General features: G+C 58.4%; 13 protein-coding genes and 1 long non-coding RNA gene across 53 annotated transcripts; 10 read left to right on the top strand and 4 right to left on the bottom strand.

The window, feature by feature from the left end:
* Positions 1 to 11,666: 11,666 nt before the first annotated feature.
* On the top strand, positions 11,667 to 40,591 carry GPC1 (glypican 1). Of its 2 annotated transcripts, none has more exons than XM_060151660.1 (9): positions 11,667 to 12,045; positions 33,490 to 33,648; positions 35,719 to 36,110; positions 36,697 to 36,862; positions 37,746 to 37,876; positions 37,963 to 38,082; positions 38,182 to 38,315; positions 38,673 to 38,848; positions 39,208 to 40,591. In XM_060151660.1, the coding sequence occupies exons 1-9, from the start codon at positions 11,880 to 11,882 to the stop codon at positions 39,441 to 39,443; spliced, it is 1,680 nt and encodes a 559-aa protein (XP_060007643.1). In that variant the 5' UTR covers positions 11,667 to 11,879; the 3' UTR covers positions 39,444 to 40,591. The 2 variants fall into 2 exon arrangements, with proteins under 2 accessions (XP_060007643.1, XP_060007644.1); XM_060151661.1 differs by lacking the exon at positions 11,667 to 12,045 and adding an exon at positions 25,604 to 25,743.
* A 23,643-nt stretch (positions 40,592 to 64,234) lies between these two features.
* On the bottom strand, positions 64,235 to 71,051 carry LOC132521965 (uncharacterized). 2 transcript variants are annotated; one of them, XR_009540999.1, is made up of 4 exons: positions 70,823 to 71,051; positions 68,930 to 69,372; positions 67,664 to 67,870; positions 64,235 to 65,107 (listed from the first exon to the last, which is right to left on the bottom strand). It is a non-coding gene; the product is annotated as an uncharacterized LOC132521965 (long non-coding RNA). The 2 variants fall into 2 exon arrangements; XR_009540998.1 differs by having other exon boundaries at positions 70,834 to 71,044.
* On the top strand, positions 70,473 to 72,286 carry DUSP28 (dual specificity phosphatase 28). The gene is made up of 2 exons (XM_060151662.1): positions 70,473 to 70,972; positions 71,186 to 72,286. The coding sequence occupies exons 1-2, from the start codon at positions 70,580 to 70,582 to the stop codon at positions 71,312 to 71,314; spliced, it is 522 nt and encodes a 173-aa protein (XP_060007645.1). The 5' UTR covers positions 70,473 to 70,579; the 3' UTR covers positions 71,315 to 72,286.
* Positions 72,287 to 76,242: 3,956 nt separating this feature from the next.
* On the top strand, positions 76,243 to 86,221 carry RNPEPL1 (arginyl aminopeptidase like 1). Its single transcript, XM_060151659.1, is given in 12 exon segments — positions 76,243 to 76,739; positions 76,741 to 76,783; positions 80,168 to 80,308; positions 80,835 to 80,986; positions 81,511 to 81,627; positions 81,807 to 82,042; positions 82,269 to 82,382; positions 82,763 to 82,875; positions 83,263 to 83,371; positions 84,307 to 84,537; positions 84,611 to 84,753; positions 85,248 to 86,221. Coding segments are annotated over 12 exon segments (2,169 nt in total). The 5' UTR covers positions 76,243 to 76,257; the 3' UTR covers positions 85,536 to 86,221.
* Positions 86,222 to 93,436: 7,215 nt separating this feature from the next.
* Positions 93,437 to 104,804, top strand: CAPN10 (calpain 10). Of its 8 annotated transcripts, XM_060151654.1 has the most exons (12): positions 93,437 to 93,683; positions 96,253 to 96,384; positions 96,759 to 96,955; positions 97,742 to 97,959; positions 99,526 to 99,667; positions 100,164 to 100,330; positions 100,589 to 100,809; positions 101,585 to 101,787; positions 101,873 to 102,128; positions 103,680 to 103,879; positions 104,122 to 104,167; positions 104,448 to 104,804. In XM_060151654.1, the coding sequence occupies exons 1-12, from the start codon at positions 93,558 to 93,560 to the stop codon at positions 104,475 to 104,477; spliced, it is 1,938 nt and encodes a 645-aa protein (XP_060007637.1). In that variant the 5' UTR covers positions 93,437 to 93,557; the 3' UTR covers positions 104,478 to 104,804. The 8 variants fall into 8 exon arrangements, 2 of the variants coding, with proteins under 2 accessions (XP_060007637.1, XP_060007636.1); XR_009540997.1 differs by lacking the exons at positions 104,122 to 104,167; positions 104,448 to 104,804 and adding an exon at positions 102,823 to 102,913 and having other exon boundaries at positions 101,873 to 102,549; positions 103,120 to 103,823; XR_009540995.1 differs by lacking the exons at positions 104,122 to 104,167; positions 104,448 to 104,804 and adding an exon at positions 102,823 to 102,913 and having other exon boundaries at positions 101,873 to 102,589; positions 103,120 to 103,823.
* On the top strand, positions 97,827 to 134,775 carry GPR35 (G protein-coupled receptor 35). Of its 3 annotated transcripts, none has more exons than XM_060151658.1 (2): positions 97,827 to 97,959; positions 133,496 to 134,775. In XM_060151658.1, the coding sequence occupies exon 2, from the start codon at positions 133,506 to 133,508 to the stop codon at positions 134,421 to 134,423; it is 918 nt and encodes a 305-aa protein (XP_060007641.1). In that variant the 5' UTR covers positions 97,827 to 97,959; positions 133,496 to 133,505; the 3' UTR covers positions 134,424 to 134,775. The 3 variants fall into 3 exon arrangements, with proteins under 3 accessions (XP_060007641.1, XP_060007640.1, XP_060007639.1); XM_060151657.1 differs by lacking the exon at positions 97,827 to 97,959 and adding an exon at positions 108,461 to 108,531; XM_060151656.1 differs by lacking the exon at positions 97,827 to 97,959 and adding an exon at positions 131,368 to 132,059.
* An 11,374-nt stretch (positions 134,776 to 146,149) lies between these two features.
* Positions 146,150 to 235,389, bottom strand: KIF1A (kinesin family member 1A). 4 transcript variants are annotated; one of them, XM_060151649.1, is made up of 49 exons: positions 235,256 to 235,389; positions 215,114 to 215,281; positions 207,567 to 207,643; positions 206,334 to 206,513; positions 205,591 to 205,656; positions 205,051 to 205,229; positions 203,866 to 203,977; positions 202,529 to 202,606; positions 202,223 to 202,288; positions 201,760 to 201,777; positions 198,661 to 198,736; positions 197,600 to 197,678; positions 196,811 to 196,953; positions 195,052 to 195,185; positions 194,087 to 194,166; positions 193,767 to 193,842; positions 191,522 to 191,601; positions 191,136 to 191,242; positions 190,159 to 190,242; positions 188,272 to 188,452; positions 188,117 to 188,189; positions 187,843 to 187,936; positions 186,958 to 187,106; positions 186,427 to 186,605; positions 184,889 to 185,026; positions 183,954 to 184,193; positions 177,516 to 177,634; positions 175,224 to 175,309; positions 174,387 to 174,525; positions 174,029 to 174,197; positions 173,806 to 173,896; positions 172,349 to 172,467; positions 171,333 to 171,388; positions 169,773 to 169,881; positions 169,456 to 169,522; positions 169,276 to 169,360; positions 166,577 to 166,682; positions 164,123 to 164,149; positions 157,318 to 157,432; positions 156,248 to 156,381; positions 155,182 to 155,243; positions 154,717 to 154,862; positions 153,657 to 153,851; positions 153,084 to 153,161; positions 152,105 to 152,229; positions 151,102 to 151,254; positions 150,617 to 150,809; positions 149,600 to 149,718; positions 146,150 to 149,242 (listed from the first exon to the last, which is right to left on the bottom strand). In XM_060151649.1, the coding sequence occupies exons 2-49, from the start codon at positions 215,217 to 215,219 to the stop codon at positions 149,200 to 149,202; spliced, it is 5,331 nt and encodes a 1,776-aa protein (XP_060007632.1). In that variant the 5' UTR covers positions 215,220 to 215,281; positions 235,256 to 235,389; the 3' UTR covers positions 146,150 to 149,199. The 4 variants fall into 4 exon arrangements, with proteins under 4 accessions (XP_060007632.1, XP_060007633.1, XP_060007634.1 ...); XM_060151650.1 differs by lacking the exon at positions 183,954 to 184,193; XM_060151651.1 differs by lacking the exons at positions 164,123 to 164,149; positions 183,954 to 184,193 and adding an exon at positions 158,771 to 158,794.
* Positions 235,390 to 265,375: 29,986 nt separating this feature from the next.
* On the top strand, positions 265,376 to 274,112 carry AGXT (alanine--glyoxylate aminotransferase). Its single transcript, XM_060151202.1, has 11 exons — positions 265,376 to 265,555; positions 265,651 to 265,843; positions 267,158 to 267,222; positions 267,395 to 267,495; positions 268,796 to 268,866; positions 270,345 to 270,429; positions 270,697 to 270,792; positions 271,528 to 271,597; positions 272,957 to 273,052; positions 273,615 to 273,743; positions 274,005 to 274,112. The coding sequence occupies exons 1-11, from the start codon at positions 265,391 to 265,393 to the stop codon at positions 274,110 to 274,112; spliced, it is 1,179 nt and encodes a 392-aa protein (XP_060007185.1). The 5' UTR covers positions 265,376 to 265,390.
* A 14,089-nt stretch (positions 274,113 to 288,201) lies between these two features.
* On the top strand, positions 288,202 to 360,193 carry CROCC2 (ciliary rootlet coiled-coil, rootletin family member 2). Its single transcript, XM_060151567.1, is given in 42 exon segments — positions 288,202 to 288,279; positions 299,770 to 299,920; positions 300,829 to 300,956; positions 303,039 to 303,145; positions 304,848 to 305,013; positions 308,946 to 309,049; positions 309,606 to 309,803; positions 310,957 to 311,053; positions 311,374 to 311,562; positions 311,761 to 311,957; positions 313,492 to 313,667; positions 313,756 to 313,909; positions 314,114 to 314,300; positions 314,388 to 314,449; positions 314,451 to 314,490; positions 314,696 to 314,713; positions 320,624 to 320,817; positions 324,350 to 324,477; positions 324,972 to 325,141; positions 325,748 to 325,924; positions 328,636 to 328,749; positions 331,885 to 332,028; positions 335,088 to 335,305; positions 335,890 to 335,994; positions 335,996 to 336,047; positions 336,922 to 337,071; positions 337,576 to 337,933; positions 338,219 to 338,326; positions 338,329 to 338,420; positions 339,138 to 339,590; positions 340,000 to 340,068; positions 348,995 to 349,160; positions 349,163 to 349,220; positions 349,490 to 349,688; positions 350,738 to 350,827; positions 353,493 to 353,660; positions 354,340 to 354,483; positions 355,418 to 355,500; positions 355,904 to 355,976; positions 355,978 to 356,061; positions 357,506 to 357,625; positions 360,056 to 360,193. Coding segments are annotated over 42 exon segments (5,907 nt in total).
* Positions 360,048 to 457,793, top strand: SNED1 (sushi, nidogen and EGF like domains 1). Of its 18 annotated transcripts, XR_009540990.1 has the most exons (33): positions 360,048 to 360,545; positions 393,421 to 393,708; positions 396,969 to 397,109; positions 397,754 to 397,916; positions 399,903 to 400,028; positions 400,278 to 400,391; positions 402,302 to 402,415; positions 402,507 to 402,620; positions 408,011 to 408,136; positions 408,302 to 408,406; positions 408,650 to 408,763; positions 409,255 to 409,371; positions 410,641 to 410,757; positions 410,967 to 411,083; positions 411,269 to 411,382; positions 411,637 to 411,810; positions 417,818 to 417,931; positions 418,521 to 418,634; positions 419,015 to 419,128; positions 420,089 to 420,202; positions 420,573 to 420,869; positions 422,347 to 422,530; positions 424,367 to 424,479; positions 425,339 to 425,620; positions 426,768 to 426,912; positions 426,988 to 427,070; positions 427,295 to 427,396; positions 435,644 to 435,760; positions 436,441 to 436,531; positions 443,797 to 443,877; positions 444,774 to 444,811; positions 454,576 to 455,083; positions 455,357 to 457,793. XR_009540990.1 is itself a non-coding variant. In XM_060151631.1 (32 exons), the coding sequence occupies exons 1-31, from the start codon at positions 360,333 to 360,335 to the stop codon at positions 444,808 to 444,810; spliced, it is 4,245 nt and encodes a 1,414-aa protein (XP_060007614.1). In that variant the 5' UTR covers positions 360,048 to 360,332; the 3' UTR covers position 444,811; positions 454,576 to 457,793. The 18 variants fall into 18 exon arrangements, 17 of the variants coding, with proteins under 17 accessions (XP_060007614.1, XP_060007615.1, XP_060007613.1 ...); XM_060151631.1 differs by having other exon boundaries at positions 454,576 to 457,793; XM_060151632.1 differs by lacking the exons at positions 454,576 to 455,083; positions 455,357 to 457,793 and adding an exon at positions 446,917 to 448,680 and having other exon boundaries at positions 436,444 to 436,531.
* Positions 406,514 to 456,027, bottom strand: MTERF4 (mitochondrial transcription termination factor 4). 2 transcript variants are annotated; one of them, XR_009540991.1, is made up of 7 exons: positions 455,963 to 456,027; positions 454,321 to 454,804; positions 452,216 to 452,400; positions 451,180 to 451,547; positions 413,548 to 413,742; positions 412,981 to 413,205; positions 406,514 to 407,043 (listed from the first exon to the last, which is right to left on the bottom strand). XR_009540991.1 is itself a non-coding variant. In XM_060151646.1 (4 exons), exons 1-4 carry the CDS (start codon positions 455,981 to 455,983, stop codon positions 451,221 to 451,223), a joined length of 1,017 nt encoding a protein of 338 aa, XP_060007629.1. In that variant the 5' UTR covers positions 455,984 to 456,027; the 3' UTR covers positions 451,078 to 451,220. The 2 variants fall into 2 exon arrangements, 1 of the variants encoding a protein (XP_060007629.1); XM_060151646.1 differs by lacking the exons at positions 406,514 to 407,043; positions 412,981 to 413,205; positions 413,548 to 413,742 and having other exon boundaries at positions 451,078 to 451,547.
* Positions 457,794 to 458,495: 702 nt separating the features above from the next.
* On the bottom strand, positions 458,496 to 498,311 carry PASK (PAS domain containing serine/threonine kinase). Of its 4 annotated transcripts, none has more exons than XM_060151618.1 (18): positions 498,230 to 498,311; positions 487,499 to 487,755; positions 485,515 to 485,747; positions 484,678 to 484,848; positions 483,821 to 483,961; positions 483,170 to 483,304; positions 481,075 to 481,335; positions 479,703 to 479,853; positions 477,367 to 477,490; positions 473,639 to 474,984; positions 472,460 to 472,632; positions 471,883 to 472,050; positions 467,853 to 467,978; positions 467,633 to 467,767; positions 464,221 to 464,420; positions 461,421 to 461,584; positions 459,686 to 459,832; positions 458,496 to 459,093 (listed from the first exon to the last, which is right to left on the bottom strand). In XM_060151618.1, exons 2-18 carry the CDS (start codon positions 487,719 to 487,721, stop codon positions 458,984 to 458,986), a joined length of 4,008 nt encoding a protein of 1,335 aa, XP_060007601.1. In that variant the 5' UTR covers positions 487,722 to 487,755; positions 498,230 to 498,311; the 3' UTR covers positions 458,496 to 458,983. The 4 variants fall into 4 exon arrangements, with proteins under 4 accessions (XP_060007601.1, XP_060007603.1, XP_060007604.1 ...); XM_060151620.1 differs by having other exon boundaries at positions 461,421 to 461,554; XM_060151621.1 differs by having other exon boundaries at positions 467,633 to 467,731.
* An 8-nt stretch (positions 498,312 to 498,319) lies between these two features.
* PPP1R7 (protein phosphatase 1 regulatory subunit 7) lies at positions 498,320 to 519,238 on the top strand. 5 transcript variants are annotated; one of them, XM_060151624.1, is made up of 11 exons: positions 498,437 to 498,478; positions 500,828 to 500,889; positions 501,316 to 501,456; positions 504,662 to 504,717; positions 505,641 to 505,706; positions 506,298 to 506,428; positions 506,857 to 507,019; positions 508,471 to 508,587; positions 509,437 to 509,541; positions 512,836 to 512,922; positions 518,937 to 519,238. In XM_060151624.1, the coding sequence occupies exons 2-11, from the start codon at positions 500,880 to 500,882 to the stop codon at positions 519,111 to 519,113; spliced, it is 1,053 nt and encodes a 350-aa protein (XP_060007607.1). In that variant the 5' UTR covers positions 498,437 to 498,478; positions 500,828 to 500,879; the 3' UTR covers positions 519,114 to 519,238. The 5 variants fall into 5 exon arrangements, with proteins under 5 accessions (XP_060007606.1, XP_060007605.1, XP_060007608.1 ...); XM_060151623.1 differs by lacking the exon at positions 500,828 to 500,889 and having other exon boundaries at positions 498,320 to 498,478; positions 501,316 to 501,444; XM_060151622.1 differs by lacking the exon at positions 500,828 to 500,889 and having other exon boundaries at positions 498,320 to 498,478.
* Positions 519,239 to 528,194: 8,956 nt separating this feature from the next.
* Positions 528,195 to 528,564, top strand: LOC132521954 (NADH dehydrogenase [ubiquinone] 1 alpha subcomplex subunit 5-like). Its single transcript, XM_060151616.1, has one exon. It carries the CDS (start codon positions 528,195 to 528,197, stop codon positions 528,534 to 528,536), a length of 342 nt encoding a protein of 113 aa, XP_060007599.1. The 3' UTR covers positions 528,537 to 528,564.
* The last annotated feature ends 26,391 nt before the right edge of the window (positions 528,565 to 554,955 follow it).

The raw sequence follows: 554,955 nt of genomic DNA, 5'->3' as shown, positions 1-554,955 counted from the left end.
GGCTTCTCCTCTTGCAGAGCATGGGCTCTAGGCACACGGGCTTCAGCAGTTGTGGCTCGCGGGCTCCGGAGCGCAGGCTCAGTAGTTGTGGTGCATGTGCTTAGTTGCTCTGCGGCATGTGGGATCTTCCCGGCCCAGGGATCGAACTCGTGTCCCCTGCATTGGCAGGCAGATTCTTAACCATTGCACCACCAGGGAAGTCCCACCAATATTTTTACAACATTTCATCTTTTACCAGTATTACACTAGAGATCATAGGCAAGGCAGTAATATATATACTTTAAAAAAAGAACTGAAAGCCATAAATATTTGAAAATAAAAATATCAAGCCATGATTAACTGTAGGTGCTATCGAGAAGTCAGAAGGGGGCCAACTGAAAAGCTGAATTCCCTGGGGGTCCAGGGGTTAAGACTTGGCACTTTCACTGCCGAGGGTCCAGGTTCGATCCCTGGTCAGGGAACTAAGATCCCACAAGCAGCGCAGTGCAGCCAAAAAATATACATATAAATATATAAAAGAATATTAAAACTAGTTAGATAATTCAGTCAAGTTGTGAGGTCACAAAGCAACATTCAATAGTCACTAACTTTCCTGTACAAGTAATGACTGAGGAAAATACATTGCCAAAAATGTCACAAGAGCCAAAACAATCTAAAAATAAATCCAATAAAATGTAAAAGGCCTAGATCAGGGGTCCCCACCCCCCGGGCCACTACCAGTCCATCGCCTGTTAGGAACCGGGCCGCACAGCAGGAGGTGAACAGGGGGCGAGCGAGCGAAGCTTCATCCGTATTTACAGCTGCTCCTCATGGCTCGCGTTACCGCCTGAGCTCCGCCTCCTGTCAGCATTATGGGGAGCTGTATAATTATTTCATTATGTATTACAATGTAATAATAATAGAAATAAAGTGCACAACAAATGTGATGCCCTTGAGTCGTCCCGAAACCATCCCTCCACCCCCAGCCCATGGAAAAATTGTTTTCCACATAACTGGTCCCTGGTGCCAAAAAGGTTGAGGACCACTGGCCTACATGATAAAAATTATAAAACTTCATTGAAAAGAAATTTTAAAAAAAACTGAATAAAGGGAGAAATTTGAAATACGTAAGATTCTCAATTTTGAGAAAAGAAATCAATTCTCCCAAAACTAGCCTACACATTCAGGGCAATTCATGAGACTTAAGGTCGAGCCCAAAGTTCTTACAGAGGAGAACATTTGAAAGAATAGCCAAGAAATTTTGAAAATTAAGAAATATGTGTCCTATTAAACTATGGTATTTGAAACCGTGAGCTTTTGGTCCAGACGGAAACCTGTGCAGAGATGGGAGGATGGGAGTCCGGAAGCCACCTGCGTGGGTTAGAATTCATGTGGACTGACTCACACGGCTGCGGGCGAGGTGGAATCTGCAACGGAGACTCCAGGTGAGACACCTGTCTTTGATCCATAGAGAACTCCTCAGATATCATTACAGAAAGACCAACAACAAAGGTGGGAGATGGCAAAGGGCTCGGATAGATGGGCCCCAGGAAACACGCAAGGTGCCACGAACTTATGAGAACATCTCAACCTCCCAGTCCTAGGGAAGCACAGATGGAAACACTCGTGAGATTCACCTGTCGTCCAGGTGGGCACATGACAAGGGGCTTCACCTGGCCCGGTGTTTCGGAAGGACAATTTGGCCATGTTTATTTAAAATATTGAAGTGCACACCCCATAACTCAGCAGACGTGTTTCTGATCATCTGTTCTATAGAAGAACTCATGTGTGATCACATAGACTCACTGGTGGGGTTTAATGTCGATTTGTCTGAAATAACAGGACTCTCGAGCAGAGGCGTGGTTAATAGGAGGAGAATGCAGCCGCTCTTCAGAATAAAGAGGAAACAAACAGAAAGGACGGGGCGACCTGGACACACGAATGTGAAATGACCACCAGGACTCAGGGTTCAGTTCAAAACGCTCCACAACAATATGCCTGATAGACCTGAACTATTAGGGTGTCTCAGATGCCCAGCTAAGACCCAGAGAAAGTTCTAGAAGGGCATGCCTGCAGTGTTAACCTCCACACTCTGGATGGAGGGTGTGATCTGGGGCGTGAACAGGAACTTTATTTTTCATCACACACTTCTGAATTTGGAGTTATAACAGCCACGTGTACATGCGCTACTAGAGAATCTTTTAAAGTTTTTGGGAAGCTTTCGATTCTGGCTGCTGGTCACGCTCACTGCAGCTCGGCTGACAGCAGCGGGCTTCGGCCTGCTCGGCCACCTCTCACCCCAGCACCTCCGCCCACTCCAGCAGGGGCTGCAGCAAACAGTCCCCCTACCCGAGGCCCTGCGGGAGACCCTCCTTGGTTCGGACAGGTGGACCCACCTGTCCAAACCAAGCATGTCACCTGTAAGTCCCAAGATCCCGGGCCCTCCTTCTACCCCGTACATAGCTGCACTCCCGGCGCCGGGGGCACCCAACCCAGCTCCTGCCTGGTGTCCCCGGGTGTTTCTGACCACTGCGGGGGGTGGGCAGGGGGCTGGCAAGGTCTCTGGTTTTGAAGTGCATTTTCCACAATTGCAGTTAAGTCAGAATACCCAATCTGGACAGCCTGAAGGTGCAGACGTAGAAATGGTCATTTGGTGAGACTAGCTCCTTCCAGAGAATCTGCAGGGTTGGAAGGAACCTGAGGCTGGGGGTCTCTCTGAGGCAACAGGAGGGTCAGCAAGCAGGCTGGCTGGCGACCACCGCTCTGAGCCTCATTCTGAATGCGGTCCTGAGGGGCGTGTCCCATCCCCACAGGACAGGCCCCTGAGGATGAAGAAGCAGGACATCGGGGGTCTTCGTGGCCTGGACCAGGGCATGAGGGACATGTGCAGGGTGTGAACACTCAGGTGAGGGCCAGCCTGTGCTGGTCAGAGCAAAGGCGGCTATCCCCCCGGGAGTCCCTGAGCCAGGGAGCCCGAGGTGGAGGGTCAGGGGAGGGGGTGTCGGGGAGCAGCCTCACTCAGCTGTGGATGAAGGATGGACGCGCCAGTTCCCGTTGTGAGCTCCGTGTGGCTCCTGACCTGGCGGTGACGCGTCAGTGGCACACGGAGAAGCCTCTATGGGCACCTGACATTGCGACGACACTGCTCTTGTCTGCTGTAAAAGGGCAGATCCATTCCCAGTGGGTGGGAAACTAAAGACTCAGAGCTCGAGAAGCGCTGCTCTTGCCACGCGCTTCCCCTCGCCACCCCTTCCCTCCCTCCCGGGGGACCTGCCTTCGAGCTGACAAATGCAGGTCCCCACCAGGGCTGGAGTCAGAGGAGGACACACTGCCCGCTTGCCTCCTTCCCTGTAACTCTGGTGTCCCTCGCTGTCCCCGCTCTGGAAGGAACTGTCACAACAGCTTATCACAAGAACGTCCCAGGAGGATGGCTCACGCCAGGTGTGCTCCTAGGCTCCACTCAAATTAATCAGACTTACAAAGAATGACAGCCCTGGTTCTTTCTGGTGGGGAGCGGGTTACGTAAAATTCACGTGGCATAAAATTAACCATTTTAAAGCATACAGTTCGGTGACGTTTGGTACCTTCACAACGTTGTGCAACCGCCACCTCTCTCTGGTTCTAACACGTTCTCATCACCCCAGAAGGAAGCCTCGCCTATTGGCAGTCACTCCACATCCACCGCCTGCCCCAGCCCCTGGCTACTACCAACCTGCTTTCTGCCCCTATGGATTTCTCTCCTCCAGACTTTTCGTATAAGAGGAATCAGACAATGCATGGCTTCTGCGACCGGCTCCGTTCACTGAGCGTAGTGATTTTGAGGTTCATCCAGGCTGTGGGCTGTGTCAGCACTTCATTCCTTTTCATGGGTGAATACTACTCCATCGTGTGGACAGACCACACTTGCTTTATCCACTCATTAGCTGGTGGACATTGGGGTTGTTTCTGCATTTTATCTGCTGTGAATAATGCTGCTATGAACATTCGTGTACAAGTTCTTGTTTGACTGCCTGTTGTCAGTTCTTTGGGGTATATATACCTAGGAGTAAAATAGCTAGGTCAAAGGGTAATTCTCTTTTTCTTTTTAAGGACCCACCAAACTGTTCTGCCCAGTGGCTGCACCATTTTACATTCCCATCAGCAATGTACGGCAGTTCCAAATTCTCCACATCCTGGCCAACATTTGTTATTTTCCATCTTTTTTATTATATCCATCCTAGTGGGTATGAAATGGTACTTCCTTGTGTGTTTTTTTTTTTTTTTTGCGGTACGCGGGCCTCTCGCTGTTGTGACCTCACTGTTGTGAAGAAGTCCAATGTATCAACTTTTTTCTTTTGTTGCCTGTGCTTTTGGTGTCCCAGCTAAAAGCTCATCGCCAAATCCAAGGTCATGAAGATCGACCCCTGTTTTCTTCTAAGAGTTTTATAGTTTTAGCTCTTCCCATTTAGGTCTTTGAGCCATTTTGAGTTAATTTTTGTGTATGGTGTGAGCTAGGGGTCTAACTTCATTATCCCAGCACCATTTGTTGAAGGGACTATTCTCTCTCTCAGGGAATGGTCTCCACACCCTTGTTGAAAACCAATTGACCATAGACATGCACGGGCTTATTTCTATTCCATTGGTCTATGTCTTCACGCCAGTATCACGCTATCTGATTACTGTAGCTTTGTAGTGGGTTTTGAAATTGAGAAAGGTAACTCCTTCAACTTTGTTGTCCCTTTTTAAGGTTATTTGGCTATTCAGGGAACAACCTTGTATCGCGCCCATTTTTCCTATGCGATAAGGGAGAAAGCAAAAGATACAGTGCCCTCCTGGGGTGGCTCAGCTGTGTTGGAGGGGATGAGGGGAGAGGTCTCGGGGCGAGGCAAGGGCACTGGGGCTGCGGGCCGGGGGCTGAGGGCACAGTGGGCAGGCACCTCAGGCCACCCTCCCCGGCTCCAGCCCCAGCCTCAGGCCTGGGGAGCCCTTTGATCTGGGGCCCTCGGGAAGGGCTAGGCCGGCCCGTCTGTCCCCTTCTCGGGGACACCTTTGCCAGATTCTCACTGAAGGGCAGGCACCAAGGTGACAGGCAAACTGATCAACGTCACCATCCGGTCTAAGCCACCAACTGCCTACGCGGAGGTGACACTTGACCTCCAGTGCCCCCTGCCTCCCAGCAAAGGTGGGCCATGGCCACGTCCTGCTCACCCAGAACTGGCCCAGGTCTGGGACACTTGGGCTGAGCCTGGCTGTAGGAACGACCCAACAGGCCAGGTCATGACTGCAGCTGTGGTCACCAGCCTCCCCTTTCTCACCCAACTCCTCAGCCGTGTTGCTCCGGCCGGTGCCTCCTTTATCCATGGGGATGTCCCTGCTGTGCTGGGGGACGGGGGCCTGTAGCCTCCCGTGCGCAGGGCCAGGGCCAGAACCCTCCCTCACCTTGGGTTGCACCCGGGACAGCAGGGCAGGACGAGGCCGAACCGCTCCCCACGCCGTCCTTCCCAGCAGCGCACCCCTGACTCTGGAAGCAGCCTGCCCCTTGACTACCCCTTCCTCCCACCTTCCGCCCGTTTCCAGGGTTAGGGGTCCCTGGCTCAGCGTCAGGTGTCCCCTCCCACCCAGGAGGCTTTTACTCTTGCACAGAGAGTCAGAGCCCGGCAGTGTCACTGGCAGACCACGGCGGCTCGAGTCTTCTCCCAGCCCCACCTGCCAGTGCCTCCCCTCGGGGTCCGGAAGACACGAGTTCCCACCCTGGGACTCGGTGTACCTGCCAAGGTTGCAAGACCTGCTCCTTGGACCCTGCAGGGCCCCCCAGGAGAAAGTGCTTCCCTGTGGGCCCACACTCCGTCCCCTCCCTGGCTCTGCCCCGGCCCCAGCTTCACACAGTGCATGGTGGGCTGAGCGTTGGGTGGCTGGGCCGGGTCCTGACCACACAGGCTGGGGGCCTCCTCAGCCCGGCGTACAGGCCCCGCCCCCAGCCCGTGGGCTGCCCACCAAGGCCGCTGAGGCCAGATCCACCTGCCCACTGTTCTCTGCTCCTCCCGGGCTGGCCGACAGGGGCCCCCAGCCTGGCCACCTCTCCCGTCCTCCCTGCCGACTCAGCCCCTTCTCTCAGGCGGACTCCCTGGGGAAGACCCTCGGACCGACGGCCCTGCAGCCCGGGGCACCTTCGTCAGGAGCAGCAAAGATTGGGACAGCCAGTCAGAGAGAGGTCCGTTCCTGGAGCACCACTCAGCGGCCGCGTGGTGCAGAGGAATCATCGTGTCCTGGGCATGCTGGGATCTTGGCCCACGAGGCGAGCACGGGGCCCACGCCTACAGGAGCTCAGGAAGCATCTAGGTGAGCGAGCAAGGTGATGCCTTGTAGATGCCGACCTGCCTCTTCCTGAAAATGACAACTGGAATCTAGGTCCTCCTTCGGCCACGTGGCGGACCCTGGTGCTTCTGGGCCAGCTCCTCCCAGGGGCGAGTCCTCCACGGGGTTCTCAGAGGATGTCTCGAGCCTGACCGAGCCCTGGAAACTGCTCTTTGCTTTGGGGACCCAGCCCGAGGGCTCTCCGGGTGATGAAGGAATGCTGGAAGGCCTCAAGTGCGGAAGACCGACTTCCCTTGAGGTTCCGCGAGGTCTCGGGTGCTGCATCTGCGTGGACACATATGTCCTTGGCCCCAAACCTCTGGGGCTGGAAGCAACCTCAGACCTGCCCCAAGACGAGTGGAAGATTCCGGGAGTGAAGAGCCAGGCTTGTCTGGGGCGGAGGGAGCAGCCTGGCTTGGTTTAACGTGACGGTCAGCGGTCAGCCGCAAAGTGCGTGGCTGGGGGCTCTCTGGCATCACCCTGCAGGCAGAGTCTTTGTGGGCTTTGGGTAGAAGCTGGCTCTAGAACCAGCAGCCCGGCCATATGGACTGGAGAGAGAAAAGATGAGAAGCCAGCGATGGTCCAGGAGGGAAGAGGTGCGGAGGGGCCCACGGAACCAGGCAGGGAGGGAGCCAGCCAGCCCAGCCGGAATGCAGCAAGCTTCCGGTGGCCTGGGCCGGGAGAGCTTCGCCCCAACACGCCAGACGGTGCCTGGACACCCCGGGTCCCGGCTTACCCCTTCCCCGGGGACGGGCCAAGGCGCCGGGGCGAGGAAGGCGGCACAGGGAAGCGTGCGCCAGGCGGGCCCAGGGCTGAGGGTGGGGCCTTCTCCTCCAGTGGGTGCGCAGACCCCAGACTCGGCCGCCCCGCCCGCGCAGCTCCTCCCCAGCGAGCCCCGCGTGCACGAGAGGCCTGCCCAGGCTGCTGGCGGATCAAAGGGCCCCGCAGAGCTGAGCAGGCTGCCAACAAGTCTGCCTTAAAGTCTGAGCCGGGCGGGGGGACAGGTAGGACCACCTTGCGGAACAAGAGAACCCGTGTTTCGTCTGACCTGCTGACCCCACGGTGCTCAGCAAGGGCCTCCTCCCGAGGCAGCCCCTGCCCCGGCTTGGGGAGCAGCTCGGTCTCAGAGCAGAGTCAGTCTTCTGGGGGTTGGGACGAGGCCCGCGTCTGGGGGGCCTCCAGAGTCCCACTGAGTGTCTGGGCAGAGTGGGGGCCAACTTTGGGTCTCCACACTGGGGCGATCCCGGGGTGGCCTTGGGCCGAGACCCTTTATAAGGACGAGAGACACATTCCCGAGCTGACGAGTGAGGGACTCTGAGTGTTCTCCCACCTCCCCCCAGAGGCAAGGAGCTGCAGGAAGCCGGTGGCATCCACGAGGCCCACAGGGTGGCTCCCCCTCCCACCCCCAGGCTCTGGGGAACCCTGTCAGGGACCCTGATTCCGTCTGCAGACGCCCCGCCTGGCGGAGCCCCTGCTCAGCCAGTGTCACATTCCCCTCTATCAGCCACACCCCATGGCATCTACTTCCTCTCTCAGGCTGCGGCCTGGGGCCCCCGTGCCCTACAGAGGCGGGGGGACCCTGTGTCCTCCACTGACTCCCAGGGCATCACAACACCTCCGGGGCCCCAGTGGGTCAGGGTGTGGCAGCCTAGCTGTCCTGCCCAGTGCCCTCTGACCCCGTGCCTTACTGCCAACAAGATGGGGCCCTCGTCAGGGACACGGCTGGCAGTGGCGGTCGTCAGTAGACACGTGGATGGAATTGCTCAGTCTATCTGAACACTTGCTTTGGGGGCTCCCCTGTTGCTCCGCAATAGCTGGGGAAGGGGAGCACGGGCCCGTGGGGATCCAGAGGTGGAGGCCAGCGGGCCGGCAGCCCTAGTGTGTGGATCCGGCGACCCGCTCACTCCCCGTCTTCTGAGCAGCGGGGCCCACCATGCCCTGACCCCGCCCTGGCCGGAGAAAGGAAGTGGGGGGCAGGGTGCTGCCCTTCAGGACTCGGGGTCACTCCTCGAGAAGACGGAAACGTGGGAGAGCACAGGCCCCCTTCCGAGATGACTCTAAATGGTCCCTTTCTTGTCAGCCCTCCCTTGGTGTAAGCAGAGGGCAAGTCCACCACACACCCACTCGTTCAGGGACGATGCCACTTCCTTTTCACGAGCAAACCACTCACCTTCCTCCCTTCCTTCCATTGCACGTCTGGCGGACCAGGGCCCCAAAGCAGGAGGTGGTGGTCTTGGCTGGAGCCACAGCAGCCACGTGTGGGCTCACGAGGCGCTCCCCAGTGTGACCCGGCCCTGGCTCCCGAAGCCCGGGCGGTGTGGGGATGCCTCACCCTGGGCGGCCCCAGACGGGCACTAGATCTGAACGGCAGGGCCGGGGCAGTAAGTGCGGGCCTGGCAGAGGCAGCTGTGCCTCAGGAACAGCGGAGTCCCGGCACTGGCACTGGGCAGCTCCTCTGGGCTTCATGACCTGGGATGGGCCCCTTCCCTCGCCCAGTAACAGTGTCCACGTCTGTACAACATAAGCACTCCCCTGGGCGGGGCAGCAAGGAAGGGGCCTCTGCGGGCCGGGCAACTGGATGGAAGAGGCGAAGGAACACTGCAGGTGCACAGGCATCTCCTCTCCGGGTCCCCGAAGCCCCGTGACCTGGCAGAGCCGCCTCGAGCCGTGACCACCTAGCAGTCAGCTGCCTCCGCACCCGGCCTTCCAGCTCCTCGTCAGCAAGGCCCTCTGGCAGGCGCCGGGCCCTCCAGAGCCGGAAGGATGGTCCCGCCTGGCACCCCGCTGGGCCACAGGCCAACACCGTGGCAGGGCCTTCATTACTGCCTCCTCCCAGGCCCTGAGAAGAGGCCCCCAGGAGCTGGGTCCACGCTGGGCCACAGCAGCAGCATCCCCCCCACACAGGCACAGACCTCCCTCCTAGATCCTCACAGAGGAAATAAGGAAACTGAGCCGAGTGCCACGTCCAGAATCACGCTGCGGACAAGTGGGAGGGCCGGGATTTGAACTCGGGTCTGTTCCGTTCGCTCCGGGACAGGACCAGGGAGCCAGCCAGGGCCGGATACCAAGACGATGCATCTCCTTTCCTCACGGAGGCTTTCTGTCACTTTCAGTCATCAAGGGTCCTGATGATGGAAAACTGGCAAGAAACTGCACCTGGTGGGGAGGCACGCCTGTGCCCTGGGAAGAACCTCCGCCCCAGCCTGGCCCCTGGCCTCCCCTCGGCCCCCTCAAGTGCATAGAGGCTGAGCACCCACGAAGCCACCCAACGTGGAGACCAAGAGGAACACAGCCAGAGCCCCGCACCCCCGGGGAGGGGAGGGTGCCCGGCTGCCACTCCCAGTTCTCCTTACAGCCACTCTCCAAAGGGACACTGCGCCCCTCACTTACCCGCCTCCCCTCGACGTCAGGGAAATGAGAGCTCGGATCCAGCTGGGGGCGTGTCTCCCCACTAGGGGACACTAGGGGAAGGGCCCTGGCTGCGAGGGTCGTGACCTCTGGAGGGGAATGACACAGGGACCTTGCAGGCAGCGGTGAGGATTTCTCTAGGGGATGGAGTCATCGTACACCTGGGAGGGGCGTGTGTAAGGGCCGTGCCCGTGACCACCATGTCCTGAAAACCGGCCACGCGAGCAGGCACGTGGACATTCTGGCCACACCCCTGTCTGGAGGCCCAGAAACGCACTGGACGCCGACGCCACCCTGAGAAATCTCCCCGTCTGGCCAGATTAAGAGGAGGCGACAGGTCCCCGTAACAACGGCAGTAAGCGTGTGTGACTCCATCGAGCCTCCGGCCGTCTGGCTCCTGCCTGACCCGGAAGCACGTGGCTGGAGGCGAGCTCCTAAAGAGAAGGCGGGGGCAGGGGCCCGGCGGGCGCGAGGGAGGCATCCAGGCAGCTGCACCGGGCACGGGCAAGCAGGGACGGGCTGGCCTGAGCGCTGCACGGGATCTGGGAGTCACCAGCGGGACCGGGCGGCAGGTGCGTGAGCAGGGCTGGGGCCAGCACGCTGGGGTAGGGGCCTCCCAGCCCCTCTCACACGATGACTCAGTGTCTCTGGGCGAGGGGGTAGAAGGCTGCAAGGCCCCTCTGGGGCTGCTGAGCCAGCACTCAGGGAACCCCAGGGGAGGCGTGGGGCCCTCCTTCCTGCCCTGCCGTGAGGTGAAACCATTAGCCCCCAGGTTCAAGGTCTGGGCGCCCTTATTGGCACAGGGTGGTTACCCTGGGGTCCTCTTCCAAGGGTGCCTATTTACTGCATTTCCCCCCATTTCAACCAATCAGGCACCCGGGGTCATGGCCTGGTGGTCTCTGGGGCCTTTGCACACGTATCAGGAGAGCAGGAACGGGGTGGGGGAGTGCAGCAGCCGGCAAGGAAGAAACGGAGGCGCCCTCAGCTCCCGTCCGCCCGCACCGGTCGCTCACCTCACTTCCCGCGGCCCGCATCCCCATCCTCTGCGGCTACCAGCACTGTCCACCCGCCCTGCACGGTCCCCCGCCGCCTCACTCACTGTCACGCTCTCCTCAGCCCCCAGCAATCTGACCTGTTGTCGGCCCGACGCCATCCCTTCCCCAAGAGGTCACCTGCCACCGCCCAGCGGCCCAAGCCAACGGACAAGCTTCTGCCCCCCTCGCTCGCTTCTCGAGCATTCAAAGCATCACGTGGAGGGGACACAAAACCCGCTGACGATCTCCAACAACTAACTCGTTGGTTTTGCCTCTACGCAGGAACGGGCGCGCGCGAGGTCTAGACTCTTGGCTAGTTTCCCACGTACAGCCCCCCACTCTCCTCCACATTAAAAATCAAGTGTGAGCTGGAGCCGCGGGAGAGGCGGCTGAAATGGGCGCGGGGCGAGGGGCCGTAAAGGCATGCAGGCCAGGTGCGGGCGGGGGACAAAGGGGACCAAGGCTGTGGAAGCGGACGCGCGAGGCACGCGGCCAGGGTGCAGGAAGGCACGGCCTGATCCGAGGAGAGAGAAAACGGGAGGGATGCCGACTTCGGCTGGGGGCGGGGAAGCCCCTGATAGGCGCGCGGAAGGCGTGATGTCACGTCCGGCGGGGGAAGCCCTGCCTCAGCACCCCCGCCCCCGCCCCCACAGGTGGTGCCGCCGCCCCGGGCGCTGGGAGTGGAGGGCCCGCCCTCGGGGACCCCGGACACGGCCCGCGCGCTCCGGGCCACCCCGCTTCCCTCCAGCAGTCAACAGATCCGCGCGAGCCGGGCGGCCCCGGGAGCAGGACGGGCGCCCCGTGCGCCTCGGATCGCGCCCCCGCGCCGCGCCCCGCCCCGCCCCTGCGCGCCCCGCCCCGCGCGCCCCTCCCCGCCCCTCTCCCGGGCCGCCGAGGGGCCGGGCCGGGACTGCGCGCTCGCCTGCCGCGCTCTGGGCCGCCGGAGAGAGCGGCCGGACCTCGCGCCCCGCGCGCCCCGCGCCCAACCGCCGCCGGCTTTTGTTGTCTCCGCCTCCCCTGCCGCCGGCGCCTCCGGACCGCGAGCCGAGTGCGCCGGGACCTTGGCTCTGCCCTTCGCGGGCGGGGGGCTGCACGGGCCCGGCCGGGGGCGCCGCCGGCCCCGCCATGGAGCTCCGGGCCCGAGGCTGGTGGCTGCTGTGCGTGGCCGTCGCACTGGCCGCCTGCGCCCACGGGGACCCTGCCAGCAAGAGTCGGAGCTGCGGCGAAGTCCGCCACATCTACGGGACCAAGGGCTTCAGCCTGAGCGACGTGCCCCAGGCGGAGATCTCGGGTGAGTGACCCGGCGCTCCCGGGTCTCCCCTGCGCTCCCTTCTCTCTTCCGTTCTGCCCTCGTCCGCCCTGCGCCTCCGCGCCCCGAGCCGCCCTCCCTCCGCCCGGGTCTCCTCTGCTCCGCTCGGCCGCCCCCCGGCCCCCAACACGCACACCGGCCCCTTCCCGGCGGAGCTCTCCTCGCCGGGCGGCGGACCGGGCGGTCCCCGGCTCGGTGCGTCCTCCGGGACAGGCAGGGCTGAGCTGCGGGGCCGGCTGTCGGGGCGCAGCCGACGGCGGCCATGGGCTGGGGACTCCCACCGGCTGTGCGGCCCTCTCCGGGAGGCGCCTCGGGTCGGCCCGGGGATTCCCGGGGGTCCCCGGCAGAGGCAGCCTAGGGGCCCCGGGGAGGTCGGGAGCGAACTGTGCGCTCGGGGAGGGGCGGGGGCGAGGGTGGAGAGGCTCGACCTCTGCCACCGGGAAGGGAACATCCCCTCGCAGGGATTCCTGCCCGGGGAACTTGTGCTCGCCCGGCACTCAGGGCCGCCTCGGGCGGGGAGTCCAGCTGCAGGTGGTCGGCGCCTTGGATCCCGCCCAGGGGCCGTGCCATTTCTTTGTAAGAGCATCGCCGTCTCAGGCGGCCTCAGCCTGCAGCTGCCCGCAGCCCTGCCCACACCCTCCCTGCAGGCCTCTAAGGAGCTCTGGGGACTGGAGTGAGGGTGGAGGTCTAAGGATTTCACAGACACCCCCCAGGCTTTTTCCTCCAGCTGCGAATGTGTCCAGAACCACCGTGGGTCTGCGCGTCTGTTCAGGGTGCCTGGGACACGGTGGCTGAAAGCGGAGCAGACCAGCTTCCTGCCCTGGGGAACTCCTCCCAAACTGGGGCGGGGGTGGGGAGGGGGCATTCGAGTAGTGACACGGGGGGCATGGAATGACCACAGCCACAGGAGTTCTGAGCGAGAGAGGAGTGTGAGGGGCAAGTCCATGGCCGTGTCTTGCTGGGGAATGGGAGGGGGCAGCCAAGCCCTGGACCCCGGCCCCCAGCAGGGCAGGACCCACGGAAGTCTCTGCCTTGATACCTTGACAGCCCCCTGCCCCGGGTTCAAGTCCCCCAAGGTAGGCCTTACTGTGCCTCTGTCTGCTGGCAAAGCCCTGTCATTGTCAGGGCTGCCACCCTCCCTAGGGGACAGGTTTTGGGGGGCACATCTGGGTGCCTGGGGCCAGCACAAGTTGGTTCATAAGCCCTGCCACCCGCCGCGCAAACAGAGGAGCTAATGCCCGGGAATCCCTGGCCTTTCGGTTGAATCCCCTCCCCTGGACACCAGGGTCTCAGGGCAGCTGAGCAGCTGCCCTCACCCAGCCCCGATCTTAGACGGCACTCCAAGGTCCCCTCGCCCCACAGCTCTCCTTCACACGTCCACTCCCACTCGGCCGCTGTGTCCTCGGGACCATCCTAAAGTTGATCGCATCCACAGGCCTCTGTCCCAGTTAGGCTGAGAGACAGAGTGGCAGAGTCTGGGCAGCCGTCAAGGGCTAGGAGAGAGCAGGGCAGGCTGGAGAAGGTGAGGCGGGGCCGGCGGGGCCTGGGTCTTGGCCTCCTTGGGCTGGGGCTGCAGTGGGTTGGGGACCCGGCACCAGCAGAGTGCCTTGCTGCGCACATGACGGAGGGGGGGTGTACGGCCGCCCAGCAGCTGTCCAAGCACCGTGCCAGCCAGGGCTTCAGGTGCTGCCCCCCCGGGGCCTGGACAGCGCCCCCTCCTGACCAGTGCCCGTGGCTTCTCCGTCCCAGATCCAGGGGCTTCTGGGAAGCTGCTCTCCCCGACCCCCTATGGCTTCAGCCTCCCCCGTAAGCACCTGAACTGGAGAGTGCCCTGCAGGGCCCAGGCCCCGAGGAGAGTGCCGGTGCCACGTGGGGTGAAGGAAACAGGGTGACCTCCCAAGGCAGCGGCCAGGCCTGTCCTCTCCTGCTCTGAGCAACTTGGCCGGGCTCCGTGGAACGGGCGCCCCCTGGTGGCCCCGTGGTGACACGCTGCTCTCGGGGATCCGGGCCTTTGGTCTCCTGTCCTGCCAGCCGGCAGGCAGACTTCTCCAGCCTGGGGAGCCCCTGGGGTGGACGCCTGGGCTGGCTGGTGGGGTAGAGACTCAATGCTTGCTAGTCGTTGGAAGGGAGGGAGGGCGGCCCTGGGTCTTTGGGTGGGCTTTCCGGCCTGTGCCTGCCCGGGAGAGCAGAAATGGTGTGAGCTCACGAAGGGGGGACCATCAGTGCGCACGGGGCTCCCGCTCGTGACTGTGTGTAGCGTTTTGGATGGACAGCCAGGCGTGGCCGTGATGAGGACGATGGTCACATCCCCTTCTACGGGCTGCACAGCGCAGGTAGCCCTCCCTCCGGCCAGAGCACTGTGTGGAAGGTGAGGGGGAACTACCTCTCTAGCTGGCTCCCTCTGCAACACGGGAAAAGCCAGCCCCGGGCTGCATCTCACGCACGCACCTGCACACACGCGCGAGCACACGCACACACGCGCACACAAACGCGCACGCACGTGCACGCACACACACGCACACACACGCACACGGGCCGGCCATCTTCTGTCTCTGCCTGTGGGGTGGCTTCTGGTCCCCAGATGTCTCCTGAGCATCTGCTCGGCCTCCTGACACTTGACACGGTTTGCCGTGTATCTCTCCGACCCTTCGCTGAGGCCCTGGGGGCAGAGGCCACCCCTGTCTGCTCTCTAGCAGCCACGGAGCCTGGCACAGTTCCTGGCACGAAGTAGGTTCTCAGTCACAACTTGCTGGAGACCCGCACACGGCCTGCTGTATGCCAGCCCTGGTGGGTGGGCAGTGGGAGACGGAGGGCCTGGGCACAGGAGAAGGGGCCTGGACTTTGGGGATGGAGGTCAGAGGGGAGCGTGGGCCTGTCAGTGCAACACGGACTGGTGGGCAGCCCCTCTGCTCCTGGACCCCGGCTGCCTGCGGATTCCCCACCGAGGACCACCCCTTAGCCTCCCAGCAGAAACCGCTGCTTCTCTGTGCCGTCCTGCCCGAGGCTGAGAGCCCTCCGAGTCTGTCCCTCGGCCGTGAGGCTCTCGCAGGCCGTCTCCATACAGCCCGGCCCCACACCAGACGGTTGTGCGCACGCTGCCTGTTCAGAGGGCAGAGGCCCCCGTGTGCCTGGCTTGGGGCCCCAGGGTGGTCCGTGGCCTGCAGCTGCTGCTGTCCCTTCACCACTAGAGCAGCTGAGGTTTCATCATCTCCAGCGTGAGGGTGGGATACGCCCCCCCCCCCGCTGTGGGGAGAACCACAGGTAGGGGGCCACCTGCACGATGCGGCGGCCTGGCCCTTGCCGGAGCCGCAGTGCCGGACACGCCGCGTGCTCCTCGAGGGGCGGGACGTCCTCCGTGGGCCTGGGCTCAGAGGCCAGCCCTGCCGCGTCAGCCTCCCCGCCACCACCACCCCCGACCTGGCTTCTCTGTGCCTCTGTTTCTTCACGTGTGACAACGGGAATAGTCACGACCACCGGAAGGCTGCAGGAGGGGTGCATGCGGACGCCATGCACTCTGCGGCTGCCTCAGGCATGTCCTCCCTTCTGCCCCCCCCCAGAGGCCCCTGGAGGGCCTGCAGGCAGTGGTGTCTGGAACTTGGGAGCCCTCAGCGTGGGTCCCTCCGCGTGACTGTCTAGCTGGTACAGCGGATGAGGAGGGGTCTTTGCAGACCTGCTTCACAGAAAAGTAACTGAGGCCGAGAACCCCCACAGCTTTCTTCAGGGGCCTCGGCCCACGTGGAGCTCTGAGGTCTAGAGCCCAGTCTGTTGACTCCAAAGCCGGTGGCATTAACTGCTGAACAGTCCTGGGCTCTGTGTCCTCTGGAAGCCTCGTGCCACCCCAGCCTGGAGGCCTGAAATGGGGCCTCGAGGGCAGGCCCTTATGGGCCACCAGCTGCCTTCTGGTCATAGACTCCACTGCTTAGGCCGGGTTAGAGCTCCTCTTAACTGGATCGCCTCCTGCGCCTTCTCCGGGGCCGCCCTGCCTCCACCCCGACTGCTGCCGGTGACTCGGCCTTCCATGTGGCCGGGCCTCACCCTGAGCTGGTCCCGGGAGCCTGTCCGGTGAAGGCCTGCCGCCCCTGCCCTGCTAGAGAGGGCTGTTCCAGGGGCGTGAATCAGGCGGCCCTGCCCGGGGTGTGCGCAGAGGATGGGCCAGCTGTGTCCTGCTGGCCGACCCTAAGAGCAGCCCCTGGCGTGTCCCCAGCACCGTGCTGGGCCACTCCCCCAGGAGTCATGGACAGATGCCCCATCCAGGGGTAGGTGAGCCCAGAAGACAAGGCAGGCCGGTCTTGGTAGACTGGTTCCATGCCGGTCCTAATAAGGGACAGCGTGAGCCCGTGGTGGACAGGGCTGCAGGGCCACTGAGGCCTCCCAGGAGAGGGACTGAGGACACTCCCGCCAGGCGGCAGGTGGGCTTCGGAGCCGCGAGGAGAGCAGAGGGTGTGTGGGTGCTCCGGGCCTGTGCTAGGCCACCCACGTGCACGGGCGCAGGTGTCAGCCTGGCTGGTCCTGGACAGGGAGACAGGCCAGGAGAGGGGCTCACCCAAGGCCACGCCGGTATCAAATCGGACCCAGGCCTGGACACGCCCAGGTGGTGAGAGGTTGGGCAGCTCTCCTATAAGCCAGACCCTCCTCCCTGAGTCCTGGCTTGGTTCAGGAAGATTTCAGACCGAGACTCAGGGCCCAGGCCTTGCCTGTCTGATGTCTCTGCCTGGTCCCTGGCACCAGCTGTGACCACATCTAGCCGTCAGCCCAGCCCTGTGGGGTCAGGTCATCACCCACATTTGGGAGAGGACACAGGCTCAGGAGGGTGAGGGCTCCAGCCCGGGGCACCTACCCTCTGCCAGCTGGCGGCATTCTTGCCACGTGTGTCTAGGAACAGGCCTGGGCAGGTGCTCTGAGCTGCCTGAAGGCTCTGGGCGGAGACGGTTCAGGCGGAGGTGCTGCAGTCCTCCCCAGCCCCAGGCCCTACGCCCTGTCCCCAGCTGTGGGGTGGGGGCTGTCCTGTCCTCCCAACCGTGACCCCTGCAGTGGGGGCAGGGCCGGGGCTTCCAGCTTTCTCGACTGTTCTTGGTCTCGCCGTGGGTGCAAGGGAAGCTCTGGGTGTGAGGGGTGCATACTGGCTTTCCTGGCAGGAATCTTGGAATCCTGGGTAGATTTAGGAGCCCCTGGGGGGCCAGGCCATACCCACCCCACCCCTCGTCTGCCTGTGGCCTCAGCGTCGGCTCCCACCAGCTCCTGGCTGGCTCACCTTCCTGGCACACGCGCCCCCTCCTGCCAGGTCGGCCCTCCCCACACCCACCCTCGGCACACGCCCATCACCATCCTCCCTCCGGGGCTTGGCCCTGCTGCTCAGCTTCCCAGGCATCCCCAACACACCCACTGCTCTCCAGGGCTCTCCCTGTTTTCCCGGGGTGCTCCCCAAGTCTGGGCAACCTCAGCAGAAAGTATGCTGAGCGCCACCCATGTGGTGCCGGGCTGGGCTGGGTGCTGGGGGTCAGGCGTGTGTCCGCTTCCCCCGGCTACCGGCACAGGGGCAGCAGGCTAGGCGGCCTCACAGCGGGAGTTTATTGTCCAGCAGTTCAGAGGCTAGAAGTCCAAGATCAAGGTGTCACGGGGCTAGGACCTCCTGAGGCCGTGAGAGAGAAGCTGCTGCAGGGCCTCTCCTGGCTCCTGGGGGTTGCAGGCGATCCTTGGGGGCCCTTGGTCTGTAGTCTCTGGGTTTGTCATTATGAGTAGGTGTCCCTGTGCTGGTCTGCTTCTGAATTTCACTTTATGGAAATGAGGACACCAATCCTATCAAGTTAGGGGCCCAACCAGTTACATTTGCAAAGACCCCACACTCAAATGAGCTCACGTCCTGAAGTCCTGGGGGGCATATGTCAGAGTCCTGGGGGTTCATATGTCAGAGTCCTGGGGACTCTGACGTACGAACGAGGGCCAGGGTTCGGCCCACTGCAGGCGTGGCTCCTCACTCTCGGGTGCGTGCTGCCCAGGGCGGGGATCCTGGGCTCTGGGTATTTCGGTGGGTGTCTCCTCAGGACAGGCCCATGCCACAGGCTCAGGGTCTCGGCCCCGACGTGCACCGGGGCCTTGGTGCTGGAGTGAGGGTGTCAGACCATTCTCACCCCCACCAGCCTGCAAGCTTCTCAGGAAAATGGCCAGAGCTCTGCACCCTGTAGGCCTTAACTTCTCCAACTCCAACTGAGTCAGAGAGGAGGGCCGGGGGCCACTCATTCTGACATTCAGAGTCTGGTAACTGCCGACCCGCTGATGCATCTCACTTGTGGCACGTCCCAGAGCCTGGCTGGGCAATGAGGGGCCCAGCTGATGACCTTCATGGGGGTCAGGGGCACCCGTTGGGAGAGTTGTGGCTCGCTGGCAGCAGCTTGCCGTGGACAGGCTGGGGGTCCCCCCACAACAAGTGCGAGGGCCCCTGAGCAGGGCACACAGCGTGCGGGGCAGGGTGTGGGGAGGGGAGGTGGGCGGGCCGCTGGCTCCTGGCTCCGTGGTCCAGCCGAGGACGCTGGCTGCCGATTTGTACGAAGTGCTCCCTGGGTTCTAGAGGCTTGGCTGGATGACAGGCCAGGCCCGGCGGGCTCCGTCCACCCTGCTCCCTCACCATCTGCCCTGACCTCGGCCCCCTGGAGGCCCAGCGCCCTGCCTGCCGCCCCTGCTGCATCTTGGAGGAGGAGAGCTGTGCGGGCTCGGACTCCGGCGGGGGGAGGCCAGGCAGTTTGCGACCTGGCCGAGTCCGGGGCTGCGGGGAGGCAGGAGATGGAAGATGGGGTCCAGCATCAGGTGAGGACCAGCCAGCAGCACCGTGAGGCAGGCCTCCCATCAGCTCGCGCGTCTGCAGTGTGGCGGAGCCCAGGGCCCTACAGGTGGACAGGATGGACAGGGTGGCCACAGCCGGGCCTGGGCCAAGGAGAGCACCTGGGCTGGAGCAGGCCAGCAAGCGGAGGCCCTGCAGGCCCCGCCTTCCTCACCACTCCTTCCCACCCACTGAAGTGTCCAGGAGCCAGCCCCGGCCTCGGTCCAAGGCCCTGCGTCCTTAAGCCGTGCCCTGGCCTCCACTGGCCCGTTGCCTGGCAGCCCCTCCCAGCCTCCCAGAGGGGGCAGGACGGGGTGCCTGCAGGGCAGGCCGAGTACCACCTGGTGTGCAGGTGGGGAAGCTGGGTCCCAGAAAGGGGTCCCCAGTGCTCAGAGCCCTGTCCCTGGAGTAGCTTCTCCTCCGTGGCCTTGCTGCCCTGGCCCAGGTTTGTCCCAGGTATCTGGTGCGGGCCCCGGGCAATGGTGCCACCCATTGAGGAGGTGCCCCAGAGAGGAGGAGGTCAGGGCGAGCCCACGCAAGCCTGCCTCGTTGGGGCGCTGGGGGGCATCCGTGTGGCCCTGTCCTTAGGTGCTGGGCGTGCGTTCCAGGCTGCAGGGGTGAGGTCGGCCAGAGGACAGAGCTGGCGGGGAGGCCACAGAGCTCCCACAGGTACAAGGAAAGACGGGCCCTGGCAGGCCCCAGAGAACTGAGGGGCTCCAAGGCTAGGACAGGTGGGCGAGCCCCAGGAGGGGCTGGGTGGGGTGTCCGGGAGAGGAGCCGGCCTAAGAGAGGTGCACGTGAGGACTCGGGCTGCAGGAGGGCCCGGCCAGGCGGCCGGCAGGAGAAGACAAGGTCAGGCTCCGCTCAACTCTAGCCCAAACTCTGCCAGCCCACCACCTCAAGGAGGGCCTGCTAAGCTCAGAGCTGGTCCTGCCGACGGGCACCAAACGCCCGCGCCCCGCTGCCCCGCCTGCTTGGAAGGGACGAGGAGAGGCTGGCCAGGCAGGAGGCAAGGCCCTTCACCCTCCTACCCGTCCATCCATTCATCCGCTCTGTGCTCACCCTCAAGCTATGGGCCCCACCCCCGGAAGGTCAGGGTCTAGTGAGAAACCCCGCAGTCCGGAGCCAGGCAGCCACTGGCCGTATCCTGAGCCGCGTCTGCGCCCCGGCTGTTGGCCCTGGGGGTGGATTAGGCTGCAGTGCTCCCAGCAGCCTGAGGGATAGGCCAGCACATCTCCCTCTCAGGCGGCCAGCCAGGCCCTGGACAGGTGCACCTGGCAGTGACTGTGGCCCGTGTCTCCCTGGCGGGGACATTTCTTGGGCCCGCCATCAGCACCAGAACCTGTGGAGGTCTGTGGCCTGTGCACACCTTCGGACAGCATCCCCGGTGCTGAGGCCCACTCTCTGAGCCTGAGGGTGGCCGTACGGGCTCGTCTGTGTGTCTAAGCGCATCCTGGGGCCACCTGTGGACATCTGGGCCCAGGTGAGCCATGTGTGACGTCTGTGTGCGTCCTCGAGTGTCTGGGGCTACGGAGAGTACATCCCACCCACCTGGGACCATCTGCAGGCCCTGGGGAGACAGGTGATGCCACCTGCTTCAGGACCGGCTGAGGTGTTCACTCCCACCTCCCTTCATCATGGAGTTCGGGACACACTGGACCCATAGGGGTATTTTAAAGGGACGAGGCTCTTAAAACGTTAAGCCCCGCCGTCCCTGACCCCCCTCCCCTGGCCTGGCAGTGGCCGCCCACAGGACACTCCAGGCGCCTTGCCGGTCTCCCTTCCAGTGATCTAACACCCAGGGACTGCCACCTCCCCATCACTGTATGTTTGGGAGCTGCTGTAGGTCAGACACACAGCTGACCGCCCCAGGATAAAGTGGGTGTTCCCAGCCGGGAGCCGTTCCCGGGGGGCGTTTTTGGTTGTCACAGCATTTAGGGGAGGGGACAGGGAGGCCAGGGACCCATGAAGTGCAGGACTCTCCTGAACAGGTGGGAGGTGGCTTCCCGAAACGCCAGTCCCACCCCATGAGAAGCCCGAAGCTCTAGGCAGGATCGAGCCAGCGGCCGAGGGGGCAGAGGGGAGGGGGCACCCCTCTGCTTTGGGGCCAGGATGGCCTTGCAGGGATGGTGGTGGAGTCAGCTCCAGAAGGATGGGCACACTGGGGTGGGCAGACGTGGGTGTGCAGGCAGGTCATTTGAGGCTGGGGTCCTTCACCAGGGTGCACCGGAGAGGCCCAGGTTTAGGGGCCAGGGAGTTCATGAACTTGACTGAGAAAGAAATTAATCTCCTTTTTTGCTAACCTTTAGCATTTCTTGTTACTGTGAACAAGGCGACGATGACATTCTAGAATCTGGGACTTGGTCACCAGTGGAAACTGCTGATTTTTTCATGTCCCTTTACGTTTGTAGCAAATATCTCAAAGTACCGTTTCCACTCACCACAGCTCTGAGTCTCTGATGGGCATCAGGCCTGCAAGATGTCATAGGAAAGCGCATGGGCACCACCTCATGCACCTGTTTATAATGTTCCGACGGCTGCAGCACTGCAGCTAGCTTCCTTCATGATCCTCTGCGTAATTTTTTACTTCATTACTTCTTTATTCTGAGAATGGGTCTGCAGTCTTCAGCCAGTGGCCAAGGAGGCCCAGGGCCCAGAGAAGAGGAGGCCTCTGGGCGGCGGGCTGGGCCCCCAGCCAAGGCGGGAGGGCCGGTGGAGCGCCACGTCTGCCCCAGGAGAGCCAGCGGGCCGTCCGGGAACTGGGGCAGAGCGGGGGCCCAGCCAGCTGCCTGCGGGTGAGGGTGATAGGGACACAGAGATCAGTCTCTCTGAGTCACTCGGTAGTGTTCCTTGAGCTCCTACTGTGTGCCGGGCGCTGTCCTCGGTGCTGAAATGCAGCTGCAATACCATCTGCGCAGGGACTGGAAGGGTGTCAGAGGCTTCACGTGAACTGCAGCTTTGCTGGCCACGGTGACCACGTGTTACTTTTGTAAGTTATAAGTAACGAGAAATAACGTGTGGGTTTAGACACGCATGTGGTTTGGAACCATACATGTCCCCCTTGACCGCACAGCGAAGACCCCTCCCAGCCTGGGGCGGCCCCGGGCCCACGTGCCGCTCGGCCACTCGCTGTGAGCCGTGGCCTTCTCGCCCCATCCTCCCTGAGGGCTTGAGGCACTCACTCGGACACAGCTCCCCTCCTGGCCCGAGGGTCCCACGCTGCTCTTGCAGGGCTCTTGCCTTGGGCCCCCCACCCCAGGCATTCCTCCTCTGCTACCTAGAGTTTTCAAGGCCACCCCCCTGGCCCAGGGCCAGTGTCCTTTGGATCCAGTGGCCATTCCCAGTGGCGTATGTCTTAGGAAACAGGTGGAGCCCTAGCAGAAGCCAAAACCTGGTCTCCTGGACCCGGCCACCCAGCCGCCAGGTTTCAAGTCTGGCGCCATGCTCCCTCGCTGTGTGACCTTGGGCCGATTACTGAACCTCTCTGTGCCTCAGAATCCTTTTCTGTAAAATGGGGATGGTAGCAACACCTGCTGTGTGGAGTGGTTGTGAAACTGGGTTCTCATGTGGAGTGCTCAGCACGGGGCTGTGTCCTGGGGGGGCATCACGGCAGGCGGGGGAGCCTGTTGGAGAGACAGGCCCATCCTTTCTCCAGAGGTGGCTGTGGGGAAGAGTGCCCCCTGGTGGGGAGGGAGGCCAGCCTGCGCCGGCCAGGCCCAGGGATCGACCCCACCCCCACACTGGGGGTCTGAGGGATCGGGCTGGAGAGGAGGGGCTCCCTGGTCACTACTGCTGCTTCCTGGGTGGCGCTGTCTCGTGGTGTCCCGTGTTCCCCCTTGGCTGGCCCTGGTCCTGAGAAATTGGGAACTGCAAGAAGAGTTGGCTGCAGGCCCCTGCTGGAGGGGCAGCCCGCGATGAAGGAGTGCTGCCCCAGCACAGGGCCGTGCCGCCAGCCAGGAGGGCTCTTGGGGCAACCTGGGAGGGTGGCAGCTGGTATTCAGACATGAATCCCAAGCAGAGGCCCAGAGGCCCTGCAGGCTCTGCAGAGACGTCGGAGGGTGGGGGGAAGACAGTGCCGGCAGGACCCCACTCACGGCCAGCCTAGGGGCCTGGCAGCCCGCGTCAGAAGGGGCCTCTCCTTGCCCAGGTCATGTGGGCCTGTCCCCGCCCCTTTGACCCCTCTCTGGGGATGGCGCTGACTGCCCCGGGCGGGACCGTCCCACCTGCCTGCTGGATGTGGCTGAACAGAGCGGAGACCAAGACCCTGGGTGCCTGAGGGAGCAGAATTCCCAGGCTGCCTAGACACCTGGCCCTTCCCTGACCGATGCGTCAGCTCGACCACCCTGCAGAAACTGAGCTGGATAGGTCAGGAAGTAGGCTGGCCCACCCGTTCCCACAGGCCCCCAGGCCCCACGGGAGGTCAGGGTCCATCTCTGGGGAGCCGGGAAGCGGGCAAATGCCGAGGTCACCCGGCTGCCCAGGTTGGGAGCCCTCCGTGTGCTTGGGTGGTGGGGGCCCTTTCTGGTGGGTTTGTGCTGCTGTGGGAGTGTCCCGGCAGGTGTCCCTCCCGTGCGGGGCTTGGGCGTGGCCGCTGGCCCCATGGGCTCCTGCCCAGCTGCCTGACGGTGTTCTAGGTCTCAGCAGCTCCTGGCCACTGACGGGGTGGTGCAGGCTAGCAGGGTGGCCAGGCCACCACTCTGCCCTCATCTTCCAGGAGCCTTCATCTCCGTACCTGGGACCTCTAGGCTGCTGGTGGGCCCCCAGGTGCCCAGCACTTTCATTTCCTTCCCTTCAGTGAAGACAGGGAGGCACTCGGGCCAGTGGAAGGAGACCAGCACTAGGCAACACGTTTGAAACATTGAGCAAGTCTAGAACCCTCCCAGCCTCAGTCTTCCCATCTGTGAGATGGGGATAACTATCTTCCTGTTGACTGAGACGGTGAGGCCCAGCATTCTCCAAGGAGGTGGGGGGCTGTGGGAAGGCAGACCCTGCTCTGACATCAACCTCTGCCCTCCTGCCGCTGGCATGGGCAGGGTCTGAGGCCCTTTTCCAGGGAGCCTGGAAGGCAGTGCACGTGTGTGCATGCCCACGCGTGGCGGGGAGTTGCCGGTGGGGAGCCTGAGTGACTTCGGTCAGGCTTCTCCCCACACCCCACAGATGGCCGGGCCGCCAGATTTAGCAGATAAAACTACAGGAGACCCAGTGAAATTGCTATTTCAGATAGTTAATAATTTTGTAGCGTATGTCCTGAGTATTTAGGTTTCAAATAAACAACGCATACATTTTTAATGTAAGTCCACTCCACATGTTTAGTATAAGCATGTCCCAGATACTGGAGAGCGGGACTGTGTGCTTTCTCGGTGGTAAAAGACGCATAATAAAATTTCCCGCTTTAATGACTTTCACGTGCACGTTCAGCGGCGTGAAGCTCATTCACACTGCCGTGCAGCCGTCACCACCATCCACCCGCAGAAATGTCACCTTCCCCCACTTCGTACCCATTAAACACTCACCGCCCCCGCCACCCCGCTCTCTTCAGTGCCTGGGAATCACCATTCTACTGTCTCTATGAATTTGACTCCTCTGGGGCCCTCACTTAAGTGGAATCATAGCAGTATGTGTCGTTTCAAGACGGGCTTCTCGCGCTCAGCGTATGTTTGCAGGGTACGTCCACGTGGTGGTGCGTGTCGGCCCTTCGTGACTCGGGGCCGAATGGGGCCCGTTGTGTGGATGTGCCCCGTTTCGTTTATCTGTTCAGCCATCAGTGGACGCTTGGACTGTTTCCACCTTTTGGCTCCTGCAAATAATGCTGCTGTGAACAGGGGTGGAAAAGATTCTGTTCAAGTGCCTGTTTTCAGTTCTTTGGGGCCAGATACTTTTATTCTGAAAAATAATGCATCGTTTCTCTGAGGTGCACAGTTAGCTGTGTCCTGGCTGTATCTGCGCGCAGGCCCTCCCAATCGTGCCTTTGGGGCTGGGCTCGGTGCCCCGACACCGGCGAGCTGGATGTGTGCTGCGCACGGAGGTGCTGCCTTGGCGGACGTGCTGAGTCGGCAGCTGGGGACCATCGCGCCTGAGAACTCCCAGGGCCCTCCGGGTGGCCGTCTGCATGTCGCCTGCGGGCAGAGCGTGTCTGTTCCTGCTTCAGCCACCACCCTCCTGCTCAGGAATTCCCCTGGGACTGGAATCAAGGGAGGTTTTGCGATGGGAGAGGCCGGGGAGGCCAGGATGCTTCTGTGTCCCTTGCAGCACTCCAAGCTGAGTCGCCTGGGCATGTCACTCTAGCTCCCTGTGTGGCGCCGCCGGCAGCAGTAGAATGGGAGAGAGCAGTTGTCGTGAAGAGGAAAGGATTCTCAAACCCGGAAATGGCTGAGACCCTTGCAGACACCCAGTGAGAGCGCCATCTCATCAGGAGGTGGCCGGGGCCTCTGGAAGAATAAGGGAGTCCTTGTGGACTGTGAAGTCACCCCGCGGGCCCCCCTCGCACCAGCGTGCAGATGGCTGTCATGCCGCCTCTGGGGAGGGGTCGGGCCGGGGAGGTGCTGGCTTTCCAGGGGAGGGGAGGTCTGAGGCTGCGGCTCTGGGGCAGCGCTGCTGTGAAGCCTCATTTCCCTGAATGCCAACACTACACAGAGATCCTTTCTTTGTACATGTTTGTTACTCAGCACTAGGTCCAGCCTGGACGCTGGGCAGAGAGGCGAGAGGAGAGGAGGTTCCCACCAGCAGGCCGAGCAGCTCTGCTGCTGCTGAGAAGGGGGGCCAGTCGGAAAGCCCCCAGGGAGGGCTGCCCACAGTCAGGGAGGTTAGAGGCTAGGCAGGTGCTCATGCCCAGAGGGACCTGGAAGGCTTCCTGGAGGAAGGGAGAGGTGAGTGGGCCTTGAAAGAGAGTAGGGCAGGGGAGAAGGGTGCGTGAGATCAGGGGCTAGTGGAAGCAGCAGGTCAGAGCGGATGCCAGCAGGGATGGCCGTGACCTCAGAGATGACCGCCAGGCTTTGTGGGGAGGTGAGCGGCTGAGCCCCTCTGTTCCTTCCCCTCCGCATTTATGGAGCCGGTGCTGGGCCTGGGCCTCAGCCTGCCCCCGAGGGCTCCCTCAGTGGCACTCAGGGGTCTGCTCTATGTTCCGGCCCAGCTGAACGTCTGTGCCCTCTGCCCGTTCAGCCTTCCCGGTGTGGATGGATGGCCTGCGTTGGGTCTTTGGGGGAAACTGGCTGAGAGGACCCCTGGGCCGCAGGGTCCCCTCCTGCTATTCCAGGATCTCCTCGGTGGACACGGCAGAGGCAGGCGGCATCGGTCCATCTCCTGGGCTGCCCCCCTGGCCCAGAGGTTGGGTGGACGGGCAAGCTAAATGGGAGAGCTGTACGGAGCCCAGAGCTCCCCCCCGGCCCCTGTCAGGGACGGCTGTGTAGAGTCCTGGGGGAGTGTCCTCTGCAGCTGGTCTTGGGCCAAGGATGAGGAATCAGCGCTGAGCCTGGCCTGGTGGGTGAGGCTTCCAGGGAGCATCTCACTCCCAGGCCCCACGAGAGAGCCTTCTGCCCAGCAACCAAGACCTGGGGTCGCGGGCACAGAAGGTGCCCCTTCATCCCCAGTTTGTTCTGAGGCCCGGTGTGAGCCCTGAACCCTGAAGCACTGTGGGGAGGCCAGTGGGAAGAGGCCTGGCTTCTGAGCCAGAGCTGCTTCCAGGCCCACCTCCGGGGGGCCCACCTCCTCGCCAAGGCACCCCCAAGCCCGGTGCCTGCCGGCATGGTGGCCTGCTCAAGGGGGGGGGGGTCCCTGAGCAGGAACCAGACAGCAGAGAGCGGCCTTGTGAGCTACCTGGTGGAACCCCCTTCTTCGGGGGCCCTCGGTGTTCTGGGCCGCCTTGGAGAGGGTACTTCGCTCCAGAGCTACCTGTGCAGCACGTGTCTCCGTGTCCCTGTGCGGGCTGGCCGGGGTGGGGGCGGGGGAGGGGGGGACCCGGCGCGGCGGCACTGCGGGAAGGGGGACTCAGTGGGTGGTTTCTCCAGTGGGTCTGGCCGGCACGGCGGAGGCAAGGAGCAGGGCTGGGGCTGCAGCGAGTGGAGGGGATTGGTCCTGGGTGTGGGAGGGTGAGCCAGGAGGAGGAGGTGGCTGAGCCAGAGGAGGGCGTGGCCAGGCGCGGTCTGATATTTCCTAGGGAAGCAGATCAGGACGTTAGGATGGAGGCCCAGGTCCCTGAGGCCAGAGGCTGGGGGCTGGAGAGGGCGGGGAGAGGATACGGGAGTGACCGATGGTGGCTCTTGAGTGCCCAGACAGCAGTAGGGATCTGGTCGTTGTCATGCGGAGAGGGGACTCTCAGGCAGCGGGCTGTGACTCTCCTTCGGAGGAGAGAGGTGACGCCCCTCCCATCACCATTCTGGGATGGGCCCTGGCTCCCCTGCGCACCAGACTCCAAATGGGGAGCAGCCCCCCGTAGGGCAGGGCGGCAGGAGCCTGGCGGGCGCCGGGTGGGCCTCTGGCCGTGGGAAGCTCGGGGGCTGAGCGCGGCTGCCGAGCCGGCGGCAGGAGGGGTGCGGGGCGGCCGCGGCGGTTTCCTGGGAGACGGGGGCGGTGCCGAGCGCAGCGGGGCGGGGGCAGCGGGAGGAGGCGCGTCGCCGCGCGGGGAGCCACCGCCCTCCACGGTGCGCGCCAGTGCGGCTGTAGTGCCGCCCTGGGAGACGGCCGCGGAGTCCTCCAGCCGGTCCCGCTCGGCTGCGCTTCCGCGCACCTCCTCCAAGCCCTCCAACCCGATCCTGCTCATCCGCCTTTCCACGGGCGGACCCCGAGCCCCCCACGCGCTCGCACCCGGCGTCGCGCGCCGCCCGCCCGGACCGCCGCCGCCGCCGCCGCCACCACCGCAGCTGGGGACGCCGCCGCCGGAGCCGCCGCCGAGAAGGGGTTTCGGGCTAAGCCCGGGCGGCGTCCGCGGAGCTGGGATCCAAGCCGGTGACCCCGCCCGGGCCCAGCCGGCTGCCCGCCCTATACCCATTTCCATCTCCGCCGGCCCACCGCATCTCCATCCGCAGGCCCACTACCCTCACCTCCACTCCCTCCTCCTAGCCATCTTCATCTCCAGCGCTGTCGTCCCCCATCACCACCGCCAGAACCCCACCTTCAGTCCATGCTACCCCGCCCTCACCCTCACCCTCACCACAAGCCCTCGTCTGCGCCCTCATCCATTTCTCCATCCCCTTCCCATCATGAGCCCCCTCGCCAGTCTCCGTGTCCACCCCATCGATCCCTCATCCTCAGTGCGCCCATCACCAACCCACCTCTCCTCCCCTCAGTTCCCCACCTTCACCCCATCTTCGCGTGCCTCCCGCTGTATCCCCGCAGCGCCCCTGCCACCCCTCCCCGCCCCCATCTCTTCCTGCAGCAAGCCCCCCTTCCTCTTCCGTCAAACCCATTCCCCTCCCCTTCGCTTGCGGCAGCCCCTGCGAGCCCCCTCTCCTGCCACCCCCGCCAGGGCCTGCCGCGCCCACTGCGGCAAGCCCCTTCCCCGCCAATCGCGTCGCCCTCCTGCCCGCCCCCCTTCGCCTGCCGCAGGCCCCGGCGGCGCGGCCCCCCTGCTCTCTGCGCGGCCGCGCCCACTGCGCCAGCGCCCCCTGCTCGCTGCGCCAGGAGCCAGGAGCTCGGCCGCCGCTCCAGACCCCCGCGCGCCGGCTCCTGCGCCGCGGCGTGGGGCCCTCGGTCCTTGGCCGGCAGCGACTGGCGCCCGGGCGCTCGGTCTTTGTCCCGCCGCCAGCGACGCAGCCCCTGGGCAGCGGGACCCCTGGCGAGCCTGAGGGGCGGACCCCTCCCGCCGAGCGCAGAGGTGTCTCAGCCGAGACCCCTCAGTTTCGGTCCCCGTGCGTGACGGAGGCTCCGCAGCGGCGGCAGAGGGCCGCCTTGGTGATGCTGTCACGTGGCCGGAATGGTGGAGGGGCTTAGGGCCGGCGGAGAGGTGGCCGGTGAGGGGTAGAGAAGCGCGCTGGGAGCGGGGCAGGAGGGGTTACGGGTTTTGTTGCCGCGTTAGGAGCGGGGGAGGATGGTGGTTGAAATGTCCCGTCTGAGGTGGGTCTGAGGCTGCCCCCCTGCATGGACTCTAGGTGCTCGGGGTAACCCTGCGACAGAGACTGGCCAGGGACAAACGCTTCTTGGTCGGGGCCGGGGCGGGGGGGTGGGGCGGAGTGAGGAGATGAGGAAAGAAGGTCCGGAGCTCGGGTTGTGGGCGGTGCCCAGGGGACCTCGGGTTACTTGTCCAGTGCCCCCCCCCACCGCAGCAGGGTCCTGCAGCGCCCACTGGAGCTGGAAGGGGTCCAGGAGCAGGAGTGGGCATGGGCAGTTGTCCCAAGAAGGGTCACGTGCTTGGGGAGAGCCTTCTGCACACCCCACCCCCTCAGCAGGCCGGCTGGGGTCCAGAGCTGAGAAGAAGGGAGGGGTAGGGACGCAGCCCCCTAACTGCTTTTTCAGACCTGGGCCTCTCCCTCGTGTTTTGGAGGCCAGGGTGCCTAGAACTGGCCACAGCTGCCTTCCAGCACCGTCCTGGGAGGCCAGGGCGGCTAATTGCCTGCACCGAATTGCCGAGAGTATTCTAGGGGCGGCAGGATTTGTCGGTGCAGAGCATCTGGGATGTGGCTTTAAAGGCAAGTTGAGCAGGCGGTCTGCGCACCCCCGTGTGAGCTGCAGAAGCTTCTGGAGAGACGGCTTGGTGTCGCGCCATCTTCCCTCTGCAGCCTCCTGGGAGGGCTCTGGGGCCACCAGTCAGGAGCGGCTGCCAGGCTGGGCCCGGACAGATGAGGTCTGCATCCAGCACTGGTGATGGGGATCCCTGTTGGGGTGGGGTCTTGGGCTAAAGCACTGGGTCTGCAGAGCCGGTGGGGGGCCTGCTGGGTGGGAACGCCATCAGGAGGCTGCTTGTGCCCTTAGGAGGGCTGGGAACTGCGGCTGTGTCAGCAGGTGGCAGGAGGTGTGAGGCTTAAAGGTGTTTAAGCCATAGGCTGATGGGACTTGCTGAGGAGAAGCCGGAATCTGGGGTGCCCCCCGGAGGTCTGAGTATGGGGGAAGAAGGCGGATACGTGGTCTGCCATCCAGCAAGAAAAGGAACTGCTGGGGGGGCGGGGTAGGAAGCGAGTGCAGGTGTTTTAACCTGGGGAGGGCGGCTGGGGGTTTGGAGACTTGGGACCTAGGGGCCAGGCCTAGAGGAGAGGCTGTAAAGAGACTGGGGATGGGGGAGCAAACCTGCCATGAAAGAGCTTCCCCTCTTCCTCCCAAAAAACCTGGGATCTCGAGAGGAGGTGTCCCAAAGGCTGAGGGAAGGGAGAGTTCTAGAAGGATGTAGTCTGCTGTTGAAAAAGCAGCAACAGACTGAGGAAGGAAGGAGGGGCCGCCACTGGCCAGCTGGGGGAGAAGCCTCAGTGCAGATGGGAGGGGGCAGTGGGAAGAGGGGCCAGGCTGATGCCTCCCAGTGGGGAGGGGAAAGGGTGGGGGGGGTGACCGGAGGGTGGGACTGGGCAGCTCTAAGATGGACAGGATGCCAGCCATGCCCTCCTGCCTGGCCCGAGTGCCCCCCTTTCTCCAGAGGTGAGGGTTTGGGGGTGGAGGTGTGAAATGACGAGAGGGGGATTTTATCAGTCTGCCTTGCACACTTCCAGGGTCAGGGAGCTCACCTCCCCTCTGGCAGGCCCCACCCGCCTCCAACCGTGCGGCTTAGATCAGGGAGCAGACTTGCTTTTTGGGAAGGTGCCCTGCAGAGCCCACCTCTGCCCGGCTGATGTCCAGGACCGACAGATGACCCGCGGGCCCAGGCCGAGCTGGGCTAGGGCCTTGCCCACCGACTAGCAGCGGCCACCGCGTCTGCCCTGCCGCGGGCTCGGGGAGCCTCAGCCCAGCCTGCCCGGGGCCTCAGGCCGGCGCCCGGGCTCTGGCTCCGTGTCTTCACTCCCGTGTGTGTCCGAGGAGGGAGGGAGGGACGGGGGCTGTGCTGGGGCGGCCGGAACAGCGCAGGTCACCGGGCTGGCTGGACGAGGTGGCCAGGCGGGGCTGAGGGGGCGCCGCAGGGAGGCGGCGGGGGCGGGGGAGGGGCGGGGAGGCCAAGGGCGGGGGGGGGGGCGAGGGGGGGCGGCTCACGGCTGTGAGCGGTGGGTGGGCCCGACACTGCCAAGGAGCCGGCCTGAGAAAAGGGGGTCCTGGGTGTTTTGTCCTCGCCTCTCTCCTGCCTGCAGGAATGGAAGGTTCAGGAGGGAGGGCGGCCAGCCGGGGAGGCCACCTCGACAGCCTGCACCCTCCTGCCTCTCCTGCCTGCCCGCTGCTGCCCTGTGACCCATCCAACCTGGCCTGGGTGCCTGTCACAGCTGAGCCTAGGCTGGCACCTGCAGCCGCTCCCAGCCCCAGGGCACGTACCCAGTTCAGCCCCCGACCCCCAGCCCGGCACCACCACGGCCCGCTGGTCCCAAGCAGCAGGGGAGGGTCCTCGCCAAGGGTGCTCTCCCGGCCCCTGCCAGGGGGAAGGCGGTCAGGGCCCAGGCCCCTCCTGGCTGGGTGCACACGGCCCTGTTGCACAGCCTCCACCATCAGGGAGACGGGTCCACTGTCTGCCCGGCTCTACCAGCTGGGACGACGCCAGGTGGGGGACCCTCGTCCTGGTCTGTGAGCTGCCCCCTGCTGGCGATGGTGCAGGGCCACGGGTCAGCGTCAGCAAGGGCAGCCGAGAGGAAGAACTGTCTCTGGGGACGTCCTCGGGTCCCAGCCCTCCCCACCCCCCGAAGGAAGGAGGGCAGGGATGGGGGTGCTTACTCTCTGCCAGGCCCTGGGGAGCCAGGCTCTGTCCCTCCACCCCAGCTGGTTCCCGTGAGACCCGCACGTGGCCAGAAAGGCCTGACTCAACCCGGGGCAGGGGGCAGGTCCCAGACCCCTGACTCCCCACCCCGCGGGCCTGGGGCTCTGCAGGGCATAGGCACACGAGCTCCGACATCTACCCCACAGTCAGCCCTGTTCCAGGGTGGAGACCACAGCGCCCCTTAGACAGCAGGCCCTGGGGGCAGGTTTGTGAGGGAAAAGGGGGAAGGAGCTGCGCTTCCTGCCTCTGCCCCCCGCCCTCCTTCCTCCCCACCGAGCCTCTTTCACGTCCCTCGAGTGCCACCGGAGTGTGCAGCGCCCTTCTGCCCCCTCCCACCGCGCCTGGGGCACCGCTGCCCTCTCCTGGCTGTTACACTGATGGGCACAGAGCTGCAGACAGGCCATAGGGTGACTCTGTCCTCTGCACCTGTTCCTGCTTCCCCGGGGCGTGTGCAGGAGAGGAGGACGCTCAGACTTAAGTGTGACCTAAGCACCCCCCCCCCCCGCAGGCTCTCCAGGGTTAATTCAGCCTGCGGAGAATGACTTGGTCTTACCCACCCCTCTCCCCCGGGCAAGGCCTCCGCTGGAGGCCGCTGCCCACCCTGCAGCCCCCCACCCCTCAGGGCAGCCTCGGGACCCAGAGAGCTCTGCCCAGGCTGCTCCACGACCCCCTGCAACTGTGCCGGCCGCACCGGGCGAGCCCTCGACTCCAGCCCCACACAGCCCCTGTCCGGGCCAGACCCCTGCGTCCACTTCCCTCATGCCCTGCCCCGCTTAGAGGCAGGAATTGCGGCCTGTGGGGAGTGGGCCTGGGGGGCTGTGAGGCAGCCCAGTGGCCGTGGGGGCCTGAAATTGAGCGGCCTGAGCCACTCGGCCCCTGACTGTGTGACTTCAGACAGGAACCGGCGTCTCTGCCAGCCTCAGTTTCCTGGTCTGTAAAGTGGGTTCACAGCACCCACCTCAGAACGGGGACCAGCACAGTTTCAAAGGTGCGCCCTGCACCACGAGAGTGGGGGAAGCGACCTCAGCCACGTCTCAGCGCTGCTGTAAGCAGTGCTGCCGGGAGCCCGCGCCCGGGCGGCGGCACGGGGGTGATGGGGGCTTTGAGGGTACAGAGGAGGGTGCGCACACCCGAGGGGGCTCGGTGTGTCCTGCCAGGTGGGTGCGGGTCTCACAGCAGGGCCCCAGCAGACCTGTGCCCGGGCTGTCCTGACGGGGTGGGCCTCGGCCTGAGGGGCCACTGCCTCTGGCCGGCCCGGAGCTGTGGGTGGGTGGCCTGCAGGGGCTGCTGTCCTCAGTGGGGGCTGGCACCCCGCACTGGGGTCAGGGAGGGGCGCCGGGCAGGCCTGGGCACTTCCGCTGTGAGCCTCGAACCTGGCAGCCCCCCGTGCCCCCCCCACAGGACCTGAGGCCTCTCTGTGCTGAGGTCCAGGCGTGAGCTGAGCTGCTCAGGGCCCCTGGGGCGGCCCTCCTCACACGCAGGGGGCGTGGAGGAGGGCTCAGCCTTCCGCACTCCTGCTCTACACCCATCCCCACCGGGGCTTGCCCCAGGAGGCCTGGAGGTGGGATTCTGCAGAGGAAGCCCTGCTCCTGTGCCCTGTGCTGAGGGCTGCACGGCCCACCCCAGGCGCTGCCCCGAGCCGGGCCTGCCTTCCCCCAACCCTGGCAGGCAGCCCCACCCGCGTGCCGATCACGTCCCCTCTCTGCAGGAGAGCCCACCGGCCGCGAGGCCCGTTCTCCTGGTGCCCCGCCCCCCAGCCTCCCATAGCCCTCCTCTCCCTCACGCCAGCCCCTCCCCACAGGTGAGCACCTGCGGATCTGCCCCCAGGGCTACACCTGCTGCACCAGCGAGATGGAGGAGAACCTGGCCAACCGCAGCCGGGCCGAGCTGGAGACGGCGCTCCTGGACAGCGGCCGGGCCCTGCAGGCCACGCTGGCCACCCAGCTGCGGGGCTTTGACGGTGAGGGGCTCCGGGGCCGCAGGACACTCACAGCGGGGGGCTGGGCACTTGGGGACCTCTCGCAGTGAGGCAGGGTCAGAGGGGACGTAGTAGCAGAGCACTGGCCGCGTGCAGGGGTCTGAGCAGGGATCCGTGAACTGGGGGTCACCTGCAGGTCTCCGTGCACCCCAAGGCATGCACGTTTGGGGAGAGGCAGCCTGCCCCTTCCATCAGGCCCTCAGAGGGGACCCTCTGCCCTCCAGAGCTCTCCTAGGCACCTGCCACTGGCCACCAGGTGGTCTGGAGCTGGGGGGCTCAGCGTGAGGACTGATATCGGGGGCCAGGCCGGGGCTGCAGGGTGCCGGGTGGAGGCACAAGGAGTTCGGGGCCCCTGCCGTGGCCCTCGAGCCTCCAGGTCAGCTGTGTGTGTCAGTCACCTATTCCCAGCCCCTCACCAGCTCTCTCGTCGTGTCTGGGCCCCTAAACAAGGGATGGCGGGATGACGTTGTGACGCTGACAGCGGGCACCTCGGAGGGGATGGCAGGCGCTGGTGGGAGGGGCCCCAGAAGTGACAGCTGATGTCAGAGCCTGCACAGCATCCATTCGGGACACTAATCTGTGTTAAAAGCGACTCCTCTTCCGCTTCCAGGCCCACTTGTGCCCCCGCACCCCGAGAGTCCTTTCCACCTGCCCCTCTGCGTGCCGCTTCCCGCCCCGCACCTCAGCCCCACTGTCGTGCCTGCTCCGGCTGCCCCGTGCCTTGTACCCCGGGAGCAGTCCTTACCTGGCCACCAGCGGCAGGGGTCTCAGAGCCTTCGTCTGAAGTGCGCCTGGGACCTGCGTGTAGCAGGGCCTCGGGTGGCTGTGTTCCAGGACGCGGGGCCTACGCTCACGCGCCACACCTTCTGGGCCGGCTGCCAGCGTCCTGGCTCAGAGCAGGACCCTGCTCAAAAGATGGGGCTGGGGGCTGGCCGTGGGGTTGGGGGCCCCGCGACCACCCTGTGTGCTGCTGGGCTAGCGATGAGCTACAGACTGCCCGTTTGGGCTGGAGGCTGGTGTGGGGACCAGGACCCGGAGTCCCGCGGCAGGAGCTGGATGGGAGCTTGGACCGTCCGCTCCTTCCCACAGTTCCCTCCTGGGGAGCTGCAGGGGCACAGCCGGAGCTGCGGGAGGGTCTTGGTGGGGTGGGTGTAGACACGGGTCCGAGAGCCAGAGGCCTAATGTCCACCACGCCTCAGAGCAAAGCCAACCTGGCCGTGTGTCCCTGGACACCCGAGTTGGGGCCTGTGTGGGGAGGGCTGGCCACAGCTCTCGAGGAAGCGTCTGAGTGGACGGTCTGTGTGCTTATGGACCCTGCCGTCTCCCTGCTGAAAGGGGCGGACGGCGTTAGGGGCCTCGTTCTCAGCACACGGGGCCCAGAGGTATTTCCCTGAAACCACAGGGGTCTGCGGCCCACGCTCATGCCCCGCCTCGGCACCCCCCTCCGAGACTCTGGGTGCATCCCGAGGGCTGCGGAGACCCTCCCCAGACCCTCAGGCTGTCCAGCTTCCAAACCAGAGAGAGGGCGTCTGAGAGAGATGAGGACGGAGGGGGAGGGCAGGAAGCGCAGGAGAGCCTCAGAGGTGGGCGGGGTGGAGAGTGCAGAGGCACACCCCCAGGGCAGGGGGCCTGGCTGGGTGTCAGAGGCCGGGGTACAGGGAGGGGGAGGGACGCAAGGAGAGCTGCTGGGAGGGAAAGCAGGCGAGGGACGCCCTGGGCCTTCTTCCCCCAGTGGGTCCCACCCCGACTCAGAGCACCCTCCTGCCCCTCCACACAGACCCTTGCCAGGTGATCTCGGGGGGCAGTGAGGCACCGTGTGTCCCCTGCTCAAGGCCCAGCTCAGAAATGGATTCTGGATGCCCAGGCCCCGGGCCAGGAGGGGGAGGTCTCAGAGCCCCGTGGGGGCGGGCACCCAGGGCCCGTGCAGGCTCTGATGACTCTCAGAGCACCGGGGGTCCCCGGCAGAGCCCCCTTAATGCCGGTCGCGCTGCCACAGCACGCGGGGTGGGCAGGGGGCTCCGGGAAGGCCTGACGCCCGCCTCCCGTGCGCAGATCACTTCCAGCGCCTGCTGAACGACTCGGAGCGGGCGCTGCAGGAGGCCTTCCCGGGCGCCTTCGGGGAGCTGTACGTGCAGAACGCCAAGGCCTTCCGCGACCTGTACGCCGAGCTGCGCCTCTACTACCGCGGCGCCAACCTGCACCTGGAGGAGACGCTGGCCGAGTTCTGGGCCCGCCTGCTCGAGCGCCTCTTCCGGCAGCTGCACCCGCAGCTGCTGCTGCCCGACGACTACCTGGACTGCCTGGGCAAGCAGGCCGAGGCGCTGCGGCCCTTCGGGGAGGCCCCCCGCGAGCTGCGCCTGCGCGCCACCCGCGCCTTCGTGGCGGCGCGCGCCTTCGTGCAGGGCCTGGGCGTGGCTAGCGACGTGGTCCGGAAGGTGGCCCAGGTGCGCGCGGAGGCCCCGCCCCCTGCCGCACGTCCCCGCGCCCCACCCCGGGGCCCTGGGACTCCCGGTGTCCCCTTCCACCCCCCACCCGGGCGGGTGGGAGGATCCAGCATGCGAGCTCTGCTCGGGGCAGCGATGGCCAGGCCGGTCCCGGGCAGAAAGGGAAGGGAAGAGGGCTGCGGCTGGTTGCTGAGCCAGCTCCAGGGGTCAGGTGGACGGGAGACGGGGGATGAGGGAGATGTGTGCTCCGAGGCCGGGGCGGGGGATGCCTGGCCCCGTCGGGCAGCTCGCTCGCGTCAGACCCACCAGCGTCGGGTGTGGGAGGGCATCGTGAGCCACCTCCACCCCCACTGGGGTCCCTAACGAGTCACCTCCAGCCCCAGCCTCCATCCATTCAGCTGCGTGGTGGGCGGTATTCCCGCTTCCCTGGGAGGGTTCGTGACCGCGGTGCCCCGGGGAGTCGCTTATTAGACGGAGCCCCACCACGGCCAGCAGGCCTGCTTGGTCATCTGAGAAGGACCCGGGCGCGCCTTGTGGGGCTGCACACCTGCTGCGGGGTGGCGCTCAGGCTGCCTTGCCTCCCCAGGTGCCCCTGAGCCCGGAGTGCTCACGGGCCGTCATGAAGCTGGTGTACTGTGCCCACTGCCTGGGGGTGCCTGGCGCCCGGCCCTGCCCCGACTACTGCCGCAACGTGCTCAAGGGCTGCCTGGCCAACCAGGCTGACCTGGACGCCGAGTGGAGGAACCTTCTGGGTGAGCTCCCACTGCCGTCACCGCCTGCAGGAAGGGGGGTTGGGGGCATGCAAAACCGGGCCTGTCCTCTGGAACAGGCGGTCCCTGGGGCGAGGAACAAGATGCCCCCCGAACGTCCCGAACAGACTGCAACGTGGGCAGCTGCCCGGGAGGGAGCCCTGCGGGGTCACAGTCCTGCCCTTCTCCACTGAGCGCGTACATGCCAGCACGTGCGTGAGCTAACGTGTGCGTTGCTGCCCTGGGGTGGGCCAGCTCTGAGGGGTGCCGACGTGACGTGGGCCACCAAGCAGCTGTGCCAACACAGATGTGCCACAGCGTGTACACCTGCTGCTGCGAGGTGAGCCCGCGTGCACCGCGACACGCGTGGGCTGACGGGAGGGCAACACAGATGTGCCACAGCGTGTACACCTGCTGCTGCGAGGTGAGCCCGCGTGCACCGCAGCGACACGCGTGGGCTGACGGGAGGGCAACACAGATGTGCCACAGCGTGTACACCTGCTGCTGCGAGGTGAGCCCGCGTGCACCGCAGCGACACGCGTGGGCTGACGGGAGGGCTCAGCGTGCCTGTATACCGAGATGTGTAAGTTCTAACGCGTGCTGACACGTGGGCCAGCCCACATTCGTGCTGAGACACGTGCTAACGTGGACGTGTGCTGGCATGCCTCGAGCCAACGTGAAAACTATGTGAGGTAACATAGGCATGTGGTGGGCCAGGTGTACGTGTGCCGACACACACAGGCGCTAACGTGTACACGGGCTGGCCTGAAGTGAGCCAACGTACAGATATATCGTCTCGCACAAGCTGCCGTGTGTGTGGTAGCACGTGGTGAGCCAGTGCGCGTACGTACAAAGTGCCCCCTGTGTGTGCTCACGCCCATGCCAGACTCCATGGTGCTCATCACAGACAAGTTCTGGGGCCCGACGGGCGCAGAGAGCGTCATCGGCGGCGTGCACTTGTGGCTGGCAGAGGCCATCAGCGCCCTACAGGACAACAGCGACACCCTCACAGCCAAGGTGCGGGCAGGGGCGTGCAGTGGGCGAGGGTGGGCGCCCCGGATACGGCCTCGTACCCTTCCAGGACACCTGCGTTCTCCCCCCAGGTCATCCAGGGCTGCGGGAACCCCAAGGTGAACCCCCAGGGCCCCGAGCCCGAGGAGAAGCGGCGCCGGGGCAAGCTGGCGCTGCCGGAGAAGCCACCCGCGGGCACGCTTCAGAAGCTGGTGAGGGGCCCCTCAGCCGGGCAGGCCCCGGGGGGAAGCGGTTGGGGGTCCAGGGCAGGCTGGGCCGGGGCGCCCAGGGGCCTGACTGCTGCCCTGCAGGTCTCCGAGGCCAAGGCCCAGCTCCGAGATGCTCAGGACTTCTGGATCAGCCTCCCGGGGACGCTGTGCAGTGAGAAGCTGGCCATGAGCGCGGCCAGCGATGACCGCTGCTGGAACGGGGTGGCCAAGGGTCGGTAGGTGCCCCCTGGCTGACACACTGCGTCCCTCCTCCAAGGCCCCTTGCCGGTCTGGGGCACCAGACGTTGTGTGCATAGGGCCATACCTGACGCGGGACACCCAACGGGACCCGGGGCTGGGATGAGGGCTGAGCCCGCGCCCCGTGCCAGCCCCCACAGCAGGCGCCATGCTCAGCGCATCCTCACCCCGCTGCAGTGGGGTCTGCAGGGCTCCCGTCGGCCCCTGGAGCCACTGCAGGGGTCTCGGGCTTGCCACCGCCCTGACGGGGGGAGGGGAGTGGGCAGGCATGCTGGGGCAGTGCCCCTGTGCGGGGAGCGGGGCAGCGACCCAGGGCTTGCCTTCCCGGCCTCCAGGTACCTGCCCGAGGTGATGGGCGACGGCCTGGCCAACCAGATCAACAACCCCGAGGTGGAGGTGGACATCACCAAGCCCGACATGGCCATCCGCCAGCAGATCATGCAGCTGAAGATCACGACCAACCGTCTGCGCGGCGCCTACAACGGCAACGACGTGGACTTCCAGGACGCCAGTGAGAGCGGGCCAGGGGTGGCCTGGGGGCTGAGAGCTGAGGGTTGGTGCCGGAACGCCGGGGAGAGCCCCCGGCCGGGGAAGGCTGCAGCGGACGGGGCCCTCCCAGCCCCCAGGCCTCCACTGTGGCTCTGAGGACGCTGCCACTGCCCGGTGTGGTCACAAAGTCCCCCTGCCCCTTGTCCCCGGGCACAGTTGTGACCCGGCCCGGACGTCCTCCCAGCCTCGGCAGGCCCAGGGGGTCGGGCTGCTGTGGTCAGGGTGGAGCTGGCGTCACTGGCCCGCGAGGCCCAGGCGGAGGGACGCGGCTCTCGGGGCCCAGGGCTGGGGGGGCCCACTGGAGCCGCCTCTTCTCCCCAGGTGATGACGGCAGCGGCTCAGGCAGCGGCGAGGGCTGCCCCGACGACGAGTGTGGCCGGAGGGTCGGCAGGAAGAGCTCCAGCTCCCGGACGCCCCTGAGCCACGCCCTGCCCGGCCTCTCCGAGCGAGAGGGTCAGAAGGCGTCAGCCACGGGCCGCCCGCAGCCCTGCACGCGCCTCCTGCTGCTCTCCGGCCTCCCGCTGGTGCTCTCAGCAGCCAGGCCCCGGTGGCGGTAACTGCCCGGCCCCAGGGCCCGAGGCCAAGGACTGACTTTGCCAAAACTCAAACCAGACGGCACAGGAAGGGTCGGCGAGGAACCGCGGCCGTGACTGTGCTGGGGGCCGGGCGAGGGGCTGTGCCAGCCACCCTGGCTTTTAGTTTTGTGTGAGGCCCTCAGGTCAGCAGGGAACGGCGTCCCCAAAAGCCATGCATTTCAGGGACCTCGGGGATGCCGGTGCCGTCTCTCGCCCCCAGCTCCTGCGCCATCACGGCAGTACCAGGGCCTGCGAGGAGGCGGCCCGAGCAGAGTCCCGCCGGAGCGCGAGCCGCGCCTTCATCTCCCGCCTGCCCCGCCAAGCACCGGGGCCTCCAGGTGTCTGAAAGCCAGGCCCACCCCCAGCGCCCAAGAATCCCTGAGAGGGCGTCGGGGTTCCCGCCGTCTAGGGTCTAACGGGGCCTTTGAGATCACGCATGAACCTTGCCCCACCCCCCCACCAGAGCCACCTCTCAGCTGCGTCTGTGCGGGGCTGGGCCGCGGCTCCTGCCCATCCACAGGGGACTTCGGGCTGTGCGGACGCGCCACCTGCCATTGTCCTGCCCCCTGTCTCCGCCCAGACCCAGGGCCAGTTCCAGCTCAGGGCGACACAGGCCAGGGCTGCAGGTGACCCCTGGCTGTCACCTGGCCACAGAGATGCTGGGTGGCTGGTGAAACTTCAGCTCAGGGCCAGCGAGACCCGGCTCTGCAGGCCGGAGGGACATCCCTTCCCTGACCCCGCCAGCTGCAGGGCCCGGGGAGCTTTGACAGTTAAGGGCTTTTCCAGCCGAGCATACTCTGCAAGCGCTTCCCGTCCTCTCACCTAGAGCTGCTTTCTCAGCTCGTCCCCAAATGCTTTTGAAGGTCCCGGGCGACCTTCCATGGCCCTGGGATCTGGGCGCACCCCCGCTCACTCAGGCTGTCCAGGCCCCTCCGTAGACCTGTGGGCCCACCCTCCTGGGCCCTACCCTCTGCGGGGCCTGGGGAGGGGCTGGCGAGAGAGGGAGCCGGGCACAGGAGGGTGGTCCTTGAGGGTCTGGGGGGTGCTGAGCCACCATGGCCAGGGAGAGTGGTCCTCACCAGCCCCCGAGCCCTGAGAAGGCTGCTTCGCGCTGCTTTGCTTTTCCTCACGGGGCTTCTGGGGTGTGTGGGGTCCTGCACTCCGCCGGCAGCCCAGCCTCACAGGCACACCCACCCCATCGTAGCCCTGTCGTGCCTGGGCAGGGGGCTGGGCCTGGGGCCTCCTTCCCTGCGAGTGAGGGCTAGCTGAACTCTCAGGGGCTCTGGGGCAGTGGCCACCCGTGTGCCTGGACGGCCCCAGAGCGGCCTGCGTTCCGGCCCTGCCCTACATGAGCCTCCGGAAGGGGCAGCCCTGCCACGGGCACTGGCCAGGCGGCGGCCAGGCCTGCCGTCTCCTTGTGCTGCACGGTGTCAGCAGGTGACGTGTGTTCGTTGAGTCCTCGTATGAATAAAAGGCTGGAGGCCGCGTGTGGCTGCTGTGATCCCGCTGTGCTCAGCCCGGCCGCAAGGGTGTGCCGTGGGCCACGCACAGCAGGCCGTGGCCGGTTGGGAGGTCAGGAGGGGTTCGGACACAGATCGCGCCTGGCGGTGTGGCCCACGGCTGCAGAGTGCTGTCCTGCCCCCGACCGGGGTCCCCCGTGCCGTCCACCCTCACCGCCCCTGCTCTGTACACACACATCCAGACACGTGTCCCAGGAAGGTTCCCGTTACCAGTTCCTGCCAAGTAGCCTCAGAGATGCCCAGGAGGTCAGAGCACAGGGACCAGCGTCTCCTGAGGCCGAGCCTGGCGAGACATCCTGATGGTCCAGTCAGCCCCCAGTGCTACAGAGAGCCCTGCCACACCTGGCTCCTCTCGCCAGAGCGCGGACCCCTGCCCAGCCACGCTGCCCTTCCCCAGGCGGTCCCGTGGGATCCCTGAGTGAAGCTGCCAGACCCACTTTTGCCCCCGGGGGGCCCTGCAGCCCCACCTGGACACCGGCCTCTGCAGCACCGCACTGAGTGCAGGGCCCGGCACCTCAGCCAGAGGCTGCAACACAGGGGCGGCAGCCACCGAGGGTCACTTTATTTGGGTGTCGCAGCCCACAGTGGCTGCCGGTCAAACGTTCCGCAAAGCTTCTCGTCTCCTGGGGCCCTGGACCACTGAAGGACCAGCAGCCAGGACCCTGGGCCCCGTCAGTACAGGGAGCTGGGACCCCAGCACGGGGTCGGGGGGTCCAGGCGGCGCACCCTGGGAGGATAATGCAGCTCCATGGAGGGAGTCCTGCAGGGGTCGCAGCTCCTGCTGGGCCTGGGGCGAAGCTCAGGCCTCCCTGGACACCTGCCGGGCAGCAACTGCGTGCTCACCCGCCCACCCCTCCACGAGTCCTGGGGTGGTCCCCGTTCCTGCTGGCCCAGCTCCTCCTGGAGCCCTGTATAGGCAGGTGGGCGCCCAGACGCTCACTCGTGACTGTAGGCGCAATGTAAGCACCTCGACTTGTGTGGCAGCTTCAGGGTCTGACTTCTGTGGCTCGTTGCCACGTTGCTTCAAAGATTTCCTTGTGAACAGAGCTGGATGTATTTTCCCTGTTGGGGGAAAGGAGTCCACAGGGGAGGTGACAGCCGATGGGTCAGGAGCACGAAGGGAGGGCGCCCACCTCGGGGGTCTCTGTGCCTTGTCCCTGCAGCCCTGGGCCCGGCCCCGGACCAGCCGTGAGCTCCCAAGCCCTGCCCACCCCAGGCCAGGTGCTGGGCAGCGAGAGGCTCCCCCTCCTTGGCTGCTGGGCCCCGTTCATTCCTCATGGGGATGCAGGAAGCCACAGACAGCCTGACCGACCCACAGTGACGGGCAGAGCTCAGCCAGCTCCACAGGGAGCTACCTGTGGGTGGCCTGGGCAAGGCCAGCGTGTCCACACGCTTGTGTGGATACCTGTCCCAACCGGGGGGAGGGGGAGGGGCTCTTTTTATTGTTGACTTTTTAAAATTTCCAGCATTGCACTAGGTCGGATCTAGGGCCTTGAAGCTCTTATAAGGGGGTGGAGGGTGGTCTCTTTAAAAACAACACAAACCACAAAGGAAACTAAGCTGGGAGCCTCCCCAGGACCCGGAGGAGGAGGAGGTAGCGGGCGGGAAGGGGGAGGGGCAGGTGCCCAGCTCCCCAGGCTCCAGGGGCGGGCTGGCGGGGGCTCTGTGGCCTGGAAGGAACCTGAGGTTCCAGGCACTTGTTTTCTGCATCCTTCCTGCGACTCACCCTGCCCCCCACCCCATCTCTCCAGAGCATAGAACGCTGGCTCTGGGCAGAAACCCAGCACTCCAAATTCCAGGCCCTTTATCTCAACCACCAACATTCCCGGCCAAATGCCACTGCCCTTTCCCCATCCCAAGGCCTCCTCCCAGGCTGTGCCCCTCTTGGGCTCCCCGACTCCCCTTCCCAGCTTCCGGGCTGCTCCCCAGACCTTATCTGGCATCCCTCGGGGTACTACCAACCGGCCTGGTCCCTCCGGCCCAGAGGCTCCGGCCCGCCACCCCCCACTGTCCCCTCCGCTCATGCCCTGAGAACATGGGCTCCCCTCGTAGCATCCTCTTGGCCTGTCCCCCGCCCCCCTCCTCCCCCGCTCTAGGAGGGGTCCGTCAGCCCATCCGCACTCCCGCCCCTTCTCTCCCCCGCCCGCACCCCGCCCCCCTTCACACATGCTCTCCGCCGTCCTCCCTCACTGCACTCCTGGCCTGCTGCTCTTCCACTGAGTCTGGACCCCGGAGGCCACGGCCGCCACCCTCGCTCTGAGGTCGCCCACGGTCCCCCTGGGCCACCGCCCCCCTGCGCCGTCCTGCCCCGCCCCACCTCAAGTGTCCCCGGTGTGGGCCTGGGGCGAGGCACGTGGCAGGGCCCCTCTTACCAGCCTGAGGGAGGACCCCAGCGTCCAGGTGGCTGGCCGAGAGGAGCCTGGAGTGGGGGGAGCTGCGAGCGAGGGTCGCAGGGGAGCCAGGGGGCATCCGGGCACACTCTTGAGCCAGAGGAAGGGTGGGCGTGGCTGGGGGGAGTGAGAAGGCAGGGGTGGGAGCACCTCGGAGCAGCCTCAGCAAACTGACCCCTCACGGCTGCCCCGCGAGACAGCCCCCGGGCAGCCCGGCCCTCCACCTACTTGGCAGTGACCGCCTCTGCACACGCGGACACACACGGACACACACCCCCTCCGCAGCTGCCCGGGGCAGGAGAAATCCCACCGTGCTGCCTCCCCTTCCTGAGGCCGTGGGCAGTCCGCTCTCCCCCTCAACTTCTCGGGACACGCAGGACTTGACCCTGAGGCCGCGCACCCCCCCATCCAGCCACGCAGCTCCAGTGACCGCCCACGGCTGACGCGTCCACCCCGGCAGCCCTGCCACGTGCTCCCGGCGCCAGCGTGCGCTTCTCTGCAGCTCCGCCTCCTGCAGCTGCCCAGGACTGAGCGTTTCAACGCTGAGCTCTGACCCTGCACCCCCTCCCGCCAAAACTTGACCCGTCACTTAGACCCGTCGATCGCTGCCTTGTGCCCCCCCCCCACCGTGGCTGGTCCCCCTCCTGCCCTCGTGGCCCTGACACCCAGCACAGCCCCTGAGGCACCCAGCACCAGGCCCTCGGAGCTCCTCCCTCTGGGGCACCGAGGTCCCGGAGAGTCACCAGGCCTCGCACACCGTACTCCCTGGCCTCAGCCCACCCCCCGATGGCGGTCTCACCCCGAGCGCTGCTGCCCCAGCGACCTTGGACGTTCCCCTCCCACCAGCCTCCAGCAGGCGACCAGCAGTCCCAGCGACGCCACGACCCCCCGAGGGCGTGGGACCCACGAGGGAGGGGCGGGCAGCCTCCTCCAGGTCCAGGGTGTCGTCGGGGGCACAGGTCGGGCCCAGAGTGCAGCCTGGACACAGCCTCCCTAGCTTCCTGGGGCCCGTCTTCCTGCCGCGGGGCCTAAGCGACCAGAACTCCAAGTTCGCAGAGAGCCAAGGGGCCAGCGGCCAGCCCAGCCCACTGCGGCCGGGAGAAGGGAGGTGGGATTTCGGGGCACATCCTCACGCTCAGAGAACAGAAGCAGGCAGAGGGTCTCAGCAACATCACAGAACTTTCTGGAAAGGGAGCTTTGCTTTGCAGAAGCCCCTAGCACGGGGCCCCCCTTGCTCCACACACACTGGCAGTGCCGGGTGCCATCCGGCTCTGAGTCTGTCAAGGGGAAAGCTGACCCCAGGGACAGCCAAGAGCCCAAGCTACCCCTGTGTCTGAAATCCCGACCGGCGGCTGCCCGAGGCACTCGGGACCTGAGGGGGTGGCCATTGGCTTGGCTGTATCCCTGCTCTGGTCGGAGTCTCCGTGGACGGCAATGTGGGAGGGGAATGGCCGGCACGAAGGAGGGGTCCATGAGGCACAGCCTCCCAGACACTGCAGGGACCACCAAGGGCAAGGTGAGAGGTGATGGGTTCCCGTATATACTGGAGACGCAGCTGAACTTCCGCGTGAGAAAGGGACGGAGAGGACAGCGCTGGGCCCGTGGCCTGAGGGTGGCGGTGATGGGGAGATGCTTCACCACACAAGTAAAAACACACAGAGGCACAGCATCCATTAGATAGATCAATGGAGCAGAGAGGTAAGATCTAAGCTGGGACGACCAAAGCGCAACAACCGTAGAATGGAATGCCGCGTATCCTTTTAAGAAATCAGTGGCTGAAAGCATTCCCTTAAAGTCACAGGTGGCCTGCCGCTGCCACGTCATCCAGCACCACTGCAGCACCGGCCAGCGCGCCGCGGAAGGGGTAGAGAGCCACAGACGCCGGGGAGGGACGGACCCAGGCATGGCCATCTCCGGAGCCCGTGGCCGACCACCCAGAGAGCTGGGGGCAAGCAGCAGCCGCGGCTGCCCGATCTCATCCGTGGTGCGGGCACAGGTCATGTGTAGACGGACGCTGGGGCCTGCGGGTGGGTCCCCCGTGGACGGTACTGAGGCACTGCTGTGGCACCTGCGGTTCGGCTTGGCACACAGTTCCTTGTGGAGGCCGGCAGCCGTGGCCCTCCCCCACACAGCAGCTCTCCCTCCTGGAATGTGGGCCCCCCCAGGGCAGGGACCCAGTGCCCTTGTCCTCTGCGGTGTCCTGGGTGCCCAGAGCATGCTGGGCAGCGGGGACGCACTCAGTGCACGTGTTGGCCCAGAAAGGAGTGGACATCGCAGCACCCATCTGGGGGCGGGAGGGAGGGAATGAACCACGTTTGCGGGAGGGCGGTCCAGCCAGAGGGTGGAGCCAAGTGCCAGGGTGGGTGTGGCGACGCAGCGGCCAGAGGCGCGAGGGCTCTGAGGGCGTGCGGGTGGAGGGCGGAGCTACATGGCCCTGGGCCGCACATTGAAGGCGGAGCTGATCAGACTTGCTGAAGATCTGACGTGAGGTGTGAAAGAGGTTGACGGTGATGCCTTTGTAACGGAAACTATCAAACTCAACAGCAACATATTGTTGCCTAGAAAACAACATACAGAAGATGCTGTCTCCCGATCAAACTAAACACTGAAAATAATTACAAAGTCCCAGCAACACATTCTTGAACCTAACAATTTACAATTCATCTGCGTACGGACAACAGCTAGTGCATTTCAGAGGGAATAGAACCCTGGTGGGATTGTCCCGGGGACAGTAGAGCCAGCAGCCTGGAGCACCCAGGAGCACGTGTGCCCGGGCAGCAAACAGAAGTGCACACTCGATCACCATTAATCCTGGGGGGAGAGGTTCAGCTAGGCGGCTCTCGGGTCCTGCACAAGAATGAATTCTAGTCTGATTATAAAATTACAGGTAAAACCATAGTGCAAGAAAATCACTTGTAAAATCTGGGCACACCCTTGTATAATCTCGTCCAGGGTTGCTCCCTAAGCAGCCCAGCAAACCGGACCCTGAAGGACAGAACAGACGAAGTGAAGAAAAGAGTAGAAAATTCCACGTGGCCAAGTTCAACTGGGATAAGGCCCTTTCCACAGGAGAGGGAGAGGGGATGTGCTTTAGGAAGAGTCCTCACAAGTCGGGGAGAGCAAAGCTCTCCAGTGAAAGCAGGGCAAGAGGAAAGACAAATGTTGAATCGGAAGTGTGCTCACACTGGTACAAGCATTCCCCAGGGGACCGGACAGGGCGACAGTGCCAGAGCCCGTGACTGATGGTGCGGTGTGGGGACACGCGCGGTGACCTCCCAGAGCGCAAAACCAGAGGTGTGAAGAGTTAACGCCTGTGAATTTAGACAAAGGGGAAAATAGGCCAACGGTGTGTGTGCAGCACCCTCTCACAGGTGAACGGGGAACCCAAACGCCCTTCACAGGGGCATCGGGCAGACGCGCTCGGGTTCCCGCGTGCAAGTGACAGGACCACGCGGTGCTCTAGGAAGGCAGGTTAAAGTCGCAAAGTTCACCTTTGTTTCAATTAACGTAAATGGATGGAGTGCATGATAAAGTACATGTGTGCACGGGGTGCTTGAGGACATACACGCATGTACACATGCATGCACAGATGAAAGTCTAAACACGTTCAGCACAGTTACACTTGAGTAGGCTCGGATGCTTTACGCTGAGTTCATCGTGCATAACCAGAATAAAACAAACTTCATCCGGGGAAAATGATGCCGCAGGCGAGCATTCAGTAGCATAGAGAGATGCTCGTGGCCTCGTTTGGAACACGATCGTGCTCCCACGTCAGATACGCATGTGCGTCTGTGCTGTGTGTGTGCTGCCTGTAGACACACAGACGAAGTTGGAAGGACACACAGCGCAGTGCCGACCATGCTAGCTTCCGGGTGTCGGGACAGTCGTCGTTCGCTATTTCTTACTCTCGTGCACCCACCCATGTTCTCTAACTTTTCAAGAGTCCTTGTTAGGACGTTTTCCTCTGGCGGATGCAGTGGGAGGCGGCCACACCCCCACCCCTCCCCTCCCCAGGAAGGCCCTCCACTGCCATGTTATGTGTCCCCCGGGGGGCCTGCAGCCACAACTCGCTGAGGCTGCTACAAAGGCCCAGCCCCCAGCCTCCATGGAGAGCCCCTCTGAAAAGCCAGCCCAGCTCCAGAGCGACACACGAGGTCATTTCTCACTCTGCCCACAGGCCTTCCTCTCCCCTTACAGGAGCATCGGTCGGGACGGCCCCCAGCACACCTCCCACATAGGGAGCCCCGTCTCCCACAAGAGGCTAGGAAAGTCAAGCAAAACCACCACGGCTGCAGATGCCGCCTTGACCAGCAAGAAGCCTGCCCCCAAGGTCCTCACCTGCGGGGCTCCAGCCCCGACTCCCTGCCCACTGCCATGCCCCGCCCTGCCCCACTCCCCACGGTTCTGCTCTCAGCAGCGAGCCCCCCTCCTGCCACCTCCTCCCTGGAAACACCAGCACCTTCTTGCCCTCACTCCTCACCACGCCCTCCCCCGCCCCCTTCCCCCCACCCCCTCCACAAGAGCAGATGCACCCCCCAGGGGCCCACCGTCCTCATGCTGTGCTCCTGGCTTACAGTCGCCCTCTAGTTCCTCCTCCGTCTCAGTCCACACCCAGCAGCCCCCCTAGAACACCCCTGGCAAAGCAGACACTCAGTAAATGCATGAGGAAGAAGAGAACGCGCTAGACACCAGCGGACAGCCTGGAGCCCGTGGGCAGAAATGTGAGACACCCAGCCCATCCCTTCTGAGCACAGATGGAGAGCAGGGCTGTGGGTCCCCCACCCCAGCGATGATCTCTAGAGCGCGCTGCAGCCGCACCCTCCGGCCCTCCTGACAGACGGCCCAGGCCCACGGGCCCAGTGAGCTCGCCAGCACAGACGGGGAGCCCCTGGCCCGGGTAGGGGCAGAGAGGGTTAAAAACACCCCCAGGAGCTGCCGCTTTATTGGGGGTCAGGAGGGAGACCTTGCTACGCACAGCCCTACAGGCGCAGACCCCCCGCCCTCGACTCCTTGGGGCCAGGAGCCCAGAAGCGACCCCAAGGGGCAGCTGCCAGCAGGTGAGAACAGGCAGCCCGGCCCTCCCAGAGGGAGCAGCCTCGGCACCAGGTGCGGCTCCGCCACTGAGATCCTTCCACCCTCCAGTCCTCGTCCTTCCGATGGGCCCCTGCACAAGGAACCGGCAGGGAGGAGGAGAAGGTGAGGGGCCCGGGCCGTCCCCCGGGGGCCCGCACGCCCTCGAGGGCCGGCGGCTGCTGCTCCCAGAGCAGGCCCTGAGAAAGTACAGGCAACACCTGCCCCCCTCCCTGGCCCCCAGCAGGCCCGGGCCTCCTGGCCACGTCCCAGGGGACAGTCTGCACACAGCTCTGCTCGCCACCCGCTTCACTGGGAGCACAGGGCCAGCGGAGAGTCACTACCCACGCACCCTCAGCTCCCCTCGCAGCCCACCAGAGGGGGGTGGGGAGGGTGGGAGAGGAGGGTGCTTCTAGAAGCAGACTCCTGCTGCGACAGACACCCGGGAGAGCGGGTTAGGAGAAAACTTCCAGAAGCAGCCCCAAGGCCAAGTGCCCTGCGGTCCGGGGAAGCCATTGTCTACCAGGGCCTTCCGGTGTCAGCAGAGCCCCCAGGTGTCCAGCGGAGCCCCCGGTGTCACGTCACACCTCCAGGGAGCCACGGGCACACTGAGCGTGGCGTCGCCACCTTACACGGGGACAGTGCCCTCCCTGTCCCCACACAGACCCATCTGGGAATTCTGCAGAGTGGCTTGAATTTGAGCAATTTCAGAGGATGATGGGGGATACTTGCCCGGCCACCCTGCAGGCAGGTGCCTGTGTCCTGGGAGCAGCCCGGCCCGACACCTGGACTCACCGATGGCCATCAGCGAGTGGCAATCCTTGCGGAAGTCGGTCCAGGCTTTGGTCTTGCAGTATTTGCTGCAGGTCAGGATCCCGTAGCAGCGGGTGCAGGGTGCGAGGCGCACCCCAGTGGAGCGGCCACACTCGTAGCAGAACTTGAAGAAGGGAACCCTGCAGGGGAGCCACGTGGGCCGTCGGGAGGCACCCGTCACCTGTGCCCGAGGCCCTGAGCCCCGGGGCCTGCCCTGTGTCCAGTGCAGTGCTACTGGGAACAGGAAACAAGCCCCGTGCCCTGGAAGCCATCCGGGTGCTGGCCGGCCCCACTGGGCAGGAGACGACACCACACCATTTGGGGACCCGCACCACGGCGTGGGAGTGGGGAGGAGGCTGCGGTGGGGGGAGCAGACTCCTAGCGGGCACGCCTCGGGAGTGGGCCTGGCACCTGCCCCAGGGGAACAGTGAGTCCGGTGGGTGTGCCTCCCCCGCGCCCCACCCCAGCCCCGTCCTCCAGGGTTTAGTGGGCGGGCGCCGTCCAGGATGCCCACCGCCCGCAGCAGGGCCAGGCCACTCGAGAGCCGTGCTGTCTGGGGCAGCATAGGTCGGGACCGGCCTGGCAGCACACCCAGCCCACCGCCACCCTCAGCCACTCACTGCTCGTCCAAGCCCAGGCCCTCGGGCAGGCGGTGCCCTTCCGCTTCAGCCGGCGACAGGGGGCCGGCTCTGTTGCACCGAGAGACCGCGTTAGCCCCCACGGGCCCTCCTGGTCACGCATGACGCCACACGCGGAGGGGGCTCTGAGCTGCCCACCTCGCCCACCCTCCCATGGTGGGCCCAGCCCTGGCTGTGCGGCAAGGCAGGCAGGCAGGCGCCCCAAGCCTTGGACAGCCCCCAAGCAGGTCTGAGGGCGCAGAGTGGGGCTCGGTGTTGGCAGCATCCCTCTGCTCCTGCATCCGGGCCCTCGGACCTGCAGCCTCCAGCCCCGGCTCTGTGTCCGCTCACCACGCCTTGAAAGGCCACCGGGCAGCATCAGGTTCTCTCCGGCCTTGCCTGGCGGCTCACACCCCTCTCTGGAGGGGAGACTCTTGGCTCTGCTCTCTGGCCACTGGTGGCAGGAGGCACAGTGGGCTGGGGGACAGGAGGGCAGCGAGCCCCCGACAATCATCAGAGGCTCAACCACGTCCCTCCACCTTCCTGCCCTTAAGCAACGCACAGTCCTCCCAAGAAAGGTCGCCCATCCTCCACTTCGCCAGCACCCCTGAAGATGCAGGAACTTCACAGAGAAACACCTGCTGGCGAGTAGAGTAGAGAAGGTGGGAGCCCCTCATCCCCCCGTCAACCGCCGCGCCCACCAGCACCCAGAGCCACTCCCCATGCTGCTCTGGGGACTAGGACGTGGGTCAGGAAGGCAGCTGTGTGACGAAGTGTGCAGGGCCAAAGCCACCGTCCTGAAGACCACGTGGCACCAGGGCGACGCTTCTGGGAGGGCTGACAATAAAGCAGAACTTAAAAGTGGGTCTGATGGCTTCTCGGTGCCACACATCACCTCTTTAAAAGGAAACGGAAGTGACAAGAGGTCATGTCTGTTAGAATGCTGGGACTCTTTTGTGAACAGCTCTGTTGAGACCTAATTCATATTCCATCCAATACCCCCATTTAAATATTCACAATCCAATGGCTTTTAGTACATTCACAGCCGTGCAACCATCACCACAATCAATTTTAGAACATTTTCATCCTCCAAAACGGTTCCCAGCCCGACAGCTTTTATGCCCGATTCCCCTACCCCTCCATCTCTAAGCAGCCACTCATCTACTTTGTCTCTGTGTATTTTCCTGTCTGGACATTTCATATAAATGGAATCATATAATATGTGGTCTTTCACGACTAGATTATTTTGCTTACTATAATGTTTTCAAGTTCATCCATGTTGTAGCGTGTCTCAGTACTACATTCCTTTTTATGGATGAATAATACTCCATGGTATGGTAGACCACAATTTGTTTATCCATTCATCAACTGATGGATACTTGGGTGGTTTCCATTCTTTGGCTTTTATGGATCATGCTGCTATAAATCTCTGTGTGGACATATGTTTTCATGTCTCTTGAGTATATGCCTAGGAGTGGAATTGCTGGGTCTTATGGTAACTCGATGTTTAACATTAAGGAGCTGCCAACTGTTGTCCACAGCAGCTGCGCCATTTTGCATTCCCATCAGCAGCGCACGAGGTTTCCACCGTCTCCACATCCTCACCAACACTTACTGACTTCGACTATAGCCATACTAGCGATTGTGAAGTGATCTCTCTCATCTCCCTGATGGCTAATGATGTTGCGCATCCTTTCACGTGCTTATTCGCCATTTGTGTATCTTTCTTAGTAGAAATTTCTATTCATACGCTTTGTCTATTTCTTAATTTGGTTGTCTTTATTATTAAGTCGTAAGATTTTAAAATTTATCCTAAATACATACAAGTCCCTTACAAGATATATGATTTTCAAAACATCTCCCATACTGTGGGTTATGTTTCATTTTCTTCATAGAATCCTTTAAAGCATAAAAGTTTTTAATTTTGATTTTTTTCTTTCCTTGCTTATATCTAGGAATCCATTGACAAATCCAAGGATATGAAGATTTATCCCTGTATTTTCTTCTCAAAGTTTTATAGTTTAAGCTCTTACATTTAGCTCTTCAATCCAAATTGAATTAATTTTTCTATGTGGTGTGAGGTCGGGTCAAATTTCGCTCTTTTGTGTGTGATCACCAGTAGTCCCAGCACCGTTTGTTGAAAACGCTGTTCTTACTCTCATTAAAAATTCTTGGCACCGTCGTTGAAAATCAGTTGACATAGACACATGGGTTTATTTCTGGGATCTATTCTACTCCATTGTTTCTATATGTCTACCTTTAGGCCAGTGTCATGCTATCTTGATTACCGTTGTTTTGCAGTAAGTTTGAAATTGGAAAATCAGAGTCCTTCAGCTTTGTTCTTTTTCAAGATGGTTATGGCTATCCTGGGACCCCTGCAATTCCATATGAATTTTAAAATCAGTCTCGATTTGTACAAAGAAGTCAGTTGAGATTCTGATAGGGAGATGTCTTTCCACTTATTGAGGCCTCCTCTAATTTCTTTAACAATGTTTTGAGGTTTCCAGAGTATAAATTTTACACTGGTCTTGTTAAATGCATTAATAAGCATTTTATTCTTATTGATGCCATAGTAAATGGAATTGTTTTTGAAATTTCACTTTTGGTTTGTTCACTGCAACTGTATAGAAATACTATTGATTTTTGTATGTTGATCTTATATCCTGCAATCTTACTGAATGTATTTATTACTTTTAATAGTGTAATAGTTTTATTTTTAGATTAATATATTTTTATACTTAGTCAAAATAGTTTAATACTAGTTTGTTCGTTTTAAAGTGGTTTCCTAAGATTTTCAATCTGTAAGATGATATCTGCAAATAGAGTTTAACTTTTTCCTTTCCAACCTGAATGCCTCTTATTTATTTTTCTTGCCTAATTACACTGGCTAACAACTCCAATATAATACTATATAGAAATGGTGAGAGAAGACATTCTTGTCTTCTTCCTGATCTTAGGGAGAAAGTATCTAGTCTTTCATCATTGAGTTTGATGTTAGCTACGGGGTTTTTTGCAGGTGCCCCTTACTGGGTTAAGGAAAGGCCCTTCTATTCTTTGTTGTGTGTTTTTATCATGAAAGGCTGTTGGATTTTTTACATCAAATGTTTTTTCTACATCAACTGAAATAGTTTTTTCTTTCATTTCTCATAATATAGTGTATTACATTTATTATTTTGTTGTTTAACCACCCTTGCATTTCTGGAGTAAATCCCACTTGGTCATGTCAGATATTCAATAGTTCTTTTGACATGATGCTGAATTTCGTTTGCTAGTATTTTGTTGAAGCTTTTTGCATTTATATTCATAAAGGATATTTGTCTGTAGTTTTCTCATAATGTCATTGTCCGGCTTTGGAATCAAAGTAATGCTGGCTTCATAAAATAAGTTAGGAAGTGTCCCCTTTAATTTTTTAAAGAATTTGAAAAGGATTGGTGTTAATTCTGCTTTAAATGTTTGGTATAATTTACCAGCCATCTGTGCCTGGGCTTTTCTTTGTTGGGAGTTTTTTTTTAATCCTTTTCAATCTTTTCAGTTGTTATAAGTCTGTGTAGATTTTTTATTTCCTCTTTAATCAGTTGTGGTAGATCATGTGTTTTCAGCAATTTGTCCATTTCATCTCAGTGATCCAATTTTTGTCATAAAATTGTTCACAGTGTTCTCTCATAATCCTTTTCATTTCTATTAGTTTGGTAGTAATGTCCCCTCTTTTACTTCTGATTTTAGTAATTTGGGTCTTCACTTTTTCCTGGTCAGTGCAGCCAGATATGTCAGTTTTGCTGATTTTTTTCAGTGAACCACCTTTTGAATTTATTGATTTTCTGTTCTCTGTCTCATGAATGTTTGCTCTAACAGACACACGTTTATCTGGCTACTAACGAGCTTACTTTAGGTTAGTGTGCTCTTCTTCCACCAATGTTTTAAGGAGGAAGGTTAGGTTACTGATTGAGACTTTTTTTCTTTTTAATATAGGCATTTACAGCTATAAACTTCCCTATAATCACGGCTTTAGCTGCATTCCATAAGTTTTGGTAAGTTGTGTCTTCTTGGGCATTCATATCAAAGCATTTTCTAATTTCCCTTTTGATTTCTTCTTTGACCCCCTGGTTATTTAGGAGTGTGTTGTTTTATGTGATTTCCCCAAACTTCTTTCTGTTACTCATTTCTAATTTCATTCCACTGTGGCCAGAGTACATAATTTGTATTATTTCTATCCCTACAAATTTATTAAGAGTTTTGTGGGTTTATGACCTAGCAGCAGCAGACTCACAGGTACAGAGAACAAACTAGTGGTTACCAGTGGGTAGAGGGGGCTGGGGCAATATAGGGGTAGGGGACCAAAAAAAGGGTTATGGTGGGATTATATGAAATCACGTGTGTGAAACTTCTGAAAATTGTAAAGCACCATGGAATTTAAAAAATCATTCGATTTTAAATGTTTTTAAAAAGAAAAGAAAAAATGTTATAAATAATCCATGAAAAAAATTTTTTTCTAGGTGTGTTTTCCAGATCTGCTATTGAAAAGGCCTAAAAATAATAACCAACCAATGCAGTAGTGATGAGCACACAGATCGTGGTTTCTAACTATCACGTCCCACTGAAGGAGCCAGGCTCAACGTGTAAGCAGTCGACCCCGGGTGCAGGGCAGGAAGTGTCTGAATGAGCCCGGAACTCCTTGCAGAGCAGGGGGCAAGAAAGCTACCAAAGCATGCTGGTGTTGAGTCAGAATTGCAAGAACTAAACTAAAGAGGCTCTCCCTGACCACAGACAGGCCCTGGGCATCAAAAAGCATAATGACTGCAATGGACAGAAACATGTCATACATATTAACATCCACGAGTTGACAAAGATACTAAAAAAAACCTAACCCCCACTGACCACCATTGAAATCTGTTAGGAAATCAATGTATTATTCTGAAATAAAGAAAGGGGAAAGATCATGTTATCTTGCCTTTCTTGGACAAACTACCTCAAGGTCACCGAAGAGTTGATGGAGGATTTTTTTTTTTTTAAAGCAAAGAGGGGTATTTATTGGTTCACATAACTGAAAAGTCCAGGGGATATACTAGCTTCAGGCATGGCTGGATCCAGAGGCACAAACCTTGTCATCAGGACCCAAGTCTCTCCATCATTTGGCTCTGCTTTCCTCTGTACTGGCTTCATTCTTTGAGTGGTTCATTAGATATGGTTTGAGCTTTTCATCCTACAGAGCTAGGCAAACTTAGCAGAGCTTCTGAGCTTCTCCTCCACAGTTCACTAAACCTCTCAGGGTTGGGTATCACTGGACCAACTTGAATTACATGACCATTCCTGAACGAATCACTATGGTCAAGGAGATGGACTGTGCTGATTGATCTGGTCACTGGTAAGACCAGATATTGAAAAAGTTTCATCTCTGCTTATAAAGTTGAATGGTAACAGCTGGCATTGGTTCCTTCCTTGACAATAAATGTATCTGGAAAAAATCACGAGGAGCAAGTTTGTCTTCTACTCAGGAGGCCTGTAATCCATTTGAATGTAATAATCACGTCCAATAGCATATTCTGGGTGATACTATACAGTTCCAATGTAAGTAAACTCAGTGGTCATGAGTTTGAGAGCCCAACTGTCTTGCTGACAGGAAGCAGGACAACCAGCCTCCCACTGGCAAATGGTTCTGTGATACTCATCAAGTCAGGGGTAAATTTTAAGTTCACTGGAAAAGTTCTCTTATGTTCCTTTAAGGCTTTTGCCAAGTTGAACTGGTACATTTCTGTGAGTACTGGCAAATCAGATTCATCTCTGTATTACTGTAGAAGAGGGGAATGGACAGTGATTTCAATCTGCTCTACTCCTTCAGATCTGGTGGAAAGAGTTCCAAGTGCTGAAGATGATCTAATACATATAGGCATAGAGGCTTACTCGGCAGTTAAAAAAAAAAAAAAAAAGCTGCTGGTCAAGGAGTGTACAGCACAGTCCTTCGTGTTGTGAACATTAAGTCCTGGTGGGTAAGGTGCGGACTGCTTCTGTTCAGAACCCCTTGGTGGAACCGGGTATAAGAAAGACCGAGATCAGCTGTAGTCTTCTCAAGACAGCCAGTCTGATTGCAGCCATGTCAAAAAAGCAGGCAAGGGCTGAGTCAGGTAAACAGGCAAGTAGGTAAGGTACTTTCAGCAGGGCCAGCCATGTCAATAGGCAGCCCATGAGCTAGAACAGGCAGTTTAATATCAGAGCTCTGTACATTAGTTTCAACCCTGGGTACTCCAGGGTTAGTCCACAGGGTTTATGGATTAACTGGATCTTAAAGGGCCAGTCAGGTACAGCAACTTTCATTTTCCTGCTCATCTGCCCAAGAACCTTCAGCGCAGGAGAAGGCTATCTCCTTAATCCAGACTTGCGGCTCTGTTTAGAAGCCCATTCTATATCTGGGAGCGATAGGGTTGGGAGAGAAAGGTTGGCCCTACTTTCTTTGGTAATCAAGTCTCCATCTTCTGTAACTCAGCCCAACTCTGAGAATCATCTCATCAACAAGTGAAGGCCTCAGACTGGTTGAATGGTACTGCTGAAAGATGAGATCTGAGGCGTGGAGATAGTAAGATACTAGGTTGGAAGTTTACGCTTTTTCCACCATCAATTCTTATACACAGTGTACTTCACACTCTTGAACAGACGATCGTCTTTACCTTTCGTCCCTCATTTTGACAGGATTACAGGGAATGAGCCAGTGTAGATCAAGGTCTCTATCGGTCAAGTATAGGAGAAAAAGAAAATCGAGCTGACATTTTGAAGGCAGTAGAAGAACTGAGCTTGTAGATAACTTCTTCATTACAAATAACAGTTGTATATACAAGCAGGCTAGTCATCAGATTTTATTTGTTGAGGGTGAGCAGTACAGAGTAACCAGACTTAGGCCTTGTTTGGTGATTTATAGACTGATTTATACAGAGTCATATAATCACAATTAGTCCAGAAGATAAGAGACAAAGATGTAAAGAAGCATTTCCGACATTTAACCAGCGCATTCATTAAAGCAGCTGAGGTCAGCTGGTCCTTAAGTCGACTCTGAAGTAAAGCAACGTGGCTTTTCCCGTAGCACAAATCGAAGTCTACGTGATCTGGTCTGGGAGTTCATGAGTCAGATCCCTTCTGAACAGGTAAGTTGTCTTCATGCCTGAGAGTATTTCATGACAAGGAATGAAGTCAGCCACTCTGATTCACAGCACTGAGACAGATGAAATTCCATGAAAACATCCACAAGGACAGGGCACTGCGGTCTTGTGACATTAGGAAGCACCAGCAGGAAGCTCGTGAGTACTGATAAAATGTTTAGCTGCAGGCTTTGTAGATTTCAAGTCAGTCTACATCTCCAGCAAAAAGGCAGATGATACGCAATGTGAGATGCCCACCAAGTAAGCTACCACGGCCTGGTCAAAAGGCCTACCTCCAAACATCATTAACACCAACAGTTAATGGTACCAGACATCAAAAGATCCATCTTAAAATCTCTCATTGGCTGGAAGAAAATGTTCGAAATGGCCACATTTTAAATCACACACACGAGAAAGGATGTTCAGAGATTGTCTCTTGTGGCTCAGGTATTACATGTAGGTAGAGCTGAGTATTCATAATTTTGGAGAATAGGCAGATATGCCAGTGATGGAGGAAATGTTTTAGCGATTTTTCAACCGTTATTAGCTCATTCACCCTGGAAACAGCAGTTAAACTGAATAAAAACCAAGAAGTGTAACTGCCACTGGTGGAGTGATAGTGACATAGTTTGAGAAGATGAATAATGACCTGGTACCCTTTCAGGTAATGTTGCCAGTCTTTGAATTCTGCTTTCATAGTTTATGGTTAACCCTTGCACACGAAGTAGAGTACCATGGCTGAGGACGGGAGGTCCAATGTACAGTTGGTCTAACATGGCTTCAATGAGACATCAGCATCAACGTCAGCTCCAATACCTGGTGATTCACGTATCCAAGAAGGATCAAGACTTCAAGGTCATGTGTTTCAAGCACCACTAGAGCCTCTGGCGTTTGTGAAAGAAGCTGGGTAAGGGGGTTTGTCAGTGTAGAGTATGGACGAATTGCTCTCTGGCTATATCAAATCCAGGAATCACTGGCAGTCCATCTGTGGGTAGAGGGCTATTACTCTAGGTCTATTTGATACCACCTCTTCAGCCCATATGACTACTCTGGGGGGCAAAGATATGCCCATCTTCCTGCACTTTTCTGAGTTTGCCCACAGTAACTATTCCTAAGAATGTTCAGCATCAACTGAACATGGACGGTGCTGGGTACAGGTACAGGACAGAATGCCATTCAGGTCGAACATACTGTTGTCTAGGGCAGTGGTTTTCAAACTGTGTTCTGAAGAATTCTAGTTGCTGTAAAGAAGTCTCCTTAGATGTCACCATGGTGGTAAAGTAAGATGCTTGTGGCAGGTTGCAGGCCCCCACTTCTGCTTCCTCCAGAGCAGCTTCACTTTTACTCTGGGCTTCCATAAAGTTTTCACTCGAAGGGCTTCATGGCCACAAAGCCTTTGGAAAACCCACGATCTAATTGGTTTAACAACAAAAATAAGTTGTTCACAAAGTGCTGGATGTATCAAGAGGTGTTTTCTGGAATCTGATTGGAGCTTTGTGAGATGCTGTTAGGTAAACGGATTCCTTGGTAGAATTTCTTCCATTTGTGTGAAAAGTTCTGGTTCCTGAGTAATCCCAAAGAAGATGCTGGGAGTTCACTGTGCCCTTGTTTTAATCCCAGTGGGTCAGAACATCTGCTTACTCATTCAGCAGGCTACTACAGATCTGACACGGAAAAAGAATGGGGTGCAGGTTAGATATTTCCTGAATTTCAGTCTTTTAAGATAGTGGGGCATGGTCCGATGTGGTTCTCAAAAAGACATTGCCGGGCTTCCCTGGTGGCGCAGTGGTTGAGAGTCCGCCTGCCGATGCAGGGGACACGGGTTCGTGCCCCGGTCCGGGAAGATCCCACATGCCGTGGAGCGGCTGCGCCCGTGAGCCATGGCCGCTGAGCCTGCGCATCCGGAGCCTGTGCTCCGCAACGGGAGAGGCCACAACAGTGAGAGGCCCGCGTACCGCAAAAAAAAAAAAAAAAAAAAAAAAAAAGACGTTGCCATTCTTCAGACAGTGCTGACAACTAAAAATCCCCTGGTCCAAATGTGTTATGTGTCTCTGAGGCTTTAACTGAAGAAACGAAGCCTTTGTTGTGATAAAATAGCTTCAGCTATTTGGCTTGAGGAGTTGACTTCCCTACAAAGGGCTGTGCTGAATCCGGGTAGAACAGCACGGGAGTGGAGGTGAAGGCCACATCCTGATGCTTCGCTGGATGCCTCCTGGGTCACGTGGTCCACTGGAATGACGCCTTCTTCAGTAGTAAGGTGGCAGAATCACCATGGGCGAAAGTCCAGGGGCCACATCTGCAGGCGGAGTTCACTTTGGGCAGAGCATCGCCAGAGTCTGCACTGAGCGTCTGGCGAAAACTCAGGTCTCCGAATTCCCAGTAACGGCGCTGGCGGCAGTGCTCGCTGTCATTGTCTCTTTTCTCAGAGCAAGGACAACAGTCCCCAAATTCAAATATAAAAAAATCCAGCTCCCAAGTTCCTGTCACACTTTGATAATCTCTTCCAGGTCCCTGATCCAGTTCTTGAAAATCTGGAAGTCTGGAGTCCACGCCGTGACTACACTGAAGGACATCTGTTCCAGCGAGAGCAGAGCGCTGTAGTGAAACCCTGTCAACCTCCTATCCTGGACAGCTCATGTTTTGTCACAGAACTTCAAGCTTTGAGTTCCAGTTGCTTTTTTCCTCCTTTCTCCTGAGGAAAGCATCTTATCACCAGTCTTAAGATTCTTCTGAGGTACATCCAGATTTAATTACAAAAGAGCTAAAAGACCAACACATCTTTCTCCAAAACAGTCACTTCTCTGGAACCGAGATCCTTTGTCTCTGCCCTCTAGGTAAACAGAACAGTCAATGGATTTTTTCCAGATGCTTGTATGAAATAGCAGGACCGGCTAATACCTAAACAGACAAAACACTCACGTGGCTTTGTGCCTGCTTGCTTAGAACGGTACCACTGGTACGCGCCACTCCACAGACTGAAAAAAGTGTTTGAAATCCAAGTGTTCAAACATTTCTCTAGGGTTTGCTGGATAATGGCCTGGAATTTGATAAGAGCAGCTGACAATGAACAAAGAAGCACGGACTGGCCTTTTGGCCATCTGAGTAAACACACGTGCAAGCAAAGGGAACACACAAAGCAGGCCGGGAAAAAGTGAAGGTTTGAAACACTTGCAACCTACTGATCTTGAGGTTCAGCAGAAGTTCTAACAAAAGTTGTCAGAGAACGTTAACCTTCAATTAATAAAGACGAACCCCCAAACGTCTTCAGGAATTCCATGCCTGGCTCAGTTTGTCCAGTCAGCCAGCTTGCTAAAAGCCCACCTGCACCATTTATTAGCTGGACTTGGCAGCGCCATTTAAAACTAAGCCTGCTCACTGCCAACCACGCAAACTAAGAATACAAAACAGGAGGAACGATGGCAACCGTGGTCGTGGAAAATGGTCAGTGAGACAGTCAGGAAGGTAGTCAGGCACCAGAAAATAAGCTGTTGGCCCAAAGATTAAACAGGCTTCGTGATCCTAGAGAACACATCCACTCCTTCTTTCAGCTCCTTTATATTGGGGGCCACCGTACCATATGCGTCAACCACCCCTCAGGCGACCCATGGTGAAAAGACTCAGAATAGAAGCCAAACAGTGGAGTGTCGTTACCCTGAATATGCAGAGAACAGCTCACATATCCCAGGGATTCAACAGAGATTTCAAATTGGCTGTGACGGGTCCCAAATGACATCTAGGCCTCAGTTTCCTCCTCGTGGCAAAGGGATTGTGGTTCTTAACTCTTCTGGGTCACAGCCCCCTCTGAAAACTTGCTGGCGATGGATCCTCACTCCCCTAAAATGCCCATTCCCACTAATTTTTGCACACAATTTCAGGGAGTATACACCTCCAATCCAAGGTTCCCAGGTTCAAAATCCAAGGATCGGGCAATTGCTAAGTTTTCTTACAACTCAAAAAAAAAAAAAAAAAAGGAAAAAGAAGCCAACCACAAACAATAATCATCCCTTACATTCACTGACGCTTTATAGTTTCCAGATGTGATTTTTCACAAAGACGCAAAGGCTAGGCAGTGGAGAAGTGAGTCTTTTCAGCAGATGGAGTTGGAACACTTGGACGTCCACACGTGGAGGAGGAGGAGGGAGCCTTACTTCACACGAAACACAAACATTAACTCAAACACAGACCTACAGGTAAGAGCTAAAACCATAAACGCAGAAGAAGACACAGATGACAGTCTTATGACCTGGCAAAATTATAGGCAAAAACGCAACGGCTGGGTGCTGGGGGTGGGAGGACAGACCTGCTCCAAGGGCACACGGGGTGGCATTCCAGGGCTGCTGGGACTGTTCTGCACCTTGACTGTGGTGGCCGTCACACAGCTCTATGCTGTCAGAGCTCTGTATGCGGAAGCGGGGCTTTTCCTGGAATGAATAAGATGGGGGCGGGGAGGTATCTCTATTCGCAAAACCAGGATCTTCTCCAGGAAAAAGGGCAAGTCTCAAAACAGTAAGTGTAGACTGAGCCAGTTTATGTGTAAAGAGGTAAATATCTTCGGTGAGTCTACTGTTTAACCTAAGGATACACGACGTGCTGCTAGCCCGTCCCTGCTCCGGGGAGCAGAACAGCGACCAGCTTTCGTTTTTTTCTCCTGTTTTCATTTTCTTTTCACGCATCTTACGACTGTGCCTTATGACGATACTATTATACTCACTAAGACCAAGAAAGCTACTTCTCGTCAAACAAACAATCTTCCCCAGGAGCACCTGTGCTGCTGTCCGGTGGCCTGAACACCAGGGCCATCCCCTCACCTGGAAGAGCCTCGTCTTCAGGTACGTGGTGCCGTAGCCCTCTCAGGCGCTGAGGTAAAGCGTGCCCGTGAAGCTGGAGCCATCCGGCCACACGTATGTGCCCAGGCCGTGGCGGTGGTCCCGGCAGAACTGCCCGTGGTAGGACTGTGAACAGAGAGCTCCGTAGCGGCTCTGTTGGAGGAGCCGCCCTGCACCGCCCCAGAACCTTCCAGAATGCCCTCCCAGCTGAGCCTCCAGGCCTGGGCCACAGTGAACAGGGACTGCGGGGCTGCACTGGCTCACAGGGGGCCGGGCCATCAGGCCCCCCTCAAGTGCCAGGGGTCACCCGAATCACGCATAGCGGGTGCCAGGCGCTCAGCCCCCCGATGGCCACGCTCCCTCCTGCCTGGCTCAGGCGGGGGAGTCTGGGGAGGTGTCGGCACTGCCTGGGTTTGGGCGGGAGCTGTCTCCACTTGGGAGCCCCACGCCGGGCTCCGCTCTCACCCCGTCGCCCCCGCTCAGGTCCACGTTAGCAGGCTGGCCCAGAGAGTGGGGGGCCGCTAGCCCCGGGGTCGCTGGCGTGGCCCTAACTTAAGACTGCTCGCTCCTGAGGCCATGGACGTGGGCCGTCTGTGCTCGGGTCCCGAGCCCCGGGCGGGGGGGCGGGGTGTGGTGCAGGTGCCCCTCTACTGGGGCCCCAGGAGGAAATCAGAGCGCCATGTCCATTCCGAGCACTTTTCAGTCACTAGACTTGACTCTCACGCGAGTCAGACAGCCGCCTTCCCCACCAGAAGCAGGCGGCTGGGCTCTCAGGCGGCCGGGCTCTCAGGCGGCCGGCAGCCGTGCTCACAGGCCACCCTGCGCCTGAGGGACGGTGACTGCGGCCTGCTTAGCGCCCCTTCTCTTCCTCTGGTGACGGACACGAGTCCCCACAGGTTGACGGAGGACTGACCCCAGCCCCTGGCACACGTGACCAGGCCTGGCCAAGCGAAGGGCTCCCAACCCCGCCTCCAGCCTTGATTTGCGTTTGGCCACGGGACGCATCCCCGAGTCTCACCAGTGTCCACTAGGGCCCTTTCTCTCTTGCAGGAAGGTGTGACACCGACACCACCCCCTTCTGCCTCATGGCAGAAGGTCAAACTTGGCTGCCCACATGGAGATGGGAGAGAGAGGGCCTGATAGAGTCGCTGGAACCCCTGGACCCAGCCAAGCCTGAGGCTGCGTGAGCCCTGAAGGTGAACTTTGCAGTTACAGCAGCCTACAAGGGTCCTTTCCAGTCCCATGTGGGGGGACTTGGTCCTGCCAGTTACTACTCCTGGCCAGTGCAGGGACACAATGAGCAGTGAGGCGCCGGGCGGGGGACAGCCCATCTGCTGCCCACCTTCATTCCATTTGTATGATTTGGGGGGGCCTATCAGAGTCTATCCAACTGAAAAGAAGTCCCACGTTGCAGACCATTTGTGTAGAACTGTGAGGAGAATCCATCCCCCCGGGGGCTCCTCAGCTTCGCCTGCAGGAGAGAGGGTTTCTCTCCACTCCCAGGAGGGTGCAGCTTTGGAGGAACCTCTCCATCCTTCCTCCACACGGTGCCGGAGCCTCATCTGACCAGCCGGACTGATGCGCTTGGGCCCGTTACGCAAAGACAGCTGACACGTTTAAAGCCGCTGCTCTCGGCCTGCACGCCCTCTCGTCCTCCTGGCCTCTCTGGTTCAGGAGCCGCCATGGCTGCAGGAGCACCTGCTCAGTGGACCCAGACGTCCCCCCAGGCAGTGACAAAGCCGAGGCTCCACCTGCTGTGGTCCCCCTGCACGGCGAGGACCTGGGGCCAGGAGCACCGGTCAGTGGGCCCCAACCTACCACGGCTGGGAACACAGGCTGTCTGACCACTGGACACCACAGTGTTGGGTAAAAGAGGAAGTAGCCAAGGACTAAAGAAACAGATGCTGAACAAAAATCAGCGCTTGGTCATCGGGGTCACGATGCCGTGCATTCTTTGGCAGAAGCTCAGCACGGGCTCGGGTCGCGGCCTCTGTCCTCACGTGAGGTCTGGAGGCTCCTCCGTGCTGGGGGCGCACTCCAGGGGGACTGGGCTGGGGGCCCAGAAGCTCCGCCTCTGCCTGCCGCTGCTCCTGCTGTCCCCTCCCTGCCCCCACCGCTCCCCAGGCTCCATCCCAAGACCCCCGCTCGCCTCCCTGCCCCGCTCTCCCCTGGACTCGGGAGACTAAGTGCAGGAGGTGAGGGACTGGGCGAGGTCCCCCAGCCTTGGGCGCCAAAACCAGGTGAACCGGGGCCCCACAGGCAGAACCAAGCCTGGAAGAGAGAGGGGCAGAGCCGGAACCCTACACAGCCCCTAGGAGGTTGTGCCAGCCAGCGCCTGCTTCCCAGAAGAGCTTCAGCGCCAGGTGTCCTGCCCTCTGATGCTTTTCCAACCCCCCAAACGCACACACCCCTACAGTGCCTCCAGATGGTGTTTATTATCTGCAAGCAAAAGATGCACTTAAGTCTCCACTGAGTCACACAACCCTGCAAGCAGGGCAGAATCCTCCACCAGCGCACCTGCAGCTGGCAGGGATGCAACACATTGTTGGAAAGCCTTCAGAAGCCAGCTTCCCCCTGGGGGAGGCGCACTAAGCCCCCAGGCCACAGCATACCCCCAGGTTCGCCAGACGCACAGCTGCTCCACCCTCGCGGGGACGCCAGGTGGCGCCAACAGCTCCTGCCACGGGCCCCTCAGAGTCCCCACTGAGGTCCTGACACCGCCTGCTGCAGGGGCGCAAAAGTGCACTTTCACTTTTAGGAAGATCCACTTTTTCTATTTGAGCTTAAATACAAGGCAATTTCATCAATACAAATATACAACTCACGACAGTAATTCGCAATTTTAAAATATTTGCCTAGAATAAGAATTTATCTTCTGAAGTCACAGTTTCCCGAGCTGCAGCCTGTGGACACCCAGGTGAACCTCGGACGTGATCTCAGAAGTCTCTCTGGGTTTCTCAAATAGGAAGGACGTTTGCCTAGCATCCTTCCCATCGGTGGGTCTACGAGCTCACAGCACGTGCCTCTCCGAGGAGAGGGACAGGCCGTGGCTGGCTGAACCGGGGCCGGAGAGGGGAGAGCACCAGGAACGACTTGCCTCGCCCGTGGGCCGAGAGAATGCTCCGCATCCCAGCTTCACGTCCTGCTGAACTCTCCTCGGTAGACGCAGCCGTCCTGCCACTCCTGCACACCCTGGGTGAGCTCGATGCAGGCCTCCTTCAGGTCCTGCTCCCTAAGGGGACCCTCGGGCTCCTCCTCTTCCCCCTCTGGGGCCTCCGGGATGAATCTAGGAAGATGAAGAGCAGGGGGAGGGGAGACCAACGCTGGCTGAAGGTCTTAGGGCCACTGGGTACCGAGATCCACACACCATCTTATCTCAACCAGCAACCCCCGAAACTGATTGCATAGCTGTCCCACCAGGGCACCCGGTGCCCCGCGGAGACGCTCACACCGGCTTGCTGAGCCTGGGCCGGCGGTCTCCACCTCGGACACCCATCTCGTGGTCAAGCAGAGGACGGCAGGTCAGCCTCCCCGGGGGAGATAGCGCTAAAAGCTCCCAACGCCCCCCAGGAAGAGCGCAGAGGCCCCACGTGAGACCTGAGGACACTGAGGCACAAGGGAGTAAATTAACTTGTCCACGGTCACGTGCTAGCACGCGGTAGGGCCAATACTTGATCAAGCCCTGCCTGACTCCAAAGCCGGTCGTTTCCGTTCAGTTAGTGTTTGTGGAAGGCACAGAGCAGGAGCTCATGGCTTGGTTGGGGAAAAAGACGAGGGAGGTGCCAAGGGTCACTGGGAGAGAAGGGTTAGCTGTCTGGACCAAGGGGTCACTGGGGAAACCTTTATGGGAGAAGAGTCCTAAGTGGGGTTTCAGAGGATGAGTAGGAGCTCTCTCAACAGAAGAGAGTGCATTTCAGGGAACTGGACTAGCACGTGCAAAAACACAAGGGTGGGAAAGAGCATGAGGCCTTTCTGCCACCAAAGCAGTTGTGGCTTCCTGGAGAGAGAGCGAGGAGGGGCTCTCTGGAGGCACAGGGATTGGGGTTCTCGACACAGACTGCCCCTTGGAACAGGGGAAAGGGATAAGAACACCTGACGACCAGGCCCTCCCCCACGAGCTGGAGTGGTGGGAAGGCGGCAGCTGTGCCAGGATCCCAGGGTTCCAGGGGCACTTCCTCCACCCTGCGATCTGTCTCCCAATTCACCTCTTTCTTCTCCCTTGCTCCCCTCTCAGCCCCCCAGTACCACCTTGGTTCCTAGGTCCCCTCTCTACCTCTTATCCTTTCCCCTCAGGTCCCGTCTTTGCTTTGCTCCAACTGCAGCTTGCGAAGCTAAGCAGAGACAAACCGTGCCGTCTTTAAAATTTGTTTGTGAAGAGAAAGAAAAGCAGTCAACTAAAACTGCCTGTTAAACCATCCCACCTGCTGAGTTGAGCAGTGCCCACCCCGCCCCCCCAAAAAAAAGATAAGTTGAAGTCCTAACCCCTGGGAATGACCTTATACAGAAAGTGTCTTTACAGATGCGATCAAGTGAAGAGGTCAGACTGGATTCGGGTGTGCCCCAAACCAAATAACTAGTGTCCTAGAGGGAGAGGGAGATTTGGAGACACACACACAGAGGGCAGAATACACTTCCATTGTTTTCAGCCTATGGGTTTGTTGTAATGCTTTGTTACGTTGACTCTAGGAAACTCACATATCACCCAGAATAAAAGACTGACTTAACAGCAGCTAAAACTATTTGTTTCAGCAAATCTGACAACTTCCTGAGGCTGGCAAAACAATTCTAAATACTAACATGTGGCCCAAAAAAGGTGTTCTGGAAAATTCTATAAACTGGAAAAAAATGCAATATGAAATGCTGAAATTCTGCTTATGTTCATAAGAATATATGCACTGGTATTTTTAAAAACCAGGCATACAAAGATTAAAAAACCCTATTTCCACAAATTGATACAAGTCCTACAATGATGCTGAACAATATATTCCAAGAGAATGTTTTCATAGGAAAAATATATTAATATTCATCGACAATATTCAAGACTATTAGTTTTTAAAGTTTTTGGTGAATAAACTTGGTAAAAATCAGCAAATTAGTAGTTCAGCAAACTGACCTTTAGGACGACTGGCTTTCAGCAAGTTAGCTGTTCAAATGACCGGTGATGGTGTTAGCAAATCTGACCCTGCGATTATAGTTATGAAATTTAGTGAAATATGGCTGCTGACTTGTGCATGGGGAAGAAGAGTGGCATTTCTATTAAAATTCAGTTGAAGGCTTTGAAAAGTCAACAAAAGCCACTTATAAATTGTAATCAGGGCTTCCCTGGTGGCGCAATGGTTGAGAGTCCACCTGCCGATGCAGGGGACGCGGGTTCGTGCCCCGGTCCGGGAGGATCCCGTGTGCTGCGGAGTGGCTGGGCCCGTGAGCCATGGCTGCTGGGCCTGCGCGTCCGGAGCCTGTGCTCTGCAATGGGAGAGGCCGCAACAGTGAGAGGCCCGCGTACCACAAAAAAAAAACCCCAAAAACTGCGATCAAATTAGATACATGTGAGACACTGTAAAAGATTTGTGAGTAAAAGAATATTTTAAAAAATTCTAAAAGGACTCTACTGGCTGATTGCTTCTCAAGTGCTTTTAAGTTCACATGAAGGAAAGCAAGGGAAACTGGAAGTCATGGCCCGGCACTGAGGGCCACTATGAGTATCGCCTCAGCTGACCCACAGGAAAAAGTGAGCAGATGTATATGTGTGATCATGACTCATCAGAGGAAAGTAAGTGGATATACATGACAGGCAGTAGGTCAAAATACAATGTTTAAGGAAGTGGGTAAAAACCTTGCTTACTTTTTAGATCAACTAAATGATGGTTAGGTTTTTATCTTTTATCAGAATCACACGGAGGGCATGGTAACACACAGCTTCCTGTGTCTCACTCCCAGGGTTTCCGCTTCAGCAGGTCCTGAGTAGGTGGACTCCTACTTGCATTGCTACCAAGTTCCCACCACGCTTTGAAAACCACTGGGCCATGGTGTGGTGGGCAGGTGGTGTCGACTGAAAAAAGAAAAAGCACAACCTGAGAATTACGAGTTAAGTTTCTTGGGGGGCAAAATGAGGACAATACCCGAGGAGGCAGCATGTCAGATAGCTCGGAGAAACTGCTCTGAACAGGTAGCGGGAGGTCAGTACAGACGTGACTCTGGTGAAGGGGGAGGACATGCAATCAAGCACATATTTTTTGCAGGTTTCTGCTCGTCACGAGGAGCAGACGTCACCATGAGGGATTTTAGTGCCTTTCTACATAAGAGGAGAATCAAGAAGTGGGCTCATAAAATCTTCTCCTGAAAATATCTAACCATCTGAAGAACTGTTCTGCCAGTTTTTCCTAGAGTACGGAGCGCCACATTCCTGATCTCTGCCCTGAATTCCTGTCAGGAGGTGTTGAAGATCAGCAGCTGCATTGGCTCATAATTTAATCCTTGTAGAGGTAGATGGTCAGTGCCAATTTGTAGGTGACAAGGGAACAGAGAGAAAGGATGATGGACAGGACAAAGCAGGAGGAGCCTTGAACGCCAGGTTAAAAACAGAAGCAGCAAGACATTTTTAAACAGGAGGGCGGTGCAGTCAGATGTGTGCTCTGAGAGGTTTCAAGACTTTTTGCCTGGGACCCATTGTAATACCCCATTTCATATCATGAGCCAGTACAAACTAACTCAAAAAATGAGGAAAAACTCACTCTGCTACATGCACGCACTCTAATATTTTCATGTAGTCTGTTCTTTTCTATACCATTTTACTAAAAATAAAATATAGGTCATAACCCACAAAACTGATTTCACAACCCACTAACAGATCACAACTTGCCGAGTCAGGACCGACATTCAGAAAAGCACTGCTTTCAAAAGCGGATTCCGGCTCCAGTGAGGAAGGCTGGGAGGCCCCCCTCAGGAGGCTGGTGCCAAGCCCAGAAGAGGGTGGCCCAAAGTAAACACAGCATCAAGGTGGACAGAATGGACCTGAGATACGCAGGATGACTCGTTACCGATTCATTAACTCAATGGGGTGAAGGAGTGTGAGGTTATCAGTTAAGAGGCCTTGGAACAGAAAATCCACCTCAAATATCCAACAGCAAAGGGTGATTGGATGGCTCAGGAAACCAAACAGTCCAGAAGCTGGAGGCTCTTCAGGTTTGGTTTGATCCAGTGGCCCAGCAATATCTTCGAGGACCGTTTCTTCAGCTGTGCTCAACCAAGGCTGGCTTCCCTTTGTGCTCATAAGGAGAGGACAGAGGTTTCCAAGCCCCTCTCTCCTCTCTGGTTCACATGGCAGCCCAAGCCCTTTCCCGAAGCAGTCATGGGGGTACAGGCGTCACTGACTGGACGTAATCAGAAGCCCGATTCTGGAGCTGGGGGACAGGGAATCTCCACCTACTTGGATGGCTCCCGTGAACTCTGGGAAAAATGGGAATCCCATCCCAGGAAAGTCAGAATCCTTCCTTAGGCCACAGAAGAAGGAAATGGATGCCGAGAAGGCCTCTACGTAGGTGATGTCTGGACCTGTGAAGACCAGTGAAGACCTGGTTACACACCAACGTTTGAATCTTTAGCTCAAGGGAGAACCCCAGGTAGCAAAAAAGATCTGACAGTTACCAATGCTTGGTGGCTTTGGCTAGAATGGAGAGAATCAAGGTCACCCAGAGAGACTGTATAGGTTCATTTTGTCAGGTTTACTGAGTACTCTGTGTGTGGGGGGGGGCATGGGTGTACTGGAGAATAATTTCTGATAGAACGGATTGCAAATCTTAAATAAATGATGCAGATGAAGCAGAAAAAATGTTTTCATATTATCAGAATAGAATTGAAATGGCAATAACTAGATGCATGCAGGACTGGAAGACAGTTAACTTTTCACTGAAACCAGCCCCTGAAAGACACTGGACCTCAGAAAAATCTAGTGAAGAGGGCTTCTTACATGGCAACTGTGTAATTAAATGGTATTAATTCTTTAAAATTACAGTAGTAATGCAAAAAAAATAATAGAGAAAAATAAAAAAAAATTGGTCTGTGAAAAAATGATGAAAAGCTAACAATAAGTAGCTTTATTTTATATGAACCATGTTTTACAATAAAAGGGAAAATAAAATGCAGAAATTACACAGAGTGATTTATTAGCAAACAAATAACAAAAAGGAATGTACATAAAGCTATACTAAAGGGCACCTCACCTGGCGATGCGGTTATAAGAGAATCAGTTATTAAGGGGCCTACCTACAAAACGATGTGGCGGATACTGGTCAGTGCCCAGATGAGAATCTGTGACAGGGTCGCCTGCTCCTCTGCACACCAGCCACAGCTTGAGAAGCGCACCTCCCCGAGCCCCGCCCAGCTGGAAACCTCCACGTTCGCAGGGACAGGCACCAGCTACTCAGATCCCCCGGCTTACAACCTGCGGGGCTCTGGTATCCAGCGAGGGGAGGCCCATTCCTCCCAGCAACCCGAACCCGCCCACCTCACTGCGGCCAATCAGACTCTTCCGATGGCCACCAGGCCAGCCAACGGCCGCAACCCCCAGCCTCAGCCAATCAGAGGAGGCCTCTCCCGTTTAGACCTGACCAATGAGGAAGCGGCCAGGGCTTTGCGGGCGTGCCCGCTCGTGCACAACCACTACAGGGCCCACCCCGGGGGCCTCTAGGACCCGGGGGCGCCCGGCCGGCCTCCCGACGGCCCAAAATAGACACCCGTGCTGGGGGCCCGAGAGCCGGTCATGGACGCGGAGCAAGCCGGACGCCGCGGGGCCACCAAGGCCGCCCCGCCGCCGTTCGTGCGCGTCGCCCCCTCGCTCTTCCTCGGGAGCGCGAAGGCCGCGGCCGCCCCGGAGCTGCTGGAGCGCGCGGGCGTCACCCTATGCGTCAACGTTTCGCGCCAGCAGCCCGGCCCCCGCGCGCCCGGCGTGACCGAGCTGCGCGTGCCCGTATTCGACGACCCGGCTGAGGACCTGCTGGCGCACCTGGAGCCTACCTGTGCCGCCATGGAGGCCGCGGTACGCGCCGGTGGTGTCTGCCTCGTCTACTGCAAGAACGGCCGCAGCCGCTCGGCCGCCGTCTGCACCGCCTACCTCATGCGTCATCGCGGCCTCACGCGGGAGCGGGCCTTCCAGGTAGGGCGGGACTTTCTCGTGGCGGGGCTTCCGGCGGGAAGAGGCGGGGCCTTCTGGGAGGGGCGAGGCTCTAGGCAGGGGCGGGGGCCCGCCCGTGGGGGCGGGGCTTCGAGGAGGGCCCGCTCGTTGGGGCGGGGCCTCCGGGCGTTGGGAATGCCTGCGGAGCTTGCAGCCGACGCTGCGCGGTGTCTAGCCAAAGCCTCTCGTTTGCAGACTGTGAAGAGCGCCCGCCCGGTGGCCGAGCCCAACCCGGGCTTCTGGTCCCAGCTCCAGAAGTACGAGGAGGCCCTGCAGTCGTGGTCCCGCCTGCCCGGGGAGCCCTCGGGCCCGACTGAGCCCTAATGGGTCAGCCCTTGAGGACGGCCCAACCCCAAAGCGGGGCGCTTGGAGTTTCCTGCAGCCTCGGGGTGGGAAGAGGTAGTTCGTGCACTGACTGGGGGGTGGTCTGTCCTCTCCTGCCTCACGTCCCACGGATTTTTTATTTTCTGCAACTTCCTGAAGGTCTCTGTCCCGCCTTGACGGTAGGGCTGGGGTGTGTCCGCCGAGGAGAGAACTGAGAACCGTACCGCCCCTCGTCAGCAGGTTTATTAGACAGAGCTTGGTCAGGAACATCAAAACCACTTGAGGAATTCTAGCCAGAAACACATTTACTACAGAGAGATGGAGGCCAGGGAGCCAAGGTCAGGAGATGGGGAAGTACAGGAGTCATGGAGACCCGCCACCCTGTTCCTGGCTGCCTGCCACTCTGATGTGGGGGGCTTCTGGGGGGCTGCTGGCAGAACCTCATGCCTGCCACCTGCTCAAGCCACAGTGGCTTTCCCAAACCTCACACTGGCCCCATCACAAAACGCAACATGCGATTCAGGTGGTGCGGGCCCAGTTTCCAGACTTGTAGCTGCTGTGACACGTAGTGAGGGCTCGAGGCTGTGTGACAGACCACCCAATGTGGGCACCCTTGGGGGTCTCAGTGTCCGTACCCACCTCCTACCTTACTGGCCTCCCAGTTTCAGCAACAGCAATGAGTCCCAGCCTAACATCCTGCAGCCAAGGTCATGTCAACAATGCAATGACCACCCATGTCTCTGAGCCTGTTGGTTCCTCTTCTGGTTCAGAGGCACCCCGCCTGGACACACTACAGCCTAAAGACTATACTAGAAGACTAATCACCAACACTTCTTAAATAAGATAGTGGGGAAAGAGTAAAGGAAAAATTGGGTAACACATATGAGTTACAGATAACATAATTCCTGGTTAATATACAAATATATACATAACAAGGTTATGAATAAAATCCTGTAGTTGACGTTTATCATTTTCCTTGACCCTCAGCCAATGCCTCAGGTCCTGGTCTTTCCTAGTCAGGTGTCTGATGAGCCCTGAGTGGTCCTGCCTGCACTGGCGCTCTGGCCTCTGTGACCTCTGCAATACAACCAAGGAGTAGTGGGTGGCATCAGGAGAATGCCCTGAGTTCCAGCATACTCCTCCTGGCCCCCCTGAGCAGCACCAAAGCCCTGCTGCCCCTTGAAAGTCAGGATCAGGGAATTCCCTGGCGGTCCAGTGGTTAGGAGTCGGTGCCTTCACTCCTGGGACCCAGGTAGACTCCCTGGTCAGGGAACTAAGATCCTGCAAGCTGCATGGTGCGATCAGTCACCTCACCCAGCAGAGCAACTCCCGATTTGAGGCTTGTGGAGCCCAGATGGTGAAGTGGTGTCTCAGCCTCCTGTCCAGCTGTGTCCCCACATGGAAGCATCCTACCTGCAGATGAAGGCCTCTGACCCAGCAGAGCCCAAAGCTGTGGGGATGGGAAGCTCACATTCTGCGAGTGACGCACTGGGGCGGTTGGGAAAGGGTCTTCCTCCTCCCAACCCTCTTGCACATCTGGGCTTCCAGCTGTGACGGTCCCTGGCTCAGAGCACACACCACACCCTGCAGGTCAGCACCCAGCCCGGTGCGATGTCACCAGTCAGCAGCCCCCACGTCCAAGAGCCACAGCCCTCGTCATAACCCAAATGCAGCTCTCCGTGGCTCACCCGACTTTCACACAGCTTTGGAAGCTTGCCAGCTGCCACTTACTCGCCACAAGCCCCTCATAGCTCGTGTCACTTTTCATCAACCCCATAAACAAGCTCCTGCTGTTGCCTCCACGTGGCAGGTGAGGCTCCGGTGGCTCCGTCTGTAACCTCAGGTGAGCTGAGCGGTTTGCCCAGCTAGGAGGTCAGGAGCCAGGACCTGAGCCCACGTTTCTACCCCGTGTGCTCATGACATCCTTGCTGGTACACCCCCTCACCTGCTGACCTGGTCCTGGGTGACAGGGCTGCCAGGATGTCAGAGCCCGGGCCAGGCTGAAGGACATCTGTGGGTCCCATCAGCCTTTTGTCCCACCAGCTCCATTCTGAGAACCATCCAGCTTCGGCTGCCACCAGAGGCCCAGGTATCCCTAGGACCTCTGACCCAGGGACAACACAGCCCCCAGCTGAACACCACAGGCTTCCTGGAAGCCCTCCTGCCTCCGTGTCCACCTGCTGGCAAGTGAGGCCAGGGACCCACTCCCCTCCCAGTGCCGGCGCACTTGAATAGGGGTACCTAGTCCACGTGCATCAGGGGAGAGCTGGGGTGCAGGCGGAGTGTCAGCTGCATCAGCCCACCCAAGCCAGCCAGCATTTGATCATCAAAAGGCTGGTGTATGAAAATTCCTATGGGAGAAGCCCCAGCCTCTAGCAGTCCCAGCTTTCAGGTTCCTCTCCCCTAAGTGGTTTGGGGTGGGGTGACAGGAGGACTACGCTGCAGCCACCCTGGCCCTTTGTCAGCAGGCAGTGCCCCGCCCCCCAGCACTGAAGGCGCTGTCCTCTGCAGGACAGGGACAGGGTGGAGAGTGGAGACGACCCCTGTGGCCCGCACAGTGCCTTGGTGGGCTGCCTTTAATACCATAGAACAGGTCTGTTTGCTCCCGTAAGACTGGCTTGTGTTGGTTCCTTACAAAAATGTGGGGTGGGGCTTCCCTGGTGGCGCAGTGGTTGGGAGTCCGCCTGCCGATGCAGGGGACACGGGTTCGTGCCCCGGTCCGGGAGGATCCCACATGCCGCGGAGCGGCTGGGCCCGTGAGCCATGGCTGCTGGGCCTGCGCGTCCGGAGCCTGTGCTCCACAACGGGAGAGGCCACAGCAGTGAGAGGCCCGCGTGCCGCAAAAAAAAAAAAAAAATGTGGGGTGGAAGGCACCGCCCCCGCTGGGGGTGGGTGGGCAGAAGTGGTAATAGCTCCTCTGGACCTGCAGGACTGCCCCATTCCACCGCTTCCGTGTGCAGAACTGGCCGCTGGGAGGTGCCCAGGAGAGAAGGGATGAGACCCAATCCCTGCTCACCCAAGTCCAGGGGACCAGGAGGGCGAGAAGCCCCCTGATGTTAACTTACCCTGAGTGTGCAGGTGGCTGGTAGACCTGCCTGCGGGTCCCTAGGGCAGGCTAGTGTGGGTGCCCACACACAGCCCTCTTGAAGGTCTTCTGACTCCAGCCCCACCGGCCTGGTGGGGGGTGGGTGGCTCCAAAAGGCTGGTCAAACTGGGAGTACCATCTAAAGCACTCTGCCCTTGGCACCTGGGCAGGCGCTGGGCCACCCGAAGGCCTCGAGGACTGATCAGACCCCAGTTCTCTTCCCTCTTGAGTCTCGGACGCAGGACTGAAACCCCTCCTCCAGGTGACTGGCGAGTTTGGGGTGGGGCCCCGACAAGGAGATTGTGTCCCCCCAGCTAAGATGGCACATAGGAAAAACTGAAGAGATGCCTCAGTGCAGGTGCTCTGAATCAGTGAACATGTGTCCTCCCACTCAGCCGTCCTTCCCACCCAGCCCCCCACCCGGGGAGGAGGGCAGGCAGGATCACATGGGTGACAGATTGGGATACTGAACCCAGAAGGATCAAACGCTACTCGGGGACGCCATCGAGGTCAAGTGCATTGTGAGTCAGGCCCCAACTTTGCCACAGGGAGACTGATCAGGGGAGAGAGGTGGGTGGGATTCCAGGCCAAAAAGCCCCTTCTCCCAAAGGGTCTGACTTCTTACGCGATGATGACAGCAACATCTTGGTGGCCCCTCTGGTTCCATGGCTTCGAGATCCCCCTGATGCTAGCTCTTTGAGCACCCTCGCTGGTCTGCAGGCATCCCCTCTGGGCCTAAGTCTCTGGACAGGCCTGGGAGAGGTGGAATGGGGACAGGCAGGCCAGGTCCTGTTACTGCCCAGCACTCACCTATACAATCTTCCTCCAGGGCCCCAACAGGCCTTAAGGCAGCACTGTCCAGCACAACTTTCTACAATGATGGGATATCTGCTCTGTCGAGGATGGCTACCACTAGCCAGACACTATCCTCCAAACACACACGGAGACCTTGAAATACGGCTAGTGCAACTGAGACACTGAACTTCTAATTTAATTTAAATCTAAATAGCTACAATAATCTGACAGCACAGCCTTAAGATTCTTGAGCACCGCCATGTAACCATATGGCACGTAACACAGACCACTGGTCTCACAGGGGAGTGGGTCGGGTGTATGGAAATTATTCCATCATTCCATCATTCCCCGGGACCAGAGGTTCCCGAATGGACGAATAACACTGAGTTCCAGACGCCACACTTCCCAGCTTCCCTGACCCAGGTGTCCCAGCAGTCGCTGCCCCAGGAACCTGGCCCGCAGCATCGCTGAGGGATCGGGCATCCTGACTCCCGGGGTCTCCCAGACGCGAGCCGGGTAGGAAGCGCAAAGGGGTGGGGAGACCGCAGGGCCACTCCTCCGCCCGGCGCGCCCCGGACCCCGAGCACACAGCGTCCCGCCCCTCACCCCCGGCTCCCGCTTTCCCCACCCCCCAGCACAGTGCCCCGGCCACCTGCACACGGCAGCCGCAGCCCCATGCACCGCACCCGGCTCTCGGCCTCATCCCTGGCACAGCGTCCCCGGCCCCAACACAGCGCCCCCGGTTCCGCTGTCCCCCCGCCCCGCACAGCGCCCCGGGCTCGCGGTCCTAGCCCCGCTCTCGGCTACTCGGTCTCCCGGTTCACAGCGCCCCCGCTCACTGCGCCCCCGGCTCCCCGGTCTCCCCGCGCACAGCGCCCCCGGCGGCGGCGGCCGAGCGGAGCCCGAGCGGGGCGGCGCACGGCGCGGGGTCGGGCCGGGCGGCTCCCGGCGCGACTTCCTGTTGTGCCCTCGCCCCGCCGCCGCCGCCGCCGCCGCCGCCGCTCACCCGCTCCCCGCGGCCCGGCGCGGCCGCCGCCCATGGATTTCACCTAGCGCGGCGGCCATGGCGGCGCAGTGCTGCTGCCGCAAAGCGCCCGGCGCCGAGGCCGCGCCCGCGCGTCCGCCGCCCGAGCCGCCGCCCGCCCTGGACGTGGCCTCGGCCTCCAGCGCGCAGCTCTTCCGCCTCCGCCACCTGCAGCTGGGCCTGGAGCTGCGGCCCGAGGCGCGCGAGCTGGCCGGCTGCCTGGTGCTCGAGCTGTGCGCGCGGCGCCCCGCGCCCCGCGCGCTCGTGCTCGACGCGCACCCGGCCCTGCGCCTGCATTCGGCCGCCTTCCGCCGCGCTCCCGCCGCCGCCGGCGAGCCACCCTGCGCCTTCGCCTTCGCTGCACCCGGGCCGAGTCCCGCGCCGCCGCCCCCGCTGCCCGCCTTCCCCGAGGCGCCCGGCGCGGAGCCCGCATGCTGCCCGCTGGCCTTCAGGGTGGACCCTTTCACGGACTACGGCTCCTCGCTCACCGTCACGCTGCCGCCTGAACTGCAGGCGCACCAGCTTCCAGGTCATCCTGCGCTACACCTCGACCGACGCCCCCGCCGTGAGTCCCCCCCCCCGCCGGGTGGGCGCTGGGGCGGTGGGCTGGTCGCCGGGTCGTTTCCAGGCGGTGTCTCCCCGCGCTGCCGCCAGGCTAGGGGGGCGTTAATGTGGGCTCTGCGCCTGAGGCACCTGCGGAGAGATGGGGCCGGCCTGGCACTTCCCCACCTGGCTCCGGAGTCCTGGCCAGGTGCCTGCAGTGCTTCCCAGCTGGTGCCCGGGGAGCCCTTAGGAACCTTGGACCGAGCGAGAGCCTGGGTGCTGGCCCTGGACCGTGGGGACAGGGGACAGCATGCCACCACGGGAAGCCTCTCCTTTCAGGTGTGCAGGGGTTGTCCCTGCCTGGGGACAGGGACAGCTTCTGGTGAGCACACGCCAAGCCATACATCTGAGGGAGCCTGGCACTGAGAAGCAGGCCAGGCAGTGTCAGATGTGGAAGGGCCTCCGTGTGACCTGGCCTTCAGAGGACTGTTCCCTGGAAGTGGCAAGAGGGACGGACCTGCCGGAGTGGGAGGCGGAGAGGCCCGGGTTGGCTCTAATGCTTCAGGCCCCGTGGGGACTGGCGGGTGCGGCGGCAGGGTTGCCCTGTGTCCCCAACACAGACACACGTAGGCTCTGTAGGGCTTTGGACGTGGAGCATCTGCCGCCCCAGGGGCTCAGCAGGAAGGCTGCGTGGCCCAGGCTGGGTGCTGGTGCTGCAGCACCCCTCCCCCATAGGAGGGCTTTCAGGATGGAGCAGGGCCTTCCGTTCTGGAAGCATGGGGGTTCCTGGGTCTCCACGTGGACAGCACACTTGTGACACTGCTCTCCCTCCAAACACACACACACAGCATACACGTAGCTCTGGGAGGCCCCGGAAGTTTCCATGTGTCAGCGCCCACGGCATGTAAATGGATACGGCGAAGCACAGGTGGCACAGAGGCACCAGGTCAGGAGCCATCAAGGTGACATCTGGACAGGAAGAGCCTAGAGCAGACACACACCTATGGGCTTCCTGCATGATTCCCAGGAGCCCTCAGCTGCCACCTCACCTCCTTTGTGAGCTTCCGTGGGTGTGCTGGCCTGGCCCCTGGCCTGCTGGGTTGGCACCTGCTGGGGTAGCCTGGATCTCAGACAGCGGCACGTATGCCTCCCACCACAGCCGCGAGAACAAAGGGGTATGATCCTCCCGGACCTTGATCTGTGAACTTGGAGCTCATGTGTCTGGTCCACCCAAGACTGGCAGAGTGGTGGGACTAGGGCCCATAACAGGCCACCCTTGCTGGCCTGACTGTATCCCCAGCAGCCCGACCGTGGGGGCCTGTCCCCAGCATGAGCCAAGGGCTACCTGCAGAAGCACTGTGGGGGTGTCTCATTAAATGCAGATTCCTGGGTCCCAGCCCCAGGAAGCTCTGTGGCAGGGCCCAGGAGTCTGCATTTTTGAACAGGCTCCCCAGACAGGCCTTCTAAACATCTGGGGCAGCCCTAGGGGTCAGCAGAGAAGGAAGATACCACTGCACGCTCCTCACCGTGAGAGGACAGAAACATAGCGGCCCGAAGGAAGTTTTGAAGACGTCCGTGAACGTTGACAGGGGTCTGGCTGGGTCTGCAGGAACTGGATAGGCAGCCCTGCCGAGCCCGGGCATCTGCTAAGATCTGGGGTCTGCAGGAGAGGCAGCCCCCTCCTGGGTCTGGGGTCTGGGGTTTGTGGGGTAGGGAGCCCCACTGGGTCTGGGGTCCTCCACCTCTGTGGTCTCAGCATGGACAACTCCCAGTGGCAAGCAACTGTGGATACCATCAGCTGTGGTTTGCTCAGACCTGTCACTTGCAGGGGGCTAGGGTCCTTCCATAATGGCCCTGGGAGAACCTGTGTGCGCTCGGTCACTGAAGTGGGGACACGGAACAGTCCAGTTGGCTTCAATGATCGTGTCGTCCCGGCAGAGGGGGCGTGAGAACAGATTTGGGGCCCCACAGAATGACTGCGGTTGGGTTGGGGGAGCTCCCCCAGGCTCCGTGCTGACCTTCCTGGAGACCCTGGAATGTTTGGCCGGAGTTGAGAGGGGGTGTCTTGAAATGGCCCTAGGGAGGCTGGGGGCAGTGGTGGGCACGAGGGTGCGAGGGAGGGCTCCCTAGTGGGGGTGGGGCCTGGCCTTGGCATCTGGGGGGAGGTTGGCTGAGAGGGCGACAGTGTCTGGCAGGCGTGGAAGCAGGTAGGCGGCACGGCACCGAAGAGCACCCCCATCCTCGGCCCCCCGTGGCCTCCCCGGGCCACCGGCACTGTGCGGTGGAGGCATCTTCCAGGCAGGGGCCGTTTCCTTGCGCAGAAGCCCTGAAGGGCATCCTTCCCACTCCTGCCCTGAGCCCACGCCCACCCCCGACGGCTGCCCTTCCCGAGGACACCGTGTGTGGTGTGAGGTCCTGTGCGGAGGTCCCCGTCCATCCTGCAGATGAGCGAGGCACCCGCCAGTGCCACCCCGCCCGGGAGGTGGGTGGCTGGGCGCTGGTGGCCGCCGCGGGGTCTGTCCACAGTGCTCCGGCCGTGGTCCCAGCGGCCCTGCCCCCGGGCTGCTCCTGTCCCACGCGTCCTCTCTGAGAGCCCAGCCTGAGCTCCCTGCCCATGGGCCCTGGCCAGGAGCCCTTCTCCCCGTGGGGGATCCCTCCCTGTGAGGCTGCCCCATTTCCAAGGGTGGCCCTGGGCTCAGGCGCACATGGGGGTCACCAGGAAGCACTGCTCTCCCCACACGTCCACATTCCCGGCTCCCCTTCCCTGCTGAGACCGGGTTCGCGCCTGCCTGTGAGAATTGGACTCAGGTGCTCTGACCGTCTCAGTTTCCCTCTGGCAGCTGGTGTGAGGGGCACAGGCTGGGGGACTCCCTGAGTGCCTGGCCTCCCACCTGGAGAGAGGCCTGGCCCTGGTGGCGAAGCACAGGCCACACTCTGTGTCAGCCGCCCTGCCTGCCCAGGGTGGGCAAGCGATGGTGCCCAGGAGCTGCTGTTGGCCCTGGACGAGCCCAGTCGGGCCTTCCCCTCCTGGGCCCTTCCTCATGCCCTCCCTCTCCAGCCGCTGCCCCAGCAGCCCTGGGCCTGGAAGCCTGAGCAGGACAGGGGGGTTGGGGCCCACTTCCCAAGGCCTTATCCTCTCCAGAAACTCTGCCTAGCTTTCAGGAATCAAGGCTGGGCTGGCAGGGAGGGGTGTTCTGGCGTCCCCACGTGCTGCTCTCTGTGGGGCAGGGCCCCCAGGCTCCCCCCATTCCCTGTGTGCCTCAGGTGCCCCCGCCTCACGGGTACAGTGAGGGCCGTCAGCCAGCAGCCCTGGTCTCCAGGAGGCCTCAGCCCACGTGATGGGGAGGGCGTCAAGGGCCAGAGCCCAGGGGCCGTCGGCTGATACCCTGCCCACCGCCCGCTGCAGATCTGGTGGCTGGACCCAGAGCTGACCTACGGCAGTGCCAAGCCCTTCGTCTTCACCCAGGGCCACTCCGTCTGCAACCGTTCCTTCTTCCCGTGCTTCGACACGCCCGCCGTCAAGTGCACCTACTCGGCCGTCGTCAAGGTCAGCGCCAACCAGCAGGCCCCGCTCCGCACTCTTACCTGCCCGAGCCTGGCCCCGGTTGCCACCGGGACCACTGCTCTAGGAGGAGCCCACCCTCCTCACTGTGCAGGAGGGGGCAGCCTGTTAGGGTCGGGGTCCTGGACCCAGGATGAGCCAATAGGACCCTGATGAGGGGAGGGCACAGACGGAGTCGCTGGGTCCCAGGGCTCCTGGCCTGAGCGTGGCAGCACCCCTACGCCCACCCGACTCCCGACTGGGGCAAGAGGTGTGCAGACCAGCAGCGTGGGGTTCCCCGAATAGTGTGGGGGGACCCCTGATGGGGCTGAGAGGGTCCCCGACAGTGACGTGGCTACCTGATCCAGGTGGCAGGGCTTCCCGTCGGGGACGTGGCGTTCCCTACCATGGATGTGGGGCTTCTGACCGGGCTATGGAGTTCCCAGTGGGGACACGGGGTGCCCTGACAGGGCGTGGGGCTCCCCATCGAGGACACGGGGTGCCCTGATGGGTGGGGCCTCCTCGAACACAGGCCCCGTCGGGGGTGCAGGTGCTGATGAGTGCCACACAGAGCACCTACGTGGAGGAGGAGGGCGTCTACCGCTTCCACATGGAGCACCCCGTGCCCGCCTACCTCGTGGCCCTCGTGGCCGGGGACCTCCAGCCGGCAGACATCGGGCCCAGGTAGGGCCGCCTCTTGCTTCCTGCAGCTGCTGCTGCCCGGAGTCCAGGCCTCGGGGAGATCCTACCGTGGGCTGGGTGTGCGGCCCGCGTCTGCAGCCACCCGCCAGAGGACCCCACGTGCCATGTCGCCACTCCCCGGGGCCGCCCCTGTCAGTGAGAGAGGAGCCCGCTCACTCCCGTGCACCCCCAGACCCGGAGGCTGGGCTTCCGGCCTCCCCAGCGCCCTGCGCAAGCTGGTCCTCCTGCCGGGCCGGGCCGCCGCTGGACGTAGCCTCACACTTGTGCGGGGTCCCTCGACTCAGAGACAGGAGGAGCCAGCGGCCCCTCGCGTGTGGCCCGGCCCCCACTGCGGGAAGGGCCTGTGTGGTGGCAGTGAGTGAGGCAGGGTGGCGGGCAGCAGCTGGGCGGTGGACCAGGCCAGACTAGGTGCAGGTGGTGTTCGAGCCCAGAAGCAGAGGAAAGGCCTAGTGGGGTGAGAGGGATGGGGACTGGCCAGCCCCCACCCACCCTTGCCCCTGTGACAGGAGCCGCGTGTGGGCTGAGCCATGCCTCCTGCCCACGGCCACCAGCAAGCTGTCCGGCGCGGTGGAGCAGTGGCTGAGCGCAGCCGAGCGCCTCTACGGGCCCTACCTGTGGGGCAGGTACGTCCTGGGGCCCCTGGGAGCCTGGCTGACTGTAGGAGGGCTCAGAGGGCAAGTCCCCACCCTACCGGGAAGCAACGGGAGCCCATGGTGGGGGGCCTTGTCTGACCTCCTGGGAAGGAAGTGACGCTCACTGCCCGGGCCCCGGCCCTCTCACGGTCACCCCCCACCCTGGGCAGGTATGACATCGTCTTCCTGCCCCCCTCCTTCCCCATCGTGGCCATGGAGAACCCCTGCCTCACCTTCATCATCTCCTCCATCCTGGAGAGTGACGAGTTCCTGATCATCGACGTCATCCATGAGGTGGCCCACAGCTGGTTCGGCAACGCCGTCACCAACGCCACATGGGAGGAGATGTGGCTGAGCGAGGGCCTGGCCACCTACGCGCAGCGCCGCATCACCACCGAGACCTACGGTACCACCCGGGCTGGGGCAGGGGCGGCGGGGTCACCGCCGGGGCCTTGTGCAGGCTGGGCTACCGGGGCCATCCGGGCACTGTGTGAGGGGCTGGGAGCCCAGCCTGGCCCCCGGGGTGCGGTCCCCCTGCCGTGCATGTGTCCAGCCGGGTGGCCAGGGGTCATCTCCACAAGGCTCAGGGCAGGGAGCCGCAAGGGCAGCAGCTTCGCCCCTGCCCCGTCCAGGTGCTGCCTTCACCTGTCTGGAGACAGCCTTCCGCCTGGATGCCCTGCACAGACAGATGAAGCTCCTCGGCGAGGACAGCCCAGTTAGCAAGCTGCAGGTCAAGCTGGAGCCAGGTACCCACTCCCACCGGCCCTGCCCGGGCCCTGGACACGTCATCCTGCAGGGCCTCCTTGCCCAGCCCAGGCTAACTCTGGCCGGGCGTCCCTGTCCCCACCGTGGCATCCCCGCAGAGGCCAGGTCAGGGGCCCCTCAGCCTGCCACTGCCTCTCAGGGGCTCTGAGCACCCGTCACCGTGGTGTGTGGACCGAGGTCTCCACCGAGGCCCCCCGGGTAAGGCGGGCCCCGTCTCCACACTCCTAGGACATCTAGATGTGAGGGACGGCGGCCCTCAGCGCTTCCCGTTCCACACAGCACCTGACCGCCATCCTGCCCCCGTCCCTCGGGACATGGGAGGGTCAGGGCACCGCCCAGAGCCACGGTGTTCCCCTTGCAGGGGTGAATCCGAGCCACCTGATGAACCTGTTCACTTACGAGAAGGGCTACTGCTTCGTGTACTACCTGTCCCAGCTCTGCGGGGACCCCCAGCGCTTTGACAGCTTTCTCCGAGTGAGCAGCCGCCTCCCCGAGACAGGCCCTGAACGCCCCCGCTTCTCTGCCCCGACTCCCAGGGCTGCCCTTCTCTCCTGGTGGTGAGGATGGAGAGGCGGGGGCCTGTGGGCGGAGCTGGGACGTGGCCTTCTCTCCGGGCAGTGCCTGGGGTGCTTCCTCCTCTCCGTCCCTCCCTCCCTCCCTCCGGTTTTGACCACTTGGCAGGGCCCATGTGGCAGCAGTGGGTGCCTCTGCGCCGCCCTGGGCCCTGCACACTGCTCTGTACAGACGCCTCGGTGCGGTGGCCCTTTCCGGCTGTGCAGGCCCCAGCTGTGGCGCGGGTGGTGGGATGGGGACGGTGTGCCCAGCCCCCAGGCCTGCCGAGCCCTGCCCCTTCCCCAGCAGGCCTACGTGGAGAAGTACAAGTTCACCAGCGTGGTAGCCCAGGACCTGCTGGACTCCTTCCTGACCTTCTTCCCGGAGCTGAAGGAGCAGAGTGTGGACTGCCGGGCAGGTGAGGCCCACCGCCTGCCGCGGGTCCGCAACCGGCGAGCCCCTCGGCCTGCCAGGGAGGCGGCGGGTGTGTGGGCTCCACCGCACAAGATGACGCCTCTGCCTGGAAGAAATTCCCTCGGGTTCATCCATCCTTCCTGCAGCCACGCTCGCTGGACAGTGTGGGCCTCGGGCTGGACACCGTAGGAGCAGAGAGGAGGGTGTGCTTCCCAGCATGGAGGCGGTACTTAGGCCAGGCAGACCTGATTAAGCAGTCCCAGAAAAAGGTCCCCGGAAACTGTGCAAAGGGCCTGGGGCAGGATCTGCGACACGGAGAGAGGTTTGCCTGAGAGCTAGCTGAAGGCAGCTGGCCTGCTTGTGAGGCTCGTGGGGCTGTGCCTGGTCCAAGGGCTTGGGGGCCAAAGAAGAGACTGGAAGGTCTGACGTCTGGGAGAAGCCAGGGCTTGCTATAGGGCAGTGAGGTGTGGCTGGGAGGTGTGGGCAGGGGGACCCTGTGTTTGGGAGGGTTTGGTAGGTGCTCCAAGGGCTTTTGAGAGCGGGCGATGGGCAGAACCTGCCCCCACGGCTGCCCAGCTCCAGGGTTTTAAAGCAGGAACATCCTTTGCCCAGGGTGGTGTCCCCTACCCCCTCGTGGGGCAGAGCCTATCCCGCCACCTCCCCTCCAAGGGTTTACAATGCCTCGTTGTCTCCTACCCAGGAGAGGCGTGGAGGGGCCGGGGGTCCCTCAGTCACCAGCTCGAGCCTCTGTGTGCCCCTTCGCCGAAGCCACCCCAGTGGTTTGGAGCGGCAGGGGCTAGAGGTGACCCCGGCCGTCCCCAGACAGCCCCCGCTCTCGGGGCTCCCAGGCCCGGAACAGTCACACCCAGGCACACCCTCGGGGTCTGGTGTCTCCCGGGCAGGCCTGCTCGGGACCCCAGGGTGGTGTCTTCCCTGCAGGGCTGGAGTTTGAGCGCTGGCTGAATGCCACAGGCCCCCCGCTGGCCGAGCCAGACCTGTCTCAGGGATCCAGCCTGACCCGGCCCGTGGAGGCCCTCTTCCAGCTGTGGACCGCGGAGCCCCTGGACCAGGCGGCCGCGTCCGCCAGCACCATCGACATCTCCAAGTGGAGGACCTTCCAGACAGCGCTCTTCCTGGACCGGCTCCTGGACGGGTCCCCGCTGCCCCAGGGTGAGTCCTGCAGCCGCCGGGGTGGGGGGGGGAGGGGAGGGGCCGGCTGGCCTGACCTGCCCGTGGCCGGCAGAGGTGGTGATGAGCCTGTCCAAGTGCTACTCCTCCCTGCTGGACTCGATGAACGCCGAGATCCGCATCCGCTGGCTGCAGATCGTCGTCCGAAACGACTACTACCCCGACCTCCACAGGGTCCGGCGCTTCCTCGAGAGCCAGGTGCAGCCACCAGCGCGGGCCCCCCTCACCCCTTCCCCACCCTCCCCCCTCCCCTCCCCCCCCGTCCCCACCCACTCAGACTGGGCATCCCAGAGAATGGGGTGGGGAAGACGTGGCGTTGGGGCTGGCAGTGGGGGGAAGAGCACAGACCCCACCGGGCCTTGGGGTGGCGATGCCCGAGGGCCAGGCCGGGAGCAGAGTCCGGGGTGGGGGTCTGGGCCCACTGGGCCCTGGGCGTGGACAGCCGGCGCATCTGAGCTCCTCAGAGGCCCTAGGACCCCAGGCCTGCCGGGGCCCGGCCTCCCCACTCCCCAGACCTGTCCCCCGGCAGTGCCCCCCTAGCCCGAGCTCCCTGGAGACGGGGCCTCTACAGAGGCCTGCAGTGGTGGAGGCAAGGACAGTGGGGCCCCCGCTGCGGCAGTGTGAGTGCAGCCCTGGGGCCCGCGGGCGGCAGGGGCCGGGGAGCGGCCGGTGTGACAAGCGGCCACCCGCAGATGTCCCGCATGTACACCATCCCGCTGTACGAGGACCTCTGCACCGGCGCCCTCAAGTCCTTCGCCCTGGAGGTCTTCTACCAGACGCAGGGCCGGCTGCACCCCAACTTGCGCCGGACCATCCAGCAGATCCTGTCCCAGGGCCTGGGCCCCGGCACAGAGCCCAGCGTGGAGCAAGGCGGGGCCGGAGCGGACTCGGAGGCGGACACAGACGCACCAGCCCTGCTGCTCGGGGACGAGGCCCCCGGCAGCGCCATCTCTCTCAGGGATGTCAACGTGTCTGCCTAGCCCTGACTGCTCGACACCACGATTGTGCCTTCTGGGCCTCGGCCCACCGTGACCGTGCCCCAGCCTGGCCCACGCACCCCTCCTGCAGGCTCTCTGGGGGCACCCCCGGGGCCGGCCAAGGCCCGGGGACCTGGTCCCTGCAGCCCTCTTGCACTGCAGGCCTGGAGCGGCCAGCACACGCCACACCCTCCTGTCTCAACACTGACTGCCAGGCGCTGCCCCTGGGTCGATGGCAACCGCCACACCGTGCCTTACATCTGCCGGGGGCCCGGGCCATGCTGTCCCCCCAGCGTGCTTCCTGCCCGCGGCCCCCGCACCCCACCCCCGGGGATGGCAGCCTCGGTTGGCCTCCGGCAGAGGATGCAGACATGCCCTCCGCGTGGGGAGCAAGGGACACCGAGTAAAGGGTGGATGTCCCTGGGGAGGGGCCCCCCGGAAAGCCTTAGCTCCTCAGGGAACACGGGATCCCAGGCCCCAGGGGGAGTGGGACAGGACAGTCTGTCCTGAGGCTGCCTGGGGCCAGTGCAGCAATAACACACAGGGAGGGGCAGGCGGCGCTGGTGCTCCTTCTAGGCCCACCCTGCCGGAAGAGGCCCGGGGAGCCCAGTGCCTAGAGCCGGGCCCCCCGGGGGACCACTGTGCAGGGTCGCCGTGACTGTCCCATTAAACCTCCACTCTGCAAACTACCTCCCGGCCTGTTCGTCCAGCTCCTTCACACCTGCCCAGCTGCCGGGGGGCGGGGTCCTGAGCTGGTCACCGCCAGACACGCAGGCCAGAGGCCGGAGGGGCGGGGTACTGCTGAGGCTCTTCTCTGCCCCCCAGCCCCTCCTGACCATCCTGGCTCTGCCCTCGGAAGCCCCCGATCCTGCCCGGCAGCCCTGGGGGTCTGAGCGCCAGCGGCACCTTCCACCCTCCCCAGCCCCTCCCCCACACCCCGGACCCCCAAACACCAAAGCAAGGAGGCCACTTGACCACCGTTGCTGCGGGCCTTTCTCAGCAGTGGTCCCCCATCCCAAACTGGAGTAAAGGAAGAGGTGAGTGTGACTTCGGGGGATGGAGAAGGAAGGATGTCTGCAAGCACAGGTGCGGTCGAGGCTGCAGGTGCTGGTGGGGCTGGAAGAGGGAGTGAGGTCGGGGACTCCACTTGGGGCATCGCCACGAAGGATGGCCAAGCTGTGGACGCCGGGATTGATGCAGCCACTGCGACAAAGGGCAGCGGTCGGGCCCTGGTCCTCCTGGTTGCCCGCGGGGTTGGGCTCACGGGGTGGCACGCCTCTGGTGTGGGTCTCCCACCAGCATTACGCGCTCTGGCCCTGCAGTGACACGTCACCTGACCAACTGGCCGGACCCAGTCCCAGAGCCCCCCCCCCCACCCAAGGGGCCAGGGCGAGGGAGGACCGCAAATGGTGGGCCAGCAGCCCTGGCCCTGCCACATCCGGCCCCCAGGTCACCAGATGTCCCACGGATTCTCCTTCCTGCACTCAAGATGCAGCCCCTCCACCTCACCCCCTTGCCCCAGCCAGGAGGTGACTTGGCCCCACCCAGTTACGGCCCAGGGTCTCGGGGGGCTGTCCCAGCACCAGGGCCTGGTGGGGCTCCACTCGGCCCAGCCACTCGCGAGCTGGAAGGCCAGTCACCCGCCCGCGGGGAACAGGGACAGGGCGGCAGCAACAACACCCCTGCGGAGGGAGAACCACGGGGGACCAGCAGCCCCCGCCCCACAGCAGTGTTAGAGGCCTGCCAGGGGCCCCATCCTGGGCCAGGCTCCCCAGTCCTGGGTTCTCTGTGGCCCTTGGCTCTGCCCTGGGAAGGGTCCGCCCTTCTCCTGTCTAACTGGTCACGCCTGATCATGGCTTTGGCCAAGCCCTCTTTGGGGGCTGAACTGCTTCCTCGGCCTCTTCTCCACCAAGACCATTTTCAAGTCTCTAGTCACAAACTTTTTAGTCCCAGCCTCCTGGTTTCTTCGGCAGTGCAACTCTCACCAGCGCTGTGGTCCCCCAAGGTCCTGCCGTGGCCTCTGTGGGCATGCAGCCACGCCCAAGGCGCCTGCTTCGCTCCCGCCCCCCCGGCCTCTCCCGGCCTTGCGAGGCTCAGAAGCAAGCCCTACAGTCTCACGGGAGCGACACCCACAGCTCGGTGTCGTCCTGCCACATGGTCCTGACTGATCTGCCCTCTGGGATGAGCAGGTGGCCTCTCACCCCCACGAGTCCCTGCGTTCCTGCCTTTCTCGATTCCTTTTCCTCCCAGCTTGCAAACCGGGCATGTGTTTTCAGGCTATCTCTCCCTCGTGGTATCTTGCCAAACGCAGCCTGTGACCAACACAGGCTGCCAGGGTTTCCCAACCTCTTCCACCAGACCTGTGAGTTATTTTGGACATCGTTTGCCTCATGGGTCGTCACGGTTGAGTTTTACCAAATGTTTTATGGCTGCATACCACGGCTTCCAGGGATGGGCCCATGCCAGCCCCCGGCCTGCATCGTATGTCCTGATACAGCCTCACACCTATTCTGGGGCCGATGTCTGTGCTCTGGCAACAAACAGCTCTAAAATACCAACGTTTTATTTTATTTTATTTATTTTTTTAATTTATTTTTGGCTGCGTTGGGTCTTCGTTGCTGCGCGCAGGCTTTCTCTAGTTGCAACGAGTGGGGGTTACTCTTCATTGCGGTGCATGGGCTTCTCATTGCGGTGGCATCTCTTGTTGCGGAGCACGGGCTCTAGGTGCGCAGGCTTCAGTAGCTGTGGCTTGTGGGCTCTAGAGCGCAGGCTCAGTAGTTGTGGCGCACGGGCTTACTTGCTCCGTGGCATGTGGGATCTTCCCGGACCAGGGCTCGAACCCATGTCCCCTGTGTTGGCAGGTGGATTCTTAACCACTGCACCGCCAGGGAAGTCCCTAAAATACCAGTGTTTTAAATAACGAAGTTTTATCTCTCACTCGTGCCTTGTGTCCGCTTCAGGCCAGGCGGGGGTGTGGGCTTCCTGTCTCTCGTTCCTCAAGGACCCATGCTGATGGATGAAAGCACCTCGTCAGAGATGGGGCTGTGAAGGGGCTCACACCAGCAGTCACGCGCTGGGGCCATGCGCCACGTCTGTCCGCTCCTGCCACGTGCATGGAGGTGGGGGTTTTCGGCCAGTGGCAGTACTGACCACCATAGGGGCTGAGGGCAGTGCTGGGAGACAGAACTTTCGGGACAGAGAGGGGAGCAGTCAGGCAGGAGAATTGGGCCGAGGAGGGTGATGTCCAGGATGGGGATGGGAGTGGCCGTGAGCATCGGATCTGCTGGGGCCAAGGAAGGCGGGGCAGCGAGGAGAGATGGTGTGTGGAGAGCTGACCCGTGAGGGTTTGTGTATAGAGCCCCGCGCTGCCTGGAGCCTCTCTGGAGTCCAGGTACGGGCGTCTCGAGTCCCTCAAGCCGTGTCCTGTGTGGTCCAGACTTGCTTTGGGGGCGCTTCTCTCCCCTCCCCCACTCTTACTGGGACTTACTGGAGGTAAGCCCCCCTCTCTCAGGCCAGGTGCCTTGGGCAGAGCCTCAGATGTAAACATGAGGCGAGTCAAGCACCCACCCAGGAGAGCACCAACCACGTGCTCAGCGGCCAACACTCCCCGGCCCAAGCGGACCCCCAGGGAAGCAGGGCTGACAAAGTAACCAGACACAACTAACGTCTCAGCCACACGATGGCGGGGTGGGGGTGGTTTGAAATAAACCCTAAGACAGGAATAGGCACCTGTGAGATGACCAGGAGTCAAGAAAAAGAACCAGTCAGAGACCTTGGAAGTTTCTTAAAGGGACAACTTTTTAAATAAAAAAAAAATGCAACCCGAGAATGGTCACAGTGAAGACGGGACTCACGGACTGGAGCATCAAAGAGCCCTCCTCGCGTCAGCAAAGGCCTGACGAAGGGAAAGAACAGAGGAAGCGCGAAGCGGTAGGATTCGCCCAAGACCCGGGGTCGTGGAAAGACTGGGCCGCACGAAGAAGCTCAGACTGATCAAGGCATCCTCGCTCTCAACACATCCGGGACTCCAGCCTCCTCTCCTTAGCCACTGCCCCCCTCTACTCACCATCAGACCTCCCCGGCCAGGCTGGGCCACCTAAGGCCGCCTCCCCCAGGCAGCCTCCCTAACCCACATCCCCTAACACAGGCTGTCCTTTCATCAAGAGGATTCTGACGGCAGCTGTTACGGGTTTTGTTTTTTTCTTCACTTTCTCTCTAAATAATCACCAGATGCTGGGAGGGTGAAGGCCAAGCGCAGGGTGCGCCCTGAACACGGGCTGTGCCGAGGCTCCCACAGGGCTATAGCCCAGCATCCGGCAGGGGCTCTAATGGGCACAGGGCAGGGTGCGCCCTGAACACGGGCCGTGCCGAGGCTCCCACAGGGCTATAGCCCAGCATCCGGCAGGGGCTCTCAGCACAGGGCAGGGTGGAGAGCGCTACCGCCCAACCACCCAGGCCCAGATAATCCTTCCTTGTTCAAAAACGCACGAGCAAGCAGAGAGGAATAGAGGACGCGACGCCCGCAGTGCAGAAAATATCCCACTTGGAAATCCGGTCACCTCAGAGCAGTGAAGTCAAGAAGAAATTACCTGTATTGTGTTCAAAATAAAACTTAAGAACACGTGACCACTTTGGAGCAGTAGTTAAGGGGGAAAGTCCTATCAGGAGCGTGTATTATTTTTAACAATGAGGTTAAAAAAAAAAAACCCAAACAATCTAAAACATCACCGCAAAAGAATCCATTCCTCTGTCAGCAAGCAAAGCGACCTAGGCCTGCCTGGTTTCGGAACGCTGGCTCCGTCCCACGTATAGCTGTGGGGTCCTGGGCTGCCCCCTCCTCCCTTTGAAGTTAAGGTTCTTTGTCGTAAAATGGGACGGTAACACCTACCTCTGAGATGCGTGGGGATCGTACAAACTCCGCGTCTCAGCGTTGTCAAGTGCATTTGACCCTTCAAGCCCTTAGGGGCGGGACCTTCCTCACTTCTGTTGAACTGATTGCGGGTTGCAGGAAAGACACAGATGGCTTTGTTCCAGCCCTGCCTGGGGAGATTCCTTCAGCTGGAACCTCCAGACAGGGGCAGGGGAGAGACCCACGCTTCCAGGACGCACTCCCGCTCCGCTCCAGCGAAGACCGTCCCACAGGGAAACAGTCCACATTCGTGGCCCTCGCTGACGCCCCTCGGCCCAGGCCCAGCCTTGTTTCTCACGTAATCCTCAGCCCGCCCCAGGGTCCCTGCAGCTGGAGACGGGCCCAGAGAGCAGCTGGGACAGCCGCCCAGCAGGGCCAGGTTTCCAGTGATTCTTGCTCAGGTGACCTCAGGGTGCTCCTGGCTCGGGGGCCCTGGACTACTGCTCTGCGTGCCCCCGGCCCCGGGGGGCGGACACCCGTGCTCCCACCGTCTCTCGGTGCTCAGAGGCCAGAGTCAGCTCTGGGATGTGCGCGGTGGAGGCTGGTCCTGTGCGCCCAGGGCCTTGCTAAGGTAGGGGACCTCCCACCTGTCCCGTCCCCTGAGGAGGAGAGTCCCGGAGAGAAGGGCTTGCTCAGAGGGACAGCCGCTCCACCGCCCGCAGGCCCGGGACACGAGTCAGCCTCGGGCTGCCTGGGGTCGGGCACGTGGCCTTCACTGTTCTGCGGGCCTGAAACTGCCTTGCAATTCAGATGCATCAATGCAACTGAGAACGTGTCTCAAGAGCTTCCTCACCTGAGGGGCCCGAGGCCAATCCTTCTGCAGCTCCACGGGGCCTCCCGATGTCTCACTTGTAACCGTCAAACAGCACTATGACATGGAGCTGGTGTTCCCGCCTTACAGCGAGGGCCGAGGTCAGACTTTAAATAACTGCCCATCCCGGGACCTGCAGTTGTGGAGACGGGTTGTGCACCAGCAGCCCCCAGAACACCTCCTCATTTTCCCACCCCAGGCTGCCTCCGTCGCCTCCTGATACCCCAAGCCAGAGGCTCCACTCTGCACAGGGCTGGGGGGTGGGCCCAGGAGGGAGAGGGGACTCCTGCTAATTGGCCAAGGGGTCATCTCTGCACCCAGAGGTGGGGAAAGGCACCACAGGGCTTGTGGGGTAAGTGTGGCCCAGGAGGAGCTGTGCCCGCAGGCCGACAGGAAAGATGCCTTCATGCCGTCTCGGTGTTGGTCACAAACCAACACTGCAGGCCTGGGCTGCTGCCTACCCAGCACCAACTGTCTGCTGGCCCCTTCTCTGGGCGTGGGCCCAGCTCTGGACACCGACATGCCCACAGGACACTGCCTGCTCTCCAGAGCTTGCAAGCCTGGGTAAGTGGCACAGCAGAGGCCCCCACTTAGAGTCCAGATCCTGGACTGGCCCCAGCCCGCTGCTCACCACCCCAGCGTGTTACCTGGAGCAGACCAGTCGCCCAACACCCCAGGTCAGGGAAGTTTCTCTTAGTCCTTCAGGACACCCACATGAAGCAGGGCCCAGGCCATTCCTGACTCCATCCAGCTACGGTGCAGCCTCCAGCCTGCCATAAACATCTTCTGGGAGAGTCAGCACCACGGGGGCAAGGGTCATGAAATGAGCCTCCCAGAGAGAGATGTCAGACGATGCGGTTACTCCCTTCTCTAGAACCTCAGCAGAGATGAGGACCCTAGGCCTCCAACCCCCCCCGTATCATGCCACCACCAACAGCTGCTCCTCATGCAGGCCTTGCTGGGCCTCTCAGAGGGAGAAGCCGCAGCTGTCACAGCAACCGGGGGCTCTGGAGCAAGAACGCCGGGGCAGGGGCTCCTGGACCAGGCTCCGTTTCTCATCAGCATGGATCAGACTGCAGAAGGGCTTCGATCTGACCACCCTTCCTATCTGGGAGGCTGGGCAAAAGCGGCCTGCGGATACAAAATCTGAGAAGCTCTAGTAGGTATCAGAGAGCTGTCCTAGAAGGATTGTGCCCCACCCCACCCCATCTCCTCCCCTGTGCGGCCCTCTGTGAAGGCTCCAGCCACAGTGAAGCAGGCTTGGAGAGGCAGTCAGAGAATAAGCCTCTGGCTGGCTGCCTGCCTTCCTTCCTAGGAATGGGGACGGGGAAGGGCAGGCTCCTGCAGCAAAGGTGAATCCTTGAGCAGATCCTTAAGTCACTGCCCTCACCAACCCGCAGCACTGAGCGGCCATGAGCTACAACCGCAACTCCAGCGGGTCACTGTGCAGCCCACCAGCACCAGATGCCCGGCCATCTGGGGACCCGGAGGATGCTCCAGCCTCATCGCCTGCCCGGCTCAGGATCTAGCGCGTCTGATCCCAGCCTGCCCTGAGACAGCCTCCCAGGCCTGGGTAGGCCCTCCCGGGGCCGTAACATTCCCCAGGACCCCAGCACACAACCACAACAGTGGCGGACACCACACGGTCCCTGACGGCCCACAGCTCCCCTTCCCGAGTCTCTCATTGGCTCTCCCGACACCAGGTGGCCGGACCCACCGCCCCCGCCGGAAGAAGTGCATTCTGGAGGCAGCACGGCATGCTGGGACCTGTAGTTCGTGGCCCGACCTCGGCCGAAACTGCCTCTCTGGTCCCTTCAGCCTCAGGAGGCAGTCCTGACGCCCCGACCCGAACCACACCGGCCCGAGGACAAGACGCTGCCGACTTCCCAGGTGTGAGTCTCCGCTGAGACACCTTCGAGCCCCCCGGCCCTGGAAAGAGAAGTGCAGCCAAGGCGACTAACCGGCTTCGCTGGAGCCTAGATAGAGAGCCACGCCCCCTGGGGGCTGGGAATCTGGCGCGGACTTCCCAACGCTCGAGTGGGATTGGGCCGTTCTGTCATGTGATCAGGGGCTACGCGCCTGGTTGGCTGCAGCCTAGATCGACGGTTACCGGGGCGACGGAGCGGGCGGGCACCGGGGCCGGGTGGTACTGTGGGTCCAGCGGGGCTGGGGGGCCGGGCCGGACGGGGGAGGCGCGAGGCAGGCGGGACCGCGGCCGGTTCGCGCTCCCTCCGGGGCTGCGCGCCCCCTCGGCTGCGCTCGGCACCGGGGCGCGGGCAGCAGATGGGAGCTCGGGGTGCCCAAGATGCGGGCGCCGGCCAGGGAGCTCTTCCGGGACGCTGCCTTCCCGGCCTCGGACTCCTCGCTCTTCTCCAGCTTCTCCACGCCGCTGGCCCAGTTCCGGGAGGAAATCACGTGGAGGCGGCCCCAGGTGGGGCAGGGGGGCGCGCGGGTCTCACGGGTCTCGCGCCAGGCCTCCAGGCGCTCCTTCCTGCAGGGGTGCGAGCGCGGCGGCCGCGGTTAGCCGGGGCTGGATGCACGACGGTCGGCAGGGTCTGCCGCCGCTGTCCTCCTGAGTGGGCTGCCAGGCCCCCTCCCCAGCCCGCTCGGGGTGTGCTGGACCCGAGTTTACGGCCCCTACTTGCGAGAGCTCCGTTCAATAGGAGATTCAAGCCACAGCGAGAGGGGCGTTTTAACAGACGCAAACTCAGCCCCACTTGCGTCTGCTTTGAAGAGCTTCCAGTCTGCATGGCTCTTCTGGCCACAAGCGGTCTCGTTCTGTTTCTCATTATGTTCTGGAAGGGCCAGGCTGAGCCTACAAAGCAAAGCCGTTTTGCTCTGCGCGTTCCTGTCTTGGACCTCGTGCACTTGCACTTTCAGATGTAATTATTTCAAGGTGGCAGTTTAGAGGGATGCTCCGGCCTAGTGCTATGCTGGTATCTTTAGAAATGGTGTATGAGCTGAATAAGACTGTCCAAGGAACCGTCTCTCCCTGAGTGTATGCAGTCTTAGTGGGGACATCTGTGTGCACCAGCCCTGGAAGAAGGCCAGACCTGGCTCTGCCTGTTGAGGTGCTTTCCGTGGGCAGCACTGAGAGGGCCTGTTTGGCATGGAGGTGCGAAGGGCCAAAGAGCCTGACCGGCCATGCCGGTGGAATTTGGGTTAAAAAAAAGTGTGGGGGGTGGATTTTAGGGACAATGGGAGGCCATTAGAATGTTTTTAGTAGAGGAGTGATTCGATTTGATTTACGTTTTAAGAAGCTCACTCTTACTGCCAGGCGTGAAATGGATTGTTGGGGCAAGAATGAAGGTGGCCATTGCAGTGGTCCTGGAGAAAGATGAAGGAGCTCAGATTAGTGTGACAGCCGTTGGGATGGGGCTTTGGAGTGGATGGATTTGAGAGAGATTTTGGAGGGGGGATTGATAGGTCTTAGTGACCGATTGGAAACTAGAGCTGGGTTCATGGTGGTCAGGAAATGGGAAGAGAAACTTATATTTACATAACACTCATTATATGCCAGTAAAGGCTATAGGTATTCTATGTGCACAGAATTTATGCTCTTGATTTTATTTAGTCCACCTAATAATTCTATAAGATTGGTACTTGTATCTCCATTTTACAGACCAGGAAACCAACGTTAAGTCAAAAGGTTGCCCAAGGTCTCAGGACTAAGAAGTGGCAGAGGTAGGCCTGAGACCCGTTTGTCTTAGTGACCGATTGGAAGTAGATGTCAGGATGAAAGAGGGACCAAGAATGACTTCTGGATTTCTAGCCTGAGCACCTGGGGGATGATGGTCCCGGTTGCTGTGCTGGGGAAACTGGGAGGCGGGGGAGAGCTAGGGGTGGAAATGTAGGCTTGGGTTTTGCTCTCACAGGTTCAAGCGGAGCTGACAGTAGGCAAGTGGACATGAGAGTCGGGAGCTCAGGAAGACCTGGCCTAGATGCTCCACTGGGAGCTGGAACTGTAACAGATGGCTTAATGTCCAGGGTCTGGAGGGTATCTCAGGAGTAAGTATGGGCAGAGAAGAAGAGGCGGCTTGGAACCGAGCCTTGAGGAACCGCAGGTGCCTTGACAGGTAGACTTGAGAAGTGGCAGGCAGTGAGGGGAAAGGACAGCCAGAAGCCCTTGGAATCATGGAAGCCAGGAGGGGACTGCTGGGGTCGGGGGCAGCCACTGCTCTGATGCTGCCGAGTGTTGGGAAAGACAAGAGCAGAGGATGCCCGTTGGAGGTGACGACACAGAGGTGACATTGATAAAAGCAGTTTGGGGGGCATGGCTGGCTCAGAAGCAACGAGGTGTGGCAAGGAGCCGGAGGGAGGAAGTAGGGGCAGCAACTCTTTCGAGAAGTCGGTCAGTGATGGGCCTAGAGAGGAAATAGTGCCCAGGGACAGCATCTTAGAGAAGAGGAGACATCCTCTCCCATGCCTTATGCTGGTGGGATCCTCCCTGCAGAGGAGGAAGGAAACGGGGATCGTGGGAGGGATCAGATACTGAGGGCAGGAATGGGGTCAGGTCAGGGGGCTTCTGATGGAGCATCAGGTGTGGCCATCCGCTCAGAGGGGCGAGGGTGTTTTGAGAAGAGAAGGAGGAAGGAGAAGGGGTAAACTAGTCAGGGGGGTGGAAAACTGAGCCTTTTAGAGAAACAGTATAGAGGACCCACAAATTCATACTTGCCTGTATGAATTTAAAGTGAAACCGTTCTCTAGACCAACCGTTTTATGAAAGGCGGGGTAGGATTCATCCAGAGTTGGGAGTTTTGCCAATTAAGGAAGGTGGACAGAGACAGGGACCCTGGAATCTTAAGTTGGATGCGATGATCTGAAGCCAGGAGGGGCTGACGGATACTGGCTGCAAGAAGCCAGCTGCTTCCCGTCCCCTCTTAGGCAATGTGGATGACCAGAAAAGCTCCTCCCCAGCCCCTGTCACATAGATCCTGTGTTCTTAGTTTTAAAGCTAGCCACAGGCATGAAGTAATTCTGGACGATTTTCTTTATTTCAGGAAATCTGCGCCACACCCCAGCTGTTTGCAGATCGCGCTCAGGAAGGACAGGTGAAGCAAGGGCTGCTAGGGGACTGCTGGTTCCTGTGCGCCTGCGCCGCCCTGCAGAAGAGCCAGCACCTCCTGGACCAGGTGTCTGCCACAGCGCGGCTTCCCCTCCGGCCCTTGCTTCCTGTCTGCCCGCGTTGGAAGGAAGCAGGAGGCAGCCAAGCTCTTGCCCTGCGGGACTCGGCCCTCGGGGGCTCCGAGGCGCAGATGCAGTGACCCCCTCCCGCAGGGGCCAGCAGGGCTGCTTTCTGCCCTGCTCTGCCATCTCCCGAGCCCTGGGTCAGGCAGGCATTTGGAATAAAAAGACAAACGTGCCAGCCAGGCGTCGGGGGAGGTGGAATCCTTTGCGCGACGGGAGGGTACCGTTCCGCACGGTCACGCTCTGCTCGGGATGCTGGGAGCGCGCCGCGTGGTGGCTTCTCTCACCATCTCCTTTTGCCTCTCCCCACGCGCGGCAGGTCTTTCCTCCGGGACAGCCGAGCTGGCTCGACCAGACGTACCGCGGCTCCTTCACCTGTCGAGTTTGGCAGTTTGGACGCTGGGTGGAGGTGACCATAGATGACCGTCTGCCTTGTCTTGCAGGGAGACTCTGCTTCTCCCGGTGCCAGAGGGAGGACGTGTTCTGGCTTCCCTTACTGGAGAAGGTCTACGCCAAGTACGCACGCTGCGGGTGGAGGGGCCGGGCCAGGCGGGCTGGGGGCCTGGGAAGCACATCTGCTCGCCCTGGGCTGCAGCATCCTTGTCGGCAGCTAGGGTCTGGTGGCCAGTCCTGGGTGGGGCGACCCGTCCAGAGACAGAGACTCTGAGACTTGGCCTGTGGTTTGCTGTCCCCTCTGCCCACTCCCTCTTTCCCTGCCCTCATTTCAAAGTCGGGCATGAAGGCCTCGCCTCCAGAAAGAGGGTGTGTGTTTTCCTCTCTCTTTCCTCAAACCCAAGCGAGAGAAATGTCTCCGTCTATCTGTGTCACCACTGGGGACAGGCGGCCTCTGTGCAGGTTGCTGGGAAGGAATGAGGCCACCGAGGTACCATGCTCGTTTATCGTAGTCCTGAGACCAAGGACTTCCTCCCCGAGTGTGCTGATGGCCATGCTGAAAGGCGCTGGGCCGGTAGGCAGGCCTCCGCGGTGGGAGTGAGCCCTCCACTGCTGCCGCTGGCGGGGCCGAAGGCCTTGATCATGAGAGACGCAGGAGTGGGAGCTCACAGCCTCCGTGCCCGCCTCCCGCTGGTGCCCCACAGGGGCAGAGGCTGCAGGGCACTGCGGGGTGCTGTCCCTTATGGCCTTGGAGGCGAGCTTGTGTCTGGACTTGGTGAGGACAGGGTGGGAGGGAAAGAGGGGAGGAATGAGAGGCGATTGAGGTGGGTAGAAGGCAGACCACAGGGGACAGGAGAGGGGCAGGGCGCCTGGTACCAGAGCCTCACGCCTTCCTGGCTGTCTCCCCAGGGTCTACGGGTCCTATGAGCACCTGTGGGCGGGACAGGTGGCTGACGCCCTGGTGGACCTCACTGGTGGCCTGGCCGAAAGGTGGAACTTGAAGGACATGGCAGGAGCCAGCGGCCAGCAGGACAGGCCCAGGGGCGCGGAACGCAGGACTTGTCGGCATCTGCTCAGCCTGAAGGACCGCGGTCTGCTGAGCTGCTCAGTGCTCAGCCCCAGAACAGGTAGGCGGGAGCGGGCGGCGGCATGGCAGGCCTGCACACCTGAGCCCTCTCGGCCTCCTGTACAGAGCTTTTTACTGTGGTCCTAGATGGGCTAAGCGGAAAGGAGGACCTTCGGAACTGGTGTCTGAGTGTGTGACCTTCCCTACTGACTGTCCTTCTCTGGAGGGAAGTGTCCCCTTTTCCCTTGACCAGGGCTTGCCGCCATGGGGAGGCGGGAGCCTGTATTGGGGTCGCTGGGAACCAGGTGGCGGCACCATCTCTGGCCCAGCTGGTAACCTGGCAAAAGCGACAGTCAGGTTTTCACTTTAGTAATATACCTGCTCATTGAAAGAAATCCGTTGAAAAAACAAATCACTCAGACTTGACTACTTTTGACTTTTTAGTCCCTTCTCAGTTTTTTTGCAAAAAGATGCATATGTTTTATATTCTGTATCATATGCCATTATCTGTGTTGCCGTGTAAACTTTGTCAACGTCTTACGTTATCAGCATGCCTGCTGCACTCTTCTTAACTCTTTCCTTGATGTTGGGTATTCAAGGTCTTTCCATTTTACGCTATTATAAATAGCACTGCAGTGGACATCTTTATGCACAATTGTTTTCATATTTACGGTTAGTTTCCTAACGGGCTTTTTGTCCAAAGAATAAGAACATCAAAATAAACTGCCACGTGTTGGCCGTCGCGCTGCCCGGCGGCGCGCGAACGTTAGCACAGCCCCGGGCTGGTTTGCCCACCTGCAGGCCTCAGGGTGGGGTTGGGGAAGCACACCGCGGGGGTGAGGGGAGCCCACAGAGTGCTGTGCTGGGACGCTGTGCGAGACGCTGCCTCAGAGGGTGGCCTGTGTAGCATCAGCTGCCCCCAGGGTGGGGTGGGCTAATTCTGGGCACTTCAGGCTTTGGGGGAGCCACAGGCAAAGATGGAGAGCAGCTGGGGCCCACCGAAGCGGCAGGGGGCGGGGGCGTGGGCGGGACACCCAGAGAGGCGGCTCCAGTGCCTTTCTAAGCAAAGCACTTAAAGACATGCCAGGAGTTTCTTCTCCTGCCTGGACCGCCACCCGCCCACCAGTCTCTGCTTGGCCCCTTCACTTCTGCGCCTGTCTGTCCCAAGGCCTCTGGCCAGGTGGAGGGTCTCCCGCGGGCCTCCAGCCCTCCCCACCGGTTTCTGCTCAGACATACCTGACGCCCCTGACACCTTAGCAGGCCTCGCCGAGAAGAGGTTTCTCTGGTTTCTGGCGTCACAGACCCGCCCGTGACAGTGCTGGAAGCAGCCCTTTTGAGAACCTCCCTCATCATCCTCAACGAGGGCCGAGGCCCAGAGAAGGGAGTGACTTGTCAGGCCTGGCGGCAGCCGAGCCACAGTCTAAACCCAGGCCTTCAGCGTGACTCACGCTGCATAAGGCCACTCCGGAGCTGACTTGTCGGCAGCGGTCAGGAAAGGAGCCCCTGGTGGCCCGCGGGGACCCGGGTGCCTGTGCAGCTGCGGTTGAGTGGGCTGGGGCGTCCCAGGGAAGGAGGCGGACCTGTGCATCTGCTCGGTTTGAGGACTTCCTGGCTGTCCCTCACCCAGGTACCAGGGCGCTGGGGGAGTTTCATGCTTTCATTGTCTCGGACCTGCGAGAGCTCCGGGATCGGGCTGGTCAGAGCATCCTGCTGCTGCGGATTCAGAACCCCTGGGGCCGGCGGTGTTGGCAGGGGCCCTGGAGAGAGGGGTGAGTGCGGCGAGGTGCACTCTGGGTCATTGCGCTGGTCTTGCTGGGGGAGGGGTGCGGGGCCCGAGGGGCAGCCCAGAGCCGCCTTGACCGCGTGTGCGCCTGGTGTCCGAGGCCGGGCCGTGGTCAGGACAGGGTTTGGTTGCTCTCCTGCTCGTGGGCCACCGTGCTCTGTGCTCGGCCCCAGATGGCCTGTTGAGGCAGCCTTAGTGCTGGGCCCTGTGACCCAGGCGCCCGGGGCGGTCGGGGCCTGTCCTGGGTCAGGGGCACCCACGGACTGGTGGATGCCTTGCCGGGCTGCGGGCGACAGACCCACGGAACGCCTGCACCCAGTCGTCAGCTCAGCGTCCAGACCTGGCCCAGGGCCGCTCCCCTTCGCCGGCCCAGGGTCGCAGGGCGGGACCAGCATCCCCACCCCCACCCCGCCCTGCCACCTGCCACCCCCGTCATCCGCTCAGCAGGCGGGAGGCCTCGGCTGAAGGGAGGTTCCTTCCAGGGGTGAAGGGTGGAACCGGGTGGAGTCCGCGGCCCAGTCTGAGCTGCTGTCACAGCTCCAGGAGGGGGAGTTCTGGGTGGAGGAGGATGAGTTTCTGCGGGAGTTTGACGAGGTCACCATCGGCTTCCCCATCTCGGAGGCTGGCCACCTGCAGAGCCTCTGCTCAGGTAAGGGCGGCCTGCGCCCTGGGGGAGGCCTCGTGGCTCGCAGTGGCCCGGACGACTGGCCTCTGACGTCCGGGGCTGAGCAGGCCCCGCGTCCCACCGCGGGGTGCCTGGTTGCCCCTTGGCTTCTCTTCAGGGCGGAGCGGTGGCTGCACCCCCACCTGCCCTGGGGGGACAGGTGGCGGGGTGGGGGGCCCCTGCTCGTGCAGGGAGCAGGAGGGGGACCCCGTCCCTGCAGCTGACGTGGGGGTCGCCACCCAGGAAGGGCGCTGTGCCACACTCAGGAGCTGCCCGGGGCCTGGGTCAAGGGCCAGTCGGCGGGAGGCTGCCGGAACTACAGCGGCTTCCCCAGCAACCCCAAGTTCTGGCTGCGGGTCTGCGAACCCAGCGAGGTATACATGGCCGTCCTGCAGAGACCGCGGCTGCGCACGGCGGGCCACCCAGGCAGGGACTACCAGGCCGTGGGCCTGCACATCTGGAAGGTAACCCACCCGGGCCTGGCACCCGCCCTGTGGGATGCAAGCACAGGGGTGAGGAGGCCTGAGCCCCAGCAGCCCCCGACGTGCCCCTCGCCCCCCCCGGCTGTCTTCCCACAGACCCCGCTCAGATCTGAGTCCACAGGACTCACCTCCCTCCGCCTAGCCCAGGGTGTGCCCTTTGGCCAAAGGCAAGCTACACAGAAGCAGCCGTTAGCAGAGCTGGCAGAGGTGTTAGGAGGGCTGCTGGGGGCAGCCCCGGACCTCCCTACAAAACAGGGATGGGGTGGTTGTGCTCTCGTGGGTTGTCTGAGGTACCCTCGTACCTCAGGGTGGAGGTACGTGGAGACCCCTGTCCTGCTCTCCGAGGGGACAGGAGGGTGGCCGACAGAGGACCGCGCTGCCCGTTGGCTTGCCCAGTTGCTTGGTTGTTAACCCTGTGTGTCCTGACGGGGTCTGACAGCTCACATCACACTGTTCCCCGTCTCTGTGCGGCCACGGCCTGCCTGGTGTTGCTTTCCTCGTGCAGAAACTGCTAGCAAGCGTTTGCCTGGCAGTCCCCAGGTTGCATCAGCCTCCTGCCTTTGCAGGCGCGGCCCTGTCTGGATTTGTCTGTCTCCTCCCGGAGCAGAGGAGGACTTGCAGGCTCCCGTGTGGGATGGAGCCACTGACCCCAGGGCTGAGGGGAAGGCCCGGGTTCACCGGGGTGCGGGGGACCCGTAGGCCTGGGTGCTTCGAGGGGGGCCCTTCTGTGACGGGTGCACACGGGCCTCCCCTGCAGGTGGAGAAGCGGCGGGTCAGCCTGCCCAAGGCCCTGTCTGCGCCCCCCGTGGCGGGCACCGCATGCCACGCGTACGACCGCGAGGTCCACCTGCGCTGTGAGCTCGCCCCGGGCTACTACCTGGCCGTGCCCAGCACCTTCCTGAAGGACGTGCCAGGGCGGTTCCTGCTCCGGGTCTTCTCCAGCGGGAGAGTCTGCCTCAGGTGAGGGTGGTGGGCAGGCCGGGGACTGGGGCAGGGCCGCGTGAGTGTGCGCCACGGCCGCCTCCTGTGCTTCTCTCCCCGGCAGCGCCATCCAGCCGGCAGCCCAGAGCGCTGCCCCCCGGGAGGTCCTGCCCATGGGCGAGTGGGAGACCGTGAGGCTGCGGGGCTCCTGGAGAGTCGGCCGGACGGCGGGGGGCAGCCGGAACTTTGCCTCCTACCCCACCAACCCCCGCTTCCCCCTCTCGGTGCCGGAGGGCGCGGGCCCCCGCTGCGTGCGCATCACCCTGCACCAGCACTGCCGTGACCACGAGGGCCTCCCCATCGGCTTCCACGTCTTCCAGGCAGGCGCCCCTGCTCCCGGGCGTCCGGGTGGGGTGAGCCGGGGTCGGGCAGAGAGGCCCCCGGGGTCTGTCCGCGTCATCCAGTCACACACAAGACTCATTTCTATTCCTAAAGTCCATAGCTCACTGGGGGTCACAGCTCAGCTCAGGCAGCCCCTCGTCCACTCGCCCGGGCTCAGAACCACTGGACACTTGTGTCCTGAGCTGCCCCCAGCACTGCACCTGCAGCCGGGAGGCCCGACAGGGCGCAGAGGGTGCCGTTGTCCAGCAGGAGCCGCCCTGAAGCCGCGTGAATCCTCCCCGCCCCAAACCCCGTGGCTGAGTCTGGAACCAGCGAGGGCCTGGGCTCTGGGGACCAGCAGGAAAGGGACGGAGGGGAGGCCCACACCCGCTGAGACGTGACGGATGGTCGCGCCACCGAGTGAGGGTCTTCTGATCAGAAAGAGAAGACAGAGCTGGGGGTAGGAGCTGAGAGCGAGGCCGAGGTGCAGGGCCGAATCCCAGGCAGCAGGAGGGTGGGGCGGCCTTCGGGAGCTCGGGGAAGTGCGCCAGTTGCCCCCGCAGAGGAGAGGCTGCCTCCCGGGCTCACGTGGGCACGGGTGGCAGGAGACCGTGGAGGCCAGGCGAGGGCCAGGGAGTCACAAACGCCGCCCCGAGCGCCTTCCGCGGCCTCAGTCAGCTCTTCCTCTCCCAGCGCGTGAACAGGATGCACCTAGCGACGTGTAGCTGGAGAAGGCGGGGAGGTGAAGTGCTAGAGGTCAGAGGTCACAAACCCAGATCCCATGGTGAGGCGTGGCTCCCCTGCTCCTTCTGGGGACCCCGCTTCAAGATGGGCTTGGACAGTGGCAGGTGCCCGAGGAGGGCATGGGCTGGAGGATGGCCCGGAGCTGTGCCGTCAGGGGCCCGTCAGGGGCTGGGCACGCTTAGCCTGCGCTGCAGACGACGTGGGGGGGAGGGTCGGCTCTTCTCCGAGAAGGCCCTGTGCCCTCAGGATCCCAACGGCTGAGGACGCGCTCTGGTGCCTCGCTCCACCGCAGGCCACCCCTGGGGTACCCCCCCGGCGCTTCGAAAAAAGTGCCGGGGCCGGGGCCAAAGAGATGAGTCCTGGGGCAGGGGCTTGCGCAGTGGGGGCCTCCTGGTGCCCTGCGTCTTAATTCCCCCACCCAGCTCCTCCCAGCGGCCACCCTGAAGGCTGGGCTGTGCCCTGGTCTCTTCCCCTGAGAGCCCCAGGCAGAGCTTCTCAGGGCCCAGAAGCTGGGGCTGCAGTGACAGTCGCTGGAGGATGTGAGGGCGGGCCTTCTGCTGGTCCCCAGGCTGCGGCCCTCGGGTGGTGGGGCCCCGGTGAGTGGCGAGTCCAGCTTCGGGGGCCTGGCATGTATGACGGGGTCCAAGCAGACTGCACCGGGCTGCTCCCGACCCAGGGCAGTGCTGCCTGGGAAGGGAGCGAGGCCGAGGCTGAGACAGGGGACTTGCCTTCGCCGTCCTGGCGAACACAGCCGATTCGGTCCGCCCACGGGCAGGCCGCCCGGTCTGAGCCCGGGCCTCCCCCAGGTCCCAGCAGACGGCGGGGGCCAGGATGCGCCCTCCTTGCTGCTCCAGGAGCCTCTGCTAAGCTGTGTGCCGCACTGCTACGCCCAGGAGGTCAGCCGGCTCTGCCACCTGTCCGAGGGGACCTATTGGATCGTGCCCTCCACCTACCTGCCAGACACAGAGGGGGCCTTCACAGTGACCGTAGAGACCAGAATAGACAGGTGGGGCGCCGGGGCCATGTGTGGGTGTGTGTCGGTCGGGGGGCCGTGGTCCTCAGCATCTTAGCGCCTCTGGCTCTCTCCCACCTGTCGCACACACCCCAGCTCTCACTGTGCTGGCAGAGCCCAGAGGCCTGTGGGAGGAGAGTGCGCCGTCTAGAGAGCAGGCGGGCCTGGAGCGTGGCTGCCTCTCCAGGTGCGCGGGGAGGGACCCAGAGGGGTGAGAGCGGTGTCTTCTCCCACAGGCGCTCCATTCACAGCCAGGAGATGCTGGGGCAGCTCCTCAAGGAGGTATGTATGGGGCCTGGGAGGGCCCAGCTCACTCTGCTTTGGGGCCTCCTGGTGCCCTGCGTCTTAATTCCCCTGCCTAGCTCCTCCCAGCGGCCACCCTGAAGGCTGGGCTGTTCCCTGGGACACGAGGTGCCCTGGTCTCTTCCCCTGAGAACCCCAGGCAGAGCTTCTCGGGGCCCAGAAGCTGGGGCTGCCGTGACAGCCCCTGGAGGACGTGAGGGCGGGCCTTCACCCCTCGAACCAGGGCAGTGCCGCCAGCCCTCGCCATCTCCTCCCGCAGGCCTCCTTCGTGGCAGTGATGAAAGCCTAACCGGGTGATCCTGCGTGTCGGCTCTGGTGACCAGGGGTCTGAGGGGCTCCCAGTGGCCCACACGCCAGGGCCGCGGCGGCCGGCCTGAGCGGGTCCTGGCAAAGAGCCCCCGTCCCTGCAGGTGCTGCAGGAAGGGCAAGAAAAACTCAGGGTGGGCACCTTCGTTCCATGCCGCTGAGCCGACAGAGCCTCCCTGAGATCCTCCACGCCCTGTCTCCCTGGCCCCGGAGAGAGGCCTTACGACGCGTCGGGACAGATCTTGTTTAAAACTATTTATTAGAAACGTTTTTAGGATGTAACTTTATAAATAAACATCAGTACTGAGCAGCTTCCGGCTGGCTCCTGGTTTAGGTAGCCAGCGGCTTCATTGGCTGTCACTGGGGGAGCAGGTGTGGGGCTCCCGCCTGGCTGCGGAGACACGGGGGGTGACCAGGTGGCCCGAGCGGTGCAGGGCTGGTGTAGGGAAGGAGGAGGTGGGTAGTGAGAGAGAGAATTGGAGGGGCGGCACACGGCAGTCTGCGAGTGGCTGAAGCGGCACGCTGCCGTCAACTCCCCGTCCACGCTGGGCCCCCCACCTGGCTGCCTTCTAGTCATCTGGTCTACCAGCCGACGGGCTCTGGTGCGAATGCTGCCGCCGGCGCCCAGCGGTCTCCTGCTTCCTTCTAGGAGGTGCGGGATGAGGTCCTCTGCTCTTGACTTGGGAGGGGATAGCCTGCAGGCCTCTGACCCCTGGACCCCTCAACCCCTAACCATTTCTGGTGCCCCGATCGTGGCCTGGTTTGTCTCCTGCCCCATCTTCCTCCTCTGACTTCAACGCCGTGTCATCACCATGACTGGGGCATCGAGCCAGTTGGGTCTCTTTGTCCTGTATTACAACACAGTCTGGAAAAAACTGCCAGTGGCCGTTCCATTGCGCGAAAGTGCGGGCTGGTCCTCGTCTCTCCTGACCTGCACCGTCACGGAGCGCTGCCGGGCCTGATGCTGCCCTCGGGGGGCAGGAGTTGTCCTGGGAACCCCGAGTTCTGAGTCACGTGGAGCTGGGCTGGGGCCGCCACTCCTGATGGGACCACCCCCGGGGTCTTCAGAGACTCAAGGGGGGGGGTGTCCCAGTCTCCACCCTCCCCCGAGGTACCGTTTGCGATTTGTTGTCTGGGGTGGGTGATGGTTTCAGCCTCGCCCTTGGCCTTCCTGACTGGCGTCTCTGACCCCAGAGAGGGTGTTGGTCATTTGCACATGTGAATCCCAGTTACATGCTTGGAGACCAGGAAGTGACGCCATTGCCCGCTGGGAGGCGGTCCTGGCAAGATTCCACTGTCAACAGCCTCCTGTGTCCCACCCTGGCAGGGCCCGTGAGGTCAGAGGTCAGTGTCAGCTCAGGACCTGAATGCCCAGTGGTTCGCAAACGTCTGGACCTCCCCTCCCTCTCCCTGAGCGCAGCCAAGGAGTAGAGGGCCTAAGGGCCAGGTGGGCGGGGGCGTCTGGGGGAGTCTGTTGTGCACACCTGCTGTCGGGGGAGGGTCCTTCCTCTTGGAGCCCGGCCACCTCTGCAGTCCGTGGGCCCAGGCCTGGCTCTCTCTGCCCTGCAGCTGGAGCTCCTTCATGAGTGACCAGAGGCAGCCTCACACCTGGCCCCCAGCCACCTGCCCTGTCACCCTGCTGTCCGTGTATCTCAAACCCCCGGACGGGACGAGACCACCACCTGTGCCCAGAGGCAGGCCCCTGTCACCAGGCGCAGTGGGTGATCCAGCTCCAAACCCCATGGTATCAACTCTTCTTGGACCTCGGAGGCGACACGAAAACAAGTTTGGGGTGCAGGATGTTTATAAGGGAAGGAGGGGAGGTCTGACACGTGCATCTGGAGTCCCACATGGGGCTTAAATGCAGGGTGTTTACACCCCGCCTGGCTAGGTCTCCCCGGCAGGTTACCCCGTGGGTGTCCTTAGAAGAGGTAGCAGAGCTTCGCGTGAGGACACGGAAGGCGGCCTTCTGAGAGCCAGGACGGGGGCTCCGCCAGGAACCAAATTGGCCAGTGCCTTGACCTTGGACTTCCAGCTTCGAGAATTGGGAGAAATCAATGTCTGTGGTTAAGCCTCCGAGCCTGCGGTGTTTTGTCCCGGCAGCGACCGAGACAGGCTGCTCCTGATTCTTGAGCCGCGGCCGCAGCCTTCCCTGGAGTGGACTTTCTCTCTAAGCCTCCACAGGGTGCGTGTGCTCTCTGCAGCCGCCACTGCCTTGAAGAGCTCGGTCCCGAGATCGGCTGGGGCGTGGAGGGGTACCTCCAGACCCACACGTCCCTGCCCAGCCCCAAAGCCCTTCTGCAGTCGGCCAGCTCACCCGATGGCCCTGCCTGGACGACCAGCTGTGTGCTGGACACCTCTCCCTCGGGCCAGCCTGGGGCTCCCTGCTCCACCGGGGCGGTCTGGGGAGGCCTCCGGGGGGCGCACTTGAGCTGGGCCACCGCGTCTGAACTCTTGTGAAACACGGATCCCCTTCGCTTCCCCACTTGCTTCGCTTCGAGGCGCCTCATTTACGTGAACACAGAGAAAGCCAGTGCACTGTCTCACCCCGTGAGGGTTCAGACAGGGGCCGCGCGGAGCGCCCCCCTTCCAAAGGGGCCTGAAAAGTAAAATGCTGTCAGCTGCCCCAACACCACTGGGCTCCCGCCCCGGGCAAGGCGCCAGGACCCCCAGAACCCCAGAAGGCGGGGGTGGGCCTTCCCGGGGCAGAGGGTGGACGCTGCCGGCTTCTCCGCAGGAGCCCGTGGGGTGACTCACGGTTCCCCTCGGCCAGACACCCTCGCTGTGCCGTCTGGGGAGAGTCCTGGTCCCTCGCTGGGTGAGGGCCCCGTCTGGGTCCCACGGCGGGGTCGTTTGAAGGCCAGGACCGCGGCCGCTGCAGATGGGAAGGCGCCCACCCCCTGGGCTTCTAGGCCACAGCTGGTGCAGCGGGCGCCGGCCTTGTTTACTCAGCCAGAGGAAGCAGAGTCTGGGCACTGAGAGGCAGGGCGCCGCCGGGGTGGCCTCCGTGCCCCAAGCTCCAGGCCGCCTCCTGCCGTCAGCCCCAGGCTTGCGCCAGCCGTACCTCATCCCTTCACAGCGGCCAGCCACCGGCCGACTGAAGGGGGCCTGCGCCAGGCCAGCCTCAGGAGCCAGGCAGGCGCAGATCCACTGCACACGGTCGCCTCGTAGCTGAGCCACCGCCAGCGCAGCTTCTGTCCTCTGGGCTCCAGTGTCCTCACCGTCCGGGCTCTGGCCACACCGACATGGCGTCCCGTGTCCGCGCGCTGGCCCTCCGGTTTGCCCTGGACCCCCGGGTCTGGATGCGTCTGCTCGGGTGGGTCCGGCGCAGCCCAGGTCTGCCGATGAGGGGAGTGAAGGAAGGGGCCTGCTCCCGGGGGTCTTCCGGGGTCTGAGCCCGTCCAGCTGCGGTGGCCGTGCCCCCTCCTGCCTGTGGTGGGACTCCTGATGCGTTAGAAACCTCGGGCCTTGTCTAATATCATGTCTGATGCTGGTCCCCAGGCCCAGTGCAGGATCCCCCGGGTTGAGGGGGACCGCAAAAGGCGGGGCCCCCGCAGGCTCTGGGACGGCCTGGGGCACCGGGGGCGCCCACTGCTGCCTCAAGCCTCCACTATACTGACTGACACAGACTGGGACCCTACTCTGGGCCCACCTGGGCTTCACGGAACCCACACCAAGCTGAGTGCCCTGTGCTGAGCCCAGGGCTGTGTCCAGGGCCAGGCCCTGCCTGGGGTCCCTGTTCTGTGGACATGCCACTGGGGGCCTCCCTCCCATGTGCCGTGGCCCTGGATGGCCCAGAGGGGCGGGCCAGGGGGTGTGCAGGTGAGGACGCCTCCTTTCCCGGGCTTTGCCAGAAGACTTTGCCCTGAACCATCTGCTTGAGTTTTGTGGTCAAATCACTTCCTGCTCCAGGCACAGCAGGCAGCGCCTCCTCGGTGGGACCCGAGTCCTGCTCAGCCCTGAGCCTGGACCTTCTCTCTCACCATCCTCCCTCCCTCCCTAGGCCTGGTCAGCTTGGGGGCGGCAGCGCTTCCGGGGTGAGTGTCGGGATCCTGGTGCTCTGAGAGCGATTGTCAGGGAGGGCGCCCGGCGGGGCAGGGTTCCCGAGCAGCAGGCGGGATGGGGCCGGAGTGCGCGGGCCTGGCTCTCAGACGCTCCAGGCCCTTTCTCTCTGTCTCTACGTCTCTGTCTCTGTCTGCCCCTCTCCGTTCCTAAGTAAGCCCTTTCTCTCTGTCTCTACGTCTCTGTCTCTGTCTGCCCCTCTCCGTTCCTAAGCAAGCCCTTTCTCTCTGTCTCTACGTCTCTGTCTCTGTCTGCCCCTCTCCGTTCCTAAGCAAACCCTTTCTCTCTGTCTCTGCCTCTCTGTCTCTGTCTGCCCCCTCCCTTCCTAAGCGAGCCCTTCCTCTCTGTCTCTACGTCTCTGTCTCTGTCTGCCCCTCTCCGTTCCTAAGCAAACCCTTTCTCTCTGTCTCTGCCTCTCTGTCTCTGTCTGCCCCTCTCCGTTCCTAAGTAAGCCCTTTCTCTCTGTCTCTACGTCTCTGTCTCTGTCTGCCCCTCTCCGTTCCTAAGCAAGCCCTTTCTCTCTGTCTCTACGTCTCTGTCTCTGTCTGCCCCTCTCCCTTCCTAAGCGAGCCCTTCCTCTCTGTCTCTACGTCTCTGTCTCTGTCTGCCCCTCTCCCTTCCTAAGCGAGCCCTTCCTCTCTGTCTCTACGTCTCTGTCTCTGTCTGCCCCTCTCCGTTCCTAAGCAAACCCTTTCTCTCTGTCTCTACGTCTCTGTCTCTGTCTGCCCCTCTCCGTTCCTAAGCAAACCCTTTCTCTCTGTCTCTACGTCTCTGTCTCTGTCTGCCCCTCTCCGTTCCTAAGTAAGCCCTTTCTCTCTGTCTCTGCCTCTCTGTCTCTGTCTGCCCCTCTCCGTTCCTAAGCGAGCCCTTCCTCTCTGTCTCTACGTCTCTGTCTCTGTCTGCCCCTCTCCGTTCCTAAGCGAGCCCTTCCTCTCTGTCTCTGCCTCTCTGTCTCTGTCTCTGTCTGCCCCTCTCCGTTCCTAAGCAAGCCCTTTCTCTCTGTCTCTGCCTCTCTGTCTCTGTCTGCCCCTCTCCCTTCCTAAGCGAGCCCTTCCTCTCTGTCTCTACGTCTCTGTCTCTGTCTGCCCCTCTCCGTTCCTAAGCAAACCCTTTCTCTCTGTCTCTGCCTCTCTGTCTCTGTCTGCCCCTCTCCGTTCCTAAGTAAGCCCTTTCTCTCTGTCTCTACGTCTCTGTCTCTGTCTGCCCCTCTCCGTTCCTAAGCAAGCCCTTTCTCTCTGTCTCTACGTCTCTGTCTCTGTCTGCCCCTCTCCCTTCCTAAGCGAGCCCTTCCTCTCTGTCTCTACGTCTCTGTCTCTGTCTGCCCCTCTCCCTTCCTAAGCGAGCCCTTCCTCTCTGTCTCTACGTCTCTGTCTCTGTCTGCCCCTCTCCGTTCCTAAGCAAACCCTTTCTCTCTGTCTCTACGTCTCTGTCTCTGTCTGCCCCTCTCCGTTCCTAAGTAAGCCCTTTCTCTCTGTCTCTGCCTCTCTGTCTCTGTCTGCCCCTCTCCGTTCCTAAGCGAGCCCTTCCTCTCTGTCTCTACGTCTCTGTCTCTGTCTGCCCCTCTCCGTTCCTAAGCGAGCCCTTCCTCTCTGTCTCTGCCTCTCTGTCTCTGTCTCTGTCTGCCCCTCTCCGTTCCTAAGCAAGCCCTTTCTCTCTGTCTCTGCCTCTCTGTCTCTGTCTGCCCCTCTCCCTTCCTAAGCGAGCCCTTCCTCTCTGTCTCTACGTCTCTGTCTCTGTCTGCCCCTCTCCGTTCCTAAGCAAACCCTTTCTCTCTGTCTCTGCCTCTCTGTCTCTGTCTGCCCCTCTCCGTTCCTAAGTAAGCCCTTTCTCTCTGTCTCTACGTCTCTGTCTCTGTCTGCCCCTCTCCGTTCCTAAGCAAGCCCTTTCTCTCTGTCTCTACGTCTCTGTCTCTGTCTGCCCCTCTCCGTTCCTAAGCAAGCCCTTCCTCTCTGTCTCTACGTCTCTGTCTCTGTCTGCCCCTCTCCGTTCCTAAGCAAGCCCTTTCTCTCTGTCTCTACGTCTCTGTCTCTGTCTGCCCCTCTCCGTTCCTAAGCAAACCCTTTCTCTCTGTCTCTACGTCTCTGTCTCTGTCTGCCCCTCTCCGTTCCTAAGTAAGCCCTTTCTCTCTGTCTCTGCCTCTCTGTCTCTGTCTGCCCCTCTCCGTTCCTAAGCGAGCCCTTCCTCTCTGTCTCTACGTCTCTGTCTCTGTCTGCCCCTCTCCGCTCCTAAGCAAGCCTCGTTCAGTGTCCCGTTTATGGCTCTTGTACCGTTGCTGAATTTCTTTTCTTCCCTGACGTGTAACAGATTTAACGGAGCTTTTGCTGCCGTTTGAAGTGAAGGGAAAAGGCACTTTCTTCCTGGGGACACTTGAGTTTTTATGACAACACGTGGCCCAGGACATGGCTGCTCCGTCAGAGGAAGAGTCCTTTCTAGTTGAGAGGACAAGCTTTGGGGCAGGCTGGGCCCGCCCGTCCCAGGAGCGCTCGGCTCTGCGGCTCTGGGGCCCTCTCCGTCTCCAGGGTTCTGGCCGCAGCCCGGGGGTGTCCAGTCTGTGCAGCGACCTTCAGGCCATTCCTCTCTGATCCCTGGCGAGTACAGGCTGCATCTGCCCAGACCGCACAGCCCCGAGTCCGGCCTGGGAGCCTGCTCACTCGGGGTCCCTGGGACCAGTGGCTGTGGAGGCTCAGTCAGGGGCACTCCTGTGCGGATTTCCTAAGCCTCCCGCCTCCCACCCCGCTGCCCCGCCCCTTCCCCCCACCCCCACCCCGACACACAGGGCCAGGGCCTGTCCTCAGCTGCCTGGGACACCTGGTCCCTTCACAAATCACCCAGGAAGTGAGGCTGCAGGCTGAGGAGCCAGCACTGGCTCGGGCTGGGCTGGGCTGGGGCTGCGCCGTCCGGGGCCAGGCCAGGTCCCCTGCAGGTTCTGGGGCCTGGGCAGATGTGATGCCGGGGTGCCGGGGCATACGTGTGCATGTCTGTGGGCTCAGCCCTCATCCCCCAAGCCCCATGGACGGGACCGCCGGCATCTGCGCTCCCTGTGCACCATCTTGCTCCCCTAGTCCCTTCATTCTGAAGCCCCTCTGTGAGCACGTGCAGCTCCAGGTTGGACTGTCTGCACACGGGTCACCCAGAGAGTCATGACAATGAGGTGATAGGTGACGCATGGGGGTGGCGGTGGGGCTGGGTGGTCTTCGACCAGCCTGGGGTCAGCCAGGTGCAGGGCAGGGGCTGGCAGAAGAGCCGGGCACCCTCAGAGAATGGAAAGAAGCTCTCTGTACCTGCAGTGCGGGGAGTGGGCTTGGGAACGAGGCAAGGGCTGAGGCTGGAGAAGCACGTGAGGGTCCCGAGGCCGTTCCGGGAGCTGGGGTCTCACGTCTTGGGCAGTGGGAGCCCCATGTGTGCCTGCTTGACATCTGTCTCTGGCTGGAGTCTCAGGAACGACTGGGGGGAGGCGACCAACCAGAAGGCTGCTGCCTTCTTGCAAGCGAGACAGGAGGGTGTCCCGGTGCGCGGGGACCGGGCGGGGGGCGCTGAGGGGAGAGGGCAGTGCTGTGGTCTGCTTGGAAAGCAAAGCCCGCAGAACGAGATGCTTCGTGCTTCCTTAATAGGTTTGGTTGTGCAGATGGACGTGAGGAGAACTGGGTGGGACCTTCCGACCCACGAGCATGGTGTAGCTATCCATTTTTGACAGTTTAATTTCTCTCAGCGATATTTTGTGGTTTTGAGCGTACCTGTTTTCCGTTCCTAGTTTGCTGAGAGTTTCTGTCATAAATGGTATTGAATTTTGTAAAGTGATTGTTTTGCACCTATTAAGAGGATTATGTTCTCCTTTATTTTATTAATATAGCGAATTATATTGATGGATATTCTAATGTTAAAATAAACCTTACAATCCTGGGATACTTGTGCATGGTGGCTTATTTGTTTTCTATATTGCTGGATTCAATCAGCTAAAAGTATTTTATTAAGGATTTTTGTGTCTATGTTCATACATGATGTTAATCTGTAGTTTTCTTGTAATACCATCTTTGTCTAGTTTTGCTATGAGGGTAAAGCTTGTCTTTGAAAATGTGTTGGGAAGTGTTCCTCCTTATTTATTTTCAGAAAGTGTTTAAGATTAGCATTATTTCATCCTTAAATGTTTGATAGAATTCACCAGTGACATCATCTGGGTCAGGAGTTTTCTTTGTGGAAAGGTTTTTAATTATAAATTCAACAACTTTAATAGATGCAGGCTATTCAAATTTTATATTTCTTCTACAAATTTTGGCAAGTTGTGACTTTCAAGGAATTTGTGAATTTCAACTGAGTTGTCAAATGTCTCTGCATAAAGTTATTAATAATGTTCCTTTATTATTATTCTAATGTCTGTAGGATCTAAATGATGTATCCTCCTTCATTCTTGATATTAGTAATTTATGGATTTTTTTTCTTTTCTTTCCTTTTTTTTTGAATTTTTAAATTTTATTTTATTTACTTTTTTATACAGCAGATTCTTATTAGTCATCCATTTTATACCCATCAGTGTATACATGTCAATCCCAATCTCCCAATTCATCCCACCACCACCCCCCTTCCACTTCCCCCCTTGGTGTCCATACGTTTGTTCTCTACACCTGTGTCTCAATTTCTGCCCTGCAAACCGGTTCATCTGTACCATTTTTCTAGGTTCCACATATATACGTTGATATACGATATTTGCTTTTCTCTTTCTGACTTACTTCACTCTGTATGACAGTGTCTAGATCCATCCACATCTCAACAAATGACCCAATTTCGTTCCTTTTTATGGCTGAGTAATATTCCATTGTATATATGAACCACATCTTCTTTATCCATTCGTCTGTCGATGGGCATTTAGGTTGCTCCATGACCTGGCTGTTGTAAATAGTGCTACAATGAACATTGGGGTGCATGTGTCTTTTTGAATTATGGTTTTCTCTGGGAATATGCCCAGTAGTGGGAGTGCTGGGTCATATGGTAATTCTATTTTTAGTTTTTTAAGGAACTCCATACTGTTCTCCATAGTGCCTGTATCAATTTACATTCCCACCAACAGTGCAAGAGGGTTCCCTTTTCTGCACGCCCTCTCCAGCATTTGTTGCTTGTAGATTTTCTGATGATTTCCATTCTAACTGGTATGAGGTGATACCTCATTGTAGGTTTTTTTTTTCTTTCTTTCTTTTGTGGTACGCAGGCCTCTCACTGTCGTGGCTTCTCCCGTTGCGGAGCACAGGCTCCGGACACGCAGGCTCAGCGGCCATGGCTCACGGGCGCAGCCGCTCCGCGGCATGTGGGATCTTCCTGGACCGGGGCACGAACCCACGTCCCCTGCATCGGCAGGCGGACTCTCAACCACTGCGCCACCAGGGAAGCCCGTTCTCATTGTAGTTTTGATTTGCATTTCTCTAATTATTAGTGATGTTGAGCAGCTTTTCATGTGCTTCTTGGCCATCAGTATGTCTTCGTTGGAGAAATGTCTATTTAGGTCTTCTGCCGATTTTTTTTTTTTTTTTTTTGCGGTACGCGGGACTCTCACTGTTGTGGCCTCTCCCGTTGCGGAGCACAGGCTCCGGACGCGCAGGCTCAGTGGCCGTGGCTCACGGGCCTAGCTGCTCCGCGGCATGTGGGATCTTCCCGGACTGGGGCACGAACCCACGTCCCCTGCATCGGCAGGCGGACTCTCAACCACTGCGCCACCAGGGAAGCCCTTCTGCCCATTTTTGTATTGGGTTGTTTGTTTTTTTAATATTGAGCTGCATGATCTGTTTATACATTTTGGAGATTAATCCTTTGTCCGTTGATTCGTTTGCAAATATCTTCTCCCACTCTGAGGGTTGTCTTTTTGTCTTGTTTATGGTTTCCTTTGCTATGCAAAAGCTTTGAAGTTTCATTAGGTCCCATTTGTTTATTTTTGTTTTTATTTCCATTACTCTAGGAGGTGGAGCAAAACATATCTTGCTGTGATTTATGTCAAAGAGTGTTCTTCCTATGTTTTCCTCTAAGAATTTTATAGTGTCCGGTCTTACATTTAGGTGTCTAATCCATTTTGAGTTTATTTTTGTGTATGGTGTTAGGGAGTGTTCTAATTTCATTCTTTTACATGTAGCTGTCCAGTTTTCCCAGCACCACTTATTGAAGAGACTGTCTTTTCTCTATTGTATATCCTTGCCTCCTCTGTCATAGATTAGTTGACCATAGGTGCGTGGGTTTATCTCTGGGCTTTCTATCCTGTTCCATTGATCTATATTTCTGTTTTTGTGCCAGTGCCATATTGTCTTGATTACCGTAGCTTTGTAGTATAGTTTGAAGTCAGGGAGTCTGATTCCTCCAGGTCCGTTTTTTTCCCTCAAGACTGCTTTGGCTATTCAGGGTCTTTTGTGTCTCCATACAAATTTTAAGATTTTTTGTTCTAGTTCTGTAAAAAATGCCATTGGTAAGTTGATAGGGATTGCATTGAATCTGTAGATTTCTTTGGGTAGTATAGTCATTTTCATAATATTGATTCTTCCAATCCAAGAATATGGTATATCTCTCCATCTGTTGGTATCATCTTTAATTTCTTTCATCAGTGTCTTATAGTTTTCTGCATACCCGTCTTTTGTCTCCCTAGGTAGGTTTATTCCTAGGTATTTTATTCTTTTTGTTGCAATGGTAAATGGGAGTGTTTCCTTAATTTCTCTTTCAGATTTTTCATCATTAGTATATAGGAAAGCAAGAGATTTCTGTGCATTAATTTCGTATCCTGCAACCTACCAAATTCATTGATTAGCTCTAGTAGTTTTCTGGTGGCATCTTTAGGAATCTCTAAGTATAGTATCATGTCATCTGCAAACAGTGACAGTTTTACTTCTTCTTTTCCAATTTGTATTCCTTTTATTTCTTTTTCTTCTTTGACTGCTGTGGCCAGGACTTCCAAAACTATGTTGAATAATAGTGGCGAGAGTGGACATCCTTGTCTTGTTCCTGATCTTAGAGGAAATGCTTTCAGATTTTCACCATTGAGAATAATGTTTGCTGTGGGTTTGCCATATATGGCCTTTATTATGTTGAGGTAAGTTCCCTCTATGCCCACTTTCTGGAGAGTTTTTATCATAAATGGGTGTTGAATTTTGTCAAAAGATTTTTCTGCATCTATTGAGATGATCATATGGTTTTTCTCCTTCAATTTGTTAATATGGTGTATCACATTGATTGATTTGCATATATTGAAGAATCCTTGCATCCCTGGGATAAACCCCACTTGATCATGGTGTATGATCCTCTTAATGTGTTTTTGGATTCTGTTTGCTTGTGTTTTGTTGAGGATTTTTGCATCTATGTTCATCAGTGATATTGGTCTGTAATTTTCTTTTTATGTAGTATCTTTAGTTTTGGTATCAGGGTGATGGTGGCCTCATAGAATGAGTTTGGGAGAGTTCCTTCCTCCGCAATTTTTTGGAAGAGTTTGAGAAGGGTGGGTGTTAGCTCTTCTCTAAATGTTTGATAGAATTCACCTGTAAAGCCATCTGGTCCTGGACTTTTGTTTGTTGGAAGATTTTTACTCACAGTTTCAATTCCATTACTTGTGATTGGTCTGTTCATATTTTCTATTTCTTCCTGGTTCAGTCTTGGAAGTTTATACCTTTCTAAGAATTTGTCCATTTCTTACAGGTTGTCCATTTTATTGGCATAGAGTTGCTTGTAGTAGTCTCTTAGGATGCTCTCTATTTCTGCGGTGTCTGTTGTAACTTCTCCTTTTTCATTTCTAATCTTATTGATTTGAGTCTTCTCCCTCTTTTTCTTGATGAGTCTGGCTAATGGTTTATCAATTTTGTTTATCTTCTCAAAGAACCAGCTTTTAGTTTTATTGATCTTTGCTATTGTTTTCTTTGCTACTATTTCATTTATTTCTGATCTGATCTTTATGACTTCTTTCCTTCTGCTAACTTTGGGTTTTGTTTGTTCTCCTTTCTCTAGTTCCTTTAGGTGTAAGGTTAGATTGTTTATTTGAGATTTTTCTTGTTTCTTGAGGTAGGCTTGTATAGCTATAAACTTCCCTCTTAGAACTGCTTTTGCTGCATCCCATAGATTTTGGATCATCGTGTTTTCATTGTCATTTGTCTCTAGGTATTTTTTGATTTCCTCTTTGATTTCTTCAGTGATCTCTTGGTTATTTAGTAACGTATTGTTTAGCCTCCATGTGTTTCTGTTTTTTACATTTTCTTCCCTGTAATTGATTTCTAGTCTCATAGCGTTGTGGTCAGAAAAGATGCTTGATGTGATTTCAATTTTCTTAAATTTACTGAGGCTTGACTTGTGACCCAAGATGTGATCTATCCTGGAGAATGTTCCATGCACACTTGAGAAGAAAGTGTAATCTGCTGTTTTTGGATGGAATGTCCTATAAATATTAATTAAATCTATCTGGTCTATTTTGTCATTTAAAGCTTCTGTTTCCTTGTTTATTTTCATTTTGGATGATCTGTCCATTGGTGTAAGTGAGGTGTTAAAGTCCCCCACTATTATTGTGTTACTGTTGATTTCCTCTTTTATAGCTGTTAGCAGTTGCCTTATGCATTGAGGTGCTCCTGTGTTGAGTGCATATATATTTATAATTGTTATATCTTCTTCTTGGATTGATCCCTTGATCATTATGTAGTGTCCTTCCTTGTCTCTTGTAACATTCTTTATTTTAAAGTCTATTTTATCTGATATGAGTACTGCTACTCCAGCTTTCTTTTGATTTCTATTTGCCTGGAATATCTTTTTCCATCCCCTCACTTTCAGTCTGTATGTGTCCCTAGGTCTGAAGTGGGTCTCCTGTAGACAGCATATATATTGGTCTTGTTTTTGTATCTATTCAGCAAGCCTGTGTCTTTTGGTTGGAGCTTTTAATCCATTCACGTTTAAGGTAATTATCCATATGTATGTTCCTATGACCATTTTCTTAATTGTTTTGGGTTTGTTTTTGTAGGTCCTTTTCTTCTCTTGTGTTTCCCACTTAGAGAAGTTCCTTTAGCATTTGTTGTAGAGCTGGTTTGGTGGTGCTGAATTCTCTTAGCTTTTGCTTGTCTGTAAAGCTTTTGATTTCTCCATCGAATCTGAATGAGATCCTTGCCGGGTAGAGTAATCTTGGTTGTAGGTTCTTCGCTTCCATCACTTTAAGTATATCATGTCACTGCCTTCCGGCTTGTAGAGTTTCTGCTGAGAAATCAGCTGTTAACCTTATGGGAGTTCCCTTGTATGTTATTTGTTGTTTTTCCCTTGCTGCTTTCAATAATTTTTCTTTGTCTTTAATTTTTGCCAATTTGATTATTATGTGTCTCGGCGTGTTTCTCCTTGGGTTTATCCTGTATGGGACTCTCTGCGCTTCCTGGACTTGGGTGACTATTTCCTTTCCCATGTTAGGGAAGTTTTCAACCATAATCTCTTCAAATATTTTCTCGGGTCCTTTCTCTCTGTCTTCTTCTGAGACCCCTATAACGTGAATGTTGTTGCGTTTAATGTTGTCCCAGAGATCTCTTAGGCTGTCTTCATTTCTTTTCATTCTTTTTGCTTTATTCTCTTCTGCGGTAGTGAATTCCACCATTCTGTCTTCCAGGTCACTTATCCGTTCTTCTGCCTCAGATATTCTGCTATTGATTCCTTCTAGTGTAGTTTTCATTTCAGTTATTGTATTATTCATCTGTTTGTTTGTTCTTTAATTTTTCTAGGTCTTTGTTAAACATTTCTTACATCTTCTTGATCTTTGTCTCCATCCTTTTTCCAAGGTCCTGGATCATCTTCACTATCATTATTCTGAATTCTTTTTCTGGAAGGTTGCCTATCTCCACTTCATTTAGTTGTTTTTCTGGGGTTTTATCTTTTTCCTTCATCTGGTACAAAGTCCTCTGCCTTTTCATCTTGTCTATCTTTCTGTGAATGTGGTTTTTGTTCCACAGGCTGCAGGATTGTAGTTCTTCTTGCTTCTGCTGTCTGCCTTCTGGTGAATGAGGCAATCTAAGAGGTTTGTGAAAGTTTCCTGCTGGGAGGGACTGGTGGTGGGTAGAGCTGGGTGTTGCTCTGGTGGGCAGAGCCCAGTAAAACTTTAATTCACTTGACTGCTGATGGGTAGGGCTGGGTTCCCTCCCTGTTGGTTGTTTGGCCTGAGGCAACCCAACACTGGAGCCTTCAGGCTCTTTGGTGGGGCTAGTGGTGGACTCTGGAAGGGCTCACGCCAGGGAGTACTTCCCAGAACTTCTGCTGCCAGTGTCCTTGTCCTCACGGTGACCCACAGCCACCCACTGCCTCTGCAGGAGACCCTCCAACACTAGAAGGTAGGTCTGGTTCAGTCTCCCGTGGGGTCACTTCCCCTGGGCCCTTCCCCTGGGTCCCTCCCCTGGGTCCCAATGTGCACACTACTTTGTGTGCGCCCTCCAAGAGTGGAGTCTCTGTTTCCCCCAGTCCTGTCAGAGTCCTGCAATCAAATCCCGCTAGACTTCAAAGTCTGATTCTCTAGGAATTCCTCCTCCCATTGCCCTAGCCCTAGGTTGGGAAGCCTGACGTGGGGCTCAGAACCTTCACTCTAGTGGGTGGACTTCTGTGGTATAAGTGTTCTCCAGTTTGTGAGCCAACCAACCAGCAGTTATAGGATTTGATTTTATTGGATTGCACCCCTCCTACCTTCTCATTGTGGCTTCTCCTTTGTCTTTGGATGTGGGGTATCTTTTTTGGTGAGTTCCAGTGTCTTCCTGTCAATGACTGTTCAGCAATTAGTTGTGATTCTGGTTTTTTTGCAAGAGAGAGTAAGAGCACGTCCTTCTACTCTGCCATCTTGATTCAGGCTCCAATACATAATCTTGTATTATGTGTGTTTTACAAAATGAGGATAAAGAGGAACACAGAGATCATCTGGCCACAGCTAGTAAGTAGCAAGCGCTGGGATTTAAAGTCAGTCTGTTTGTATCCAGTCTGAGTTCCATTGCCTCCAGCTGATCAAGGAGTGAATGATCCTTTGTCTGGATTTTTTTTTCTTGATCAGTTTAGCCAGAGGTCTACCAGCTTCATTGATCTTTTCAAAGAACCAACTTCCATTTTATTGATATTTCTCTGTTGTAATTTTTCTATTATATTACTTTTACCTTTTCTTATTTCCTTTCTTCTACTTACTTGGGTTTAGTTTGTTGTTGTTGTTGTTTTATAGCTTCCCAAAGTGAAATCTTAGATGAATGATTTTAGGCCTTTTCTCTTTCCCAGTATCAGCACTTAAAGCTACAAGTTTTTCTCTAAACACTGCATTAGCTTTATCTCACAAATATTGATAAGTTGTGTTTTCATATCAATTAGTTCAAAATATTTTCTGATTTCCCTTTGATTACCTATTTAACCTTGAGTTTGTTATACTTATGTTGCTTAATTTCCAAATATTTGGGCATTCTTTAGATAGCTTATATCTTCTGCTACTGATTTCTCATTTAGTTGTGTTGTATTTGAAGAACATATTCTATATGATTTAAATCCTCTTAATTGTTTTGAGACTTGCTTTCTGGCCCAGTATATAGCCTATTTTGGAGACTATTCATGTGTACTTGAAAAGAATGGGTATTCTGCTCTTGTTGGGTATGCTGCTCTGTGGACACCAGTGTGGGCAAGTCGATTGATGTCGTTCAGGTCTACTGTATCCTTAATAATTTTTTTCTCAGTTACTGAGAGAGGAGTGTCAAAATAACCTATCATAAGTGTGGATTTGTCTATTTATTCTTCTGAGTTGATCCTTTTATCAATATGAAGTGTCATCTTTTTATCTCCAGTAAGAGTCCCTGTATTGAAGTCTACTTAGATATCAATACAGCCATCCCAAATTTCTTATGATTAGTGTTTTCATTTTACATCTTCTTCCATTCTTTCACTTTGTTTTCATTTTTTGCTTTTAATCTATCTATTTGTTTAAAGTGTATATCATTTAGAGAGTATATTGTCACTTCTTGCATTTTTAATCAGTTTGATAATCTTTGCCTTTTAATTGGAGTGTTTAGACCAGTTATATTTAATGTGATTATTGATATGGTTGGGCTAGATCTACCATCTTGCTATTGTTTTCTATTTATCTCATCTATTCTTTGTCTCTTTTCCTCCCACTTTTGGATTGAGTACTTTGTTTCATATTCCATTCATGTCCTCCGTTGGTTTATTTATTATGCCTCCCTGTTTTATCTTTTCAATGATTGCTATTGTGCTTACAATCTGCATATTTAACTTATCAATGACTGATTAGATGTAGGAGGGAGTGGAAATTTGTGTGTTAAGAATGACACTCAAATATCTGGCCTGGGCCACAAGAGGGATCATTCTCTGAGATGGGGAACTCTGAAGGAAGATTACAGCATGGGGGTATGATGAAGGGGCTTGATGATGTGGTCAGTTCTGGTCAAGTTGCGCTTAAAGTGCTTGTTATATGTCCAAGAGAAGATGCCTTGTGGACAGTCCATGTGTGGTCCAGAGGTCTGGGCTGGAGCTGGCAGAGGGGTCAGGGGATAGGGGTGATTCTTGAATCAACAGGACTGGGTGAATCTGTATGGAGAGTGTGTGATGGGGCGAGAAAGGGCCCAGGACCAAACCCCAGCAAACCCCAAGTTAGGGACCCAGATGGAGAACAACAGGGATGTGAGAGGAGAGGCCAGAGAGGAAAGAGCAAAATAAGGCGAGTGCACCACCGTCTCAGAGCCAGAAGGGCAGTGGCCCAGCAGTTAGCCTGTGCCCTGGGTCCTGCGGCCAGATCCAGACAGCATGCAAGGGGGCCTCAGAGGCCATCTGAGGGCCTCCCCCTTACCTGTGCACAGGTACCTGGTGTGCATTAGACCTAGTTAACGTTTCATTAAAACATTTTAAAAGTAAAGAACTAGGGATAGTTCACCTCTGCACAGTGCTGCTGGGAGATGGAACAAGGTGGTCTGCCAGGGCCTGCTGGGTCTACGACATGGCAGCCAGAGGGCCCTCAGGGAGGATGCCTCTATGTGCTGACCATGGTGGGTCCCAAATCCCAGTGGCGGAGCAAGGAGGGGTTGGGAGAAGCAGACACTGTGCGTGCAGACGTCTTTTGTCTTTTGGGAGAACGTATGGGCCTGAGGCACTTACTGTCCTCTAGCCAGGCTCTGCAGAGGGCTGGGCCCCCAGGGGAGGCAAGCAGTCAGCCAGACCCAGGCCAGGCTTCTCCAGAGGGGGAAGTGCAGCGGGGGGAGCATCGCAGCACCATGGCCGACAAGGGGCCCATCCTCTCGGCCGGCAGCACTTCCCTGGGGACGGGTCTCACGAGTTGTGTCGTGCTCTGTCCTGCTCCAGAAGCTGCTCTTGCAGCCAGCCCCCCCCCCCACCCTCTCCGGGGCACGTTCCGCACGCCCCACCCCTCTCCTGGCCGCTTATCTAAGCAGGAGCAGCCCCAGCAGCTTTCCACAGCCCTGCAGTCTGACCAGTCTGCCCCAGTACTGACTTCCTGGAAGTGCAGCCCCACCACATGGGGCTGTGCAGACTGACCCTGACCTCAAGCAGGAGACCAGCTGCTTGGCTCAGGGGCTGCCAGAGGGCCCTCAGCAGATAGTGGGGGGAAACGAACAGCTGGTGGATGGGGTGGCAGGCCTGCTGCAAGGGGCCCAGAACGGGCAGGTGGGGGAGGTAAGAGCAGAGGTTCGTGGCCCAGGTGAGGGTGAGCAGGTGCGAGGGTAGGGCCCATGAATCTGCCCTGAACTGCTGTACATATACGTGTATGCATGTATACATATATGTGTATGCATGTATCTGTGCCTGTGATTGCGTCTGTGTGTCTCTGTACGTGTGTGTGTCTATGTACGTGTGCATGTGTGTGTGCGTGCACGTGTATGTACAGGCATGTGTGTATACATACATGTGCATAGGTGGGTGGGGTGCTTGTTAAGTTGGGCTCGCCCCAGACAGACTGGCTGAAACCAGCCTGAGCTAAAGGCTGGCTGCTCTTAGGGAAGGGGGGAAGGGGGAAACCCCTCGTGGAGAGACAGGAGCCTTTCAAGGGAGACGCGCCCCCTCCTGCTCTGAATCCAGCTGCTGACTTTAAGGCAAGGATGATGTGTGCTGGGCACACACTTGGGTTGCTCTCTGCCCATTGGACTCCCCAGCCCGAGGTCGTCGCCGGGAGCAGGGCCTGGGAGCTGCTGTTGGGCAGTGGGGGCCCCTGCAGGGGACTGGCCACCTGGTGAGGAAGGAGGGCGGAGAGTGGGCAGGGGATGCCCGGGTGGGGCGGCGCTGGCCGGGATGGCCATCTCTGCTGGGAAGGGAAGCCCGAGACCAGGTGGGATGCTGGCGCTGGAGGGCCGCCCGGGGACGTGGAGTCCCAGGGGGGGCTGTCATGGGGCCAGCAGCTGCCTTCCAGGCAGAGAAACCCTGGGCAGAGAAAGGGGAAGGAGACCCTGGAGCAGGCAGGAACCTGCGGTTGGAGCAGCACCATGGCCCACCAACCGCCCCTGCGGGAGGGGTCCCGGGGTTCAGGGCAGGTGACGGAGCGGGCGGCCTGGGAGCCGCCCCAGAGGAGGCCCGATGGGCCGTCAGGCGCCCCTGCCCTCAGCCAGCTGGGAGAGGACTGGACATCCCTGGCTTGGCCTCTGTTGGGCGCCAAGGGGTCCCAGGGCGAAGGGAGCACGGGGGTAGGAAGGGGCTGCAGAGCATAGGAGGGTGGAAGCGGGGTCTGTCTGGGGGCACCAGGGATTTACGAGGGGGACTGGGTGGGGGAGCTTGCAGTGAGAGAGTAGTGGCGCCGGGACGGCCGGACGCCAGGGATGCCCGTCCCAGGGCACCGGAGTGCGTGCCCTGGACCCATGGCCTCTGTCCGCCGGGCCCCTGGCCTGTGTGGTGGTCACAGACGGAGGGACATTCCAGAGCCTGGAGAGCATCTGCCGCGCTGGCGGGCTGACCAGAGGGCCACAGGCTCCCCGCCCCGGATGTGCCTGCTCGTTCCTGGAAACAGGGCAGCCATCCTTGCGCCGCTCAGAGCCGGCCCCCCGCGGGCTCCCTGGCCGGGTGGGGACCGGGTGGCAGTGGAGGCCAGAGGCCGAGGGCAGGCATGCGGCGTGGCCGCCACGTCCTCCCTGGTGCTTCCAAGCCCGGTGCCCTCCCTCTCTGGCTGCGTCCCACTGACTCCACCGTCTGAGGGGGAAACACGAGCCCGTGCGGGTGACACAGTGGGCGTCCAAAGGTGGCCCGTGGGAGCTGGCCTCCCTGTCCCCCGCCTGCGGCACAGCCAGGCCCCGAGGGCGGCTGCCGGGCCTCTGGTACCCCCTGCCCTCCTGCCCACACCCCTCCCCGCTCAGCCACATTTGCTGAGGGGGTGAACGAATGAGCGAACGGGGGGCAGGGTGAGCAGGGCGGGCCTCAGAGGCCACGTAGTGGCTTTGTGGAAGGACAGAGGTGGCAGCCGCAGGGGCAGGGGCTGGAGGCCTTCTGCGGGAGGGCCGCTGCTGGCCGTGGTGGCATCTGCCGCTGAGCCAGGCGGGGCTGGCGGGCAGGAGGCGGGGTCTAGGAGGGAGGCGGGTGGCAGAGCTGCCGGCTGCCGCGCGTGCCCCCGGCCAGCGGGCAGTGCACGGAGATGAGTCGTGGGTCGTGCCCGAGGCCCTGCGCTGGCGGCCGGGTGAGCGCCAGGCTTGGCACAGGGCAAGTCTTGGGTTGAGGGCACCTCGGGCCGAAGAGCTGGACTCGGGCAGGCAGCCCCTCCCGCTCCACGTGCCCTTGCTGACCGGCCGCCTCATCTGCCCACCTAACGCAGACCCTTCCCCAGCCACGCACCTGTGTCTCTATTTTTATAAACTTTATTACGGGAAGCTCAGCTGTATATCAAGGTAGGGAGTCTAGTACAGAGAACCCCAGGTCTCCTGCCCCATGAGGATCAACTCCCCGGCTCCTGTCCAATTCCAGCCACTGTGTCACCCCAGCCAGTGACACTTGAGTGCGCTTCCAGCAGACAGGAGGCCAGCCAAGGTGCCAGGAAGGCGCCCGAGGACAGAGGGCTGATTCCTGGCCTCGTCCCCTTGCTGGCCGATTCCCAATGTCCAGTCACAGAAGGATGCCTTCCGCAGGTGGCTCTCCCCAGGTGGCGGGCAGTTGGGCCTGCGAGGCCCCATCTGGCCGTGCCTCTGGTCTGTGGATCCCATCGCCGGGTGCCCTGAGGGGCTGTGAGGCTGTGGGCAGAGCCGGGGACCTGGGCTCATCCATTGCCCCTGAGAGAGAGAGAGAGAGAGAGAGAGAGAGAGAGAGAGACCGACCAACCTGCAGGGAGACAAAGGGAGTGAGGCTGGGAAGAGCCAGGCCGGGGGGTGGGGGGCAGACCCAGCAGAGAAGGGCTCCTAGAGGCCAGCGGCTGCTGGGTGAGGGGACGGGGGGACGGTGCCGGAGAGGATGGGGCGAGGGGGCAGCCCGGACCGGAAGGGTCTGTCCCCTGCCTCTCCCGGCCTTCCTCTGGGGAGCTGAGGCTGGTCTGATGGCTCAGGGGGCACCCAGGGCCCAGGGCCTGCGGGGGAGAAGCAGCCCGCCCAGTGCGAACAGGGCCGGCAGCGGTTCAGGGTGCGGGGGCTCGAGTGGCTGGCATGAGGACCCGGGACAAGGCTGAAGGGACTGGGAGGAAGAGCGGGCGGCCCAGGGCAGGGCTGCCGGCCAGCGGGAGGAGGGCGAGGGGGATCCTCTTCCTCCCCCGAGCCGTGTCCCCATCGCCCGCAGTTTCCTGAGGGGTGTGCTCCCATCCTCCTCCACTCCCCGCGTGGCGTCCTGCAGTCACCCCCGCCTTGCCCCACTACGGTGAGAGCAGGGGCAGATGACAGGGCCCCCAGGCTGGCTTTTGGCCAAACCAGCGGGAGGCGGGAGGGATGTTTCCCAGGCCTGGTTTCCGAGAAGAGGGGAACAGAAAGTACCTGCCGTGACAGAAGCCCACGCCTCCTCTCTCAGCCTCGCAGGGATGCCAGGCCCAAGGCTGAGCCCAGGGCCCACGGGCCCACGGGCCCACGGGCCCACGCCATCCCGGCCAGGCGCCTGGGCCAGGGTGAGGCGGGTGAGGCGGGTGAGGCAGGTGAGGCAAGTGAGGCCTCGGCCCGGCACATCTACGAGGCCCCACAGAAGTCAGTAATCAAGATAAAGGCTCCTTCGGTGCAATATTTCAGTACACCAGAGATAATGCAGAATCCACGAGAACAGAGAGTCAGCGTCTACTAGATTAAAGGCAGGTGGTGGGCCCGGCATTCCTTTGCCTCAGGCCGAGAGGCGCGATGGAAGACCAGCCTCCACGGCCCGCCAGGCTCACCGGCCTCCACGGCCCGCCAGGCTCACCGGCCTCCACGGCCCGCCAGGCTCACCGGCCTCCGCGGCCGCCAGGCTCACCGGCCTCCGCGGCCCGCCAGGCTCACCGGCCTCCGCGGCCGCCAGGCTCACCGGCCTCCGCGGCCGCCAGGCTCTGGAGGTGCCCGGTGCGCGGGGTCCCCCTCCGCCTGCGCCAACGGCCACATCTCCCTGCGGGCAGTCCAGCTGCCCCGTCCGCCCAGCTGTGCTGGGGATCGTGCAAGAGAGGCTGTGGCTCATCTCCAGCCTTCTGTCCCGGAGCCCAGGCAGGCGTCGCGCTTCCATCTTCCAGGAAGCCCCTCCCCCTCTCCACTCCTCCCACCTCCCAGGTCCAGCTCCAGGGCCTCCTCCTTCAAGAAGCCTCCAGGTCCTGACCTGCCCTCTGTGAAGCCTCGCGATATGACTGCACGCTGCCCCGTGCTGGGTACGCCCACCTGGCCATGGCCCCCGCCCCCGCCCCCCGCCAGCCATGTCCAGCACGCTTGCCCACGCGTGGGGCGGCGACGGTGGGCACAGAAGAGGGGCAGACCGTAGTGTAGAGTGAGGTCGGAGTGGACACAGAGTGTATGTAGCCTGGGGAGGACAGCCTGGGTGGGTCAAGGCCCTTGGCCAGGGGCCACACTGCCCGGCTCAGGACACCCCACCTGGGTGTCCTCAGGGTCCTTCGTCCTCTTTCTCGGCCAGGGTCCTGAATCCCCCACTCTCAGGGCTTTGTCCCCTCCTTGACCCTGACCGCAGGGGCCTCGCTGCCACCCGAGGTGAGGAAGCTGGGGCCCGGGAAGCAGTGAGGTTCCCGGGTGGCGGTGCGGTAGGGGCCCTGGGCCACGTCCAGAGCCTACGCTGGAGTGACTCCGCCTCCGGGGGGCACGTCCCTCGAAGGGAGGCTCACCTAGATAGGGTGGGTAGTGATGCCTATCTCCCAGCTGCAGCTGTTGCCAGCAGCCTTTTTCTCTCAAACCCCAAACGTTCGGAGGGGTGGGGGGCCGGGAGGAGGGGCAGGAGAGACCCTCCTTCAGATATGCGCCTGGACCGCCACCACCCACGGGCCTGCCACGTGGGCTCCCTAGCACGTGCAAAGCCGGAGAGGAGGGTGCTGGGACGAGGCGCGGGGGGCTCCACGGTGGGCGCCAGCAGTGGGGTCCTTCCCGGCCCTTCTCTGAGGAGGGTCCTTTATGGTGTTGAGACCAGCCGGCAGTGAGAATGGGCCAGGCCTCTCGGAGCCCCGGGGATCTAGTGGGACTTGAGGAAAGGACCCGGCCCTCCCCTGAGCAGCCCCAGCTCCCTCCACTGGGAGGGAGCTGGCCGAAGGGCCAGTAGACGGAGGGGCCGTGGGGCAGGGAGGTGGGGAGAGATGCTCCATCCCACTCCAGGCCGACAGGGTTCTGAGCCTGCGGCCACTCCCGTTTACAGCGCGCCCGCTATGGGCCAAGAATCTGCTTGTTCCTTGGCGCTGGCCACCCGGTTGGATTCTCCGGTTGGGGGCCCTGCTGACCGGTGAACGGGATTTGTTGAGGCCCTACTATGCGCAAGAGTGGGTGGGGTCCCAGAACAAGGACACAGTAGACATTCAGGGGAAGCCCTGTGGAGGACGCCAGGCAGGGTGGGGGGCTAGGGAGGGGCCGGGGGAGGAGGCTGGGGAGGCTGGGGGTCGGGGGACGGGCAGAGAGCAGGCAAGGCAGGGGAGGAGCCCACGGCGGGACCCTCAGGCCTGGGTCTGGAGGGTGGAGCCCGGGCCCTCCTCAGGGGCCTCTGGGCAGGGTCTCTGCAGGCTTAGGAGGCCTGGGCCAGCCACTCCCCTTCTCGGGCCTCAGTTTCTGCCTGTGGAGATGGGCAGGGCTGGGGTCGGAGCTCTCGCAGCCCCTGGCAGTCTGTGCAGAGAGAGGTGCTGAGGCCAGGTGCTGTGGGACCCAAGCGGAGGGCTGCGTAGCCCGGAGGTGGGCTCTGCAGGGGGCGGGAGTAGCCCTTTGAGCAGGGTGTCCCAGCCCTGAGCTCAGAGTGGGGAGAAGAGAACGCCCCGGGAGGGCCTGGCGGAGCGGGGGAGGAGAACACTCTAGACCAGGGGAAGGGATGGTCTGGAAAGAAGGCCCCTGAGGAGGTGGGTGTGACGAGGTGCAGCTGGTGGAGGGGAGGGACGAGCCTGCGGCTGGAGCAGAGCTGCAGGAAGCCCCCATGTGTCCGCGGTCACCCCGTCAGCGTCAGCGTGGGTGTAGTGCGTGCGAGGGTGCAGGGCCTTCCTGCCAGCGTGCCGGGGTGGCGTGCGGGCAGCGACCGCAGCCACGGGGCTCAGCCCTGGGAAAGGCTCAACGCCATCCAGAGAGGCCAGAGACGATGGGAGAGAGGGTGCCCCCGCGCCGCCTGGTGGTCTGGACTCGCTAGCTCGGGCCGTCTCCAGAGCGAGTGCTGTCTTAGCAAGCACACCGCTCCTCTGGAGGTGTTGGCACCGGCGGCCTCTAGCACCCCACTTCCTCTCCCAGAAACTCCCCCAGGCAGCCCTGGGGTGGGGCTGGTGCAGGTGGTGGGGAGCCATGCCACCCCGACGCTGCTGTCATCAGCCTGCCCACCGCCTGCCGGCTTGAAGGAGGCGCACAGTCAGGGGGACCGGCTCACCTCAGCCCTGCTTCCCCACCACCCCCATCAGGTAGCACCTGCATAGCCTTTGGCAGCTCAGCCAGGCTGAGCTCAGCCAGGCTCAGCAGGCCAGCACCCCTGGGACCGGGGTCTCAGACCGGAGTGAGGGCTGGGATGGGGTCTCAGACCGGAGTGAGGGCTGGGATGGGGTCTCAGACCGGAGTGAGGGCTGGGATGGGGTCTCAGACCGGAGTGAGGGCTGGGATGGGGTCTCAGACCGGAGTGAGGGCTGGGATGGGGTCTCAGACCGGAGTGAGGGCTGGGATGGGGTCTCAGACCGGAGTGAGGGCTGGGATGGGGTCTCAGACCGGAGTGAGGGCTGGGATGGGGTCTCAGACCGGAGTGAGGGCTGGGATGGGGTCTCAGACCGGAGTGAGGGCTGGGATGGGGTCTCAGACCGGAGTGAGGGCTGGGATGGGGTCTCAGACCGGAGTGAGGGCTGGGATGGGGTCTCAGACCGGAGTGAGGGCTGGGATGGGGTCTCAGACCGGAGTGAGGGCTGGGATGGGGTCTCAGACCGGAGTGAGGGCTGGGATGGGGTCTCAGACCGGAGTGAGGGCTGGGATGGGGTCTCAGACCGGAGTGAGGGCTGGGATGGGGTCTCAGACCGGAGTGAGGGCTGGGATGGGGTCTCAGACCGGAGTGAGGGCTGGGATGGGGTCTCAGACCGGAGTGAGGGCTGGGATGGGGTCTCAGACCGGAGTGAGGGCTGGGATGGGGTCTCAGACCGGAGTGAGGGCTGGGATGGGGTCTCAGACCGGAGTGAGGGCTGGGATGGGGTCTCAGACCGGAGTGAGGGCTGGGATGGGGTCTCAGACCGGAGTGAGGGCTGGGATGGGGTCTCAGACCGGAGTGAGGGCTGGGATGGGGTCTCAGACCGGAGTGAGGGCTGGGATGGGGTCTCAGACCGGAGTGAGGGCTGGGATGGGGTCTCAGACCGGAGTGAGGGCTGGGATGGGGTCTCAGACCGGAATGAGGGCTGGGATGGGGTCTCAGCAGGTGAGGGCTGGGATGGGGTCTCAGACCGGAATGAGGGCTGGGATGGGGTCTCAGACCGGAATGAGGGCTGGGATGGGGTCTCAGACCGGAATGAGGGCTGGGATGGGGTCTCAGACCGGAATGAGGGCTGGGATGGGGTCTCAGACCGGAATGAGGGCTGGGATGGGGTCTCAGACCGGAATGAGGGCTGGGATGGGGTCTCAGCAGGTGAGGGCTGGGATGGGGTCTCAGACCGGAATGAGGGCTGGGATGGGGTCTCAGACCGGAATGAGGGCTGGGATGGGGTCTCAGACCGGAATGAGGGCTGGGATGGGGTCTCAGACCGGAATGAGGGCTGGGATGGGGTCTCAGACCGGAATGAGGGCTGGGATGGGGTCTCAGACCGGAATGAGGGCTGGGATGGGGTCTCAGACCGGAATGAGAGCTGGGATGGGGTCTCAGCAGGTGAGGGCTGGGATGGGGTCTCAGACCGGAATGAGGGCTGGGATGGGGTCTCAGCAGGTGAGGGCTGGGATGGGGTCTCAGACCGGAATGAGGGCTGGGATGGGGTCTCAGACCGGAATGAGGGCTGGGATGGGGTCTCAGACCGGAATGAGGGCTGGGATGGGGTCTCAGACCGGAATGAGGGCTGGGATGGGGTCTCAGCAGGTGGGAGCTGGGATAGGGTTTTGAACCTCAGCAGAGTGTCCTGATGGAGATCTGCGGGAGGTGATGGTCTAGAAAGGGGGCATGAGCGTGGACAGCAGTGCAGAGGAACTTAGGGTGTCTCCCAGGTCCTGGACTCCCACCTCATTCAAGTCTCTGAAATGTATCCGTGGGTTGAGACAAGCATCTGAAGCTGGAGGAGGAGGCATCTGAGTGGGGTTTTCCTAGCACAGTGAGCGCTGCTTTGTGAAACTTGTCCTGGATCCTGGGCTATTTCTAAAGTGGGGTCACAGCTCCAGAGGTCGCTATGGTGCCCAGGCAACGGGGGTCTGTGCCCACTCTCTGCCCCAGATCCCATTCAGGGAGTCTGCGGGGTTCCTTGGGGGGCCAGCAGGGAGGGCTGGCGGGAGGCTGCGCTGTGCTCGGACCTCCCAAACATGACCAGACTTATCTCCAGGTGACAGCAAACGTATTTCAGCGCATAATCAGAGGGTGGCTTCCTACGTCTTGCAGGGGAAGCCGACTGATCTCACTGTCACCCCTGGAGCAGGAAGCGACACCTCTGAGGTCCTCCTACCCCTCGGGCCAGCCTCCCCCAGCAGGAACTGGCAGAGGGCCCCTGACAGCCAAGCACCCTGAGCACCGGCCGTGCTGCAAGGGGCCGTAGCCGCCACAGGGCAATGGTGCACAGTGTCTGTTGGAGGTGACAGGTCTGTACATCCAAGCAGGAGGCCAGCTGGGGCCCCTGTTCTCCACAGAGGGCCCCACGCCCTCGCCTGGCACAGGCAGGGACCTCAACTGGTTGCCATGCCTTCTGGGGACCCCATGCTATTTGAGCTGGACCTTGAGACTTGACTCCCCAAACTTTTTTCACCCTAAAGGACAGAGATGAGGCACCACGAGCAAGGCATTTCCTCAGGGTCTCGTGTGCACCTTGAGACGCTTGCAAAGTTGGTGTCCTTCTCCCTGACAGTTAGTTTGTTTTATTATAAAAGGGAAAATTGAAAGACTGCAGTTAGATTTTTTAACTTTCCTGCGCAAAATATTGGGCCACGCTGAGGCTACACTGAAAGTTATACGCCCCGGGGTGTGTGGACCGGGGCCCAGACCCTAGGCAGCCGTCTGCGTGGAGGGCATCAAGGGAGGGGACAGGCCTGCCTCCTCTTCTCCCGCCCAGGCGGTGCCCTGGGCTGCGGGTGATCCAGAAGAGACAGCAGCCACCCACTGGTGCGGCACCACTGGCCCGAGTAGTGAGGGGCAGGCCCTGGACCCAGTTCGGGTGGGGAGAGGCACGGAGGACCCCCTGTGGCAGCTGGGCCTGCAGAATCAGGGGACATTCCCAGTAGGCTCCGCGGGCTCTGGGCTGGGGGTGCCACACGCAGCTGGCTTGGCTGCGGCCAGCAGGGCAGGCGGACGGGAAGGGAGGATCCCAGCAGTTGTTCCAGTGGGTTCCGGGGTCTGAGGAGGCTGCCTGCGTGGGTCTGGGCGTCACAGAACCTGTGCAGAGTGTCACTCAGAACAGGGCGAGAACAAGCAGAACCCCGCGAAAACGAGGAGAGAGGCTCCTCAGGGGCTGTAGAGATTTCATACACGGTGAAAGGGCCCATGAAAATGTAATTTCTGGCAAATGTGCCGTTGATAATTCAGCAGAGGTGGAATGGGGGTAACTGGTGGAAGACTTCTGCTCTGGCTACAGTCTGATCTCCTGCCTCCCTAGCGGCCTGTGGCCTGGAGGCTCCCAGGGGGCCGTGGCTGAGGAAGTGGGCGCCCGCGTGCCGGACACCAGTGAACCTGACACTGCAGCCACGGGCTCCAGGACTCTTCCCTGCCTGTGTGGGGAGGGGGCCGGCGGAGCAGAACACACCGACCTGGCTGCAGGCCCTCCCCTGAGTGGACTGAACCCCCTTCCCTACCTCACCTAAAGGTCAGCGAGCCCCCAACAGGGCCTGTGCCCATGGGGGAAGGAAGGCCACTCCCGTCCCACCCCTCCAGGCCCTTCCAGCCAGAGAAACAAAGGTGGGGGGATGGGAGGGGGTCTGGTGGGCGTGCGCCGCTCACGCATGCGTGCTCCGTGGTCCCGCACGTTTGACACCAGCACCCCTGGGTGCTGCCCGGCTCAGGGTGAAGCCAGAGCCTGACCTTTGCACCATCTGCCCCGGCCCCGAATGTCAGAGCGCTGACCCCGCCCACCTCCACCCCGGTGAGCTGATCCCGGCAGCCCCGGGCTGTGTCACGGAGCCTGTCCAGGGGAGCGAGAGGCACGGAGGGTGAGGCCACGTGCGTGCTTCTGATGACAGGGTGTACGACGCCCAGGGCCACCCTAAGGCCGGCTCTGAGCCACGGGTCTGCACCCAGAGGAGCAGGGCTGCCCTCATGGCCCTGGCTGTAGGGAGCTCAAGGGGACTCCTGACCCCAGGGTGGCCTCAGGCCAATCTAAGTGGGACCTCAGGGCAGAGAGCTGGGGAGGGTCTCGGAGGGAGGGAGGGAGGGAGGGAGGCTGGCGCCTGGGGTGGCCCCAGCCACTGTGCCCTCAGGAAGAGGATAAAGCACTGGTAGGAGGGAGGGAGGGAGGGAGGAGGGGGGAGGGGGGAGGGAGGGAGGAGGGAGGAGCGGGGAGGGAAGGAGGGGGGAGGGAGGGAGGAGGGAGGAGCGGGGAGGGAAGGAGGGGGGAGGGAGGGAGGAGGGAGACGGAGTTCTGGAGTTTTCTGGAGAGCTGGTTGACTGAGCCACAGACCCTGCTGTCCTGAACCTCGGCAGCCAGGAAAGGCCAGGCGGGGCAGGTGCCGGCCCACCGAGGTGCAGGTGTGGATCAGACGCGGGCACCACCTGCAGCTGGGTTTGCCGAGCGGGTGGAGGGGGCAGTAGGCGGCCCTGGGCTTTGTCCTCAGCCTGTCTTGGAGTCGCCTCTGAGCGTCCCCCCACCCTGTGAGAATGGTACTGGGTCTGGGGCGAGGCTGGCCCCCCTGGCCCCCCCATCCCAAGAGCTGGCAGAGTTGGGGTGGCTGGGACTGGAGGTGGACGGTGGGCTCCCGATTTCCTCTCTGCCCAGCGGCAGGCAGGTCCCTGCAGACGGGGCTCGGGAGAGGGGAGGGGAGCTGGGTCCAGCCCTGGGTCTGCTCACCGTGCACCTTGGGCCCGCGGGCCTCTGAAGGCCTTGGTTTCCCCACCCATCCAGCAGGTGGGGGTGGCCTGGAGGGTGCCTCAGAGCTCCTTTTGATTTCTTCTTTGGGAAGGTGAACTGGGGGCTCCTGACTGCGGGGTGGGCGCTCACCGCCTGCATCCCTGGCCGGAGGTGGGTGGGCCCGGGCTCCCCTCCCGGCCTGCGGCCTGCGCGCCTCACACCCTGCTCCCCTCCTGCAGCCCCAGGACCATGAACAACAGTACCTGCGGCTCCAGGGAGCTCCCCGGGCCCCAGGCGGTCAAGTACATCTTATTCATCTACACGGGCGGGCTCCTGGTGCTGGGTCTGCTGCTCAACAGCCTGGCACTGTGGGTGCTGTGCTGCCGCCTGCTGCGCTGGACGGAGACCCGCGTCTACATGGCCAACCTGGCCGTGGCTGACCTCTGCCTGCTCTGCGCCCTGCCCTTCTTTCTGCACTTCCTGAAGAGCAGCACAGACTCGCCACTCTGCCAGCTGTCCCAGGGCATCTACCTGGCCAACAGGTACATGAGCATCAGCCTGGTCATGGCCATCGCCGTGGACCGCTACGTGGCCGTGCGGCACCCACTGCGAGCCCGCGGGCTCCGCTCCCCACGCCAGGCCGTGGCCGTGTGCGCCGTGCTCTGGGTGCTGGTACTGGGCTCCCTGGTGCTTCGCTGGTTCCTGAATATGCAGGACGGCAGCTTCTGCTTCTCCAGCCGCTCCAGGCAGAAATCCTACACCGTGGTCTTCTCACTGCTGGGCTTCTACCTGCCGCTGGCCGTGCTGGTCTTCTGCTCTCTGCAGGTGGTGACCGCCCTGGCCCAGAGGACAGCCGCCGACGCAGTCCAGGCGGAAGCCACCCGGAAGGCCTCCCGCATGGTCCTGGCAAACCTGGCCGTGTTCGTGGTCTGCTTCCTGCCCTTCCACGTGGTGCTGACTCTGCGCGCGGCCATGGGCCTGCGCACCTGTGCCATCGGTCTTGCCCTCCAGATCACTAGCAGACTCTCGGACGCCAACTGCTGTCTGGACGCCATCTGCTACTACTTCATGGCCAAGGAGTTCCAGGAAGCATCTGCGCTGACCGCCCTCCGCACCAGAGCCAAGGCCCACAAAAGCCAGGACTCTCTGTGTGTGACCTTGGCCTAGGAGGTGGGCCACGGGCTCCTGGGCGGTGCTGCCGAGGCGGGGACTCGTGAGCAGCGACGAGGAGCTCCGGGGTCGGGCTGGGGGCGCTCTCACGAGGCACAGGTGGGCAGAACAGCCCAGGCACGGAGCGTGGGGAGGAGACACCCCTAGCCCTGGGGCCGAAGAGGGGCAGGGAAGATGGCAGGAGGATGAGGCCTGAGCGAGGCCAACGCCAGGGGCCCTGGGTGGGGCTGCACCCGGAGCCTGGTACCTCTGGGGTGCCGGGGGGTGGGGCCTCCTGGGTGCTGCGAAGCTCTGATGGCTAGCTTTCTGCTGCTGCCCCACAGGGGCCGGAATAAAGCTCTCGACCAAGGCTCTGTGTGTGCCACCCACACTCACATGGCGGGAGGTGGGGGCCTGGGGGCATCTTCCCAGGTAACTTTCTAGAGCTTTCCCCGTGGGGGCTCTCCTCGGGCCCTGCCACCTGCTTCCCACCCCTGCCCACACTCCACATCCGTCTGGCAGTTCCTGGAGGGGCCACGCTGGCCGCCCTGGAGGGCTGGCTCTCATCTGCCTTGCCGGGCCCAGGCCCGGGCCGTGCCGAGTGTAGGCAGCTGGTCCTGAGCTCCCAGGCCAAGTGTAAGGAGGGGCGGAGGGGACGGTTGACGTCTGTGTCTGGCAGGTGACACGAGCGAGCATCTGTAAGGGCCAGAGGTGGGAGGAGCCCCACGTGCCTCAGCCCGGGGCGTGAGGAGGCCCTGGAGACAGAGACAGTCTCTGGAATAGAGAAAAAGTGAGAGATGGGAGAGAATGAGAGACAGACGAGGAGAAGGCAAGAGGCAATGGGGGTGGGAAGTGTGGAGGAAAGAAGCAGGGGGACAGAAAGCAACGGGAGGAGAGTGATAGGGAGAGCAGGAGAGAAGGCCCGGCCAGAGACGAGAGTGAGGAAGACGTTGAGCAGAGCGAGAAGGGGCATCCGAGGAAGGTGAGGAGGGAGCACGAGGGCAGAGCCGGAGACGAGGGACTAACAGACAGACAGACAACAGGTCAGCCTGGTCTCCCCGAGGCGCCAGGCCCTCACGCCCTCCTGCAGACCGGGAGCCCCAACAGCTGGCCTGGGAGCCCTTCTGGTCCCTCAGAGGGTCCCCGAGAGCGGGTGGGGGTCCTGGATTCTTGAAGAAGGGCCAGGGGCCAGCTCTGCCTGCCACAGGAGTCTGGGGACCCCACGCCTAGGGCCGCAGGAGGATGGAACTTACAAGGGGCCACGTGGCCTGGGCAGACAGGGTAACCGGGCGGAGGTGCGGACCGGCAAAGGTGCTGGGCTGAGCAGAAGCCTTGGGTGGAGAGGCCCAGAAAGGACCCCCCACAGAGCCCCCTGCCTGGAAGGACGCCACAGTCCATGCCCAGGCACAAGGCCAGGGGCTGGGGCCCCTCGTCCCACGGGGCAGGGTAGGGGAGGTGGCGGGTCCACAGGCTGGAGGGGGCCTTGGTGGAACCCCCTGAGGTTAGGGGAGCGGCACCCTGACCCAGCTTGTTCGGGAGCCCTGGGGCTGGCACTGGAAGTCGGCGGGAGAGAGGGAGAGAAAGATGGAGGGGCTGCGGGAGGGGGAAGAGAAAGGCGGCGGCATCTCCCTCCCTGGCCCAGGTGAAGCTCAGCCCAGCCGGGGCAGTGCTGGCCCCTGACCCGCTGAAGCTCCCTCCATCTCCCCCGCCCGCTCCAGGCCGTTGGCCTTGGTGCCTGTGGCCGCTGCCCCCAGGAACGACTCCAATGGCTGCAGTACGGGCAGGAGTGTCCTGTCCAGGTGGTGACCAGTGTCTCCATCTGCCTCCTCACGGCGCTGGGTCTGCCCTCAGCGGCCCGGCACACTGTGTGTTCTGCCACTGTCGGCGTAGGTTGACAGAGACCTGCATCACCTGGTCAACCAGGTGGTGGTGACCGCCCGCTGCTGCTGAGCTGGACGGATCCTGCCCCCAGGGCCGGGAGGCCGCCCGTGCGAGGTCCTGCAGTGTCTCCTAGGTCAACACGTACAGGAGCAGGTGCGTCATTTCAGCGCGGGCTGAGGGGAAGCTCCGGGGGACCCTGCTATGCCCAGATCGTCATGGATCTCAGGATGTGTCCACTCCACTGGGGCCAGAGGGCCTGGCTTAAATGACTGGATCAGCACAAACACCTGCACTGAGAAGCCCAGGAGGGCGACCGTCCTGAGGACTCGTGCTAGAGCCCGGAACCCCCAAACCGGGGCGGGGCAGTAGCGGTGGGTTCCCCTGAACCTCAGGTGGCCAGGTGACTGGAAGAAGGATCGGGAGGCCCAGGCCCCTCGTGGGCCTCCCCAGCCACACAGGGAGATTTGTTCATGCAGAATGAGGGCGGACAGGCCGCAGGCAGGGCAGTCCCAGGCCAGAGCTGCTTTCCTGCCTGGCCACCAGCCTCAACCTGAGGGAGACAGACTTCTTGGCACTGAAACAAAGCAGCAGGGCCCTGCACCTGCAGGGTGGTCAGCGTGGCCTGCTGGTAAACCCCCGTCTGCCCATGCAGGTGCCTCACCCATGGCCTGGCCCCGGGGTCTTCCGCTGCCAGGAGGTCCAGGCTCACCTGGAGGCCCCGGCCACGCTGCCCGCCAGCAGCAGTTCACCTGCCCCCTCCCGCACTTGCTCTGGTGAGGTGGTGAGTACCTCTGGCCCCTGGGCACACTGCTCTGGGCCCAGGCCCAGAGACGCTTCAATGGCCCATCAGCAGGCTCCTCAGAGAGGCCGTTTATGTGGCCAAGGCTGGTGGCGGCATCAGTGCCCTTGGCCGCTGCTCCAGTGCCGAGGACGTCAAGAGCAGCCGTCCTGTCCTTGGATCAAGTGCGGAGCTTCTCGGGGCGCCAAGAGCACGGCCACAGCCCCTGCCCCCGTCTCCTCTCGGGGCTGCCTGCTGGCCAGAGTGGCAGCTGGCCGGCAGAAGGAGGTGTGGCCCTGGCCCGGCATCGCCCCCTCTGGAAACTGCAGGGCATGAAGTCCGCCCCACGGGGTCCAATCCTGACCACCGGTGGGTGGGGAGGGGGTTCCTGAAGGGGGCACCGCCATGTCATCGTGAAGAGGCAGCGCCTTGGAAGACAACCCTGAGCTGCGAGTGACCCCCGGAGGGCCAGACCCGAGTTGACTTATTCATCAGCAAGTGGAGATAAAACCAGCCCCGTGACAGGCACTGGACCCCAAAACGTGCACCCCGGAGCCTCAAGGGCTGCGTTCTGAGGCCTCGCATGGAGGGAGTGGGGAGGAGAGAAGCTGGGAAGTGGGCCAGATAGGATCATGGGGCCTTGCAGGGGGATGCGGGATCCACGGGTGCCGGGTGCTCTGAAGGTGGGGGAGGGTTTGCGTCAGAGGAGCCGGAGGCGCTCTTCGTGCGGGCCTCTCCTCGTGCTGCGCTGGGGCGTCCAAGGGAGGGCTGGCCAGGGCCAGGGTGGCAAGGGCAGAGGTTGGCCAGGATGAGGGCTCCGACCGTGATGAGGGGCAACACGGGACTCAGTGGGACACGCTAGAGGGGCGTGGCTAAGGAGGAAGAAAGGGGGCCCCCAGGAGTCGCGGTGTCCTGGTTCCAGTGCGGAGGGGTGTGAGGGCCGGAGGAAGCAGGCAGCAGGCAGAGGCAGCGGAGTGACCCTCCGTAACCAGGAGGGTGCTCTCTGGAGAACAGCGGGGCGGGGTTGCCCAAGGGTCACGCTAAGTTCTGTCTCTTCTCAAGGACACCCCGGACCCCACCCCCACCCCTGCAGAACCCCCACCGGTTCTGTAGTCTTTGCGCCTCACACACTGGACTGGAGGCCAGAATCGCTGTCCTTGACGATGCTCAACTTGCTGGTCCCAGCCCTGCGCCGCGCACGGGGCAGGGACAGGCTGGACAGGACAGCTCTGGCGGGCGGGGGCGGAGCTTCGGCGATGGGGGCGGGGCCAGGCCACCGGAGCCGCCCACGTCCCCGCCGCTCCAGGTTCCGCCCCTCGGCGCCAGGCCCGGCCCGTGCCCAGGGCCCCGCCCCTTAGCGCCCCGCCCCGCCCCCTCCCCTCCTTTTCTAGGAGGTTCCGCGCCCCGTGGGGCTGGGGCCCTCTGGTGCAACCCCTCTTCCGTCCTCTAAGACTGTTCAGGCTCCAGGAAAAGAGCTGGGGGGCGGCTCCCGGCGCTGGTGGGGAGGGGGAGGAGGGCCGGGGCTTTGACTTCCCCCTCACCTGCCTCTCACTACGCAGCTGTGTCCAGCTCTGCTTAAGGTTTTAAGTTAATTTACGAAGGGAATGTGAATTCTGCACTGCGACTGAGATCGACAGGGTGAGGATAGCATGCTCAACAGAGACCCAGCGGGGCACACAGGCAGCTCGGGTCATGGGTCTGTCCTGCCTGCCACTGTCCCTCAGCCCTAACTCCTTCCTGTAGGACTGTCCCAGTCTGCCGGGCGGTGGGGCGCTGCAGCGGAACACCACAGGCTGGGTGGTCTGTAAGCGGAGCCCCGACATCAGTGCCCACTTGGTCCGGGTGCCGGCGTGGCCGGGTTCTGGTGGGGCAGGCTCCTGGTTCCCAGACCACCGTCTTCTGCTGGGTCCTCACATGGTGGAAGGGATGCGGGAGCTCCCCGGCATCTCTTTCATAAGGGCTCTAATCCTGTCCCCGAGGGCTCCACTGACATGACCTAATCAACTCCCGAAGGTCCCACCCAGTACCATCCCACCCGGCGTTAGGATTCCAACATAGGAATTGTGGGGACACACAGACATTGTGACCATAGCAAGGGGCAAGTGATTTGACTTCGGTCATCACCTAGAGCTTGCCTGGTACATAGTCAGTATCACAAGGTGCTGGTGTCTGTTAGGAAATTCCAAGCCCCCCTAAGTGAGAACCACTTTGTTAGTGAGAAGTGCTACCCAAGAGAAACAAAGCTGAGCCCTGGGCCCCTGCCCTCCCCTCCCTGCGTCCCAGCCAGCACACACGCAAGAAGGCCCATCTCCCCTCGCCTTTCCTACCACCTCCAAAGTTTACACCCCAGCTGCCCTGTCCTCAGCCTGCCACAGCCTCTGGAACCCTCCCGCCTTTGCCCTGTTGGCCTCAGCTGGGAGCCCAGCGTGCCAGGGCCGGCAGGCTCTGACCCGCCCTTAGGATGGCCTGAGGTCCCGCAGTCCAGGGCGTGGTCCCGCAGCCTGGCTGCCTGCGTGCAGGTTCGCGTGGCTTCCTTACCAGCCGCAGTGTTCTCGCCTGCATCCTGGGATCCTTGGATCCAGGGTCGCCTCTGACATTTGTAGGGCCAAGGACAGGAGTACAGGTGAGACCCAGGCACGTCCAAGTATTGAACTTACACCCGAACCCTCGGAGTCTGGCCTTAGCTCCCAGCCCAGGTCCCCAGGCCTGGAGACCCCATCCCTGGCAGGGCTCCCCGGGAACCTGAGGCATATCCCCAACTTCAGGGTCTCCCAGGACTCCCGGGAGTGATTCCCCGGCTGGGAATGACGGGGGTCAGGGTGGCCTCCCTCAGGCACCCCTTTTCATACTTGGGATCCCGAGGACTCCCCCAAACCACCACCTGAGCAGAGGACAGGGAAGGGCATGTCCGCCTGCACTGTCCCTCCGAGCAACTCTGAGAAGCGGTTTTCAGTGCTCCTCCCATCCCATCCCCTGGACGTGCTGCAAAGCCCCTGGGGGTCCAGGCACCGCAGGCCTTGGTCCCTCTGTTTGTACGTAATATTGCCACGAATGGTCACTATCTTCCTGTCAAGATGACGAGGCAGCTCTGCATCAGACTCGGGGAAGGTTGTGGGCCTGGAGAACCCCAGGCAAAGCTTGAGTTTCGGGTGTTGGCTTTGAGGCCTGGAAATGGGGAAGGCGTTAGAGAGTCAGGATAAATGGCCACCCATGAGATTTGGCGGCGAGACCTTTGATAAAACGGTCACCTGCATCAAGGTCAGAGCCAAAGATCACCAGGAAGCCTCCGTCAGCAGCCAGCACCTGTTTTTTTTTTTTTTTTTTTTTTGCAGTACGCGGGTCCCTCACTGCTGTGGCCTCTCCCGTTGCGGAGCACAGGCTCCAGACGCGCAGGCTCAGCGGCCATGGCTCACGGGCCCAGATGCTCCGCGGCGTGTGGGATCTTCCCGGACCGGGGCACGAACCCGCGTCCCCTGCATCGGCAGGCGGACTCTCAACCACTGCGCCACCAGAGAAGCCCCCAGCATCTGTTTTATTACTCACTGCAGCGGGGGACTATTAAGATTCACATTTATAGCAGGTACATTTATAAAACTCTATCCCAAGAATTATAATTCTATCAGGTCCCCATTTGAGATGTTGTTTGATCACTTAGGCGATAGCATTAACACTGAAAGAGAAAAACATCAGAATTATTCTAGAAGACAAAACAAAATTCTTGCTGTGGGGCTGGATTATTTTATTACCCCGTTTGCGACAACAAGATACTGTAATTACACTTCCCGCAAATGGAATAACTTGGAAGCCCTCACCTTCTAAGGGAAAATAAAAATGGTTTTAGTGGGCAAAAGCATCTCTCTTGGTTCTAGATCTTCAGAAGCTTGTGGGAAGGTGGGGGCAACTCGGAGGTGACTCATTTCTGGGACCCCTTGACCTAGAGCCCATGCCCTGTGTTTCCAAAACCTGTGGGCGAAGTCCCAATAGAAGCGAACATTAGATCTCAGGAGGAGAAAGGAACGCAAGAGTTGATGAGACTGAAGTGAAACTTTGGATGAAAATTGGAATGCTTGAACAGACTGCAGGGGAGGTGCATCTGCTGTAGCAGAACGTATTCTGGGGATATGTACTGTGTCTGACTGGGGACGGCATCCCCTACCTAATCCCGTAAAACAGGAGGCGTGTAAACCCACGCTTCAGCCAACATTGATAGGGAGTTCTAAGTGGGGGTCAATGAGATTGTCCAGCCCACAGAGGTTATTAATATGAGATAGTATAGGACGCCTGATGTACGAAAGGGGATTACCATCTTCATTATGTCCGGTAGAAGCTGGGGCGCAGTAAGGACAAACTGAACTATAAGGCAAAAGAGCTACTGCCCCATGTGGAGCACAGACTGGGCCTTAGGGTAAAAGTCAGTGAGTGCCACCCAGCGGGGACCACTGGGATGCTGGACCGGAACATTTCCGTCTGAGATGATTGGTCAGCTATTGGGCTTTGATTGAGATCACTCCTCTTACCCTGGGACATAAAGTAATTCTGAAACATCCTACGTGATGCCAAAGAAACCGCCAGTGGGGAGGTCCGTGACCGGAAGAGCTCCCCAATAAGATGGAAATTTTCTTTACTTATTTATACAGGTGCATGCTCCCAGAGGAATATCCATGATCAGGGAGCCTGTTTCCCCCTTGCACTGACTTTGGAACCCCTGAGGAGCTGCCAGACGCCACTGCCGCACGGACGGTGCCCTGTACACAGCTCTCAGCAGACCAACAGAGGGCTGCCTGGTTTACGGACGGCAGTTCCAGGGGGATGGGCAGCATCCTGCTTGCATGGTCACCATGTGATCAAAGAAGGTAAAAACGAATCAGCTCAGTGGGCTGAATTGCATGCGGTTTGCCTCTGCGTTTGAGTTTTTACTGACTCGCGGGTGGTGGCCAATGGCCTGGCCATACGATCAGGTAGATGATCAACAGAAAACTGACCTGTTAAGGAGACGGTCCCACGCAAATCACTATGGAAATTTAAGGGGTGCATTAAACTAGGACATTTCGATACCCATCAGAAGAACCCCCTTCCAGGATCAGAGGTGATCGGAATTGGCAAATGGCTATCCCGGTGCTTTTGCCTAAGGTGGCCACAGGGGCCCATGAAATGAGGGGACATGTGGGCACTGCAGCCGCGCAGAGATGGGCTGAATCTCTACAGGGGCCTCCTGCACCTGCTGAGGCACAGAGTGCCGTCAAAGGCTGTGTGTCCGTCAACGAGAGAGACTGAGACTGCAGACGGCTGGGGGTAGGTTCCCAGCTGGCGGTGGCTCCCACAGGGCTGACAAGTCAGATTGATGCCCCATGGCCCCAGGTGGCCACAAATGGGTCCCACTAGGAGCAGATGCTGACCCTGCCCTGGGCTTTGCGGGCCCAGTGGTAGATGCAAGCGCTCAGGTACCAGCAGGGTTTGCACCAGTTTGTATGGTCAAGTTCCGTTTCTTCAGGCCAGAGAAGACACTTTCATCTTCAGAGTAATGGTCTGACAGAGAATTGGAGCAGGCGATTGAAGCACTGGCTGTCTAAGCGGTGGGGAGATGTGGCACAAAGGGCCGGTGTGTGCTAGGGGCCACGGGCAGCTCCTCCCAGAGAGCTTCCTGTGTTTTTCTGGGGGGTCCAGGGAAAGGGGGTGAGGGAGAAGCTCGTCCAGCTATACAAGTCTAGGAAGACTTGAAACGGGGAAGGATTCTAGTGCGACTGTGCGGTTTGGTGCACATATATTAAGGATTGCCTTGTCTTCTTAGTGCATTTAACCCCTCTTATCAATATGTAATGTCTCTCTCTGTCCCTGGTAATCTCTTTGCTCCGCAGTCTATATCTGATATGAACATAGCCACTCTGACTCTAGTTCATGTTTGCACGGCGTATCTCTCTCCATCCTCTTACTTTCAGCCTCCTTGTCTGATGAGGGTTGAAGTCGGCTTGTGAAATGCGGCATGGACTAGTGTTTTCATGTCCATCCAGCCAGGCTCTCTCAATTGGCGTATTTGATCCATTTACATCTCAGTGGATGTTGACATGATAGGGCTTTGTTCTGCCATTTTATTTACTGTTCGTTCCTTCTGTTTCTGTCTTTCTTCTGTAGAATTTACTTTTAGAATAGTTTTAGATTTGTAGACAAGTTGAGAAGGTCGTACAGATAATTCCCACGTGCCCTGTACTCCCTTCCCCATTGTTAGCATCTTACATCTGTGTGCTGCGTTTGGTGCGATCAACGAACCAATATTGATTGTTGTTATTGACTCCTGTCCATAGTTCACTCCTATAGTGTAGTTTTACATGTCCCAGCATCCCATCCAGGATGTCACGTCACATCTAACTGTCCCAACTCCTGGGCTCTCCTTGGCTGTGACGGTTTCTTAGACTTCCTTGTTGTTGATGACCTGGGCACATGTTTTGTAGGATGTCCCCCTATTAGAATTTATCTGGCCTTTTTTCACTATTAGACTGGGATCGTGGGCGGGGGGAGGAAGACACAGAGGTAAAGTGCTATTTGCTTCTCGTCATATCAGTGTACGTACTAGCAGCATGATAGATCACCGTGGGTGTTGACTGCGGTCACCTGCCTCAGGTAGTGCATGTCAGGTGTCTCCACTGGAAAGTTGCCCTTTTTCCCCTCTTTCCATCATGTCATCTTTGGAAGGAAGTCACTAAGAGTGGTCCACACCTATAAGGAGTATGGGATAGGCTCCGCTCCTTGAGAGCAGAGTATCTGCGTCAATTGGAATTCTTCCACACAGGAGTTTCTTCTACCTCATTCATTTATTTATGCGATAATTTATTTTTATCAGCGTGGATTCGTGGGTATTTATTTTATAAAGTGGGTTATTGACTCAGTTTTGTTTTTTTTTTTTTTGCAGTACGCGGGCCTCTCACTGCTGTGGCCTCTCCCGTTGCGGAGCACAGGCTCCGGACGCGCAGGCTCAGCAGCCATGGCTCACGGGCCCAGCCGCTCCGCGGCATGTGGGATCTTCCCGGACCGGGACACGAACCCGCGTCCCCTGCATCGGCAGGCAGACTCTCAACCACTGCGCCACCAGGGAAGCCCTTTGTTGTTGTTTTTTAAATTTTTATTTTATGTTGAGTCTAGTTGCTTTACAATGTTGTGTTAGTTCCAGGTGTACAGCAAAGTGATGCAGTTATACATATACACGTATCTATTCTTTTTCAGATACTTTTCCCATTCAGGCTATTACAGGATATTGAGTAGAGCTCCCTGTGATACACAGCAGGTCCTTTTGGATTATCTGTTTTATATATAGGAGTGTGTATCTGTTAATCCCAAACTCCTAATTTACCCTCCCCCACCTTCCCCTTTGGTGACCACAAGTCTGTGAGTAGATTTTTGTTGTTGTTGCCCAGACTGTTCCAGTCTCGGCCACTGGGGACCCTTTTCGGTTGGGTCCTTGTCCCTTTGACATACTCCCACCAGTGTGGGTGTCTGGGGGGTTTTCCTACCTTCCTGGCGCTACAAGATGCTGCAGGCTCACCTTGTGTACTTCCAGCCCCAGCCCTAGAAGCAGCCATTTCTCCAGGAAGTGCTGGTTCCTTTGATCGGAGGATGGGTTTAGAAATCAAGCTCTGGGAGCTGGAGGGGTGCTTTTGGGCCCTCTCTGCAGGCACCGGACTCCTCTCCAAAAGACCCCTCCCTCGCCGCAGCCGGGCTCCCACACCCCACGCAGCCAGGACGGGTGGGAGTGTGCTGGGGGGAGGGAGGGGCAGCGGGCCGGAGATGGGGGAGCTCTTGCTGGAGCCAACCTGGACGTCGGGCCTGGTGTCTGGAGCCCAGGAAGCCAGAGGTGTTGCAGGGCAGCCCGGCCCTCCCTGCAGGCCCACGAGACCAGCCCCTGGAGTGCGCCCCCCAGCGCCCCTCCCACCACTACCCTGATCACTTCCTGCCTTCAAAATGGGCAGTTTAGACCATCAGGGGCTGGAGGGTCTAGGAGGAGTAGGGTTGCAGAGAAAGCTCCAGGGCTGTGCCTGGAGGCCTCAGCAGAGGGCAGCCCCTCTCGCCCTGTAGCCAGGCTACGGTTAACGCCCGCTGCCCACAGCGCGCTGCCCTGATCCCTACATGTACCGCAGCAGGTGCGGAGCAGCCCACGCCTGGGGCGCTCCCCACGGAGAAGCAGGGCAGCCGCAAGGCCGCCTTCGGCTGCGCGGCGGACTCTCTGGCCTCCCACTGACCTCTTTCCCATTGCGCCTCCTCCCTGGAGGGCCCTGGGCTGGGCTGGGCACCGCGCGGTCGGTCAGCCTCTCCCCCTCCCGGCACAGAGGCTGTGAGGGCGCAGCCAGGGGACCAAGGAAAGGTCCTTGGAGCAGGTTAGCGGCGCTCGTTCCTTAAGTGGCCAGCACGGGGACAGCGTAGGGGCTTAACCAGCACCCGCCAGGTAACGCTGACATATAAAATAACGGGGTTGCCTGGGCATGAGGCTGGCAGTACAGGGGTGGCATACCCAAGGGCACCTGGAGCTGTTCAGACAGGTGCAGCCAGGTACTGATGGAAGCAGCTGGATGCGACCACGATAAACACCACCTTGTACCTCCCACCCCTCAAGGCTCTCTCCCCTCCCCACCTCGCCACTGGGAGATGCGTGCTGTCTCCAGACAGCGCTGGACACCTGGCCCTGTGGCTATTTCGGGCCCCAGCAAACAGACCTAACGCATCAGTAAAGCCAGGCGGAGACCCGCGGGTCTGGTGTTGCATGAAGAGCCATGTTTATTTCTTAACTGGACAGAGCCTTAAGTGCACACACATCGTACAGGAGCCTAGAGCCTAACACTTGGGTTTCGGACATCAGGGAACTAGAGTCATTACATCAGGATGGCAGTTACAGTGCAGGGGCTGGGGTGTGCCACACAACCACGTATGTACAAGCCACAGGGGGACTCAGGGGACAGCTGGCCGCAGGACGCACGGACCTGGGAAGAAGCCACAGCCTGTCGTCTCTCCCGGGGGAACACGTGGCCCAGCCCCAGGGATACAGGAGGGTGCCTGTGGGGTCCCCACACTGAGGAGAGCTGACGGAGGACCAGCGTGGCCACCCTCCCCGAGTGCCTTGCGACATCCGCCCAGAGGTGTCGAGGGGGGACGAGGACTGCCGGGAGACCACGTCACTGCAGCCGCCCTGGCGTGTGTGCGTGTGTGTGTGTGTGCGCGCGTGTGTGTGTGCGCGCGCGCGCGCGTGTGTGTGTGTGTGTGTGCGCGCGCGCGCGTGTGTGTGTGCGCGCATTGTCGGTGAGTGAGACAATGATTACTCAGAACAGAGAGGCCTTGAAGCTTACGAGCGTCTCAGTAGCCGGCCCTGGGCACCAGCCGGATCGCTTTGGAGCCGGGGCGCTCAGCCGGGAGCCCAGCATCTCCCTCCCTGGGGCTCCTACTAGGGCCGCAGCGGAAGGAGCCCACCCCTCCCTGGGGGACGGAGAGCCCTCTCCAGGCGAGCACGGCCTCAAGCACAATGAGGCTGCAGCCTGGGCGGCAGCAAGCACTGAACCGAAACCCGTCCAAGGGAGACGGCTTTCTGGATCTTTCTCTCCTTCCCCACTCGCAGGACACAGCAGCCACAGCCAGACCTGACTTTCCTGTCTGCACCCCACAACCTGAGGACCCTCACGGGCCTCCAGACCAGCCCCCCATGTCACAGATGTGGCAACTGAGTCCCAAACCACTCGTCTCTGGCTTACGTGACACCGGGCACGAGACAGCAGCTTTCCTGACTCACACACGGAATTCTCGGACCCAGGCCCTTGCGTGGAGCTGGCCTGAGAGGAGGAAGTGGTGGCGGGTAGGGGCCACCAGGTGGGCCGCACCTGGTTCCGAGTCACTGCCAAGACGGCGCAAGGCCCAGATGAAGCAGCCCTGGAGGCCTCCATGGCCGTGGAGGCCCCTGAATTTGGGGCGGTTCCCAGAAACCCTCCCGGGGGCCCCCTGCCCCACTCAGCGGGTGCTCTGCAGGTTGGCTGGCCCCAGACACCTGTGCCCGGGGTGAGAGGGCCTCAGACTCTCCGGAGGCCTCCGCCTCAGGCTGGCTGACCTGAGTGGCCGTGGCCTGGCCCTGCACCTCCAATCTCCCCGCAGGAAGGAGGGGCTCTCGGAACTGACCCATCTTAGAGCAACTCACCCCACCTGTCTCTCCTCCCTGCCCTCAAGGCCATCGTGGTGGCCCGCGTCAGCGCTTGCTCCAGAGTGTGCTGTCCCCTCTGCCTCTGCGTCTTGGCCTCTGCCTCCAGGGAAGCCCTGTGCGGGGGGCACAGGCCTGCTGGTTTCTGGACAGTGTTTGACTTCAGTCTGGAATGTGAACCCTCCGTCACCCCCTCTTGGGGGACGTGGTAGGGGTGGGTCTTGTGCTGCGGTGGCTGAATGTGCCTCTGAGTGTAGGAACAGGTCACTGAAGACCCCGTGGTTTCTCTGAAGGGCTTATGGCCTGGGCATGACACACGACCAGACTCTCAGCCCGGGGCTGGCTCCTGCCCGGTCCCGGGAAACCCTCAGGCATGGGGTCTGCAAAGGGGACGAAATGGATATTGTCACGAGAGGGGAGAACAAGACAAGGGTGACACCCTCGGATACAGGAGGAAGCCCCCTTGATGACGGATGACCCCAGCACTGGCTGCCCTCACCTGACCCCATGGAGTTTTCTCACCAGGACTCAGAAACTCCGCTCTTGGGGCAAAGAGGGGAAGTCACGATTCCTTCCCTGGAGCTCACCCCGGGTCTCACAGTGGCTGCAGACGCCGCACCAGAAGCCCCTCACTGCCTGGACCACCTCTAAACACAGCTCCCCACACCCAGCCGGCCTGGACACGTGACACTCCCGGTGGGACCCTGACCACTCTCCCGTTTGGTTCCCACCAGGACAGCTGCCAGCCAGGCGCCTGCTGCCTCACCTCCCACATGCCGCCAGGGACGGGCTGCCCCACATCCTGCCAGGGACGGGCTGCCCCACATGCTGCCAGGGACGGGCTGCCCCACATCCTGCCAGGGACGGGCTGCCCCACATCCTGCCAGGGACGGGCTGCCCCACATGCTGCCAGGGACGGGCTGCCCCACATCCTGCCAGGGACGGGCTGCCCCACATCCTGCCAGGGACGGGCTGCCCCACATGCTGCCAGGGACGGGCTGCCCCACATGCTGCCAGGGACGGGCTGCCCCACATGCTGCCAGGGACGGGCTGCCCCACATGCTGCCAGGGACGGGCTGCCCCACATCCTGCCAGGGACGGGCTGCCCCATATCCTGCCAGGGACGGGCTGTCCCACATGCCGCCAGGGACGGGCTGCCGGCGTCACCGGGACAGTCACACCTCAGGTAGCTGCTGTCCAGGTGAGACGTGGGTCCTCCCTCCTGCGAGGAGGATGCACCCACCTTCTGCGCTGCTCAGACCTCAGGCATCAGACCCCCCAGACACACACACGCACACGCACACACACGCACACACACACACGCCCTGGGACCAGGGCCTGCCCCACGTGCCGCTGGGCAGAGGCCTCAGCTCAGGCTGGGCAGGTGCCCCGTGGTGCCAACCAGGAGGCGCCCGGCCTGTCCAGACGCCACCTCACTGTGGTCTTCCCAGGCGGCTGCCCCGCCTTGTGTGTCCCCAAGAAGCTAGGGAGGTGCGTTTGGGAGCAAGCGGGGTGGGTCCACCTGAGCCCTGCGGGTGTAGGTGAGGGCATTAGAGATGCACACTTATAAATAAAACACAGTCTTACAGTTAACTTCCGAGTGGGCTGTTTCAGTGTCACTAACTGATGTATATTAATTAGAGTCTGTCTATGCTTAAAAAAATATTAGAATGGCAGCGATGCCCCCGTGGCTCCTGTCCTCTGGCCTTCCTGGCGTCTCCCAGCTCTTCCCACCCAGGGTGCGTTCTGAATGAAGAAAGGACAACAAACGCGGCCTCTGCTGGGAGCACGACAGGTCATGTGGCAGGTCCCCGGCCAGAAGAGGTCTTTTGGGGCCCAGCGCGGGCATCCCCAGGAGGAGGGGGCGCGTTGGCTGTCTGCTGGGAGCAGGGCTGGGCGGCGGATGACACGACAGATGGTGACGAGGGTGGGAGAGCGGGGCCGGGCCTGCTGGCTGTCCAGGAGGGCTCGGCTCAGACCCTCATCTGGGCAGACCTCCTCCTGGAGAGCTTGGACCTGCCGGGGGCGGGAGAGACGTGGCGGTCAGGGCGCCAGGCTGCCGGCATTAGCGTCTCTGGTTCCCCGGTCGCCCAAGAGCCGTAACCTCTGTCTCCTGTCCCTGCGACTCGCGGGGAGCGGCCCCCCCCCCCGCCCCAGCTTCCTTTGTGAGTCACTGACTAGGGGCAGGGCTCCGTCCACCGGGGGCCTGGCTGTCCCCAAGCCTGGTGCAGCATGTCCCCGACGTGGAGGCCCGCCCTGGTTGAGTGGCGGTTCTGAAAGTCGGGGATTTACACACTCGGTGAGGAGCGGCGGCCCGCAAACGAGAATCCACGTCCTCAAGACCGCGCCCCTCCCTCTGCAGGCAGGACGTACCGTATGGTCCCCGCCAGGAGGGGGTTGAACGCGTACAGCCAGTCGTGCATGTCCTTGTCGCTGCTGGCCTGCAGCAGGATGCCCCGGTGCTCCGTGCACACGGCGAACGTGTTGGGGGTCTGTGGAGGGGCACTGCCGTGAGGGGCGCCAGGCCTCCCGCAGTCCGCTAGGGGCGGTCGCCGCTGCCCCGGGGCCCAGGTGGGGGGAAGGGCCCTCCCCCCCAGGGGGAGCGTCAAGGATGAGGAAGCAGAAAAGAAGGCCCCGAGGAGGGGGCAGCGCTGCTGCCCGCACAGCCCGTCCTGACCCTGCAGGCGGTGGCTCCCCTCCGGAAGTCGGTATCTTCTGGTCACCCCCGTGGCCATGCCCGAGGCTGCCTTGTCACTGCTCTGTGTCCCCGTGGGATGAGTCAACCCCCCACAGGCCAAGGTCCCTCCCCCGGGGACCCTGGCTCAACCGCTCGCCCAGATGTATCCTCTGGGGCCCGTTAATCCTGGCGTCTTCTCTCAGGCCCGAGCCCTCGACGTGGTGTGCGTGGGTGGCGGGCTGAGCTCACACCTCCCCCTCCCCCACCACAGGGAATCAGTGCCCAGTGGGCCCTGTGGCCACCAGCCAGGAGTCAGGGCTACTCACGTCCAGGGCCACCGCTTGCTCAGAGAGGAGCAGGGGCAAAGCCAGGCACAGGGCGCTGGACTCCTGGGCCCACTGCCCCGCTGGCCCTACAGGGCTCCATGACACCCACTGTGGGCGTCCCCAGGAAGAGGGGACTGTCGTTAGCCATCAAATGGGAGAGGATTAACGCCTGCCGCACCCGTCACCGCCGTTGTCACCAGGACTACAAGCCCCGTGGGTGGGCAGAGTGGCCCCGGGACACGAGAGGCAGAGAGACAGTGAGGCTGACCCCGACGGCCCTGCCCGTGACAGACGGGCCCGGCTTCAGTCGGGCAGTGGGCAGACGCAGGGCCCGCAGAGGAGGACCCGTCCCGGCTCCCGCCCTCCCCGCCCGCGGCCGCGTCGCACCTTGAGCATCGCCTGCTGGTCCTCGCTGTACTCAACCTGGGCTGTGGACAGGTTGAGCACAAACCTCTCCACGGCGTCCTTGTCGCTGTTGTACATGTAGGCGTAGGGCCGCCGCACCACCACGAAGCGCTTGGCCCAGCCAGACGTGTGCGGCTCCAGGAAGTGCAGGTACCCCTTCTTGGAGACGATCGGGCTGGGGATGGGGACGCCCCAAAACCACCTTTCTGCAGCTGCCCACCAGGTGCCCAGCCCCCGCCCGGCACTGGCTCTGGCTCTGGTCCACCCTCCTGCCCTTTATGTCTGCTTGTTCTCCACCCCTGTCCTAGGTCAGGGGGCCCTGCCCGACCCCCGGCACAGAGCTGTCCCCTGTCCTAGGTCAGGGGGCCCCCGGCATACAGCTGTCTCCGTTCCAGGTCAGGGGCGGCCCAGCTGTCCTTGCAGGAGCAGAACGGGCTGGCCGGTGCTTTAGAAGGGCCCTCACGCACCTGACCCGGATCTCCTGGATGTCGGGCACCAGCAGGCGCCGGGGCTCCTTGTCGGCCTCCGTTGCCCGGGCAGGGGAAGGGGACTTCTTGGAATCCACCTCCGGCAGGGGCTCAGGTTCTGGGCTGGCCGGCCGGGAGCAGGGCTGTGGGGTCCTGGGAAAGCACAGTGAAGCCCCTGCACTCCTGCCAGAAGGTGCCTCTCCGGCCCGGCTTCCCGACGGCCAGCGTTACCCGCTCAGAACCGCCGGGGCGCCTGCCTGGGCCTGCCCCCCACGCTGGCTCAGGCCTCCGGCCGGCCCGCCGCTGCGCCGCGCTGTGTGGCGGGCAGGGTCCACGCCGACGCAGCGCCTTCTCCCGTGGCATGTTCTGGCTCCCCACCTCCACCCCCTGTGAAAGCGGCTTCCGCATCTCGTCTCCAAAGTTAAACCGAAGCTGACCCGACTTCCTCGGGGCCGCGCGCGGGGAGCTGGGCCACCAGGCCCAGGCGACGGACCCGGTGGCCAAGGAGGCCTGACTCAGGATGGCGCCCAGAGGGCTTGATGCCTTTTCCTTTCAAGAAGAAAATCTAGAAAGCCTGAGGTGTTATACGACCTGATGGGTCAGACACGAGCGCTGTCAGCAACGTGCGCCCCGCTCCCAACACCGCTCGGCAGGTGTCAGGTGGGCTCAGGTGTCCTCTAGGCTCCGCTCTGTCACCACTTTTCCCACTGAGTATTTTGTGAGAGCTGCCACTGAAAAGGGCTTTTTGTTCAGTGTTTTGACCCATTCCTGGTTTTATTCACGACTGTATTCTAAATCTACGCTTTAGCAGAAAATGACCTTGGACAGGGCCGCATCAGCTGGGCAGGGCAGACCCCCTCCCCCGGCCCTGCCCTAGTGCGCAGCTGTCCCCAGACACGCAGCCCCTCGAGCCCTGGCTTCTTGCTCTGTGCCCCAGTCACAGCCGTTTTGTCGGTCAGCTTGTGCAGGTGGAAGCTTTGCCGGGAGCCTGGAGCTCACTCACCTCAGTTCAGCAGCCCCGTACCGGCCCTCGACCAGGGAGGGGCAGGTGGAGGAGGGGGTGAGCGTGGCCGCCCCCAGAGGGGACATGGACGGGTCCCGCAGCAGGGTGACAGACATCTCGGAGAGCTGCGGAGGAGAGACGGCTCTTCAGGGACAGCCTCAGGGCCCTCTGCGGGTGGGGACATCCCTGCCGCGGCACCTTTGCCTGCATTTTACCCCTGTTTAGGGCAACCCCACTCCAGCTGCGGGCTGGGCTCTCCTCCCAGCCTCCCCACCCTCTCCCAGCCCCCACCGTCCCCCGGCCCACCCCGCCCAGGGCTTCAGCCTCTGCCTTTTGCCGAAGGAGGTCCTCGAGGCTGTGGAGCCCCAAAGACGGAGCGAGGACCGCTGGGTGGGGGTCGGGGAAGGAGTAGCCTCTGAGCCCCGACTTCAGGGTGCGCAGCCTGGCAGCCGCGGCAAGAGGCGGTTTGGGCAGAGGGAGAGGCCGGTGCGGAGCACAAAAGCCGGGCAGGGCTGTCTACCAGGCTGAGGGGGGCCGGGTGATGGGCCCGAGCGTTGGAAGGGACGCCTGGAGCCTGACACGGGCCAGGGCCAGCCTCCAGCACAAGAGCCGCCCCAGCCTTGGGCGCGGGTGCAAGGCTGCAAGACCAGGGTGGGCCCCCAGGTGAGGGAAGGAAGCCGAGGAGAGGGGGCTTGGTCAGCCCAGGACACAGGCAGCTGGGTGAGGGCCAGCCTGGACAGGGCCGGGGACCGGGGAGAGTGGGAGCCAGGGACGACACCGAGTGGACACCCCTGGGCCTGGCGGGCCCCTCGCTCCCGGCCCTCCACGGACCCCAGCCTCAGGCCCCGGGAAGCCAGCCCCTTAGCTCTGAGGCATCCCTTTAGGCTGGGAGAGGAATGTTCCTAAGAAAACCCTTATCTCCCTCTCTCGGCCACAGCAGCCCACCCCGCCCCCCCATGGGCGGCCCCTCCACGCCCACCTTGCTCTCGCTGGCGCTGACGCAGACGTGGCTGTGGGTGTACTCTCTGTTGAAGGAGTGGGTGAGGAGCCGTAAGCACTGCCGGGAGAGCAAACGCCTGGTCAGGGACCTCCCGGGACCCGGCTCTGCCATGGACACAGGCCCAGGACACGGGAGACTGGCCGAGGGGCCAGGCACCCCAGGTCAAGGTGGGAAGCACCCTCACCTCTCCCAGGTGATGCGGCGGTCTGAGGAAGCCCCCCGGGGCAGGCCTGGGGCCTGGGTGGGGGTGGGGGTGGGGCCAGCACCCCCTGAAGTGCAGGAGGCCTTCCCCGTGGCCCACCCAGCAGCTGAAAGGCCAGCTCTGGTGTAGGTGGCGAGCTCCCCATCAGCATAGGTATGCAAGATAGAGCAGGTCACTGCCTGGGGGAGTAGAGGCTCTAAGAGGTCCCCAGGTTCCAATGTGGGTAGGGTGGGGTGGGGGTGGGGTCAAGGTGACCCTACGGACTCATTCTCCCAGGTCCTGGTGGCCGTGACAAGTCACTGGCACCAGGACAGGGCCAGGAGCATGGCCGCCGCCCGCCTGCCACCCACCTTGACCGCCAGCTCCCGCTGCCTCTCGTTGGGAGCCTCCAGGGACGACGGCCGGCCCGCAGCCGCGAGCGGGGAGCTGGACGAGCTGTGGGCCTCGGAGTCCTCGCTGGAGATGGGGGACAGGGCCTCGGGACCAGGCCGCTGGGCCGTCTCCAGCTTCTCCCGCAGCAGCAGGTAGTGCCGGGTCTTCTCCACCTGCACAGAGGAGCACGAGTGTGGCTTTGCCTCTGCTCCCGCCAGGGCGGGGAGGGCGGGCGGCTGCTCTGAGCCCCAGGCCTGCTCAGGCCCGGGAGAGCCGGCCGCCCTGCTGGGCTGTGGCATGTGACGTGGCGCCAACAGACCTGCCCGTGCGCCGGCCGTGAGCCGACGGGACGGACACTGTGTTCCCGCAGCCGCGTTCCGGGGGGCCGTGCGCGCTGCAGCCGCGGACTCGGGAAGGGCCCAGAGGGTGGACATGGCCCCCGATGCCCGCTTCCCACCCGCGCCCTGGGTCAGCAGTCAGTGCCGCTACTGGACACTGGCCGTCCTGGCCCGAGCGACAGAAGGGCCTCGCCCCGCCCACTAGCTTCCCTCCTGGTTCCTTTCTTGTCTCATCTACATGCCCGACAGTCTGCACTTGGGTCAAGAATGAACCTCCCGGGCTTCCCTGGTGGCGCAGTGGTTGAGAATCTGCCTGTCAATGCAGGGGACACGGGTTCGAGCCCTGATCTGGGAAGATCCCACATGCCGCGGAGCAACTAGGTCCGTGAGCCACAACTACTGAGCCTGCGCGTCTGGAGCTCGTGCTCCGCAACAAGAGAGGCCGCGACAGTGAGAGGCCCGCGCACCACGATGAAGAGTGGCCCCCGCTTGCCGCAACTAAAGAAAGCCCTCACACAGAAACGAAGACCCAACACAGCCAAAAATAAATAAATTAATTAATTAATTAAAAAAAAAAATGGAATGAACCTCCCGTCCTAGCCGGTGGCGTCATGCGGCCCTAAGCCCTGTGACGGGCGGCTCGAGGGCCACGCGCTCCATCCTGGGTGGGGTGGGGACCTGGTGGGCTCGGCCCTCTCACCTCCTGCAGGAGGCTCAGCTTCTCCAGCTCCCACTGGTGGTCCAGGATGAGGCTGTCGCTCCGCGGCCTCCAGCCTGCCAGGTTCTCCTCGCCCCGGACGTAGGCCACGGACGTGTCCAGCACCCGCCGGCGCCGCCGCTGCATCCCTGGAGCGGACGCCCGTCAGACGTGTCCCTAGCTGCAGGCTTATCCCCCGAGGGAGGCGGGACCCCCCCCCAGGCCCCCAGAGCCAGGTGTCCCGCGGGGTCTCGGCTGCCCCTCCTCTCCCTTCCTCTCTCCCCTCACTGTCCTCCAGCCCCCCAGCAACTCCGGGGGGCACGAGGTGAGCACTCGAGTCTCCAGGTGAGGGGCCCCCAAATGGCAGCGTGGCTGAAGTCACCCAGGTGGTCCCAGGGGACGGGGCTCCCTGACCTCCAACGGTGCCCCACCCCACCCCCGACAAGAGAGCCCAGGGCAGACGCTTACCTGGGCTGCCCGTGTCGGCCACGTGGCACAGGCTGAGCTCGTACACGCCCGTCACGCGATTGCTGCCAGGAGTGGTGGGGGATGGGAGGAGGAACGTCGCCACCTGGCCCCGCGTCGGCCAGGCACCGACTCTCGCCACCACCAAACGCACACTGGGCACGAGTCCTGCAGCCGCCCACGCCAAGCGGCCTTGCACGAGGTGGCAGAGGTGCTTGGTTCCCCGCGATGCAGTCCCTGTACACGGTCCCCATCCCAGACTCCCGCTGGGCCCCCCTTCCTCTTCGACCACTGATTCTGCCAAGGGCTCCCCGCTAACCCGCTCATGGAGAGGGGCTCACGCTCATGGGGTGACCTCCTGGACGACAGGACATGGCCAGCGCGGGACCCCCGCCCCTTCCTCCCGGCTGTGCCAGGGCAGCGGGGACACAGGGGCCACGAGACAGTGCGTGGGGGCCTCACTGAAGGCTGCCGGCGGCGACCCGCACCCTGGGCGTCCCTGCTGCTGGGGCCCTTCTCACTGCCTTGACGCTCTCGGCCATTCCTGCCCTGCCCCCAAGAATGCAGGTCAGAGCGCAAGAAGGGACGCGGGTCCTGGTGTCCGACTCCCCCACGTGCCCCCAGCCTCCAAGAGCACTGGCTCCGCACAAGTCCTCAGGAAGTGCTGTCCAGGGTCCCCCTTCCCGCCCAGCCCCATGTTTACCCAGTTTCTCCCACAGAGTGGGGGGAGCAGTCCCAATAGCACAGATCCGCATGGCCCCTGGGGAGGAAGGTCACCGGCACCTCCCAGGGAGGCCCCGGAGTGGACACCTCAGGCCTTCCCACTGTGCCCTGTGGGGAGAGCCTGGCTCTCTCACACCCCCCAACATGACATCGGGGTCCCCACAAGTGCCCGGCGGCGTCCACTGACGGTCCGGGTGAGATGGACCCCAGAGCCGGAGGCCTGACGGGACCGGGGCGGGTCCTCCGTCTCATGGGCCAGCCGGCCCGGAGTGCACCATGTGACATACTGCTCCGCGCAGAGCCCAGTCTGGTACCCGCTGCGCCCAGGGCGCCACTGCAGGCTCACCTCTCCGAGGCCCGCAGGCTCCCGCTGCCGAACAGGTTGCGGATGGAGCGCGAGGCCGGCAGCTTGGCATCGCGGGAGTAGAAGACCATGCAGAAGTCCTTGGTGATGACGGCCGGCTGTGTGCAGTTCTCCATCTGCAGAGGGCAGGGAGGGGCTCGTACCCAAGGACACCCCAGGGGGCTCGGCTCCAGCCGCACCTAGCCATCTCCCCCTCGGGGCACAAGAGCCTCCGCACCGAACCACAGCCACGAGGGAGAGACGGCGGGGCACCCACTGCCGGGGGCCCCAAGTGTCCCGGACACGGGCCTCAGCTGCCTCGCCATTAAATCGGGGTGACACACTCCCCAAAACGTTTGTGAGGATCTGACCGGACCCTGTCTGTGCACCCACAGTTTAACTCTCAAACGCCACAGGAAATGACTGCACAGCGAGCGAGGTGCTGTCTTAAACAGCCGGTTCTTTGGTTTTGCCGAAGCTCCGGGATAACTGCTGACAAAGCTGGTGTCTTGTCTGGGCAAAGCCCTGCAAGTGTTTTCTCAGCCTGAGCAGACCTCATCCCGTGGGGCAGTCACACAGGTAGGTCCCCATATTACAGCTGGAGTAGTTAGGCTCTCGGGGGGTGGATGCCTTTGTCTCTACCATCCCGCTGGCTGCCGACCCCAAACCCCCGCCCCCATTCCTCAGTACTGTGCACAGCAAGAAACACCCACGCCCCCAGCCTCCTCCTGTGCTTCAAAGGGAGGTCACGGCCTGAGACCCTGGGGATGGGGAATGGGAGGCGTCTGCTTTTGTGCTGCCTGGAAGATAGATGCAATGTCTGGCGGTGCTGCAGCCATCTTGCAACCCCAAGGACAAACCCATACACTAAAGGTAGCAGCGTTAGCTAACTGCGAGCACAGCCATTAAAAGTACATAGATTTAATTCAAGGACTTACGAAGGCTTCTGAGAAGAGAATAGGGTTGACTGGGTTTGTCCAGGGCTAACAAGCACCCTCACTGCCCCTTGGCAAGCAGCTCAGGCTTGGGGGATGGGTGATTTTGGTGGAGTGCCCTGGGGGCAGGTTTCTTGCCTCAACGTAAGCAGAGAGGGTCATGTAGATCTTCTCTCGGTAAGGGGTGACCCGGTTCAGCAGGAGGGAGTTGTGCATGGAGCTGTCCCACGCAGCCTCAAACTGGTAGAAGGTCCTGGACGGAAGCAGAGACAAGGTAGGAGGTCGGATGTGGCTTGCTCTTGGTGGGGGTGGGGACATGCAGACGGACAGACACAGACAGACAGACGTGTGGGCCACCCGCAGGGAGAGCCGCTGGGGCTACAGGTCAGAGGCCCAGGTGTTGGTGTCCAGGGAGGATGGAGCCCTCCTTACTCAGGACCATGCCAGGTGGGGGACTCAGGCGCCCCCCAGGGTGAGTGCGGAGCCCTCTCAGCTCCACCCTGGGGGAGGGGGAGAGGGGTCCCCTGGAGCTGAGGCAGGAGTGAGAGGATGGAGAGGGGAGGAGAGGAAAGGGGAGGGGGCTGTGACAAAGGGGAGGGAGGGTGAGAGGAGGGGGGAAGGGGGCAGAGGCGACGGTGGTGGTGGGGAGACCATGGGAAGGGGTGCCCAACTCCACCCAGTCTCGGCCTGAGTAAGGAGGGACCCTGGCCTCTCCCTGGACTCAAAGGGAGCCTGCCCGGCTTTGCCGACACTCTCCATGGCCATCTCCTCCACCAACCGACTCGCCCCTGGGGGAGGATGCTGGGGGTGAAAACCGGGGTGGCCCCTCTCCCAGACGGCATGGCCTCCGCCCACCTCAGCCAGGCCCCGTGGAAAGGCAGGGCCCCACGTAGCACAGAGCGGGCAGTGGTGGTTTCTTCCTGTCCCGAGTCTCTAACCCGGAAAGTAATGACCAGTGCATGAGCCAGGGGCCAGGAAACCCCTCTGAGGGCAGCTCAGGGCAGGCCCAGGGCCCAGACAATTTGGTGGCCTCCAGGGCAGGGTTTCCTGCCATACGACAGCTTCCGTTTTCAAGCATCTGATGGCAGAGCTCTAAACTCTTGCCTCAGGCCGGGTGCTGTTTTGAGGACCCTCGTATCTGAGCTGGGGCTGTGCCTCAAGGCACAGTGTGGCCACTCTGTGGGCCCTGGCAGCCCCCAGCCTCACCCGGTTTCCGTCCAAGCATCCTCACGCAGACACAGTTGAGGAACGCATCACCACAAGCAGCCCTGACACGGCCCGGCCCCTGCGGAGGAGCCGGGCCCACCCAGCAATGCAGAGGGAAGAGGAGGGAAGCCGCGGAGGGGCAGGGACAGTGCCACGGCCACCCCCTCTCTCCATGGCGCAGTCCAGGGGCGCGGGAGAAGCAGCGGGACAGGGCAGGGCCACTGCCGGACACGCCACTGAGGAGAAAGTTCCAGAGGCAGGACGTGAGGACAATGGGGTAACCAGAGAATGGGCAGAGAGAGCGGGGAGACACCGGGGGACAAAGGAAATTGAAAGTCAGAAGAGGACAGACCGAGCGAGCGCGGAAGAGAAAAGTGAGCTGTACCTAGTGTCATTTCCGAACGAAACGCTAAAGGCGGTGGCAGCCAGGACACACACGTACACACACAGAAGAAATTCACATGTCAGAACGAGCACCGTCACCCGGCCAGGTACCAGCTAACTGATACGGAGCAGGTGGGGCTGGGCCACACCAGCCGCGGAGCTGCTGACTGCCGTCTCGTGGGGCCCAGACGCGGCCCACGGGGTGGGGGGCTCCCTGTGGGTGGGGCCCACTCTAAGCCGCAGCCCGCGGACCTGCAGACACCCCTTTCCCTGTGTCCACAGGGAGAGCCTTGGGTCCATCTCCAGCAGGACCAGCTGGGCGCACCTGGAGCTGCCACCCAGACCCAGAGGGATGCCCTCTGTCCCAGGGGTCCGCAAATGCCCCAGGTCTGCGGACAGAGCCAGAGGCCCGCTGCAGCGCAGCTCAGAACAAATGCCCCCCCGCCCCCCGACCCCGACAGCCCAGCTCCAAATGCCACTTCACAGCACGTGACCTCGGGCTGACAGCAGACATCTCTGTGCCCTGCTTCCTGGACCAATGACGGGCAGTCACTGCCCCGCCTCATTGAGACGTCCTGCGGGTTAAGTAAGCCGGGGAGGAGCTGAGGACAGGCCTGGGAGGCATTACTGTTATTACAAGTCCTCTCCCCAGGAGGCCCAGCCGCACCCTGGGCACGGCCCAGCCTGAGGCCCCGGCCCTGGCAGGCTGGCCAGCCCCAAAGCCTCCCGCTGGCCCCGGGCCTGGCTCAGCGCTGCCACCTCTGTCCACCTGCCTAAAATGTCGCTACAGGACGCTGCCGGCTTCCTTCCCGCCGCAAGTGCTCGGGGCGTGAGGACCCAGCCCAGCCCAGCAGGGCGGGAGGGCGGCAGCCCACCGATGTGGGACCCAAGCAGCCCCCCTGGGCAGGGTGTCACATGGCAGGAAACTAAGACCCAGCGGGCTGAAAGGGAGACACGGTGCATCCCGGAGGTGCCTGGCCTGCGGGGAGACCACGCCAGGACCGACGCATGAGCAGCCCCAGCGGACCCTCTAGGGTCAGGTCACCCGGAAGGCGCCCCTCCCCTGCGGCGTTGCTCACTCTACCTGAGCGAAGTTCAGTCAGCCCCCAGGTACACTTTCAAGGGGAATGTGTGGCCCAGACTTGGGGTCCCTGGACCCGCAGCATCTGCACCACCGGGAACTGATCAGAAATGCAGATTCCGGGGCCCCCGCACTCACGGAAGCAGAAACGCTGGGGTGGGGCCACCTTAAGGGCAGAGCATCAGAGCTTCACCACCGGCTCAGCACCGTCATACTGTGGACCCTCTGCTTCCAGCCCATTCTGGGGAAAGTGGCCAGTCCCTCCCTCCAGCGAGGCCGTGCCAGGCTCCACCATGGATCCTGGTCCTTCGCCCTTCCCTCTGCGTGCCGTGCCCTGGGACCCCGTTTTAAAGAAAGGGGCCGCAGGCAGGCCAGCCTGCACCCACAGCAGAGCCCCAGGGGGTTCCTGCAGGGGCCCCAGCCGGACGGAAACTGCCCATCAACACAGTCCCTCTGCAGCAGAGTGGGGACCCAGCATGGAGAAGTCCCCCACTCAGACACCTCTGGTCCACTTCCGGGAGCCTCCGGCTGACATCCTGACTCCAAGCGAGCCTTCCAAGCCTGGGAGGGAGGGGTTCCTGGACGAGGAGGCCTGTCTGGCGGCTCTCCTCCAGCCAAAGGGGTCAGGCAGCAGGCCCCGGAAACAGAACCACCCCAAATTAGCTCTGGGACGAGAGCGTGATGCTCAAACAAGCGAGGACCCACACGGGGAAAACTTGAAAACTCAGTTAGAAAGTTTTGTTGACGAAGAAAATGCCACATGTTGTAAACATCTTTTCTGTCCTGCCACAAGTAGGCTGCAGCTGTTTCGTTCTCCCCGGGGTTGGTGGAGCGGGAACCCTGCCTGTGAGCACGTGTGGGTCCGCGGGAGGCCCTGGGCTGCCCAGGTGGGAGGTGATGGAATCTAAGGGCTCTCAACACGAGCACCTGGTCATTCTGTATGAGACTCTACCACGCCTGCTGCCGACGGCCCATCAGAGCTCGTTTAAACTTCTGATGTGCGTCACAGCCATCGTGCAGCAACAGGCTGGCGTGGCGGGCATCCTAAGGCGAATGGGTCTGCCGAGAATCTGAAAATTAAACCCCACGCTCGAGGTTTCAACCTGAAACTCGTGATGCTCTGGGAACTATGTTTCTCGAAAGAGTGTCACACTTGCAGGAGTGGCCCAGGTTCTTGGGGGTGGTGATCTGATGGGCAGGTTTCCAGGACTGAGCCCCCGGACTGCAACCAGGGCAGCCCTCCTGTCCGGTGGGGACCGTGATCCCAAGACGCGCCCACGCGGCTAAGAGCACGGGAACGGCCTCGAACCTCAGGAATTCTGCTGTGTCTGGATGCCACACGTGCTCGGCCAAGTGGCATCACCCACCTCGCAGAGCGAGGTCTTAGACCAGAGGGACACGGGGGATGGAGGATCGAGGGGATGAGGGGACAAGCGAACTCCCGGGCCAGGCTTTGAGCTTCCTGGGGACTGACTGTCCTTAGTCTTTAATCCCCCTTTCTAACACCCCAAAGAACGTGGCTCACATGTGACAGATGGATGAATGAGTGAGGGAGGGTCATGGCCCCGTAAATGGCGCGGCATGGCAGGACAGAAGGGGAAACTCAACAAGATCCCACATCTGGGCCCTTCCGGGGAGGCTGGAGTAGCCTTTGGGGCACCTGGGCCACCTGTTTGGGGAAATCAGATCCCGCGCCTGGTGGGATGGTGGGGGTCACCGTGCACTGCCAGTGTCCCCCAGCCTTCTCCTCAACACCTTTGTGCTTTAAAGGGTCATGAGGACCCTTTCTGCTCCAGGCAGGTGGAAACCCGAGCCCTGGGCAGGAGCGTGAGCTGGGGTAAGAGGCGCGGACAGCGTGGAAGGTCTGACCCAACTCTTCATGGGTCACAGGCTGTGTCACAACCCCTCTTGCGTGTCTCGGGGGCTCCGCAAGGTGGGCGCGAGTCCCTGGTATTTAAGTGGGGCCCCTTCGGCAAAATTGGAGTGGTTAGAAAAAACAGGCTTTTGCTCAGGATGTGTGTGTTTTAAATTAATTACGAGTATTTTACATTAAATACTAACGAGGTAGTAGTGAAAATAACCACACAACTTACATTAGTAAAGTTCCACACGCAAGACCCCTGCTGAGAGCTTTTCACGTTCATCTCATTTAACCTCACAACCGTAGGCCCTAATAAAATCCCCATCCTGAGGCGGAAGGAAACCAAGGTTCCAGAAGATTCTGCCACTTGTCCACATTCACAGCCAGGCTGCCCCAGCCCAGTCGGTACAGCCCCAGTCCCCACCCCACTCCAGATGGGATGGGTGGGGGTCACCGTGCACTGCCAGTGTCCCCAGTACTGGGGACTCTGCTAGTCCCCAGTACCACCCACCACAGTGGTTTCCTGCCCCGCAAAACACAGCCCCATGAAGCAGGCACTAGCCCGAGTCTTGGGGTGCTGACCCCTCACCCCTCTGAGCGCCCTAAGCCTCCTCTTCGGGCCAAGTCCACTGGGGGCCGATGAGCCCACCTCTGAAACTGGGGGCTGGGGCCCCCTGCTCAGGTGCAGGGGTGAGGTCCTCCTGAAGTCTAGGGGCTGACGAAGGAGGCCCTGCCGGGAAGGAGGGGCTCCCCCTTCCTTTCCTGGTGCCATGTCTCCTCCTGGCCAGAGGGTATGTTTCCATTTTACCCAGAACCCTCCTGGAGGCATGAGGTATTTGTAGGGGGGTGTCCAGGACCAGCCTGAACACCCTCTATCATGCTGGGCTGCTTGTGGAAACGCAAACTTGAACAGAATGCCCACACACACCCATGCGATCGTACTGATGGGCCTGGAAGTTTCCACTCATCAGGGAAACAGCCCCTACATCGGGCCCCCTGCAGGGATGAACCCGAGCCGATGGGATCCCGCCCCAGAGCCTTCTGAGACCCGGCAGACTTCCACCTCCAGGACCAGCTGGTAAGCTGCCACCTCCAGCAGGCCCTCCGGGCTGCCCGAGAGGCAGGTCCCTGCTCTGGGCTCTGCAGGGCTGTGACCCTCCCCTGGTACAGAGTCCACTGCCGTTTTCTCCTTGACCAGGTCTCGGCCGCACCCAGCTGCGTGTCCCCAGGGAGGGCAAGGATCTGCTCCTGGAGTGGGTGCATACGTCCTCGGGCACACCCCGACAGGAACCACAGTCTGCTCACTGCCCCAGGGGGCCTCAGCTACAACTGCCCGGGGCACATTCACAGCGACCATCTGTCCTGACACACCACACCCATGACCTGACAAGCACACGGCCTCCGAAGGTCCTGCTGTGCCCCCAACCTGGTCCTTGGGCTCCCCCCTCACAAAGGGGCAGGTACCACCCGTTCCCCTCCCCGCAGCTTAAAGCCTCAAACATCGGCACTGGAAGCCTTCCTGCCGCTCCTTTCATCCTTCAAAACAGTGACCCCCAGGGCCACCAAGCTCTGGCCACAATCCACAGAGACCCATGAGCTGCCCGCCCCGGCTTGGCCCCCAGAAGCCTCTCCCTCCCTTGCCGCCCAGCCTGGCAAGACAGTTACGGCCTTGACCCTCCGCTCAGAACAGACTAGAGTCTCACGGACAAAGTCTGAATTAGGGACCGTGAGGCTGTCCGCCCCCAGGGTCTCAAGGACCCTGCACCCAGTCACCACGCGCCAGGGCCTCACTCGAGTTGGGAGGGACCTGCTGTCCCCGGCCCAGGAGCCCGTGCCTCGGGGGGTTGGACCTGGGGCCACCCGAGCGCGTCCAGAGCCTGGGCCCACCCACCTACTTCCAAAAAGGGTGTGCGGTTGGAGCCACTCGCCTGGCCAGTCAAGGGGCTCGCACCCAGGCCTGGGAAGCGCAGAGCGAGGAGATCTCAGCCGGGCTGCTCCTGTCTACGGCCCCTCCCCCCTCCCTCTTTCCTCTTTCACTTTGTGGGGAGTGGGCCTGGCCGGCCAGCCTGCATGCGGGTGCTCCCGCTGGGGTGCAGGGACACGGGCAAGGCTCAGGGGTGGGGTGGGGGGAGGGGAGCAGGAAGTCAGCCAGTGTCTACCGAGGGCAGGAAACTACCAAAGCGGCCAAAATCAAGAGTGGGGGCAGAAGGGACGCAGCCAGGGGAGGGTGACGGGGAAGGAAGCAGTAGGAAGAGAGAAATACAAAAGGAAATAAAATGAAAGGAGAAGATGGGAGAGACGGCAGGGAGAGGTGAGCAAGTGTGGAAGGAATCCAAAAAGCGGAAATGAAATCTCAGGGCTGCGGGGGTGGGAGGCGAGGCTGGAAGGAGACCAAGGGGCGCAAATGGTACCTAGGCATGTCCGAATCAAGAAACTGCCTGCAAAACACAAACAACCACAGGTTAGTGAGGGCGGGGCGGCGCGGGGAGAAGCCGTCCGCGGCCACAGAGGGGCGGGGCGGCGCGGAGAGAAGCCGTCCGCAGCCCCAGGCCCACTCTGAGCCGGGGAGGCTGCAAAGCGCGGCACCTTTGAGCGGGGAGGAGGCTGAGGCCGCGGCAAAGCGGGTGGGCAGCTGAGGCTCCGAGGCCCAAGCAGACCTGGGTCTCTGAGCCTCAGCGTCTCTGGGGGCAGAAGGGCCTGCCGGGTCCCCCGCAGAGCAGCCGGGCCCATCGCGGCTCCGCGGACGTCAGCCACCGTCCAGGGAAGGCGAGGGCCCTCGGGAGGAGCTGCCGGCCTGGCCAGCTAAGCCTCAGAATGTCTCCTGCCGGGGGCCACCCCCCGAGGAGCGTCCCTGAGCTTTTCCAGGCCGGGCTGGGGTCGGGGCAGTCCTGGGGCCGTACGGCACGGGCAGAAGCCAAGCAGGGGGCAAAGCAGCTACGGGCAAGGACTACAGCCCCAGCCCAAGGACGTCCTTGAGCCGTGAGGGCCCGGACCAGCCCAGAGCTGGCCGGCCTCACTGCCCACAGCCCCCAGGGAACAGGACAGAGCCCGTCAGCGATGGGTCCTCTGGCCTCCAGGAACAGGGAGAACCTCTTTAGCCAAAGCCCCACTGACCCGAGGTCCAGCCAGGAGCAGCTGTCCCCTCCACTGCCTGGGGACTGAGCCCAGGACGAGGTCCCCCTGTGCCCTGCAGCAGCCGTGCTGGCCGGAGGACGGGAACCCAGAAACGCAGTCTCCCTCCTCAGGGCAGGGAGACCATGTAGGGCGGGAGGCCCAGAGGCACCCCCGCCCCCTTCTCTCCCCCCCCCCACCCTTTCTTGCCCCAAGAATCTAGGAATTGCCGAGGCAAAGGAAGGGTCAGAGGTCAGGGGAATGCTGAGGTCATTCTCCAGGTCCAAAGCGGCACTCAGCATGGCAGATAGAGCCCTCCCGGGCCCCACCTCCCCCGGGGTCCCCACCCCTGACGGCCCGGGCACAGCGGCCCGTGTCCCTGCAGGCAGCCCGTGCGGGTGGGCGCCGGGCCCTCTCTGCCATGTCCCCAGGGTGTGTTCTCATGGCGACAGGCCCCCCCTGCCCCCGCACTGTGCCTCACTGGCCCCTGCCCCGAGGTAAGCCCCGCCTGCCTGTCATGGTGTCCCCCGCCCCTGTGAGAACACCCCCCCAGCATTCTTCACCCAATCCCTCCCCGCTCTGGACATGAGTGCAGGGTGAGTTTCTTCTGGAAGGTTCTGGGGCAGGGCTGGAACCAGAGCCACACCTGCCCCTGTTGGGGTCTCTGCCCCCACCCCCCAAGCTGCCCACACCAAGGCATGGTTCCCTACAGCCACTCTCCAGGGAGTCAGTAAAGAAACTGAGCTCCGTCTGGTCCCAGGACCCTTTATCCTTATGGATCCAGTTCTCCCTGCACGTGCGGGGTGCCCGCACTCCGCTCTGAGCACACCCAGCCCTCAAGACATCTTTCCTGCAAACACAGCCGCGAAGCCCGCGGAGACGCCCATGGCTCGAGCGCAGGGTCAGCTCTCGGCTTCCTCCTCCTGGGCCTGGTCGAGCCCTCGGGACTCGGGAGCGCCCTCCCCGTGTCCCCGAAGCCCCAGAAAGCAGCACCTCAGACACAGCCAAGCCTTCCGACCTTCCCCCCGGGAGGGCGGCTCTCAGTCATGAGCTGCCTGCCCCGGCCGGGCCCCCACAGGCCTCCGCCTCACATCCCCGCCCGGCCTGGCAAACCCCGACAGGCCTGCTTTGTCAGGGGCTGCCGGGGGGCCACATCCACCCACCCTGATGCGGTCAAGCTCAGACTGCCCAGGTTGCAGAGATCTCGGCCATCACCTGGGAGCTTGGAAAGGAACAGCCCAGTGACGAGGAGCGTGGGCCAAGCTGTGCCGCTGGGCAGACCTCCACCCCGGGACGCCAGACTGCCGACCCAGCTCGACCCTGAACTCCAGGACCCTCGGCCCCAGCACCCCTGCCAGAGGGTACAGACTTGCCCGCAGTGGTGTGGTTGGGAAATCCAACCTGTTTGTTCGCCCCATGCTTCCCACTGCCCCATCCCGCCCACCCACCCACGACACTCCCGAGGACAGGACCCAGCTCATCCGCCGGCAACTCCCACGCGGCCCCTCTGTCGGGTGACTGAGTGAGCCAGAGACAGGACGGTGCGCAGACAATCCTGCCGGGGGAAGTCGCGGCCACAGGCACCCCTCCCTGCACCCCTTCCCGGAGGGCTCAGAAAGGAGGGCTTGGAAAGCTTTGGGCCCTTTGTGGCCGGGGGGGCCAAGTGGATGAGCTGAGAACGCACCCTGGGTTCTGACGCGGACCCTCCTCCAGGGAGTCGGGAGCAGCCCTGCCGCCGCCCCCAGGGGACTCACCGGTCGTCCTGGGCCGGGTAGATGTATCCAGACGAGAGGATGTTGAGGGACAAGATGTTGGGGTCGATCAAGGACTCGTCGGTTTCCGGGGTGTTTCGGATGCGACCTACAGGAAAGGGGACAGGCCGCGTGTCACTGCCCAGGAGGGCAGGTGGGGGGCTGGGTCCCTGCTCTCCGCCTCTGCCTGGGCCGGAGCCTCCACCTGTGAGGCCACATCACGTGGCTCCCCACGTGGCCACAAGAGCACCTGACAAAAGGCAACACCGGGGGCGTGGGGGACAGGGAGGCCCACACGGGGTCTGCACCTGCACGTGGTGCCGCCTGTCAGTGGGCGTCCTGCCATCTTTCCCTGCGGCCTAAGTTCTGAGTTTCTCAGTCTTTCAGCCATCGATAACTCTCGCAGTATCTCCCCCACCCCAACTGATAGACTCCAGTCCCTCAGCCTAGAACTCACAGGCCCTCCTACCTGCTGGAAAAGGAAATCTTAGCAAGATGAGAAGGAGAAAATGTTCCCTTTTCTCTTTACACTTAAAAAAAGGAAAAAAGAAAGAAAAGAAACACTATCTGCATCAAAAATCTCTCCCTGTAAGAAGCATCTCCAACAGCGCCCTCCAAGGCGCCCGCACTTGGGTGGCGGGTGGGAGTGACTGTAAACGGCACCAGAACCACTGAGTCAGAACTCCCTCCTGGTGGTTTCAGTAATAATTTCGTGCCTTGTAGAGATCCTTAAATTCACTGCTCTGCTTCCTCGAGGAATAAACAAATACTGACTTTTCTTTGTTAAGCCAGAAAGGAATCCCTGGCCTCTCCCCTCCTCCCCGCCCCCCATGCAGAGTTGAAATAAGACCCAGCACCAGGACAGAATTCTGAGCCCACACGCTGGGGCGCCACTTCCTGGAAGCCTCTCGCAACATTTGAGCTCTGGGAGAAGGCAGGTGTGGGCCTCCAGGCACGTGTCCCCGAAGGGTGTGTCCCCCATGGCTGGAGGCTAAGGCAGGGGAGGGCCACACGGCCCCTGCTGGGGCAGCTCAGCTGCAGGAAGAGACCTGGCCCGTGTTCCAGCCTCACCCCTCCTCACCCCCGGGCGTGGGCTTCAGCGGAGGCTCTTCGGAGGGACTCTGTCGGCTCAGAGTCTGCCCAGGGCTCCACCTGCAAAACTGATGCCCTCGGAGCCCCGGTCAGGCCGAGACGCCCACTCAGGTCTGCGAGGTTGATGCAGCCCAGAGCGGCAAAGCCCAACCCCCTTAGCCCAAGAGTGGGGGCCTTGGTGTTCCTGCCAGCATCTCCCCGAATCCCCTTCAATAGCACCCTTATCCCCTCACCACACACATAGGCGAACACCCCTGTCTGCATTTTCAAATGGGATGTGGCCCGGAGAGCAGAGAGAAAGGTGGGATCCCGGGACCAGGGCCTGGCTCCCCAAGGCCAGCGAGGGTGCAGCCTCTGTGCAGACACAGTCCTAGGGATGAGGGTGATGGGGTGGGGCGTCAGGGAGAGGTTCCACCAGGACCAGAGCCGGGTCAGTAGGTGGTGTAGACCCTTCCCTCTGGGCAGAACAGGCTCGGGGTGACGGCGGCATCATTTCCCACCCACGTGCAGTACGTCCGCGAGCGAGCTGGGTGTCTGCTTCATCTTTCTCTTTAAATTGATGCAGAGTTTTTAGACTCACCCTAAACAACATCTGAAATGGGGGTGTGTGTGCTTGTTCTGCTGTTTTTCTGATTTGTGTGAAAATAGATACGAAACGTCTAAAATAAAAGCGTTTGTCCTGGGGGCCCCAGAACCTCCCTGCCCACAATCCTGCACTTCGGGTGCAGGACGATGGGTCCCTTGTCACAGTCCTGTTACTACACCCTCAGAACCCCCCCTACAAGCCCCAGGGACACTGCCCTGGAGCTGTTGCCCACCGGCCACAGCAATGCCCCAGGGTGGGCCCCCCACGGGGCCTCAGCTCCAGGCCAGGGTGGCGTGGGCAGCTTCATGCTGATGACACGCTGGAATGGACCGTGGTCCCTATCCTTGAACGGAAACTGGGAAGACAAATTCTTTACAAAGAATCAGCAAAGGAAATGTTTCCAGTAGATGAAAGAGTTCAGGACATGAAGTTACAGAAGGAAAGCGTCTAAGCTCCTGGGTGATCTCTGTAAGTTGAACTGTGTCCCCCCAAAAAGACGTGTTGCAGCCCTGACCCCCAGAACCTTATTTGGAAATAGGACCTTGGCAGACGTGCTCAGTCGAGATGCTATCACGCTGGAGTCAGGTGGGCCGTCATCTAAGTATCTAGGCCCTGTGAAGACGGAGGGCGGGGTGATGTGTCTACAAGCCGAGGATTCCCTACCAACCACCAGAAGCTGGAAGAGGCGAGAAAGGATTCTCCCCTGAGGTTTCGAGGCAGCGTGGCCCCTGCTGACACCTGTGTCACAGCACTTGCGCCTCCAGAACGGGGACAGGATACCTTTCCGTGGTTTTAAGCCACCAGTTTTTGGTACTTCGTTACGGCAGCCCTAGCAAGTTAGTACAGCGAATAAATAGAAGTCTGGACTCGTCACCTGAGGCCAAGCCCTTCTCTTCAGGTGAGGGGCTGAGGCACACGGCAACAGGGGCAGAGCCGCGGTTAGAACCCAGGCGTCCGGCCAGGGCCCGGGGTGAGGGGTGGTCTGTGCTCTTCCCCCGAGCCCCCCTCCCCCCGCACCACTCACCCACGACCAGCTCTCGCACTTCCTTCCAGTGAATGTGGCTGCCTGTCTCATGCAGCAAGGTCACAGTTATCCGTCTCTGGATGCCCTGCGAGATACCAGGAGAGAAGACACAGTCAGATGGCCTGGGGTCCCTGGGGGGGGGGGCGCTGGAGGCCGGCGGGAGCAGCAAGCGCTTCGCACCTGGTGAAGCAGGAAGGTCCCCATGCACGGCATCCCGCCACGGTGGTCCACCACTGCAGGGATGTAACTGGGAGAGAGACGTGAGAGCTGAGGGCCGCGCCCCTCCTCCCTGCCCCCCACCCACAGCACACACACCCGGCCCCCAGGAGCAGAAGGGGTGAACACAGGAAAACAGATCAAAGGTGGGGCGGCCCGGTCCAGGGAGACCAGATGCCACCACGTGCCACCTGGCCCAGCCCCCGGACCCCTCCCTGCCCCACAACCCCAGAGGACCCCAGCCCATCCCCAGCGTGGGCTGCACCAGCCTTGGGACTTACTCGCCATTGGCCTCCAGCTCGCAGATCTCGAAGTAGACCAGCAGGTCGTACTTGCAGTGGCAGGGCCCGGGGCAGGGCCGCGTCAGCGTGCTGAGCTTGGTGGCGGGCACTGGGGGCGACAGGGGAGAAGCACACACTGGTGGGAAACTGAGAAGCCACGTGCCGAGGGTGCGCTCGGACGGGAGGCCAGGGAGGGGACGCCTCAGGAGCAGTGAGGTCGTTGCCCTCCAAGATAAAGCACCAGCGGACCCCTCCCCAGGGCCCAGGGTACGCCCCGCTCTGGGTACCGATGGGCCTGGGGACGGACGTGACCGTGGGCCTCTCTGTGCCCCGCGGGAGGAGCGCTCAGCCACGCGCACCTGGCACGGGCTCTGCAGAGGGCGGCACTTGAGCCGCACAGAAGCAGCAGGACGGAGGAGCCCCGCCTGCTCGGAGGCCACACAACCCGCCCAGGACCCTCTGCTACACCACCCTCACCCTCAGCCGCCGCACCAGCCCGAGCACCTGCCTCCAGCTCAAGGGGCCCCGGCCCTCGGCTCCCACTGCCCTCCACAGCCCCTTGCCCATCAAGTCCCACCTGAGCCCCACCGCTCCACCACAAATGTGCATCTGGGTGTCCCCATGGAGGCTGCAGGGAAGGCTGAACAGCCCAGGAAACACAAGGGGCCAACCTAAGACCCACAGAGAGGCCAAGAATAATGTCCACAAGTGGTCTGCAGGCCTGGAGGGGCTGGCGTGCGTCCCCCTGCGGCGCCCTCAGTCCGAAGGCCACCATCTTACGGGGACTCGGGGGCGGGTACGCAAGGGTCACCGCGGACGCGGCCCAGGAAGCAGCAGACGCACCTCCTGCACGGCCCCTCTCGGGCACCCATGCCGGGGACAATGCCCCCTGACCTCCAGGCGGGTTCCTGGACGGTGAGGGCCTCAGCTGCACCGCCCGCCCCCGTGCTGACGCTCCAGCCTTCTAGACACTGTGTCCCTGGACTTCAGCTCTTGTCATGAGGGCAGGAAAAAACCCTATAACCCCTTTTAACTAAAACCCAACCGATCTCAAGAGCTCTTGCTCCGCCCACCTGCTCCCGGGGAGGGGCTCTGGGCGCCAGGCAAGGGTGCGGACCGTCCAGGGACCCCACTGGCCTGGCCACCACCAGCCTCAGCCTCCTGTGGACCAGCTTCCGGGTCTGCCTTCCACCCCAAACCTCGTCCATCTTGCGAGGTTCAGCTCAGATGTCCCTGCCCCGCTGAAGCCCCTGCCCCCCACTGTCGGCTCCGGGCAGCCTCACGGGGCTCTGGGCAGGCACCCTCGACCATTGCCCTGCTGCCCTGTGCGTGCCGAGGGGTAAAGGACGTCCCTGTACCTTCACCCTGTGCCCCCCGCTCCGGTGTGAGCCCCTTACTCCATGGGGACTCCATGGGGACCCCATGAGGCCAGCAGGGGCAGGGTGGCCCCAGGAGGCCGGAAGAGCACCGACCCGTCACCAGGACTGCGCTCGGCCTTGGAGGGGCCGTCTACACAGGCACCCACTCGCCCAGACGTGCACCCAGCAGGGCCCCGCCTACCTGGCTTGGACAGAGGCATGACCCGTGGGAAATGGCGGCGCGAGGGCCTCAGGGGGCTGTGGGGACAGAAGCACCCGTGTGAGGTGACCAGAGGCTGGTGTCTGCAGGCCCCCAAGGTGGAGCGGGCAGCCGAGGGCAGGGGCTGGCCGGGGAGGCTAGCAGGCTGCCGGCGCCAAGCCCGGGTCTCCCTCCTTCCCTCCCTCCCTCCCTCCCTCCCACAGGGCCCGGGGAAGGCCCGGTCTCAGGCCCTCCACCAGCTCAGAGCGAGAGGGGGGCCCCTCAGGACCCTAGAGCCCACCTGCGAGGCCCCGCGAGGCCCCGAGAACCGGGGCAAGGGCCAGGGGCTCCCGGGACAGGCCCCCTTGGCACTCCCAGGGACCGACAAGGCTCCTGGGGCCGGGTGCCCCGAAACCAGCTCCTCCCTGGGCCCTCTCTTTCCTCGACACCCCAGACGCTTTGCTCTGGGCCCCTCGTGTCAGCTGAGGGGAGACGGAGGTGGCAACAGGGGGTCCCACTGCCCCTGACGCCCGTCGGCTGTTCCTCCCACGCTCTGAGTGGGGTGGCCCAGAGGGCACTCGCCCCCCATCGAGTGAGCCCCCGGCAGGTTGCAGCAACGAGGGAGCAGACGAAGGGCCCCGTTCAGTCTGCGGAGCTGAGGACTCAGGAACCCTTCGGCGGAGTTCTCGGGGGGCCACAGAAGCCGTCTCCCCGTGGGCCACCCCGGCCTCCTCCAGCCCAGCACCCGGCTCCCCTCGGCCCCAGTACGCGGTCCATGCCCAGCCTAGGCTGAGGTTCTGACAGCGACAGTCTTTAAGAAACCCCTCCTCGGTCCTCAGGGGTCATCTCTGACCCGCTCTGGGTCCTGCCGACCCGGGAAACCAGCCGCCGTAGGCGGGAGATAGGCGGTGGGAGGCGCACAGCTCTGCGGCCGCCACACCAGGCTTGTCCGGGGCACGGGCCGACCCTGCTGGCCAGGGGGTGGAGAGGCCCTGACCCCCCGGCCCGGGGCCGCTGACCTGAGCACGTCCTTGCAGAGGGGCGGGAACGGGTGCTGCTGGTAATGACCGAAGACCTCGAACACGATGGGCTGGCTCTTGATGTACTCGATGAAGGACCTGGTCACCTCCACTGCGATCTGGAGGGAGGTGTGGTCGAGGGGGGAAGGAGAGGCACAGAGGCGAGCGCTCAGCCCCCACAAAGGACTCGGCACTCCAGGCCCACATTGGAGACCCCCAGCCGGGCTGACCTGTGCCCACGAGGGGGGCAGTGCTCCTTGCCTAGGTCTGTCCAGCCCACCTCTCCTACTGTCACACTCCCAGTGGACAGGCCACCGGGCAGCGGCCCTAGGGCTCGCTCCCCGGGACAGATGGGGCTGGGGGCCCTTAGGCTCAGCTGCTCCTTCAGAGCACAGAGCTGGAGGAGGGGCCTCTGTGATCTGGTCTGACCCTCCTCGGGCCCTCGCCCACTCACCAAGAGTTGTGGGTTGAATTGTGTCCCCCTGATTCATAGGCTGAAGTCCTAACCACCCCCCGCACGTATGTTTAGAGACAGGGTCTTCACAGAGGTGATCAAGTTAGAATGGAGCCCCAACCCAACATGACTGGTGTCCTTGTAAGAAGGGGACATTGGGGCACAGGCACGGACGGAGAGATGCCGTGAGGACACAGGGAGAAGACGGCCATCTACGAGCCAAGGACGGACCCTCCATCACAGCCTCAGAGGGACAGCCCTGCCCACCTGGGTCTCGGGCTTCCAGCCTCCAGGGCCGAGAGCTGCTAAGTCTTTGCTGTTGAAGCCCCAGGGCGTGGGGCTCTGCTGGAGCAGCCAGGAAAGGAGTCCACCAAGCACACCTTCAGCCCTGGCCCATTTCCCTGCCTTAGAAACCACGGGAGCCCCTCTTCCCGAGGGTCAGGACAGGCCATAGCTCGCAAGGCCCTTCTGAGCAAGGCCCCTGTGCCTGCCTAGGCTACACACCCACAGCCGGGCGGCCAGGGTCAAACTCGCATTCCCTGGCCGGGCCCCTGAGGCCTCGCCACCCGACAGTTTCCGTCATGGCCCCATTTTCCTGCCTCACAGCAGCAAGTCCCTGCTCTCCTGACAGCCTGGCTTGGAGACACTCCCTGGCCCGGAGCTCTCCTGGCCTCTCGGGCGTGTGCCCGGGCACCCTGCAGCTCTCCGCGTGCCCTGCCCTGGCCTCAGCCCCAGCGCCGGGCCAGGGTGGCCTCGCCGGGCACCCCAGACACTGCACGTCCGCATCTGCCCAAGGCTCGCTGCAGGGAGCCCTCGGGGGCTCTGATCTGCCCCCACCCCCAGTCTTAAACCCACCAAGGCCCCCAGTGCCCAGGACAGGGCTGGTGCTCAGAGGAGGGAGAAGCCATGTCGGAGAGAATGAATGAAGCTTGGGGAGGCTGCACGAGGCCCCGGGCCCAGGAGGGGCCGGCCATGGGGGGGAGAAGGGGCTCTAGGGACGTACGTTCTGGACGTGGTAGAAGCCGAGTGGGGGCCCCCTCCCCGTGTTCTTCAGGGGCTCCGTAGAGAAGGCCTCGTCATGGCGATGGATGAAGCTGTGAATGGGGAGGAGACGTTCAGCCGGTGTGGGGCCTGGACACGGGGACCCACAGCCTCCCGGGGGTCACCAGGCGCCCCCCGCACCTTGCCGAGACCCACCCGCACAGCCCGGCCCCGACGAGACTCACTTGAACTGGCAGAAGATGTCGGCGTACTCGGCGGAGATGCTGGACGCCTGTAGGACGGTCACGCGGAAGGTGAAGGTGCTGCCCAGGCCGAGGTGGTCCAGGGCGGCGTCCAGGGGCCCGTCCAGGGCAGTTTTCTCGGGGCTGTCCAGGAGGCCCTCCGGGGTCACTGCTGCTGGGAGCCAAGGGCAGAGGGGCATGGCGGGACCCGAAGGGGCTAGAGCCCGGGCTCGAGGGCTGGGCCTCACCATCTGTGCCGGCTAAGAGGCGGGGAGGGGGTGCAGGGGTCGAGGAGGAGCTCCAGGCCCTCGCGGGGTTGGGCCGTATCCCAGAGCCTGTCCCAGCAGCCGCGGGGACCCACCTGAGCAGGTGTTGTTGTTGACCTCATCGGCCGAGGGCCCCGTGTCAGCACCCTGGCCCTGGCCCTCCACGATCCGCAGCTCCTCCTGGGAGGTCCCCGAGCGGGACATCCCCACCACGGGGCAGGACTCGGACTGGAACTGTGTGGGCAGGGGACACAGTCAGACAGAGCCGGCCTGGGTGCGGCCACTAGAGCGGCGTCGAGGACCCCGGGAGCCTCGTTCCAGGACTACCCTGCCGTGGGCAGGCACCCACCTCCCCAGGCCTGTCTCTCATGCTGTCACGGCCTATATTAGCCTACCAAGTGGGAAAGGAAGGTGGGAAACGGTCTCTGGCCTTAAGTTCTGTCCCCTCTCCCCAGCCGGTACCCCTCCCGCAGCTCCTCCCCACTGTGGGCAGGACGCAGTGAGACTCTCCCATTGGCTTTCAGGGCCCTGGCCAGGTCCCCCCACAGCCTCTGCTGCCTCGTCCGTGCCCCCGCACTCTCTGCCTGATGCCCTCTGCCCCTCCTGTGCGTCCCCAGCACTGACGACCCCTCTGATAGGGACCGCTGGGGGGCTCTGGGCCCAAGGCCTCAGAAGCACTGAGGTTCAGGGTGGGGCGGTGGGTGGCTGGGTGGTGTCAGGTTAGGAAGGGGCCTAGAGGAGAGAGGAGGAGCTGCCCGCCCCGGGGGGGCACCGAGCGGGACCCCCTCCTCCGCCCTCTCGCCTGAGAGCACAGATGGGAGCCCTGGGAGGGAGACACCGTCTGCCCTTCCTCCGAGTGAGGCCCGGAGTGCCGAGGACAGGCCGGAGGCCCGTCCAGTGGCGCCCATGGCTGCACCACCCCTGCACGCTACCTTCTCAAAATGCTGGTCGTCAAAGGAGATTTTGGCGGTTCCCGACTGGCGGACGCCGGAGCCGTAATCAGGGGCCTCTTCGTCGGCTGAAACGGGAACGGAGCAGGTGGTCAGGGCCCAGCTGGCCCCCCGGTGGGAGTGGCAGAGCTGCCCGGTGCGGGGAGGGCACGGGAACCAGGACGGGCTTTGACCCACTTTGGGGGGAACCCCGACACCGTCAACTGGCTCTGGAAGAATGAGGGCGCCGTCCTGGGCACACTGACCCCCAGCCTGTGCTAGCCCGGGGCCCAGAGGCAGCCACGTCCTCAGCACAGCCTGCTCTGACGGGCCCGCGAACTCCACATTTTCAGAACAAAATCTTCAACCCCTGCCCCTCTCCCCCCCAGCCCCGCCCGCCTGCCCCCACCTGCCCTGGCCCAGACTCAGATGCTCCAGCAGAACCCAGGGGTCCTCCGGACCCTACCTCCCCCTCAGCAGGGCCTGCCCCACCAGGTCCTCCTGGCTTCCTCTGGGAATCGCACCTGTCCCTCTGCCGCCACCGTCACCCATCTGGACACTCAGTGCCCCACACGCTCTCACACCCCGTCCTTCACAGCGTTTGGGGTTCCCCGCTGTGCTTGGGACAAAACCCTAACCCTCCTCCTGCTGCCTAAAGGACCCCAGATCTGACTTCCCACAGACTCCCTGGCCCCCAAGTCCAGCCACTCTGGCTAGATGCCACCCCAGCAGACTTCACAGACCCCAGGGGGCTCCAACCCTCTGTTCCGCGGCCTTGTCGGGGTGTTGACACCACCATGCTCTCCACCCTGGCTGCCCGAGGGGCCGTGGCTCTGTCCCACCATCACCCAGGGCCGGCCCAGGGCCTGTGCACAGCCGGGCTCCGTGCTGGGAGGCTGGATCAGTCGAGCCCTGCCATGGTCGAGGGCGGGGGCAGGTGTGGCTTCTGAGACCGTGAAACAACACCCTGTGGCTTTGTAACGTTCCCTCTCCTCCACCACAGCCACTAGACAGGGGACGCCAGGTGTGGCCCGAGCACAGACCGTCGGCAGCCGGCTCAGGGGGACCCACTCACCAGCGCTGAGCGGGTCAGGAAGGGCCCAGGGAGAGCCCAGGGAGGACAGGCCCCCGGGGGCTGCAGGGGCAGCGTGCCCCGGGGCATGAGGTGGCGCTAGGTGCTCCCAGCATCCCTGCCACCTAGAGCCACCCTCCCCCTGAGCCCAGGCTCCCCCGTCTCAGCTGGGTCCCCAGGGGCCTCGGCACCATGGTGACATGACTGGGAGGTGCGGAAAGAGCACCTGGAATGACGGGGTAGTGAGAATTTGGCGAGGGGGCACCAGACATCCAGAGTGGGGTCGCGTGAGCTGTCCAGTGGGAGCACAGGCCACCGGGTTGCTCACACTCTGAGCCTCCCTGTCTCAGCCTGGAGACACTCCGCGGCCACACACTCTGTCCTGCCCCATTCTGGCCCCAAGGTGCCTGGGCTGCTGAGACGTGTAGAGGAAAGAGAGTCCCGTGGAGGCCCCGGGGGCCCGAGGGCAGAGAAGGGAGGAACGGCCGTTAGGGTGCGAGCACCAGGCCCTCTGGCCGAGCGCGCCCACGTCTGTGTTCTCCAGTGACCTCTGCGCACTCCTGCCTCTAGGAAGCTTCAAAGCGGACGCCATTCTCAAGGCAGCAAACCCAGGCTCAAAGGCCTGTGTGGCTGCCCAGGCCAGGAGGGGGTGCTGGGAAGGTGACTAGGCAGGGCGAGGGTGTCTGCCTCTGCAGTGAGAGGGGCTGTATCGCCAGGTCCACGGTGGAGGGGGTGTTCATGGCCTCTGAGGACACAGGCCAGCACATGAGAGGTCAAGGGGTCCAAAGGGGGCAATGCTGGGGAGTCAGGAAAGGCTTGGGGGCTGCAGTGGGCGGGGCCGGAGCTAAGGGCGGCAAGTCTGTGCGCCTGCCCTGGGGCAGAGATGGCGGTGGAGGGGGTGTGGCGGGGGGCACCTCTGCGCCAGGCTGGCTCCGTGGGTCCACCTGGGGCTGCCTGGTGGCAGGCCCGAGCCGGAGTGGGCTCAGACAGCCCTGGGCTCGGCCTGCACAGCCCCGGAGGCCCCAGCCGACCAGGAAGAGTCCAGGAAGCTAGAGCCAGGAGCCGGGCAGCAGGGGCTTCTCCCACAGGGAGAAACAGAGGAGGCCGGGGGCCTGGGTGGGGCTGGATGCACGCGGACCACCATGCGAGGCCCACAGAGGTCTCCCCACCCAGGGGCCCCATCGGTGAAGGGACAGAGCCAGCCTGGGCCGCCCCGCACGCACCTGAGATGGCCTGGACGGCCACGCGGAGAAAGCCCTTCACCTCGCCCTTCTCGCTGACGATGGCCACACGGTGCACCAGGGGCACGGGGTACAGCAGGTTGCTCAGGTACACGAAGGCCCTGGGGGAGGTAGGGGCCACGGTCAGGACCAGCCCGCTGTGCGCTGTGACAGGCGGCAGCGGCTGCACGGCCCGGGCTCACGACACAACACTGCAAAGCAGAGCGAAGCGGGCAGCCAGGGCGGCAAGCAGCAGGGCGGGCGGGCAGGCGGGGCACTGCGCTGGGCGGGGTGGGGAGGGATCCTCGGCCGCAGAGGAGACGGGAGGAGGCGCAGGGACGGGGGGCACGGGCGCCGGCGGGAGCAGAGGCTGTGGTGAGGGGGTGGGCCGGGGCGAAGCCCGCGGCCTGAGCAGAGAACAGCCGAGGAGGGAGGTTTCAGCCTGCTTCAAGGAGGAGGACCTGGGACCCGCCTCGCTGACCTACGGCCCTCACGCTGCTGCTGATGTCCCCCCCCGCCCCTGTCTCCCCACCCATTTCCCAGTGGCCCCTGACGCTTGCTCACGGACCCCACGACGGAATACGCCTCACGATTCCCTCTGAGCCCCTCCAGGAACACGGCGGGTGGGAGCTCCGTGATGTCAGTAAAGCCAGGGCACCCCCCCTCACCGGGGCCCAGGGGTCTGGCTGAGCCCTGAGGGACACCCCAGAAACCGTGGCACTGCCTGGCATGGCCCCACCAGCTCCCAGGGTGCCCAGAGCCACCCTCTCCTGTGCAGCTCAGGCGGGACAGAGGCCACGTCACCCCGGCGGTGCCCCTCTCCCCGAGCCGGCCAACGAGTGGGAGTCACACGGGCAGCCAGGAGGCCAGGGGGGGTCCCTGGAAGAGCCTGTGCTGCCCCGCCGGGTGGGCGGGCTGCTGTGAGCACAGCTCCTCACCATTCGGGGCACCCTCCTTTCAGGGGTCACCCTTGCCTCCCACCCTGCCCTGCCCTCCCCTCCGGCCCAGAGGAGCAGACCTCGGCAGCCCTGAGCTCGCTGGGCTGGGGGTCCGGGGTGGTGGTCCCGGGGGAGGGGCACGGCTTGGGCAGGATTTGGACAGAAGAGGGTGGGAGGCGCTGGGGAGGAAGTGCAGAAGGAGGAGTGAGGGAGGCCCAGGGCCTCGGCCAGGGATGGGGGAAGGTGGGAACAGAGGTGAGAGCAGCAGGGAGGACAGTGGAGGGGAGGTGGGAGTCTGCTGGCCAGGTGGGCGCTGGCGCCTGGTGCATGGCCAGTGGGGGGGGGCCGGAGCTGGGAGGACAGGAGGAGAGGCGTGTCATCCCAGGCACCCTGCCCCTCGCCCAGGCTGAGCCACTGATGTCGCCCCACACTGAGAGCTCCAGGGTCCCCACTCTGGACCCCCTGTGGTGAGAGGCAAGAGGAGGGGCTCTTCCCCAGGGGCCCTGATTCCAGGCCCTGGTGTCCCCTCTCAGGTGGGCTCCGTGTCTTCCCGCCACCCTCCCCCCGCAGGAGGTCGGAAACCTGAGCACCGTCCTGGCTTTTATCTCAGACCCATCAGTTCTACCTCAAAACTCTCTGAAATCCGCCACCCAGCCCATCACCCCTGGCCTCCCACCCACTTCCTTCACGGCCTCCACAGCCGCCAGAGGGGACTTGAGGCGCGAGCAGACCCGCACCCGCCGTGGCCCCCAAGCTCTTTGCATCCAAGAGGCACCTGAGCCCCTGCGGCAGCCCCACCCGCCCGCTCAGACCCGCTGTGGCCCCCGGCGCCCATCTCCCTGCTCCTGCCACTGCCCCCAGCGGCTCCATCTCCGCGTCCAGGCCGCCTTCTGCGCGGCTTTCCCTGTCTGTCTGAATTCACTCGTGGCCCATCTCTGTTGACTGCTTTTCGCTTTCTGGGCACCCACAGGCCAAGGCAGGCCCCCGTCAGGGGAGGGTGTGCTGCCACCTGGGCCACCCTCCTGGGGCTAGAAGAAGCCCCTCTTCCCCAGCACAGTGCCCCTTCCTCCCACGAACTCTTCGGGGGCACGGTGTAGACAGATGGTGGGGGCGCATCTGCCCATCGCGGGGTTGGTGGGGGCCTGGGGCTCCATTGCCCCGACCACCCACTAAGGTGAGCCCTGGCCCTGGTCCCAAGAGAACATTGAGGCCACAGCAGCAGAGGGCACCAGCGGGCAGGGGACGGCCGGGGTGGGCTGCTGGCCTCATCCAGCACCCACCTCGGGACGGGACGGTGGTGGCCTTCCCTCGCCGGACACCCGGGCTCCTGGCCAAGGGCCTTTGATTGACATTGGGAGTGGGAGGGGGGCTACTATGAAACAAGCAAAGTCATGAGGTCCAGAAGGGGAAACGGAGGGGGCCCAGGACTCAGGCTGTGGGAGGAGGTGCAGACCTTGCTCTGCCCCTGCACCTGGAGGCCTGTCCCCTGAGTTGGGGCACCGCCCAGCCACCCCACCCTGCCTGAGAGAGCTTAGGGAACTGGGTAGGACAGCCCCAAGCTGCAGGGCCAAGTCAACACCCACCCTCCAGCAGGTGGAGGGCCTCTTCCCCAGGGCAGGACCCCTTCCCCGGGGCACTGCCCGCTGCAGAAAGCCGGGTGTCGGGAGGCTCCCAGGAGCCCCAGGCACAGCCGGAGGGAGGGGCCGCGGCCTGCCCACTCCACGCGCAGCCTGCAGGGAACCCACAGGAGGACCCTCGGGGAAGGCGGGGACACCTCTGGTTGTGGGCTAGGTGAGGGCATGGTGCCAGGCACAGGGGTACCTAATCAGCACAGCTTGCCCGAGGGAGAGTTTAAGGGCTGTCCAGGGCCACCTGGCCAGGAGGGGAAGCCAGGCTCAGGGCCGCCTCAAAGCCCCCGGCCTGCCCAGGGCTGCCTTCCTGAAAGGGCCAGGGGGCAATTCCACAGGGACTTCAAGCTCCCAGAAGGCCACTTACAGAACCCTGGAGGCGACCCAGGACCGCCCCTGAGGGGAGTAACTACCCCTCCCCCTTTTTGAGTCCGCAAAGGCCAGGCCAAAGGCAGTCTGAGGCACTGCACAGAGAAGTAAACTGAGGCAGGCGCCGGACGCAGCCCAGGTCATAGGCGAAGGCCATGGCACGCGGGCCCCCTCCTGGCTCCCCCCCAGGGCCTCACCGCTCCACAAACCTACCATGGTCTCCCAGGGGGCGCTTTCTACCACGTGGCCCACCCGTGGGCACAGACGCCAGGGTCCCACACATCAGAGGGGGCTGCGCCCCTCGTGTCCTGAGGCTCAAACAATCCCACTGGCAGCCCACGAGACTGAAAACTCCAGTGAAGAAACCATATGTGCCTGTCCCTCCGAGCTCACGGGGGAGGCACTGGAGCCCCCAGCACCCCGGGCGGCAGGTGCGCCCGCGTCTCCTCCGTTCACATCCCAGCACGGAGACCAGGGCCCTCACCAACGGCGCATCTTAGCTGGACTGGCTGCGTCTTTCTTTCTTAGGGGCACAAATACGGTGCCGGAGAGCTAAGACGCCGTGTAGAGCTGGTGAAATACGCCATTCCTGCCCCATTTCACAGGTGAAGACGGAGGCCCAAGGACATTAAGGAAGTCGCTGGCAGCAGAGCCCAGCTGGCGTGAGGCCCCACAGGCCGGCTCCGGTGCAGCTCCCAACCGTGCGGACGCCACGCTCCACCCCCCACCGGCTTAATTAATGCAGCTCATTAACTAAGTAAATCCAGCCTTTCTTGATCTTTCAGGATTTCCTCACGTCAGAGGGGAAAGAAAGCCCAGGTACTTCTGGCATTGAAAAACCGCAGGGCCGGGGCCTCGAGGGAGCCCTTGACTGGAGGTTAGGGTCTTACAATGAAAAACACGCCTGGAATCCACGGCCACACTCCCTCCCTCTGAACTCCATCACCGGCTGTGGGAAGGCTCTCACGCTCACGGGTGCCCAGGTGGGTTCTCATGCAGATCCGGCTGCGGCTCCCAGAGGCAGAGAAAGAAGCCACGCTGGATACTCTCTCCTTCCTGCTGCCCCAGTCCCTGTCTGACTGGTGATAGTGACGGGTGCACTCAGCCACAAGGGACCTCTGGGGGCCCAGCAGCCACGGCCCCCGCTGGCAGCACCAGCCTCGAGGGCAGGGGGCGGGGGCTGGAAGACCCCGGGCCCACCCCGCCCGGCAGCCCCAGAACTTGAGGGGATGGGGCCACGGTGCAGAGGCTGGGCCTCCCCCTCACTGCCCACCAGGTGCCGGAAACAACCTGACGTCAGCACCCGCCACCCTGGGCCAGAACAAGCCAGCCCTGTCCAGAGAGCCCTGCGGCCACGGCGCACCTACCCGCCCAGACGGCACAGAGCAGACACGGCGGGTCAGTGCTTTCCCACCCAGTCTTGAACACGTCCCTTGGGCGGTCGCCAGTCCCCCTTCCCCGGGACCCTCCATCCCAGACAGTCACCCCCTCGCCTTCCTCTCTCTGCAGCCCACCCGCCTTCTGAAAGCCACGGTCTGAGCAGGGAGGACCATGGGGCAAAACGGAGCCCCCAGGCCCACTTCCTCCACCTGGGTTGGCCCATCTCACCTCCCAGTTCACTGGCACCCAGACCGCCAGAGGGAGACCCCCCCGGGGGGCTGACCCTGGACTTGGGTGGGGAGCCCCGGCTGAGGACGGGGGAGGCCCCTGCCGGGGGCCCTGTTCACAGAGGTGAGGCACCTTGAAGCAGGCTGAGACCCGCCGGAGAGAGAGGAGGTGGCAGAGCCGGGGCTGAGTGTGGGGCAGCGCTAACCACGAGATTGGTGAGGTGCAGACGCATGCTGGGGCCCGGGAAGCCTGTCCAAGGGAGACAAGAGTGGGCGCCCCCATTTCGCTCAAGCCTTGGAGAGAGAGCCAGCGGCTACCAGAGGGAGAGAAGGAGACCAAGGGCGGGCCCTTCTCAGGGCCTGGGCCGGCACAGCTGCTGCGCGGGAAAAGCCAATTCTCGCCAACCAAAAAGATCAGGACGTTTCCAGATGAACCCCTCGCAGACGGCCGCCGTGGGGAGCTGGCCTCTCACTCGTGGCTTTGGTTTGGCTTGGTGGTTTTGTCACATCCCAGATCCACAGAGGGGGGAATGTCGGAAGGACCCAGCTCTTTCCGGCTGAGACTGCGAGAGCCCACCCCCGTTTCTCCCGGTGTCCTTGCCCCCGTGTGCCCCGACCCCGCGCCGGCCTGGCACCCGGCCGCCCTGGCCCTAGCGGCCAGGCTTTCTGAGAGGCCTGGGTGCAGCTGGCCCTGGGGCCGCACCTCCTCCTCGGGCTCAGCAGAGCAGGAACCCAGCCGGGGCGTCTCGGAGAGAGCCACGCGGTTTTGTCCAGTGGGCCAGCATCTCACACTCAGGGAAGAGTAATCAGAATAAATCCGTGACGCACCAGCTGAGAACCTGCTTCCTTCCAGGAGGAACCAGTGGGGCCTTCACTCCACCACCCGCACCCAAGGGCTCCCAGTGCAAACCCCGCTATCTGGGGACCAGCCTCGGCCTTCAGCTTTCAGTACTGGTGCTGCAAGGTCAAGACTTCCAAACACTTCCATCAGTCTAGCCCAAGGAAGCAATCTGAAACTCCTAAAGAGTGCTGTTAAAGCTATCTTACACCTTTGCCTATACGTAAATTCAGTTTTCATGAGCTGAATTTCCTACTACTGCAGCTAGGTTTCTCAGCCTTTCCTTCACCTTCCTGCTTGCATTCCATTCCATGGTCACAGACATAAGGATGGACTGCGTACGCCCAACCTGCCTGCAGGGCGGGGGACCCCCGCTCCCCCGCTGAACTTGGCCTCTCTCCTCTGTCCGGGAAACTGAATCATGGGCTCCTCTGCAAAGGGCCCTTTCCCACGAGGGCACGCGGCCACCGGCACCGTCTCCGGCACTGGGGGTCAGGAGGGACAGAGACTGGCTCAGAGAGAGGCCGGGCTGCCCGGGACCCAGGGCCTCAGAAGGAGGCCCTTCCGCTGCCCGGGCACCTGCCCTTCCTTCCCTGCCCCCCGGCACGGCCGGCTCCAGCTTCTGCCCCTCTCCCCACAGAGAGGGTAGGGGCACTGGGAGCAGACCAGGACCCCCCATCTCTTCTGGAAAACAGTGGAAGGAGGGGAAGCCACGCTGGCCGGTGCGGGGCGGTGGGGCCGCAAAGATGCACGGCTCCACCTTTCCGAATGCCCCCGCGGGCCCTGAACGGGCAGGGGCGTTGCTCTTCCCGAGTCCCGGAGGCCTCTCTGCGGAAACAGGCCCACCAGTGAGGAGCCCGTGCCCCGGGGCACCCTGCCCTCCTCCATCACTGGGGCCCCTGCAGGAAGGCCAGGAACCCCCGCGCCCCCTCAGGCCCTGTCCTGGGGAGGCCCCGCTCGCCGGGGGCCGCGCCCTGACGGCGGTCAAATCGTGCCCGCAGCAGTGCTCCTGTGCAAAAGAGCTGGTTCCTTCCCAGCATGCTGTCCTCGACCTCACCAACCTTCCTACTACACTGAACAGGGGGGGCCGGTCGTAAAACGGGTCCCGGCCGTCGCACGGCATGCGCTCCGGAAAGACGTCGTCCTCCAGGTCCTCCTCCTCCCCCACGCTCTGCTCCTCAGCAGGCTCGGCAGCGTCGGAGTCGGGGCTCGAGGAGGCGGGGGAGGGGGTGAGAGCAGCCATGCGCTCGCTCATGCATGTGTTGAGAAGAGGGTAGCTGTTGCAGCCAGAGGTGACTGAACTGGGGTTAGTGCGACAAGACAGAGAGAAGTTAACGCCAGCTCCTCGCGGGCGGACGGGGCGGGGCGGGGGCTTCCGAGGAGAACCCAAACCAAACACACGACCGTCGAGGATGCTGCCTCGACAGGCAAGAGAGCCAAAGTGCCCGGTCCCCAGGCGGGGAAGACACCGCACGGGGGTCAGTGTAGAGCTCCGGAAGGTTCCGGAGGGCACCGGCAGGTATGGGCCCGACCAGGTGTGGCTGAGGCCGGTGAGGGCCTCGGGAGCCTGGCCGCACTGAGGCCTCAGGAGCCTTGCCCCGTGGGGGGCAGGGGCCGGGTGCAGCCCCCGGACCAGGAGGCTGGGGACATTAGGCGTGGACTCTGAGCTCTGGGAGGACACGGCTCCGCCTCCCGCTCACACCCCACCTGAAAGCCTGGCCAAGCCTCACGTTCACACACACGGACAGGTGTCACCTGACGGCCATGGTCCCGGAGCGGGGTGGGTGGCGATGCTGAGACCCCGCTCCCTGGCCAGGGCCCACCGATGTGTGGAGAGGACTGGCCAGGGGGCTCAGACCAGGAAGGACCAGGGCCGGGGAGTCGGGATGGAGAAAGGCATCTGGCCGGCCCACTCCTCGTGTCAGGGCCAGGGCCCAAACCCGCACTGCCCCCCACCTTCTCTCAATCTCTCAGCCCGGGGGGAGGAGGCGCCTACCTGCCCACGAGCCGGAACCAGGGGAAGCGGTCGTAGAAGGGGTCTCCACCAGTCACCACGTTGTCACAGTCCTCGATGACGCTGGAGGGCACCTCGGCCGCCCGGTCGTACATCTCCCGCATCAGGTCCAGCCGCTGCCTGCAGGGCAGAGGTCAGCGTGGGCCCCAGCGGAGCATCCTGGGGTCTCAGGCCCAGCACGGCTCGGGCCACAGCATCCTGCACAGGGTCACCCACGGCTCAAGCTGGCTTGACAGGAGGACCCTCTGGGGTCCTCGGAGTCAGCCGACCGTGGCCAAGGGGCTTGCAGTTCGCCACACGTTCCTCTCGGCCCCCGTGACGGCCGCGGCACGTCAGCCGGGTGGGGTCGGGGACCAGCCCCGCTCAGGACGGGGAGTCGGGGCACGGAGCCCCGGAAGTTTGGGGAGCAAAGGGCAAGTTGCGAGAAGACACAGGAAACAAGGCGTTTTAGAGGCTATCCCCCGGAAAACCGGCCGGTGGTGGGAGAGACGCAAACGTCTCCCTCGGGGGCTCAGGTGCAACAGGAGGGACGTGGGGTGGTGGGGGACATCCGCCCTCCAAGAGCAGACGGCAGCCCAGGAGGACAGGGCAGAGGCAGGCACGTGTCTGTGAATGCGCGTGGGTCAGTGCATGTGCCGGGGGCGGGGACCTCATAAGAAGGGAAAGCGTCTGCGTGTGAGGGTGTGTGAGCGGAATGGAGCGCGTATAAACGTGTCTGCGTGCGTGAGTGCGTCGTGACCACGTTTTCCGTTCTCTGCATCTCATGACGTTTCCACATCTCTGGGGCCTGCCCCGACAGTGAACAGCCTGTGGGTGAGCCCACCTCCACACAGGCCACCACCCGCCCCTTAGCCGACTTGCACGCCAGCCGGCTCCCCAGCCCTAGATCACCTGGGCACAGCCCGGGCCCGAAGCCCGCAGGCGTTATGCTGACCAGCCAGTCCTCACTGTTCACCCTGCCCTGCTTTGCCCATGAAAACCTCGCAGAGCCGTGGCAAGGCCCTCCTCTCCCTCCTTGGCCCCCGGACGGCCCTGTGCCCACGCGCCTCTCGTTTCTAGGGGCACTTGAGCAACATTAAAATTGTCTTCAGTGGCAAAGAGCCGTCCTGTCACCTTCACCCAGGAAGAGCCAGGCGCACGTCACGGTGAGCGTGCGGGACCTGAGGTAGAGCCGTAGGGCAGACACCTCCCAGGACACTTGGCCGTCCTCCCTGGGGCCCCACCCGGCCCTCCTCCACCCCCCCCCCAGGTGGAGGAGCCCCCAGCTTCCTGCAGCGCCTCACCCGCCCCTTCCTCCAAACTGTGCCACTGCTCTGGTCGAGGAGAACGTGGATTCTATGATGAGGCTGGATCCTACTTACATCTTGTCTTCTGATTGTAAAAGAAATCGAAACAGGAGGAATCGCTGCCTGGACGCGTGCGCCCCTTGCATCCCACGCCCGCCTCTGTCTCAGCGGCCTCGGCCCAGGCCCGGGGAGCAGCCCCGCCCCACTGCCCACCGCACGGCCCACCCACTGCACCTGAGCTTCTCCAGCGTCCAGTAGTGGGTGGCCCCGTTCTTCTGGTCCTGGACCTCCACGGCCACGATGGTTCGGGGGAAGGGGCGAGTCTCTCGGTCTTTGGCGGCCTCTGGGGGCAGCAGGTCAGGCGGCAGTGGGGAGTACAGTGTGTCCGTAAGGAGGACAAACTGGAACTGGACCTGTGACCGGTGAGGAGGACGTCCGTCAGCCCCGGGGAGGGTGGAGCCCGGCCCTGGAAGGGCCTCCTTCCCGCTGCCTGTCCCTCAACCGTCCTCGGAACCTTCCCGCCGACTCCACCTGGAGAGGAGGCTCCACCTGCCCACCGGCCTGCCTACGCGTCCTGCTCTGTCAGTCTGGGGCCCCCCCTCCAACCGCCCCCCCTCCTCCCGGGGGCTGCAGGTCAGGGGGTCCGCCCCGCCCCCCGCCGGGAGGCGGCGCAGCCTGGCACCGAGGCCCGGCGGGAAGCAGGACGGGTGACGCCCGCCCTCCGAGGCACAGACAGCAGGGGCAGGAGCAGCGGCAGGGGCCCACCTTCTTCTTGAGCTCGACGCTGATGGCGTTGGCCTCCTTGAGGAAGATGGCGTTGCCCCACAGCAGGTCCCGCAGGGACGTGAACTGGTACCACTTCCACTTCCGGAAGGCCCACAGCGCCAGTTCACACTCCCTCTCCGTCCACTGGACTGCGGGGAGAAGCGCACGGGGTCATCACGGGGCTGGGCGCTCGGTGCGCGGGTCCCCAGTTGCACACTAACTGGCAGGAAGCTCTGCCGCAGGGGACGACCCTCGTGCCCCAAAGAGGCCGCCGGCTCCCCCAGTGTGAGCGCCAGGGTCCTGAGAGTCAGGCTGGAGCTCAGCAAGGACCTGGGGGGCAGCAGTGGGACGGGGGCAGGGGGGCAGACAGGGGCTTGTCCCACACACCCTCTCGGGTGGACGAGTCCAGCCGGGGGGAGACCTGGTCACATCAGCACAAAGGTCCCGACCAGCTGACCGGAGGCCGAGCTGGACGTGAACACCCTGCCCTTGGGCTGCCCTCGGGCCCCCAGCAGCGAGAGGTCAGCCAGTGGGCCGCCCAAGCAAATGCTCCCAAAGCGGGTCCCGAGGTGTGGAGCAGAGACCAGCCTCCCTCGGGCAGGACAGGGGTGAGTGGATGCAGGGCACCTGCCTGGGAGCACCCACCCCGCCCCGCCCTCCGCACGCTCCAGGCCGCCCCCGCCAGAACCAGCGGGTGGGTGCACACACGGGTGTGTGCGTATGCACGGGTGTGTGCTGCTGCAGCTCAGCCTCCCGCATCCTGCCTGTAGCCCGGGGACCCCAGGGCAAAGGTGCCAAGCAGCTGACCTGCAGGGAGCAGCCCGGGGCCGCCTCTTTCCTGAGCCCCCTCCGCAGCCCACCCCCACGCGGGACAGGGCCCCTCACCTTCGTCCTCCGGCCCCTCCTCCTCCTCATTCGCCTCCGGGTAGCCCCGGGAGCCCATCTGCTTCTGCAAGGCCTCCAGCTTGCTCTCGTAGTCCTGGCGCAGAAGCGAGGCTGGTGGTCTCCACGTGGACACCCGCCTGTCGTCCCCAGCCCTCCCGCCCGGGCCCGGGCCCAGGGCGCCCGGACGCAGCCCCAGCACAGCGGGCCTCCCCACTCTCCCCGGTTCCACCCCTCGGCCCCTCCTCTTTCGGCCTCGAGCGCCCGCCGCCCTCACCAGCCTCTGCTGCTCCAGGAGGTAGGTGGCCTCCTCGCGCTCCCGGCGGTACTGGTCCTCCAGCTCCTGCAGCCTGCGAGAGCGTGCGGGGGTGAGGGCGGGCGGGGCGGCGGCGGGTGCGGGGGGCGCCCGGGCGGCAGCCCCTGGGGCCTCACCTCTGCTCCATCTCCTGCTTCATGTCGATGCCCTGCTTCTCCAGCAGCTCGCGCTGGGCGAAGGCCCAGTCCACGGGCTCGGCGGGCGTCTCCGCGCAGGGCGTGCGCTCACGCTCCTGCCTTGCCTGCTCAGGGTGGTTGAACCGGAACACGTGGCTCTTTCCCATGATGATGCGGTTTCCTGGGGGATGGAGGCGAGGCCAGAGTTGGTGGACATTTGGCCTCGGCTGGTCTCGGGGGTGAGAGGGGGGAGGAGGAGGGAGAGAGGACGAATGCAGCCGGGGCTGCATCCTAGCACCACCCACCCCTGGGGGTCCTCCAGCCGCCAGGAGCCGGCCCCCCGGGTCCTGTGCCCGGGGTCACCCTTGCCCCCGCCAGGGGGCCACCTCCCCCACCAGGACCCGAGCGGGCCTCCCCACTCTCCCCAGTTCCTCCCCTCGGCACCTCCCCTTTCAGCAGCAGCGATGGTGGCAAAACACAGCCTGGGGTTCCTCCACTGCTCCATCCCCTCCAGGGCCCCACAGGTGCCACCCCCCGGGGCCAGCCTGGCCTCCTGCTCCCGTGCCCTGGGCCTTGGCACTCCCCTACCCGAGGGCTGGGCTTGGCCCCCTCCTGCAGGGAGCTTCCCTTCCCATCTGTCCCACCGGCGGAAGCAGGGCAGGGGTCTGCGTGTTTCCGGGGCAGGGTCCACCCTGTCTGCAGGACCCTCCAGGGTGCACCTGTCCCACGAGGGCAGGGCCTGCTGTCTCTGGACAGTCCTGCCGGTGGGGGTCTCTTTGGATGGCCTAGTTTCTCTCCAGCTTTTTCTCCAGGAACCTCGGCTCTGCCTTGCGGCCTGCAGAGCTGGTTCAGCCCCTCTCCCCACAGGAGAACCCGGGCCTGCAGGCTGGTCCTCCCCAGGCCTCCCTCAGCCCTCCCCCAGCTCCCGAGCCCGGCCGCCCCTCCCAGCCCGGGCCCTGCCCCGAGCCCGCAAGCACCAGGCCCCATCCTGAAACAACAGGGGGGAGAAGGGAGCTCTGGACCTGCCCTGGCCCAGCTCAACTGCCCCATCTCCCCACACTGGCGGCCAGGCGAGGCCCATGAACCCAGGATGCACGGTGCGTCCCTCCCTCAAAGCAACCCTCGGGACCCCAAAGGCAGGACCCTGGGTCCTGGAAGCTAAAAACAAGGCCCTTCAGGGTGGCCGGAGAGGTCTGCACGTCAGGCTGCCAGGCGTCACCTTCTAGGCCGCCCATCCCCTCTGCACCCCCAGTTGGGGAAGGGGAGGGTCCCCCTCATTCTTAGCAAAAAGTCACGCCAGCCAAAGTTGACACGATGGTCAGTGTTGTGTCAGTTTGGCTGGGCTGGGGAGCCCAACGGTGCACCTACAGTCACGTGACCTCGGGAAGGAGCCCACCCACCGTTACGCAGGCGGGCCTCCCCCACCGGGTGAAAGGCCTCAGGAGCTAAACCGAGGCTGCCCTGAGGAGAAAGTCCCGCCTGTGGAGTTCAGACGTGCCTGTCCAGCCCTCACCACGTCCTGAGCCAATTCCATTAAATAAATCTCTTGATAGGTGAACAGACAGATAGATAGACAGACGTACATATCTCCAGGTGTGTTTTAGCACACGAGGACACGAAGCCAGGGGGCCGGCGTCCGGAGGCCGGTGCAGCGCACACCCCGCTGGCTGTCCCTCTGCTCCACCACGCGCCAGCCCCACCGGGGCTCTGGGACAGGCACCCCCCGCCCGGAATCCCGCCTCGGCGCCCCTGGAGCGGCCTTCTCCCCCCACCCGCCCCGGCCCGTGCGCTGCCCGGCTGGGGGGGGGTGGATTGGGGTGCCGCACGGGCAGGAGGGGCGCGTGTGCAGGGCGGGCGGCACAGGGGCCACCCCTGCCTCCACTGTACCTGACCGCAGGACACTGGGCTCCGTGACTTTCTTGCCATTGACGTAGGTGTCTGCCCCTTCACAGGGCTCCAGGGTCACCACGGCTATAGGACAGATGGGGGCACGGAGAGGACCGTGAGGGGCTGTCCTCCTGGCCGCGTCCCCGTCTGAGCCCAGCAAGCCCCGCTCAGGGTCGGGGGCAGGGGGCTCGACCCACCTGGCCACCTGCCACCCAGGCGCGGCCCCCGCCAGGCCCCTCTCCTCCCTGTGGCACCTGGCTTGGGCCTCGAGAAGCCGGAGGGGCCTCTCAGCCCCTCACAGATGAGGAAAGTGATGCCCAGTTGGGAGGCTCACGGGCCCAAGTCAGAGGCGGGGAGGCCGTGCTGGGTGACCGCCCCGCCCCGCAGGGTCTCCAGGTGGGATGGGAAACAGTGGCTCGCATGTCCCCAGGAGTCCCAGAGCCCCTCCTGCCTTCGTGCCCACCCACCGAGGGGAGAGAGAGCTTTGGGGACGGAATTCTGGGAGAACCAACGTCCGCAACACTGTTTAAGGCCACCCTGAAGTGGCCTGGTCACAGAGGGGGCTTTGGTCACTGGTCTGCATCCCAGAGGCTGTCCAGACACCTGCCCTGATCTCGGGGGCCGTGGGCACTGGGACAGCCCAGCAGGTGCCTTCTTGAGAAGGAAGGGTCATGCCCAGAACCGGCAGTGGGGACGGAGGCCCGAGGGCAGGCCGGCCAGGGAGAGGGACAGATGGCCGCTCCCAGCCCACGGGAAGGCGTGGCCTAAGAATAGCCGTCCCTTCGATCCAGGCTCAGTGCCCTCCTGCCCGTGAGCACCCCAACCAGCCCCCTGTGCAGGGACGGAGCTGCATGTCCCCAGCCCAGCCTTCAGAGCACCTTTCGGGGTGGGGCAGGGGGGCTCCCGGGACTGAGTGGGGAGCCAGGAGGGCCGACACCAGCAGCGCCGGGTAGGGGCGGGGCTGGGGGAGGCCATACCTTCACCGCCCCCTCGGGAGTCGCTCCGGAAGACGCAGTGCTTCTCCTTGATGAAGTGTCCGCTCAGGACTATGTCCTGCCGCTTCTCTGCGCCTTCCCGGCCCACTCTGTGTGTGTGGTGCAGTCGTCAGCGCCGGCTGGACCCAGGGCACCGCGACGCCACCCACTGGCCCGCCTGGTCCCCCTGCAGCCCCCAGGATGCCCAGCTCTTACGGGAAATGCCTGGAGAGCACAAGCGGGGGTCCAGGGGACAGCCCCCAAAGCGGCCTGGCCTGGGGGAGCCATACTGCCCAGAGGGGCCCACAGCACCCCTGCCAGCAGATGCCCGGGCTCAGCGACCCCTCAGTGGGGGAGCCCAGTCCTCCCCTCGCCCCGTCGACCCCCACCTGGTGATCCCATCCTTGATGTAGTAGAGAAGGCACTCGGACATGAGCGGGTCCTCATTCAGGTTGACGAGATGCGGCGTCTGCGGAGATATAAGGGTCACCTCTCTTCGGGGGGCAGGGGGGGATCCCGGCCCAGGCTGCCTGCTGCCCTCTCTCTCCCCAGGACCAGATTGCCACCCGCCCTAGGCCTGGCCTCTCGGGGGACACAGTATCCTCCCAGCCTGGCAGAGAGAAGACTTTGATGGGGACCCCAGAGTCTTGGGAGGACAGCTGCCAGGCGGCACGTGGGGGGCTGGGCTTCGGGAGGGGCTGGGACCCCAGCTCTGAGCACGTGAGTGCCCAGGGAGTGCTTGGAGGCTGTGGTAGGCCCTTGGATGTGCAGGGCAAGGCTGGGTCTCATGGGGCCTGGGCCTGGTCCTCCATCCTAAAACGGGGCTGCAGGTCCCCATTCCAACCGGGGCAGCCAGGAGCTGAGGGCCCTGGGATTAGGACGCTGGGCAGGGAGGGGTCGGGCCCTGGACGCCAGGGAGCAGAGAGGCTGTGAAAAAAGTCCCCTGAGCCACGCAGGTCAGACGCCCACACCTGTCCTAACCACGGGTCTACCAAAGCATGACCCAAGGCCAAGGTGACCGCTTCCCGCAAGCTGCCCCGCCTGAGCGCTGCCCTTGGCTCCCCACCCCAGCCCGTGCCCAGGGCAGCCACTGCAGGCTCTGTCCACTGGGCCTTGGACCAGCACCCCCTATCTTCACTTTCTCCACTGCTCTCACCCGGGGTCTCTGGGCCCCGACACTTCCTGACCTCACACCCAGTCCCGGGCAAGGATCCTGCAACATGGCGGAGGCTGGAAGAGCTTCCTGTCTGTTCCCCACCTGGCACCTTGGGCCAAGCTGCCCCCACTCTGAGCTACAAACCCCTCCGACACCCCTGCACAGGGCTGTGGACACCTGGTCATCAGACACAGGACAGGCCATCCACAGCGGCCCCTTCCCCTGAGCACAGAAGGCATCCAGCCAGGAAGGGCCTGTGCTCCCTCCACGGGGCCGAGCGGGGGACCCAGCTGGCCCATGTGCTTCTCCAGAGTCCAGTGGGGACCCCACTGTCCTCCAGAGGAAGTGTCCCTGGTGGTCCCGAGGGCCGCCCTCCCACTCCTGGACAGTGTCCAGACCCGGGGCCACCAGCAGATCCCTCTGCCACCAATGAAGCCAAAGGACTGCACAGCCAGTGTCCCCAGCTTCGCCTGCCCGCCCCGGGGCACTGCACCCACTGACAACGCAACAGCTCAAGAGCGAAGCATTCCAAATGGAAACCAAAGGCCCATCCGACAGGCACTGAGGCGGGACCCCGCCAGGGCGCCACCTGCTCCCCGCCCTGCCGAGGGCCTCCCGGGCACCCCTCCTCCCTGCTTCTGGGCCTCAGCTGCTCCCTGGGCCGGAGTGCGTGGGTGCAGGAGAAGCCTGAGGAGCCCGGCCCTGTCCCCAGGGAGCAGGCACCCTAGCGGATGTGCCCATCCTACCAGCGCCCCGTGCTCCTTTCCCTTGGGGCCCCAGTGGCTCCGTGGGGCTCCACGTGCCGCCAGCTTCGCAGGCTGGCGAACGAAGAAACCCTTTGCTGGGGTGAAAGGTCAGCCAGGCAGCAGGGGCAGGGCCTGCGGAGTCCCGTGCTGGCGTCAGAACAGACGCCACTGCCTTCCAGGCAGGCTTCTGGGCTTGAAGCTAAGCTCCTAAGGGCTCTGAGGGTCTGGCAATCTTGGGGGTGGGGGCATGGGGGTGGGGGTCTGGGTCCTAGAATCACGCAGAGACTTTTCCCCTGATGTTCATGCTTCGCCCCATCTGAGCTACTGAACAGGGGGCGGTGCTCTGCTCCACTTGAGGGCCGGGGCCATGGGCAAGCTGGCCTGGGTGGGAGAAGAGGGGTCCCTGCTGGGACAGCCAGACCCTGCCCATGAGGGCTACAGGCTCCTGGGGGGTCCAGGCCCCACCTGTTTCAGGACCCCGTCCACCCCTCAGGCAGCTAAGTGACCTCTCTGACGTCCTAAGGCCATAGGGACATCCCACCATGAGGAGGCAGGGTCTAGGCTCCACACAGGGAAGGGAGGGCTGCGGGTGAGCCTGGCCGGGTGCCTGGAGCCGCTCTCCCTGCTCCCAGGAGGACCCTGCTGACCTTCCAGGAGCCGACACCTGCCAAGGGCTGCAGGTCCCCCAGCCCTGTCCACATCGGGGCAGCCCAGAGAATGGCCGGCTCCTACCTTTTTGGGAGAGAACACCCCCAGGGTGCCGCCGTCCTCCCTCATGGCCACGCCCATCTCGGCCAGCAGCGCTTCCCTGGGGGATAGAGCGGGGGTCAGCACCCGCACAATCTTTCATCTGGTCAGTGAGTTCAGGTGTCCACTTGAGGGACTGGTCCCCTGACTGGGGATCGGCTCAGTGGGGCCATTGGTGACAGCGGGGGGCGTGTCACTGGATGAGAGGGGACGGGTGTGTCCTGCACTGGGCGCGGCCACCCCTGGGTGCAGGAGCCGAGAGCTGAGCACAGGGCTGCTGCCGGCCCCCAGCCCGCACCGCCCACCTCTCCATCCGGATGGCTTCCGTCCGCCGCAGCTTCTCCTCCCAGGTCTCATTGAGCTCAGCGATGATCTTCTCCGTCTCCTGGGGAGCAGACAGAGCAGAGCGAGGTCAGCGCGGGGGGCAGGCAGTGGACAGAGGCCTGCATGCCAGGCAAAGGAGAGACGAGTAGCCGGGCCTGCAGGGCCCAGCACCCCAATTCCCGGGTCCATCCAGACTGCTCGAAGTCTGAAAGGTCAAGGTGAAGGGCTGAGGGCTAAGACGTGCAAAGGACGCGTGTCTTTGCTGTGGACACACAGAGAACAGAGGGAAAGGCAGAATAAACCCAGAGGGAGAAACAAACACGCAGGGAGACGCTGACACCGGTTCTGAGGCTCGCGTGCCCCTGGACCAGACGGACGACACTTCCCACACCAGCACCGCCTCCCCGTTTCCTTCCCAGCCCCCGCATTCCAGTGGGCCTCTGTACCCCAGGTCCATCCCGGGTGGACGCCTCCCACACCTCAGGTGGGCCCTACGCCCCAGGGTGGCCGCATAGCCCACCCCCTCATCAGCCCGGGTCTGGCGCCTGTGCCGTTGTCCCCTCCGTCTGGGCTCGCCGTCCGCCGCTCACACCCGGCACCTTGTACCCACTCGCTGAAGGAAGCCAGTAACCCTAACGCTAAACGCAGGCCGCCGTGGCCAGGCCGGGAGGGTGAAGACCATGCAAGAGCACGTATAAGCACGGAAACCCGGGAGGGAGGGCGCAGAGGCCCTAGGATCCCCGCCCTAATCAGCAGACGGGCCCCACGGTCCTGGACAGGGTACACCGACCCCCTGGACGGGGTGCTTGGGGTCAGGGGCCGAGACGCACCCCGCGCCCCCCTGCATGGCTCACTTCGCCTCTGACCAAGCCCCTCCGCCTGCGACCATCCAGGAGGAGGGGTCTTGGCCTAGCGCCCACCAGGTCCGAGCCCGGCCCTGCCTCACCTTCAGCCTTTCTATGGCCTCTTCACTGCCCGGGGCAAACAAGATGCGCTCGTGCAGGCTGGACACAGAGGCGGCACGGCTGGACAGGGCTGAGAGCGAGGACGACGGGCTCACACCCACCAGGGCGTTGGTCACTGTGGAGAGATTGTCAGGGACTGCACTCAGCTCCACCCCGCCACGGTTACAGTTACTGTTCTCAAGGTCGGACACGTCTACAGGAGGAAGTGGGGAAGACAGACGGGAGGAGAGAAAAGAAAGACCAAGTTGGGAAAAAGCAAGAGGCAGGTGAAGAGAAGGTAGCAAGCAGGGACCAGGAGCTGGGCACCCGCACGAGCACATGCAATGCTGCCCCTGCCACGGTGCGGCTGCGCCACCAGGTCCCTCGGCATCCCCGCCAGGGCCTCCGCTCCCCCCCCGCACACATGCCGAGCCTGCGGGCCACCGGCGTCCCTGCCCCCCTGCCCCCCTGCCCACCGCCCTTTGCTGCCACTGCCCAGCGGCCCCCCTGCACCCAGGCCCTGACTCTCATCCTCATCCTCTCCGCCCCTCGAGCCCGCCACCCACCAGCCCGCCACGCACCCCGAGCTGCGGGTGCGGGCGGTGCTGTCCGCCCCGCCGAGTGGCCTGGCCGAGCCGTGGACTGTGGGACCTCCGAGGGAGCCCACGCTCCTCCACCCCAAGAAGCTGCTCTGGGCCCCCTGCCGCCCGGCCTCCCTGCCCCCCAAGGCCCGGGAGTTGGGGCTGACGCAGCCCCTGGGGCGGGAGGTGCCCAGGCCCCTCCTGGCAGAAGCAGACACACAGCAGAGCAGCGGCAGACATAGGACAGCACGGGCACTGCGGAAACTGAGGGCGCCCTGTGGCCCCTGGGGTGGGGAGGCCCCAGCACGTGCCCCTGCCCGGGGAGCCGGGCCCACAGCCGGTGGGAGACGCAGGCTGGGAGGACCTGGCCGCATTCACACTCCTGGCGTTTCCAGGGGAAGGGGCCTCGGGGTGGGCGGGGTCAGAGGGGGGCCAGAGCCAGGAGTCGGGGATGGACCCGGCCCTGTGAGCTGTCCCAGCCTCTGCTGACATTCAGGCCTGTAGGAGCACGGCGGGCAGAGAGCCTGACCTCAGCCGCGCTCAGCCTGAGGCCTCGGCTGCCCCACGCCTCCCGGTTGCCTCAGTTTCCCAGCAGACGCGAGGGTGAACCAGGATCATGGCTCGCAGGGTGCCGTGAGAGAGAGGGCTCAGGTCCCCCAGACCCCAGGGGGGGAAGGCCAAGGAGGGGTGGGTGCGCCCCGCCCCCCCACCGTGCTGCCCTAGGCCCCGCGGGGCTGGGCCGAAGCAGGGATGCGCAGAGAGCAGCGGAGGGGATACACACATTTGGGTCCTCCGGGCACAGTGTTGGCTAAGGGGGGGAGGCGAGGGGGAGAGACAGAAACAGAAGAACAGGTTTGTCTCCAGAGGGCGCCGTCGCAGGCCGGGCATCAGGTAGGGTGGCGGTGGTCTTCAGCGGGACGGGGGGACAACCCCGGCACCGCGGCTGGCCACTGTGGCTTCCGGGGAGACCGTCACCGGCCTGCTTGGGCCAGCGGCAAACCCGAACCATGCAGCTCCCCAGGCCCAGTCCAGAACCCCGGCCCCCCACCCAGCGGTGGCTCCGCCTGGAGCCCGGAGCAGAGCCTGGGCCTCGGACCAGAGGGGCCGCGAGGGCAGCGGGACCTGCCCCAGCCCCGCAGCCCCGCTGCCCTGGCCAGGACGGGCGGGCACGGACACTCACTGTCGGCGATGTCACCGAGCCCCTGGGCGTACAGCAGGTCCCGCAGCCGCGTCACCTCGTCCTTCAGCTCGCGGATCAGCTTGTTGTTGGGGTCCTCGTTGATGACGGCGTTACAGCGGATCTGCTTGGCCCGGTCCGCGTACCTGGGCGGCAGAGGGGGGCTGGGGGCTGTGCTGCCCGGCGGCCAAGGGCACCCGGAGCCCCGCCTGCGCCCAGCTGCAGGGGCATCTCCGACAGGGAGTCAGCAGGGCCACTGACCCACAGGGGGGCTTGCCACCTGGGGAAACCAAGGCCCCAGGAGGGGAAGGGACGGGGTGGAAATTCCTCCACACGGCGAGGCCTCCGCGTTTGGACTTGTGGTCCCAGGCGGACGGTGCGAATCTAACCTGCACTCCAGCCCTTTGCGGTGGCAGCCAGGAGGCCAGAGCGCCGAGCCAGGCCGCCAAGCTGCTTCCCGCAGCCCGGGACGGCCCCTGGCCGGAGGGACCTTCAGACATGCCTGCCCCCCCGTGGCTCGTTAAAAACCCCGGTGGCTCTGTGGACCACGGGTGGGGGCGAACCGCTCAGCCCGCGAGCCCAGCTCTCCTGGTCAGATGGCAGGACCCTGGGCCACTCGAGGCCACACGCGGTGGGAAATGGAATGGGACCCGGAAGCACCAGGTGCCCTGCCAGCCATCTGGAGCCTAAGAAGTCCAAGTGAGCCGGCCCTGCAAGGAGGCACCCGGAGGATCCACTCCCGCCCAAGCAGGCTGGTGGGGGACAGGGAGGGTCCACGCCCCGCGGACACACCTCAGGGTACTCAGCGTCTCATCGTAGTTGATGTCTGCGGGGCTCAGCGCCGCCACCATCGCCGTCCGCGAGTTCCCACCTGTGGGCGGAGAGCAGGTGGTCCCAGAGGAGGGTCAGCCCCACTGCTGCGCCCCCTGCCCTCCGCCCGCACAGGCGTAGCTGGGAGGTGAGCAGACAGCAGGCGGCCGGCCTCCCTCACCGCGCCGGGCACCCTGCTCACTTTTCGTCTACATAAAACCATGCTTTTCCGACATTTGGGGTCACATTACAACCAACAGGCCTCCCCCTCCCCATAATAAAGAGAAAAGTTGTGGAGAGTTTTATGGCATTTACTACAAGGACTGTTTCTGCTCCATAAACGTTTCACTTTTATCCTTCTTATTTGATACGTTTCTTAACGTTTCATGTCAGATTCCCAGCTCGGGTCACGTGGATCCCAGCATCAGGAAACGCACGGACCCACAGGGACCTGTGTCCCGGGGACCACATCCCCAGGGTGTGGCCTCCAGCAGACTGCGAGGCGATGCCGCGAAGGGCTCAGGGTGCCATGCTGTGAAGGGCCTCCCCACCCACCCTGGGGCGGGACCTGGGTGTGGCCCTGGGGCAGAGGCCTCCGTCCAGGCTGCATCTCAGGTGAAGGGACACTCACTCCTGTGATTCTCACGGCCTCTCTTGGGGGACCCACCTGCCCCCGGGGTCTCCCATCTGCCCTCTCCTCCACCGGGAGGCCGGCCACTGCACCCGACGCTGGCCCGAGCCGCGGACCAGCTAGGCTGGTTCTGGGGTGCAGGGTCAGCCAGCCGGGGCTCCCCAGAATCACCGAGGCCCAGAGGGTGGGTCCTGGCTCAGGAGCGCTGACACAGTGTCTGCTCATGTGCAGCCCCGAGGGCCATCGGGGTCCCCGGGCCTGGCGTCGCTAACCTACTGCTGACCCCTGGCCCGGGCCCCCGGAGGAGCCCCCGGGCTCGCCGCACAGCCCGGGAAGCATGGGCACCCGCCCAGGCCGGGGAGGACGGCGGCGGCCGGGCCGGGCGTCAGATCCGCGTCGGGCGAGTCCTCACCCAGGTTTTCTCGGAGAAGCCAGGTCAGCACCGAATCTCTGTAGGGAATGAAGTCTGTCTTCTTCTTTTTCTTGTTCTGCAGGAGAGGAGCATCAAGGTCAGCCCCGAGCCCGCCGCAGGGGGAGGGAAGAGGGGCTCGAGCACAGGTGTGTCCCCGAAGTCCAGGCGCCTGGGGCTCGGGGCGGGGCTGCTCCCAGGGCCTCTCCGCCCCCCAGTCCCAGTGCCTCCGCTCGGGCTGCGACCAGGGACTTGCTAGCACGTTCCTGGCCTCCCCCCTCCTCCGTCGCCACAGTGTGGAGAGCCCGGGCAGGCTGATGCCAGGGGCCAGGGCCAGTGTGTCCTCGCTCCGCGCTGTCAGAAGGACCAGCGCGAGCCCATCGCCCCACAAACACCGCCAGCAGCTCTGCTGACGGAGGGCAAGAGGCCCCTCGCCTGCAGGAAACCCTGCGGGGCCCCTCCCCGTGCACACGAAGCCGCCTCCGCCTGCGCCACGCCCGGGCCCGTCCCGCCTAAGCGGCTCCAAAGCCCCCAGCAACCTGGTCCCCCTCGGCACCCGCTACCCCCGTCAGGACGGGGCTCCCGCGGGCACCACTAAGCGCGGCGCAGGGGCTTCCCCGCCTCCCTCGTTCGCGCACGTTTTTGCCTCAGGAGCGTCTGCTCGGCAGCCGCAGCGGCCCCCAGGGCCCCGCGAGGGCGTTCCTCAGGGCACAGACGCATCACCCCCGAGGGGAGCCTGCAGGGCCCGCGAGTCACGGACGCTCCGAGACCCGCCGCTGGGGGGCGGCTCCCCCGCGAGAGAGCAGGTGTGGCGGCGTCTGGCCACCAAAGCGCAGCTTCCTTCCCACCGCAAACTTGGGGGGTGAGGAGACTCCACTTCCACCTTGTGCTTGATCATTTGACCCCTGAGAGAGAATTCTCTGCCACGTTTGTCGCGCTCCTCGTTCCCACATAAATGCCCCACGGTCACCCGCTCACCCCATGAGGAGCCCAAGCGGCGCCTCTGACTCGGTGGCTCCCTCACACGTCCCTCCCTCCACTCCGCCCCCCGGCCGCGAGTGCCTCAGCTCCAGGACCTTCGCCGCCCCGACCCTCCGCCGTCCTGCCGGCCACCGCGGCCGCCCCTCCTGCCGGTGGCTCCTCACACGGCAGCCCAAGGGCGCAGCCAGCTGCAGTCAGTCTTCCTGAGCCTGCGGCCAACCCATGGCCGCTTCCGCTAGATCACAGTCAGCTGCTTCCTGGTGACACTGGGGAGCGGGTCAGGCCCGGCCCTCTGGCCTCATCGCCCACGGGACCCCACGCTCCCGGCTCCAGGCGCTGAGCCCCCAAACTGGTGTCGCTCTGTTCCTGCAAAGTCTCCATCGCAGCCCCTCACAGTCCCTTCCTTGTTCCCTCACATGGTTCCCCACACGGTTCTTCACATGGTTCCTCACATGGTTCCCCACATGGTTCCCCACACGGTTCCTCACATGGTTCCCCACACGGTTCCCCACACGTTTCCTCACACGGTTCCTCACACGGTTCCCCACACGGTTCCCCACACGGTTCCTCACACAGTTCCTCACGGTTCCCCACACGGTTCCCCACACGGTTCCTCACACGGTTCCCCACACGGTTCCCCACACGATTCCTCACGTGGTTCCTCACACGGTTCCCCACACGGTTCCCCACACGGTTCCTCACACGGTTCCCCACACGGTTCCCCACACGGTTCCTCACACAGTTCCTCACATGGTTCTTCACACCGTTCTACATGGTTCCTCACAGTTCCTCACACGGCTCCTCACAGTTCCTCAAACGGTTCCTCACACGGTTCCTCACGGTTCCTCACATAGTTTCTTACACAGTTCCTCATAGTTCTACACAGTTCCTCACACTTCCTCTCACACCTCCACAGTCTCTCACAGTCACACCCAGCTCCTCACACACTTCAGCACACAGTGCCTCCCAGTTCCACTCAGAGCTTCTCAGAGCTCCCACAGGTTCCCTCACGCACTTCCACAAGTCTTCTCACGCGTCCCCACACAATTCCACACGCATGTCCCTCACAGGTCCTCACACCACCTCCCACACTTCCTCTCACGTTTCCACAGTTCCCCCGAATCCGCACGCTTCCTAACGATTCTGCTTGTCGTTGCACATGTTCCCACACGCTCCTCACACCTTCTTGCACAGGCCCCCTCCCAGGTCCCACCCCACGCTGTTCCTCACAGCCCAGGTTCCGCACGGCTCTCTCACCGCCACACGCAAGACCTCACACGTCCTCACGTATCTCCTCACAAAGCAGGTCCACACCTAGCTCCTCTCGCAGCTCCTCACGGAGCCCCTCACAGTTCCTGCTGTGCTGCAGCTTCACTCGCCTCCTCACGCAGAGTCCCTGCACAGAGCATCACGCTTGCAGCACAGCTCTGCACACAGTTCCTGCCGGTTCCTCACACATGCCCGCGCCTGTCACACGTGGCCCTTCAGCCTTCACGCAGCTCCTCGCAGCGCCCAGAGTCCCTCCGCCTCCTCACAGAGCTACCCGCTCGCTTCCCCCAACACGGGCCACGCTTGCCTACAATTCGTCACACAGCCCATCACACGGGTCCTTCGCATTTGCCCCCGAAGCTTCTCACGCTTCCTCTCACAGCCTCGCCCAGTGTCGCGGTCCGCGCCCTCTCTCCGCTCCTCACGGAGCCCCTCACGGCGCTCCTGGGACCCCCGCCACCGCACGCGCTTCCTCCCACCGCTCCTCACACAAACCAGGCTCTTCCCACCTCAGCACGTCACACGCTCGGCGGGCTTCCCGCCCGGTGCTTCCTCCCCCGGGGTCTCCTCAGCCCCCAGGCCCAGCCCCGGAGCCACGACGCCCCCGGCCCCCCAGCCACGCGGGCGGGAGGCCACCCTCCTGCTCAGGGTCACCCTCACAGCCCCGTTCTGTCCTCCACGAGGCTCAGCGCCGTTCGTTCACCATGATCTCAGTTCCCGCCATCTCTCATCCACCCCCGCGGGCTGCTCTCCCCGCACCGGCCCCGGCCCGGCTCTGCTTCTCAGGCACCCCCCGCCCGCCCGAGAGGGCTGAGACCCCCCCCGCTCCCCGAGAAGCGAGAAGATGCTTACCTTGTTGGGCCCAGAGTCCTGCAGAGGCAAAGACAGGGTCTGAGGACGGAGCACGCCGGGCCCAGGGGCAAAGCGGTGGGGGGAGCCCGAGCCGCCCGAGCCCCCCGCACTACACTGCCTCCCCTCCGCCGCCCCCCAGGCCCAGCCCCTCAGCCCGAGGGTCCCGGCTCCTCCCGACAGCCCGGGGGCCACCCAAGGCCCCTGCCCCGCCCGCAGCCCAAGGCCGCCCCCAGGGCCCTGTGGGGAGGCGGCACGTCCCCATTTCACAGGTGGGACAACTGAGGCTCGGGGGAGGGACAGGGTCGTGGCTCCATCTCCAGCCCGGGGACCCCCTCACCTCCAAGCCTCTGGGCTTTTCCGTGAACCTGGCCCCACAGCAGGGACAGGTGGCCGCTCCCGGCACCTCCCCAGCAGGGCCCCCCACCCCCGAGGCCACCCGACCGCAGCGCTTGGAGCCGCTCACCATCTCGGCCAGCGCGGAGATGACCTTGCCCAGGGTGGTCAGGGACTTGTTGATGTTGGCCCCCTCCTGCGCGGGCAAGACGAGGCCGGGCGTCAGGAGGCCTCAGGCCCCTCGCTCCGGCAGGACCGGGCCTGACCACTCGGCCCTGATGGAGACCCAGCGCCCAGCCCTGCACCGTTGACCCTTCCCGCTTCCCCGTCCCACGAGAGCAGGGGCAAAGGGGGCGCCCACCCGAGACGCCCTGCAGCCACTGGGCGCCAGGCCCCGCCGGCAAGTCGGTGGGGACCCTGGTGGGGGCGGCCCTACCTTGAGGCGCGTGCCCTTGGCCCCCGTGGAGTCGGCCCGCTCGCTCCCGGCCAGGTCCACCAGGCTGACTTTGCTCACCTGCGGGGACACGTGTGTCACGCGCAGGAGCTGTGACGCTGCGTGGCCCCCGCCTCCCCTGGGTGCGGCCTGCAGGGCCCCCCTCCCTGGGGCCGGAGCGCCCAACCCTGCGGAGCACAGCGGCCCTGCTCTCAGCTCCTCTGAGGAGGAGGCCACCTTCCCTGGGAGGCTACACGGCCTCTGCCCCTGGCACCTGGCACCCAGCTGTTCCCTGCCTGCTGGCCGCTCGTCACCTGCACGTCACTGTCGCTATCTCCCGTTCCACAGACCAGGCTCACCGTGTGGTGGGATTTGAACCTGGCTCCGGGAGCCCCTTCCCCCACTGCCCGCTGCCCCCGGAGCCGCCCGGGCACTGGGCAGGGGCTCCCTCCCCAGCACTCGCCCAGCCCGGGCTAGGCAGACACATGCACCCAGGGAAGCCCAGGGCTGCGGGCAGGAGTCGCCTGGTGGGCCTGCCAGCTGCCCTGGGCCCGAGGGGTGGGGGCTGCAGGCAGCCCGCAGCCAGGCCCCCGGGAGGACGGCGCCAGGCCGGGGCGACCCAGCCTCATCGGGGACTGAGCACCCCGAGCTCCCCCAGCCACTCCGTGGACCCCAGGGTGCTGCCCCCGGGAGCAGGGCCTGGCTGGCAGGGTGCCCAGTCAGAGAAATCGAGATGCTTAGGGTCAGAGCCACGGAGGGCGCCCGCCCTACTGCCCCTGCAGCGCCCACAGTCAGCGTGTCTGGATAAAGGCCCCAGGAGACGAGGCGCCTGCCTGGGTCCACTGACAAGGCCAAGGCTCATGGGAAAGGCATCTGGGGCGGGGGCAGTGGGCCCCAGTGGGCCGCTCAGCACAGCCTCTCCTTTGTGCTCACAGATGCCGGTGCCCACGGGGTGAGGGGCACCCCCAGCCTGCACCAGGGCCCACGGCCAGCCTGTGACGGGCACTCACAACCTGCGGCCTTCGACACCGCCCTCCAAGGGCCCCTGAGGCGTCTCCGGCCAGTGGGGCTGCCCCGGAGACGTCCCTCCTCGGGCCTACAGTCTCCACCATAACCGCCTGGCAGGAGGCTGTTCCAGGGTCCACGGCCCCTCCACTCAGTCCCTTCCCCAGCCACGTGGCGCCAAACACCGAGAAGAGGTGGTCTCGCAGGGCTGGCCAGCCCCTCACCGAGGCCCGGGCTGGGCAGGGAACGGCCCGCGCCCACGCCTCACGGGCCGGCACCCGGCTGGGCCTCCCCACCCGCCGGCCCGGGGCCCCGCCCGCCGAGGCTGAACTCACTTTCTCTGTGGTGATGTTGGTCTCTGCGTCGTGGCGCTTCTGCGTGAAGATGATGTTGAAGACGGCGTGGGAGCGGCTGCTGGTCTCGTTCATGTTCGTGGCCGCCACGGTCCTGGGGAACAGAAGCCACACACTGTCACCCAGGGTCCCGTGGTCGGGCGTGTGGGCCGCTGGTGCTGCCGGCCCGCTTGACCAGGTCACTAGACGTCAGCTCCCCGGGCTCCCGGGGCCGCCCTGCCCGGCCTGGTGGCGACCGTGCCCCCTGTAGGGCTCGGGCAGGGCCCACACTGCCTGCCCCACTGCGTCCGGTGCGGCTCCTTCGGCCCCGACTCGAGCCTGGCACTCGGGGCCCCGTGACTGGGGATGTCCTGCTCCCAGGGGCTGAGCAGAGCCCCCTGGGCGGCGGCCTGCAGGCTGTGATGTGGAAAGGCCCCCAGAAGGGAAAGGGGGCTCTACTGTCCATCCACACCGGCCAATCCGGGGGGGCCAGCATGGCCTTGGGGGAGAAGGCCCGAGGCTGCCAAGCGGAAGCCAGTGGTTGGTCCCGATGTCGCCGCCGTGCAGAGCCCCCAGGGAAGCCCCCAGGCTGGGCTCGCTGCCCGACAGCTGCCTCCACAGAGGTGGAAGAGCCCCCGGGGACCCCTACTGAGTGCAGGGTAGGCCACTGGCCAGGGATCCTCACCCTCCCGCGAGTCCCTGCGTGGCAGAAGGCAGGGGGACTGTTGCCACGACAACCAGGGCAGACCCTCCTAGGCTGGGAAGCCCAGGGCAGCGTGGTCACGGAGACCAATAGCTCGTGGCCGGCAGCACCTTGTGGCCGACCCTCCCCACATGCCCCTGTCCAGAGGGCCATCTGCCCTCCAAGCAGGCAGGGCTGGTCCTCACAGCCTGGCCCCACCCAGGGCAGCCACCACCCCCCAGGGCGCATAGCCTGACCCCCCACGAGGAGCAGACCCTGTGTAGGCGACAGCGTCCCCTTCCTGGGGGAGCTGGAGGCCCCCATGGGCTGGCATGTGCCCTTGATGTCCTTAGGCCCACGAGGCCCACACCTCCATGGGGGCTGCTGGACAGACCCCATGGGGATACCAGCAGGCACCCCAAGGACAGGTGTTCCTCGGAGAGACTCGGAGCTGCGCGGGTGGGAGGGGGAGGGCAGGGAGGGTGGGCACGTCACCCCGCACACACCGGGCCTTGTTCCCTGAGTCCATGAGGTCCTGGATGTCATTGTAGGAGGTGACAGCCAGCTTGGACAGGTCCTCCACGTAGGGCCCCAGCAGCGGGTGCTCCCTCACGCGCAGGTTGCCCTTGTTCTTGGGGTTCAGGAGGTCACGGACACGCTCGCAGTAGATCTCCATGTAGCTGACCTGCGGGGCAGCGAGGACATCAGGGACCTCTGGGGGGGGAGCACACGGTGCGGCCAGGCCCCCCGCACGAACATGTCAGTGGGGGTGTCAGCCCACCCCCTGCCTGGCCCTCCCCACACACAGCCGTGCCGGGGGCTCACCCAACACGGGCACAGCGGGGCCACCCGGGCCACGCAGCTCGGAGCAGCTGCTCAGCAGACACTGCAGAGCGGACACTGCCCTTCGCTCCTGTGCTCGGCGTGGGCTGGCATGTTTGCCACATGCACGCGTGAGTGACAAGCTAAGGGCACAGACCGGTGGCGGGCACTGGCTTTAAGTCAGTAAAGCCACGCTCCGAGGGACGGGTGACGGAGAGCCCTACCTCCACGGAGTAGGACATGTTGTCGTTGGTGGTGTCGTTGATTCGGGAGAAGAGGTCCTCACAGAGCTGCAGGGACAGAGCACACCACCAGACGTGAGGCTGGGCTGTGCCCAGAGCCTCACCCCTCGAGGTGCTGTGGCCCCTGCGACCCAGGCTGGACTCTGCTCCCCCGGGCCCCTCCCGCACCCTCCCGCTCCACCTTAAAGGCACTGAGACGGCCTGTAGCCAAGGAGCCACTGTCTTCTGCTAACTCGGGGGCCCCCCAGCTGACGTCTGATCCCCTCCTGTTCCTTGCATCATCCTTGCCTGCAAGAGGTGGAGGGTCTGCCATGCGACAGACCACCCAGCACTCTCCCCTGCCCTGACCAGGTCAAGTACTGACCAGCTCAGGTTCAGAGACCCACCCCATGGGCGTCCCCTTGTCCCGGGCCTCTCCCTGCCGGGAACTCCAGCCCTCACAGCCCTCCCAGGAAGAGTCGGCCCCTACCAGCAGCTGTCCCAGCCTCCCTGTCTTATGGGTGTGACCATGGTGGGCACTGCCCAGGCCTGGGGCCCTCCCGCAGCTCCCCACCCTCGGATCTGGGTCTCCAGCCCCTTCACAGCCCGTCTGCCCCACGCTGCCCCTCCTGCCCTGCCCTCCCCGCCACCCCCATGCTTTACCTTCCCTCCCGGCCCCCTGCTCTCCCGGGTCTCAGCTTGTGCTCGCCTGACTGTCCTGCCCTCACCGGCCCCCCACCGCGTACCTGCGGGATGATGCCCTGCTGGTCCTTCTCCTGCTTGCCCATCATGGTGTAGGACTTGCCGGCCCCGGTCTGCCCGTAGGCGAAGATGCAGACGTTGTAGCCCTCGAAGGCGTGCTGCAGCATCTCCTCGCCAATGTCGCGGTACACCTGCTTCTGCGAGGCGTAGTTCATGTCTTCCGGCTGCGGGACAAGGAGGGTAGCAGCTGCAGGGGGCTGGGCCTGCCGTGCTGGGCTCTCGGCCCACGATGTTCACTGAGAGCCTGCGTCGCACCCAGGGCCTCCGGGCGCCAGGGCCACAGCACCGTGGGGAGGGACGCCTGCCCGGCCCATCCACTCACAGGAGACCCGGAGAGGGGAAATAGTCCTGCCTGGGAGGCAGCTTCCGGAGGGAAGGGTGGGAGGAGCCAGCCAGTCTAGGGCCAGACAGAGTGGAAGGGCATTTTAGTAGTGGGAAGAGCATGTGCAAAGGCCCAGAGGCGGGGGTACATGACGTGGTGCTCAAGGTAGCAGCTGTGGGGGTGACGAGGTGGGGCTGGAGAGGCAGCAGGGCAGGGGCCCAAGGAGTCCATGGTCCTGGCTATCACCCCTGGACGCTGTCCTGAAGACAGCGGTCACTTTAGGCAGGCCCAGGATTACCCTGACGACGTGAGGGGCGGGGCTGGATGGGGAAGGTGAAATGGGGAGCCCTGGGCCCGTCCCGGGACCAGGCGCTCAAGGTGTGACCCGAGGTGGCCCTGGCCCTGGGGCAGGCGGCCTGGACACCTTCTCGGATTCAGGAGGCTGGGGGATGGGAGGACTGGTGTAGACCCGATGGGGGATGTGGAGGCGCAAAGGCCGGGGCTCTCCCAGGCTCCAGGGGGCGGGGGAGGGCGTGCAGGGGCTGGCGCCAGGGGGGCAGCTTCCGCTTCGGACACCGAGCTTGGGGTGTCTGGGGAAGAGGAGAGACTGGCAGGCAAACGGCTGTACGGCTAGGACCCTGGGAAACTGCCCCCAGTGGGCTGATGGCCCCTTGGTCCCTGCCGCAGCTGGGCAGTGTGTGTCGCAGCTCACACAAGGCGGCTCAGGAAAGCAGGCCCCTCCCCACAGGCCTCACACCTGTGCCCCCACCTCCCAGTCGGCCCTGCAGAGGAGCGGGGTGGTCCCTCGCCCGTTGGCGCAGAGAGGTCAAGGCGTTGGCTGAGGGCCGCACAGCGAGCAGCAGCCCACCCCCTGGAACCCCGGCCCTGGGCTTACCGAAGTGTGTGACCAGTAGGAATAGTCGAAGCTGAAGCTCTTGGGCACCTCCTTGGGCTGTTTGGGGTTAACGATGGCTGCGGGGAGGGGACAGGCATGGCGCTCAGCGCTGTGCTGCAGGGACAGGCTGACCCTGGATGCGCCCGCCCGAGGGGGACCCCAGGGCAGGGAGGCGGGGTCCTCAGAGGCCTTGGCCCCAACAAAGCCAGCCCCCTGCCAATGGGCAGCGACAAGGGCCCTGTTTCCAGGCAGACCAGCCATCTCTGCCCCCTACCCTGTCTGACCTCCCCCCAACCCCCGCCAAGGCAGCCCAGAACAGTCCCTTGGCACAGGCACTGGGTCAGACCTCGAGCCCCTGGCCCGTCCCACCTCTCGGGTCCACACCCCACTCCCCCCCAGCCCAGGTCTGTCTTGTCTGCCCTGCATGCGAGCGCTGGGAGGTGCAGCACAGTCACAGCCGCGTCCCTGCTGCTTTGGGGCCCCATCACGCCCGCGTGCTCATCCATGTCGGGGGCGTGCTGGCTGTCCCCCCGCAGGGACACCACACGTGTCCCTCCTCCTGCCGGGGCACCTGCAGGTCCCGTCCAGGTTGCTCTCAGGGGCTGTGGGACTGTCCTCTGCTTAGGTCCTCTCCCACCCCGTCCCCCTCCTCCAGCAGCTGCACCTGGGCTGGCAGGAGGCGGTGCTCACAAAACGTCGGTTCATCAAAGGAGGAGCAATGCCACCGGCACACACCGCCGGGCCTACTGGGCACCCCGGGAGCCCCCCAGGCAGGGCTGAGGCATCCCATGTTCCCAGGCCCTGGACAGGTCTCGGCTCCCTGAGGCCCGGGCCCAGCGGGCGGCACGTCTTCGGTGGCTGGGCAGAAGGGGCTGCGGCCCCCGCGCCCGCCAGGCTGCCCTCTGGGACGCTGTCTGAACCCCCGATGTCTGTGTGGGTAGAGGACCCCGAGGACCCCCGAGGGCCCACCTGGCCGGGGGTTTTCACCTCCACCAGGAACTTGGGCTGTCCTGGTGGGAGAGGGCTCCAGGCCACCGCTCCACGTCATCCCATCTGAGGGCCACATTCCCCCACCTACTTGGAGATGAAAGACGTGTCTGCCAACCCCTTGGACTGGCTTTCCCCAGCTGCAGTGGGCTGGGGGCCTCGCCTCTCTGGACTCCAGGACACCCCACCCTTCCCCACCAGCACATGTCCAGGGTGACCTGTAACTCACACCAAGGGAACAAGCCCTGGCCCTGTTGCAGGTTGAATTCTACCCCTCAAAATTCACATGTTGAGTCCTAACCCCCAGGACCTCAGAATGTGACCTTATTTACATACTTGCAGACGTAACTGGTAAGGATGAGGTTATACTGGAGTCAGGTGGGCCCTAATCCAACATGACTGGTGTCTCATGAAAGGGGAAATTTGACACAGACTCACACGTAGCGTGGAGGCCATGTGAAGGGGGAGGGGGAGACTGGGATGGTGCTTCTGCAAGCCAGAGGATGCCGGCATTGCCAGAAAACCACTCGGGGCTGGAGAGGCAGGGAATGGATTCTCCCTCTGGACCCCAGAAGGCACCAACCCGGCGACACCCTGATCGGGGACTTAGCACCTCAGGAGCTGCCATCTAAGCCGTCCAGTCCACGGTGCTCTGCTCCGGAGCCCTGGGACGCTGGGACTCCCACAGCCTCACCCCACTCGGTAGCTGCCCCGGGCCACGGCTTGGCGGGCAGGAGCCAACCGGCTCTGGGTCCCAGACCCCAGGCTTTATGGGTTCTGGGAGATGACCCGGCACCCTCGGGAGGCCGGCAGGAGGGAGCAGGTGACTGACCATCACAGCCCTTTCTTTGGAGCCGAGAGGGGGTCACGTCCATGCTGGCCCCAGGAGTGAGGCTGAGAGGAGACCTCGCCATCCCGGTTTCAACTCCTGCTGGACCTGGGGATGCGGCCGCCAGAACCCGAGCACGGTAACGCCGGCGCCACGGGAACGACAGTCACGGCGTCTCCGGAGCGCAGGCAACCTGGGCAGGGCCCCCGACGGCGCCCACCAGTGCCCCACCTCCACCCACCCCACCCAGCCACTCCTGCTCGCGGGCTGCGACACCTGCCCCCCCGCTGACCTTGCTCTGACTGTGTCCTGGTGCGGGGCGTCTGCTGTATACCCTGTGTGGACCGGGAGCTCCCTGACGACCCCCCCACCAGGGACGGGGCACGGATGTGCTCAAGGAACGCTGGGTGGGCAGGGGACAGCCGGCTGCGAGGGTCAGTGAACGCGGAGTGGGCCACGAGGAGAGCCCGCAGTGGGGACCACCAGGCAGAGCTGCTCTGGCCCGCGGGAACTGCTGTCACCTGCCCCCTCCCCCTTGGGCGGGGTCCCCTGGAGTGGCTCTGACCCCTGCCCTGGTCCTGACCCCCAGGTGTCCTGCGGGGGTCCTGTGGTGTCTCCGTGATCACAGATGGGGTTCTGCGCTCCAGAGGGGACGGCGCTCCCCAGGTTCCACCCCAGGCCTGCTCTCCACCGACGCCTGGGAGCCCTCACCAGGGCGACCTGCCTGGACTAGGCCTGGACGGCAGCCCCCTGCCGGCACTGAGGCGATTTGGTGGCGAGGGGCTTCCCGGGCAGCTCTCGGGTCGCTTCCTCCCGTGGGTTTGAGGAGGGGGACGGGACCGTGGGCTGTTGAGCGGGGGGCTCCGTGCCCTCTGCCCCTGCTGCAGGAGCACAGAGGACAAAGGCGACAGCTGGGAGGGCCCAGCTTGAACAGGGGGCGGGAGCAGCTAAGCAAGGGAAGCCGTGTCCTCAGAGCCTGAAACCACAGCCGCGTGCGGCGCCCGCCCTTCTGGGAGCCGTGGCCCACCTCTGCGGAATTCCACGGGTCTGTGGTTAAACCCTGGGTAGCTTGCACCGTGGGGAGAGCACTGACACCACGGAAATCGGCAGACAGGTGTGTGTGTGTGTGTGTGTGTGTGTGTGTGTGTGTGTGTGTGTGTGTGTGTGTGTGTGTGTGTGTGTGTGTGTGTGGAGAGAGAGAGCGAGCGAGGGGCCTCGTGAAAACGGAGACCGAGACCTCAGTGTCGGGAGTCTCGGGGACGTTCTCAACACGGGGCCGTGCCGGTCCTCATGAACCCTCAGCGACGGCTCCTCCCACTGACCTGACTTGGCCCCCACGCTCCACGCCCCCGGCAAGGCCCCCCACGCCCGTCACTGCCTGCCTGACTGCGATCTGTGGCCCTTGTCACCGGCCCGTCTAGTTCCATCTCCGTGTCCCCACTGGAACGTCACCCCCAGGGCAGTGAGAGCCTCTGCCCTGCTCCGTGGGGCCCGATGCCAGGAGTGGAGCCTGGCGCAGGCTGGAGCTCAGCGATGTGTGCTGACCTGACCCCACCAGGCCTCGTTTCCCCACCTGGGCCGTGGGAGCACCTCAGCCCTGAGGGGCTCAGGCAGCCCTAACCCCAACCCTAACCCTAACCCTAACCCTAACCCTAACCCTGAGGGGCTCAGGCAGCCCTAACCCTAACCCTGACCCTGACCCTGACCCTGACCCTGACCCTAACCCTAACCCTAACCCTGAGGGGCGCAGGCAGCCCTAACCCCAACCCTAACCCTGTAAGTGGAGAGCCCGTCGCGACTCTCACGGGTGGCCCCCGGGGAGAGGCAGCTCAAGGCAGGGAGTACAGGGGCATCTTGGCCTGGGGCCAGCCAGTGGCGGCAGGCCCCCAGCACCGTCGGCCAAGGCTGCTGACCAGGACTCTGCTGGCCCCCGGGGTCCGTCCTTTGACACCATGTGTGTGGAGCCGTTCCGCTAACAGAAAGGCCTGCACCGCGTCACCACCTCCTGGCAAAACCAAGCTGCCTGCTGTGGACTCCCAGGCCCAGTCTCACTGTATTTGGAGCCCAGAACATTCTAGAATAGTGATGGCAAATGGGGCTGACTTCTCGGATGGGTTAGGTTTTGAGACCGCACGGGGGCTGCTGGTCAGTAGGGTCCCGGTGGACCTTCCAGAATGGTGGTCCATTCCCTGAAAGCACACACTGGGCCCAGCTTGCCAGGGTCCAGTTGGAAGGCTGGGGGCCCGGCCCTGAAGACATCACCCTGTGGTTTTGGGCGGGTCCCTCCCCTGCAGGCACTGTCCTGGGTTGAACAGTGTTCTCCCGGAACCTCAGACAGTGACCTTCTTTGGAAATAGGGTCCCAGCTGTAGGGACAGAAGCACACATCACATACAATTTGGTTGGCTCATAGAACTGCTAGATTCGCTGTGTTTCAGATGAAGAGCGCTGTTATCAAGGCCATGATTACAGGATAAGAATTTAAACCGACTTTTAAGCGTTCTAATTTCTGTGTCACAGTGGAGATTCCGGGTGGCACGTTCCAAGAACTGGGGTCTCCTGCTGTGCCCCTCGTTTTGAGATTCAAGGAGTGTGTCACCGCCCCCGCTGACAGGGCTGGCAGATCAGCTCCTACCCTGACAAAACGACCGTGAGCTGCTGCCCAAACCCAGCTCCTGTGAGCCTCTGCCTCCGGCCGGCTCTGGGGCCGCCTGCCCCGCCCTAGCCCCTGGCCCGGGACCCCCCGGAATAGAGCTCCCCCCGCCCTCCGACGCCACTCCTCAGGCAGGCTTCCCTGTGCTGGGGGCTGCCTCTCTCTGTGTCTGTCTGTCTCTCTCTGTTTCTCTTTGTCTCTGTCTCTCTGTCTCTGTCATTCTCTCTGTCTCTGTCTTTCTGTCTCTCTCTGTCTCTCTGTCTCTCTCTCTGTCTTTCTGTCTCTCTCTTTATTTCTTTCTGTCTCTCTCTCTCTATCTCTGTTTCTCTCTCTGTCTCTCTCTCTCTGGTCTTTCTCTCTGTCTCTGTCTCTGTCTCTAACTCTGTCTCCCTCTATCTCTCTCTCTGCCTCTGTCTGTCTCTCTCTCTATCTCTCTGTCTATCTCTATCTCTCTCTCTGTATCTCTGTCTCTCTCTCTCTATCTCTCTCTCTGTTTCTGTCTCTCTATCTCTCTGTCTCTGTCTCTGTCTGTCTGTCTCTATCTCTCTCTCTGTCTCTGTCTATCTCTCTCTCTGTCTCTGTCTCTCTATCTCTCTCTCTGTCTCTGTCTCTGTCTGTCTCTATCTCTCTCTCTGTCTCTATCTCTGTCTCTGTCTCTCTGTCTCTTTCTGTCTGTCTGTCTCTATCTCTCTCTCTGTCTCTGTCTCTGTCTGTCTCTATCTCTCTCTCTGTCTCTCTGTCTCTATCTCTCTCTCTCTCTGTCTCTGTCTCTGTCTCTATCTCTGTCTCTATCTCTCTCTCTGTCTCTGTCTCTCTGTCTTTCTCTGTCTCCCTCTGTCTGTCTCTATCTCTCTCTCTGTCTCTCTCTCTGTCTCTATCTCTCTCTCTGTCTCTATCTCTGTCTGTCTCTATCTCTCTCTCTGTCTCTGTCTCTGTCTGTCTCTGTCTCTCCGTCTCTGTCTCTCTCTGTCTCTCAGGCCCCAGGTGGATCAGAAGTTCCCCTGAGTGCAGCCCGCCATCATCTCCAGCTCTTTGCTTCTGTGACACCTGCCCCACCCTGTCCTGGACCGCCCCCAGGTTCCAGGGGAGACACAGGGTCGGCCTCTGATCCTTTGTTCTTTCTGTCCATTCTACAGGTTCCCGTAGGGTTTGGTCACCTGTGAGCCCCTCAAGCCGAGACCCCCAGCTAATGTCTAAGGTGGCAACTATGCCGCTGGGGCCTGACCCAGCATGGACGGGGATTCTCACAGCCATTCCTGATGTCCTGGGTCACCCAACAGCGATGTGGCCGCAACCCTATCAGCTCCTCGTGCAGATGCCGCCTGCCCACCCAGGGTCACGCTCCCACCTGCGGTCACAGTCCCTGGCTTCCCACCTTAAGGCTTGAGTCACACCTCCTGAGCACTTTCTCCAGCCTCGAGGGGGCCAGGCTGGAGATACAAGAAAGCCAGGACCTGAACGGACCCTCCGCCCGCGTTGGGCAGCAGCTGAACAAGACCCCCAGCTTCCTGGGGAGGACAGCCCAGAGGTGCACTCTGTATTCAGAGGGTCCCAGCGAGCTGAGCCCCCGCTGCCCGTGGCGGCCACCTGCTCACCTGCTGCTTCGCAGCTTCTGCACCCCCGCAGTGCATCCAGGGACCACCTCCCACATAAGCTCTTGGCACCCAAATCCTCACCTCAGTTCTGCTTCCAGGGACCAAGCAGAGGCAGCACCACTCACAGAGTCACTATGAGCCCCCAGATATGCCCAACAGACCCCCCACAGGCTCTGAGTGGGGCCTCCACAACCTGCTCCAGGGCCTCCTGCAGAGACCCCCAGCCACGCCCGAAGCCTCAGCCCCAGAACAGGCCTAGGGTGGCAGCCGCCATCAGCCCTGAGTGCCCTTCCCCTGGGGCAGCCCCTCCCTCCAACCCGGTGGATGACAGAAGGGGTGGGGTTACTCAGGTGCAGGCGCACCACGGGAGCCTGCGGTGACGGCAGCAGCTCCAGGTGCAAACCTCCCGGCTGAGCCCTGCCAAACCCACAGCTGGGAGAGAGGACGGCGAATTCTTGCTCTAAGTCACCGAGCGTGGAGGTGGGCTCTTGACCAGCAGGAGATGCCAAACACTGGTTTGACTTCCAGGGGACCCCAAACAAGCCTCTAACCTAGTGTTAGAAGCAAGGATGCCGGCTCCCCTGTGGGTAAGGGCGGGTGGGGCCGGGGAGGGGGGCTTCCGGGTGCCGGCATCGCTCTGTTCTCAGCAGTGGGGTGCTGCTGAGAACTCCTTGAGCTGCACACGGGGCTCTGTCCACTCTTCTGCAAACGTGCCCCAACTCAGGACAAAGTCTGTGGTACCAGAAAGAGCAAAAGGGGAGGCTCGGGGCTAAGTCCTCTCTGCGGCTCCGGCAGCCAGGTCCTGCGCACTAGAGGGGCCCTGGAGGCCATGCCTGTCCTTCTGACCTTCTCGAAATTGCCATTCTGTCTCCTCCTACTCCCTGTTCACCCTGTTGACCCCAGGCCTCCTACTTCTCAGAAAGGCTTAAGATGACTTACAATTAGAAACAAAACAGAAGAGCAGACAAAGTAAAACGCAGCTGAAACGAGACAAGAAACAGGAACCTTGTGCCCTGGGTTGAAAAGCGGCCCCACCAGAACTCCTGTCTGCCCCGAACCTCAGAACGTGAGAAACAGGGCCTTTGAAGATGTAGTCAGTTGTTGAAATGAGGTCACACTGGATTAGGGTACGTCCCATGGTCATCAGGTCACACAAAGACGCAGACATGCAGGGAAGAAGCCACGTGATGACAGCAGAGCTTGGGGTGATGCGGCCGCAGGCCAACCTGGCGGCCACAACTGGAAAAGCCACAAGAGGCAGGAAGGATCTTCCTCCAGGAGTGTGGCCCTGTCAACACCTCGGTTTTGAACTCTGGCCTCCACAACCACGAGAGGATAAATTTCCGTTGTTTTAAGCCACCCAGTTTGTGGTCATTTGTTACTGCAGTCCCAGGAGACCGACACCCCGGGTGGACCAGGAGGGAGCCAGGGCCCCGAGGGCCCAGCAGCCACGGCCCCGAGGGCCCAGCAGCCGTGATACTCACTGGTGGTGCTTCCGGACATCTGGATGATGCACTTGGAGTCGCGGCTCATTTCTCGGGAATTGAAGGGGCGGACGCGCACCGCCACCTTCACTGAGGCCCCAGCCATCTCTGCGGACTTTGTGGGTCACTCCTAGTGGCGGCGGGAGCCCCAGCGGGCACAGGAGACACCTTGGGAAAAAGGGAGACGCGAGTTAGAAACAATATCCACAAGGGCAGCGCAGATGTTTCCGGCTGTGACACCTGCTCGGATAACCAGTCCACAGGAAGAGGAACGGAGCAGGGCAGCTGCGGGTGAGAAATGCCGCGAGTTTTAGGAAAGAACGCCAACGGGATGAGAGGAGCCTAGGAAAGCTGGAGCCTAACCAGAAACAGCCGATTCGCTCTCTGGGACCCAGAAAGACTCCAGGTGCCTCTGAAGGTCAGCGGCTGGGTGGGACCGAAAACAGGTGTTTGTGGAAAGTTAGCAGAGGGAGGGTCAGGCCATGTCATGGGTTAAATTGTATCCCTTGAAAATTCACATGCTGAGTCCTAAACCCCAGGACCTCAGAACGTGACCTTATTTGGGGACGGGGTCCTGGCACTGTAACTGGTTAAGATGAGGTCCCACTGGAGTGAGGTGGGCCCTGCCCAGGGTGACCAGCGTCCTTATAAAGGAGACGCACACGGAGAGTACCACGTGAAGACAAAGACAGAGGTCTACAAGCCAAGGACTGGGGGTAAACCGCCAAAAGGCAGGAGAGAGGCAGGCAGTGGTTCTCCCCCACGGCCTTGGAGGGAACCACCCTGCACATCTGGGACTTCCAGCCTCCAGACTGTGAGACAATACACTTCTGTTGTCTAAGCCCTCAGTCTGTGGTACTTTGTTATGGCAGCCCCAGCAGAGTAATGAAGACCCCGAGACCACCATCCCCACCCGGTGAATATCCAGGACCTGCCCCCCCACCCCATGCCACCATCAGGCAGGAGGCCAGAGGCTACCCTCTGGGAGAGTGAGGCTTGGTCCAGCCTGGAGTTCTGAGGACCAGCTGAAGGTGGGTGTGAAAAGCCCAGTGAAGATGCCCAGTAGTGGGGGACCCCAGCCTCCTCCTCCTGCTGCAGGGCCCCCACCTGCTGGCTGCCAGGGAAGAGGGCAGGGTCCTCTGCTGGGGAAACAGGACCACAGCCTCTAGCAAGCAATACAGAGACTAAAGCAAAAAGAAAAGGAGCACAGCAGAAAGAGACAAAGCAGGAAGAGAAGAACAAAAATGTTTCAACACCTTGTAATTAATATCCTCAGAAAGGAAATTTACTCACCCACGAGCAAGTGAAGTAGCCTTTTTTCAAAGGACCATTTAACGAATAAGAAAGAGTCCTTGGAAATTAAGACTACGAAAACAGGACCTTCAGAAGTAAATAAAAAGGTTGGAAATACAATTAAGTAATTTTCTGTGTGAGGAGAGAAATGAAATTTGGGGATCAATGAAAAGAAGCTACTAAAGAAATAATTCAAGAAAACTTCCCAGCACAGCCAGTCATGAGTCTCCAAATTCAAAGGGTCTACCTACCCCACCTGCTATAAAAGGTCAGAAACCACAGCAAACTGTGAAATCTCAGGGCTAAAGGGAAGATTCCAGAAGCTTCCAGAGAGAAAGGATGGAGACTCAGAATGGCACCAGCATCTCAGGGATACCAGATGCAGAAACACTTTCCAAGTGCTGAGGAACGGCGACTTTCGGCCCAGAACTCTGAGCTCAGCCAATCACAACTGGGAGGGAGGGTGAGAGGAAGACCCAGGAAGACTCTGCAGGAGGCTAGAACCTGTGCTCCAGCAGGTAGGTGGCTGGTGGGGCAGACGTGGGTGCGGGCCCAGCCCGGAGGATGGTGAAGGGGTCCCAGCAGGACCCTGGGGCTGCCTCGAGGGGGGGACGTCCCTCATCGGAGGGCAATGGAGGGGACCCAGCCAGGAAGAAGACGGGACTGCGAGGCGGGAGGTGGTCTCCCTACGCGGAGAAGCATCCACCAGAGGGTTTGAGGAGAGATCAGTGATGACCCCAGGCATTACGTTATCACTCATTCCTGACACCATGTTCTTCAAGAAAGAGAATATAAGCAGAGTGCACTCCTCAGAGCAGCAGGAAAGAATGTCCACTCGTTCTGCTGGTGTAAACACAAAATACTAACCAACACACAGGAAACACAGCAGGAAGACGGGGAGAGGCGTTGCATGTGGTGGGGTCGTTAGCAGTGCGATGGGGCAGAAAAGCTGACTCTGTCCCAGTGGGATCTAAACGGATCAGACAAAACCAAAAACAGACTGTGGAGGGTGAGGCCCGGGCGGGGCTGCTTCTCCCGTGGAGACTCGCAGCCCTGATGGACCTGGATGCCACGTCTCCATATGTTACTTTGGAAAAATTTTAAGAACAAACAAAAGGGGAAAGCCAAGAGGGAACCCACGGTGTGGCCAGGCTCGGGGCAAATGCCTGAGGAAGGAGGGCAAGGGCGCGGCCACTGTCTGGCCACCACGGAGTGAGCCTCTGCACGCGGCTGCCGCTCCCTGGGCCTGCTTGGCCACCACCCAGGCGTGAATGTGAAGCTGACCCTCACATCCACTTGAAGGTCACACTCACACGGAGGAGGCACCCCCCACCTCCCAAGGACGCAGGCCCCGGGCAGGCTCCATGCCAGGTCTGTGCCGGCTCGAGAGGGCTGTCCCTCCCTGGGCTGGAAGCCCACGGGCCCAAGATGAATGGACAGAGCAGTGCCCACGAGACTCGGGTGAGCCGGGAGGTGATTCACTGAGGAACACTGAGGTCTCATGACATCTCCCCTTCTGAAAAGGGAACCTTCTGCCTCAGTCTCCCTGCCTGTAATTGACACCCTCAGGAGAATCTGGCCCAAAGACCCCCTTCTAGAATGGGGCAGGGACCTCTGTACATGGACCCCAGGACCAAGAGCAGGAGGGGCCTGCAGAGACCCTGGGGACCCTCTCTCTACAGATGGGGGAGGGCATGGCCAGGGCTGAGGTCAATGCTGTAAAGTCCCAGGGCCAGCTCCTAGGCTCCCCAGAACTCCCCAGAGCAGGCTGGGCACGGAGCAGGACCGTCCCCTCAGGCAACACAGCTCTTCCAGAGGCTACAGGGAGAGAGGGAACTGCCAGGCCAGCCAACAGCTGAGGGCCAACGGGTCTAGGACACGAGCAAAAGCCCAGGTGGGTGGAGCAGAATTCAGGGGCTGGAATCACGCCCAGCTCCACCCCACAGCCCCTCACAGACCAAGTGCGCCCTCATCTACACACCAGGAACGTTTTTTCCAACACTGTTTCACCTTCTTACATCCATGAATGACCGTTCAGGGTGGACTGGAGGACGCGCCTTTCTGAGAATCCACGTTTCCTTGTGCTGGAAAATCTTTGCCCTTTCTAAACTGAGAAAAGCCTTAGGACATGCTGGCTGGAGTGGGAAGAGTAGGAACAAGGTCATGAATTCTTGGTGAGAATGCAAACTGGGGTGAGATTTCTAGCAAGCCTTTAGCAACGGGCCTCATGCCTTAAAAATAAAGGCCGTATCCTTTGAATAAGTGATTCCCAAGTGGCGAAATAGGTAATAATTAGAAACGAGGAAAATATTTATGAAAGATGTTCAATTTGACATTGCAAAATGTTCAGTTCTCCTCAGACTTAGCTATATTAATTCAGCGCAATTCCAGTAAGCAAAATATTCCAGCAGGATTTTCAGTGGAATTTGGCAAGTATTTGGAAGAGAGTTTTGAAAAATAAGAACAAAGAGGGGGTGCATCCCCTGCCAGCTATCGTATTTACTCTAAAGCTACAATAATTTACAAAGTCTAGTAGTGACACAAGAACAGAGATATCAATGGAAAAGATGAAGCTTGGCCACAGACAGACAGACACACACACACACAGACAAAGCCAACATATGATAAAGCAGCATTGCAGGGATTGGGTGAGATTGGTATCGGACAACTGGCTATCCCATGTTGAAAAATAGAGCTAGAACTTTATTTTGGAAAGTGTTACAAGAACATATAGGAGACTCTGCTTATGGCTCTGGAGAGAAAGTATGCATTGACGCCAAGCATGAAAAACAAAGGAGGACTCGTGCGTCCAGATGGCGGAACGGCTCCCCTCCGTGCACAGCTAGAAGAGCTGCATACAATTTTTAAATCTGTTTGAAGGTCTAAGAGCTACAGAAGCCACGCAGACAGGCAGGCCAAGATTCCAGAGATGGGGCTACCGGGGCAGGGGAGGACTTTCCCCAGCACTTTCTCCCTGAGCGTTTTGCATTCTGGTCACGGGCTCGAGGCTGGGAATCTAGAGTTTTCCCAGGCAGAAAGCCGTTGCTGAGGGATGGAGAACCTGCAGAGCTTTTTGGTCGAGAAAATCAAAACTTGAGAGGTCAAGATCCCAGAAGAAAGAAGCAGAGACTTAAGCCGAACAAATGGTCAGTTCTCCCCTTAAAACATCTGCCTAACTCTGAAGGCACGAGGGGCGGAAGTTTAAAACTCAAGTGGGAAGCCTCTGGAAATCCAAGAGAAGTCTTCCACGGTCTCAGGTGCCAAGGAGTCGGAGCTTAGAGTTCTGGGTCCACTGGGCGGAGGGGCCCCAGCAATCATGCCAGGGTCCGATTTGAAAGCCCTGAAGGGCACAGAACCTACAAGCAGGGCAGAGCCACAGGTGGGCTGCACCTTGTCACACTGCAGCCAGCCCTGGCTCAGCTCGGGGCTGAACGAGGGATGACCCTCACTCCGCCTGCCTGGAAGAGAAAATCTGAGCCATCTGGAGCCTCGCATATGTATTCCAGGCAACTTCTGAGACTAATCAGAACTCACAAGTCATGAAAAGAGACGGGGCTCTATGACTCAAAACAAATTGGGAAAGAAAGGTAAAAAGAAAAAAAGAAACAAACCTACATATGATCCAGATCTAGGACTCATCAAACGAGCACTTTAAAATAATCATGACTTATATGTTCAAAATAAGAGAGGAAAGGATGGAGAAAATAAAGGGAAAATGGAGAATTTTGCAAGAGGATTTGAAACTATAAAAAAGAATCAAATGGAAATTTTAGAACTGAAAATACAATCACTGAAATTAAACACTGAAGAGATTAGACACATCTGAAGACAGTGTTCACGAAGTGGAAAACAGGTCAACAGAAAGTTAAAGAACAGAAAAAACAAAGAACAGAAAATATAAAACTGAGCGTCAGAGAAACACAGGACACAGTGAAACGGTCGAACATGTGTGCAACTGAAATCTAAAAGGAGAATAATGGAATAGGACAGAAGCAATACTTTAAAAGATAATGACCATTAATTGTCTAAAACTACTGAAGTATTTTAGTACTTCATCCAGATTCAAGAAGCTCTGCAAACACCAAGAATACTACACCAACGCACATCACAGTAAGACTGTCGAGTACCAAAGACGGAAAGAAAAGTATTAAAAGCTGGCAGGAAAAAAAAGACCTTTAAAGGAACAAGAATAAGATCGACAATTGAGGACTTCCCTGGTGGCGCAGTGGTTAAGAATCCGCCTGCCAATGCAGGGGACAAGGGTTCAAGCCCGGGTCCGGGAAGATCCCACATGCGGCAGAGCAATTAAGCCCATGCACCTCAACTACTGAGCCTGTGCTCTAGAGCCCTCAAGCCACAACTACTGTGCCCACGCACCACAACTACTGAAACCTGCGTGCCTACAGCCTGTGCTCCGCAACAAGAGAAGCCACCGCAATGAGAAGCCTGCGCACCACAAGGAAGAGCAGCCCCTGCTCACCACAACTAGAGAAAGCCCGCATGCAGCAACTGAAGACCCAATGCAGCCAAAAATAAAATAAATAAATTTATATTAAAAAAAAAGATTGACAATTGACTTCTCAACAGAAATGATGGAAGCCAAAATATAGGTTCTAAGGTTTCAACGTTAAGTAGAAAAGTAATCATTTATATTAGACTCTCAAGAATACTTGTTTCAATTGCTAGGGTAACCATCAAAAGAGCAGAGAAAGAATGTACAACTAACAGGTTAATAGCAAGATAAACAGAAAAAATTTTCAATATTTTTATTAATCCAATAGAAGGCAATACAGGAGGAAAAACAGAACAAAAAAAAGTGTCAAATGGAAAATGAAGATTTAAGACCCGAGATAAAAGCTCAAGTCAATTAGTATGGACCATTCACTCCAAGTCAAATGTTACAGTTGTCAGAACAGATGTTTTTTTTAAAGTTATAGTCTGTTGACGAGAGACATCTTTAAATAAAAAGACACAGAGAGGCTGAAAACAAAAAGATAAAATTTTTTCGTTTTCCTATTTTTTCTTTTTTAAGTGGACCATTTTCAAAGTCTTTATTGAATTTGTGACAATACTGCTTCTGTTTTACGTTTTCTGTTTTGTTGTCTTTTTTGGCAAGGCATGTGGGATCTTAGCTCCCCGACCAGGGATCAAACCTACACCCCTTGCATTGGAAGGCGAAGTCTTAACTACTGGGCTGTTAGGAAGTCCCTGCTTTGCCTATTCTATCAGCTATTGAAAAGGAAAAATATCTATCATGCACATTCTTTTAAAGCGCCCATGGAAGATTTACTAAAATTAGCCACATGCTGGTCATAAAGTAAAGGCTAACGGATTTCAATTTATAATTAAATCCATTAATTTCATAAAATTAAATTCATATGTTCTCTGACCACAGTAGAATTAGGCTATACATCAATACCAAACAAAAAAGCAGTAGGGCTTCCCTGGTGGCGCAGTGGTTGAGAGTCCGCCTGCCAATGCAGGGGACATGGGTTCATGCCCCGGTCCGGGAAGATCCCACATGCCGCGGAGCAGCTGGGCCCATAAGCCATGGCCGCTGAGCCTGCGCGTCCAGAGCCTGTGCTCCGCAACGGGAGAGGCCACAACAGTGAGAGGCCCGCATACTGCAAAAAAAAAAAAAAAAAAAAAAAACCTACAACCAGGACTTCCCTGGTGGTGCAGTGGTTAAGAATCTGCCTGCCAACACAGAGGACATGGGTTCGAGCCCTGGTCTGGGAAGATCCCACATGCCACGGAGCAACTAAGCCTGTGTGCCACAACTACTGAGCCTGTGCTCTACAGCCCGCGAGCCACAACTACTGAGCCCGCGTGCCACAACTACCGAAGCCTGCACACACTAGAGCCCGTGCTCCGCAACAAGAGAAGCCACCGCAACTAGAGAAGAGAAGCCCGCTCACCACAACAAAGAGTACCCCCACTCACCGCAACTAGAGAAAGCCCTCACGCAGCAACAAAGACCCAACACAGCCAAAAATAAATTAATTAATTAAAAAAAAACCCCAAACCTACAACCTCTCGACTGTTTGGACATAAAGCAATACAATTCTAAATAACCTATGGGTCAAAGGAAAAAAAACTCATTGACTATTAGAAAATATTTTGAACTGAATAATGAGGATACAACATATCAAAGCTGTGGAGTGCAGTTCACACAGAACTCACGAGGAAATGTATAGCTTTAAGTCATGGGGGTCGAGGTGGGGAGTCCTTCACAGCAGTCCCAGGTCAATCCAGAACCCACCGTCCCCCAGGGAGCCATGGGTTTGCCAGGCGGACCTTCGGGACTTGAAGGTTTGCCTTGAGAAGGACCTGGTGCACGTGAACCCGCAGCTGAGGTTCTGCCAGAGGAGGATTGTCATCTCGTTCACCCCTTAACCCTGGCGCCAGCAGGAGATGCCTGGAGATGTCTGGGAGGAGGCTGGATGTGAGCATCTGAGGAGGGGTCAGGGCAGGAAAAAGGCATCAGTTGCTTGTGAGCACTGACTCTTTAAGTCATGGAGATGGACACGATCAAGGAGGGAGAAGGGTCAGAAAGGAAGAAGGAAATGGGGAAGGAGCAGGTGGGGAGAATTCTCAGGAGTCTAGCTGCTTCTCGAGCAGACTTTGGACCCGTCTGCCCAGGGCAGCTGGGGGCCCAGTTCCTGAGCCTTGTGAGGACGTCCGCGGGCTGCTTCCCAATTTCCCTCCGTGCCTTTGGCTTTCCTGGACCTGCTGTCAGTTACCACGTGGGCTCTGCCTTTCATTTTCCAAAACGTGGTTGCTGAGCCTCGTCTTCAGTTTTTTTGTCCTTATGGAAGCATTTAGGTCTTTCTTTAGTTTACCTCTACTGTTATTTCAATGGCATTTAAGGAGGGAGAGAAGATAAATTAGAAATGATGAACCAAACACTGAATTCTATATAATTCTACCTATGTAACTTCTGAAACAGGCCAAAAATGAGCAGAATAGCACATTATTTAGCAATCTAGAGCTAAATAACAACAGTAACAACAACAAAAAGTAACAACAAACAGCTAAAGGGAGTTGAAAGAGGTTGCAGATAGACAGCAAAAACTGCTGATTCCCTAAATGAGTTTTCTAGATACATTCGACTCTTCTAAATCATGTTCATATTTTACCTAAAAAGAATTATTTTAAAAATAATTACGAAATGGTTCAGGGAAAGAGGGAGAGAGAAAGCTAGCTCACTTTCAGTTGACAAGCGCTGGTGTGCATGAAGACAAAAATCAGTTTTGCTCATTAAAATTAATATTTCAAAACTGATGGGGGGAGAAAGGTGATTGAGAGACTCCCATTTCTGGCAATATGATGGATGAGATACCCTCCCATTAGAAATCACCTAGAAATTTGGGATAAATAACAAGCATCAGAATAAAAGAAGAGAATTCTGGAAAAGGGGGGAAAAGAGGAAGGAGGAGCTGAAATGAAAGTGGGGAGCCCATCCCACAAGCCCACCCAGAAGGAAGCTGCAGGCGTTTGCTGATGCCAGAAATGCAGAGAATTGGGTTTCACCTGCTGAGTGGGGGGATGGGAGACAGCCTCAAACACAGGCAGTCGGGACTGGAATCAAATGCCACAAAAAGTTGGATCCTGCAAAGTTACAGCCCCCGTGGAGTGGAAGGCTGGGGAAAGCCATCTGCCGTCAAAGGGATGTGGGCATTGGTCTGAAGGACTCTCAGCTCCATTGGTGAACAAGCCAGTGTTTCTGAGAATTTGAGGCCACAGCCCTGACCTCATGCAGGTTTGGGTCTAAATTCACCAGCACGGTCAGGGAAGCCCAAGGTTGAGAAATTAGCTCAGAGTAGGTCTCAGGTGTTGCACCCAAAGCACCTCACAAAGGCAGATACAAATCCTCCTTGGAAATAGCTTCTTACCCTTGGGGTCCCAGTATTCCCAGAGATGAAGATCTGTCAAGTAGCAGCTGATGGTGAAATATTACCCGACACAGAGATGAAATTCACCATGACAATCAGGAAAAAAGGAAAAGAAAACCAGAACTAGATCCTCAAGGACCTCAGATGTTACAATTGTCAGATACAGGTTACAAAATAAGTGCACTTAAAATGTTGACAGAAATAAGCAGGAATGGGAAATAGTGCAGTAAAACATGAGGGAAAAGCCACGCAGAACTTTTAGATATAAAAATGTAATCCTTTAAATTTTCAAACTTAGCAGACACGTTAATCAGCAAATTAAATGGAGCTGAACAGAGAATTAATGAAGTGGAAAATATGTCAGAAAAAATTACCCAGAATGGCCCCAGAGAGACAAAACGATGAAACCATAAAACAAAGGTTAGGAGTCATGCAACATGGAATAATTCATTAATTTACCACGGCAGTTTTAACACACCTCGCACTAACTGACAGATCAAGCAGACATATAATTAATGAGGATGCAGAAGATTTGAACAACATAACGATCATGAACTAATGAACATACGTGCTCCCTTGCCCTCAAAAATTAGAGACATACTTTTCTAGTACATAGGGGACATTTTCAATATTTTACCTTGTAGTAGGCCATAAAGCAACTCCCAATAAATTTCAAAGACTCTGTATCAAATCATCATGTAATTTGAACACAATTAAATTAAAAATCAATAAAAGATCATTAAAACCCATATGTTTAGAAATTAAAAAAATAAACTTCTAAATAACTAACACACAAAACAAAAAATCACTACAGAGTTATAAATAAACTTAGTAGTAAATGATCATGCAAATACTACCAGCAAAATTTATAGCACTTCCACATCCAGCCATGAAGGAGTTACAAGGACCATACTTAACCTCCCACTGTGAACAACAACTAGCAAACTGGACAAAATAGATGAAAATGACTGTTTTCAGACATGGCACAAAAAGCACTGAGAGGAGGGAAACATATGAGTCTCCCTTCCCTCCAATCACTCCAAATCTTCCCAGAGACAATGTACAGACCTCAGGCACTGGGAGGTGGGACCCAAACAGCTCAGCAACTCTGATGAGTTGGGGAGATGGAAGTCAGAGTTTGGGTAGGTTGCAGCTGCTGGAATCTGTGGGTCAGAGTTCTGGAAAGGAAACAGTTGCTCAGTAATAGAGCTCCAGAAATCTGCATAGGGATCCCCTTGCATCTTTGTAGACTACTAGTCCATGCCCATGGACTGGACAAAGAAGACTGAAGACTGAAGAATTCCCAAAGCTCACACAAAGTCAGAAGACATCTGTGCTTCCAGCAGCCAGAATACAGTTCTCTTGGTCCTTCCATCCCAGGCCCCCAGACATTCAGTAGAGACCCCAAAGAAATCATACTTTAGTGTGGGCTTAACTAGTCCCAAAGTGAAATCTACCCTAGAGCAACTCTGTAAAAGCTTAAAATCAGGCCTTGAAGGATCAAATAAGTCCTCAAGTAATTTAACTGCTTTTGCCAAAACAAAGCCCAACATTCTTTACAAGAAGAAAGCATAATTCAGATGCTCCACAATGTAGAAATGTCTAGAATTCAATTTTAAAAATTACTACACGTGCCAAGAAGCCAGAAAAGATGACCTATAACCAGGAGAAAAATTTGTCAGTAGGAACTTGAATTTTCCTACAATCATTAAATAAATTGATTCAATAGTTTAAAATATTAACCACCAGAAAAGTAGAAGACTCAGATACTTTTTATGAGTTCTACCATACATACAAAAGACCAGATATTTCCAATCTTATACAAACTATTTAAGAGAACAGGAAAAAGAGAGGGAAACAGAGGGAGTAAGTTTATATCCCCAACTCATTCACTGAGGCTAATAGGACCTTGGCATCAAATTAGAGAAAGAACATTTGAGAAATGACCAATTTCACTGATGAACATAGATAGAAAAGTTCAAAATATTAACAAGAAAGTCCAGCAGAAAATAAAAAAGATAATGCAGTAGGTTTATTTCAGGAATACCAGTATGGTAATATAATGCATGGCTTAACATTAGGGTATCTATTAATACAATTCAGCACATATCAGATTAAAGGAGAAAAAGGCCAAATGAGGTCCTCTATAGATACTGAAGGAGCATTCAGTCATTTTCAAAATCCATTTGTGATAAAACTCTTGGCAATAGAAGGATAAAACTTCTTTAATCTCATAATAGGTATCTAGTAAAAATCTACCCAAATACCACACTTAATGGTGAAATAGTAGGAACATTTCCTTTAAATTCAGGAACAAGTTCCGGATGCCTGCTGTCACCACTTGTATTCAACATTGTAGCAGAGGTTCTTGCCAGAGTGATAAGGCAAGAAAAAGGAATAACATGGGCAAAATATGGGTTGGAAAAGAATAAAACAAATTGTCATTATTTGCAGACTATTTGCTTATCTACACAGGAATCAAGAGGATCCAGAGACATATTATTTTAATTATTTAATTAGTGGGAAGGGTCAGCAAAGTTGCTAGGAAACGACCATGTTAGTATGCACTAGAGACAAGAGTTTAAAAATATTTTTTAAGGTGGCATTTAAAAAATAACCAAAAATATAAAGTACCTTCAAAGGAATAAATGTCACAAAGGATACATACAACTTTTATGAAGAAAACTTTTAAACTTTACAAAAACATTATAGAAAATCTAAATAAATGAAGAACTACAACCTGTTCATGAAAAAGAAATTTAAATGTCTTAAAAATGTTTATTTTCACCCAAATGAATCAAAACATTCAATGTAATTTCAAATGAAATCACAAACAAGTCTTTTTGTGAAACTGGACAGATTGCTTCTAAAAATTTATATGGCATAAGATACTACAAATACCAATAACAAGCTTGAAGAAACACAAGAGGGTGGGAAGCAGCCGCATAGCACGGGGAGATCAGCTCCGTGCTTTGTGACCGCCTGGAGGGGTGGGATAGGGAGGGAGACACAAGAGGGAAGAGATATGGGAACATACGTATATGTATAACTGATTCACTTTGTTATAAAGCAGAAACTAACACACCATTGTAAAGCAATTATACTCCAATAAAGATGTTAAAAAAAAAAAAGAAACACAAGAGGTAGAAGGCAATAGGCCCCACTGATAACAAGACTTAATATAAAGCTGTAGTCATTAAGACAAGGTGGCTGGGACAAGTAAGTCATCACCATTGCAACAGACGGGACCCCAGAAACAGACCTGCACACACAGCCCTTCTGACATCTGACAAGGAGGCTTTACAGGCTGATGAGAAGAGAAAGGGGTGCTGACCCAGTGATGCTGAGAAAACAGGTGTCATGGACTGAATGTCTGTGTTCCCCCCAAATTCCTATGTTGAAACGCTACCCTCCAGTGTGATGGTGTTGGGGGCGGGGCATTGGGGAGGCTATAGGTCATGAGGATGGAGCCTCATGAATGGGACCATCGCCCTTACAAAGGTCCCAAGAGAACTTGCTCCTTGTCTCTGCTCAGCCATGTGAAAACACAGTGAGTCAGCCACCCGCAACCCAGAAGAAGGCTCTCACCAGAACCTGGCCGTGCTGGTACCGCGACAATGCTGCACCCGGACCAAGCTCACGCCCTCATCCTGTACGTCCAGCCTCAGAGCTGTGAGAATTAGTTTCTGTGGTTTTTAAGCTCCCCCGTCTGTGGTACTCTGTTATAGCAGACTAAGACAGACCAGCACAACTGGCCAGTCCTACAGAATTAGAGCCCTTTTTATTCCAAAACAACTTCCATGCAGACTGAAGACCTAAATGCGAACAACAAAGTTCTGGAAGAAACCAAACACTGTTCTCTCCATGCTCACCTTTAAGAAGGATTTCTAAGCCCATGGAAGACACCAAAAGGAAAAGTCCAGGCATCGAGATACCATTGAAAGGGTGAAGAGAAGCCCACCCACCTGGAGATGTCTGTAGCCCATATAGTCAACAAGAATTCATGTGCAGAACATATAAAGAACAGACAAAATCAAAGAAAAGAGACACAAAAGAAAAAATGGGCACAAAGATATGAACAGGCAAATTACAGGACAAGATACTCAACCACAATAGTAATTAACAAAGTGTTGTCTAAAACCATACCCAATGGATCACAACATTAAAATGTCTGACAACCCCAACTGTTACAAGGATACAGCAACAGGAACTTACAGATCACCTGGGAAAAGTTCATTGGTTCAACCGCTTTGAAAACAACACGGCAACTGTCTAGTAAGGCTGCAGACCACGTGGCCAGCAGCTGTGCAACTAGAGATGTTGTGTATGAGTTCAGGAGTTGAGAGGGAGGGAATGGAGATGCCTAAATGCCCCGCACCTGGGGACCAGTCAGTCATACAGGAGCTCCATCCAGACGCAAAAGTGAATGAGGCATCCTAGGGGATCTCACAAACGTGGTTCAGGCAGCAACGTGCAGACAAGTGGACAGGGTGAGATCAGCCAGTAGAGCCGCACACTCCTGGCAACACTACTGAGAGCCCAGGGGTAAATCATGGATTCTGAGAATGCTGACGCCGAATTCAGGGTGGCAGGGAGACCCCTGGTCAGAGGTCCAGCCGACTGGGGCCAAGGCCTCGAAGTGGACCTCCAGGATGCCAGCAGCACGGGCGGAACTCTGCACGATCCTGTGGCCCCACGTGCAAAGTGGGTAAGCCAGGCCCTCCCCCGACTCCATGAGGATTAGGGGAGCGGTCCTCCGTAGCACAATAGCACGGGCCTCCGGGGGCTCTAGGCTGAGGGCCCATGGACCCAGCAGTGGGCAGGAGTGGGGAGTGAGGCTGAAGAGGGGGCGCTGGGTGCAAGTCTGCCTGTGGAACCACCACTTCGATGGTGAAACCCTCACCCCTTTCCCTGCCTCCTCTTCACAGAGGGCCGTGGCTTCCAAAACCTCAGGCAAAAGGTAGGAGGCTCTTCCCTACAGAAACGGAAGAAAACACCAGGCAAGAGTGATGTCCTCAATGTGGACGCTGGCCCCCTGCACTCTGGCGCTTGGGACACAGCTTGGCATCCAGCTCCCACACCTTTGCCTAAAGCAAGCCTGCCACTGGGCACCCCACACCCCACACTCGGCTCCAGTCGGAATCCCACCCAGATCGCAGGAACCCTTCCACTACCCAGCAGGCCACCCGGCGGCTTCAAAGTGAGAGACCAGTAAACCAGCAGAAAACAAGCCCTGTGAGAAAGGGTAAAACCATGAGCAAAAACAAGCAAACCGACAAAAAACCTTTATAACCTGACTCAGAATGTTTCAAGATGCTACATTCTCAAAACAAGAACAGGATGCTATGAAACGGGAACACTTAGGGACAAGGAAGATGGTTCTTTTAGAGATAAACAGTGTGAATGCTGAAACACAAAACTTCCCCAAAGAACTCGAAAATGAAGTCCAAAAATTGTCCAGAAAATAGGACATAAACGAGGAGACAGAATGAGAGAAAAGGCCAGAACACAGAAGACCAATGCCTGAATTCAAGGAGGAAAACAGAAAAAATGAAAGGGAAGAAACATGAACAGATGAAAGGATAGAGCCTGTCTTCAGCTGAAAGGTCCCACCGAGCACCAATAAACACATAAACCCACACGTAACCCAACTGCATGGATGGTCAGGAGTCCGCAGATGAAGAAAGGATCCTAAAAGGTTTCAGGAAGGAAAGTCGAGTTGCTGACAAAGACTTCTCATAGGTGACTGGATGCAGAAGGTGACGATGACAAAGGCTTCAGAGTGATTTACCAACAAAAAGTGCTCCCAGACAAAGCATCGACCAGCGTGAGGACAGAGCAAAGACACGCTCTAGAAGCCAAGGACTCATCACCCTTCGTAGGATGTCACACAAGGATGTGTTTGAGCCAAACAAGACAGGAAACTAAGAAAGAAGCAGCTCCGGGGCCAGCGGACAGAGTCCAGCCCAGGGGATGCCGCGGGCAGCAGGAGGGAGGTGGCTTCCGGGGCTGAGAGCGCCAGGAAAGAGGGGACTCAGCGGAAGAGAGAATGTGATTGAGAAGCTGGGGGAAGGTGAGGATGAAAGGGATGCATTCAGTACGAGAAAGGGACAGCTGAGATCGCCCACCGCATCACTGCTCGTCCCGGAGCTGCCGCCCTCCTGGGCACAGCCTCGGCCGTGGTACAGCCCTGGACCCAGAAGCAGGTGGAGAGTGAAGACCAGATGACACTAGCAGCCGAGTCACCCTCTGCCCCAGCCCCATGATGGCCCCCCAGAAGCATGGTCCCCACTGGCCCACAGGCCTTGAGCCTTGATGACCAAGCCCTGCCCCTCACCATCCTGGCTTGAGCTGATGACAGATGGGGAAGGAAACTGAGGACTACCTGAGTGTTACTTGCAGGGCCGAGACTGGGGTGGGGGGCCAGGACTCCTGACGCCCCTGAGGATAGGCCAGAGGCTGGGCTAGGGGAGGGGGCCTGCAGGGAGCTGGGCCTACAGGAGCAGTTGGGGCATCCCCACCCTTATCCCAGAGCTGCATTTCAGGAGCCCTGGCAGGCCCTGATGGAAACACAGAGACACACAGACAATCCCCACCCCTGACAGAGAGGCAGCTGCTCGCCCTGGGGCCACAGGAAACGAACGCCTTGGGCTAAAGCCACTGGCCCAACAAGGAACCGGCAGTTACGGAGTGGCCACCGCGTGTAAGGCACTGTGCTGGCAGGGGATGGGCTGGCAATGGGGTGGGGGTGGGGGAGCAGGACGTGCTAGAAGAGCAAAGGTTTTGGAGCCAGAGGCAGCTGGGGTGGAACCCCAGGTCCTCTGTGACAAGTCACATGCTTTCTCAGGAGCCTCAGCCTCCAAATCTGGAAAATGGGTGCGATGCCACCTGCGTGTGAGGTGCTGGGAGCGCGGACAAGGGGGCACACGGAGGCGTGCAATGCAGTCTGCCCCGATCAGTGTTCCCTTCCTCCTCACTGACCCCCAAACTACCTACGTGGGGTGGGGTGGCCCTCAGGGGTGCTTACGGCAGGCTTCAAGGTGCTGGCAGCACTGGAGGGGGCCGGGAATCTCACAGTGGGGGGTTATGTGGAGTGCTCCAGGGGAGAGAGGACCAGGCAGGAACAAGCCGGGTGAGGGCTGCAGAATCTGTGTGTGTGAGTGTGTGTGAGAGCGTGTGTGTGAATGTGTGAGTGTGTGTGTGCGCGCGCGTGTGAGTCTGTGTGTATCTGTGTGAGTGTGTGAGCGTGTGTGTGCGCGTGTGTGTGTGAGTCTGTGTGTGTCTGTGAGTGTATATCCGAGTAGCAGCTCCAGTCAGCCCAAGGGCCAAGTGGGGAAGGTGAGGAGTGAGAACAGGAGGCCAGGGCTGGGGGGTCCTGGCTTGTCCTCCCCAGACCCCAGGGAGCCCTGAAACCTAGGTAGAGGGAGGGGCAGGGGGGCGTTTCCCCACCTGGGGCTCCTGAGCAGGGGATGAGGCGGGGGCGGGGACCCAGGGCTCAGCCGGCCCAGACACAAGGACAGGATTAGGAGATTAAATCCAGCAGAGGCATTAGAGAAGCAGCAGGCAGAAGCGGGGCCGGCCACGCAGGCGGTGTGTCCTTCCCAATCCCAGGGGTGACACCTCGGAGGCTGCAAGGGGCGTGGCTTCCGGCAAGCACGGTGGGGGGGGGGGGGCAGCTGGGAGGGAGCGGGCGCAGGGTGGTGTGTGTCGGGGGAGGATAAAGCCCACAGGAGGGGCTGCGGAAAACCCCAGAGGGGTCAGGAGGCTCAGCCTCAGCTGACCGCTGACCTTGACCGTGCCCTCCACCCTTCCAACGTCTCCATTACTCTGGGCTGGGGAGCTGGGGGAGCCTGGGGTCAGCCAGCGGCCCTCAGCCCGAAGCCAGGACCCTGGTGGTGCTCCGCAAACCTGCTAGAGCAGGTGGGACGGTGAAGCACACCTGCCACCAGCCCCATCCCCGCCCCCTGCCCTGGGCCTGCCTGTGCAGGGTGAGGCCAGGTGGGAGGAGTTCCATCAGCTAACTGGACAGAACCGAGTACTGAGCAGGCCCAGCAGCCCGGCGGCGCCCCTGGGCACCCTGGCAGAGCAGAGAGGTTTGGGGGAGGGCACAGTCCAGCCCCTCCAGCATTCTCAGAGGTGCTCCAGGGTATGGGGCAGGGGAGACAGTGGGAGTGGCCCACCTGGGTAGGGGTGGTGAGCCTGGTCCTTTGGGCCGAAGAATACTGAACGGGGAGTGCTCTAGGGAGCACGTAGGGCTGGGCAGGAGGGCAGCCACGCACTCATCCTGGGGGTCACTCGCTGCGGAGTGACCCCTGGCCAGCCACTCTCCATCCCAGGCCCCTCCAGACTCAGAAGGGTCTCAGGTCTGAAGGGCTTGGCAGGCCTGAGCACAGGCCCTGGTCAGTCAATCCTAAAGTCCAGGGTGGGGTTCCCAGTGCTGGTTGCCCTTCCACAGGCCCCAACCCTGTGACAGCAGGACCCCATGAGAATATCCCCCCCCCCGCCACGCCCAGCTCACCCACCTTGGCTGGCCTATTTGAGCTGAATGGGCCTAGGCAGACTGCCCCATCCCTTCTGAGCCTTCTCCTGAGGCTATGCCCCCCATCTCCACCTCCCCCCCACTCCCGGTCCCTCCCCCAGCCCCATCCCACACTCCACAGAGCCCAGGGGAGGACTTCCCTGCTCTGCGTCCAAAGGACGTGGTCAGCCCTGGGTCAGCAGTGGTGACACCAGGGGGACTGAAGGGGGACGAGGCTGGGGGGCTGGGCCCCCTGCACCCAGTGAGTCTGGGTGTGACTCCCACTGCGCCCCACCTCTGGGCTTCAGGCAGAGCCTCGGCTTCCACCTGGCCGTGCCTGGCCCATCGGGAGGCCCCAAGACGGGCAGTCTGTGGGCCACTCCTGCGGGGGGAGGTGGAAGGGCGGACACTCAGCAGGGGTAGCAGCCAGTGGGTGGACACAGCAGGCATCTGGCAGGCCCTCCTCAAAGGGGCCCTCCCTGGGAGCCTTGGGGGGGAGGGGCCCTGACCCCACACCGACCCTCCCTCTGTCCTGTGGACCGCGCCCCACAGGCAACTCCCTGCTCACCTTCAGATCCAGGCATAGCATGGGATGGAGTTTCTAGTCCCTTCCCTGGCTCTGACCCAGTACCCTCACCAGACTTCACACCCAGGTAGAGACTGACTGTCCCCTCCACCTCGTCTGGGTCTCTCAGCCAGTGGCCTCCTTGCAAGCATCAGCCCCTGAAGGTTCCTGGATCTCGAGCCCAGCCAAGTGCAGTCCTGAGACCCGGCCCTGGCCCCAGCAGCATCCTTCACCCTACACCGCAGACACTGCAACCCGCTGGAAGTGCCGCACCTGCTTCATTCCTGGCTACCCCCACCCCTCAGGCTCAGCTAAGGCGGGTGGCCGACCACACCTGCAAAATGGCCGCCGCAGGTACAGCCCCAAGCCCCCACTCCAGACCCCAGAGCTTCCCTTCAAACCTGCGGCGGCTTTCTCAGCCCGAGAGGGGAATGGGCACGGTTGCCCCGGTAAAGGGCCCTCAGCCAGCTCGAGAGCAGGGAGAGGGTGGGTTAGGTGTGACTGTCCTGCAGAAGCGCGCGCTGGGTGTCGCGCTGACTCCCCAGGGTTAGGACAGGGGCAGCCCTACGCCGCAGGGGCCTCTCCGCACCACCTCCTCTCCGCAGCCTTAAGATCCAGTCCTTTGCTCTAACAGGCCTTTATCCCAGCAATGCAGGCATCCCCTGGAGGGGGCGGCCGCTTAGGGAGGGTCCGCGGGTCTCTGTGGGAAAGTCCCTCTTCCCGGGAACGTGGGCGCGCATCGGGTCCGCGCCGGGGCGATGTCGCGCCCGCGCCAGGCAGGCCCCATGACTTGGCATTCCCTCCTTCCCCTCCCCCTTCCGCCCCTGCGGCCCGAGGTCCCCCAGCCCACCCAGCGCCAGGCAGACTGCGGACCCTCCCTGCCCGCCGCCAGGGCTGCGCGGCGGGTTTGGAGGGGAAGTAAGGGCGACAGGCAGCTTAAAGGACTAGCGAAAGGGTCTAAGCTGCAGTGTCCCTGTCATCCGAGCTCAGGCGCCTGGGGAGCGCCGCCAGCCGAGACGTCGCGGCCCCGCAGCCCCCTCCCCTCCTGCAGGCCACACCTGTTACTGGGGCGCTGGCTGCGTGGACGCAGGCCGAATCCACAGTCGGCCTCTCCCAAACCGTGGGTCTTTCTGGAAGGGAGAAGGGGTCTCTTGGGAGGAGGACGCGACTTGGGGTGGGGCGATGGGCAGTCTCGGAGGTGCGCACCAAGCTGGCGGCCCAGCCCTCCCGCCGCAGCCCCCGCCCGCCCCGCCCGCCTGCCCGCCTGCCTGTTTGGCTCTCGGCTCCAGCATCCGCCCTCCCCCACCCCGGGGACCAGGGCCTCTGCTCGCGCCCGGCCGCCCTGAGTGCCCTCCCCTCCGGCCCGGCCTCTGCAGTCGCGCCCCCTCCCGGATGCCCCATCCGCATCCTCTCGCCTTCTCTCCATCCCTCCCCTCCCCCGCCGGTCCGGTCGCAGTCCCGGCCGCATCCCTAGGAACGGCTCCACTCCAGGGGAGGGGAGGATCGGCGAAGGGGGGGAGGGTGTCTCGAGATGCAGCCAGCTGCCTGCGCCCTCCCCGTAACGACCCCCGCCCATCCCAGACGAGAGTCCCCCTGCAGCCGGGGCCGCATCGGAGGGGCCTTTCCGGAGGGCCCTGCCCAGCTGCTAAAGAAGGGCGGACACCCCAGAATTTGCACCATTGTTCTCCGCGGGGACGGGGGAGGGTCGGGGGAAGGGAAGGGGCCGCGCGGCGCCAGCGCCTCAGGCCGAGAAGAGGACGCCAGCGCAGGGCGCGAGCTCCCCGCCCCGGGGCGCAGACGATGCAGGTGCAGGATGCGGGGTGCAGGTTCTGGACGCGGGGCTCGGGAGGCCGGGAGAGCCGCTGCCCTACCTCTCCGGCGTCAGTGGCGGCGGCCCGGCATGAGCACGGGCATGGGCGCGGGTCCCCGAGCGCGGAGCTGCTGCCGCTCCCGGGCTGCTCTCGGCGCTCTGACGGCGGCACCGCGTGACGGCTGCGGGCCCCCGGCCCGGCCCGCCCCGCGCCCCTCCCGCCGCGCTGGTTGGCTGCGCGCGGCGCCCAAGCCCCAGCCGCCAGCTGGTTTGTCGCGCGGGGAGAGGGACGGGCGTCGCGGCTGCGGCGGGGATGGGGCTGGGGCCGGGCTGTGACATCACCGCTGACACCGCGGTGCGATAGGTGGGGGAGTGGGGGACCGACACCCGGGCCCGGACGCGCCGCCCCCTCCCCTGGCGCAGCCCTGGCCCCCCCCAACCCCGACTCGGACCCCTTTCAAGTGAAACCACTAAATCTTCACCTGCCCCACCCGCGATGCCAGCAGTACAAACGCATCGACGCTGAGGGACAAAACTCGCGTTTGTCCCTCCGAGGGCCTCCCTCCTTGCACCGTGGAGGGGCTGTCGGGGGTGGTAGCGATACTGACTTCTAGGTGTAACAGGTGAGTTTTCAATCGCGCCTGGCGTCTGGGCCAGAGCCCTGGAGGGAGACCAGAGCATCGCAGACAGCCCTCCTAGCAGGGATGATGCAACCGGCCGGCCAGTGGACCTGACGCTTCTCCTCCCGTCATGCCTCGGGTGGAGACCCCCGCCATCCTCTCGCCCCACTTCTCCAGGTCGTCAGCGCCCCCGTCCTCACGGCCTGTTTCTCCAGCTTAACTTCCTTGGACCGAGTCACACGCGGCTCTTGGTCCACACTGGCAAAGCCCAGCCTTTGTCAATCCCCCAGCCGGAAAACAGGCCACCAGGGACGGACTGGCATCTTTGCGTGCCACCGACCTCCTTCCGCATACCCCATTGCTGGGCAACTTTGACAAAGCCTCTGGCCAGCTCGCCCACCGGACTGCGGTGGGTGCGGTGACGTCCTGCCGCCCTGAAGCCGGGGCGCCGGGACCCCCTTCCCACGCAGCCCCTGCGTCAGCCTCCTCCGCATCCCCAGGGCCTCGGTGGCGTCGGGCAGGTGCCAGGCGCTGCCCCCAAGGTTTACCCGGTTAACCATTTACCCCTCACACCGTGCAGTAAGGGAGGTGCTTCACCTCCGTTTGCAGCATCCGTGGGGCTTGTGCCTTGAAAGTAGCAAGGGCACAGACACATACACTTCTGCAAAGGAGACCACCCTACCCTCCGAAGCCCCCCAGGTAGCTTCTGTTTTTCTATTCCCTGGCACCACCTGCAGAAAGAGAAGTTATTGTTCTTCCAAACTTTTGGTGGAAACAATAAAACTATGTGGGCCCCCCAGGGAGGGTGGGTCTTTTATCCTTTCTATTTCCAGCATAGTTATCCCTCTGGTCAAATTCTCTATTTCTTGAGCCAAATTTGGCATTTTACATGCTTCTAGGAATTAGTCCATGTCACGGAGGTTGTAGAATAAATACTAGCATATTTATTCTTATACCTACTGTTTCTGTACTTCTTTCTCCTTTTTATTCTGTACTTTGCTGATTTGCATTTTTCTCTTTTTTAACATTTTCAAAGGACAAACTTATACTTTGTTAATCTTCTCATCTTTCCCTTTATTTCATTTATTTCTGTCCTTATCTATTATTTCCTTCCTTCCTGGTTCTTTGGATTTGATCCGTTGCTCCATCTCGAGGTCAATTCTTAGCTCATTTACTTGTAACTCTTCTAAATTTCTGATCCATTTAAAGGCACCAAGTTCCTTCTATAGCACTGCCTTAGCTGGGTCTCACAGAATTTGAACATACAATGTTTTCATTGTCATTCAGTTCTAAATATTTCTTAATGTTCCAGGTGATCTCCTTTTAAACCCAAACCCATGGGTTACTTAATAGTGTTATTTATTTTCCAATAGTGTTTCTTTTATGATAAACTTTTGTTACCAATTTCTAATTTAATTGCATTATTGTCTGAGCACATAGTCCGTGTTCCATAAGGATCCTGGCAGGAAGCAGATGGCACGTTCAAATGAGCAGGGCCTGGTAAAGGGAGTACTTACAAAGGTGTGGGTAGGAGGTAGGGAAACCACAGAGCTGAGTGACGCTGTCTCCTGATTGCCCCGGGGGTGGGGGGTGGAGGTGCCCTGGCTATAGGAGCAGAGGCCTCAGTTGAGGAACGCAGCCAGCCTGAGCGCCCATCGGAAGGGACTTGGGGAAAAGACCCTGAACCTCACTCTCCACTATCTGTCAGTGCTCCCTTTGTCTGAACCCCCCACTGACATGGTCTATGTAGGACGATCCCTTAGAGCGTGGGGCAAGGGGGATTGAGAAGCACAAACGGAGGACAGCAGCCCCGTCTGCGTGGATTTCTCCTCTGGAACTTATGGAGGCTTCTTTACGTCCTAACACCTCGTCTATTTCCGTAAATATTCTGCGTGTGCTCAAAAGGTTGTGTTCTCTGTATGATGGGTGTAAAGTTCTGTATGTATTTAAAAGTTCAGAATTATTCATTATATAGATCAGAATGTGGAGATGATGCTAATTTTTGTCTGCTCGAGCTGTTAAATTATTAGTTTTAAGTTAAAGTCTCCAGTTACAATTGTTGAAATACCTACTTTTCCGGGCAAATCTGGCGGGCGTTGCTCGATGGGCGCTGAGGCAGACTCAGGCATTTCAATGATTCTGATGGATGTGCGTCGTCATTCTGCGGCCCCTCTCATCAGCGTGCATGTAAGTCCTTCTTCATCTGTTGCTGGTTTTTTTCTGTTTGTTTGTTTGCTTTTGCTTTAAATTTGAATGTCATATATGAAGAGGTCAACCCAGTTTTCTTGGTCCATATTGGCTAGTATGTCCTCTGCCAACATTTTTATTCTAAACTTTTTGTACCTTTAAGTGTATGTCTTTTAGGCAACCCATTGTGAGGATGTCCAAATCCAGACTGCTTCCACCTTTTACTTGGAATTTAACCCACTCACATTTATAGAACTGTTATATTGAGACTTAGTTTTGCATCTTATTAAAAATTTCCACTTATTATATATATTCTTTCCTGTTTCTTTTTGAGTATATATTCTTTCTCCTGGTGGTTCATCCTTATTCTTATTTTTATTTTTATAGCAATTGCCCTTAATTTAAAACGCTGTTTCTTTCTTTCTTCTTTTTTTCTTTTTCTTTTTTCTTTTTTCGCTACTCACCACCTGTTTGGTCACTTACTCCTCACTCCCTGGCAATAATGAGATTGTCTGGAATTACACAGTTCTGAGTTATTGTGGATATATTCTATTTCTTTTCTTTTGTCCTCTCTTTTAAGACAATTAATACACATTCTAAGAAACTTGGTCGTCCTTATTGTCCATACCTCTTGAAGAGTCTTCTTCATTTGTGTTACTTATGAAATACAAAGTATTTTCAATGTGGGCCTTGGGTGGAAACATTCTGAAACCTTGTATTTCTGAGAATATTTTTTATAATACTTTCAAATTCACTGGATGTAAAATTCTAGGTGCAAAGTTTGTTTCCTTCAATACTTTAAACATATGACTTTGTGGTCTCCTTGTGTGCTTTTGAGAAGAGTCCACGCTTATTGGGCTCTAGTTCCATGTTCTCTCAGGATGCTTCTAGAATTTTCTTATGGTGTGGATTTTTCTGTCTCCTGTTTGACAGTCTGTGAGTCCTTCAATCTGAAGTTGTTTATTTTTCTTTAATTCTGGAAAATTCATTTCCTTTGTTTTTCAAATATTTTCTCTTCTCTGTTTTTTGTTTTTTTTTTTTTTTTGGTACGCGGTCCTCTCACTGTTGTGGCCTCTCCCGTTGCGGAGCACAGGCTCTGGACGCACAGGCTCAGCAGCCATGGCTCACGGGCCCAGCCGCTCCGCGGCATGTGGGATCTTCCCAGACCGGGGCATGAACCCATGTCCCCTGCATCGGCAGGCGGACTGTCAACCACTGCGTCACCAGGGAAGCCCCTCTTCTCTGTTTTAGCATCTTTTTTCTTTTGGGATGCCTAGCATCGGTGCCCCTCCCCACCATTAAAATGGCTGGTTTAACAATCACATCCTTCATGTTTTAGCCCTGCCACAGCGCACTGCCCTGTGTTTTGTGCTCTGACCCTCTTCTGAGGTGCAGGTCGGCATCTGCTTTCAGTTATGTGCTCCACCCCATCACCGCTCATCGTGATGCTTTCTGGTTTGAAAATGTCCACTTAGGTTGCATTTCAAATGTATCAACTCAAGGGCTTCACTCCGCTATGGACTCGAAACAGCTTCTGGAAAGATGGGGGCAGCGGGTGAAATTGTGGATTTTTTTTTCATGGATAAAGGTAAACCAGTAAATTTGACAGGTTCAGAACTGAGGTCAAGGAGTCTCCCTGCTTCTGGTTGGAGGCTGCTGCCCTTCTTTCTTCCTGCAGACAGGTCCTGAAAACATGATCAGACCTATGTTGCAGAAATGTCCACAGCATAACAAACCTTCTTGCTTTCACCTCATTGCAGTGTGGAAAGGAGGCCACACTCAGAGACTGGGAGCCACACATGGCTTGCAATCTAAATAACATTAAAATGATCCTACACCTTGACTAAATTCTCTGGAAGGCAAGGGTGGTTCAGTATTAAGGACTCCACCATTATAATCTACCATTCTAGTAAGTCACAGGATAAAAAGAAATAGGATGACTTTAGTAGGTGTTGAAAAGGCATTTGACCAAAGGGCCATCCATTTCTGGTTAAAAAGCAATAACTACTCCCTTCGGGGAAAGATGGCTTCTTCATTCACTTTAGGAGACAGCATCCCTTCAGGATCTTGGGGGATAAGAGTGCAGCCAGGGGCAGCATGGATTAGTGTCTGACTTCACTCTCCATCAGCTGTGTGACTCTGGGCAAGTTCACCAGCGCCTGTGTCTGTCACTTCTCCTGTTGGTGGGATAAGAACAGTACCAACATCAAACGACAGTGGTGAGGATTCATGTATGAAATGCTGGGTCCAGGGCTGGGCACACGGTAAGCCCTATACAAACAATACTCGTAATGGTGAAACAGCAAAAGAATTCTCGTTTAATTAGGGATGTGCATTATCATCTCATCTCTGTTTTATTTAGAAGTATCAGCCAATGCAATTACAAAGGAGAAAAAAAGGTTAAAATATTGAAACAAAAAAAAGAAACAAAATTATCAATATTTGCAGATGACGTAATCATCTACCAAGAAAATTTAAGGGATGAGTGAAAAGCTATGGGAAACAGTACTTTAGGGAGAGGTAAGAAAAATTATCACTGAGAAGGCAACGGTTTCCATAAAAACAAATAATAACCAGTTAGAGCCTATAATGGAGGAGTCTAACCACAATAGTACTAAGAAAGGTAAATAACAGGAAATGTGCAGGTTTCTCGTTTACAAAGAAATTAGGTAGGAAAACTTCGAAAATCCATGAAAAGAGGTAAATTAATGGAAAAGTATAGTATACTCTTGGAAAGGAACAGGTGATATTGTAAAAGGTCTAGTTTTCCCTAAATTAAAGCTACACGCTTGTTGCAATCTCAATTTAAAAAGCAGCAGAAGTTCATGTAGAAAAACAAACAAGAAAGACTAGTGAGACGATTTGTTAAAAAGAAAGAAGAATAAGGAGGATTTGCCGTTAGATATTAAAACATATCATGATATTCTAATCATTAAAAATATACCAGTATTAAAAGAAAATAGATCAAAAGTTTATGATAGAGGTATCATTTCAAAAAATTTGGAGAAAATAGATGATTTGATAACTGGTGTAGGACACTATAGGAAATACATAAAATTGGATCCTACCTGACACGACATCAAGATAAATTTCCAGTGAAGTACACACTTATTTGTAAAAAATGACATTTTAGGAAACTAGAATGAAGTGTGAATGGATGCATTCAACATCTTGGTGTGGAGAAATCAGGGTACACAAGCTGATTGCTCTAAAGAAGAAGATGGACTACGTAAAAAGTAAACATCTACATGGCCGAAACATCATAAACAAAACTGAGAGACCAACCCTGCCCTGGAAAAGATATTTCAAAACATATGAAGATGAAGGGAACTTCCTCGAGGTATAAAAAGCTTATGCAAACTAATAGCAAAAACTATAAGTAACCACCAGAGAAATGGCCACGGACTATGAAAGGGACACGTTACAGAAAGAAAATGGGTCAATAAGCAAATATAGTCGTAGTTAAAGAAATGCAGATCAGAACAGTGAGATCTTTTTTCTGACCTGTCAGAGTGTCCAAAGTTTAAATGTCGGGTGGCATCCGGTACTCTGTGGGTGTGGGGAAAGGAGCCCCTCCACACCACAGCTGTGGTTGGGGCAGTGGAGAGATTTTTCTGGGCGTGTCTGCACTTCAGGTGCCCCCTCCTTGATCTAGTAATCCCACGGGTAGAAATCTGCCTGCAGTATCTGCGCACAAAAGTTTCCCAAGAGACAAGATCACCAAGGTGTTCACCCACGAGCCCTGGTTAAATTAATCGGGGTGCACAGGAGAGAGTCTCTGATGCTACTGAAAAGAATGAGTCTCCAAAGTTACATGCCAGCGTGGAAAGGCCACCGGGACGTTCGTTCAGTTATTTAAAAGGGGCGCAGAGGAGTGTGCATAACATACCCAAACAACCACAAGAAACGGTGGGCAGTGTTTGCCAGCGCTGGGCCTGCTGTTGGGGGAGGGAAGCAAGGTTGCATTCACTTAAAAAAAAGTATCCATCTATCGATCGATCGATCGATCTGTCTACTTTCTGTTCGTATAGTTTGAATTTTCTACTCATATTCAGGCCTACCTTTTGTAGGCCAGTAGCACTATCTAAGAGTAGAAATTAAGACCCATTTTCATTTTTTACCTTTTTTGGCACCATTTACAATACTAATAAATACTACATTAAGTTTTTTAAATTTTAAAAATCTATCAAAGCTGTAGACTTCCCTAAGGCTAAGCAATGTTGAAAGACCCCAGTCCCTCCAAATATTAGGTTAAGTTATATAAAATTGCTTATGTTCAACGAATTTGGATCATGAAAAATGGTAATTTCAAATGGTTTAACCTCATAAGAATAAGTTGTAGAAAAATATATTACAAAATTCAAAATACACAAACCAAGCTTGCAAACAGAAAAGAAAAACTACCCAGGTGTCACAAACCAAGAGGAAACTAAAAATGTAGTGGTGGCTACAGTCAAGGTGAGCTGATGGCAGGATGGTAATGTCTGGACAGCAACTGGGCAGGTGCAGAGGGGACCAGGTGAACCAGGTGGGTCAGGAGCCAGCTGAAGGAGCTCTTCGGGCAGGATGGCATGTCCAGGGCAGGCAAACGACTGTCCAACACGGGTCAACCCTGGGGCCTGAATGTGCTTGAACTGGGGGGAAGCTGGGAGGAAAAGGCTGGGCCGGGGCTCCTGCCTGGTGGGCACCCAAAGTCTAGGCTAGGCCAGGGCTCAGCAGAAAAGCCAAGGATGGGTGGTGGGGTCCGGGGAAGCTGGGAGCCAGGTGGAACCCGTGATCCTGAAATTCTTGAAGGAGGCATAGAGTCATTGAAACCATATTTGCAGAAATATTGGCTTCGACTTTTCCAGAATTGTAGATAGACAGAAATACTTAGTGAGGAATTAGCATGATCCCCAATAGGAAAAAGGAAACCAAACCTGCAGAAACCGGAGACCATGAATGAACGAATGAATGAATGAATGACGGAATGAAAAGACAGGTTGCCTGAAAAGAAGCCACAGCTGGGGGAGTGGTGGGATGTGAGGCTGCTATGGAAGTACATGGGAGCCCTGGAGGAGTTGAGGGGACACGTGGAATTCGAACAATGCCGCACTGCCTCAACCTGGGCCTCCAATGCCCAAGCCCGCCTCCCCTCAGGGGCCACAGAGCATCTGGTGTTCTTGCGGGCCAGGCCCTGGAGACCCCGCCCCACTGGAGACCCCGCTCATTGGAGGCCCCGCCCTTTGGAGGTGCCGCCTGGTTGCCGCGGCAACCCACTGCAGCCGAGTTCCGGGCTCTGCGGGGCCGCAGGGGAACGCCGTTGCCACAGCAACGGTGGGGCGTGTCTGGCCTGGTCCAGAGAGCGGGGCGCACATCCCCGCGGACGCAGGTGCCGTTGCCCCTGCGGCGAGAGGGCCCCGCGGGGTACGGATCCGGACTGTGAGGTGAGGCCAGGCCGCGGGGGGAGCTCTGTGGGCTCGAGCTGAGTCGCGGTGGGGTTCCAGATCCAGCACTGGAAGGCCTTTATCTGTATTTTACAGATGGGGAAACTGAGGCCAGGAAGGGAAAGACCTGCTCCAAGTCAGCGCGTTGATGTCCAGGCAGAGCTGGACAGAGCTCCCCTATCTGGCTGAAGCTCCCTTGCCCACCTGGTCCCCGTTGATCCCCTATAGCAGGGGTCCCCAGCCCCCGGGCCCCTGTGAGGGACCGGGTCGCAGAGCAGGGGGCGAGCAGTGGGGGAGCGAAGCTTCATCTGCTGCTTCCCATCCCGCCATCGTTCACATTACCGCCTGAACCACCCCCCACACCCCCCGCCCATCCGTGGAAAAATTGCCTTCCACGAGACCAGTCCCTGGTGCCAAAAAGGTTGGGAACCGCGGCCCTGTCGGCATCTGCAGAGCTACGCTGAAGTCACCCCTTCTCTTCAGTTTCTGCAGCCTTTCCCTAAGCTGAGCCTCCCATCCTCCACAGCCCTATGAGAAAGTCTCCTCCATGCAGCCTTCCTGCCGTCACCACTGGATGGAACGTTTCCACCCTCTGAGTTCTCATTTGTTTCATCCTCTGAGAGTCTCATGTTGTGTTTAAAGTGGGCCCAATGCCCTCCTTGGGGTCTGGGGAAGAGTAAAGCAAGTGAGCCAACAGGCAGTGTGTAAATTGTCTGAGAACCAGGCTGTCTGGGTCAGTCTTGGGCAGGAGAACACGACACTCAGGCCGGTAGGCCCACACGGGTGCAAGCACCCAGGAACCTCAGCAACGGTGCGGACAGGATTCCTGTATGACCCACCAGAGGCTGCCGAAATGGGGCAGGGGCCAGACACCAGCCACTGACCTGGGTGCAGGGGAAGAGGCCCAGCAGAGCTCCTGTCACTGGCCCAGCATATGCAGTGGGGCTGGGGTCCAGAAAGGGCCAGAGACTCGAGTCCTAGGGCTGGGACTCTCACCCAGGCTGACCTGAGGGCAGCCTGAGGCTGAGCACGTGTTAACACGGGGGGGGGGGGCAGCCAGGGAGAGAGCCTCGAGCCCGCATACGGACACTGCTCTGGGCTCCCATCAGTAGTAACCTGGGCCCTGCCAGCGTTTGTATCATGCTGCAGAATTTGCAAAGTGCTTACTTTTGAATAACTGAGCTCCTTACACACAGGTCCCCTTGCACAGGGAGGCACAATCATCAACCCCGTTTTGTGGATGAAGAAACCAAGGCTGAGAGACTTGAAAAGGCCCTGAGGGTCCCGGGTACTTGCAATCAACCTGAGCCAGACCCCTGGTTGAACACATTTTCTACGACTCCAGTAGCTTCTCAGGGGCCAGAGCCACAGGGGGTGAAGCAGCCCTTGGGGGATGGTAGGAGCAGGTTCCCAGGTGACTGGCCCACCCCAGGCTTTAATTACTGGAGGCTCTGATTAGCCGGACCCCTGAGCGCCTCCCCTGGAAAGTGGGCAGGGCTGCGATGAAGCCCAGGAGTCTGAATTTGTAGGAAAACATCCTCCCCCTTAACCATTCCCAATCTCACCTCACTGCAGAATCACCCGGGAGGTAAGATCAATGTTATCAAACTTTATGAAGAAGGGAAATAATCTGCAGGAGGTTCCAGGTTTGGAACCCAGAGCAGAGCTGGGAGATGCGCACCCAGTCGAGGGTAGAGATTGGCGAGGCCCCAGGTGAACGGGTCCCTGGGCTTTGGGCTTGGGAGGCCTGGAGGGGATCTGCACTGCGTCTGGATAGCTCTGCTGGGTTCTGCTCCTGGTGTGCCTGACGGCCAATTGCTGACTCAGTGTCTGGCCAGCAGCAGCTGGCAGCCGGGTGGCTGGGCTGGGGCCAAAGCCCATTGTGGGGGACCGTGTCCGAACAGCAGCTGCTTCCAGAAGCTCCCTTCGTGACCCAGACCAGAAGGAAATGCTGACTCTTTAAAGGTCAGTCAAAGTCCCCAACACACCCCCCGCCCGGCCCCTCCACTGTTTTCCCTCCTCTGCACATCTGCAAAGACGCCACGAGCTCTGAGCTGTGTCTGGGCTTGTAGGGTGAGGGAACAGGAAGGGTGTCCTCTGTATCATGAATATGTTGTTAGGTAGGGCTAGTAATCAGGACTCTCCCGCCACCCACCCTGAGCCGTGTCCAGGGAGGGAAGGTTGAGGCTCCCCAGGGATGTGGCTTATAGATTCTGCTGTCAGGCGGCAGGTGAAGCCAGGGGGAGGCTCTGGGGGCTAGAGCAGGTGCTCTGGGGTCCAGAATGGAGGGGGTCCAGCACTCTGCTAGGTGCCGGCAAGGGTTCAGGGGCTGGGTAGGACACCATGCTGCTCAGGGCCACTGCCGTCTTACAGAAGACAGGACTTTCCCCAGGAAATTTCTGCGAAGTGGGAAGTGTTGCAGTGGCGATGCCCAGCAGCTCACAGGGTAGGACCCCCCCTGACCCCCCACTTCCCCAGTCAGCCTCCACCCACTCTGTCCCTGACTCCTCTGGGCTCTGCTTTGGCTTCAGCCAGTGGGAGGGTCCAGCAGGAGGTTAGAGGGCAGGAGGAGAGGTTCGGGGGAGGTGGGGGCAGGTTTCCCCAGCGCCTCCTTTTCAGATCTCGCCGGGGGGGCTGCCACCCTTGTTGAGGGCTCTGTTTCCCGCACAACCTTCTCCAGGTTCTGGTGCGGCCCCTCCCTGTGCCCTCCGGGACCGACACAGACTCCCAGCGCTGCTGACTCCTGGGGCTGCCCCTCCCTCAGGCGCCCCCAGCCCTGCCTCCGCTGAACTCTCTGCAGCTACCCCAGCGAGCTTCCCCCTGTAACCCTCACCAGTACATGCTGCCCCTTCGCAAAAGCCCAAGCACGTTGACATAATTTTAATTAGGCCTAGGGCCCGCCAAAGTATCAGTAAATTATTCGAAGAAGAAACTGTTCAGGTCCTCTCTTTCTCTCTGAGGCCCAGGTAATAAAACAGGAAGGAAACGAGAAAAGTGTGGCTCCGGGGGACAAAATCAAACATCTTAGAACTTAGAAAACTTATTTGGTTCAATGAGGAAATAAAACTGAAATTATACTCTAGTTAGAAATGAATGAGAATGAGAATGTGCTTCGTCAGAACCCATGGGATGTAGCCATTGTGTTAAAAGAAACAAATTCAAGCCTTAAATGCTTGGTAAGAATTCAAGAAAGATCGAAAATGATTGGCCTCTACATTCAACTTCAGCATTTATCTTTTTATCTTATTTTATTTTATTTTTTGGCTGCGTTGGGTCTTCATTGCCATGCGCAGGCTTTTCTCTAGTTGTGGTGAGTGGGGGCTACTCTTTGTTTCGGAGCGCGGGCTTCTCATTGCAGTGGCTTCTCTTGTCATGGAACACGGGCCCTAGACCGTGAGGGCTTCAGTAGTTGCAGCACACGGGCTCAGTAGCTGCGGCTCGCGGGCCCTAGAGCACGTGGGCTTCAGTAGTTGTGGCGCACGGGCTTAGTTGCTCGGCAGCATGTGGGATCTTCCTGGACCAGGGCTCGAACCCATGTCCCCTGCATTGGCAGGCAGATTCTTAACCACTGCGCCACCAGGGAAGTCCAACTTCAGAATTTAGATTATGAGTAACAACAACAAAATTCAACAGATAGTACAAGAAAGAAGCTAAGGAAAACCTGAAATTATGAAATAGAAAATAAATAACAATTAGACTTAAAAAAAAAAAGGATTGGTTCTTTGAAAATGAGGAGAGGATATAACTACAGAAAAGATATTTAAAATGCAATGTTTATATAAAAAGTGAAAATCTAAATAAAATTGATAACTTTCTAAGGAAATATTAATTACCAAGATTTTCTCACAAGGTGCTATAGACTGAATGTTTATGTCCCCCCATATTCATATGTTGAAATCCTAATCCCTGATGTAATGGTGTTAGGAGGTGGGGGCTTGGGCAAGTGATTAGGTCATGAGAGTGGAGCCCTCACAAATGGGGTTAGTGCCTTTGGAAGAGAGACCCCAGGGAGCTCCCTCCTACCTTCCACCGTGTGAGGGCACAGGGAGAAGTCGGATGTCTGTGAACCAGGAAGCAGACCTTACCAGACACCAAGTCTGCTAGCTCTTTGGTTTTGGACTTCCAGCCTCCAGGACTATGAGAAATAAGTTCCTGTTGTTTCTAAGCCCCCCAGTCTATAGTGTTCTGTTGTAGCAACCCGAGCAGACTAAGACACAGGGAGAGAGAAAACCTGAATGGTCCAGTAACACAGGGGAAAAAATGGGAGACGCAGTAAATGATTTGACTTCCCTCACACGTGCTCGCGGGTTAGGCCCGGGCTGTTGCATGGGCAAGTTCTCCCAACTCCTCCAGGAACATAATATCTGTTATCTAAAGTGATCCAAGGCAGAAAAAATATGTCACGATCCCTGATTTGTCCTCTGAAGATGACGTAGTCCTGAGACCAACATCAACAATAGCACAAAAGAGAAACTAAAGACTAATATCACTTTCTAATATACATGCAAACATCCTAAGTGGGGTTGAAGAGTATAGTACAAGAATGACATGTCTTGACCATGTAGAATTTGTTCCAAGAATGAAAGGATGGTTCAGCATTAGGAATCTTATAATTAAATTCATCGCACTAATAGGGTAGAACAGGAAAAACCATGTCATATTGATCAATGCAAAAAATACATTTGATAAAATTCAACAATGATTCCTGATACAAATGCTTAAACTAGTAATAGCATGAGTCTTCCTAACTTCAAAAAGAGATAGATCAAAGCCTAACATCAGACACAGTCTCCATCACCCTCAAACATGGTACCCTACTCTATTTTCATTGTAATATTTACATGTCCCTTAAATTGTTTTATTTTTTTTCTTGTTTACTTCCTCTCTTCTTCCAGGGAGGAAGGGTCTTGTTTGCCTTGTTCGTAGTTGTGCCGCCAGAATCAAAAACAGTGCCTGGCACAAAACATACAGGCCAAGAAATACTTGATGAATGACTGAGTAAACAAAGAAACAAATAAATATTGGAATGAATAACTCAATGTAGTTCCATCAGGGTTAAAAACAACCAAGGATGGGCTTCCCTGGTGGCGCAGTGGTTGAGAGTCCGCCTGCCGATGCAGGGGACACGGGTTCGTGCCCTGGTCCGGGAAGATCCCACATGCCGCGGAGCGGCTGGGCCCGTGAGCCATGGCCGCTGAGCCTGCGCGTCCGGAGCCTGTGCTCCACAAGGATGGACGCTATTGCTGTTCAAGTTCCGTATTTTATGATGCTTCTGCTCCATGTGAAGGCAGGAGAAAACAAATGCTAGATCTAAGTGTGGAAAGGAAGAAAGAGTTACACTTTTCAGATGAAATATTGTCGCTACTTGGGAAATCTAAGAGAACAAACAAGGACTTTAGTAAGCTGGCCAAATGGCAAAATAACCAGGAAAAATTCCAGCAGTAAACGTGGAAGAACACAATGGCAAGAAGGACTCATAGGGAGCAACGCAAATACCCAGCAGACACAGCGAACACTTGAAAAGGTGCTCAACCCAAAGTCACGATTACGACAGTGATGACGTAGCACCCACGGCCTTCAGATCTCCGAGCACTCAGCCTGCACAGCCCCAGGCGGCCAGGCTGCCGGCCGTCCAGCAAACCCCACCCCCACCCCGCTCAGGGACCAGGGCTCGCAAGGTGAGCGATTACACTCAGGATGTTACCCCAGCACAAGTCCAGAGGAAACACACACAAGGGCAGTCGTCACAGTATTGCTCAACACCCCCAAATTAGAACCCCCCCGAAAGTCCACCAGTGGAAGAGTGGATAAATAAAGTGTGACGTGCTCATGTAAAAACTGCTACAGCAGTTAGGATGAATGGACCAGACCTATGTATAGCTGCATGGATTAAACCCTCAAAACATAACCCTGGATAAAAGGGGCAAACAGCCAGTGTTTACCATGTGCATTTGACCACATAAGACATTTTTACTTATGGTTTATGAATCCACACAAGTATAGTTAAATTTTGGAGGCACGATTTTAATGTTAAAGACCTTGGAGCTGAGTTTCTCTGGGGAGGGAGGAAGGAGAATGGGGTTAGGGAAGGGTACATAAGAAACTTCAGTGGCGTCTGTGAGACATTCTTGGCTTTAGTCTTTATCGAGGTGTACTTTACGCACAGTGCAATGCTCAGATGTGTGCCACTTAATCAGTTTTGACAAATACCCAGCAAGCCAGGCACCTTTCCATCACTCCAGAAAGTTCTCACGTGTCCCTTCCCAGTCCATTCCCCACCCCAGAAGCAATCTCAGACCTGATTTCTAGTAGCAGGGGTTCCTTTGCCAGCTCTAGAATCTCAGTGAATGGAATTGTACGCTTCTGAGCCTGGACTCTTCCAGCACAACATTTCTGAGCTTCACCCATGCTGTTAACATACCGGCAGTCTCTCTCCGCCGCTGAGTGGTGATCCGGCTTTGCAGCTATGCCGTGGTTTGCTTGCCTTTCTCCTGTTGATGAGCATCTGGGTTGTTTCTAGTCTCTGACTATCATCAAATAAGCTTGAGCATTCTTGTACAAGGCTTTTGGGGGATATATATTTTTAGTTTCTCTTGAAACTGAAGAGGAACTGCTGAGTCATAGAAAAAATATATATATATTTAACTTTCCAAGAAACTGCAGTAAAAATTTCCACTCCCGTCAGTAGCGTGAGAGGTTCCACTTGCGTCGGTCTTGCCAACATTTGGTATTGTCAGCCTCTTTCAATTTTAGCCACATCTTATTTTCCTTGATTGTTCCTTGATGGCTAATGATGTTAAGAACTTTTTTATGTATTTATTGACCACTTGTATGTGTGTGTGTGTGTGTGTGTGTGTTTGTGTGTGTGTGTGAAGTGTCTGTTCAAGTCTTTGCATTAAAATAAAGTTGGATATTTGTCTCTTTATTATTAAATTGCAGGCTTCTTTACATATTCTGGATACAACTCATTCGTCAACCATGTGCGCTGTGAATATTTTCTACCAGTTTGTGATTTGCCTATTTATTTTCTTGATGATGTTTTCGATGAGCAGAAGTGTTTAATTTTTATGAAGTTCCATTTATCTTTTCTTGTGTGTTTGGTTAGTGCTTTTTTGTGTCCTGAGAAATCTTTGCTTACAAGGCTGCAAATATTTCCTCCTGTTTTCCTGTGTTTTATTCTTGCACTTTTGTTGTTTTCACTTTTACCTTTAGGTCTACGATGCAGCTCTGATTTTTGGAGCACCACTCACTGGAGAGCCTTCCTTTCTCTGGTCAGCCACACTGGGACCTTTGACAGAAACCGTTGGCCGTACGTTTTGGGTCCATTTTTAGTCACTGTTCTGTTGCATTGATCAACTGGTCTTTTTTTTTTTTTGCAGTACCACACTGTCTTGATTACTGTAGGTATCAGTACACTTTATTGTTTTAAAAAACAGGATCTGAAGCAAAAGGAGGAAAATGTTAACATTTGTTAAATCTAGTGGTGGGTCCATGGATTTTGAATCCTTTCAAAATATTAAAAAATGTAACTATGTAATGGAAGACAGATTCCAATCACAACAGCAACAAAAACATATAAGTACCTAGGAATAAATTAAACAATAAACGGACAAGTTCTTTATTAAAAAAAACTATAGAAGGTTATTGAAGACATAGAATTTATATGAATAATTGAGAGATAGTATACTTTCCTGGAAGGAAAGACTGAGTATTATAAATTTAATGTAATTTCTATAAAAATCATAAGAGAGTATTTTAGGAAGGTAAGTTGGTTCTCGAGTTAATCTAGGCAAAACCAATAAGAGTGGATAGCAAGAAAAAATTGACACAAGTAAAAGAAAAAATACTCAGGGAAATTGATCTACCTTATGGGAAATCAACCTTAAAGCTATAATAATGATAATAGCTCAATACTGGCAAAGGAATGGACAAAAAAATGACACAAAAGAGACATGCATGAATTTAGCTTGTGATAAAGATGACATTTCAAACCAATAGGGAAAATCAGCCTGTTTTCTGAACTGTGTCTGTTGATTAAAGATCTATTTGGGGGAGGAAAAAATAAGGTGTCTTCCTCATTTTACACACACACAAAATTCCAGATGGAGTCAAAATCTAAAAGAAAAATTAAGACTTCTGGTTACTTTTGTCCCACAAAAAATACAAATCCTAGTTTTCTCTTCCTTGGGCTGTGGAAGACCTTTCCAGAACATAAGGAGTGCAGAAACCTGACAGACGGGGCCACATCGAAATCTAGAGCTTGAATGTGACAAAATCAACCGGAGACAGAGTTAAATGAAAAAAAAAAAAGGTCCAACCTAGGAGAAAATGCTTATAACACACATAAAAGACTGCGCACCTGTACCCAGAACATTGAAATACCTCTAAATATTAAATCAATGCTTCAGGTACATTTGAGTGTTTATAAAAGAAGGTACTAACTTTGAAATGTTTTGAGAAATAAATAACCAATTTTTTAAAAACTACAAGAAAGTATGAGGCTATAAAAAAGAGCCCTGACAACTCAGAAAATTGTGGGTGGCCTCTACTGGGGTGACTCCCTCCCCCACTCACCCAGGAGTCAGGAAGCAGGGGATGCCAGGGGAGGGTCCTGGCTGATTGGGGCATATGGAGGAGCGTGGGGTCCAGGCCCTTCCAGCTCCCACCTTGTTGTGACTGTGTGTTTGTATCTGTCATTTGGGCCATGTGTATGAGTTTCCTGTGGTCGCTGTAACAACACCCCACAAACGCGGCTCAGGACGACCCAAATTCATTCTCTCCTGGTTCTGGAGGCCACAAGTCCGGATCAGTTTCGCTTCGCCGAAATCAGGGTGTTGGCGTCAGCAGGGGGGGTCCGTCTGGAGCCTCCAGGGGAGAATCTGTCCTGGCCTCTCCCACCCTCTGGACCCACACTCCTTGGCTCACGGCCCCTCCCTCCGTCTTCAAAGTCAGCATCTCAGCGTCTTTAAATCCCCGCTTCCATTGTCACACTGTCCTCTGCCTTCTCTGTGTGTCTAATCTCCTTCTGTCCCTCCCTTATGAGGGCTCTTGTGATGGCGTCTAGGGACACCTGGATACTCCAGAAAAATGTCCCCATCTCAGGACCCTTCATGTAAACATACCTGCGAACACGTTACTTGGTAAGATGATATTCACAGGCGCCAGGGCTGAGACCTGAGATGCTCAGGGTCTTCGTCTGGCCTGGTGCCACGTGTTGCTCTATCTTTTATGCCGAGATATCAAAATAGATGAACGTGTGGGCGCTGCACTTTGGCTCGTTTCACCACGTGTGCTTTCCTGCCCTGCAGAGGCTGTGCAGCCCTTGCTGTGATATAGGCTCTGCCAACCCCGTGAGCTCACGGGGGTTTTGAAGGCAGAGGGCTGCTGTGGCTGGTGGCCCAGGTCAGTCACATGGCTTTGGGTCATTCCTGGAAACCCGAGAAGGTCCCGATGGTCAGGAATGGGGACCAGCACCCCTCAGTGCACCCATTTCTCCTCAAACCAGCCATAGTGAATGCTCACTGACCCCTCTGACGCTGTGCATCCCATCCACTGCTGCACTTAGCGTCCCTGGGAAGCATGCCTGAGCCTCGTAGAACTGACTGAATCAGGAGGTCTGTGGAGGCGTCTGGCCCAGGCCGTTTAAGGCTCATCGGTTTGACCCACGTGTGCAGCTGGGCTGAGAACCACTGTTTTGGCGGCTCCATCTGCAGAGGCATCGGCTCTGTCCCGCTAAAATGTGATTGATACCATCTCATACCATTTCTCTCTATCAGGCTCCGCGACCGCAGCAGTCAGTGCCGGAACATCCCACGGCTCCTCCAGACCACCTTCTGTTACTGGTCGTGTCCATCACCTGCTTCACACAGGCTTCCTGGAACCCCTTCCCCTAATTAGGCACTTCTGCCGACCCCTTAGGTTAAGTTCCCAAACCCAGAATTTCTGTACTCAGAGGTCATTCAACTCCACACTTTTTGGTGTTGGTAGCTTCCTGTCTGTGTTTTTTTCCCCTGAATTTGTGTTTCCCTCCGTATGATGATGGGCTTGTTATTTTTCTGAAGAACCCATCAATCATCTGGGACCTCTTCTGTGCAGACAAGCCCGCGAGTAGAACTCCTCTGCAGGACTGGCCGGATGTGGGGCTCTCAGGAGCAGAAGAAGCCCCGCAGCGGGGCTTCAGCCCGAGAAAACGCAGCTCACAGAGGCTTTAATCCAGAAGATGGCATCACAGGGACGAAATGGGCAGCAAAAGTGGCTGAAGTGAACTCTTGTCTTAGATCTTGTCAGAAGAGAGGCTGGCCTGGGAGGAAGCAGTTTGGGGATCAATTGCTTTCTCATCCGCTATTCAGGAGCAGAGGAGAGGGAAGCCGGAGGCCCCCCCCACGCCCCGATGACGCTGCTACTGGCTAAGCCTTCACCAGAATGAGCGTGGGGCTGCGGTCCCTCTGGCCGGTGCATTCAGGTCTCCTCACTACGCGGCCGCGGGCTTTGAGTTGGGAGCCTGAATGCCTCCCGCCCGAGGTGCAATCTCTGGGGGAAAATGGGTGAAACGGAGGCGGCAGTGCACCAGGGGATCCCAGGACCAAGGCGGGGCCTGTGCAGGCCCTGGCGGAGGGGCGTGAGCTCCCTCGGACGGGTCAGCGCGGAGCAAGATGCCGGCGGCCTCGTGGTCTGAGCCACGTGCTGGGAGCAGTGGGGAGAGGGGGAGGACGCGGAATGCGTCTGGAAATGACAGGGAGGTTAGCAGAGCGCTCCTGGTGGCGAGTCTTCGCGTGAGCTGCCACACCAGGTCCTGCGTGCCTGGGACAGCCGCCCCCCAGGAGGACCACGGCCCTGGCTGAGCTGGGGGGTGCCTGCCACCTCCCAGGGAGATCCGGGCTGAGGCCCTGACGACAAGCACCCCTCGGAATGACCCAGCGTTTGCTCCTTCCACACTCGCACCCGGGGCTGAAAGCCGGGAGCCCAGCTCACCCCTGACGCCCATCAGCGTGTGCTCACGGTGGCCGCGGTCTGGGTGGACACAGGTCCAGGCCCCTCCTCCCCCAGGCCGGCTTGGTCCCTCCCCTCTCCCCGCGCTCCTCCCCACTGTAACGGAGCTGCCCTTGCGGAAGGCGGTCCCTGCTCCGTGCCTCGTGTCCTAATTCATAAACAGGGAATTAAACAGCCTGCCTTCCCTGAGGGGCGCCAGGCTTGGGTGAGTCAAGTGCTGCGAAGTGAGGACGGGCAAACCAGGAGCCCTCTCCCCACGCCCTGGGCTTCTAGAACACACGGGAATCCCACCGCCCCCTGGGCTTTTGGTTTCAACCCTTCCCAGGAGGAGCTGGCAGAGGAGGGGCCCCAGTCCCCTTCAGGACCTCCCACCACCTGTGCTTCTGGAGGGACAGTGAGGACGAGCGTCCTCTCGGGGTCCTGGTGTCTCCCCGACACCTCCCCCAGCCTTGTCCTGTGCTTCTGGAGGGACAGGGAGAACAAGCGTTCTCTCGGGGTCCTGGTGTCTCCCCGACACCGCCCCCAGCCTTGTCTGTAACCTCGTGGGCCTCCCCGACGCCGCCCCCAGCCTTGTCTGTAGCCTCCTGGGCCTCCCCGACGCCGCCCCCAGCCTTGTCTGTAGCCTCCTGGGCCTCCCCGACGCCGCCCCCAGCCTTGTCTGTAGCCTCCTGGGCCTCCCCGACGCCGCCCCCAGCCTTGTCTGTAGCCTCCTGGGCCTCCCCGACGCCGCCCCCAGCCTTGTCTGTAGCCTCCTGGGCCTCCCCGACGCCGCCCCCAGCCTTGTCTGTAGCCTCCTGGGCCATGTCTGGAGTCTCAGGAGCTCGGGTGCCTTGCGCCAGCTTCCTGGGGGGCAGGGGCAGGGGCAGAGGTCAGCAGGAGGCCCGCAACCTCAGTCACCCGCCCTCCCGCACATACCGGGTCTGGGGGCAGGGGCAGCACAGAAGGATGTGCTGACATTCTCAGAGCCCCTACCAGAGCAGGGCAGAGGCAAGGGGGGAATCCAGGCTGGGAGCTGGACCCCAGGGTTTCCAGCAAGACCGGGTGAAGGTCTGAGCTGGGGTCTTGGGAAAGGAACCTGAGGGGAGGGGTCTGTCCTGAGGAAGGGGACATCTCCTGACCTGGGATGACCCTTCTCAGGGTAGTCTCACCCTTCCCACCAGGAAATCAGTCGCGGCCTTGGGCCCCACATGGTCAAACCTCAGACCCTGGGGAAAGGTGACCCTCCTGCCCTGTCCCTTCATCCCTCCCCTCTCAGAGGCTCCTGGAACAGGATGTCTGTGCCCCAGGGGTGCTGGGGGGTGACAAAGATGCAGGAAGAGGAGGCCGGCCGGGTGGCCAGGGGCTGTGGGCAGCCAGCAAAGCCCTCGAGACCCAGAGCTTTCCATGACGTGGGGGCTTGTTATAAATGCAGAGTCTCGGGCCCCGCCCTGACCTCCTGAGCCAGGATTTGACTTTAGACAAGCTTCCTGCTGAGGCCGATTTCCACCGATGCAAGAGAGACGGTCATCCATGAACGGAGACGTGCACCAGCAGCACACGACGCCGGGACCCAGTCTGAACCCCAACGCTAACCAACCACCTTTGAAAGGTCATATTTTGGACAATCGGGAAAGTTCGTCTCTGGACGGGCCATTAGATGATATTAAGCAATCTGATTTAGTTTTGTGAAGCATGAGGCCCTGTAAGAAAGTGTCCATTTATTTTAGATGCACACTGGAAGATTCAGGTAAAACGCCATAAGGTCTGGGATTTGCTTTGAAACAGGGAAAATTAGACAAGTGAACGTGGGGGGCTGGGGGACCAGATCAAAGAAATGAGGTCGACAAGATGTAGACGGCTAGTGGGCCTGGGCTGCTGGTGGGAACCAGGTTCCATGAGCTCTACATCTGTGTCTGCTTCGAGTGTTTCTGTCGTGACTCACAGTGAAGGTATTTTAAATTTGTGACTGTCCCCTGTGAGGTTCCACCACCGCGTCCTTCCCGCGGTTCACCCACCTCTGCCTCTGCACGTCCCCGCAGACTCCGCAGGGGCCACTGTCGCACTGCTCAGAGCACAGCCGCGCAGGCAGGTGAGTGCCTAGCCACCTCCAGGGGCCGTGCACAGCCCAGACCCTCTGCAGGGTTGGCGCTCTCGCCAGCCAGCAGACCTGCCCTTGCCCTGGGTGGGATCTTGGGTAAGGGGCACCGCCCTCTTTAGACCTTCCTGCAGTCCCCCTGTGCCCGCCTGGAACAACCAGCCTGTGTCACTTTGCCATCAGGAAGAGCAAGAAAGCTGCGTTTTGTGGAAGGAGAATGAGAAGCATCCTGTGGGGTCTCAGGCTGGCCGCTGGGTGTCGCTGTTCTCCGCGGGGCCAGCACGTGGTCCCCTTACCTCATCTGTCCCATACCCAGGCTGGAGGCTCCCAGGGCCCAAGCACAGGCTTTTGGAGTCAGGTGACCTCTGACCCCAGACCCATACCCTCTGAGCCTCCCTGTCCTGTGGGTCCCCTGGGAATCCTGGCCGCCTCGGGCTCCCTGCTGAGGATCTCTGGCCAGAAATGCAGATTCCCGGGACCACCCAAGTCCTGCTGAGCAGAAATCTGGGGATTCAGATACTCACTCCCATTTGGGACCCTCTGCACTCCAGACACACAGGAGGTCACCAGCGGAGGCGCCCCCCTCTCCTGGCCAGCTCTCAAAGCACCTTCCTTGCTGGAGCCGTCATTGCTCAGGAAGAGTCTGCGGTTCCGCGGGGCTTTCAGGAGAGACCCCAAACATGCCTTCCTCTGCTGCTGACGCTGCCGGCTCCCTGGGGCTGGCCCTTTGTGCCTCCCACCCTCATGGCCCCGGTCAACCTTTCTCCCCTGTCAGACTCAGAGCTTCCTGCCCGCCTGTCCCCACCTTGGACATGCTCCCTGCTGCCGCCTGGGCTTCTCGGAGGCCACAGCCTGCAGCTGCGTCTGTCCCTCCCCTGGGCCAGCGTGTCGGAAGCGTAAGCCCGCGGGTTTTCTCATCATCTCATGCACAGTCATTTATTCTCGTACGGTTGACTCAGAGTAGACGCAGTCAATGACGGTGAACAAACAAAAACATGAACTAATGAAGCGCAACGTCAGAACGTCTCTCAGTACAGGAAAGAAATGAGGCTGAAGTTTGCATGGATCTGATTACAGAGCTGCCGGCGGTGCAACTCAACGCCCTGAGCTTTGAAAAGTCAACTGTGCATATTTGCGTCCCCAGGACCACCCCCAGGGTCGCTAGGGGGCCCCCAGGACTCAGCAGAGGCCGTGCTCACAGCTGGATTCAGGACAGAGAATGGATACAAAGCAACATCAGTAAAAGGAAGGGGCGCAGGGACAAGTCGGGGACCAGGCGTGAGCTTCTAGAGCCCCCTCCCCTCACATGACACGCTTAGCTCCGCACCACCAGCCGTGACGAGACCGTGAGGTGCTGTCTCCCCAGGGAGCCCGTCAGAGACACAGCGCCTGGGGCTTTTCCTGGGAGTGGTCGCGGGCACCTGTGCCTGGTGAAGGCTCCAGACTCCCAGGAGGAAGCGGCACTCCGCAGGAGCCTCACTGGGCACAAACGTCTAGGGGCAGCGAGGCCGTCTGCTCCACGAGGGGGCTGGGGACCCTCCCGGCGCGCCCAGCCCAGGGCCAGCCTCGCGGGCGGGCGGGCCTGCCTGTTAACCGTTTTCTCCACAGCAGCTGGAAGGCAGCCCCCGGGATGTCAGGGAGAGACACTGAAAGGATGTCGCTCTAGAAACGCCAAGGTAAATGATCTTAGCTGCAGCTGGATCGAACAGACCTGCGCACCCGACACACTAACAAGTGAGAGTATCAGCGCTCTCCTGGGAAAATTCCTGAGAATAGCAGAGTCCCCCAGGTTCTCCATAGCATCAGGCCAAGGTGACTCAGGGCAAGAGTTTGCAAAGTGTCTTCTCACATCCTATGTCTTTTGAGGTTCATAAACCCCTGGGATGCCAGTGAGGGTGGGCGCCTATACCTCCTGCCGAAGAGGCAATCCCAGTCGGGGGCGTTAAGTGACCGATGAGGGCCAGGCCCCAGGAAGAAGCGGGTCCACTCAGGTCTCCCAACCTGCTCCAACAGCGTTCACCCGGCCCCCAGAAGTAACTGCGTTTAGGGCAGTGGACGTTTAGGAAGCTCTCAGTGAGGGTCAGACATGGAGGGCCGTGGGCACGAGAGTCCCAGGGCACGTGGGCCGTTTCTCATCTCTTTCCGTAAGAGCTGGGTGAGTTTCGGAGGTGGGGCAGGGCTGGCAGCCCACCGGGAGGGCTCAGCGGCCACAGGGACGGCATCCCTGTCATCAGCCCAGTGCTTGTGTAGCCAGAGAACACCTTCCACTTTCGTGTTTGCTGAATCAGAGTTTCAGAAATCTTGGGGGTGTGAGATCGGAGAGAAGAGTAAGGGCTTGTGAAAGAGACACCAATGAGCCCTCAGAGGCTCTGTGCCAGGCAGTGGGACCGGGGGGTGGGGGGTTGGAGTGCGGGCAGCGGGAGGCTGGAGCGCGGCGGCCAGCAGCGCCCTAGCTCTCGACTCTTAACAGCCGTTGACAGCAAAACCTAAAGGTAAAGCCCCAGCGTCAGGGGTCCCCTGCTGTACTAGCTTCCTAGGGCTGCTGTGACACATCCCCGCAAACTGAAATGTGTTCTCTGCTGGTTCTGGAGGCCAGACGTCCAAAGTCAAGGTGTGGGCAGGGCCGCGCTCCTCTGAAGCTGGAGGAGGCTCCTTCCTGCCTCTCCAGCTTCTGCTGGTGGCTGGCGATCCTTGGCGTCCCTCGCCTGGTGGCTGCGTCCTTCCGATCTCATGGCCTCTGTTGTGTGTCTGTATCCGTGTCCAAATCTCCCTCTCCTTGTAAGGACGCCCGTCATCGGATGGGGGCCTGCTGTGCCCAGGATGACCTTGTCTTACCTGGATCACACCTGCAGAGACCTATCATAAGGTCACATTCACGGGTACCAGGGGTCAGGACCAGAACATACAGTCTGGGGGGCACAGTGCAACCCACAACACCTGAGAGCACTGAGCTCTACGTGGCAGGGGCCTGTTCCCCTGGCACCAGTGTTGGGAAGGCGGGCTGCAGCGAAGACACGTGGAGGTGGGCTGACCCCGCAGAGCCGCATGCAGTCCTGCCCTGAGCATCTAGTCCTCGCAGACAACCCGCCTTCCGGCTTGGATTCCACGTCGCCTCAGAGAAGAGGGTGAGGCCGTCCCGGCATGGGAGGAGCGCTCAGCTTGGCGGAGGCCTTAAAAAATCCCTGAGATTCTGACTCCTGAGGCCCAGAGGAACGTGATCCGGCCCGATGGCCCTGCGGCACCTGGCACCTGTGTGCCAGGCAGCCCCGGCCTCCCTGCTCACCGTGGCCCGTGATGCCAGCGCCTCCCCGATCTGTGGTCCAGGCGGGGTGAGCAGCTGCTCAGGCCACACAGTGGAGGCCATTCCAGACGCCTTGCCCGCCGCTGCCGCCTCCAGGAAGGAGGCCAGGCCCTCGTCTCTGGGCCCGACGCAGAGTCTGCTCATAGCCCCTGCGTGGGGCTCCCAGAGTCCCGAGGGTGGGGTCAGGGGGCTTCTCTCTTCTGGGAACCCAGAGTGGACTCCAGGAGGGCAGTGCTGGCCGCCGCCCCGGCCCCCCGCCGCCCCCAACACTGAGGGAAACACGCCAGCCAGGCGTGGGCCTGCCGACAGGTGGGGGCAACGAAGTGCTAGAGGCAGCTCCCCCAGAATCACAGAACTTCTGACTTCTGAGACCTTCCAGAGTTCAGGGGTCCTGCCCAGACCCCCGGGAGGCCACCCTCGGAGGTAGCCCTATGCGCCCGTCCTCAGCTTGGAGGGTTCGGCAGGGGAGTGGGCAGCGCTTCGGGGAGATCAGAGCCTGGACGGGAGAGTCTGGGGTGCTAGACACCCCTTTGCTTCCCAGACCTCGGCGGGCAGAGTGCCCTCAGCCCGTGTGCAGCCCTGGAGGCACAGAGAGATGCGGGTGTGGGCAACGGGGGCAGCAGCGGGGGCGGGGCTCAGACAAGCGCAGGGCCCGGGTGGGTCCGCCAGCAAAGGTGTTGGTCCAGCCCATCCAGCCGCGGGCCCTGGGCCAGCTCCCTCCCCACCGGGGACCGTACTCACCGCCTCCGCAGGACCAGCCAGACAGGACAGGCCGTGCAGTCCCTGACAGCAGAACGGCCCGGGTCCCTGGGATCCCAAACACGAAGGGCGGGGCGACCTTTCACCTTGCCTTGCAGCTAAACTGCAGCTTCCCGTTAATAGGAAAACAGTCAGAGAGGGTTCAGTGCCTGCACCGCGGCGATTCGCGGGAGGAAGCTCCAGGCATGCGCGTCCAGTCCGGCCTGAGTCTCGCCAAACTTTCCCGCAAACTCTCGTGCCCTGGGTTTCGACGACCCTCATCTCATGTTGGATTTTAAACTGACGTTAAAGTTGATGCTAAATGTATCCTCCGACTGACAGCAAAGCCTGGATTGACTTCTGTGATGTTTGTGAGGCCAGTGTGTGTCATCTCCTTAGCTCTGTAGGTGGGACATACAAATAGCTACTTCCTGGGTTTTGGGGTGTGAGAGGGTGGGGCACCCTGGGCGATCCTAGACCCCGGTTCTGCTGTGTTAAGAGCAATGTTTTAAAAATATATACAAATAAATAACAAATAAATTAATTTTAAAAAAGCAATGTTTTAAGTCCAAACATCAGTGGGAAATACTCAAAAGTATCTCTTTTCTTCTTAGTAAACTCAGCAGGCTGGTACCCAGGCGTCCCTCTGGGGCACAGGCCATGGGAGCCGGAGGGCACGTGGGAGGCAGCCTGGCCAAAGCTCCCACCTCACGGGGCAGGCGCAAGGCTCCGGGGTCCTCTCTGGTTTGTCACGACTGTCACATTATGAAGGACACAGAGACCCATATGGGAAAGGGGCCGAGCCCCCCATGAGGCCCTGAGAATCACAGCACACAGAGCGGGCACTCGAGAGCCCCAGGAGCGCTTGGTTTTTCTGCGAGCGTGCTCTGCTGCTGTGGTCGACGTGTCATTTGTCACCATGTGGCCAGGGGCTCGTCTGCCTGCTCAGCGCCTGGAGAACGGGGGTGACTTGCTGCCGCAAGTCGCCCGTCCACCCTCATCGCAGTGGAGCTGAAGCACGTGAGCCATACCTGTGGCAGCGCCCTGAGACTGCTCAGTCCTGATTCTCCGAGGCAGAGCTGGGCTCCTGGCCCCTCGCCACAGGTGCAGGCTTCCACACCACGACCTGGTGTCCTCACCCAGGGCGCCCTGACCACAAGGAAGCAGCATCGTGCTGGACCGGGGGTGGTGGGGGAACAGCAGTTAATCGATGGTGTCCAGAGCCTGGCCCTTGTGGCACCTGCCAGGGCACAACTAAACAAATACCCAGGCACGTGATGCCCCAGCAGGGGCTGCTCGCTGGGACAGGCTCCCACTGACCTTCTCCCAGCAGAGACCCACCCCTGCCACTCAGCTGGGGACCTGGCCGTGGCGCCTTGGGCCGGACGCCCTGAGGCAAAGCTGCAGTTCCCACCAGGCAGCCCTGGGGGTCCTGCCGCTCTGGCTGCGGCTGCGGGTTTCAGGCCGTCTGGGACCTGGCGGGCTGTCTGTGAAAATGGGAGCGGTGGGCCTCTGACGGGTCCTCTGGCCCAGGATGTCAGGACAGGCTGGCTTTAGCCGTAGGTTTGAAACAGAGCATCCGTGGAGACTCCCAGCTGGTAGATAGGACGAGAAGCCCGTCGGTACCGGCACACAAGGTCACTGTCTGCCCGGAGGGCCAAGGGGACAGATGGCACCGCCTGCCTTCACGACACGCCTCTGGGGTGCGGCAGGTTGCAGACCCTCAGGCAAAAGCAGTCGTTTGTGCTTTTCACGTCAACTGTGGGAAACCAGAAGTGAAATTTCAAAACCAGCCTCAGTGTGTGGCAGGCATCAGCCCGTGGGTTCCACCACTGGCTGGGAGACTAAGACACTCCTGGGTCTACGGGCAGCTGGACCCAGGAAGCCCGCCGCGGGCAGGCACAGGAGCTGGTCTGCACTTCATTCCCAGGCCCCCACGGCTGCTGGTTCAAGGCCCCGCAGGGTGGCCCCGGGTGAGCCGGCTGGTCCTTCCGGAGCTACAAGACGCAGCTTCCGGGCGACGCTGTGCTGACCTTGGCCTCAAGACCAGGAACTGCCTAGCCCACCTGGCCAGGTGGCCCTTGTCTCCAGGGCTCTGGGAGACAGAGGTCGGTTACCTGCCGCGCTGCTCACTGGCGTCAATGGCTCGCGGCTCCCAATCTGCTCTCGGACTGAGGAGACGCCTCTCTGGATTGCAACACTCCCCTCCCGGTTACGTTGACACAGGACATCTTCCTGTTTTGGAACAAAGAACACACACCTCCCTTGTTTCCCTGGGCTGCCCCCACCCGTCCACCGGCCAGGCCGGGTCGGCCAACCCCGGGCCCAGGCTTCTCCTGCCCCGACGTGCCACGCTGGGCACCCCTCAGGGCTGCACGAAGTGGGGTCCTGCCCGAGGCCTACACAGACAGGGCGGCCCATGCAGCCTGTGGCGTGGCGGAAGGACGTCTGAGGAACTCCAGACAGGATGGCTCCCCGGACGGGAGGCTTGGCCACAGCTCTGAGAAGAGAGCCAGAGGGGCTGAGCAAAGAGAGGGACAAGCCTTCCAGGCAGAGGGAACAGCACGTGCAAAGGCACAGAGACATTTGTTAGGCTGGAGCGAAGGCAGCAGTGTACCTGGCGGGAGGCCCCGATGATGCACTGGTCCAGGTGGTGCAGCTCTCAGGTGGGCGGAGGGCGGGCCGAGCAGGACTCTGGGCTCAGGGACTGAGGGAAGGAGCCCAGGGACCGTGTGGCTGCAGACAAGGTGGCCAGGGCAGGAGCAGAGTCGAGGGGTCTGTCCTGCGGACCGGGTGGTCCCCCCGCTGCCAGCAGGCAGGGGGCCCCCAGGGTGGGCACAGCTGTGGGGCTGGCACCCCCTCCAGCAGGAGAAGGTTCCTCAGCTGTGGCGGGTCAGCACCAGGGCTGGGCAGGGCTGACACACCTGTGACTGCAGAGGCCCAGTGCCGCACAGGTGTTACCAGGCCAGTACCGGGCCCCAGCCACCATGGCCGGGCCAGACCTGAGGCTGCTGGCCCCAGCAGGGGTCTGCACGGGCCCCCCTCACACAGGCCTCCACCTCTGTGCCCAGGTCCCTGCAGCTCCTTCTGCCTAGCAGGCCCTCACCACCCCTCCCACCCTGGGGTGGGCCCGCCTCTCCCTTCTCCAAGGCCCAGCTCCGAAGCCCCCACGGACTTTGCCCAGCAGCCCCCCGGGGTTGTCCCCTCCTCCAGGCTCTCAGGCCCTTCAGGCGTCTCCTCTCAGCTCCCAGGAGGCTGTCGCAGACCCCAGGTCCTCTGCCCCACCCGCCGGCCGCCGGTAGGGGCTTCTGCTTCTCTTCTAACTGACACTGCATCAGTTGGAGCTGCCAGACTGGGTCCTGGCCCAGAGGGATCGCTTGGTAAGGAAGATGTCGGGGCAGTGGGGAAAGAAGGGAAGGAAGGAGCGAGGGAGGGGGCGCCCGCTGGGCCTCCCTGTGCAGGACAGGGCCAGGCTAGCGGTGGCGTGGCAGGCCTGCCCTGGGCCAACAGGGATATGTCTGGCCCCCCTTCCCTGAGTTTCTTTCTGCCCACCACTCGGGGCCTGTCCCCTTTGCCTGTTCCTCCCAGATGGACAGGGCGCCCTGACCCAGCAGGGCTGTGAGGGTCTCCAGGTGCTCAGGCCATGCCCGTCCATCCTGGCTAAAGCTTGTGGAGTCCCTGCCACCCCAGGATGCCAGACGAACCCAGCCCAAGCAACGAGTGCTGAATGCAGGGCTCTGCTGAGCTGAGGGCAAGTCCCCATGGGGGAAGGTCATGTGCAGTCACTTGTCGACCACGGGGGCTCCGTGCAAGCCCGGACGCCCCCCTGGTTACTGAGGCCCAGGCGTCAGATCCCTAAACACAAAACGGGAAGTGCTGGCAAGCTCCAACCCGGCCCCTTGAGAGCTGTCAGAAGCAAGAGCTACTCAGAGAGCATCCGGTCCAGTGCCTCCCCGGCCTGGTCACCCACAGCGCAGGGCTCCTTCGATGTCCCAGGACGCCAGCGGCTCTGCTGGGCTGCCGCCCTGGGCTGGGCCTGGCTCCTCCTGCAGGGAGTCTTGGTCGCATTTATTTGACCCACGTGCTGACTCAGAAGCTGTGGAGGCTCCCCAGTGAGCACCCCTTGGTTACGTGTGTGGAGACCAATCATCGGGGCCCTCAGGTGTAGACGGGCAGAGGAAATACTCCGAAAGGATCAAGAATGGACATGTCCTCAGTGTGTACATATGTGTGTTTATACACGTGGAGCATATATTTTCTGAAGTGAGTCTTTCTGGGAGCTAAGCCAGAATCAGCAAACTGTGGCCCTGGGCCAAATCTGGCCCACCGCTTCTTTTGTAAATAAAGTTTTATTAGCACACAGCCACACCCTTGTAACCGCCTTCTCACCACCACAGCAGGGCTGAGTAGTTTTACACAGCCTGTAGGTCTGCCAAGTCTGAAATGTTGGCGCTCTGGTCACATAAGAAAAACGCTGGGGCCCCCTGAGCCCAGCCAGGCGTACCAGGCTGGGCATCCTTCGGGGACGGAGAGGGAGGGGCGGCTGGAGGGCAGAGGGCAGCTGGCCAAGATCTGTTTTTCACTGACTGGACTTTGTTGGCTCCTCCTCTCCCACCGAGGGTTCAACACCCCTGCTTCCAAGCCTTCACGTGCAGGACAAGCATTGATAACGGCCTGGTAACAACGACACACAGCAAAAGACAGCAGGTGGAGCAGAAACCCGTCAACCAGGCTCACCTCCTGGACGCCCCCGTGTCCTCCGGTGCCCATCGTCCAGTGCAGGGCCTGCTGGGAAATGCTCCGGGCACTGACCGCGGCCAGTGCGGCCCTGGGGCACAAGGCGGCAGGTTGGGTGAGGACCATGGCCTCCCACCCACTGCTGGTGGCCCCCCCAGAAGCCCTGAGTAAGCCCCTGTCCCTCCCCAGCCGGCTTCTGCTGGGGCCCGGCCCCTCTAACCTGACCCCCCGCGTCATGGCGGCTGGGGGGAGGCAGACAATAGGACACATGCACAAGGAGATGTTCCAGGTAGGCCACTGAGACACAGCGGTCAGTGCCCTGAGTGGCCTCCTCCCTGGGGTGGGAGTAGGGGAGGCGGTGAGCTGCATGTCCACTGCCCCCAGATCATGGACGAGATCAAGCAAGGCATCCAGTACGTGTTCCAGACCCGGAACCCCCTCACGCTGGCCATCAGCGGCTCGGGGCACTGTGCACTGGAGGCCGCCCTGTTCAACCTCCTGGAGCCGGGGGACTCCTTCCTGGTCGGGGTCAACGGCATCTGGGGGCAGCGGGCCCAGGACATCGGGGAGCGCATCGGTAAGAGACGGTGTGGGCGTGGGGTGCGGCCCTTCTCTCCATCCTTCCCCAGAGGCCTCCCTCCTCCGGCACGAAGCCTGGAAGCCCCCCTCTCCAGGTACCAACCTCGGGCCCTGAGCACTTACCCCCCCTGGAGGCCCTTCATGCATCCCCCTGCCTGCCAGCCTGCTGTCTCCGCCAAGAGGGCGTCGGGATGCTCGAGGGGCCCCCATCCCCCTGGTCTCCCGGAGTTTGGGGAACAGCTATTTCCGGAGCCCGTGGTGGGGACGGCACTGCAGGGACTCCTCTGGTCTCAGCACGAACCCAGAGCATCCCCGCAGCTGTCTGAGGTCCCCAGGGGCCACCTCCACTCTGTCACAGGACAAGGTTTCAGAAGCTGACATCCCCCCCTCAAAATCTCAGAAACAGCTGTTTCTAGAGCTGCAAAATACGGAGGTATGGACAGGGTGTCCACTTCCAGAGTAAAATTTACTAAAGGGAGAGACAGAAGTCGAAAGCCCTAGGGTGCATTGGGTTTAATGATTTACCGCGGGTTTGGAAACATCACGGAACCCCTGCCTGGTCAGCTCCGCACATGGGCACACTCGGTCCAGGTTAATGGACAACCCCCGACAGCCCGAGGGCATCCTGACCCCTCACCGGGGCCCCTCCAGTGCACATGCCGGTTTTCAAGGGGAGCTCGGGTCAGGCAGGGTCCGGGACCCTGAGCGGACCTCGGCCACCCTCCTGGCCTGGGCAAGCCCCTCCCCTGCCTCCACCACACACCTCAGGCCCCTGAGGCTGGATGGTCCTAGGGCCTCCCTGCCTCCTGCATATGACACTGGGGGCCTGCTGTGCACGGGGGTGCAGGGCTTCAAGAGACAGAGCAGGACCAGGGCCTGCCTCCCTGGAGCCCCAAGGCCCCAGAGGGGGCAAAGCCTGCTCCCGCACCCCCTCAATCCTTCACCCAGTCATCCACCAAATGCATGGCCCCTCTGCAGCTACCCTCTGCTGGGAAGCGCCCACCTGCTCAGCCTGGCGCAGATGCTTCCCTACTTCCCATGTGGAGAGGGCTGCAAAGGACCAGGGTGCCCCGGCCTGGCTGGGCCCAGGGAAGGTGGGCTGGGGAGGCGACAGTGGAGCTGAGGGACCCGCTCTCATCCACGGCACCCCGGAACCTGGGTTCACCGAGCACACTCCACCTTCCCCCTCCAGCAGCAGCTGGGGGCAGGCATGGGCGGCCCTCACAGGACCCACCTGCTCAGCCGGGCCTCTGTCCCCAGCGCTGGCTCCCCCCAGCGTGCGGGGACTGCTCACCACTCACTCTGCCCCCAGGAGCCCGCGTACACCCCATGATCAAGGACCCTGGAGGCCACTTCACGCTGCGGGAGGTGGAGGAGGTACGGGGGGTGCGCCAGCCCGGGGAGGGGGCCGGTCAGCTGGTGGGGCAGGAGGGGTTGAGGGGCGTCCAGCTCCCACTGCCCAGATTTGCACTGTCCCTGGGGAGGGGGACAGACGGAGGCCCCTTCCCCGCACTGGGTCTGCCCATGGCTGTAACCTCTGTCCTCTCAGGCCCTGGCCCAGCACAAGCCCGTGCTGCTGTTCCTGACCCAGGGAGAGTCATCCAGTGGCGTGCTGCAGCCCCTCGATGGCTATGGGGAGCTCTGCCACAGGTGAGCCTGTCCCCTCAGGTGTCCGCACAGGTGAGCCTGTCCCCTCAGGTGTCCGCACAGGTGAGCCTGTCCCCACAGGTGAGCCTGTCCCCTCAGGTGTCCACACAGGTGAGCCTGTCCCCTCAGGTGTCCGCACAGGTGAGCCTGTCCCCTCAGGTGAGCCTGTCCCCTCAGGTGGGCCTGTCCCCACAGGTGAGCCTGTCCCCTCAGGTAAGCCTGTCCCTCGGGGGAGCCTGTTCCAGGGTGGCAGTGCTGGGGGCAGAGCCAAGCACAGCTCAGACCCAGTCTGAGGACAGGGTGGGAGTGTGGTGGGCTGCTGGCCGGTCCCCCCAGCCTCTGCCGTGTGATGGTGGTGCAGGTCCTCGGGGGTCCTCCTGGCTCTGGGCCGAGGCTGGATGGACCCTCCCATCTGAGAGCAGGGTCAGGTGTCCCCCCAGTGCCACTGCCCTCCTGGCCCCATGACTAGGGAGGGCTCAAGCTGACCCTGCAGCCTTGGTGCCAGGGCCTGCCCCCCTTGCCCCGAGGTCCCAGAGCCCCAAAGCAGCACCGTCCTCCACTGCCTTCCGCCAGGTTCCCCCACCCCTGCATGGGCTGCCCAGGGCCTTGGGTGGGGTCAGGGGGGATTCCCTCCTAGGACCAGCAGTCGTGCTCTGGACAGCTGACCACAGGGTGGGAGGAGAGAAGCTCCACCGACAGGCAGGGTCACCCCGGCAGGGCTGCCATCCTCCATGGGGGCCTCGGGCCCACTGGGCACAGCCCAGCCAGGACCACCTGCCGCCTGGGGTCTTGTCCAGTGAATCAAGCTCACAGATGTCACCTGGGCTATGACTCCCATAGGTCCGCGTGGAATACTCTTCGTGCGTTTTTTAAAGAAAATGTGGAGGTGGAGGAAAGTCAGAGGTTTCAGTTCGGGCTGTTTCTGGACTCTGTCCTCCCATGCTCTGGACTCCTGCCCTGTGGGCTGTCAGCAGAAGAGATGCAGCCTTGTGCTAGGCTGGTCCCTGGACCCCACACGGCCCTTGGGCCTGAGCAGTCAGAGCACCCAGCCAGCCCCCAGGACACAGACTGCCTGGCTGGCCTCACGAGTACCTGGGTCCGGCCACCTGGGGCCCCCAGGGAGACTCGCTGTGCCGGGGGCTCACCCAGGTTCAGACACAGAGCTGGTCCCGGGGGGCTGTGGGAGGTGGGAGGCTCCCCTGCTTCCCCGGTGGCCCTTCTAAAGGCTCTTAAGGCCCCTCCAGAAACCCCACCCCGGGGCAGAGTCTGACGCCCCTCCTGCTCTCTGCTGCCCCTCCCCCAGGTACCAGTGCCTGCTGCTGGTGGACTCGGTGGCATCCCTGGGCGGGGTCCCCATCTTCATGGACCAGCAGGGTAAGGGAGTGCCCCCCGCCCAGCCACCCACCGGTGGCCCGAAGCGTCAGAAGCCCTGGCTGGGGGTGTGCTGTGCCAGGGCCTGCGGGTCCGTCGGCTGCATACGGATTAGGCGCTGGTCTCCACGAGGCGTGGGAGAGCACCAGCTCCCCACGGGGCAGGACACGCTCCAGAGACTGGCCACACCCCGTGTTTCTGCTGGGCCGTCGGCCGGGACCGGGCGGCAGGCGGGAGGAAGGGACCCTCCAGGGGAGGCATTTGGAGAGGCACCCAGAGCCTTGGAGCAGGGGTGGGGGCAGTGCCAGGGCCCCTGCCAATCAGGGCGGAGACCCCCCTAACACCTGTCACACGCCGGGAGCACCGCTGACATTGTCACCTGCAGGCCAGCCCGGGGAAGCTTTCCAGGCCCAGCATCTCCTCAGGGAGGAAAGCCCGGCTCCACTCTGGGTGGTGCTGCGTCCACGGCCGCCCGGCCCGCTTGGCCTGGTCCACTTCGGCCTCTGCAGAGGGCTCTGCTCCGCGGGATCCAGTGCTGAAAGGGGAGCCTTCTGGGCTGACCCCAAACCACTGCTCTGAAAGGACAGGCACACAGAGGGGCCCTGGGGATGGGAGCAGGCGGGCAGTGCTGTCCCCGGGATGCCCACCCTGGGCCTCCAGGCTGGCCGCCCCCGCCGTGGAGGGAGAAGCCGGGCAAGGAGGCTCCAGCCTGAGGCCCAGGCCGCGGAGCAGCAGGGCCAGGCTCAGGACCTCTGGCCTTCACTGCCCCCCACCGGCCTCCACGGGACCCTGTGGGTCAGCAGACGTCAACCTAATGTCAGCAAGGTCGCTCGTGTTGCTGGTTCTGAGTATTCATCGCTTGTGTGAACCCCCACTTCACCCCTTTCCTCTCGGGAGAACGTTGGGTCCGCCCAGTTTTAGCCTTTAGGAATGAACTGTAAAGAACATTCCGGGTCCACCCGTCCGTGCACCGGGGCACGCAGTTGCCTCGGGTCCCCACCCTCAGGGAGTCAGAGACGGTGCAGGGCTTGGATCTGAATCCTGGTCCTTCGTCCTCCCGGCTTTGGGCTTGACCACCACCCTCTGCTGCTGCCCCATAATTTGAAACTCCCCTCAGGCTGTGTGGGAGCCCGGGGGACGGGCACTGCAAGATGTGAAGGAAAAACCCGTTTGCTGCTCCACCCTCCGCCGCCCCCCACTCTCTCCCAGAGCTTGACCCCAGACGTGTGGGTTTTCCACACCAGGCAGATGCTAACGGGTGCCCTCCAGTTAGCTCAGCCCACCTGCAATAGCGTCGGACCCCACAGGGTAAGGGTCTAGTCCTCCAACACTGTCCCTCCCATTTCCGACACCAGTTGCATGGTGGGTCCCAGGTTCCTGCAACATCTGCTGGACTCTCAGGACCTGGGCTGGGCAGCCCCCCCGTGACCCCTCCCCACCGTGGGGCTCGGCCCCTGAGCATGCGCCCCTCCCCTCCACAGGCATCGATGTCTTATACTCGGGCTCCCAGAAGGTCCTGAACGCCCCTGCAGGCACCTCGCTCATCTCCTTCAGCGACAAGGCCAAGTGAGTGTGCCCCGCCCCCAGCCAGGGCTGGACGGGCAGCAAGGCCAGGTGGCCCCGAGGAGGGAGGGACAGAGCAAGGGAAGGGACGGCTCCTCGGGCCGTGCTCTGCAATGCTCCCCCCAGTGACAGGCGCACACCCTCGAGGCAGAGGCACAGCTGGGCCCCAGGGGCCTGAATACAGACACGGGGGTCCTGGGGGCCCCACCCATCTGGCTCACTTCTGAGCAACGGGGGGCTGGGGGCATTCAGGCTGATTCTCCTCCCCAGAAATAAGATCTACACTCGGAAGACCAAGCCCTTCTCCTTCTACCTGGACATCAAGTGGCTGGCCAACTTCTGGGGCTGTGACGACAAGCCCAGGCTGTGAGAGAGGGGGCGGGGCTGGGCGGGGAGGAAGGGGGGTGGGTGGGTGGGGGGAGGGAAGTGCTAAGCTCAGGATGTGAGAGAGGGGGCGGGGCTGGAAAGGGGGTGGGTGGGTGGGGGGAGGGAAGTGCTAAGGGGTGGGAGCCTCCACCCTCATGCCCTCACACCCAGCTGGAGCCCAGTGCCAGGCCTTCAATGCCCCCAACGGGGTCCCCCCCAGGCCCCCCAGGCCCCCCAGGCATGGTCCCCACCCCCCTTTCCATGGGCCCTCTCCTCCCAGAAGTCCCAGCGCATCTGCAGGCACTTAGGACCTAGCCTGACACATCTTCCCAATCCTGGGCCTTGCTTTACCCATCTCTCAGAGGGAGTGGGGGGCAGGGGGCTCTCTGTGAGGTGGCTTTGACCCTAACCCGAGGCCCCGTACGTGACACACGTAGACAGGGACACCAGGAACTGCGCCCTATGCAGCGGGCCCAGCGGGGCACTGGGGCCACAGGTGGGAGCCAGTGCCTGGTCTCCAGCCCAGTCAGCCTCTCCCGCAGCCCGGCCAGTGCCCTGCTCTGAGCCAGGCTCTCCCCACATCTGGCTGCAGGTCTGTAGCCCCCAAGCTGGACCGCGCTCCCCTGGGTGGGAGCCGACCCCTCGTCAGAGAGCCTGGGCCAGCTGGGGCTGGGAGAGACACAGTCACTGCCCTGGCCCCGCCCAGTGACCTGGCCACCCGCTCCTGTCTTCCAGATACCATCACACCACCCCCGTGGTCAGCCTGTACAGCCTGAGAGAGAGCCTGGCCCATCTAGCAGAGCAGGTGAGCGGAGGGGCAGCGGAGCAGCGTGGAGCGGGGACCCGGCAGGTGCTGAGGCTGGCGAACCGCTGGGTGGCCCCCACCCCGAGATTCCCTGATTGGGGGCAGGGGGCGAGAGGGATGCTAAGACTCGGTTGGTTTGCTGAGGGGCCCGCAGGAAGGAAGAGGTGCTGGGGGCCTTGCTGGAGAGTAGCCCTGAGTGGGGAGGGGGATAGGCTCTGGGCAGGCATGGGGGGGGCGCGGGGGGTGGCGAGCCGGCTGCCAGCTGAGGGTAGAGGCCCCGGAGGACAGAGCCCTGAGGGCAGATGCGGCGAAAGGGCAGGTGTGGACCCCCTTCCAGGCCCTAGGTTCTTAGTGAAGCGCTCAGCGCGGGCCTGGCTGAGCAGAGGGCCCAGGTGGGAGGAAGAGAGGGCGGGCGGCCAAGAAGTGGAGCCAGAGGGCGGGGGGGGGAGTGAGACCACCGTCAGGAGGCTTGGCTGTGCCCTCGGCCACTACCCGCTCCCGGGTGTGGGCAGGAGCCACGTGGGGACAGCTGGGTGTGACCACGACCAGGGTGGTGCCCTGGCCCAGTGCAAGGTCCACACTCTCGGGACCCAGGAGGCCAAGTCTGGCCCAGGCCAGGAAACACGGCCCCAGGACGGCCCCCAGGGGCCCTGCCAGCTGCCGGTCCAGCGGCCGGGAGAGACCTGGGCCAAGGCCTGCCTCCAGCGAGGCTGCAGTGCTGCGCCGGCCACGCCTGCCCCCTGCGTCCACCCACGTCGCCACCGGCCCAGGGCTGGGCTAGTGTCCCATGGGCTGGGTGGGACATGGTAGTGTCCCATGGGCTGGGCTAGACTCAAGGTGTCCCGTGGGCTGGTGGTCACCTGTGCAGCCGGGAGAGAGGCCGGGAGCTGACGCTTGCAGGGCAGGGGACTGGGCCACGGCTGGGAGCTGTGCCGCCAGAGAGGCTGGACCCCCGTGGAGTAGGGACTGTGGGCTCAGCGGCTGGGAGGGCAGGAGGCAGCGTGCAGCCCAGAAGCCTTTCTGCCCCCAGGCAGCCCCCCACCTCTGGCCAGGTCGTCCCCACCCCTCCCAGGGGCCTGGAGGATCCAACAACCGGCTGGGCCGCCACGTCCCCCTCCCAGACCCAGACTATTTCCACCTCCCTGAGGTAGCCCGGGCCCGGCCCCTGGGGCAGAGTCAGGGCCCTGAACCTGGGGCTCCAGGGGGCTCCCGAGGCGCTCAGGGTCCAGGCCAAGAGAGGAGCCCCTCCCCCGGCCAAAGTTGCCCCCCCCGGTGGATGCCAGCCAGTTTCTCCCTCTCTGCCCACCGTGGAGGGCCCCCAGCCCACCCTGCCCACCCCACTGCCCTCTCCCCACCCAGGGCCTGGAGAAGAGCTGGCAGCAGCACCGCGAGGCCTCAGAGTACCTGCACGGGCGCCTGCAGGGGCTGGGCCTACAGCTCTTCGTGAAGGATCCGGTGAGGAGGGCGGGGGCAGAGGGCATCACATGGCAGTGGGGGGAGGGCGAGCTCCTGTCCAGCCCCCTTTATGGTTATGCAGTTCTGGTGGGGGCAGGGGCGGTCCTGGGGATGGGGGCACAGTCCCCGTCATGGTCACGGTTTCCTGGCCTCCGGATCTCAGGACATTTAGTTGGATGCCTCCACCTCCCCCAGAGCCTCGCCGTCTGGAGTAGTTATGGGTGCTCCCTGAGCTGGAGGACGCCCATCGGCCTCCAGAACGCCAGCCAGACACCATCCTGGAGGGGCTGGGGGTAGGGGGTCAGCTGAATAAGCCAGCGTGTGGCCTGTCAGAGAACAGACACACAGAGGGGTCCCTGGAGGCTGGAAGCCCTGCCCTGAGCACCAGCCGGTAGGCGTGGCTCCTGGGGCGGTGGTGACCTCGCTCTCCTGGGGCCCCTGCTCCGTCCCCCACATGCACCCCTGCCCGCCCCTTTGGAGCCTGCGGCCAGGGCTGGCCAGGCCAGGGCAGGTGGAGCTGGCTGTGATGGCACGAGGTGGCCGAGCCCGGCCTGTCCTGCAGGCGATCCGTCTGCCCACCGTCACCACCGTGGCCGCACCTGCGGGCTACGACTGGAGAGACCTCGTCAGCTACGTCATGGACCACTTCAGCATCGAGATCACGGGCGGCCTCGGGCCCTCGGTGGGGAAGGTGAGGGGGGCCTTCTGTGCTGAGTGTACCACATGCAGGCCGAGGTCAGCGGTCGTCTGCGGACCCGGGACAGCAGGGCGTCAGGAAGGGAGCACCTTCTCTGAACCCCGGGGGCTGTACGGGGAGTGACCTAGGCCACGTGTACCCTCCCACCCACTTCCTCCCGCACAGGGGGACACCAGCTGGCTCTGCCCTGGCCTCAGTCACAGCCAGGCAGGACCCCAGACAGAGGCTGACATCTGCGCCCCGCCCCCGCCGTAGGTGCTGCGGATTGGCCTGCTGGGCTGTAACGCCTCCCGGGAGAACGTGGACCGAGTGATTGGGGCCCTGCAGGAGGCCCTGCAGCGCTGCCCCCGGAACAAGCTGTGACCCGGCTGCCTGTCCCATGCTCACGCAGTGACTGGGGGTGGGAGCCCAGCAGCAAACAGACTCTGCCAGGGGGACAGGGACAGGACAGCTGCTGACCCAGCCCGGGTGAAGGGGGGAGGGCCCGACCCCTCCGAGCGGAGCTTCCTGGATGTGGGCTGTTTGGACCCTCAGCGCCTCCCCAGCGAGCGGCCGTCCCCATAGGTCACTGGCCTGGGAATGTTCAATAAAGAAGCCGCTGGTCATCTGTCCTCACTGTGTGGGACCGGGCTGCGGAGGAGTCTGGCAGGAAGGCCCCCCGCTCCCTGACTGCACCTCTGTTGCGGGGAGCTCAGGGAGCGGATCCTCGCCCGGGCCTCCCCAGAGCTGGAGGATGGGGCGTGTGGCCGTCAGCTGGGCCGGGCGCCCTGACACTGCACACCCTGGGCCCAGACCTTGAACCTGCAAAACACATCCTCACGTACGACCTCCACGGAAGGCCCCAGGGTCGCGGGACCAGGGCACCAAGGTGTCCAAGGGCAAAGAGCCGGGACTCGAGCCCTGGAGACTCAAGGGCTCACCGCAGGCGCGGAGCGTCTGGGCGTCGCAGCCCTGGGGCCACTCTGCAGCCCCCAGCCCCTGCCCCTCCTCTGCCTGGCTCCCCCGACCCCTGTCCCTTCGCTCCTGCCCTCACGGGCTTCTGCCTATGCCAGGCTCCCTCGCCTCTCCTCCCCGGGAGGGTCAGGCCAGGCCAGGGCAGCGTGCGCTGCAGTCACGCCCACACGTCCAGGTCCTCACGTCCACACGTCCAGGTCCTCACGTCCACACGTCCAGGTCCTCACGTCCACACGTCCAGGTCCTCACGTCCACACGTCCAGGTCCTCACGTCCACACGTCCAGGTCCTCACGCAGAGCCTCCAGGACGCACGCCATTGCTCCCTCTGGTCGGGATGGGCGCCCACCCCGTGCGGCCCTGTGTCTCTGTGGAGGGCTGGGGCTGGCCTGGCTCCACCCCGTTGCTCACCCAGCTGGGCACTGGGGTGGGGCTCTGAGCAGACCCGAGGCCCGCTGCCCCGTGGAGCTCACAGCCACTGGGAGAGATGGCACTGATAGGGCGACCAGACACTGTCACAGGGTAGCTGTGATCAGCACAGGGGCTGAGAGGCCAGAGGGTCTGCAATCCCACGTCTAAAGTCCTGTTTGCTCCTGTGTTTCTTTCATGGTCTGTGCTGTTTGGATCCTCCCTAGGATCCTCTGCCTGCCTTGAGGCCCTGAAGATCTGTTCCCATGTTTTCCTCTAGAAACTTTGTGGTGTCAGGTTTTATGCTGAGGTTTATGACCCACCTCACGCTGACTTTGTGCGTGGAGGCGAGAAGGGGGCGAGGTTCATTTTTATCCAGGCTGATACCCAGTCTTTGCCATGTTTGTTAAATAGCCCTTCCTTCCCATCTAGTTGATGCGGCCCCTTTGCCAGCTGACCATGGGTGCAGGCCTCCTCCTGCCTCTGTTCCCGTTCGTTGCTCAATTTATCCACCCTTATGTCCACACCACGCTGTCTTAAGCACATCAGCTTTATATAGAGTTTTGAAATCACGTAGTGCGCGTCCTCCAGTTTCATTCTCCCTTTTACAGATTGTATTTCCTATCCTAGATCTTTTGAATTTGCATATAAATTTTAGTCATCTTGTCTATTTCCTCAGAATAGCTTACTGGAATTTTGGTGGGAATTGCACTAAATCTATACATCAAGTTAAGGACAATGGAAACTATTAAAATATTACAAATTCTTGTTCATGAACATTAATTTAGGTCTTTTAAAATTAAACTTAGCCGTGTTTCCAGTTTTCAGTGTAGAGGTCTTACACATCTCTTATGTGATGTATTCCCAGGTGTCTGGGGTTTTGTTTTATGTATAAATTTATTTATTTTTGGCGGCATTGGGTCCTCGCTGCTGCGCGTGGGCTTTCCCCAGCTGCCCACGAGGGGGGGCTACTCCTCATCGTGGTGCGCGGGCTTCTCAGTGCGGTGGCCTCTCCCGTTGCGGAGCACAGGCTCCGGACGCGCAGGCTCAGCGGCCATGGCTCACAGGCCCAGCCGCTCCGCAGCATGTGGGATCTTCCCGGACCGGGGCACGAACCCGTGTCCCCTGCATCGGCAGGCGGACTCTCAACCACTGCACCACCAGGGAAGCCCTGTAAATGGTATTTTTAAAATTTCATTTCCAAAAGTGATTCTTAATATATAGATTTATAGCTAACTCTTCTCTATAAGCAAACCTAGTAGTTTCTTTGTAGAGTCCTTGCGAATTTCTATGCAATCAAGTCGTCTATGAATAACAACATTTTCACTCCTTCTTTTCCAGTGTTCATATCTTTTCATCATTTTTTCCTACCTCGTTGCACAGGTGAGGACCCTGTACCAGGTGGCTCCCGATGGGCAGCTCGGAGCACACGGTCCGCTGGGGTCTCGCAGGCAGGGCCTCGTTCTCTGCCAGGGCCGCGCATCATGGTAGACACTGTGCTGAGCAGTGAGGCTGCAGATGACGTGGTCCTGCTCCACCACTTCCACGACCACGTTAGGGTTTCCAGAGATGCCACGCACTGCCCACTCTCCCCGGGTCCCACCAGCACCTGCACCTGCACCTGCTGGAGAGCCCAGCTGGGCTCTGACCCCACTCGGAACCCACAACCTTCCGAGTCACTTACCCTCCGCACTTTGGGATGAATATGTCTAACAAGGCGTCCAGTGAGCTGCTAGCTAATGCTCCCAGGTCTTCTTCGCAGGATGTAATCAAAACGGTGAACCAGAGTGACGTTCTACAGGATGTCCCAATGATAAAGGCCCATCAGGCTTATGTTGTGGCACAGAGCACGAGGATGAACCTGGGGCAAGATCGCGAACTTACGTTGTTGCCTCTTCCAAGTGAATGCAAACTGTTTCCGATCCTCCTCTCTAAAGGGGGTTGAAGAGAATGCGTTTCCCAGATCAGTAGTCACCTAGCACGTCCCAGAGGCTGTGCTGTCTGTTCTACTAAAGAAACCACAAAGTACAGCACCTGGGTTGCAGGGTACGACTTGGTTCGGTTTATGTAATCCACTGCCAGTCACCACAATCCCACTGAGTTTTAAATTTATTTTTTAAGACACATTTTTAGAGCAGGTTTAGGTTCTTAGCAAAATTGAGAGGAAGGGTCAGAAATTTCCCATACACCCCCTACCCCTACCGGTATGTAGTCTTCCCCACTGTCAACACCCCCGACCAGCATGTTATATTTGCTGGAATTAGTGAGCCTACACTGACGTGTCAGAATCATCTAAGGTTTAGAGTTTACAGTAGGATTCACTCTGGGTGCTGTACATTCTATGGGTCTGGACAAATGTATAATGACATGTGTCCACCATTATAGTATCATACAGAGCATTTTCACTGCCCTAAAGTCCCCTGTGCCCCACCCATTCATCCCTACCCCTACCGCAAACCCTGGCAATCACTGATCTTTTTGCTGTCTCCATAGTTCTGCCTTTTCCAGGATGTCATAGAGGTGGAAGCATACAGTATGTAGCCTTTTTCAGATTGGCTTCTTTCACTTAATAATATGCATTTAAGCTTCCTCCACGTGTTTTCATGGCTTGATAGCTCATTTCTTTTGAAGTCTGAATAATATTCCATTGCCTGGATGGACCACCGTCTATTCATCCACTCGCCTACTGAAGGACATCTCAGTTGCTTCCAGGTTTTGGTAACTATGAGTGAGGTTGCTATGAACATCTGCAGGCAGGTTTTTGTGTAGACGTAAGTTTTCAGCTGCTTTGGTTAAATACTAAGGGGTATGATTGCTAGATCATATGGTGAGAGTATGTTTAGTTGTACAAGAAACCACCACATTGTCTTCACAAGAGGCTGCACCGTGTTGCATTCCCACCAGCAACGAATGAGCGTTCCTGTTGCTCCGCATCCTCGCCAGCATGGTGTTGTCAGAGTTCCGCATTTTGGCCATGCTAATGGGGGTATAGCGGCACCTCACATTAACTCGTATTTCCCCTGATGACCTATGATGTGGAGCATCTTTTCAGATGCTCATTTTCCATCTGCATATCTTCTTTGGTGAGCTGTCTGTTAAGGCCATTGGCCCATTTTTTGGTCGGGTTGTTTCTTTTCTTGTTGTTGAGTTTTAAGGGTTCTTTGCATATTTCAGATGACAGTCCTTTATCAGGTGTGTGTTTTGCAAATGTTTTCTCCCGTTATGTGACTTGTCTTCTCATTCTCTTGATATTGTCTTTCACAGAGTGAAGATTTTTAATTTCAGTGACATCCAGCTTATCCACTGCTTTTTTCATGCCTTTGGCGTTGTATCAAAAAGTCAATACCATACCCAAGGTTATTTGGGTTTTCTCCCGTGTTACCTTCTAGGAGATTTATAGTTTTATGCTTTACATTTTGCTGTCTGGTCTATTTTGAGCTCATTTTTGTTAAGGGTGTAAAGTCTGTGTCTAGACTCATTTTTGTCACGTGGCTGTCCAGTGATTCCAGCGCCATTTGTGGAAGAGACCACCTTGGCGCCATTGTATTGCCTTTGCTCCTCTGTCAAAGGTCAGTTGACTACATATATGGGTCTCTTTCTGGGCTCCCTACTCTGTTCCATTGATGTATGTGTCTAGTCTCTTGCCGTCCTGATTACTGTAGCTTTAGAGTAAATCTTGAAGTCTGATAGAGTCGGTCCTCCGACTTTGTTCTTCTACTTTAATATTGTGTTGCCTTCTGGGTCTTTTTTCTTTCCATATAAACATTACATCAATTTGTTGATATCCACAAAATAAATTGCTGGGGTTGGGATTGCAGTGAATCTATAGACCAAGTTGGGAAGAGCTGACATCCTGACATACTGAGTCTTCTATCCATGAAGATGAAATATCTCTCCATTTAGTATTATCTTCTTTGATTTTGTTCATCAGAGTTACGTAGTTTTTCCCTAATAGGTTTTGTATATATTTTGTTGGACTTCTATCTAAGCATTTCATGTTGGCCCACCTGTTGCTGAGGTCGCCGTGGTGAGTCACAGTTTTGAAGGTGGCTCTAAGCCCTGGCACTGCACTAGCACACAGTATGTTTTGCTGGACAATTTTGGCCATGGGAGTAGGTGGTTTTAAAGGCTTCCCCTTGGCCTTTCCTACCATTGTGGCTCTTACTCCTGCTAAGTACAGCCATCCATCCTGATATACCTCAAACAGCAAGGAAATGACCACAGGGTGGGCCTGGACACTTTGCACCCGTTACAAATCAGATTGGACCAAGATAATGTCTTCTGCAACCTCCCCTGACTCATGGCGGGGGGTGGGGGGGGTGGGCATCATGGCATTTTTTTGTCTCCTTGTATGAGTGTCAACTCTGGTCCTGAGTCCCACAGCCTTCAGAGAAACTCGCATGTCCTCTCCATGGCCACAGGTCTTTCTGGAGGAGGTTCAGGGAGGTGGCTCCCACGTGGACTTGCTCAGGGTTTGCAGGCCCTTCTCAGGACCCCGGGGTGTGGGCTGTGGCTCAGAATCTGAGGAGTAACGTCATTGAGAGGCAAAGAGAGTGAAGAGTAGAAAATGCCTGTCACCACCTGAGCCTGGAGCTGGAACCAGCTGGGGAAAGTCTCCTTGGGACCGCCCGGCCCGGCTGGGAAGCCTCGCCCTGCCGTCGCCTCCAGCACCTGCCCAGCCGTCTGCCTCGGCCCCTCTGTCTCTATGGGACTCTGACCTGCAGGGAGGAGGCGCTGCTGCAGAGGAGCTGGGGTCTCTCCTTCCTGACCCTGACCCTCGGGCATGGGGCCCTGTCTGCACCTTCACTCCACTGTCTGTGATTCGATGACTCTTACATTCCTCCAGCTTCACTTTCCCAAGAATCTCACAATTCTCCCGAATTTGCCCAGGAGACCTGGCGACACTTCGTGTACCCAAAGCGCCAAGGGGCTCTGAGCCTAGAGGAAGGCCCAGCTCCACGCCCGACGGGCCCCACTAGGTACCTGCCCCCCGCTCGGGCGTAGCCCTGTGTCCGGGGAGCGCTCCTCGCTTGGCTCCTGGAGCCCCTCCCCCCGACCAGGGGCACTGAGGTGCCTGAGGCTGGCGTCCACTCTCCCTCCTGTGTGGTCTCCTCTCCCTTGCCGTGCGTGTCCATCATCGCCCTTTGCTGACACCCCTGCTCCTGCGGCCCCAGGACCAGGCCCATCTGCCCTCCGACGTCTCAGGCACCTCGTACCCAGCAAGCTCAGCGTGCGTCTCCAGTCTGCCCCCAGAGGGTTCTCCCACCCCCGGCTCCCATCTCGAGGTCACCCTGCTTCCGCCCAGTTAGTCCTGAATCTGCTCCCCCTCCCTGCGTGCACACCTCCACCCATAGCCACCCCTCCTCAGCCCCACGCCGCTCCTCCCCGGGCCGCCCAGCCACGGCCCTGAGCCTCCAGAGCCTGCCCACCCCAGAGGAAGGAATCCGGCCCCAGCGCGCGCCTCTGGGTCATCCGTCTCCGGACTTCCATGCTTGCAGGGCTCTCTTCCTACCCTGGCCGGACGGCAGGCCCCGCCTGGCTGAGCCCTGACCCCTCCTGTGGCGCACTGGTCCCCTGCCAGTTCCTCGCTGCCCGCCCCCCCCGGCCCCTCTGCACACGCTCCCCCCCGCGCTCTGCCCCTGCCCGCTGCCCTCCCGCGCTTTCCCAGACCTCAGCTCTGATCGGAGCCCTGATGAGCCAGGCCACGTCCTTTCCCCTGCAGCCCCTGGACGGGTGGTAAGTCCCCCAGCAGGTGGCAAGCTCCAGGCGGCTGGGGCAGTATGGGCCTCCTCAGCGTGCGCCGGGGGCACAGAGGCTGGCACGCAGCCAGCACTTGGACAATGGGTGGAGGCCCAGGAAAGCCGGATGTGAGCCCCGCCTGGGTCCGCCAGGACCCAGCCGGGAGAGTGGGGCGAGAGACGAGAGAGACGGGGCCCAGGGCGCAGGGGAAGCAGGCGCCCACCCCAGCCGGCCAGGTAGCATTAGACCACGGGGGAGCCACGTACCTCGGGCCACAGCCGCCAGGACCACAGCCCTGGGACCCCAGCGGGGAGCGAGGGGAAGACCAGACATGCCCAGCAGCGTGGGCGGATCTGAAGAGCTCCCCGTGGGCCTTGGCGGCACTGGGCGGGCTGGCCTGCGCGTGTCTGTGTTGCTTCCATCTCTCAGTGTAACTCAGGGCAGCACGGGAGCCTGTATTTCGGGAGTTCCCAGAGGTGCCGGGAAAGGGGTCACGCGTTCCACCTGAACAGGCTTGTGAAATGAGTCCTGGGAGCACAATGGCAGCCCCCGCGAGGGCTCGGCACAGGTGAGGGACGATCCAGGTGGCGAGGGGTTTGCCCCCGGAAGGACACAGGTGGCAGTCCTGCCCTGGGTGCCCTCCAGAGCAGCGTCAGACGGAGGAGAGGACTCTGGCCTCGGCGTGGCCTCGCTCCGCCCTGTCTCCTCGGTTCCCAGCCCATTTGGGGCACATCCCATGTCGCCCACTGTCCCCCATTACTGGACTTCAGACTCGTGCACAGTGATGCCCCTGGGGCTGGAGCCCCTGGATTCCCAGTGATTTCCTGGGAAAGCATTTCCCCCGGGTTACGGGACGTGAGCCCTGACAGCCAGGATCTGTCCCACTGCTGGTCCCCGTGGCCCAGGGGCTGTCCTCCTGACCACCCATCACCACCCCGCGGGCCTGCTACCTGCTAGGAGGGGCCCGGGGGCTGAGGGGAGGCAGGCTGCCCCTGGGGAGGCGGCCACCCAGCCTGCTGCCTTTTCTCACAGGGACCCAGCTCTCAGCGTGTGCCCAGCTCTGACGTAAACACGCAGGGAACCTGCAGGACCAGGTGTGGAAGCGGGTGATGGGACAATCGACCCCCAGGTTGGTGGAGAAGCCTGGGGAGGCACTCGGGTCGGTTCCTGCGCAAGATGCAAGGTGCATGTGTGCTGTCGGGGGGCAGGGGGCGCAGGCAGGGTCTGTCTGTCCAATGAGGGCTGCGGGGGGGAGCCCTGAGGAGGTGAGCTGTCCAGGCGTTTGTGAACACCCGGGCCACCCAAAGAGAAGCAGGCATGTGGCCAAGCAGCATGGTCACCGGGAAGGTAACCCCCCCACCAAGTGGGGAGCAGACAGCTGAGCCATGAAGCTTTCCAAGCGGAAGGAAGGCAGGGGTCGCCACAGCCCAGGACGGGGCGGGCAGGGGTCTATGGGGAGAGGAGGGTCCCGAGGGCCTCGGCACAGGGCTGGGGAGGAGGGGGCTGAGAAAGGGGCCCAGGGAGCAGCCACACGGTCATCTGGCGTCACGCAGAGTGACCCAGCTCTGTCGCACAGGCCCAGTCAGTCAGCCCAGGGCCAGACCGGAGTCACTCCCGCCCTCCCCTAGAACATGGCATCTATCTCACAGCCCGGACTGAAGAAGCTACTAGGGCTCATCGAAGCTGCCAGGTGGGGGAGAAGAATTTGATCCCCAGGTGGTGCCGGCAGATTTGAGTTGTTTTTGTTTTTCTTTTTGAGATGTTTTTATTGTGACGAAAAAACATAGCATAAAATTTACCATCTTAACAATTTTTAAGTGTAAATTCAATGACATTAAAAATATTTACGGGCTTCCCTGGTGGCGCAGTGGTTGAGAGTCCGCCTGCCGATGCAGGGGACAAGGGTTCGTGCCCCAGTCCAGGAGGATCCCACATGCCACGGAGCGGCTGGGCCCGTGAGCCATGGCCGCTGAGCCTGCGCGTCCGGAGCCTGTGCTCCGCAGTGGGAGAGGCCACAGCAGTGAGAGGCCCGCGTACCGCAAAAAAAAAAAAAAAAAAAAGTCACATCGTGCCACCAAGTTCACCATCCATCTCCAGAACTCTCCTTCTTCCCAAACTGACACTCGGCCCCCTTTAAACACTCCCTCCCCATCCCCCTCCCCCAGCCCCTGGTAAACACCATACTTTCTGTCTCTATGAATTTGACTGCTTTAGAGACCGCATACGGGTGCGATCGGCGCGTTTGTCTTTTTGTGGCTGGCTTATTTCACTCAGCACAGTGTCTTCAAGGTTCATGCGTGCTGTAGCCTGTGTCAGTGCTGCACCCCTTCTGGCCGAGTAATGTCCCATTGTATGCGCAGAACACATTTGCTTATCCATGCATCTATCAGCGAACACTTGGCTGTTGTGAAGTACGCTGCTATGAACACGAGGGTACAAATATCTCTCTGAGACCCTGCTGTCAACTCTTTTGGGTTTGTACCCAGAAGTGGAATTGCTGGATCACGTGGTAATTCTATGTTTAATTTTTTGAGGACGCACCGTACTATTTTCTATAGTGGCTACACCATTTTTATTCCCACCAACAATGCACAAGGATTTTGATTTCTCCACATCCTTGCCAATACTTGTGATTTTCTGGGGCTTTTTGTTTGTTTGGTTGGTTGGTTGGTTTCTTTTTGGCTGCGCAGCACGGCCTGTGGGATCTTAGTTCCCCGACCAGGGATCGAAACTGGGCCCTCGGAGTCCTAACCACTGGACTGCCAGGGAAGTCTGTTCTGGGGTTTTTTGATAGTGGCCATCCTAATGGGTGTGAGGTGATATCTCACTGTGGTTTTGATTTGCATTTCCATAACGATTAGTGATGTTGAGCATCTTTTCATGGACTTATTGGCATTTATATGTCTTCTTTAGAGAGCTGTTGGTTCAAGGCCTTTGCCCATTTTAAAATTGAGTTGTTTGGAGTTTGCTGTTGTTGAGTTGTAGGAGTTCTTTATATATTCTGGACATAATTCCGATATCAGATATATGATTTGCAAATATTTTCTCCCATTCTGAGGGTTGCCTTTTCACTCTCTCTATAGCTTCTTTGATGCACAGAAGTTTTCAATTTATCCAGTCTATTATTTTTGGTTTTGTTGTTGCTTGTGCTTTTGGTATCATATCCAAGAAATCATTGCCAAATCCAAGGCCGTGAAGATCCCCCTGTGTCCCAGCTCTGACGATGAGGATCCCCGTGTCTCAGCTCTGACGATGAGGATCCCCCGTGTCTCAGCTCTGACGGTGAGGATCCCCCTGTGTCTCAGCTCTGACGATGAGGATCCCCCGTGTCTCAGCTCTGACGGTGAGGATCCCCTGTGTCTCAGCTCTGACGATGAGGACTTTCGTGGCAGGGTTTTAATGCCCCGATAGCACCACACCTCCCAGGTGCCCCAGGCAGAGGCACCCTCCCCCGGGTTGCCGTCTTCACCGTCATGCAGAGCTTGGTGCTCCACTGTACCCACCCCGTGAGAGCAGGTGCCAGGGGCAGGGCCCATGCGTCATCCCCGCACCCCTTCCCCAGGACCGTCCCCCAGAGCCCGCCCAGGGCAGCAGTCTCGGGCACCTTCCGGTGGATGAATACAGGCTGGGTTCTGCTCCTGGTGGCCTCCCAGGACTTATCCCCTGTCTGGGATACGTCCTGAGACTTATCCCCTACCCCAAAACACCAGGGCTGATGCGCCCCCTCGTGGTCTCCGGGCAGTGGACTGGATGTTGAGAGAGGCCCCCAGAGCTGGAGAGAGAGGGAAGGCGATGAGATACCGCTCCCACAGCACACGTGCCCAGGGGCCCACTTGGGGTGACCCCAAGAGGCTGGCCGGCAGTGTCCCTAACTGTGAGCCTCCCAAGCCCCGCGTTACAGGGCCTCCGCTGCTATCTCATGGCCAGGCCTCAGGCGTGGACAGATGGCCGGGAGGCACAGACACACAGATGGCAACCAGCAGCCTGGGGCCAGCGGGCAGTGGGACAGTCAGCCTTGTCACCAGTCAGCGGTTCTGGGCAGTGCCCGAGGCTGCGCCCCAGCCAGTGGGCAGAACAGGGCTGCGTTTTGGTGCCACAGCAGAATTCTCAGGCTACTTCTGTCCAGCACCTGCAGGGGACACACCCCAAAGTGGCGGTGGACCCGGGTCAGCTGAGCCACAGCGGCCAGTAGGAGCCCCTCTTCTCAGGAGCTGTCGCCGGCAGCCGTCCCACCAAACCGGCTGCCAGGAGAGACGTCTGCTGGGGCTACGGGAGGCGAGGGGGCCCGGGGCACAGGGTCACAGAGGAGCATAGACAGGCACAAATGCCAGCCAGGTCCCAGGGCCGATTACGGCGAGACCTGCGCCCGGAGGCCACGGGGCTGGGACAGAGGAGCCCGCTCCTTCCCGGCCTCCCACCCTCTTCCCAGGCTGCCCTGCATGTGACCCGTCTTCGAGGACACGTCAGGGTCCCCCATCACGTCCGCAGCAGGCATCCACCCCGGCTCCGTCTGTCAGGCCGTCCAAGGGCCAGAGTGGCCTGAGCATGGGGAAGTCCACGCTTTCCTGAGAGTTTCGAGGTCCCTTCCTCTTGGGGAGGGTCTGGCTCAGGGGTGGCAAATTCTGGTGCCCCCGGGGCCGGCGAGGGGCAGAAAGAGGTGAGGCCAGCCTGGCCCTGTTTCAGCTTCCCCACTCCTCACCCAGCCCCCTGGGGCCCCCTGTCCACACGTGGGCCCGGCACGGCCAGGACTGCGGACTGTCCTGAGGGAGTTTATGGGTGACCTCTCACTGTAAACTCAGCAGGGGCTGAGGAGAACCCAGCAAGGCTCCTGCTTCGAGGAGGGAACAGTGACAAAACGCAGTGATGGCCTGACGGTGAGGGACCTTCCTGGGCACAGACGAGGGGTGGCCACGTGCTGGGCAGGGGCCGGTGGGTGAGGCCACAGCACGGCGCTCGCTGCCTGGGGGCCCTGGGCACCTTCTCCAAGCCCCAGGGGGAGGCGCTGGGTCCAGGGCGCCGGCCAGCAGAGCCCATGAGGAGGGGGTCAGGACAGCCGCAGTCCTCCCTGAGCCCACCCTGCCCGCAGGCCCATCCCACTGGGGCCCCCCATATGGTGAGCTTCTCCATCACACCCTCTCTCATTCCAGAGCCTTCCCCGGGGGCTGTGCCCAGGCCCTGGGCTGAGCCCTTCCCTGAGGGCTCTCCGGCCCACTGATGGCCCAGGACGAGAAGCCGCGAGCACGGACGCTGGGCCGTGAAGCCCTGGGTGGTGCGTAGGGGGCCCATGTGAGCCTAGGGGGGCAGGGGCATGGGGGCCAGAGAAGGGGTCTTGGAGGAGAGGGTGCTGGGGTGGGTGAGGGTAAGGCCAGAGGGCACAGGGCTGCTCTGCTCAGCCTCGAGTGTTCAAGGGGGCAGAACAGGCCGAGGCGGGTGTCCGGGTGGGGAGGGGTGGGGTACAGGCTAGACAACCCCACCCGCCACAGGGGCACCAACTTCCCTTGCGTCCGGCCGGCGGAGTCTTATTTGGACTCGTCTGAGTGACCCTCACGGGTGGTCACACCGACCTCTGCAGCCTCTCATCCCCCCACTGTCCGAGCACCCCCCTTTGAGCCCCCCAGGGAGGAACTCTCCCCAGAGGGCAGGGTCACACTCTCCCAGCCCCCGAGCCCAGCTCCCTGGGGCAGATGAGGCCCAGCCTCCGGGCAGCAGGAAGTGCCGAGCCTGTCCCTTCCCCAGCCCCCTCCCCAGCTCCCCAGGTGCTCAGTCCTCGGGGCCCACAGGGGTCCAGGGCTCCAGGAGCTAGCGGCAGCCTTGGGTACCAGGCTGGCCCCCCAGCCATGGCGGTCAGAATCTGGGCCTCTGCTTGGCGCCTCCGGAAGCCAGAAGTCGCCACTAATCCAGGGGGGCCGTGCTCAGAGGATGGCCTTGTCCCCCGTCCCCCAAACTGTCCAGTGATGCCCAGCGGGGCTGTGTCCGGCCAAGAGCCCGTCCTGTCCCTGCGTAGGGCACGCTCGTGGCTATCCTCACGGGTGGTGGGGAGGGGGTGGGGGCAGCCTGAGGACACCAGGAGGAGACAGAGGGCACGCGTTTCTTGGGGAGAGCTTCCTTTAAGCAACGGCAGCACCGTCGTACAGTTCGGCTCTGAGGAAGTGGCCTGGACCCCGTCAGTCTCGCCCCTGGCAGCCCTGGGGACAGAAACGCTGACCCACTAAGTGTCCACCCTCACTGCTGGCCCCTTCTGGCCTTGCCCGGCAGGCCACCTCTATCTCCTGAGCTGCCTCAGAAGAGCCCAGGTCTCTGGGAGTCTGGGGACCACCCCCCGTCCCCAGGGCCCCAAACTGGCCTCCTTTCATTAGACGGGCTGCCACTCCCGCTGCTGGGCCCACCTCCAGAGGCTGCCCGTTTCCAAGAGGGACTCCTGTCGGCATTAGCCCGGCTGGGAAAGGTCCAGATTTGAAGGAGGATCCCCTGAGGGGAGGGAACACTGGGGAGCCAGACTCACTGCAGAGGCCCAGGCTGGGGAGCGCAGAGCTCTGGGCCTGCAGGGACCTCTCCCATCACCACCCACAACGGGTCAGCTGCTGCCAGTGGTCTGTGTGGTTCCGGGGAGGTTCAGGTGAGAGGAAGTGAAGTAGGAAGTGCACGAGCCACGGGGCAGGCCACCTGAAGGGCTCCAGAGGGAAGTCAGGTTCCAGAGGCGCATCTGAGGGCAGGTGAGGAAGACGGGCTCTGCCCTGGTCCTGGGGCAGGTGACCTCCCCTCCGCAGGCTCTGCTCACCTGTTACACGGCATTGCACTACTGAACTCAAGCTCCTTTGCAAATGCTCAGAAAAGAGTCACAGTTTATGATTCTCCATCAGGAAGGACCCGTGGTCTGCACGCCTCCTCTACCTGGTGTGTGGCCACCAAGCACACAACTCCTCCTGGGGCAACTGCTCAGTGGAGGGCTGAGGGCCCTTCCCTGCAGGGCTGGGGGCCTGGGGGAGAGGCCAGTCGCCCGGGTGTGGTCGCTCAGGTGGAGAGCTTCACCCAGGGCCTCTCCAGGTCTCCTGGGGAACAGCTTCTGGACAACAGCGTTCCCTAGTCCGCATGGCAACGGGGCCTGCACTCCTGTTTCCAGGGAAAACCAGCCCTCAGCGTCATGGTTGCCGCAGCAACGCCTATGGGCTCAGTCAGCCACGCTGTCCTGCCAACCCAGAGAGGGCAGCTGGGCACCCAGGACAGAGGAGCCAGGTGCTGCCCAGGTGCGGGGTCGGTGCACAGAAGGAAGTCCTGGCCCTGCCAGGGTCCCAGGAGGAAACTCACCGGCAGCAGAGTCCCTGCTTTCCCTTGGGTCCTGTGCCCCAGCCCGCGATGAGTTCTGCCTCCAGCGAGCCGGGCAACGGGGACTCTGCCGAGCGGCCCCGGCTGGGGCTGGATGCTGTGATCCAGGTCAGTGGTGGGGCTGCCCTCTGGCAGCCTCCTGGGAGCAGGCCCCAAGGGCACCTTGGGAGGGAAAGGACCCTGCACAGAGAGGCCACACCTCCCCGGCTCCAAGGGACACTTTCCACGTGTTCACGTGGTCAGCACAAGCACCACATGAGCGTGTGTGCGCACACAGGCACCTTACGCACAGGTGCACGCGTACACACACACAGGTGCACGCGTACACACACACAGGTGCACACGTACACACACAGGTGCACACGTACACACACAGGCACCTTATACACAGGTGCACACGTACACACACGGGTGCACACGTACACACACGGGTGCACACAGGTGCAGACTCTGCTCGGGACAGGAGCCTGGGGAGAGACTGAACTGGGGGCCGGGGGCCTGAGCCCCAGGCCAGCCTCCCTGCTCCGTGCTGTGTGGGCTCGGGCTATCAGCGCCCCTCTCTGGGCCTCAGGCTTGCGGCCTGCACACTAGGGGTGGGGCATGGAGGACCCTCCCACCCAGACCTTCTGGGGTCTAGTTCACTACTGCCTTGGGGCCAAGTGTGGGAATCAGCGGGGGCTCCCCTGGAGAGGTGTGCGCCCATGGGGGTGGCCCGTGCCCAGTGTCTAGTCTGTGAGCTCCAGAAGTGCTGGTTCGGTTTTCCTTCATAGCACCCACCTGCATAACAAAAACAACAGCGACACCGATAATGACTGGGAATTACCCCACGCCCCTCCTCTTCACTCCCTACTCCCAGCCTGTGCCCGGCCCTGCCACCCCACTCCCTTAAGTACCCCCCGCCGGCCATCACAGCCAGACAGTCCCCACCCTGATTCACCCCTCAGGGATCCCAGCGAACCCCTGGGAACCAGCTGACTCAGAGTTGTTTATTAACGCAGTTATTAGACTCTCAGAAGTGCACTGCCTGATGGGGGGTGACGTGGCCCTGTGCAGACAGACAGGTCACGCAGAAGAGTAATTGCCGACAGTTGTCCCCGTGACTAAACAACACGGCGGAGCCGCCGCACGTGCGCGCGCGCACACACAGGTGCCCACGCAGGACAGAACACGACCGGGGCAGGATATTTGGATCAGGTGATGCAGCCAGCAGAGCTGACAAGATGGCCCTGGGTGGGGTGACTTTCTCTGTCCAGTTCCCGTGAGGTCCAGCTCTGCGAGGCCCTGGGTGCCGGTGACCATGAGGGCCGGTGGGGGGGTCAGGGGAGGGAGGGCCGCTTGCACACCAGTTTCCAAGCCAGGTACCCCGTCAGCCTGTGAGGATGCTACCACACCTTTGGGTTCCAGGAAAATAGAGGCTCGAGAGTTGAAGCAGGTTGCTATGGTTACGGGCTGGTTTGAGGGAGAAACACAGGATGGTGCCGACATCCGGCAGTGGGCATCGGTGCTTGGCAAAAGTGGCTGCCCCCCAGCTCCCGCTGCCCGTGGGAAACCGTCATCTGAAAGCCACGGGGAGCCCTGGCCGAGGTCCGCTCTGCCCGCCCAGCCAACACCTGTTGTCTTCACCACGGTGATGGAGATCGCGGTGGTTACTCCAGGGCTGAGCGGGCAGCAGGCGCCTCAAGATGCCCAGATAGGCCCGTCCGGAGGGGGAGGAGGGGGGATCCTCCAGCCCCTCCAGCTACAGACGGGGAAACCGAGGAGTCCGGGCAAGGCGTGGCTTGAGGACGGGGGCTCCTGTGGGACCAGATCTGAATGTGCTCCCCTGCCCAGAGGAGCTCCTGACACCCCACTTGCTGCAGCCGGAGCTGCTGCCCCTGTCACCCCGGCCCCGGCCCACCCTCAGAGCTGGATTCTCTGAGGGTCTGGACGCAGAGGCGGTGGAGAAGGCCAATGGGCAGGAAGATTTGTAATTCTGGGCCCAGTTCCTCTAGAAGCTTCAGGAATTTTCAGACTCTTTCTTTTGGGTTAGGTTTTGATTAACGGTATTTTTCTAAGAACTTGCCTATTATATATAAATTTTCAAATTTACTGCCCAAGGTTGTTCCCAATATCCTCTTACTGTCTTCTTGAAGTCTGAGGCTCTGAAGCAGGTAACCACCTGCCCCTGAGTGTTGAGGCGCTTGAGACCCAGGGGTCACCCAGGACCCAATCTGAGGAAGTCCCTGGCAGGCTGCAATGAGCTGGTCACCCCGAACTGACGCCTCCTTTTTCATTGCTGATACTGGTCATTGTGGATCCTCTGTACGGTATTTTGTCTTCTATTTCATTGATTTATATACTTTTTATTCCTTTGCTTTTCAGTTCTTTGGGCTGTTGTTCTAATTTTTTGAGATGCGTGCTTAGCTCACTGATTTGCAGCCTTCTTTGTTTAAAAAAATTTTTTTTACTTAAAAAACTGTGGTAAATTATATATACATAAAATTTACCATTTTCATCAGTTTTAAGTGTACAGCGCAATGGCATTAAGTACATTCACATTGTGCAGCTATAGCCACCATCCAACTCCAGAACTTTCTTCATCTTCCCCAACTGAAACTCTGCCCCCGCTAAACACGAACTCCCCCTCCCCCTCCCCCTCCCCCTCCCCCAGCCCTGGCACCCACCACCCTACTTTCTATCTCTATGAATCTGACTCCTCTAGGGACCTCATATGAGTGGAATCATACGATACTTGCCTTTTCGTGTCTGGCTTATTTCACTTAGTATTGTGTCCTAAAGGGTCATCCATGCTGTAGCCTGTGTCAGAAGGTCCTTCCTTTCTAAGGCTGAATAATATTCCACTGTACGGATGGGCCCCATTTTGTAATCCATCCATATGTTCATGGATCGTTGGGTTGTTTCCACCTCTGGCTGTTGTTAATAGTGCTGCAAATACCTGTTCAAATCCCTGCTTTCACTTCTTTTGGGTGTACACCCGGAAGTGGGATTGCTGGATCCTACGGTAATCCCACGTTTAATTTGAGAAAACTCCATACTGTTTTCCACCGTGGTGGCATCATTTTACATTCCCACTTTCTTCTTTAATGTATGCATTTCCTCCTAAACAAGGCTTTAGCTGCGTCCCATAAATTCTGATATAATAAGTTTCATTTTTACCCAGTTCAAAATGCTTTCTAATTTCCACTGTGGCTTCTTATTTTAGCCCTGGATTATCTAAAGGTATAAATACCTTAGTTTTCAAACATATAGAGATTTTCAAGCTTTTCTTTACATCTAGTTTAACTATCCTGTGCGCAGAGGTTTTGCTTTGGGCGTCGTAAGGTGGAAAAGCTGATTAGCGTCCGCACGGAGGCAGCCGGGGGGCAAACGGACGCCTGGATCTGGTTTCAGAGAAGAGCTCCGTGCTGGAACCAGATGTCCGGGGCCGTTGGCATGTGGGTCACTGGGTGAGATCCCAAGGGGAGACTGTACCCAGGAAAAGGAGCGGGTGCACACCCGCACCTAAAGGTGGGCGAGGCGAGAAGGAACCGGCCAAGGGGACCGAGACGGGGAGGCCAAGGAGGTGAGAGTGACTGGGAGAGGGCCATGTCTGGAAACCTCGTGAGGGGAGAGCTCCAGGGAGGAGGAACGACCGTCAGCACAAAGTGCTGCTAGTAGGTCAAGCACAGACTCGGTGGACCATGGCATTCAACAGCGCGGGGGTCATGGGTGACATTGACCACAAGGGTAACTCGTGGGGCACGTAGGGGCAATACATCTTTTTAAGGCGAGGATAAATTATGACAGTTTGCGTCGACAAGAATGGTCTGATAGAGAGAAAAATAACTGATACGTAAGCAATAAGGAAGGATTGCTGGAGCAATGTCCTTAGTGCAAGAGAGAAGATGGTATGGGATGAGGTGGGGTGGGTGGGATGGGATAGGATGGGATGGGGTGGGATTGGGGGGGTGGGATGAGTAGATACATGGATTAAAGCAGAGGCTGGCAAACTTTCTGGAGGGGCCAGATGACTGATACTTTAGGCTTTGCAAATCATAAAGTTTCTGTAGCAACTATTCAGCTCTGACACTGGAGCATGAAGGGGGTCACAGACACTGTGTGAGCAAATGGATGTAGTTATTTTCCAAGAAAGCTTTACTTACGAACAAGCGGCAGGCCCAGATTTAGCCTACAGATAGAGTCTGCCGAGCTCAGGATCAGCGGACGGAGGAATAAGGGGACATTCGGGTGGGTAGGGGAAGAGACTGTCGTACAGATGGTGGCAGATGGTTGAGTGGGTGGGTGGGAGTGGTGGACACGTGGTAGGTTGGAGAATGGATGGAAAGTCATTGTACACAGAGTGTGGGGATGAGAGCAGAGCCCCGCATTCTAGAAACTGGCCCTTGCATGCATACAAAAGCGTGCCGACATCCTAAGTGTGCAGCTTAACTGAGCCCGTCGTGTGGCTGGCGCCCGCCCCAGCAGAGCATTCTCAGAATGCCAGAAGCCCCCTCCCCCAACATACATTAGTCTTGCCCATTTGGGGACTTCAGAGAAATGGAGCCATATACGTGAGTGTGTAAACACACACACTCTTTGTACTACACCACGTTTGCGAAATTCACCGGAATGCAGCACGTCGCTCTAGTTTGCTGTGCACGCCAGTGTGTGAATATGCCGCACTTCTGAAATGCGTTCATTTTAGAGCTAATGGCCATTTGCGTGGTTCCATGAACGGCACCGCCACGAACATTCTGCTCCACATCTTTGGGGGCCACATGTATGTGTTTCTGTCGGGTGCACACCCAGCCACAGGAGTGCCGGGTCACAGGTTGCATACATCCAGCTTCAGTGAACACTGCCAAGAGATTTCAAAGTGGCTGCATGGATTCACAGCGTGTGAGGGGCTGGCCGCTACACATCCTCGCCAGCACTTGGCACTTCCTGTCATTTTCCTATTCAGCCATTATGGGGAATGTACAGTGGTATTGCTTTATGGTTTTAATTATCGTTTACCCGATGACTAATGAAACTGAGCACATTTCCCTGTGTTTACTGGCCCTCCAGACATCTTCCTTTGTGAAGCGTCTGCTCTACCATGTGCCCGTTTTGCTCTTGGGGTCGTGCCTTCTCTTCTTATTACTGATCTCGATTTGATGGCCTAATCTGGAAACAAGTCCTTTATTAAATACGTGTATTGCGAATACCTCCCGTGGGTGGCCTTTTCACCCCTGTAACGTGCTTTGAGGAACGGTTCACAACTGTAACCTGCCACGATCTGTCCATTTTCCACCTTAGGTTACTGCTGCTTGTGTGCTATTTAAGAAACACACTTCGCCTACTCCAAGGCCACTAAGAGGGTCTTCTCTGTTTTCTCTTAAAAGCTTTATTGTGTTACTTTCACAGTTAAATCTGCAATCCATTGGGAATTGACCTCTGTGTACGGTGTGAGGTGGAGACCACCACGCGTTTCCTTCCGTATGAAAAGCCAGTGGGCCTTGCCCCAGACTGAAAATCCCATCATCTCCCCACTGCACTGTGTCACCTTTGTCACTCACCAGTGTGTGCATGTGTCTGCGCGCGTGTCTGCGTGTGCATGTGCGCATATATACTTCCAGAGTTCGTGGCCTCTTCCCTGGTCAGCTGGTCCTTATACCAACGCTACCCTGTCTTCGTCCCTGTGGATCTGTGACGTGTCGTTACGTCTGAGCATAAGCTTTCTTCACGATTCCCTACATACTTTTTTTTTTTTTTTTTTGGTGGTACGCGGGCCTCTCACTGCTGTGGCCTCTCCCGTTGCGGAGCACAGGCTCTGGACGCGCAGGCTCAGCGGCCATGGCTCACGGGCCCAGCCGCTCCGCGGCATGTGGGATCTTCCCGGACCGGGGCACGAACCCGTGTCCCCTGCATCGGCAGGCGGACTCTCAACCACTGCGCCACCAGGGAAGCCCTCCCTACATACTTTTGACTCTTCCATAAGAATTTTAGAATCCGTTTGTTAATTTCTACAAACTAAGAACCCTGCTGGGATTTGGATTGGGATTTCATTGAATCTGCAGATTAATTTGAGGAGGACTGACGGCTTTACAATGCTGTCTTCCATTCTTCCATTTACGTTTTTGCTAATTTTACTCAACGTAGCTCTCCACGGAGCGGCCCTGCACATACTTTGTTAGCACATTGGCTCCTAGGTATTTGATGTGTTGGGAAGCTGTTACCACTTTTAAAATGATCGTAGCTGAGAAACCGGCTCTGTTTTGAGGGTCGCTCCGTTCCCAGGCTCTGTCGCTGATCTTCCAAACTCAGAGCACCCACCCAGCCCAGGACGCCCTGCCGCTCACCTCTCCCTGAGTGTCGGTCCATCTCCCCCACTGCTTCCATGGCTCTCTGACGTCTTCAGGAGTAGGAGTTGCACAGTCTACCTGGCTGTTCTAGTAACTGTGGAGGGAGGGCTGCCTCCCTGGGTCCTCTGTGTCCTGCGTCCTCCCCTCCCCACCCACACACCTTCTCCACTCACGGGTTTTGTAGAGGTGTTTATGGCTTAAGTTTCCAAAGTGGGAAGGTCTGAGGGGGAGGGGGGAAGGGAGGGGCACCGGGGAGAGGGAGGAGGTGCTGTCGGGAGGCCCGGGAGGGCTGACGCAGTCATGAAGTCGCAGCTGCCCCTGAGCAGAAAGGAGGGCACTGTGGTGTTCAGGTTCTGGACCTGACCTGGCCCTGCCACTGACTGTCTGCCTCAGGGTCCCCATCTGTACGAGGGTGAGACAGGTGGTCTGGGGGGCTCCCCAGAGCCTGGGTGAGTGAGGGCCCACCCTCAGGACAGGAGCCGGGATGGTTTGAGAGTGCCAGGGTGTGGCCAAGCCCTGTGTGGACGGCAGCCAGGGTCACTGCCAATCAGATGGGACATGTCTCCCTTCCTCGTTCAGAAGCGAAGACGGGGCGCCACCATCCTCACGGGGATGTTAAAGGCCTTCAGTTACCTCTCCCGCCTCGTGGCTCCCGTGCACCCTGCTCCCCAGCCCCGCACAGACTGCCTCTCCTCCTCTGGTCCCTCCACCTGGACGCCTGACCTCTGTCCCCTCTGGCTGCTGGACTCTTATTTATCCTTCAAGGTCCAACTCAGCGGCCCCCTCCTCCCGGAAGTCCGTGTGGGCACAGAGGACACAGTAGCAAACAAGACGGACAGGATGCTGCCCTTCTGTCATCCCTTGACATGAGTCATTTTTCAGTTGGTGATTCATACCTTGGGCTTGGCTTTCAGTCCCTCTGGTAGTGACCTGTGTCTGAGCCTGCTTGCGTGCCAAGCGCTGACTGTGCCGGGCTGGGGAAGCGGGGATGAATGAGAAATTGTCCCCCCATCCCCAGTGCCTGCTTTCATGCCTGGCCCAGATTGCCCCCTTATTGTTAGTTGAGGCCCAAACTACCACCCACAGAAGCCTGACCCGGCTCCTGGGGTGATGCCCAGGGCCCCAGAGGGCTCAACGGACGCACAGAGATCTGAAACTGGGCGGTGCTGAGATACAGCATGGTGGGGGCCAGGGGTTACCCCAGGCACAGAGAAGCTCTTTTTCCTAAGGAAATGGAGCCTGGCAGGCCGCCACCCAGGCCCAGGGCCCTCTCTGCAGCCGGCCAAGCCACGGAAGGATGGCAAGCAGACGTCCGGTGGCTGGACTTGGCTGGAGGCCCTGTCCTCAGATGTGTTCTTCAAGCTGGGCCCGCGCCTGGCGAGGGCCAAAGCCTGGCCCTGGGGTGCCTGGGGCCCTGCGGGGGTGCTGGGGAGGGTCTGAGGGGCAGAGGCGGAGGAGGCCAGGCTTGGGCCGCCCCCACTCCTCTGCCTTCGGGGAGGGGACCCAAGGCCAGCGTGCCTGTGGAGCCCTGATCTCGGGCCACTGGGAAGGTGCTGGGGGCCCACGGGCAGGGGCCCAGGCCTAACACTGCCGCCCGTGAGCGCAAGACCCTGAGCCTCCCTTCCAGCCGAGATGACAGATATAAAACGGGTGCTGGGAGACCTTGAGAGGTGACGCCCTTCTCACATCTCCATGAGCAAGGGAGCCTCTGCCTTCCCGCCGCCCCCAGGAGCCCCAGCCTCCCTCCTCGAGCGACGGGCAGCCACAGCTCCTGCAGCGCCCCTTGCGGCCACACGGTGGCACTGTTGGAGCTCCGCCACCCCAGACCCAGGCTGCTGGCCAGGGGCGCCCCCCCACCATCCCCCGACTCTGCCGAGGGGCCCAGGATTCTGACTCGCTCACGCTGCTGGCTGAGTTGAGGTCCCCCGCTGGACACCCGCTCTCGCAGGGTGACTTTCAACGGGGCTTCTGGCGCCCCTCCCTGCCTTGCCACGGGCTCATCTGGACCCACCCGGGCCACCCCGGGGTCTCCCTCACTGGGCTCTGGGTACGGGGCACCCTCATCTTCCTTCCAGAAGTCGCTGGGCTCCTCTCCCTGGGGATCTGTGCCTGGGCAGCCTGCGGATTCAGAGGGGCCACTCGGGGGTCCGATGCTGGTCACCAGTGAGGGAGAGAGTGAGATTGTTCCGTGTGGGTTGCGTTTCTGTCTTACAGCTCCACCCGCCCTCCCCAGCCGCCTCATGTCCTCACCTGTGGGATTAGGGCGGGGTCCCCAGAGCCGCAGCCCCCGGGTCCCTGGGACGCCCCATTTTCAAAGATGAGAACACACGGCTCGGGACAGCAGGTGGCATGCCTGAGGTCAGGCAGTGCACCGGCAGTGGCAGAGCAGGGGCCCCAGCCCACCTCTCCCAGAGGGGAGCCCAGGGTCCTCGGAGCGGAGACCCTCCCCATCCACAGGGCCACACGGCGAGGGCAGCGGCGAGGAAGGAGGGGATGGCCGCCCCACTGGGCCGCACACACAGGCCCCCCTCTAGGGCTCACTGGGGGTGTCACGCAGGGGCTGTGACCTCCCTGAGGTCCTTATAAGCTGGTTGAGCTGATGGGGAGGAGGACGCTGGGGACAGAAAGGAGGAGGGGACATGGTCAGGCTCAACTGTGAGTCTGAGGTCTTTTGGGGAGCTGATGCCCAGCTCTGGTGTCCCCTCTGACCAGCTGAGACTGCGAGGGGGGGAGGGGGGCTTCTAGAAGTCTCCCAGTGCACTGCCCGGTCACAGGCAGACAGCACACCCCCCCAAAGCTGACCCAGAGCCACCCCTGGCCCACAGGGCTGCAGGTGGCATCACGGGGTCCCGGGCGGCCGCAGGGGGAGCCAAGCCCCAAGGCCAGAGGTTGGTGCAGGCCCAGTGACCTGCCCTGGGTGAAGGCCCCTCCCTGCCCCCATTACTGGGGGGAGTGGGGGGCAGGAGGTGGGGCGGGGTGGGAGGGGGCAGCCCCAGGGCCTCCGCGCACCCCCACCCCGCCGACCCTGCTGCCTCCCTCCGCTCCAGCTGGGCCGCGGCCCATCGCAGGCACCCGGCCACAGCTGGAACCCATTACGCGCCCAGCTCCTCTCGGGACGTCTCGGCTAATAACTGACCCTCCGTAAATGTTAGGAATGAGTCAAGTTTATGCCGCTGCTGCCTTCCCGTTAGCGGGTGGCGCCGCGGACGCTGGGGCGGGGAGGGTGGTGTGGAGAGCGGAGGGGCAGGGGCCTTCCTGGACTCGACAGTCCCGCGGGCCTCAGGTGGCTCTCGCCTCCCCCTTGGGCCTCGGTTTCCCTGAGTGCAAAGGGGGTTCAGGGCGGACGATGGCTGAGCCCCTGCCTGCGGCCTTGGTGGTCTCGGCGCCCCCTTCCGGGCTCTGCCCAAAGGGGCCAGCAGGCACCTCGTCCCCTCCCCTCAAGGGAGGCTGCTCACCCGAAGTCATGCTGAAGGGGGGTCGGCGAGGGGGAGTGTAGTCAAGGTGCCTCCCAAGACCTCCCAGGGGACTCAAATTCCTACACGCAGGTGAAGGAGGACTGGGGTCCAGGTGAACCAGAGCCAGGGTTCTCACTCCCCGTGGGGGGCGGTGGAATTCAGTCCCGCGAGTTTGCTCAGTGTCTGCCCAGCACCGAGCTCCTGTTGGGATGGGAATGTGGCTTCACCAGCTGTCATGCAAGAGCCCGGGTCTCGGGGTGGCCCTGGCCACTCTGGTGCTGACGGAGGGGCAGGCCTCGTGTCCAGGCAGACGTGAGCGGAAGAGACCAGGCTGGGGTCTCAGGAGGAGGGGACGGGCTGAGATTGTACCAGGGCAGTGGGGTGGGGGGAGCAGGGCTGCACCCAGGAAGCCCTCCATCCCTACCGGCCCAGGCCTGAGGGTCAGAGCCAGGTGGAGGGGTCTAGGCCTCGAGAGGGTCTTCAGGGAGAGCTGGGGGGATCAGAGGAGGACAGGCAGGTAGGAGGCTGTGCGGTGGTCACTCACCAGGGCCCTGGGATGGGAGGGAGATCGGGGGAGTCTCGGGGTGGGGGGTCTTGGGAAGCCAGGGGTGGGGAGGGGCTGGGCATATGGTGATAAGTTTGAGAAGTCTGGGACCTTCGGGGGTGATGGGAGGACCCTGGTTTGTCGCCCTAGAGAGTCACTGGAGGGGACATCCATCTCCAGGACCCCCTGGGAAGCGTCTGGTTACCCTCTGCTATTTCACTCACTGCCTGACAGCTCATATCGCAAAGGCAGCAGGGCCGGTGGGCAGCTACGGACTGTCCTGAGTGCAGGCCCATCCTGCCTCGCTGCCCTCTCATGTCCAGATGTTCATGCTGGTTTAGAAGTGGCTGCCTCGGCCTGCAGCGTTCACGAGTTCCCCCCACGGTCAGCACCACGACAGACCTGGCGACAAAGGCCCCGCCCGGCCCTGGGCTCTGGAGGGCAGCCCAGGCCCTCCCCCGGCGGTGCCATCGTCGTGGAGCCAAGAATGCCCAGGGCCGGGGCAAAGCGCCAGCTGGAGCCCAAGACCCCAACACCAGTCTCTGGGTACCCAAGACCCAGGGTCTCCTACCCGCGTCCGGGGCTATTCGGACCTCTGCCACAGATGGTCAGCTGTTCTAGGCGGCTAGGAAGGAGGGCCGTCCCCACGATCCACCCACTGTCCCTCCCTCGGCTCCCACCCTGCCCCGGCCCAGGGCCCACGCGTGCCCCTCCCAGTGGACGGGGAAGCCCCACATGGCTGGCCTTGTCCTAAAGGGGGGTGTGTGGGTGGACCTTCTACCAGTTGTCCCTCTGCTGTTGTCAGCCCCTCCTGCCGTGGGGCTCTGGGCCTGCTGGGTGGGGTTCAAACCCCTCCCTGCCAACCCCACTGTGAGAACTGGGAGGCTGCCTGCTCCAGGAGGGCCAGAGGCAGGAGCCTGCCTCCCAGCGTCCCCGGAGAGGTCCACCACGACGGTCAGCGCAGCCCCCGCAGAGGCGGAGCAGCGCTGAAGGGTGGGACGAGGTGGTGCCCTAGGCTCGGAGCTCTCCGGACCAGCTCTTCTTTCCTCACCTGTGCTCAGAGCAGCGCCAGGATGGGCAGGGTGCCCTCCCACCTTGAAAGGTGGGGAAACCAAGGCACGGGCCTTGGTGACCTCACCCAGTCCTCTCCAGCGCACTTTGCCACCATATGGGAGCCCCGTGGCAGCGCCCACTAACTCCAGTGGGTTCACGTGGGGCTCTGGCAGCTGTCCAGGGACCTGCCAGCCCCAGGCATCTCTGAGCCGGTGTTTTTCAGAGGCTGGAGGACACCGTCCTGAGCCCCATGGCCAGCAGAGAAGACCGGGCGCTGACCGTGCATGGGGGAGGCTGGCGGGCCTCACCCATCCCCATGCCTGCCCGCATCCGTGAGATTGTGGCTGGCAGCCTGGGCGAGGAGCCGCCCCAAGGTGAGGGGGGCCACCAGGGGGGCTGCAGAGCCGTCAGTCAGAGTCCAGCTTCAGGGAGCCAAGCCCCTCACTGTCCCCTGACCGGGCCGGCCCCTCCCGGCCCATCATCCTCCCCTGTGTTAGGGCGAGAACCATACCTTCCCACGGCATCGTCCCCAGGGATCAGAAGCCCATCCCCACGGCGCGCTCACCACCAGGCCACAGGGACCATGCCCACCTAGCCCTGCGTTGGTTTGTCACACATCTGTGCCCACCAGTCTTGATTTAATTATGTTCATTTTTCATTAGATGATGAAATCCTAAAGGGTGACACTCAGGAGGCGTGGACGCTAAGCAGCCCCCCCCCAAGAGCTCTGCTCCCCCAGCCCCCGGGCCCCCTCGCGGTGCCTCTCGCTGTCTGTCACGGCTGCGTGCGCAGCTGGGTCCCTGCACCGAGGCCACCCAGCCAGTAGGGCAGCCTGGCCCCAGAGTGTGCCCCGACCCCCTCGTGTGGGGGTCCCGAGACCCCTTTCTGAAATAAGGGGCTCTCCAGCCTCCTAGAGGAACTGGGGACCTCACTGTGTGTTAAGGAAAAAGAAAGCCCACTGTGTGGTTAGAACAGCAACTTACTACTTGGGGGTGAGATCTGGTTACCCTGAGTCAGCAGTTCTCACTGCCTGACGGGGGTGTGGGATCCCCAGCGTCCAGGGGGACGCTGTAACTGGGTTGGGGCTCGCCCTGGGCAGGGGTCTGTACCGGGGTGAAACGTGATGTCCACGGCAGGAGAGGAAGGGAGGCCCGCGGCCGAGGTGCGGCCCCAGATCGGGGTCCCCCGGGTCAGTCCCGGCAGATCGGCAGACCGGCGGTGGGACGGGGAGCCGGGCTGGGGGCTGGCCTGGCCACAGGCTGACCTGCTGCTGCGCCTGCAGTGCTGCGGGAGCCGCCAGCCGCCTCGGCCCACGTGCAGGAGGAGCTGTCCCGGCTGGAGGAGCTGCTGGCCCAGGCGGGGGCCGAGCGGGACGAGCTGGCCGGCAGGTACCACGCAGTCAGCGAGCAGGTGAGCGTGCGCAGGGACGCGTGGCAGCCAGAGGGTGGCAGCCGGGCCCGGGGTGACCGGTGGATCCGTCAGCGCGTCTCAGGACGTGGAATGACAGTGGTCAGCCATGGCACAGCCGGACCCTGGGCGGTGGCTAGAGAAGCTGAGGCTGGAGGGGACCGGTGAGAGTGGGACAGGTGCCCGGGGCTCCCTGGCCCCGGGGTCCCCCAGGACTCCCCCCCCCAGCTTAAGCACTGACTTGTGCCCCACCTGCCAGAAGCCCTGGGGGCGGCTGGGGCATTCCTGACCCCTGGCCCCGGCCTCCAGCCCAGCGTGGGCACGTGGCAGCAACTGCCCAGGGGAGGAGCGGGAGCAAAAGGAACCGCCTGGCGGCCGCCGAGGACTGGCCCCGCCCCCAGCCCCCACCCCCGACGGCCGAGGGCGGACGGAGCCCCTGGGCCTCTGTCCTCAGTGCCCTGGGCAGCGCGGTGCCCTCCAGGGTGACTGGCTGTGGCAACAGGCCATTTGGTCACAACCAGTGGGGCTGGGAGGGCCTCCTGGTGGACAGATGGGGAAACCGAGGCAGAAAGGTGACGAAACTTGCTAGGCCAGAGCCTCTGTCCCATGTCTGCCACTCTAAGACATGATGGCCTCTGAGGCAGGACTGGGCTGGGGTGCCCGGCCCACAGTGTGGCACACTGGGAGCCCCTGTGTCTGCAGAGTCCCCCTGGTCTACGTGGCAGGGCAGATGACTCCACTTTCCAGATGAGAAAACTGAGGCTCAGAGCTAGTCGGAGTTATCCAGGGCCACGCTGCCATTGCTGGGTGAGACCTGACTCAGGTCTTTCTCCGGCATGACCAGTGACCAGTGCCGAACGCCCAAGGGCCCTGGGTCAGCCTCGTCTCCTCGAGGGTTCCGAGGGCTTCCTGGGATAGGTGGCGTCACCAGCCCCACAGAGGGAGGGGCTCCCTGCCCCCACCCCGAACTCACACCTGTTCTCATCGCCAGCCCCACCCCCCCGGCAGGACTGGGAAGGCCCTCCTCATCCCCGGAGGGGACAACGTCTCCCGCCCACCCTGGGCCCTGCGCGGGGCGGGGCGGGGATCTTCCTAGCACAGGGTGGGGAGATGTTGGGAACTAGAGGCCCTATGGGAATAGAAGCCGCAGAAATCCCGTGGCCGATTAGGAAGCCTCGTGAGTCAGTGAGCTCTGAACTCGCGGGCCTGCGCCAGCCCTGGCAGACGGGTCAGCAGCCCTCGTGAGGGCCGCAGAGGGGCCCAGCCTCCCCAGGCTCCCCCAAGCAGATGGGCGGGCGGATGGTGGTAGCCGGGGCCGCATGACGGTTCCGTGGGCACCTCCATCCCGGCTAGACTCCCAGCCCCCGCCCAGGCCCCTGGGCTCGGCTGGACCCCCGGGCCCTCCTCTCCAATCCCACTGGTAGCTGCAGGGGCCACTCACCTCCCTGTACTCAGGCCCCATGTCGTGCCACAAGGGTGCCCTTCAGCTCTCCTGACCTACCTGCCTCAGCCCCCCACCAGCCGGCCTCCTCGGGTCGGGGCCCCCAGCACTGCCTTTTCCCCTCAGAGCCCCGGGTCCCCGTCTGCTCAGGCTCCAGCAGGCTCGGGGTCCACCTGGCCCAATTTGGGGGGCTCCCCTCCCTGCCAGGCCCACTTACTGGGGGTGTGGTACCCACCCACCCGCTGGATGAGGGGCTGGGAGCAGACGGAGGGTCGAGCACAGGCAGGAGGGCAGCTGCAGGGGCGGGACCCTAAGCTCACTCACTCCCATGGGGGTGACCCCAGGCCTGCTCTGCATCTCGGCCGTCCTGCCCCTTATGTGGCCGGACCAGAGCCTGGACCCCCACTCCGCCAGCCGTGGGCACATGGCACAGGACCATGGCACGGACGGCTGCCCGCCTGACCCATCTTAGCAGACCCAGCTTGACCCCAGCTCGACCCCAGCCCTTATCCCAGCCTGGCCCCGTCCCAACTAGGGACCCAAGGGGAGCCCTCTCACCCGTCCCTGGGAGGGTTTTGTGCCAAAGCTGCCCAGCCCGCTGGGCTTGGAAGTGTCCAGCCAGGTGGGTTAATGCCCCTCTCCAGCCGCAGGCCCGGCTGGAGGCCACCGAGGCTCGGCTGCGGAGGTCAGAGCAGAAGCACAGCGTTGACCTGGAGGAAGCCCTCGGCCGGCTAGAGGCTGCCGAGCAGAGGTGAGGCCAGGCAGGCAGGGCAGTGGGGCAGCAGGGAGCTCGGCCGTCACTGCGCAGCGGACGCCACTGTGCCGTGGGGCTGTTGACACCTCTTCCCAGGTGGCTCCAGGGCGGGGCAGCACGGGGCAGAGCAGCACAGGGAGGGGCAGCACGGGGAGGAGGAGCACGGGGAGGGGCAGCACGGGGAGGAGGAGCACGAGGAGGGGCAGCACGGGGAGGAGCAGCACGGGGAGGAGCAGCACGGGGAGGGGCAGCACGGGGAGGAGCACGGGGAGGGGCAGCACGGGGAGGGGCAGCACAGGGAGGAGCACGGGGAGGGGCAGCACGGGGAGGAGCACGAGGAGGGGCAGCACGGGGAGGAGCAGCACGGGGAGGAGGAGCACGGGGAGGGGTAGCATGGGGAGGAGGAGCACGGGGAGGAGGAGCATGGGGAGGAGCACGGGGAGGAGCAGCACGGGGAGGGGCAGCACAGGGAGGAGGAGCACGAGGAGGGGCAGCACGGGGAGGGGCAGCACGGGGAGGAGGACCACCCCCAGGGCCTCAGGCGAGAGTGCAGGTCCCACAGGTCATGGGGCCTCCCTGGCCCTCTGCTCCCTCGTGTGTCACCCCAGGCCCCCACCGCCTGCTGAGGCCGGGACTCTGGCCTGAACTCCAGGAAGGCCGCCTGAGCTGCTCCTGGCCCTCGGCTGGCCTGGCCAATCCTGGGGGGCCCGGGGGTTCTCCCCTCAGTCCCAGTCCACTTCACACTCCGGCCCTGACTCCCAGGCCCCTTTGGCTTCAAGCCGCTCTGATTTCACGATCGGGCTCACCTGTGCACCGTTGGTAAGTGTGTGTCATACGCCAGCGCTCCCGGAGATAGCCCCAAGCCCCAGGACACGGCCGCGGAAGGGAAGGGCATCTCTCCACGTTCCCTGCAGGGCGGCCAGCGGGAGGGATGAGCCTCCACTCCACGGCCAGCTCTGTCTCCAGACCTGGGGGAGGTTAAGCCGTTTGTGGAAGACTTCCCAGCCTTGGTTCATCCTCAGGGACTCTGGATAAGGAAGAAAAGTGCTGAGAAGCATTTTGAAAACCAGTTTTGGAGCAGGGGGGTGGAGGGTGTTGGTAAATAAGCCAGGAGGAGGCTGATGCCCACAGAGCAGACAGGAGCAGAGGAAGTCCCTGTGGCCGCGCGGCCAGCCGGGAGGTGCGGGCTCCAGAGGGTTTGGGGTCCCCGACTGCAGCCACATGCAGACCTGCCCTGGGTGGAGAGAGACCCCCACAGTCCCAGAGGAGCTGCCCCCTCCACGGGGCAGGCCTGACTCCCTCTGCCCCCGCCCTGCGCGGCAGGGTACCTTCCCAGCCCTGGTACCCTCGGCCAGGCTCCCTAGCCCTAACCCTCTTGATGGTCTCCCAGACCCTGGAGTTAGGAGCCAGCCACAGTTGTGTGGCAGAGCCAGGGGAGCCCAGAGGGGCGGAAGGTGGGGAGAGCAAGCATATCAGGGCAGGAGGGGGCGTGCCGGGGTGGCACCCAGAGGCTGGCCCCCGTTGGCAGGACCACTGAGGACCACTGCAGGTGGCCAGTGCCTCTTAGGGGCAGTCTGGGCGCTGCACAGTCGAGCTGGGGTCGTCTGGGCCCAGGAGGTTCGGGGCCCGGCTGTCTGAGCACGTCTGTAGGGAGAGGCCACTCGCCCATGGCCACGCCGCTCCGTCCCTACCCGTACAGGAGCACCGGCCTCTCCCAGGTGAACACCCTCCTGCGGGAGCAGCTAGGACACATGAAGAAGGCCAACGACAGACTGGCCGAGGAGCTGGCGGGGACGACGCACAGCGTGCTCCTCCTGCGGGCTGAGCTGGAGCTACGGGAGAGGCAGCGCTGGACCCAGAGAGAGGTGCTCCCCGGCTCTCGCCCATGGGCAGGGGCATGCCTGGTCTGGTTCCCGTGGCCGGGGTCGGGGTGGGGGGCAGGAACAGGGAAACGGAGAGCTGGCTTCTGCCACGGCCCCTCCTGGGGGCAAGGCCCCTGGCCTCCCGCCACATCATGTCCCCCACTCGGCTTGGCCACGTTAGTCTGCAGGGTGGGGGCACTGCGTGGGAAGACCCCCGCTTTGAGAGAAGGACGCCTGGCTGGGCTTGGAAAGTGGAGTGAGGGCCGAGCCCTGGCTCTGGCATGGCCGAGCTGCTCTAGAGAGAAGAGTCTCTGCAGGCCCAACTCGGGGTCAGACACAGGAGCCTGGGCCGCACCACAGCCCCCCACTCCCTGGCCAGCCCAGCAGGGCCCACGCAGCCTCTTCTGAAACCCGCAGCCCTGGGGCACGGGGTCACGGCACGGGGCTCCAGGCCTCAGCCTTGCTGGGGGGAGATACTCTGTTGACCATCCCGGGCTGGTCACTGGGGCAGGACGTCCAGCTTGAGGTAGGGGACATATTTGAGACGGGTCACCCCACGCCTCTGCCTGTCCACATCCCCGCTGGGCTTGCAACCTCTGCTCCGATCGTCCCTGGATGTCCCCACGGACCTCCCGGCGTCTGCCACGGGCCCCATGGGCAGGATTTCTCCCCAGACGTGGCAGGAGCAGAGGCCGAGCTGGTCCCCGGGTGCCTGGGCCTCAGGCTGACCCTGCACAGGTGTCCCTCGCACAAGCCCATCTCAGAGGGGCCGTCTCGGCGCTGCCCACACGGATCGGGCGGGGGGGAGGCCCAACCCCACTGTGTGGACCGGGCTCCTCCTGCTGGACAGCTGCTCCGGTCAGAAGCCGAGCGGCCCCTCCTGCTGCAGCCACCCCTGCACGGGGACGGGACGCCAAGAGGGAATATGCGCTTGTCATCACAGGGTGGTCGTCGGTGGCCGGGCTCCCACGTGGGGTTGGGGAGACGTGGGAGACACATCACGCCCCCGCCTTGGCCACTAGGGAAACAAATGCCCTGGAGACGGGCCTCGCGTCCAGTTTGGCACTGGTTTATCGAGGGTCTTTATTCCCCCTTGGCCGCTGGCCGGCGGCTCTTCCTCTCAGCGCCTTAGAGACCCCCGTCCTCTGTCTGCTGGCCCGCCACGGACGCCGTCGTCCTCTTGCCGTGGCCGCTGTGAGCGGCCGCTCTCTGTGACTGCATCCTGCCAGCTTCCTGCCAGCTTCCCGCCGCAGACGCGCAGGTTTCTTTGTGTTTATCCTGCTGAGGACTCATCAGATGCCGCGCTCCCCTTGTCCTTGGCAAGCAGCCGTCACCTGCTTCAGTGTCACCCACGTCCCGCTCTCCCCTGTCCTCTCCCGCCCCGTGCCCCGTGGACCTTACCCATCCCCGTGCTCCCTCCCACGCTTCTTAACCTCCCAGACTTTCCTTCCTTCTACCCCCCTGGTCTACGTGGTAGATAGAGGGTAGAATCTACCCTCCTGGTCATCAGTTTTCTCTTCTGGTGTCCAGCCGCCCTTAAACCTGCCGATTAGGCTTGAATTCTAAACGTTGTGTTTCTCAGCTTTAGCAATTCTGACGTTACTCTGGATATTTTCCAGCTATCTTCCTCTTAACTGGTACTTTCAAGCCTCTCGTGTGTTTGCTGATGCATCTTAGAAAACAGTTATTTTGTAGTCTGGGTCTGACGTTCTAATATCTGAACTTCTTCAAGGTGTGAGTCTATTGTTTCTGCTAGGTCGTGGTCATGGTGCTGTGTTTCCTTGTGTCTTTGGTGGTTTTTTAAAAAAATTTTTACCTAAGACCTGCATGTTATCCTTGAGACTCTGAAAATTGTTTGAAACCTGGAATGAACGTGGTGTGCTCCAGAAAGGACTGCCATTTGCTTAGGTCGGGTTCTCAGGGGCTCTGACGACCTTTGGGCCACATTGAAGTAAATTTTCAGCTTTATTGTTTTTTTTAAACCACCCAGGTTTTGTGAATCCAGGCTGAAAACTGCACCAAGGCTAACTTGTGGTTCCAAAACCACAGGGAGATTTTTTCCTTACTGTCTTGGTCCCTCCAGGCCACTGTAGCAGAAATACCCCAGCCTGGGGGCTTGTCCACAGACATTTACTTCTCACAGCTCTGGAGCCTAGAAGTCCAAGATCAAAGCGCCAGGCCCTTCGTCTGGTGAAGAGCGCTTCCTGGTCACAGACGATACCTCCTGGCTGTAAGCTCACATGGCAGAAGGGACTGGACCCTCGTGGGGCCTCTTTTATAAGGACACTAACACCAATCCTGAAGGTGGAACTGGAAAGCCCCACCTCCAAATACCATCACGTTGGGGATTAGGTTCCAACATGTGAATTGTGGGGGACACTGCACCTCTTTACAGCGCCCTGCAGGCAGGTGTGTGTGTGCATGTGTGTGTGTGCGCGCGCTTGTTCACTGTCCACGGCACCTCGTTATAGCACCCTGCAAGCAGCTGTGTACGTGCGCGTTTGCGTGTGTGTGCGTGCGCACGTGTGTGCTGATTCGCCCATCTCTAGCACACCTTACTTGGAGTGCAGCTTGGGGGATCACTTCCACATGTGAGCAGACTCCCCCTTGGGTGGACCTTAAGCTTTCCTCTCTGTCCCCAGAGCCCCTGTGGTCAAGGAAACGTGTTCAAGTTACTGTTTGGCAAGTCCCCCTAGAGTCCCTGAGTTTCCTGGTTCCTGGCTTGCGTGTCCCTTACCATACCGGCCGCCCAGCCTTGCGTTCAAGAAGTTGTAAAGTGTGGAATCTCAAGTATTCCACTGGCTTAGTGGGCAGGCGGGACAGGAGTCGCTCTTCGTGTCAGCAGGAGGGCTGTCTAATCCCTGCTCTTTGATGGTCACAGTTGGGGGGTGGGGTGCAAGCATACACAAGGCTCTGGCACCAGGCGCAAAGGGCGTTCCCTACACAAGGTACACAGCAGGTGTTTCTGGGCTCGATGGGGGGCACCTCAGATGGGGGCTCAGGGGAGGGCGATCGGCAAAGGCTTCATGAAGTAGCAGGTGAGCGTGTGGGTCCCGGGCTGGAGGACCGGCAGGACGTGAAAGTGCTTTGTTTGAAGCAACATTGAAAAGCCGCAGGTGGGGCTGTAACAGGCAGGAGGGGCCCTGGGAGCACTGGAAAGCACTGGGCGTGGTGGTGAGCCCCCCGGGGGTCCCTGGAGGTCAGTGTTCAGGACACAGCCCAGTGCAGGGGCTGGGACGGTGGTGGGGAGACTCAGGACCTTCTGGGCTTCGGCTGAGTTCCCTGCAAGGCTGGCGCCGCTGACCGCACGTGACCCCATCCCACTCCTGCCCCCAACTCTCCACCCCGTCCCCTCCCGGTTCACAGCCCAGCGGTGGGCTCTCGCTGCACCTTACAACCTTGTTCACTCCGCCTGTTCTCAGGGTGGCTCCCCCACCCCTACCACTGCATGGGCTCCTACTGGCAGAGGCTTCTGCCTCCCTGCCACCTTGAAGGGCCAGGCCCCACTCCCGACGTCCTAGGGGCCCTCAGAGAGTAAGTGCTGCTCTCTAGGTCCTGGAGAAGGCAAGGTCTGTTTCCTTGTGTCGTGCTCCCAACCCCCCAGCTGGAGGGCGGGAGCTGAGTGCTGCCCACGGCCCCATTGGGGGAACGAGGCTGAGTGGGTCCTGGTTCTGGCCTGGGAGTGGTCACCTCCCCAGGTCCTTTGGGGAGGGGAGCAAAGCACTGCCCCCGGGGACGGGGGCGAGTTGCATTGCTCAGGAAGGTAAGCCAGTGGGGTAGGTGCCGCATGCAGGAGGGTAGTGATGAGGGTCTGCACTCCGCCCGCCTGGAGCCGGAGGACCGGATTGTGGGGCGGGTGAATGGGGCCGCAGGGCTCCCCTCACCCCTCAGCGCCTGGCCTCCGCCTGCAGTGGACGCAAGCCTCTTGCTTTCAGACCCGGCGTACTTGCGCGGTGGGACAGCAGGATGTCCTCCTCCTGCAGAGACAGGTCACAGCCCTCCGTGGACACCTGGCTGAGCTGCGTGCAGCCACCGAGAGGTGCGAGCCAGCCACCCTGCCCACACAGAGCCAGGCGTGGGCTCCATCAGGGTCGGGGAGAAGGGCCCCTGATGCCCAGCATCGGGCCCACCACACTCCTCCCACGGGGGGCCCGATGGGAGTGGTGGAGACGGCAGCAGAGGCGGGCAGTGGAGGAGATGGACGGATGGACAAAGTGAGGCAGGCAAGGGTGCAGGGGAGAGAAGAGAGGCAGGCCAGCTAGGGAGATGCAGCGCCAGGGGCCGGATCCACCCGCAGGGACTCTGGCTTCCCCCCGGCCCTTGCCGAGAACCTCCAACGGTCCACCCTGGGCCCCTGAGGCTCAGAGGGTGGAAGTGCTGCTCAAGGTGGACAGCCTGTCCTGTCCGGCCTGCCCATCCCCCGCTCACCCCTGCCCCTCCGAGATGCCACCCGGCGGGGCCTCCCCTGAGGACGGCACGGGAGGGGTCTGCCGCAGGCCTGTCACCAGACCCTGCCCCTGCCGCCCAGCGTGGAGCCTCCAGGCCGAGCCACAGGCAGCCCCGAGGCTCAGCGGAGTGCCGCCCTTGTCTCCCAGGGGCCTCGCTGACATGCGAGTGGACGCGGCCAGGACGGCCCAGCGCCTGCACACGGCCTGCCTGAACCTCGGCTCCAACCTGCGGCTGACGGCCAGCCGCACAGCCAGCGCCCTGGAGCAGCAGCTGCAGGACAAGGTGCGGGAGATGCTGCAGCTGCAGGGTCGCTGGGACGCCGAGAAGGTGGCACTCCAGGCCAGGTGGGTGCAGGAGGTCAGGGGTGGGGGGAGGGGGCGGGTCGCCACGCCCACCCATCTGCCCAGCGGCCGCGGGTCTGGGACTTCGCTCACATGCAGTTGTAACTCCTGATTTCACCCCACACCCTGACACCTGGGCACTTGCCCTGAAGCCGCCCACGGCTCGTAATCGCCACCTCGTGGCAAAGGCAGGCGGGTCCAGACCTCCTTACCCACCATGGCCTGGAGGCAGAGCCAGCGCCCTGCGACTGGGCGCGTCTCTGTGGACACTGCCCTGGGTGCACTCGGACGTTTCCCCATGGCTGCTTCCAGAAGTGGAATTTTCAGGCCTAAAAGGTCTATCCTTTCAGGGGTGGGCGCCTGTTTTGAGGGCCCCCAGAGGGGCCGGGGTCCACCCCCGGTTATCGTGGGAGGTTCTGGACACGGAACTCACGTGTGGCGCTCGAAGGTCTCGTGAGGACAGCTTCTGCAGGAAGCAGGAGGCAGCTCCTAACGCTGCCACGGGCCTCTGTTCCACGGGACCTGGGGCTCACGTGGTCACAAACGCCCTCGGGGTCAGCGCGTCCAACACACTGGAGCCGGCCCGGAGGAGAGCCGCAGCGGGCCCGGGGGCACGGGCGGTCTAGCGCAGCCCGAGGGGTCAGCGCCCGGGGCCTGAGCCGAGGGCTCTGGGCCCACGGGAAGGGAGGCCCGGGTGCTGGGGGGCAGCCAGGGGCCTTTGAGAAGAAGGCGGTCCCGGGAAGGAAAGACAATGACACCATTAGACTTACGGTGGCAGAGGAGTTCCAGGCAGAGGGACCAGCCGGGACAAAAGCCCAGAGGTGAGCACGGCACCTGCCACACCCCAAAGACAGAGCAGGCCTTGGGAAGCCACGCTGTGGGGCTAGAGAGCTGAGTCAGGGTCAGAGCGGGGGCCTTCAGTGCTGCACTCGGGCTCTGCGCTCCACCCTGAGACAGCGGGAGCCACTGCAGGTTCTAGAGCAGAAGACAGGCGTCTGACTGGAGCGGGAGTAAGGTCCACGCAGGCAGAGGCGGCCGAAGCCAGCAGGCAGGCCGCACCCCAGGAGGTGGCCGACGGGGCCGGGGGGTTCCAGGGCCCGCCGGTGCCCCAACCTCTGTTCTCTGCACTGATGACCCCACCCCGACTTCTCTCCAGACTCTGGGAGCAGACGTTGCTGGTGGGGAAGCTCACAGAGCAGAACGCGGACAAGGAGGAAACCATCTCCTCTCTCAGAACGGAGGTTCAGGAACTGGTGTGTGGCACGGGGAGAGGGGCGGCTCGCGGTGGGGGAACCCGGGCCCCGCTGAGCAGCCTCCCCCCCGCCAGCAGGAGTCCCATCGCAGTGGAGGCCGGCCGGCCCTGGGAGACTTGAGGGCTGAGGTGGAATCCCTGCAGCTCACCTTGGACAGCATCACAAAGGTGCGGCCCGTCCCGGGTCCTTCCCGCGTGGAGCAGCGAAGGGGCTGCAGGGTCCTGGTGCTTTGAGCAGGCCCGGGAGATGCTCTGGAAGGACCCGTCCGACCTCAGCCCTGCGCTCTCTCCCCTCTACCCCTTCCTCCCTGCGCCCTGAAGGTGGCGCAGGCAGATGCGGGGTGCCCGGAGCCAGCCTGGAGCGGCAGCACCGAAGGCCAGGAGGCGCGGAACCAACCAAGGAGCCCCCCACGGGCCGCGTCCCCGCCACGGGCCTGCTCTCCGGCCGCCCTGGACCCTGCGCTGCGGGCTGTGCAGGTGGTCATTGAGAGGCGGCGGCAGCGGGAGCAGGTGGGCGGCCACAGAGGCAACGCTGTGCCCCGTCCCCACCGGAGCAAAGCCACAAGGCCCAGCAGGCGCCTGCCCCTGGACCCCCCACCCCGGGCAGGGTCTCCGGTCTGAAGTGGGCAGTCAGGAGCCCCGCTGGCTTCTGTGGTCGAAGGCCTGGCCAGGCCACGGGGCTCACGCCACGCTCCCACTCGCGGGCAGGAGCTGCGCCGGCAGCTGGAGTCCTCCGAGGCAGCAGCCGCCGGGCTCCACGAGCAGCTGTCCGAGAGCCAGCGGGAGCTGCGGGCCTCACGGAGGCTCCTGCAGGAGCTGAGGCAGGAGCAGGCCCGGGAGCGCCAGGACCTCCTGGGCAAGCTGGAGGCGCAGCGCTGCCGGGAGTTCAGCGAGCTCCGGGGAAGGTGAGGCTGGCGGGCTGGGCTCACCTTCTCCACGATGCCCCCGCAGGAGAAGTGAGGGCCATCTCCCGGACAGGAAGTACTCCTGGCCCGAAGGCTGCCTCCTCGCCCCTTCACCCCCCAGCCCCTGCCTGCACTGAGCACAGCCCCTCTTCCCTCGTCTGGGTCCGTCTGGGCTGTGTCTCCCCAGGACTCACCCTCCCAAAGTCCAGGCTGAGCACGTGCCTGCCCCTTGGCCTGCATCCCAGGCTCCCGGCCGCCCGGCCCATTTCCACACTCCCCTCCTGGGAGCAGGCTGTGCTCTCTCCCACCTCCCCACTGGCAGCCAGGACTCCTCCGGGGGTCTTACCCAGCCTTCACAGGTGGTCCATAAAACCCCAACTCCCGCCCCATCCACTGGGGTGGCCCCGCGTGCCCTCCTGGCGTGTCCTGCGGCTCTGCCGTTCCGTGGTACAGTCGGCCGTGAGGCTGTCTGGATTCTTCTGTGCACGTCTTACTGCCCTGGGGCCGGTGGGGGTGAAGGACCTGGAACGAGAATCCCCCAGGATTTATAGTCCTGAGTGAGAGGCTCGGTGGGCCTTCCCAAATCCACACACTGCCCGAGCTGGGAGATGGGGCGGGGAGTGGGCTGGCGGCCCAGGAAGGCTTCCTGCAGGAGGGAGCGACGCAGGGGCAGACAGGACCACCTCCTGTGCTTCCCCTCGCTCACCCCAGGGGGCTGGGACTGCAGGTCCCTCGGGGCCGCCCCTTCTCCGGGTGTCCTGACAGCACACTTGGTTCTGAGACAGGAGGTCCAAAGAAAAAATTCATCCCAGTCCCGCTCTGGAGAAACACACGGGAGATGGGCAAAGAGATGGGAGCAGGCGGGTTCAGCCTGGCACAGGGGCCCGGGAGCGGAGGAGCCAGCAGGGGCCCCCGGGGGGCGGGAAGAGCTTTGCCAGGGGGAGACAGGAGCAGGTGTGGGGCGCAGAGCAAGGCAGGCGGGGCCCCCTCACCACGCCAAGGAGCAGAGGTCACGGGGGCCGGCCGCGGGGGAGCCGTTGGCAGCGACGCCGCCCTCACAGCCGTGGCTTTGGCAGGGCTGATCTGGCTGCAGCGTCCTGGGGCCAGGGGGGTGGGGGGCAGGCTGGAGCGGCCCCTCAGCACCGGGGAAGGAGGGGCTGAATCCCAGGGACATTTGGGAAATGGGGCCTCAGGACTCCGTGCTTCAGAGCACGGCCGGGAGAGAGCTGCTGAGACCGCAGCTCTGGCTGGTGGGTGACCGGCAGAGCGGACCTGGCCGGGGCGACGGGGGCGGGTCAGCAGCGAGCACAGCTTTGACAAGGCTCGGCAGTCAGGGGAGGTCAGCAGCGCAAGCAGACCTGGAGCCGTGGGGTTCCCGTCGGGCAGGCGCCCCTCTTCCCCGCTGCGTTCTGCAGGTGCAGAGGCCGAGGGCAGGCACACCCCGGGCGCAAGGCCCTCCAGGGCTTTTGGGTCCCTGGGCTCCCCTCCCCGCTGCACGCCCGGGACCCCCCGGCTTCTCCTCCCCTGCTTCCAGAGAGGAGGAGCTCTGGAGGGGGGGTGGAGGAGCTGAGGGGACGGTGGATGTTTCCGACAAGGAGCGGCGGAGTCCGGAGGCCAGGCGCGCGGGGCTGCAGAGAAGCCTCCTGCGGGGGGCGGGGCAGAAGGCGGAGCTGGTGAAGCAGGGCCTGCAGGGCCGGAGGGAGCTGGAGGGCAGGGGCGCCGCGCCGCCACCAGCGGGCTGTCCTGTCCCCTCTGGGCCCCGCGTTCTCAGCTGCTGATGCGACCTCTTCTGCACCAGCCTCGTCTCAGGGGTCGGGGTGCCTAGCGAGACAGCAGGCCCCGCCCACGGCGGCCGGCCCCCACCGCCACCCAGACACCCACTCCAAGTCCGGCCCAGCGCCACCCCGGGGCAAATCCACCACCCTGGGCCCAGCCGAGATGGGTGCCCCAGCGTGTGTGCCGCGCTGCTCACCCAGGCGTGTGGGCCAGGCCTCCGCTGAGAGTGCCACCCCCAGCCAGAAAGGGCTCAGCGGTTCCTGGCCTGCAGGGCGAGCCGTGCTCCTCTGGGGCCCCTGGGCTTGGAGGGAGCTGCCCTGCCTGCCGGGCCCCCGTCTCGCCCTGAGGTGACCTAGCGCCCTCTGGTTTCCGGGTCTCAGTCAAGGGCGCCTGGAGCAGCTGGAGGAGAAGGTCTCGGGGCTCAAGAAGGAGCTGGTGTCGGCCCAGGAGGTGCTGAACACAGCACGGCTGCAGAGGGACGTCCTGCAGAATGAGGCGGAGGTTCTGCGCAGGGCCCTGGCCCGGGTACGACTTCCACTCCTCTCTCCCCGCTGCCTGGGCCCTCAGGCCATCCCCAGAGCCCCCAAACTCAGCGGCGGCCTCCTGGGGCCCTGGCCAGTGGGCACCGGCCCACCTTCCCTGCGCGCACGCCAGCTCAAGGCGGAGGGGGTGGAGCAGAGACACGCCCTGGCCGACTCGGCTGCCCTGATGGCGGCCGGCTCGGGACAAAGGCGCCCTGAGCCACCTGGTCCTGCAGGTGAGACGAGGGCCCAGGGGGACGGACCCCGCCTGAGCCTCGCTTCCCCAGCGTGGCTGTGAGTTCCCGCCCCCACCCTGCTCCCCTGAGCTCAGGGCCTTCCCTTCACCCGTGCTCTCCCCGCCTTCTCCCCTCCTGGACTTGGGGGCTGAGGGTGTGGGGGCGGGGCCTGCACATGGACCCCTCCCTGCCCCTCTGGCGGCAGCTGGAGCAGGTGGGCCAGGTGAGGGGTCCGCGGGGCCCCGGGCCGCCAGGCCCACCCAGCAGGGCCACCGCTGCCTCTGGGGCAGCCGGGCACACGGCACCTTTGGAAGTCACGCTGGTTCAGGATGTATGTCAGCACCAGCGCTTTCTAACTGCAATGCTGCCTGACGTGGCTGATTTGAAGCCGTCTCCGCAGGGCTGGGAGGCGGGGAACGGGGGAGGAACACACAAAGAAGGACCTTTACATCAGGCCTGTCCCCAGCATCCGGGGGCTGGGTTCTCCCCTGGTCAGAGGGTCGAAGGCCTCGGGCCCATTGGTGCTCACACGCTCTGGGGGAAGGCTTCACTCCTCCTCCGTTGTCTTGTTTCTCTCCTTCCTGGACCACATCCACACAAAAGAGCTGACCTATCACTCACTCGCTCATGCATTCCTGCATTCATTCCCAAATCTGCTGACATGGATCTTCCATGGAGGAGGTCAGACTCCCTGGGACGAGACACTGCAGCACCTTTGCTTTCTCCTGACATCAGCTTTGTCGGTCCACATGGAAACTCTGTCTCTGCAGCGTCTCCGGCCCCCAGTGGCATTCAGACTTCATGGTCTGTCACCTTTGGGACTCAGTCCAGCCTCTTTCTGTTTCTCAGACTGTCTTAGCCTTTTTGGGGTCATCTTTTCCTCTTTTGTTAGTCAAAGGGTGACTACACTCACTAAGCCAGTGCACAGTTTTTGACAGTTGTAAGCACCTGTGTAGCCACCACCACAATCAGGATGCAAAGTGTCTCCACCAGCCCAGCAGGCTCCCTCCTGTCACGGCCACCCCGGGCACTCCTGTCACGTGCCCTGACCTGTTTTAGACCTTGCTGTAAATGGAGCCATGGGGCATAGACTCTTTTGAGCCCGGCTTCTCTCCCTCAACACGATGTCTTTGAGAGCCATCCCTGTTCTTAGGTGTATCAAGAGCGCCTTCCTTTTGAGTGCATAGTAATATTCCATCATACGGATAAGCCACGCTTGCTTATCCATTCACCCGCTGCTGGACTTCTGGGTTCTTTCCATTTGGGGAGTGGACAAGACTGCAATGAGCATTCATGGTCAAGTCGCGTATGGATATTCTCATTTCTCTCGAGTAAATACGTAGGCGTGCAATTGTGGAGTCACTGGGTAGGTGTGTGTTGAACTTTATAAGAAACCGGCAAGCAGTCTTCCAAAGTGGTTGTATCATTTTACTCACCAGCAGCGTGGGAGGCTTCCAGCCGCTCCTCTGCCTCGTCAACACTTGGCATCATCCGTCTTTACTTTTTAGCTATTCTGTGTGTGTGAAGTGATACGCCATTGTGGTTTTAATTGGCATTTTCTGATGACAAATGGCATTAAGCACATTTTCATGTGCTTCTAAATATTCATATACCTTGTTTTGTCAGGTATCTATTCAAGTCTATTGCCTACTTTTATTGGGTTTTCATATTTTGGTTATGGATATGTAGGAGTTCATATATCTTGGATAAAAGTACTTTGCCAGACAGATGTACTCACGTTTCTGTGACTTACCTATACATTTCCTTTTTTTTTTTTTTTTTTTTTTTGTTGTGGGGGGTACGCGGGCCTCTCACTGTCGTGGCCTCTCCTGTTGTGGAGCACAGGCTCCAGACGCGCAGGCTCAGTGGCCATGGCTCATGGGCCCAGCCGCTCCGCAACATGTGGGATCTTCCCAGCCCGGGGCACGAACCTGTGTCCCCTGCATCGGCAGGCGGACTCTCAACCACTGCGCCACCAGGGAATCCCTTTTTTTTTTTTTTTAAATATACATTTTCTTAATGGTATTTTTGATGGACAGAAAAGTTTAACTTTGGCAAAATTCAGTTTACCAAGTTTTAAAAAAATTTATGGTTAGTGTTTTCTAGGGGCTGTCTGAAAAATTTTTGCCTAGCCCAAGGACGAGACAATATCCTGCTCTGTTTTCATCTAGCTCTTAGGTCTATGATCCATTTCAAGTTGATTTTTCTGTACAGCAGTGGTTCTCAAAGTGTGTTCCTCAGACCAGCAGCATTAGTACCACTTGGGAACTTGTTTAAAATGCAAATTCTCAGCTGCCCTCCCAAAACCTACTGAATCTGAAACTCTGTGGGTGGGGCCCAGAAATCTGGATTTTAATTATCCCTCCCAGTGACTCTGATGCACATTAAGGTTGAGAACCACAGGTGTGTGGTATGAAATAGGAACTGAAGTCCATTATTTTTCATACTAACATCCAGTTGTCCCAGCACCAATTTTCGAAAAGACTTTCCTTTCCTCCTTGAATTGTCTTGGCAACTTGTTGAAAATAAATCGATCATACATGTGCATATATGTGCCCAGATCATATTGTTGATCTGTGCAAACTGATCTATGTGTTCATCCTTTCACCAAAACTGCACTGTCTTCATTCCTGTAGCTTTTTAATGTCTTGAAATTAAGTAATGTGAGTATCCCCATCTTATCCTTCTTTTCAAGATTGTTTGGCTGTTCTCAAACCTTTGCATATTCATATACATTTTAGAATTAGATTGTCAATGTCTATACCCAAAAAAGCCTGGTAGAACCTTGATTGGGATTGTGTTGAATTCATAGATCAATTTGAGAAGACTGGACATCTTAACTGTATCTAGTTGTCCATCCATAAACATGGTATATCTCTCCATTTTTTTCTTTACTTAATTCCTCTCAGCTGTGTTTTGTAGTTTTCAGTGTAGAGGTCTTTGATTAAATTAATTCCTAGTTTTGATATTGTGCCTTGCTGTTTTAATTTCATTTTCCTATGTCCATTACTAGTATATAGAAATACAATCTCATAGATTAACTTTCAATCATGCAACCTTGACAAATTCATTGATAAGCACCAGGGTTTTACATGTACATAATCATTTTATCTGTGAATAACAACAGTTTTACTTCCTTTCTGATCTCAGTGACTTTTATCTCATCTTCTCTTAATTCACTGGCTAAAGACCTACAGAACAAAATTGAAAAGAGGTAGTGAGAGTGGCCATCCTCCTACCAAACTCAACTACAAGGAAAGAATTCAATATTTCACCATGAAGTGTGATGTTATCTATAGGCTTTTCATAGGTGCCTCTTATCAGATTGAGGAAGCTCTCTTTTATTCCTAGCATGCTGAGATTTTTTTTAAAATAATGAATGGGTTTTGAATTCTGTTAAATGTGTTCCCTGAATGAATTAAGATGACCATGCCATCATTCTTATTCTGTTAATACAGCTAATTATATTGGTTTATTTTTTAATGTTAAAACAACCTTGCATACCTGAGATAAACAATTTCATAATGTTTTGTTAAGGATTTTTACATCCATATTCATGAGGAACATTAGTCTATAATTTTTTTTCTCATAGTGTTTTTGTCAGATTTGGAATGTGGGTTATGCTGGCCTCACAAAATAAGTTGGGAGGTGTTCCCTCCTCTTCTATGTCCTGAAAGTGTTTTAAAATTTCTGTTTCTTCCTTAAATGTTGGTAGAACTCACTAGTGAAGTCATTTAAGTCTGGAGTTTTCTTTGTGAGAAAAGTTTTGATAAAAATTTAATTATTTATTACATATAGGGCTATTCAGATTTCCTACTTGGTCTTGTGGCTGTTTCTTCTGCATTCTAATAATTTTGCCTGTTGTGTTTTTATTATCATTCAGTTCAAACTATTTTCTCATTCTCTGTGTGATTTCTTCTTTGATCCATGGATTATTTAGACATATATTACCTAATTTCCAAATGTGGGAATTTCCTAAGTATCTAATTATTATCAACATCTAATGTAATTCCAATAAGGTCAGAAAATATACTCCATATTATTTGAACAGATTTAAATGTATTGAAGCATGCTTTATGGCCCAGCATATTAGCTATTTTGTTGAACATTCCATGTTCATGTAAAAAGAATGTGTATTATGCCATTGTTGAGTGTAGTGCCTATAAATATCAATTAAGTCAAGTTGCTTGATACTGTTGTTTAAGTCTTCTGTGTCCTTATGGGGTTTATTAGTTTGTTTGCTTTATTAGTTTGATTTTTTTTTTTGTCTACTTGTTCTATTAATGACATTTAAATCTCTATGATTGTGGAATTGTCTATTTCTACCTTTAGTTCTGTCTACTTTTGCTTCATATATTTTGAATTCCTATTTTTAGGAGCACACAAATTAGTATTTTATGTCTTCATGCTGAACTGACTTTTTATCTTTATAAAATGTCCCCTCTTATCTTTAGTAACATTTGTTTTCTTGATATCTAATTTTCCTGATATTGATATAGCCACACCAACTTTCTTTACTTACTGTTTCCATGTTATATCCTTTCCATACATTAACCTTCATTTCTCTATGTCTGTATATGTGAAGTGTGTCGGGTCTTGCTTCTGTATTTACTCTGACAATCTCTACCTTTCAACTGGAGTGTTTACATCGTTTACATGTAAGGTAACTGTTGATATGCTTGGTTCAAGTTCACCATCTAGGTGTTTGTTTTCTATTTATCTCATTTTTTTGTAAATTTTTACATTTTGCCTTTCCAGATTTCTTTTGGGTTATTTGCATATTTATTTAGTATTCCATTTTATGTTCTCTATTAACTTTTTAAAGCTATACTTCTTCTTGTTATTATTTTAGTGATTACTTTAAAATTATGGTATGCACAGTCTATATTAAAATAACATTATACTATTTCACAAACAATGTAAGATCGTGACAACAATATATTCCATTTATCCCTCCCATCCTTAGGGCTTGTTGCCATATATTTTATTTATACATATGTTGTTATAAACTCTGTAATACATTATTAATATTTCTGCTTCAAATGGTCACTTCAACCACACACACACACACACACACACACTTCAGCTATCTAGTGAAATTCTCCATCTTCTTGGATATGTTCTTGAACACATTAATTATAACATTTTTCAGGTCTTTGTCTGATAACTCCAACATCTGGACCCCCAAATTGGGTCTATTTCTATTGTCTTTTATCTCTTCGTTTTCAGTCCTTTGGCCTTATCTCCTGGTGCTTAATAATTTTTTATTGAATGACAGATTTTGAGGTTTTGTAGAGCTAATTTGAGGCTCTGGGTGATATAAACTTCTTCCAAAGGGAATTTGCTTTTCATTTTAGGATATCAGAGTCAGAGCAGATCACCTTTATCCAGTCTTGGATTTAGCTGTTTTGTAACTGGTTTCAGTCTTTTTTGAAGAGTGAGCTACCTCGGGGTGTTGACCTCATGGTATGGCTCTCCTGTGCTCCTAACTAGGGCCCCCACCCTGAACTCTGGGTGTTTGTGTCTCAATTCTGAGATTGCCAGACGTCCTGCCTGACATTCTGGATGCTCCACTGCACTTTCTGGTCCTATTCATAATAGGACAGCACATGCTCTGAGGAGAGAAGAGATACTGAGTGGTGGTCTCACTCTTCTGTTTCCCTTTCCTCCAAGATCTTGGCTCCTTCAGACCCAGCTACCTTGACAGCTCTCTGAGGCCTTATACAGATTCCTGTGATAGGTTTTGTCTAGATTTTTGTGATGTTCTTGGTGGAGGTGTTAGTCTGCTACAATCTGTTCCTCTGTCACCTTCTTTGCATTTCTGTGCCATGTCTCCTGACCCCAGAAACTTGTGACCCAACAGAGGTTACCATTTAGATTGGCAGCTGGGTCCCACCTGGGGGTGCTCAGTTCAATAATTTCTCCATCATGGTGACAGGAGTGGAGGTCCCTCTGCTGTGAAAACACACATGCACCAGGGGTCCAATATGTCTCATAGCCACCCTCCTCCTCCACTCTTTCCTCCATGCCGTTCTGCATGAAACCACTTTTTCTGAAGTCCTTCTTTTCCCTGGAGAGGCCCCTCCTCACACTTCCACTCTCTCTGCTGGACTTTCCCCTCCCCCTCCCCTAGGTCACATGCAAGAAACAGGCCCTGGAGGAGCAGCTGGCCCAGAGCCTGCAAGACCAGGAGGCCCACGTGGACGCGCTCCAGAGGGCCCTGCAGGAGAAGGAGGCTTTGTCTGAAGAGCGGGCCCAGTTGCTGGCCAAGCAGCAGGCCCTGGAGAGGCAGGGCCAGCTCACAGCTGAGGAGGCAGCTGACCTCAGGTACCTGGGGTCATGTGGCCTTGACCTCAGGGAGCCTGTGGTGTTGCAGGGATGGGCAGTCACTCAGCAACTGTAAGGCAGGGCAGGTATGTCTACATGGGAGAGAGGCTGTAAGGGAGGGGCAAACACAGTGCCCGTGGGGTCAGAGAGCACCTAGAAGAGGTGAATGCAGCGAGAGCCTTCCTAGAACAGTTTTCCTGAGAGAGATGGTTGCACTGGCCCACCTCAGACCAGCAGAAGAAAAGGTGTGGAACGTCCTGCTCATGGATCTGAGCAGTTCAGGGTACACACGGCTTCAGGCAAGGCTGGATCCAGGCGCTCCTGGTGCTCTCAACAGCCTGCCTTTCCGCCATCAGCGTGGCTCAACTCTAAGGAGACTTCATTCCCGGGCAGGCTCGGGGTGAGAGCTGGCCAGATGGCCAGCAGCCACGCCCAGCTCCTCCTCCAGCAGACACAGAGTGCCCTTCTCCCCACTGCCCACAGCCGTCTTGAGCCGCCTGACATCCTTGAGGAGATCCTGGGCGTCGCAGGGCTCCGACTTGCAGGCTGGGGCCCCGTGACTACCGCTGGAGCCCGGGTGGTGGCAGCCCCAGGGAACCACGAGGCTGGGGGTGGGGGTGAACCCTGAAGACCATCGGGGCCACTTCCAGGACACCTGGAACAGACACTGCAGGCGAGAACAGGGTGCCCTGCCAGCTGTTGCCTGGTGAGCTGAGCTGGCCTGTGGCCTGTAAGGACATCCATAAGCTGGTGGCTTTCTGCACCTTGTGCCCTCCTCAGGAACATCGAAGTACTTTTGTAGAAAGAGTTCCTCCCGAAATTCCAGTACTGGGGGCCATGAGGAAACTTAGAGGCCCAGGTCCTCGAACTTCTTCACAGAAGACCTCTCCTCCCAAGGAAAGCATGGCCACAAGTTGGAGCAGGAAGCCCGATGAAGTCTCCTCCTGGTGGCTGGCAGCAGAGGGTCCCAAGACCCCACTCCTGGCCCCGTCCCAGGCCCCACCAGTGCTCAGAGGACAGGGAAGGGGGCCTCTTTCCTCCCGCCAGCATTTGCCGCCCAGAGCATGGGCCCTGGTCAGGGGACCCTCCCCCAGCCTCAGCACTGGGCCCAGGGCCTCTGTGCATGGAGACCCTGCAGCTCCCAGACGGAGTCCCACACCCACTAAACAGCACTTCGCAGGGACCAGTCTGAGCTTCTGGTGACAGGGCGGCACGGGACATGGCTTGCTTCTCCTGATGACCGAGGAGCCCAGGTTTCAAGGTCCTCCGGCCCCCCGTCCCAGGCCCTGACAAGGCTGCGGTGCCGCGGACCTCTTTTAGTTCTCAGGCTCCAGCAAGATGGACTGGGGTCCCCACCTGTACCCCACGCACCCTTGCTGGTGGTGCCGGGCCTCCTTCCAGGAAGTGAGATGCTCCCGGGCTCTGGTGGAGGGACAGACTGGACACATCCTTAGAGTGTCCGGGACCGGCACAGGTCACTCCCCTCAGAGGGGCCCGGGTGGGCACAGAAAGCTGGGGAGAGCCGTCCAGACGTGGAGAGTGGGGAACATGTGAGGTGCTTAAGAGGGTGGGGACTGGAGGGGGGACGGGATATCAGAGGAGTGAGGTTCCTGGGCTCTGCAGACACCAGGGCGCCCCGGAAGGTGCTGACAACACCCCACTCTGACACTGGCGGCAGAGGTGTGCAGGGGGCCCGAGGGAGACTGCGGCGGGGCCGGGACAGGCTAAGCAAGGTCCCCCATGGCCCGTGGCCCTCCCTGACCCACCGAGCCGTTTGGGGCTGCACGTCGGCTGTCTGTGTCTCATGTGGGCATCTGTGTTGAGTGTGGTGTGTCCTCGTTGGTTAGTTGGTTGGTTTTGTCACCGTACGTCACCCAGCACTGGACCGAGCACACGCTCGTTGGCTGGCTGGTGACTGATGGATTTGCTGTCAGAGACGCAGTCCGTGTCATCACCCGCCCCCGAAGCGGGTGCCGCTGTGAGTCACCTCGTGCACCCCAGGCACTTTCTGAAGGGCTGCGTCTGTGCCCAGACGCAGAGGCGGCTTCTTCACGCGGGGGAATCGTGCTGCACGAGTTCCGCTCTGAAGGCTGCTTCTCAGAGTGACTCTTTAAGAGAATGTCCTCATTGTCTTAGCAGCTAACGAGATGCCCCGTAGTTTCTGAAACATTCCAGCATTTCATGGCATCGAAGCTGAGTGTGATTGACGCCCTGTGTGGAGCTACGGGGAACGTCGCTGCGCTGCGCCATTGGTTCATGTGTATTTTCTGAAGAACCGACGCCTAGAAGTGGGATTGCTGTGGCCCAAAGACATGCACGCTTTACGTTCTGAAATTTCCCAGCCCCCCTCCCCCCAACCAGAGAAAGTCACCCTCACACCCTGCCAACACTAGATATGATCGTTATTTTAAGCTTTTGCTAATGTGACATGTAATCGATTAACCATCATAGTTGTGATTAGAACCCCCTTGAGGACCAGTGAGTTTCTTACGTTTATTCCCCATTTGTGTTTTCTTTGTGAATAACGGTCACTGTTCTCATTGTTCTGTAGGATCAGACGCCTTCTGTCATTGATTGGCAGGAGCTCCTTGTATGTGACGGACATTCACCCTTTGCATATTTAGTGCAAATATTTTCTCCAAGTCTGTCCCTTGTTTTTTTTGTTTGTTTGTTTGTTTTTTGCGGTACGCGGGCCTCTCACTGTTGTGGCCTCTCCCGCTGCGGAGCACAGCCTCTGGACACGCAGGCTCAGTGGCCATGGCTCACGGGCCCAGCCGCTCCGCGGCATGTGGGATCTTCCCGGACCGGGGCACGAACCCATGTCTCCTGCATCGGCAGGAGGACTCTCAACCACTGCGCCACCAGGGAAGCCCTGTGCTGTTTTTAGTTTTTTGGGTTTTGTTTTTTTGCGGTACGCGGGCCTCTCACTGTTGTGGCCTCTCCCGTTGTGGAGCACAGGCTCCGGACGCGCAGGCTCAGCAGCCATGGCTCACGGGCCCAGCCGCTCCGCAGCATGTGGGATCTTCCCGGACCGGGGCACGAACCCGTGTCCCCTGCATCGGCAGGCGGACTCCCAACCACGGCGCCACCAGGGAAGCCCTGTCCCTTGTCTTTTGACTTGGTTTGTGGAATCTTTTCTGCACAGAAGGTTCCGTCTCCCTCTCTTTAAGTGTATTGAGATCTGTTGGCCTCCTTATTTTTGTCTTGTGGCTTTTATGTCTTGCTTAAGATTATAAAATACCCTTCTGGATTATTTCTACTATTTTTACAGTTCTGAGTCGCTTAGTTGTTGTCTATTTGTATTGTTTTTGCATTTTAGCTTTTTAGTCCACCTGGAACATTTTTTATGCAGGGTCCAGTTTGTTCTTAGATTTACGATGAACGAGCTGTCCCCCGTTTGCCTTCTGATTTACCATCCCAGCCTTGACGGGCACTGTCCTAGCAAATGGGCTCCACGCTGTCCCTCGTTGGCAGGATCCTCCGCCAGTCACGCCAGTGAGTGACTCGCCTGTTGTTTGGTGACTCTCTGCAGGGCCGAGAGGCACTCCCTGGAGAACAGCCTCTTTGAGGCCCAACAGCTGGCGTCACAGCTGCAGTCACGGCAGGAGCAGCTGGAGGGAGAGGCCCAGAGCGCAAGGCTGGCCCGGCAGGCCCTGCAAGGTGCTCCGCAGACAGGCCCCCTCGGCTCCTGTCCCCAGACCAGCCTCAGACGGACCCTTCAGATGAGCTCGTCCCCTGATGCTCTGCTCCCACTCCCCAGCCCCCAAAGGGGCCCAAACGCAGCCCAGAGCTCGTGTGTCTGAGTGACTTGTGCCACTATTCTCTGTGATGGGTGGGCACTGCTGCCGGCGCTGGCCCGAGGCTCAGAACGGGCTGTGGCCACAGGGTCAGCGTGGCAGCCCCCGGCCCCACCCCCTGTGCGCCCGTCCCTGCTCAGCCCACCCTGCAGCATGCAGGCCGCCTGGCGCGGGCTGGGATCAGGACACATGCCTGCAGTGGCACCTGGGGGCTCTGTCCTGCTGGCTTGGGCCGTATCCTCAGAGCCGGGGGCTGCCACTCCACAGGGGCTCACAGGGCCGCAGGGTGTTCCGGGGATGAGGTAGGGGTGAGGGAGGGCCCCGCGGCGGGTGTCAGATACGCCTGTCCCTTCACAGTGCAAATGGAGCAGCTGAAGTGCACCTGGGAGGTCCAGGAGACGAAGCTGCAGGGGGACGTGGGGCGGCTCTTGCAGCAGGTGATACAGCAGGAGCAGGACACGCAGCTGGCCCTGGAGAGCCAGGCGCTGGCCCACCTCGAGGACCTAGCCCGGCTCCAGAGGGAGAAGGTCAGCCTCCCTGGGACCAGCCCCCAGCTGCCCAGCCGCTTCCCGGGAGTCTACCATGTCCCCAGGGACGGCAGGCACTTGGGGAGGGGCCCAGGAGACCAGCCGGGCGGCAGGGGTGCCCAGGCCACGCTGAGGCTGGGCCAGAGGACCCTTGACAGTGCGCGTGGGCGGCCAGGACCCTGTCCCTCACGGAAGAGGCACCCACGGGCGTCGGCTGACCTGGCCGCAGTCTGAGGACCCATAGCTGGACGGAGCTCTGTCCCCCTCTGAGACGTCCCGCTGGTCACAGTCCCAGAAGGCCTCGAGTGACACGTCCTTAAACACTTTGCATGTCAGGGTGCCTGGTGCTCTGTGGAGGCTCAGGAAAAGTTTCTGAGCTGTGACTTGAGTGGGGGGTGGTAGCCGCTGGGGCCCAGAGAGCCCTTCGCAGCGCGTGTCACTGCGTGTGAGGTGTCGGCGTGAGGCTGGCTGGACCGGACGGTCCCTGGGCACCTGTCCTGCCCTGACGTCCCACGAACCCAGTCTCACTCAGGAACACAGGCACCTGCTGGTCTCACGAGTCCTGACCTGTGAGTCTTCGTGGCCTGTCCCTTTTCCTCGGCCCAGGAGACCCCGAGTCTGTCTCTGACAGAGGAGAAGGAAGTGGCGGCACGCAGGCTGGAACAGGAGGAGGAGCTGGTGGCAAAAAGTGCAGCCAAGAGGGAGCCTCTGCAGGAGGAGATTCAGAGCCTGAAGCGTGAGCGTGATGAGAGTCTCCTTCAGCTGGAACGCGAGATGCAGCAGGTGACGGGCCGACCACGAGGCAGTGGGAGCTCTCGTGTCTGATCACTTGCCTTCTCCGACCCAGCAAGAGGGCTGTGCGGGGCAACCTTTCCACGCCACTGTCATTGCAGCTTTGATCTTCCACAGCAGTCCTGGTGGACAGACATCCACCCACCTACCATCCACCCATCCACCCATTCATCCATCCACCCATCCATCCATCCATCCATCCATCCGTCCTTCCATCCATCCACCCATCCAACCATGCACCCATCCACCTGTCCATCCATCCATCCATCCATCTACCCATCCACCCATCCATCCATCCATCCATCCATCTATCCATCCATCCGTCCATCCATCCATCCATCCAACCATGCACCCATCCAACCATCTGTCCATCCAGCCACATAGCCATTCATCCATCCACCTGTCCATCCATCCATCCATCTATCCATCCACCCATCTATCCACCAATCCACCCATCCATCTACCCATCCAACCATTCATCCATCTGCCCATTAAATTACCTGCCCATTTACACATCCATGCAATTCACTGTCCCTCCACTCCCCTGTCCATCATCCATCCGTTCACTTGAATATCCATCCTTTATTCACACACCCAGCTGTCTACCCACAGACATAGCCATCTATTAACATACCCAATTGGCCATTCACACACGTGACCATGAATCTATCCATCAACTTGCTTAAACATCCACCCAACTATCCGTCCACACAACTATCCTCCACTCACCTGACCATCCATCTATTCAACCACTCACCCAGCCAGTCATCCGTCCGTTCACTTAAAGACCCTTCCCTCCATCCACACACCCAGCTGCCCCCCCACATCCACTGATTGTCCACGTGTCTGATGATCCCTCCATCCATCTGATCACCAGCCAGCCGGCTATCAGTGTGTCCATCCATCAGCCACCCACCCAACCCGCCTCCCATCCCACAGGCTGTTGGAATTCAGACACTGGGCAGGTAAAAGCTACCCTGTGAGTGCAGACAGTTCCGGTATCCCGCGCCACCCTGAAGCGCGCGCTGTTGAGTGAAGGGGACGGACAAGTAAACACATTCCTGTGGGCTGTCGCACTGTGACAGGACCCTCAGGGGTTGGTACAGCTACAGATCGTGGGAGAAGAGTTACAGTAGCAGGAATAACCAGGGTTTGTGGTCAGGCTCTGCATCTCTAGTTTGACTCTCACAACGCGGAGAGGTTCACGCTCTTATCGGCCCCTTTGACTGGAGGGAAACAGAGATTCACAGGCGTTGAATAACTTGCCTAGGGCGGCACGGTACACCTGCTGGGCAGTGGGGACCATGTCCTTGGCCACTCCGCTCTGCTGCTTCCTGAAAGTGAGGACGGCGTGTCGAGGGTGGGGCTTGAAGGAGGGTCGGGAGGCTGCGATAGAGGAACAGCATCGTACGAATGTCCGGGGAGGGCAGAGCCCCGGATTCAGCTGTTCACCAGGGTGACTCACAGAACTCCAGGAAGCACCACAGTTGCCGTTAGTTCTATCGTAAAGGCACAGGCCAGGGCGAGCCCAGTGCAGAGCCACGGGGACGGGCCCTCCCCGCAGAGCCAGGGCAGGCCACCCACTGGCACGTTAGGGTGTTTACCAGCCGGTAAGCTCCAGGGTTTTACTGGCGTTTCCTTGTGTGGGTGTGATGGACTAAACTCAGGGCCCAGCCCCCTCCCAGAGGCCGGGTGGTCAGGCCGATCTCGGTGGCTCACTGCCCCAGGGTTCTGACCACCTTGTTAGCACAAGCTCAGGTGTGGCCCCAGGGTCCACAAATAACAGACAGCGCTCACCTGTGAAATTCCGGGGGTTTAGAGGCTCCCCCAGCACCCAGGGCAAAAAGCAGACACACTCTTTGTTACAAACCTCCCCCCAGAGACTGTCGTGCACAGGCCAGCAAGTGGGAATACACGCTCCTACGCCCGCCTCTGTAGCACAGGGATGAAGAGGACACACATGTTCTGGACCTTTCTCTTCTCAGGATCACAGATCTGGGGGCTTTCCACACTGTGTTCAGAGCTCGCTGGTTCTTTTCCACAGCTGCATGACGCCCCGACGTGTGCAGGGATCCCCCTTCGTTCTGTTGGCCTCCCTTTGGTGGGAGTCTTGTTGTCATTATAAATAACATTATAAATACTCATCGGAGACCCCGAGCGTAGGTCATGCATGTCTCCAGGCTGCCCTCCCCAGTGGGCCTGGCAGGGAGAGGATGTGCGTTTGTGACGACGGGCATTGCCAAATCTCTGCCACCCCACAGCCTGATGACAGAGCAGGGGTCCCTCCCACCTCGGGGCTGGTGCGTGAAACGCAGCATCTCCGGGGCCTCACGCGCACCCCTCACCCTCAGCGACGCAGAGCACGTGGGGAGGTTAGGAACGATTAGCGGTTCCTGCTCGGTGCCTGGAGCGGGTGGAGGGCTCCAGGGAGGAGGTGGCCCATGAAGCCCCCTGACCTGCGCTGGGAGAGAGCAGGTATTGGGCAGAAGCAGGTGGGAGGGGAAAGGCACCCTGGGTGGGGTAGGGGAGCTGCCTGAGCGCAGGCTGGCAGGCTGGACCCACTCCCTCAGGATGCAGCTGCCTCTGAGGGGCTCCTCCTCCCAGAGCCTGCGTCCTGGCAGGGCCGTGGCACCCAGAATTCTGCTGAGCCTCTCCTCAGAGCCCCCCAGCCCTCTCACGAGCACCCTGCCCCTGTCGCCCAGGCCCTGTCTCTGAGAGAAGCGGAGACCAGCCAGCTGAGGGAGGAGCTGTCCAGGGCCGCGTGGGAGCTGGAGCTGGTGCAGCACGAGGCCCGGGGCCGGCAGGAGCGAGCCGAGGTGAGCCCGCACCCCCGCCGGAGCGAGACACCTGGCTTGGCCGCCTGCACAGCCCAGCGGGGGCGGCAGACCCCAGAGGCGCCCCCTCCCTGCCTGGTCCCAGGGATGCATCCCCTCCACCCAACCCACCCGAGCCTCCGTTTCCCCCAGGGATCTCCAGATCCCCTGCTGGGAGGAGACAGTGTCTCTGCGGGAAGCAAAGGCGATGGGGTGGGACAGGGGTGGGGGGCAGCAGGCCAGTCACCCTTGTGCCACTGGGCAGAAGCCAGAGAGGGGAGGGCCTGGCACCAGCAACAGAGGGGGCAGACCAGGCTTATGCCCGCCAGCCCCCCAGCCCCTGGCCTTCCCTGTCTGACCTCAGCTGCCTGTGGCACAGCATAGCTGTAGGAGGTTCCGAGGGCCTCTTGGGGCTGACTTTCTGGAGAGGCCCCTCCCAAAGGAGAAGCCCAGCGGGTAGGCCAGCGTTGTAACTGAGGCAAGCGCTCACCAGGAAAGACCCCATAGAGAATCCCAACAGAGCTGGAGGGAGGCATCCGCTGAGGGGCCAGAAGAGACCCCAGCAGGTAGCCGCCCACCCTGGGCCAGTGGGCAGAGGCCCACACGTGCATGGAGGCCACTGTGGGCAGCCAGCTTGGGTCACCTGGGGCCCCTGGCTCCTCTTCAGTAGCCCCCGTCTGGGGGCACAGGGCAGGCAACAGCAAGTACGACTCCGGGGAGCAGGGGTGGCCACACTGGGGCCCCGTGCCCCACCCCACGGGCGGGGCTGGGCACCGCTGCAGTCGCCGGCAGGGTAGCCTCGGCCTGTTTACGGAGTGGCGCCAGGCCCCGGGTGGGTGACGCAGAGGCCAGGGCCCTGCCGCCCACGGGAGGAGGGGGCCGGGGGGATGGCTCATGGTGAGGTTGGGGGACGCAGTCCCCCCGCAGGTAGCGGGGGTGGTCGAGGGCAAAGCCGGACCCTGCCCTCAGGACTCCAGCCGCACCCAGTCGGCTCAGCTGGGCCAGCGCCATGTCTCCTCTGCCCCTGCCTTCGTTCTTCCAGCCTGCCCACCTTCATTTTTCACCCCGGTCCCCGGTGTGTCCCCAGCCCCAAGGGTGCGGGGTTAGATGCTCCCCTGGTGTTGCATTAATGGCTCAGTGAGTCCATGAACAAGTGAGTGGGTGGAACGCAGGCTGCAGGGCTGGGTGGCGACCCTCTGACCCCACAAGCGGGGCCGTGCTCAGAGACCGCAAGGGGCCCTGGACGAGGGCAGGACACCCAGATGGCAGGCCTGGGGAGCCCAGGCCGTTTGCTCCGACCTAGCGGGCCGTGGCGGGAGGGGCGCTGGGCAAGGGAAGGAGTGTTGCAATTAGGGGTTGGCTGCCAGGGTGTTTCTTCACCCCCTCCTGATGCAGCGACCTGGACCCCCGGGTCACTAGCAGAGCAGTCCCGGGCTGCTCCTGGCACCCGGGAAGGTGTTGCCTAAGAGCCTCTCTCCCTGGGGCCCCCGCCCTGCTCTGTCCTACCATGGACACAGCCGCGAGGGGTGTGGGAGCCCCATGGGACGGGGACCTCCCTTCCCCAACCACCGCCTAGCTGCTCCCTCGGGCCAGGAAAGACCCCAAGGCCCGGGAGCGGAGGCCCCGGCTCGCAGAGGGGCCTCTCTGGGAGTCCTCCCTAGAGCTGGCTCTGAGCCTCCCACTGGATGGGGGGGCTGCCCGCCAGCTGGGCTCTTCCGGGAGCTCATTAGGGGCTCTTTTGCCACCTTGGCTTGGAAAACGGGAATTAAAACCCACTGAGAGGGGAGGGTGGGGAGAAATGCCGGCCACGGAACAGCAGTTGTGGGTGACCTACAAGCAAGGCCCCCGTCGGTGCAGGGGCTCCCGGCTTCGCCCTGCGGTTCCTGATCCCGAGGAGGCAGTCCTTCCGCTCGCACCCCACCCTGGCCACACCAAGCGCTCACTGCAGCCTCGCTGGGGCTGTCCCGGGGGCACAGCCAGACCTGGCCGTCCAAGGTGACACTTCTCAGTGGAGATGGACAGCAGGGGCCAGGAACAGAGGCGGCACCAGCGAGCTTCCTTCCCCGAGGGCAGGAAGCTTGGCCTGATAGAGCCCCAGCTTGCCAGATCCCTCAGACAGTGGCCTGTGAATTGGGAAGGGGCGGGGGAAGGGTGTCTCCCAGAGACCCCGTCGGGGGCAGCAGGGCACCAGGCCTCCCTGGAGCACAGAGCCAGCTCTGTCCCTCGCCCTGCGGAGGAAACTGCCCCTGGGGACCCAGACCACCCCGGGCGGGTGGTGGGGGTATGTCCTGGCCAGGAAGCTAGGCTGGGTCTCGGGCTCAGGGTAGGCAGGTGGTGTCCTCATTCATGGACAGGAGGGGTTCTCGCACCGCCATGGCCAAGCCTGTGGCCCAGAGGCCCCCCTGCTCCAGGCGGCCCTCGGTTAGCACTAGAGGAGCGTCCCGGCGCTGCGGCCACCGGAAAGCAGAGTCAGGCCAAGCTGAGTCCCGCCCGCGTGGACATCCAAGTTCGGGGCGTAGCCGCGGGTCCCGCCCGCGTGGACATCCAAGTTCGGGGCGTAGCCGCGGGTCCCGCCCGCGTGGACATCCAAGTACGGGGCGTAGCCGCGGGTCCCGCCCGCGTGGACATCCAAGTTCGGGGCGTAGCCGCGGGTCCCGCCCGCGTGGACATCCAAGTTCGGGGCGTAGCCGCGGGTCCCGCCCGCGTGGACATCCAAGTACGGGGCGTAGCCGCGGGTCCCGCCCACGTGGACATCCAAGTTCGGGGCGTAACCGCGGGTCCGAATAGGGACGACCCCGACCCCTACCAGGCGTGTCGCAGGTACTCTCACACTTAGAGCCTGGGAGCGTCCCCCAATCCCACCCGCCTGCTTGAAAGTTCAGGGGGCAGGGTCAGCCCTTCCCATAGGAAGCTCCCCCCGACCCCGACACCGGGGCCTCTGCCCCGGCCCCCTCACCACTGGGACCCTCAGGAACCGGCACTGGCGGCACTGGCCGTGGTCATCCGGAGCCCCAGGCCCACCTCACGTGGCCCGAGCGGGCTGCCCGCCTGGCCCAGCACAGCGTGGGGCTGCCCGTGGGGGCCTGAGCCTCCCGCCAGGCACACTTGACGCTGTGGCCGGCTTGCTGCTCCCCCCAGGCCACCATCAGCGCCACGACCGCAGACCTGAAGGCCCTGCAGGCCCACTTCGAGGACGCCGTCTCGGCCCATCAGAGGGAGGCCAGGGCTCTGGGCGAGAGGCTCCGGGAGATGGCGGCCCAGCGGAGCAGCGCCAGGAGAGAGGTGAGGCCGGGTGGGAAGGGGGGCCCCTGCGAGGCAGGTGTGACCAACAAGCCGTGGGGAGACCCCGGGCGAGACGCTGCTGAGCGGGTGCAGCCCGCACACAGCGTGAGGCCTGGACGCCGCCGGACCAGGCCCTGGGGGGGCGAGGCCGCCCTGGACGGGGGGAGACACGCAGAGCGAGTGGGGTGTCCCGGGGCAGCTACGCGCGGGCCCCGCCAGGGCCCAGAGGCTGGTGCGGGGCCCCCGGAGCCTTGTGAGGTGTCCCGGGGTGGGGGCCAGTCTGGGCCCTGGCGAGCGGAGCTCGGCAGGCAGGCTGGGGAGGTGTTTCTGAAGGGGATTTGACAGGACGTGGGGACGCCGGGAGGGGGCGGGCAGGCGGGCACAGGGATTGGGGCTGGGGGAGGGGCCCCGGGGCCCAGCGACCTCATGCACTCCCCGGGCCGGGCGCCAAGGCTGGCAGGCGGGCGGGGGAGCGGCCAGCAGAGTGAGCAGAGGGGCCGGGCCCTCCCCCAGCCCCCCGAGCCGGGCCAGGAGAGGACGAGAGCGTGATTGAACATGACAGCCTGTTTACTTTGGCCCCCAAAGAGAAAGGTCTCCTTTCAACAGATTTCGAAGTCAGGCCCGGTCAGCGACCACACGGGGAAGCAGAATGAGATTTTAAAACTGGGGGCGGCAGGGGGAGGAGCCGGGGGGGGGCACGTTTGTGCTGGTGGGTGAAGGGAGAAAGCAATGCCTCGTGGGAAGTTCAGGTTCCCCGATCGGCCGCCCCCAGAAAGGAGAGGGGCCCCAGAATGGGGACGGGGTGGAGGCTGAGGCGGGTGAGGGGGGCAAGGGGAACAATGGCAGGGGGAGGGAGCCCAGAGGACCCTCCCAGGCGCCAGGCTGGCCCAGAGTCGCCATGGAAACCATAACACTTTCACAGCCTTTAAACTGGAGGAACATCCAGGCCTCTCACAGCCGTGCCTGAGGTCCACACGTGCGTGCATGCGTGTGTGCATGTGCGTGTGTGCGTGCGTGTGTGTGTGCGTGTATCACACGCAATACATACACCGCCTGTGCACATGGAGACCACACCCCCATGCACACACGTGCACACACAGAGTGGCAGTGCACACACATGCACTCATGCGTGGACACAGCACTCACACATGCAAACACATATGGGCACCACATCTGTGCAACAAGCAGCACACGTGACCCCGAGAGTCCTCACACGTATGAGCATCACACACGCGTGTGAACGGACATGTGGGCACGCACGTCTGCACATAGGTGTGTGCAGACGCACACACTCACGCATGCTGTGTGCATACACACGTGTGTGCTTGCACATGCATGCACACGTGTGAACACGCACACACAGGCCAGGGCCCCTCAGCAGCCCCTCCCCCGTGCAGAGCCCTCGGGTCACTTCCCTGCAGGAGATTTCAAAAGAGTCTGTTTATACAATTTCTAGTAAAGAAATAATTATTATAATCACATTAAGAGATTTGGCTGTAAAATTCCTGTAAAAGGGGTGGTTGTTCTCATGAGGCGGGGGGGGGCGGGGAGCAGGGGGGGCGGGGGGCTCCCTCCCCCGCGTTTGTTTTGCTTGTTTTCATCTCCTCGGCCCTGGGAAATGAAAACAGCTTCTTTTATGATGGATAGGCCCTTTTGCTGGTCCTTGACCTTCGGGTGGATTTCTGCTGAGCTCGGCGGAAAATGCTCCGCGCAGTTGTGGCTCCCACATGTGGGGGGCGGGAGGGGAGCGGAGGGGGGCCCTTCCCAAAAACAGAACAACAATAACAGCCGGCGGACGCGGGAGCCAGGCCGGCCGGGGGCCTGGACAGTGTCCCGCTGAAACAGCCAGCAAAGTGGGGCTCGCTCTGGCAAACCAGCGCCTGGACAAGGCTCCGTTTCTGTGGCTTCCCCCACCTCCTCCTCTGGGGCACGCCTTCTCCAGAGTGCGCCAGTGGTCGGTGGGGAGACCAGGGATCCCGGCCGAGCCCCAGAGCCCGCGCGTCAGGCCGGGCTGCCCCTTCCCGGGGTCTGCGCTCCCTCCAGCACCTCCCACCAGAGGGTGAGCCCTGGGGGCCCTGAGGCAGCTTAGGAACCCAGGGCGCTTAGGAACCCTGACCGCCACGGACGCTTCAGCTCGGCTCTCAGCCCCACAAAACCACGGAGCCCGCAGGCCCTGCCCGGAAGCCAGGGGGTGAGGAGGGCCCCGGAACAGGAGATGACACAGGTCCCGGCTCCAGCGCGGTGGGAGTCCCCCTCTGGGCCCGGAGCAGGTCTGGCAGGGGACGAGGACACACCTGCAGCCTCTCCCCCTCCTCGGGTCAGCTCACAGAGGTGCGGGTGGCCTGAGGCCAGGGTCCGGGCTGCTGGGCCCTGAGGTCCCCACTGGCTCCACAGCCTTCCCACCCTGGGGCCTCGGCTGCCCTCACCCCTGGGGTTTAGGAGGCCCTCGATTCTGTGGCGGGCACCTTGAACCATGCTCCTGTGACAGCGACAGCCCAGTCCGAGCGGCCCTGCTGCGGCCAGAGGACGCTGAGGGCGCCGTCGCCCAGAGACCTGGCTTCCCCACTCCCTCCCTCACGGAGAGGGAGCCCAGGCCCGAGGCAGTGGACGTGCCCACGGCCGTGCAGGGCTCAGGAACCTGGGCTGCTGAGGCTGCTCTCCACACCAGGGTGGGCGGTGGCCCGGGGTCCACACCCTTATTGAAGGGGAGGAGCCGGCCCGAGGGACACAGGTGGGGACAGTGCAGACGTGTGGGCCGAGCCGTGTCCCACACAGGCCCTGCTGACCGGTGACCAACGTCCCCAGGGTCCAGGGAGGGAGCGCAGGGCAGCACCAGGGTCAGGAAGGGCCAGGGTGTCTCCTGCCAGGGCTCTGGGATGGGCCCCTGTGAGCCGTCCTGCAGCCTCAGCGGCGTGGGCAAAGCCAGGCTGCCTGCTTCTCCTTCGAGCACTTGACGACCCGGGGCCGGGGCGTTGGGGGGGCACTGGCGCTGCCGGAGGCCACAGCTGACCCTGGCCCGTGGCCCCCAGCTGGCCCTAGAGACACACACTCCTCCCCAGGCCGAGAGGCTGCGGGCACAGCTGGACGAGGCCCAGGAGGGCCTGGCCGCCCTGCGCCGGGAGCTGCAGGGCAGCGAGGAGAGCCGGGAGAGGCTGCACAGGGAGGCCCTGGACGCCCGCCGGCTGCTGGAGGACGAGGCCCGAGAGAAGGACGTGCTGCGGGATTCCAACACCGGGCTGCGGGCCACCATCCGCAGAGTCGAGCGGGAGAAGGCCAGGTAGGGCGGCCGCCCCACAGAGCAGCCCTGGTCCTGTTGAGCTGGGCCAGATGATGGTGAAGTGGACACACCCAGCGGACCCAGGTGCTAGCTGCCCGTCCAAAGGGTCTACGGTGCTGGCCCGGGAGGTGGAGGCTGGGACGCCGCCAGGCCTGTCCTCGCCCTCAGGAAGTTCCGCTCAGCAGGCAAGACAGGCCCCAGGTGGCCAGGGCTGGGGAGCAGAGGGAGGCCAAGGACCTGGTCAGTGGCTCCGGGATGCCCACCAGAGGCAGGACAGCCTGGCCGGAGCTGCGGCCCTCCCCGGGGAGCAGCAGAGGTGCCGGCGGATGCTGGACACCGGGTCTCTAGGAGCGTGGCTAGAGGGAGGGGAGTGGGGAGAGGGGCTGAGACACGGCGAGGGGCCCGGCCAGCTGGGCAGTCGGACCCAGACAGAGGAGGCTGGCCTTCGGCACACTCGAATCGGATGTGGGGAGCGTCTGGCTGGAGTGAGGCGGGCGGCCTGCCGGGTGGCCAGGACCATCACCTGGGGGGATGCCGGCGCCCCCAGGGAGCTCCCCGGCCCGAGGTCATGACCCTCTGCTCAGCTTCCAGCGTTCCAAGGAGGAGAAGGCGCAGAAGGTGCTGGTCCTGGAGGAGGCCCGGGCAGCGGCCCAGAAGGAGGCCGGCACGCTGCGGGCCCTTCTGCGGGCCACAGCGGGCACGGGCAGACGCCCGCCGGCAGCTGCAGGAGCTACGCAGACAGGTGAGGGGCCGCCCTGGAGCCCACACCCCTCCAGGAGCGCCCCCCACTCCCCAGACTTGGAGCCACAGCAGAAGGGCCCTGCTCGGACTCACGGGGTCTGGCTTTGGTCTGCCTGTGGGGCACAAGGACAAGCCCCAAACCTACTGGCTTAAAACAACCATTCGGACGCCCACGGACTCTGAGGGCCAGGAGTGAGCCAGGGCGCCACGCGGAGGGGACCCCACTCCACAGAGGGACCGACGGTGGGGCTCTCCCAGCACGTCTTCTCAGGCGCCCGGTGGTGATGCTGGCTGTCGGGGGCACGGGGTGGGCAGCTCCCGTGGCCCCGAGTGGCCTGGGTTCTTCCCGTCACGGCCGCCTCAGGGCTCAGGGTGCACAGATGGGTACTGCTTCATCCTTTAGCCTTGGCGTCCGAGGTCAGGCCCACTTAACACTGACCACCTTGGTCTCAAGCCCACCCAGGAGGGCCCTAGACTGCCCTTCAAAGTGTGCACACCCAGTTTTGCCAGACTTCTGCAGACAAACTGGTTGGTGAACTGTCTACTGTCGGGACGGGCACAGGCACCCTTCCTCACTCGAGTGGCCTCTGCACCCGCATTTTTCACATCTCTGGGCTCCACAGAGTGTCCCGGCTCCAGAGACGAGACACCAGGAGAGGGTGTGGAGTGGCAGAGAGTCAGCTCCAAGGGCCTGGTCTTGCGGGGGACACGGCACAGACCCCAGGCTGGAACTGGACTTGGCCTTAGCCTCCCTGAGTGCAGTCTGCTGCCCGGGAGGGAGGCTCTCTCCCGGGCCATGTGAGCAGAGGCAGGGGTCGGGGAGGCCTGGCACAGAGGCCCAGGCGATCCCATCAGTGTCGACCCCACACACCCAGGTGATGTCACTGGAGGCCGAGAACCAGAGGAAGAGCCAGGAGCTGCGCCGGATGCAGGTCCGGGGCGCACAGGGTGCGCAGCAGGGGACGCCGGAGCTGCAGAGGCTGGCGGCCGAGGCACAGGCAGCCAGAGAGGGCTCACAGAGGGAGGTAGGAGCCCAGCAGCGCCCAGGGCTTCCCGTCTGGCAGGCGCGGGGCCCCAAGCTGGGGGACTGGCTGTCTCCACCCCAGCCTGGGCACTTCCTGAGGGGCTGTGGCGTCTCCGTTTACCCCCCATTCACTCATGAGTATTCAACGGGCACCTTGCCCGAGTCCATGGAGGGACCATCCCAGGGGATGGGGGCACGAGTCAGGCCACGAGCAGGGTCTGCCTGGGGCTTGCCCCACGCAGGCCAAGGAGGGCACAGCCTGGGGCCATCGCCCCGTCTGGCCAGGGTTGTGAGGCTGCCAGTGGGCTCTGCTGCCTGCCAGGACCTGCTCCATGGTTCTGGGGTGTCCCTCCCCACCTGGGCTCGGTGTCCCCATAGTCAGACAGGGGGTGGGGAGCAGGTCCAGGGCCCCCTAGCTGTGACATGCCGAGCAGGGGCTAAGGCCAAGCGGGCTGGGGAGGCTTCAGAGAGCAGGTGGGTCTGGAGCCCCGAGTCCCTCCCCCAGGTCCTGAGGCTGCAGCAGACGCTGGTGGAGGCGGAAGCCAGGGCCGCGGCCCGGGAGAAGCAGCTGGAGGAGCGCCTCTGCGAGAGCCGGGGCACCGAGCGGGCCCTCCGGGCCGAGCTGCACCGCGTCACCAGAGAGCTGCAGCAGGCCAGCGGCACGGCCGATGGCCTCCAGGCTCGCCTGGACGGGGCCTGCCAGCGGCTCGGCGGCCTGCAGCAGGAGGTGGCCCAGGCCAAGGGCGCCAGGCGGGAGGCGGAGGCCCAGCTGGGCCGGCTGTGGTCCACGCTCCGCCTGGGCCTGGGGCTCCGGGGACAGAGCCCCGTGGCCTCCCCCAAGCGGCCCGGCTCCCCCGCCAAAGGTCAGTGTCGTCTGTGGCTTCAGGCAGGCTCCTGTCCCAGCTGTGTCACCCTCCTGGGGCATCACCCCCGCCCCCCAGGGCCCATGACCCTCGGGTTAGGGTTAGGGTTAGGAATCCAAAGGAGGGATGTCTGGGAGCAGAGCCAGCAGGAGAGAAGCGGGGGCCTGAGCCCTGTGCCTCTCCCCAGGCTCCCCATGGCCGGGGACGGCAGAGAGAAAGGGGGACGGGGCACCTGCGTGTCTGTCACCGCACCCCCACCACGCTGTCTCAGTCACTGTCCTGCAGGCTCAGAGGGCGCCCAGGGTTCCCCTGGGCGGCAGAGTGCCGGCACCCCCGGCCGGTCCCGCTCGCCGCTCCGATGGCCCTCGCCTGCCCCGGGAGACTGCAGCACAGAGGGGCCGTGGCCTCGCTGAGGGACGCCCTAAGGGACTTGGCGCAGAAGCTGAGGGATGCCCGGCGGGAGCAGGAATGGGGGCGGGGAGGGGCTGCTCGCTCGGTCTGCTGTCCTTCTGTCTGTCCGTCCTGGATCCACTGAGACCCTGGCAGGACCCTGAGGGATAGATGCCAATAAATACCAGCAGCCCTCGAAAGCCAGCTGCCCCACTGCCCAGGGCTGCCCTCCGTCCTCTGAAGAACCAACCCAGGAGCTGGCCAGGGCCCCCTAGAGTGCCCCAGTGACCCCACCCTGCTGCCCCGGGGATCCCGCAGGGCAGTCCATGAGCTGCCCCCGCCAGATTCGCCAGACTCGAAGGGGCGAGGGTGGGAAGAGACAGACTGACAGTGACGGGGTCCTCCACGGACACCTGTTCCCCTTCCACCCCCACCCCACCCCCGCCCCGCCCGACCAGTGCCAGCCCCGGGGACGGGCTCCAGCCCCACACAGGCCCAGACCCCGGCGGGGGGCCGTCCCTGCAGGTCACCCTGACCCCACCCACGGGCCAGCTCCCGTGCCCCTGCAGGCCCTGCTGCCCCGCTGTGTCCATCCCGCACAGCTGGACACGGGACCCCAGCCGCCACTCCAGCCCTCGGTGCCCCCCTCCCCGCACCCGCAGGCCAGCCCAGCCGCCCACCGCCCTGTCCTGCCCGAGCAGCCTTGAGCTGCCCCACCCCACCCTCCAGCCCGGTACTTGGCCCTCCACCCGCCCCCGCCCACCAGCTGCCCCCGACCTTGGTTCTCCCCCAGGATGCCTGGCGCTGCCAGGAGGGGAGCCTGAGCTGCCGGCTGAGCGAGGCCGAGAGTGAGCGCGCCCGAGCCCAGAGCCACGCGGGGCAGCTGCAGAGGGCACCGGCCGGGGCAGAGGAAGGTGGCCGCCCTTCTCCACCCTGCCCTGGCCACCACTACAAGGTCCCCCAGAGCCCCCCTCCTGGCACCTCGAGGGTCCGTCCCGGGAGCTGCTCGGGCCCGGGCCACGGGGCCAGACCCCGGAACCAGCATGCCCCCTACCCCGAGGCGCCCCAGCACCTGGCAGCTGGCGGGTCTTTCTCAGCCGTGGCCTCCCCGTCACAAGGCAGTAAAGTCCAGAGACCTCCAAGGCCCGCCCCGACCTGGCCCCCAGCTACTCCGCCACGCCGGCCTCCTGCAGTCCCACCTCTGGGCATCTGCACTGGCTGTGCCTACCGCCAGGAGCCCTCTTCCCCCACCGGGTCCTCGGCCCACGTCAGCTCCTCAGAGGGAGGCCCCCTGCCCTGCTGGTCACCTCCTTTCTGCCCCCCTTCCCCCACTCCTGGGTCTGCCCAGGAGGCAGGCCCGGGCCTGGCACGGAGTCCAAGGGAGGGATGTCCAGGAGCAAAGCCAGCAGGAGAGAAGGAAGGGTGGGGGGGGGCCTGGAGCCCAGGCAGAGGGAGCTGGCACCCCAGACCTGCCCCTGGGGACCTTGACTTTGAGGCAGGACGGGAAGGGCAGGGAATTTTCAGAGGGGGGGCCTCTCCAGCCCCTACCATCTAGGTGCCGGTCACTTAAATAAACCAAGCCTCAGTTCCCCAGCCTGTGCAATGGGAGGGGCCATCCCCGAGAGGCAGCCCCACAGGCCCTGGGAGCCAGGTGAGCTGCCCCGCTTTCCCCACAGGCCGGCGTGCAGGCTGCATGGGCCCTGCAGGAGGAGGTGTCCCCGAGGCGCGGAGGAGCGAGGCTCCAGGTGGGCGCACCTCACACCCCGGGGCAGGGGGCGGGGTGGGGAGGAAGGCTTCTGGGGGAGGGCGGGTTCCAGGTCCCCGCAGGCAGTGGCACTGGCTGTGCTGGGCTGGGGCAGGCGGCCCCTGGGCGTCGGGCCCCCACAGAGCTCGTCTGGGCCACCCTGGCAGAGCCTTCTTTGCAGTGGTCCCAGCCCTTATTTCACAGATTTGCAGACACTGAGTCCTGAGCAGGGAGTCACCTGGCCCCGGTGGCACAGTCGGCGAGGGGCCAAGTCGGGGGCAGACCCCCGGCCTCCCAGGTCTGTGCTTTTGGCGGCAGGCATAGGGCGGCGCTGGCCTAGCCTTGGAGCTCTCCAGGTGCGTGGGGTCATATTTATGCGGCCACGGGACCGCATTTTCTTCTATGACACTCAGACATGGAAGGAGGTTGCACAGGGTGGACTTGGGTAAATATGCCACGTGTTGGCCTTTGGGGTGTGAAGGCGGCCACCGGGGTGAAGTTTTCAGGTGAGGATCTGGGCCTGGGGTGGGGGCCAGGCCTGGGCGGACGGGGGCTGGCCCGGACCCCCCTCACTGCACCCCACCCAGGCCCACAAGTCCAAGGAACCCTGGGCTGTGCTAAGATCCCTCGGCAGGACAGGGCCAGGGCCAGGGCTCAGCCGGGTCTGGGCCGCTGCGGCTGCTTGAGGACCTCAGAGCTCCAAGAACAGCGCACCTGGCTCAGGGGGTACAGGCCCCAGAGGCGGCCACCCCCAGGTGTCAGGGAATCGGGTCCCCCGGCCCCATGCTGAAAAGACGAGGCTGACGGAGACAGCAGAGTGGAGGGGCTGAGGAGGACACGGGCTCGGGTCCAGGCCACCCCCTCCCAGTGCCTGCGAGGAGGGACCTGGAGAGACGGCCTTGCATGTCAGCATAGCAGTGAGCCGGGCGAGGCCTGTAGGGCCCCAGGGGCAGCCGGCAGGCAGGCCTCCCCTCAGAGGGCAGGTGCGGACGCCAAGCCTGCGCTGACTCGCTCCGTGCGGGGCTCGGCCTGGAGCCTGGTGGCAGGGGCCTGGGTCCCAGGTGCCCGCTAGGCCAGGAGCCTCTGAGGAGTGGCCTCCTGCAGGCGATGGGCAGAGAGCAGAGAAGGAGCTCAGCCTGGAAAACATTTGTGAGCTGAGAGGGGATTTCTGTTTCAAGGGCCCCAGTGGCTGAAGCTGCTGGGGAGAGGCTCGGAGGCTCAGTCCCAGCGCCCAGGTGCCTGGCTGGGGGCTTGGGAGATGCCCAGGAAGTGTGGGGTCTGAGGAAGCAGGGGAGGCGGGGCCAGGCTGTTTCATTCTACACGTATGTCCACATGTATTTGTTCCATGCGCATTTGAAAACAGTGCTTCCTGTTTGCAGGTTACACGTTTTGAAATATACCTATTAAACCAAACTTTACATCATTCAAATATTCCACTTTGATTCTGTCTCCTGGATTTATCGAAGCTAAGAATCACGTGTGGAATTTTCCCAAGACAGTGTTTTGGGGCAATGTCTCCTTTTATCTCTAAGGGTCTGTAATTTCTATATCTCTCTGACACGTTCTCTAATGTTTGCTTACTGGTCTGGAGGCCTCTGTGCCCTGCTCTGTGCTATCTGTCTTGAATTCTGCTCTGCCCAACGCTGGCAGTGTCCCCACCATCTCCTGACCCTGGCCTCTGCACTTTGCCCTGTAGGTTTTCGGCCATCGTTGCATCAGCCTGGCTTTGGTTACAATCCTACCTTAGAGTCTTTCCCTTTTGCAGGAGAATTTGCCCCACTTACAAGTTTTGTGATAACTTATGCTCTGCTTTTCTTCCATCGCTGACGAGACACCTGCCTCTTTAACGACTCCTCACGACTTCCTTTTTGTCCTTTCGCTGTGGGGTCATCTGCTCGCCCCTTCCCTCCAGTGTCTGCATCCTGGTGTCATCCTTGTCCGGTCTCTTGGTCACTGCTTGGGGGAGGGGGGGTGTTACAACAGTTGAAGTGTTTTCCCCTAATATTCGGTGTTAAATGTGAAGAGAATGTGTGTGTCACCTGAGCTCAAGGACCTCCCACAGCCACCCCCAGCAGCAGGGGTTCTGCACCTGTGCCCTGGCTCTGCTGTGCTCTGAGGGCTCCCCTCCTCCAGACCTGCCCCACCCCTTTCTTTCTCCTCAGCGCCCAGGTGGGGTCCCTGAAGAGCTGGTCCCTGAGTCTGAACCCCACCCCACCCCCTGCCCGCGTCTGCCGAGACGGGGGCTTTGTGCTCCCAGCAGTCCCCGCCGGCATCCTCCTCTCTGACGGCCCAGCTGCGAGTCGCCATGGACGGCTGACTTCACTCCACGTGTGTGCCCCTGTCCTTGGTCAGAAGTCCCGCTGGCCTGCCTGCCTGCCTGCGGGGCTGGGCTCCCTCCGGGCTCCCACACTTGGGAGGCTGGGTCCACCCTCTTGAGGCTCCGGGAAGCGTCCCCTCGCAGCCGTGGGACTAGGTCCCGTTTCCCAGCTGTCCTCTGGACGCCTTCCCATAGGCTGCCCGCCGCTTGCCCCCCCCACCCCCACCCCCACCCCCCCACCCCCCACCCCCCACCCCCCCCACCCCCCACCCCCCACCCCCCCACCCCCCCCCCCCCGCACCGGCCTATGGCCCTGTAATGGACTAGGCCCGCCCACCTGGGTGCCCTCCCCTTGGGTGAACTCGAAGCCAATGGGCAGAGCCTTAATTACAGCTGCAAATCCCTTCGCCAATAACCTCACAAACTCGTGGGACAACACCGGCCAAAGGTCACGGGCCATCTCAGAACGCTGCCCTTCGCGGTTGGGTTCTGTTAGGCACGTCAGCTGAGCTCTTCGTGAGCACAGATGGTTCCCTGAGTCAGGCTCACGTCCCACCTCTTCTGAGCGGGGCCTGTTTTTCCTTAGATTTCAGGCGCCTTGTTTGCCCTCTGACCTCAGTGTCAGACGGTGTCAAGAAATGTGAGGGTGTTTTAGGTTGTTGGAGCTGCTCCTTCCGGAGTGGGAGCCGGAGGGCCCGTTGATCTTTGAAATGTTTGCCCTGCGCGTGGGAGCCCGCTCCGCATGCAGGATCAAACCTACCTTCAGTTTATACGAGTTCTTTCCACTTCGAAACCGTCTCTTCCCCCCCCCCGCCCCCGCAACTCTCAGCCGCCCACCCTGCACTCTGGGCCTGCCTCCCTCGCTGACCTCAGACTTCACCTTCTCATCGCGTCTCCCACCAAGTCTGGGAGGACTTAGGGTCTCCGTGGTCTTAGCCGCTCTGCCTTCTCTCCCTGCTGCCCCACGGCCCCGGGCTGGCGCTGGTGTTTTCACCGCAGATGGTTCGCCCTCTGGCTCCCCGCTGGGCTCACCGTCTCGAGAACATCAGTTACCGTTTTCGGACACGATTCCCCTTTCCTGCAATAACTCTGTTCTCTTTTTGATTCGAGACCCTCCGATCGGATTCCGTGGACCGACTGCTCTCCTGACAGCTGACCGCGAGCGACTCACGTAGTGATTCTTTTCCTCCTTTTGAGAAGGGGGTCCGGTCTCCTTCCCAGCTGGGGCTGCAGAGGAACCCATCAGGGGCTTCACGCGTCTCTGGCCAGATGTTTCACACCCCAAGGAAAGGCAGAGAGGAAGAGCCCAAGGGGAGACGTGGGGAGCAACGGCAGAGACGGCACTGAGGCCCCCCCAGAACTCTTCTGTTCCAGGAATGGGGAGGGTGGCGGCCCCGGCCTCAGGGCAGAGCTGCGGGGTTGTCCTCCGGCTCCTCCCCCAGGCACTTGCCTGCCAGGGGAGTGGGGGCCTTCCTGGTGCCTCCCCCACCGTGACCCTGGTCCCTGGAGGCCTCCCCTCCACACCCCCACTGCCCCCTCCAGCCCCGGCCTCTGAGGTGCCCACGTGGGGTCTCCACACGGGGCGCAGACGGCTCTGCCGGAAGTTGTTCACGTATTCTCCACCCCTGTTCGTCCTTCTGGTTGATCGAGTGTTGAGCAAACTGTGTGCTAGAATCCATCCGTCGTTTGTCCAATTTTTCTAAGAATTCTGGCAATTCGCAATTATCCTATTTTTAGGCCACTCGCCTCCATGTGCGCTCCATCTTTTGGGAACCCTCAAAGTCCCTGGTCTCCAGCTGAGGGAAGTCTTTCCCAATGTTTGTAGCCTGTTGGTCATTGCAGTGGGCGCCCGGGAGGGGGTTCAGACACACCTCAGTCACCGGAGGCCCCGGGCACTCTCCACTCACAGCCAACCCAGGCTGCAGCGTTTCCAGCCCGCTGTGGGCTCAGGATACGTGGCCGCACCGCCTGCCACCCACTGCCTGCACCACGTCCAGGCCAGGCTGCCAGGCGGCCAGCGTGAGCTAGAGCAAGGCTTGCATTTGACAACATCTTTCACTCTCATGGACTGGATTTTTCCCTCGTTTCACATAAGCCAATGTGTTTGTCAAGAGAAAGTTAATTAAAAACATATTTTTCTAATTAAATGGTAGGCTGTGCTATGCAAACAGTAAGATTCTTGTTTGAGAGCAAATCCCTCCCTGTTTCCAGGGCTACCCTGGGAATTCAATAGATCAACAATGCAGAACCGAGCCCCAAGGTTAGGACACGCGCGAACACAGCCCCCGGGGGGCCTGCAGGCAGCTGGCGGGGCCTGAGCCAGCGGGAGGCGAGGCGCGGAGGGGGGCCTGGCGCCCGCCCACTGGGAGAGACCGCCCGAGGCTGTCCTCGGACCAGCGCCAGGTCACAGCCTCGATGGCTCAGAGGGGCTCACGGCGTCCACCAGCACCTCACAGTCCCTCGCACACCCTCCCCTCCTCTCCAGAGAGCTCACCCCCAGGGCCCAAATCCAGCTTCAGTCCAGGTTCTAGAGGCGAAGTGGGGAGCCGCTCGGCCTTCTGGGCGCGCTGTGGCTGGAACGCATTCCTGATACTTGTTCAAGAATGTCTGTGCTCCTTTAGGGCACCATGCTTGTCAGATGTTTTGTGTGTGAAGAGTATTTTATCTTCATAAAAGGAATTGGTGAGCTTTCCATCTCTTTCTACTACCTGGGATCATCTAACTAGCCTCGGAGTTAAGCCTTCCTGAAAGGTTACATTGAACTCACCCGCAAATGCCCCGCCCCTCCTGTCAGCTTACGTAATACATTTTCATTTCCTCTCCCAGCTTTTCCCTCGCTGTCTCTGAGTTTTTCTATCTCTTCTGGGGTCAGTTTTGGACATTTGGAAGTCACCCATCTCATGTTCAAAGGCGCTGCCAGGAACTCGCTCTTATGTTTGGTGGCCGTTTTTCATTTTTACACCTGTAGTTAGATCTTATTTATATCTATAGTTAGATCTGTTTCTGTCCCTGATGTTGGAGATTTTTATTTGTCTCTCTTTAACTTGCCAACAGTTCATCTGTTTTATTGGTCTTTTCAAAGAATCAACTTTTATCTCTTTTCTCCTTTCATGGGGTTTATTCGTTTCAGCTTTTATCCCTATGGACACACTCTTTGTTGTTGTAATATTTCTGATTTCTTCAGTTGCATAGTGCTGTGTTTCTGTCTGGGCTTTACTCTTTCAATAGTAAAAGCATTCAGTGTTATTGTGTTTTCCCTCGTTGTGGTTTGGAATGTGCCCCCATACGTTGTTGTTGTTGTTGTTGTTGTTGTTGCTTTATTTACTTTTGGCTGCATTGGGTCTTCGTTGCTGTTGCTGCGCGCGGGCTTTCTCTAGTTGCGGTGAGCGGGGGCTACTCTTCGTTGCTGTGCGCGGGCTTCTCACTGTGGTGGCTTCTCTTGTTGCGGAGCACGGGCTCTTGGTGCGTGGGTTTCAGTAGTTGTAGCTCACGGGCTCTAGTGCGCAGGCTCAGTAGTTGTGGCTCACGGGCTTAGTTGCTCCGCGGCATGTGGGATCTTCCCAGACCAGGGCTCAAACCCGTGTCCCCTGCATCGGCAGGTGGATTCTTAACCACTGCACCATCAGGGAAGCCCCCCAAAGGTTTTTAACATGAATTCTTTTCCTTTCTTACCAATCCTCTAGGAGTTTCCGCTTTTATTTCTTCTTTAATTCAAAGGTTGTTTAGAAGAATAGACGCTGCGCCTCTTCTTGCGGCTGTGTCTCGTCTTACTGGAGAGGGGATGCCTTTGGGGCCGTTATGATGTTTTGATCAGCTTCTGGGTGGATCTTTGCTTATGTTCCTGGTTTGTCGGTTGTTTCTTGGTTGTCGGTTGTTTGCTTTCTTGGTTCGGTTTTGTCTATTTGTTTGTGGTATGTTTGGAGGGAAACTGGACAAGCTGATTGCAGAGTTTACAGGGAAGAATAGATGTTTGAGATTTTCTAAGGAATTTTTGAAATAGTATCGTAATACTGACTGTAACAGTAGCGTGGTCAAAGCAGCAGGGGTTGGCACAAGGGTGGACGAAGAGGCAAGCAGGACAGGGCAGAGTCCAGAAGTTTCCAGCTGTCCCTAACCGGCACCAGATCCCAGCCTCCTGTCTGGGCTACTGAGGCCCACCGTGTAAAGTAAGGCGCTTGGGTCCCCTTATATTGGAGCACTTCCCAGCGCTAGTTCTGTCCTGTGACCGGCCAGAGGGCTCGCGAGGCTCCCAGAGGGCAGGGCCAGGTGGCCGTGCACTGCTGCCCAGCGCTCACCCACACTGGACACTCGCCAGCCGATGAACAAATCGATCTGTTGTCGCCAGTGGATGAAAAGGCCGAGGACCTGAACTCCGAAGGATGCGCTGGGGTTGGCGGCAGGCTCTGCTCTTGTGCAACAGGCAGGGTGCGGAACGTTGCGTCCGCCTGCTGTGCTAGTGCCTGAGGCATTTCTAGCCTCTACAGACCCCCACTTTACAGCAGCCCCCATACAGGGGGGCGGTCCTCACAGTTCTTCTCCCGTCCTTCTCTTGCTCCCGACGAAAACGCTGTGAGATCGCATCACACCCGTCCGCAGAGGGGGAAACCAAGGCTGGGGGCTGGCCCAAGGGCACGCACCGAGTCCTGCCTCCTTCCCCAGGCCCGGGGTGGAACCACAGAAGCCGGCGGTCGAGCCTCGTGCGCTCCTGCAGCTGAACCCCCCGCGCTGAGCGCAGGCTTGTGACGCGTGCACGGCCAGCCGCCCCCCATTCAGGCTCAGGGCTCAGAACCAAAGCCAGCCAGCAAGGAGACTGACTCCGTGGGGCAAAGGGAGGTGTCCATAAAGGGCGCCCCGTTCCGTTATTATGGCTCATCTGAATTCCACAAACGCTGAGTCACTACAAGAGGAGCACAGCGCGTCACGAGCGGTCTGGAGCCTCTTGAAAATACCGTGAAATATTTAAGCCATATTTGAAGGAAACGTCTGCTTTTCTACGGGAAAGTGTGTACAAACAGAAAACTGTCATTTCCAAAATTGTAAAGAAGGGTGAAACCTCAATTTGAGGTAGAAGCATTGCCCTCCCTTCCCTTTAACTTTCTAAACTGACAGACCCAGAAAAGTTCCTACAGGGTCACGGCACCTGTCCCGCCTTCACCCAGCCTGGGACGGGGGTGCCCGGTGGCTCCCCCTCTTCCCCTGAGCCAGTCCTCCTCTTGTATTTAGTGAAAACGGAGTGGGAGGTGGATGCAAAGCCCCCTTAGACACACGGCTCCCGGGACACAACTGCTGGGTCCCTGTGCCTTCAGGCGTTCCTGCTCTGGCTCTAGACCCAGTCTCCCTCTTCCTAAACAAGCACCTCTTGCCCGCCACAACCCACACCCCCTCCTCTCTCTGCTGGCCCCATCTCCCCTCCCCCAGCCAGGATTCTGGAAGGGCTGCCCCTCCCCCTCTCCCCAGACCGTCAGCACCGCAACCTCCCGGGACCCACACAGACACAGAGATCACCAGCAACTTTGGTCCCTTCCAAAGGGTGCCTTTTGGGTCCATGTCTACCCGAGCCCCTGGAGCTTTCCGCACAGGAGCCCGACCTCTCCCTCCGATCTCCGCCAGCTCTCTGGTCCTCCCTGGGCCCAGCCTCCTCTTTTCTCTGCTCTGAAGTCCACTTGGCCTGGACCCCTCCTCCCCCCACTCCCTGGCCTTCCGTGCCAGGGCCTCCATAGTCACTTGGTCCTGTGACACTGCCCCCGGCGCAGTGACCCCCGGGAGACCCCTCAACGTGCTCCCACACCCACCTTCCCATCCCAGCAAGTGGGCTCCGGACACCCCGCACGCAGTCCAAGCTTGGGAGCCCTCGTGGCACTGCCTGCCCCTCACCCGCCACGCGGCCCTCGGGCTACCTCTCCATTCCGTGGCGCGTTCTTCCACTTCTTGGCTCCTTGAGCCCAAGCCGCCACAGGCTCCGTATGGACAATCCCGGGGCCCCCAACTTGCCTTCCTCCGCCCCCCGCTCAGCCCCCGCAATGGGCCGGACGCGGCTCCTGATTTTCCAGAGTGCTCTGTACCAAAGATCACCACCACCTCCTGCCCACCAGACACTCGCGGGCAGGACGGCATCCGTGTGCTCCCGAGAATCGCCAGGCCCCACTGCGCACCAGCTCCAGCCCGGGGACACCACAGGCGCCGTCCTCGTGAAGGCTCAGAGAGGAGGGGTGACAGGGAGGGGGCGGCGCAGCGGGGGAGGGGGGCGGCCAGCAGCACTCCGGGCTCGGGCAGCAGGGGTGGGGAGGCCTGAGTCACGGGGGTACGAGGTGGGCACAGGGGAAGAAGGCTGCAGGTGGAGGGCGTGGGGGCTGAGCCCCACCCGCCCCGGGAGCTTCGGAGGACTTGGGGGGACTGTCGCGGTCTTTCTTCCAAGGGCTGGAAGCAGGGCAGGGAAAACGGATGTGTCTTCTGAGCCACTCTGACCACAGCGGAGAACCCGCCTTTGCCCACGCCGCCGGGCCAACAAGGCCTGCTTCTAGGACCCCTCCCACCCCGCCCGTGGTTACATCGGAAACTGCCCGATCCGTGCACACGGCACTCAACCTGTTCTTGCGTCTTTGCTTCCCAGCCACTGCACGTGATCTGGGCAGACGCCAGGTGCCACAGCCTCACCTGCAGCACACCCCGGGCCGTGCTTCCAGACGGCCTGTGCCTCCCTCCCCCAGAAGCACTGGACACGCGGCACCAGGCCCTGGACGAGGGCAGAAGGCACAGGCAGGGCCTGGCCCAGAGCGGGCGCTGCTAGAGGAGAAGGTCGCCCCCCTGGAGCGCAGGCGCGGGAGGCCCTGCAGCAGGTGAGGGGCCCCGGGGGGCAGGGCCCTGCCTTCCCTTTAGGAATCGCTCCCTCCGTGTGAAGGGAAGTCCAGGGAGACGCTGGAGGCAGGTGTCAGGCCTGGAGTCACCCAGACGCGTCCAATCCCCAGCTGACAGAGGGGAAACCGAGGCGGGAGGGGCACGCAGGGAGTCAGAGCCCCAAGGCCTCTCCCTGGTTTCCTGCTCCACTGTGGGCGCCCCTACGACAGAAGGTGGACTGTGGACACACAGCTCCGGGAAAAATAATCAGCCGAGCCGGGGGCTCAGCCTCAGGCCAGAGTGACCTGCCTACGCGCGGCCTCTGCCCGGCCCCTGCCCGGCCCACGTGCTCTGGCGGCGGCGGCGGCGGCGGGCGCAGCGCGCGGAGAGGCGTGTCCTGCGGGAGGAGCGGCCGCGCTGCGCCCCGGGCGGCCCGCCTGCAGGGGGAGCTCGCGGTGCACCGGGCCCAGGTACCCGGATCCGGTGGATGGTCCCCGGAAGAGGGGGGTGGGGTGGAAGGGTGGTCCCTGGAGAGTTGGGGGTGGGGAGGCGGGGTATGGGGAGGGCCTCGCGGGCGTCCAGGCAGGGGCTGGGGGGCCGGGGAGGCACCGGCTTCTGTGTCCCAACCTGCCAGTGGGGAGTATGCCCAACCTGGGCCTGTCCACCCGCCTCCAAGCTCAGGGTCAGCCTGGCGTTGGCAGGTCACCCTGTGGACCTCCACAGCCCTCCGGTGATGTTACCCCAACTCTACCTCTGCTGTCCTCGGGGGAGGACCACAGGTCATGGCAAACACACACACGCGCGCACACACACACGCACACACCCGCGCACAAACACACACACACACGCGGCGTTGTTCCCAGTGTTTGAGCGCCAGTCCTGCCTGGAGCTGTGTGGCATTGGCACACTGCCCGCCTCTGGAGCCCAGATTCCCCTGTCCGCGGTGGAGGTAGCCCAGGCTCAGGGGGTGCCCTGCAGATGGGGGCAATGGGAGGGTAGGTGTAGGCCCGCACAACAGAGACCAGGAAGAGCGCCGGAAGCCGTCTCGTCACCCTTGCAGACCCAACATGGGCTGGGGTGCAAGACAGGGAACCAACCAAAGAGGCTGAATGAATGCAGGACAGGACAGGGCACGGGCCGGCCCAGAGACGGGCAGAAAGGATGTGAAAGGCAGGGAGGCCCAGGGGCCCGCTGGCCAGTGATTCTGACAGCTGAACTGTCCCCAGGCGTGAATGGACCATCGCCACGTATGAAACGGGCCAAAGTGGAGGTATTTGGGTTGAAATCAGGGGTTGGGGTCACCAGAGCATCTTCCTGGGGCCCAGGTTAACTGATGGGGAAACTGAGGCTAGTGAAAGGAAATGACGTTCTTGGAACCAGGCAGAATGTCACCCAGGCCCCAACCCCAGCTATGGCTCTGTGGACCCACCCGGCAGGCCTGCTGTGTGCAGGGACCTCCCAGGTCACGTGGCCTGAGAGGCAGCTCCCTTGACCTCGATGTCCTGCCTCTGCCCCATAGGAACAGGCACGACCCATCCAGCTGACCCCGGCGGAGTGCGAGGCTGGGCTTTGGGCCTGGGATTCTGATGCCCTCTCAGCACCCCCAGGGGTGGGCAGGACAGGGAGTCCAGAGGGAAGACAGACCACCGGGCCGTAGGTGGAAAGCCTGCGCTGGGCTGGTGACCAGGCAGCCGAGGCACCCGTCCCTTCAGGCTCCGTGTCCCCACCTGAGCGGGGGGGCAGCAGGAGTCCTGGCAGTGGGGAGAGCTGGGGGCTCAGTCCTGGACCCCAGAGCAGGGCAGCCTTCCCAAGGCCTCTCTGGGGCGAGGGCATGGTTGGGTCCTGCTGCCCGGGCGGCCTGGCAGGTGTGGCCGGAGGCTGCCCAGGGTGAGCACCCCTGGGCAGAGGTCTCGCTGCCTGTCCCCTGGAGCCGGGAGCTGGGCTCATGTGCGGGCACAGGGACACGGCCCTCCCGGCGTGGCACGGATGACCGGGTACAGCTGCTGTCCCTTGCACCGCAACACTGGCCCTGGGTGGAGGTGTGGGTGGACCCTGCCAGCCTGGGCTCAGCTGTGTAAAGGGAACTGGGCCGAGAAGGGAAGGCTCGTCCCTCACGGTAGGTCCAGGCGGCAGTGTCCGGCCAGGGCTTCTCAGAGGGCGGTGGAGGGTCCGTGTTTCATGGCTCAGCCCATGGACTTTGCAGGGACCACCTCAGGCCCAGTGGATCCCTGAGCTTGTCACTGTGCCACCTGCCTGCCAGGTCCTGCGCAGAATGGCTCTGTGCGGGGGCGGGGTTTGTCTGGGCCGTGCAGCCCAGGGCAGGAGGGCCCGGGCACCACAGGGGCCAGGCTTGGCCTCGCCAGCACACAGTCGTGGCCGCTGGGACGAGTGGTGAGGTGACAGTGCCCAGGGCTCTCAGACTTGGAGGGCAAAGATGTCGGGGGGCGGGGCGTGTGGACACCAGCGAGGAGTGAAAAGGACAGGCTCAGGGTCGGAGAAGAGGCAGAGGCCACCGGCCACGGCAGGGGCAGGAAGGAGAGTGTTTCACTGTGTCAGGAGCAAGGTGCAGAACTAGGAACAGTGGGGTCCCCACAGGGGGTGACGGCGGCACCCCAGCGCGGAGGGCAGGCTCCAGAGAGGACTGACCAACGCACCCCGAGGGAGGACAGCAAGGCCCCGCCCGGCGAGGAGCTGCCAGGCCTGGAGCCTCCAGGAGAGCCGCCACCCGGGTCACGTGTCCCCAAGCACATGGGGACACGTGTCCCGGGCAAGCCCTGGCCACCATGTGCACACTGTCCAGCTCAGGTGGGCTCGGGGACAGGACGGTTTTCCAGAGGGAAGTGGCCGGGTCAATGGGGTGGCCATGGAAGGCAGGGACCCTGGGGACAGAACTGGGGTCAGGACGGAGGCACAGAGGCCAGCAGATCAGGTCACTGAGAGCCAGCGGCCAGCTTGTCCACACAAGGCCACCTGCCTTCTCACAGAGAAGGGTTGTCCAGCCGGGCATGGTCACCAGGACCCTGCAGCTTCTCCTGAAGGGCAGGCCCAGTGCCAAGCTGGGGAAGCCAAGGGCTCCCGTGGCCGCTCGGGGTAGGGGGCCTGGGGGCTGGGAGGCCGAGATGGCACTGCCCCGGGCAGCAGAGCCAACCGCGGGTCCCTGGAGCCCAGATGGGGGAGGGGAGGAACAGCTAATGAGTTCCAGGAGGTCAGCTGTGAGGGGCCCGAAAACCCATAAACCCTTTATTGGTGTCTCAGGAGGGGAAACCCGGATGCAGCCGTTTATTTACTTTGGATTTCACTTTTCTCTTCTCTTTTTAACATGCACGTCCAGGAGTGTAACTGGATTTTTAAAGAAACAGGACTTCCTTTCTCAGTGGAGGGGCACCCTTTGTTTTCCTCAGTCCTGAAGAAGAAAGGGTCCCCTCCTTCTGTAACACGCTGGACACTGCCCCTGTCACGTTGCACTCGAGACCGATCTGCCATGTCCCAGGGCCCCCCGAGAGACCAGGCCCTGTCCAGCCTGAGGGCGAGAGGACAGGCCTGGGCCTCCAGCAGCTGGGGCTGACCACTGTCCCACCCGGCCCAGAGCCGGGGAAGTGGACAGGTCTGGTCTGGGGCCCAGATTCCCATCCTGCCCCAGTGGCTGATGGGCCAGGCCTGCCCTGCGTGTCAGTTCCTTCCTCCAAAGGGACCATCCACAAGGGGGCAAAAAGGAGCCCCCAAACCTTCCCACCAAAAGTGTTCGTTTCATTGGTCACCCAACATTCATCCGCAGTTCTTCCCCCCGTCCTGTGCCTGTGTGGTGAGGATGGGGGCCAGGAGGGGCGCTGTACCCAAGCAGCGGGCCGTTCCAAGGAAGACGGGCTGTGGGGACAGGGACACAGAGGACACAGGCTGGCCGGGACCTGGTCAGGGAGAGGTTGGGGCCTATGAGCCGGCTGCAGGCGCTGAGGTGCAGGGGTGCCAGGATGCAGCGCACAGAGGCTCCCTGAGGCTGGGAGCGGCACTGCAAGGGCCTGGAGGTACCAGGAGATGCAGCTGGTCCAAAGCAGGACAGCAACGTGACTGGTGGTCCCCCCTCACTCTCATAGCAGCCCCACATGCTGGACGGCCCAGGCCACTGGGCATCCTGGCCAGGGAGCTCCCTCCCCCAACCCAGCCAGCTCTCATGGGATCCAGAGCCCCTCCCGGGGGCACCCCACGTGCTCTCCAGGGAAAAGGCTGGCCTGAGCTCACACCCCCGCCAGAGACTGTGGCAGGTTCTGCTCTTGCAGACAGAGCTGAGGAGGGAAAGGGACAACGTGAGGGCAGGGGCCGAGAAGGAGCCGCTGGACCATACCTGCCTGCACCAGGAAGCGGACAGGGCCCTGAGGCAAAACCAGCTGGGCTCCATGCACCCCAGTCTTGGGAGTGGGCCGGGGCCTGGGGCTGGGGGTGTCCGGGTGGGTGTGGGTCCCAGTGCTTCTGTCTCGTGCTTGGACACACATATGCACACGCCCAGATGGGAAGGGCGGGCTGGACCACTCCTACACAGAACAGGTGCGGAGACGCAGCCCCAGACAACAAAGGGGTCCACCAGGGCGACACCTCAGGTCTCAGGGCTCCATGGGCCCCGTGGGAGTGGGGGGACCATCAGGGGACCGTGAGCCAGTGCATGGACCAGAAGGGGGAGGAGTGTGGGAAACACAGGGCCAGGCAGGCCTACAGGCAGGTCCAGGGGCTGCTCCTGTGTGTTCTGGGGTATCTCCCCTTTCACCACTGGACAGACCCTCTATCGCCAGACAAGGAATCGGCAAGGGAGGTGGGGGCGAGAATCAGCCTGCGATGCCTCTGGGACCCCAGGTCCAGCCAAGTGGAAACTAGGATGCCATTAAAACAGATGTAAGGCTCACCTTGCCGGCCTGTGGGTGGGGCTCCGGAGCAGACAAGGCCCGGGGGCCGAATGTGTTTACGAAACCCTCCGCTCACCTTCCGGTCCTGGCCAGGCCCCGGGCTCCAGCAAAGGGCAGCCGGGCCAACTGGGGGTCCCCAGGGGAGGGCTGGATGCGCCTGTCCCGGGACTCTGCGCAGCCCTGGGTGGGCAGGCCACAGTGAGGTGCCTGGGGTCTCCCCTATGCCCAGCGGCTCCAGGAGCTGGCCACCCAGCACCAGCGAGACCTGATGGTGGAGGCCGAGCGGCTGCACGGAGCCCATGTACGGGCTGCACAGGCCCTGGCGTCCCGAGAGAGGGCCCACCAGCAGCGGGTGAAGGTGCTGGAGAAGCAGGTGGGCGGGGACCCAGCGCCCGGCGGGGGTGCAGAGGGAGGGGAGGGTCCCTGCGCCCGCCTGGCCCCAGCCCGAGGTCCTCCGGCAGCGCTACTGCCCGGTGGGCTCCAGGCCATCCCCACGGGACCCCACACTACCCTCCGTCACTCCCACACCTCACTGAGGGGCGGAGGGGGATTCTGGGGCGGGTCACCATCCTCTCCGTGCCGCCATCGCCCCCCATAAAGAGGGGCGGGGGCAGTCCCTCAGCCGGTGGTTGCTGCGTATGAAACGTCAGATGGTGCCTGGCGCGCGGCAGTCCTAGTGGCGGTGACCGCTGCACCGTCCTGCGGAGGCAGGGACGGGGGCAGCAGCGAACGGGGGGGCGGGGCAGTGACAAAGCAGGACCGAGCCTTGAGTGTGTGCCTGTGCTGACCACACCCCCCCACGCACGCATGTGCACAGACACACACGTGCACGCACACATACACAGACATGCCAGCCGGGGCTGCCGCGGGCTCCGAGCTCTCTGCCTCGGGGGAGCTGCTCGATGGGGGAACAGAGGAGGGAACTGAGACGCAGAGACATAGAGTGGCAGCCCGCTGACTCCCTGAGGTGGTGTCCCTGACCCTCCAAGCCACGTTTGCTCGATTTGTAAGCCCAGGAGCATTATCTCCTCATTACTCTGAGTGTGTTCATGGCTGAGTGGAAGGAGGTCCACCCACTGTGAGTGGTGGTCACCCGGGTCCCTAAGAGCCCACGGGGGGGTGACCCTGATCAGAGGTGGGACCCTGCACGCCCCATCTGGCCTCTGGTGAGTCTGTCTGTCTGCCGGGGTTTCTCTCCACGCACACCGCCCCCTTGGGAGCCGTGGACCGCGGCCTCCCAGCCCTTCCGGTCACGGAGCTCAGCCACGGGGCCCGCCCGCCCGCCCGAGCTCCTGCCCTGTCCCCAGGTGGCCAGCCTGAAGGAGCCGCGGGACCAGGAAGTGCAGCAGCGGCGACGAGCCCGCCTCGGCCAGGCCTTCCAGGCCAAGGAGTGAGTCCGGCTCCCGACCCCTGGGTGGCCCGGCTGCCACTGCCCTGACCGGCCCGGCAGCAGAACCGCTGCTGGGGAAGCAACGCCTCGTGCTGCTCAGCCGGGGGGCCGAGCTCGAGGGGCACCGGGCCAGGGAAGCCACCACCCGTGCCGGGAGTCAGTGGGCACCCTCTGATCCCCTGACCACAGAGCTCCCCCAGCCCTTGGGACCCCCGCCTCCGGCTGGCGTGGCCCGAGCTCCGGAGCCGCTGCTCTCCGACGCGCCCCTCCCCGGCAGCACGGAGCCTCCCGCGGCCGGCATCGGCCCTGGCACCGCTGTGGATGTGCTGACCCGGCCAGACCCCGGCGGCCAGGCCCCAGCAGGCCAGCTTCCGCAGCCACGGGCTGCATTCCGTGCCCTCAGCTCTGTAAACATGGGGAAACACGTGGAAAACATTTCCACCAACTGAAGCCAAAAACATAATGTCCCGCAGGGCCCAGCTACCACATCCCTGCGCACAGAGGCGGCAAGACCTCCGTATCCAGGAACTGCAGGGCCGTCACGGTGGCAGGTGGCTGCAAGTGACTCAGAGTCCAGTCCCCACCCCCACCCCCACCCCCGTGCTCCCCGCCCCGTGACTCACTGCCCGTGAGAGGCATCAGGATGTAAACGTTAAAGTTGTTAGAGAACCACCCACTTTCCCAGCCTATAACTCTGGGAAAATTCCTGCGGGAATCCAGCCCTGGTTGCCACGGAGACCGGGGCAGCCATCTTAGGCCGATGCCTGGTTCACCTGTTCGCATTTTCTCTCTTTTCCCCCCATGAACACTGGTCAGAGTGATTTGTTTCCTCTCCAAATGGCCTCTTTTGTTTTGTAAGTGACGTGTTTACAACATCTGCGGGGCACCAGCCAGCCCAGGAAATTCCTGCGTCCGCAGGTGCTAGCCGCCACCCCGAAGCACCTCCTCCCTCCAGGACTCATGGGGGTGAGAAGGGCCAAAGCTCCTGGAGCCCACCCATTCCAATCACGATCCCGCACTTAAAACAGGCTGTCCTGTCAGGCCTTCCTTTCTGACTGAACCTAGTAACGGAGTTGCCACATGTTGCGAACTGCACAAAAAATAGGTTTCATTCTGCCTGTCAGCTCTGCCTGATTATTGGTGGCTGTGTTGAGAAGGATTCTGAAGTTCAGCCCAGACTCAGAGGGGAAGAGCATGGTGACCCATTAACAACGCTGCTCTGGGCGAAGGAGGCGTTAGTGGTGGTGTTTGCACCCAGGTATTCACCAGCTTGCAGCGGCCCATTGGAACGCATAGCAACCCAGCGGCTGCCCCCACCATTGGAGAGCCTGGTACAGACAGGAAGGGTAGGGCCGTGAGACACACACAGCTCTGATGCTCAAGGCCTGGCATTTAGTAGGCAAGTCCCTTCCCTTCCTCCTCGACCTGGCGACCCCACGACCCAGTGGGCAGCTCCCTTGTGGAGGAAGGGCCTGAGGGTTGGCGGGTGGGGAGGAAGGACCCGGCATCTGGAGATTGACACTTGGAAAGTGTCAACACTTGCCTCCCTTTGGTGGCCACTGGCGTCTCAGCGTCACGCCTTTGGGACTGAATCTCCCAGCACAGAGGAGGTGCCTAGTAAACGTGCACAGATGAGAGAGGAACACACCCCAGATGCAAAAGGGGTCGGAAAGATTTCTCAGCATTGAAATGAGGGCCACGCGCTATTTGATCAATGTCCTTGCTGGTGATTTCTGGACCCTCCTTGCCCAGGCTGCTCCCGGGAGACGTAAGATTTCTTATATTTCAATGAAAGTTCAATCAGTGTAGGAGACGCTGTTTTTACTTGTTCAACATAAAGTTGTATACTTAGGAGAAAGGATTTTTCTGATGGAGATAAACTGCTGTTTTCTTAAACATTTCCAATGGCAAGCGTGTGGCTTCCGTGTGAGAGCCTTATGGCCGCCCGCACCCACGTGTGCACAGCTGTGTACCCTGAACCAGGGCCCCCCCCTCTCTGCCGCAGCCGCACCAAGGCCCCATCCATGCTCACAGTGTAGTGACCACGCCGGGTGGGCCTCCGCAAGAGCCAGATCCCGCCTGCCCCTCCAGGCCCTGTGACCTCCTGACCTCATTCCCGGACCAGGTAGGGGTCTCCCTGAGGTCTCACCTACGTGGAAGCCCCAGGTGCTCAGGGCGGGTGGGAAGGAGAGAGTGGGAGGGGGTGCAGCCAGGCAGCCTCCACCACCAGCAGCCCTGCTGGAGCCCCCGTCCCAGCCCTGCAGGGACCAGCCGGCCAGGCCAGGTTCGGTGGGGGAGACGCTCCCCACCTTGGCCGGCACGGGGTCCTGGGGCTTCCCGAGGTCGGCTCCGGGGCTCCCCATCTAAACTGCGTACACACTCAGGCCCTAAATTAAAATGTCACAGGCCTGTTGGGGAGTCTCGGGTTTCCTGGCCGCGGAACACGAGCCTGCTTGATAAAACGATTTTGGTTTTGATAAATGTGGACTTTCTGTGGCCAAGACAAAGGCACCCTTGAGTCTGGAGGGGAACCTGAAACAGCACATTGCTGAAAAGTATTTCCTGATAATATTTTTAGCACCTGGAAAAAAATTTTTTTTCTCTTTTTCGCCTGTGGAGCTGTGTGTGTGTGTGTGTGTGTGTGTGTGTGTGTGTGTGTGTGTGTGTGTGTGTGTGTTTGAATGTAACACCCAGCATGGCGGTGCCTCCTGTTAACCCCCAGTCTCCCAAATGGACTGCAAATGGCCCGGGGGAGGGCCGCGGGGGTCGGCAGGCCTGTGCCTGGAAACGCACAGCCCCGCTGGGGGTCGCGACCCGGGGTCTGCCCGCGACCCGGGGTCTGCCCGCGACCCGGGGTCTGCCTGCCGAGCACCACTGTGTGCCCCGGGCATGGCCCCTGGGGCAGCCCTGCCCCTACAGGCCCCCAGGAGGACCCAGAAGACAGCCTTTACTAGGGTCCCCTGAGACATGTGCTCAGGAGAAGGTCAGCAGTGCCCCGAGGGACCTCCTCCGCCTAGGCGGCCTACTCAGAGGAGGAAAGTGCAACTGGGGGGAGGACGGGGCGTGTGCCCCCTCCCACCCCCTGCAGGAGGTGGGCCAGTCTAGGGGGGGTCAGAGGTCAGCCTGGACAACCCACTGTTCCCACCTTCCCCCCGCCCCCCCCCCCGCCGTGGTTTGGTGCAAGCTGGGAAGTTCTGCCCCTTCTCCCTGTCAGGGAGGGGCCACCTGCCCTCCCCCCTGAGGAAACAAACAGGAGAGGGCCTTCCCCTGGGCCCCAAACCCACGGCACAGACGGCAGAGGGCTGCCAGTTTCCCACAGAAAACCCACAGATGGAAAAGCACGTCCTCCTGGGCTCCCACCAAGGTGACCGGCCTGCTGGCAGCTCTGCCCTCCGGGCTGCACTGTTGGAGGCCGTGTCCTGACCCCACGGGGATTTTGCGAGTGAGGTTCACGGACCCTCCCTGTCCAAGGAGGGTGAGGCTGCCACACCCCTCCTCCGACCTTGGCCATGACTTGACCACTGTGCTGCAGCCTGGCTCAGGTCTTCCCCCCACCTCCCCACTCAGCATCTGAGCCAGCGGGGTGCCAGGCTTGGCTTGTCCTCACGAATCAGCCCCCACCAGCACCCGAGAGCAGAGAGGGTGGAGAGCCCCCGGGGGTCGGGCCCTGCTCTGGGCCTAGGGACCAGAGGTGGCCAGATGCCAGCCCCCTGTGGAGGACAAACAGAGTCTGACTCAGAGCAAGTTCCTGTGGCACGAGAAGAGCTGCGATGGCCACAGGCTGGAGACGCAGAATCTGAGTTGTGGGCACTCGAGGGCCTGCTCCCACCCACGGGGCATCTGTCCACTTGCCCCCAGGCCGGCGTGGACCAGCCTCCCCGATGGAAGGCTGATTTACCGGGAGTTGGCCCCAGACTTCTCTTGCTGTGAGGTTTCCTTAGGCCCCCAAATCATCTCCCCCCACATTTCTCCTGATGTGGCCATGCAGGGCAGAAACTGCTTAATGCCCTGAAGCAGCCCGGGCCAGAGTCCTCCTCACATACGACCAGATGGCAAGCCTCAGGGCTGGGTGGGCAGCTAGAGGCTGGCCTCTGGCCACTTCCAGAAGGGTGGCCCCCGGCCGACGACATGCTGGCAGGAGGGTGACCTGGTCCCCTGGGGGACAGGGGCCTGAAAGGACACCCAGGAGGCCTGCCCCCAGGCCCAACAACTCACGCAGGCCTGAGGGTCTGTCCTGGAGCTGCCTTGCGGACAAGGCACCTCCTCTGGGCCGGCCCCACACGGGCGGCTGGGGACCCACGGAGGAGGAGGAGGATGGCCCCGGCCGCAGGGCACGCCCGCAGAGCCCTCTCCTCGTGGCCAGGCCACCTCCGGGGGGCTCGGGGCCGTGGGCTGAGACGCCCGCCCCGCTTGGCGCTTTAAGAGCCGCCTAATTTGCATGGCCCGGCCCGGCCCCGCCCAGGCCCGAGTGACCGCCCGGTTGGATATTTAAATCGCGGCCGTAGGGGCGGGTCCGGCTCCGAACGCGGTCCCGCCCGGCGCCTTCCTCCGCGAGAGGCGACCGGAGCACGGCCCGGCCGAGCGGCAGCGGGACTCCGAAGTCCACCAACGGCGCGGCCGCGCTCCCCGCACGCCCGGCCGGCCGGCCCTGCGGGCCACTCCCGACCGCGGCCTCGCTCCTGCCCCGCGGTGACCGCAAGCCCCCCTGCGGCCCCTCCTCGTCGCCTGTCCGTCCCCGCTGTGTCTTCGCTGTGTCCCCCGCTCCGTCCTTCTCTGTCCCCGTTCCGTCCCGCTGTGTCCCTCGCTCCGTCCCCGCCCGCCGACCCCCGGCGATGCCGCGCGGCGCCACCTGGGCGCTGCTCTTGGCCGCGGCCCTGGGGCTCGGGGCGCGCGGCGTGCGCGGCGCTGTGGCCCTAGCCGACTTCTACCCATTCGGCGCGGAGCGCGGCGACGCCGTCACCCCCAAGCAGGACGACGGCGGCTCCGGGCTGCGGCCGCTCTCCGTGCCCTTTCCGTTCTTCGGCGCCGAGCACTCCGGCCTCTACGTGAGTAACCCGAGCCCGCGGGGGGCGCCAGGGGGGTGCTGCGCCCCAGCCGCTGCCCGCCGCCCCGAGTCCCGCCGCCGCCGCCAGCAACTTGGCACCGTGGCGGCCAGAGGTGGAATGAGGACAGCGCTTCCTCCCTCCGGCAGCCAAGGCCGGACAGCGGCCCGCGGGAGCGGCGGGCGGGGTTGGGGGCCCGAGCCGCGGCCCCGCCACCTTGGCGAGTGGAGCGGGGCGCGCCCGGCCCTGGCCCCTGCCCCTGTCGGACCGCCTGGGGCTTGGGCTGCGGGCACTGAGCCGTGTGCCCCTGCTGGGCCCAGCGCAGCGGGGTGAGGGGAGGCCTGCCCCGTCCCGCCCCGTCCCGGTTCCTTCACAGACAGCAGTGTAACAGCAGGCGGCTGCTTCCTGGGTCCTCAGTTTCCCGAGTGGGGCTCCTGGCCCCTTCAGTTCCTCACTTGGCCTGCCGAGGTCTCAGCCCCTCCCAGGGCCACACGGGCCCCGCCCCCAGTTGACACCTGAGGTCCACTTGCTGGAGGCTGGGACGCGCCCAGACTTTCAGAGGTGCTGTGCGAGACTCGGCAAGCTGGTCGTCTCTGAGCCGCCCTTTCCCTCTCCCTCTCCTCCTGAGCCTGGGGGCTGGCCACTCAGGCCCAGACCTTCAAACAGGACTCCCAGAGGGAGCTCAGGAGAGCGGGGACAGTTCAGGCTTAAGGACAGCAGAACCCCCCCGGGGGGACCCGGGGCCACTGAGGAAATGCAATGTCACGCCTCATCGCTGCATCGAGCATTTACTGGGGGGCACCGTGCGCTGTCCTCTGAATCCCAGCTAGAAAAGTGCCGGCACCCTGTACCTCCAACACCATCGCCCCGCCCTCTGTCACTTCCAGCACCACCTCCACCTCCCCCCTCCACCGCCCATCAGCACCACTGCCTGCACTGCCAGCTCCCCCATCAGCCCTGTCACCTCCCCCATCAACACTGCCTCTCTCCACTCGACCCCAGCGCGGCTGCCAGCATCACTAGCTACCCTCCCACCACAGCCCTTCCATCGCCAGAGGTGGGAGGGGCAGCCGTTCTCTCTGTAGGTGCCACCCAGTGCACGTTCCTCCGGGCCAGGACTTGGACAGAGGGGCAGGACTGACTTCCGGAAGTATGGGGCTGGGGGCAGAGCTGTGCTCAGGGTCTTTGGGAGCCAGGGAGGCCCATGCATCCTAGAAGGGGGAAAATTCACGTTGGCATCGTCTTAACAGAGCCTCTGTCCAAATGCTCCTTGAACCTTCGGGCCAGGCGCAACCTCCTCACTCCAAGTCACAGGTGAAAATATTATTAAAACGGCTGACCCTCTTAACAGCCTCACCAAAACCATCTACCCCTGCCAAAGCAACTGGGAGACATGGTTCTGAAGTGAAGAGATGTGCTAGCAAAACGAACGGTTTCATCTGAAACCAGCACGTGGTTCCTCGCAAAACCTGTGTCTCCATGAGAGCTCTTTCCTGAAAAAAGCTGTCGTCTGACAAACACCTGCCCGTGGCGACGTAGGGAGCCCACTTCACCTCTCTTCGCTCGGTAGGAAAGACAGTGGAAACCTTGAGGGCCCCGGACACCTTGCCTGAAATAATGGCCAGGGCTCTGTGGTCAAGGAGGGAGCAGGGCAGCGGGTCAGAAATGAGGCCAGTTAGAGAAGAGAAGGCATTTATTCTGAAGCAAGTGGGTCAGACTGGTGCCTCCCAGCTCGCGCAGCTGAGACAATGCTTCTCTGCATGCCCCTGTCTCTGACCCTCGTCCAGCCGGGCGCGGCATCAGCCAGCCCTGAGCCCAGGTGCCTGCATCCGGCCGAGTGAGGATCCTCCAGGGCTGGACACCCCGGCCCGATGCCTGGCAAAGAGCAGGCTTGTGGAGTGAATGGACACACGGGTGAGTGAATGGAGGCCTCGCCGTGACCCTGCGTGAAGATCAGTGCTTTCTGGTCAGAATCAACCCCGGCAAGGACTCGGTCCTGCTGCGTGCGCGGTGGTCTCCTTTCTAGAAAGCCCCGTCGTTTTGCTTCTTTCTCACGCCGTAGCAGCCGTATGTGGTGACTTGTAAGGCTCTGAAAATTGTTGAGAGTCCCTTCTGAACACAAACCAGGCCGGCCCCGCTGGTGGGCATGGAGCGCGGCAGCTGAGAGGGAACCTTCTCGCAGGGAAAAAAGCTGGACAAGTTCACAGGTAGAGATGGCAGCTGTGCTGTGGCCTGCAGGCCCGGCCGAGGCGCAGCATCCGCGCGGGGCGGCCATGGGGACTGAGAGGCCGTGAGCGGCCAGCGGTGGTGAGGAGCCCCCGTGTCCCCCCAGAAGGGTGAGGCCTGGGGGCTGCGGAGGAAGGTCTTGGTTTATTTGGCATCAGGAGCCCCAAGTGGCAACCTCAGGGAGCACTTCTGCTCCTTCATCGGGGAAGGAGTGCCAGGTGGGCGGTGTCTGTGAAGGTGCTGGGCACGCTGAGAGGGTCCACACGTCTGTTACGAGGGTGCAGTGGCCGAGACATGGGTGCGGGGTCTGCCGGCTGTGTCTCCAAGGCTGGGCTGCTGGGGGTGATGCACAGGGGCGTACCCGCCTTGGCGTGCCTTCCATCCTTCCCCTGCAGAGCCCCTTCCAGCCCCTGCTGGCCCCGCACGCACAGTGCTGTGACACCCTTGACCTCTGAATCTTGGGGACTCTTCCTTGTTCTGGTCTTTTGGAGCACCTTGGGGCCAGTCACGGAGAGCCCCGAGTGGGAAACGGGAAGGTGTGGGCCCGGGGCGGGCAGTGGCACCTCCGAGCCTGGGGGACGACGTGTTGACAGTTGATTTGACCTGAGCCCTGGCCAGCAGCCCCTCTCTCTAGTGTCCCAGGCAAGGCTGGCTCCACACCTGGTGTCTGCTTATCCGCTGGCATCCCCACCGGGGGCACAGTCCCCGCCCAGCCTCTCCCAGACCGCCCGCCCAGGGGAGGTCCGCAGGCGGCCCGGGACCGGTGGCTGGTCGGTTCCTCCGAGAACCCCGGCTTCCCCGCCTGTGCAGCCCGTGGCACCTTGCCAACCAAGACAGTCCGCTGGCTGGCCACCAGTTCCGAGCCATCTGGAAAACCCACCCTGACCCACAGGACAAAACCAGTGAGATGGAGGCAGGCCTGGCAGTGGAGCTCGGCTTTTCTGACCTGAGGAAGCCCCCGCAGAAACGCATGAGCCCCCTGGCTGGGAGGAGAGGCCGCAGCCCCCAGGGGGCAGACAGGGTCCTGGGCAGGCCCCTCCCCACGCTCCCTTCCTGCTGGTACCTGGGGAGGAGCGGGGCACAGGCAAGGGGCTCGGAGGTGGAGGTGGAGGTGGGCAGGGGTCGAGGGAGGGTCCTGGGTGGCCTGGCAGCCCCACGTCGGGGGAGAGCGCCGGGGCGAGATCCAGGCTGGCCCCTCGGCCTGGACCTCCCGGCAGCCCGACGGAGGGCGGGCAATGCAGTCCTCCCCGGCCCAGAGAGGAAAGTGGGCCTCAGATGCAGGCCCAGGGGCCTCAGGACTCCTGCGTCCCGCTGCCTCCTTGCTATTCCACCCCGGCCGTAGTGCGGCCCAGACAGAAGTCCTGCTTCCTCAGCCATCCTGGGAGCTCCCCTGAGACCCTGCCTCGTTCCCACGTGGTCAGAGCAGGCAGCTGGGCCTGCAGCCCTGCCTTGGAAATGCTCCCACTTCCCAGAGCGGCCACCCCGCCGGCCTGGGCGCGTGCGGCACCTCCTCGTGGGCCTCCGGCTCCTGGCCCTGCCCCTCCAGCCTGTCCGTGGGGCGGCCGAGGGAGCCTTGCCTTTCTCTCCTGCCCTTACCCAGCCCCCCTGGCCTTGGGGCTGGGCCCCGTGTACCTGTGCCCCCCCCGTCACCCGCCAGCCCCCCGGCCCTGGGCCCTGTGTACCTGTGCCCCCCCAGACCCCTGGCCTTGGGGCTGGGCCCCGTGTATCTGTGCCCCCCCCGTCCCCCGCCAGCCCCCCTGGCCCTGGGGCTGGGCCCCGTGTACCTTGGCCTCCCCATCTCCCGCCAGCACCCCTGGCCTTGGGGCTGGGCCCCGTGTACCTGGGCCCCGTGTACCTGTGCCCCCCGTCCCCCGCCAGCGCCCCGGCCCTGGGGCTGGGCCCCGTGTACCTGTGCCCCCCGTCCCCCACCAGCGCCCCTGGCCTTGGGGCTGGGCCCCGTGTACCTGTGCCCCATGTACCTGTGCCTCCCGTCCCCCGCCAGCGCCCCTGGCCCTGGGGCTGGGCCCCGTGTACCTGTGCCCCATGTACCTGTGCCTCCCGTCCCCCGCCAGCGCCCCTGGCCCTGGGGCTGGGCCCCGTGTACCTGTGCCCCATGTACCTGTGCCTCCCGTCCCCCGCCAGCGGCCCTGGCCCCGTGTACCTGTGCCCCGTGTACCTGTGCCCCCGTCCCCCGCCAGCCCCCCAGCTCCCTCTGCTCCAGCCAATACAGAACAGGTCACCCTCAGCCCCTGTGCTTGCTGCCAGCTCGGAGCCCCTCCCAGGACAGGCAGGCCTCCTCCCCTGAACGGGCCCCACTCCCCCAGCCTGGTCCCTGCGCTCCCCGCGTGTCGCTTCTGACCCCACCTCGGTTGTTTACCCTGCACGGGGCGTGTGCCCCGCAAGGCACATCAGTACACGGTCCTGGCACCCACGTGTGTTTGACTGTATTTGGACGTCGTGCTGGCGGATGTGGACGTAGGTGTGTAGGTGCGTCTGCCCACTGAGGGAAATGTCGCAAGCAGCGACACCTCAGCGGCCGTGAGCAGTCCTCGGGCTCAGGTCCTGGTTCCCGAACACCAGTCACCACTGAAAGGAACTGGGGCTCTCTGGAGATTATACAGCCATGGCAGGAAGAGAAGAAAATGAGCTTGGAAAAGCTTGAGCCAGAAAGTAATAGAAAGATGGGGATGTGGCGGAAGGACACAGCGGCCACACCCGAAAGGGGCTCTCGGGACAAGCGAAGCATTACTTTACTGGTAGTGACAGATTTCAGTCCACGCCGATACGAGTATAGATCCATGATTAAATGTATAAACGAGGGAGAAAGTGGTACTGACCACACTGCCTCGGTGCTGAGTGTCCTGCTCCGGGCAACCGTGTGTTCTCGGTAGAGGATGTCCTTGCTCAGGGGAATACACAGTAGGGGGCTCAGTGGGTAAAGGGTCATCACTTCTGCAGGGTACTCTCAAGTGGTTCAGGAAACATCTGTGTAGAAGGAGAGAGAGCATGATGAAGCAAATGGGGCAGAATCCTAGAATTTGGTGAATGTGGATCAAAAGTATGAGGAGTGCCTTGCACTTTTTCTGTAAGTTTGACATTCTGTCAAAACATAACGTAACCTCTAGGGAATGCCTTCTGGCAGGAACACCCGGAGCCCCGGGCACACACCCGGCCACCCTCACTGGGAAGCCAGCCTGGCCGGCTGGGAAGGACTCAGGTGTTCCCCTCCTCAGCTCTCAGGGGCTGTGTGAAGCTAGAAGTGACCAGCTCGCCACAGCGTGCCTCCAGGACAGCCCACCACTCACTCACCATTGACTTATTTGCTAATTCATTTAGTCACACATCCATCCGGAAACCTTGGTGGAGCCCTAGCTCTGAGTCAAGGAGCGGACATATGCACCAGCAGCAGAGTTTTACTTTTAGTCCTAAAATTTTGTCTCTTTTGTTCATGGTACTCTCCCAGCCTCTGCAAGAGAGCTAGCTTGTAGAAGCAGCTCTGTAAACGTCGGCTGTTCATCCTCTGACTGTTGGGATAACACGCCCATAATTCCATCTTCCCAAAACAAGCGCTCTAAACATTTTGACGACATCCTTCCCGATGTGTTTTCAAGCGCATTTGGAGCTGCCATTTCATACAAATTTCCATTTTGCATATTTCGTTCAATATTATACCGTGAGCACTTTCCAGTGCCTTAAATTTGCTGTGAAAAGTGTGCTTTTTCGTGGCAGTATAATATTCCATCCTGTGGCTATACCATAGTTCTTTCCAGCAGTCACAACCTGTGGCCTGTGTGGGTGGCTTCAGTGTCTCCGGGGATGCTCCAGTGCACATCTTTGTTCAGGCAGGTCTTTTGTTTTTCCGTTCCTCCAGGGGGGCTGGCTGGGTCCCAAGGAATGTGCTTTTCAGGGCTGTCTCCCTACTTCCCCCTGCTGCCCAGAGGGCGTCCTTATTCACACCCTCCTCTGCTGGGGGAAGGGGGCCTCCTCAGTTGACCTGAGTCAGCCTGGAGGGCACAGCATCTGGCCCACCAGCAGCTTCCAGGCCACACAGGGTACCTGTGGTCCAGTCGACGATGGGGTGGGGACAGTGGGCAGGCCCAGGGACAAAACAAGATGCGGGAGCCTGGGCCCCAGTGGACACTGCTCCCATGGCTCTGAAACCAGGCGGCTGGAGGGGGCTGCCCGGCTCGTTCCTTCCCCCCCCCCGCTCCCCCCACTCCCCCCACCCCCGTACCTCCCCACAGGGGGTCCAGCCTCAGAGCCTCATCAGCCACTAACTGGCTGTTTACACACCGGGGCGAGTCCTTCACTGAACGCCTGCTGTGTGCGAAGCGTTACCCGGCTCCCAGCCCGAGGACTCGGCTCGGGCAGAAGCCTGAGTGCTGGGGGCTGCGTCCTGGGTGGGAGGAGTGGGCACCGTGTCTGGGTACAGGTCCCAGGACCACGCTGTCCTCCAGGCGGGTCCAGGCGGTTGGCCGGGGGCCAGACACAGCCCCCTCGGGCCCTCACACACGTCCTGCAGCGAATGTTTCCCGCCACCTGCTGGGCAGAGGGGCCGTCGGGCACAGGCAGCTCTGGAGGCCTGCTGTGGATGGGGCCTGGGGTAGGGCTGGTGTCCCGGGGGAGTGGCCACCGTCCCCAGAGTGAGACTGGCAGGGTGAGAGGCCTAGGTGTGGGAGCAGAGGCACACCGTCCCTGCACTTGGAGGTGGCAGCCAGGGGCGGTGGCTGCAGGGTGACAGTGGACCCGACGTGGCCTCAGAGCCCAGGGCAGCAAGGTCAGGCTGTGCTGGGCCCGGGGGAGGGGGGCGTGGGTGCCCAAGCACAGGGCATGTCCAGGGGCCTCTGGGGACTTGGGATCTGGTCCTAGGGGGGCACCTGGCCCAGGGGTGCCAGAGGTGAGGCAGGAGCTGCCATCTAATCTACACAGGGAAGGAAGGGAAGGGCCGTGAGGACAGCTGGAGGGACAGGACACGGGAGGGGCAGGTGCCTGGACCCCCGCCCACTGGAGAGGCAGCCCCTGTTGGAGTGGGGTGGGGCTCAAGGGCCTGGGCTCTGGGCCGTAGGCAGGACCACAAGGCCCAGCAGGAGACGAGAGGGTGGTCACGGGGAGGCCCCGGACAGCTGACGGCAGGGGGCACGGTAGGGAGGTAGCAGAGGGCCTGCGCCCCGAGGGCCCAGCCTGGGAGGGGGAAGGGCCGTCGCCCCAGCGCTGTGGGGAATCCCTCCTCCCCCGCTGGGCGCTGAAGCCAGCCCACTGCCCCACCCGCAGGCTACACCCTGGCTGCCCAGCAGTGCCCCTTCCCCCCCGTCCTCTGTGGCCCTCCTGCAGCCAGGCGAGGCCACCTGGCACCCCGGGTGCTCAGAGAGGGCCAGCCTCCCCTCCTTGCCAGGTCTGGGTGTCCAGGGCCCCACCTTGCCCGGGGGCCCAGGGCACTGCCCACAGCCACCCTGCGAGCAGGACCCCAGCCCCGAGCTGTGCTTGTGGAAGGAATCCTGGTTCCCCAGAAAGCTGCCAGGAAATAAAAGACATGCCTACATTTTTCAAAACAAGCTTATAAAAGGCCTCAGAACTTTATTGTTTTATTTCTGGCAGAAACGTCAAAGCAGGAACCAAGGCCCCGCCCTTTCGGATCTGATGTTTGCAGAGCTGGGGTGCTGTGCCCGTGGGGTCCCCAGCTCCCCTCCAGGCTTGCCCGCCTGGCCCAGAGCAGCCCCTCGCCCAGCGAGGGTGGTACCAGCCAGCCCCAAGCTGCCCAGTTCAGGGACCAGCCAGACACGTCACACGCTTTCGGCTGCAAGTGGCCTCTGAGAGACTCTCCAGGACATTCCCGCTCTCTCCCAGTTCTCTCCCAGTTCTCTCCCAGCTCTCTCCCAGTTTTATCCAAGTCGGAAATGCCACCAGGCCATCTCTCTGCGCTTTCTCCTGGCCCAGCGGAGGGAGGGCCGGCCCCTCCTGTGAGAAAGGCCTGGGTGCCTTTCCCTCTGCGGGCCACACGCACCCCCAGGTCAAGGGCAGGCTTCCTTCATGCCCCGCGGGCCCCCTTCCTGCTGCTGTGGCCTCGGGGCCTCCCCAGGGGACCAGCCCAGGCCCACCTGGCTGGCCTCAGGTCCTGAGGCGCAGCGGGCGCGGGGCAGCACATTGCAGGGCCCGGACCCAGCCGACGGCCGGCCCACGTCAGGTTTCCGGTACGTCAGTGGCTGAAGAGCACGCTGGTGCCCGGCAGGGGGTCGGGGTCGAGTCCTTTCTCCCGTTTTCCCGACGTGTTGCCCGTTCTACAGAGTGCTGTTGCAAGGAGAAAAATAATAATAGTAAGATTGATATTCTGTGGGAGTAGCATTCGCTGGCCCTGAAGAAGGAGAGGGACCCCGGTGGGGGGGAGGGGTGCCGTGCCGCTCCCCGCGCCGCCAGCCCCGCCTGCCCCACCGGAGGTTCAGACGTTCTCCCCGGGAGGAAGACAGTCCAGGCACGCCCCTGCCCAGGTGGCCCCGGCCCTGCTCTGCCCTGGCCCCGCCCCGTGGGGAGGGCGGCAGCCATCCGGTGGGGGCGGAGAGGGGAGCCCGCCTGCCGAGCGCTGGCGGGCAGGCCGGAGGCCTCTGCACACACCGCACACACCTGAGCACCGGACTTCAAAGGCAGGAAGGAAACTGGGCAGAGCGCCTGTGGGGGAGCCACGGGGCCCAGGCCAGCCGAGGAAGACGGACGGGGGTGCAGGATGCAGGGAGGGCGGGGCAGGCGGTCCCGCCCGGCAGGTGGCCATGGCCCTAGGGACCCTCACTCCAGCCTGCGGCGCCCCCCCATCCAACTGTGACTCCTCACCCTTGACTCTGTTTTCCTAAACACGGGCAGAAAAGGGGACCCAAAGTAAGTGTGCAGCGAAAGAGCAGATGTGATGCCAGCCCCGAGGGACGGCGGCCCCAAGTTAAGGCCTGTGGTTGCCGCTCCACCTGCATCAGCCCACACCGTGCAGCCCTGACAAGGCTGCCTGCACCTGCCTCCTTCCCTCCAAGTTGTTCAGGTTCTTCCATCCATGTTTTGTCCATTATCACCGTGGTTCAATTACATAGATCGTCTTCAAGTTGTTTGTTTCACTGTGGTGGACATTTGGAGCTGTTCCTACTTTTAGACCATTCTTACTGTGCTGTCTGGGAACATTCCGGAACGTGCGTCCCGGTGCACGTGGGCGCTGGCGTGGAGGGTGGTGGGCCCTAGGGGGTGGGGCTGTCGGGCATGGGCCGCACCCGCTCCCAGCTCATGAAGTACAGAGGCCACGGGTGTTCCCACTGCAGGACACGCTTGCCAGCCCGGTGGTTGTGGACGGGCGTGAAAACGAGGTGCTGCTGCTCTGTTTTGTTCACGAGGCTGAGCACATCTTGTTCGCTTACCGTTGGATTGCCTCATTTGTAAGCCCCCTGTTAAGTCTTTCCTCTTTCCTACTGAGTTCCCTTTTTTCTTGTTACTTCATGGGAGCTGTGTACATACACCAGGTCACAAGTGTTGCGAACATCTTTTCCCTTTTCTCTGCACCTTACTTCACGCTCTTTGGTGCGCCTTTGGGTGAATAGGTGCTCTTGAGTTTAATACAGTAAATGTACCCGTCTTTATTTTTATGGTCAGAGGTTTTTTGTGCCTTTTTTTTTTTTTTTTTTTTTTTTTTTTGCGGTACGCGGGCCTCTCACTGTTGTGGCCTCTCCCGCTGTGGAGCACAGGCTCCGGACGCGCAGGCTCAGCAGCCATGGCTCACGGGCCCAGCCACTCCGCAGCATGTGGGATCTTCCCGGACCGGGGCACGAACCCGTGTCCCCTGCATCAGCAGGTGGACTCTCAACCACTGCGCCACCAGGGAAGCCCCTGTGCCTTTTTTTAAAAAAACATTTTATTTATTTATTTGGCCGGGTTGGGTCTTAGTTGCGGCACGTGGGATCTTCCGTTGCGGTGCGCGGGCTCCCTAGTTGTGGCACGCGGGCTCAGTTGCCCACGGCATGTGGGATCTTAGTTCCCTGACCGGGGATGGAACCTGCGTCCCCTGCATTGGAAAGTGGATTCTTCACCACTGGACCGCCGGGGACGTCCTGTGCCTTATTTTAAAAATCACCTCCAAGTCTTGAATATGTTCTCCATGGCCCCACAACAGCGTCTCTGCTGTGCAGCTTGGTCGCTCACACCTCCGTGCCTGTGCATGTGGAGCTGGGCGTGAGGTAGGCCCCCCAGCCCGCCCCCCACCCCCCACCGAGTGTGTGCCTGGGCCGTCTCCCGGCCCTCCTCCTGCCCTCCTGTCCGATCACTGTTCCGTGTGAGAGCCCAGTGTCCACTACAGCATCCATCCTGGACCAGCAAGTCCTTCCATCTTTTCTTCTCCAGGAAGTCTTGGTCCTTCTTGGCTTTGCCTTTTCATATAAAATTTACAGTTGGCTTATCAGGTTACACACACACACAGACCCACGTCTGCCGGGATTTTTACTGGGATTGCGTGGAGTATGAAGACTGATGCGAGAACTGATACCTTTACCTGGGTTGACTCGCGTGGCCCGGGAACAGAGCACGTTCCTGCGTGTATTTAGATTGTCTCTGACGTTCTCTAATAAATCTAACATCTTGTGTTAGATCTATTCTTAAGGACTTGCTATTCTCTATACTGTTGTAAATGGTGTCTTTTCTCCATTTCTTTTCTAAGTAGTTACTGCTGTTAATGTGGAAGCACAATTGAGTTCTTACCGCTTCTAGTTTTATATGTAACAACCAGGCCGAGCCTCTTACCAATTCTGCTGCATCATCGGGATTCTTCTGGATTTTCCCACATTCACGTGCATAGCATTTGCACCTCATGGTCGTTGTGTTTCTCCCTTTCTAGTCCGTTTGCATTTTGATTCATTTTTTGCCTTGCTGTGCTGGTTGGATACATTGCGTGTTAGCAGGACCCAGAAAGAAAGTGTCCGTGTTTCACGACTAAACGTGCTGCTTCCTCCTGTTCGTTTTCAAGATGCCCTTTTCCGGATCAGAATGTCCCCTCCTATTCCTATTCTCATATTCAGGGAATTTGTATCACATGTGGGTGTTGGCTCTAGTAAATACCATCTCTATACCTATAAAGGTGACTCTCACCTTTAATCTGTTAAATGGGTCACTTAAATTCATTGGATTTCTAATGTAAAGCCACGCTTGTATTCCTAACACAAATCCAAGTTGGTAATGATGAATTATGTACGCAGTTCATATATTGCTGGATTCAGTTTTCTCACAATGCGTTAGGATTTGGGCAGCTTTATATGTGAGATTGGGCTGTTAGCCCATCCATGTTACATTTCAGTGTCAGTGTTATGCTAGCCTCAGAAAACGAGTTCTTCTGTCTGGAAGAGTTCGTGTATCTCTGGACTTACTCCTTGGATGTTTGGTAGAACTCACTGGTGCTGCCATCTGGACCTAGAGTTTTCTTGGTGGGAAAATTGTGAACACTAATTGAATTTCCTTATGAATATAAAAAAATAGATTTTCTATTTCTTTTCACATTTGGTAAGTTGTGTTTTTCTAGGGGAAAAGATCCATTTTATATACAATTTCAAGGTGATCAACATAAAACTGTTGAGGTCTGGGATTTGATGGTAGCCTCCTTACACACCAGCGGTCAGCCTGTCACGGCTTCTCAGAAGCTGGCCGAGGCCCGAGGCTCCCGGGTCGGGAACAAAGGCCGTTAGGGCTCATGGTGCAGGGAGAGGCACACCATGTGGTTTGCCTTGGTGTCCCTGGCTCTCCTCGTGGTGTCATGAGGCCACACGGAGGGGCCCAGGCAGATGGAACCCAGACTGTGGGTTTGTGTCATAGCCAGGAAGCCCTGGGCTCGGGGAAGCCATCTCTCCTATGGCGAGCCTGCCTTTGCCCGCAAGGGAGAGGACACTTTGTCTCTCGAAGCCAATCTCTGCAAACACAACCCCAAGACCCGGCCCAAGCAGGGAGCGGACGAGCAAAGTGCACAGAGGCCTCCCCGATGGCCCACCTCCCCGCCCCCCCTGTTCTGGGCCAAGCTCCAATTTTCACACGAGTCTGCCATTCCGTCAGCCACCCTGATTAATGGGACCAGCAGAGGCCAGGACCAGATCTGGGTAATTTGCTGCCCACAGGACTCCAGGCAGCAAGATGGGGTTCAGCCCCAGGTCCCAGGTGCAGCCGGCTGTGCAGGATCCCAGAGAGGCCAGGAGTGGTCCGAGGCCAGGCCACCGTCCATCCTGACGCACGAACGCCTGCGGACCGCCCTGCTGATCTTGGATGCCATCACCAGTGATTACAGAGGCCGTAAATTGGCCCAGAAAGCAACTCCCATTAGGGTGACAAACTCACCCTGCTTTTGCGCAAACCCTCCCAGTTCTACACTGAAAATCTGGTATGCTGGGAATCCCCCAGTCACAGGCAGACTGCGAGGGTTGAGCCCTGCCCCGCCATGCAGAGACGTCCTGTGATCCCTCTCCCCACATGCAGACGTGTGACCTGAGGGGACGCAGGCCTCTCAGGTTAGGATCTGTTCAACTTGATTCGGATTGCCTGTCCCGCCGGTTTGGTTAAGGCCTAAGGGCCATGTCTCTGACCGTTTGTGGTCTCAGTCATCACACACAACAGAACCCGAGGCCCAGTATGAATTCGTGTCATGAGACAAACAAGGTTGTGCCGTCGTGAATTTACCTGCAGGGAGGGCGGGGCGCACACCTGGGCGGCAGGCACAGTAGAGCAGTTTGTGACCCGAGTGTCCCGTGGTTTTTCCACTTTCATAGCTCGCAGACAGGGATGCAAACCCAGCGCAGGTCAGGCGGGCAGCTGCACTGCTGCCCGACTCAGGTGGGCCATGAGGACTTTGCCAGGCGCTGGATCCAGGGGCGCAAAGCAGTCACCTACCCCCGGCTCCCCCGGGGGCTGAGGTGGTCCTGCCCAGGTGTGGGTTGAATACTCCTCAGCCACAAAGCCAGTGTGCCCGTCCTGGCCCCGTTAATCACCTCCTCCCCTAGCCACCCTCTGCTCACACCCAGACCTTTCACCAGGAGGGCTCAGGTGCAAAAGCAACAGGCATTTGTGTAACATGTACAGACACCGTTACATCCCCCACAGGGGCCCCCATGGACCACCGCAGATGACAACACGCAGTGTCCTAACCAAGTGACCGTGTCTCCAGGACCTGGAATTCCGCCATCCGACAGAAAGTGAAATTCGAATCCTGCAGCCCCTGTATGGGGGCTGCCCCTGGGGGCGCACCTACCAGGCTAGGCAGGGCTGCTGTCAGGGAGAGGGATGCCTCACGGTGCCAGGAACGGTCCGGGCAGGTCCCTGTCTTCAAAGGAGGGCTGTGTAACCCGGTACCCACACCCCCCTTAGTCCTGGCCACCACCCAGAGGCCAGCCAAGGGGAGCTGAACCCCTCCTGGGGCCACGTTTGGTGAGCAGACAGCCCGGCCAGGGTGCGAGGACCCGGGCAGGCAAGGCCACAGGGGCAGAAGCCTTTCGGGATGATTTCGAGGAGGCTGGTCCAGGGCTCGTGACACCAGGTGCCCTCAGAGGATGGGGAACCCAGAGCGCTCGTCGCACACCTGACTCTAAGCACTGCGGGGGCCTTTGAGACCCCAGCCCTCCACTGCCACACACAAATGGTCCAGGGGGTCGACGGTGGCAGTGCCGTGGCCAGAGTGGGCTGATGAGGCTGGAAGGGCAGCACCGTGACGGCAAAGTATCAGCAGCAGTGAGACCCCCATGGAGGGCCTGGGAGGGGTCAGAGGTGGCTCACGAGGCCGGCTTCTGTGGACACGGGCCTGGAGTGTGGCAGTGGATTTTGAGCCCCTAACGCAGAGCCCTTTCTTTCGCTGGGTCATGGTGGTGTCTGCATTGCCATCTCTGGTACGAGGAGGGACACAGGGGCATCCCCGTCAGTCCCATCAGAGAAAGCCCCACCCTGGGCACCTGCCCGAGGGACCCAGACCGTGCAACCATCAGCTGCAGTCTGTTCCCGAAGATGGGCGCCCTTAGTTGGCCGGGCTGGGTGGGCTCCGTCCGGTGGCAGCGCCGGCTTTTTCTGCGGAGGGTCTGGTTGTGAACCTCTGCGCATCGTGGCCGTGAGGGCTCGGAGCAAAGGCGTGGGCGCATGTGGGTTCCCGCAAAGCGCGGCCCACGGAGCCCCACCCAGCCTCGTCTGCGTGACCTGGGAGCTGCGAGTGTGATTTGTGTTTTTAAAGGGCTGTGAAAACAAAAACAAAAGGGGCAAAGAGGCATATGCGAGGAGCCCGTATATGGTCCACGGCGTGAAAAGTGTTTACCATCTGGCCCTTCAGCCGGCAGTCCGCTGACCCTCCAGCAGACCCTTAGCGGCCCCCGCAGGTCAGTACAAACCTGGGCGTCCCTCAGAGCTCCTTCCGTGGCCGGGTTGCAGGGGAAGCCGGTACTTACAGTTCTGCCCACGCGCAGGCTGACCCGGCGCCACTTCCGGAGTGGGCGCTGGAGCCGGACAGCCGCTGCCCCCCAGTGGACACCATGGGGCCCAGCTTAGCTGGGCCATCGGCGAACCAGGCTGGCTCTTAGGGCCCCTCTGGGACCCGAGGTCCCGCTCGGCCAGGGCTGCGCTCCGGGTGCCGGGGCGTCAGCTGAGCCCCCCGAGGGCCGCTGCTGCTGTTTCACGTAAAACCGAGACGGCTCGTGGCACAGGGACCTCTCCCTTTGGCCACCGACCCAGCTGGGCCCTTCCCTTGCTAGTGCTCAAGTTCAAGTCCGCGCGCCCCAGTGGGGATATTGGGCAGAGAGTCACAGGCCCCGCAGATCACACTCAGCTCCTACGAGCTGTCCCGGGGAGCGGGCAGGGCCCCAATTTGTAAACAGGGTGCAGTGGGCCCTGCCTCGGGCAGGGGGCGCTGCTGAGCAAGGACAGGCCTCCGGCTCCGGCTCCGGCTCCGCTTGGCTCCTGGACGCCAAGTCCTTTCTGCTGCAGGGCCTGCGGGCGGGGTCTGTGCTGCCCTGCCCTCTCCACGTGCAGGGCCCCAGGAAGGAGAGCCCAGCCACTTCCCGGACGGACGTGCAGGCAGCGATCACTCGTTCAGACACAGAGGCCACGTGGCCCAGATCCACCCACAGGGCCCCTGAAGCTTCCCGTCCCCACTGCAAACCCGTCTAAACGCCAGGAGTCGAGTTTGGGCATCTTCTCTTCCTACGGGAGCGCAGGAGAGTGGAGGGGCCGCGGGCAGAGCAGAGGCCAGCTCCCGCTTTAGCCTTTAGCCCCTCTTTCCCGCACCCCTGCACTCCTGGGCCCTCCCTGCTCCCAGAGGCCCACGGTCAGGAGCGCCTACCTGCCACCTTCCTCCTGCCTGCCTTCCTTCCTTTTCTTTCCTTTTCATTTCTCTTCTTTCTTTCTCTTCCGTCTTCATCACTGAGGTATAATTCACTTACTGTGCAGTTCACCCTCTTACAATTCAATGGCTTTTCACATACTTACAGAACTGTACATCATCACCACAGTCACCCGGGGAACATTTCCCTCACCCCAGAAGAAGCCCTTCGCCCCTGAGTGACCATCCTCCGCCTTTTCCCAGCACACCCCTGACCTAGGCAATCACTAAACTACTTTGTTTCTTTGGATTTGCCTGTTCTGCGTGTTTCATGTAAGTGGAGTCATAGTGTTTTGTGACTGGCTTCTTTCACTTAAAATGATGTGTTCAAAGTTCACTCGTGTTGTGGCCTGTGTCAGTACATCATTTCTTTTATTTGCCAAAAATATTCCATTTATTTTTATAACGTATCCACTCCTTAGTTGATGCAAATGAGGCTTGCTTACTCCCTTTGGCTATTATGAACAATATTGTTGTGGACATCTGTGTACAGTACATCCTTTTGTGTGGACGTGTTTTCAGTTCTCTTGGGTGTCTATGGGTATATATCTAGGCATGGAATTGCTGGTGCATATAGTTATTCTGTATTTAACCATGTGAGGAGCTGACACTGTCTGTTTTCCAGAGTGGCCACACATTTTGCGTTCCACCAGCGGTGTAGGAGCGTTCCCGTTTCTTCACATCCTCGCAAACAGTTGTTATTATCTCCTTTTCCCACGATGGCCATCCTAGTGGGTGTGAAGTATTATCTCACTGTGGTTTTGATTTTCATCTCCCGGACAGTGATGCCAAGCGTCCTTTCATGTGGTTGTTGGCCATTTGTATATCTTCTTTGGAGAAGTACCTATTCAAGTCCTTTGCACTTTTTTTATTGGGTTGTCTTTTTCTAAAGACTATTTTTTAACAACAGTTTTAAGTTCGCGGCAAAATTGAGAGGAAGGTACAGAGAGGTCCCTTATCTTCCCACTCTGACTCACGCACAGCCTCCCCGTTACTCATCGTCCTCCACTGGAAGGCACGTTTGTCACAATTGACGAACCTACATTTACACGACATCAGCATCCCCCGAAGTCCACAGTTTACGTTGAGGTTCGCTCTTGGTGTGGTACGTTCGGTGGGTCTGGACAAATGTTTAGTGCCGTGTACCCGTCACTGTGGTATCATCTCCGTGCTCCACCTGTTCACCCCTCCCCCAAACCCTAGCAAACTACCGATCTTTTTACGGTCTCCATAGTTTTACCTTTTCTGGAATGTTATATAGTTGGAATTATATAGCATGTGGCCTTTTTAGATGGACTTTTTTCATTTAATATGCATGTAAGTTTCATGTGTATTTTTTCATGGCTTGATAGCTCATTTCTTTTTAGCACTGAGTAATATTCCACTGTCTGGATGTACCACAGTTTACATATCCACTCACCTACTAAAGGACGTCTCAGTTGCTTCCACGTTTTGGCAATCATGAAAGAAGCTCTTCTAAATACCTGTGTGCAGGAATCTGTGTGGACATAAGTTTTCAACTCCTTTGGCTAAATACTAAGGAGCACAACTGCTGGATCTTCTGGTAAGACTGGACCGTATGCAGCCCCACCAGCAGTGAGTGAGAGTTCCTGTTGCTACACATCTTCACCAGTATTTGGTGTTGTCAGTGTTCCAGATTTGGCCGTGCTAATGGGTGTATAGTGCTATCCCATTATTGTTTAAATTTGCATTTTCCCTGATAACCTATGACGTGAGCATCTTTTCATGTGCTTATTTGCAGTCTGCGTATCTTCTTTGGTGAGGTGTCTGTTAAGGCCTTTGGCTCAGTTTTTACAAGGTTGGTTGCTTTCTTATCGCTGAGTGTTAAAAGCTCTTTGTATACTTTGAATAACAGTCTTTATCATATTTGCAAACATTTTCCCCAGGTCTGTGGCCTTTCTTCTCATTCTCTTGATATTATCTTTCACAGAGCAGAGGTTTTTATCTCCTTTTCTTACTGCATTAGCTAGAACAAATGCTGAAGACGGTGGTGAGAGGGACATCCTTGCCTTCTACCTCATCTTAGTGGGAAAGCATCTAGTTTCTCACCATTGAGTATGATGTTACCTGTAGGTGGTGTTTTTTTTTTAACATCTTTATTGGAGTATAATTGCTTTACAATGGTGTGTTAATTTCTGCTTTATAACAAAGTGAATCAGCTATGCATATACATATGTTCCCATATCTCTTCCCTCTTGTATCTCCCTCCCACCCTCCCTAATCCCACCCTTCCAGGCGGTCACAAAGCACCGAGCTGATCTCCCTGTGCTATGCGGCTGCTTCCCACTAGCTATCTACCTTACGTTTGGTAGTGTATATATGTCCATGCCTCTCTCTCGCTTTGTCCCAGCTTACCCTTCCCCCTCCCCGTGTCCTTAAGTCCATTCTCTAGTAGGTCTGCGTCTTTATTCCCATCCTGCCCCTGGGTTCTTCATAACTACCCGTAGGTTTTTTGTAGATATTCTATATCCCCCTCTGTTCCTAGATTACTGAAAGTCTTTATCATGAATGGGCGTTGGATTTGGTCAAATGCTTTTTGTGCATCTGTTTACATGATCATGATTTCTCTTCTTTAGCCTCTTGAGGTGATGCATTACATCAGTTGGTTGTTGAATGTTGAGCCAGGCTTGCATAGCTGAGATAAATCCCACTTGGTTGTGGTATACAATTCTTTTTATACGTTGTTGGATTTGATTTGCTAATAATTTGTTGAGGATTTTTGTATCTACGTTCATGAGCACTATTGGTCTGTAGTTTCCTTTTCTTGTAATGTGTTTGTCTGGTTTTGGTATTAGGGTGATGCTGGCCTCATAGAATGAGTTAGGAAGTATTCCCTCTGCTTCTATCCTCTGAAAGAGATTGTAGAGAATTGGTATAACTTCTTAAGTGTGGTAGAATTCACCAGTGAACCTGTCTGGCCTGGTGCTTTCTGTTTTGGAAGATTATTAATTATTGATTCAGTTTCTTAAATAGATATAGGCCTATTCAGATTGTCTATTTCTTCTTGTGTGAGTTTTGGCATATTGTGTCTTTCAAGGAATCGGTCCATTTTGTCTAGGTAATCAAATTTATGGTCATAGATTTTTTTCATATTATCTCTTTCTTATCCTTTTAACAACCACGGTATCTGTACTGATGTTCCCTTTCACATTTCTGATGTCAGTGATTTGTGTCCTCTTGTTGTCATAGATAGCCTGGCTGTCAATTTTCTTGATCTTTTCAAAGAGCCAGCTTTTGTTTTGTTAATTTTTTTATTGATTACCTATTTTCAATTTCATTATTTTTTTTTCTTGAGTTCTTATTATTTCTTTTATTCCACTTACTTGGCATTTACTCTGCTCTTCTTTACTAGTTTCCTACGGTGGAAGCTTAGATTATTGCTTTTAGATTTTTCTTCTTTTCTAATATATGCATTCAGTGCTATCAATTTCCCTCTAGGCGGTGCTTTCACTGCATCCACAATTTTGGATAAGTTGTGCTTTAATTTTCATTTAGTTCAAATGTTTTTAAATTTCTCTTGACATTCCTCTTTGGCCCGTGTGTTATTTAGAAGTGTGTTGTGTAACCACTATGTAATTGGGGATTTTCCAGTTATCTCACTAGTTACCATCTGTCACCTAGTTACCGTCTGTCGCCACACCAAGTCATTACGATATTATTGACTGTATACCCCATGCTGATTTCTAGTGTGGTCTGAGAGCAAATATCGTATGATTTCTATGCTTTTTAATTTCTTAAGGTGCGTCCTATGGCCCAGAATGTGGTCTGTCTTGGTGAGTGTTCCTTGTGAGCTTGAGAAGAATGTGTTTTCGGCTGTTGTTGGGTGAGGTGGTATTTCGATTATATCTAGCTGTTTGATGGTGGTGTTGAGTTGGGTTATGTCCTTTCTGATTTTCTGCCTGCGGGATCTGTCCATTTCTGGTAGAGGACTACTGAAGTCTCCAACTGTAACGGTGGACTTGTCCATTTCTGCTTGTAGTTCTGTCAGCTGTTGCCTCATGTAGTTCAATGCTGTGTTAGGTGTATACACACTAAGGATTGTCTTGACATCTTGGAGAACTGATCCCTTTATCATTATGAAATGACCTTCTTTACCCTTGATAATATCCTTGGTTTGAAGTCGGCTCTGTTTGAAATTAATATAGCAACTCTTGCTTTCTTTTGATTAGTGTTAGCGTGATATATCTTCCCCCATCCATTTACCTTTCATGTGTATGCGTCTTTATATTTAAAGTGAGTTTCTTGTAGGCAGCTTATAGGTGGGTCTTGTTTTTTGATCCACTCTGACAATCTCTGTCTTTTCATTGGCGCATTTAGACGATTGATGTTCAGAGTGATTACTGATATGGTTGGATTAATATCTACAACACTTGTGACTGTTTTCTATTTGTTACCTTTGCTCTTTGTTCCTACTTTTGTCTTCCACTCTTTTCTGGCTTTTGGTTTTTTTTAGTTGAATTATGATTGACCTAGTTACCATGTGTCACCACACCAAGTTATTACAATATTATTGACTATGTACCCCATGCTGTACATTTCATCCCTGTGACGCATTATTTTGCAACTGAAGTTTGTATCTCCTCTGAGTCTCACCTGTTTCACTCACTGTCCCCCCACTCCTCCCCTCTGGCAACCACCTGTTTGTTCCCTACAAGTCTGTTTCTGATTTGTTATGTTTGTTCATTTGTTTGTTTTTTAGATTCTACATATAAGTAAAATCATACAGTATTTGTCTTTCTCTGACTTACTTCACTTAGCATAATACCCTCTAGGTCCATCCATGTTGTCACAAATGGCAAGATTTCATTCTTTTTTATGGCTGAGTAATATTCCATTACATATATATGTATATACACACACACACACACACACACACACATACATATACATATATATCAGTGGACACTAAGTTTGCTTCCATGTCTTGCCTATTGTAAATACTGCAGCTGTGAACATAGGGGTGTATATATCTTTTCAAATTAGTGTTTTTGTTTTCTTTGGGAAAATATCCAGAAGTGGAATTGCTGGTGGTTCTATTTTTAATTTTTTGAGGAACATCCATACTGTTCTCCATAGTAGCTGCACCAATTTACACTCCCACCAACAGTGCACAAGGGTTCCCTTTTCTCCACACCCTCACCAACATTTTTTATTTGTGTTTTTGACAATAGCCATTCCGATGCGTGTGAGGTGATACCTCATTGTGGTTTTAATTTGAGTTTCTTTGATGATGTGAAGTTGAACATCTTTTCATGTGTCTGTTGGCCATATGTATGTCTTCTTTGGAAAAAAATCTATTCAGGTTCTCTGCCCATTTTTAATCTTTCTTGTTTGTTTGAGTTTTTTTAATGTTGAGTTGTATGAGATCTTTGTATATTTAGGATACTAATCCCTTGTTGGATATATAATTTGCAAATATCTTCTCCCATTTAGTAAGCTGCCTTTTCATTCTGTTGATAGTTTCTTTTGCTGTGCAAAAGCTTTTTAGTTTAAGTCCCATTTGTTTATTTTTGGTTTTGTTTCCCTTGCCTGAGAAGACAGATCCAAAAAAAAAATTTCTAAGACTGAGGTCAAAAAGTGTACCGCCTGTGTTTTCTTCTAGGAGTTTTATGGTTTCAGGTCTTTTTTTTTTTTTTTTTTTTTGGCTGTGTTGGGTCTTCGTTGCTGCACGTGGGCTTTGTCTAGTTGCAGCGAGTGGGGGCTACTCTTCGTTGTGGTGCGAGGGCTTCTCATTGTGGTGGCTTCTCTTGTTGTGGAGCATGGGCTCTAGGAGCTCGGGCTTCAGTAGTTGTGGCATGCAGGCTCAGTAGTTGTGGCTCAGGAGCTCCAGAGTGCAGGCTCAGTAGTTGTGGCACACGGGCTTAGTTGCTCCCTGGCTTGTGGCATCTTCCCGGACCAGGGCTCAGACCCATGTCCCCTGCATTGGCAGGCGGATTCTTTTTTTTGTTTGTTTGTAGTACGCGGGCCTCTCACTGTTGTGGCCTCTCCCGTTGCGGAGCACAGGCTCCAGACGTGCAGGCTCAGCGGCCATGGCTCACGGGCCTAGCTGCTCCACGGCATGTGGGATCTTCCCAGACTGGGGCACGAACCCGTGTCCCCTGCATCAGCAGGCGGACTCTCAACCACTGCGCCACCAGGGAAGCCCTGGCAGGCGGATTCTTAACCACTATGCCACCAGGGAAGTCCCTCAGGTCTTATATTTAAGTCTTTTTTATATAATTTTTATTGGAGTATAGTTGATTTACAATGTTGTGTTAGTTTCAGGTGTACAGCAAAGTGAATCAACTATACATATACATATATCCACTCTTTTTTAGATTCTTTTCCCATATAGGTCATTACAGAGTATTGAGTAGAGTTCCCTGTACTATGCAGTAGGTCCTTATTAGTTATCTATTTTATATATAGTAGCATGTATATATCAATCCCAATCTCCCAGTTTATCTCTACCCCCCATTTAAGTCTGTAGTTCATTTTGAGTTTATTATTTTATATGGTGTGAGAAAGTAGTCCAGTTTGATTCTTTTGCATATATCTGTCCAGTTTTCCTAACACCATTTCTTGAAGAAGCTGTCTTTCTCCCCATAGTATATTCTTTCCTCCTCTGTTGTATATTAACTGACCGTATGTAAGCAAATTTATTTATGGTGTCTCCATTCTGTTCCATTGACCTATGTGTCTGTTTTTGTGCCAGTGCCATACTATTTGATTACTATAGCTTTGTAGTATAATTTGAAATCAGGGAGTGTGATACCTCTAGCTTTGTTCTTCTTTCTCAAGATTGTTTTGGTTATTCACAGTCTTATGTGTTTCCATACAAATTTTAGAATTATGTGATCTAGTTCTGTGGAAAAATGCCATTGGTATTTTGATAGGGATTGCATTGAATCTGTAGATTCCCCTAGGTTGTATAGTCATTTTAACAATATTAATCCTTCCAATTCATAAGCACAGTATATCTTTCCATTTGTGTCACCTTCAGTTTCTTTCATCAATGTCTTATAGTTTTATAATATATATATCATATATATATCATATATATATGTGTGTGTACATACATATGCATATATAATATGATTGAAAACATTGTTGGTATTATTATTCTGGACAAACTGTTATCTGTTAGATCAGTTAGGAATAAGAAAAATAAAAGTTTTATTTTACCTTTATTACTTTATTCCTTCTTTTATGCTCTTCCTTTCTTAATGAAGATCCAGATTTCTCATCTATATCATTTGCCTTCTCTCTAAAGAACTTCTTTTAACATACCTTGAAAAGCATGTCTACTGGCAAGAAATTTCCTCAATTTTTGTTTGTCTGAGAAAGCCTTTATTTCTCCTTCACTAAGGATTATCTTCACTGAGGATAATTTTGCAGGGTACAGAATTCCAGGTTGGTGGGTTTTTTCTCTCAACATTTTAAATATTTCATTCCACTCTTTTCTTGCTTGCACTGTTTCTGAGGAATAGTCAGGTATAATTCTTATCTTTGCTCCTCTGTAGGTAAGGTGTTTTTCCCCTCTGGCTTCTTTCAAGATTTTTTCTTTATCTTTGATTTTTCCATGATTTGAAAATGCTATGCCTAGGGGATTTGAGCACCTCTCCTTCTTGGTATTCTCTGAGCTTCCTAGATCTGTGGTTTGTGGTCTAATATTAATTTGAGGAAATTCTGAGTTATTACTGTTTCAAATATTTCTTCTCTCCCTTTCTCTCTTTCTTCTCCTTCTGGAATTCTCACTACATGTATGTTTCTCCTTTTATAGTTGTCCAGCAGTCCTTGGATAATTTATTCTGTGTTTCTTTTTCTTTCAGTCTTTATTCTCTTTGCTTTTCAGTTTTGAAGGTTTCTGTTGAAATATCCTCAAGGTCAGAGATTCTTTCCTCAGCTGTAGCCAGTCTACTAATAAGCCCATCAGAGTCTTTCTTTACTTCTTTTACAGTGCTTTTTCTATCTAGCATTTCTTTTTGTTGTTTCATAGGGTTTCCATCTCTCTGATTACATTGCCCATCTGTTCTTGCATGCCGTCTCCTTTATCATTAGATCTCTTAGCATATTACTCAGAGTTGTTTTAAATTCCCAGTCTGATAATTCCAACCTCCCGTCATGTCTGGTTCTGATATTTGCTGTGTCTCTTCAAACTGTGTCTCCTACCTTTTATTCTGCCTTGTAATTTTTTCTTGGGTAAAAGGAACTGCTATAAATAGACCTCTAGTAATGTGGTGGTAAAATGTGGCCATAAATTTGCTCCTAAGTTCTGCTTTCACCATACCTTCACATATTCCTGCTAAATAACACTTTTGTTATCTTTCTGTCCAAAGTTATTTATATTTCTTAATTTCCATATACATAGGAATTTTCTACCTTTTGGGGGTTATGATTTTCAGTGTAATTGCACTGTGGCCAGAGAACAAACTCTATACTTTTTGCAGTCATTTGAAATTTGTTGACACTTGCTATGTGGTCAGTATATGGTAAATTTTAATGTTATATTTGTGTTATATATTAGGTCAATTATTATTTACATTGTTCAAATTTTCCATATTCTGACAGATTATTTTTGTCTGCCTAGTGTATATTCTACTAGCAAAGATGTGTTGAAATGTCCCACCACAATTATGAATTGACCTATTTTCTTTTTTTTTGAATTTTATTGTATTTATTTTTTTATACAGCAGGTTATTAGTTATCCATTTTATACATACTAGTGTATATATGTCAATCCCAATCTCCCAGTTCGTCGCACGAATTGACCTATTTTCTTTTGTCAGTTTTTCACCTATATATGTTGAGCCTTTCTTATTAGGTATATAAAAATACAAAATTGTTATATCTTTCTTTATTATTATGAAGTAACCCTATTTATCTCTAACAATACTTACTACCTTATGGTCTAGTTTCCCTGAAAACAATATAACTATACCGGGTTTCCTTTGCTTAGCATTTGAATGGTATTATATATAGTATTTTAACGTTTTATTTATTGATTAATTTATAGTATATATTTTAACTGAAACATCGTATCCATTTAATGAATTATTGAGGTACTTGTGTTTCAGTCTATCTTCTTGTGCTGTTTGTTCCACTGCTTTATATTTCCTTTTTTTCTCCTTTCTTGCCATCTTTTATGTCAAATATTGTAATCATCCCATCTTATCCCCCCATCAGTTAGGACTATCTACACTATTTCTGTTCTTTCAGTGATTATCCTAGACAGTACGATATGGGCTTTTAATTATCAATGTTCACTAATAAGTTTATTAATGCCATTGTCCTTCTCTAGGAAAATACAGTGACCTTGAATCACATTAACATGATTTATACTCTCCCAACTTACAGGCTATTATTGTCATGGATTTTAATTCTCTATTTTTAAGCACAGTTCCACAAAGCGTTATTTATGTGGTCAATGTTCATGTAGATTTTTTCTCAAGCCTTCTGCTTTAGTCTGCTTGGGTTGCTGTAACAAAAATGCCATAGACCAGGTGGTTTAAACAGCAACAACAAAAAAAAGATGTTTATTTCTCACAGTTCTGAAGCCTGGGAAGTCCAGGATCAAGGGGTCAGCAGATCTAGAGTATGTGGTGAAGAACCACTCCCTGATTCATAGACGGCCATCTTCTCGCTGCGTTCTCACATGTCAGAAGAAGCAAGGGAGCTCCCTGCAGTCTCGTTTTTAAGGTCACTAGACTCATTCATGAGGGCTCCACCCTCATGAGCTAATCACCTCCCAAAGGCTCCACTTCCAAATACCATCACACTGAGGAGTAGGTTTCAACGTATGATTTGAGGGGAGGGGGCACAAACATTCAGCCCATAACAACTTCTTTGTCCTTTTTTCCTTTTTTAAAAAAATGTTTATTTATTTATTTTCTTATTAGTCATCCATTTTATACCCATCAGTGTATACATGTCAATCCCAATCTCCCACTTCATCACACCACTACCACCACGCCCCGCCGCTTACCCCCTTGGTGTCCATACGTTTGTTCTCTACATCTGTGTCTCAATTTCTGCTCTGAAAACTGGATCATCTGTACCATTTTCTAGGTTCCACATATATGCCTTAACATACGATATTTGCTTTTCTCTTTCTGACTTAACTTCACTCTGTATGACAGTCTCTAGATGCATCCATGTCTCTGCAAATGACCCAATTTCATTCCTTTTTATGGTTGAGTAATATTCCATTGTATATATGGACCACATCTTCTTTATCCATTCGTCTGTCGATGGGCATTTAGGTTGCTTCCATGACCTAGCTATTGTAAATAGTGCTGCAATGAACATTGGGGTGCATGTGTCTTTTTGAATTATGGTTTCCTCTGGGTATATGCCCAGTAATGGGATTGCTGGGTCATATGGTAGTTCTATTTTTAGTTTTTTAAGGAACCTCCATACTGTTCTCCATAGTGGCTGTATCAATTTACATTCCCACCAACAGTGCAAGAGGGTTCCCTTTTCTCCATGCCCTCTCCAGCATTTGTTGTTTGTAGATTTTCTGATGATGCCCATTCTAACTGGCATGAGGTGATACCTCACTGTAGTTTTGATTTGCATTTCTCTAATGATTAGTGATGTTGAGCAGCTTTTCATGTGCCTCTTGGCCATCTGTATGTCTTCTTTGGAGAAATGTCTATTTAGGTCTTCTGCCCATTTTTGGATTGGGCTGTTTGGTTTTTTTGGGGTTTTTTTTGCGGTACGTGGGCCTCTCACTGTTGTGGCCTCTCCCGTTGCGGAGCACAGGCTCCGGATGCGCAGGCTCAGCGGCCATGGCTCATGGGCCTAGCTGCTCCGCGGCATGTGGGATCTTCCCGGACCGGGGCACGAACCCGCGTCCCCTGCATCGGCAGGCGGACTCTCAACCACTGCGCCACCAGGGAAGCCCTGGGCTGTTTGTTTTTTTAATATTGAGCTGTATGAGCTGTTTGTATATTTTGGAGATTAATCCTTTGTCCGTTGATTCGTTTGCAAATATTTTCTCCCATTCTGAGAGTTGTCTTTTCGTCTTGTTTATGGTTTCCTTTGCTCTGCAAAAGCTTTGAGGTTTCATTAGGTCCCATTTGTTTATTTTTGTTTTTATTTCCATTACTCTAGGAGGTGGATCAAAAAATATCTTGCTGTGATTTATGTCAAAGAGTGTTCTTCCTATGTTTTCCTCTAAGAGTTTTATAGTGCCTGGTCTTACATTTAGGTGTCTAATCCATTTTGAGTTTATTTTTGTGTATAGTGTTAGGGAGTGTTCTAATTTCATTCTTTTACATGTAGCTGTCCAGTTTTCCCAGCATCACTTATTGAAGAGACTGTCTTTTCTCCATTGTATATCCTTGCCTCCTTTGTCATAGATTAGTTGACCATAGGTGCGTGGGTTTATCTCTGGGCTTTCTATCCTGTCCCATTGATCTATATTTCTGTTTTTGTGCCAGTACCATACTGTCTTGATTACCGTAGCTTTGTAGTATAGTCTGAAGTCAGGGAGTCTGATTCCTCCAGGTCCGTTTTTTTCCCTCAAGACTGCTTTGGCTATTCAGGGTCTTTTGTGTCTCCATACAAATTTTAAGATGATTTGTTCTAGTTTCGTAAAAAATGCCATTGGTAATTTCATAGGGATTGCATTGAATCTGTAGATTGCTTTGGTCATTTTCACAATATTGATTCTTCCAATCCAAGAACATGGTATATCTCTCCATCTGTTGGTATCATCTTTAATTTCTTTCATCAGTGTCTTACAGTTTTCTGCATACAGGTCTTTTGTCTCCCTAGGTAGGTTTATTCCTAGGTATTTTATTATTTTTGTTGCAGTGGTAAATGAGAGTGTTTCCTTAATTTCTCTTTCAGATTTTTCATCATTAGTATATAGGAAAGCAAGAGATTTCTGTGCATTAATTTCATATCCTGCAACTTTACCAAATTCATTGATTAGCTCTAGTAGTTTTCTGGTAGCATCTTTAGGATTCTCTATGTATAGTATCATGTCATCTGCAAACAGTGACAGTTTTACTTCTTTTCTGATTTGTATTTCTTTTTCTTCTCTGATTGCCGTGGCTAGGACTTCCAAAACTATGTTGAATAATAGTGGTGAGAGTGGACATCCTTGTCTTGTTCCTGATCTTAGAGGAAATGCTTTCAGTTTTTCACCATTGAGAATGATGTTTGCTGTGGGTTTGTCGTATATGGCCTTTATTATGTTGAAGTAGGTTCCCTCTACGCCCACTTTCTGGAGAGTTTTTATCATAAATGGGTGTTGAATTTTGTCAAAAGCTTTTTATGCCTCTATTGAGATGATCATATTGTTTTTATCCTTCAATTTGTTAATATGGTGTTTCACATTGATTGATTTGCGTATATTGAAGAATCCTTGCATCTCTGGGATAAATCCCACTTGATCATGGTGTATGATCCTTTTAATGTATTGTTGGATTCTGTTTGCTAGTATTTTGTTGAGGATTTTTGCATCTATATTCATCAGTGATGTTAGTCTGTAATTTTCTTTTTATGTAGTACCTTTGTCTGGTTTTGGTATCAGGGTGATGGTGGCCTCATAACAACTTCTTTGTCCTTTTTTCCTTTTAGTGTGGGTCAGCTGTAAGACCACACCAGTCCCAGTCCCATTAGAATTTCTTTAATAGGGGTCTGCTATTTATTTAGTTAGTTAGTTAGTTAGTTATTATTTGTATGGATTTTCTCTGTTTGGCCTTCAGCAGTAATGGATATTCTATCTCAGTATAAAACTTTATGTTGGCAGTTTATGTATCTGTCAGCATATTGAATATACAATTCCACTGTTTTTCTGGCTCCCATTGTTGCTTATGAGAAGTCAGCAGTCCGTTTACCTGTAATGCCTTTAATGGTAATTTATCTGTTTTCTCCTTTTAAGATTGTCTCCTTGTCATTGACTTTCTGCATTTCCAGTGTTTATTTTCTATAGCTTTGTTTTTGTTTTTTCCAGGTAGGGAATCACTGGGATTATTGAATATACAATCTGATGTCTTTCATCAGTTCTGGAAATTTCCCAACTGTTGCATTTGTATCTCTTTGCCTTCTGTTGCTCCATGTCATACATTTGGCCGTCTTACTGCTTCCCATAGTCCTGATCTTTTCTTCATTTTCCACCTTTTTGTCTCTGTTCTAAATTGTAGATCTTTCCTTCTGAGCTGTCTTCTAGTTCCAGTTAACTCACTCTTTCTTTAGTTCCATCAGACCTGCTCTTAAATGTCTAATTTAAACAGAAATTCTCTTAATTTCTGTTATTTGGTTTTAGTGCTAGAATTTCTACTTAGTTCTTTTAAATGGGTTTTAAAAAATAATTTCCAATCCTGATGATTCTTTTTTTTTTTTTTGGTAGTACGCGGGCCTCTCACTGCTGTGGCCTCTCCCATTGCGGAGCACAGGCTCCAGACACGCAGGCCCAGCAGCCATGGCTCACGGGCCCAGCCGCTCTGCGGCATGTGGGATCCTCCCGGACCAGGGCACGAACCCATGTCCCCGGCATCGGCAGGCGGACTCTCAACCACTGCGCCACCAGGGAAGCCCCCCTGATGATTTTTTAATAAAATTTTGTATTGTGGAAAATATACATAATATAAAATTGACCATCTTAACCATGTTTACGTGTAAATTCAGTGTCATCAAGGACATTCATGTTGTGTAGCCATCACCACCATACATCTCCAGAACTCTTTTCATCTTGCAAAACTGAAAGTCTGTATCCATTAAACACTACTTTGCCCATTCCCCTTCCCCTTGGCAACCACCATTCTACTTTCTGTCTTTATGATTTTTGACTACTCCAGGTACCTCATATAAGTGAAATCACACAGCATGTGTCCCTTTGTGACTGGCTGTTTCACTTTGCATAACGTCTTCAAGGTTCGTCCATGTTGTAGCCTGTGTCAGAATTCCCTTCCTTTTTTAATAATATTCCATTACGTACATATATCCTATTTTGCTTATTCATTCCTGCCTTGGTGGAACTTTGGTTATTTCCGCCTTTCAGCTGTTATGAATAATGCTGCTATGAACATGGGTATACAAATATCTTTTCAAGACCCTGCATTTAATTCTTTTTGGTATTGTTGTGGATTAAATTGTGTCCCCTCAAAATTTATATGCTGAAGTCCTAACCCCAAATGTGATTGTATTTGGAGATAGGATCTTTAGGGAGGTAATTGAGGTTAAATGAGGTCACGGGGGTGGGACCCTAATCCAATAAGAAGATGAAGAGACACCAGAAAGCTCTCTCCTTCCTCGTGTGCACACAGAGGAAAGGCCCTGTGAGGGCAGAGCAAGAAGGCAGCCATCTGCACACCAGGAAGAGAGGCCTCACTAGAAAGCAGCCCTAGTGGCTCCTTGAGGACTTCTAGCCTCCAGGACTGTGGGTAAATACATTTCTGTTGTTTAAGCCACTCAGCCTGTGGCATTTTGTTATGGCAGCTCTATCAGACTAGTACAGATACATACCCAGCAGTAGAATTACTGGATCATGTGGTAATTCTATTTGTAGTTTTTTTGAGAAACTGCCTGCCTACTGTTTCCACGGTGGCTGCACCATTTTACATTCCCACCAACAGTGCACATGGGTTCCAGTTGTGCTACATCCTCACCAATGCTTGTAATTTTCTGGCTTTTTAAAAAAAATAGTAGCCATCCTGATGGGTGTAACATGGTGGCTCACTGTGGCTTTGATTTGCATTTCTAATGATCAGTGGCATTGAGTATATTTTCATTGGCTTGGTCATTTGTATGTCTTCTTTGGAAAAACGTTTATTCAAGCCCTTTTCCCATTTTTTTAATCAGGTTGTTTGGCTTTTTGTTACTGTTGAGTTGTAGGAGTTTACTATATATTCTGGCTATTAATCCCTTATTAAATATATGATTTGCAAATATTTTCTCCCATGTGTGGATGACCTTTTTACTCTGCTGAAGGTGTCTTTTGATGCACAAAAGGTTTTCATTTGGATGAACTCCAGTTTGTCTATATTTTCTTCCGTTGCCTGTGCCTTTGGTGTCATTGCCAAAGCCAGTGTTGTGAAGCTTTTGCCCTATGTTTTCCTATGAGTTTTATGTTTTTAGCTCTTATATTTAAGCCCTTGATCCATTTCAGTTAATTTTTGTAAATGGTGTTAGGTAAGGGTCTGACTTTATTCTTTCACATGTGGATATCCAGTTTTCCCAACACCATTTGTTGAAAAGACTGTCCTTTCTCCATTGAATGGTCTTAGCACCCTGGTTAAAAATCATCTGACCATACATGCAAGGGTTTCTTTCTGGGCTCTCTGTTCTATTCCATTGATCTATCTGTCTGTCTTTGTGCCAGTGCCACACTGTTTTGATTACTGTAGCTTTGGGATAAGATATGAAATCAGAAAGTATAAGTCCTCCAATGTTGTTGTTCTTCTTCAAGATTATTTTGGGTATTCTCTTGATGAAATTTTAAAGCTTGCATTTTATTTCTTTGAACATAGTAAACTTAGTTATTTTATAGTCTGTGTCTGATCATTCCAATATCTGATGTTTCTCTTATTTCTGCTTATTCCTGTCAGCAGTGTCTCACTTCCTTGTGTGCCTGGTCATCTTTGACTGTGTCCTGGAATTTGTATTTGAACAAATGTTTACAGGAATAACTTGAGGCCGAAGATGATACATCTTGCTCCAGGGAGGGTTTTTCTTTACTCCTGCCTGGAACCTAGGGGTTCCACCTTAATCTAAGTTCCAGGCTCAAAGTGCCTGGATGGCCCAGGTGAAGGGAAGGTGGAGTGTACATCTGCATAAGGACCACTTACTTTGGGTTCACCCTGATTATGAGGCAGGCCTTAGAGGTCCCAGCTTAATGTGGGGGTTATCAGGTTCCTCACCTTGAGCTAGCCCCGAGTTTTGGCATTTATCTCTTTCCCTCCATGAGGCTACAAAAATTATAGGTCTGTCGTACAGCTGTTGCTTTACATCTGCAGATGCACTCACTCAGGGGGAAAGGAGCTTTGAGTACTGGGCTCACCTCTAGTCTCTTCTTGTCCAAGATTTGGAATTGAAATATGCCCCCTTGTTCACTCTTTGGTGCCTTTGAGAGGCCTATTGGGCTTCCCTGGTAGCGCAGTGGTTAAGAATCCACCTGCCAATGTAGGGGGCACGGGTTTGAGCCCTGGTCCGGGAAGATCCCACATGCCGCGGAGCAACTAAGCCCTTGCGCCACAACTACTGAGCCTGCGCTCTAGAGCCCGTGAGCCACAACTACTGAAGCCCATGTGCCACAACTACTGAAGCCCGCATGCCTAGAGCTCGTGCTCCGCAACAAGAGAAGTAACTGCAATGAGAAGCCCGTGCACCGCAACAAAGAGTAGCCCCTGCTCTCAGCAACTAGAGAAAACCCGCACGCAGCAGCGAAGACCCAATGCAGCCAAAAATTAGATAAATAATCTTATAAAAAAAGAAGAAGAAAGGTGTATTTATCCGCCTTTTTGGTTGGTGTAGATTACAGAGCCTGCCCTCACCCGAAGGGTCATTTCTAAAAGCACGGGCTGACCACAGTCTTCCCAGGATAAATCGTGACGGTCTAGAGCCGACTCTGTGATCGTTAGTCCACTCAACCCTGCCCAGCACCCCGTGAGGCCAGAATGAGTGTTTGCTCCATCCTGCAGGTGGAAAGCCAGAGCACAGAGAGGCAAAGCCTGACGTGCCTGGTGGCTGCATAGCTGGAGAGTGGCAGGGTCAACGCTAGAACCAGTTGTGTCTGACCGCAAATTTGCCGCTCCACCTCCTGTGCTCAGGGGCCTTCTGGGGCTCCACTACCTGGAGTCCTGAGCACAGGTGCCCCACCTGGCCCTCGAGGCCCTCCCGGCCTCCCCTGTCCACAGTGGTCCCAGCCCATCCCCACCCCTGCTCGGCAAGCACGCCTCCTCCTCACCCTTCCAGACCTGGCTCAGAGGCTGGGACTGTCCTGCCCTCCTGCGGCCCCTGATGGGAGTCGGACCAAGGAGCTGGGGCCACTGGGCAGGTCTGAGCCCCCTACCGCCCAAAGCCAGGGCCCACACTGGGGGATCCCCACCCCACGGTGGCAGCCCTGGGCCAGGCACTGTGCAGGGCACCGTGTACAGCAAACAGGTCAGAGCCTGTGCCCTGAGCCACGGCCTGTCCAGGAGGGGTTGGAGCAGGCCCAGGGATCCCAAATCAGGGACAACTGTCAGGCCATCCTGAAAATACCCTGCCCAAGGCTGGCTCAGCCTCAGAGGGTGCCCAGGGGGTGAGGCTGGGGAGGCCCCCATCTGGCCCCTCTCTGGCTTTCTGCCCCGACAGGTGAACAACAACGGGATCGTCTCCTTCCTGAAGGAGGTTTCTCAGTTCACCCCAGTGGCCTTCCCCATCGCCAAGGACCGCTGCGTGGTGGCGGCCTTCTGGGCGGACGTGGACAACCGGCGTGCAGGCGACGTGTACTACCGGGAGGCCACCGACGCAGCCACGCTGCGCAGGGCCACAGATGATGTCAGGCGCTACTTCCCCGAGCTCCCAGGCTTCTCCGCCACCTGGGTGTTCATAGCCACCTGGTACCGCGTCACCTTCTTCGGAGGCAGCTCCTCTTCCCCCGTGAGTGTTCTGTCCTGGGGAAGGGAGGACATCCATCTGGGGCCCAGGGTCTCCCTCCAGGGCCCCCTGCTTGCTGAGTGGGCCAGACGCAATCCCTGGGCTTCGTGCCCAGAGGGGACAGCTGGGCTCAGGGGCGGAAGCCACTCGCCCAAGGTCACAGGGCCAGGCTGGAGGGGGGATGGAGCCTGGGCCTCCTGGAAACCACCCGCGTCCAGGGAAACGCCAGGTGCCCCAACACCGTCCTTCACTCCCTCGGGGGACGCAGATGGTCGGTGTTCGGTTTCCGTTTGGAACGGTTCAGTACTCAAAGGGTTAAATGGGAAGTTTATTGCGTTTAATACATTATTCCTTGATGACGCCAAACGGCCACAGCGCCCAGTCCAGAATAACTGACCACTGTAGCCAGCGTGGTCCGTGTGGCGGGCGGATCCCCGGTGAGGGCGGCATAGCGCTTCCGGCAGCAGATGCGTGAGCGGCACCTCCTGCGGCCAGGCCCGCGAGGGGTGCTGGGTCACAACCGCGTGGGACAGAGGGCGGCTCTCCAGAGAAAAGCACTGGGGAGCGGGCGGCCTTTCAGGACGGCGTGCCCACACATTCAATACACATTCCTTTAGGGGCACGTCTGGGGCAGGCAGTGTTCTGGGCTCTGGGGAGGCGGCCCCAGACAGAGAGCACAGGACGTGACTCTCCCGCGGGGCGCACTCTAACAGGGGGGACACCAGCGACCACGTAACAGGGACGCCACGCCGGCAGGACGTGGGCTCTCCCTGATGCTGTGCAAGCCTGGGGGCCTGGCTCGGCCACACGGGGGAGGTTTGGAGCTGAAGGGACTGGAGGGCTCAGCACAGCAGTTAGGGTGGGTGTGACCACACTGGGCTGAGGAGGACAGGGAAGCCCCGAGGGCGGTGCCCGGTCTCCCATCGCAGGCACAGGGTGGGAGGGGTGGGCACAGGTGGCAGACGGGCTCGGTCCTAGATGTGCTGAGCGGAGCCCGGAGTCCCCAGCCGCGGCGGCTCAGGTGGGGACGGGGCGGGGAGGGACGTGCAGGTGGTGATGAACCCTGCAGCCCCCAAGAGGCCAAAGAGAAGCCAGCTGGTTGGCAGGTACCCTGCGAGAGTAACCGTCACTGCTGGGGCTGTAGCAGGAGTATGAGAGCAAATCAGGAAAGATGGGCTTTTTCTGTAAACATTACTACAAAGAAATTTCACGCCTGAACTTTTGTTCACACATAGCCCACTAACATTTTGTATGTTTTGTTTGTTTTTTCTTATCGCCAATTTGTAAGAAAAATGTCTTTTTAACAAAAAGTAGAGAAAAAGAATCTCCAGCCCCACCAGCAGGAGGCAACTCCTGTTCAACGTGTCCTATTGTCAATCAACCCACACGTTAAAAAATAAATAGAACCACCTGGAACGTGCTGTTTTGTGAGCGTTTCTTTCACTCAACAGTATTGTGGGCACTTTCCTCATTCTTATATGTTCTTCTGCATCATTTTTTATGTTATAATTTCACCTCTGCAGAGTCATTTTACCTGTTACTTCTCCACCTGGGAGGAAGGAGGCGCCCAGGGCCCCTCCTGAGCAGACAGAGGAAACCTTAACGTTCTCCTCTTTTCAAACCCGGAGATGTCAGTTCCAAAGTGATTACCTCGTGAGACGGGGAACCGGGATTCTGAGTTTGGGGTGGAAACCAGGCTGGGAGCTGGGAGATGGGGAAGCCCTCCCCTGGGGGCACCTGCAGGGCAGGTCGATCAACAGAAAGTGATGGTTAAGCTTCGGGCATGTCCTCATCCTCCTCAAACGTCTGGGCCTCATAGCTCGCGAAGCCCGTCCGCTGGCCTTGCTGACCAACCGCGGTCCGGCCCTCCCCACACCTTCCCACTGCTCGGGCCTTCCAGCCCTCACGCCCTCCTCGTCCTGAGTCCCAGCTCCTGAGCTTGCCTTCCTGCAGGAGACTGCTCGGTTCCCCTGCTGTCGTCTTTCACCGTGGGCGCCCCCACGTGCGATGCCTGCGTGCCAGGCCGGCGTGGCGGCACCTGCGCTCTGGTGGGCCTGCTGCCTCCGTCACGGGGTGCCCCGAGGGGCGCTGCATCGCCCCCAGTGGTTTGTGAAATCATCCCGGCATGAGTTGCTAGAAGGGAGATTGCTGCCTGCGCAAGTCTGATTTCCCCTCAAAACTGCCCACTCGTAGTTGCATAAGCCACATTCAGAAGCGCCTGTAGCCCTGCACCCCGGCCGAACGCACCGCTCCACAGGCGCGAAAGGAATGGCCCTGGTTTTTTCAGCTTTACGCATCTCTGATTTCTAGTAACGGGGAATCTTGGCCAGTTGTATTCCATCGTGATGTTTCTGTTCACACCCTTTGCCAATTTGTCTGTAATCTTTCTGTCCTTTTTCTTATCGATCCGTGGAAGTTCTACTTGAATTAAAGACATCACCAGTTTCTCTGCCGTGTGTGTTATAAACACACTTTTCCCTTCACTCGTTGCCATTCAGCTTGATCTCGTGACACTTTTTTATATCCGGAAGTTCTTGTAGTCAAATGTATAAACCTCCTTTGTGTTTTCTGCAGTTTTAACAAATGTCAGGCTTAAAAGTCCTTCCCTAGACGTTCTACATATTCGCCTACGTTTTCCTCTAGGCCAACGACAGCCTCATTTACAACCTTACTCGGTTCGGGATTTATTTTCATAAGAGATATAAAGCTCCAATTTAATTGTTTTTCAGAGCTTCCTATTTGTCCCACGATCATTTCTTAAACAATCTCACCCTTTGCCCATTCTGAAATAGCACCTCTTATGTGTACACTGCCCACTAATATTTTCATGGAGGATTTTCCATGAAAACCAAAAAACTTAGCGATTGAAAACTGCCTTTCCTTCTTTCCCCTTTTTATCTTTCCCCTTTTTCTCCTTTTACTTTTCTGTTCATCTCACATGAGATGATTTTGTGGATTTGGCCAGGTAGTCATGAACCCTCTGTGCCCCCAGACCCACAGAGGAAACTGTCTGTTCCTGGCGTCCGTGGCCTCCACAGCCCCTCAGTGGGCTTCACTCGCTCACCAGGCGTCAGATAATACTGGGGAGGGCAGGCGTTGGGGACACAGCGGAGCATGGAGGCCGAGGTCATCGGGGCCTCCCTGTGGCTGACCATCTCGCTGGGGAAACAGAGGAGGGACCAGTGGGCGACAGCAATGTGGGCGGGGCGGGGTCTTTGGGTGGAGACGGGGACACAGGCCCCGCTCAGGCCCCTCCTTGGCAGGTCAACACGTTCCAGACCGTGCTCATCACCGACGGCAAGCTCTCCTTCACCATCTTCAACTACGAGTCCATCACGTGGACCACGGGCACGCACGCCAGCAGCGGGGGCAACGCCGCTGGTCTGGGGGGCATCGCGGCCCAGGTAGGGGCCCCTGCTCCCCACGGCTGGGACTGACACGAGCTGATGAGGCAGGTGGACGCCCCCCACGCCCCACTCCACCCAGTGCTGTGCAGAGGCCTCTCCCGGCCCAGAACCACAGAAACACTCTCCGGCCAAAGCACCTTTGTCCTGACCCACACGGCCGGCCCTACAGGGCCAGCTGCAGCTGGGACAGAGTTCTGTGTGCGCTGTGGCCTGGGGTGGCCTGGCCCGTGGCCTGAGGGACAGTGGCCAGCAGAAAATCCCAGGTGCGGAGGGTGGTCAAGTGCGAGCCCCCAGGGCCTGGGAGTGCCCCTCCCCCCGCTCCAGGCTCTCTGCTTTCTCCTGAGGTCACACTGGCCCTGGGTCCTAGGGGAGGCCCAGGAGCCCAGGAGTGGGCGGGAAGGGGTGGGGGGAGGGCTGCCAGGGCCCAACCAGGTCAGCAGCTGGAGGAGCTGCTGGTTAGGGTGGGGCGTGGCTGGGAGGCGGGGACCGCACGGGGTGGGGGGCGGGCCGGTGAGGATGCCCCTGAGTCCTCAGCACTCCGCAGCTCACGAGGCCGCCCCGCGGGAGGTGGGTCTCAGGAACGTTAGGGAGACCTGCGGACCCAGCCCGCACCTGCCCCCCTCTCTCCCACCCGCCCGCAGGCCGGCTTCAATGCGGGTGATGGGCGGCGCTATTTCAGCATCCCCGGCTCACGCACAGCGGACATGGCGGAGGTGGAGACCACCACCAACGTGGGCGTGCCCGGGCGCTGGGCGTTCAGAATCGATGATGCCCAGGTGCGCGTGGGGGGCTGCGGCCATACAAGTAAGAGGACAGAGAGAGTGGCTGGGGTGGCGGAGGGGCATGGACTAGGGAGGCGGGATGGCGGGGGGCGGGGAGGGGGAGCCCCGGGCCTCTTGGGGACGCACGGCCCCGCCCACCTCGGCTCCTCTCCCCCGGGCTCACCCCTGAGCCCCAGTCTCCCCCTGGGAGGCCTTCCTGCCTCTGCTGAGGGGAAGGGGTTTGCTGGAGACCACGGTTTGAAGTGTGAAGGGGTGTAAAGGGGGGGAGCTGGGGTCACATCCCCACCCAGGGAATCCTGGACATCCCTGCGTGGCCTCCCGCGTCCTCAGGACCACCTGGGAGGCAGGCCCTCTTCCCACCCACTTTGCTGCCTTGCTTCTTGGTGGACTTGGTGCTTGTGTGACAACCTGGACATCTGCCTGACAGGAGGGAGCTCTCTGATGCCCGGGGTCCTCCAGGCACAGAACACAGAGCAGACGGGAGCAGGGTCCACCCCGGGGGCGAGCGTGAGTCCTGTGGAAACAGCGGGACTGGCCACAGAAGGATGTGCTCCCGGCTCTCCTGCTGTGTGGCTCTGGGTCACAGCCCCTCCTGAAACCCCTGCTTATAAACGGAGGGGGGAGGGTGTCAAGTGACGGGTTCAGCCGTGCCACTCCCCCGGCCAAACCTGGAGCCAGTGAGGCCAGTGCTGGGACCTCCCCCGGAGATCGCCTCCCACCCCCATGGGGACCAAGGCCACCAAGAGGGGCTGCTTCTCCTGAACACCATCCCAGGGATGAACCCAGCGCAAGGAAGCCCACCCAGACCTGCCAGGGGAGCAGGCGCACACCCCGGGGGGGGGGGCGGGGGGGCGGGGAGGGCAGGTGTGTACCGCCGCGAGGACTGGATATGGGCCCTGGGGAGAGAGGCCTGGGGAGCCTGAGCCCACCCACTCACCAGTGTGAACGAGGGGGCGGCCCACAGGGCCAGGAGCCCAGGGGCCACTGATTGCATCCCCCTCCCCCAGAGTGGCAACACCCGCCCGGGCTCGGAGCCGCGGTGGTTCGGGGCACGTGGACGCTACTCCGTCACCACACCTTTGCGTGGGCAGCACAGAGGTCTGGCGCTTGCCAGCGGCCAGGGGCTTGGGCTGTGGTTGAGGGGTAGAGTATGGGTGCAGGTGTGCGTGCAGGTGTGCGTGCAGGTGTGGGTAGGTCCACGCTCCCCACAGAGGCTGCCGGCTGTGAGGCTGCAGACTGGGGTCCTCAGAGGAGGGTCCAGTCAGTCCCCCGGGGACGCCGTTCCCATGTGGCGGTGCTTCTCTCCCGCCCCAGGCCTCTGCGGGGAGCAGACGGAGGAGGCCCTGCTTGGCCCTCAAAGCTCTCGCGCATGGAGGCCCTGAGGGGCACAGTCCCGTGGGGTTGCAGGGAGACCGGCCCCCTCGTGTCCCCGCCCCACGCTGCAAGCCCAGGAGATGGAGCTCGTGCGCCTCAGTCTAGAGGCACCGGGGAGGGAGGGTGGGTTCACACCTGAGAGGCGGGGCGCCCACACCTGTCAGTCTACCTTATGAGAAGGGCTGGTCCTGACACGGGCTCAGGCAGTCAGCCGCCACCCGCTGCAGGGCAGCCGGACTACGCGGCCTGAGTGCTGGTGTGGCTCGGTGAGTGGACCGGTGGGGGCAGGGACGGTCCTCAAAGGCACCCACAGCCTTGGTGGTGCTCGGGGCCCGAGGGCCCTTCCGGGAGTGCCCCTCTCTCCCTCCCTCCTGGACACCAGCCAGCTCTTCCCGGGGCCCTCCTAGTAACAGGCGGTCTGAAGCCCTGGGATGCCCCCGCACCTGCCCAGGTGTGCTCATTCATGGCGGGTTTTGGTGGCCTTGTTTCTGCGGAGGGTGGGGCCCATGAGCTGAGCCCTGCGGGAGGCCTGTCCTCAGGATAACGGAGACCCAGCAGCAGCGGACCTCGCAGCGCCTCCCCCGAGAAGGGCCCCCGGGCCAGGCTGACGGCCCTGCCCTCCCTGTGTCCGCAGCCTCCGTGTGCCTGACCCTGCGCCCCTGCCTCAACGGCGGCAAGTGCATCGACGACTGCGTCACGGGCAATCCCTCCTACACCTGCTCCTGCCTCTCGGGCTTCACGGGGAGGAGGTGCCACCTGGGTGAGTTTCTGCTGGGACTCCGCCCACCTGGAGGAACCAGCAGCACAGCCAACGGCCCCAAGAGCCCGAGGCCGCGGACCTCTGACCCCGTGGTGTGGGTGGCGTCTGGGAGGCACCGCCGGCGGAGCCAGACACAGCGGCTCCGTGATGGCGAGCACGTGGGCGGCCTCTGCAGCCGCGCCGCCCCGGGCCACGGCAGGTCCTCCCCAGCGGCGCCTCCACTGAGTCCCCGGCTGCCCCGTTTTCCAGATGTGAACGAGTGTGCTTCCCACCCGTGTCAGAACGGCGGGACCTGCACGCACGGCGTCAACAGTTTCATCTGCCAGTGCCCGGCCGGCTTCGGGGGACCCACCTGTGAGACAGGTGAGAGGAACCAGGGGCTGCAGGGCCGCGGGGATGGTCCTGCCCGACCAGGGAGTGGTGGCTAGCCTGGTGGGGGCATCAGGTCAGCGTGCCGCAGGGGGCCCGGCCCCAGGGAGGCCCGGGGGCAGGGGGCGCAGGAGCCCAGACTCCAGAGGAGAGGCCCCGCCCCGTGGGCGTGACAGGAGCGCTGACCACAGCACACAGCCAAGGGTGAGGCCTTGGGACAGGGCAGGGCCTGGTTCCGGACGCGTCTCACTGTAGGCCTGCACCCCTGAACCCCTGAACCCCAGCTGCTCCTGGCAGGAGTGCAGGCTGTTTCTCTCCATCCCGGGGGTCGTACGGCCTAGATGTGGGTTGGGGTCTTTCTGAAGACCCCCTTGTTGCTTCCAAACTGCAGCCCACACGCCCGTCTGCCGCCCCACTTCTGAGCGCGCCTCTTCGGGGCAGTGCTTTCTGATCAGGCCTCCACTCTCTGCCCTTCATGCAGCACCTCTTTGGGGCCCCTCACCCTGGGCCCTTCACCCACCTGGTAAAGGAAGGTGGACGCCCCACTCCCACCCCCGTGCCACTGTGGGAAGCCACTAGGGGAGCCCAACAGACGGAGCCCCTTAAAATCAAAGCACGATGACCCTTGCTCCCCACCCGGCGCAGCCAGACACGCTGTCCCGTGCACACGCTTCCTGATGTGTAACTGTCGTTTAGAAAAACATGTAACACCTGGTTAACTCGAGTGTGTACGAGTAACCACCGCACCGATGTCTCAGTCTAGAAAAACTATTTCTAATGGAGACTTACGGCCACAGGGAGTGTTTTAAAGTCCTTAACTCTGGTGTGTATACACGTGTCCGGGCCGGGTGGGACCCTGGGAGGGCTTGGGGCCAGAGCCAGGAGCCCTGAGCCTTGGCCTCCTCATGGCCACCACGGCAACACCCATGGGTACCAGCCCCCAGTCCCCCATGAGGCTCTCTGGTCTCAGGACCCACCTCGGCCCCCAGAGCCCATGACAGCAGGGATGCTGGGCAGAGCCCAGCAGGGACATGGGTACCGCTCGGCCCGAGGCTCCCCTCCCCCACCCGTGCCCAGCCCTGCCCTCTGGTGGAGTCAGGGTCCCAGAGACGGGGGTCACCGTGTGCCGTCAGCCACCAAAGCACCGCCACACCTCCCAGGGTTCAGGCCTCCTTCCTCCCACTGCCCCCCACCCTGACTCCAGGGTGGGTCACCCGCTCTGGGGATCCCGTCTGGTTCCTGTATTGAGTCCTTTCTGGAATGAGCTGTCAGCAGGACAGGCGACATAGCTGGGGGAAGGCAGTGTCCCCCCACCTGCTGCCAGCAGCCACCAGGTGAGGCCAGCATCCTGGGTGAGGGGCAGGCCAGAGCGCCAACAAAGGCGGGTCCCGCCTGCTCACTTCCAGCTGACTGGGGGCCGAGGCCTTTGCAGGGCTGTCCTTGCAGCAAGAAGTGTCACCTCGCCCACCCTGGACCCTCAGCCCCGGACCACTCAGGCCCCTCCTGCGCCCCCTCAGGGCTCCGTCACAGGCCGTGCCCCCAGCCCAGCTGGGAGGAATCTCTCAGCCCCAGAGCCCTGTCCTGTGATGACAGCTCTGTCACAGTCATCTTAGCAGGGGCACTGCCCAGGAGGGTGGGAGCTGGGTCCCATTCACCCCCATGTCCCCCGCCAGGCACAGGCACACCCTCCCTCCTCGCCAGGTCTGCTGAAATAAACCCCATTCAGACAAGCCTTCAGTGCCGGTGGGTTGGGACTGCCCTGGTCCCCCAGGGCCCGATGCCCTCCAGAGACGGCCAGACCCACGCGTGCTGCAGCCCGAGATGTCAGCGGTGGGGCTCAGTGGGAGCCCCGGGGGCCACCACAGCTGGGGATCCCATGGCCTTCCACCCCTTTGTGCTTGTAGCACAGTCTCCATGCGACGCCAAAGAGTGCGAGAACGGCGGCTGGTGCCAGGCGGAGGGCGGCTCCGCGGTGTGCGTGTGCGCGGCCGGCTACACGGGCGCGGCCTGCGAGATGGGTGAGTGTGCCCTCGGGTGGGAGCAGGGGCACAGGGTGCCAGGTGCTCAAGGGCTGGCACAGAGCCGAGCACCCACCTCTGCCGCCCCCAGATGTGGACGAGTGCGGCTCTGACCCCTGCCTGAACGGAGGGTCGTGTGTTGACCTGGTGGGGAACTTCACCTGCCTTTGTTCAGAGCCCTTCGAGGGACCTCGCTGCGAGACAGGTAACGGCCACATGCCCGAAGCCCCCCACCGGTGACAGCAGTCAGCTGCCCCCTTTCCCTCTCGGGGGTGGGGGGGTCTGGTCTGAGCTCTGCTGTCCACGTGCTGGGTAAGGCTGAGCGAATGTCTTCCCCTCTCTGGGCCTGGGCTCCATCCGGAAAATGCAGGTGTGGAGGAGCGCCCTCCCGAGGCCCCTCTCCCGACTCAGGAGATAGATTCTTGGCTGTTTAACGTCCCTCCTTCCTACCCCAGACCCCTCGCCTTGCTAGGGAACAAGCCGTGGGCGTCGGAAAGAAAGCTGATCTCTCCTACAAGTGATGGAGGCTGCTAGCTCCTGTTCCATTGCATACTGTTCTAAGTGCCTGTTAGGACTCGGTAGGTCAGTTAAAAGACCCACACAGTAAGTTTGGGGCTTTAGCACCTGACATCGCCTTACCTCCCACAACAGCGGTGCTTGCATCTCCCCGGTGGGGGGGCGCTCGAGACACACTCAACTCGATTTGCTTCGAGTCTCAAAACCTAAGAAGGAAATTAGGTTCTACCCGTGAGTAAGACGCGGATGGACGCTGTGCCCTCCGTTGGTCTTTGGTCGGATGGCCACACGCAGGGCGGGCTGTGTCCTGAGGCGATGGCGAGGCTTCACGGTGCAGAGGGCGAGAGGGTGGCAGCCTTACCTGCTGCCTGAAATCATCGCGATGTGTCACACGATTGCCTAGATTGTGATTTAAGTATCAGCGTATTTAACTAAACTCACGTCAGAAAACAGAGACGTGCTTGCAAAAGACTTTGCAAAGAAACCATGTTTTGTACGAAGAATAATGCAAACGAAAGCAAACAATAGGAAACAACTGACTTGTCTACCCCAGTACAAGCTCATTAGCCACGTTGCACATACAGCGGGAAGCTGGCCAAACGTTGGAGATTATAAAAAGCAGTATCTAGCCTTCTGCTTGTGGCCAACAAGGATTAACTGCCCTGGGAACTTCCCTCTCGCTGTCAACAATGAGAAAACCAGACAAAATATATGAAACAACTGTTCTCAGCCATTGGACAGCAGAAAGTAGAGGGCTGTCATCCCTGAGAGAAGGGAATGAAATGGGGTGAGCCCTACAGTTGCCCCAAGGCTGCCTTGGCGCCGTTTCCAGGCTGCCATGGCGGGGTGGGGCCGGGGAGGAATCCAGACTCCAGCAGTTCCTCTGAGTCTCTGGGTCAAGGAGACAGAGATTCAAATTCAGTGGCTGGAATTTGGGGGAATAATACCAGCAAGGACAGAGCTACTGAGAGGGGAAGCGGGGAAGGGGAGAGAGCACGAGATTGGCTCTGGAGATCTGCAGGGGGACCCCTTGAGTGTGGGTCGGGTGAAATCTGTTGGGCTGGGGAAGAACCACTGGGAGTGGTGAGTCAGACTATTCCTGGAACTCAGACCCGCCTCCCCACCAGCTGGAGTGGAGTGAGCTCTTCGTAGCCAGGGCCAATGCTGAGTAGAGTCCCCAGTGGTATCACCTTAGTAGTGGGGATAAGTAAATGCTAAGCTAACGGCTAATCTGACCTGCCCCAAGAAATCTTAAAGGAAAGTTCGAAAGGATCAAACTGAGCCCAAGTAATTTCACTCTATGCCAGCATAAAATCCTCCACCCCTTAAAGGAATAATAACAGAGGCCAGAACCCCAAGATACCCAACCAGAAGTTACTATAGGCGCACAAAGGATTGAGAGTACATGACCACAGCCAGGAGTCAAATAGACCAGTAGAAACAGGGGCCAGAGATGACAGAACCAGCAAGTACAAATGTTCAGTTGTCCATCATGAACACGCACCATGTGTTCAAGACTGTTGAGGGAAAAAGACATAATGAGAAGTAGGAGATATAAAAAAAGAAGCTTCTAGAGATGAAAACTATAATATCTGAATTTTAAAAATACACTGGATGGTGTTAACAGCAGGTTAAGACATCACAGAAGGAAAGATCAATGACCTTGAAGAGAGAGAAGGAAGCAATTCAACATGCAGCCCAGAGACAATAAGATGAAAGGACAGCACCTCCTCAGGGGCCTGTGCACAGACACCATGCAGTCTGGCAGGTGTGTACTTGGAGTGCCGGAAATGAGGGAGGGGGCTGAAGGGGTGCAGAGAAAGTATGTGAAGAAACAACAGCCAAACACTTTCTAAGTCTGATGAAAATGAAAACATGAAAACCAAACCTCCAAGAAAAACACGAAGCCACATCATAGTCAAATTGCTGAAAACCAGTGACAGAGAAAACCTTAAAAGTAGCCAGAGAGAAAAGGCAGACTGCACAGAGAAACAAGAATGACAACAGCCTCATCAGAGACAACGCAGGTCGGAAGACACTGGGACGACACCCCTAAAGCATGGAAGAAATAAGCTGTCAACCTCGTGCTATACACCCAGCAAAACTCTTCCAGAAATTCAGGTGAAATAAAGATTTTTCAGACAGCAAAAACAGAGAATTCACCACCAGCATATATGCATTACAAGAAATGTCTTTTCGACAGAAGAAAAATGGTCCCTGATGAAAATCTGGATCTACACAAAGGAATGAGGAGTTCTAGAAATGGTAAATATATGGGTAAAAATAAAAGACTTTTCTTCTTACTTGTTAATCTTTTTAAAGATATTTTTAAAACAAAGAAATAGCAACATATTTGGGGTTTACAATATACACAGAAATAAAATGTATGACACCAATAGCTTAAAGCAGCCTGTGCAAGCGTTTAAAGGGCCAGATAGTAATATTTTTTTTGGCGTTATGAGCCATGTGGTCACAGCTATTCAGCTCTACCAACGTAAGGCAAAAGCAGTGAGCCACAGACTGTGCGTAAGTGAGTGGGCGTGGCCATGTTCCAGCGATACTTTATTGTTTTAAATGGGTGGCAGGCAAGATTTGGTCTTTGAGCCTTTGCTTATCAACTTCTGGCATAAGGGATGGAAAGGGAGAAATGGAAGTATAATATCGTAAGGTCCTGACATTATATACGAAGTGGTATAATACTGTTTGAAGGTCGACTGTGATAAGTTAAAGGTATACATTGTAAACCCTAGAGCAGCAAGTAAAAAAATAATAATAATGAGTTATAGCCAATAAACCGATCACGGAGATGAAATGGAATCCTAAAAATACTCAATACAGAAGGTATGAAAAGAAGAAAAATGAAGATAAAGGAACAGGAAAGAGGATCCAGAAACAGACCCACACAAACGTGGGTATTATTTTTTGAAAAGGTATAAGAGAGATTCAGCAGAAAAAGGATGCATAAAAGCATGGGGACCAGCAAGGACGCAGGGACTGGGCAGCGCTGCTTCAACCTAAACACCTCTTATACAAAGATTAACTCAAAATGAATCATAGACCTGAACAGAAAACAGAAAACTGTAACGTTTTTAGAAGAAAACTAAAGATTTTTAGATAGAAAAATCTTTGTGACTCACAGTTAAGCAAAGAGTGCTAAGACAAGACCGCAAAAGCATGCTCTATCAAAAAAAAAAATAGATAAATTGGACTTCATCAAAACTGAAAACTTTTCCTCTGTGAAAGACATGGTTAAGAGAATGAAAAGACAAGCTAAAGACTGGGAGAGGGACTTCCCAGGTGGTGCAGTGGTTAGGACTCAGCGCTCCCAATGCAGGGGGCCCGGGTTCGATCCCTGGCCAGGGAACTAGATCCCACATGCATGCCGCAGCTAAGAAGTCCACATGCCACAACTAAAGATCCTGCATGCCTCAACTAAGACCCGGGGCAGCCTAAATAAATAAATAAGTAAAAAAAAAAAAAGACTCGGACGCTTAACCAAAAAGGATACACAGAAGGCAAATAAACAGATGAACAAAACTGTTGTCATTAACTATTGGTGAAACGCAAATTAAAGCCACAATGAGATGCCACTGCAAGCCTATGATAATCGCTAAAATAAAAGACACTGACCTGGTGAGGGTACAGGACAACGGGAACTCTCACCTATTTTTGGTGGGAATGCCGAACAGTTTGGCCACTCTGAAATAGTTTGATAGTTTTTTTTATAAAGTTAAACATACACTTACAATATGACCCAGCAATCGCACTCCTAGGTATTAACCCTAAACAAATGAAAACTTATGTCACACAGAACTCTGTACAGGAATGTCTGTAGCATGTCTATAGCCACCAGAAACCGGGAACCCAAACGTCCTTCCCAGGGTGAACGGACACATGAACTGCGGTACCTGTCGACGTGGGACACAACTCGGTCATAAAAAGGACTAATTACTGATGCTTATAACACCTGAGACAGTCCTGGAGGCATGACGCTGAGTGAAAGAAGCCAGTCTCAGAAGAGTACAGGTTGTTTGCTTCCACTTCTCTGGCAAAACTGCAGTGATGAACAGATCAGTAGCTCTAGGGGTTCAGGACGGAGGGGGTCTGTGACCCTGCAGAGAGAAAACAAAGAGGTCTTTGGGATGACGGAACGTCCCGTATCCTGTCCTGTATCCATATACACACAGCTATACATGTGATAAAATTCTTAGGCGTGTCCCTCAAACACAAGTCATTTTACTGTATATTAATTTCAAAGATAAATTCTGAAAAAACATGAGGAAATTGAACATTTAGAAACAAAAAGACTAAAAAGGCAAACACTTATCAGGAGAAGCTGGAGTGGCTGTATTCATATCATTCAGATTAAACTTTCGAGTAGGAGAGCAGCCAGAAATGGGGACCTTTTATAATGACCACGGGCCAGTTCATCAGGAAGACACAATAAATATGCAACACCTAGTAACGCAAATCGAAATACCCAAAGCAACAGCTGGCAGAGCTACAAGGGAGACAGATCCCCCGTCATAGGCGGGGCTTTCGGCGGAACTCCTATCTCGGTGGCCCAGAGCATACAAGCATGGGGACCAGCGAGGACGCGGGGACTGGGCAGCGCTGCCAGCCGACCTGGCCCGACTGACAGTCACGGACACCCACGTTCCTTCCAGGACTCACGGAGCCTTCACTCTGACAGACCATCCTGTCGGCCATAAAATAAGGCTCAATAAATTGAAAAGGACTGTGTTCTCTGACCACAGCAAAATTAAACTAGAAATCGGCAGCAGAAAGATAACTTAAAGGTAAAAATCCCAAATCTTTAACTAACAGAGATGCTGGATGGGAAATGTCTGGAGGCTCTGGCCTCAGCTGGGCCCTTTGGTGCACACCGTGGGGCTCCCTCCTCACTCTGGCTTCTCATTCTGCTCCAGAGAAGGGGCTCGGGGACTGAGGGGCCGCTAGAGGTCAGTTTCTGGGCGCTCGGCACTAAGGACAGAGGTTAAGACACCTCCTCTCCGGCCCGAGGCCCCATCCTCGCCGTGCTCTCTGCGCGGCCTCGGGTGACCTCCGTCTTTCTTGCAGGAAGCCACCCGGTGCCCGACGCCTGCCTCTCGGCCCCCTGCCAGAACGGGGGCACCTGTGTGGATGCGGACCAGGGCTACGTGTGCGAATGCCCCGAAGGCTTCATGGGCCTTGACTGCAGGGAGAGTGCGTGTGGGCCGGGCTGCCGGGGCCCCGTGGGGTGTGCACGCAAACCCCCATGAGAGAGGCTGTGGGGAGCGGGGAGAGGGGCTACACGGCGGGGTTTACGGGACGGTGGTCAGGAGAGGGCCCCCGACATTGGAGGCTCCTCCCTCCCTCCCTCCGTGGCAGGAACCCCCAACAACTGTGAGTGCCGCAATGGTGGCAGGTGCCTGGGGGCTAACACCACCCTCTGCCAGTGCCCTCCGGGCTTCTTTGGGCTCCTCTGCGAATTTGGTAGGTGCCCAGGGCTGGGATGGGGGCGCCCTTCCTGCCTGGACCCTGAGAATCCCCACAACCACCGTGTAAGTGGTGGCTTGGGCCTGGGCCCAGACCCGCATGGCGGGCCCCGGGGGGTGGGGTGGGGAGGCCACAAGGGTGCCCGAACCTGGTCACCCGGGCAGCTCGGTCCTTCTCAAGGACACACGGTCTCCAGGGAGACACGCGGGGACGTGAGACGGGCTCACCCCTTCCCTGCAGAGGTCACGGCCATGCCCTGCAACGTGAACACGCAGTGCCCCGACGGCGGCCACTGCATGGAGTACGGCGGGAGCTACCTGTGCGTCTGCCACACCGACCACAACGTCAGCCACTGTGAGTGGGGGGGGGTGCGGGCACCAGCCTGCGAGGCCGGGGTCCGGCCCAGAAGCCGGGGTGGGGGGTGGGGGAGAAGGCAGTGGGCGCAGCAGGAGGGGGCCCTCGAGGGGACCTGGGGGTGGATGGCCTGGCCGTGCGCACGTGCCACGCCGCACCTGCCTGAGCCCCGGGCTTAGGTGCTAGAACGTTAACGTGCACCTGACGAGCACCTGCAGAGAAACAGGTTCACCCCGCGTATCTGTTAGTGCGCGGATGACCAGTGACTTAGGTAGTGAGTGACTACACGTGATGGTGGTGCTGGTGGTGACGATACCAAGACCCTCGTGGACCACAGCTCAGTCCCAGCTCACGTAAGAGTGAGGATGAACTCTGGAAGAATCAGAAATACAAGAAATTCCAGGGCGGACCTTAGAGCCCAGCGTGAAGAATCAAGACCTTGGCCTTGGTTCCAGCCAGGACCTCAGGGTGATTGCCCTCTGTCCCCGCAGCGCTGCCGTCCCCCTGCGACTCGGACCCCTGCTTCAACGGAGGCTCCTGTGATGCCCACGATGACTCCTACACGTGCGAGTGCCCGCGGGGCTTCCACGGCCGGCACTGCGAGAAAGGTGGGGCGCGGCGGCACTCGAGGGGGCGGGGGGCTGGCGGGGCCGCCACTCCGGCTGCCCCTGCGCCTCTCGCTCATCACAGCGCTTTCCTCACGACGGGCTTCCTTTCCTGCTCAGTGTTCTTCCAAGTGCATTTTAGAATCACTGATTTTTTTAAAATTCATTAGGACTTTGTTAGATTGAGTGCAGTTGGAGAATGTCAACGTTTTACAACATTTAGCCAGTTAAGAACGTGAGCACTCTTCTGTAAACACACAGCAGGCGTCACTGTGCTCGACAGCACCCACCCAGGGCCGTCTCTTCCATGCAGTTTGAAGCAACGCTCAGAACTCTTTTCAGTGACCCAGGCGCCCCTTGGTCAGAGCCCAGGGTGCCGGCCCCCCTGACCCCGTGTTGCCCGGCCCATTCTCCTGGGCTCGGCACCCGGCCCACATCCAGCCCTGCAGCCTTCCCACTGCCCTCACTCGTCCCGAGAGCTGAAGCCTGGACCTTTACCTGCACGCCTCTGCCGCTCCCACGGTGGCCCTGAGGGCAGCTCCCCGGCACTCTGACCACGGAGCCCCTGCGGCCACCCCACCCCTGTAGCCGGAGGAGGGCTTTCCGGAGAGTAGGCCTCGTCCTCTGCAAGGACCACTGAGGTCCGTCACCCTCGGCAAAGGCATCCCGGAGAGCGGACACGGAGGGACACGGGGTGGGGTGGCCGGAACTTGGGCTGGCAGCCTGGGAGGCCCCACAGGATGCGGGGGGAGAAGCGGCCCCCTGAGCCTGGGGGCAGGCCCCCTCCTGCCTCACGCCCCCCCTGAGCGTCGAGGAGGCCAAGCGCCTAAACTCCTGGCTGGGCTGTGAAGGTGCAGCTCCTCCAGCCCGGGCGGGCGGCCGGGGCCCCGCAAGTCCAAGGAGGTGCCCACAGGAAAGGTACAGAAAACAGGAAAATCAGAGCCACAGCAGGGCTCCCAGCCCGGTCCTGGATGCCAGCTCCCCACCGGGCAGGAAGGCGGGGCCAGCTCTCCTGGCCCTCCAGCGGAGCCTGAGGCAGGGAAGAGAGGGCAGGCGGGAGGGCAGAGGGCCCCGAGGCTGAGGGGCTGCACGTGGCTGGCTCGGCCCCCCTGCAGCTGGGCCTCGGGCTCCGCCGAGAGGCAGGCCTGGGCGCATGGGACCCAGCGGTGCCTGAGGACGGAGAAGGCTCGCGCGGGGCGTCGTGGGCACTGCGGGGCCGGGAAGCTGGCCCTGCTTCACCCGCCTCTCTGTCTCTGTCTGTCCCTCCTCCAGCCCGGCCGCGCCTGTGCAGCTCGGGGCCCTGCAGGAACGGCGGCACGTGCAAGGAAGCGGGCGGCGAGTACCGCTGCGACTGCCCCTACCGCTTCACCGGAAGGCACTGCGAGATCGGTGCGGCCCCAGCCAGTGGGGATCAGCCTGTAGAGAGTGGGGAGGAGCCAGGCCCCGACCCAGGACCCCCGACCCTGCCACCGTGCGTCTGCTTGTCAGGAGCGTCCCCGCCAAGGCCCCAGCTCTGGGATGTCGAGGGATCAGGGAAGGGGCAGGGGTGGTGGACGCATGACCCCCGACCCCGCCCGATGGGTGCCTCCTGCTTCCAGGGAAGCCAGACTCATGCGCCTCTGGCCCCTGTCACAACGGCGGCACCTGCTTCCACTACATCGGCAAATACAAGTGTGACTGTCCCCCAGGCTTCTCGGGACGGCACTGCGAGATCGGTAAGGGGGGCGGAGGCCAGCGGGCCAGGGCGCAGACAAGAAGACGGGCCCGGTGGGCAGGGATGGCCCGACCACGGAGGCGTGGGAGGCGGAGCTGGGGCGAGAGACGGGACGCTCTCCTGCAGCCCCGAGGCCTTTGGGGAGGACTCGGTGGTGGGCGACAGGGACTCCCTGCACCCTTGCAGCCCCCTCTCCCTGCTTCCGGAGCCCGTGCATGAACGGGGGCACCTGCGAGGCCCTGGGGACAGACTTCTCCTGCCACTGTCAAGCAGGGTACACCGGACGCCGGTGCCAGGCAGGTGAGAGGGCTGGGGGTCCTCCGCTCCCTGAAGGGCAGAGCAGGGCCCAGCAGGGGGCCGAGGGGAGGGATGGGAAAGAAGGAAAGGAGACCTCTGAGAAGCCCATTCTGGAAGGCACGGCACCTTCACCCCGGGATGGGCTGTGTGGGGAGCAAGGGCCCCAGGCCGTGCAGCCCAGCGGAGCCAAGGGCAGAGCAGCAGGGGGGGCCGGCAGGCACCCCACGGGGCAGGACAGGGCTGCTGTGTCCTTGCAGAGGTGGACTGCGGCCCGCCCGAGGAGGTGACACACGCCACCCTGCGCTTCAGTGGCACCCGGCTGGGCTCGGTGGCCCTCTACTCGTGTGACCGAGGCTACAGCCCGAGCACCTCCAACCACATCCGCGTCTGCCAGCCGCAGGGTGTCTGGAGCGAGCCTCCCCAGTGCCACGGTGACCTGGGGGCCCTCTGGGGTGGGTGGGTGGGTGCACAGGGCCAAGCCCTCCCCCCCCCGGGCCGAGTGGAAGAGCACAGGGGCTGCAGTTCTGACCCTGGCCTGCGCCTCCTCCCTTTGGTCTCCTCTGTGCAAAGTGAGGCCAAAACCGTGTGGTGATGGTGGTGATGACCAGTGCCAGCTCCACTCTGTACCCTAAGGGCTTCCCTGTCCTCAGAGCATCCCAGAGCATGGGGTCCAGCACCCACACGCCCACTCTGCAGAGGAAGCCGCCAAGGCCAAGAGGTAGCCCAAAGGCAGAGCCCCGAAGAAGCAGATCAGGGTTCAGGCCTCACCTCCCGCTCCCAGCCCCACCCAGACCTGTGGAATCAGACCCTGCGTTTGAACAAGGTCCCCACGAGCCCCCATAGCGCTTTGAGGGCTGTTGCTCTAGACAGTGTTGCCTCCAGGGCCCTACGGTGCGCCAGGGTGCACGGCCTGCAGGCGAGGCCCCCCGACCCACGCCCCTGGAGACAGGGGCGCCGCGGACACCACCACAGGCATGTGGCATTAATTCAAAGCATCCCAGACTCTGTTCATCAGAAAATCTGTGTGATGGTAACAGATTTTTCATGAAAGAAAGGTTTTTAAACAAAGTAGCTTAGGGACAGTGACAGCACCCAGAGATGGGAGGGGCACATAACACATTTCTATCTCCCAAATGCCCTGCAAGGCCCAGTCGGACCTGGGCGGCCCTGTCAGGCGAAGAGTTCCAGAAAACAGGTGGAGACCACCTGGCTTCAAGCATCTTCCTTCACTCCTGTCCTTCCAAGCCCCCCAGGGCTGGTGGTTACTGTCTAGGAGGCCACCCCTGGCCCAGTGCCACTTCTCCTCAACATGCCATCAGATGAGGAGTGGGTACCACCAGGGAACGCGCACCCATAAGCCAAGATATCAAGACACCCAACAAGTACGGCCACCTCCGAAACAACAGTAAAGTCCAGACAACATATACTATTGGGGGTAGAAGTATAGAAGATAAATAAGAATATAAGATAAGCATGACAAACATACAAAAGGAAACATGGCACTGGCCATAAAAAAATGGATCAATATATAATCTTTTAAAAGAAAGCAGAAATAAGAAGATTGAAAAACTATAATAGTTGAAGTAACAGACACAACTTACAAATGGATACGGACGAGGACTTAAGTTAATGCGTGGACAGATCGGCGTGCGGGGCTGTACGAGAGAGAAGCAGGGCAACACTCAAATCAAAAGACAACGCAGGCGCTGAGGAGGGTAGGAGTGCTGACGCTGAGGTGACAGGAATCCCAGAGTGAGGAGGAAACGTGGGAGCAGCTGTGGAGTAATCCCCAGAATTACTGGTGAATGACCAGAGGCTGAAAGGGCCTGCAGGACATCAAACAGGAGAAAAGGGAGACATTAGACACATTATAATAAAAGTTAAGAAAATCAGAGAAAAACAGAAAAAAAGAATCTTTAAAACATCCAGAGAGAAAAAAGGAACGAGAATCAGATCGGCACCGGGCTTCTCAGCAGCGGACATCAGCAGTGAGATAATAAAACGGTATCGGCACCGGGCTTCTCAGCAGCGGACTTCAGCAGTGAGATAATAAAACGGTATTTGTAACATACTGAGGTGATCCATTCAGTTAGGATGTAGACAGTTAGAAAAGACCATCAGTCTCACTGTAACATAAAGGAAGCACCGGAGAACCCATAAGATCATACCTTTTAACCTATCAGAGAGCTGAGGATGCAAAGAAGTTTTCTCACAAGGAAACACCAGGCCCAAACAATGCTATGGGTAAATTCCACCAAACTGCCGAGAAACAGATTGTTGCAGCGTGATACAGGCTCTTCCGGGGAGTAGAAAGGAGTATGCCCCAACCCACTGTGTGAGGCCAGGATAACCGTAAACCAACACTAGATATGGACAGTTGGAGAAAGTAAAATTAGGGGTCCATTAAACAGACGCAGGAATTTGACAGTCTATAAAGACTATATACACCATTATCAAGTTGGGTTATTGCGAAAATAGTTTGATATTAGAAAAATCTACAGTAAACCAACTGAAGGAGAAAAATCATGTAAGAATCTCAAAGAATGCATAATAATCATTTGATAGAATTCATACCTATTCATGAAACAAATTCTTACCAAATAAGGAATAAAAAAGTACTTCCTCATCCAGATAAAAATAACGTGATACACACACCCTTCTAGTACCATGTGGTGTAAAATAATATAGAATCTTATTGGAAGGAAAACTTAGAAGAGAGAAATAGCAGAGCCCCCATAGCCCCCACGTGTTCATTACCCCACAGAGAGGTGTGCTTAGGCCAGGCACAGGCTGGACACACCACCTGAAGCACAACAGTTACACTCCACATATTTATAGAAGAAGGGGTACAGACTACATCAAGAGAGCTGTGGAACGATGTGTTCCTGACCCTTGTTATACAGGGGAGGATCTGGAATTCAGAAGATGTTCTTCTGTTGAGCTGACACAGACAGGCTGAGCTGCCAACAGGAGGAAGGAAGTCAGCTTCCAAGGCAGGTTTACTACACCTCTCCTCAAACCCAGAATACACAGTATCCTAAGTAGACAAACATTCCCCTGAAAATTCAGAACAAGACAAGGATGCCCGTTATCTCCAAGTCTAATCAGTATTACACTGGCAGTACTAGGCCATGCAATAAAGTAAGAAAAAGAAATTAAAGTCATGAAAATGCTGAAGGAGGAAGTAAAAATGTCAGTATTTGCAGCTGATATTGTTGTCTTTACAGGCAAACTTCTAAAAGTGATAGGAAATGGAACACGTTTAGTAGATATAGGTATTATAACAAAATTCATTGCATTTCTATTTATCAATAACAAACAATTATAAAATATAATTATAAAAAAGACGTGCAGAGAAAACCAATGAAACCAAAAGCTGATTCCTTGTAAAGGTCAATAAAAATAATTAAATCTCTAGCTAGACTCATCAAGGAAAACAAAGAAAAGGAAAATTAGCAATATCAGAATGAAAGAGGAGACATCAGTAAAGATCGTACCAGCATTTAAAGGACAGGGAGATATTGTGAGCAACTTTAAGCCAATATATCTCACAACTTAGAGAAAATGATGAATACTACCTTGAAAGACACAAATAACCACAACTGACACAAGAATAAATAGAAAATGTGAATAGCCCCATAGCTATGAAATACATTTAAGTTGTAATTTAAAACTCTCCTGCAAAGAAAATGGCAAGACCAGACTGCCTCACCGAGTTCTATCGAACATTTAAAAAAGGAATAATACTATATACGGAGCTCTTTCAGAAAATGTAGGAGGAAGGAACACTTCTCAACTCATTTTATGAGACCAGTATTGCCTTTACACCAAAACCAGAGACATTACACACATGAAATTACAGACTAATATTCCTCATGAGCAAAGCACAAAAGTCCTAATAAAATATGACGAAAATCAAACCCAGTACTTCATCCAAAGGGTAATACAGCCTGACCAAGAGGGAACCACCTCAGAGCACAGGTTGGTTTAACATTTGAAAATCAATAAATGTAATTCACCACATTAGGAGATAAAGGAGGAAACCATATGATCATCTCAATAGATGCAGAAAAATCATTTGACAAAATTCAACTATTATTTTAAAAACTCTTAATAAACTGAGTAGGAAAAGGGTTCTTCAACCTGATAAAGGGCATCCATGAAAAAGTCAACAGCGAACAAAATACTTAACGGTGAAAACTTCCTGCTGTAGTCAGTAATACGGCAAAGGTGTCCCTTTCACCAGTTCCTTCCAACGTTGTCCTGGAGGTCCTAGACAGTGCCATAGACAAGAAAAGGGGGAAAAGCCATCTCTATTGGGCAGGAAGGAGTAAAGATGACACAATCGTGCACATAGAAAATTCTAAGAGATCCTACAAAAGAAGCTATAGAACTAATAAGTGAATTCAGCTAGATCACAGGATACAGGGTCAATACACAGAACCAATTATATTTTCATATTCTAGCTGTGAAGACTTGGAAAATGAAGTGAAACAATATTATGTACAATAGCATCAAAAATGATAATTTTTATATGTGTGAAATGAATTATAGACATAAATGTAAAAGATAAAACTATAAACTTCTGAAAGAAAGCATATGAGAAAATCTTCATGACAACTGGAATAAAATGGTTATGTACTTGGGAAAATATTACACCGTTTCCCCACTTCTCACCATACACAACAATTAATTCCAGATGGATTAAGGACTTAAATGGGTTTTTTTTAAGTATATGATTTTGTATAGAAAATGTAGGTAAATATCTTTTTGGCCTTGAGGTAGGGAAAGATTCCTTAAGCCACAGAAAGCACTAACTATAAAAGGAAAAAATGGACAACTAGACTAGCTAAAATTGAGGAATTTAAATTCATTGGCCTTAAGAAAATCAAATGTAAGCTACAAACTGGGAGAAGATTATATATATTATATATATATTTATTTATATATATTATATATATAACATATATATATAAAATCAACCCAATAGGAAAATAGGTAAAACACATAAGTAGACATTTTGTGGAAGAGGAGGTACATAAAGCCAATGAAAAGAAACATTCTCTTCATTAGTGATCAGCAAAATGCAAATCAAAAGTACACTGAGAGGGGCTTCCCTGGTGGCGCAGTGGTTGGGAGTCCGCCTGCCGATGCAGGGGACGCGGGTTCGTGCCCCGGTCCGGGAGGATCCCACATGCCGCGGAGCGGCTGGGCCCGTGAGCCATGGCCGCTGAGCCTGCGCGTCCGGAGCCTGTGCTCCGCAACGGGAGAGGCCACAACAGTGAGAGGCCCGCGTACCGCAAAAAAAAAGTACACTGAGATACTTTCAGTTGGCAAAACCTCAGAAGTCTAAAAAGCCCAAATATTGGCGAGGATGTAGAGCAACAGGACTTCTTATGAACTGCTGGAGGAAGTGTAGATCGGTAGAAGCACTCTGAAGACAACTTAGTAATTTGCCTGGCAAGTTGACCATCATATAAACTATGTCCTAGCAGTTCTACTTCTAGGTATAAGTCTAGGGAAAACTCACATCTACACCAGGAGATGTGAAAGACATAGCTTTTTTTTTTTTTTATTTTTTATTTATTTATTTATTTTTTGCAATAGCAAGAAGTCTAAATCCAACCCAAATTCCTACTAAACAAGAAAGGATAAAGTACGGTATAATCACACTGAGGAATATTATACAGCAGTAAAAATGGCAACCCACAACGATGTGGAGACGTTAATGCTGAGTGAGAAAAGAGTGCATATACCACAATGTCCTATTAATAAAGTTCATAAAGAGCAAAATCAAAACCATATATTGTCTAAGGTATTCATAAAAATTTTAAAACTAATTTAAGGAGGCACAGAAGAGATAAGCACAGAAATTCGGGTCACAAGGAGTTGGGAATTGCACGTGACCAGATGAGCCGGCCAGCGTTCTAGCTCCCAGGTTGGGTGCCGGCCCCCAGGTGTCATTGTGTCCTTACCATTTATTTACTTATTTACACGTTAAGCATTAAAACTAAACTCTTCTAAATTGAACACTTTTAATTCAGGAGCACAACTCGCGGTTTTTAAAAAGCCTGCGGTATTTTAAAATGAAGGACTCACCCCCAAGTGTATTGGTTCCGTACGTGATTGTTATCTAATGAATTGGCAAGATTGGGCCTGTCCCCCGAGGGCCACTGAGGGCAGCCCCAGGCACTTCCCAGACGCCGGCCCGGCCCGAGTGCCCAGGTCCACAGTGTCCCCTGCTCCGAGGCAGCCCTGCCCAGATTCTGGCCTCTCCAAGCACCTGGGGGAGGCCGTAGACCTCTGTCCAGACCCTCACGCCAGAGCTGACCTGTGGCTGTCTTAACCTGGCTTCGAGTCACCCCCTCTAACAACAGCAACACTGCTTTGTTCTTGGGGCCTCTCCTGGCGCCTGGCACCCGGGCTCTCCCCTCCCAGAAATTGACGAGTGCCGATCCCAGCCGTGCCTGCATGGGGGCTCCTGTCAGGACCGCGTCGCTGGGTACCTGTGTGTCTGCAGCCCAGGGCATGAAGGAGCCCGCTGCGAGCTGGGTAAGACAGGTCCCGGCCCTCGCTGCGGGCCGGCAGCTCCGGCACCCCGGCCGTGGGCCTGGGGCACTGGCGTCCCCTGGCCGTGGTCACCTTGCTCCAGCTGCCCCTCTCCCTGGGCTGGTCTCTGGTTGGGCACTGCCTGCTCTCTCAGGTCCCTGCCAGCTCTGATGTCCAGAAGGACAGCAGTTTATAAATATCTCTGCTTCTGCCTCCCCAGGGGGACTGAGAGCTCAGCTGAGAAAAGCTAGCCTCCTGCAGCCTCTGGCCTGGGGGCAGGGGGGCAGGTCACACCCCAGTGCTCTGCGCCGGAGGAGGGAGGGGAGGCCTGCCGGGTGCACCGCTGAGCAAGCCCTGCTCCCCGCACGCCTGTGGGGTCCTCTGAGCCCCGAGACAGAGACACCGCCCCGGCATGGCGGGGCAGGCCCAGGATGTCCAGTCGGGGCCCCTGCGAAGCCTGGGCGGTGAAGGCCGGAGCGGCCTGGGGGCAGGCTCTGTGGGCAGAGTGGAGGGCAGCGGCGAGGCTGAAGCCGCGGTGCACAGGAGACCCCGGGGGCGCGGGGTCATGCCGTCACATGTCCCGTCTCTGCAGAGACAGACGAGTGCCTGACGCAGCCCTGCAGAAACGGAGGCTCCTGCAGGGACCTCCCGGGGGCCTTTGTCTGCCAGTGCCCCCCAGGCTTCGTTGGAGTCCACTGCGAGACAGGTAGGGGCTGCGCTTGGGGGATCCCCATGCGCCAGGTCCTCAGCCACACTCGCTAGGCCCCTGACACCCCGGGAAAACCTCTTGTCAACGAACGTAGACCCTGGGCCGCTCAGAGAGCAGGGGGATGGGGGCAGTCCCCGTGGCCCTGCTGGACAGGACCCCTGGGGGAGGGGTCCCAGGGGGGAGGAGGAGGGGAGGGCCGGGTGCCCGCCAAGGGGAGGGGCCCGTCGCCAGCCCCTTCCGCCCGAGGGGCTCGCCCCGCCGCCCTGCGCCCCCGCCCGGCCTCCCTCCTGCCTCCCCTTCCCTTCTTCCCGCTGTCCTCTCCTCCCTCCCCCAGACACCCCCCTGCCGCCCTGGCCGACTCTCTGGGTGTTCTCCAGAGGTGGACGCCTGCGACTCCAGGCCCTGCCAGCACGGAGGCCGGTGCGAGAACGGTGGCGGGGCCTACCTGTGTGTCTGCCCAGAGGGCTTCTTCGGCTACCACTGCGAGACAGGTGGGGCCCAGCCGCCCTTCCCTCCTCCGGGGTCCTTTCCTCTGCCTGCCCCCGCCTCCTGTACTTACCCTCCCCGGCGATCTCACGTCCCCCCCAGCTCCATGTCCAGCCACAGGCCCTGCTGTTGCTGCACCGGCCAAGCTCAGGGCCGCCCCGGGGGCCAGGAACTCACGGTTCCTCACATCGGGATACCCTCCCTGATCAGCCTGAGCAGGGGCTCCTTGGGGACCAGGTCCCGGCTGGAATGTCCCTCCTGGACGAGGGCTTCCCTGACCACAGACCTGCAGGGGCCCCCACCCCATCACCCGTCTCCCCAGCACCATTTTTCTCCTTTGGAGCACTTTCCCGTCTCTGGGACTGTCTGGCAGTACTTCTCTCAACTTGCTGCTGTGTATCCCCTCCCAAAACAGGCCTATCCCCAGGGTGGGGCGTGGCCTGACCTGGGCTGTTCGAGTGTCCCCAGCCCCTAAGCTGGGCGTGGCTGGCTCCACTCAGACCTACTATAGCGTGGATGGGCTTCTGGGCTCCAGCACCACAGTGCGGACCACCTGTGGCCAGAGAGCCCCACTGCACAGGCCTGGGGCGGCGGAGGGCACTGCAGGCTCTGGCCTGTGAGCTTGGGGCCACACCCACACCCCAACCCCAGTGCTCTCAGCTGCCTGCTGCCCCCCGGGGGTGGTCGCCCCAAGTCACCTTGGCTCGGGCCGGGGCAGCAGGGCCTGGTTCACAGTCAGAGGCCTTCCCTGCCTGGCCTCTCCACGGGGCCCCAGCAAGCCCTGCCCTCCCCCTACGAGAGTGCCCGCACCCCCCGTATCCACCTCCCCAGAGTGCGGCCGTGATACCACCCACCTCCACCCCGCAACTGCATCAGCGCAGGAACGGCCCTGGGTCAGGACCAAGGCCCAGCTGGAGGGGGGCCTGGCGATGTGCGCGCACTCACGGCTGCCTCCCCCCTCGCAGTGAGCGACCCCTGCTTCTCCAGCCCCTGTGGGGGCCGCGGCTACTGCCTGGCCAGCAACGGGTCCCACAGCTGCACCTGTAAAGCGGGCTACACGGGCAAGGACTGTGCCAAAGGTGAGGCGGCCAGGGTGCCGACGTCGGGGGCAGACTCCCCTCCTCCCCAGGGCTGCAGACACCCCGTGGGATGGGCCAAAGGGCCAAACGGCCCCCAGGGCCGAGTGTCCAGGCGGCTGCTCTCCCAGACTCTGCCCGGGAAGCCGGGAGGAGCAAACAGGCCGACGGGCGGCATCAGCGCAGTCACGCGTGCGCTCACACGGGAGACCCTCCAGGAGCCCAAGGCGGGCTCCCACCAGCAGTGGCCCACCTGCGCCCCGGGGTAGCCAGGCCCGAGAGCTAATGGGCCAGACACCTGCCTGGGGGCCGGGGCTTCCACGGCCGACAGCTGACCACCCCCCTTCCCTTGTTCTTGACTGAAACCCTGAAGAGCTCTTCCCACCAACGGCCCTCAAGGTGGAGCGAGTGGAGGAGAGCGGGGTCTCCATCTCCTGGCGCCCACCCGAAGGCCCAGCCGCCTGGCAGATGCTCGACGGCTACGCGGTCACCTACGCCTCTTCCGACGGCTCCTACCGCCGCACGGACTTCGTGGACCGGGGCCGCTCCTCGCACCAGCTCCGGGCCCTGGCGGCCGGCAGGGCTTACAACATCTCCGTCTTCTCGGTCAAGCGCAATGCCAACAACAAGAACGACATCAGCAGGCCCGTGGTGCTTCTCACCCGCACGCGTGAGTGTCTGCGGACCTGCCCGCCCCCCCCCCCCGAGGGCCCCACGGGCCGCACGCCCCGGAGCCGGCTGGGGGCCAGCCAGCCGATCCCCGACACTGGCGCCAGCGCTGCCAGGCAGGGCAGAGAGGGAACCTTCTCACAGAGGAGAGGAACAGCTGCGGGACAGAGACGGCGATGGGGGTGAGGGAGCGAGACTGGGGAAGTGCAGCGGGGCCCCTGCGAAGGTCCTGGGCTAATTTGCCAGCCCACACTGGGGCGGGGCCGAGGGGAGGCGGCCAGGTACCCCGGGGGTGAGGACGGAGCCTCCTTGCTGCAGGTCAAGAGAAGGGGCAGCAGGGGCCGCAGGGAGGGCCCTCTGGGGGAGCTGCCCTGAATGGAAGTTGTGTGTAAGGGCGTCCAGAGAGGCTTGGGGCCCCAGCTGGCTTGTCTGCTCCTGGGATCAACAGGGGAGGGGGGAGAATCCCAGAACACACCCATGATGGTGGGATGGTGGGCGCTGGCCCAGGGGGTCAAGAGACTGGGGAAGGGGCAGCTGGAGGCTGGAGGGTGGAGCGAGAACTGGGAATTGATGTGACCACTGGGCGTGTCGAGAGCCCCGTGGGGTGGCTGATGGGCTCCGAGTGAGGCCCGGGGCAGGTGGACACAGGCAGGCGGCTGGGTGCGGACCCTCGGAGGACGGGCGGGGGAGCACCTTCTCAGGTGCCCCGGGAGGAGGGAGGCAGGCATCCTGGCAGCAGCTGCCGGCCCGAGCAGACGCTGACACCGAGGACATTGAGGGCCAGTGCAGGGCGAGACGAGGACTCAGGACAGCACGTCCTGGGGGAGGCCCCGAGCGGTGCCGAGGACACACCGGGCCAGCAGGGCGGGCCGGGCACGTGGCCGAGGAGCGAGCCCTCAGGGGCCTGGGGGAGGAGTAGGCCACCCTCAGCCTGGCTTCAGGAAGAAGTGCTTTTGCGCTGCTCGAGGTGGGGTCTGCCGGGGAAAGGCCTCTGGAAGGAAGACAGCGTGGGAGGGGTACCACTGCACGCAGAATGGGGCGCTGCACCCCGGGAGCTTCGGGCGCCCCTCTCCGCTCCCTTGACTGGGGTTCGGCCCCCTCCCTGAGGTCGCCAAGGACCCTTCCTGGCTTCTCCCCGTCAGGCCCCTGGACCACCCAGACAGTGCAGGTAGTCGCTGTCGGTGCCACTGAGACAGCCAGCCAGAGGGTCAGGAAGGGCCCACCTCGCCCCTGGCGGTCTGAAGGGGCCAAGACCGCCCAGAGCAGTGTCCACAGCAGCCCCTCTGGAGCCCCCCCAAGGCAGGGGCCTGGGGCGTGTCCACCCACTCCGACTCCGCACTGGGCTGGGGGACATGTTCAGCTAGCCCAGGCTGGATGGCTCACCGTGAGGCCACCTCTCCGCGCCTCCTCTCTTGTCCTGGCCCCGCCCTACCCAGGGGTGAGGAGGTGCCACACGGCTGTGCCCCCATTGTCCCCAGGACCCCGCCCCGTCGAGGGCCTTGAGGTCACCAACGTGACCGCCAGCACCATCTCGGTGCGATGGGCTCTGCACAGGATCCGCCACGCCACCGTCAGCAGCGTCCGCGTGTCCATCCGCCACCCCAAGGCCCAGGAGGACGAGTCCACCGACGTGGACAAGGGTGTGGACAAGTTCACATTCAGGTGAGAGCGCGGCGGCCTTGCCCCACCCCGGCTCCCAGCCTCGCTCTTGCCGCCACCCTGTGCTCCCCACCTGCCCAGCCCCTGGGGGAGCAGGGGCGCTTGGTCGGTCCTGGGTCTCACTTCTGCCTCGCCTCCTCATGGGGCCACCAGACAGGTGTTTCAAAGCGCCCCCAAAAGCAGAGACACTCTAAAAATCTGAGGACAGACCTCCTGCACGGAGGCCAGTGAGACACTGGCCACCCAGAGGCCAGCCCAGAGTTCTTCCAGCCTGAGTCACGCAGACAGACGCCTCTGAGAGGGAGAAACCGTGGCACCCCTGGGTCGCCTGACATTTTTATCTTGTTCGGTAATATGTTCAAACCTTAAACTAGGCATATAAACTTCTTAGGCTTAATTATTACAAATTACATACAAACAAAACTACAAAAATAAAATTCAAATGAACATCAGTCATTCAGAATGGCCGGTGACTGAAATAAGCCCCTTAGCAACCCTGCAGGGAAGCCTCAGACCCCACGGCCTAGGCGCCCCGGCTCAGGGACCCCTGTGGCCTAGGCGCCCCGGCTCAGGGACCCCTGTGGGCTGCTCGTCAACCAGAGAGGTTTCCAGCCCCTGGCCAGGAGGGCAGGCAGTGCTGGAGGGCAAGGGTGAGGAAGAGTGCTGGCAGCCTCCCGGGCAGGGGTCCCCAGGCTGGGGAGTAAAGTCGGCTCCACTCCAGGACACGCCCACCAAATTCCTGCGCAGCAGTCTGGGCGGGCTCAGCGGGAACAGCCCTGCAGCGTCCAGCCCAGAGCAGCCACAGGCCACGGCCAGGGGGCGGGGCTCTGGAAGGTGAGGCCAGGCCAGGCGGGGCGCTCTGTCCGCCACATCCTCTGAACCACCCACATTTTGGTACGTTTCTGGTTTGCAGACTTCTCACAACCACTTTTTCTGTGCACGTCTGTCCTTTCCGTCTAAGCAGACGGCTGTCAGTGCTGGAGACGACACTCCACTTTCTTTGTCTTTTAAGTATTGCTGTGACTCTCCTTGATTCACATCCTGCCCACTTCCCAAGAGTGGCAGGACAGAAACACAAATGGAGCCCAAGGTGGGCATTTTGTGGCTACGTCAGGGTCCCCAAGACCACGCCCACGTTCACTAGGGGGCCCCCAGGACTCAGCAGAGGCCGTGCTCACAGCTGGATTCAGGACAGAGAAAGGATACAAAGAATATCAGTAAAAGGAAGGGGCGCAGGGACAAGTCGGGGACCAGGCGTGAGCTTCCAGAGCCCCCTCCCCTCACATGACACGCTTAGCTCCGCACCACCAGCCGTGACGAGACCGTGAGGTGCTCTCTCCCCAGGGAGCCCGTCAGAGACACAGCGCCTGGGGCTTTTCCTGGGAGTGGTCGCGGGCACCTGTGCCTGGTGAAGGCTCCAGACTCCCAGGAGGAAGCGGCACTCCGCAGGAGCCTCACTGGGCACAAACGTCTAGGGGCAGCGAGGCCGTCTGCTCCACGAGGGGGCTGGGGACCCTCCCGGCGCGCCCAGCCCAGGGCCAGCCTCGCGGGCGGGCGGGGGCCTGTTAACCCTTTTCCTCCAATTGCCCTATTCCGGCCTCCCCTGCCTTAACACCAGCCACCCGGCAGGCCTGTGACCTTCCCAGCCCCTGCAATACTAGGCAGGCCAGGGGGTAGCTTCCTGCGCCCGGAGCACTCAGGTCTCAGGCCACAAACCCGGCCCTCGTGGAGGCTGCCCGGCCACCAGCACTGGCACGGCCCCGCCCCCGTCACCCGGACGAGCCTCAGTCTGGCAGCACAGCCGTCCGTTCCTCTCTCCCTGGCCTCCCCTCCCCACAGGGCCCTGCTTCCAGGAAGGAGATACACCATCTGGGTGACTGCCCTCAGCGGGCCTGGGGGGCAGGAGCACCCCACCGAGAGCCTGGCCTCGGCGCCGCTGCACGTGTGGACCCGTAAGTAGGATGGCGAGGGCTCGGCTCGCACGGGGGCTTCTGGAAGCTCTCGCCTCCCCCCGAGCCCTCAGTCCTCTCCAAAGTGGCCGCACACCAGAAACCTGGCCCTGGCCACGCGTAGCAGGCGTGCCCAGAGGCGCCCGGGATGGCGGCTGCAGGGGGCTGGGTGGCCCTCCCGCGGGGGACGACCTTCCTAGGCAGCCCTCCGCGTGGCTGCTCGCACGCTGCCGGGCTCCTGCGGGACCAGGGTCACCAAGCAGGGCAGGAGGGACAAGCGGCAAGTTGCCCGAGTGAGCGCCACGCCGCCACGGGGACACCCGGCCCTCACTGCCCCTCTCTCCCCAACACGCGGGCTGTCCGGGCACAGGGGGCACAGTGGACAGGGGTGGGGAAAGGGGCAGGGGCTTGGTGAGCAGGGCCTTGCCCGGTGGTGCAGGTGGACAGCACAGGCTCAAGTCCTTGCTCTGACCCTCAGTGCTGGGGCCCTGGCCCACCCTCTGCCTGTCTAGCCCCCTCCCCTATCTACATCCCAGGAGAAGGCGTGCATGGCCAGTCTCGAGGGATGGAAAGTGTCACCGGGAGGGCCCCCTGATGGACTGACCAGGCAGGGGGCCTCACCGGGGGCCAGCGGGTGGCATTCTGGGGGTGCCCCTTGGGGCAGGAGGGGGAGCTGCTGCAGGCCCTGAGCAGCTGCAAACGCCCCTCCACACCACCCTTTAGGACCACGAAGTGGTCTGTAACCACCCAAGCTGGCTTCAAATGAAGCTTCAGCAATCCGTGTCAGATCTTTAAACCGTGTCCTGGGCAGAAGACCCCGTCAACCCCCTTCACTTCCCTCCCCTGCTCTGTGCTCGCCTAGGGCCTCTGCCGCCAGCCAACCTGACCGCCGCCCGAGTCACGGCCACCTCCGCCCACGTAGTCTGGGATGCCCCCACTCCAGGCACCTCACTGGAGGCCTACGTCATCAACGTGACCACTAGCCAGAGCAGCAAGAGCCGCTACGTCCCCAACGGGAGGCTGGTGTCCTACACAGTGCGGGACCTGAGGCCTGGGCGGCGGTACCAGCTGTCAGTGACGGCCGTGCAGAGCGCCGGGGGCGACCAGCTGCACAGCGAGCCCGCTCACCTGTACATCATCACCTGTAAGTGCGGCACCTTGTCCGGGAGGCAGCTCTCCTGCTCTGGCCCAGGCCACACTGTCCCAGGGACAGACAGGCAGCCGAGCACAGGGCTGTGCTGACACAGAATTGCATGCATGGAAGTTGGGGGAGGAGTTCCTGGGCAGCTGGTGCTGGGGCAGTGAGCTGACAGTTCAGAAGACTAAGCATCTCACTCCTCACCTTGTGCCGTCCGCCCGAGTGGACCCCAGATGGCTGAGCGGTAAATACAGGGCATCACCCTGAAAACAAGCGCCGAGAGTGGGCAGTGGCAGCGTGGAGGCGGCCCTGGGTGGCAGCCTGGCAGCCAGGCCTGAGCCGTGAGGAGCTGCTGGACCGCAGCATGGGAAGGAGGGGCAGGACAGCCTCAGCAAGGGGTGGGCTGGGAGAGGCAAGAAGTAAGGGCAGAGTGGGCGGACGGAGGGTGGGGGCAGCTGAGGAACACGGAGGCTCAAGGCCACGGTGAGGGCACGGGTCGGCTCCCAGGAGCACAGGAGGCCCGCTGGGTCCCGCGGGGGTCCTGCCCGACCCCGCTTACACGTCACAGCTCACAAGCGGACGGCCGGTCTGGATGGTGCTGCGGGGAGGTGGGCGGCGGCCCGGGCTCCCTCCTCTCCCAACCCACCGACCTGCCCTCAGGGCATGGGGCGCACTTGCCCTGTGACATTCAGACCCAGCTCAGCCCCAGGCGCGCCCGCCAGGCAGACAGGGCAGGTCGGGGCCCCTCTGTGAGCTGGTGGGGGGCGGGGGGTCTCGCAGGTGAGGCGGGTACCCAGCCCTGGGGGTGGGGGCTGCTGAAGGCCACGGTCAGGTGACAAGGACCCACGGAGGAGCCATGCCCTCTCTCTCGGGGTGTGCAGGGCGTGGGCCTCAGATGAGGTGAGTCTGGACGGGGTCCGAGGCCCGGCCCCACCTGCAGGCGGAGAGCCTGGGCCAGGGTGGGGGGCGGGGACCGGCACCTGGACCACTCCCAGGCTGCATCCGCAGCTCCCCATCGGGCGGGGAGCGGGGCTCGGGGTGGGATGGGGGTGCGTGCCCCTTTGGCTCTCACCTCGGAGCAGCGGGGCAGGACGGGGGCACAGGGAGCCCCAGACCAGCCCGCGCGGCCACCCCGTCCTCCACCCGCCCGCAGCCGCGAGGGACGGCGCCGACAGACACTGGCACCGGGAAGGACTCCCCCCGCGGGCGCTCAGAACCCGACCGGCCCCCGCGCGCCTGCCGGAGCTGCGTCTGCTCAACGACCCCGGCGCCCCCGCACCGCCGACCCAGGCCCCCAGGTGCCCGCCTCAGCCGCCGCCCCTGAGAGCCCGGGCCCAGAACCCACCTGCTGACCCGCGCTGACTCTCCCACAGGTTCTCGGAGCTCGTGGACGGCAGAGGACGAGTGAGCGCCAGCTTCCGGAGCTCGCCTGGCAGACGGGTCACCATGAGATCACGTGAGTGCCAGGCCTCCCAGTGGGATGAGGGTCGAGGTCCCTGAAACCTGGGCTTCAAGACCACCTCCAGTGCCCCGCACCGTCCCCAGCAGGGGACCCCGATGGGGTCGGAGGCCCTGGGCTCCAGGGAGAGAAGCCGCTCAAGAAGGCGGCCCAGGGACAGTCCTGGGCGCGAGGCAGCAGGCTTCATGCTCAGCGCGCTGTGGCATCCTGATCTCTCCTAGAACCCACGGCTCTGGTGCAGCTGGAGAACGCGGAGGAGGTCCCCGAGCAGGTCAGCCTGGCCCTCCAGCTCCCCGGACGCAGTGGTGACAAGGGCGTGGAAAGTAAGTCAGCAGGAGTGGATTTCAGGGCTGACCACCCTCAGGGGCCTGAAGGACCCCAGTGAGGAGGGCTGAGGCACGGGGCCTGCCCGAGGGGCAGCCGAGCGCCCCGCCCTGGAAAGGGGGGACCAAACCACACCACGCAGGCAGACCGGAACAGGCCTGGGGGCTGCAGCCACCCAGACATTCAGGGTCCTCCCTGGAGAGACTGGCCCACCGCTGCCCCCTGCAGACGGCCCCTCCTCTCCCTCTGCGAGCAGCAGAGCCCTCCCTGCCTCTCCCAGAGATGTACGGGGAGCAGGACGGCAGCAATGAGTGGAGGGGCAGCCGCTGGGCGGCTGCAGCTGGAGGACCGCCTAGGAGGCTGCCGCTACCCAGGCTCGGCAAGCAGGGCCTGAACTGTCTGCCGGTGCGGGCCACAGCTGGGCAGCTCCAAGAAGCCACCCTCCTTCCTCAAACTCAGACCCTTGCTCTATCTTTCCCCCCGTTCTAACCCTCGGGGCCTTGTCCCTCTGGGGACAGTTCTAGGAGCCAGTGGCCCTTTCTCCTGAGCTACACCACAGGCTCAGACCGGGCTCACCCATCAGCCAGTCCCCAGAGAAGGCAGAGTACTCGGTAAAGGGAGAGTCAAGCGCCCAGGATGCGGCCTCACCTGCAGGCCCCCAGCGCACCCAAGGACACCTGGACACATCCAGGCACCTGCACCACAGGGTGTGTTTGCCAGCGGTGGCTCCACGGCCCCACAGCCCAGCACCCCTCACTGTACGAGGCCTTGGTGAGCACCGGGGGGGCAGTTTGCGGGTCGGACGCGGTCAGAGAACGAAGCCACCGGCTAAGGTGCGGTCAGAGTGTTGCTGGCGTTTTGTAAGTGAAAAAACAAACATTTTATCTGATGGTGTGCGTTATGTCAGCCCTTTTAAATATCAGATGTTTCATTTCACAAAACTCAGAAATTAGAGGGATGTGAGTGACCTCTCCTGGGTCCCTTCTTAAGGAGAGATTCGAGGTGGCACCAGGCTGGCCCCGGGTGTCACTGCCACCTGCAGCGTTTGCTAACGTGAGGGACGAAGCCTTGAGAGAGCGTGAGATGATTTTAGGTGATAACAGGACAAAACATCCCTAATGGCCCCAGGTGCACAGAATTAGTCGCGGTCTTCGGCTCCTGTCACGTTCTCACCATCAGGCCAGGCTGGCCCCCTTTTACTTAGTGAGTCTGGTTGGTTAGCTTTTGCTAAACTAACAGCCTTCCGACCTGGAACCCACCCATGAACCAGAACACAGCAGTAACCTGTGTCTTGCTGTCGTCCTCCCAGTGAACCACGAGCTTGAGTTCGTGCTGCCATCCCTCTGCTCCATCAGAGGCTGGATGGTAGGAGTGAGTTCACCGCCCGCATGGGTGTCCGACAGCCACAGGCTTTCCTCGCCGGGCAGCATCTGGCTGTGTGCCGCCCCCAGACCCGCGTTTGCGCCCAGCATCCTGTGCTCGTTCACCCTCACTGTCCAGCATCTAGTCCGTCGGTGAACTCGCTCCGAGGGCACGTGGGCCGTGTCTGCCGTTGTCGGCAGTGCTGCTCTGTGCTCCTGTACACATCTCCCGGCTCGTGTGCAGGCTCGGGATGTGTGAATGCCCCAGTGACAAGAGACTGCGAGTTGTCTTCCAAGTGGGGTATCAGTCTGGATCCTCCCAGCGGCAGTCAAGAGGTGCAGTGAGTTGGCCCACAGTCTCTCCAGAATCTGAGCTTGTCAGGTTTCGCCGTCCTGCCAGCAGGACGGGTGTGAAGAGCACTGTAATGATCTGATCTGTGTCCCTCGAGAACTGGCGTGGTCGGCACCTCGTCGTGGCCCCCTCCTCCGTGCCGCTGCCTGGCTTCCTCAGGCCGAGCCTGACCACCTTAGAGGCTGCCTCTTTGGCAAGGCTCGCAGTCCCACGGGGCCAGTCCTCTCGCTGCCCGTCAGTGTCTTGGCTGTTCTTGCCTTTGTATTTCTGTAAACGTTTACAATCAGCTTGCCAAGGTCCACAAAGTACTTGTTGGAACTTTACATGGCCAAACTTCTGAGGCCCTATATGCCTGAAAATACACTTATTAGCCCTCACATTTGAAGGACAATTTAGCTAGGTATAAAATTCGAGGTTCAAAGTTCCTCTCCCATTCAGTTCTTCAAACATTTGTCCACTGTCATCAACTGTGCTGTCACTGGGTGTCAATCTTGTTCTTGTTTCCTTCTAGAATAATCTGCTCCTTCTCTCTGGTAGTTCTTAGACTTTTCTTTCTAGGGAAAGAAAAGTCTAAGGGAAGGACGATCCCCAGAAAGCCCCAGGCACCCCCCAAGCACAACAGTTAATGCTCCTGATTTGGCATTTGCTCACCAAGCAACTCTCCAGGTCAGGGCCGCTCCTTCAAGCACGCAGGAGATGCTCCTGGAGGATTCCCAAGATTCCTGCCATCCTGGGAACTTGGAGTGAATGCGGAAGCTGGTCAAATTCTTCCTGTTTCCCCCAATTTCTCACCCCAGGAGGGCTTTTGGACTCTGCTGGCTTTATCCCCTTGACACCCATACAAGTGGGGGCAGAACTTAAACCTCTCTACTCTGTAATTTATCCTTCATATAGGAGGAGCCCATTGCCCCCCGCCCCAGGGTGCAGCCCCATCCTTGTCCCCCACCTTCGTTCAAAACAGCCTTCTCTTTGTTTTTATTTACTCGTGAGTGTGTTTGTGTGTGTGTGTGTGTGTGTGTGTGTCTGTCACGATAAACTCAGGATTCAGTGGAGACTTTGTAAAATGAGGCTACAGAGTGGTGCCCCAGGAAAACCCCCACTGCTGCATATAACTCTAGGCTTCGGGTCCCAGCTGCCCGAGCATGGCACAAATGCCAGTCACAGTCTCTGCAGGCTGGTGTCCCAAGTACAGAGAGTAAGGATTGCTGACGTGGGCTCACAGGTTCTAAACACCCCTGCACACTTCCATGTTCTGTAAGGTTACCATAAAATGTCTCTGGACAATTGTTATGTACAGTGTCTAAAATCCATATGGAATTGGAAGGGACCCGGAATAGCAAAGAACATCCTAAAAAAGTAGGAAGACTCACATACCCGTTTGTCAAAACTCAGTACAAAGCAATGGCAAGCAAGTCGCTGCCAGATACTGGCATGAGGATAGGCGCATACGTCAGTGGAATAGAACTAGGAGTCCAGAAATGAACCTATACGTGTGTGGCCAACTGATTTCAACAGGGCGCCAAGACCACTCAGCGGAGGAAAGAAGGGTCTTTCCAGCAAACGGTGCTGGCGCAGCTGGATATCCACGTGCAGAGGAATGAAGGCGGCCCCTGCCTCACACCATACACAGAACTAATTAAAAATGGATCAAAGACCTAAATGTAAGAGCTAAAACTATAAAATTCTTAGAAGAAAACATGGGTAAATCTGTATTACCTTGGATTTGACAAAGGACTTTTTAAAAATATTTATTTATTTACTTATTTTTGGCTGCATCAGGTCGTAGTTGTGGCATGCAGGATCTTTCGTTGTGGCACACAGGCTTCTCTCTAGTTGTGGCACGCAGGCTCGAGAGACCATGGGCTCAGTAGTTGTGGCGCATGGGCTTAACTGCCCCACAGCATGTGAGAGCTTAGTGCCCCAACCAGGGATCGAACCACGTCCCCTGGAAGGCAGATTCTTAACCACTGGACCACCAAGGAAGTCCCAAAGGATTTTTAGATATGGCACCAAAAGCAAGAGCAACAAAAGAAAAAACAGGTTAAGTTGGACTTCATCAAAATTTAAAACTTTCTGTGCTTCAAAAGACATCATCAAGGAAGTGAAAAGACAACACATAAAATGGGAGAAAATATTTGCAAATCATATATTTGAAAAGGAATCTGAATCTAAAATATATAAAGAACTCTTAAAGCTGAATAAGAGGAAGACAAATAACCCAATTAAGAAATAAGCAGGGCTTCCCTGGTGGCACAGTGGTTGAGAGTCCGCCTGCCGATGCAGGGGACGCGGGTTCGTGCCCCGGTCCGGGAAGATCCCACATGCCGCGGAGTGGCTGGGCCCATGGCCCATGGCCGCTGAGCCTGCGCGTCCGGAGCCTGTGCTCCGCAACGGGAGAGGCCACAGCAGTGAGAGGCCCGCGTACCGCAAAAAAAAAAAAAAAAAAAAAAAAAAAAGAAAGAAGGAAAGGATCTGAATAGACATTTCTCCAAGGAAGATATACAAATGGGAACAAGCCCATGAGAAGATGTTTGGTATCACTAGTCATCAGGGAAATGCTAATCAAAACCACAGTGAGATGCCTCTTCACATACACCAGGATGGCTAGAATGAAAAAGTCAGGATACCCACAAGCACTGATGAGGATGTGAAGAAACTGGAACCCTCCAACACTGCTGGTGGGAATGTAGAGTCGTGCAGCTGCTTCAGTTCCTCAAAGAATTAAATGTGGAGTTACCATGTGACCCAGCAATTCCACTCCTAGCTACACACCCAAGAGAAATGAAAACGTATGTCCACACAAGGACTTACACAGATGGCCACTGCAGCACTATTCACAATTGCCGAAAGGTGGAAACAGCTGATGAATGGATGAACAAATGTGTTATATTCAAAATTATTGGACCATAAAAAGGAATAAAGTACTGATAAATGCTACAACATAGATGAACCTTGAAAACATTATGCTAAGTGAGAGAAGCCAGTCATAAAGAACACATAATCTGATTCCATTCATGTGAAAGTCCAGAATAGGGAAACCTACAGTGATAGAAAGTAGATCAATGGTTGCTTCGGACTGGGGGTGGGGGGTGGAGGTATATGGGGTGAGAGCTAAAGGGCACTGGGTTTCTTTCTGAGGTGATAAGAACATTCTAAAATTGACCATGGGGATGGAGGCACATATCTGTGGCTATGCTAAAAATCTATACACTTCAAATGGCTGAATCGTATATAAAGTATATCTCAAAGCTGTTTCCAAAATGTAATGTGCAGAACAGTGTTTTGGTGTCTCTTTGTGTAGGAAAGTGGGGAAGGGAAATATGAATGTACATACCTATTTTCTTATATTTAAAAATAAATAAAACTAATAAAAATGATTAACTCTATAATTAAGCAGAGAACAAGAATGAAGTAAAGGGAATGGAGAGGGAGGACAGGTATCTCTGAATGTACCTTTATAGATGTGACTTTAGAAATAAGAAAATGTTTTTTTAAATGACACCAAAAAAGAAAGCAATGCCTAAAATTTGAAAACAAACTGAAATAAACTTATTAACCATGCCGATGGCATAACCACACAGGAAAAAAAAGGATCACTTCAAGTGATTTTTAAAACAGCATTCTGGGACTTCCCTGGTGGTCCAGTGGGTAAGACTCCACGCTCCCAATGCAGGGGGCCCAGGTTTGATCCCTGGTTGGGGAATTAGATCCCACATGCATGCCGCAGCTAAGAAGTCTGCATGCCGAAGCTAAGAAGTCTGCATGCCGCAACTAAGAAGTCCACGTGCAGCAACTAAAGATCCCATGTGCCGCAACTAAGACCTGGCGCAGCCAAAATAAATAAATAAAACAGCATTCTGACTATTAACATCTAGTGGGATATAATCTAAGGATTAAAAGAACTGCCAAGAAATTTTAAGCTGTACTCAGTGATCTTAATGTCATTTCCAAACTATTACATGTACATTGTGGGATAAAGAAAATAATTATGTTAATGCCACAAAGATTTTCAGCATGAAGTGATACAATATAAAAATCAAAGAAGTAAAACCCCGATTTTATTTAATTCTGTTCATTTGAACTGGAAATATTGGAATGAACTCATAATTTGTTCATTTTTATTTTTTAAATCTAATTTCCTAGTTCTGTCTCCTGAAAAGACCTGGAGCACTGACACCACAGTAACAGTGAGCCCCGTGATCAGCCAGACTGTGGACTCTGGATACCATTCTCCACTAAAAGGAACCAGGGGGGGAGTTCCCTGGTGGTCCAGTGGTTAGGACTCTATGCTCCCAATGCAGGGGGCCCGGGTTCGATCTCTGTTCAGGGAACTAGATCCCACATGCCACAACTAAAAAAAGATCCTGCATGCCACAACTAAAGATACTGCACACAGCAATGAAGATCCCGCGTGCCGCAACTAAGACCCAGAGCAGCCAAATAAATAAATAAATATTTTTTTAATAAATAAATATATAGACTGCGGTCTTCAGAGAAATGGCTGATTCCAAGGCTGAAGCAGAACATGGACAAAATAAGCCCAGGACATGGGAATTCCCTGGGAGTCCAGTGGTTAGAACTCCGCCCTTTCACTGCCAAAGGCCCGGGTTCAATCCCTGGTTGGGGAACTAAGATTCCACAAGCTGCATGGTACAGCCTAAAAAAAAAAAAAATCCTAGGACATACTTGTAAAAAAGCAAGCAGGCTTTCAAAAACAACTAGGATTGTGTCTAAAGGGCACAGGAGCCAACCTGAAGGGGCTCCCACTGGCCAAAGATGGGATAATTTGAGCTTGAAGAAAGCTAATGACAGCAACAAACTGAAACCCATCAAATATATACAAGTCCACAAGGTCATAACAATGGTAAGAAAGAAAGAACAACGTATTGGTCAACTTTAGAGCTTGCTGGGGGACCAACTCACTCTGCACGTGTACAAATAAAGGAAAAGAATGGAGCACTTACCTGGCCTTGCCTGTATGGACTGTATTTTAGGGTGACCAAGGGGTGGGTGAAGGAAAGCAGGTCTTCAGAGGGTACTCCCTAGCTAGTGGAGGCAGAGAAGTGACAGATCACATTAGACATGACCCTAGTAGAGATCAGGGATCTGTATGACTTCTCAAGCCATGAGGTGCAGAGCCTAAGAGAACTTTACTCTGGATTAATCAGGCTGCCAACACTGAACCAGTGATCGATCCTCACATCACGAAAACCAAATGCGGAGACCTCATATGTCTCCTGGTGTAGCCAAAGGGCACACAACCGCCTGTTGTGAAGCCAAAGCAAAGCAAAGACCATGTGAACCTGAATCCTATTAAGCCCCTTTCTCTTACTACCAGTTAACAGGAAACGTGGGGAGGGGGCACGTTAATGCCGTAAGTCAGACCCAGAGGATGGGAATTCCACGGGACAAATGACCTCATTTCTTCCATAAATACAGAGGGGAAGAAGGTTAAATTTATAGATTAAAAGAGACTTGAGATACATCAAACTAAGGCAATGTGAATCTTTATGAATCTGAATTAGATGGGACCAACTGTAAGTAACATTTTTAAAGATGATCAGGGAAATGTGAACACGGACTGCGGTTTCTTGTGATATTAAGGAACTACTGTTAACTTTGTAATAATAGTATTGTGCTTAAGTCTTTATGTATTAGATACTTGCTGACATATTTACAGGTGAAATGGTTTCTGTGAACTGCTTTGAAATTCTCCAACTAGAGAAAGAAAGGCAGATGGTAAGCTGGAAATAGATTAAACAAGATTGGCAAAATGTTAAACAACCTCCCCCCACGAGGCGGCTGCCGAGAAGGGGGGTAAGGGAAGGGCTGAATTAGATGTGGAGGGGTTACTGGAAGTGGTGGCGTATGCACGATTCTTATTCTTTTGTGTTTCTTAGTTTTTTAAGAGTTAAAAATGAAAACAGCTATCTTGCAAAGCTTAAAAAAAAAAAAAAAAAAGGACAGTGGACTGTAAGGGGGAGGGACAGGTCTGCCCCTCCCAGGCAGCACCACTGACCAACCTGCCTCTAGCTCCCAGAGTGCGGAAGGCAGACAGCGGCCCAAGGGGCACAGACGCCAGCACAGAGTGCTGCACAGAGGCTGCCTAGGGCTGGGACTTGGGGACACACAGGTGGCTCGGGGACAGGCACTGGAGGATGAGGAGGGCTCTCAAGGGTTGGCCTCTGTGTTCCAAGTAGAAGAAACCCTGTGCGGCGGGGCAAAGTCAGCAGAAACGTGGGGCAGGGGGCACAGGCCAGGGCAGAGCGGGGAGTCTCTCCCAAAGACGACCAGAGTGCAGCCATGATCTAAGCTGTGAGCCAAGGCTCCTCTGCCTTGTGACGGCTCAGCACCGAGAGCCCTCCCTCTCTCCCTCGAGGTAATGGGCTCAGGGCTGAGCACACTGAGGCCAGTCTTCTCACCTCTGCTCTCTGACCACCCCTAGGGCCCACTGATGTTGGGGACGGCAACCTGGGAATGCTATCAGGCCTTCCTGTGGGGCCCTGAGACTAACTGCTCGTGGCTGTTCACAGATGCCCCTGGGAACTGCTCAGAAAACCCCTGTCAGAACGGAGGCACCTGTGTGCCTGGTGAGGATGCCCACAGCTGTGACTGCACCCCGGGGTTCAAAGGCAGACACTGTGAGCTTGGTAAGTTTGGGGCCGCTCCCCTTGCCTGCTGGGGTCACTGGGGCTGGGGCCTGGCCTCTAGATGCTTGTGACGGCAGGCTCTGATGGGACCGCTGGCCCCAGGGTGGGTTTGCCACAAGGACCTCCAGCCATGAGATGCCAGGACAGGGGCCTGGCTACGGTGCCCCAGACCTCCAAGCGTCCAGGTAGGGAGGCTGGCAGGCAGTGAGCCGCCAGGCCTCCCACTGCCCCAAAGCGCCAGGGTGAAAGGTGCTGCCCAGATAACTGGGGGGTCTGGGACAGTCACAGGGACACAGCGACAGCCGCTCCGCAGGGAGAGGAGGGAGGAGGGGGCTCTTCTCGCCTGGGGACCAAACAAGGCGGTGCGAGGGAAAAGGGCCACGGGCCTGCCTCAGGCTTCTGGGCTGAGGACGAGAGGCTCATGGACAGAAGCTCCCACGCCAGCCACACAGCCCTGAGGCCTGCCAGACCCAGAGGCTCCGACCAGCCCTGAGGGAAACCCAGCCTGCAGGCTCCCAGGACCCCAACTCAGAGGAGCACCCACAGTCGCTGAGCAGCCCCGGGGACAGGGCCCCAGGCCAGGAAGTGGCAGGGGCGGAACCCCGGCCCACAGTGGCCGCAGGAAGAGGGAACCGTGGCCTTGAGCCCTGGTAAGCGGCGGCCCTCTTCCTCTGTACCAGCAGCCTGTAGAAAGGTGCCCCAGCCCTGCACACGGCTGTTCTCGGAGACAAGGTCCTTTCCGGTCTGGGAAGGAGGCGTCTGTCACCACGTGTAAGTCCCTCTCCTCCGCCCTCACCATGTCTGTAGCGTGTTCCCGACCCTGAAATGCTTCCACCCTGTCCTCACAGGCCCCTGAGGCCTAGTAGTCACAGCACGGAAAGGGCTTGCTTTGACCACCCACCCCCTCCGTGCGACAAATTAGGAAACTGAAGCAAAAGGGCTGAAAACCTTGCCTAAGGCTGTGCAGCTGGGAGCAGAGCCACATGAGGTCTAGAAGCAGGACCCCCTGCGCCTGCCCTCGGGCCTTGCTTCCCCACGCCCTGGAGTGGCATCAGCCTCCCTTCCCTGGATGGCAGGGCACGCGGAGACTCCAGGAAGTGCCACTCCTCAGCGCAGGAGACCTCGAGTCGTGGTTCTGCCGTGAGTTCCTGACACGGCCCTGGGCAAGGCACTCGTGCCTCAGTTTCCCCATCTGTAAGACGGGCTGAGGAGGGAGTCTGCCGAGCCCACCTCTTCGGACCTTTCTTGCTACCACTCTGGCTCCGTGGGTCATACTTACAACCTGCTTTGTCCACAAATACGGACGATCACCTCCCGTGTGCCAGGCGTGGTTCAGAACACTCGGCACACATCAGCGAGCCGAACGGGCCAAAGTCTTGCCCTGGGAGTCCTGACGTTCTAGCTGAGGGAGACACAGGACACAAGAAGCACGAGTTTGTCCTGCAGTGTTTTAAATGGTGGCAAGCGCTAAAGGAGGATGGAAGAAAGGAATACGCAGGGCCAGGAGAGCCAGGCCCGGGGGGCAGGAGGGGGCGGCAGCAGCATTCGGCAGGGTGTCGGGGAAGCCTCATGGAGAAGGTGACATGACCAGACATGGGCGGGCGGAGATATCTGAGGGAAGGATGGCCCAGTCAGAGTGCACCTGTTGCCAAGGCCCTGAAATCAGGAGCCTGCCTGCCCGTCTAAGGAGCAGCAAGGCCAGCAGGGCTGGAGCCGAGTGAGCGAGGGGGCGTGGAGGGCGGGCCTTGGAGACCCTTGGAAGGACCTGCATGTGTCCTCTGTGAAGTGGGGAGCTACTGAAGGACACTGAGCTGAAGTGACACCTGACGTGTTTAAAGATCACTGGGATGGGATGTAGGAAGGCAAGACAGAAGGCTAGACATGAGCCTGGACATGAAGCCAGCGTGACACGCAGCAGGGATACACCAGAGGCACTGAGCTGCACTGGGACTTGGGAACCCAGGTTTACAGGCCCCTGAATTTGGACTTTGTGGAATGGCACTCTGGAGCCCCTGCACCTGCGTCTTCCGACTGTGTTAGTTACACCAGTGCCTGGGGCGACCACCAAGTACCTGACTGGGAGAGCCCTGCACTTGCCCATAGCTTTCCACCCAGTGCTTTCAACCTATTGTATCTGAAAGGGACTTCCTTGTATTTAGCATTTGCGAGGGGCTTGCCATGCAACCAGTCTGACATCTCTGGTTTTTATTGGAGTGTTTAGACCGTTTACATGTTAACAAAATGACTGAAGTGACTGGGTTGAAATCTAACATACTGTTTTCTATCTGTCCCACCTTATCTTTGTCACTTTCTCTTTCCCTGCCTACTTCTGGATTATTTTTTAGGATTCTGTTTTACCTGTACCGTTGGCTCACTGATATACTTCTTTGGTTTATTTTCTTTAGTGGCTGCTCTGGGATTTAAAATATGCGTCTTCAACTGATCACAATATACCTTGAATTACAACACAACTTCAGTATCATAGAAGACACGCAACAGCAAGCTTCTACTTCCCCTGTCACTGCCAGACGTTTTACTTCCACATATGCCATGAACCACAGTGTGTTACTTTTGCTCTCAACAATCATCTTTTTTAAAAATGTTGAGAGTATAAAGTCTTTTGTAGTGACTTACACATCTACCGTTTCCAGCGCTCTGCATGCCTTCGTGCAGGTCTAAGATTCCATCTGGTACCATTTACCTTTGGCCTAAAGAGCTCACTGGAACATTTCCTATAGGGCAGGCCTGCTGGTGGTGAATTCTCTTAGCTTCTGTTTGTCTGAAAAGGCTTTTATTTCACCTTCATTTTCAAAAGACACATTTGCTGAACACAGAAGTTTTGGTTGATAATTGTGTTTTTTTCAAATTTCAGCACTTCAAAGAGGTCCTTCCTTTGTCTTCTGGCTTGCTTGTTTCAGATGGGAAAACTTCAGTCACCCTTATTCTTGTTCCTCTATATGTAACGTGGTCCCCATCACCTGTGGCTTGCTTTTACGTTTTCTCTTTATTACTGTTTTTTTGGGAAATTTAATTATGATGTGCTTTGGTAGGTTATGTACATGTGTTTTTACTCTCTGGAGTTAAGCTTCACCTCTGTGGTTTTAGCTTTCATCAAATTTGGAAAATTTTAGCCATTACTTCTTCAAACACTTTTTCTATGCATCCATTTCTCTCCTTCTTCTGGGACTCCAATTAAACATGTATTAGACTGATATTGTCCCACAGGTCACTGAGGCTCTTTTCCTTTTTTTCACTCCTTTTTCTCTTTACTTTGTTTTGGACAGATTCTACTGCCATGCCTTCAATTTCACTGATCTTTTCTTCTGCAGTGTCTAACCTACCATTAATCCCATTCAGCAAAATTTTCATTTCAGATATTGTGATTTTTTGTTTGTTTTGTTTTGCTTTGGCTGTGTTGGGTCTTTGTTGTTGCACACAGGCTATCTCTAGTTGCGGCGAGCAGGGCTACTCTTTGTTGCGGTGCACAGGCTTCTCACTGCGGTGGCTTCTCTTGTCGCGGAGCATGGGCTCTAGGTGTGCAGGCTTCAGTAGTTGTGGCTCGTGGGCTCTAGAGCACAGGCTCAGTAGTTGTGGCACATGGGCTTAGCTACTCCACAGCATGTGGGATCTTCCCAGACCAGGGATTGAACCTGTGTCCCCTGCATTGGCAGGCGGATTCTTAACCACGTGCCACCAGGGAAGTCCCAGATATTGTGTTTTATCATCTCCAGAAGTTCCATCTAGTTCTTTCTTTGAGCCTCCACTTCTCTCATTATGTTTATATTTTCCTTTACATCACTGAACGTGTACAGCAAATTTATAACAGATGTCTGCTATTTCAGTCATTGCTCTCATTTCTGGGTGTTTTTCTATTCAACTTTTTTTCCTGTTGATGGGTCACATTTTCTTGACTCTTTGTATGACTGATACTCTTGTAATTTTTTTGTTGGGATGTTAGACATTATAAACTTTATGGTACAGACTGTTGGAATTTTTTTTTTGGCATTCTTTTCAAGAATGTTTTTATTTTTAATTTTTTTATTGAAGTAAAGTTGATTTACAAAACTGCACTAGTTTCACGTGCACAGCATAGTGGTTCAGTTTTCTGGGTTTTTTGGTTTGGTTTTTTGTTTTGCAGATTATATTCCACTACAGGTTATTACAAGATATTGGGTATAATTTCCTGCGCTATACAGTAAATCCCTGTTGCTTAACTATTTTATGTATAGTAGTTTGTATCTGTTAATCCCATACTCCTAATTTATCCCTGCCCCTGCCACCTCTCCCCTTTGGTAACCGTAAGTTTTCTATGTCTGTGAGTCTGTTTCTATTTGGTATATAGATCCATTTGTATTATTTTTTACATTCCACATATAAATGATATCATATAGTATTTGTCTTTCTCTCACACTTCACTAAGGATAATATTCCCTAGGTCCATCCATGTTGCTGCAAATGGGAATATTTCATTCTTTTTATGGCTGAGTAATATTCCATTGTATATGTGTACCACAACCTCTTAAGCCAATCATCTGTCGATGGGCACTTGGGTTGTTTCCAAGTCTTGGCTATTATAAATAGTGCTGCTATGAACATTGGGGTGCATGTATCTTTTTGAATTATGTTTTCCTTTTTTCTGGATATATACCCAGGAGTGGGATTGCTAGATCACATGGTAACTCTATTTTTAGTATTTTAAGGAACCTCCATACTGTTTTCCAAAGTGGCTGCACCAATTTACATTCCCACCAACAGTGTATGAAGGTTCCCTTTTTTCCAAACCCTCTCCAGCATTTATTATTTGTAGACGTTTTGATGATAGCAATTCTGATTGGTGTGAGGTGATACCTCATTGTGGTTCTGATTTGCATTTCTCTAATAATTAGTGATGTTGAGCATGTTTTCACGTGCCTGTTAGCCATCCGTATGTCCTCTTTGGGAAAATGTTTATTTATGTCTTCTGCCCATTTTTAGATTGGGTTGTTTTTTTGTTGTTGAGTTGTATGAGCTGTTTTTATGTTTTGGAAATTAAGCCCTTGTTGGTCACATTGTTTGCAAATATTTTCTCCCATTCCGTAGGTTGTCTTTTTGTTTTGTTGATAAGTTTCCTTTGCTGTGCAAAAGGTTTTAAGTTTGACTAGGTCCCATTTGTTTATTTTTGCTTTTATTTCTTTTGCCTTGGGAGACTGATCTAAGAAAATACTGCTACAGGGGCTTCCCTGGTGGCGCAGCGGTTGAGAGTCCGCCTGCCGATGCAGGGGATACGGGTTCGTGCCCCAGTCCGGGAAGATCCCACATGCTGCGGAGCAGCTGGGCCCATGAGCCATGGCCGCTGAGCCTGCACGTCTGGAGCCTGTGCTCCGCAATGGGAGAGGCCACAACAGTGAGAGGCCCGCGTACAGCAAAAAAAAAAAAAAAGAAAGAAAATACTCCTACAATTTATGTGAAAGATCATTTTGCCTATGTCCTCTTCTAGGGGTTTTATGGCGTCACATCTTATGTTTACGTCTTTAGACCTTTCTGAGTTTATTTTTGTATGTGGTGTGAGGGAATGTTCTAATTTCACCGATTTACATGTAACTGTCCAGCTTTCCCAACACCACTTGTTAAAGAGACTGTCTTTTCGCCATTGGATATTCTTGCCTCCTTTTTCATAGACTAACTGACCATAGGTGTATGGGTTTATTTCTGGGCTCTCTATTCTGTTCCATTGATCTGTATGTCTGTTTTTCTGCCAATACTACACTGTTTCGATTACCATAGTTTTGTAGTACAGTTTGAAGTCTAGAAGGGTTATACCTCCAGCTTTGTTCATTTTTCTCAGGATTGCTTGGCAATCTGTGGTCTTTTGTGGTTCCATATAAACTTCAGGACTATTTGTTCTAGTTCTGTGACAAATGTCATAGCTGTGTTGATAAGGATTGCATTAAATCTGTAGATTGCTTTGGATAGTATAGCCATTTTAATAATATTAATTCTTCCGATCCAAGAGCACGGGATATCTTTCCATGTCTTTGAATCATCTTCAGTTCCCTTAATGTTTTAGTTTTCAGCATATAGGTATTTCACCTCCTTGGTTAAGTTTATTCCTAGGGCTTTCTAAAAACGTGACTTTAAGCAGGATTTTTTTTTTTTTTACTTTCTGATGTTTCATTATTAGTGTAGAGAAGTGCAACGGACTTCTGTATATTAATCTTGCATCCTGCTACCTTGCTGTATGTATTTACCAGTTCTGACAGTTTGTGTGTGGCGACTTCAGTGCTCTCTAGTGTCACGCCATCTGCAAATAGTGACAGTTTTACCTCCTCCCCTCCGGTTTAGATACCTTTTACTGCTGCTTCTCATCTGACTGCTGTGCCTAGGATTTCCAGTACTACGTTGAATAGAAGTGGTGAGAGTGGGCATCCTTGTCCTGTTCCTTTGTTTGACTTTTGGCTTTTGGTTTTTTGCAAGGCAGTTTAGATGGATCCTTTTGAGGCCTGTTTTAGGGTGGCTTTAGCATAGCCTTTATTCTGGGGTTAATTATGCCCCACTTTTAAGGCAAGGCCTTTCTGGGGTTTCTATTGCTCTGGAACAGCCTATTAACCAAGATCTCCCCACTCTGGCTCTGGGAACTGTCCAGCTCCTCAGTAGTTCCTTGCTGCCCGTCTTTGCTCACCCGATGCACACACAGCTTAATCTTCAAGGGGCCCGCCCCTCCAGGTTTCTGGAGCTCTTCCTCTGCACAGCTCCGTCCTCTCCGTGCTCTGACCCTCTGCCTCCCCACCTCCAATCTCTGTTTCGCCCACTCAGTGTAACCACTGCTTGGATTCTCCCTAACCCACAACACAGTCCGAAAAGTGCCTCCAGGCCGAATTCCAGGACCATCCCAGAGCTCAGCTTGCTCCCCTTCTCTCTGGGTTACTGTTTTGCACGGTCTTTTTTCTAACATCTGAAAAGACTTACTTCCTGGATCTTGACCAGTTGTTCACATGGGGAAGTTAATTCCAGATCCTCTTACTGCCTGATGGCTGGCAATGGAAGTCTTAGCTAAGGCTTTAGACCCTAAGGACTCTCCTAGACTAAGCTCATGAGTTTTACCCATTGAACTCCCTGCATCTCTTTCAAACAGCTCCGATGTTTAAAAAGCTTTACCAAGAGTCAAACACTTTCTCATTCGTTATTCTCTACAAACATGTGACAGAGGCAGTATAAGCAATTCCCATCTCATACAAAACAGAGGCTTCAGTTCCAGAGACGTGCTCAGAGTACACTAGTTAGTAAGTGGGAGGCAGGGCTGGGAGCCAGGTCTCCTGTTCCACACCGCCCGTGTCTAATGCCTGCATCTCCAAGGCTTCTCAAACTTCTCCATCAACTGCCCATAAGAGTGCAGTCACATTGTCTCAAGGCTTCGGAGCCAAGTAGCCTGTCTCAAGCAAGACATGTCTTTGAAATAGCACATTTTTAAAAAAATATTTACTTTTTGGCTGCATTGGGTCTTAGTTGGGGCACTCGGGATCTTTCGTTGTGGCGGGCGGGCTCTTCATTGCAGTGCGTAGGCTTTTTTCCAGTTGTGCATGGGCTGGCGCGCGGGCTCGCCAGTCATAGCGCGTGGGCTCCAAAATGCATGGGCTCTGTAGTTGCAGAGCGCGGGCTCAGCTGCCCTGCAGCATGTGGGATCTTAGTTCCCCAATCAGGGATCGAACCGGAGTCCCCTGCGTTGCAAGACGGATTCTTAACCACTGAACCACCAGGAAAGTCCCAGCACACTTTATCTCTTACTATATATCACTTTGTCAACACTCATCATAATGTACACTTAAAATGAGTGTATCTTATTTTACATAAATCATACCTTGATAAAGTCATTTTTTTCAATTACATGATTTTTATGTTGGACATTTTAATACATCCACAGGAGGTAAAGTTTTATCAGGAGAATAATAGCCTTTCCTCAGACACCTGTACAGCTACCTGTAGGTTTGTGTAGCCTAGGTGAAGGGGCTGGGCAACATTCTGCTCAGTTTCCGGCTTCACTGAGCTTTCCTGTGATGCAGGTATAAAAGAGTCTACAAAGTGCATCCCGACACCTGTTTCAAAGAGAGCTGTGAGAGCACGCGTGCCAGGACCCCAGACAGGTGCGTCCCAGGGAGGAGGCCCGTGCTGTGCCCTGCAGGTGGCCACAGGGTAACAGGGCCAGGGTGGCCCTGGTGACTGGGGCTGTGGGATGCCACAGGCCCATGGCTGAGCCAGGTTGCCAAGATGTGCAGCCCGGCTATGCTAAGGAACTGTGTGCCCACATGTGTACATGTGAGCGCACACAGATGGGTACAGCTGGGCATGGTGGATGCTGGTAGGGGTCACAGAGTGGGTGCTGGGGAGGTTACATGGTGGGTGCTGGGAAGGTCACAGGGCAGGTGCTGGAGGGAGGTTTAGTGGTGGTGCTGGGGGGGGTCACTCTGGTTATGCACGTTCACACAGTATCTGGCACTAGTATTGGGAAGTGTTACTGACAGGTCCAATTATATAAATACAGTAAATCTCTATTTACTTTTTATTCACTCTCACCCAGGTTCTTTCCCCAAAGGGCTCAAGGTAGTCACAGATTATTATATAATGCACTGCCTGAGTACAGACAGCAGAGTCCAAACCTCTGTCACATTCTCCATAGACCAGTCACCACATGCACTAGGTCTTGCGTTTCTGAGTCAAGGAAAAACCCACCCTGCCTTACCCAAGCGCATCACCTGTCTCCCATCACCCATCCTCCACACTCCCTCGCACTCTCCATGACTCACACCCAGCCAGGCAGCCTTCCTCATCACTCCACGACTCCCACCCCAAGCCAGGTGGGCACACACAGACTCAAACGTTCATCCCTGTGTCAGTGTCTCACTACCACACTCCCCAAACTGGAACACATGTGACCTACAGACAAGACAGGATCACAGCAGGCAGCCTGGGCCGAGGAAGCTGCAGAGTTACAGGGACACAGGTTTCTTTTTAATAAACCGCATTTCTCTAATTATTTCAGGAAACAAAGTAACAGTCCTACACTGAAGAAATCTTAAGGTACGTTCCCACAGCCAGCAGAGCTGCTGGGAAGTCTGAGGGACATCGCCCCAGCACGCGGCCCTCAGGAGAGCTGCTGTCTCCTTGTGGAGCCCTGAGAAGAAAGCTCAGTGTGTGCTCTGTGTCATAAACTCAGACCAGAAGGTTTCAGAACTTCCTAAGGGGGTTAAAATGGGTGAGAAAAATAATACTTAAGGAAGGCCTCCCAATAGACATAAACTTGGTCTGATACATCGAGTCCCACTCTATCTCAACGGGCAGAGAAACCCCTTCCCCAGTCATCAGCAATGGCAATGGAGGGGGCGGGTGAGCTCTTAGAGGGAGGTGGGACTGACAGGGGCTGCTGGGAGGGCAGGCGAGGGGGGACAGTGGGAGGGGCCTGGGATGCCAGAAGGCAGAGGAATTCTAGGAGCGCTTTCCAGACCCTAAATGGCAGTCCACTGAGAAAGGGTGTGCGGCCTTGATCACGTAACTCTGGGTAAGTCCTGAGACTCCCTCACTGGGAGAGTGCCAACGAACACAGGCCTCCTGAGCATTCAGAAACCCTGAAACGGAAGAAGCTTTCTAGCGCTATTCCTGCTTAATCCAGCATTTCCCAGCCTCTGTGGCAAGTCAGCCCATGTGACTCCCACCCCCTCACACGCACACTCTGTGGAAACCTTCACGATAATTTGGAAGATACTAGGCTAAGCCACAGAGACCCATCCACAGCCCGACACAATTTCTTATCAACGTGACGCACTGGGAATGAAAGAGGGATTCTGGCTGACCCAGGACAGCTCACCACTCGAGCTCCATAAAGGAGCCTAGAAGCCCATCTTCCTGGTGGTGTAGGAGAGGAGTGAGACTCCTGGGTACCAAGCAGCTTCACAAACAGGCTACATTTTTTTATATGGCTGAGGAGATGAAGAAGAAATGTTACTCAGAGACCTTTATAAACAACCAGAAGCAAAAGAGCTTCGCAGGTATAGGCTGACACTAAAGCAGAATGTTCACCAACCAAGCAGGGAAAGCAGAGGCTGGGACCCACAGGCTGGGCAGCGGCACGTGAGCGAGAACGTGTGACCTCAGGCGTTCAGTTCCCATCAAAAGTCTCTGCGTTCAGGTCCCACCTACTCAAAGGCATCACTCCCCACCCCCCACCACCACGTACCCAAAACATGCACTCCAAGGCTTGCAAGCAATTCACCACCCACAGATATAACTGGGGTGTGAAACATTTATATTGCAATAAGTCATCTGAAAGATTATATATATATATATATATATATATGTGTTTTTTTTTTTTTTTTTTTTTTTTTTTTGCGGTACACGGGCCTCTCACCGCTCTTGCCTCTCCCGTTGCGGAGCACAGGCTCTGGACGCACAGGCTCAGCGGCCATGGCTCATGGACCCAGCCGCTCCGTGGCATGTGGGATCCTCCCGGACCAGGGCACGATCCCGTGTCCCCTGCATCAGCAGGCGGACTCTCAACCACTGCGCCACCAGGGAAGCCCAATATATATATTTTTAAACTCATTCAATGAATCCATTTCTATAAAAACACATCAGAAACCCTCAACTGTTAAATTATCAAATACTGGCTTTTAGGATACCCATTCTTCAGACAATGGAGAAAACACAAATAAGCAGGAAACATTCACACACACACACACACACACACACACACACACACACACACACACACACACACACACACACACACACACACACACACACACACACACACACACACACACACACACACACACACACACCCAAGAACAAAGTGCAAGAATTCATTTCAGTCGAGAGAGACCAGGGACAGCCCATACGCCTTCAGAGAAAAGAACCAAGGCGGCACCAAATGAAGGGGGTTGCAGCCTGCAGATTTCAAATTGAAGCTGCAGTGCTACCCACATGTCCCCACCACTGGGGGGTATAGTCAGTCCTCCACGAGCCTGCCCCCCAGCACCCACTGCCACGTCACAGGGAACAAACTTCTCAGTTCTCACGTGGCAAGCTCTTCAGGTACTCCGGGGGCAGCAACCTGGGAGCCGCCGCTGTAAAGCGGAATGGGTACCACCACCATCCTCCTCACGCCCCGGTCTGTTTTCTCTCCTAAGGATCAGGATGCTCTTGTTAACGCTCCATCAACCTCACGAGTTTCTAAAGCCCAGGAAGACGAGGTCTAAAATTGGATTGAGAACAAGGTCCTGGCTGGAGTCGGTGCCCTGAGTGGCTTCTCTCCTCTGGCCTCTGCAAGACAGCCGGCCAGGCCAGGCAAGCACCAGCCACGACCAGGGAGACCTCCGGGACAGAACCCACACCTGACATAGCCCAGGCTGCCGTCTCCTAGGGAGCAGTCTGCGCCACGGCGAACGCGCACCCACGGCGCACACGTTAGCCCTGGATGGCAAGGCTGTCCACCAGGAACGCTTCTGCAACCTTCAGAAACCAGTTCTCAGATTCCGAAGTCAGAGAAAGAGTTCTCCCTTTGAGAGCTAGCGACAAAATTGAGGAACTGCTCTCAACAGCTTCCAAAGCAGAGATGGTGGGGCTGGGAGGAAGGGGCAGAGATGAGGCCACACTGGAAGCACTTCGCCCGGCTCTCCTCCGCCAGCAGATTATTTATGCTGACCATTTGCAGGCTACTGCTCCATCATACGGACCAGCTGACTTTGAGAGAGAAAATGATAACACTAAGATGGAGTTTAGACACTTTTTACCTACAACCTTTTCTGCAAAGGTCAGACAGTATTCCTGGCTTTGAGGACCCTATGGTCTCTGTGGCAATGACTCAGCTCTGCAGTGGTAGCACAAATGCAGCCAACAGACTTGTGACTGACCAGGCGTGGCTGGGTTCCAATAAAACTTTATTTACAAAAACAGGCAGGGCCAAGTTGGCCCATGCACCACACTGGGTTAATCCCTGGTCTTCGAGGTCATAGGCTTTGGCCTCTCCCCTGGATGACAAGTCCCACCAAGGCACCAAAGACCTCAAGGGTTTCATGGAAACCTCAAGGGTTTCAGACCCCACTTGGAAAGCCAAGGCAGCACCTCTACCAAGTCCAGCCAGGGCTCCTCCCACAAGCCTGAACGCGATGCTGGTTAGGGTTTCTCTTAGTCCAGGACACAAATAACGCTGTGTGGGGCTCTCAGGTAGTAAGCACCGTGTTCCACACGCTCCTCCTTCACACACAGATCGCCGCGTCATCCTGCCACCCCTGCTCTCTAGCACGCTTCTAAGCAGCGCTTGCTTCTCCCTGCAAATGAGCTGAAAACCAAAGAAGCCAACCCCACCTCTAGTGTGCTGAACATTTTAGCAGCTGACCCAGACTGGAACTCAGGCCCCCGTGCATCTTCCACTGACTCTGCCCTGAGTCAGCACCACAGCCACAGAAAGGGGCTCTTCCTTTCATCTTTTATAAAAAAAAATTTTTTACAGAGTTATATTTTAGGCTTTTTATTTTTATTAAAGTTTTGTGTGCATATGTCTGTGTATTATGCATTCTGTCATTTTCAGCAAGGAGGAACAGTCATTTCGAGAAGTCTCTACTGTACTCCAGAAGGTCCCCAGTCTCCAAGGCCCACCTGGAGAAGACGGCTGAGTGCAGTCCAGGGGCTCTGACACTGGGAGAATCGAGAGAAAACCACATACATAAACACGTACTGCTGACCTGTGCTGTGGCACTGGGACCTGTCACTGTGCATCTGTGTAGGCTACGGCGTCACGAGCAAACAGCAAGATCAAGTGATATCACTGGAAAGAAGACGAAACCCTCTACTGCCATGTTAATAACCTCAAGCCCCTCAGCCACGAGGCAAATGTAACGTGCTCCAGTCTGTAACTTAGAAGCCCTTGTTTCTACAAGAAACAGTCTACTGAATCCTGAGCTTGGTGCTGTGTTTTCTTATGATTAACCCATTTTGATGTTTTATAAGTTAAACATCTAGTAGAAGACTTCCTGATGCTAAAGGAATTATAATTCATCCTTGAAACATTACAAATGAGCCACTGCTTTTTTCCACACGGCTCCTTCTTAAAACTCTAACGTCTTCCTTGGAGATACTCAAGGTCCACCCCAAAAAATTTGCAAAAATGGAATCAAAACATTGCCAGGGGCATACACATTTCTGTGTCGAAAAGAAACGAGCGATCCTGAGTTGCCGAGTTAGCCTTGTGCTAATCAAAACTTGGATCAACTAACCACGTAATCGAGCTTAGATTTAAGATTCTGTTAGTCCCGACTGGGGGGCACAAGAGCAACACCCTAGGCTCCAGGGATCGTGCCGGCCACCCGGAGACCACAAAACACAAGAGTAAATGAAAAATGAAATCTCTTTACTTTCAAATCATTCTGCCCATGGCTAAGAAAGACAGTAAAGACAAAACCTCCCTTTTCCCCTTGCACAAGGACTGACACGGGTGCAAATGAGGAAAGCTATGCGGCACCCTGCTGCTCACCCACCAGCCACACCAACAGGCAAGGGCTCCACCCGGTGTCAGCCAACCTCCAGCACCTTCCCTGGGCTGGAACTCCTGCCACTGGCCAACAACTGCCCCTGATGTCGGACCCACGTGTGGAGGGACTCACTGAGCTACTGTGCTTTTGCAAAACAAAGTCTTTCTCTTTGCAGTCATGCTCGAATATGAGCCTGGAGAAAGCAAAAGCATCTACTCCTCAGTAAATGCAGCTCAAACCTACCCGCAATAAAACACAGCTCAAACCTACCCGCAATGAAACACAGCTCAAACCTACCAAGAGAACCCCAGTACAGAGGAGCAAGGAACCCACAATAAAACACAGCTCAAACCTACCCGCAATAAAACACAGCTCAAATCTACCCGCAGTAAAACACAGCTCAAACCTACCAAGAGAACCCCAGTACAGAGGAGAAAGGAACCCGCAATAAAACACAGCTCAAACCTACCAAGAGAACCCCAGTACAGAGGAGACAGGAACTCTCTTTAAAAATCAGCTGTTTACTTTACTTTTAAATAAAAGAGAAACAAATGTAAGCCCATTTAAAACCTTAAGTCCTCACGAATCAACACGGTCGCGTTTTGCTAAATGGGGCCTGAGAGCAGTGTCTGAGCCGTGGCACTGCTGTCTTTGGGCTGGCTCACCCTGTCGTGGGCCTGTCCTGTGACCGTAGGATGTTTAGAAGCAGCCCTGGCCTCGACCTACTAGACCCCACTAGACCCCAACTGCACACCCTCCTGGTCCTAACAACCAGATGGGAAATGTCCCCAGATGTTGCTAGGTGTTCCCTGTTGTCAAGATCACCCCCAGGTGAGAACCGCCACCTGCCAGGACTTACGTGGTCTCTGCAAGAAAAGCGAGGCCAAGCACCAGGAGTCTCGTGTGTAGCTGTTAAAATGCTGTAAAGACCTGAGTTTTGGGCACATCACCAAAAATGTCTTCTGCAGCATCAATCCTGTGCCAGCTCCCCCAAGAAAGGAATCTCCAGAACCTTCTAGGAATCACCCATCTTCCCATCCCTCGCAGAGCTCACGCCATCAGGGCTGTACCTCTACCTCAGAGATGACCCCTGGCTTACATCCAAGCCCATTCCCCAACCCCAACTCTTCAAGTCACTCCTCAGACCCACTGGCCTCCCCAAGGGGCCTTCCACCACCTCTGGTGTCACGGAGAGCTCCCTGAAATGAAACCAAGCCCAGACCTGTGGCCCTGGCTCCAGGTCAGAACTCCACGGACGCCAGAGACGTCAGGCCTGGACGCAACCCCCTGGGCCTGAGCTGGCGTGAAAGCAAACTCCGCCGGTGGTCAGAGTCAGGGCCTGCTCTTCACAAAGATGCAAAAAGCGCCCTCCCCGCGTTGCTGGCGTTAAGAAGCTGTGCAGAACAAAACCATACATCACTAATCAACTTCCTTTTACTCTGCTGTACAATGACTGCAATTACGAAACCATAAGCTATTTTTGAACTGAAAACCTGAGTATTTTTGTGGAAAACCTGTTCCTTGTTTTCATAAAATAAAGTGCTGTGATAACCTAAAAGCTCGCTGTCTTCTCAGAACTCTGTCTTTGTCACGAGGAGGATGTAAAATGACTCCTGAACCAGAAGAAACATCCCCCACTGTCACGGGACTGTCACCAACACAGATGGGAGAGAAAAAGTAAGACCGAACGTCGATGTGTCGAGCCCCCCCACGATCTAGAGGCTCAAAGTCAGCCTTTTACTCAGGATGGAACAGGGCCCTCCCCCCTGAACCTGATGGCAGATCAAACCAATGCATCTGCTTCTTAGTCTACTTCTCAGGTGATTTCCAATTAATTTTTTATCAAAAGACCAGTTTGAGAATGAAAAATAACCTGAGAAAATCCAAGTGAAGTTCCCAAAAGCCTTGAGGAAACTACAGTACCCTCCGATCCGTCTGGGCTTCTCTGCACTCCAGTCCGTCCGTCACGGCCCCGCCTCCTCCTCCGGGCTTCCGGCATCAGCCATTCGGCCCTCAGACTCCTCCTCCTCCCGGGCCAAGAGTTCCTTAAAAACCCCAAACTCCTCAGCAGAAGAACAGGCTGTCTTGGCCAGAAACTCAGCTTCTGAAACCCTGAGGATGTCCTTGAGTAAAGGGTTGGGGACCAGCGTCTGCCCCTTCTTGTCGGGGGTCTGGTACCGGCCCAGGCGCTCCAGGAACACGTGCCTCTCCTTGGTCTTGGTCATGGAGTACTGCAGGAAGTCGGTCTTCACCACGTCCACATGTTTAATCCCCATCCTGAAATAGGCATACTGGAGACACAGCATGGTTAGGAAGTGCAGCTGCAGAAAGCTTTGTAGGCTCCTAAGGCGCAGTGAACTGAACTGTCCAAAAGCACTGGGAGAGGCCTGCCTCACTAGCGATGGCAGAACACTACGATCCCGACACCTGCGTGATGGCTTTCAAAGCATTTTCAAATTCATATCGAGAAAAATGCAGCAGAAAATAAAGGGCAGGAGGGAGAAATTAAGTTCTATTTTTCTTCATGGGGTAATGAAAACTATGAGTATGGAAAAAATAGGCAAAAAATTCAGAAAACATCTAGGATTTGACCTAAGCCATCATAATTGTTACCAAAAAATTAGGACACCCTTCACAATTATGTTTCTAAGATCAACATGCAAAATAGGTTCTAAAGATAGGAAGGTTCTAGCTATTTTTAAATTAAGTATTTTAAGCAGAGGCCTCATTAGGATTCTAAGAATAGACCTGGGTCATCCGTTATTAATGGCAGAAAAGTTGCAAAAGAGGTTTTTTTACCTGTAGTAAAGAAGTGAAGAATTAAAACCGAACTCTCTTTGGCTGGTGCAAGCAGAGAGGGTCTAGGCCTTTCACCTCATCCACTCGCCCCCGCGAGTCAGCTAACCCTGACTACACTCGAAAACTTGCTGTTACTAATCACGCCACCAGGAATTCTCACCTGGAATTTGTATTCCAGTTCACCAGGGTCCTCCCGAAGAACACAGGGGCATCTGTGCAAAATCTCGGTGACTTGCTTTACCGTGAAAAGGCACTTCTCCTTGAGAACCCCGACGATGCTCTCAATGTCCCGCTGACGCATGGTGAAAATTTCAGGGCAAGAGTAAAGCACCCGCTTTAATTTCCCTGAAGAACGTAAAAAAGGGCAAGTACATAATTTTAGGATATTCCAGAAGCCCAAGTGGCCAACCACACCCAATACAAGCCAGCATTTAAAAACCAAACAAGGATCCTCTCCTCCACAGAAGGAGTGCCAGCTTCAGATAACGTCTTCCCAGAAGCGTCGTGGAAATGGGATGGGCCAGAATGAGGCATCTCCCCACTGACTCCCTCTCACTTCTCAGACTCGCCAACCCTCCCTCCTGGTATCAAGAGGCCTCTTTCTGGCCTCACAGCTGAAAGGCACCTACTTCATATTCTAGGTCTCCTCTTGCCCTTCTCACCTAGAAAAGACTTTCACAGGGATTTACTGGAAAGCTCAGACAGTAAGATGGGATAGTAGCTTCCCCCATGTCAGGGCTTTGGGTTCATGTTTCCTTCTATGATAAAATAGCCCTTGAAATATTCACAACCAACATTCTTAAGACTTAGGAGCCTGAACTCAATGAAAGGGCGTTCCGCTATAATAATTAATGTAATAACCACAAGAATCATGACGCACAACCACAGAGACTGGTGATCTCCTGGTTAGTGGGTGACCATATATTTTATCCACACTACGGTGCTTCTCAGTGACAGAGTCCCTATTAGTAACTGCATTAGGATAACTGGTATAAACTGAGACTCTCCCAGGCAAATTAGGGCATATGGTCTTCCTACAGGTAACTGAGTAAAATTTAGTACCTAGAAACTTAGAGCCACTTATTTAAACTGTTAATTAAAATCTTCCTAACAGGTGAGCCAGTCAGTGTCTTGATAAAACGTGTCAGGAATGAATTTCAGGAATTTAGTCTTCATCTTTGCAGCTTAAGGCCACGCTGAGCTTGTTAATTTATTGATATAACCGCTGCATGTAAGGTGCTAAGTTTAGCTTTTTAGATTATACTGCGATAGGTAATCTGTTAAGAGAAACACACACCACTATCTTTTTGTTTGTTTGTTTTGTGTTTTGTTTTGTTTTGTTTTTTGCGGTACGCGGGCCTCTCACTGTTGTGGCCTCTCCCGCGGAGCACAGGCTCCGGACGCGCAGGCTCAGCGGCCATGGCTCACGGGCCCAGCCGCTCCGCGGCATGTGGGATCCTCCCGGACTGGGACACGAACCCGTGTCCCCTGCATCGGCAGGCGGACTCTCAACCACTGCGCCACCAGGGAAGCCCCACACCGCTATCTTTTGCTCATTTTCTAGAGAAGGAGACTGTAAAGATCCTCTGAAATCTGAATTCCCAAACCTTTTCTCCCCCTCCCCCACCCGACAATATTTTACGAGCAAGAGGCAAGAATAAACAAAAGAGTGGCATTCCTCTGGTCAAAGCAGGCAGGGGTCCTAGGAGTTGCTCACGCCACCCCGCCCCCAGAAGGCCCGTAAAGAGATCCAGTGAACTTCTAGGGCTCCCGGGGCGCGAATCCTGTGGGGGTGGGGATGGTGGCTCTTTTTGCCTTCACTCCACCAGTGTCCCAGGAATCTGGGCAGATCTCACATTCCACAGTAAATCGAGACACCTGACTGGAATCCAAGCCTCTACAGGGAACTTTGTCTCTCTGGCTTCCCATCACACAGACACAAAGCACTAAGCCCACCCCAAGTCAGCTTGAGCATCAAAGGGCAACATACCTGCACATAAACCAACACCACGTGCCCAGCACCGTTCTAGATGCCAGAGCCTCTAGTGAACACGCCAGACACGAGCCTGGGTCGGTCACTCAGTCCCCCCTCCCTCCTGCAATGCCCTCTGCGGAGCTCATTCTGCTTCCTCACCTCCAAGCCAAATCACACATTCTTCTCAAAGGCCTTTCCCGCAGAAACCTCCCCGAATCTGCCTCACCAGGCTATGCGTTCCCCATCTCTGACTCCTCAGCTCTCTATATAAAATCTACACCTTCTCACACCTTCTCCAAGCCCCAGCTTTCGCAGGTAACTGGAGCGCTTCTTCATGTGCATGACAGGCAGTTTCAGTAACTGAGGACTCTTCTTTAAGGCCACACACACAGGCTCTGGATTCAGACCCAGGAGTATTAATTCTGAAATGATATCCAGCAACTGCTGAGGGTGGGTGCCTGGCTGTATACTGAGCAGTTCATTAACATGGACATCACTGAAACCCATGTCCAGGAGGGAACTGACGACCTTCTCTCGCTCCACAGCCGTCCTCTGCTTCTCGAGGAGGCACTGAGTCAGCCCCGTCCTGTGCTCTGGTTCTTGCGCGTACTTCTGGGGTTCAACAGAGGGTGACTCCCCGAGGCCCCCCCCGCCGGAGACCGTTGTCAGTTTACGCAGCAAAAAAGCAGTCGTCCTCTTCTGTCCTCCAAGCCGAGTAGTCTGCCTAGCAATAAGGGACCAGGTGAGGGGGATCAGGTGGTGCCCATCCAAGACCTGTAAGACACAGCCCCCAAAGGGAATTAATTCCTCACCACTCCACGTAACGGACACCTCGGGATTTCTGAGGCAGGGTATTTAGTGCCTTGGTCCTACACAAACATAAGTTTTTACAAGCAATCCGCAAAGTCATACCTGAACTTAAAAAGCCTACAGAGAAAGACGTTCACGTACAGAGAACAGAGAACTGCAGAAGCACAGAGATGAGCTGTTGCTGCTATAACTGAGGAGACACAGACAAGGGGGGACAGGGGAGAACTATTTCAACGCCACCAGGTAAAGCATGGGGGGGCGGGTTTCCTCCACCTTCTCAGTGCCTGGGGGGCCTGCAGATTTAACTGGAAGATTAGCAGGCAGAAAAAAACAGTTTATTTATATGCATGTGGTGGCTCACAAGCCCTGGTTCCCTAAATGGCTGGAGTTGGGGGCTAACTTGAGCAAATGGGGGTGGGCTCCTAGGCGAGCAAATGGGAGCCCAGGAAGTCTGTGATGTTTGCTTATGTAGATACACGTCGTCTTCCCTCTCTTTTTTCCTTCCTGGCCGTAAAGCTCCCCAGGAGAAAGGATCTGTGGCGCCCTCGCTCCCAGAAAGTTCTGCTTTTAGCGCGATAAGGGCCGCCCCAAGAAGGCTTCTTTCTGTATCTGCCAAATCTCAAATGTCTGTAACTTAAACTGATTTCCGTGCCAACTCTGGGGGTCCAAGTGGGTACCCACACCTGAAAAATCTGGACCTCACGTGAGTCTCCAGATTCACGTACTTAAATTCATTCCACAAAAGAAATCCTGGTAGCCTGCAGGCAAACTACTCCCGTTGACTTCAGAACTCTCCAGGGTTCAGGCTGGCGCGTAACGAACGAGGCCCACATCCCCAGGCACTCAACCGCCCTTCACGGCCCGTCCCAAAGCCTCCCCAGCGCCCTCGGCCGCCGCGCCCCCGCCAGCCAGTCAAATCCACCGAGCCGCTCGCTGCTCCCGCCTCCCGCTCTCGCCCTGTCTGGGGTCCACTCGCGGGGTCGGCCCAGCGCCGGCGGGGTGAAAGTGGGATAAAGCCGCACTGGCGGAGCGGAGAGCACCGCAGATCAGGGTGCGGCACCAGGTCGGCGTGCGCCGGCCTCTACGACCCTCCAGGAGCCCCTGCTCGCGGTTCCCCCTCACCTGCCGACCCAACGCAGCCATAGCGCGAAGGCAGCGGCAGCGCCGCTGACGCCGGAAGCAGCCGTCTCCCGGGTCCGCCGCTTCCGCCCTCCGGGTCCGCTGCTTCCGCCCTTCCCCTCGGCAGCGCGAAGGCGCGGGAAGCAGTTCCGCCCAGCCCTTGTCCGCAGGTGTCCGGTGCTGGGCCGGTTTCTGGGGCCTGGGCCCGCCGCCACCTTGGGCGCGGAGAGCGCGCCTTCTCTGCTTGGTGCCTCCGCTGCCCGGGTTTCCGCTTTCTAGAGCTCTCGGCTAGCGCAACAAATGAACAGCTCCTTCCCCATACGTTCGCTTCTCATTACCTTAAAATTCCTCTTAAGAGCGGAGGTGAGAGGAAACCATAACCTCGCTCAAAACCGGCCACCGCCTCGCGGTCCAGCAGTAACCTCCCCGGAGAAAGCAGGGCCCCTCCCAAGGCAGGTTCACGTTGAGGTAGAGACCGGGCGGTCTGAGTAAAAGGGAGCCGGTCCCAGATATAGTTATTTGGTGTGGAAGCTGCATTCAATATGAATATTAGTGACAAGTTGAAATGGTAGTGGAGCGATCGGTTCAGGCATGCAAAATGGAGTCTGGCGGCCATGGAGGACCTGGTCTCAGCCACTCTGCACCGCTGAGAACGTGAGCTTTGAACTGTTCCAGACCCAGGGACACCCCCAGCCTATTCAGAACAGCACCTGCCAGCTCAACCTTCTGGTCTCAAGGTCTCCCTTTATAACCGTGCAACCATTTCAGACCCCAACCAATCCTTATTTGACAAGCACCCTTACTTCTTGTGAGCTCCAATTATAATTCTTGATAAACACCCCCCAACACACACACAAATATTCTAGAGGTTTAAAGTATCCAATGGAACTCCAGAAGTCTTTACAGTTTAAAAAAAAGGGGGGGGTCCTCCCAGCTTAGAGGTCTGGTTTCCTCTTGGGATGAAATCCAGTGATGTTTCAGCCTAATTTGCATTCATTCTTAAATTTCGGACATAGGCCTGTAACAGTTCAAATATAGACACTAACCATCTTTCAAAAGGGGACAGTGGTGAAAAAGAAAAAAAAGGTGTGCTTTCTCAGCTGCCTAAATTCCACCAATTGTAAGCCCAAGCCTTAGTGTATAAGTATTTCTTCTTGTTTCATCTACTTGTTTCCGAACTGAGAAAAAGGACTTGATTCTTGCATGGATACAATTTATAGAGCTCTGGGCCAGGCACCAGACTGGATGCTAAAAATCTTCCTACAGAAGGATTATGCCAAAGAAGCAAGAGGCTGTAAACTTTTCTATCTGGACTCTTTCTGCAGAGAGCACTCTCAGAGTGTTCAGACTTTCTGCTGCCATCAAATCAGATGAGTTTTAATTACTTTTTCTTATAGAGAAGTAACAGTTCTTGGAGACCTAGAACTTTGCATTCTCGGCCCATTGCACACCTGTCTGTAGAAACATTCTGTAACTTCTTTTGTGTTATAAGCATCATAAAAACTACATAGGAAAACATTTGTGTTTTTTTCCCCCACTCTTGAAGAGTTCTTTGAACATCACGAGACTCATTTGATTCTGAAGAGTAAATGTCATTAACGTACTACACACTTTAAAAATTCACTTCTAAAAGCCCTGCCTTTACTGTCCCTGACGGATGGAGGAAGGTCCCTCGTCAGTCTCTTGAGACATCACGGAGACTCAGGCAGCACTTCCTAAAGGAAGGGGAAGGCAATATCCTGCATCCCAGTAGTTGAGAATCAAATTAACTGTCATCGGAGCATCTGAAAATATCACGACAGTTGCATGCTTCCTAAATGAACACTAGCATACTAGAGGCAGGCTGGCCCCTGAGCATCTTCCCTAGAGCTCGGGACAGGAGCCTTGGCACCTGCGGAAAGTGATAACGTGGGAAAAAGGCACGGGTTGGGGTAGCGGGGGGCGGCGGGGGGGGGGTGTCTTGGTTTTGGTTTTGTTTTCTTCCTGCTATTTGAGCAGGGGAAAAATGAAAGGTTTCTTTCTGACACCAACCGCTCCCTCCCCTCTAACACAGATGCAAAATAGAGGCTGGATTTCCTGTGCCTGAGCTAGCTGACTCTGTTTCAGAGGGGGATGGACTGGAGCCTAGAGGGGAAGGGCCTTCTGAGTGTGTGAGAGCTGCACTGGGGCCTGAACAGGGATGGGAGAGGGACAGTCGGGGCTGAACGCCCCCCCACATAGTCACGGAGGGAGCCTGGACTGGCTGGGGAGTGCTGGGAGGGTGTCGTGGGTGGACAGCAGAGCACAGACAGATGGTGGGCCAGCCCTGGCGAGCTTGTGCACAAGGAGAAGGGCAATGCCTGAAACACCACACCCTCTAGTCTCCTTAGACCAAGCAAGCTGCAGAGCCCTGGGCTCACCCATAGGAGGGACCCCCAAACTGACCAAGGCTGAACCTCTCTCCAGCTGTGGCAAGTGGAGATGCACAAACGGAAAAATAAAGAAATGAAGTACTTCCCATACCAGCGCTGTAGAATTCACATGGTCCAAGTCAGGGTAATTGCTTACTAACAAAGTTGCTTTAATTTGGAAAACGTTCAAGGAAATAAATTAATGAAATAGTCTGGTCATTTGGTGAATAGGTTCTACACATTCCTCATATCAGAGGAGCATATACCAAGTCAGGAAGCAGAAACACAGGCACATATACAAAAGTAGAAAAAGGGTTAAAAACCTTTTGTGTGCCTTTCGGAATTTCACAAATTAGAAGCCTTTTAATAGTAAAAAATAGTACAAAACTCAACTGAACACTAGAATGTTTTTTCAAGGTCATGAAAAAAATGAATTCCAAGTCTATTTTATAACCCTAAAAACAATATAGTATCCCTGGCTTTTGTTCTAACATTCATCAAGCTTGCATATGAGGTTTTAGACGGTGCACTGGGCCTAATTCTTGAGAACTCACTTCCTCTGAATGGACGGGGCCTGAATATAACATGACTTCCTGAGTGAAGGAGAGCAGCAGAGAGCTGGGTTCCCCGGCGGTTAGGGGCCTGCCCGCGCACATGAAGCCCTGCGCAGCTCCGGGGCCTGAGCCACTGCACTTGGGCTCCTGCTCTCCAGCTCCAGACTGCCCGTGGACAAAACTCCGCTCTCTAAAGAAAGAAAAAGATGCTGTGTCAACTGCCAACAGCAAGATTCTAAAATACTTTGCTTCTCTTTGGAGAAATTCTTAGGAGCAAAAGACATCAGGGGAACCCTTCAGAACCCAACTGGCAATGTTCTAGACTCCCTGGACCCTGCTGTGGTGCCACGGGGATTCTACGTCCAGAGCCACAGACAATGTCTGCCCACTCTGAGCAGCGGGGACCAGACACACGGGGCTGCCGCTCCCAGCTGTGGGCCCCCGGGGTCCCCCAGACCATCGCACTCCTCGTCTGGGCCTTATCCTCCCTTTCGGCCCGCTCAGACCACTGCCAGCTACACTTCGCAAACTCTCTGGCGCAGCCCTCAATACCGTCTGCGGTTTCCTCCTTGTCAGAGGCTCCCGTGGGCACGCACCCACCTTCCAAAGCCCCTGGTGGTGTTCAGGGACCTCTGGAGTCTGTTTCACAGGCGACAAGCCAGCTCTGGGCCCTGACGTTCATGTCCAGGGCAGCACAGAGGAAGGAACCTCGCCCCCCCCAAGACCAGGGAAGCAGCCTGGGAACCGCCTCAGCCCCGAGGGGCCCGGGCCTCGCCTCTCACCTGGCTTGTTTAGTCGACACACCTCTTCCCAGGTGTAGTCAGCCAGGTTCACAGGCTGCGTCACCCAGGGGTCTGTCACCAGCTTCTCCAAGGTGGTGCGCTGCTCGGGGACAGGCTGTAGCAGCCCAGACATGAGGTTCATGAGATCTGGGGACAGAAAGGCGTGTGGCCAGAAGACTGACGGAGGACCCAGGCTGGGGGCAGGTGGAACGCATTTCACAACTGCAGGTCCTGGGTCTGATGGGACAGGAGGTGGCTCTGGATCCCCACTTCTAACTAACACTCCGGGAGTTCTGGAATGTGGGGTCCCAGCTATGCTTCAGGAGGGGCTGTGGGAGATGTTTGTTGCCTCTGAAAGGAAAGCTTGGAGCTCGAGATCCCACCTTGCTCACCACACCAAGTGTGGCAGCTCCTAACCTGGGCCTGATCTGAGGGACTCTGGGGGTGCAGAGCTGTGGACACAGGGATCACGTGACAGGACGGAGGTGGGAGGTGGCCGGCAGCAGAGCCCCAGCTCAGTCCCCACAGGAAGGCAGCACGAGCTCTGAGAAGAGCCCCCAGCCTTGAGTCTGGATCTGGGTCCCATTTCCTTTTAGTGTCACCTCAGCCAGGGCCACTCCAAGCCTCACTGCCCAAGTGAGTATCCTGAGAGCCTAGTGAGAGAGCCTGCGGAGCAGCCCCCGTAGGCAGAGCTGCAAGAGCCGTGGTACCACGGAATCCAGAACGTTAGCAAAGCTCTACAAATCTTCTTCTAGGCTGCTCTGGACTGAACTGTGCACCCCCCTACCCAGATTCACAGTGTGATGATATTAGGAGGTGGGGCCTTTGGGAGGTGACGAGGGCTAGACGAGGTCATGAGGAGGGGCCCCCGCAACAGCATCAGTGCTCTTATCAGGAGAGACACGAGAGGGCCGGCTCTCTCCCTCTCTCTGCCACGTGGGGACACAGGAAAAGGCAGCCATCTGCAAGCCAGGAACAGGGCTCCCACCAGGAACCGCATCTGCCAGCACCTTGATCTCGGGCTCTCAGCCTCCAGACTGAGAAATAAATGTCTGCTTTAAGCCCCCAGTCTGCGGTGTCCTGTCATGGACGCCCGAGCGGGCTGAGACACAGGCTTCTAACCTAAGCAAAGAGCCCAAGGCCAGACTAGATTCATGAGGGCACTTAGCTCCTCACTGCCTGTAAAGATGAATGATTACTCTGGCATCACAGAATGTCACTATGTCACTAATGTCTGAGAGACCTCAGAACCCGTGGTCCAGCTCCCAGGAGCACCTCCAGGTATGGGCCGTGAGGGTCCCACTCCAGGCATACCGCCCAGAGGTCCTCACTGCAGACGCAAACCGCCACTCATGGCCCTGGGGGAGCCAGCTCACGGGAGCTCGAGGTGGGACAGAAACCCCCAGGTTCCACATGAGCGGCCGGGGGGCCAAGTCCATCCTTTGCCCTCCCCGACAGGTGACCTTACAGTCACTGCCACGGCCACGCTCAGAGACGGCTAGTGTTTGCGCATCCTTCAGAAGAGGGCCCTATGGTCCAAAGGGAAACTCTCCTAAAAATAAAGTTGTGATGTTTGAAGGTCATATTCAAATCGTCCTTACGTTCAGATCAAAGGCCGAGAAGAAGAGATTAGAGAGAGAGCTGGGCTATCGGCACGGACCCGGGTGCGCTGCTCTCGCAGACGGGAAGCCTGTGCAACGCCGGCGCCCGTCCGCCCGCCACCGCACGAGCTCACCTTCCGACACCAGGTACGGGGGTTTTATCGCAGCCTCCAAGGCCTCCTCCAGCTCGCAGAAGGGGTTCTCCTCGAAGATCAGCGTGTACAGTGCGACGCCCATCGACCACATCTCCAGCTCTGGCCCCTTGTAACTGCAGGAAGGAGAGAAAGCACTCGGGGCGCTGGGCCGGCCCCGCACGTGAGCCTGGCACCCGCACAAGTCACCCGAGAGTGGCTTCCAGGGAGATGCGCCACACTCCTCGACCACGTCCTCAGCGCCGGCCCGTCCGCCCCCAGCCGGGTGCCGGCCACATGCTGCAGAGGGAGAGGAAAAGCAAAGCCCCACTCGGCAGCTGAGAGACAGTCAGGAGATGGCACAGGGGCAGAGCAGAGTGCCTCCCCGCGGGCTTCCTGGAGGAGGTGGAGAGAAGGCCCGGGAGCGCAGGCAGAGTTCCAGGCCCGCAGGAACTCGGCTCACTGGGGGCCCTGGGGAGCCACAGGCAGCTTCAGAAAGATGTGAAGGATGCTCAAGGCGAGACTGGCACGGGTGAGCATCCTTAAGGATGAGGTAAGGCAGCGGCGCAGGATAGATAGAGGAGAGTGAGAAGGGCATGGACAGAGGGAGTGCAGGCAGCCCGCCGGCTGGAGGAGCAGGCTTCAGGGAGGCAGCTCCCTGGGGTGCTCTTTGTTATTGCCTGTGGTTACAAACACCCTCATCCCAGCCACCATTTCCTGGGCACTTGTGAGATGCTGGTGCTCTGCAAGGCACGTACATGGTCTAACCCTCATCCTCACAGCAAACCAGCAAAATACATATCACCTTGGTTCCACGTAGAAGAGGTGAGGCTGCTGCTGGGCAGGCACGGGAGCCAGGCTGATGGCCCCCACGCACCAGCCCCCGTGCTGCCCACTGCGGTTGGTCCCTCGGGTCTGGAGCTCGGGCGGAGGGAGAGTCTGGCCCCGAGAGACTTGGGCAGCAGCGTCTTTGCAGCAGAACAGGAATGTAGACAAGGTGGCTGAGAGGAACTGGTGAGAAGAGGGCCCAGGACGGAGCCCTCTGCCTTCCAGGGAGCCCCAGAGAGCCTGGGGACATCAGGAGTCGGGAAACCAGTGGGCAGTAGGGGCGGGGGGCTGGGCCCCAGGCGAGAAGAGGGGCCAGGAGGGGAGGGGCCACGAGGACAGACCTCAGGGAAGTGAGGGGATGAGACAATGCTACAGCCAGAAAATCAGATTTGGCAGTTTTTGTTTTGTGCCACTTATGTTTTGGAAAAAGAGATTTTAAGAATTTTGGAGGCTAAAGAGAAAAGTCCAATAGACTAGAAAAATCCAATAGACTAGGGGTCAGCAAACTTTTGCTACAAAGCACCAAACAGTAAGTATTTCAGGCTGGGGCCACGTGGCCTCTGTCCACCAGGGCAGCACAGAAGCAGCCACAGACACTACGTGAGCCGACAGGACTGTAGTTATGAAAACAGGTGGGGGCCGGATCTGCCGCCCCTGGAGTAGAAGGACATGAAAACAAGAGCGAGGAAGCGGGGTCCCTGAGGACGGGATGTAGAACCGGGCAATGAAGGACCCCGCGACGCTCTGGCGCCTGTCCCTCCAACCACAAGCCCTCCTGGAGAGACACGTCCTAACCACACTGCTCCAAAGTACGTGTAGGTGGTACAGGATAATACCTGTGGTCCGGATCTGACTGGATTTCATTCCATATGTGTACAGACACACTTCGTTTACATGTGGACAAGACAGAAATCCATGCATACGCAGGGGAAACACTGAGCACCGTTTCCATGCAAGCCCACGAGCACCTGAGCTACATCGGTGTCCCTTCCTCTCCCGAGTTCCCTGAGACCAGGCCCTGCCCAGGCCGGGCCCCTCCAGCTCACAGGCTTCTGGGGTGCAGAGATGTAAACGCGGCCTGCACCCCTGCTGCTCCTCTCAGCCAGCACAGGAAGCTTGGTGCGCCCCGAGCTGACGCATGCTGGGCCAGTCAGCGACAGCACCTCTGGCCAGGAGTGGACCCAGCTTCAGCCTGGACCCTCTGCATTAGTACTTTTTCTGTTGCTTGATTTCTTACATGGCCAGCCCAGCAATATATTATTGGACTAGATTACTAGTTCTGTCATCAAAATAAATAAACCAACTAAAAAAAAAAATCCTCTTCATTAATTTGAAGAGTCCCAAGTTTTGGGACTCTTTTTATCTTTCTCTTAACTTTTTTTTCTTTTCTTTTTTTTTAAAATTTATTTATCTTTGGCTGCATTGGGTCTTCACTGTTGCACGCGGGCTTTCTCTAGTTGCATTGAGTTGGGGCTACTCTTCATTGGGGTGCATGGGCTTCTCATTGCGGTGGCTTCACTTTTGCGGAGCACGGGCTCCAGGCATGTAAGCTTCAGTAGTTGTGGCTCGTGGGCTCTAGAGCACAGGTTCAGTAGTTGTGGCGCACATGCTTAGTTGTTCCGTGGCATGTGGGATCTTCCCAGACCAGGGCTTGAACCCGTGTGTCCCCTGCATTGGCAGGCGTATTCCTAACCACTGCACCACCAGGGAAGCCCTCTCTTAACTTTTAATTATATGAAAACTCCAAACATAAAAGTTGAGGAAATAATATACTGAATCTCTGTCTCCACCCACCAGCTTCCCTGACCCACCTTACTTTTCCTGCCTGCCTGCCCACTTATTTCCCAAACATACTTTATCACTCAACACCCTCGTCAAAGAGGCACAAACTGAAACCATTTTTCCCCCTAAAACCCCACCAACCACAGGTCTGATGGCAGGTGTGACAACAGGCTGCAGCTCCCATGATACGTACGGGTTTCCCATGAGGACTTCGGGCGCGCAGTACTCAATTGTCCCACAGAAGGTATAGAACAGCTTGCCCCTCTCCAGGTAGGCAGCCGAGCCAAAGTCTATGAGCTTGATTGTAAAATCCTCAGCGATCACGATGTTCTCGTCCTTGATGTCCCGATGAATGATGCTCTTGGAGCGCAGGTATCCCACTGCTGACACCAGCTGAAATCAGGAGGCCACAGGGGACTTTTTAAAAGGCAATTCAGGTAGAACATGAATTCAAATTAAGGATTAAGAAGAAAAAAAGAAAAGAAAAAGAACAAAAGAGTTCTCTAACTCATCACAAACTGGTGACAGGAAAGACTCTGGAGGCTGCAGATCGCACACGGCTGAGCCGTGTGGAGGAAAAGCAGCTCCAGGCAGCATGCTCAGTGTGGCTGGCACACGTCATGCCCACAAGGCAGCAACGCAGATCTAGGATTCTTTTCTTTAATTTCATTATTTATTATTGTTTTGTGATAAGGACACCCAAGACACGGTCTACCCCCTTGGCAGATTTTAAAGTAGACCATGCAGCATCGTTAGCTATAGGGACCATGCCGTACAGCAGACCTCTAGGACTTACTCATCCTGCAAAACTGAAACTTTGTATTCTTTCACTGACACCCCCATTCCTCCCTCCCCCAGATAAATATGTGAGTTTTAAGTTCTCTGTCTGTGTGCTACCAATGAAACCTCCTCAGCAGATACAGAACGACCATCTTGGGAGGAAAGACAGACAGACCACGGCAGAAGCTACAAAGACACATGGTGGGCACCTTAATGAGTGTGGGCTGGTTGCATGGGAGGTGGCCCTACAGAAGGCCTGACTCCACCACCTTTGGTTCACAGTGAGGGACAGTGTTCTGCCCAGAGTTCACATGGCAATTCGAGCAGAGTTGGGGACAGAAGCCAAGTCTCCAAACTCCTACTTCAAGGCTCTGGCAGCTCCTCAAAGATCAGCACTGAGTGTCAGCCATACGTTCCCCAACATGTGTGGAAGTCTCAACCATGTGAATTTAAAGTGACTCCCCAGGAAATGGGCTTCATTCCAACAAGCCAAGCACATTAGTCTCCTCCGTGAAAGGGTAAACTTACTAGAATATACTGCTGTCTGCCTGCACTGCACATTTGGTGACAGAGATCAACAAAAGTAGCACCTCAGTTAAGTTTAAGTAAGATTAGTACAATGTCTGACCCCATTCATAATTTGGACACCAACTGTACCAATCAACATAGTGATTTCGGGACTTCCCTGGTGGTGCAATGGTTAAGAATCCGCCTGCCAATGCAGGGGACACGGGTTCGAGCCCTGGTCCGGGAAGATGCCACATGCCGCAGAGCAACTAAGCCCGTGCGCCACAACTACTCAGCCCACGTGCCATAACTCCTGAAGCCCACGCGCCTAGAGCCCATGCTCTGCAATGAGAAGCCATCGCAATGAGAAGTCCACGCACTGCAACAAAGAGCAGCCCCCGCTCGCCGCAACTAGAGGAAGCCTGCACTCAGCAACGAAGACCCAATGCAGCCAAAAATTTTAAATAAATAAATAAATAAAAAACACAGTGATTTCATGGATGTAGTCAGTCGTTTACATCATTAGAGACAACTTTATATTTACAGATGAATATCTTGAGTCAGAAGCAATAGTTCATGGCAGACAAACTAAGCTGAATTAATTAACTTTAAATGAATGAATGTATATTTACATACACACGCATGCAAACACATACATACCTGCACATTTATATAAAGAAGCATGCATGCGCACGTGTACACACATACGCAAGTGTGCAGACATACACGTGCATGTCTATGCTTATACATTCACATATATATATATACACTTTTACATGTATATGTACATACATATACATGCACACATGCACATGTACATATCAGGCTCCAGTTGGGAAACAGAAAGCACGCATTCATCTGAACATGGAAGGCTTCATCAAGTTTCATTAACTACAAAGGGGTAAAGAACCTGAATGGGAGTAGCTGCTCTTCCTGCAGGCCCCCCGCAACATCCCAGCTGCACAGGAGAGCAGTTCACCAAGCAGACCCACAGCTCTGGAGCTGAGAGGCAATACACTAATACCTGGCACTGCACATACACACGTTTATATGTAATAATATAGTTCTGTAGAGTTGTGAATCCATGTTTACGTATAACAACACTTATGTATATAGATTTACTATAGATACTTCTTGCAAAAGTTAAAAAGTATTGAACACTAGAATTACCTGTATCAGTCGCCCCAAATTAACAACGGTTAGGTAGCAGCTATTGATAAGTGACTCCTAATGTTATGTCATACTGACACTCTGTTTGCCATGAAGATTTCAGAAACAAATCTTTGCCATGAAGTAAAGTAGATGCGTAAATAACCTTCCAAAGTAGCAAGGGGGGAGAGGTGACATTCGGGCAGAACGATGATGACCGAAACTTACAAGTAGGTGCCTCAGAAATTTAATTTCACAAATCCAATAACTTCTGGGGGCTTATAGCTTTGAGGAAGAAATGTCAATTCATGGAAGCTGTCATTAGAAATCAAGTCAGCTCCAGGAAACGAAGAGCAAATCTGTGAATTGGTCACAGCCCCGTCCCAGGTATCTCTCCATCTTTTCCAGGGAGCTAGGAATCGTCTGGAATGGAACTACCACGATATTAAAACTAAAACAAGAATTGCAGTCTCCCCCTCCCCGCACTGCCACCCAACTTCTCTCTGTCATAGGACACCTTTCCACTTCCCTGGTCATGCTTCCGTTCCAAAAACTAACGAGTGGACTAACATCAGGACACAGACAGACACAAGGAGATCAAGACAAATACTCACTGTAAAATGAGATTGCCAGAACCGCAACCTCTGTGGACTAATTAACTGGACAGCTACGTTTATTAAGCACTTCCTGTGTGCAGGACTCGTGTGTGTGTGCTGCACAAGGGCCTTAGAGGCACTCTCTGATTTAATCCCAACAGCCTCATGGTGCTGGCACTAGAATGATCTCTACGTACAAATGAGCAATGATTTCCCATTGGTGAACGAGGATTCAGATCAAGTGCACAATCTCAAAACCCAGTCTGGTAGCTCTGCTGGTCCATTTTTGAGATTGCTTCGGATATTGTAGGGATATAAGTAAACCTGAATCATCAACCCACGTCTGCCGTCATTCCATGATAGTACCTGGCCTCATTCTTCCTTCCCCACCTTACTCTCTCTGCTTCATCCATAGAATTCTCTTCTCAAAATACATATCCTACTCAATAAAATCCGAAAACCGAAGGCCGGATCCAGCTCACAGAGAGAACGGAGTGTGTATCACTGACCCCTGCAGCCCTGGGCCCAGGCAGCCAAGCCCACACGCCCCGGGCGGCTCTGGCCCGCTCTCACCTGGCGGAAGATGTAGCTCGCCAGGGGCTCATCGAGGCTGGGATGGCGGTCGATGAATGCAAAGAGGTCCAGGCCGGAGCCGTGCTTCTCCATCACCAGCTGAAAGAACCCTTGATTTTCAAATACATCCAGCACCTGGAGAGACACAAGCTGGGTGTGGCCCTGCTGGGGAACCTTCAAGACAACGAACTCGAGAACGGATGTGACAACAGCTCTCTACCTTGACGATGTTGGCGTGCTCCACCCGGGACAGGATGGCAATCTCTAAAGTGACTCTCCCAAGTTTGGGATCCTCAATCCAACAATCCTCCAAAACCTTCTCCTTCTGAATAAACTTCACCACCACCTGCGAGGAAAGCAGAGAGGAGGTGACTGCAGCCATCCCCGCCAGGCCTCCAGCAGCCCGTCGAGCCTGCTGCTCTGCCTTCACCCTATCCCCACCCCGACCCCCGCTGAGCCCCAGGGACGTGAAAGAAGAAACCGAACAACAACACTCCGGCGCGAGCAGACAGAGAAGCAAGTCAGTAGCCGACCGGAAGTGCTGACTGGACCAGCCCGACCTAGAAAGTGGGCGGACGGGGGTGACGGTGGAGCCACAGGCGGAGCTGCGGAAAGACAGGTGCTCCCCAGAGCACCGCATGCCACCCCAATTTCTCAACCGAGTATTGGATGTCCTGGCTGAGAAAATGAAACAAGAGGCCTGAGAACTAGAAAAAATGAACAAAAACTGTCATTCATGTTGATCCTGAGAACTAATCAGAGTTCAGCAAGACAGATGGACACAAGATAAATATAGAAAAAACGGTGTTAGTCAACTAATGATAGTCAGTTGGAGTGTGGAATAGAAGAAAAAGACACCGTTAGTAAAGAAAACCAACACTCTAGGTCAACGAATGACATCCCTGCCCCTCAACAAAACACCTGCTCCTAGGTGGGTGCTGGGCATGTGGTGAGCAGTGACCGCGGGCCGGGCCTGCTCTGCACTTCAGCAGGAGACCCCAAACCAGACGACAGAGAGCCCCGCCCTCACGGAGATCAGCATCTGCCGGGAAGCAGATGATACACAAGATGCGCCGCAGGTCAGGAAAAGCGAGGGCAGCTGAACCGGGAAGTGCTGGGTGGCGGGGCCGGGGCGGGCTTCCTGAGGCGGCGGCTTCTGAGAGGGGCCGGGGGAAGGCACTGCAGGCAGAGGGAAGGTGGGGGAAGGTTCTGCGCGTGGTGAGCAGGCGGCACGAGGGGCAGTGACGGCACACAGGGCCAAGGCAGAAGCAGGGAGACCACTTAGGAGCTTCTGCAATATCCAACCACCCCACAATAATCTGAAGAACAAAGGTGGTGGCTTGGGTGCCAGCATGTGCGTGGTGACAAGTGGACAAACTCTGAAGATGCTTCGAGGGGAGGGTCACCACGATTTAACAGGTCAGATGAGAGACGCAAGGGAAAGCAAGAAGATGAGGGTGGAAGCAAGGCTGACGGCCCGAGGATCCAGGTTACCGGGCACGAGAAGGATGATGGAGTCAGGCGGGGCCGGAGCGGTGCAGACGGCAGAGTTCGAGTGCGTGTGTTTGCAGGGAGCTGCCTGCTGCCCGTCCAGCTGCAGGTTCAGGGAGACAAGAAGGAAGGCGGCCTCCAGGGCCTCCACACACACCTAACGTGAGCTTCAGGGGGAAGAATAACGGAACAAGAGAAGAGAATCCTCTTATGGTAAAGAAAGCTCTAAACATCTAGATTGAAGTCTTACCAAGTGTCAAGCAAGAATAAAGAACACACACAGACACACACACAGACACACACAATACACATACACACACATACATACACACACAATACACACACAACACACACACAATACACATACACACACAATACACACACATACACACACAATACACACACATACACACACATACACACACACAATATATACACACACACAATACACACACATACACACACAATACACACAATACACACACACATACACACACACAATACACACACATACACACACAATACACACACACACATACACACACACAATACACACACATACACACACAATACACACACATACACATACACACACATACACACACACAATACACACACAATACACATACACACACATACACACACACACACACACACACACACAGAAATACGTCCTGGTGAACTTTCTGAATTCTGAAGATTAAAAAAAAAACAAAAACAGAAAGGATAAAAATCAAGTTGCTGGCAGCAAAATTCACTTCGAAGTAATGGTAGATGACAACAGACACCATTGTGTGTCTAAAACGTTCTGAGGGGAAAAAGGCACATCTCCACTAAAATATGAGGGAAAAAACACACCCTAATACATGTAAGGATTCCGAGTGGAACAGCCATACATCCTTCCTAGAAAAATTAGTAACAAATATATTGCAGCCAATGAAACATGAACACAGGAAAGAGAAGAAACTGGATATAAAAACACTGGAGGTTTAACAAAAGCAGGACAAGACTTGTACACTGAAAACTATAAAACATTGTTGAGAAGTGAACACAACATTGTTAATCAACTATACTCCAATATAAAATAAAACTTTTTTTTAAATAAAGTAAATGAAATAAAATTTTAAAAACACTGTTGAAAGAAATTAAAGATCTGAAGATAAATGGACAGACATCCCATGTCTGTGGATCAGAAGAATTGATATTGTTAAGATGGAAACACCCTGCAAATCGATCTGCACTCTGTCCTGAGAACTGGACCCAAACCCTTCAAAGTATACTTTCTGATTGGCTGCTTTTACTTAATAATGCGTTGGCCTAATAACATTTAAATTGACATCCCTGTTTTCTGAAAGGCAAAATTACTCATGTGGCTTCGTTTTAAACCAAGAGAAGAACTCTGGGGCTCCTTTCTTCTTCCTTAGGTATAAAGGTCTAAAGAAACCCGCAGAGCCTTTCGGATTCCTGATCCAAACCGAGAGTGAGAAGATCTGCCCCAAATAAATTAAAGATGACAACAGAAACTGAAGAACGAGACTGCTTAGAAACACGTGACACCCAGAGCAGCACGTGTTTAAACCTCTAGAAGGTGGCCGGGTGCACTCAGACAACTCAACGCTGCACAAGCTTTTATTATTAAGTAACAGCTTGAAAAACACACATTCAAGCTAATAAGCTAGAAAAATAGCAAAATTAACCCGTAGAAAGTACAAGAAAAGAAATTTAAAGAAAACAAAGCAAACATTTGATTAGAAAATAGGCAATTCTTTGGCAAGTCTAGCAAAGAGAAGACAGTGAAGACAAGGACAGCCAAGGGGACGAGACTCGCCACAGAAACCCCTGCAGACGTGACGTCACAAGTGCTGGTGACCACTGGTGTTCCCAGCTCTGCAGGCCCCACAAAACTGACAAAGAAAAAAGAAAAAACACTTACGTATGAATGTAAGTGAAAAAATCCCAAATAAAAATATTAGCAAGCCAAATGCAGCAACGCATTAAAAGAATGTTGTAACACAATTGAGGAGTGAGTCTACGAATGGAAGTTGACTGTTGTTATTTATATATTAATAAAGGAAACAAAGATACAATCATCGCAATAGATGCTGAAAAGACATTTGATAGAACTCAACGCTCATTCTTTAAAAAAAAAATTTAGTGAACTGAAAATAAAATGAAGTACTCTCAAACAAAAGGTATCCGTCAAACAATAAAAGGAGCCATTGGAATTGACAGAGGACCACCCCGAGGTCGGGAAGTGCACCTGTTACTCCAACGGCTCTGCGGCTCCTAGCCAAGGTGACAGCAGGAAGGAAAAGAGGCGATGAGATGTAAGTAATAGAGAAAGAGACAGGACTGCCACTGCCGGCAGAGGAAGAAAATCCAAAGCATCCACTGAAAGATCACTAAAACCAACAAGACTTTGATACAGATCCTTGAGGTACCAACCCAAGCACGGAGCTTTGGTAAGTTCCAGAAGTGACTAGAAGCCGCCGTGGTGAAGGGGTCCCACACTGGCCCTCCCAGGAATCGGCAGGCCGGGCCCGGGGACACCTGGGCAGTCTGCGGGGTTCGCTGGGACAGGCAGTACGGCGACCATGCCAGCTCCCCCGAATCACGAAACGCCCAGGCAACTACAAATCTAATCACAACGGGACTTGGGAGGGAGGGGCGGTGGCTCTAAGGCACATTACAGGATGAGGTGTGCGGCCGGGCAGCCGGCCCCTCAGCACGCAGACCCCAGCCCTGCAGGAGCCCAGTACCTCCTTATTGGCTTCCTGGTCCACCGCCGTCCACACGAAGCCAAAGGCCCCTCTGCCGATGGGGCTGAGCGTGCTGTACTTGCGGGAGTACGCGCCCTCGCAGGCCGCCAGCCCCTCCAGCTCCACAGCCTCGGGGGGCTCCTCGATCCAGGGTTTGCTTGCGAGCACCTGCGAACGCAAAGGCACGTCCGGGGGACCACAAGCAACGCACTGAAGGAGCCAGGCAGCGGCAGGCCGAGCGGCGGCAGCGGCACCCACACCCTGTGCTGCCCTCCCCGCTCTTGCCGGGCCCACGGGCCCGCTCTCCACGGGGTATGCCGGGGCCGCGACACGTCTGTCCAGGCTGGTACACACCCGGACCCCACTGTGCACACGGAGACACACGGATTTGAGATCCCACGTGTGGCTTGACACTCAGAATGTCAGCAGACAGACCCTACACAGACCCTCTTCCCATCCCAGAGGAGAGAGGGGGAGGGGGGGAGAGGGAGGGAGAGAGAGAGAGAGAGAGGGAGGGAGGGAGAGATGCTGATTGGGAGAGGCGGGCAGAAGGCAGGAGCTGACTTCAGTCACGAACCTCCCCCAGGCTGGCTCCAGACAGCTCGCAGGTGGAGTGGGCGGAGCCGGGCAGGAGCAGGCGGTTCTGCAGGGCCGAGTCCAGGTGGCCGTGCAGGAGGTCCTTCACCAGCCAGCAGCAGAACAGGGTGGATGAGCCCTGGAGCTCCACCCGCTTCACTTCAAACTGCACACCTGAGGACGGAAGGGGAGACCAAACACCCCCGCTGCTGTCACCACAGCAGTGTCAAGACCCCCAGAACGAGATAAAGCCAACAGACAGCACCTGGGGCAGGGGCAGAGGGCACCGAGCCCGGAGAAGGGCAAAGCTGAGGCTGGCGGCCGCATCACCTCCCGCCGGCGTGGTGTCAGCAGCCCAGCATGTCTTCGGGGGCAGCCGGAGGCCAGGGGACTCAGGAGAGACCCGCCACCAGCCACCAATTCGGACGAGCCTGGAAAACCTGCCCCCAACACCCTCCACAGGAGTCTGGCTCGGGAGCCACACGTACACACACGTGCCACCTAACTGTACACGTCACCGTGCACACTGCCGTGGCACATGTGTGCGTGGACACAGCCTCCTGGGAACACAGCAAATCTAAGGTAGCTATCGGGGAGGTTTACAGGGGATTTTATTTTCTTCTTTTTGTTTATATTTTCTAATATTTCTGCAAATAACACATATTACTTATGTAACTCTTTTAAGTTTGGGAAAAACCCTGGTAACCAACACTACGAAATCAGCAACGAGGAAACAACTGGCTGAAATACGGCAAATTAGGAAATTAGGAAAAGAAAAAGGGACAAGTGAAGGGGTCTGACGGCCACACCCCCAGAATGGAGATTCTGAGGCCAGAGCAGCCTGAACCCCGACAGCACACGGAAAACCACCACCAGTCCCTCAGCCACACCTGCCTCCTGGTGTGGCAGCCGGGAGCCCACCCCCTGCTGCACCGCACGGAGGGCCTGGCCCCCGGGCTGCCCCCTCCCCGGCACACGCACCTGTAATCCTCACTTTGAAGAGGTAAACTCTAACCTCGGTTCTTTATTTAATAACACCTCATTCCTGCCAAAACGATTCCGGGGATGAAGCCCCATCAGAGGCCAGGATCAGGAAGCCCCCCTGACCCCGCTGCGCCACGCTCTCGGGGCAGCAGGGCAACGGGGGACCGGGCCCTCCCTGCCCCCCACCCGCACGTACTCAGCTGTGAGCCATCTCGGTGGTAACAGCTCCCCACGTAGGTGCCCTCCTGGATCTCGTGCTGCAGGTCGGCGGCCCCAAGCGGCACAGAGCCGTCTGCTCTCACAGGCGTGGAGGTGACCTGGAGGTTCAGCCTGGGTGCCTCTAACAGGGACGCATCCATGGGGCCGGCTCCCGACACAGGAGGGACACGGTCCAGGCTCTCTCGGCCACCCAGGTCATAGTGTTCGGAGGACACCAAGCCAGTCTGCGATGGTTCTGTTCCATCCAGCCCCAGACAGCTCTCGCGGAACCGCCGGCCTTCACCCAGATTGAAGTTAGTGCCGGTCAGCAGTAACAGCTCCCGGCCGTCTAGGACTTCTGACCTCTGCCTGCGTAAACCGCTCACGTCCACACCAGAGACCCGCAGAGAAGGGGACCGGGTCCCCCCGAGCTCAGACGTAGCGTAGGAACAGTTCGAAGAAGTTCGGTCTGTCCATTCGCTGAAAACGAGTTCCTTGAGGTTCCAGGAAAACGAATTCTTGCCAGCCTCCCGGGCCTCCACGGTACCGGGCAGGTCAGTGGCAAGGGTGTAGCGGGCCGAGGAGCTGCCCGAGCGGCCGCCGTGCGGGTCTGTGCCTCCCAGGTCACACAAGGACGCAGGGGCGGAGGGCGGGGGCTGCTCTGCGGGGACCAGCTCGGCGCAGGAGACACCCGAAGGCCCCGCAAAGCTCGGTGCAGGCAGCTGCTCCTCAATCAAGCTCGTCCCCAGCCACGGCTCATCCAAAGAAAGCGTCGAGAGCAAGGGCTGCACCGTCCCCGAGGGGCTGGGGGCCGAGCCCGGGCTTCCCCGCTGAGTGCTCCACTCTGCCTCGAATCCAGGGCCACGCACCGGGAGGCCCTGCCCTGCCAGCTGACCCGCAGCGTGCGGCCTGGCCTTGGTGGCATCAGCCCCGTGGTTTGAATCGCTGGTACCACTCGAGCCCCTCCATCCCAGCTGTGTCTCCTGATATAGGCCACCCCTTCCAGCACCACTGGTCCCATCTGTACTTGGCACTGGTGTTTCAGAATCTTCATGGGAAGCACATGGTCTTGTGTCCACTGGGTCAGACCTGTTTCCTCCCAGAAGGTCCTGCCTGAGGCTCTCTGCTGTTGCCAGCCGCTCTTTCTCTAAGACAGTGCTCTGCTGGTCCTCTGGCGACGACTGACGGCCAGGGGCTGACGGGCATCCCCCGGGCATGTTTCGCTGGCCCTCGGGCAGTGACTGTTCCTGGGCTGGCGGGCTTCCCTCCGGGATATTTTGCTGGTCCTGGGGTGACGGCTGTTGGCCATGGGCTGGTGGGCTTCCTTCTGGGGTGCTGTCCACCCTGTGGATTGTTATACGGATGACATAGTCACTGAGGAGCCACAGAAGAGTCAATAAAAAAGAGATCACAGGGGCTCCCCCTTGATTAGAGACCCGCACCATGCATTTAACGCCATAAACTTATGACAGAAAAAAAAGACTTTTATAACTAAATTTAAAAATGAAGAACCAACTCACATATTCTCCAGATAAATCCACACTTAGCAATGATTTATCCAAGAATGCCACTGAGTGCCTAGGACCCTCTGCTCAAGGCTGTGGTCAGCAATCTCACTTTGCGGTGAGTGGGACCCCGACAGCCGTGCAGCCAGCCTCTTCCTGCCCGCAAGGTGGAGGTGTGGGAAGAAAGGAGAGGCATTGGACACTGCACGCGGTAAACCACAATGGCTACAAACACCATCGGATCTCACAGCTCAGAGAGGGCAGGGCACGAGGGGCAGGAGGCTGGAAGAGCCGTGCCCCCAGGGTCCTGAGAGCTGGAGCACAAAGCCCCCAGCGCACTCAGCACGGGCGGACCACTGAGGAAGAGGCCGCCACGGCCCACCTGGCAATCTGCACCCAGACTCCCCTCTGCCGGCCCCGCCGCCAGCACCCACTCGGCCGGCGGTGCTAAGCGCCGGCCCCGTGTCAGCCCAAGGTCGGCCGCAGGCACCAAGGCCAACAGAAAGTGGCAGTGCCCGGCCTGGCTGGGGAGGCGTGCGGTGATCTGTAAATGTTACACCAGGGGCTCATAAAGAGGCGGGGAGAGGAAAGACGTCACTTAAGGATGGGCCCCACAGAGGAGGCCGCTGTGAGTGGAGTTCTCAGGGACAGCTGAGGGGGCAAGGGCCTGCAGAGACCAGGCAAGAATGACCCGTCGCCGCTACGCCACCTCTATCTACCACCACCATCTACCTGGGCCAAGAGGCCAGCCCTGGACCCATCTCCGGGGAGCCACACGGCCTCTGCGGTGTCAGCAGGTGAGGCGACGAGTGAAGGAAGGAGGAAGACGGTAACTGGCCCATGAAGGACGCATCAAACACTTAGAACCGCGAGACCAGAAACGTCCAGCGAAGAGGAAATGCAGGAACGGCCCATCTAGTTGAAGCTCCTCGTTGCCCACCCACGTCCCAGAAAATCAAGCCCACGCACCGCACTGAGGTTCGCTCAGCACGTGAGCCATCGCTAAGACACACCTGCCCCGACGCGGGCCGGGCACCTGGCGCCCACACCAGCGGGTGCCCCTGAGCCCAGGCCCCACCATGCGCCCCCAGGCAGCACAGAATCCTCCCTCCTCACCGTGTGTGTGTGTGCGCGCGCGCGCGCGCGCGCGCGCACACGCACACACACAGCAAGGAGAGCCCGCAGTCACGCTGCTCCAGCCACCAGAAGTTAAATAGGAAAAGGCCAGGATGTTGAAGCAGATGACAGGAGCCGTGTTCACAAACCATGGTGCCACCTGTGAGGTGGCGGTTCTGAGGCAGCGCTGCAGAGAAAGGTCTCCGAGACACACACACCGCGTGTCCAGGCACGTGCACACATTTAGGACAACGTGTGCATGGCAGCCTGCCTGTGCCTGTGTAACACACACTTCCATCTAAGCACATGGGGAAAGGGGTCCTGCAAGGTCACTGACGGCAGAGGTTCTCTCTGGGGACAGAGTCACGGGGACTTCTACTCTTCACCGTTATTCTTCTGTACTTAGAAAAACATACACATTCACGTAGTATGTATTTAAAACATAATTTCAAGAAGACTAGAAAACAGCGTGTATGTGTGAGTGAATAAATCTCACACAATGGTGAACAAAAGATGCCGGAGATAAGGGAGTGCATTCGGTGAAGTTCAAGAACAGGCACCTCCGACCTGCGTCCTGACCCCAGGGCAGTGAGGGACACCGAGTGGCGTGGGAGCAGGGCCTCCCAGGGTGAGAGGAGAAGGTCCAGAGAGGCTGGCGCATGACTGTATGCTACGCTTCAAAGAGACTGTTTGAAAAAGAGAAACTTACTGAAAACAAACCAAAATGCTATGCACAACAGGACTGTGGTAACTGAGCAAGTGGATGTTCTATTTCTACTTTCCTAAATTTGCCACATTGTACCTCGTCTCCTCTAAATAGAATAACTTTGTTATTTAAAAATGCATAGCAAACAGATTCAAATTATTTACAGAATGAGAAAATTACGCTGGAATCAGCTCCCCGGAACCTCCCTGAACGCCTTCTTATCCATAAACTGGGGCCCGTCTCACGGAGCCTGCAGGGACCTGGCCGGGTGACACAGAAGCACTGCCATGGCGAGGGGCAGCAGCAGGTGTCACCTCCAACATTCCCAAGGACTGAACACTTCCCCAGGGTGCCTCCCCCCTGCCCCTCGCGCACCCGCCCCTCCCCCAGAGGACTTACCCCAGAGTGGGCAGCGCCGGGAGGGAGAAGGCGAGGCGGCCCCCGGCGTCCACAAGAACCTGGGCCCTGGGTGAGGCAGCCTGGCTCTCCGCTGGCTTTGGGGCCTCGGTGTTCACCCTTAGATCTGGCAGCAACAGCAAAAAAAAAAAAAAAAAGAGTGTTTTCCATTCGCTGGCTCACCCTGCTGAAATCCACCTCCTCGGCCCGTGTGACTCGTGAGCAGGGGCAAGGGGGCCTAACCTGACCTCAGACACACCGCCAGCCCCACGTCCACAGCAGGTCTCGGATCTGACCGCCCCTCACTGCCCCACGGGCACCAGGTCCAGGCCCACAGCCTCCCTGGGCTCTCCCTGCTCCGCCCTGGGCCCCGCACCTACCGACCCCGGAGTCGAACCTGCCCCTCATCTGTCGACAGCCCCCGAGGGCTCCGCTCTGACGCCGGGTAAAAACCAAAGGCCTGGCAGCCAGGCCCTGCTTCCCTCCTCAGGGCCTTGGGGCCTGGCCCTCTGGCCACCTACCTCACCACGCCCGGCGCTGCTGACTTTCCCAGAAGGCCGCCCCTGCCTCATTCCGGCTCACAGACCCCAAGACGGCACACCCTCCCCTGCTGTGCCCTTCCTTTGAGCGCTGGTCACCTCCTACGGCTTGTGTGCCACCTGCCTCCGCCTGCCTGCCTACACCAGGGCCCGGGACATCACAGGTTACTGGGGTCAGAGGAGCGAGACTGTCCTTGCCACACAGCAGCCTGCATCGGGGAGGCTCTTAGAAAGTTTAGTCCCGGCCCCTGGCTGACAGGCGCAGGCGGGCTGGCACCATAAGCAAGAGCACGCGTCCCCACGCACCCAGAAACACGCCCATGAGTGCATCCTGGAGACAATGACGGGGACAGAGCTTCTGTGACCCCACCCCCCATTTTCTACAAAGAAGATGGAACACACACACACACACACACGGGGACAGAGCTTCTGTGACCCCACCCCCCATTTTCTACAAAGAAGATGGAACACACACACACACACACACACACACACACACACACACACACACACACACACACACACACACACACACACACACACACACACACACACACACACACACACACACCAGGAAGAATTTGGAAATCTGGAAAAAGAGGAAAGGGAATGCATCAGCGATACAGAAAAAATCTTGAAAAAAAGGAGTCTTTGCAGACACAAAAACCCGGATACAATGAAGGAAACCCCATGTTAAGAAAAGTGGTCACAGACTTCCCTGGCAGCACGGTGGTTAAGAATCTGCCTGCCAGTGCAGGTTCGATCTCTGGCCCAGGAAGATCCCACATGCCGTGGAGCCACTAAGCCCATGTGCCACAACTCCTGAGCCTGCGCTCTAGAGCCCGTGAGCCACAACTACTGAAGCCCGCACGCCTAGAGCCCGTGCTCCGCAACAAGAGAAGCCACCGCAACGAGAAGCCCGCGCACCACAACGAAGAGGAGCCCCCGCCCGCCGCAACTAGAGAAAGCCCGCGCGCAGCAACGAAGACCCAACACAGTCAAAAATAAATAAATAAATAGATAAAAGAAAAGTGGTCGAAGAGAGTCAGTAGCCTAACAAAGCATCTTTTAAAACCTGGACACCGTCTGACAATAAAGGTCCACGTCCCAGTTGGATGCCACGCAGCCGCGTCCCCCTCGGTGGCCACATGAAACCCACTCACACGTCTACTCAAACACCACGTCCTCCCACGGACGCGCCCGCATGTGACAACACCCCACGGGTGCGGAGCTGGGACAGCCCCCGAGGCAGCGCCGGGGCAGCTCCTCCTTGAGCCTGCTTGGGGAAGGCGGGCGCCCCGGAGGCTGCTGGTCCCCTGCTTCCCGGAGCTCCAAAGCCAGAGCAGGAGCCACGCGCCGCCCTCTCACACACGGCGCCTGCAACACCACGTGGTGGGGCTCGGGCCACTCGTTGGAATCATATTAAATGCTGAAAGTACTAGAAATAAACAAATCCCGCCGGGACTGTTTACTCAGGGATTCATCTGATATGCTGCATCAATCCGGTCTTCAGCCACTTACGTAAAGCTATATCACTCACACAAGACCGCCAACTAGTGGCCGGTGTTGTGGACACGGGCATGCAGTGACTCACCTGGGGAGCTCTCGCGCTAACACATCTGTGAGACCCGCGCACAAGTGTCCCATCCCCTGGGAACACGGAAGGCCCACAAGAGACAGAGAGAAACATCAAACCCACACAAACAGGGTCCCCATGACGGCCGTCCCATCACCCATGGAGGCCAGGGGCGGGGACTGGGCGGCCACAGGTGCACCTGGGAGGAGGCAGCGAGCTCTCACCCTCGGCTGTGTGCTGGGCATCCCTAGTGGCCTCCCCAGGCCCACTGTGGCTGCCAGCGTCCAGGCAGTTGGCCACGTCTGGCAGCAGAAAGGAACTGTCACAGGCAAGGTCCATGTAGTGGTAGAAACCAGGAATCAGGAAAGTGATGTTCTAGAAAACAAAAGGACATTTCAGAACCTGGTGAGAATCCTCACTGACCCACTGAACCATCCCTCCGTCCCGTCTGGGCAGAGAATGAAGACAACGCCAGCAAGTCTCTGGACAAGGTTAGGAAAGACCCTGGTCAAACTCCTTCTGGCAGACCCGAAGCCCTGGACGCTCAACATGGAAATCAAAACTTGCTTCCCTTTCTCTTCACACCCTGACGAGACTGCGTCCACACACTCCCTGGAAGGACCTGGCGCCCCCAATGTTCCTGTGGGGAGCCCTTGTCCAAGAGTTACTCTAACTGCGTTTTCATTAACTTCAATTGAACTAAGTTTGACTTAATTTAACTAAAATTTATTTTACTTGTTTCTTAGTATTTCTATTAAAGAACAAAAAGGGACCTGTTTTGGGAGCCTCAAAAGAAGTTAAAGCTCTGGCTGGCTGGACGGGGTGCAGGGTTGGCTCCAGAAAGAGTGACAAGAGGGGACGGCTGCCTGTGGGGAACAAGGTGCTCAGTGGAAGGCTGTGGGGAACGCCAGACCTGCACCCACGTCTAGGAGCCAGTCCAGCCAGGTGCAGGGCCTGTGGCCAGGGGCGGGGGTGTCATTCAGGTGTCAAGAGCAACACATCACACAGCAGCCTCTCCTTCCTGCATGAACCACTCCCCCCCAGTCGAGTGGGGGCCCGTGCCCCCTCCTCAGAAGCCCTGGAGGACTGCTGAGACCACCCAAGGAAAGCCACTCCGAGGAAGCCTGAGATGCTCGCCTGCCCTCTGAGCCCAGCCCAATCCAAGGAAGAAGGTTCTAGAAACACCTTCCTCCCACCCTGACTCACAACGGACCCCAGGATGGTCAGAGGAGGTGTGGACAAGCCCCGGCCCGTGGGTGTGGAGCGAATCCGCACAGCTGTGACACACACCCTCATCCAATAACTCAGACCCGATCTTGCTTGGGACAGGCTTTGGGGTGAGAGAGCCCCTTCCCTCTCCTGGGGGGCACATGGCACCCAAAGGCTTTGGGGGTAGCCCAGGCGGGGTCATCAAGTATTCCCTGTGGGGTCCAGATAAATGGGCGCAGGCGGGGGAACAGGGCCGTGAGCAGAGGCCTCCCTCTCCGCGCCCGAGTTCCCGCGGGGAGAGCTGGCGAGCTGGGCTCGAGGATGCAGAAGCACAGGCCTAGGACAGGCCAAGACCGGCTTCCCCAAGGCGGGGCGGGGGAGAAACACCTTGCCCAGGAGCTCATCCTTTCCATAACCAAACAGCATCAGAGCAAAGTTGTGGTTGATGCCGTAGATGGTCCCGTCCGGCAGGAGGGTGATGAGCCCACTGATGGTGGAAAACACCCAGATGGAGGCCGAGTAGCCCCAGTCAGGGGCCGCCTCGCCGTCTGCTGCCTCCTCGCTGCCGGGTTCAGAGTTCAGCTTTAAGCTCAGAGGGAAGGTGGTACCATCCTTGGCTCTTCCAGCAGACCTCTGAATCCTGAGATTCTGAAAGAAAGACACACCACCGAGCTAACCACAGCACCTCCTGTGGCCCGAGCCTTGAGCCTTTGCTGCTTTAGATGTACGTCCACCCACGCCCATTGGCGGATGCCCCCCAAACACCTAACTCTCCACACTGCTCTTCCTTCCACTATCTCCCCGCACCACCCCTCTCTGCCCCAGGGAACGCAGAGCCCTGACCGGGAGCTGCGGCCGGGCCGGGGGCCCTGAGCGCAGAGCACACAGGGTCCATCAAGCAAGGCGCCAGCCCTGCGGGAGCAACACCAGCAAGTTCCTCCCTGCTGTCCACCCTGGACCACTGGTGCCCCCCAGCGCCCACCTCTGTAGGCGGCCTCAGCCCCTCAGCCCCGCCCTCTGTCCTCCAGCCTGGGGGGCAGTGGCTTCCCGTAGTTGCTGACCTCTGGGCGGCTTGCCCACCCCCCCACCCTCCGCCTCCTTAGCTCCTCTGTCACCCACGCAACCAAGTCCTCGCATCACGTTTCTCTGCTCAAATACTCGGGCGTATCCGGTCTCCCAAGCCAATCTGGACAGTGCAGCCTCTAACCAGAGGCTTTCTGGGTCAGCTCCCTTCCTGGCCCCAGGACGGCAAGCTGGCCCAGGCCTCATGTCTACCCCTCACTCCATACCGCCTGCCCCCTTCTCAGGGTCCACCCGCAAGACACAAGACCTGCAGAGGCCCAAGGCCTGAACGGGGGGGAGCTCCCACTGCATCAGCACAGCGCTCTGACCAGGGGCAGAACTCAAGACCCCAGGCTCCCCGTGGTAAGGGTGCAGGCCAGACCCCAGGCCCCAGGGAGCCCTGAGGAAAGAGGGGGCAGGGTGTCTGCCTCCACCTGCTGCTGGGGGTGTGAGGCGGCTCCAGCGTGGGGCTGCTGGGAGGGTGCTTGCCGTCCTGGCAGACACCTCTTGTGGCCACGTGCCTGGGGTGGGCAGAGGTTTGCTTACGTTCAGTTAAGCGTAAGAGGCTGCCAAATAGTCCCCTAAAGTGGTCGAACCAACTGATGCTCCAGAGCTCTGGGGTCCAAGTGGTCCCACTGCTTTAGAACAGAGTAAAGGACATAAAGAGAATAAGGTACGGGGGAGAGGTTTCCAATTGAGCTGGAAAGCCTAAAAATAGCAAAGCACCACCTCAGAGGGCTCAGCTCTTAGCCTAAGGCCAGTGGGAGAGCCAGGGAGTGCCTACAGGTGTCCCAAAAGAATCTGCTATTTCTTGCAGCAGCAGAGCCGACTTCAGCCCCAAATCGACCATCCGGCTGACCCTGCCGGTCGCTGGGATGTGACATCAGGTGAATTCCCAGCAACGTGATTGCTTGTGTGAGGGCTGCGTGCTAGCTGGTAAACGGAGCACCTGGAACTGGGAGGACCCAGACGAAAAGAGAACCTTCAGCCTCAAAGCTCCACTGCCCCCAGAGCTGCCGACTGACCTGCCTCCGTCTGACCAGCAGACCTGCCTCCGTCTGACCTGCAGTCCTGCCTTGGGGGGGAGACCTGCCACCTGCCAATTCCCCCTGCTCCTCTCAGCCCCCAGACCTGTCAATAAAGAGACCCCAGCAGGAGCTCCAGGGAGAGGGCCGAGGGGGCAGTCAGTCAGGGAGCCACGGAGGCTCTGAGCCTACGTCAAGACTGCAGAGCCCAGACACCTCTAAATGGAATCCGTCCCGTCATGTCCATGCACGGGCCACTCCTACTCTCAGGAAGCCCGGCCTCCATCTGCAGGCCAGGGGTTTGGGTCCAAGAACTTGATGCTCATCAGATAGAGACTCCAGCGGCCACAGGGCCCCAGCCACGGCCAGGCAGTGCAGGCGGTCGGGGGTCCTACCTTGGGGATGTGCTCGCCGGGCGGAGGGAGCTGCACAGAAGGGATAAGGTCTGTGATGCGCTGCCCGACCACTTCCTCCACAGACGTGAATCCATGCAGGTGAGCAAAGAGACCGTCACAGGACGTCACGGTTCCCTTGGAGGAAAAGCCAGCATTTTAAACCTTGTAATCAAAGTTTCTTGCGCGTCAGCTTTAAACCTCACCGAACTTCTGTGTCTTCAAGTTGAAGGCAAGGCTATCGGTGCTACCTCTCCCCCACAACCCGACCCCCACAAAGCGCAGCGGCACAAAGAACGCCGTCTTCCTCCTTCTGCCGGGCGGACCGAAACACGCATCTCTCCAGGCATCCGCAGAAGCCCATACCGCATCCACACCCACGCTTGCCTCTGAGGGCCGTCTGCACCTCAGCCACCACTCGGACAGATGTACGTGTTATCGCTTTATTGAAGTGTTGAAACAATCCTGTGAGTGTCAGGATTAAATCCCAATTTTACAGGTGAGGGAACGGGGCCACAGGGAGACTGGGTTCCCTGCCCAAGTGCACACAGGTTGTCAGGGGGCTGCCGGGGGCCAACCCCCCAGAACCCCATGCCCTCTTTCTGCCCGAAGGCCCCGGTGGGGAGGCGACACGCAGCTGAGAAACAGACTCACGTTGCTCTGGAAAGCCACCCAGGCCGAGACCCTCTCCACGGGCTCCAGCACGACCACACAGCAGAGGCTGTGCTCCTGCTTCACCCTCCGCATCCACACGGAGACCGGGATCTGCTCCCCACTGCGGCTCACGATGTCCACCTGGGGGCAGAGGGGCTCAGACCCGGCCAGAACCTGGCACGTGGGCGTTCCTGGCCGCTGCTCACCTGCCTCACGTTTCGGAAATAAACTAAAGTACAAACAAGGCTTCTGACACCTAACCTTACAGTCTCTGAGTGAATGAATGATCTATCGAAGAGTAGGTTTTTTCCATCCTCAGCTTCATGGTAACAAAGCAGGGGAAAGAGCGGTGTCTGTAACTTCTTAAAGAACAGACACCAATACATGCTGAACGTCTGAATTTTCTTCTAGGTAGTCGTCTCGTGGACGGGTAATTTTCTGGATGTAGTTGGTCCTATCTAACTCGTTTTGGTGCCTGAGGCTCAGGGCTCAGCATCTAACATGCAGGTCAGCCCATCAACGTCCAGCTTGGACACACACAGGAAGGCTCAAAGCTCCAGGGAAACCCTGCAGCCATGCCAGCCCCTCCAAGACCACCAAACAAGCAGGGCGTGGAGATGTGGATGGGAGACAACAGAACCGTGCGACTCCTCGGGAACCTGGTGTGGGCCCTGCAGGCTTGCAAGGCGGTCAAGGCTCCTCCCGACGCAGGAGTACCGGGGATGCGCCAGGCCAGCAGCAGTACCGTCTCTGTTCCCACACGGCCTCCCCCCGCCGCCCCAGGTGCTCCCCATGCCAAGGTTGAGGGCAGGACGGCGCCGGCAGTGACCATCGGCAGTCGAGAGGCCCACACTCACCACCGTGCCAAACACGACAGCAGCGTGGCCGTCGGCCTCCACGTGCTCCTCACTGAGGGCCCGCGCCACGTTGGAATCCGGCTTCAGGAAGAACTGTGTGAGCTTCTGGCCAATCAGGTCGTGGCTGCTGTACCCCAGGAGCCGGCAGGCTCTGTCGCTGGCCACCAGGATCTGAGGTCGCAGAGAGGAGGGCACCCGCGTCAGCAGCAGCTCCTCTGGCTCCCGGACAGCCGAGGGGAAGGCAGCGAGGAGGTGGTGCGGGGACAGCCCAGTGACCTGTCCTTCCCGCCACGTCCCGCGGCCGTCGAGCTCCCAGCAGAGCCGCCCCAGATCATCCGGCGTCTCAATCGTGTGGAAACAAGAATGACCACCAGCCAGTGCAGCAACGGCACTGAGACTGAAACCACCCACCCTTCACCCGCCGAGATGCACACACCACGTCGTGAAGACCAGGCGGGAGAGACGGGGATGCACGCCCCACGGCCTGCCCGCCTGACAGTCTCAGCTCTTTGCACACAAACATGCATGATGCAAATGCATTTAATTCAAACACTGAATATCCAGGCCTATTTTAGTTGAGCCAGTGCTTGAGCAAAAGCATGAATAGGTAACGCGCTGCTTCCCTTTCCTTGAATCTCTGCCTTGATGAGAGGATTCAATGTTTCGACTGATTAACACGGAGGTAGGTTTCCAAAGTCCTCTCTCTTTTGCTACTATGTAGGTAGAACCAGCCCCTTTTCTCATTGCACCCGCAACACTCAAGTGCCTCTGTTTGAGGTTATAGGTTGAAGGCACAGACCCCAAACTCACGGCTGGGTCGCAAACCGAAGCACATACCTCTGTGGTCTTGGCGTCCACGGTGAACACGGCCTTGCTGGGGTTGCACACAGGGGCCGGGAGCGGAGGTGTGGACCACCCTGAGGACAAGCCCTGCAGCAGGGAGCAACAGGACGTGCTGCCCAGGGACCCTGCCAGGTCCGCCTGCGCAGGCGCAGCCAGCCAGTGCGATTTGCTTGTGCAAATATTTTGGGCGGCCAATGACGACAGACAGTAGGAGCTCCATCTGTCTTCTGGAAAGCAAAGGAAGGGACACTTTAAACCTTGCGTGGCTGCAACACACAAAACACACAGTCCCCACCTCTAGCTCCTGCAAAAGGGTCCAAGGATGAAATTGACCTGCAGGGTTGTGCATCTGAACGTTCCCCAGGGGCCACCTAGACAACCACCACACAGAAGCACAAAGGACCTCAACACTGCAAACAACCTCTGTAGTCCCTTCCCACCCGCCCTCCCAGGGGCATGCTCCCGTGTCCATCGGTCCAAGACCCACAGTCCCTCCGGCTGCTACCCCTCACCCGTCCCTGTGGAGTCTCCCAGACCCCAGAGCTGCCTGCTGTCTCACCACCTGCGCTGGGTCTCCCTCCTCCTTCACCCACAGGCTCACTCCCCACCGCGGCTCCAGAAAGTCAGTTCTCGGCAACATCGCCAGCGGCTCCCAAGTCCCAGCGGTCAACTCCCAGGCCTCGCCCCCCCCCCCCCCACGCCTCAGCAGTGCTGGGCCGGGAGGGCCGCTCCCCTCCTCCCAAACTGCCTGCCCTCAGCAGGGCACCCTCTGCCCTCCACCTTCTCACCTCTCAACACTGCAGGACCCCAGGCTCAGCCTCAGAACCTCCAACCATCCCTGGTGGCTTTATACACACTTCACACAGACGTGTGCTGATGGCCCCTGGGCTCCAGGTGCCGGCTCCTCCCTTTCCCAGCTCAGTGAATGTCAACTCCATCCTTCCAGCAGCTCAGAAAGCAAACAAGCGAACAGGACTCTTCCCTGCTCTCCACTCTGGGCCCTCAGAGGGGACGCCTGGCTTTCCCAGTCAGCGGGCCCACCCTGACCATCCTTTGAGGCTAGAAACCACATGGTCACCTGCCCGGGGCCTCCTCTTCCCAGGCAGCCAGTGCCAAGCTCAATCCAACCACCCTCGGGCCTCAGGACAAGCACTGAGGCGCCAGCTCTGCCTCTTCCTCCCACCCCTCGCCGGCCAGAGCCCCCGGCTGGAGCCCTCACTCCCGGGGCACCTGCCCGCCTCACAGACCAGCGAGGCCACCGCCACAGCATCTGTCTCCTGAGCACAGCTGGCCCCTCCAGATCCTCCTACCCTCTCCCGGAGACCAGACCCGCCCCCGCTTCCCCTGCAGCCCTTTCCCCCAGCTCCAGCCACCTCCCCGTCGTCCTAACAGGCTTCCCCGCGGTCCGGGCCTCCCACCCCCAACAAGCACCTGCCGGTGCCCAGGTACGCCCTCCGACGATAAGCCACCGAGGCGGAGCAGCGCCTTCCTCCTGGCTGGGTCTGGGCCCCGCAGGCACTAGCTGATGCAGAGAAATAAGGAAGGGGGGGCAGTGGCACCTCCCACTTCTCGGCCAACCCCGGGCACTGCTGCCCGCAAGCCCGTCTAACCCGTTAGCCTGCATCCTGCATCCGGGAGGAAAGCAGGAGCCTGGGCGCGGTCAGCCAGCATGCGCCGAACCCAGTGAATAAAACTGAGTTCTGGCTCGCGCAGCCCACCCGGCCCAGCCCGGCCGTCTCACACACCCCGGAGCGAGAAACCCCGACCCTGGACCGCAGGCCAATTCCAACCGCCGCCTGAAAAGGAGTTTCCTGCACAAGAATCACAGCAGAACAAACGTGGCAGGAGAGGGTCCTGCCGGCATTGCCTGAAACGAAGGCCTTTTCTCTGCAGGAGCAGAGCCCCTGAGTGGAGCCAAGCGTGGCCCCCACCTTCACACGCAAGGCGGACGCCCCTGGCGATAAGAAGGGCTGCTTACCGGACAGCGCCATCCTGCTCTGGCAGAGCTTCGACAGTCCGTTCCTTCTGCTCGGCTGTCTGTGGGCCAAGGACCAGGACTTGCTGGGCTCGGAGGCGGTCTGCACAGCAGGGCTCTCTGGCGGCACTGCCAGGGAGAGGCTCCCGCCCTGGCCCCGGCGGTCCTCTTCTGAGGCCATGGAGCCGCTGTCCTCCACCGGGAGCTGGTGGGCCAGCGGGACCATCGTCCACCGGAAAATGAAGTGAACGGATCAGCGTCTGCAAGGCAAGAACAAAGGCAGTTTAGCCAACTAATTCTTCACAAGGCTGAGCTCAGCTCAGCCCCAAAAGACTCACAGGTGCCCAAGAGCCATCCTGGGTTAGAGCCTACGAAGCAAGGATAGTCGGACGGAGAGAAGTGCATAGGAAGGGATGAGAAAGAGAGAAGGAAAGGGGGGAAAACCAGAACAGAGCGGGAAGGAGCCGTGAAGGACACTTTGCACTACAGTACAGACCCACCGCCAGGAGGCCCAGGCCAGGGGCCTTGATGAAGGAGGAGGCCAGGGCCAGGGCGACGTGCCCCTAGAGCCTACACCCCACTTCTGGATCACCTTCTGGGCATGCGGAACCCAGAGCTCCCGGCCAGAGGGCCTGGAGCCCACTCTCCAGACCTGCACCGGCCTCTTCCCCTCATCAGTCCTCCCATATTACAGCACCCACCGACCCAAGGACAGGCCGAGGAGCAGCCCTGCTCCAACGATAAGAAGGCAGAGGGAGACCAAGCTTCGACAGCAGGCCTCCCAACACAGGATGGACCTGGCAGCTGTCCCTTCCCATGCCACCACATTACAGCAAAGAACTCTAAGGAAGCCCAACCCACGCATCCCACCCTGGCTGCAAAGTCATCATAAAGATTCATCAGGGTAGGAGGGCAGTGCCTTTCACAGTGAACAGTCTGTGGGCTGATTTATCATTTTGCATACAGCGATAGCAATGTGGGGTCTCTGGTACGCTCATGCCCCAGGTCCCTCAGATGTTAACATTAGGGCCTGGCAATGCCCACCTAGGCTGCGCGCTGACCTCGGTGGTATGGGGGGCCCCCTAGACAGAGGGAAAACTGGAGGTCCCACTAAGACCTGTGTGGAAGGATCATGACATCAAAACACGCCACAGAGCTACATAAACAAAGGTCATTGCAGGTAGAGGAACAGAAATAGCCAATAGAACACAGCCAATCTCAGAAACAGAGCGAAGGGGCACTGGTACACGGTGAAGAGCAGTGGGGCACCGCCAGCATGTTCCCCCGCTCGGCGAGGCCCTGGGCGGCACCTGACCTTCCAGTTCCAGCTTCCTCATGTGTAAAATGTCATTAACGATAATCCACACCTCATAATACTCGTGTGAGGATTCAGAGACCTAAGTTGGGGCTGGCATACTGTAAGTGCTTAGTAACTGTGATCTGCTAGTTCTCAATGGAATTAGAATAATTAGTTTGGGGCAAAATTGCACCCCTATGACTTTCCATGTGCAAAAATTAGTTCCAGATGAATTAAAGAACAAAAGTTCTAGGAAAAAAATAAGACTAAGAATATAGTGGACTGGATAACTCTTTGTGGCCCTTGCATTTTAGAACAACTAGGTCTCACCACGAATATGGTGGCCATGGCATCTGTGAGCTACCTGAAAGTAGGAGAAACTTCCAAAAGGTAAAAACAATACACATGAGCTGAAACCAGAACTGGGAGAGTGAGTCACCTCAAGAGACAAGAGAGTTACCCTTAGACTCCTAAAAGAAGCCAGGGACCCTTGAAGAGGGGCAGTGTGGCCCTAATTCAGTAGCACCCCCAAGATCCTGGCAAAAGCAATCCTCTCAGAAACAAAGCATCCTAAATAGAGGCCTGAGATTTTCCAAAGATTAAGATTAACCAAATATGCTCTCTTTCAATTAAACAGATAAGAAAACAAAATACCATGAGTGAAAGTCTGCAGAAAAATCAAACAACAAAGTCATTTACACAAGAAGACTAAATGGTAGAAATAACTGCAAATGTGTTTAAAACTATAAAAGATGGAGTCTTTTGCTCACAAAAGTGAGCAAACAAGAGTTTCTCAAAATAACTAGGAAGATATTGAAAGAATCAAACCAGCTTTTCAGAAATTAATTTTTTTTTTTTTTTTTTTTTTTTTGCGGTATGCGGGCCTCTGACTGTTGTGGCCTCTCCCGTCGCGGAGCACAGGCTCCAGACGCACAGGCCCAGCGGCCATGGCTCACGGGCCCAGCCGCTCCGCGGCATGTGGGATCTTCCCGGACCGGGACAGGAACCCGTGTCCCCTGCATCGGCAGGCGGACTCCCAACCACTGCGCCACCAGGGAAGCCCGGAAATTAATTTTTTTTTAAACCAGTAGAGCTTAAGTTCAGTAGAACTGGAAGGTTGTAGGAAACAGAGATTTTGCTCTTAAAGGTTGTGCACGGACTCTCACACACTCTGAAATCCAGCACAGAGGCCGTGGTTTCAAAGGAGCCTGGGTCAACCCACTTGTTGATCTTAGAGAGCCTCCTGGAAAGGCAGGGGCAGCTGCGGCTCACCCTGGGGACTGGGACACTGGCTGCAGCCATTTCTGTGATTGTGTTCCACAGTGCTGACACCAGGGCTGGTGGGTACAATTTTGGAATCCTCCCTCTAGCCTAGTAGCACCAGGTGCTCTGTCCATCCCACCAGCGTGCCCACAGCCACTTCACGTGGCTGGGCCTCACAAGCAGCTGGGCTGGGGCCCAGTTCCACACAGCAGCACACCCACCGCAGCGGGCCCCACCACAAAAGAAGGGTGCACGCAGCCCACATAGGGAGCACCCCTGAAGCATCTGGCTCTGGTGGCCAGAGGGGAGTGTGCTGCTGAGTCCCACAGGACACCTCTCACATAAGGCCACTTCTCCAAGGCTGCGAGACATAACCAACCTACCTAAAACAAAGAAATGAAGATTAGCAAAATCAAGAGACAGAGGAATATATTCCAAATGAAAAACCTCAGAGAAAGGACTAAATGGATATGAGTAATCCACCTGATAAAAGACTCCAAGGTAATGATCATAAAGATGCCCACAGGATTCAGGAGGAGAACGGATGAGCACAGTGAGAAGTTCAACAAAGAGTTAGAAAATATACAGAAGAACCAATCAGAACTAAAGAATACAATAAATGAAAAAATACACTAGAAGGAATCAACAGTAGATTAGATGACAGAGGAACAGATCAGCGATCTGGAAGACAGAGTAGTAGAAATCACCCAAGCTGAACAGAAAAAATAAAAAAGAATTAATAAAAATGAGAATAGTTTCAGGGACCTCTGGAACAACTACAAGCATACTAACATTCAAATTAGAGGGCTTCCAGAAAGAGAAGGGAGAGAGAAAGGGCAGAGAACTTATTTGAAAAAATAATAGCAGAAAAATTCTTCAACCTGGGGAAGGAAACAGACATCCAGGTCCAGGAAGCATAGAAAGCCCCAAAAAAGATGAACACAAAGTTGTACACACTGTAATTAAAAGACACACTGTAATTAAAATGTCTAAAGATAAATAGAAAATCTTAAAAGCAGCAAGAGAAAAACCATTGGTTACATACAAAGGAATTCCCAGAAGACCATCAGGTGACTTTTCAGCAGAAATTCTGCAGGCCAGAAGGGAGCAGCACCATATATTCAAAGTGATGAAAGGAAAAAACCTACAACCGAGAATACTCTACTTGGCAAGGCTAACATTCAGATTTGAAGGAGAGATAAGGCGTTTTACAGACAAGCAAAAGCTAAGCAAGTTCAGCACCACTAAACCAGCCTTACAGAAATGTTACAGGGACTTCCCTAAACAGAAGAGAAAAGGCCACAACTAGACATTTTTAAACTGTGAAAGAAAAAAAATCCCAGTGGTAAAGGCAAACATAGAAAAGGCAGTGGATCAACCACTTATAAAGCTAGTAGAAAGGTTGAAAGACAGAAGTAGTAAAATCACCTATACCTATAATAAGTAGTTAAGGGACACACAAAATACAAGATGTGAAATACGACATCAGTAATGTAAAATGTGGCATGGGGAGGGAATAAAATGGAGGGCTTTTAGAATGCACTTGAACTTAAGCAACTATCAACTTAACATAATCACATATACATATAGGTTGTTATATATGAATCTCATGACGATCACAAACAAAAAACCCTATAATACATAAACAGAAAGAAAGAAATTGAAACATAACACTAAAGATAGTCACAAAAATCACAAGGTAAGAGAGCAAGAGAAGAGGAAAGAAACAGAGAAGCACTACAAAAACAATCAGAAAACAATTAACAAAATGGCAATAAGTACATACCTATGAATAATTATTTTAAATGTAAATGGACCAAATGCTCCAATCAAAAAACATAAAGTGGCTGAATGAATGAAAAAACAAGATCCATATATATGCTGCCTACAAGAGACTCACTCCAGATCTAAAGACACTCACAGACAGAAGTGAAGGAGCAAGAAAAAGGTATTTCATGCAAATGGAAATTTAAAAAAGCTAGGGTAGAAATACTTATATCAGATAAGATAAACTTTAAAACAAAGACTGTAACAAGAGGCAAAGAAGGGCATTACAAAATGATAAAGTGACTCAATCCAACAGGAAGATATAACACTTGTAAATATATATATACCCAATCTAGGAGTACCTAAATACATAAAGCAAATATTAACAGACATAAAGGGAGATAAATAGGCGGTAACATAATAACAGCAGAAGACTTTAACACCCCCAGTCACATCAATGGACAGATCATCCAGACAGAAAATCAATTAAGGAAACACTGGCCTTAAATGACACATTAGATCAGACTGACTTAATAGACATATGGAGAACACTTCATCCAAAAACAGCACAATACGCATTCTTTTCAAGTGCACATGGAACATTCTCCAGGATAGATCACATGAAAGGCCACAAACACACCTCAGTAAATTTAAGAAGACTGAAATCATATCAAGCATCTTTTCTGACCACAACATCATGAAATGAAAAATGAATTACAAGAAAAAAAATGGAAAAACACAAACATGTGGAGGCTAAACAGCCTACCTAACAACCAATGGATCAATAAAGGAATCAAAGAGGAAATGAAAGAAGAAAAAAAAAACCTCAAGACAAATGAAAACAGAAACACAATGAGCCAAAATCTATGGGACACAGCAAAAGCAGTTCCAAGAGGGAAGATTATAGTAATTCACGTTTACCTCAACAAACAAGAAAAATCTTAAATAAACAATCTAACATTACACCTAAAGGAAACAGAATAAGAAGAACAAAGCCCAAAGTTAGTAGAAGGAAAGAAATAATAAAGATCAAAGTGGAAACAGAGATAAAAAATTAACAAGATCAATGAAACTAAGAGCTGGTTCTTTCAAAAGATTAAACAAAACTTATAAACCTTTAGCCAGATTCATCAAGGAAAAAAAAAAAAGAGAGAGTACAGATAAATAAACTCAGAAATGAAACAGGAGTTACAACTGACACCACAGAAATACAAAGGACCATAAGAGATTACTATAAAAAATTATACACCAACAAATTGGACAATCTAGAAGAAAGGGATAAATTCCTAGAAACATACAATGTTCCAAGTGACTGAATCAGGAAGAAATAGAAATCTGTACAGACTGATTACTGGTAGTGAAACTGCATCAGTAATCAGAACACTCCCAACAAACAAAACACCAGGACCAGATGGCTTCACAGGTGAATTCTACCAAGAAGAGTCAACACCTATCTTCTTCAAACTATTCCAAAAAATTGAAAAGCAAGAATCACTCCCAAATTCATTCTACAAGGCCAGCATTACCCTGATACCAAAACCAGACAAAGACACTACAAAAACAACCACAGGCCAATATCCCCGACAAACACAGATGCAAAAATCCTCAACAAAATACCAGCAAACTGAATTCAACAATACATTGAAGGATCATACACCATGAGCAGGTGAGATTTATCCCAGAGATGCAAGGGTGGTTCAGTATCTGCAGATCAATCAACATGATACACCACATTAACAAGACAAAAGATTAAAATCCTACAATCATCTTAATAGATGCAGAAAAAACATTTGACAAAATCCAATTTCCATTTATGACAAAAAATTTTAACAAAGTGGGTATACTGGAAATATACCTCAACATAATAAAGGTCATATATGACAAAACCACACCTAATGTCATATTTAATGGTGAAAAGTTGAAAGCTTTTCGTCTAAGATTGGGAAGAAGACAAGGATGCCTACTCTCACCACTTTTATTCAACATAGTATTAGAAGTCCAAGCCTAAGCAATCAGACAAGAAAAAGAAACAAAAGGTATTCAAACTGGAATGGAAGAATTAAAATTGTCACTATTTGCAGATGACATGACACTATATATTAAAAACCTTAAAGATCCCACCAAAAAACCATTAAAACTAACAAGTGAATTCAGTAAGTTTACAGGATACAAAATTATATAGACATACATATATATATACACACATATGATCTAATATTACTCCGTCAAAAAAAGAATGAAATCTTGCCATTTGCAACAACATGGAAGGATCTAGATGTTATTATGCTAAGCAAAATAAGTCAGAGAAAGACAAATACCATATGATTTCACTTATATGTGGCTCTAAAAAAACAAAACAGAAAGACTCATAAGTACAGAGAAAAAACCTGGTGGCGGCCAGAAGGGAGGTAGCTGGGGGGATTAGTGAAATAGGTGAGGGAGATTAAGAGGTACAAACTCCCAGTTATACCATTAGTAAGTCACAGGGATGTAATGTAGGGAATATAGTCAACAGTATTGTAATAATTTTGTATGATGACAGATGGTTACTAAACTTATTGTGGAGATCATTTCCTAAAGTATATAATTGTCAAACCACTATGTTGTACACCTGAAACCAATACTGTATGCCAACTATATTTCAATTTTAAAAAAGGAAAAGAAAAAGAAAAATGGGCAATAGATAGAAACAAGAATTTCACAAGAGAAAATCCTATAAACCTATGATAAGAAGCTTAACTTTACTGGCATAATCATGACAATTTTACACCTACTAAATCAGCAAAAATTAAGACCTAAAAATTCTAATACCAAATGTTGATAAAGATGTGGATCAATGGGAAGGCTAACAAATTAATATAATCTCTTTAGAAAACAATTTAAGTCAAACATTCTCCTCTGACAGTACTTTCCACTCTTAGATTTATATTCTATAGATATTCTTACACATAGGTAGCAAGTCACACTCAAGAACGTTCAGGGCTGTATGGTTCATAACGGCAAAAGAAAAAAGAAAAGAAAAAACCTAAACATTTAGCAATTAGAAAATAGATTTAAAATCCTGGTATATTCATGCTATGAATTATAGCAATGAAAACAAATTCTATACACACAAGGATAAATGTTAGCAATATAAGTGAAAAAAACCAAGTTATGAAAGACTATCGGCAATAGGATTCCCTTTCTATCATACCCCCCTCATCTAAGTATATTGTTTAGGGGTACACAGTTACGTGACAAACCCAAACTTCAGGCAGGAGATGTCCTATGAGGGTCCAGCAGCGAGCTGCAATGAGGGAGGGCACAATGGCACAGGGTCTCCCAGTTCCTAATTTGGGTGGTGAGTTTAAACACTTTCATTTTACTGTTTTGATTTGTGACTCATATTGCAAATGAATCAACTAGTATATGCTGGAAAATTGAGATGTTTTACATGTACACGTTTATATCCCGCACGGGACTCTAAAATGCAATAGCTGGCTATGAACCAAATGGTGAGTAGGAAGCAAGAAAGAAGCGAAATAATAAACTTATTAGAATGTGTTGCTCTCCTTCAAGTAGCAACATTTAAATGTCACAGGTTGATATTCCCTTCTTTAAGCATCTCAATGCACTAATTATTCTGCAATAACTAACAACATGATCATATTTCAGTTTTCCACTTCTATAACCAGCCTATAGACAAAGCCCAGAAGACTTGATTACGACTTCAGACTACACAGTAAGTGCTATAAAACTTTACTTTGTAAAAGAAAGTAATAAAACTCTTCAGAATACATTGTAAATATTACAAAAGTTTACTTTGTATAATAAAACTGACAAGAAACAGGGAGAGGAAGGAAGGAAATGTGGAGAAAGGAGGAGGGAACAAAATGTTTTGTCCTTCCTGGGGGGAAGTAAATAGTGTCTAAAGTTGATAAATTAAGAAATGGACACAGAAAAGACAATCCGTTTTCCCTTGGTGCCTCCTGTGCTGTTTGCAGTCTGCCGAGCTAGTTCAGCATTGCACAGCACATTCAGGCCACAGCCCCAGGCTGGCCCCTGAGAGCACAGACCCTAGCTTCACACAGCCTTACATCTCTTCCTTTTTTACAAGTTCAGTTTTGACTCAGGCCTAATCCAGGACTAGGTTTTTAGAACAGGTGTTGTTTTTTTGCTGTGTGTGTGTTTTCTTTTTTTGGGGGGGGTATTATTTTGTTTTGTTTTGTAGCCACTCTGAGCAGAAGATGTGGGAAGCTGGACCCAGAGAGCAGCTGATGGTGCTTCAGAGCAATCCTACTCCCGTTGCTAGTTTTGATTCCAGAAGGTGTAAGTGACACTCCCCACCCCCCACCAAACAGAAGGAGAGGTTTGCAGGGAGCTTCTGAAATAGTACTCCTTGCTCTTATGGGTGAACTTCTGGAGGCCACCGACTTTCTCCCACTAGAACAAACGCTAGGAAGCAAATAGCTCCAAATGCTCCCACCACTGCTATACAACCGAGAGCAGAACCAGCCTCAGGATGAAGCTAACACGGTGGTGAGCAGAGCTGAAAATGGCAAGATGTCATTTCGAACCACTGGATGAACCTACCATAAAACATGCCTTTCTCTGGACTTTAGGCTTGGGGGCCAATAACTTCACTCACCGTCAGACCCATTTTGAGACTATCTCTCTGTTTCTTGCATCAAGGAATCCTACAGAGTATCCAGGATGATGGCTGCTGTGAGGGAGGGTGTAAGCAAAGGGCACCTCTCAGACCTGAAAGGTCCTCAAAGGCATCCTGGAGGAGGCACCAGCAGGGCTGAGCCCAGCAAGGTAGAGTAAAGAAGCCTCCCAGGCAGAACCACAGTAAGTGAAAGATTCCCACAGAGCCCTTGGGGAGGAGTTCAGCGCACAGGAGTCGGTGGGGATGGGCCTGGAGAAGCTGGTTGGGATTCCCAGGGCCTCCTATGCCGGCCCAAGCAGTATGGATCTTATTTAGAGGTCTATGCTTGTAAGTCACCTGACCAGTGGGGGAGGAGGGGGGAGTTACAGTCATCCAGGCAAAAAATTATAAGGTCTTAACTTAAAGCAACACCAGAAAGACGGAGAGGGAAAGCCACAAGAGAAATTAGACATAGAATCGATATAGGATTACTGGGCGAGACGTGGAAGGTAAGGGAATAAAAGTCATCAAGACCGCATCCCAAGGCCTCGGCCCTTGTCTAGGAAAAGAAACACTGGTGAGGAGGTTAAAGATAAAGCCCAGGTGTGTAGTGGGGACGTCAGGAAGCATGGACACGGCGCTACAGCCCATGGCTCGCCCCACAAACGTCTACTGAGAAGCTCCTACGTGCCGGGCACCGTGAGCGGGCACCGTGAGCCGAGAGCGAGACGCGGTCTGCCTCCTCCTGGCCCCCTTCCAGTAGGGGGACAAGGCACACACAGTCGCTCTAGGGTCGAGGACGGAGCGCCAGGTGGGGCCAGGCCGAGCCCAAGACCCCGAGGCGCGCAGAGAGAAGGGCGCGGGCGCGGCCGGCGGCAAACGGCCGCAGGGCGGCAAGCGGACGGGCACGCGGGCGGCGCGGGGTCGCGGGCCGGCTCCCCCTGTGCGGGTAGCTCACCTGAGGCCGCAGAGAGTCACGCGCCGACCTCCCAACACCCGCCGGGAGGGAGCCCATCCGCGCCTCTAGCCCCACCGACCAATGGCAGAGCGACCGATGCCGACTGACAGTACTCACGGGCCAACCGCTAGCGCCTGTGGGCGGGGACGCAGCGAGCCCGGGAGGAGACGCCCGCGCTAACGGTTGCTAGGGACGCACCGGAGTCTGTCTAAGGCGCCTCGGAGGAGCCAAAAGAGACAGGGCCTCCACCAGCACGGTCCGCGGACGCCGTTTCCTCTGGTCTCAGGAAGGGTGAGCAGCGCGGAGCTCGCCCCTCGGAGACCTCGACCTGAAGGCGGGGAGCGCAGGGCTGCTCCCTCACGGCCCACGATGCCCGCGGAGCCGGGGGCCAACGTGGGCTGCGGCGCCCTCAGTGGCCGGGTCGGCGTCCCGGGCCCCGAGCGGCTCTCCCGGCACTTCGGGCGGACCCGGTAGCGGACAGGCCCCGGGCCCGAAACGAGTGCGGGCGCCCTGCGCTAAGCGTTGACTGGAAGTGGCCCCTTCACACGGGCTCAGTCCGCGCGGCGACGCCGGAACAATGTCGGCACATTGTGCAGACGCAGACGCTGAGGCCCGGAGGGGCCGGGAATGCGCTCGATTGGCCCGCACTTTGCAGCCCCACGCAGGGACCCGCCCCGCCGCGTCTGGCTACCAGCCCACGAGCCCAGAGCGGCTCCCAGACTCCTCTCCGCTCTCCTGCAGGCTCGGCTCCGTGCGTGCGGCCCCGACTATCCCTGCCCTCAACCCGCTCCTCGCCTTCAAAGCCTCCCGAGCGCTAATTACCTGTCCGCCGGGTGGTGTGGCTGGCGGCGCGGGGGCTGAGGGCGGGCTCGGCCTCACGGAAGGACTACAACTCCCATGAGGCTCTGGCGCCGCGCAAGCGTATGTGATTCCATTGGCTGGCAAAGCTCTGAGCTGGGAACCCTCATTGGCTGAGGGGCCTGAGGCGATAGATACCGGAAAGGGGAAGAGCAGCCAACATGGCGGCGGAGCGCGGCGCGGGACAGCAACAGTCGCAGGAGATGATGGAGGGTGAGCGGCCCCGCGGGGCGGCGACCGAAGGGCCTAGCGGGTGGGGGGCGGCGACCCGTACCGGCCTTGCCCGGGAGAAACGGGGCGGCCCGCCTGCGGCCGCGGCTCGGACCCCGCCGCGCGCACCCCCTGACATCTGCCAGCCGGCAGGGCGGGGGTGGCCCTGGACCCGGGACCCCGTGCTGAGGCGGTAGCGGCCGGGAAGGCGCGGGCGGCCCGGGAGGTGCCAAACCTAGGGTCGGGGCCAGCGGCGGGGCGAGCCGGGCGCGTGGGTGGGGACTGAGGGCGCGGTGGTCCCACAGCCCTGGCGTCCGCCAGCTGGTGGGAGCCTCGCACCGAGTTCCTCAGCCAGCCCCGCGAGTCCCCAGTCCCGGGGCAGCTGACGAGGAAACAAGGCGCGCGGCTCCCTGGGACTCGCCCGAGTCGGGTCATTGGTGAACGTGGCGGGGGTGGAGAAGGGTCCTCTCGAAAGTGAATGGGTCGTGGGGAAGGGGTGACCAGGAGCCAAGAGCTGAGTTACAAAATCGACGGTTTCCTGTTTTCAAAGCGATCATAGTTCCAAAAAGACTAAATCAAACTCTTCCGCTTTGTTGAAAAAAGTATATGCGTGTTATGTGTGCATATAGTTACATACACACGCTTACCGCAGTCGGAGAGCCAGTCGTGTCTTCGAGTGCTCCTGTGCTGTTCGATCCGCTGGCCTCATGAGCGCTCCGGAAGAGCAGCCACAGTCTCCAGTGTCAAGTGCTAGGGAAGCGGGGGCGGCGAAAGAAGAGCAGGCATGTTTGTGAGTGACGGCTGCGCAGCCAAAGCCAGCTCTGAGCTGAATCGTGCAAGACAACTATAAATCAGCCGGGTTGGAGATGGGCTGAGGTCATTTCAGGTGAAGGAAGCCACACGAAGGCAGAGGGGTGTGAAGGAATGTGACCTGTTTGGAGGAGAGTTCAGCCAGGAGTGGCACAGTCCTACTGAACGAGGGAGAGTGCCGGTGAGGCTGGCAGGGGAGGTCGTGGAGGGCCTTGGTGGGGGGAGAAGCACATGAAGGGTCTTGGACTTTCAGACCATTAGGTCTTTTTACGCAGGGAAACGCCTCTTCTTATCCCCCTTCTTCCCACCCTCCCACCTATTCCCACTTCCTCTTTAGCTGTTTCTGTGTCTTGGTAAATGGCAAGTAGGAAACCCAGGCAATTCCTTCTCTCCGGCTCCCACCCATCCAATGAATCAACAAGCTCTGCTGCCCCTGCTTCCTTAATCTCTCCAAATCTTTAATACCTCTCCCGTGCCCACTGCTGATACCCTGAGCCAGTCCATAGTCCCCGCTGCCGCATAGTCACCTTATGTGCTGATCTGCTGTCCCATGCCCCTGTTTCACTTTGGCTGCCCTTCATTAGCTAAGCCCCTCCCACCCTGGGCTCCGCTGCACCAGACCATTGCCCAGTAGAACTTGCTGTCCCTTAGCCTTGACCACCTGTGCCTGGTAACAACTGATTTATCACATGTCTGCGTACGTGTCATGCACATGTTTTTGTGCCTGACAGCAGCTCTGAGATGCAGGTACTATACTAGCTCTTTCTACAGGTGAGGAGACGGAGGCTTGGAAAAGAAAATAACATGCCAAACCTGTGTCTGTAGAGACAGGATGCAAACTCAGGAAGAGTCAATGGCATTCCAGAAATTTTTGGAGTCAAAGATCAGATTTGGATTTTAGAATAAGCTCAGATTCTCTAGCAATGGAGAATAGATTATAAACAGCCAGACAAGCCACCGAGAGACCAGTCAGGAGGCCAGGCAGGAGCCGAGGCCACAGGTAATGAGTAGCTGAGCCAAGGCAGTTGCCAGGGCAGGGAAGAAGGAATGCGTTTGGAGGTTTTAGAGGTGGATTTCATCAGGACTTATCCAGCAGTCTGGGTGCTGCTTTGCTAGGCCCAGCAGGAGATACAAAGGTGAAGTAGCTGCCTTCCCCTCAAAGAGCATACCCCTTTGTAAATAAGCTGTAGTGGGAGAAAAGAGAATGCTTTCAGTGTGGTTGATGATTCCAAGTAATCCATTAGTGCTTCAGGTCTTCCATAGATTTCCAAAAGAGGTTGCAAAAAAAGTTAGGAAAAAGGGAAATTATTTGACAGTCTTGCCAAAGAATTTTTACCAGTCTGCCACATTTAATCACTGCCTGATTTGCTAATTCAAAAAATACTTATTTACCAGCCTTTCAAAACTGCGCTGGTGTCATGGTGCCCTGACATTCAGCATCAGTGACTTCGTGGGGCATTTAGCACTACTGGCTGTCTTCTCCTTTTTCTAGAGCTCCCCGCTGCCCACAGTCTGATTTGAGTTAGTCTTGATTTCTTTCAGAACGTGGGCCTGTGAACTGGGCTGGTTTTCTTGGCCAAATGGATAGTGGAGCATGGATGAAGGTATGTGGCGGGAGGGTCACATGGTCCCCTCTACGTGGACATCCAGGCCAAAAGGGAGCCAGACAGGAGGTGCTTCTCTGTGTGTTACCGCTAGGGCGTTTAATCACAAACCACCCAGGCCTTCCAGAACACCTGGTAATTCTTCACGGGTTCCTTGAGGGCAGGAATAGTATGTCACTCACCTTTGTACCCCTGTGGCCTCCCTGCTGTGCCCCATTCCCATCTGCCACAGTTCCCCCCTCCACTGGATGCCTCAGGTGGTACCCGGGACATCCATGGAAAACACTCAAATGTTTGTTGAACTGAGTTCAACAAACATTTTTGAATGAAGTCTTTTTGACTTCCAACTGGATGTCAATCTGTTATATGTTCCTCAAAGGGCCCCCTAACATGGGTGTGAGTTCTTATGGATGTGTGTGGGTTCAGTTGACAGGCGGGTGGAATCGGAAGAGTCGGGCGATGAAGAAGGGAAGAAGCAGAGCAGCGGGATGGTGGCCGAGCTCAGTGCGCACAGCCTGAAGGACGGAGAGGAGCGGGGGGAAGAGGACCCAGAAGGTACCAGGCCGAGTTAAGAACCTTAAACTCACTAAGCGGGAGGAGGATGGGGCTCTGTGGCATGTGATGGGCCCCCGGGTGGCACCCGGGTGTTTGTCTGGCTGACTCTGGAGGCCCTCGGTGGGTGGCCAGGGGCACTGGGAGTAGGGCACCCTCTGAGGTGCTCCCTGAGCCAGCTACACACTTACGGCGCTTGCAGGCAGGATGAACTTTTTCCTAATTCCATTGAAGGCAAATACTAATGATATTGATACTAATGTGTCATCTGAAACAGAACCAGAAGATTGTCTTATTAACCACATGTGCAGAAAGTGCAATTTGAAATAAACAGTTCGGCTAACGAGCGTGCTCTCTTTTCCTACCGTGGACATAAACTGATTCTCTCTTAGTCATTTCTGAGTTCTGTCCACCAAACTTATAGGCCTGAGGATCAACTTCTAAGTTGGTTTAGTGATTAACAACAACAAAATGAATTTAGAGATGAGAAAAGTAAGTGCTCAGCCTGTAATGGTGGGTTTTCACCCTCCCAAACTATGATCTGAGCCTTTTTTGTTTGTTTTCTTTGCTTGCTTAGAAAATCAGTTTACATTCAGAGGAGTGAGAGAAACCATAGAAACAGACATAAAGATGTCCAAGATATATTATTAGGTGAAAAGAGCAAATTCTTTACAGATGGGATGCGTGTTAAAATCCTATCTTTATTTTTAAAATGATAATAATAGAATAATAGTATGTAGTTTTACTTAAGAGAGAAAACACATCAAACTGTTGTTGGCCCGGGGGGGCCGGGGGGCAGTCTCTCTAAACAGCAGGTTTGAGAGGGTCTCGTACCTTCTGCATTTTCTAGATTTATACACAGTGTATGGGTATTTAAAGTTTTAATAGTCATGCATTACCGTTATGGTAATTAAAACGAATTTTTAAAATAACATCATGGTCTGTGCCAGTGAAGATGGTTGGTAACTATGGCAACCTAATTTTAAGGCAAAAGGAGATTACCACAAAAGTACCAGTCACATTACTTTGGAGCTTCAGAGTCGATATTCTGGAAGTGATGTGGGTGGAATAAGTACACGGGAGTGATGGGTGAAAGCTCTTCTTGCTGACTCAGTCACAGGAAGATGTCACCTGCCCTCACATCTGAATGCCTGGCATGTTGACCGAGCCCTGTCATGGGCTCTCCCCTGGCTCGTGAGCACAGGCTCACTGTGACTCGCCCTAGGGTACATGGCTACAAAGTGGAGCCCCTGGACTGGACCCCGACTTGTCTAGATCGGGTGTTCTTTCTTCCAGGCTACTAGCTGGTTACAAGTCCTCTAGGAAGGTGCATTTTTATAGGTCCTTAGAGAAACCAGGACTTGCTCCTACCTATACTTAACTTAGATCTTAAGTTCAAGTAAAACAAATTCAAATGTGACAACTGGTACCATTCACTTATTTTCTATAAGTTGTTTTAAAACTTAAAACATACAGGATAGGTTTGGAAAGATGGCTGGTAACTTTGTTCAAAGGTTAAGCTGCCATTTTGAGCACTGCCCTGTGCTGGATGTATTACAAACAGAACCCTTTAAGCCTTGTGACCATGTGTCCTGGACACCCTGCCTTTGTTGTAGCGCGCGTCTTTCGTTGCAGCTTCCTGAATTCAGGCCGTTGGCTGTGCTGTCTTTTGTAGGGGGATCGTTTGGGCATATCTCTTGGTTTTGCCCAGCTCCTTTTATTTAATTTTTGGGTTGGTTGACATCTTGTAAAGCTATGGCTGAACTAGAGTAAATGACATGGGGTTTTTTTGGGGTTTTTTTTTGCGGTAAGCGGGCCTCTCACTGTTGTGGCCTCTCCCGTTGCGGAGCACAGGCTCCAGATGCGCAGGCTCAGCGGCCATGGCTCACGGGCCCAGCCGCTCCGCGGCATGTGGGATCCTCCTGGACCGGGGCACGAACCCGTGTCCCCTGCATCGGCAGGCGGACTCCCAACCACTGCGCCACTAGGGAAGCCCAACATGTTTTTTTAACTAGCCATTGTCGGTGGTTATGGAAAAGGCGGCGCGGTGAATTCAGCCAGTGTGAAGCCAGGACGTCTTTGTCAGGCTGGGCCTGCATCTGGCGTGCCTCTCCGAGGCCTCCAGTCCAGCCTGCGAGCTGCCCCGTGCTGGGGGGCGCTGGGGGCGTGAGGCTGGGCTGTGAGCCTGCTCAGCCGCAGGAGCATATGCAGTGTTGCCGTCGGGGAGAGGCAGCTGAAGGAAGCAGGCCGAACGGTAGTGGTGACCAGCGGTCCCTGGGGGCACAGGCCAGATAGCAGTCACCGTGGAGGAGCCGCTGCCACCGAGGAGGAGCCTCTCCAAGGCAGGCGGCCCAGTTTCTTCAACAACGAATTGCAAGAACAAACGGGGACTTTATAGAAATGCCCTCTAGTTACAGTGTGTGGCCTCATTCAGATCCTAATGCATGCAGGCCGGGGAGAGCATTTAACCCTTTTAGATGATGTGCTGCAGTAGGCCCAGAGCCCAGTGCGGGAGCGGTGGCAGCCCTCCTCAGGCCCCCGGACGGGAGGCCTGCTCTCCAGGGTGGACTGGCTCCTCATCCTGCCCGGCAAGAGGGTCATGGAAATTGCTCAGCGAGGCTCTTCAATCTTGTCTGTTGAGCTGAGCGTTTTGTTTTGCTCTTTGCAGACAGACGTGTTTGTAGATGCTGGGCCACTTTCCAAAGCAGTAGAAGGCACATCCTAGAACATCTGATGTGCCCACAGCGTGATCTATATTCAAATGACCTGCTTTCTTGTCACAGACAAGAAGGGAAAGACCGGGAGGCAGGCTGCCACCAGCTACGCAGCTTCGGGCATCACCAGGAGGTGGCGGTGGGCAGCTTCCTGGCCCCTGGCTGGGGTCACTTGAGGCTCAGTCACCGTTCCCCCTCCCCCGGCTTTTCTGACAACAGCGTCAGACTGCATTTCCCTTCCTGGGAAATTGTGTGGCACAGATGGAAGTTTGGAGGCGTTTGCTGAGTTCAGGAAACTGAGGATCTTGAAGGGTGACCATTGTCAGACAGATGTTAGCTCTGCTGCGTCATCCATGCCCTCCGGGTGTTGCCTGCTGGTTTCTCCTCTGCTTTCGAGTTGGCTCTGTGCCCCAGGCAGCCCAACCCAGCTCTCCGCGGACGCAGGGTCTGCGTCCTCCTGGAGACGGGGGGCTCTGAATGGGCTTTTCTTCTTCTTGTTGTTTCAGAAGGACAAGAGCTGCCTGTGGATATGGAAACCATTAACCTGGACAGAAATGCAGAGGTAATGCAGCCTGCTCAACCCAGCCTCGGGGGCATGGTGACAGCACTCTGACCGTCAGGGCACCTTCTACGAGCGCGCCAGATCAGCGCGTGATTCCCCTGGAAGGAGCTGTCTGGGCCTGGCTCCGCTGGCTCAGAGACCCTGTGTTCTTACTGTCACCTGTCGAGCTGTCTGGGCCTGGCTCCGCTGGCTCAGAGACCCTGTGTTCTTACTGTCACCTGTCGAGCTGTCTGGGCCTGGCTCCGCTGGCTCAGAGACCCTGTGTTCTTACTGTCACCTGTCGAGCTGTCTGGGCCTGGCTCCGCTGGCTCAGAGACCCTGTGTTCTTACTGTCACCTGTCGAGCTGTCTGGGCCTGGCTCCGCTGGCTCAGAGACCCTGTGTTCTTACTGTCTTTAATACCAGTGATTGACCTGCCATTTCTGTTTAACCAAATGAAACGCCTTTGACTCAAATTATATGGGTCAGATGATTACATTGTATGTGGCGGGGTCCTGCCATCCCCAGCCTCTGAGAAGCACCGCGCATTAATGATCTGGGAAGGGCGGAGCCAGCCGCTGTGTCTAGGCGGCCCGTGGGGCCTCCCCTGAGCCCACAGCCGGCCGTCGGTGGGGACGCGGGACTCAGAGCATGGGCTTGTGCTCTGTGCTAAGGGGGCAAAGGGGTGAGAGTAGGTTTCGCATCCCACCCGCCTGGAGGGTCAGTTTTACATCAAGCCACTACCCGTGGTAGCTGAACCGAGGAGCGTTTTGCAGCTCGCCTCTGAGTCCCCACCCCCTGTCTGCGCAGACTCCGTGTAGCGCTTCTCCCTTTCTCCCCTCACCCTCGCCTCCACCCGCTGCCCGGCCTCCTCGTGGCTCCGATTCCAGGAAGCATGTCTTCAGGCGCTTGCCTGCAGCTGAGCTAGGTCTCGTCTTGTTTCAGGACGTTGATTTGAATCATTATCGCATTGGAAAAATTCAAGGGTTCGAGGTGCTGAAGAAAGTGAAGGTGAGAGGAACTCCGTCCTTGCAGGGGAGGTGACACTCCAGAGTCTGTCCCGCCCGAAGGACATAGATAAACCCAGAACAGAGTCAGTTCTGTGCAAGTGACAGTCCTTGCAAAGGTGCTAGGCTGCACCAGGAGCTGCTGTCGGGCACCTTTCCTCCTGGGCCTGGCAGGGTTGCTAGGGCAGACGGCAGGCTGGGTGGCTCGCCCCAGGTTCAAGCGGTGGCTCGGGCATGCGGCCGCCTGCAGTGCCTCAGGTCGAAGCCCGCCTGCAGCCACACACACCCCAGCCTGTGCAGTCCTTAACTCGCTTCAGCCCAATCTGTTTTTCAGAATTGAGCTGCTGAGGGTTCCCTCTGCTGGGACACAGCACCCCCGCTGCCCGCTGCCTCCCTCACTAAGGAGGTCTGCTCAGAATGGGGCTTGCCTCCAGCCTCCCTTGGGTGTCTGCCCGTCCTTTCCAAGGTCAGCAGCTTTCTAGAAAACGGGAAGGAAAACCATGTCCTCCCACCCGGAAGACCTGTCCTGTAACGGCGGGCGCTTTCTCCTGGCCTCCCTGTTGCCTACGTCAGCTGCCCTCTTTCTGTCCCCTAGACTCTCTGCCTCCGTCAAAATTTAATTAAGTGCATTGAGAATCTAGAGGAGCTACAGAGTCTTCGAGAGCTGGATCTTTATGACAACCAAATCAAGAAGATTGAGAACCTGGAGGGACTGACAGAGCTGGAGTGAGTCGTGAGACCCAGGGAGACAACGGAGGGGCCCGTCCAGCCTCCCCAGAGCCAGCCCTGGGCCCCAGCTCTCAGGCCCAGGGAGGCCACTTCTGCCCCAGGGTCCTGCCCTGCACCTGGCTCCAGGGGTGCATTGGCTTGCCCACAGTCCCAGCCTGCAAATTAAACCTGTGGAGGCTTTTGGCTGGTCTTCTTCAGGGAGGACATGGTCTCTGCCCTGAACACCATCCTGTGAGCCCAGAGGCATCGGGAACCTGTAGGCTGCCTCCCAGCTCTCCCGGGCCTTCTTGGGCAGCCACAGATTCTGCGCCCGCCCCCGGGTGAGGCACGGTCCCCCAGGTCGGGATGCTGCTTCTAAGTTAATTACATTCTGAGTTCTGTGTGACCTACACTCATTAAAAAATAAATGTTTTGCCTGTTCCCAGGATTCTAGATATTTCTTTTAATCTACTGAGAAACATTGAAGGAATTGATAAGTTGACACGACTGAAAAAGCTCTTCTTGGTCAACAATAAAATCAATAAAATTGAGAACGTAAGCAGCTTACATCAACTGCAGATGCTGGAGCTGGGGTCCAACCGCATCCGGGTAGGTGCGAGCGTGGCGGCTGCGTGGCCTGGACGGTGTGGGTGCAGGGTGTGCGGTCGGCTGTATTTTTCATAAGAAAAAGTGCTGACTGGATGTCAGTATTAATAAGAGTGTGTGCCCAGGTGCAGCGGTCTAGCCTTTCTTCTGCACGTAGAGTTCACTTGCTCCCCATTCAAACCATGACATAATTCTTACCAAACCATTCCATTAGGTTCTGCCCGAGGTGAGCTGATCAGCCCCAAACACTTTGCTTTTGAATGTACTGCAGAGTGAAAGTGTCCCAAGGCAGCAGAGGGCTGGCTTGCCGGTGCCTTGCCCCACACCAGGGCCGTAAGAAGGAGCACGCAGCCTGGTACTCGGCTGGCCTGTCCTCCCCTGCTGAGCAGCTGGGGGCAGGGGTTTCGGAGCACTTCTTACCCTCCCTCCGTGTCGCAAGTGACCCTCTGTCCAACTTTTGGAAGCTCGTAGCACACGGTCATCCCAGGTTGGCCCTCATGAGCTGGACAGGATGCAAACCAAAGAGGGTGGTTCTGGCAAAGGGCCTCTCATGACGATGGTGGTGATACGGCTGAAAATAGCAAAGCAGCACACTTAAAACTAGACAGTGGCCCAGATGTCAGCATTTTATCGAGTATTTCTCTATGGAATCTTCCAAGAGAAAGGTGGCTCGTCACAAATTGATGCAGGCCGTAGCAGTTAAGGATGCCTTCCCTCTGAATCCTCATCCTCGTAGACTGCCCCCAGCCACATCTTGCTGTGAAGGGCCAGACAAGATGCTCGGTCTGCACTTGCTTGAGGCCCCACTGTGTTCCCGTGCACATAGTCTGGTCATTTAGTGCTGAAGAAGCCAGTAGTTAACCTGTTTTGGGAGAGCAGTGAACTCAGAGGAGGCGGTGGCCTGAGGCCTGGTCAGTTTGCGTTGATTAAGCCGGCTGCTACCCGAGGCGCTGCGGGAGATCCATCTCCAGCTGAATGGCGGAGCACCGGCATGGAGCAAGGAGAAGCAAGGAAGCAGGTGACAGAAACAGGAAGAGGGGCGGAGAGTCAGGGAATGGGGGCACCTGCTCTAGGAATCCCGTAGGGCATCCCAAGGCCAGAGCTCCCAGCTTCTGTCTCTTGTGGAATGCATTTTAACAAACCCTACATAGAGTCACGTAATAATGTGGCAACTCGGAATTTTAGGACTTGAGGGACCTGAGAAGTCCCGAGAGCTCCAGGGCTCTGTGGAAACTCGAGGTCCGGGAGTGAGCCCAAGTAAGGGGGGGCCTTGACGCCTCGCTCCCACCCCCACCTTTTCTGTGTTCTCATGTTGTGCTTTCACGTGAGGTTGCATGGGAAATTTTCCAGAGTGGAGAAGCACCTGCCCGACGCCCCGGGCGGCTCTCTCTCCTTGCCCAGAGATCTTCCTCTTCCCCGGGTAGCTAAGCGCTGCCCTGTCCTGATTTTCACAGGCAATTGAAAATATTGACACGTTAACCAGCCTGGAGAGTTTGTTTTTGGGGAAAAACAAGATCACTAAGCTTCAGAACCTGGACGCACTCACCAACCTGACAGTCCTCAGCATGCAGGTACTGACCGCCCTACCCCCCTGCCCCTGCCGCCTCCGTCCTGCAGGCCCAGGGCCCAGGCTTTGATGGGCTCTCTGTTTCACCGGCAGGGAGCGACTGAGACATTATACTTCACTGACCTTAGTCGTGCGTGACGCATGCTGGACCACAGTTTCATTCTCTAAGCATCACGCTCCTTTTCCTAGTAAAAGTTCGAGCTGGTTTTTAGCCAGAGGGTCTCTTCAGAAGGTGGAGCTCATTCCAAAACCTACAGTGCTGGGCTCCACGGTGGGAGCGGCCCTCCCGCGTCCATGCGGAGGGCATGCGGCCTGGCTCGGGGGTTGGGAAGCACGTGGCTGCGCCTCAGCTCCTGTTCCTTTTTGTCAGAAGCAGGCAAGTGGCACCAGGCCCTTGAGGCAGGATGTGGCGGGGTGCTCTGAGGACAGGACCTCAGCGTGGCAGGTCCCCTAAAACCACAGGTGCCTTTTGGAAAGCAGATGTTCCGCAGACTTCTTTAAGAAAAGGGCGTTAGGCTTTAATTTGAGTTATAGTAGTTGCTGAAAGAAATGAGAACTGATTTTATTTTAAACTATTCTATGATTCTGACATTTTTGAATTACTAAATTGAGGTAGACCTTCCCCAAGTAGATGAAAAGTGAGTGCTTTGCATAAAAGCCTTTAACCCCGCGTATGAGCTTTAGCCCAGTACAGCAGACGCAAGATTTCGGTCTTCCTTTTCTGTGTGTGTGAGTCCCATTCTTGCAGCTGTATCCGGATGCCCCGCCGTCAGGCACCCATGGTAAGCAGCCCCACTTCCCACAAGCCACGCAGCTTCGCGCGTCCTTGCTGCTCTGACTCTCCCTCTTGCAGGGCAACCGGCTGACCAAGATTGAGGGCCTGCAGAGCCTGGTGAACCTACGGGAGCTCTATCTCAGCCACAACGGCATCGAGGTCATCGAGGGCCTGGACAACAACGTAAGCCCGCCGGCCGCCTGTGGGGCAGTGGGGTCATGGGGTGCCCGACGGGCAGGCAGCACACACCAGCCTCCGGGGGGCTCTCGAGGGGACTTGCTGCCTCTGGAGGTCTGTCCTAGTGACCTTTCCATCCCTCCTCACGCTGGGAAACACAGACGCAGGCGGTATCTGCTCAGCCCTGAGCGGGCGCTGAGCTGAGCTGTGTGTCGCGGGGGTAGATTCACTGCATGGCCCTGTAGGCGTTGGGGAAGATTTTTAAAAAGTAAACCCCAGGGACTCCCCCGGCCGTCCAGTGGTTAGGACTCTGTGCTTCCTGTGCAAGGGACGCAGGTTCAGTCCCTGCTCGGGGAACTAAGATCCCATGCGCCGCTGGGCACGTCCAAAAATAAAGTTAAGAAAAAAGTAAACCCCGGCTGCTCCTAGGTGTCCCTGTCCCACGGAGGGCTAGTGGGCACAGCAGCCACCCCCTCTTCCCGCTCTGGGCCTCACTACCCAGCCCGCGGGGCCAGCAGCGCCCCCCCGGCCCAGATCCTGCACAGTCTCGCTCCCTCCCGCCCGCCCCTCAGCAGCCCTGCCCGCCCAACGCAGGACAGCCTTAGGGGCGCTGGGCAGGGAGGGGTAGCGCTGGCCCTGAGCCCCCAGGAAGCCCCTGCGCCCCTCAGCTGCCTGCAGGCAAACCTGCTTTTCCTCAGTGCAGTATTCAAGACAAATAAAATACTTTTACTCTTTCAATTTTACTGGGTTTTTTTTCCTGTTTTGTTGACTTGGCAGCAAGTGTAACCAGATTGGTCACTTCTGTTGTTGTAAACACAGCGTTTCAATCTTCGTCAAGTCTCCTTTGGGCTTTGCGCCTCAGCCCCTGGGCCTAGCCACCATTAGTAATGTTTTCAGGGGAAATCCACGTTCTGAATTTCATTTCACCAACATCTACATACAAAATTTTAGAAAAGCTAGAATTTGCCTACAGTGAGTCTGGTCGCCTTTCCCTGCCTTCCAATCAAACTGAGAGTTTACAGAGCTGGTGTGTAAACTGGCTGCACACTCGGCCGGTGCAGAATGGGACCCTGAGGCTAAGCTGAGAGGTGCGGCCATGCGGAGGCCATGCGATTGGAGCCGGGCGGTGCCCCCTCTGCTCCTTGGCCTCCCCTGCTGGTCCCCACGGTCAGTGGAGGGTCCACGCAGGAGAGGGCGTGGCAGCGGTGTGGCCCAAAAGAGCAGCGGGGTCCCAGGCGCACAGGACGGGGCAAGAGCTTAGGACTGTCCCAGTAGGAGCACTGCGCCTCGGTCTGGGGTCAGCACCGCACCCTTCTGGGGCCTCTGCAACAAAACAGAAAAATAGCAGTTGTGGCTTTAAAGGTAATCATTGTACGATTCTTGTAATCAAATGAGACAGGCTTTCCTCTGAGACCTTTGTTCAACTAGAGATCAAATATTCACCTATACTTTCTTCTAAGCTTTATCTCTTAATTTATCTGGGATTTACCTTTGTGGTGTGAGATCAGGCAGTAAGTATCCTTTTCCCAAATGGCAGATCCACCATCTTGACACCACAGCTGAGTCCTCCCCCACTGCTGCCTCTGTTTGCCCCTCTGTGTGCTGGGTCATCTTCCTGTGGGTCTAGCGGGGTAATCTCTCCTGTGCGTGCTCTCCCCACCCTGTCCCCTTCCTTTTTTTTTTAAAAGCAATTCTTACTGGTTTGCTTTTGAATGAGCTTTCAAAACACTGTCCAGCTCCCCAGGAAAACATGAGGTAGTATTGAGCCCATGACGGAATCCTTGTTCCTGGACGTTTGGGGCCAGTTCTGGCAGCCGGGTGCCCCTGGTGCTGAGCCCTTCTGCTGGGGCTGCACAAGGGTCACATCCTGCCGCGGGCCGCACATGCTTTAGCTTGGCCGGTTCCTGCGCTGACACATCCCACGCCGCCCAGCACCGCAGAGCAGGGGGCAGCGGGTCTGCCCTGGCCCCGCCCTGCTGCCCACGGTGGCCCCCTTCTGCAGAGTTCTCCCGAGTCCCTGTTTGCTCTGAAAGTCACCGAGCCCCGCAGGCAGGCGCCTCCTAGCCCCCTGTAGTCACGCAACTATCTGAGCGGACACCAGGAGCCCAACAGAAGCCAGTGGAAGGGCTCCTCACCCGGCCCAGACGGCACAGGACACTGTGCCCGGCCCTCAAGGAGTCAGAGGCCAGGGCCGGAGTGCTTCTGGGTTGGCAGGGCTTCTGGCTGCCCGCTCGTGTGTGTGTTTGTGGGCTTTGTTTTTATTTTATTGAGAGTTTTTTTTAACTTTCCCTTAAAACTTGGTATTTGGAGTCAGAATCCCAGGAACACAGTAGAAAATGTAAGAAGGCAACCCGCAATCAGAAACGAGCAGAGAGGAAGAGAATGTATTGTCGGGGGCTGTCAACCAGCTTGTAACGTTTCCCTTTTGATTTTAGAAAAACTTGCCAATTGGTGTGGTTAAACGTACTTCAGGAAGCAGTGCAAGCTTTTAAAGGCTTCGTTTTCACTACAATCTTATTCTGTGAAATCCTGAAACTCTGTGAACTTTAAAAAAAAATTCCTCGGGCTTAGCTGATGTGTGCTGGGAAGTAGGCGTCTGCTGGACATTTCTGGAATAGAGGGTCGAGCACAGCGTCTCCACGAGACAGTGCGATGCCTGCCCCGCAGCGGGCGAGCCCCGGACGCTGTCCCCAGTGGGGCTGAGCCCCCTCTTTCTTCTCTCCCATCAGCTGTAAATTCCAGGCCAGTGGCCACCCGCTGTCCCTCAGTGCCCAGGCGTTCCTCTCCGCCCTTCCTCCTGTGCTGGAAGGAGGGCCCCTTCACCCCCGCCAAGCCCCAGGTTCCTCAGCCCTAAAAGAAGAGGAAACACTGTTCTAAGGATCAGTTGGAATTGTATGTTTCCTTGGGTTGAGCACTAAATAGATGCTGCTGCAACTGTTACCCCCTCTTCAGAGCCCCGGCCTCGTGTTAGCTGCCCTTCCCGGGACCAGGCGTGTCGCTGGGGTCCTTGCGGGCCAGGATCTGGGAGCCTGGGGCTTGGAATCTGAAGGAACTAGTTCCAGACCCCAATGGTGAGAGCGCAGTGAGGCAGTCGTGAGGATTCTGTGTCTTCGGCCTGGTCTGGGGGTGGGCGGGGAGGCTGCAGGAGGTGGGCAGTGCTGTCCCCCTGCTAGCGCACTCCCGTCCTGGGAGGGCAGCTCGCCTCATGGCGCTAAGCTCAGCGCCCAACGCTGTGTGCATGGTCGCGCGCTCGTTGTTGATCTGAGGTAATCCAGGAAAAATTTTATTTCCTTATTTTAGAACAAACTCACGATGTTGGACATTGCGTCAAATAGAATCAAAAAGATTGAAAATGTCAGCCATCTAACAGAGCTGCAGGAATTCTGGGTAAGTTTAATACACAAGGGGTTGATGACACTTCAGCTGCACTGGTCCTGCCGAGTGAGGTACCGTTTACTCCAGCCCTGGAGGCTGTGGCGTGGAATGGGACTGTGGGCAGGGCTGTAGGACTTCGGCACCCACGCGGGATCTCGGGCCCCGCCACGCCCCAGATGTAGACCAAACCAAAATGGGCATTTTAGAAGATTCTGGGTGACTGCGGTTCACATGAAAGTGTGAGGAGCCCTGCACAGTGTACGGTTAGACCCGAGGATTGCCACGTGACTGAAGGGCTTCCAGACCCCGCCAAGGGGCCAGTGCACCCAGCACGGGGGTGTACCGGCACCGCGGAAGGAGGTGTCGCATGGGCTTCCGCTGTCAGTCGTCCCAGAATGTGCCTTGTGTTTGCCTCATGGTGACAGTGTTGTCTCGGGAGCAGTGTCACCGAGCCCAGAGGAGGAGAAACGGCATGAGATGTCTCGAGACTCCTCTGAGGGGGTGGCAGGATGACCCCCAAGCTGAAGTCCTCAGTGTCAGGGTTCCACACGGTGTCCTCCTGAAGCACGTTTGTTGCCTGGTGGCCCCTGCAGGCGCCACCACACGCTCCACCCGGTGACTGCCGTCTGCAAAGTGAGCGTCGTCCGGATGCGCTCAGTCTGATCCAAGATTCATGCTGTGTCTAAGGCGTGCTTCTTCCTTGTCTAGCCATCCTGCTGACCCTGCTTGTGTCCTGTGTGCTTTCCTTTCCTCATCTTAAAAGATCGTCCCGGTTTCCCTAGAGCACAGGTGGCCTGCTGTGAGCATGTCCCTTGCCCCTTAGCGGCAGCACTGAGTCTTGGGCGTTGTCAGCACGTGATGCCAGAGCAAGTCTGGGAAGACCGGAACCAGGCTTCGAGAGGCTGGGGGAGCCGAGCGAGCCACCGTGAGCCGGGGGTCTGGTGTACAGCCCACCCCCAGAGGCAGGTGTGGCTAGTGGTAAGCCGGTTGCATTGGAGCGAAGGGATTTGGCTCCGAAGAGGCCAGGGAACCACACAGAGGAACCGCACAACCAGAAGAGGGGTCCAGAGATGGAGGCTGGGGCTAGGCCAGCACCCAGGGCGCCCAGCAGGGAGACGGCGCTAGGTGTGCCCCCACCCCCCGCAAGGTGCTGATATTCACGCCGTGTGTAACCCCTCCCCGTGAGTGTGTGTTGACCTTAGTGACTCACTTCCAGCCGACAGAATGCAGCAGAAAACAGGATTCCACCCCCGTGACGGGGTGATGAAAAGACTGGCTTGTCTCCTAGGGGCTCCCCCTTGCTCTCTCCTGAACCCCAGCTTTGTGTGAAGTAACAGACACCTTCTTTGATACCAGCAACATACAAGGCACACATCCCCTCTGTTGAAGTGATTCTGTTGTGTGAGAAATGTATCTTGGGAATTCTCCCACACCTCAGTTTTGTTTAAAATGTTATTGAATTTGAGGGGAAGTAAATGTAAATTTTCTATATAAACATTAGCCACCAAAGACCATTGTGATGGGAAATGCATACATCCTGTGAAGTTTGGGTCTTGAAAACCACGAGATAGTCTGCTGGGGAATGTCAGCCAGGGTGATGTTCTGTAGCGGAATTCCAGTCTGGGATTCAGGCAGGCTCATCACCAGACTCTAAAACCGTGGACGAGCAGGGTGTTCGCACGTGTGCCAAGTGTCACCCCGCCGAGAGTTTGCTGATTGCAAAGGGGAGACGCGTTCCCCAGAGTCATCTGGGCGCCACCAGTGTGTCCACAGGATCAGACTTATCCCCGGTAGTGGGACAGCCTCATGCCTTGTGTCCCCCGATGTGCTTCATGTATGAAGTGTGCTCACCAGGAATGTTTAGTGTGATGTAACCAAGCATGTAGACCTAACTTCCAGTTGTCAGGAAGTAGAGGGTCCGGGAGAACGAGCTAGGTGACACCACAGGAAGCAGGCGGCTGAATCCAGAACAAGGGTCCTTCTACACGACAAGTAGCTGGGTGTCTTTAAAGGTCGACTTCATATAACAGAAAAAAAATGAGAGGAGGAAGTGGGAAACATTCTAGATGGAAAAAACTAAAAAGTGCACCTTCTGGGAGACTCTTTAAGAAGACGGGCGTACCTGGAAGGTCACACTCCACATCACACCTTGCTCCTTTACATCTCAGTTGTGCAGAACTTGAAAAAAGAGACATAAAGGCCTTTTTTTTTTTTTTTCCCTCAATGAGGCTTCCAGAGATGCTGGAATTCCTGTGGAGACAATACAGGTGAATGGTTTTGAGTTCCATTTTGGAAAAATACAAAGATAAGAATCTCCGGGGACTTCCCCGGTGGCACAGTGGTTCAGAATCCGCCAGCTGATGCAGGGGACACAGGTTCAAGCCCTGGTCCGGGAAGATGCCACATGCCGCGGAGCACCTAAGCCCATGTGCCACAACTACTGAGCCTATGCTAGATCTAGAGCCCGTGAGCCACAACTACTGAGCCCATACGCCACAACTACTTGAAGCCCATGCGCCTAGAGCCCATGCTCCACGACAAGAGAAGCCACCGCAATGAGAAGCCCACACGCCACAACAAAGAGTAGCCCCTGCTCGCCACAACTAGAGAAAGCCCCAGCGCAGCAATGAAGACCCAACGCAGCCAAAAATAAATAAATGTATTTAAAAAAGAAAAGAATCTCTGAAAGTTACCTGTGTCAAAGACATCCTTTACAATGTGCCATTGGTGGTGAGTAAAACTCCCAGGTCCACATTCGCTAAATCCTAGAGAAAACTGCCCTGTGGCTGGCTGTACTGTGGAATACCCTCAACTATAAGACCTGGGGTTTATAAAGACAGTAAGCGCACCAGCAGGGACTAACAGGACGGTGGCATTGGAAATGCCGTGACGTGTGACACAGGAAGCACACAGTGTGTGTCAACCGCAAACGACTCTTGAGAAAGACGAGGAGGAGATGGCGGCCCTGCCGGAGCGGCAGCTGCCAGCGGAGTGGGAGACGGTTTCTAAGTAGATTCTGCTGCAAAAAGACCTTACTTCTCCTAAGCAGCGTAACATTGCTGCTTTCATTAAATGAATGTACTGTTGGCGCGTTGCAAGTTAAGAGCGCTTAAGGCCGCGTGCCTTTTCCGTGACTCTCGGCCTCTTTCTGGTAACCGAGCAGTTGCGGCCACCGCCACGGGGGCTATTGCTTCCCTCTGGTTCTGGTTTTGCACACTTTGCGTTGGCCACATGGGCAGCTCATGTTGCACGAGAGGAGTGTCGTAGACTAATGCTTAACAGAGTACTGCTTAAGGCTTTATCCTGGGACAGCTCTTCTCCCTTTGCGGTGGAGGCACCTTGAGTCCTGCTCTGAGTTCCGGGTCCCCGTGACTCCGTGCTCAGAGCAGCCTTCGGGCCCTCCACAAGGCCGGCCTCTGGGATTTGGAAATCCGGCTTTCCCAAAGCACGGGGCACACTAGGCCCACGTGGAGTTCTGTGAAAATAGCGTTCCTTACACAGGCGAGTCTGAGAAACCCTGCATTGTATACCCTCTGGGAGAATCGAGGAGAAGCTCTGTGGGAGATTCATAACGTGCAGTGAGTTATTAAAGACAAGACTGGCTGTGACAGTGGAACTGGCGCCAGAGTAGCCCTCCCACCATGAACCGACCCCAAGGCCCGAGGCTGCTCCGTCCGGGCAGCGCACAGCAGGCAGCAGCAGGCCGCAGGCCCTGAGAACGGGGATGACACAGTGAGCCCCGGGCTGCCCTGCTCTGCCTAGGACCAGCTTCCTGAGCGGAACACTGCAGTTCTGTGGAGCTGAAGACGTAGCGGTCAAAGTTCATGGCAGCTGGACTCTTCAGGACAAGGTGTTGGAGAGAGGAGGGCCCCGGAAGTCCACGTGGGGGTCGCCTGCCAGGCTGTGGCTGAGCGGTGGGCAGTCTGGGCACGAGACCACCCCTCTCGCGGCTCACCCACTAGCTCTGCCGGAGGAGAGCAGAGCTGGGGGACGATGGAGCTCCAGCCCTGCCCAGGTGGGGGTCTCACCAGCACCCTTGACATCCAGCTAGACACCAAACGGGCCAGGCCTTAGGGGTAGGTCCCACAGGCTCAGCTACGACGCCCTCCAGCCCCCTAGAAGCAGGCTGCAGCGGTGTGTCCAGAGGAGGCTGCGCTCGGAGCTTCCCGCCAGGAAGGGCCTAGGGACCCTGAGAGGGTCCTGGACCCTCAGAGGGGCCTGGCCTCCTGGAGACCCGCCCCGAAGGAGTGTGGAACCGAGCCTGTGGCCGTCTCTACACCGCCTTAGCCCCGACGTCCAGCGTTCAATCCAAAATCACTAGGTGTACAACAGGAAAATGTGATCTGTGTTCAAGGAAGTCGTCCTAAGAAACCGAGCCTAGGTTTTCAGTCACCGTTTGTGAACGTAGCCCTGGACCTGGAGGTGGCTTGCGGTGTCTTGGTCCTCACTCCCACCTCCAGGCTGCTCTCGCCTTCCCCCCGAAGACCCCCACCACACAGCCGCTCTGCAGCGTGGCCGTCATCCTCTCCCTCCCTGGAGACCCTGGTGCTGCGGCAAAACTGGGCCCTTCTCTCGAGACTTAATCCAGTGCCTGGTCAGTGCTCGAAGCCTCTGCAGCGTCCCCAGCAAGTGGCAGCGGATGGGCCGTCAAGGGCCTCGGCTTCTTCACCTCCCACACATGAACAGATGTCATACCTTCTCTGAGTGGGGCTGCTGCCGTGTGACCTCAGCCACCCCGCTTCTGCCCTCGCAGGTTCCGAGGGAACAGGTCTGCCCTTCCCACCACCATGTGCATGGCGGGCCCCAGGCCTGGTGTCTCTTGAAGCGTGATTTCTAGAACCGGGTGTGGCCGGAGCCAGGGGGTGAGGGCAGCAGGTGCGGGGCATGCACTCAGGGCAGCTTCCCCGCCCACCCTGCACACCCAGCCCTGTCACCTGTCAGCTCACAGGCGGCGACGCGCTGGAGCCTCTGCCGTGCACCTCTCTTCCCAGTGCTATGGTCAGCATGAGGTCAGCCACAGAAGCTGGCAGACACGACACGTCGGGGCTCTTCAGCTTCCCTGGGAGCTGGTTACTGAGCGTTTGCTGGTGCAGCACAGCCGGGAGCCATGACGGTGATGTCCCCGCGGGTGCCGCCTGAGCCCCCTGCCCTCGCCCTTCACTCCGGCCATCCAGGGCACGTCTCACGTTCACAGAGGCAGTTCTCTAGTTTGTGTTCACTTGGCCGTCTGCCATATTCTTTGGAAACTGAAGACTGGTCTCTTGGAGCCCCAGCAGAAGGGCCACGACATCCACGCGACAGACGTGGACCAAGCTGGGTGACGGGTGCTCCAACCCAGAGGCCCTACGTGCCCTCACCTTGATGGTGGTTTGAAAAGTGAGAGGTCTCCCCACCCACCAACCCCAGCCCCGCGGGCCTCAGCAGAGCCGGGACGGGGCCTCCTGACCTGCTCTGAGCCCGTCCTCCTGACGTGGCGCGTCCTGGACGGGATCAGCCGTGGTGCGGCATTTCCGCCACAGAGGCGGGCGGTGGGTGTCCCGGGGGTGCACGCCATCAAGGCCCCTTGTGCCCTGAGTGTCCGGCAAGCGACCTCTGGTCTGTTGTCCGTGTTGTCATCAGAGCGCATAGTCAGGCCTTGGGGACAATGGCCGAGGATGGTTTGTAGGAAATACAGCCGAACCGGCTGCAGCACTTTGCCTGGAGACGGGGTGGGGTGGGGTGGGGTGGGGTTGCTCCGTCTCCCCTCTGCTGAACTGAACATGGATTTGCCCCTGTCGTGGCACCGTGTCCAGGTTCATCCCATATGGGACGCGGCCCGGCCAGGATGTGCCGTGATGGATGGAAGGCCCTGTGAGGTGCTGGTCACCCCTCTTTTGAGCGGGGGCCTCGTGCCCCACGTGGGGAGGCTGGGGGGCCGGGTTGGTGTGGCCTGAAGGGGGCGGGGCAGGGCTGTCGTGTTCTGAAGGGGGGCGCGGTGCGGGGCTGTAGCACCCTAAGGCTTCTCCGATGTGCGCGTGTTCCCCCAGATGAACGACAACCTCCTGGACTGCTGGAGTGACCTGGACGAGCTCAAGGGCGCCAAGAGCCTGGAGACAGTGTACCTGGAGCGGAACCCACTGCAGAAGGACCCCCAGTACCGGCGGAAGATCATGCTGGCCCTCCCCACCGTGCGGCAGATCGATGCCACCTTCGTCAGGTTCTGAAGCTCCCGGCCCCTCTCTTCCAAGAGCCTCCCAGCCACGGTTTTTAGTCCACCCGTTGCTCCTAAATCATCGCTCTATCAACAACGGTCACAAACCCAATGGCAATAAAAAGGCACTGAGTGAAAGCTGCCGTGTGCGGTGCCGCTCGCCACCTGGACACCAGTGCTGTCACCTCCAGCCAGTCCGCATTCCGAGTTAGTGGCCCACAGCCCCGCGCCACCAGTGGTGCTGCTCGCGACCGTCTCCGTTTCCTTCTCTCAGAGGGAGGTCACAGCCCGCCTGAGAGGGTGAAACAGCAGGTCTGGGAGCGCGTGCCGGGGGGGCGTCCGGGCCATCCAGGGGCCCTCGGGCCTGTCAGCCCAGAGCTTCGTAGCCTCCTAGACCAGTTGATGCCAATTTTATCTTATATATTAAAAAACAAACCTGCAGGCAAAGGATGACTCAGCCCTGTGTGCCGTGACCCCCAGCGCTCTCTTAAAGAGCAGTGGCCGCCCGCCAGGCCCTGCTGACTGCCTTCTGGGCCCGCCCGTTGGTCCCCCGCAGCCCTCGGGGTAGGAGGGGCCACCTCCGCGCACACTGTGCTGTGCCGCTGGCGGGTCTGAGCCCACCTGAGTCTCTCTGCAAGGACTGTCTCTAGAGAGCTGCCCTCATGGCTGCTCGAATGCTGCTTCCCCTTCTTACCCCACCGTTGTGTTGGCTTGTTCTTTACAAAACTAACATTGTCACTCACCCTTATTCTTTACAAAACTTACATTGACCCTCACCCTGAATGCTACAAGGACCTTGTCATCTCTTGTGGCCCTGGATTTTCCCTTCTGCAGAATGAGGACCAACTCTCAGGGTCTCCAGGGTTCCTCCTTCTTCCAAGACCCAAGCTGCGCTGTCCAGTGCGGGCCCCCTTGTGCCACACGCGGCTGCGTCAGTTCAAGTTTAAATTTGTTAAAATGAAATTAAAACTTCATGTCCTCCGCTGCACTTGCCACACCATAGCCACATCTCGCCAGGGGCAGCCCGTCTCCATGGTCACAGAAAGTCCTACTGGACAGCACTGCTCTGGAGCCTGTCACAGAGCCTGGGCAGCCGCGTGGGGGGCCAGGAGCTCGGGGGTGACCGCCTGCTGGGGTGGCCTGAGGGTGAGGTCACGTCCAAGTCCTGACTCAAATCTTCGCCAGAATCGATTGTGTGACGTGCATCTGTGAGCATCTCCCTGTTGAAGAGTGAACTCTTGGAAAGGAAAGCAGGGTTAGGTAGGACCTGGCCCCAGAGAGCCCTTGCGTTGTGACCCTAGAATTCTGCCCTTGGCCAGACACTAGCTGAGGACAAAAGAAAGCCATTTTAGAAACACAGGGTTTCAGGATTTGAGTGCCCTTGCTGGAAGGATTATGTGGAGGAGTCCACCCACACGAGCAGTGAATCCGAATAAGGAACGAAGGAAGGGAAAGACAGGGTTTGGCAGCAGTACCAAAACCAGCAAAATTTGGTTTAGAAGTACGTACTCGACTGGTTGGTGAGCTCTTTTCTTTGTAAATGCTAGGCCGGTTCCTGACAAGACACAAAACTTGCCCCTGAAAAACCATGAGTGACCCGAGCTGCATGGCTATTGTTTTTTTAAATCGAGGTAAGACCGTGGCAAGTGCAAGTAGAGACTGTGCAGGTTTCACTTTGGTGTGGAAGAGGGAGCGAGAGCTTAGAGAGTTTGTGGGAAGATGTAAGTTTAGAGCAGCCGCTCGTAGACATAAGTTATCCAACATCCAACTCACAAGTAGGAAAAAAACCCAAAAAGCTTCAAGCAAAGAGGACACTGGAGAAAAAGGCTCAAGGGGGCGCCGCAGATAGACGTGCAGATGGGGTCAGAGCCCGTCCGTCCCCGTCTCGGGTCACAAATCCAAGTCCAGCACCTGCTCTTTAATAGACACTTCCAAATTATACAAAAAAAGTAGAAAGGATGGGAAAGCTCTGCTAAATCCAGCACAATCCTAATCAGGATGACATTTGATTTTTTAAGAACCTTAAACTCTAAAATTTATATGGAAGAAAAGATCCACATTGAACCTTGAAACTTTAAAAAGGTTTAGTCACCTTTGAAAATGAGTCAAAAGCAGTGATTTCCTTCCAGATTATAAAAAATCTGGGGGAAAACAAAAAAGCTACAAACCCACCGTAGAAATACTGCCAACACTGTAGAAATACCGCCGGCCGCACAGACCCTCGGACGGGCTCGGTGCTGGTGAGGGCGCCCGTGGGTCCCGGGACGAGAGGCCTGTGTCCTGGGCGGGGCTGGCAGAGGAGCACAGTTTGTGGGAAAAGGGACACTGACCCAGCCTAACGTCGTACGCAGGCCGACCTGAGGATTAAAAGTCTCCGTGTGAAAGTAGAATCGCGAGCCAGTAGAAGGAACGGTGGGAAAATACATTTGTGAGCTGGGAGTGCAGAAAAGCTGCTTAATCCCCGAAGCACAGCGTAAGACAAGGTTTTGATGGGTTAGTTTACATAAAGTAAACATTCCTGTGGGCAAAGGGTACCATGAATAGACCACTGAGAGCAGACTGAGAGACGTGTGCTCGGAGTTTAGAACTGGCAAAGGGCCTGACGCTTAGATGTAAAGGACTCCTGCAAACCAGAGGAAGGAGAATCCGGGTAGAAACATGGGCCCGGGACAATCAGGCAGCTCAGAGAAGCTGGGGGCCAGCCAGCCAGGGCTGCCATCAGAGGTGTGCAAACCAGGGCAGGGAGCCGATCCGCTACAGTGCGGGGTTGCCACGGGGGAAGAGGGGGCACGGACTGGGGCGTCCACGTCGGGAGTTGTCCCCTCCTGGCCGGCAGGGCACTGCACGCAGGCCCCGGGCACAGCGGTGGCTGGGTCCAGGCTGGGCCTTCGGCTACGGTAAATGCTCCTCGGTGGGGAGGAGCCCACAGCGCCCTTGCTGGGAAACCACAGGAGGCCACAGCCACGTGGACTGCACGTCCATCACAGAGGGATGCGTCCGAGTAGGAGGTTTCCCACAACAGGGACGGAGTGGACGAGGGGATAAAGTGAGGCCCGAGTCCCTGCTGAGAGCACCCCGTGAACGGAGGGTGGTGAGCACAAGCCGCCTCACCAGGGTCTCTGCAGCGTGACCACGCCGACGGTAAGCCAGGGGGAGGGGGTTGACAACGCCGACGGTAAGCCAGGGGGAGGGGGTGACGACGCCGACGGTAAGCCAGGGGGAGGGGGTTGACGACTCCGATGGTAAGCCAGGGGGAGGGGGGGTTGGCGACGCCGACGGTAAGCCAGGGGGAGGGGGGGTTGGCAACGCCGACGGTAAGCCAGGGGAGGGGGTGACGACGCCGACGCTAAGCCAGGGGAGGGGGTGACGACGCCGACGCTAAGCCAGGGGGAGGGGGTGACGACGCCGACGCTAAGCCAGGGGAGGGGGTGGCGACGCCGACGCTAAGCCAGGGGAGGGAGGCAGCTCCCGCGGGGGATCTGACCTTCGTCCCTCAGCAGGCACTCGGCACCTGCTCCGTGCCAGCCCCCCTCGGGCACTTGGGAGACATCGCGACAGAGGTTTTTAAATTCCTGCCCTTGTGAACTTCACATACAGTGGCTATAGATTAAACAAAAACCGTAATAAGACAGTTACGTAGTTGGAAGGTGACCCGTGCTTTGGAAGAAAGCAGAGCGTTTTGGGCAGGCTCGCTGAGGAGTCATTTAACAGGAGGAGGGTGACCCTGAAGAGAAGACCGGCACTGGGGAGGGGGCAGGGACCTGAGAAGGGGCGGCAGAGGTGGGGAGGGGCAGAGAGTGAAGCCGCAGCCAGAGCAGCCTGGAAGGAGGTGGGATGAGGGCGAAGGAGCCCTGAGAACCCCCAGCTCTGGGCTTGGGGCACTTGGCAGGAAGAACCAGGGGGGATGGGGAGTCGGGGTAGGGACCCAAGGGGGGTCCGAAGGAAAGACAGGGGTCGGGGGGCAGGGGACAGGCATGCAGACGCACTGGACCGGGGTGAAGGCTGCGGGGATGGAAGTGCCCTGTGCAGCCAGAGACAAGCAGGCAGGACGGCGGCAGATGGCTGGTGAGCAGGCTGGGGGGCTGCCTGGAGGAGGGTGCTCCTTTTGTGCAAGGAGAAGGTTTGGGGGAAGCGGGGGAGGGTCCTGGGGGCAGGGAGCACGCTGTGCAAGCGAGGTAGCTCGTCCGGGCACAGGAAGCCTTGAACATCCGTGGTCCACCCCTCAGGCTCTGTGCAGAGCAGGCAAGTGTCAGGAGGACGGAGTTCTTCCCAGCTGGCAGTCACTACAGTGGGCACTCACCTCAGTGGTTTCGCCCAGACCAGCAATGTGTCCCCCCCAAGGATGAGGTGCATTTGTTCCAAACCACCTTTCCAGACTGCCTCTTGGCCGGGGGTGGCCTGAGACTCGTGCTTAGCTGACGACACCTGCTTTCCCGAGAAGAAGGGCAGGTGCAGCTAGCACAGCACCTTGAATGTGGACTCGGTGGCTGGACCTGCCACGGCACTCCTGCAGCCACAGGCGAGGGCTCTGGCCCTGACACCCTTGAGCCACTGGACCCACCCAGGTGCTAGCACCTCCCTACTTACGAGGTGAGGGAGAAAACCTTTTGGGCTAGGCCACACAAAGGCCTGCTGCCAAAGCCACAGTAGGTGGGGGCTTAGCTTTTGTAACTAATGTATTTCTGAATATTATATAAACATATATTAAAAGTTACGGTCAAATAAAGCTAGCATAGCAGCGGCTCCTGGGCCTGGGCCCTTCCTAGCACCTGGGACCCAGCAATACAGCTGTGCTAATTGTAGCTTGTTTGCTTGCTTAAATTTGTTTTAATAATATATTTTTTATTAATAGACTATTTTTTAGAAGTTTATTTATTTTAATAAATTTATTTATTTTTGGCTGTGTTGGGTCTTCGTTGCTGCACGCGGGCTTTCTCTAGTTGCGGCGAGCAGGGGCTACTCTTTGTTGCGGTGCGCGGGCTTCTCATTGCAGTGGCTTCTCTTGTTGTGGAGCACGGGCTCTAGTCGTGCCGGCTCAGTAGTTGTGGCACGTGGGCTCAGTAGTTGTGGCTCGCGGGCTCCAGAGCACAGGCTCAGTAGGTGTGGCGCACGGACTTAGTTGCTCCGCGGCATGTGGGATCTTCCCAGACCAGGGCTCAGAACTGTGTCCCCTGCATTGGCAGGCGGATTCTTAACCACTGCACCACCAGGGAAGCCCTAATTTTTTTTTTTAACTGCTAAAGTAATGCAACTTGAAAAACTTTCAAACCATAATACATTGTATAAAGTGAAAAGTAAAAGATTCTACGCAGGCGTGTGTGCCTTTGCACGCGCCTGTGTCCCTCTGAGGCCCCAGCTGAGCTGCGCACTCGCCTCCAGAACCCGCTGCCACTGCTCTTCCTGAGCAGACAATGCTGGGGCCGCCGGCCGCGGAGGGCCTGGGACCCTGCGGGTCGGTCTCTGCCGGGACCGTCCTTCGCAGCGGCAGCCAGAGGACAGTGTCCAGTGGCCTAGGCTGGGGAGCTTGGCCAAGCCCTCCTGCCGCAAGCCCCGCAGGCTCAGCCTGAGGCTGCCCTCTGCCAGGATTCCTCCTCCTCGACTGCATGGGTGCCGAGGTCAGGGGCTCCAGCCAGGATAAGGGTCAGACTCAGGGAATTCCACAGGCAGCCAAGGGCAGGAGGGGAACGGCCATGGGGGCAGGGCCGTGAGGACAGGGTCCCTCCCAGCTCTCTGCCCTCAGGGCTGACCCAGACTTGGCTGCCAGACCAGGCTGGTGCTGGGAGGTTGGCCATGACCTCGGAGGCCTCTTCCGGAAGCTGCTGTGCCAGGTGGGAGCCCGTTCTGCCATGAATGGGTCGCCAGAGGAAGCGGGTAGATGGACCCAGGGACGCTGGGCAAACGCCTGGCCCGTCAGGGCTCCACAGGCCCCTGGGCCTGGCGCGGCATCTCCTCCAGGCCCTCGGGGGTGAGAAGGGCCAGGTGCTCCGTGTGGCTTCGGTGGGGGGACCCCAGCCCTGGGGAACCGCGGTTGCCCACCTGCCCGCTGGACGCACCGCAGAGCAGCTCACTTCGGGCTGGGCCTTCGCAGGTGGGGCGGCCTCGGTCGGTCCCTGTGCCCCCGGCGCAGAGCGCGGACAAACGCCCCGCCCCAGCCCTCGCGCTCGCCTCGGCGGGGCATCTGGGGCCTGGTGCGGGCTCCCATCTGCTCCTCCAGGCCTCGGGCTCTCTGGACTGAATGGCAGCTGCCCCAGCTCCTGTAGCCCGCCCCCCTCGCACCGTCCCAGCCACCAGCAGCCCTCCTGGCCGCAGACCTCCCCGCGCTCTCTGCCCCGCTCTGCTGACCCGGCAGCCGCAACAGTGGTGTCCGTCCTCCCCGCACAGGGATCCAGGGGCCGGCAGGAAGGACGCAGGGTCAACATGGCCAGACGGTCCTCCCCGCTGGCCCAGGATCCCCGAGGAGGAGCCGCGGCCCTGTCTCTATTAAAGGGTGGTCTGTTCCCCCTGCAGGCGAGGCGGGGGGGTCTGCACTCCAAGCCCACCCTCGGGCCTTCCCAGGCCCTGCCACGCGGAGGGGGAGGCGGGCACTCCCTGGGCAGGTGGGCAGACAGACAGCTGTGGGGCCAGCCTCCCTGTGCTCCCCGTCTCCCTGGTCTGGAGCAGGGGCCCAATCTAGGGCGGCTTCCTCTGCTCCCGGGCCGGACCCAGCCCTGCTCCAAGCCCCGTCCTCCCCTCTGAAGTGCGGACTGTGCGGTGAGACAGGGACCGGGCCCCACGTGCCCCTCCTACCCCACCCGTCCCCACCCCGGCCCTGGCCCTGGCGGGATGCAAGAGCGGGATGCAGCACAGACGGGACGGGAAGAGGACAGTGCCGTCCTGATCGACGTGGCCGCCGGGGCAGAGAAGGGGGACTCTCACGGGAGCACAGCCAACGCCTCGGAGGTAACCCCTCCCCTCCTCCCCTCCCCGGGTCCAGGCTCGGTCTGCTCTAGGGTTAGGAGGTGGACGCGGGGACCCGGGAGACAATGGCCCCAGGCCCTTGGTGGGGCGGATGCATGCCAACTGTGTCTTCCCTCCTGCGTCCCCCAGCGACACCCAAACCCTCACCTGCCCCAGCGAAGGGAAGAAGGAGGTGCCCTTAACCCTGAGGGATGAGCAGACACCCCTCAGAACAGGCTGGGCGGGGCCGGGTGGGGCCCCCGGTGAAGGGGGAAGGAAGGGGACACAGAGCAACGCACCAGGGTGACGCGGTTGCCTAAAAACAGAGCCGTGAGCGCAGCAGACGCGGCCAGTGTTGGGTCTGGGTAGAGACCGTGGGTGCTTGTTGGGCTGTGTCTGCTTCATTCTGCATCCGCCAGTTTATCAGAACACAGAAGTGACGGGGAGAGAAGACCCTAACCCCCAGAGGGCGGAGATGGGCTAGAATCAGGGTCAGGGTCAGAGCGTGGGTCAGCTTCCGATGGGTTAGGCGAGGGCGAGGCTCGGAGCTCTGCACGGGTGACGTTATTCATAGGGTAGGTTTTCGGTTAAGGTTAGGGTTAGTTAGGATCAAAATTAGTGACGGGGTTCAGGTTAGGTCACCCTGGGCCCAGGGGAGTACAGATGCTTTTGATAAAGTTGCTGGGGTGGGAACACCGGTCCCACCTTGTCTTAGGCTCCAGCCGACCCCCGGAGCCCAGGTCAGCCACTCTGGGAGGCCCCGAGGACCCTGAGGGCCTCAGCCTGGCCTCAGGCTCACTCATGTTCAAGCTTTGTCCCCTGGGTCAAACCTGGAGAAGAACACACCTCCTGGGGCCTGCAGGAGACTCCCTCCGGGCAGCCTGTTGTGGGCCTCCTTTGGCCACCTCTAGGGTTCCCACCCCTGTCCCTGGGGGGCCACAGACACCCCAAGTGAGGCTGTTGGGGAAGATTCCGGGTCCCAGACCCGGGAGTCCCCGCCAGGGAGGTTCCTCTTCCCTGGTCCTCCGGGGCCTCGAGCCTCCAGCTGCTGCAGCCTGAGAGTAGACACAGGTGCCTCCCTTCCTGCTGCCCCAAAACATAGCCTCGGGGGAAACACTCACCCGGAACATCTAGAAACGCAGAAGCATTCCACCCTCTGGGCGCCGTGACCACCTCTGGCCTATCCGAAGGGCACTTAGGGGCCATCCAGCTCTTCTCCAGCCTCTGGAGGCCAGCACGGTGGGCGCCCCGGGTCCTGCCCGTGCTGCCCACAGCCCAGGTGCTCCGTGGCCCGTGGAAGCCCCCGGAGAGGCTGGAGAGGCCCGGGGCTGGCCTCACCCCCGGATGCACGTGTGCTGTGAGCCCCTCTGGCCACGTGGCCAGAGGCTGCCGTTCCTCCCACTTCCTTCCGTCCAGCTGGACGCCAGGCAGCCACCGGCAGGGTGGGGAGCCCCGCCAAGCCCTGGGCCGGTGAGCCCCTCCCAGCATCTGCCAGCCGTGCCTGTGTTGGTACCGGGGCTGGGGACACAGATGGGGCACCCAGGGGTGGCAGCGGGAGGACGGGGCCCAGGCCGCCGTCCTCAGGAACCAGGCCTCCCCTCCCTCGTCCAGCACCATCTCCGGAGCCAGCTGTGGTACCAGCCTCTGTGCTGGAGGGTGGGGTGAACAGCACACAGCAGGAAGGGGGTCCCTACGGACGAGGGGAGCTGGAGGGGGCTCAGGGGCAGAGCGGGCGGCCGTCTCCCTCCTGCTCTGGCCTCAGGACCAACTCCAAGTCACCTCAGACTCTGCTCTCTTGCGCCCCACACTTTCTCTACCTTCAAAGTGGATCGGATCCACTTCTCCTCACTCCCCACCCCGCGGGTCCTGTCTGCCCCGAGCCACCGTAATCTCCCCAGAGTTCTGCACCAGTGCCCACCTGCCAGCCCTGCGCTCCACGCAGCACCGGAAAGACCCGTGCTACAAGGAGATGCCCTGACCTCGCACCCGTTAGAATGGTTGAACGACAACAAAGAAACAGAAAACAAGTGCCGGGGAGGACGTGGAGAAACTGGAACCCTCGTGCACTGCCGCCGGGAAGGTGAAACGGCGCAGCTGCGGTGGAGAACGGTATAGCGGTTCCTCAAAAAATTAAACACAGAATTACCGTATGGCCGTCATGGCGGGCTTGTTGAAGAAGACCACTGGCCTTGTGGGACTGGCTGTATGTGAGAGTCCACACGAGAGGCTAAAAATATTGTATACAAAGATTCTTGGACAAATCCCTAAAAATGCAGCATACCGGAAGTATACAGAACAGGTTACAACTGAGAAGCTGAGTATGGTTAAAGCGGAGCCAGATGTTACAAAATTAGAAGAGCAACTTCAGGGAGGCCAAATAGAAGAGGTGATTCTTCAGGCTGAAAATGAACTAAGCCTGGCAAGAAAAATGGTGCAATGGAAACCATGGGAGCCTTTAGTGGAAGAGCCTCTTGCCAACCAATGGAAGTGGCCAATATAAACATCATTAAATGACTTGTGTGTTTATGGGAAACTGACGTAATTAAATATTCTGTTATATTAAAAATATTTCCATATTATTGACATCTTATAATCAGGAAAACTGATACAGACCATGTATAGGAGACTTGATGAAATTGCTGATTATGTAATAGGGACTTGTGAATCGGTTTTTGATTTGTAGAGCATTCATTCAAATTATTTCAAAAATATTTTTTAAAACAGAAAAAAAAAAAAGAATTACCGTATGATCCAGCAATCCCACTTCTAAGTTTATACCCAAAAGAAGTGATGACAAACATTTGTGTTGTTTCCATGTTGGGGGTTATTGTGATTAATGCAGCAATGAGATCACATACAAGATTTTGTGTTAATGTAAGTGTTCATTGGGGTGCGGGGGCGTATACCACTGAGTGGAATTTCCAGGTCATATGGTAACTCAATGTTTAACATTTTGAGGGACCGTCAAACTGTTTTCCAACGTGACCCCCATTTTACAAACCACCAGCAATGAATGAGGTTCCAATTTTTCCACATTCTATCCAACACCTCTTATTGTCTGTCTTGGTATTACAGTTGTCCGAGTGGCTGTTGGGTGGCATCTCACTGTGGGTTTGATTTGTATTCCCCTAATGACTGGTGATACTGAGCATGTTTTCATAGGCTTATTGCCAATCTGTATATCTTCTTTAGAGAAATGTCTATTCAAAATCTTTGCCCATTTAAAAATTGGGTTGTGGGACTTCCCTGGTGGCACAGTGGTTAAGAATCCGCCTGCCAATGCAAGGGACACGGGTTCAAGCCCTGGTCCGGGAAGATCCCACGTGCCGCGGAGCAACTAAGCCCATGCGCCACAACTACTGAGCCTGCGCTCTAGAGCCCTCGAGCCACAACTACTGAGCCCACGTGCCACAACTACTGAAGCCTGTGCTCTGCAACAAGAGAAGCCACCTCACTGAGAAGCCCATGCACCGCAACTTAGAGTAGCCCCCGCTCACCGCAACTAGAGAAAGCCGGCGTGCAGCAACGAAGACCCAGCACAGCCAAAAATAAATAAATAAAGAAATTTATTTTTTTAAAAAAATTGGGTTGTTTGTCTTTTTATCGTGGAATTGTAAAAGTTCTCTTATGTTCTGATACAAGTCCCTTACCAGACACATGATTTGCATATACGTATTTTCTCTCCCAGTCTGTGGGCTGCCTTTTTCACTTTCCTAATGATGTGCTTTGAAGCAGATAGGTCTTTAATTTTGATGAAGACCATCTTACCAATCTTCTCTTTTATTGCCTTGCTTCTGGTGTCGTATCTAAGAAATCATTGCCTAAACCAGGTCATTAAGACTTACAACTATGTTTTTTCCTAAAAAGTTTTATCATTTTAGTCCTTATACTTAGGTCTGGGGAATTCCCTGGCGGTCTAGCGGTTAGGACAGTGCGCTCTCACTTCCAAGGGCCTGGGTTCAATCCCTGTTTGGGGAACTGAGATCCCACAAGCTGCTTGGTGTGGCCAAAAAAAACCCGAGAACAAAACAAGAAAACCCTTAGGGCTGTGATCTTTAACTTGTTATCTTTTTTTTTTACACACTCACACACTTATGTAGATGTTTTACACACACACACTCTTATGTAGGTGTTTTGCACACTTATGTAGGTGTTTTACACACTTATGTAGGTGTTTTACACACACTTATGTAGATGTTTTACACACACACACTTATGTAGGTGTTTTAAAAGTAGATTTCTGCTATTGTGTTTTGTTCTTCACAAAATTTTAGAAAGCTTTTCACATCAGTACATATAAACACATCCCATTCTTTTTTTTTTAAATTGGGGTATAGATATTTTATTAATTTACCATCTTAACTCCACTTTGAGTTAATTTTTGTAAATGGTGTGAAGTAGGGGTCCAAATTCATTCTTTTGCTTGTGAAAATTCACTTGTCCCAGCAACATTTGTTGAAGTCACTATTCTTTTCCCATTGAATTGTTGACCTCTTTGTTTTAAAAAATGATAATAAAATATATGGGTTTATTTTCAAAATCTCAAATATATCCCGTTGATCTATATGTCTGTCCTTATGCTGGTGCCATTCTGTCTTGATTATCCTTTTTTTTTTGCGGTACGCTGGCCTCTCACTGTTGTGGCCCCTCCCGTTGCGGAGCACAGGCTCTGGACGCACGGGCTCAGCGGCCATGGCTCACGGGCCCAGCCACTCCACAGCATGTGGGATCTTCCCAGACCGGGTCACAAACCCGCGTCCCCTGAATCGGCAGGCGAACTCTCAACCACTGCGCCGCCAGGGAAGCCCTTATCCTATCTTTGTAGTGAGTGTTGAAATAAAAAATTGTGAGTCCTAAAATTTTGTTCTCCTTTTTCTACATCGTTTTGGCTAATCTGGGTCTCACGTGTTTCCATATGAATTTTAAACTTGTCAATTTCTGCAAAAAAAAAAGTCAGCTAAGATTTTGATAGGGACTGTGTTGAATCTGTAGGTCAATCTGGGGAGTACTGCTGTCTTCACAATGTTAAGTCCTCTCATTCATGCACATGGGATATTTTTGCGTTTATCTAGTTAGTGCTTCTTCAACTTATTTCAACAATATTTGGTACTTTTCAGTGTGTACATCTTACACTTTTTTTGCTGTTAAATTTGTTCAGGTTTTTGGGGGGAGCTGTTATAAATGGATTGTTTCTCTTTGTTTTATTTTCAGCTTGCTTGTTGCTAGTGTACAGAAATACAGTTGTTTTGTGTGTTAATTTTGTATCCTGCAAACTTGCCAAACCTGTTATTAGTTCTAATAGTGTTTGTAGTGGCTTCTTTGGGATTTTCTATACACAAGATCATGCCATCTGTAAACAGAGAGAATTTTACTTTTACATTTACCTGTTTATTTATCCTCTTAGTCTGTTCATTCTTTCTTGCATATCTGCACTTCCACCTGAGAGTATTCCCTTCAGCCTGAAGAATTCCCTTTAGTATTTACTGTAGAGCATGTGTCTGGGACTAAATCTCTCAGATTTTGATCGTCTGAGAATATCTTCACTTAACCTTCATTTCTGAAGAACATTTCTACTGGATAAAGAATTTCAGTTTGCAGTGTTTTCCCCACCCTTTAAAGATGTCGTTCCATTGTCTTTGGGCTCCGTTGTTTCAGTTGAGAAATCATGTGCCTGTTTTATTATTTTACCCTGAAAAAAAATGGTTTTCTTTCTCGCTGCTCTTAAGATTTCTCTCTATCTTTAATACAGCAGAGCTATGCTGCACAATGATTTTCCTAGTTTTTAAATCCTGTTTGGAGCTCACTGAGCTTTTTGAACCTTTGAACTGATTTATTTCATCAGATTTGGAAATTCTTGAACATTCTTGTTCAAAGATTGCTTCTTTCCCACTCTCTCCTGGTTCTCAGATTACAGTCTATTGGGCCTTTGACCATGACCCCATCCTTCTTGTACCCTGCTCTGTCCTTGCCATTCTTTTTGCTCTGAACTCCACTTTTTCTACTGGTCTCTCCTTAAGCTCAGCAATCCTGTCTTCTGCTGAGTCTAGTCTACTATTAAACGCGTCCAGTGAGCTCTTAATTTCATGTGCTGTGTTTTGCTATTTTATTTCTTATTTTGGGCTGCACCACGCGGGATCTTATTAATTCCCAACCAAGGATCGAACTAGCACCCCCTGCAGCGGAAGCGTGGAGTCTTAACCACCGACCGCCAGGGAAGCCTCCACTTTGCTACCTTAGCACGTGCATTTGATTCCTTTTCATAGATTCTAATTCTCTCTCAAAATAGTCCAGTTGTTCATCGGACCGTTTTGTCCATTCTTTACCCTTTTTTTCTCTTTTAACTTAATAACCATCATTATTTTGCGCCTTTTCTGCTAATAGCTCCACTGTGTGGTTCACCCCTGGGTCTCTGTTGACTCTGTCACCCTCCTGTGCAGTGCTGAGCTTCGTTCTGGCAGGTGGTCCACTTACTGGCAGGTCACCTGGATGGGCCTGAGCTTGGTTTCAGGTGTCAGCTCTGCGCTCATCCCACAGGTGCAGAGTCCTCACCCCTGTGCTATGGCCCAGGAGGCTCAGCTGGGAAGCCAGAGGGGCCGACAGGCTCCCTCCTCCCTGGGTGGCTGGAGCTCCAGCACTGTGCTCCCTGAGTCTCTGTAGCCATCAGCCTGCGGCAGCCGTCTCTGGGCGCGAACGAGTCAGCAGCTCCAAGGACCCCCGGATCGCCTCACAGACCTGTGTCTCCGTCCTCTCCACATAGCAGCCCTCAAGCCCAAGGCCCCTTAGCAGCCCCGGATTCTGACCTCCCTCTGGGCTCTGTGGCCCTGCCCTGCAGTTTGGAAAACGCCATGAGGGAGAGAGATGAAACGAATGCTTCCCTCCTCTCGAGGGCCTTAGCCCGGCATCCACTGCTTCCTATGCTTTGCCCAGCTTTGAGTCTCTGTGGCAGGGAGCTAAGGCTGATGTGACTCACACTCAGAGTCCTTCGAGACCCACATAGACTCCTGAGGGGTTTGGGGCTCACTCTGCAGGGATGGGGGCCACAGAGGAGCCAGAGGGCAGACCCCAGCCCCTCTCCAGGGCTCAGCTTCCCCCGTGGTCCAATGCAGGGCTGTCCCGAAAGCTCTCCTGAGCCCTCCCACCCCAGCAAGGACCAGGGAGGGCCTGGGAAGGAGACACAGAGGAGCAGGCCAAGCGGCCGGTGCCCAGATCCTACTGCCCACCGGGAGCCTGGGCGTCCCGTACCTGTGGGCCAGGTACGTCGGGTAGCTGGGGAGCCCCAGGCTCAGCGTTCGTTCAGTGACCTTGCCCCACGAGCCCTGAGGGCGTGGTGTCCCGAGGCGTGGAACAAATGAAGCCCCAAAGTCCTGCTGGGGGCCTCACCCTTCAGTGAGCACCCCATGGAACCACTAACCACAGGCCAGTGTAATACCCACCCATCGCAGGAGGCCAAAGCCTCAGGCCGCCTGAAAACTCAGAAGCCACCTTCCGCTCATCCGTCCCACCTCCAACGTTAAAGCTTTTGTCAAGGGGTGACGTTTGTAATCATAACTGTGTTTTTATAGAATTTAACAGCTGAAGAAGTCCTTTCACGTGCAGTATGTCGGTTACCACAGTTGGCATCACTTAGACCCCCTCGGTCTCCCGCACGCTCCACCCTCCTTTCCCACGGCTTCCTCTGTTCCCCAGGAACAGGCTCTGCCATCAGAGGAACCAATCCTGAATTTTACGTTAATCACATTCTTGTGTTGTGGGTTTTTTAAGATCATTTTTGCCCCCATTTCACGTCACCAAACAACACAGCTTGGTTTTGTCTCTTTGAACCTGGCGGAAGGTCTCAGGGTCACTCCGCCTGGCGTGGCGTCCGCGAGGCCCGCCTGCGTCGCGGTGCAGCTGCCGTCTGGCCACTGTCCTTGTGTGGAGAAGCCACTGTCTTCCTCTCTGTCCTTGTGTGGACAGACATTTGACTTCTTCCCAGTTTGGGGTGACTATGAAGATGGGCCGCTGTGCACCTGTTCCGTGCCCTCACGGGGCTGTCTCCTAAGGGTAGGGTCGCTGGCGGGGTGCAGGGCCACACCAGTCCCCAGGCACGTTGCACCGCCGACAGCGGGAACTCCTCTCAACACTTGGTGGTGTCAGTTCTTACAACCTGGTGGGTGTACAGTGGTGTCTCGCTGCAGTTTTAATTCACCTTTTCCCTGATTCCTAAAGAGATGGAGCATTCTTTGCATGTTTATGGGCTCTTTGTGCTTCCAGTACTGCGAACGGTCTTTTGCACCTTTTGCTATCAGGCCGTCCACCGATAGCAATGCTGGGCGCATTTTCTCATCAGTGCTGGTGCTTGTATCCTGGACGTTTCCTCGTCGCTTCCATGCGCGCAAACCCCTTCCGCTGTCGGCCTGGCTGTCCCAGCATCACGGTGTCCTGGTCGGTTTTGACCACACGGCTTTCCCTCCACCTTGTGTTCTGTCTCCTGTCCTTCAGGCATGAAGTGAGCCCCTGCCGCCCTTGCTGCCCGCCCTCCCCGGCCCACAGCCGGCTGCGCTCCCTTCCAGAGCTGCCTTAAGAGTTGGCAGACATACACACCGTGGGATTGGGGCCAAGGCCCCTCCCTTTCCAGGTTCAGATCCACTTGACAGCCTGGTGCGGGGAGGGGCTGCAAAGCTGCCCTGTACGACGGAAACGGTGTGGCTCACAGGTGCGGTCACATGACTTTGCCAAACCTTCTTCCAGAACTGGGCTGCATCCTCCTTGGGCGCGGGGACCACGCTGCCTGAAGCCACACGCTGCCCAAAGGGCCCTCAGCCTTCAGTCCAGATGGCGGCCCTCAGCTTTCAGCACATGTCACAGCCAGCTGGGGACGCCCATGCCTGTCCCCTGGGCTTCTGGCCTTTAGGGGACCCCGATGGCTGTGATATGGTAGCGAGGGCTGAGAGCCACTGAAGAGGACAGTTTGGGAAAGCAGGTGCACTCAGCAGAGACGCCAGTCCCTGGGACAGAGACGCCGGGCCCCGAGCAGAGAGGCTGGGCCCTGGAACTGAAAGTCCCCGGCTCCGGCTCCAGGAGAGCCTAGCACGCGCCTGCACACAGACACACGGCCGGGCCCGCCCTGTGTGCACACCTCTGTTGTACGTGCATAACATACACAGATGCCCAGTGGCTTGTCGAAGGCGCAGATGGGTGTTCGTTATCTGCAGAGTTTCTTGCCCATGGACGTCAGGACAGCCAGGTGGCGGCCTCGCAGGGACTGTCGCTGTTTGGCTGGCTTCCAAACAGGAGCGGCCCCCCCTGCCGGCTTCCACAGGTCCACAGAAGCCAGGTCCACAGAGGCAGGCCCACAGAAGCAAGTTGCCTTTTATCAAATAGGTTTAAAACGGCGCTGGTGAGCTGTTACCATGGCTACAGAAATGCCTCTTTTCCTTAGAGTGTGAATGCACACACACGTGCACCCACAAAACACACACGCACACGTGTGCACACACGTGCATAAAGATGACCGCACATGCCACACGCGCACACGTGTACACGCATGCGTGCACCCCAGGCTCTCACGGAGCCCCCCGTCCCGGCAGCGTGACGTCCAGGACGAGGACAGCGTGGTGCGCTACCACCTCTTCAGCGCCCCTTGGGCTGTGCTCCGCTATTACGCAGAGGACCTGCATCTGAAGCTGCCCCTGCAGGTACCCAGGGCACGTGGGGGGCAGAGAGGGCCTGGAGGCCCCCCACAGCCAGGATCGCTCGTGATGGCCCTCCAGTTCCCGGGGGCAGCCACCAGTGCTGACAATCCTGGGGGCTCCCCACTCCGTGTCCCCGAGGGTCCCTGCCAGCACCCCCACCCCACCCCCGCCAATTCCACGGTGCTCCTGGAAGCCTTGTGGCCAAGTCGGGTGAGGGGTGGTGCCCCATGGTGGGCTCAGGGGAGGGGCGGGCAGTGCGCACAGAGGCCAAGGCTCTGAGCGGGCCACCTGGGCCCCCCTCCAGGCAGGGGCACAGGGCGGAGGGGCAGCGGCTCCCAGGTGACCTCAGAGCTGACCAGCAGAGCAGCCCTGGAGCCAGAGGCCCGGAGAGGGAAAGGGGCTTGCCTGGTGTTTCTGCAGGGCCCACAGCAGAGCCGGGGAGGGCGGGAGCCAGGGTGCCCGGTTTGCAAACCCACACGCCCACACCCCACCACCTGGTGTCCGTGTCCCCTCAGGACGGGGAGGGGCAACTGACAATTCCTTCCAGGAGTTGCCCAACCAGGCCTCCAACTGGGCAGCCAGCCTGCTGGAGTGGCTGGGGTTCCCCAACATCCTGCTGGAGGACGTGCCCGACGTGCCCCACAAGTCTTACTCCTGCCAGTTCAAAGTGAGCAATCTGTCCAGGTAAGATGGCCCCACCACTCCACCGACAGCCTCACACAGGGCCCTGGGGTGGATGAAAGAATCAACGAATGAGTGAACCAAAACCTGCTGCTCTTCCCCTAAACTCTCTCCTTCCCAGAGCTTTTCAACCAGGGCCTGGGAGTCTCAGGTGGGTGAGCTTTCGTGCATGTCTGCATTATCTACACGTCGCCTGTATCAGTCAGATAGGCAGGTTGTGCTGCAGAACGAGCATCCCCCAAACCTCAGTGGCTGGACGTGAAGGTCCACTTCCTGCTCAGCTCCATGTCCGTGGTGGGTGGGCACGGTGTCCTGGGGCCCAGGTGGGAGTGCAGGCTCCATCCCACACAGAAAATGCAAGCGGTCAGTCCACACTGGCTCCTGGATCCCTTCTCCCATTCACATTTTACTGCCCAAAGCAGGTCACACAGCCACACACCCAGCAGGCAGTTTAGGGCAGCGTCCAGGCCTGGGGGGACCCGTGTGGGTGGCCAGCACCGGAAACCCCCATGCTGAGGACACCTCCTTCCCGGGCTGGTGGGAGGATTCAGCCTCACCCACACGTGTCCCCACACAGGGAATCCCCAAGGTCCTGGTGTCCCAGGGAGGGCCCTCTGGTCAACCACCTGTCCACACAGGCTACCACCAGACACCGCCCAGAGGCCTTTGGTCCTGAGTTCGGAACTTCAGGGGATGCAGATGTCTGTGGGCTCCTCTGCCCAAGTGCAGTCCACTCTCCCCTACCCTGGGGGGATTTCCGTGATGTCCTGCCATACCCTCAGGAAAGGAAAAGGCCCACACGGGAGCTGCCCATGCCGCCCGGTGGCAGTGGTCGCTCTCTGAGGCCTGGCTGAGGTGCAGGCACCTGAGTTCTGACTCTGAGCCCACAGGTTCCTCGGGAGTGAGAACCAGGCCACCTTCTTCCCCGTCACCTACAGGCACCAGATTGTGAGTGGGGTCCTGACCCAGCTCTGAGAGGCCTGCGGCCCCAGACGTCCCGGCCCCCAGCGGGCAGCAGAGGCCTCTGCGGACACAGGAAGGTTCGCCTTTGTCCTGTCCAGAGGGATGAGGTCCCGGGGCTGGGGGCCCCGGGGGGGTGAGGGGATGGATGCTTGGAGGCTGCCCCCACCTCACTGCACAAGGGGAGCACAGCTGGGGCCCCGAATGGGTATCACCTTCAAGAACCTGTGGGACTTGCCAAGACCACGGGGACTGGGGAGGCGTGAGTCCAGTTGGTCAGTGAGGACGGGAACCACGGGCAGAGCCGACCAGAGGCTGAGCGTCCCTGAGAAGCATGGGCAGTGCCTGGCCTATGGTGAGGGAGGGCCTGGGACAGGCCTGCCCAGGAGAACCGGCTGGTGACAACCGAAGGGCACCGGCCACGCGGGCTGCCCAGCAGGGGCTGGGCCGCCCCCGACACAGGCCTCCAGGTGGAGGCTGACTCCTGCCCAGAGTGAGGACCCAGGGCGGGCTGCGCTTAGCGAGGGCATGGGTTCAAATCCAGACTCGACTCCCATGAGCCGAGCGTCCCAGCCAAGGTCTCCCATCTACCAAGCGTGAGAACGATCACCACCCTTGGGGGTTGTGTGAGCCGGTGACATGAGGAAGAGCTGGGTGTACCCTTGCCATTGTCGCCAGGAGCCTCGGGAGGCTGTCTGTGGGCTCAGCCCCAAGACGGGAGGGCCCGGGTGTCCCCGCCCCCCTGTCACATGACAGGTGACCAGTGCCATCCCTGCCACCCCTAGCTGTTCGATGTCCTGGCCAAGACCCCATACGGCCACGAGAGGAAGCGCCTGTTTGGGATCGACCAGCTGCTGGGGGTGGGGGGGTCTTCAGCGCAGCCTTCCCCCAGCACAACGTGATTCCAGGGGCTTCAGGGGCGGGGCAGGGTGGTCGGGCTGCCGCCAGAGGGTGAGTTTCTGGATGAGGGGGACCCCAGGTCCTGCCCGGGGATGCGGGGCAGCAGCACACCAGGCCCCGCTGCGGCCTGTCATCTCCCCGAGCAGCTTCTCTCCCTCGGGGGGATGGGGAGGTCACCGAGCCCCTCACAAGACCCGGGGAGGATGTGCTCACCACGCCAGCTGCCACCGTACCGGGCTCGGTCAGCCAAACCGTCACCCTTGACAAAACGCCCACTGCGTCGGTTAGGAGGCTGTTTACTCCCCATGAGGCCCCCAGAGCCGCACGAAGGGGCAGTGGGGCCTCAGGGCCCAGGTCAGTCCCGCACCCACTGCTGTGTGACTGGGGGACAGTCGGTCCCGGGCAGCCACCGAGGGGGTGAATGTGGACGCGCACCGGGAAGTGCCTGGGCACTCAGGCTCCATCACGCTCCGCGGGCCTCGCCCTCCCTGCTGGCCAGGGCTGCACGGCACGGGGTCGGCAGAACCCTCACCCAGAGACGCGGAGCCCGCTCTGGACCACAGTCACTGGCTCCTCCCGGGGCCACCCCTCCAGGCCCTTCCTCTGCCCTGGACTCGGACCCCGGGCCGAGGGGCTCAGCACAGATGTCCCCTCCTCAGAGAGGCCTTCCTGGACCCCCAGCCCCCAAAGTGACTCTTTTGCCCTTGAGCAGCAACCCTGCATCCTGGGCTTTGTCTGCCTTGTGCCCATGCTGGGCCGGCGGCCACCTGTGGGTCTCGCCCTGCCCTGAGGCCCCCACACACCTAGACTGTGCCTGGCTGGGGTAGGGTGCCCAGACCAGCCTGGATCCTCCCTGCCCGACCGCTTCTCATCCCCAGGGCCCCTTGACGACACCCCCAGAGGGCCCACGGGCCCTGGGCCTCACCCAGCGGCAGGCCCGGCTCCAGCCCTGGGCCCGCCGGCACAAGTGGCACAAGTACCAGCTTCTGGACCATGTGCGCAGGTACCTCGGGGAGAAGGTGGCCTTCTACTTCGCCTGGCTCAGTGAATCTCGTGCCCACCGCCCCTCGGGGCCTCCTGGGCCCCTAGCTGCTAACAGGTGTCCCCAGGAAGGGAGCTGTGGCGGGGGCTCAGCCACCGGCCATGCCGACCCCTCCTAGGCCAGCACTCCCTGGCCGGGCCCTGCCCCTGCCCCACCCCCTGGCCCCATAAGGTAACCCAGCACTGGGACCGTTCTGGGGCACCCCCATGTGCTGGTCATGGACCGGGAACCCCCTTCTGCAAGCCAGGGCCCCCTTTTGACTCCAGCCCCCAGTGTCCCTGGCCCACCAGACATGTCCCGGGAAGCCCTGGGCCACCCCAGGAACTCCCAACCTGGCAGAGGTCGCCCCTGCCCGGGGTCCAGGGAGAGCCGCCCTCTCACCTCCAGGCAGGCTGGCACCCTGGGGATGGCTGTCTGCCCCAGACGGCCCCCCCGTCCTCGCTTTCCTCACGGGCTCCCCCCCCCCGCCCCCCGTCCTGCCCCAAAGATAGCGATGCGCCTGCCCTCAATCGCGCATGCGCACGTCTGTCAAGATGGCGAGCAGCGCAGGGGTGCTGTGCAGGGCGGCGGTTCCTGCCCTTGTGGAGTGTACCGGCCTCGGGTGACGCAAGGAGAGGCCACCCATAGCCTCTGGGGACCCGGATGCGGCGGGGGCGTGGCTGTGGCCAGGGCTCTGGCGCCCAAGGCACAGCCCACCTGTGAAGGACCTGAGGCTCCCTCTGGGGCAGGGAGGGCCGGGGCCCCAGGAGGGCAAGGCCAGACCACAGGGCCATGGGGGGCACGACAGGTGGGGTCCTCGTCTCGGTCCTGGACAGACTTGCATTTTACAGAGGTCCCTCTGGCTCACGCAGGGCAGACAGGACACCAGGCTGGGATGGATCTGGGCTTGACCCGTGAGAGGCAGACAGGGTGCACACTTGAGGGCTTGGGGGTACTGAGGGACCTGGCCACGGTGGGGTGGGGTGCAGAGCCGGAGGCATCCACAGTGACCCCCGGTCACCCAGGACTGGAGTCCGGTGGGTGATGTGCCTCTCGAGGAGGGGACACCCATCCTGGGCATGCTGGTTGGAGGTGAATGGGGCTCAGGAAAGGGAGGTCCGGGAGGTGGGAGGCACAGTGGGCTGGAGCCCTGGGGGCTCAGGTGCCGAGGTCAACATGGGGGTGGTCCACAGTCCCGGGTGGGGCGAGGAGGGCAGAGCTGTGCCCAGAGCTGCCGGGGGTGTCCTCCCCGAGGACCGGTCCCCTCCCAGCTTCCTAGAAGGCCCCCACCCCTGCTGGCTGAATGTGGTCCCCAGAGGACGTGCGGCTGTGTAGACCCCCACCTGGGGCTCAGCCCTGGGTACCCAGGCCACCCACAGCCAACTCCCAGGGTTTCCCTGCCTGGGCCCGGCGTCCCCCTGCAGGGCTCTACACAGGCTGGCTGGTGCCAGTGGCGTGGGGTGGGCCCACTGGTGCCCCTGGTGGGCTGTCTCATGGTGTCCTCAGACGCACCCACGTAGCGTCCTCTCCCCTCAGCTCCCAGGCCTGCCCCTTGCCTCCTGAGATGGGTGTGCAGTAAGAGGGACCCCCCAGGTGCCAGGCCCTGTGCAGAGCTGGGGATAGAGGTGAGCACTGAGCACATCCCTGCCTTAAGGATGTCATGGAGGGTCCTGCCCGCGAGCTTGGCTGGAAGACTGGCAGGTGGACAGGTGCGCTCCCTGACAGGTGGATAGGTGTGCTCCCAGGTGGACACAGGTAGGCAGGGTGATGCCAGGTGGACATAGGTAGACAGGTGTGCTCCCAGACTGACAGGTGGACAGGTGTGATCGCAGGTTAATTTTATTGGCACTCGCCCTTGTTTCTTACAATAGTGTAAACTTTTCTTACAATAGATAAATAACTGGGCTTGGGTTTTATCCTACTATGGAGCTGAAATTTCAAGAAGTTATCTCCAAAATTATCATTGCATACATTTTTAAAAGAAATGCTGGGCCTGGCAAAGACAGTGTGGGGAAGGAGGGGGCAAGGGGGCGGGGCTGGGGGAGGGCCGCCTGCCCAGCCCCCACAGCTGCCCTCCCCGCCCAGAAGGCAGGAGCTGTGCCCGCTCTGCCTGGACTCTGCCCCTTCTGGCTGCTCCCCCGCGCCTGTGCGCTGGTCCAGGTAAGAGGGCAGGTGAGGGGAGGAAGGCAGCCCCCTGGGTCCTGGCCCCGCCCCACCCGTAAGCCCAGCTCGGTCACCACCTAAGGCAGAGCCCTCTGTGAGTTACGTAACCCGGGTGGCAAGGTCCCCACTGGGCTGGGACTGCAACTGGCGCCCCCCCCCTCCCCGCAGCACTCAGCAGGGCGCCTGCACCAGTAGACGTCCACCTGGAGCTTTCACTATTATCGTTGTCATTATGTGTGGCTGGCCGAGAAGGTCAACTGGCGACCCCCGAGCTCTCAGGCACAGCCGGACTGAGCAGAATTCAAGAGGCCGGGGCGAGGGGCCCCTTGGGGTCCCTGAGCCCTCTGGGTCCCGTCAGCCCGCACACTTCCAGGGTGTGTCAGCTTTTCCATGGGAACAGCGGCCTCACCGGCATGCCATACTCACTGGGCCTCGAGCCCTGGTGCCCAGGATGGACCCACAGACAGAGACACCTTTGACACACTGCTGGGAACCCATCTGTACCAGTTTCCTAGGACTGCTGGGACAAATTACCACAAACGGGGGGTTTAAAACAACAAATTGCTTTTCTCCCAGTTTTGGAGGCCAGAGTCCAGTATGGAGGGTTGGCAGGGCTGGTTCCTTCTGGAGAACTGGCCCTGGGCCTCCGGCCTGGGTTCTGGGGGCCGCCAGGAATCCTCCTGTCCACTGGCTGAGGCTGCGTCTCTCCCATCTCTGCCTCTGTCTTCACGTGGCCTCTCCCTCTGTGCGTCGCTGTGTCTCCGCTTCTCTTACAGGGATTTGTCATTGGTTTTAGGCCGTCCCCCTAATCCAGGGTGCTCTCATTCGGAGATCCTTACCCTGACTACACATGCAAAGGCCTTTTTTCCAAGTAAGGCTATATTCTGAGGTTCCAGGTGGACATATCTTATGGGGGCCACAGTTCCATCCACTACAGTCCACCCTCTGGCCCCCAAAATTTTATGTCCATCCCATGTGCAAAATACATTTACCCCCAACCCACTGTCCCTGGAGTCTCACCCACTGCAGCATCAACTCTAAGTCCAAAATCTCATCTAAATATCAACAATGCAAAAAGTCCCCAATCTCATCTAAATTATCTAAACTGGGTACAGGTGAGACTCTGGGTGTGGGCCCTCCTGGGGCAACCCTCCTCCCTCCCTGTGCACTAGGAAACGCGTCTCTGCCTCCAGAATACAATGATGGGCACACGTAGGACAGGTGTGGCCTTTCCTAAAGGGAGGGACGGGAGGGAGTAAAGGACCACCAGTCCCAAGCGCGTGTGAACCTCATGCCCCCGCCGCAGGCTGGCCGGCTCTCCGACCACGGCGGCACCGTCCTGGGGCTTCGACCACGGCGGCACCGTCCTGGGGCTGCTCCCACTACGAGGTGGGTCACCCCCGACAGAGGCCGCTCCCTGAGCACGCACTCCCGCTAAGCACCGGCTCCCCTCCAGGAGCGGCCGAGGCCCCAGTCTGCCGCCTCAGCTCCCACAACAGCTGTGAACCCCGTCGCCAGTGAGAGTGAGCCCTACCTCCCCAAGAGAAGCCGCCTGCGCCGTGCTGGCCGGCTCCACGGTGGTCACGGTGATGGTGACGGGTCCCCGCTGCCGTCCGCCCCCCGTCATGCCTCTGCCCTCCTGAGCCTCATGGGGCAGCTGCGTCCCCCTTCCTGCCTTGGGGCTGGGGCCTGACGATTCCTCTGAGACCTACAAGACCCCCGACGTCCTCAGAAAGGCCCCCATGTACCTGGGTTCCAGGGAGGGGCCAAGTTAGGGGGTCTGCGACGTAAGAGGTGTGTGTCGGGCAGGGGGCTCTGGGAAAGTTTCCCCCAGGGCATCTTTCAAGCATGGCGGGGGAGGGGGCAATCCCAGCACAGGGGTCCACCTCACCCTGTCTTGTCTTCCAGTCAGAGGGGCTTCCTAATTGACCCCCTTAGATGTCAAGGAATTCCCAAGTAGGAGGGGAGAAGGAGGGATGGTTCTTGAGCACCTGGGGCTGACAACAGTGCACAGAGGCCCTTTGATAGCCAGAGGTCACCCACCCTCTAGCTCTCCCTGCCTGCCCCCCCCGCCTGCCACCCCTCCCTGCCTGCCCCCCCCCCCACTGCCCGGCAACCCCACTAAAAGGAGGCAGGAAGCACAGCCTGGCTGAGGGGCGGAAGCAGGGACGGAGCTGTGGGGGGGGCTGGGCTGCCCCACAGGTGGCCGTGGTGGTCATGTGCCTGGGGTCCATCGTCCTGTACTGGGCCATCATGGCCATCCTGGTGTCCAGGTCAGACAACACCCTCCTCGCAGCCTGGGTGAGCTTCCACTGCTCCTGCTGGTGGGGTGGGGGTGGGGCTCTGATCCACCCCTCCGTCACCCTGCCATCTCCTATCAGGCGTCACGCGTCTCCAGCCTCACGGGGTCCATGGTGAACCTTGTCTTCATCCTCAACCTCTCCAAGATCTACATGGCCCTGGCCCACGTCCTGACGAAATGGGGTGAGTGCCGAGGCCGGCTGGGTGCTGACCAGGGACCCAGCCCTGCTGGACCGAATCAGAACATGACTTTCGTCATATCTGAATGAGGCACGGGTGGGACGTGCCACATCCTCCCCCCAGGGTCCCTTACATGGCAGTGAGCAGGGCCTCTGTTTGGGGAGAGGGGGGCACCCCAGGCCTCGCCCCGCATCAGCAGGAATCCTTGCCCGTCTCTGCCTGCTTCTCCCCCCTTTCTCTGACCCCTTTCCATTTCCTAAGGACAAATCCATCCGTTCCACAAATTGCACAAGTTGCAGTCCTGGTCTAGGAGAGGGACAGAGGTCAGCAGCGCACAGCGAGGTAGGCTGGTGCGGGCCCAGAGTGCCGCGGAGAGAATGTGGGGTGGGCAGGAGGCCCGGGGAGAGGCTCCAGGTGGGGGTCCAGGGACAGGGCCCTGGGGGAGCCAGCGGTAACGTTCCTGCAACGGTAGGGCTGTGTGTCCCCCTCCGGCCTCAGGATTTTCCTCCAACTCACCGTTTATGCTCCCACCTCCACCTCAGCACCTGCTTGCTGGACACCCTCTCCGCCCAGCCCCCCAGACCTGTGCCCCAGTCCGCTTTCCCGGACCGCATCATGTTACTTTTTATTGTCACTTGCCCCAGCTCTTCCTTTACCGACGTAACGCCTTTAGATGCTTTTGCAGTTAGAAATTCAGTAACGCCACACTTGGCCCCCTTCTTGAATGAATTTCTTTAAAAGACCCGGGCGACGCGGCCCTTTCCGCACTCCCTGCGCCAGTGAAGTGCTGACGACAGGCGCTCGCTGTGCCGCACAGACGCACCGGACCCAGACCACGTTCGAGGACACCTTCACCCTCAACGTGTTCATCTTCCAGTTCGTCAACTTCTCCTCACCCATCCACATCGCCTTCTTCAAGGGCAGGTCAGCGCGCGGCACCGGCAGCGCCCTGCCTGGCCACGCCCCCTGTCACGCCCACAGCGACCACGCCCATCCGGCCACACCCACACCGTTCTCTGCCCCGCCACGCCACGCACGGCCTGGCCGTCGGTCACGCCCTCACCCCGCCCACTGTGGGCTCTAGGCACTCGGGGAAGGCGGGGCGGCGCAGGCGTCCGGCACGTGGTGCCCCTCGTGCTTCCGCCGGGTGGGCTGCAGGCGGCCGCGGGAGCAGAGGCATGGTTCGCCCCTAGGTTCGTGGGCTACCCGGGCAACTACCACACCTCGCCTGGGGTCCGCAGCGAGGAGGTGGGCGCGCGAGGACCCCGCCGTGTGGTGCTCCCTTCGCCTTCCGTCAGCCGCTCTTCTGCCCCCGCCCCTCCAACCCCTGCGCACCGCTCTGCCCCTTCCCAGACCCCACTCGGGACAGCCGTCCACGGAACACTCACAATCCACGTGTCCCCGTTGGCACCCGATTCACACCTGAGCCGAGCGCCAGTCACAGGGATGGACCGTGAGCCGCTGTCACGGCCACGAGCTCGGCTGGCGCATTGTGGGTGCAGAGGCTGGCGACCCTCACGGGGCTTCTCCCCAAGGCGCCCCTCGCCCCACCCCCCAAGCACAAGCAGGCTCACCTGCATGGCCCAGCAGCTTTGAGAGCCAGGGTGAACCTGTTTTTCCAGAAAGTGGAAGCTGGTTTGTGCAGGATGAAGAATCACTGTAGGGTGGGTTCCCCCAGAGCGGACGCCCAGGCAAAGACCCGGATTCAAGTAACGGGTGTGGGTGTCACCCTGGGAAGCATGCAAGGGGCAGGGGCTGTGCAGAAGGAGGTGCACCCACGAGTACTTGGGGGGGGGTCACCACTGTGGGCTTATGAGCTCAACCCTGCCCCACGCCCTCTGAGACATTGTAGAAAATCCCTCAAAATGTGCCTGTGGTTCCTTACTGGCTGAGGGCCAAGCACACCCCGAAGCAGCATGAATGGGTGTCTTGAACAGTCCACAGGTGGCCTCTAGGCTGGGCCAAGGGGACCCGGGTGGGAGTCCAACAGCTCCTGTGGAGCACCTCACCTGAAAGACCCTCTTCTCCCTGATGGAGAACAGCAACTTCCCATGGGTCTGGGCCGTGACCCAACCCGACAGCTGCCTGCAAAGTGACTGACCCCCAAGGGACACTCTCCATTTTCGCATGAGAGGGGAGGGGTTTTCCAGGGACAGGGCAGATGGGACCACAACTCGGGGCATGACTGCACATGACACACAGCAGTCAGGCAGCTTTGTTATCGGTTATCAGTGGGAAAAGTTCCCAACTCAAAATGGTTTCAACAAAAAATGGAGTTTCACTGGCTCCTCTGTTGAAAATACAGGATTCTGTGAACTCAGGTATGGCTGGATCCAGGTGTTTAAACAATGTTGCACTGCTTTCCCAAGCATTGGCTGTGTCCTCAGGCAGGCTCTCCTCACCTGGTAGGGAAGACATTCTGCAGTGTGGGCTGATATCCCAAGAGCACAGGACGACACCCTCTAGCTTAGTAGCCAGTGCAAGGCATGCTGTCCCACAAGCTCCCCATAAAAGCCCCAGGCCCACTTCTCACTGGCTTGATCAGGTCACTGATTGGTGAGGCCTGCCTGAATCCTGGGTCCTCCCTGGAGCCACAGGCTAGGGTCAACCCCATGTGGGTTCCCAAAAGAGCCCAGGGTTGCCGTATGGCCGTGCTTCTGGTGTTCCCGTGACAGTCCGCCCGCGGGACCTGGGGAAGACTGTGGGGGCTTGAATGAGGTCAGGAAGGGGGAGGGAGGGAAGGAGGGTCTCTGCAGTCCTCAAGGTGCCCCTGGCATGTCTGAAAGGGAGATGAGGGCATGGCAGGGGCCACCTTCGAGGCATAGAGAAGGATAGGCAGCCGTGAGGCTGGTCCCTCCCACAAGCTAATCTGGAGCCCTGATGCTGTAGTGTGCAGCCGGAGGCTGCCTCACTGAGTTGGCACAGGAGCTCCTGGTCATCACGGTGGGCAAGCAGATCATTTGCAACGTGCAGGAGATTCTGGTCCCGCGAGTCACCCACCCCAACCCGTCCCTGGGAAGCACCCAGGGACCGTGGGACCCGGAAGTGTCTGAGGCCACAGCCCCCAGTCCAGCCCCAGCTGGGAGAAGAGGTTGGGGGGAAGGCAGGCCCGGCCCCTCCTGGACCCCAGTGACTCCAGTGCTGTGTAGGGGGAGGGTCGGCCCCAGCCACCTGCCCCACAGGCTCTCTGCCACCTCCACCCCATGTAGTTGCAGCAGGTGCTTGAGTTCTCCTGCCCAGGGGCCAGCTTTGGAGGGGAGGAGGCCCGGGTTCCCGGGCCCTGCCCCATCCATGCCAGTCCATCCTGTCTGCAGCCCACTGTGGCTGGGCCGGGGCGTTCTTAACGGGGACACTGGGGTCCCACCTCCCCAGTGCCACCCACTGGCAGCACTGGCGCCCCTCCCATGCAGAGCCCTTGCAATGGCCTGTCCAGGCATGGCCTCTTATCTGGCCCGAGGCTGGACTCAACCTGGACGCCCTCCAGCATCCCCACACACCCGATCTCCCTGTGATGGCCGCTCCCTGGCAACTCCCCCGGGCAACCGAAACCGTGGCTTCAGACCTTGGCCAAGCCACGTGCCCTCTGTGGGCGTGGCCCTGACTCTCAGGGCAGGTGGTGCCGGGAAGCTGAATTCAAGCAACAGGCAGGTGTAGCTGGGCTAGTGAGCGACACACACGCACACACACATGCCCCACTGTCCTCATCCCCTCCCTCCCAGCCCTGACACAGCTCCCCGGAGGAATCAATGCCCCTAGGTCTCCTACGAGAGACGCTGACTTGCCTGAGAGCTCTGCTGGGGAGCCGGCACGCCCTCGCCACCACCCCTGCTGCCGCAGGAGCGGAAGGCCTCGCCCTCGCACTGCCCACCCTGTGGCCTCAGACCCTCCTCCCCCTGCTGCCCTTTGCTTGCAGAGCGACCAGGACCCGGCTCGGGAGGACGGGGCCATCGTCCTGGGGGTTTCTGTCTCCAGGGAGCCACGGGGCTGGTGGCAGAGGTCCCGGCTCTGCTCCAAGGAGAGGAAGGCAGGGCTGGCCAGGTGCCCTAGGAGGCAGGCAGACTACGAGCTTCTGCCCTTCCAGGGCCCCTTTGACGGGCACCTTGAGATGGGTAGGAGCCATGGCGGTGGCCGCAGCCACCGTGCGCGGGGAGGGGCAGCCACACTACTGAGGGGCTTCCAGCCTCAGCATTCCTGTCTACATCTGCCTTGAAACATGATGTAGGGGTCCCTGATGGAGCCAGGCCTGCAAAGATCAGGAATTGTGGCGGCCAGAGTGGGGAGCGCCCAGGAAAGCCTGGCTGAGGGCAGCAGTGGCAGCATCCTGGGCACTGGGGTTTGGAAGAGGACCTGGGCAGTTGATGGGGCTCTCTTGGAGTGGCCTTAATCTCCCCCCGCCCTGGAAAGCCTGGGCCAGAGCCCCCCGTAGGAAATGAGAAGTGGGGTACTCAGGAGAGTCAGCCCTGGGGGTGAGGGCAAAGGCCCCCTGAGAGGTAAGGTTACACCTCTGGGGAGTTGATTTTCTCCAGACATTTTCTCAATGCCCGCACTCTTTGCTGGACCCTCCAGTGCCCTTGCCAGGTGGAGGCCTATGCCTGGGGCTCATTCCCTGCATGAGGTGACTGCAGTTTTTGAGGCCAGAGTCCGCATCTAATGCGGGCACTGGTCCCTGCAGCCAGGCCCTTCTCTTTGATGACAGGGGAGAGAATCATGGCACAATCTGAAGTGCTGCATCTGAGCCAACACATTGCTGTGAGCTCCCCGGCAGCTCTGAGCTCCCCGGCAGCCAAAGCAAAAGGGGTGGCAGTAGTGGCATCGTTCTGTGGGTAAAAGGGAGCAGAAGGCTCACAAGGGAGAAACATGGTTTTTCATGATAATGTGAGCCGGCTGACCTTGTGTCTCTACTCCACTGGACAAAAGGCAATGGGACCCCATGCTCTCCTTAGGAATTATACCTAAGAGCCAGGAGCCCCTTTCAAGGAGCCCCTTCCTAGAATCAGCCCTAGAATCAGAGGCAGATTCTACTGCCACTCCTGCCAGGGTGAGCCAAGCAGTGGGGAGGACTGTTAAGAGTCCCTGACCTCAGGGAGATGGGGTGGCCCATGACCAGCCAGAAACGCATCCAACTCTGTGACAGCAGTCCGGGGAGGCTTCCTGAAGGAAGGAGCCCTGCAGCCGAGCCTGCGGGATGAGCACCAGCAGGAGGAGCAGGAAAGGCCAGAGGCCGGGGCTGCTGTGCACAGCCAGGGGCTTCCCCTGAAAGGCGCAAGTGAAGGGTTTACGGTGGGCAGTGTCGGCCATCGGTCGCAGGCACGCGTGGCCCTTACCACCAGCTGCAACCGGGCGGGCAGGGGTCAGGGTTCGCGGGCCGTGGCTACCGGAGGGCCTGGCGGCGACCACCGACCCCGCAGTGCTGCAGTCCGGCTTCATCACCGTCTTCGTGGCCGCCTGCCTCCTCGCGCCGCTCTTCGCCCTGCTCAACAACCGGGTGGAGATCCGCCTGCACGCGCGCAAGTTCGTCCGCGAGCGCCGGCGCCCCGTGGCCGAGCGCGCGCAAGGCATCGGCATCTGCTTCCACATCCGGGCGGGCATCACCCGCCCGGCGGTCATCAGCAACGTGAGCGCGCGGGCCTGCCCGGGGTGTCCGCCGGGGAGAGCGGGGCCGGGCGGGGCGGGGTGGGGCGCGCGGCCCCGCCGGTCGCCCGGGCCTTCCTACTGGCCTTCTCGTCCGACTTCCTGCCGCGCGCCTACTACCAGTGGAGCCGCGCCCGCAACCTGCGCGGCTTCGTCAACTTCACGCTGGCGCGCGCCCCGCCCGCTTTAGCCGCCGCGCACAACCGCACGTGCAGGTGAGGCGGTGCCGGGGGCGGGGCTGGGCTGGGCTGGGCTGGGCTGGGAGGGGCTCCCACCCGGAGGGGCCAGGCTGGGAGGGCCTCGCGCCCCTGGCTTCCCGCCTCCTTCCCGCCTCCTTCCCGCCTCCGGAGCCCCGCCGGTCCGGTTGCTGCCCTGCGGGAGGGATCTTGATCACCAACCCCATTCCTTCCATGGGTACAAGCTTCTTTTCTTTTTCTAGTTCTTCTTGAGTCAATTTTGGTATTTAGTATTTGTTTTTACGGAAAACTGTTTCAGTTAAGCTTTAGAATGTAACGACATGAACTTATATTCTCTTAAGACCTCATTTTGTAGTTATGGCCGCATTTTCTTTCCAGATATAGTACATGTATTTCCTCTTGAAAATCAATTTTCTGAGTTGAAACCTTAACTCGTTTCAGACTTCTTGGGTTTTAATAAACAAATTGTGTCTATAAATTTATTTGAACATACTTTTTATAAATTTATTTATTTTTGGCTGCTTTGGGTCTTTGTTGCTGTGCGTGGGCTTTCTCTAGTTGCGGCGAGCAGGGGCTACTCTTTGTTGCAGTGCAGGGGCTTCTCATTGCAGTGGCTTCTCTTGTTGCGGAGCACAGGCTGTAGGCGTGTGGGCTTCAGTAGTTGTGGCTCGCGGGCTCCAGAGCACAGGCTCAGTAGTTGTGGCGCATGGGCTTAGTTGCTCCATGGCATGTGGGATCTTCCCGGACCAGGGCTCGAACCCGTGTCCCCTGCATTGGCAGGCAGATTCTTAACCACTGCACCACCAGGGAAGCCCCTGAACATACTTTTTAAAAGCTTCATTCCACTAGTGTTGATAATACTTCTATCCTTCACTTCTAAATATTTCATCACTTCAATTGTGATTTACCTATTTATCCATGAATCACTTAGGAAAGTAATTTCCCAAACACACAGGGTTTTGTTTTTGCTACTTTTAAGAAATCATTTGTGGTTTAACTGCACGGAGGTCAGAGAGCTTGAAGAGTTGACATGATGTAAACCTCACATTTGTTGAGTCTCCCTTTAGGATCTGCTGGTCACAATGGATTTTTGCATACGTTTCAAGTGAACCTAAACAGAATCTTTATTAATTTTGGAGCAAGGTTCTACATATACCCATTAGGTCAGGCTTCTAAGCTTTGTTGTTCAGATTTTAATTTTACTACTAGAAGAAGACAAAACACTTTTAGTCACTTGTTAATCACAACTCTGGTGTATTTCATTAACTTCTGTGGCTACAGTGTTTTCTTATGCATTGTCTTTCCTCTGAGTTCATTTTTCTTCTCCCTGAAGTTTATCCTTTAATAGGCACTTTTAGGAACGGTGTGGCTGGTGAACTCTTAAGTATGTTCATTTTGTCCTTCAAATGGCAGGTATAAAATTCTAGGTTAAGCATTATTTTCCCTCAGCTCTTTCTAAATATTTCTCTTTCATGCACTGGCTTTTCTTGTTAGAAGCATTCGTTGCATTTAAGACTTTTTCATTTTCCTTCATTTGTGTCACTAACAGGCCTGTCACGGAAGGGCTTATTTAAGTTTCTGACCGAGACTCAGCAGGTGCTACCGATCTAGAGTGATGCCTTTCTTTAGTTCTGGAACAGCCGCATTCTATTCCTTCAGGCAGTGATTCTCCACGCTCCCTGACCTTCTCTGCTGTTGGAGCATCTCCATTCCCCCATGTGTCTTGAGCACTCTCTCCTATTTGTCTGTCTTTCTGGGCCTCAGCACTGCGTAACTGTCTTCCAGCTCCCACGATGTGTCCCTTCTGTCATGTCTCGTTTAGCCACTTAAAGTATAGCCCATTCTTTGGGGAATTCTTATTTTCAAGATTTTTGGCTTTTTTCTTTTCCGACAAAGTTGGCCCTGGTAATGCTTTGTTACCACAACACAGAAATACGGAGGACATGAAAGGACGGCAAGATGACCATTCAATCTGAACTAGCCAGCAAAGCCCAGTGTCATGCTCAGGATAGCAAAGGAGCTGGCCAGGCAGCCTGCGTGGGGACATTCCCTGCTCCCAGTACCCTCGCTGGTAAGCCCAGCCGGTGAGGAGGAGGAGCTGAGAAGTGTGTTTGGCACCCTCAGCCCGGCTCCCCACTGAGCCCCATGTCTCCTGCAGGTATCGGGCTTTCGGGGGGATGATGGACATCATGCCCGGACCTACTGGAATCTTCTGGCTATCCACCTGGCCTTCATCATCGTGTGTGAGGCACCAGCATGGTGCTCCCCACCCCCAGTACTTTGCCTAATCCCAGCACAAGGTATGCAGGGGTTGGCGTGACCAAGGGCGCTCACTGCTGTGTCACCTTGTTCAGATCACAGTCCTCTGCATCCCTTCCCTGCCTGGCCTCTGTCTCCAGTTGTGTGGACGTCAGAATGCCCTGGGCACTGCGGAGTGTCCCACGGAAGCCGGGGGGTGGTCTCTGTCGCTGTGGCCTCTGCCTCTTCCGGGAGTTTCCTTTTCTGCACTGATGCTTGCTGTCCGCTCAACCCACACCTGAGGAGCAGGTGCCCCACGAAGGCCACCCTGGGCACTTGTTTTGCCCGCAGCACGTGGTGTTCTCCATCGGCCGGGTCCTTGACCTCTTGGCGCATGACATCCCCGGATCTGTGGAGATCAAGGTGAAGCGGGAGTACTACCTGGCCAAGCAGGCGCTAGCCAAGGACGAGGTGAGCGCCCCAGCCCCCGGTGCTCTGCCGCTGTCCTGCTCCCCCTTCTCTGCCCTTTCCTGAAAACAGGTTCTTGGTGGAACAAACGGGGCGGAAGGACTAGCCCTCGGGCTCAGAGATGAATCTGGGCCCACAAGCCTAGGCTGCCAGGAGCCAGAGGCAAAGAGGTCGCCCTGAGAGCAGCCCCACCTGGAGGGCGGGGGGGAGATGCGGAGCTGTCAAAGGCTCACCACCCTCAGAGGCCACAGCCTGTCTCCTGGCCCCTCAGGCCTGCTGTGGCGCCCACGGCCGGCCAACTGCAGCGTGGTACCTGGAGCGCTGGGCATGCTGTGCCCGGGGGTATCAGGCAGCTCCTGCCCAGCCCCACGGACCAGTGCTGTCTCCTCACTCCCCTGGGGCAGGACGGCTCCGGTCCTTCCAGCCCCTGCCCCTTCCCCATCGCCTGGCAGGCATAGGAGGTGGCTTCCACCACGGGCTGCTCCATTCACACTTCCATCCCCCTCAGCCCTTCAGTGAGGCTCATCTCCTGTCCTCTGTCTTCTCTCCCGTGCTCCCTGCACGTGCTCTCCCTCAGATGGCGGTGTCCCCTCTCCAGACCAGCCCCGCCCCTTCCCACCCTGTCCACGCAGCGTCTTGCGAAACCTGCTGGGAGTCTGCCCACCATCCCCGCCCCGTCCCCACAAGGCCTGCAGGTCTGTCTTCCCATCTCGAGCCCCTTTCCCTTCCAGCCTGTCCACAGCCTCTGAGCCACCCTTTCCTCTCCTCCTGTGGTACCACCTGACTCCCCCAGATGGTGCGCTCTGAGGAGTGGGCACCCCTTCTCTCCGGGCAGCGAGCGCCCAGATGGGGAAGGTTTGGAAGGAGACTGAACTTTATCCCCTGACCAGTGAATGCCTCGAGGAAAGGACACTCCTGCGATGCTCGGTGCATCTCCTTCAAGAAGTTCTGCCTGTCTGGGTGCACATGGTCCTCTTCAGAGCTGGGAGCTTAACGGTACCTGCAGTTCGACTTTGTCCACTGACTGGCTTCACAACCTCTCTCTGTGTTTACCTTCTCCTAGCTCGGATCACACAGCACCTCCCAACTTCGCCATCTGCTTACCGTTCTCTTGCTCTGCGGTTAGAAATCACACGGCATAAATGCCCGGAGACACTGCCCATCTTCGATTTCCTTAGGGGACGCTCCTCGAAGTGCACAGCAGTGTCAAAAAGGACACGTGGTTTTTAAAGCGCTTTGATGCACTGCACCACCGCCCAGCTTTTCCCCAGAACTGCCGGTTGACACCTTTATTTAAAAACCCACAGCTCTGGGCCTCGGGCAGCACTGAGCATTTCTTGACCAGTGGGGCTGAGGCTGTGGTGTGGCCACTGACATTTTTTTGGAACCTGCCATTTGCTTACCCACTGTTTAAAAAATGAGCCGTCCTTCCGCTTGTGGGTGGTGGGGCTGCACGCACCATGCCCTTGTCACCAAATCCACAAGTATTTTCTTGCAGATGGTTGCTTTGTTGTTGTTAAATTTTAAAGTAAATTTATGGAAACATAAGAAATGCTAGGTCACACCTTGGGTTTTCATGAAGTGAACACACCAGTGTAACCAGCTTTTGAACGAAGACACAGCCCTGGTCACCAGGACGCGGTCCTGACAAGGACCTTCCCACACCACCCTCCTCCTCCCACCTAGGGTAGCCACCAACGTGGCCTCCGTTGGAGGGACGAAACGATGGAACCCACAGGTGCGACCTTTTCCACGGGCCGCACAACCACGAGCCTTCCCTGCAGCGTTGTGCATGACTAGCCCACCCCGGCTGCTGTGTCAGCTCCCTGAATGAAGACGGCCACTGAGCCGTTCTGCCCAGCTGCTGGGGACAGCGCTGCCTTCAAACTTCGTCCACACCTCCTGGTGCCTGCTGGTGCCCCCGCAGGGTGCATGTTTAGGAGTGGGAAGTGCCGGGTCACTGTCCACCCCCAACAATGACGCCTCCCAGCGCTGTGGCTCTTGCGGGAACAGTTAACACAGGGCTGAGAACCCTATGCCAGCTGGGAGAACTACACCAAATACCTGTGGGTGTCCAGTTACCACTCAAGAGCATGCTGAAGACACCCCTGGTTTCACAAGACTGAGCACAAGGGCTTCCCTGGTGGCATGGTGGTTTAGAATCCACCTGCCAATGCAGGGGACACAGGTTCGAGCCCTGGTCTGGGAAGATCCCACATGCCGCGGCGCAACTAAGCCCGGGTGCCACACTTACTGCGCCCCTGTGCCACAACTACTGAAGCCCACGCACCTAGAGCCCTCGAGCCACAACCACTGAAGTCCACGTGCCTAGAGCCCGTGCTCCGCTACAAGAGAAGCCACCGCAATGAGAAGCCCATGCACCACAACAAAGAGCAGCCCCCGCTCGTCGCGACTAGAGAAAGCCTGCGTGCAGCAACGAAGACCCAACACAGCCAAAAATAAAATAAATTAAAAAAAAAATTCCACTATTTAAAAAAAAAAGAA

The sequence above is a fragment of the Lagenorhynchus albirostris genome, chromosome 6, assembly GCF_949774975.1.
Source record: "Lagenorhynchus albirostris chromosome 6, mLagAlb1.1, whole genome shotgun sequence".
In the NCBI taxonomy this organism is placed as follows: domain Eukaryota; kingdom Metazoa; phylum Chordata; class Mammalia; order Artiodactyla; family Delphinidae; genus Lagenorhynchus; species Lagenorhynchus albirostris.
Note: the sequence above shows the minus strand (reverse complement) of the source record. Positions and strands in the feature narration are given on the sequence as shown.

Excerpts from the sequence above, each read along its gene's own strand:
- GPC1 (XM_060151660.1), top strand. The coding sequence starts at position 11,880 with ATGGAGCTCCGGGCCCGAGGCTGGTGGCTGCTGTGCGTGGCCGTCGCA. Across the intron at positions 36,111-36,696 it reads TGGTCCGGAAGGTGGCCCAG|GTGCCCCTGAGCCCGGAGTG; the intron begins GTGCGCGCGGAG and ends TTGCCTCCCCAG. Across the intron at positions 36,863-37,745 it reads CGAGTGGAGGAACCTTCTGG|ACTCCATGGTGCTCATCACA; the intron begins GTGAGCTCCCAC and ends CGCCCATGCCAG.
- DUSP28 (XM_060151662.1), top strand. The coding sequence starts at position 70,580 with ATGGACGCGGAGCAAGCCGGACGCCGCGGGGCCACCAAGGCCGCCCCG. Across the intron at positions 70,973-71,185 it reads CGCGGGAGCGGGCCTTCCAG|ACTGTGAAGAGCGCCCGCCC; the intron begins GTAGGGCGGGAC and ends TCTCGTTTGCAG.
- CAPN10 (XM_060151653.1), top strand. The coding sequence starts at position 93,558 with ATGCGGGCGCCGGCCAGGGAGCTCTTCCGGGACGCTGCCTTCCCGGCC. Across the intron at positions 100,331-100,588 it reads CCTGCAGAGCCTCTGCTCAG|GAAGGGCGCTGTGCCACACT; the intron begins GTAAGGGCGGCC and ends GTCGCCACCCAG. Across the intron at positions 100,810-101,584 it reads TGGGCCTGCACATCTGGAAG|GTGGAGAAGCGGCGGGTCAG; the intron begins GTAACCCACCCG and ends CCTCCCCTGCAG.
- GPR35 (XM_060151658.1), top strand. The coding sequence starts at position 133,506 with ATGAACAACAGTACCTGCGGCTCCAGGGAGCTCCCCGGGCCCCAGGCG.
- KIF1A (XM_060151649.1), bottom strand. The coding sequence starts at position 215,219 with ATGGCTGGGGCCTCAGTGAAGGTGGCGGTGCGCGTCCGCCCCTTCAAT. Across the intron at positions 193,843-194,086 it reads GAAGCCATCCGGATGGAGAG|GGAAGCGCTGCTGGCCGAGA; the intron begins GTGGGCGGTGCG and ends TCTATCCCCCAG. Across the intron at positions 191,602-193,766 it reads GGGTGTTCTCTCCCAAAAAG|ACGCCGCATCTCGTCAACCT; the intron begins GTAGGAGCCGGC and ends ATATCTCCGCAG.
- AGXT (XM_060151202.1), top strand. The coding sequence starts at position 265,391 with ATGGCCTCCCACCCACTGCTGGTGGCCCCCCCAGAAGCCCTGAGTAAG. Across the intron at positions 267,223-267,394 it reads CGCTGCGGGAGGTGGAGGAG|GCCCTGGCCCAGCACAAGCC; the intron begins GTACGGGGGGTG and ends CTGTCCTCTCAG. Across the intron at positions 270,430-270,696 it reads TCCTTCAGCGACAAGGCCAA|AAATAAGATCTACACTCGGA; the intron begins GTGAGTGTGCCC and ends TCTCCTCCCCAG.
- SNED1 (XM_060151628.1), top strand. The coding sequence starts at position 360,333 with ATGCCGCGCGGCGCCACCTGGGCGCTGCTCTTGGCCGCGGCCCTGGGG. Across the intron at positions 402,416-402,506 it reads GGGCGCGGCCTGCGAGATGG|ATGTGGACGAGTGCGGCTCT; the intron begins GTGAGTGTGCCC and ends TGCCGCCCCCAG. Across the intron at positions 408,407-408,649 it reads TGGGCTCCTCTGCGAATTTG|AGGTCACGGCCATGCCCTGC; the intron begins GTAGGTGCCCAG and ends CCTTCCCTGCAG.
- MTERF4 (XM_060151646.1), bottom strand. The coding sequence starts at position 455,983 with ATGGCTGCGTTGGGTCGGCAG. Across the intron at positions 454,805-455,962 it reads TGGCTGCGTTGGGTCGGCAG|GTCTTGGATGGGCACCACCT; the intron begins GTGAGGGGGAAC and ends TGTGTCTTACAG. Across the intron at positions 451,548-452,215 it reads AACTGGAATACAAATTCCAG|TATGCCTATTTCAGGATGGG; the intron begins GTGAGAATTCCT and ends CTGTGTCTCCAG.
- PASK (XM_060151618.1), bottom strand. The coding sequence starts at position 487,721 with ATGGTCCCGCTGGCCCACCAGCTCCCGGTGGAGGACAGCGGCTCCATG. Across the intron at positions 484,849-485,514 it reads TGGACGCCAAGACCACAGAG|ATCCTGGTGGCCAGCGACAG; the intron begins GTATGTGCTTCG and ends CTGCGACCTCAG. Across the intron at positions 483,305-483,820 it reads GGGTGGCTTTCCAGAGCAAC|GGAACCGTGACGTCCTGTGA; the intron begins GTGAGTCTGTTT and ends TTTTCCTCCAAG.
- PPP1R7 (XM_060151622.1), top strand. The coding sequence starts at position 498,427 with ATGGCGGCGGAGCGCGGCGCGGGACAGCAACAGTCGCAGGAGATGATG. Across the intron at positions 498,479-501,315 it reads GTCGCAGGAGATGATGGAGG|TTGACAGGCGGGTGGAATCG; the intron begins GTGAGCGGCCCC and ends GTGTGGGTTCAG. Across the intron at positions 508,588-509,436 it reads TGACAGTCCTCAGCATGCAG|GGCAACCGGCTGACCAAGAT; the intron begins GTACTGACCGCC and ends TCCCTCTTGCAG.
- LOC132521954 (XM_060151616.1), top strand. The coding sequence starts at position 528,195 with ATGGCGGGCTTGTTGAAGAAGACCACTGGCCTTGTGGGACTGGCTGTA.